The sequence below is a fragment of the Saimiri boliviensis genome, chromosome 7 (genome assembly GCF_048565385.1).
Source record: "Saimiri boliviensis isolate mSaiBol1 chromosome 7, mSaiBol1.pri, whole genome shotgun sequence".
Lineage (NCBI taxonomy): Eukaryota > Metazoa > Chordata > Mammalia > Primates > Cebidae > Saimiri > Saimiri boliviensis.
In genome coordinates, this window is record NC_133455.1 from 19,561,350 (window position 1) to 20,100,989 (window position 539,640).

The 539,640-nt window shown below is 51.0% G+C and overlaps 12 protein-coding genes, 2 long non-coding RNA genes and 1 pseudogene across 25 annotated transcripts; 8 read left to right on the forward strand and 7 right to left on the reverse strand.

Moving 5' to 3' along the window:
* The first annotated feature begins 91,417 nt into the window (after nucleotides 1–91,417).
* LHX5 (LIM homeobox 5) lies at nucleotides 91,418–101,240 on the forward strand. The gene is made up of 5 exons (XM_010342937.3): nucleotides 91,418–91,959; nucleotides 93,936–94,159; nucleotides 94,859–95,136; nucleotides 95,859–96,024; nucleotides 99,824–101,240. Exons 1-5 carry the CDS (start codon nucleotides 91,787–91,789, stop codon nucleotides 100,189–100,191), a joined length of 1,209 nt encoding a protein of 402 aa, XP_010341239.2. The 5' UTR covers nucleotides 91,418–91,786; the 3' UTR covers nucleotides 100,192–101,240.
* A 22,470-nt stretch (nucleotides 101,241–123,710) lies between these two features.
* On the reverse strand, nucleotides 123,711–144,978 carry SDSL (serine dehydratase like). The gene is made up of 8 exons (XM_003932219.4): nucleotides 144,887–144,978; nucleotides 138,999–139,193; nucleotides 138,699–138,738; nucleotides 137,501–137,640; nucleotides 132,873–132,961; nucleotides 131,281–131,508; nucleotides 125,072–125,196; nucleotides 123,711–124,097 (listed from the first exon to the last, which is right to left on the reverse strand). Exons 2-8 carry the CDS (start codon nucleotides 139,170–139,172, stop codon nucleotides 123,904–123,906), a joined length of 990 nt encoding a protein of 329 aa, XP_003932268.1. The 5' UTR covers nucleotides 139,173–139,193; nucleotides 144,887–144,978; the 3' UTR covers nucleotides 123,711–123,903.
* A 2,856-nt stretch (nucleotides 144,979–147,834) lies between these two features.
* On the forward strand, nucleotides 147,835–149,200 carry LOC101029800 (actin, cytoplasmic 2-like; annotated as a pseudogene).
* Nucleotides 149,201–169,266: 20,066 nt separating this feature from the next.
* On the forward strand, nucleotides 169,267–181,585 carry SDS (serine dehydratase). The gene is made up of 8 exons (XM_003932218.3): nucleotides 169,267–169,391; nucleotides 174,682–174,836; nucleotides 175,188–175,227; nucleotides 175,488–175,627; nucleotides 175,724–175,815; nucleotides 176,722–176,949; nucleotides 180,000–180,124; nucleotides 180,860–181,585. Exons 2-8 carry the CDS (start codon nucleotides 174,684–174,686, stop codon nucleotides 181,066–181,068), a joined length of 987 nt encoding a protein of 328 aa, XP_003932267.1. The 5' UTR covers nucleotides 169,267–169,391; nucleotides 174,682–174,683; the 3' UTR covers nucleotides 181,069–181,585.
* Nucleotides 181,586–183,817: 2,232 nt separating this feature from the next.
* PLBD2 (phospholipase B domain containing 2) lies at nucleotides 183,818–217,257 on the reverse strand. Of its 2 annotated transcripts, XM_003932338.4 has the most exons (12): nucleotides 216,923–217,257; nucleotides 207,744–207,837; nucleotides 204,364–204,522; nucleotides 202,162–202,262; nucleotides 201,730–201,944; nucleotides 194,659–194,756; nucleotides 190,548–190,708; nucleotides 189,868–189,963; nucleotides 189,549–189,620; nucleotides 187,929–188,081; nucleotides 187,118–187,280; nucleotides 183,818–186,582 (listed from the first exon to the last, which is right to left on the reverse strand). In XM_003932338.4, exons 1-12 carry the CDS (start codon nucleotides 217,210–217,212, stop codon nucleotides 186,415–186,417), a joined length of 1,770 nt encoding a protein of 589 aa, XP_003932387.2. In that variant the 5' UTR covers nucleotides 217,213–217,257; the 3' UTR covers nucleotides 183,818–186,414. The 2 variants fall into 2 exon arrangements, with proteins under 2 accessions (XP_003932387.2, XP_074258293.1); XM_074402192.1 differs by lacking the exon at nucleotides 187,929–188,081.
* Nucleotides 217,258–222,594: 5,337 nt separating this feature from the next.
* On the forward strand, nucleotides 222,595–225,859 carry LOC141584986 (uncharacterized). The gene is made up of 3 exons (XR_012518268.1): nucleotides 222,595–222,905; nucleotides 223,530–223,663; nucleotides 224,118–225,859. It is a non-coding gene; the product is annotated as an uncharacterized LOC141584986 (long non-coding RNA).
* Nucleotides 225,860–233,010: 7,151 nt separating this feature from the next.
* Nucleotides 233,011–270,364, forward strand: SLC8B1 (solute carrier family 8 member B1). 2 transcript variants are annotated; one of them, XM_039471985.2, is made up of 17 exons: nucleotides 233,011–233,143; nucleotides 233,510–233,696; nucleotides 235,257–235,494; nucleotides 247,547–247,699; nucleotides 247,789–247,841; nucleotides 247,976–248,033; nucleotides 248,174–248,279; nucleotides 248,362–248,529; nucleotides 249,781–249,888; nucleotides 252,021–252,080; nucleotides 252,366–252,496; nucleotides 253,198–253,339; nucleotides 257,510–257,631; nucleotides 260,159–260,312; nucleotides 261,094–261,174; nucleotides 263,590–263,654; nucleotides 269,166–270,364. In XM_039471985.2, the coding sequence occupies exons 3-17, from the start codon at nucleotides 235,339–235,341 to the stop codon at nucleotides 269,361–269,363; spliced, it is 1,755 nt and encodes a 584-aa protein (XP_039327919.2). In that variant the 5' UTR covers nucleotides 233,011–233,143; nucleotides 233,510–233,696; nucleotides 235,257–235,338; the 3' UTR covers nucleotides 269,364–270,364. The 2 variants fall into 2 exon arrangements, with proteins under 2 accessions (XP_039327919.2, XP_039327920.2); XM_039471986.2 differs by lacking the exon at nucleotides 257,510–257,631 and having other exon boundaries at nucleotides 233,011–233,696.
* A 1,426-nt stretch (nucleotides 270,365–271,790) lies between these two features.
* TPCN1 (two pore segment channel 1) lies at nucleotides 271,791–348,615 on the reverse strand. 3 transcript variants are annotated; one of them, XM_003932223.4, is made up of 28 exons: nucleotides 348,425–348,615; nucleotides 343,094–343,330; nucleotides 307,168–307,292; nucleotides 300,927–301,103; nucleotides 299,335–299,448; nucleotides 298,395–298,525; nucleotides 297,402–297,490; nucleotides 294,403–294,437; nucleotides 293,793–293,851; nucleotides 293,438–293,537; nucleotides 290,788–290,904; nucleotides 290,453–290,577; nucleotides 289,593–289,641; nucleotides 288,996–289,059; nucleotides 288,081–288,125; nucleotides 283,613–283,669; nucleotides 283,477–283,530; nucleotides 282,280–282,352; nucleotides 281,198–281,305; nucleotides 279,742–279,813; nucleotides 279,128–279,217; nucleotides 277,729–277,844; nucleotides 276,960–277,006; nucleotides 276,267–276,335; nucleotides 275,986–276,070; nucleotides 274,570–274,709; nucleotides 274,297–274,377; nucleotides 271,791–273,024 (listed from the first exon to the last, which is right to left on the reverse strand). In XM_003932223.4, exons 2-28 carry the CDS (start codon nucleotides 343,203–343,205, stop codon nucleotides 272,908–272,910), a joined length of 2,451 nt encoding a protein of 816 aa, XP_003932272.1. In that variant the 5' UTR covers nucleotides 343,206–343,330; nucleotides 348,425–348,615; the 3' UTR covers nucleotides 271,791–272,907. The 3 variants fall into 3 exon arrangements, 2 of the variants coding, with proteins under 2 accessions (XP_003932272.1, XP_074258294.1); XM_074402193.1 differs by lacking the exon at nucleotides 348,425–348,615 and adding an exon at nucleotides 346,602–346,619; XR_745403.3 differs by lacking the exons at nucleotides 271,791–273,024; nucleotides 274,297–274,377; nucleotides 274,570–274,709; nucleotides 275,986–276,070 and having other exon boundaries at nucleotides 276,293–276,335; nucleotides 279,128–279,377.
* Nucleotides 348,616–348,957: 342 nt separating this feature from the next.
* DRC10 (dynein regulatory complex subunit 10) lies at nucleotides 348,958–380,821 on the forward strand. The gene is made up of 5 exons (XM_003932225.3): nucleotides 348,958–349,055; nucleotides 368,209–369,030; nucleotides 373,080–373,313; nucleotides 375,935–376,006; nucleotides 377,576–380,821. Exons 2-5 carry the CDS (start codon nucleotides 368,302–368,304, stop codon nucleotides 377,876–377,878), a joined length of 1,338 nt encoding a protein of 445 aa, XP_003932274.1. The 5' UTR covers nucleotides 348,958–349,055; nucleotides 368,209–368,301; the 3' UTR covers nucleotides 377,879–380,821.
* LOC141585067 (uncharacterized) lies at nucleotides 353,071–368,501 on the reverse strand. The gene is made up of 3 exons (XR_012518336.1): nucleotides 368,436–368,501; nucleotides 354,375–355,561; nucleotides 353,071–353,914 (listed from the first exon to the last, which is right to left on the reverse strand). It is a non-coding gene; the product is annotated as an uncharacterized LOC141585067 (long non-coding RNA).
* A 252-nt stretch (nucleotides 380,822–381,073) lies between the features above and the next one.
* On the reverse strand, nucleotides 381,074–388,643 carry RITA1 (RBPJ interacting and tubulin associated 1). Of its 3 annotated transcripts, XM_003932227.4 has the most exons (4): nucleotides 388,092–388,643; nucleotides 387,797–387,928; nucleotides 386,733–387,098; nucleotides 381,074–382,134 (listed from the first exon to the last, which is right to left on the reverse strand). In XM_003932227.4, exons 3-4 carry the CDS (start codon nucleotides 387,032–387,034, stop codon nucleotides 381,627–381,629), a joined length of 810 nt encoding a protein of 269 aa, XP_003932276.1. In that variant the 5' UTR covers nucleotides 387,035–387,098; nucleotides 387,797–387,928; nucleotides 388,092–388,643; the 3' UTR covers nucleotides 381,074–381,626. The 3 variants fall into 3 exon arrangements, with proteins under 3 accessions (XP_003932276.1, XP_003932277.1, XP_074258296.1); XM_003932228.4 differs by lacking the exon at nucleotides 387,797–387,928; XM_074402195.1 differs by lacking the exon at nucleotides 388,092–388,643 and having other exon boundaries at nucleotides 387,797–388,080.
* DDX54 (DEAD-box helicase 54) lies at nucleotides 388,609–416,238 on the forward strand. The gene is made up of 20 exons (XM_003932229.3): nucleotides 388,609–388,820; nucleotides 393,219–393,348; nucleotides 394,240–394,310; nucleotides 395,018–395,206; nucleotides 395,331–395,380; nucleotides 397,495–397,536; nucleotides 397,653–397,748; nucleotides 398,768–398,889; nucleotides 398,978–399,039; nucleotides 399,143–399,274; nucleotides 401,478–401,688; nucleotides 404,184–404,318; nucleotides 408,535–408,765; nucleotides 408,849–408,922; nucleotides 410,532–410,744; nucleotides 411,509–411,651; nucleotides 411,738–411,851; nucleotides 412,554–412,658; nucleotides 413,399–413,511; nucleotides 415,622–416,238. Exons 1-20 carry the CDS (start codon nucleotides 388,647–388,649, stop codon nucleotides 415,852–415,854), a joined length of 2,640 nt encoding a protein of 879 aa, XP_003932278.1. The 5' UTR covers nucleotides 388,609–388,646; the 3' UTR covers nucleotides 415,855–416,238.
* A 62-nt stretch (nucleotides 416,239–416,300) lies between these two features.
* On the reverse strand, nucleotides 416,301–424,917 carry CFAP73 (cilia and flagella associated protein 73). 3 transcript variants are annotated; one of them, XM_039471552.2, is made up of 8 exons: nucleotides 424,739–424,917; nucleotides 422,705–422,810; nucleotides 421,897–422,001; nucleotides 421,361–421,561; nucleotides 420,149–420,370; nucleotides 419,386–419,544; nucleotides 417,037–417,106; nucleotides 416,301–416,470 (listed from the first exon to the last, which is right to left on the reverse strand). In XM_039471552.2, the coding sequence occupies exons 1-8, from the start codon at nucleotides 424,792–424,794 to the stop codon at nucleotides 416,373–416,375; spliced, it is 1,017 nt and encodes a 338-aa protein (XP_039327486.2). In that variant the 5' UTR covers nucleotides 424,795–424,917; the 3' UTR covers nucleotides 416,301–416,372. The 3 variants fall into 3 exon arrangements, with proteins under 3 accessions (XP_039327486.2, XP_074258295.1, XP_039327487.2); XM_074402194.1 differs by having other exon boundaries at nucleotides 422,705–424,636; XM_039471553.2 differs by lacking the exon at nucleotides 419,386–419,544.
* Nucleotides 424,918–440,678: 15,761 nt separating this feature from the next.
* On the forward strand, nucleotides 440,679–476,447 carry RASAL1 (RAS protein activator like 1). Of its 4 annotated transcripts, XM_074402197.1 has the most exons (22): nucleotides 440,679–440,861; nucleotides 441,419–441,533; nucleotides 445,935–445,991; nucleotides 447,531–447,644; nucleotides 447,836–447,897; nucleotides 453,039–453,168; nucleotides 455,220–455,301; nucleotides 455,405–455,536; nucleotides 457,485–457,573; nucleotides 459,199–459,316; nucleotides 459,460–459,613; nucleotides 459,988–460,052; nucleotides 460,341–460,453; nucleotides 463,544–463,736; nucleotides 467,520–467,657; nucleotides 468,521–468,665; nucleotides 469,897–470,069; nucleotides 471,555–471,692; nucleotides 471,772–471,907; nucleotides 473,626–473,746; nucleotides 475,022–475,074; nucleotides 475,662–476,447. In XM_074402197.1, the coding sequence occupies exons 2-22, from the start codon at nucleotides 441,469–441,471 to the stop codon at nucleotides 475,799–475,801; spliced, it is 2,418 nt and encodes an 805-aa protein (XP_074258298.1). In that variant the 5' UTR covers nucleotides 440,679–440,861; nucleotides 441,419–441,468; the 3' UTR covers nucleotides 475,802–476,447. The 4 variants fall into 4 exon arrangements, 3 of the variants coding, with proteins under 3 accessions (XP_074258298.1, XP_003932279.2, XP_074258297.1); XM_003932230.4 differs by lacking the exon at nucleotides 440,679–440,861 and having other exon boundaries at nucleotides 440,885–441,533; XR_012518337.1 differs by lacking the exons at nucleotides 440,679–440,861; nucleotides 441,419–441,533; nucleotides 445,935–445,991; nucleotides 475,662–476,447 and adding an exon at nucleotides 472,269–472,356 and having other exon boundaries at nucleotides 446,496–447,644.
* Nucleotides 476,448–477,693: 1,246 nt separating this feature from the next.
* Nucleotides 477,694–518,997, reverse strand: DTX1 (deltex E3 ubiquitin ligase 1). Its single transcript, XM_039472163.2, has 10 exons — nucleotides 518,781–518,997; nucleotides 517,289–518,276; nucleotides 497,566–498,247; nucleotides 482,499–482,560; nucleotides 482,027–482,188; nucleotides 481,649–481,710; nucleotides 480,842–481,000; nucleotides 480,585–480,746; nucleotides 480,368–480,457; nucleotides 477,694–478,984 (listed from the first exon to the last, which is right to left on the reverse strand). The coding sequence occupies exons 2-10, from the start codon at nucleotides 517,545–517,547 to the stop codon at nucleotides 478,760–478,762; spliced, it is 1,863 nt and encodes a 620-aa protein (XP_039328097.1). The 5' UTR covers nucleotides 517,548–518,276; nucleotides 518,781–518,997; the 3' UTR covers nucleotides 477,694–478,759.
* Nucleotides 518,998–539,640: the final 20,643 nt, after the last annotated feature.

A 539,640-nucleotide genomic window follows, 5' to 3' on the forward strand; every position in this document is an offset into this window, starting at 1 on the left:
AATCCAGTAGTAAAAAATGAGTGTGTGGGTGTATGTGTGTGTGCACACACACATATGTGTATGCAAGTGTGTGTGCGTGTGTGTTGTTTTGGTGCCTTGATTCGCTGCTCTAGTGCAGATGGAGATCCACAGTGGTTTTTCTGCTTCCCTCTCCCTCTCTCAGCAAACCTTCAATATTTCCCCCAAATGAAAGACTCGGACCCTGTGGATCTGGCCTCTGTTGATGTTCTCACTACCTGGTTCATTTCTCTCCAGATCCATTCTCAGAGTAGCCCAGCAGGCACTGCGGATGTGAGTGTGAGATCTCTCCCCATAGCCTAGTTGAGAGCAGTGAGCCAGGTAAGTGGCCGGGAAAGCAAAGAAGGGCAGCCTCACCCCGGATAGGGCTGGGAAGGAGGGAGTGAGGTGCAGCGCGCAAGGAGCTCGGACCAAAACTGGGACCAATGTGGAATGTCCACCCTCACCATGTAAGATGACTCCATCACGTCAAACAACCCTATGTTCAAATGTAAAGACAGGCCAGGCATACTAACTCACCCCTGTAACCCCAGTGCTTTGGGAGGCTGAGGCAGGAGGATCACTTGAGCCCAGGAGTCCAAGACCAGCCTGAGAAACATAGCAAGATCATAGCCTTACAAAAAATTTTAAAATTAGCGAGGCATGGTGGTCTGCACCTCAGGAGGCTGAGGCAGGGGGATTACTTGAGCCCAGAAGGTTAAGGCTGCAGTGAGCTATGACTGCACCACTGTGTTCCAGCCTGGGCAACAGACTGAGAACCTGTCAAAAAAAAAAAAAAAAAAAGAGACAAAAATGCCCCCAGCTCAAAACAGAAGCAGATGCCTTCTGTTCACTCCTTGAACAAATATTTCTCTTCCACCAACTATGTGTCCTCTGTGCACAACACGGTGGCAGGTCCACAGCATTTTTACCCGGGCCGTTCTGTGCTGAGGATACTGACCTCGAGAAGGGAACCCGTTGCCTTGAGACCTAAAATAGAGCATGCCAAGGGCTATGGCGGGGAAAGTGGGGAATTATGCAGGAGTGCCCAGCCTTTAACAAGAGCTGAGTTTATACTTTTGCAGAAGAACACAGCTTTGTGAACAAATTTACCAATCCCACCAAAACACAGGATGTAGGAGTTAGGGCTCAGTGGTTGGCAGCATTCACACTGGCGCCGAACAGGACTACGTGTGGCTTTTTCCTCTGGCACTTCGAAGTTATGTGACTTTGAGCAAGTCATTTCTGTTTTCTGTCGCTGAGTTTCTGCAGATAAAGCTGGGGATACTGACCAGGATGATCACTCCCTGTGGCATAGCATGAGGATTGCATGCCCTGCACAAGCCATGTGCTCCAGACAGTTACCAGCTATGGTTGTTGTTATCATTATTACCACCTGCAGGCTCTGCTGTTACTCCCACCTTTCCCAGGACTAGAGAAATTTTCTTTTCTTTTTTTTTTTTTTTTGAGATGGAATTTTGCTCTTATTGCCTTGGCCGGAGTGCAGTGGCCTGATCTCAGCTCACTGCCACCTCCACCTCCTGAGTTCAAGTGATTCTCCTGCCCCAGTCTCCTGAGTAGCTGGGATTACAGGCATAGGCATGAGCCACCAGGCCCAGCTAATTATATATTTTTTCTTTTTTTTTTTTTTTGAGACGGAGTTTCGCCCTTGTTACCCAGGCTGGAGTGCAATGGTGCGATCTCGGCTGACTTCAACCTCTGCCTCCTGGGTTCAGGCAATTCTCCTGCCTCAGCCTCCTGAGTAGCTGGGATTACAGGCACGCACCACCAGGCCCAGCTAATTTTTTGTATTTTTAGTAGAGACGGGGTTTCACTATGTTGATCAGGATGGTCTCGATCTCTTGACCTCGTGATCTACCCGCCTCGGCCTCCCAAAGTGCTGGGATTACAGGCGTGAGCCACCACGCCCGGCCGCTAATTATATATTTTTAGTAGAGATGGGGTCTCTCCATGTTGGTCAGGCTGGTCTCAAATTCCTGACCTCAGATGATCCACCTACCTCGGCCTCCCAAAGTGCTGGGATTAAATGCATGAGCCACGGCACCTGGCCGAGAAATTTTCAATAGTGCTGGCTTAAGGAACTCGATCCACAAACATCCTTCCTGCAACCTAGCCAGTGGGAAAAAGAGACCATTTCAAGACCCTTCTCCCATTTGTAAGAAAAGTTCCAAACACTGGTCCTAATTCTGATCCAAGCCCCTTGCACCCTACACCACATCACTCCTTCCTTCCCAGCCCCATCCTGGGTGAGGTTGCCCCTCCTCCATCCTCCATCCCCCACCACTTACCTGCCTCACAGCCCTCACCTGTGAGTGATGCAGATGCTAGTGATGGGAAGAAAAGGGGGAAAGGATGAAGGATTTTTGTCTTTCCTGGTGGCTCAGCTGGGCTGTAGGGAGAGATCTCACACTCATATCCCCAGCGCTGCTGGGCTGCTCTGAGACTAGATCTGGAGAGAAGTGAACCAGGTGGTAAGGACATCAACAGAGGACGGATCCACAGGGTCTCAGTCTTCTGTTTTGGTGAAATATTGAAGTTTTGCTGAGGGATGCAGAGGAAGATTGCAAAGCAGACAAACCACTCTGGATCTCTGTCTGCACTACAGCAGTGTACAAAGGCACTGAGACAGGAAGGCTTTTCACAGGTAAATGCAGAAACGGGAACCTGCATCCCCACCGTCTGGAGACCTACCTTCCAGGCATGGCCGTCTCCTATCATCCTGGTATATTTCCCCAGACAACCAGGTCCTTCCCTCTACCATTATCCAGCCCACCCCACAATGGAGGCCCCAGCTCTGAGGATGCAGGTGTTCAGGGACTCAAGAAGTGACCAGAACTGCATTGACCACTGGTCACTTTTCTGTGAGCTGGGAAAAATCACCTTGTTCGGATGTAAGAGGAATCCAGGGCAACGCTTTAAAGAATTAGGGTTAGAGGTGTGTTTCTCAGCCTTTTCATAACGCAAAATCCTCCTCCCTCCCCTCCCCAAGAGTCTGAGAATGCCCACTCATAAACGGTTGAGAATGTCTGCCCTGCCATCTATACATCCCCACAAACCAAGGAGATTCTGTTCATCTTTCTACTCTGTAGTTCGTGGGAGGAAAACAACAGGCTCAGCTCTTTTTCCAAATGCTACTAATTTTTCAAAGGACATCTATCCCTCTCTGGGAGTCTCTCACTAGCAACCAATCCATCCACACCTGAATCAACAATGTCTGTATTTGCTTATTATTTCCTGGAAGACAGAGACCAAGGCCAGGGGAACAGTGAGCCTCTGCCCTGGCCTTTGAGGCTACTGTAATAAATATTTAAAGCAGCCAGAACATTTAAACAACTGTTGATTATTACTGAGGGCAGCTGTGCTGCTTCAGGAGTTGCATACAGTGGTTGTGGTAAACAGAATCTAAGATGGCCACCTCCAAGATGGCTACCATAAGATGGCCGCCTTAAGATGGCCCCAGGGTTCCCCACCTACCAGTATTCACTCCCTTGTGTAGTTCTCACCTCTTGAAAGTGGGCTAGACCTAGTGACTCACTTCGAGTGAGGAGACTATGGCTAAAGAAACAGGATGTCACCTCTAAGATTCAGTTGGAAAAAGGTTATGTTTGCTCCCTCTCTGAGATCCCTGGCTTTGAGAGAAGCAAGCTGACATATTGTGGGCAGCCCTAGAAAAGGTCCCTGAGGCAAGGAACAATGTCTCTAGCCAGAAGCTGGTAAGAACCTGAAACCAGCCAACAGCCCCAGGAGCAAGCTTGGAAGCAAAGCGTCCCCCAGTTGACCCTTGAAATAATTGTTGCCCTGGCTGACACCCTGATTGCAACCTGTGAGACTCCCTGACCCAGAGGCCCCAGCTAAGCTGCTCCTGATTCCTGGCCCGCAGAAACCGTGAGGTAATAAATGTTTATTATTTACAGCCATTGAGTTTGTGGTTATCTGTTATATGGAAATAGATAACTAATACAATGATCAAGCATGGCCTGAGTTCAAATCCTGGGCTCTGCTGTTTCCTACCTGTGTAACTTTGGACAAATCACTTCATCTCTTGGTGACTTGATTTCCTTTTCTGTAACATGGGGTAATAATAATAGGACCTACTTCAAAGGGTTGCTGTGATAATTAAATATGCTAATATAGGTCAAGGGGCGGGGAGGTGGCTCACACCTGTAATCCCAGCACTTTGGGAGGCCGACGGGGGCAAATCACTTCAAGATCAGCCTGGCCAACATGGTGAAAACCTGTCTCTACCTAATATACAAAAATTAGCCAGGCATGGTGGTGGGTAACTGTAATCCCAGCTACTCGGGAGGCTGAGGCATGAGAACTGCTTGAACGTGGGAGGCGGAGGTTGGAGTGAGCCAAGATCACACCACTGCACTCCAACCTGGACAACAGAGTGAGACTCTGTCTCAAAAATAATAATGATAATAATATGGTCGAAACACCTGGCATATAGAAGGCGTTCTGTAAGAGTTAGCATTGCCAGTATTGCTACCTCTGAAAACTTAAGTCCGAGGTAACTCAGATGACACATGGAGACAAGGAAAGAAACTAAATGACCAGGAAAATGTCCCATCCAAACCAGCAGCCTTGAGAACAGAGGATCAACATGCCACCTGTACCACATCTCCAAAACACCCTTCGACAATAAACTAGCTTACATTTTCAGAGAGCTAATGAAGTTCCCCCTATATAGTACCTTGTTCAACAACAATCCTGTGAGACAGATACCATGGTACATTATTCCCAGAGGTAGCCAGCATGGACTCCTTCCCTTCCTGTACACACATACTGTTTCCCTTGAATCTAGTCTTGCCTTGTGACTCGCTTTGACTCGTAGAATGCAGCAGAAAAGATGTTCTGAGATTTTTCAAGCCCAGGTCTTAAGAGGACTGGTAGAGTCTGCCTTCTCCTCTTTGAAGCCAAGTTCCATGTAAGAAACCTAACTTCCCTGAGACCACCATGTTGTGATGAAGCCCAAGCCAACCACGAAGAGTAAGAGGTCACAAGGAGGGGCACTGAGGCAGGCACCAGACACTTGGTCCTCCCCATGCAGTCCAGGTACCACACAAATGCAGCCACACAGGTGACGCCAGCAGACACCACATTGAAGAGTCTCCCAGCTGAGCCTGATCAATCTACAGCATTATGAGAAATAATAAATCATTGTTGTTTTCAGCCACTAAGGGTTGAGGTGTTTTCTTATGTAGCCATAGATCACTGAAACAGGAGCTATTATTTTATTTTCTACTTTAGAGATGAGTAGACTGGGTCATTTGGCTGAAGTAGCATAGCCATTGGGTGGTGGTGCCTGGGGTGGGATTTGACTCTATGAAGACTGACTCCTAAAATCTTACCATACAAACTCAAGTTCAAGTATGAGTTGCCCTTCCTACCTTCGGGAGGCCTTCCCGGCCCACTCTGAGGATGCTTCTCAGGAAGAGTAGCCCTCTGGCCATATGCCACCGTATGGCTAGTGACCTTATATCTAGGACAGTGAATTCCTGATCTGAATCCCATTCGAACACATAGTAGGTGTTCAAAAAGTATAGGCTGGTTTGATTTGTAAGGCACCTCATACTTTTCCAAATTGTTTCCTGCCCAATACCCCATTTGGTCTTCACCAAAACTCAGTGTGAGTACAGGACAAGGAGAAAAGGCTTTACTGAGCTGACGTGAAACATCAGCTCAGATCACAAAATAAGCGAATAACCAAGCTGGACCTGGAGCCTGGATCTGCCAAACCGCAGACCCCTGGCCAAAGAATGTGACCGGATGATCTCAGCAAAGGAAAGACGAATGACAGGCATGTGTCTATTCGTACGTCCTGCTACGTACGAGATGTGGGCAAAGTATAGCCGAGGGTTTCTCAGCCTCTGCACATTTGGGGCCAGATATTATGTGTTGTGGGGCTGTCCCGTGAACTGCAGGGTGTTTAGCAGCATCCCTGGCCGCTACCCACGAGATGACCAAAAATGTCTCCAGGCATTGCTTCCTGTCCCTCGGGGCCAGAATGGACACTCGTGAACAAATTCACACTCGGTAGTGTCACTTCTAACTCCTACACTATTTGTTAAAGCATTTGTATCAGTGAAAGCTGAGTTTTATTTTATTTGGTTTTTATTTGTACAAATTTATGGGGTTTTTAAAAAATCTGTAACAACCAATACTTAGGATGTTGCTGATCAATGGTGCAAGCAAACTTCACTAACAGCAGGGTCGGTTGGCTCAAACTTGTGGGAAATCCACTTGTAAATATGATCACGGATGTGTCCTTCAATGCAGTAAACCCATGAACCGGTCAGGGTCCTTTTAAATTTTATTTTATTATTTTTGGAGACTGGATCTCACTCTGTCACCCAGGCTGGAGTGCAGTGCCACAATCATGGCTCGTTGCAGCCTCGACCTCTGGGTACAAAGCAATACTCTCACCTCAACGTCCTGAGAATCTGTGACCACAGACATGCACCACCACCTCCAGCTATTTATTTTATTTTATTTTTTTGGAGAGATGGGATATCACTATATTGCCCAGGTTGGTCTCAAACTCTTGGGCTCAAGCAATCTTCCTGCCTCAGTTCCCAAAGTGTTGGGGTTACAGGTATGAGCCACCATGCCAGCTCAGTGACTGTCTTAGAAAGAGATGGAATTCATCCCCAGATGATTCAAATAAAAAGGTGTTAATGAAAGGACTGTCTACAGGGATGTGAGGAGAGTTAAGAGAACCAACAAGAAAGATGGAGGGACCCAGAGACCAGCAACACTAGGGAGCTGTTTTCCCCACCCCCTGCCGTCACCCGCTCCCCAGTGCTGAAGGGATGAAATGCCCCTGACAAAGCCATGTGCTGGAGGAGGGGCCATAGGAGCTATAGTCTGGAGGGTCAACCACGGTCCAAGGCAAGCTGCAGAATCAGGGAGGGAGGCAGGAAGAAACACCCCAACCTCTCTCTCCTCCTTCCCTCCAGTGGTGCCCTCCCACTCCCCAAACCCAATGTAAGCCAGACAGCAAGGGAGCCCATAAGATATCAGGGTCAGCTTCCCGGAGCACAGAGCAAGACAGAAGAAGTGGGAGAGGCTGGATACACTTGCTCACACCTGAATCCCAGCACTTAGAGAGACTGAGGCGGGCAGATCATTTGAGGTCAGCAGTTTAAGACCAGAATGGTCAACATGGTGAAACTCCATCTCTACTAAAAATACAAAAATTAGATGGGTGTTGGTGGTATGTGCCTGTAGTCCCAGCTACTCGGGAGGCTGAGGCAGGAGGATCGCTTGACCCCGGGAGGCAGAGATTGTAGTGAGCTGAGATTGCACCACTGCATTCCAATATGGGTGATGGGAGTGAAACCCCGTCTCAAAAAAAAAAAAAAAAAAAAAGGAGAGAGAATAAATATGTCAAGAGGGAGAATGCACCCCATTTCATGTGTGAAACGCTCTCTTGCAAATTAACTCTAAAAAAAAAAAACCTCAGAAGTTAAAAGACCAAAGGTGCACAAAGATTTCATCCAGTGTTATTTATAATTCCCCAAATCTATATGGGAGATAAAAAATATCTCCCAACCCAGTGCTCTTTCTACCATAGCATCCCCTGGGACATCCCTGCTCCAGAAAGAGGCTTCATCACTTGCACCCCAGGCCCCTGGGGTTCCTGAGACCCGGGAGGAGGGTGGAGACTCATTTCATTCCCACTCCAGAGTTCGATCCCTGGGACGGTGCCTGAAACTGCTGCCTGGAGACCAAGGCCGTTCGTGCCTTTGGAGGGCTGAGAAACTCACTTTTGGAGAAATGGTCCCCTATGGAATGGTCACCAGCACCAGGCAAGGTGGAGAAGGGAAGAAAAGCCGGGGTCCCTGGTTCCCTCCGTTCTCTCCGAGACATCACTGAGCAGAGACAACACAGCAGATTGCTCAAGCTGATCTCCGCAGTGCCCCACAGGCCTTAACTTCAGGAGGCAGAAGCCCAGGCCACAGTGGGGAAGGCGCTTCTCTTCCTCCTCCTTCGGATGCTACAGCTCCTGGCTGCAAAACCAGGGCGGGGACAGGACCTCTAACAGTTCTGAGCTGGTCCCTCTGCCTGTGTCACATGCACTGTCCAAGCCTCACCCTGGCCTTAGGAGGTTTGTATTACATCTTCCTTACGGATGAAGAAATGAGGCTCAGAGCGGTTAAGTCACTGCCCAAGGACACACAGCTGCAAAGCCACAGAACTAGGGCTCTAGCCCCAAGCTCGGCACTCCCAGCCTCTGAGATCTCCAGCCTCCCCCAGTCTCCTCCACTCCCTCCTGCCCTGCTCTCTACTGGCCCCGTCACCCACCCAGGCATTGGCTGGGGGAGAGAGGAGAAGAAGAAAACAACTGCTCAGTGCACCCCAACTCGGTGGCAAATGCTACGGTCAATCCCCAAGCTGTCCTCTTGACCCTGAAACCACAAGGCCCCTTACTTCCAAAGCCTCAGTCTCCCCATCTGTGAAATGGACATAGTGTGGTACCTACTTCACAGGCTGGTGAGTGGAGAACTGAATAAGAGTGTGATTACTAGTATGGCAGTGCTTGGTCCCATGCTAAGTGCCTCCTGTGGTTATCCCATTGACTCCTCCCCACCACCCCACGAGGAAGGAACTATTTTTCTTTTCATTTGAAAACAATTTGAAAGAAATGGAACCCAGAGCAGTTAAGAAATTTGCCTAAAGTCACACAGCAAGCAAGTGGCAAAGGCAGGATGCAAACCTTGGTCTGTTCAACTCCAGAGGTAGAGGTTTTCGCCACCAAAGCGCCTGGTGCGTTAGGAAGACATGTAGAAAACAGGTACAAGTCATCCGTCCATCTATCATTTAAGCCATGTTTACTGAGCACCTGCTGCGTCCTAGCGCTTCTTGGCACCAAGGATACTGTCAGGGATGAAGACGGATGAAGTCCTTGGCCTCGTGGAGCTGACAGTCTAGAAAGGAGAGACAGACAGGAAACAAATCATAGATAAATCATAGATAAATAAAATGTAAATTATGCTGGATGGAAAGAAACAGGTGCTATGATAGAAAGAAAATAATAGCAAGGGGTATCTGAGTGGCCAGGGAGAGGCTCTCTGAAGGGATGACATTTGGGCCAAGCCCTAAAGGAGGACACAGGCCTCTCCATGCCAGGAGCCAGGGGGCTATGCCCCATCCAAGGGAGCAGCATGTGCGAAGGTCCTGAGGTGGGAATAAGGTTGACCTAGCACAGCATTAGGAAGAGAGTGGTGAGAGAGTGGATGGGCACGGAAGGGAGGAGGAGAGGCAGGCAGAGGCCAGGCCAAGGGAGGACCCTGTGGGCTGAGGCCAGGGGTTTGGGTTTCATTCCAGTGCAATGTGGAGCCATTGAAGGACATTGACAGTGGTGCAGGGGTGATGCGCTGGGGTCTCTGTCTGGGTCTGGCAGAACTCTCAGCCCACGTGAGAGACAGACAAATGCATAATGACGGTGGACTGGGACGCATGCGCTAAGAAAGATTCATGCAGGGAGCTAATGGCCAGGTACCACCCAGGAGAGGGCTTAGACAGCACCAGCTCTCCAGCCAGGGAACAGCCCTGCCCTAGAGGCCACCCCAACCCTTCCTTACTGCAGACTGTTGGCAAAAACGCCTTCATTTTTCGCCACTCCGTGTCTCCATTCCCTTCTCAATATGACGTTGCTCTTCCTATCGAACACGAGTCTGTCAGCCCTCTCTGGGCTGCTTTGTGACTTCTTTAGCGAACAGAATGTGGAAGGAGTGATGTTCAACCAGATCCGAGCTGAGGTCTCAAGAGGACTTACAGCTTCTTCTCTCCCTCTCAGAGTCCTGCCATCAGCATAAGAAGCAGCGCAGACCTGCTGCAGGGTGAGAGACGACATAGACCAGCCGCAGACCATGGCCCCAGCAAGGCCCCGGACGTGAAAGAGCAAGTCCAGGTCAGCAAAAATGGACCACAGCTGTCCAGAGATATACGAGGAAGCCCAGCTATGGCAGAAGAAAACACTCGGTTGGCCCATAAAACAATGAGCAATAATAATTGGTTATAGTTTAAAAACCTTAAATTTGGAGGAAACGTGTTACCCATTGCAAGCTAACCAATACACTTTTGAAGCTTTAAGCTCTCCCCAGCAACCAGGGCCCCCATTCTCAAACCCTCAGAAGTGTGGAAGGAAGACCCCAAAAACATACCCCCAAGAATCATATCCTACTGTGGTGGAAAGGGAGGGATCACAAAGTCCCAAGCTCACACCATAGCCTGTTTCTCCCATAAAATGCAGTTAAGAGTAACCAAAAAAATGCAACATTCCCTTTTATATCCTTAATGATTCTATGAGAGCAGCATCCCATACTGTTATTTTTCTTTCTTTGAATCATTCCTTTCAGTCATTTAATACTTATCAAGCACCTACTGTGTGCAAGGCACTGTGGAGACTGCACTATGCAAAGTCCCCAACCCCATGAAGCTGATGGTAACGTGGAAGGATAGAGATACGATCAATAGGTAAGTCTTTAATGACTGGGGGCAGTGGCTCACACCTGTAACTCCAGCACTTTGGGAGGTCAAGGTGGGCAGATCACTGAGGTCGGGAGTTTGAGACCGCCTGGCCAATGTGATGAAACCCCATCTCTACTAAAAATACAAAAAGTAGCCGGCCATGGTGGCATGCTCCCGTAGTCCCAGCTACTTGGGAGGCTGAGGCATGAGAATCACTTGAACCCAGAAGACAGAGGTTGCAATGAGCCGAGAACACATCATTGCACTCCAACCTGGGTGACAGAGTAGGACTCTGTCAACAAAAAACAAAAACAAACAAAAAAAGTCTTATTAACTCCATGCAACTGGTGGAGAGGGGCGAGATGCTTTGATTGATAATATTAAAGGGGGCTTATTTAGAGAGAGGGGTCAGAAAGGATTCTCTGAGAAGCTGGCATTGCAGCTGAAATATGAGATAAAATCAGCTTTTTCTAGAGCTATAGGAAGAGTATTGTGAGGCAACAGAAGACAAGAGTGAAGATCCTGAGGCAGGAAAGAGCTCGATATGCTCAGAGGACTCAAGAGGCCAGTGTGCTTGGAGCAGCAAGTTTAGATCCCTTCTCTTGTGCTCATTTCTTATGGTCATTTGCAGCAATGGCCACAAAACCTTTGTTGCCTTCTCACCAAGAAGTAGGGTCCATTTCCCCCACTCTGCCTTGAGTCTAGACTCGGCCATGTGGCTCGCTTTGGCCAATGAGACATGAGTAAATATGATATGAGCAGAGGTTTAAAAGGTGCTTGCACGTTAGGGCTTTCCTTATCTTGCTGCCTTTTGGAAGCCTGAGACCATGATGCAAAGAAGTCCAGGCAAGCCCACTGGAGGATAAGAGATCATATGGATCAGCGATGAGTGAGCAGCCCTAGCTGAGGTCCCCTGGACCAACGGCCTGCCCCCTGCCAGATGTGTGAGTGAGGTCATCCTAGACTATGCAGCCCAGTTGAGCCAGACCAGGAAAGCCATTCTAGCCATCCCAGCCAACTCACAGAATCAAGAGCAAAATAAAATTCGTGTTGGTTTAGACCACCACATTTTGGAGCTGCTTGTTACACAGCAAAAGCTAACTGATACACTTGCCTCATCACTGACTTGAGGCGAGCTTAATTTTTGAACTGATTTTTCACAAAGAAAGTTTGGATCCATTAACCAGATTTGCTGAGCAGGAAACAGAGGTAATAAAATGTGATTTGTGGGTGGTTGCTAGGCTTATCCCATAACTGAATGATGCTCACCTATGCATGTGAGATTTAAATTCCTGCCCTGACAAAATAAGTTACTACTTGCATTGTGCAAAGACTCATTACTCAGTTGAAGCTACTAATGATAAATTCACTAATTCTGGGAATCCACTGTGTTAAGCACCTTGCTATACGTAAGGTGTTGTGGAGATCAGAGAAAGCATGCAACACTGAATCCTTGTCTTTCAGGAAGGATAGAATACAGCAGGGAAGCCTTGACTAATTCATGGAGTGTGTGTTGGACAGGAGATAGAAAAACATCTCAAACTAGTGGGTCAAGGGATGAATTTTAGAGTGTGCTTAGATGACAGCGTTTAAAGTATAATAAATGTTACCATCTTCAGGTGGGACACACTATCCCAGATACAGTCGAGTTGTCCTCCCAGATTCATTCTCCACTCTTTTCTACCCTGTTCTTGTCCTGGGAGATGGAGTAACATGGATTCACCAATGAGATCCCTTCCCTCTGATTTATGGTTGGACTCAGCCAATGGGAGGCATCATCAGGAAACTGGAGGGTGGGAAGAGTGTGAGGTTAGGGTGTTTCCTTACTCAGTCTCCTGGCTCCCTCCCTTCTCACTGGTTTCTCATCCCTTTGGCCTAAGAGTAGTAATGGCTCCTCGGCTACTCCTCCACCACTCCCAAGAGAGGAGGATCTATTTCTTTACCTCCAAGGCTCCCACACCTTTGTAATGTGTCCCTTTGTATATAAACTCTTTTAGATTATCCTAATTTGAGGATGTCATCTGCTTCCTCCTGGGACTCTGTTGGGAGATATGTGAACTCTCCAGTTTGCCCCAGTCCCCACCGTTCCCAATTGCCCTAAGGTGAACCTGATCAACCACCATCATGTATGTTACCTGCCTGGTTCATTTCAGTTTGAACCTTGTGTTCATTTCGGTTTGAGATAGCACCCCACAACTACAAGTTAAGTACTAAATCCTGCGGTCAAAGGGGACCCCTGCCTGGGCAGAAGGGATCAGAGGAGATCTCCTGCACAAGAAGAGGTTGAGTAATGGATAGGGTTTTCAAAGGGAAGAAGGAGCCTGGCAGATGATCCAGATAAAGGCATCAACACCCCCTCTCAAGGGGCAATGCCCTCATAAGAGCCCAAGCCAGCTTTGCTCAAGACCACTGGAGGTTGAGGAGGTCTCTCCCCCATTTCTCTTTCCCTTGAATCTGGGCTTGGCCACGTGGCTTGCTTTGGCCACTGAGACATTAGTACATGTGACGTGAGTGGAGGTTTACAACGCGCTTTCCCTAACTTGCTGCTTCTTGGAATCCTGAGACCACCGTGCAAAGAACCCCCAAGCCTGTTGGAGGATGAGAGACCTCATGGAGCAGTGAAATTGAGCAGCCCTAGCTGAGGTGCCTCCATCTGTCAAGCCCCTCTCCAGGGTCTGGGGACAGCTCAGGGCTCCCTGCAGGCCCATCTGCTGGAAGCTCCCCTCCCACCTCTGCTTTGATGTAGACTTTGCCCAGGGCTGCAGAGTGGGAGGAGGCTGCTGGATTTGAGAAAGCAAACAAACGCAGAGGCTGCAGCAGTCCAAGGCGCCTCTCCTCCCTGCCTCCCTGCCTCCCATTCCTGCTGCCTTCTCGCCTTCTCTTACGGCAGCCTCTTCCCACACTCCTCTTTCCCCAGCATCCCTCCCCAGCCTTCCCCGCTCCTCTCTCCTGTCCCGTCCCCCCTCTGCCTCCCTCTCCTAGTTTTCCTGCCAGCCGCTTCCTCCTGGCTCACATCCTCCTCTCCTCCCTTATTGCTCTCCTCACCTCCTTTGCTCAGCAATCTGTCCCCTTGGGGCCTTTCTTCCTTCTTTTCCTCTTTTCTCCTTCCCCTCCATTTTTCTCCTCCTCTTCTGCTCCCTCCTCCCTTCCCGTTCCCATCCCTGCCTCTCAGCCCCCACTCCATCCATCTTCCCCTCTTCCTCCCCCCCCACCCCGACCTCCCTTGCTTCGTGACAGGGAGCGGTTGGAGAAAGATGGATGGAAATGACACCCCGGCTCTGGCGTGACTGCCACTCTGTGATGCATTGGGAGCCGTCGCTGGCTTTCTGTGGGAGCCATACAGATGAGGCAGTGACCCCTCGCCACACAGGGTCAAGGACACTGGAAGGGTAGAGAGGGCTGGGGCCTGGGGAAGGAGACCTGGGCCAGCATACGGGCTAGGACCTCTCCTTTCTGGGACCTAGCAGTGGGCAAAGGGCCCGCTCAGTTCCCCCTGAGGGCTCTATCCCAGGAATGAGGACAGCAGCAGAGAAGAGAAGCAGGGGTGTGTGCACGGGGCCCAGCTACAGGCCTGATGTACAACAGTAGACAAGTCATCAAAACCCTCCGTGCCTCAGTTTCCTCATTTGTAAAAATGGGAATGGTAAGTTGTCGGATTCAATGAGTCAGTCCACATATGGCACTTAGCCCAGCACACGTGCAGAGGGTAAGCATCCAGTGAGGGGGAGTGTGTGCTGTGATGAATGGGACACCTGTGACTATTTCTGAACACGGTCATGTGCAAAATGATAGCACGTGGCTCCTGAAGCTACCATGTGGGTTAAGCGAGAAATGCACAGTTCAGAGTGACAGTAAGAAGCACAGATGTATCCAGGCTCCTGTATATGCAGGCTGGGCTCTGGGTGCCCTCTGAGCACTAAACCACGCAATCTCTCCATGACCTTGTGAAGTGGAGACTTATTCCCATTATACAGTGAGGGAAACTGAGACCCAGGGTGGCTAATGTTATTATGAGCTAAGGAATATTGTAAAGGATGAAATGTGACGATTCTGTCCCCCAGACATCCGCTTGCACCAGCTCAGATGCAAAAGCTGTGCCCCAACATGGGGGCCTACATGACTCACATGTGGATTCTGCCTACTCTGGTGTCCTGGGCACCTCTTTAGTCAAGCCCCACAGTGCCCAGCAAAGGGCTCAGTGTAAAGAACTTGAGCTATTGCCTGCCTGATGCTTCCACAGAGGGACCTGGGTAGATACAACTTGGGGGGGTTTCATCCAGGACACCTCCCAACATCTGAGTCTCAAATTCCTGTTTTCCTGGAATAAGGGGTTGGTGGCCTCACCTTGTATATCCAACAAGAAAATAAGCCTGCAAAATACATCTACATATAGATAAGTCCTGCTCTGAAATCTCAGAAAGCAATTGCGGCATGGGATTGAAAGAGAATAATTTTTTTTCTTGCTTTTTGTCTGCTGTTCCAGTTAACAGGCCACTTGTGAAATTAGGGGCAGTTTGGAGTAGACAGAAAGCCTCAGACTTGGGCAGTCAGCCAGCCTGCCTTTGCCAGCTCAGTCACTGAAACTCTAAGCCTCCGTTTCCTCATCTACAAGATGGATATAATAAGAATCCCTACCTTGTAAACTGAGATTTGTATCCACTCCTTCAGTCATTCAACAGATATTTACTGAGCATTTACTATGCACCAGGTACTGTTCTAGGTTCTGAGAGGAAAGCAATAAAACAAATTTCAAAAATCCCTGCCCTTCTGCAGCTTACAAGCTAGTAGAAGAAGACAGACAATACAAGTGGGAACTTTTATTGGTGCCATTGTTAAAGACAGAGCTGCGGCGTGCACACACACGCGCGCACACACACACACACACACACACACACTCACACACCCTGCCATGTCACATGTTCCTTTCCCTTCTCTGGCCCAGATTTCCCCAAGCCAGCCCAGAGAGTCTGCTAAGTTCCCAGAAATTCCCACAGGGGAGGAAGCCCACACCCCAACATAACCTCACTCACACTTTACACTCCCCATGTCTTCACTCCTCCTTATTAAGCACCTATTATGTGCCAGGCACAGCCCACCATCCGAAAGCTATATGATGAGTAAAATGATCTCTGCCTTCCAAGAGCTTGCAAGCTACGTTCAGTCTCCTGCCTCAATGAATGCATTTCCTTCCTCCTTTCTCCCTCGCCATCCCTCAATAACTACTCAGAACTGTTCTCTTCCAAAAATTCCTCTGAGATCACCTCCTCTAAATGCCTGCACCTTTTGGACTCAAACAGGAGAGTGCTCGCCTCTTGGGGTCTCCCCTGGTGTACTCTTATTTGCTACAGACCAGTGTTCCCTCTCCATCCAGATGTAAGCTGGTGAGCAGTTATAGCCGACTATTTCATTAGCCCCAAGTCTTTATATTGCCTTATGTGTGTGTTGTTTGTCATCTGCGGTTTTGCTTTCTAAGAAGGAGTCTGTTTCCTTGTCCCTTGAACCTGGGTTCAGCCACATGGCTGGTTGTATTGAATCGAATGCTACAGAAGCAATAGCGTCCCAGTTCTAAGTACAGGCCTTAAGAAGCTTTGCATGTTTCTACCCGTTCTCTTGTATTTCTGTCATCACCATGAAAAGGACATGCCTTCTGGTCCAAGGAAGAAGATGAGAGAGATATGGACATGGCTGGCCCAACTAAGGTGCCCCGACCAAGCCCAACGTAGCATAGAGCCTCTAGGCCAACCCTCAGAAGCTTGAGCAAGCCTAGCTGGGATGAGCCAAACCGACAGGGAAGTGAAATGCAATAAGGGATTGTTGTTTTAAGCTTCTGCCTCTGAGGGCAGTTTGTTCCCCAGCATTAGCTGACTGATACAATAGCCCTAGAAAGAGCATGGGCTCTGGAGACAGCAGCAGATCCAACTGAAGCCCTGCCACAGACTCACTGCAAGAACTTGGGTAATTACCAAACCTCTCTGGGCCTCACTGTCCTCATCTGTAAAGTGGGGATGATGACACCTACCTCACAGGATTCCATGAGGACCACATGGAAAGGAAAGCCCCCGGATCTAAGCAGGCACCCAATCTAACCAATGGATTATGGTTATCATTGTCATCATCAGAGTCATTGGGAAGGACCAAGATGGCATTTGCTTTTCTCTCTGGACAATGAGGGATTTTGCTTCTCTATTCTCTGTACGTATTCATAGATCAGTTCAAGAAAGCTGACCTCATGCTAAGATCTATGACACCATGGAAAGGAAATTGGGTCAAGTTAGAAATCTGTGCTCAAATCCCAGCTCTGCCACCTTACCACTGTGTGATCCAGGCAAGGAACTTAACTTCTAAGAGCTTCAATTTCTCCATCTGCAAAATGGGAGTAATCAGACCCACTGGATCCCATGGTGCCCTCTTGATGACCCTGTAACCAACATAGACTGTGAGGCAGTGTCTGCCGTGTGATGCCTATTCATAGAAAGTCGGTTCTTCCCCTCTCCATGGGAGCAGAGACAGTCTTCAGAGCTGCAGCCCTTTAGATAACTCCACCCCACATCCCCTGGTTTCAGAGAACTGGTTTCTCTGCTCCCTGGGCACTGGAGTCAGACATCCTGCTTTTAATCCTTGAGCATTTCTGTGCGTCCTCGAGCAAACCATTTTAACACTTCTAACCCTCATTTTTCCTCCCTATAAAATGAGAAGTATAAAATAAATCCTGTAACATTTTTGTAAGGTTTAATTTAATTTGCCTAAAACAAAAGCATGTTCAATAAGGAATTTTGGGAAGCGTGAGAAGGAAGGAAGGAAGGAAGGAAAGTAGCAGGGAGGGAGGGAGGGAGGGAGGAGGAAAGGGAGGGAAGGAGGAAAGGAGGGAGGGAGGGAGGGAGGGAAAGATTCCAATTCAGAGGTCTTAAATGCACACAGCAGAAGTTATGATGGCTTCTCAGAACTCCGTCCAACATTATGACATTTAATCCCACTATGCAAACCAGGAGTGGTTTTTCTAACAGGCAACGGGAGGATATTACATCCCTATGATATAAAACTTCAGCCACAGGCACACAGGTAATCAAACCACAGCCTCTGCAACCAACTACCCAACTAAGCATGATAGAGGCCAACCGGGTTCCCTGTCAATAGCTGCTGCCATTCGGTCATTCGCTTCGTGGTTGTGAGAGCTGGCTGGCTGGCCGGCAGGGGCCAGCGTCAAGGTTTGCAAAAGAGGGACTTGGGAGAGAAAAGCTTAAAGAGGAACAAATGCTGCCCAGTGCCTGAAACTGTCCACGCGTGGGCTGAAGACAGACACTGTTCCACTGAAGCAGCGGATCACCTCCGTGGCAGAGCGTGGGGCACGTGAGGAGAGTCGTTCCCTAGAACGGGGGCTCTTGAGCTTAGGCCAGCGTCAGAAGATCCTAGAGGGCTTATCACAACACAGACTGCTGCATTCCTCCCTCGGAGCTTCTGATTCAGCAGGCTTTGGGTCTGACGTGAGAATTCTCATTTCTTACAAGTCCCCAAGAGCTGCTGCTGAGCCAGGAACCGTGCTTTGGGAACTCCTGGTCTAAAGCAATCGAATGAACCTGGACGATGGCAAAGAGCTGCTTCCAGGTGTCTCGTTCTGTGTTAGGAGCTCTGAGAGATACAAAGGAATGAGCCGAACGAAGGTCAAAGGAGGCACCTTCCTTCAAGGAATGGACTGTAAGCTTTGCTCTTAGAAATAACCGAGTGGCAGTTAAGAGAACAGTAAAGCTCAGGTTCAAATCTCAGGTGCGCCCCCAAGCTGTGTGACCTTGAGTAAGTTACGTGATCTCTGTTTTTCCATCTGTCAAACAGAAATAACAAGAGTAGTTCCCTTACAAGTTTGCTGTTGAGGAAACTATCTCTGTGTCCATCAGATGATGGCCTGGCCAGTCCTTTGAGAGTGGTTATATTTGCAGCCAGCCCTCCTGGCTCTAGGAGAGCTTAAAGGACAAAGAGGGCCCTACGGGTGACTTGGGAAGTTCTTTCACAGGGCATAAGGCTATGCGCCGAGCCTTAAATTATGGCTGAGACTTGGACAGGGCTTAAGAAGTGGGGAATTCATCCCTGGCAGGGAAAATGGCATAAGCAACAGCAGAAAGGCCCATGGGGCATGCAGGACCAGGGAGAAGAGCAGCCTGTCCACAGGAATCCTCAGCCCCTCACAGAGCACAGAGAAGCAAACAACCTAACAGTCATTGTCGTTTACAGAGGGTACATAGCAAATTCGCAGCTTAACACAGTACTTAGCTGTGCCAGGTATTTCTCCCGCACAATCTCATTTAAGCCTTTCAACAACTCTGCCAAGGAGGGGAGTTATTTTCCTCTTTAAACCAATGAGGGAACTTGGGTCCAGAGAGCTTAAGCAACTATCTCAAGATCACATAGCCAGTGATAAGTTGAAATTTGAACCCAAATCTGTGTGGCTCAGATCAGATCCCCAAAACCCCACTTGATTATTATTTGACCGTTTGGAAGTCTCTCATCAGGAGTCAGAGCTTGAAGGACACTCTGGTGTTGAGGATGAAGAACTTACTGAAATGCATGAATCGGATCTTTCCACACCAAAGAAATCTCCCCCGGCACTTGGCTTGTGTGCCCCCTACATGGCACAGTTTTAGGCCTCTCGGTCACTCCTCCTGCAATCGCTCCCTTATCCATCTCTGGCTGAATTCTGAAATCTCTTTATAGCCTCTACAACGGCCCCCAGTAATCTCTGCCTCCTAGAGTTTACGACCTCAGGCAGCCCCCTCTACACCATCCCCTCCTGTATAACCAGGAGGATATTGTGGAAACAACAGAGTGTGGCTTTCCAGGTTAGGTCATAAAAGACACTGTGGCTTCCTCCTTGCTCTCTCTTTCTGTGTTGACTCACGCACTCCGGAAGGCCAGCTGCCATGTTGTAGGATACTCAAGCAGCCCTACGGGGAGGTTCACATGGAAAGGTCCACATGGTCCACATGCCAGCCATGTGAGTGAGACACTTTGAGAGCAGATAGACCCTTTGGCCCCAGTCAAGCCATCAGATGGCTGCAGCCCCAGGTGACAAATTAAAATGTGAACTCATGAGAGACTCTGAGCTGTAACCACCCAGCTGGGCTACTTCCAAATTTCTGGCTCACAGAAGATAATCAGTGTTTGTTGCCGTGTTAAGCTGCTAATTTGTTATACATGTGTAATTCATCAATGTACCAAGGGCAGTCTTTAGCTCAGGTATCCCCAAACTTTTTACACAGGGGGCCAGTTCACTGTCCCTCAGACCGCTGGAGGGCCGCCACATACTGTGCTCCTCTCACTGACAGCCAATGAAAGAGGTGCCCCTTTCTGAAGTATGGCGGGGGGCCGGATAAATGGCCTCAGGGGGCCGCATGCGGTCCACGGGCCAAAGTTTGGGGACGCCTGCTTTAGCTCCGTCTTCTTTTTCTGTAAGTGACCAAATTGCCCCCAGAAAGACCATAAGCTCCTCAAGGACAAGGAAGAGGTATTTCTCTCCCAATCCTTAGTACCCCATGCAGAGTAGCTACTGTTTTTTTTTTGAGACGGAGTTTCGCTCTTGTTAGCCAGGCTGGAGTGCAATGCGCGATCTCGGCTCACCGCAACCTCCGCCTCCTGGGTTCAAGCAATTCTCCTGCCTCAGCCTCCTGAGTAGCTGGGATTACAGGCACGCACCACCATGCCCAGTTGATTTTTTTTTTTTGTATTTTTAGTAGAGATGGGGTTTCACCATGTTGACCAGGATGGTCTCGATCTCTTGACCTCGTGATCCACCCGCCTCGGCCTCCCAAAGTGCTGGGATTACAGGCTTGAGCCACCACGCCCGGCCCTGATGTCACTATTCCACACTTTCTGAAAATGACCAGAGGTAGTGGCAGTTGAAGCAGAGCTTTCAGAAAAGAACAGAGTTTAAAATACTGATGCTGTGGTCACCACAGTCTAACAGGAGCCTTGAAACCCTGGTTCTGGGATTCCCTGTGTCTTCCTTTGACATCCTGGATGGTATCCTCACAGGACCTGGACACAGAAAGCCCCATCAACCCAGCCCAGATGCCATAGCTCTCTAGTCCTTACTCATCCCTTACCTGATCCCAGGGTTATCAGAAGCAGGAAGAGAGAAATGAGAGGCTTTTGCTAGAGGAATCCTGAGCCTGGAGCAAAAAGTAGGAGAAAGCACACAGACGCTGGCACGGGAAGACCCCGGTTCTCCTCCTTGTCCTACCACTTCTTAGCTTTCTTTGACACTTTATATTTGTTTTCTATTGCTGTGTAACAAATCATCCCTAAAGTTAGCAGCTTACAATAACAATTTATTCTCTCAGTTTCTGTGGGTATTTAAGAGTAACAAAGTTAGGCTCAGGGTCTTTCAAGATGTTGCAGCCAGATGTCAGCTGAGGCTGAAATCAAGGTGTCAGCAGGGCTGCCCTCTCTCATTCAAGGCCCTAAAGGAGAATCTGCTCCAGGTCTTTCTCTTAGTTTCTGGTGCTCCCGGTGATCCTGCATGTTCCTTAGCTTGTAGACACGTCACTCCCATCTCTGCCTCGCCATGTGGCTTCTCCTGGGGAGCCTTGCAGCATCCTCCCTCTGCCTCCTTAGTATCTCTCTCTTCAGTCTCTCTCCTCTTCTTATGAAGGCAGCAACCATATTGGATTAGGGCCCACCCTAGTGACCTCATTTTAACTTGATTCTATTGCAAAATCCCTATTTCCAAATCAGGAGCCACTCACAGGTACCAGCAGTTAAGATTTCAACAGGTTTTTGAGGGACACAATTTAACCCAACACATACCACGCTCATTTCCACTTCAGGGCCTTTTCACCAGCTGCCCCTCCATCTGGAGTACGCCTCTCCCCACCTCCCTTTGGTATTTGTTTGTTTTTTGTTTGTTGGTTTAGGAGACAGAGTCTCTGTTGCCTAGGCTGGAGTGCAATGGCACAATCTCAGCTCACTGCAACCTCTGCCTCCAAGGTTCAAGTGATTCTCCTGCCTCAGCCTTCCAAGTGGCTGGGATTACAGGCACCTGCCACCACACCAGGCTAATTTTTTGTATTTCTTGTAGAGACGGGGTTTTGTCATGGCGGCTAGGCAGGTCTCAAACTCCTGACTTCAAGTAATTCGCCTGCCTCAGCCTATCAAAGTGCTGATTACAGGCATGAGCCACTGCACCAGGCCACCGCCACCCCCGCCCCCCAGCTCTTTGAATAACTGGCTCCTTTGCAATGCTGAATTCTCAGCCCCACTCAGGGAGGCTGGGACCCTCCCCTCAGCCACCGAAGTAGCTCCTCCATCACTCTCTCTTGTCTCCTGCTTGTCCTATGTTCTTCAGAGAAGCTGATATGGTTTACATGTACCTTCCTCCAAACGGCGTACTGAACTGTGATCCCCAGTGTTGGAGGGGGAGGTGTTGAATCTTGGGGGCAGATTCCATGTGAATGGCTTAGCACCATCTCCTTGGTGATGAGCAAGTTCTTGCTCAGTTTGTTCCTATGAGATGTGGATGTTTAAAGGAGTCTGGGACCTCCCCCTCACTCTCTTGTGCTCTCTCTCTCTCTCTGTCTCTCTCTCTCTCTCTCTCTCTCTCTCTCTCTCTCTCTCTCTCTCTCTCCATGTGACACACTGGCTCTCTCTTTGCCTTCTACCATAATTGGAAGCTTCCTGAGGCCTCACCAGAAGCAGATGCCAGCACCATGCTTCCTGTACAGCCTGCTGAACTATGAGCCAAAAGAAACCTCTTTTCTTTGTAAATTACCCAGCCTCAGGTGTTTCCTTATCGCAAACCAAATGGACTCACACAAAATCCATAACAACCTAAATGTTAACGTGTTCATTAATTCCTTTAGCTCTTCGCTGAGTGTCTCTCCCATGAGAATAGAAGCTCCCTGGGGATGGGACTGTGTCTGTCTCACTCACAGTGGCTGTATCCACAAATCTCATCCAGCCCATGGCACATAATACATGCTCAGTAACTATTTGTTGAGCAAATGAATGAAAATCACAAACAAAGGCTGAGACGCTGGAGCTGCCAGAGCTGTGGACATTTCCGTCCGTCTGGAGCTTCATTCCCACATGCTTCCCACTCAAGACAGCTCCACCAAGCCCAGCTGCCACTCAGAGGGGTCTCCAGCTGTCTTCTTTCCTAATCAGTCACCTCATCTCCCCTCCATACTGGTGTCACACTTGTTAGAAAAGCTACAAGTCCCCATAGCCATGTTTACCGGTGATTTGAAATTATCTATCATTCAGCCTGCCTCCTTGGTCTGCCCATCAATCTTATCACCTGTGGAGAGAGCAGGACGTGGGGGCCACTCTCTCAGCTCGCTTTTGTCTCCTGCAGGCATCAATTTTTCTTGCTCCTGGCTTCCACCCCTCCTGGACTGAGCTGCCTGGCCCCTTCCTCTGTTTTTATGGATGCTTCTGAACAGAGGGGTCCCTGGCTGCCCACCTTCCCTGCATCCCTGGATCCCTGACCTCATCAGCCACACCCATCCCCAGCTGGACCCAACCTGAGGACAGAGTCCCCAGAGCATCCCCCTGGAGCTTGGAGATAGAGTCTGCCAGGCTCCAGGCTTAGGGCACCCCAAGTGGTGATCTCTCCCAAGTGGGAGCAGCATAACGGGATTTCCTGTCTGCAGGCAAAGCCTGTGCCCCCACCCCTGAAAAAGGGGAAGCCACATTTTCTGGGTGCCTACCCTGACACTTTCAATGCATTGCCTGGTTTTCTCTTCCCTAAGTCCTTGGGAAGCAGAAACTGTTTCAATTAACCTCCATATTATAGCCAAGAAAACTGAGGCTCAGAGAAGTCAACTGACTTGCCTAAAGTAACCCAGGAAGAAGATGGCAGAGTGGCGCTTTGAATAAATGTAGAGCTGACTCCCAAATCCAGGTTGTCACCACCATCTCAACAGGTTCTTTTGGTTCTGGTTTTGGTTTTTTGTTTTGTTTTTGGTTTTGTTTTTCTGAGACAGGGTCTCACTCCGTCACCCAGGCTGGAGTGCAGTGGCACAATCATAGCCCAGCTCACGGCAGCCTCAAACTTCTAGGCTCAGGTGATCCTCCTGCCTCTGCCTCCTGAGTAGCTAGGACCACAAGCATGCACCACCACACCTGGCTCACTCTCTCTTTCTCTCTATAGATAGATAGATAGATAGATAGATAGATAGATATACATATGAACACATAAATAGAGATAGGGTCTTGCTTTGTTGCCCAAGCTGGTCTCAAACTTCTGGCCTCAAGCAATCCTCCTGTTTCAGCCTCCCAAAGTGCTGGGATTATTGACATGAGCCACCATGCCCATCCTCAATAAGAAAGTTCTTGATGTTAAAACCTCAGTCCCTCTTGTTACTTTAATATGCCTATTTCCTTTAGTTCTGAGCAAGGAAATTGTGTTTTTTTCATCACCTAGTCCATCAATTCTCAACCAAGACTGATTTTGTCCCTCCAAGGAACACTCACTAATGTCTGGAGATACTTTTGATTGTCACAACCAGGGGCAGGTGCTGCTGGCATTGACTGGGTAGAGATCAGGGATGCTGCTCCCATGACAGATAATTATCAAACCCAAAATGCCAATACTGCTGGAACTGAGAAACCCACCGCAGCCACACTGCCATGGAACTCTCTGTAACAGGAGAAATGTTATCTCTCTGCGCTGTCTAACACAGTAGCCACAAGCCACGTGTGGCCTCGAGTGAGCACTCAAAATGTGGCAAGTGCAACCAAAGGTCTGAACTTCTCATTTTGTTTCATTTTAATTCATGTAAAGGTAAATAGCCACATATGACCCTATAGGACGGAGCAGCTCTTGGCCATTTTGAGCTAGGTCAACCCTTTTTATTCTTAAAGATGGTTTTCAGGAACTGGATTGAGGAGTGAAGGAAAGACAGAAAACAGAAGCTGAAAACAGAAACCTCACAGCCCTGATAATTGTCCGCTTTTCACTTTTAACGCCTGAAAAAGAGAAAAAGGCATAGAGAAAGATGGGAAAGGAAGGACTGACCAAGGCAATGATGTAACCCTACAAGAACACAGTGATGGTGAGATGCTCAACCTTGCAAATGTGCTTAGCTATTCTGAGCCTCGGTTTGCCAGTCTGTGAAATGGGCAACTGCACTTACAGCTGTAACTCTGTGTCCACGGTTTGTAGGGGCCACCTGCATGCCACAGAACAGCTGTGAGTTATTGTAGCTAACCATAACAGTGCCTAGATTTTGTTGTCTCATCTCAATATCGCCACAACCCTCTGAGGCAGCGCCGGGACAGAGATTAGATAACTCAACTTGAAACTGAAACTGCTGAGACCCACAGACAGGATTCAGCTTGCCCATGGTCACACAGCCCGCAGTCAGGCCGCGCCATCGAGGGTTTAGGCCTCCAACTCACAGCTCTGCACTCGGGCCTGGGGGAAGCCATGGGGAAGTTCAAACCCTGAAGACCCTGAGAGGGCAAGAAGGGGGCTCTGGGTGCACAGAGACAGGGCTGGGGACAAAGAGGGATCTACTGTCCCACACCAGCCCCATAATAGCAGCTAACGCAGATGGAGTGTGTCACGTGTGTTAATCCTCTCAGCAGCCCTGGGAGGGAAGTGCTGTTATTGCCAAAGAAGTGGCTGTGGCACAGAGAGGTTTATTACTTGCCCACTGTCACACAGCGTGTCAGTGATGAGCTTGGAGAGCCCCCAACCTCCCGCCGCCAGCCCCTCTGACTCAGAAGCTCATGCACCATGAGATGTTGTGGGGAGGATGTTAAGAGGTGATCAGAAAACACCTGTAACTGCAGCACTTTGGGAGGCTGAGGTGAGCAGATCACTTGAGGTCAGGAGTTTGAGACCAGCCTGGCCAAATGGCGAAACCCCATCTCTACAAAAATTAGCCAGCTGTGGTGGTGGATGCCTGTAATCCTAGCTATTTGGGAGGCTGAGGCACAAGAATCGCTTGAACCCGAGAGACGGAAGTTGCAGTGAGCTGAGATCGCACCACTGCACTCCAACCTCGGTGACAGAGCAAGGCTCGGTCTCAAACACAGAGGGTTTTTTTTTTTTTTTTAATTTAAACAAAACAGGTGATTAGAAAGGTTTGAGGCAGATCAGATCTAGAAGGGACTTGCTGGGGTTTTGCTCTGAGTGGAAACAGCCATGTGAATGTGAAAACTGAGGTTGGAAGGTCAGAGATTCAGTAGAAAGATGGAAGGAAGGATTGACCCTGTCCAGGGGGGATTTACAACCTCCCTAACACACTCCCATGTGAAAATCAAAGACATGCAGCTCCTGGGAAATGAGGAAGACTGAAAGCAATGTCACAGTCAGCTGGCTCTGAAAGGAGACAGCCATCTGGCCATTGTGAACCAAGGAACGCTTCCTGGAGGAAGAGGCTCCAATGAGCTCTTGGAAGCAGTAGGCAGTCCTCTTCAACAGAGTAAGCCCAGACAAGAGAATCCACACTCAAATCTTAGTTCCCACATAAACTGGCTGTGCAGTCTTGAACAAACTCCTAAGCCCCTCTCTCAGTCTCAATTTTCTCATCTGTCATCTGAGGCTGACGTTATGTCTACTCTGCAATGTTATATGGAATAAGTGGACAGGAAAGGCTTTACAAATTTTAAAACAACCTGGAGGTGGGTTTAGGGAAGCAGCGTCAGGTGCACAGACCTGGGTCGAAGTTCAGATTCTGCTGAGTACAAGCTGTGGAACCCGGCAGGTCCCTGAGCCTCTCTGAGCCACAGACTGCTTACCTGTAAATTGGGGGTGATCCCAATGTCTACCTTGCAGTAATTAAAGGAGCCGATGCAACACAGGCAGCTGCCCGCCACGGTGCGAAGCGCTCGGCGAACGTGAGCCGTCATCATTTTACTTACCAAGCGCTTACCTGGCACCTGCTCTGCACCAGCTACTTTTCAAGGTGCTCTACTCATTCTAAGTACACAGCCCATTCAACCTCAGAACAGCCCTGTGAGACAGCATGGCCATCAGGATCAAACCCGAAACGTACACACCAGTCTAAATGTGAAAACAGAGGGAAGTGAATGCAAGGAAGTGGTCCCAAGCCAGCACTTCCTCCCCTCGGCTGGAGGGACAGGGGGTGGGAGCGATATTCCCAGCGCCCAGTGGCAGGGCCCACGGAAGGTAGAGCCACAGCAGGGGGATGGAAGAAAGGGTTCCAGGTGGAGAGGTGGCCCCAGGTCAGGAAAGAGAGAGAAATACCCTGGCCTCTCCCTTCCTCCACCCCACAGACCTCCCACTGGCTGAGCACAGCTGATATAAAGGGAGCCAGGACCATGCAGCCCATAGGCCAGCCCCTGGTGACACTGGGCAGAGCAGGGAGAACTGAAGGCAGTAGCCCCAAGACTGGCACAAGGGGCACGATTAGCTGTCCCAATCACCCAAAGGGGGACATTGTGACACAGAAATATTCAGCGACCTGCTGAGGTCACACAAGCTCCTCTTAGCCGAAATCATATGAGTCTCTGCCCATAACCACCACACAGGGTGCCTCTCCTCCATGGCATAAGTGTCACTTTTGCAGATGCCAAAGGTATGATGCCAAAGGGACTGGAGCCCATCTTCTGGATTGGGAGGAGGTGCCAAACCAAGAGAGCTGGGGGCCTGGCTGGAGACGGAAAGCAGGCGTCACCCCTGAAGGCTCGCAGAGGAGCTGGGATCTGACCTGGAGGGAAGGAGACAGTCACCTTCTCCAGAACCGCGTTAGCAGCGATTTCCCGAGGTGAGCAGGGACAGGAGTTGCCCGCGTGAATGTTGGCCATTTGTAATCGCAAAGCAAGCATTTTTCCATCCCTTAATGGGGGACCCAACCAATCCGCGAAACACCCTATTTCTCTTTGTCTTTCCCCTGCCAAGTCAGCAGGCTGACTGATCTCCCCCGGGTGATTAATTTTCCCCTTGACACCCTGGGGAATGAGACATTGGTCCCAAGGGTAGAGAGACAAAGAGGCAGGGCTGGAGTGCGGACGGCAGCGGGACCACTGCAGGCCTGACCCATTTTCCCAGACCCACCAGCTAGGGAGCAGGCGGTTACAGGGTTAGGGTGCTCTGGGGAGGGCTTCCCCAGCCTAGGATTTAGCAAAAGGAACAACAAAGGCAGACGGGAAGGTGCAGGACTGAGACTCCGTGGATGACATCATCTCACTGGGGGGCAGCATAGAATTTTTGGTGGTTGGAGCACAAGCCAGGTTTTAATAGCTCAGCGGGCTATGTTACTTCCTGAATCGCTAAGATCCTGGATCAAACCAGTTAGAAAATAGCCCAAGTGTGGTTATGGGGCAGGAGGTATACAGAATGTATCTCGGTGTTTCATGTCCTCCTCTTCTAGAACTATAGCCAAGTTCCTGCCTGCACAGCCCTAAAGTTGCATTCCCTTAAGCCCAGAATAGCCCCATTCAAGTCTTGAGCTGGCCACTTACTAGCTGTGAGAACTGGGGAAAACAGCTTAACCTCTCTGAGCCTCAGTTTCCTCATCTGTTAAATGGGGCTCATAATTTCACTTACCACATAGTAGATTAGGATGTCCTCAGCTTTAGGTATTGAAAGCCTTAGAAATGTGCCCAGCACACAGTGGATGCTGCGGAAGTGGGAGAAATCACTTCACATTCCTGAGGTTGGGTAAAAAGAAGGGTCTCTCAAACTCGTGTTCTTTTCAAATGCCCCAAGCATGATTCTTGCCAGATTGAAATAGCACTTCTAATACAATTCATTTAATATGTTTATTTAAGCTGATTCTGGGCCCGGGCAGTGGCTCACACCTGTGATCTCAGCACTTTGGGAGGCTGATGTGGGTGGATCACTTGAGGTCAGGAGTTCAAGGCCAACATGGTGAAACCCCTTCTCTATTGAAAATACAAAAAATAAATAAATAAATAAATAATAGCCAGGCGTGGTGGTGTGTGCCTGTAGTCCCAGCTTTTCAGTAGGCTGAGGCAAGAGAATTGATTGGCCCATGTGTATTAGTATTAGTCCATTTTCACACTGCTGATAAAGACATACCCAAGATTGGGCAATTTACAAAAAAAAAAAAAAAGAGAGAGAGAGATTTAATGGATCTACATTTCCACATGGCTGGGGAGGCCTCACAATTACGGAAGAAGGCAAGGAGGAGCAAGTCATGTCATATATGTTTGGCAGCAGGCAAAGATTCCCTTATGCAGGGAAATTTCCCCTTACAAAACCATCAAATCTCATGAGACTAATTCACTATTGTGAGGACATCTTGAGAAAGACCTGCCCCCATCATTCAATCATCGCCCACCACAGTGCTCCCACAATATGTAGAAATTCAAGATGAAATCTGGGTAGGGACATAGCCGGACCACATCTTTCACCCCTGACCCCTCCCAAATCTCATGTTCTCACATTTCAAAACCAATCATGCCCTCCCAACAGTCCCCCAAAATCTCAACTCATTTCAGCATTAACTCAAAAGTCCACCATCCAAAGTCATAGCTGCGACAAGGCAGCTATGTACCCTTCTGCCTACAAGCCTGTAAAATCAAAAGCAAGTTATTTACTTCCTAGAAAGAATGGAGGTGCAGGCATTGGGTAAATACAGCCATTCCAAATGGGAGACATTGGCCAAAACAAAGGAGCTACAGGCCCCGTGCAAGTCCAAAACCCAATGGGGCAGTCAAATCGTAAAGCTCCAGAATGATCTCCTTTGACTCCATGTCTCATGTCCGGGTCAAACTGACACAAAAGATGGGTTCCCAAGGTCTTGGGCAGCTCTGCTCTTGTGGCTTGGCAGGGTAGAGCCTCCCTTCCAGCTGCTTTCCTGGGCTGACGTTGAGTGTCTGCAGCTTTTCCAGGCACGCAGCGCAAGCTATTGGTGGCTCTACCATTCTGGGGTCTGGAGGACAGTGGCCCTCTTCTCACAGCTCCACCAGGCAGTGACCCAGCAGGGACTCTGTGTGGGGGCTCCAAACCCTACATTTCCCTTCTGCACCACCCTAGCAGGGGTTCTCCCTGAGGGCCCCACTGTTCCAACAACCTCTGCCTGTTACCCACTTCCAAAGTCACATCCACATTGTCAGGTATCTTTTCAATAGCATCCCACTCCTGGTACCAATTTACTGCATTAGTTTGTTTTCACACTGTTCATAAAGACATACCTGAGTCTGGGCAATTTAGGGGAAGCCTCACAATCATGGCAGAAGGCAAGGAGGAGCAGGTCACATCTTACATGAATGGCAACAGGCAAAGAAAGAGAGCTTGTGCAGGGAAATTCCCCTTATAAAAACCGTCGGATCTCATGACACTTATTCACTATCATGAGAATAGCACAGGAAAAACCTGCCCCCATGATTCAGACACTTCCCGCCAGGTTCCTTCCACAACATGTGGGAACTCAAGATGAGATTTGGGTAGGGGTACAGCTAAAACTATATCACCATGAGGCAGAGGTGGCAGTGAGCTGAGATAGTGTCACTGTACTCCAGCCTGGGTGACAGAGTGAAACTCCATCTCAAAAATAAATAAATAAATAAACAAACTGATTCTGTTTTCTACTTAAATTTAGTTTAGAAGAAAACTTTTCATCCTGACCTTAAATGCAAAATTGCCTAAGTGTCATAATGAGAAGGTAACCAGAAAAAATAAATACCACAAAAAGAAAACATTATTAACTAGTTAGTCCCTATTATCTGCCAGAGCAACCACATCTGGGCCTAATATCCTTGTCAGAAAGGGAGAGTAGGCCAGACATGGTGGCTCATGCCTATGATTCCATCAGTGGGAGGCTGAGGCAGGAGGATCACTTAAGCCTTAGAAGTTCAAGACCAACTTGGGCAACATGGTGAGACTCCATCTCCATATATATATATATATATATATATATATATATATATATATATATTAATTAGCTAGGTGTGGTGGTGTGTGCCTGCAGTCCCAGCTACTTGGGAGATTGAGGTGGGAGGAACCCAGTAGGTCAAGGCTGCAGTGAGCCATGATTGTACCACTGTACTTCAGCCTGCATAATAGAGGAAGGGAGGGAGGGAAGCAGGGAGGGAGGGAAGGAGGGAGGTGGGGAGGGAAAAGAGAGAAAGAAAGGGAGAGTAGCTGGTATTTGAATGGTGTTAAAGACCAAGGAATACCAAACACTTTCCCCTTGATGGAATTTAGAGGGTTGAAAAAGGGAATGACTTACCATAAGATTCAGGGTCACGTAACACTCTACATACAACAGTGAAAACCCTCTCGTGGAGCCGGAGGTTCACCTGCCTTCCTCGTGGCTTACACCATTCTGGACATGTTCCGGCCCTGATTTGTGGATTATTGGTATCCTTGGTTCTTGAGATGAGTGAGCTCAGCCTGCTGCCAAGGTTGAGAAGTAGCAATGGTTTTTCCAAGCAGATTGGCTGGATTTCAATATTCAGCCAAAGACTAGTTAGGGTTTAGGTTAGGCGGTACCCCCAATCCCATCTAGGTTTCCCAAGAATGACACGAAAGCCACAGACTGGTTTTTCTTGCAGCCCTTCCTGCTCATCAAACCAGATCACCTTGTGGCCACTGAAATCAGGGGCCCTGCACACTGCCTTGAACAAGCTCATGGCTTGAGAGAAGATGGTGCTATTTGGGCCACTGACTGGTCAAGGCTCCAAGAGTATAATAAGGAGGAAACAGGAGCTGGTAGCTTGTCAGAGCCCCAGGATTTGCGGGAGAAAGGGAAGTGATAAACCAGTAGGCTGAATGACGAGAGGAACTAGCACTGATTCATATGTTCTCCTCTCATCCTGTACACATAGCCCTACTTCTCCAAGAAACCATCTTAGAGGAAAGCCATGCTGTTAGCCACCAGTTGGCCTCAGGAAACCTAGGTGAGAATCCACTGACAAACATTTATTGAGTACCTCCTGTGTGCCTTGTGGGACTCATCTTTGAATTCTGCCTTTGTGCCTGGCATGTAGATGGGTGAATGTTGAAGAAATATATAAATGAATGAATGACAGAAGTGAATTGATCAGATGGATGGATGGTGGATGGATGGGTGGGTGGATGAGTGGATGGATGGATGGGTGGGTGGGTAACTGGCTGGCTGGCTGGATGGATGGTTGGTGGCTGGAGGGGTGGGTGGGTGAGTGGATGGATGGATGGGTGGGTGGGTGAGTGGATGGATGGGTGGGTGGGTGTGTGGGTGGGTGGGTGGATGGATGGATGGATGGATGGGTGTGTGGATAGATGGATGGATGGATGAATGGATGGATGGATAGATGAATGGATGGGTGGATGGATGGATGGGTGTGTGGATGGATGGATGGATGGATGAATGGATGGATGGATAGATGAATGGGCAGGTGGGTGGGTAGATGGATAGATGTTTTACATAGTTGGAGAATAGAATAAATAACTGGTGGATATATCAGGGGTTTTGTCATAAACAACAGAAACTCATCATGCCTAGCTTAATCAGAAAGCAAATTATTGGACAAGTATTGAGCAACTTCCAGAAATCACCAAGAAGGAAGGAGAACCAGGGTCAGGAGATGCGCTAAAGCACGGGAGGCTGGCCCCAGCAAACAACCAGAAAGGCATTCCAGAAAGAAGCTGTGAGGATGCTGATGTGCCCACTCCCTTGGAACACTCTAGACCATTGCCACCAGACCCTTATGGTGACATTCTCACTGGACATCACTGCCACCACACACCAGACACTTTAACCATGAAAGCAAACTCTAGCCCATTACCATTTCTTGGGCTCCCTCTCTCAAGATTCAAAGTCCCGAGTAGAAGAAATCAACTGGCCGAGCCCAGGCCACACATACAGGTCTTGAGTGCCAGGTATAAAGAGAAGGGTGGCTGGCCCCACTGGCTTCCACATGGAAGGCTTGACTCTGTCTTCCACCAAGATTCACTTGATAAACATTCCTCCAAATGAGAAGTACATGAATAAAATGAACATGTAAATAAATTTGTGTGTTAATTAGGTGGATGAATGAATGAACAGAGGGATGAACAAATGGACAAGTGGATGGATGGATTGATGGATGAATGGACGGATGGACAAACAGATGAATGAGGGATGGATGAATGGAAACAATGACAGATAGAGGGAAGGAAAGGAGGGGAGATTACAAAAGGCTGCTAGAGGATTTATGAATGGAAGGGGAAGGAAGAAAAGAAGAAAGAAATGGGCCAGTCCTGGTGGCTCACACCTGTAAGCCCAGCACTTTGGGAGGCCGAAGCAGGTGGATCTCTTGAGGTCAGGAGTTTGAGACCAGCCTGGCCAACATGGCAAAACCCCCATCTCTACTAAAAATACAAAAATTAGCTAGGCGTGGTGGCACATACCTAGAGTCCCAGCTACTCTGGAGGCTGAGGCATGAGAACTGCTTGAACCCAGGAAGCAGAGGCAGCAGTGAGCCAGGATCACGCCGCTGCACTCCAGCCTGGGCAACAGGATGAGACCCTGCCTCAGCAAAAAAAAAAAAGGAAGCCATGAAGAGAGGGGAAAAGGAAGAGGAGAGGATGAATGGATGGCTGAATTGTTGGACAGAATGGATAAGCATATGCATGGTTGATTAATAATAAAAGATAAAAAAAGGCTGGATGAATAGAGGGATAGACACACGGAGGGAAGCGTGGGAGGAAGGAAAGTTCAGAGGGAAGAAGGGAGAGGCAGGGAGGCGGGCAGTGCAAAGGGGAACTGAAAGTCCTGAGTAGGAAAGCAGCTGCCCGAAGCTCCAAATATATTCAAGGAGGTGCTGAGAGCTCGGGGCTTGTCTCGGCAAGACCCATGAGGAGGAGAGAATTTAGAACAGAGTTAGGGGCAGCTTTCTTCAGGCTCTCTTGGCCTGAACGATCCCCCACCCTCTCTGGACCTATCTCTCCACGCTACCCTGCCCAGTCTAACTTCCCCACCACTATGTCTTTGCTCAGACATCTCCCCTCGCCTGGAATAGGCTCCTACCCTTCTCTCAATCCAAATGCTACCCATCCCTCTGGCCAGGTCCAAGGCCACCTCAACCAGGGGACACCAAGCTCCCTCCTTGTTCTGGCTAGAGGATCCCAGGAAATTTAACATGAACTAGTTTGGGGTCTACATGGGAGTGTGTGCTTGCAAAGTGCTTTGCAATCTGAAAATGACAGGCCACGGCCAGTACACGAAGTGGGTAATGTTATCATTACTGTGGAAACAGTAACACCAAAGAAAACTGAGGTTCCACGATGTGTGGGCACTGCGCTGAGCTCCTCTAAATGCTGCACGTGATGAATGCTCTCAGTAACCCTCTAGTTCCCAGTCTATAGATGAGAACAGTGAGCTCAGAGAGGTTAAGCAATTTGCCTGAGGCTGCACAGCTACCACGTGGCAGGGCTGGAATCCAAGTCTGAGTGTTGCTTTTGCACGCGCATGATTGATTATCAGAGTAGCGACTTCAATGTAATCTTTCTGTTTCTGGTTAGCTTCTCCCAGCTGGACTGCAGAGACAGGAAGTAAGCATCAAATTTCTTGGCCAGTACCCCTGCTAAGTGAGCCAGCATCCAGGCCAGCACCCCTACTATGTGAGTCAATAAAGCAAGTTGCTCTTGAATCTTAAGAAAGTTTCCAGGCCAGGTGCGGTGGCTCATGCCTGCAATCCCAGCACTTTGGAAGGCCAAGACAGGCGGATCATGAGTTCAGGATCTCCAGGCCAGCCTGACCAACATGGTGAAACCCGTCTCTACTATAAATAATTTTAAAAAAAAAAAGTGGGGCATGGTGGCACATGCCTATAATCCCATCTACTCAGGAGGCTAAGGTAGGAGAATCGCTTGAACCCAGGAGGCGGAGGTTGCAGTGAGCCGAGATTGCATCGCTGCACTCCGGGCTGGGCGACAGAAAGAGACTCCATTTCCAAAAAAAAGAAAAGAAAAGAAAAGGAAGTTTTTATCCTCTTTAAACCTTCACTTCTTTCCCAAGGCACGTTTGAGAGCTTCCTCCATAAACATGGGCATGGGCTTCCTCCCTCAAACCTCAAAACACTGAGCTCTTTCCCACTTTAAGAGATTTGCATCTGCTGTCCCCTCTACCCAAAAGGTTCTATCTCCAGACCTCTGTCATGTAAGTGACTCAGACACATTTGTGCAGGAAGTAACTTCACAAAACGCATTCACAGCAACAGTGAAAGGCAGGACTGGGTCTTCCACTTTACGAATGAGCTGCTCAGCACACAGGCTGCTTCCAGTTCTCAGCGGAGCTGCGAGAGTCCGTTTCCCAGCCTTGGGGGAATGGAAATAGGACAGAAACAAGGCTTGGTTTTGCACAAGCCTCTCTAATCCAAAGCAAACAAATAAAGCCGGCGAAGAGAGCTGGGAAGCAGGCACTCCCCCACACCAATGCCCAGCGCCAGCTCAGGGGCTCTAATTGCCTTAGAAACCACCTGGTCTCCATTTAGCAGAAAACGGCCCCCTCAGCTTGGTGTGGTGTCCAGGGGGACGGCAAAGGGACATCAGGTGCTTCTTGGCTGGGAGCAGAGAGGAGCTGAGGCTCGTGCCTTTGGCCAGCCCGGGCTCCCACGATGGAGTGGACCGAATGGGCCGGGCTTCAGGAGCCTTTTCTGCTGGAGAGAGTGGGGCTTGCACACCACAGTGCTGGGATTTTGTTTTCTTCCTCCTGCTCCTGGCAGAGGAGGCTGGCAGAGTTGGCTTCAAGCCCTGTGCCTGGAATTTGCCATCTCAATCAGGACCCAAGATGGGCAAAACACCTGACAGGGGGAAGAGAGAGAGAGAGACAGGGAGAGGCGCAGGGGCTGTAGACCCACCGGTCCCACCTCCGGGAAGCAGAGATGCAAAAAGAGAGGAAAACAGAGGTAGCCTTAGGAACCCTTCAGACCTAAGGAGAGAGCAGGGAAGGAGGTAACTGAGAAGGCACAGCCTTGGCGCTGGATGAGCCTTGGCTCTGTCTTCTTGAGAACTCATAGGTATTGCCTTTCAGTGAATACCTATGGTATGAAGTAGGGGGCTAAATGATTTGCATGCATTAGTTACATCTTCCTGGCAACCTTGCAAAATAAGCATTCATTCATTCATTCCTGCAGGTATTCCTTTCTCTCTTTTTTTAGAGACAGAGACTAACTGTCTCCCAGGCCGGTGTGCAGTGGTGCGATCCTAGCTCCTTGCAGCCTCAAACTCCTGGGCTCAAGTGATCCTCCCACCTCAGCCTCCCCAGTAGCTAATACTACAGCACACATCACCATGCCCACATAAATCTTTTTTCTTGTTTATTTTTGTGGAAACTGGGTCTTATTATATTACCCAGGCTGGTCTCAAACTCCTGGGCTCCAGCAATTTTCCTGTCAGCCTCCCAAAGTGCTGGGATTACGGGCAAGAGCCACTGTGCCCAGCCCTCCTATAAGAATTTCTTGAGCACATGCAGACTCGGGCACTCTTCCCCATCTCGAGGATTTGGTGGTGATCTTTCTAGATAGACACAGTCCCTGGCCCTCATGGAGTTTATAATTAGTCAGAGGAGCCAGGCAATAAACAAGTAACTAAGCAATTTACGTATTTTGGAAGGTGGTTAAGGAAGGGGTTTAAGGGGGGCAGTCAACATTGAAGCAGAGACCTGGACAAGGTTTGAAGTATGAGTGGCTCCTGGTAGAGGGAACAGCATGTGCAAAGGCCCTGAGGTGAAAAGGGCTGGCAGATTTGAGGGGTAGCCAGAGGACCAGTGTGGCTGGCACACAGGGAGTGGTGGGGTGGCATGAGGGTAAGACCCGAAGGCAGCAGAAAGTGGACAGGGCCTGGCCTTGGAAGCTGTAGAAAGACAACAGGGTGTGAGGGGCTAGAGCTGCAAGTAATATGATCTGATTGATAATTTACAAAGATCCCTCTGGCAGTGTGGTAGGAAGGACTAGGGCGGGGGGAAGGCCAGGAGCCCAATGAGGAGGCTGATGCCTTAGTACAGGTGAGAGAAGACAGTAGCTTGGACCAAAATAGTGGTAGTAGGGATCAAGAGAAATATTTCATTCGGGATACAATGTGGAGGTAGAGCCAATTAGAACAAATGCTGCCAAGCGCAGTGGCTCACACCTGTAACACCAGCGCTGTGAGAGGCTGAGTCCGGAGGATGGCTTGAGGACAGGAGTTTGAGATCAGTCTGGGCAACATAGTGAGAACTTGTCTCTACCAGAAGAATAAAAAGTAATTAGGTGGGTGTGGTAGCGTGCTCCTGTACGCCCAGCTACTCAGGAGGCTAAGTCAGGAGGATCAACTGAGCCCAGGAGTTTGAGGTCACAGTAAGCTGTGATTGCACCATGGCACAAAGAATCCTCTTCATTCGCAAACAAGCAAACAGAGAAGAAGCGTGACTTGCCCCAGAGTTTTCCAGTGAGTTGGTGGAACTGGAACCAATACCCAGAATTCCCAGATGAAAACCTCTGCATCCCAAGTTGCTGTCTTACAACAGGGGTCCATAAAGTTTTTCTATAAAGGAATAGAGAGCAAATATTTCAGGCTCTGCAGGCCGTACAGTCTCTGCTGCAGTTTTTCAATTCTGCCATTGAGCCTCAAAAACGGCCACATGCAACATGTAAGCAAACAACCATAGCTATGTGATGCTAAAACTTTATTTACAAGAACGGGTGGCTGGTCCCGGGGCCAATTCTTGATCTAAAATGACCCAGGAAGACTCCGAAGAAGTGAGTGACGAGGAATCATTTCAAGAAGCAAAAATAACCTTATTAACTGATTTAGGTTAATGGGACAGAACTTCTGGGTCCTGAGAATATAAAAATGCCCACTGCAAAGAGAAAAAAAAAAAATTAACTCGGGCATTTGACTGAAGCTAGGAAACTTCCTGCTCCAAGAAGAAGCCCTGACTTCAATCCACGGGGAGGAAGGGCAGAGAAGGAGCTCTAGCCTGGAGGTGCCTGGCCGAGAACAGGACCTAAGGAGGTGGGGGATCTAAGACCGTCCCGGCGCCATCAGCATCACAGATGTGCAGGCTGGCAACGCCTCCAGACCATTGGCACTCTGCGAGGGTCCCAGGAGAGAAAGCAGGACACAGATGCTATTCTGGAACATAAAATGGGTTGGAAAAATGGAAGCAGAGCCCCGGGAGGGAAAGCAGCCCTTGGGGTCCCTGTCCTCTGTAAAAAGAATGGCTGGGGAAACTTGCAAAGCAGTAGTTGCTGTTTTCATATTGGTGTGAATTTACGCATGTGTTTGTTTGAATGGGCGAAGCGGATTTTTTTTTTTTCTTTACATTTGTTATTTGGTTTAACGAAGGCATTTTGGCAGTACCCGGTTCTTTGTGTGGCTTCGTCACTTGGTGAGAGACTTTGATTGCCACACTTGGGCTGTCTGAGCCTCAGTTTCTTCCTCTATTGATCAGGAAATAGAGTAGAAGTGACATCTCACTGGGTTATCCCAGTGCCTCTCAACTAACTCTGCATGTGCATAAAACACCCCAATGCCCAGGGAGTTCCCCACCCCAGAGATTCTGATGCCATCAGAATCAGCCAGGATGAAGCTCCATCACTGGTATGTTGAAAAGCTGCCCACCCAATTCTTGGGTGTCATCAGGATCAAGAACCACTCTGTGTTCTACATAGATATCAGGAAGTGGTTCTCAATGGGGTGCTCTGGCCCACAGAGGACACTTAGCAATGCTGAGATATTTGGGTTGTCACAGCTAGTGGGTGAGTGTGCTACTAGCATTATCTAGCAGCCAGGGATGCTGCCAAGTGTCCTACTCTGCATAGACAGCCCCCACAACAAAGAGTCAATAGTGTTGACCCCTTGAGGGGAGGGACTGCTGCGGGATGTGATGGGGCAAAGTTCAGGGAAGATCCGAACAGGGAGTTTGGCCGCAAAGGTCCAGCAGCCTCGGTGCAGGTACAGGTTCCTCCAGGGAGCCTCTCCAGGTTTCCGTCAGATGTGCTGGGCCCCCGCGGCTCCATCTGTATCAGTCAGCGGCCAGTGAGGACATCTGAAGCCTCTTCAGGTATTTTCCTCAGAGGAAACGAAGGCAGGAAACGGAGAGGAGACTTCTAGAGATTGGCGAGTGTGGGAAGCTGCTTCCACCCACCCGAATCTAAGGAACAGGGGTGGTATCATCAGAGCCTCAGAAAATACTAGAGCCAAGCCCAGGGGTGGTGGCTCACAGCTGTAATCCCAGAACTTTGGGAGGTGAAGGTGGGCGGGTCACTTGAGGTCAGGAGTTCGGGACCAGCCTGGCCAACATGGTGCAATCCTAAAAATACAAAACTTAGCCGGGCATGGTGGCACACCTGTAGACCCAGCTACTCCGGAGGCTGAGACATGAGAATCATTTGTCCCCAGGAAGTGGAGGTTGCAGTGAGCTAAGATTGTGCCACTGCACTCCAGCCTGGGTGACAGAGTGAGACTCTGTCTCAAAAAGAAGAGGCTTCATGTGTTCCGAAGTCGAACAAAAGGTGGCAAATAAGCCCAGCCCATATGGCGAAACCCCGCTTCTACTAAAAATACAAAACTGAGCCCCGAGTGATGGTGAGCACCTGTAGTCCCAGCTACTTGGGTGGCTGAGACAAGAGAATCGCTTGAACCAGGGAGGCAGAGGCTGCAGTAAGCCAAGATCAAGCCACTGCACTCCAACTTGGGCGATAGAGCAAGACTCCATCTTAAAAAATAAATAAATAAATGTAAATAAAATTTTAAAAGGTGGCAAACAAAATAGACGAGGTCTCTGCCCTTGGGGAGCTGGCATTAAACAAATGCATGCAGTCGTGCCAGGTAACTAAGTACTAGCAGGGGAAAACTAGGATGCTGGATCAAAAGCCATCAGGAAGATGGGGCAGGGGCTGTCTTCTGCAGAGGAGTCAGCAAAAGCCTCTCTGAGGCCATGTTGAATCTGAGACCTGGACAAAAAGGAAGGAGTTCTGCAGCTTTCTGGGGGAAGGGCCTGCCAGGCAGAGGGAGCAGCAGGCACCAAGGCCCTGAGGTAGGAGTGCACCAGGGATGTTTGCAGAACAGCGGCCATTGATGATAGAGGGTCTCATAGACCAGGGCCAGGCATTGAGTTCTGGTTTGAGAAAGACGGAGGGCTTTCGGTGGGTGAGCAACAAGATCTGATTCCTGTGTTTCTAAGATTACCCCGCCGCTGCTATGGAGATAGGGACCGAGCTGAACAAATCAATCATGCTATCGTTCAGTGACTTGGACTTTACAGCTTAGCAAATTCTTCCCCACCCCAAAATAAAAGACCATTATAAGTTTGTGAATGCTTCATCTCAGCAAGATTGAAAATGTTAAAAAAAAAAAAAAAAAAAAAAAAAACCGAACAACAACAACAACAAAACGCTACTGGCTCTTATCATTACAATTTAAAAATAAAAGAGACATTTTAGCACCAAAAACAACAACAAAAAAAACAGTAGCAAGGACAAAATCTCAGAATAAGGGACGATGGTTTGTATTAAATACATTTAGCTTTGGTGGCAACTTCTGCCTTCCTACTAACTTCTTGCTGGTTTGTTTGTTTTTGTTGGTTGGTTGGTTGGTTGGTTGGTTGGTAGTCTTGCTCTGTGGCCCAGGCTGGAGTGCAGTGGCGCCATCTCAGCTCACTGAGATCCACCTCCCAGGTTCAAGAGATTCTCATGCCTCAGCCTCCCCAGTAGCTGGGCTGGCAGGCATGCACCACCGCATCCAGCTAATGTTTGCATTTTTAGTGGCCATCGCAACAGGCCCTGGCTCACCGGCTCATCCCCAGCAGCCGCCAGGTCAGAGGAGCCTGGGTGGGATGGAGCCCAGGCCTGAACCTCAAAGCGCGGCTGTGATGAAGCCCTTTTTTCACCTATAGCCTTTTTGAGAAATCTACAACTCTCCCTGAGGAGGACTCAGGATCTGGTTCCCCTCCCCCCCACTCCAAGGCACCCCTCTCCAAGCTGGAGGATCACTGAGTCATAAAAGGCAGGAGTCCTCCCTGGAGACTCAGACAATGTCCCTGAGCCTAGTTTATATTACAAATCATAAAAATTACAGATGCTATTTATTGAGCACTCATATGTGCAGGCATTGTTCCAAGAGCTTTGTTCATGTAATCATGACAATATGATAATTACAATGTATTACACGTAACATACATATGCTATGCTTAAACAGTATATCTCATACCCACAGTATTATATAATAATGGTAACACTCTATAGCAGGTACCTCGGTTTTATGATGAGTAACCTGCCGCATAGAGAGATTAAGTAACTTGACTACAGTAACACAGCACACGGATGGTAGGGCATGGCTTGAAACCTGGCAGTTGGATTCCCAGGCCAGTGATGTTCATTTTTTGACTTCCTGTTTAGATTGGTCTCTTTCACTTTCCACATATACAATCACATTATGAGATTGAACATGTGTTTTCAAAGCGCACATGCCTCCAAGATTCCTGTTCCAAATCCTGTTTATTCATTCCGCAGAAATCCATTGAACACCTACGGCATGGAAGCTTCTTTACTGGGGGGTGGTCTCCGCCTTGCACTCTGGGGATGAGCAGCAGCTGGGGCAAAGGCCTGGCGGGGTGAACCATGGCAGGGACAAGCCGAGGGATGGGGAGGCAGAGGAGGTGCAGGGGAGCAGAGGGGAGCCGAAGTTCTGAGGGGCACCTGGGAAGGACTCTGAAGGCCAGGCCATATTTGAGCATCTCATCAACAACACCCACACCCCAGCCTCCGAGCAGAAAAGGGCACACTGGTGAAGCACATGAGAGCACCTTTTAGATTCTGTTCCCAGGCCTTGGTTCAAAGCCACTCGTTTCTCTCAAGGTTTCCTCCTTCATTCAACAAAACCGCGCTGAGCACCTCCTGCGTGATGTTCTGGGCAATGAGGATGCAGCTATGAACTGAACAGAGAGGTCCCTGCCCTTTTGCAGGCAAATGTCGGAGAGGCGCGTAAATCAAATATGCTTGTGATTACAGAGATGAGGAGGTGGAGGCTGAGCAGGCCTTGAGGCCATTCAATGTGACCTGACCCAACCCGGGGGTCAGGAAGTGGCCTTTGCGATCCGGCCTGAAACAAGAATAGGAATTGGCTGGGCCAGAGCCTCTCAACCCTCCCAGGGCTTCAAAGTCACCAGGGGTGCTCTTAAAAATACACACACTCAGGTCCTACCCCCAAAGAATCGACTTCAGTTGGTCTGGAGTGGGGCTTAAAGGCTGATCTTGAAAAACGTGCCCAGGTGATTCTAATGTGCAGGCAAAGTTGGGAAACACAGGGCTGAGCAAAGAGAAGGCGAAGAGCTTCCAGGCAAGGGAGCTGGCCTGAGTAAGGGGCTGGAAAAAGTTTAGGAGTGGAAGGAATGAAAAAATGTGGGGCAGCTAGAGGAGGTAAAGTCAGGAGGGCCAGCTGCCCATGCAGTGCACCATGGCAGGGAAGAGACATTTTCAGATTAGTGTCTTTTATTTATTTTTATTTTTATTTTTATTTTTAGAGACAGAGTCACTGCAGCCTCAAATTCCTGGGCTCAAGAAATACACCCACCTTGGCCTCCAGAGTCGCTGGGTTTAAAAGCCACCTTGTTTCAGCCTCTTGGATGAGAACATAGCGACATCAGTTCCTCTGGTCCCTTGTTAGTTTCAGACTTCTTTCCCAAAGCAGAGAGCTTTCTAGAATCACAGGGCTGGATGGACCTTCATTCCTTCAAATGTCTTTTCCTCCGTCATGAGGGTCAAAACCCATCTTCAAATCCCAACTCTGCCCCCAACAATCCATGCAACTCAGCCTCATTCTGTGAGCCTCAGTTTTTCCATCCCTCCAATGGGGATAATGTTTTTTGATTCCCACAAGCAGCAAAGGAAACCTTGCAAGGGGTGCTTGCAAACACACCATCACTGGGTACCTGCTCTGCTCCAGGCACCGTGCTGGGCATTAGAAACGAGCAAGGCGCAAACTGCAGCCACTGTCCTCTAGTGGAGACGACGAAGACCCTGTGGCCAGAAACGGTGTCCGGGTCCACACTGGTGGGGCAGGGTCCTCATCATGCTCTCCTGACGGAGGTCGGGTGTCCAGAGCCAGCGGCCTCCAGGAGGGTAAGAGGTCATCAGAAGGGGACAGAGGGAGGGGATGGGGCCGGTGTGTTGTTGGGGTGGACAGAGAGGCCTAGAGAACATGGGGAGAGGGGTCAGGGTGGGTGGAGCGGAACAGGGCACCTTGCCTGTGGGATGCGAGAGGAGGCAGCCCCAGAAAGAAGTCGGAACACACAAAGGGAGCCAGGAGATGGCAGGAGGGGCCTAATGCAACCTTTAAAAAAAAAAAAAAAAAAAAAAAAAAAAACAATAAATAATAGCACCCGGTGACAAATGCATCTCTTCATCTGAATGGCGGCTGGAGAACTGGCCCCTTCTTTCTAATCACTTAATGACCCCCAAGAGGGCGCAGGGGGCTCACTCAGGGCCCCCCTCCTCCCTCCCCGTTCTGCACCGAGGTCTATAAAGAGAAACTCGCTCCTTAAAGAGGGTCATTTACAAACCCTCCTTAATGGAGGGCGGCAGAGCTCCCCGGCGACACCCTTCTGGTCCTGGACAAGGGTCATGAAAAAGGAATTGGCTTCCGAGGCCCGAGCACATGAGCTCGCCCAGCCCCGAGCAGCCCCCCTGCCCCTCGCGCCTCTCCAGCCAGGAGCCCCGCGGCTGGCACGCTCCCATGTATTTATTATTTTTCCCCCCATTGTCTAGGCCTCCGCCCCCCCACCCTGCCTGAGCCCCTTCGCTCCTGCGGGCCTCCCCCTCCCAAGCCGCCCCTCTGGCCCGCCCTCCGCCTGCATCCAGCCTCTCTCATAATAGCGTCCTTTTCACAGAGACAAATTGTCCAGCCTCGGGATGCACCTGAGGACTTTCGCCCCTTAACAAATGGTCTTTTAATTTTCTACCAGAAGGGCAGAGGGAAGGGGGGCCGAATCAATCACACATCCATCTTCATCATTGCTGCCGAGGGACTCTTTTTGCTGGCTGGCTGCCCCTGGGGAAGATGGGGTGAAAAGAGAGAAGGGGGGCGCCGTCGGAAGGGCCGTGGGGGAGGGGCGGCAGCAGGGAAGCCATGTGGGCAGCCCACCGCCCCTGCTTGGAGGGAGCGAGCCCCTGCCCTGCTTGCCTCTGAGTCTGGCTTGAGTCTGGCCTTCACCACCCAGGGAAGGAGGTACTGCTGTCTTGGCAAATAGGAAAACTGAGGCCCGCATAGCTGATGGTCAGTTCAGTGTGGCCCTAAGAGAGGAGAGATGAGAAAGAAGCTGGCGCCTATTTGCTACTTTTAGAACTGGACGTTGGAGTTCATTTCCGCCCTATCCCCAGGTTATGAGCTGCACTCCGGCCGAATGAAATCACTCAGCCTCCGCCTCCAGTGTATCGTCTGTAAAATGGGGCTAATGAGAGTGACTGCCTCTCAAGGGTGTCATGGGGACTAAGTGAGATCATCTAAGGGGCGTGCTTAGAACACTCCCACACAGGGGGTGGGCACTTCATTTGTGATAGCAATGTGGTCCCTGAAGTTTCTTGAGCCTGGTTTTTGGTTTCCAACCTCCCTCCACATCACCTTCCCACCAAGTAATATGGGGCCTCCAATTCAAAATTTGGTTTCCCGGCTGGGCTCAGTGGCTCATGCCTATAATCCCAGCTCTTTGGGAGGCCCAGATGGGAGGATTGCTTAAGGTCAGGAGTTTGAGGCTGCAATGAGCTATGGTGGCACCACTGCACTCCAGCCTAGGTAGACAGAGCAAGACTCTGTCTCTAAAATAATAATAATAAATAATTTTTAAAAATTAAAAATGTGGTTTCTCTGGAGTCTGGGAAGCTGGCATCTACTTTCAGGCAGGGTATGTTCCTGTCTCAGGGTCTTCTTTGCACCGGCTGTCCCTTCTGCCTGCTTCCCATAGACATGGGCATGGCTTATTCCTTCACCTCCTTAGATCACGCCTCAAATGTCATCTTCCAAGTGAAGCCTTCCTTGGCCATCCTACATAATATTGGAGTGCCCCATGGTTTATTTTTCTCTGGAGTACTTACCACTATCTAATACACTATATGTATTTCTTATTTGCCTAACAAACACTTGTATAGGGTTGTCCACATGCCAGGCAGGGCTCTAAGCACATTTCAGGTACTGGCCCATTTAATCTGCATACAATAATCTAGGAGGTAGGGATGATTGTTTCCCATTTAAAAGATTAAGAAATTGAGGCACCCAGCTAGGTATGCTGAAAGGGTCCACATGCAGTGACACCCCAGTAGCAGTGAGCACACCTGGAACCCAGATCATGGCATCTACATACCATTCCCCACTACAAGGAACCAGAGCTCCTTAGAGAAATGGCTGATTACAGGGCTGCAGTGGGGATGGCACAAAGAGAGCCTGAAACACCTGCCTGTGCAAGACAGTAAAGAGGTGCTCAGAGTGGTGAGGATGCATCAAAAAAGGCACAAGAGCCAACCTGAAGCAGTTCCCATTGGCCAAACTAGGACAAGTGGAGGCTCAAAATGGAGTCATCTGCCAGGCATGGTATCTCATGTCAATAATCCCAGCACTGTGGGAGGCCAAGGCAGGAGGATCTCTTGAAGCCAAGAATTTAAAACCAACCTGGGCAACACAGCAAGAACCATCTTTACAAATTAATTTAAAAATTAGCCAGGCATGATAGTTGGCACCTATAGTCTCAGCTACCTGGGAGGCTAAGGCAAGAGGATTGTTGAGCCCAGGAGTCTGAGGTTGCAGTGAGCTATGATCATGCTGCTGTACTCCAGCCTGAGAGACAGAGTAAGACCCTGTCTCAAAAAAGAAATGTTGAGTAAATAAATAGTCATAGTAAAGGATTATTATCTATTGAATAAGAGTTCATGAGCCTATGCTGACATATGTAAATATAAAAGTAAGGAATTTTTGCCTTTACTGTAGAAAGCCAACTAATAAATGCAGAAAAAAGACTGGAGTTAGAAAATTGCATTTAGGAAATATCATCATCATTGATTCAGGCAAGAATCATCAAACTATGCTAAAATGAGTGAGTCAGCATCCAAGGAGTACCAGATATTTACATCATCTCAAAGCCCCTCCCCAACAATGCGCTCGTAAATTGCAGAAGGAAAAACTCTAAGTGTGCAGTAGGAAAACCCAGCAGGCACCACCTTAAGCAAGTGCTCCAGGTTCACATCACTCTGGGACAGATGACACCATGTGGCTCCTGATACAACACTCCAAGAACACAGCATTGCCCTTATGGGGTTCCTGCCAAAATGTACCACCTGAATCAAATCACACAAAAATATCAGACACACTCAGATTGAAGGACATCTTACAGAACAACTAGCCTGGATGCTTCAAAAACATCAATGTCATAAAACCTGAAGCCTGAGGAACTGGATCCAGATTAAAGGAGTCTACAGGGACATGACAACTGAAGGCAACGTGCCATCCAGAAAGCTGGTTTGTTATGAAGGACATTATCAGGACATATGGAGAGATCTGAATAAGATCTGTAGATTAGATCATAGTACTGTATCAGTGTTAATCTCCTGGTTTTGATCATAGTACTATATAGTACATAAGGGAATGTCTTCATTTTCAGAAAACAGACACTGAAGTTCTTAGGGGTAAGGGGGCATCATGTCTGCAACTTACCATCACAAAGGTTTAATAAAAAATTGTGTGTGTGTGTGTGTGTCTATATACATATACATATATATATATACACGCATACATATACATATATAGGTATATATATGTATATGTGTGTGTATGTCTCTCTCTCTCTCTCTCTCTCTCTCTCTCTCTATATATATATATATATATATATATATATATATATATATATATATATATATCTTGAGCCTGGGAGGCAGAGTTTGCAGTGAGCCAAGATCGTGCCACTATACTCCAGCCTGGGTGACAGAGTGAGATCCATCTCAAAAAAAAAAAAAAAAAAAAAAAGGAAGAAATATACATACATACATACACACACACACACACACACACACACACATATATATATATATATATATATATAGAGAGAGAGAGAGAGAGAGAGAGAGAGAGACAGCTGTGCAGTTGTTAACATTTAAGATCATAAGTGAGTTCTGTACTATTTTTTCAGGTTTTCCATATGTCAGTATTTAAAAATTAAAGAAAAAGAAGAAAAACCCGGCCAGGCACAGTGGCTCACACCTGTAACCCCAGCACTGTGGGAGGCCAAGGCCAGAGGATTGCTTGAGCCCATGAGATGGAGAACAGCCTGGACAACACAGTGAAATCTCATCTCTGCAAAAAATAGAAAACTTAACTGAGTGTGGTCGCTGGTGCCTGTGGTCTCAGCTACTTGTGAGGCTGAAGCAGGAGGATTGCACGAGTCCAGGAGGTGGAAGCTGCAGTAAGCATGATTGTATCACTGCCCTCCAGCCTGGGTGACTGAGCAAGACCCTGTCTTAAAAGAAAAAGAAAAGAGGTCAGGTGTGGTGGCTCATACCTGTAATCCCAGCACTTTGGGAGACCGAGGTAGGTGGATCACCTAAGGTCAGCAGTTCAAGACCAGCCTGGCCAACATGGCAAAACCTGTGTCTCCTAAAAATACAAAAACTAGCCAGGCATAGTGGTGCATGCCTGCAGTCACAGCTACTTGGGAGGCTGAGGCAAGAGAATCCCTTGAACTCGGGCAGCAGAGGTTGCAGTGAGCTGAGATCGTGCCACTGCACTCCAGCCTGGGTGACAGAGAAAGACTCCTTCTCAAAAAAAGAAGAAAGGAAAGGGAAGGGAAAGAGAGAGAGAAAGAAAAGAAAAAGAGTGGAAGGCAGGAAGGAAGGAAGGAAGGGAGGGAGGGAGGGAGGAAGGAGGAAGGGAGGGAAGGAAGGAGGGAGGAGAGGAGGGAGGGAGGGGAGAAAGAGAGAGAAAGAGAAAGACAGAAAGGAAGAAAAAAGGAAGGAAGGAGAGAGAGAAAAAAAGAAAGAGAAAGAATAAAGGAAAGAAGGAAAGAAAAAAGAAAGAAAAGAAAGAAAGGAAGGAAGGAAGGAAGGAAGGAAGGAAGGGGAGGAAAGGGGAGGGGAGGGGAAAGGAAACCGAGCATAGAGAATGTAGAACTTGCACTAGGTTATGCAGCTTTTAAGTAGATGAACCGGGATTCAAACTTCAGCACTCAAGCTCTGAGACACCATGCTATCTTCTCCTTTATTCTGTCTCCCACAAAGACAAAGAATAAAATGTGGGTGCCCACTGCCCACATTCCCAAAGACCCAGGAGGACAGAGCTTCGATTTTTGCGGGGAGAGGCGGTTGTTTGTTTGGGTTTGGGGAAATTCTGTTTTCTTTACTGCTGTATTCTCAGCACTTATTTTTAGCTTTTAAGTGGACAAGAACGGTGCCTAGTACACAGTAGGTGCTCAATAAATATTTGTTGAGTGAATAAATGAAGTGCCAAGAAGCTAATTAAGGCGCCCCAGGTCACGCAACTCTCAGGGGTGGCGCTGGCCCCCGCCCCCGCCGCGGTCGCTGTGAATGCACTCTCGCACCTGCTGCGTCCGATGGCCCGGGACGCTCTGTGTCCCGAGAACTCAGAGGCCTGGAGAATTTTCACAAGAAGCAGGCTTTGCCGCGCCGCATCCCCACCAAAGGGGAAAAAAAACAACCACCACCCGCTCAACTCTCCATTTCCCCCCGATTCTAGGGCCACATACCTGGCCCTGGTGAATAATGTGAGTTTGCCGAGCGTGTTGGGGCTTATTAAACAGGAATGCAGATCTCGGATCAAGCCTGAGAAAACCAACCCTGCTGGAGGTTTAGCTCAGCCCCTACCCGGAGGGGAGCCAGTTAAAGAAAGAAAGAAAAGAAAAAAGAAAGAAAACGCCTGGCTTCCTCCCTTCGCGCCTGCCTCCCCTCCTCCTCCCTTCCCCCAAATCCATCCCCCGAGGGAAGCCAGGCGCTGGGAGCCCTAGGAGGGCCACCTCCCCCTCTGCGGAGGGAACCGAGGGAGAAGGTTAATTAGATGTTTGCATCCAATTTACGTCTTGTTTGTGAAAGCGCCGTTTCAGCTGCAGCCCGGGCGGTGGCCCCTTGGCCTCCATGACGCGTTTTAGAGTTACTTCACAGCTCCAGAACTGGTTAACCCGGGTCAAAACGCGCCCATTATCGTTTTATCGCTGCTGCCTCTTCCTCTATAATTATGCCCCCCCTTCTGTGGTTTAGATCCCCCTTCTCTTTCTGCTCCACGTTGGGAGAGATGGGCCTGGGAACCACAGGGGAGCCTGCCCTCTGTGCGCTGGGCCCTGAGCCAGGCACAGTGGGGGGATGCAGGGGGCATGGGGAAGTATTCAGCCTGGAAACCTCCCACACCATTGGCTGCGCCACCAGGGGTTAGAGACCTCAGTAACCTCAGGTACCAGGCAGGAAAAGCAAAGGAACGACTTTGGAGAGTGTGGGGCGATAGGGAGTGGAGGCGACTGTGGCAAATGGAAAGTACAGCCCGCCCTAAAGGGAACCCCATTCTGTTACTGGAAGGAGGTCCTGATCCAGACCCCACGAGAGGGTTCTTGGATCTTTCGCAAGAAATAAGTTGAGGCAAATCTATAAAGTGAAAGCAAGTTCTTTAAGAAAGTAAAGAAATGAAAGAATTGGCCAGGTGCAGTGGTTCACGCCTGTAATCCCAGTACTTTGGGAGGCCAAGGCAGGTGGATCACTTGAGATCAGGAGTTTGAAACCAGCTGGCCACCATGACAAAACCCCATCTCTGCTAAAAAAAAAATACAAACATGGCTTCTCCAAAGGCAGAATGGCCCCGAGGGCTACTGGTTGGCTATTTTTATTGTTATTTCTTGATCATATGCTAAACAAGGGGTGGATTAGTCATAAGTTTTCTGGGGAAGGGATGGGCAATCCCCAGAACGAAGGGCCCCTCCCTTTTTGGGATCATATAGGGTACCTTTCTGATGTTGCTGTGGCATTTGTAAGCTGTCGTGGCACTGGCGGGAGTGTCTTATAGCATGATAATGTATTATAGTTAGCGTATAATGAGCAGTGAGGATGACCAGATCTCACTTTTGCCACCATCTTGATTTTGGTGGGTTTTGGCTGGCTTCTTTACCACGTGCTGTCTTATCAGCAAGGTCTTTGTGACCTGTGCCTTGTGCTGACCTCCTATCTCATCTTGTGACTTAGAACGCCTAACCTCCTGGGAACGCAGCCCAGCAGGTCTCAGCCTTATTGGGCCCAGCCCATATTCAAGATGGAGTTTGCGCTCATTCAAATGCCTCTGACAGTTCCTTTGCTCTGGGCAGTGGCTAACCATTGATTGGCCAATCTCTGTCCTCAGGGAGCATTAGGGAAAGCAGGGGTATGGGTAGAGGGGAGATGTGGGCAGAAAAACAAGATAGTCAAGGATGGATAGAGACTCCAACATAGGAGCCACCCAAAACCCCTTGTTAAATTAAGTTCAAGCGGCCTTCTTACTTGGTGCATAGTGAACTAACCTAACTTGGTGTATAAGCAGACTGTAACCCAGTCTTGTGCTGGTCACCAAGTTTGGGCCCATTAAAGGCCTCCACTGTTCAAACCATGTTCAAATAAGGCAAATGCCAGTTGTATAAGCAATCCGGCTGTTTCTGTACCTCACTTCCATTTTCTGTACGTAGCTTTCGTTTTTCTGTCCCTAAATCTTGTTCAACCACGAGGCAGCACCAGAGTCTCTGCCAGCCTATTCTGGTTGGGGGGCCTGCCTGATTCACAAATCGTTCTTTTAACTTTAATTTGTCTAAGGTTTTTCTTTTTTCTTTTTTCTTTTTCTTTTTTTCTTTTCTTTTTTTTTATTGCATTTTAGGTTTGGGGGTACATGTGAAGAACATGCAAGATTGTTGCATAGGTACACACATGACAGTGTGGTTTGCTGCCTTCCTTCCCCTCACCTGTATCTGTCATTTCTCCCCATGCTATCTCTTCCCACCTCCCCACCCCCCTGTCCCTCCCCCATTTCCCCCCAACGGACCCCAGTGTGTAGTTGCCCAGGCTGGAGTGCAATGGCGTGACTCACTGCAACCTCTACCATCTGGGTTTAAGCGATTCTCCTGCCTCGGCCTCCCCAGTAGCTGAGATTACAGGCTCCTGCCACCATGCCCGGCTAATTTTTATATATTTAGCAGAGATGGGGTTTCACCATGTTGGCCAGGCTGGTCTTGAACTCCTGACCTCAGATGATCCACTGCCTCGGCCTCCCAAAGTGCTGGGATTACAGGCGTGAGCCAAGCACCCAGCCCAGGTTTTTTTTTTTTTTTTTTAGTGCTATCCATGACAGAATAGATAACATCAAATATGGTTTATTCATTTACTGGAATATTAGAAATGAGAAAATGATCAAATCTCACATTATAATGATGATGGAAAGAAGCCACACTATGCAGAGCACACAGGAAAAGACCACGAGAGTGGCAGGTTTTTGTCTCTCTTGTCCCCTGATGTATTCCCAGTGCCTCACACAGCACCTGACACATAGCAGGTGCTAAATGCACATTTGCTGAATGAATGAATGATGAATGAATGAGCAAAAGTCCTCAAGAAGTGTCATCTAAGATTTGGTTCTAAAAGTCCATTTCCAATGTCCCCTGCTTGGACCCAGAATCTCTTTCCATGTGACATCCTGGCCAGCCCTAGATCTGCTCAGAACTCCCTGCTGCCTTCCCCTGGCCACCACCCCACAGCCAGAGCCAGGCCTGCTGTGACCTGTCAGTCACTCTAAGTCCTGCAGGCAAGACCCACTGGAGACCAGATGGAGCCCTCCAAACTCATTCTGTTAGTCAGAGCAGCCGCACCTGGAGGTGGGGGCCTCTGGGGAGAGGTGGCCAGCCTGTTTATTAACCCCTTCACCCCTGCCTGGCCCCATCCAGGGAGGGCTGGCCTTTGGGATGCTAATCCAGGTGGCCACAGTGGAGGAGAAATGTTCCTCTTTTCCATGGTTTGGGAAAGCCCCTGCCATCTCCCTGGGAGGCTGGGGCTTTCCCTGTCCTGGTCCTGAGCCCCTAACACTTCAGAAAATAAAACGTAGCTCTGCTTTATTTTTGCAAGGAGGCTTCAGTCACAGTAACTCCCTGCTTCTCCACCTTACAAGCATTTAAACTGCCTCCCTACTTGCAGATAGAGAAACTGAGGCCCAGTGAGAGGAAAGCCTGGTCACCACCCAGAGGGGAAAGTGAGAGCAAACCCCCTGTATTCAAGGGTCTTGCCTCCTTCCCAGGCAGAGTCCCCATTATTCGAACGCCACCCCTAGCTCTGCAGGGTCCCATCTGCGCAGGAAGGGTGGTGGGAGCCGAGAGGCGGAAGCTTCCCGGAGAGGAGCTTAAATACAAGAGAACTAGGGGAGGCGGATGGCACCCCTTTTCCTGACTTGCCCAAGTGTTCAGGACTCTGTGCAAGGGTACAGAATGACGCTCTGCCTCAGTTTCCTCCTCTGCCAACCTTTGGCTCCTGTGGGCAGGAGCTATCTCTGGCTGCCATGTGGAAAAGAGAATGGAGGGATGGAGAGGAAGATGAGGTTGGCTGGAAGGTAGTAGATGATAGGGTCATCAAGCATGGTGGACACAAGAGCTACACACTGCACACGCACCTGGAATATCGTCACATTCTTCCAAAGCCCTGATGTGGGTTGCAACCCTAAGAAACACCGACTTAGAAGCTTCATTTCTTACTAAGAAGCAACTCCAGGGCTCATTCCATTAGATGTCCCCTCACCCCTGCCACCCTCACAAATCCCACCCTGAGGCTCCTCCCCAAGTGACTAGATTGGGGGAAGGGGGAGTTGTGATCTACCCAAACTGGTCAATTTCTTGAGCATCAGTCCCCACCCTGCCTGCAGCCCCCCTAACTCGGCTGGGAGATCAGAACATCTCTGCAGCTGCAAGAAGGGAGGGGGTCCTAATGGCTTCTTATGACACTATAATGGCAGGACTATTTACAGGAGATTAAAATCCAATTCATAATGGGATCTAATAATTTCACCATTGCTGGGCTGGCAGCTGGGCAGGGGGGGTTCTATGATGCTGAAATGCTCACAGCTCAGCCACAGGTTCAAGACTTTGGACAAATCGTTTGCCTTTTAGCCCTGAGAGGACAGAATAACTGGGAGGCCGCACTTCATTCACTTATTCTCTCATTCACTCAAGTGTTTACTGAGTGCCTGCCGAACGCTGGGCACTGGGGAGACTCATCCCTGTTCTCAAAGAGCTTACAGTCTCATGGGGGAACTCAGTGACAGACAAGCTGTCTGTTGAAGGAATACCAAATTCCAGTGATTAGAATTACATCGATCTCTTTCCTGGGAAGGAAAGATCCTGGGTTCCAGGGGTGCTTGGAAGTTTCCTTCCTGCCCCAAGTGATGACATCACTGTTATAAATTGAAGCATGTCACCCAAAAAAGCATCCTCAGAATGTGACCACATTTGGATTTTTATGAGATAGTCAGGTTAAAATGAAGTCCTTGGTGTGGACTCTGATCCAATATGCTGGTGTCCTTATCTTTATACACTTTTTTTTTTTTTTTTTTTTTTTTTTTTTTTGGTAGAGAAGGGTCTTGTTATGTTGCCCAGGCTGGTCTCAAACTCTTAGCTTCTCAAGAGATCTTCCCAACTCGGTTTCCTAAAGTGCTGGGATTACAGGCATGAGCCACCGCACCCAGCTCCTTACCCTTAAACAGGGAAATTTGTACATACTGGCAAATATAGGAGAAGACTTGCACAGAGGGAAGATGATGTGAGGAGAGACAGACAGCAGCAACATCACGTGAGGATGGACACTTGAAGTGATGAAGCCACAAGGAGCGCCAAGAATGGCCGGTGGCCCCCGAATCCCAGTGGAAGACACCGGGAAGGACCCTCCCCTAGGGTCTTCCCAGCCGGCATGGCCCTACCCACACCTTGACTTTGGACTTCTAGCCTCTGGAACTGTGAGACAACGCATGTTTCTTATCCTAAGACACCCAGTGTGTGGCATTTGTTACAGCAGCCCCAGGAAATGTGACCATCCCCTACTGCAGGGACACCACAGCCCAGGTCCACCCTGGAGCCAGAATGCTGGGGATCTCAGCAGCTTCCTAACTCGGTGGCCTTCAGGTAGCAGTGACCTCTCCTCTCAGAGCCTGGATTTCACCTCAGGTTCTGCAACCTATCCTGTGGGAGTGAGGATGATGATGGCAGCACCTCCTTCCAGGAGTCATTGTAAAGACCAGAGGATCAATAGCAGGTCGTAAAATGACAATGGCTGTGTTAGGGACAAGGTTGAGAAACACCATCCAAGTCCCAGGCAGCTGGCTCCAGATTAAGGACTTATAGTCATGCCCCAGCCCAGGATGGAGGAGGCAGGGTCTACATAGGAGAGGAAAAAGATGAGGCAGGAAGACAAATAGAAATGGGGCCGGGCACAGTGGCTCAGGCCTGTAATCCCAGCACTTTGGGAGGCCAAGGCAGATGGATCACTTGAGGTCAGGAGTTCAAGACCAGCCTGGGCAAAATGGCGAAACCATGTCTCTACTAAAAACACAAGAATTAGCCAGGTGTGGTGGCACACACCTGTTAGTCCCAGCTACTCAGGAGGCTGAGGCAGGAGAATCCCTTGGACCCAGGAGGCAGAGGTTGCAGTGAGCCGAGATTGCGCCACTGCACTCCAGCAGCATAGGTGACAGAGTGAGAGAAAGAAAGAAAGAGCGAAACAGAAAGAAAGAGGGAGGGAGGGAAGAACTCTTGTTACCACAGATTGAGAGGCCCATAGGGTAGTGGCTCTCACACAGCCTGCCTGGGTTCAAACCCCAACTCCACCTTGACTAGCTCTGTGACCTTGGGCAAGCAACTTAACCTTTCTGTGCATCTGTTTCCCCAATTAAAAATAGAGAAAATAATCACACAGACCCCACCAGGTTGCTATGAAAATTAAGTAAGCTATTCATTAGCTCAATTAAGCTATTCCACAAAGTATACATATTTCAAAACATCCTGTTGTACACAATAAATATATACATTTTTTATTTGTTAATTTTAAAAATAAAGAGAATAAAATCAAGTTAATGACTCGTACAGACTAAGGGCCATATACGTGAGTGTGAAACAAATAAAATACACTTATATGTAAACAGCTCCCTGCAGGCAGCTTCCTCCCCTGCTGAGGCTAGGGTGACAGAAGCTATTGCCTCCCCGGATCCCATGAGCACAAGGACACAGGACTTCGTAGCTGTTTCTTGGGACCAGCCTTCAGCTGTAATGATAGAAAGATGGCACTTCACACTGAAATAAGAGAGCATTCCACCGTCGGGAAATGGAACCACAGTGAGCTTTTGCTTGGAAGAGCCAGACATCATACCTTGGCTGGCCTGGAATCCTGCTGCTGACCTCAGTGAGCAAAGAAGAGATGGTGACAAAAGACCTGGTGAATGTTTTGGACCCTGCCACAAAGTGCTTTTGGGGAGTAACAGGTTGAAGATCAGTAGGAAGTAGAAAGGGGAGTGGCTTAAAAATAGCTTAGTGGGGAGGGGATTAAAAGGGATAATATGGTAGGGAGGGAGGTGATGGAGATGTCCACTTGAAGGAGAGCTCACTTGCTGGGGACTCAGGAGATGACTTTTAGACCCTATGCAGCTCTAGGTCAGCTGTGGATCCCAGACAAATCTCCTAGGAAGCCAACCCCAATCCTGGCACTTGCTAGGAATGCCACACAATTTCAGGGACTGGGAATGACTCCTGGACTGGGGAGTCCTCCTGGAAGAGAATGGGGGGTTCATTTTCTCAGTGCTAAGGGATTGCACATGGCTGCAGTTTCTGGTCATTTAACCGGCTACTCAGTCTGCTTTTTAAAACATACTAGATCTCATATTCATTCATTCATTCCGTAAATAAATATTGAACACCTGCTTTCTGTCAGGCATTGTTTTAAGCCAGGGTGAGTAAACTTTTTCTGTAAAGGGCCAGATAGTAGATATTTGCAGCTTTGCAAGCCCTGCTGTCTCGGTCACAACTCCTCAGCTCTGCAATTGCAGAGCAAACACAGCTGTACATCAAACAGAAATGAACAGGTATGGCTGTGTGCCAATAAAACTTTATTTACAAAACCAAGCTGTGAGCAGGTTTTATCCACAGCCTGTAATTTGCTGGCCTTGTTCAAGGTAATAAGAATACAGCCATGGGCTGGGCGCAGTGGCTCACACAGGTAATCCCAGCACTGTGGGAGGCTGAAGAGGGTGGATCACCTGAGATCAGGAGTTCAAGGTCAGCCTGGCCAAGATGCTGAAACCCCATCTCTACTAAAAATACAAAAACTTCACCTGGCATGGTGGCACACACCTGTAATCACAGCTACTGGGGAGGCTGAGGCAGGAGAATCACCTGAACCCGGAAGATGGAGGTTGCAGTGAGGTGAGATAGCACCACGCACTCCAGCCTGGGAAACGGAGTCTCAAAAAAAAAAAAAAAAAAAAAAGGAATACAACCATGAACAAGTCAGCCAAAGCCCCTGCCCTCATGGGTTTCCTAGAGCTTCTGTTCTAAGAAGAGAAATGGTCAATATACAAATAAGTAACTGTGAGTAATGCCAGGACGTGGTAAGTGCCATGGAGGAAAAAAAAAAAAAAAAAAAAAAAAAAAAAAAAAAAAAAACCTGGAAGAGGAACTAGAGAGGAATGGGGTATTTGTGGTATTTATGCAGGGTGGTCCGGGAAGGCTTCTGTGCAGGGCTCATTCTGACAGAGACGTGAAATGAGGACATGTGGGGGACATCTCTGTGGGAAGAGCATTCCAGTGAAGGGAACGGCAGGTGCAAACACCCAAAGATGGGGCCACGCGTGAAGAGTTTGAGGACTGGAAGGACATCACAGACCATGGCTAGAGCAGAGAGAGGAAAGGACGGAGCGGGGCAGGAGAGCAGAGAGTGCTGGCACCGCAGGTACGGGCTCTGGGCCTCGGATGCGGATGCGATGGGGCAACCTGAGGGTCTGGGGCTGAGCAGTGGCAGGATCTGGCTTATATTTTGAAGTGGTGCCTCTGACTACTGGATGCAGGATGGGCTGAGGGGTGAGGACAGGAGCAGGAGGCCAGTGAAGACCCTTCTACCATGACCAGGCAGGAGAGGAGGGGGTCTTGGACCAAGGGGCTGCAGCGGAGAGAGTGGGAGGTGGTTGGATTCAGGATCAATGTTCAAGGTCAAGCTGACACGGTTGTCTGATGATGCCACTCCCAGCTCAGACCTCACTTTCTATCACCTTCCGTGGCAGCCTCCACCCACCCCCACAACAGTGAAAACAGCTGTCAAGACTTCTTTTTTTCAGAGAATGGAAATTTTTTAAAAAAAGCCAACAATCTATTAACTCATCAATACAGAACCCCGCCAATCTGTCCATCACCCAGGCCCCATCGATAACTCCATCTCGGGGCTGACAAGGCGGGAGAGGAGAGGGAAAATGAAATATGTATAATTTCTTAAGGGATGAAGCCCTTCCCCAAGGTGACGTTTTCAGGTTCAAGCACATTAAGGCTTCCATCACAGAATGATCTCCCTGACTCCGGCTGCCTTTCTGGGAGAGCAGAGACACCCAACAGAGGGGAACTCCTGAAAAACATCTAGGGGCAAAGTTCTTTCATTTCGGGCCACGGTTTTGGCATCATAGATTTTTATCACTGGATAGCTGTATGACCAAGGACAAGTTGCTTAACCTCTCTGAGCCTCGGTTTCTCATCTGTAAAATGGAGACAGCAATAGTATCTACCTTACGAGGTTCCTGTGAAGATGAGGTGAGATGATTTATGGGAAGCACTTAGCAGAGTACAAGCCCAGCATGTGCAGAAAGGCACCATGAAGAACATTTTCTGAGTGCCCATTTGATCTGAGTCTTGAAGGGTAGATAGGGTTCAGTCATGGGAAGGGTGTTTTGAGCAGGAGGAACAACCCTGGCAGAGGCCCTGAGAGTGGGAAGGAGCAGCTTTTAGAAACTGCAGAGTCACACTGGGAGACCAGAGCAATGCGGGTAAATTAAATTCCTCCCTGACCCTGGGAGATTCTAAAATTGAGCACTCAGGATGAAGGAAGGGAGGTGGGCTTTCCCCGGTTTCAGATAAGGAAAGTCAGAATCTGGGCCTGGTTGCTCAGCCAACAACTGAAGGCAGATGTGTAGGGGTTTGCAAGTGGGTGGGTTGGTTCCTCTGTAACCCTAGGTGCTGGAATTAAGATAATCGTCTTCTCAACTCATAGGGCATGCTGTCATCACTCATTCAGGCAAGGCTCCTCTTTTGCTTTTTATTTTAGTATGATTTTTCCCTTTATTCCTGTATTTGTCAGCTTTTACTGCAATAATGCTGCATAACAAACAACCTCAAAACCCCAGAGGCTTACAACAATAAACATGTTTTGATTTTGTTTTTATTTTTTTCACACCTGTGAGTTTGTGGGTTGGCTGATCCAGGCTGGTCCCAGCTGGGTCAGCTCAGCTCCAGGATTCCTGGAGGGTCCAGGTCTGCTCCACAGGGCCCAGATGAAAGGTGAAGCAGCTGCTTGGGGCATGAGTTTATCATGGGGAATCATACAAGGTAACAGAGCAAGGCAAACGCCACAAGCACATTGAAAACCTCTGCTTGTGTCACATCCTTTAACTTCCATTGGCCAAAAGTCAGTTTGGCAAGTCCAAGGTCAAGGAAGGGGCAGGGAAGTACCCCACATACACGCTGAAGACTTGGCAAAGGTGGAGAAGTATAATTCCATGACAAGGAGTGGGAGAAGTGCAGGGAATGATGATCAGTGATCCAATCCATCACAATTGCCTTTCACAGTTGCATTTTCCCTCCCACTACTGGCACTTATGTGTGCCAGACAGATTATAGATGATACATAGATGATAGATAGGTGATAGAAAGATAGATTATAGATGATAGATAGGTGATAGAAAGATAGATTATAGATGATAAATAGATGATAGGTGATAGAAAGATAGATTACAGATGATAGATAAATTTATTTTATTTTATTTTATTTTATTTTACAGGGTCTTGCTCTGTCACCCCAGCTGTAGTGCAGTGATGCAGCCTCAAATTCCTGGGTTCAAGTGCTCCTCCCACCTCATCCTCCCCAGTAACTGAGGCTACATGTGCCACCACACCTGGCTAATTGTTTTATTTTTCATAGAGATGGGGTCTCATTATAGATAGATGATAGATTATAGGTGATTGATTGATAGATTATATATTACAGATGATTGATAGAAAGAATATAGATGATAGATATAGAGATAGATATCATCATTTAAGATTTTTAAAGTATTATTTTATATCTCATTATTTACAACAAAATAATTGTTTTAAATAAGCTTTATTGAGACTAATTTATATTCAAGTGATGCACCTGTCCTAAGTGTACAGCTTGATATGTTTTGATAAGTGTGTACATTCATGTAACCTCCACAATCAAGATACAGAGCATTTCCAACTCCCCAGAAAAAATGCTTCCTCCAGTCTCTTTGGAGTCAACTCCCCAACCCCCAAATCCAGGGAGCATTGATGTGCTTCCTGTCCCCATAGATCAGTTTTGCCTATTCTCAACCTTCCTATAAATGGAATCCTTTCATAGGGATTCTTTCGTGTCTGGTTTCTTTCACTTGGCATGAAGCTCTTGAGATTCGCTGGTGTCGCTACCCAAATCAGCACCTGTTCCTTTTCATTGCTGTGTGGTACTCCACTGTATGCAATCTGTCCATCCAGTCAACTGCTGATAAACAGTACTATTGTTTTGAATTTACACAAACGATGTGATTTTCCGCATCTTATTCTGTTCCATACTTGTTCACGTATATTTTGGCGGTCATCCATGGGGCTATGTGTAGCTCTCATTTGGTCTTTCTGCTGCTGCACGATGCTGCACGCCTCTCTTTACCTTGTTTTCTTTACCCATTCACCTAATGATGGACCATCAGTTTGCCTGTTTGGCAGTATGAACACTGCCACAATGAACATGCATGTTTCCTTATATATCTGAGAGAGTTTCTCTGTGGTTCCTACCCAAGAATTGAATTTCTGGGGCATGCTGCATGCAAATATTTAGCCTCATCAAATACTAGCTAACCACTCCTCAGACTGGCTGCTCCAGGCAATACCCCACAGCACACATCAGGACATTTATTTTCCCATGTCCTCACCAGCTCTTGGTATTATATTCCCCAACATTCTGATTTTTAACAGTTAGGTAGGAATACAATAGTAAGTCATTGAGGTTTTCATGAATATTTCTCCAATTGCTGGTGATTCTTTTCTTGTATTCTCTTGCTTAGGCTTATTGTCAAAACCATGAGTTGGACAGCTTTCGTTTTGTTTCCTTTTTTCCTGGAACAATTAACCTAATACAAGAACTATCCATTTCTTAACATTTATACAACTCACCTGTAAGACTGTCTGGGCGTGGTTCTTTTTTTTTTTTTTTTTATGGTAGGGTAAGGCATTGACACTTGAGTTCCATACATTGGTCTTTCTGGGGAAGCTTGGCTATCTTTGGTGCTGCCTGTCAAATACTCGAGCCCGAGAAGACAGTGCTGCAACCAGGTGGGTAATGAAGGGACAAGGAATTGGGCAATGTATGGATGGGGCAGTCACTGAGCCTGGGAATGTGGGGAGGCAGCAGGAATATACAATATAAAAAGTAGGCTTATTCCAGAAGACACAAGGGAGAGGGAAAAGGGATAGAACTCTGCAACTGTGTGCTCTCTGCTGCATGCCGCTGTGTGTGTGTGTGTGTTGAATCGAACCCAGTGACTCTTGCTAGACCTTGTCATGCATTGTGTCTATGTCCATGCATACTACACCCAATGTCAATTTGCATCAATGTCATATATGGTGCATGTATGTTTCTGTGCATCCACATATGCACATACCTGTCATTTTCTCCAGAGCCTATTTGTGCAAGCTCTGTACAGTGTGTATGCCTGTTTGTCCATGCATTATACAGTTGATTATTAATCCTTTACATAATCTGCATATAACTATGTTTAGTGCATTTGTATGTGTTGTGTTAAGGGAAATACTTCACACACAGGGTCTGGGTGTGTGTGTGTGTGTGCGTGCGTGTGTGTGTGTGTGATGGGGGATAGTAGAAACACTATGCATTATTGCAGAGGCTGAGTATCCCATTGTGCAGATTTATTTGTTAAACAAAACCTGTGCACCAACTGTGTTTGCATGCACACACACATGTGTGTGCGTGTGTGTGTGTAGAAGGGTGTGACCACCTCTGCGTCTATTGCCACAGACTCCACACACTGTGCTTTTGCATGTTGGTGTCTGTCTATTGCACCCACACAGCCTCCCCTGCCCCCTCCCCAAGCCTATTTGTAGAGACACCAGCATAATGTGGCTGTGGGTGTGAATGTGTGTGTGTGTTTGCCTTTTATTTTGCTCACTGTTCTGTGACAACAGAATGCTTTCCCTGCTTACCTCGTCTTCCACATTGCAATCCTTTGGGGATATCAAGGGCAAGCCAGAGAAGGGTTACCTGGAGAAAAGGGTTGCTAAGCAACCAAACACCCACCACCCCCGAGCACCACCAACCCAAAACTCCGTTCCAGGCCTGCAACCAGATTAGCATATTAATGAGGCTGTAATTTCCCCCGAATTGTCTGCTGGTACACACTCAACTCACAGCACACTGGCCCAGGAGTTTGCTATGCAAATAAACTGGTTTTACAGACTGCGACTTAATTAACTCATCAAGTTCATCCTCCTAACAGAAAAGGCAGACGAACTACAGATTAATGAACCTGTGTTTGCTCGCCCCTCTCTCTCTCCCCTGCCATAGCAAGCTGCCTTTTTCTTTTTATGGCCCGTTTCTTTTCCTTCTCCTCCTGAACCTAGTAGCTCCCAAAACCCATCTGGGATTCTCTTCCATCCTCCTCTGGGATTTCTCCATCGAGTCTGGTCTCTCCATCCCCAATGCCTCTCCCTTCTCATCCCTTCCTGGAGCCCCCCAGGCTCCCACACCCAGCTCCAGGGGTCTCTGTCACATGGGTCCTCCTCCCTGTCCAGGCAGGCTGTTGGAGAAGCAGAGGACTAAAAATGGGACACTGTTCCTTTAACGAGCAGAGAGCGCAGGCATTATTTTTTGACACACGATTCATAGTTTAGCCCCAGCCCTGATATTCAATCAGCTGAATACAGATTCTGGAAGAAGAAGCATTCTCCCTGCCTGCGTGTTAATTAGAAACGCCAGTCCTGGCTGCCACCCACACTAATCAACTTTCTCCGCGTCTTGATGGAGGACACACACCCAGGAGGGGTCCCTGGAACTCTCTGTGGAGAAGTCAGCGATGCCCTGGATGTGGGGGCCTCTGAGGATGGAGTGGCTTTCAACACTGGACCATTTCTTCTCAAACCCCTTTTCTTTCCTCCCTGGGTGTGCCCCTCACTGAGGTCTGGGAATGACATCACCTCCTCCAGGAAGCCTATTCTGGTTTGATGAAATTCAGTGCATAAATCTAAACCTAGAAGAGAGCTCTACATTGGAATGTCAAGACATTTGCCCCCCATCGGCCCTGACCTCCATGCAAGGAGGACATTTCACAACTTCGCCAATGTCACAGTGAGCTGCTTAGTGACTTTCTGCCCCTGCCCCAGACTTCCCTGTCCAAATTCAGGCCTTACTATGTCTTACGTGGGTTATTGTACAATGTCCTATATCAGTTCTCTCTTCCTGTCATCTTATTTTCTTCCAATCAGCCTTCACTGTGCCACCGGAGAAATAAACCAGTTTCTTCTCCCCTGCTCAAACACCTCAGATGGCTCCCTATGGCCATTAGAACAAAACTCAAGTGTAGCACAATGTTCAAGGCCGTCTATGATCTGGCATTACCTACTCTCCTCCAGGTTCACCTTGCAACCCAGATATCTGCGGTTTTGAAATACAAGTGAGTATAAGAATCATCTGAAGGCTGGGTGTAGTTGCTTAAGCCTATGATCCCAGCATTTTGGGAGGCCAAGGCAGGCAGATTGCTTGAGGCCAGGAGTTCAAGACCAGCCAACATGGTGAAACCCCATCTCTACTAAAAACAAAAAATTAGCTGGGCATAGTGTCACATGCCTGTAATCCCAGCTACCCAGGAGGCTGAAGAACTGCTTGAACCCAGGAGGCAGAGGTTGCAGCGAACCAAGATGGAGCCACTGCCCTCAAGCCTGGGAGACAGAATTAGACTCTGTCTCAGTCTCAAAAAAAAAAAAAAAGACAATTATCTGAAGCCCTTTAAAGGATTCAGATTCATGGGCCTTACCTCCAGACAACCTGATTCTGTAGAACCTGCTTCTGTGGGCCTAGAGCAGGCCCAGGAATCTGCATATTTAACCTGTATCCCAGGTGACACTGAGGGAGGTTGTCCTCAGACCTGTGAGAGACAAGGCCCTTCGTTCACCCTCCTGAGCTCCTGCCTGTACCTGACTAAGTCCCCCAGACCTAAGCACTTGGTCAGGTCTGGCCTTCTCAAAGGGCCTTCTTGGCATGTTCCACCTGGCACCCCTCCCCAGCATCACCTGTTAGAGATGCTGCCGCAGCAGTGATACTCCAGGGCCCTTCCCCTGCCCTCAGCCCTCTGGTACCTCATCCCTCCTGTCTGTGAGTAGCGGGCACCCAGGCAGCCCTCGAGACGGTTGTGTGTGACTTTATGGCCTAACATAGGGGTAGGTTGGAGTTTTTGTTTTTTCTTTAAAGACGGAGTCTCTCTCTCTCACCAGACTGGAGTGCAGTGGCTCAATCTCGGCTCACTGCAACCTCTGCCTCCCCGGTTCAAGCGATTCTCCTACCTCAGCCTCTCAAGTAGCTGGGACTACAAGCACGTGCCACCATGCCCAGCTAATTTTTTTATTTTTAGTAGAGACGAGGTTTCACCACGTTGGCCAGGATGGTCTTGATCTCTTGACCTCATGATCCACCCACCTCAGCCTCCCAAAATGCTGGGATTACAGATGTGAACCACTGCACCTGGCTGGTTGGAGTATTTTTTAACTGTCCTTCAAAACCAGGAGATGTTCGAAATTAAGGAAAAAAAAATAATTCTCCCAAATGATTGCTTTTACTGTCAATCAATAAAGATCTTCAGTGTAAATAAAAAAGAATGTGAGTCCTAGAGTTTGACCAACTCCTCATCTCACCACCAACTTGCTGTGTGTTCTTGGACAAGTGACTTCCCTTCTCTGTGCCTCAGCTTCCCCCTATGCAAAGTGGAAATAATGATAGTACTCTCTTCACAGACTCAGAAATGAGATTTTCAAATAACCACAGGAAGTTTTTGAGACACCCAGTTAGTGGTGAATTACTGCCTGTTGTTCTCTTTACCTGTTGGTCGGAATCCAAGGGGCACAGTGAGTTCTTTACCACCAGGTGCCCTGGTTTTGGTTTTACTCTCCGAATGCAGTGCCTGGTGCATAGTAGATGCTCAGCCAGTGAAGCTTTCATGATTGCAACTTCAATGGAAGTGAACAGCTCTGGGGGTACAGAGAAGCTTCCTTCAAGAATCCAGGTGGCTGTTACGTTCAGGCAGTCCAAAGACAGACACACAGGCACACACAAATACAGACACACAGAGACAAACATGCACACACAAAGACAGACACACACAGAAACAGACAGGCACACACAGAGACAGACCTGTGAATATAGACATACACACAAACACAGATAAACAGATGAAGGAAGCCAGACAGACAATCAGACACACACACGCACACATAAAGATACACACACACACACGGAGACACCCTTATAAACACACATTCTCCCACATCTACATAAGGAACACACAGACACACATACACAGACATACAAAGGAGACAAACACAGAGAGACACACATAAATACATGCATTCACACACAGACTGACACAGACAGACAGACACCCAACCTCACACACACACAAATTCATAAACACACTCTGACACACGCGCGCACGCACGCACACACATGCATGCACGCACATGCACTGCCAGTGTGTTTTGTTCTTGTATGTCAGAATCATGGGCAGCAGTGGCAGCAGCTGCCTCCCGTCTCTATAACAAGCCCGCATTTATTTGAAGAGTGTCAGGAGGTCATTCCTCAGCTAAATAGTGTCATTCCCATCCATTCCCTCTCCTCCTAGGATCTATTCCACCATCCATTCATCATGCCCGTATCTCCAGCCGCAGGGCCTCCCAGACGCCCAGCCACCCCCTTCTCTGGCACAGAGGGGCAGCCACCTCCACACTGGGAGGTTGGCCTCCAGTCCCTGTCCCTGGGCCTGACATTCCCGTTTCCCCAGGGCTTTCCTCCAGTGATCACTGACCCCACCTTACAGGCAAGAGGGCAGAGGCACAGAGAAGAAAAACGCATTTGCTCATTCATTCATTTATTTGTTCAAGATTAGGTAGAAACACTTGAAATGGCCATTTTTTAAAGATCAAAACCAGGCAAATATCCACAAATTAAAATGGTTTATCCTAATATTTAATGAGTGGGTCCCTCATGCCAGGCACTGGACCAGGCCTGGAGATGCAGGGATTCACCCAGTGCTGACATTCGAGGGAGCGAGACAGAAAACACATAGAAAGACAAATACATGAATGACACTTTCAGATGGAAGGGAGTGCCAGGAAGAAAAGAGCTTCAGTGTGTCTGTAGTTCCAACTAGTGGGAGGCTCAGGTGGAAGGATTGTTTGAGCCCAGGAGGTGGAGGAAGATGCAGTGAGCTGATTGTGTCACTGCAGTCCAGCCAGGGCAACAGAGTGAGACCCCATCTAAAAAGAGAGAGAGGAAGGAAGGAAGGAAGGAAGGAAGGAAGGAAGGAAGGAAGGAAGGAAGGAAGAAAGAAAGGCGGGAAGGCGGGAAGGCGGGAAGGAAGGAAGGAAGGAAGGAAGGAAGGAAGGAAGGAAGGAAGGAAGAAAGAAAGAAAGGCGGGAAGGCGGGAAGGCGGGAAGGAAGGAAGGAAGGAAGGAAGGAAGGAAGGAAGGAAGGAAGAGGCAAGGTGATGGGGCATCACTGGGGGAAGCCTAACTGTTTTGAACAACATGTCAGGGAGGACCTCTCTGGGAAGAAGACATTTGAACAGAGGCCTGAGTTAAAACAGAGCTCAGCCCCTTGGGTACTTGAGGCCAGCAGGTTTACAGGCAGCGGGAACAGCCCATGCATGGCTGTGAGGGCAGCAGGGAGGCCGGGTGGCTGGAGCAGAGGAAAGAGAGGAGAGGGCAGGGGAATGAAGGCAGTCAGGCAGGAGAAGCCCAGGCATGGGGGCAGCTTGGATTTTATTCAAGCATGACAGGATCCACCACGAGAAAGTGACAGGATCTGACTTAGCATTGTAAACATCACTGCTTTCTCATCGTATGCCTGCAAGAATTAAAAACCTAAGGCATTTTAAGTTCTTCTTGAACTTAAAAAAAATGGTTAAAATGGCAAATTTTATGTTGTCTGTATTTTACCACAGTCTCAATAAAAAATAATAATTGGCCGGGCACGGTGGCTCACTCCAGTAGCACCAACATTTTGGGAGGCTGAGGTGGGAGGATCACTTGAGCCCAGGAGGCCGAGGCTGCAGTGAGCCGTGATCACACCACTGCACTCTATCCTGGACACAGAGTGAGACCCTGTCTCAAAAACAATAATAGTAATAGTCACTGCTGGGTAGAGAATAGCCCAGAAGGGATAAGAATGGCAGCAGGAGGTCGGGAGGAAGTCACTGCCTTATTCCGGGCTCATGACCTTAACGGAGCACAGTGTAGCCAAGGTGTCTCAGTGACACCATGAGAACAAGAGCTCCAGCTCAGGACGTTGGCCTCCATACCTCCCCTGTGCCAGTCTGGCTTTGGGGACTTGAGGAGTAGAATAGTAGCTTGGAGTGAGGGCTCTGGGTCTGGGAATCTGGGTTCAAATTGCAGATTTGCCCAACTCCTGGCTCTGGGACCTTGGGATTGTGATCTCAGCTCTCTGGGCCTCAGTTTCCTCCTCTGTTGAGCCAAGATCATAATGGCACCTACCCCAGGGGTTGTTGGGAGGATAAACTGGGATAAGGTAAGTCTAGGGCTGTCTCCATGCCTCGTAGCAGAAAGCCCTCCAGGAGCCATCATTCACCACGGCAACTGTGTGAGGCCTCTTTGCTTTGCTTTTTTGTGGGTTTTTTGTTTGTTTGTTTTTTGAGACAGAGTCCCGCTCTGATCCCCAGGCTGGGGTGCACTGGCGCAATCTCAGTTCACTGCAACCTCTACCTCACCTCTCAGGTTCAAGTGATTCTTGTGCCTTAGCCTCCTGAGTAGCTAAGATTACAGGAGTGCACCAGCAGGCCCGGCTAATTTTTGTATTTCAGTAGAGACGGGGTTTCACCATGTTGGCCAGGCTAGTCTTGAACTCCTAACCTCAAATGATCCTCCTGCCTTGGCTTCCCAAAGGGCTGGCATTACAGGCGTGAGCCACCGTACGCAGCTTCCTCACCTCTTCTTCTCTTCCCCTGTCATCCCCCTGCTATCTCCTCCCTCCAGGACTGGCTTTATAGGTGCACAACCTGCACAGTGCTCGGAAGGCCCCCATCCCTGGTTTTCAAGCTCCGAGGCCACCATCTTGAAACTTTTAATCACAGTTAAGCAAGGGGCCCTATATTTGCATGTGGCACCAACCAGTCCTGCCACTTCCTTGTCCAGATTCTCATCCACAGAGAACCAGGTTATTCGTTACTGCTTTGTAGGAAAGTATTTCTCGAACCTCCAGCCAGAAGGAGTGGTATGCACCAGTCTTCATGTCTAATTTCATGCCCCTCCCTTATTTTAAAAGTCTTCCCTAGAAGAATTAGCAAAGGCAGGAATGGGAGACAAGAAGACAACAGTGAAAATATTCCAGATTACCTCGAGCTTTCTCCTCTCCTCATGCCAGAAAGGCAGGCTGCCTTGGGGACAGGGGCTTGTGAGCAAGAGACAGCTGGTGTTAGAGAATGCGCCAAAGGTCCTGTTGTCTAGAGAGTCTCAAACCTGGTTTCATATCAGAATCTCCAGGAAAACTGATTTGAAAAGCGGATTCTCTGGCCCCACCATCTCCTGGGGGTTCTGATGACTCTACTGCAAACAGATAAAACCCAGGCCCTCTACGATTCCCCACAACACTCCAAGTGATCTCACCCCAATCTTCCAGCACATTCCCCTTCTATCAGCCACAACCATTTCTTCTATCAGAAACACTCTCCCTGGATCTTCCCAAGGCTGGCTTGTTGATGTCATACTAGCTCACATCTGGAATTCTGGCACTTTGGGAGACTGAGGCAGGTGGCTCACTTGAGGTTAAGAGTTCAAGACCCAGCCTGGGCAACATGGCAAAATGCCATCTCTACTAAAAATACCAAAAAAAAAAAAAAAAAAAAAAAAAATTATCCAGTCCTAATGGTGAATGCCTGTAGTCTCAGCTACTTGGGAGGCTGAGGCTGGAGGATCACCTGAACCCAGGAAGTCAAGGCTGCAGTAAGCTGTGATCATGCCACTGAACTCCAGCCTGGGCAACAGAAGTGAAACGCTGTGTTAGTTTCCTCACTGCTGATAAAGAGATACCCGAGACTAGGAAGAACAAAGGTTTAATTGAACTTACAGTTCCACATGGCTGGGGAAGCCTCAGAATCATGGCAGGAGGCAAACGGCTGCAAGAGAAAAAGGAGGAGGAAGCAAAACCGGAAACCCCTGATAAACTCATCAGATCTCGTGAGACTTATTCACTATCATGAGAATAGCACAGGAAAGATCGGACTCCGTGATTCAGTTACCTGCCCCTGGGTCCCTCCCACAACAACATGGGAATTCTGGGAGATACAATTCAAGTAGAGATTTGAATGGGGACACAACCAAACCGTATCATTCCACCTCTAGCCCCTCCAAATCTCATGTCCTCACATTTCAAAACCAATCATGCCTTCCCAACAGTCACCCAAAATCTTAACTCACTTCAGCATTAACCCAAAAGTCCACAGTCCAAAGTCTCATTTGAGATAAGGCAAGTCCCTTCCACCTATGAGCCTGTAAAACTGGAAGCAAGCTAGTTACTTCCTAGACATAGTGGGTATATAGGTATTGGGCAAATACAGCCAGTCCATGTGGTAGAACTGGCCACAACCAAGGGGTTACAGGGCCCATGCAAGTCCAAAATCCAGCAGGTCAGTCAAATTTTAAAGTTCCAGAATGATCTTCTTTGACTCCATGTCTCACATCCAGGTCATGCTGATGCAAGAGGTGGGTTCCTATGGTCTTGGGCAGCCCTGCCCCTGTGGCTTTGCAGGGTACAGCCTCCCTCCTGGCTGCTTTCACAGGCTGGCGGTGAGTGTCTGGGGCTTTTCCAGGCTCATAGTTCAAGCTGTCAGTGGATCTACCATTCTGGGATCTGGAGGACAGTGGCCTCATCTCACAGCTTCACAGGCAGTGCTCCAGTAGGGACTGTGTGGGGGCTCTGACCCCACATTTCCCTTCTGCACTGCCCTAGCACAGGTTCTGCATGAGGGCACTGCACCTGCAGCAAACTTTTGCCCGGGCATCCAGGCGTTTCCATACATCTTCTGAAATCTAGGCAGAAGTTCCAAACCTCAATTCTTGACTTCTGTGCACCCACAGGCTCAATACCTCATGGAAGCTGCCAAGGCTTAGGGCTCCCACCCTCTGAAGCCACAGGCTGAGCTGTATGTTGGCCCCTTTCAGCATGTCTGCAATGGCCAGGACACAGGGCACCATGTCCATAGGCTGCACACAGCATGGGGACCCAGGACCCGGCCCACAAAACCACTTTTTCCTCCTGGGCCTCCAGGCCTATGATGGGAGAGCCTGCCATAAAGGTCTCTGACATGGCCTGGAGACATTTTCCCCATGGTCTTTGGGATTAACATTAGGCTCCTTGCTATCTTTGCACATTTTTGCAGCCAGCTTGAATTTCTCCCAAGAAAATGGGGTTTTTCTTTTCTACTACATCATCAGGATGTGAGTTTTCTGAACTTTTATGCTCCATTTCCCTTTTAAAACAGAATGTTTTTGGTTTTTGTTTTTGTTTCTTTTCTTTTTTTTTTTTTTTGAGACGGAGTTTTGCTCTTGTTACCCAGGCTGGAGTGCAATGGCGCAATCTCGGCTCACCGCAACCTCCGCCTCCTGGGTTCAGGCAATTCTCCTGCCTCAGCCTCCTGAGTAGCTGAGATTATAGGCACGCGCCACCGTGCCCAGCTAATGCTTTGTATTTTTAGTAGAGACGGGGTTTCACCATGTTGACCAGGATGGTCTCGATCTCTTGACCTTGTGATCCACCCACCTTGGCCTCCCAAAGTGCTGGGATTACAGGCTTGAGCCACCGCGCCCGGCTACAGAATGTTTTTTAACAGCACCCAAGTCACATTTGGAATGCTTTGCTGATTAGAAATTTCTTCCATCAGATACCCTACATCAACTCTCTCAAGTTCAAAGTTCTGCAAATCTCTAGGGCAGGGGCAAAATGCCACCAATCTCTTTGCTAAGACATAGAAAAAGTCACCTTTGCTCCAATTTCCAGCAAGTTCCTCATCTCCTTCTGAGACTACCTCAGCCTGGGTCTTATTGTTCATATCACTATCAGCATTGTTGCCAAAGCCATTCAACCAATCTCTAGGAGGTTCCAAACTTCCCCACATTTTCCTGTCTTCTTCTGAGCCCTCCAAACTGTTCCAACCTCTGCCTGTTACCCAGTTTCGAAGTTGCTTCCACATTTTCAGGTATCTTTTCAGCAACACCCCACTCTACTGGTACCAATTTCCTGTATTAGTCCATTTTCACACTGCTGATAAAGACATGCCTGAGACTCGGAAGAAAAAGAGGTTTGGTTGGACTTATAGCTCCACGTGACTAGGGAGGCCTCTGAATCGCCTCCGGGAGGTGAAAGGCACTTCTTACGTGGTGGTAGCAAGAGAAAAATCATGAAGAAGCAAAAGCGGAAACCTCTAATAAACCCATCAGATCTCGTGAGACTTATTCACTATCATGAGAAAAGCATGGGAAAGACTGACCCCATGATTCAATTATCTCACCCTGGGTCCCTCCCACAACACATGGAAATTCTGGGAGATGTGATTCAAGTTGAGATTTGAATGGGGACCCAGCCAAACCTTATCAAACCCTATCTCAAAAAAAAAAAAAAAAACATAAAGTCACCTCCTGGGACCTAAAACTAAATGAGATCTCCGGCCCCTGTCACCTCCATCCTATTATCTGTGTTGGGTCCTCACAATACAAAGTGACCTTATTTGTATCTAGTCCATTTTATGTCTCCCCAGCTAGAACATAAGTTATGCGAAAGCCAAGGTCTTGTCTGTCTCAGCAGCATGGTGGCCTCGCTGCCTAGCCTGTGCCTGACATGTAGCAGGTGCTCAGTAGACATCAGCTGTATCAGTGAACGAATGAGTCTGGGTTTTCAGCAAGAGCCTCAGTGATTCAGATGCATCCAGTGTGTGGGCAGTTGAGAGCTGGTGGTCTGGTCCAATCTCCCTTGGAAATGCCCTCTATACCCCATCAACCATTTCTTGTATGTCCCCAGTGATGGACAGTCTCATCCCTTTTCACCAGCCCTAACCATTGGTAAGACTGACCTTCTGTAATTGTTAAATCTGCCTCCCCAGAGCTTCCATCCAAAGGCCCTTTTTCAACCTTCCAGGCCTCTCCAAACAGACCTAATTCCTCCATCCAACAGCAGCCCCTCAGACTTCAAGTCTTCCGACTGTGCCTCCCCAAGCCCTTCAACGTTTCCCATTTGTAAGTTTCACTGCTACCCAGGAAGGACCAGGACTTGACGGAAGGAAGCCTGTTCCAGGTTGGACATCTCCCATTTATTATTCTTTGACAACAGGCTTCATCTACAAAATGTTCCTCCATGAGCTTAGATTTCTTCCGTATTCAGGCAGAAAAGTATTTAAGAAGCAACCCTATTCAAAACAAGAGCTGCTTATGGGAGAGCTTCCACCTTCCACGGCACGCCATTCCCCAAAAGTAAAAATGAGTTTATTCATGGTCCAGAAAGATATTAAGTAGGCTGGGTGTGCTGTTTTATGCCTGTAATCCCAGCACTTTGGGAAGCCAAGGCAGGAGGATTGCTTGGGCCCAGGACTTTGAGACCAGCCTGGCAGCATAGTGAGACCCCATCACTATGGATAATTTTTTTTTTAATTATCCAGGTGTGGAGGTGCACACTTGTGGTCCCAACTACTCAAGAGGCTGAGGCAGGAGGATCACTTGAGTCCAGAGGCTGGGGGCTGCAGTGAGCTGTGATCCTGGCTGACAGGGTGAGACCCTGTCTCTAGAAAAAAAGAATAAAAACAGAAAGATATTAAGTACTGAGGAGTTAAAGAGTGGAAACGAAAGGACTTTTCTTCAGGATGCTTATAAGTCCATTTGCAAAGAAGAAAAGCAAATTCACATCCATCTTCACTGGGTCCAACTGGAGGATCACAGGCCCTGTGGGACCATCTTTAGGATAAACGACCGACCAGCCCAAGCAGCCAAGTATATCGCTCTGCAAAAGACAGAGTGAGATGTTGTCACTTTCCATTCAAGGTTTTCAGCTCCAAACCCTAGCTGTGTTGCTGGGGGAAATAGATGGATCAAAAGAGGACTGAGGGTAAGTTTGGAGATCTTTTTCTATTCGCGGGACATGGTGGCACATGCCTGTAATCCCAGCACTTTGGGAAGCCAAGATGAGTGGATTGATATGAGCCCAAGAGTTCAAGACCAGCCTGGGCAACATGGTGAAACTTTGCCTCTACAAAAAAAAAATACAAAAAATTAGCTGGGCATGGTGGTGCACTCCTGTGGTCCCAGTTACTCAGGAGGCTGAGGTGTGAGGATCACTTGAGCTCTGGATGAGGCTATGGTGAAGAGAGAGAGAGAGAGAGAGAGAGAGAGAGAGAGAGAAGAGGAAGAAGAAGAAAGAAAGAAAGAAAGAAAGAAAGAAAGAAAGAAAGAAAGAAAGAAAGAAAGAAAGAAAGAAAGAGAAAAGAAAGAAGAAAGGAGGGAGGGAAGGAAGGAAGGATGGCCGGCAGGCAAACTCTAAACTCTTTCTGACCATTTGGGAATTGTTCCTGCAGGCAGGGCTTGGACCTTAATCCCAGAAACCCTGAAGGTGCATTTCCTCTGTTGGAAGGCCTTGGGGTGGGTCCAGCTTGGAGATTACACAGAAGAGGCCATGAGTCCCTGCATGTCATCCAAGGAGACTCCCAGCTACTGACACAATTGCCACTATGGGATACTGAAGAGAGAGGACTCCAGAAAACCTGCTCCACCCCAAGTGATTTTCTGGTGCTTCCTACCAAGCCTTCAAGGGGTGAGCCCCAGTTTTGGTCAATATGCCCAGAGAAGCAACTGGAAGGGTGATGTCATGCAGTAGAGAGAGTCACCGGACAGGAGCTGTAGCCAGAGGAATAGCTTCCAACTCACCAGGAATGTCCATTGGCCAAGTCCAGTGGGAAGCCAGTGAAAGGAGAGCCTATGGATGCTATACAAATGGGTCAGCCTCCCAGGGCAGGCAGAGAAAGGTTGAGGAGTGGATGTAGGGAAGGAGAAAGGAGGCCCCCAGCACACCACTTCAGCTCTGTCCCTAGCAGAGTGCCTAGCATGTAGTCGGAGCTCAACAAATACTTGTTGAGTGAATGAATGACAGCCTGGTCTAGTTACCTCAAAGTTTCCTACTTTTGGATTTATCACATTGGTCTCTTCTCACAAGAATGCCCTCTACTTCCTGTCTAAGTCATACCCCATCCTTCACCACTTGAGAATCAACCAAATAGCCGGGCGCGGTGGCTCACACCTGTAATCCTAGCACTTTGGGAGGCTGAGGTGGGTGGATCACCTGAGGTCAGGAGTTCAAGAGAACCAACCAACTCTGAGCCAGGAACCCTGCTGGTCCCTTCCCTGCTACTCCACCTGAATCCATCCCAAATCCTGTTGATTCCCTCTTTCACATCTCTCACCTACCTGTGGCCTTGTCTTAGTTCAGACTGAAGGCTGAGAAAAAGAAGCCAGGCATGAAAGAATACATACAGAATGAGCCAGGTGCAGTGGCTCATGCCTGTAATCCCCGCACTTTGGGAGGCTGAGGTGGGTGGATCACGAGGTCGAGAGATCGAGACCATCCTGGTCAACATGGTGAAACCCTGTCTCTACTAAAAATACAAAACATTAGCTGGGCATGGTGGCGCTTGCCTGTAGTCCCAGCTACTCAGGAGGCTGAGGCAGGAGAATTGCCTGAACCCAGGAGGCAGAGGTTGTGGTGAGGTGAGGTCGCACCACTGCACTCCAGCCTGGGTAACAAGAGTGAAATTCTGTCTCAAAAAAAAAAAAAAAAAAAAAAAAGAATACATACAGAATGATTCTATTGCTATAAAAGTTTAGAAAATGCAAACTAATCCACAGTGACAAGGGACAGATCAGTAGTTGCCCAGAGGTGGGGGGCAGGGAGGAGAAGGAAGAAGGGGTTATAAAGGGACAGGAGGTGACTCTGGGGAGGTGTCAGGTGTGTACCTTGATGGTTTCTCAGGCATATAAATAGGTCAAAAGTCACCAAATTGTACACTTTAAATACATGCAGTTCATTCTTCATTAAATGTTCCTCAATCAAGCTGGACCCCCACCACAAAGAAACCCTAAATCCTCACAAAATTTTCACAGATCTCCCCATCTCCTAAAAATGCCTAGGTCACTGCTTGTTGGACCTTTGCATTCACTCATCCCCTGGTTATTTATGGAGCATCTGCTAAGAGCCAGACATTGGGCTAGATGCTGGCAGAAGGTGTGGGTAGAGAACAGCTCCAGCCCTTCCTGAGCTCAGTGGCCTGTTGGAAAATAAACAACTGAGCCATGGAGGTATGAAAGGTTTCCTAAAGGGGATATGTCCCAGAGGAGACTCAAGAGGCAAGATAGGCAGGTGGAAGTGGGAGGAAAAATAGTTAAGATCAAAGGAACAATAGGCTAGGAAGGAGTGAACACACTGGATAATGCAGTCAAAGAATAGAAAACTGGGAAAGGCCGGGCGCAGTGGCTCACGCCTGTAATCCCAGCACTTTGGGAGGCCGAGGCAGGCAGATCACAAGGTCAGGAGTTTGAGACCATTCTGGCCAGCATGGTAAAACCTGGTCTTTACTAAAAATACAAAAATTAACCAGGCATAGTGGTGCACACCTGTAGTCCCAGCTACTCGGGAGGGTGAGGCAAGAGAATTGCTTGAATCCAGGAGGCAGAGGTTGCAGTGAGCGGAGATTACACCATTGCACTCCAGCCTGGCAACAGAGAGAGACTCCATCTAAAAAAAAAAAAAAAAAAAAAAAAAAAGAAGAAAGAAAAGAAAAGAAAACAGGGAGAAAAGAAGCAAGAGATGATGTAAAGGAAGGGGACAGGGGCTTGGAAACCAACTGGGGGGTTGGGATTTTATCCCGACAGCAACGAGGAAGCAGGCTGTAAGCACGCAAGTGACCAAGTCAGTTTTTTTTCTGCAAGAAAATCACCTAGGCCAGGGCAGAAATAATGCATTGGAAGAGAAAGGATGAGAACAAAATGTCCTGGCAAAAGATGGCTTTGGCCTGAACTGAGGCATGGCCATGGGTAGGTGAGAGACATGAAGAAGGAATCAACAGGATTCGGGATGGATCCGAGGTGCGGTGAGAGAGAAGAAGCCAGCAGGGTTTCTGGCTTAGGCAGCTGAGCGCGTGACGGTGGCCACAGAGGCAGCAGGTGTAGGGAGAGGAAAGTGATGACTCAGTATTGATCACACCAAGTTTGAGGGGTCTGCGGGTCCCCCGGGAATCTGTTCAGTGGAGTTAGGTAGATAGAGCCGACATTCAGGAGCCAGGTCGTGCGTGGTGTCTCCTTAAGCTATGAGATCCTTGAAGACAAGAATCTCCAACATCTTTGCATCCACAGCAAGCTGCACTCAAGGCCGGACATGTATTTTCTCCTGATAGATGTTTGTTGGTTGATCCATGACTGAGTTTTCTCTCATAAGCCCTGCTTCAGGGGGCATCTATTTATTTATGGATGAGGTTTCTATGTCTCCTTGCTCCAAGCCCCAAGTGAGGAGAGTGACAGAGAACAACCCTCAGTTCCCATGGCCAACTCCATGAAACCCTCCCTTTGGTTCCTACCTTGGCTCCCTGTTCCTGGAAAAGAGCTGGTCTCTGAGTAGCTTCTCTTCATGATCAGTTTGCCCTCAGAAGGAAAGAGAACTCTGTCTGCCAAATATCAGTCATTATACTTTGGATGGCTCTAACATAGTTCTCCAGGAGGCTCTGGCCAATGTAACTTGGGCTGAGGGCATGCAACTCCTAATTCACAGATTTAAGGGTGGAACAGAGAGGTTTAGGAACTTTCCCAAAGCCACACAGTAAGCCCAAAGGCAGAACCAAGCCTTCTAATGTTGAGTGTGGCTTGTCCCCAGCACTGGCTGATGTTCTTTCTACCTACTCTCTCCAAATTTGCCTCCGAGGACAGTGAGGGTTAGAAAAGCCACACCGAGTGGAGAAGTCAAGTGAACTGCCCACGGTCTCACAGCTAGGAAAGAGCGGTCTGTGCTTTTTCAAACCAGAATTCCTCTTCTCCTCCCACTTCTCAGGTCTCCAAGGAACATGTACAATCAGCGGTCTCTCTATTTATGTGCACCACTGAGCCTGGCTGGAACTGCAAACTCCCTTCTTTGGGTCATTTCATATCTTCCTGGTTTCATATTTAATCTTCCCCGTGAGCTCCTGGGGCAAGAACTGGGTCGGATTCATTGTCCTGCTTCCCACCCCTCACCAAGTGTCTTGAGGCTCAATAAATACCTGCTGATTCAGTTTGATTCTTTTCTTTTTTTTTTTTCTTTTTTCTTTTTTTTTTTTTTTTTTTTTTTTTGAGATGGAGTCTGGCTCTGTTGCCCAGGCTGCTTGTGAGTGCAATGGGGCAATCTCCACTCACGGTAACCTCCACCTCCCGGATTCAAGCGATTCTCCTGCCTCAGCCTCCTGATTAGCTGGGACTACAAGTGTGTACCACCACACCCAGCTAATTTTTGTATTTTTAGTAGGGACAGGGTTTCTTCATGTTGGCCAGGCTGATCTCGAACTCCTGACCTCAGGTGATGAGGTGGATAGGGGAAATCATTGAAGGAGGGAAGAAACAAGTTATTGACTGAATAATATCCACAGCCCTGGGTTGCTCTTTGCATACCTGGGTTTCTATCACCTCCATCTTTGCCATCATGTGTAAAACACCAAGGTGGCCAAATTCCAGTCTCTGGGCTTCAGACACCTGTAAGGTAGGAGTAATGACAGAAAGAAGGGCTTGAGATTTAGGCTATCCGAATCTGCCTTAAACGAATCACTCCACTCTTCCAGTAAAGGGGACAGGGGAAAGGAGAATGATGATCAATTTAAATAAACTGATCAATACCCCAATCAAACCATTGCAGGGTCAGGGTTGCTGATACATGAGCTCCACTTCACAGAGTCATGCCCAGAGAGGTAGAGCGATTATCCCAAGTTCACACAGCAAGGGAGTGGCTTATTTAGGCAACATAATATTGATCTAATAAAAAACATCCCTGTTGGAAGACGGTACTGGCAAGTTAACCATCCACAGCTCTGGAATCAGTCTTGGCTTTGCTAATGACTGGTTGTGAAATCCTGGAAGAGTTACTCAACCTCTCTGCACCTCAGTTTCCTTATCTGTGAAGTGGGTGGAATAATGACACCTACCCTGATGACACATGGGAAGTGCTTTGCACAGTGCCCAGTGCATGCAATCTCCAGACAAGTTATCACGGCTGCTTACCTTCCCAAGAGCCCCCAAGAAGTGATGCTAATGGTGGAGATGCCTTGCACAGACACAGATCGGAAGAGGACATGTTTTAGACCAGAAGGACTTCTAATGCCTCTCAGATCTTACAAGCATCTGGTCCCAGACTGCCTGGTCACCTCTGTCATGCCGTGCCTGCAGATTCCACAGGTGACTTGGCCAGGCTGAGGGCTATGTGCAAAATAGCAGGATCGGCTCTCTCCAGAGAGGAACCCAACAGCACCTTTTGAGCTTTTGAGGTCTAGTTTCCTCAGGACCTCAAAAATGCCAAAGCATGAGGGAGAAAGGCAAAGAGGTTCTGAGAGGTTTTCACATTTGCCCTACCAGCAAAGATCCGTCTTGGAAAAAGCCCATGCAGCAGCGGGCCCTGGAGCTCTGACCAGCCAGGGATCCCCATTGGCTCAAGGGGAGTGGACAGAACCTAGCTGGGAGTGACACACTCCCTTCCCAGTGGGACGTTCAGTGGGGCTGGGCAGGGGAACTGGGCTTCTTCCCAGCCACCAGATGTGAGGCAGGGTATCTTCACCTCTGCGCTATTGACATTTTGAGCTGAATGATTCTGGGTCTGCAGGAGAAGCGGGGCACCCTTCTGTATATTGTAGGGCATTGAGCAGCATCCATGGCCTCTGTATACAGATGCCAGTAGCATTACCACTCAATTTCGTCAACCAAACATGTCTCTGGGCATTGCCAAATGTCCCTTGGCAGACAAAAATTCCTCTTCCTACTTCCCCAGTGAGAACCACTGATGTAAAGGCGGCTTCCCAGAAGAGGAGGGCACACAAGGAGGAAAGACTCACAGGTTAACAGTGGTAGGTAGAAGGGGAAAGAGAAGAGGGAAGGAAGGCAGAGGTACCTGCTTGCTTTAGGGGTAGAAAAGGACTTCTTTTAACCCTGAACAGATCACATTCGTATCCCTGGAGATTTGATCCAGGAAGCTCTCGTATCCTCCTCCTTCACACGAGGTAGACCCCTTCCTATTTTTCTTAATAAGGGCGCAATTTCACTGTCTGTAAATATTTACTGATTGCTTTTTGTAGACAAGGCACTTTCATGCATCCTTTCCAAACAACTATTCAACAAGTCTGTAATGTTACTGTTATTACTTAATATTTCATCACTAGCAATTAATTGCAGCCATCATAAGTTGGTCATTCGCCTTGTGCCACGCACTGTGCTAAGCACCTTACATTTGTATTCTCCTTTAATCCTCCCAACAACTCCATGAGGTTATTAGTTTCTTTTATCATTATTATTTTCATGGTTCACAAACAAGGAAAATGAGCCTGAGAGTGAATAAATAACTGAACCAAAGGCGCCCAGCTTCATACAGTTTTTGGTGAATGAGTGAATGAATTAACAGCCCCTCTTCCTCTGATATCCACAGTAATGTGTAGACGTTGTACAGAAATTTGTGTTCATGTGTAGGTCTCCCCTGCTAGACTACGAGCAGCTTGTGGGGGTAGGGGGATGGGAGGTGTTCATTGACAGTGGCTTCTGCAGCCTCTGGTACATTCCCTGGTACACACTGTAGGTGTCAAATACATGCTTTCCAAATGAGCAAATGAAGGAGAGTGCTTTGCATATTTCTAACTTACCTTTATAAACACCCAGCACAAGCCCTGTCCCCACAGTAGGGCTCAGTATGATTGTATTTTGTTCGAGGGGTAAGGGATAGGAGACATAGAATGGACACATATCTTTGTAGAACGCTTCTGTTATGTACAGGAAAGCTTCCCTGCAGTGTCACAGGGGCTCAGATAAAACCTGTGGGAACGAGCTCTTGTGCGAAGGCAGGCCAACCCCAGCCCCAGGACTGGATATTGAAAGGCCCTTTCATAACTCCAAGCACATAGCTCTCTACACCTCTCTCCAAAAAGATAACCCTCGCCTTGCTTCTCTAGCTATTTCAAGGTCCAACCAAATGAATTCACTTATTTTCACCTGCCAAAAAAAAAGCAAACAAACAAACAAAAAAACCTCTTTTTGCAAAAAATAAAGAAAGTCACCCCCAAACAAGGCCCAGTAACACCAACTACTGCACAGGGTGCTCCCCAGTTTCCCAAACGTTATCTAGATAAATGATCCTGGTAAGTCTCTAAAGCAGGCACCGTTACTGCCCCATTTAACAGATTCGGAGACTGAGATTCAGGGAGGCTGGGCATTCCCACCTGCCATGCATGAATAGGTTACCACGGGAGCTACTAGGACTCTAAGCCAGCTCCTCTAACTTCAGAGCCGTCTTGTACCTCCACAGGTAAGAGAGAACTCTTGAAGGAGATGACCTCTTAAACAGTGAGTCTCATCTTTTCCCCTTTGCATCTCAGCCTCTTTGCTCCATTGCCTTACCCTATCTCTTCCTACTCTGCTTCCTTTTTTTTTCTCCTATACAAGGCTCTACCACAGATAAAACAGATCAAAACAATCCCTGGTGGCTATTCTGTGAGACAAACATACACTTTTTTTATGTGACAGCTGCCATAGAAACAAGTATACGCTTTTATCCCCATTCCTTAGATGTGGAAACTGAGGCACAAAGAGGCTAAGTGATTTGCCCTCTATTGCACAGCTGATGAGTGATGGAGCCATATTCCAACCTAGGAGCAATGGGCCCCAGAGTCTGGATGTTAACACTGTACTCCATCAGCTCGCCCACAGATGGGACTGGTGACCTTTCCAAAAAATGTATAATTTAAATGTCTTCTTGATTCCCTGTATTTTCCACTATCACTCTTTTTTTTTTTTGTAATCAAGTGAAGATTTCAGATTCAACAAGAGCAATAACAATCACTCTCTGAAGCCATAGACCTGTTTCTCCACCCCAATGTGATTTTGTATCTGGTCTGCAGAATCCACCCAATGACCGCACTCTCTTGGGGTCCTTGGACAAGCTTTTCTTTCATCCTCTTTCCAAACTGGAAACCCACCTAGCCAGCTGTTCCATTTGCAGACCTCAGAAGATGGGCAAATAAAGCTCAGTCTTGTCTCAGCTCTGCCCATCCATCTCCATTCACTTCTGTAGCTCTCTCTATGTATTCATTCATTATTCATTCAGTCAACAAATATGTATTGAACAACTATGTTCCAGGTACTGAGCGAGGCATTGGGGATTCAACAGTGAGCAAGACAAACACAGTCTCTCTGCCCTCATGGAACTGATATTTTATTAAGAAAGACAGACAATATGCACCTAAATATATAAATAGAATAATTCTAGATATTAATAAAAGCTGCAAAGAAAGTAGACAGAGAGAAGGCCTAGAGAGCAACTGGGGTTGGGGTGCTTTTAGACAAGGTGGTCAGAGGAGGTTTCTTTGAAGAGTTGACATTTGAGCTGAGACCTAAATGACAAAAGGGAACCAACCGTGTGAGAATCTGAGGGCAGAGGGGGAGCCAAGTGCAAAGGTCTTGAGGTGAGAAAAACTAGGTCTGTGAGGGCCACAGCAGGGGCGGGCGTGAGGTGAGCAGAAACCAATCACAAAGAGCCCTGCAGACCAGGGTGAGGAGTATGGATTTTATTCTAAGTGCAATGGGGAGTTGTTGGAGGGTTAAAAGCAGAATGACAAGAGCTGATTTATGGTTTTAAAATATAACTTTAGTTATAGTGTGGAGACTAGATTGCAGGCGAGGGCAAGGATAGAAGAATCAGGGAGCCCGGTCAGGAGGCTACTGCTATAAAACAGATGAGATGGTGGCTTGAACCAGGGTGATAATGGAGGAGAAGATGAGAAGTAGATGGGTTGGAATATATTTCCAAGGCAGAGCTAACTGAACTTGCTGATGGATTGTGTCCGAGGCAGGGGAGAAAGGGGAAATCAAGGCTGACTCCTAACTGTGGGTCTAAGAGATTTTCACATTAAGCTGGTCCCATTCTGCAAAATGCCCACCCAACCCACATGGAGTGAGAGCCTCTGACCTCACCATTTTCACTCCTTCCTTTCAAATTTAGGACTTAAACCAAATTCAAGTCTAGTCCACAGTCCATAATGACCAGGGGATTCAATGGGACTGCGCAAAAAAAAAAAAAAATCATTGTGAGCACAAGGCAACTATCAGTATGGCTCAGATATCATAGGTTATTAGAGTAAGCACAGTCTCCAAAGCCAATGAGATCTGGGTTAGAATCACATGCCTTCACAGCATAACTATAAGCAACTTAACTATTTCTGGGTCTCAGTTTCCCCATGCATAAAATGGGGCCATGATATATATCCACCACTTTTTAGATTTGCAAAGATCAAGAAACCAGATGTACAGAATGATTCACTAAGTAAGTGGCTTTTTAACAAAATGTATCCTTCACCCACCCAAGGTCAGGACGTCTCTCCTAGCACCATGTAGCTCTGCATTCTGAGGGGGATAGAGGCGCATGGTCCAAAGGAGTGACCACCTTTGGTCTTAATTAAAGAACTAAGGGTGTTTGAGTGAAAATATAACAGTCAGGGTCTGGAGGAACTGGAGTGTCACTCCCCTAATCCAAAGATACAACCCTTCATCACAAATTCTTTGGGTTTGAGAATTCTGGTTCCTCTGCCTTTATGGGCAAATTAGCTCTACACTGTTCAAGTAGGGAGCCGGAGTTATTGTATTCCATTGAACTCACAAGAACCACCCCGCTTCACATGTATTGGCAATACTAACAACTGGGCTTAGCTGACACCCCTGCAGTGGGGAGGCCTGGAGGGTGCAGAGAAGACCAAATGAAGATGTGGCCCTAAGGTATCTGGGCTCTCTGGGAGGCAGTGTATCTATGAGATGCCAGAGGAAACGTACACAGCTCTCTGTGCACTAAAATGGGTGCCCCCCCCCAGGAGGGAGGAAATACGTGATTTTTTTTTCCTGCCCTGCACAAACTTACTTAGGTAAGTACTGCATAATAATCTGAGAAAAGGAAAACTCTTGGTTATGCACCATGCCATGTGTCTAGGTAACACCATGAACATTCAGAAAATTAAGCACCAGATTAACCCTTTTCTACCCAAACTTTCCAAAGGAATCATTTCCCTCTTACTAATGATCCTGAAGATTGCTGTCCTTACAGATCTCATCTCTGTCTCAAAGGGTTAAGTCAACTTCATTTCTATCACTTTGGCCTTCACAAGCCATCCCTCTTCACATAGGCAGGTGTCTTAGTCTGTTCACCACCAATTTCCCACCCCCCGCTCCAGCTCTTATATTTTCTACCCAAGAAGTTAAGATGCCAAGGATATGATATTCCTGAAACTAAAATTTCTAAACCCCTTGCCTCTTTATTGGAATAAATCAAAGGGCAGATTCGTGGCATTTGTTATGGTTAGTTCTATTGTTTTAAATACGAATTTCCATTTCTTTGGGAGTGGAAATATCCATTTCTCTCTGTTTTAGAGTAGTGTTAAAACTTTCTAGCATCATTTAGTTGGGAAGAAAGAAGACACCGTTTTCAATCAATCATTTTGTTCTTTGATATACGTATATACACCTGTGTACAGAGCGCAGGTTCTAAGGTGAGCCCCAGAAAAGGGAAATAAATTCAGGGGAAGGCAACAGTTACAGAGCGAAGGGAGCTAGAAGGATGGGTGGTAACTGAGCGGAAGGCTGGTTACTGGAGCCCTTTTGCCCCAGCGGCGACGCAGCCGATTCAGCACCGCGGACAGCTCCTGTCTTTGTCTTGGTCCAAACTCCGGCGCTGCGGCACCGCCGGGCAGCGACCACGGCTCAGTCCTGCCTTCTCCGGCAAACCTGCTTAGAGGAGAAAGAAAGAGAGAGCAGAGCGGTGGAGATTTTTCTATTCTCTCCCCGCATTCTCCGAACTCGGCCCTAATCCCATCCCACCGCCTCTCAGAGGCCGATTTTAACTCAGTTTCACGGGGACCTGGCTTCTGCCCCTACGGGGCTTGGGTGGGCGGTGGGGGCCGGGCGAGCCCATTGGTGAGTTCAGAATGGGTTTGGAATTCGTTTCACTGTTACTGACCGAGGCCCCAGTGGGCCGTGATCTGTCCCCAGACAACGTCTTGCCTTCGACCAAACAAAACAAAACAAACAAACAAACAACAAAAAAAAAGGGGCGATGTCAAACATTTCACTGGTGCGTGTCCGGGGCTGTGAATACGCAAGGACCCCCCAGACCAGCTGAGCCTCGCTCCAAGAGCCGTAACCTCAAATCCAGGGAACTAGAAAAATGAGAAAGCGTTTCTTCCGTCGCAACCGCGTCCCGGGAAAAATAAAAAATAAAAAACTTGCTGAATTACGTTACAATCAGAACGTATATTCCCCAACCCTGAGCACCGTTTCCACCGCATTTTTTTCTCCCTTTCGCCAGGAAAAGCCTCTGGCTCCGAGTTCAAGAAGCCTCATTCACAGAAGCTGCTCAAAATGTTTATTTTTTCTGGATCCATTCGCAGGAACCAGAATAAAAGGGATTCTTCTCACGTTTTACCCTGTCCGAAATCTCGCTTCTTCCAGAGGGTGAAAAATGCTGTGCACGAAGCTCCCTCGCCAAATCTCACACACATACGTAAACAAACACCACACACACACACACACACACACTCTAGCCCAGATTCAATAGTTACTCGCTTCCTCCAAGCTTTAGGGAAGTAGGCCAGCCTAGCTATGATTTTATTCTCACCGAATTTGTTCCCGAAGTGGGGCTCTAGGGTGGGGGTATTCCTGGGAAATAAAGTTTAAAAATGAACCCTCCCCAACCCCCCGACCACGCACGGAAGGCTCTTCCTGTGGTCTGCAAATGCCTTAGGAGGAAAGAAAGACGCCTCCTCGCAAGCTCCCTAAAGCCTGGGGCTCCTACTTGGGTATCGGGGTATAAGGAGCTCACCCCCAACCAATTACCCAGAGGACCCCGAGCTTCTACGGGCCGATTTGCATTTGCCTCTAAAATAAGATACCTTATCCCACCACCTTCAGAAATATCCCTGGAATTTTTTTGAAACGGCACTCTGCCCTTCCCTACCCCTCCCCAAGAAACCTGGGGGAGAAAGGACCCCTCACACGGTGGGGCAGCTCGGAGGAGTTTCAGCGCGATCCCGCAGTGGTCCCCATGGAGCAGAAGGGTGCCCAGCAGGGTAAACATACTCGCCTTGGAAGGAAGGAGCTGGGGTCGCTTCCTTCGGACCCCTCCTCCCTCCCGGAATCTGCGTCGATGGGCGCCTAGGGGGAGGATGGGCGCCTGGCAGGGTGGGCATGGTCCCCGCCCCCCAGGCCCTCGGCTGGCAGTGTTCAGCCGGGCTGCTTCATAAACCGCCGCTTCCCGATGCAGATTTCCCTTTTAACACCTTCTAAACAAAGGCTAATGAGGCCACTGCATCACTCTATCAACACACAATCATTAGCAAGCGAGAAATACACGCGCGGGCACACACACACACACACACACACACACAGCGCTAGGGCTGCCAAAGTCAGGCCAATTCTAAAGGAACCCATATTAGGCTAACAAAAAGGAGGTGGGATATGGAGAGGCGGGAGAAGGGGCTGGGAGAGAATGGAGAGAGAGAAGGGGAGAGCCTGTTTTCTTGATACCGGGAAAAAAAGGCCAAGAGAAAAGAAAGAGGAAGCAGATGCAGACTGAAACATGGCTGTGCTGGTTGGAGGGAGATCATTAGAAAGTCTGGGGACCCTTATTTTGGAGGATGAGGTCTCTGCAAATCTCTTCCTCTAAGGGCACAGGAGCTGGAGTGGGGCTGCAGATATCTTCTTAGAAATAGCTCTCAGGGCCTGGTACAAGGCCTCTACCATCAGATAGTCTCAGTGGGGCCAGAGGGGCCAAGACCATGGCCTCCCATACGGCAGCACTGCCTGCCATAAGACCCCACAGGGCCAGGATCAGTCTCCAGCCCAACCAGCTATGCGAGATGAAGAGAAGCCAGACAGTGCTCAATGCCCAGCTAGGACCCACTGCTCACCCAGGGCCACTGGCAGCCTGGAATCCAAACTTCACCCTTGGGGAGGTGGGCTGCTCTGTGAGGAGTATGGGGCTTTCCCTCTCAGAACAAAAACGTCAGTGTTTCCCTCACAGGTTTTCCTCATAGTGTTTTCCTCTCCTCTCCTCTCCTCTCCTCTCCTCTCCTCTCCTCTCCTCTCCTCTCCTCTCCTCTCCTCTCCTCTCCTCTCCTCTCCTCTCCTCTCCTCTCCTCTCCTCTCCTCTCCTCTCCTCTCCTCTCCTCTCCTCTCCTCTCCTCTCCTCTCCTCTCCTCTCCTCTCCTCTCCTCTCCTCTCCTCTCCTCTCCTCTCCTCTCCTCTCCTCTCCTCTCCTCTCCTCTCCTCTCCTCTCCTCTCCTCTCCTCTCCTCTCCTCTCCTCTCCTCTCCTCTCCTCTCCTCTCCTCTCCTCTCCTCTCCTCTCCTCTCCTCTCCTCTCCTCTCCTCTCCTCTCCTCTCCTCTCCTCTCCTCTCCTCTCCTCTCCTCTCCTCTCCTCTCCTCTCCTCTCCTCTCCTCTCCTCTCCTCTCCTCTCCTCTCCTTCTGTCCCTCCCAGACCCCCTTCTGGTCCCTGGGGATCAGCCCCAGGTTTCATCCTCCCAGGAACTGAGTGTGTTTTGCCTGGGAAAGGAGCAGCCAGCAGGAGAAGGTAGCCTGCTTTTGCTTGCCAGATAGCACTAGGTGTGGGACCTCCAGGGGAGGGGTGCATTCCAGGAGAGGGGCTTGCATTAAGGAAGGAGAGAAACCCTGGCTGAGCCAGCTTCAGAGGGCCCTCTGAGCTGGCCCACACTCACCAGTGCACATACTCACTTGGAGCCTGGATCTCAGCCACTGCCCTCTTCACCTGCTCCAACCCTCAAGATCCAGGGCCAGTCCCCTGAGGGGTAGTAGGCCCAGCGGACTTCCACTAGCTGGGGCCACTGATGCTACAGCTCCAGAAGTCGCCTGTCAGGTCCCACAGGCAGCCCCCTTAAAGTTCCAGACTGAATGTTGGCCTGGGGTTGAGTTCGGACTCAGAGCCCTGCTTTCCTATGCTGGGAGAGTGGGAGGTGGATGCAGAGGAAGATTGGGCAGGGAGTAAACTTGGAAAGAGGTGCCATTGTTTAATTCCTATTTTCTGCAGCTCTCCAAAGGAAGGAAGAAGGGAGGGAGGGAGGAAGGGAAAGCAAGGAAGGAAGGAACCAAGGAAAGAAGAAACCAAGGAACGGAAGAGGAAGGAAAGAAGAAGGAAGGAAGGAAGGAGGGAAGGAAGGGAGGGAGGGAGGGAGGGAGGACTTAGAGAAGGAGGGAGGGAATGACAGAGGGAGAAGAGAAGGGAGGGAGAGGAGAAATTCCCTGCCTTTTTTATTAAACGTCCCGGGTCAGGCCTGCCCAGTTAACGAGACCGTTAATTAAGCCGAGCACGATTCAACTGACAGGAAGGCCCTGCGCCCCGCGGAGACGTTCTAGAAACCAAGCAGTCCAAGGCCCAGCGCCAGTGGGGCACACCAGCCGCGACGCCCCGCCTCTCAGGGTTCCACGCGGGCCAGGACACTCTCCCCGCCTGGGCTCCGGGACTCTCTGAGCCGGCCACCCTGAGGGTTCCCAGAAAATTCACCCACCCCCTCCCCACCCACCACACTCCCACCCCCGCCATGCCTCTCGCATCGCTGCCGGGGTGTGTGTCTAGGCCTTAGCCCCCATCACAGCCCGCCGGCGTCCACTTTGGCCCGCATGGGCGCACGCGGTCTCGAGGTCCTTGTGCAAACCCGAACTGCGGAGGCCAGAGGCTGGCCTCGCTGGGTCTCGTCGGAGCGCCACACCAGCCGCTCTCCCAGGGCCTCTAGGCGGCGGGGCCCAGCCTTCACGCCCGCTCCTACTCGGGGGCCCGATTCCTTCCGGCGGCGGGCGGTGCGCTGCGGCGCTGCGGGACGCTGAGTGTGTGTGCGAGGCGCGGCCTATATTTACACCCCAAACAAAATAATTACACTTTTGTCGGAGGGAGAAAGCCAGTGATTAGGCGTAGGCTCTTTGCGGCAAAACAGTTTCTCAGTGGTACACCAGTATAATTTTTCACGGCTGGCTGAAATCAAAGAGGGGAGGTAATGAATCCGGCGAGCAATTTAAATTTACAATTTGTAACGCCGCCGCCGCCGCCGCGCAGACCAGGCCGAGAGCGCAGCTCGGAGGCGCTCGCTGCGTTTGTTTAATGTTAAAGCCGCGCTGGCTCTCGGAGGTGGGGTGGGGGGAGTATGCGTGTTGGGGATAGAAGCGGTAATGATCGAAGTCGGGAGAGGATGGGCTGGGTCGCTCAAGATGCCACCAGGAGAAGTGGGCAAAGGGCGCGCCTCTCCCGTCCCCCCAGCCACCCGGGACCCCAGCGCTTCCCCAAAAAAGCCGTTCGAAGAGAGGGAAGCCAGGAGAGAGCCTGGCCTCCAGAGAAGCCCCGTTTTCGGCTTGGCTGCAGAATCTCCCAGGCCGGAGACTTCCGGTGAAGAAGAGCAAGGTGCAACTGAAACGACCTCTTCAACCCGCGGGAGGGTCAGCTTCAAACGTCCGGAAAAGCCCTCATTCCGGCCGCTGCCCAGTTTCCCGGGATAAAGAAGTCGAGAGAGGTGCCCCCCACGCCCCAGCTCAGCGCTCCTCAAAAGTCCCACTCCGGCTAGTGCGCGCCTCCTCGCCTGTAATTAATTACCGAACTTAACGGGGAATAGGCAAACCGCATATTACTAACTCTACAGGGCTTAAGTGATTGGAAACGGATTATTATCTTGTTTGTCTTTTGTCTGTTTTACTTATCCCGCCGCCGTCTGCCGAGTTGTAATGTTGATACTCTTTACTCTAGGAGGAAGATTTTTATATAGTAAATTCCATCAACATCTTGTATAAGTGACATTGCGTCTCCATGCATTACCCTGTTAAGACACAAGCGGTTTATTAGTTACATATAGGAGGGGATTTCGCTGCCTGGTCGCCATCTGTTAGCGCTTTTAGGGCGGGATTCGTCTAATAGCTGGTCTGCTGGCATTTTCCCATGCTGCGCACCGGGAAGGAGGTGGGCTAGAGAAGGCCAAGTGGGTTCTGGGCAGCTTGGCTGGCCCCAGGTCCAGGGAGTTCTAGAATTGAGGCTGAGCTGTGAGGCCCCCAAGACAACTCTTGGGGGCTGCAGCAAGGGCAGGTAAGTTCCCCTACAAGAAATGGAAGGTCAGATCAGGGCTTCTCGAAGCAGAGTCCTCATCTCCTGCAACCAAACATTCAGCCCCAGGTAACCCACGCTCATCCCTACTCAGGGCTGCTCTCATCTTGTTCCCTCTTCCTTCGACCTCCCTGGCCAGCCACATGGTGGCTGGAACCTGGCTGTGCATTGAAGCACTCTTGGAAAGGAGGACAAGTGGGTCTGTCCAAGAATCTGATACAGCTGGGTACACAGGGCCCCAACCACCATCATCAGGTGAGCAAAGCCAGGACTGGGAACACACACCAGACAGGGCACTTTGGATATTTTGTGGGGTTTGGGAGAGAATGGGCTCAGTATGCCTAGTCTGCAGTAGAGAAGAAAGCTATCAGATGGAGGTTTTTAATGATCGTGGAGCCTGTGGCGGGGGTGCAAGTCTTTCCCCCACACCCCAAAATCTGCACAATGGACAATAAGGAGCATTCATCTCAGCAGTGAGTCAGATGCTGGATTTGGAAGCTCCAGCAGAGAGGCCAGGAGAGGAGAACAAAAAGAGAGAAATGGAAAAAGAAAATGAAGGAGAACCAAGAGAAAATGAAACAGAAACGGAACAGATTCTGAGCATAACAGAAAAACGGAGACAGAAAGGAAAACAGAGACGTGGCAAGAACTCGGGAGAGACAGAAAAAGCCAGTGAGACAAAGACAGAGAAGGCAGCGCGATTTGCCTCTGCCGGGAGCCTGAGCACCTCTCTCCTCTCCGGGTTCTTATTGCTTTCCATCTCTGCCCTGCCAGAGCTCAAGGATCCTTTATGCCCCAGGCAGGCAGGGCCAACTGCTGCCAGAAACTGCAGTTTCATCTGGAGTCTCTCATGGCCGAGCCTAGGAGGCCAAGTGAGATTCATCCTGCCTGTTCCTGGTTGAGCTGGGGTCTAACCAGCCTTACTACAATGGTCTGTAGATGCCTGTCCCCTGAAAAGCTAGCGGGTCAGGTAACAGCACCAACAAGCAGAAGTTGCCTGGGTTAGGGATTCCTTTTCCAGCAGACTGGCTAGTGAGTCAATGCTCCACTGTCACCAGCACCATCAATTCCCTGTCCTGAGCGAGACCACCTCCCTTAGAGACTGTGGGGAACAGTGTGGGGGACAGGTCTGAAGAGGAATGGGGACAAGTGGGCATCCCTGAGCCCCAACACAGGTATCCACAAATACTATTCCCTCAAGCTCCAAATCCACAAAGGTAAGTGCTGCTAGGAGTACACACACAAACGCATATACAAACATAACCCCCCTACACACACACAAAGCCTATAGGAGTCACATAAACAAAAAACTACTCTTTACACAAATACACACGTGTGCAGGCACACACACACAGACTTGCACACAAACATAGATCTTCAAAATTCTGCACTCACAAACACACCCAACCCAGGTCAGTCTCATACACACAGGGTCTCAAGCTCGCACGCTCTCGCCTACACACAAACACACACATTCAGATTTTTTAAAGTACACCTTCACATCAATGCTTGAAAACATAGACACAAATATTCTTATGTGAATGCATGCATACACATGAAAACACCCTTACATTCATGTGTCCTCAAATAAGCATACAGACATAGGCACAGACCAATGAAAATAAAAGTGCACACGGTGATAAACACAAACATTAGCAGAACCACACACAATTATAAACACACATATCCACACACACAGAAATGTACTCACAGGACTGATACTAACACAATAGACGCAAAAAATGGAATTCTCAAACAGCGAGTATACACTAACAAGCCCAGGAAATACGCCCAAACAAACGTTCAAAGCCAAGCGTCCGCACAAACCCCTCTAGCTTCAGCCCTTGGGCCCAGGCCCTACTCCCTCGGTCACCTTTCCAGAAGCGAAACGAAAATCCTGGTTGCACATTCCTGGCCTCCCCAACTTGGAGCCCTGGTGGCCAAGCTGGCCCCGAGGGAAAGGAGGCCTGGTCCCTTCTCCCCCTCAGACCCACACACCCCCACCTCACACACACCTGCCAGCAGCCCCCCCCCCCCACTTAACTCACTCTCTCTCTCTCTCTCTATCTCTCTCTCTCTCTCTCTTTCTTCACACTGGGCCCCCTGCCGAGCACGGAACACACGTGCACAGCTTCTCCAGCCCCCAAGGAGGGGATGAACTTGCACACCCAGCCCGCACGGCGTCAACGCAAACAGTGTTCACACAGTCGCTGGTGTCCCTGCTTCAGCGGTGCGACCCACTCACCACAGTGCCCCGAAAGGCTGACCTGGAATCTGGAAGGCGCAGCGAGGAAAGGAGAGACGTGGTGAGTGCCACCTCCGAGCTGTCTGCGGGAAGACCCGTCCACCCTGAATCTCCCACTGTCCACATCTCCCTCAGAGCCCGGTGAGCATCGCACTCAGGCCTGAAACTCTGGAGTTCGAGACCAGGCCAAATGGCACCCCTCCTCCTCACCCACCTCCCCAATCTGGGCCTGGGACTGGGCCCGGGCTCGGCGGCTAAGCGGAAAAAACTACCTAAGCTGCGCAGCCTCCACTAGCTAGCTCTTTCCATGAGAAAGGTCCGGCTGGGCCCCAGCCCCGTGTATGACACAAAGTAGCCGGGGCCAGCTCCGCGAGCCCGGGGAACCGCACTGACGCAGCTTCAGGGTGCGGATGGGGCGCGGGGTGGGGGAATCCAATCTGGGCTGGCTGGGTTGGAGAAGGGGAGGCAGGTGTGCGGCGTGGGGCAACTTCTGCAAGTTCCGGGTACGGCGAAGGGGGCAAGGGTACCTCCCGGACTAGGCCTCAGAACCCCTGATCCCCAAATATTTTGTGAGGAGAGAGAGAGGAAGAGAGACGCAGTTTTTGCATCGCGCGGCCCCCTCCCCCTCAGCCCCAAACTGGAAGGTAAATACTTACTTAGCCTCCGAACCAGGTACAAGCTAATACTCAACAATACTGATGCCTTGTTTTTTTTGCTCTGTCCGGACCGCAACGCTGTAGCCAATTTAGATATGCTATAAATTTAAGAGGTTGCCATGGCCACGGTGCGCCCATTGGCCAATGGGCCCCCTACGTGCCGCGCCACGTCACCAAATCTGAATAAGGATGCGCGAATTACGCGGCGACCAGACAAAGATGAGGATCGGGACCGCTTGAAAGTGGGGGAAAGTGCCGGCGCCTCCGCCACCGGGGAAAGCCGCTCCGCAGCGCTGAGGCCAGCAGCCACCCGAGATACCTGGGGAAGCCCGGAACAGGCGCCGGGGCGTGCGGCCGGTGGCATGAGGTTGTGAACGCCACCACCCCCCACCCCACGCCGGGCTGCCCAGTGCCAGGCCAGCGATTGCCCAAGGACTTGACCGGCTGAGTCTTGGTCCGGACCAGACTCGCCCTGTAGCTGCTGAGACAAGAGGCGGAGGGCGGCGGAGGGCCCGGCAGGCCTGAGGGCCAGGGGCCCAAAGGGAGGGCAAGGCGGCCGGAGCCGCCGGGACGCGGGGCTATGATGGTGCACTGTGCCGGTTGCGAGCGGCCCATCCTCGACCGCTTTCTGCTGAACGTGCTGGACCGCGCGTGGCACATTAAATGTGTTCAGTGCTGCGAGTGCAAAACCAACCTCTCGGAGAAGTGCTTCTCGCGCGAGGGCAAGCTCTACTGCAAAAATGACTTCTTCAGGTAAGAGGCCGCGCTGCTGCTGCCTGCGCGCCCACCCTGTGCGCACTCCACTGGGGCGCCGGGGAAAGGGAGACCCCCATACCCATCCCAGCCTCCCCTCATAACAAGCTTAGATGGGGAGCGGGCAGCACTTTGCTCTCCTCCTGTCCTCGGTCCAGGACAGATCCTGAGCCCAGGCGGAGGAAGAAGGGCGCTGCTTTGCTGCTTCACGTTCTCTGGAGGCTGGCTCAGAGCGCTGGCGGGGCAGAGGGAGGAAGCCCTGACAAACTTGCTCTCCACCCCTCTCTGCCCCTTCCCAGCGACTGCAACCCCAAGGCAGAAGCTTCAAGCCCCGTCCGGACTGAGGGAAAGGATTTTTGCCTGAGTTAGAGACGCCTGGAGGCTTTTCGCTCCAGGCAGAACGTGTGAGCCCAGCGGCCGGCCGCAATCCCAAACGGAAACTTCTCAGCTCCAGAGGGGGCCCAGTGAGGAAGGTCTCCCTGGTGTTGGGAGGAGAGTACCTCCCCCTACTCACCTCCCAACCCCTTAAACATTTCCTCCCGTGTTGAAAAACAGAAACGAAATCGAGGCTGACAATCAGGACCTCTGGGGTCTTGACTGGGCTGTGGCGCCTCCCCCGCTCCACCCGTGTGAGCCCACTGGCTGGCCAGGGCAGATCACCTCTCTGGGCCTCAGTTTCCCCAGTCTGGAAGCCAGTGGGGTTTGGGGCAGCTGAGCCCTGCCTGTTTCCCCTGGGCACCCAGAGTCAGCTTTGTGAACAGGAATTCCCCGCGCTGAGGAAGGGGGGCGTGAATCACGCCGTAGAGAAAGGCAGCCTGCCGGCCCTGGCGACTCCGCACTGGGAATTTGAATAGGAGAAAATGTCAGCCGCTCCTTTACACGTGTAAACTCCCTGGCCCCGGAGGCCCGGTGCCCCTAATGTAGCAGTGCTTGCAAAGCGCCTAATGATTTTTGATAAGGTGCGTATGGCCAATTACGCTGCCGGATAAGGCCAAAAGTGACTTACGGCTTCTAATGCCCTCACTACATCAATGTCACCCAAATTCGCCCTGTTTAGAGGCATGGGTGTGAGTAGATGTGGGGTCCCCAGGGTCCTGAGTCCCCCCCAACTCCATCCCCAACCTGAGCCTCACCCATCTCCCATTTCGGGGGAGGCTAGCTTTCTCCCTGAGCTCAAAGAAGAAAGAAAAGGAATGAGATCAGGAACGCGGGAAGGAGGGATTTGAGAGATTCCTGTCCTGGCCGAGCAGGGTCTACAATTGTCTTCTATTCACATTCCCCTGCTGCCTGCCAGGCCAGAGGTTTAGTGGAGCCGAAACTCAGTCCTTGCTCTCTAGGATCTGCCACTATGAGGCCCTGCTGTCCACAGCTCCTCATTAGCTCCAGCGGGTCCCAGAGTGGTGGATTGGAAAGCCTCTCCATTGGTACTGGAAATCAGTGGAAGATTCCCTCCTTTCTGCTTCCTCCTTCCAGCCTGGGAGAAGAGCACCCCACCTCACGACTAGGCTCAGCCAGGCAGGCAGATTGGCCCTACCTAGACACCAGCAGACCAGAAAGGATCCAGGAGGCAAAACTACCAAGTGACCCAAACCCTGCCCACCTGGCTTCAAATCATTCATGGGCTCAGAGTTTGCCTGAAGCAGCAGAGGCAGGCCTGGCAGGGGTTGGGTTTGGGGGAGGACATCTTGAGATGCTCTGGGCTCTCTGCTTGGCTGAAGGCTGCACCCACTGCTCCCTCCTTCCCAGCCCAGGAGAGTCTGAAAAAACCCCAGTGGAGGCATGGACCCCAAAAACAGCTCAGGACATTTGTCCCACTTCTCCTCCTCTGGCCAGAGAGCTCAGGATTGGGGTTCCGTTTAACAGATATGGACATAGGGACTTCACAGAAGCCAGGTCAGGGGTTGGGGAAGAGGTCAAGGGCTGGAGACGGCTGGATTGGGTCCTACCCCACAGTGACGGGCACCTTGTGTCCACAGGCGCTTTGGCACCAAATGTGCCGGCTGCGCACAAGGCATCTCGCCCAGCGACCTGGTGCGCAAGGCCCGGAGCAAAGTCTTTCACCTCAACTGCTTCACCTGCATGGTGTGTAACAAGCAGCTGTCCACTGGCGAGGAGCTGTACGTCATCGACGAGAACAAGTTCGTGTGCAAAGATGACTACCTGAGCTCATCCAGCCTCAAGGAGGGCAGCCTCAACTCAGGTAGGAAGGCCTCCGCCCCTCACTGGCCTTAGGCCTTAACATCCTCCCTCGGTGCCCAGCCTGGCACTCCCTACTAGGCCTCCTGTGTGCTGTCTGTGCTGGGCTTAGAGCTCATGACCCCCAGGCAGTTCTAGGGCAAGACCAGGGGGTGAGAGGCTAGAGAAGTGGCTTTGGAGCCGGTTTTACAGGGGAACTGAGGGCCACCATCTCTTCCCCACCCTCCTCCATTTCAGGAGCCTTTTCCAAGTTTCCCTCCTCCCCTAATTTGGCACCACACAATTCACCCTCCTGTGTCATCTGAGCGCCAGGTAGTTTCTAGAGACACGGGGAGGACATTAAGTGAGGTCTGGAGGAAGGAGGGAAGGGAGAGGAAGATCCGAGGCCCCAAGGGAATCTGTGCCTCCTCATCCCCTCTCCCTGAAGGCGGGAGTTCTCCAGAGGGCATGCCTACCCCCACCCTTCCTCAGGTACTAGCTGAGACGCGCGGAGAGGGCTAACGAAGCGCCCCTTCCAAAGTCCGGGCCCCGCCTGGAGAGAGTGGGCGGGCACCGGGTCCCTGGGGGAGGGGCTGTCGCAGGTTTGGGAGGGAACCTAGCGGGGCCGGCCACAGCCCAGGCCGGCGGGAACCCGCCAATGGATCGAAGAGGCGTCTGGCGGTCGCTGACGCCGCTGTCCCCTTCCCGATCCGTCCGCCCGCAGTGTCATCCTGTACGGACCGCAGTTTGTCCCCGGACCTCCAGGACGCACTGCAGGACGACCCCAAGGAGACGGACAACTCGACCTCGTCGGACAAGGAAACGGCCAACAACGAGAACGAGGAGCAGAACTCGGGCACCAAGCGGCGCGGCCCCCGCACCACCATCAAGGCCAAGCAGCTGGAGACGCTCAAGGCTGCCTTCGCCGCCACGCCCAAGCCCACGCGCCACATCCGCGAGCAGCTGGCGCAGGAGACCGGCCTCAACATGCGCGTCATCCAGGTGCGGCCCGGGGCCCCCCGGCCCGGGAGCCGGGAGCCTCAGAGGAGTCTCCCGCCAAGCTTCCTTGGCCACGAGCGCACCGGGCTCTCGTCTGGGAGCAGACCGTGTGCCCGAGGCCGGGGAGCTCGGGGCACTCGCCAGAGGTCGGGGGCTGTGAGCCGAAAGATTCCATCTAGCCCAGCTGTCCTCCTGGCTATGCGATTTGGGGCGGATCACTTTACTTCCCCGAATTTCGCGGCCGCCCTGCCCACCCCCACCCTCCGTCCCGCCTTGCTCAAGGAAGGTTGTAAGCCACTCTGGGGTCCGAGATGCCTGTTTACCTCCCACCTTTTGAGCAGAAAAAGAGGAGATGCCCCCTCCCTCCCTGCGCCGAAGTCCGGGCAGATAAACGGCCCGAAGCCGGCTCCGGAGCCTAGCTGCCGAGGCGAGAGCCGTGCCGGAAGGGAGACCTTTATAGAGCCGTCAGGCCGAGGGCGAGCCGAGGGCGAGCCGAGGGCCGGGAAGCCCAAGTCTTTATGAGTCGCCCCACGGGTCCGCGAAATCCTTCACCCTTGGCTGGCTCTCCACCCCTCCCGGCCTAATCCGGCCTGGCCCCGCCTCGGGGCAGTCTTGGTGCGGAAGAGGCGCAAGGACCCAGAGGGGGCAGCCCAGGCAAGGGATGGAGGAGAGGGGAGGGGAGGACACTCCGGACCCGGAGCTCACAGCCCCCTCCTCTGTCCCAGGTGTGGTTTCAGAACCGACGGTCCAAAGAACGCCGAATGAAACAGCTGAGCGCCCTGGGCGCCCGGAGACACGCCTTCTTCCGGAGTCCGCGGCGCATGCGTCCGCTGGGCGGCCGCTTGGACGAGTCTGAGATGTTGGGGTCCACCCCGTACACCTACTACGGAGGTAAGGGGCACCCCGGGATGCGCTGCTCCGCACTTGCCGGGTTCTGGGAGCTGAGGGCTCAGGGCCCCAGCCAGCGCGCTTTCCGCCGCTCCGAGACATTGCCCACTCGCTGGACGCAATCACAGACACATGTACACTCACCCACACGTTCTGGACACAAAAATCAGATACATGGACTCACTCACCCGTTCAGTGATCACACGGAAGCACACACGAGATACAGTGACACACTCGCCCTCACCCACGCAGGGCACAAGGCACACTCACACTTGCGTTCAGAGACTCCAGGGACACAGGGCTAGACACGATCGCATGATCACGTACAGGTACATTCCACCCTTCCACACACAGGTACACTCACAGAGACACAAATCCACAGACGCACACACTTCTAGTAGTCACCCTGAGGCCAGCACTGGCAAATTCACATGCGTGCCACCCCCACGGACAGACACACGGCCTTTCTGCAGCCCTGGCCCCTGTACCTGGTGTATTTGGCATGAGGAGGATTCTGAGAGCCGGAAGGTAGCTTGAGGGGAGGGGATGGGGGTCTGGATTCATTCCAGGCTGCTTACTCACTAGCTTCGAAGGCAGCAATTCCTGTTCCCTGTGGTGGGGTGTGTGCCCACAGCATCTGGCAGTGTTAGCCCAAATGCCCGCAGTTGCTCTGGGCAGGACTCTAGCCCACCCTCCATCCCCAAACCCCGTGGGGTTCCTCCAGACTAGGGGCACAAGGTTTGGGCCAACCCTAGATGTCCACTGTCTTTGGGGCTGCAGAGATCGAGGCGCCCCAGTTCACAAAGGGATTCGGATGGCGGTACCAAGCTTGGGCCTGGGGTGAGCCGCCCCCTTGCCACCGAGATTTTCCTTCTCTCACTTCCCTCACCCTGGATTGGTGAACCATCCCAACTCCACTCCGTTTTTTCAGCTCCTTGCGCTGAGCCGCAGTGCTTGAGCTTCCCAGCTCACCGTCCTGTTCTTCCCAGAAGAGCAGTCTTGGTGCGGAAGAGGCGCAAGGACCCAGAGGGGTCCTTGAGTCCTCTTTCTGAGGACTCAAGAAAGCACCTCCCCTCTTCTGTTCTGAAACTTCTGAATTTGGGGAGACCCCAGGACTGCCTATTTCTGAGAGGCATCTGCACTTCTGAGTCGCCCCTTGCCATGGGCCTATTTACGGCCAGTAGCACAGGTTGGGGAGAGACAATTTCTCTTAGAAAGTGGGTTCAGTGGCAGTGTTGGGGAGGCAGGGGCTAGGCACCCGGGTAGACCCAGAAGGGAAGGGAAGATAACCCCATCACTGACCTCAGTACATCCGGAAGCCTGATAAAGGATTAGACCTTGAGACCCTTCCGCGGCCCCTAGGAATTGTGGGCAAAATGCCAGGCTGGTTTTTTTCAGGGCAGAGACCCCACGCAGCGGCAGGGCTCAGGCTGGAGCGCTACAGCCGCCCAACCCTGGGCAGCCCCCAACCCTAGAAAGGCCCCCACCCCTGGACAGCCCCCAACCCTGGACAGTCTGGATGGTGGGCGTGTCCTCCGGGGTCTCCAGTCACCGACTCTCTCCACCTAAATTTGCCTCTTTCCCTACAAAATCTGGACCCGGAGCAGCGAGGTGGTGGGGGCGGTACCGGCCCGGAATTTTTCCCCGCCTGGGTAATTAACCAACGTTTCCCCGAGGACCAGTTCGCCCCCTCCCGGACCTATCCCACCGCCTCCTCTCCCTGCGCGCTAAATGGGGTGGGGAGCCGGACACGGGGGCCTCTCATTCCCCGGAATGGTGGGAAGGACTCCCCAGCCCCCAGCGAGGCGGCCCCGCCTAATCCGCGCTGGGAGATCCTGGCGTTGGCGACCGGCAGCGGGCGAGAAAAGGGGCCGGGCGGCGGGGCCGGCGGCTCCCCGTGGGAGCGCGGACAAAGCCCCAGCTGCGGCTTTTGTGCCCTTTTCAGACGGCGTTTGTTCCAATTACCTCCGGCCCGGCCGCCATATGGGTGGAGGCGGCGCGCACCGCGCCGGGGCCGCGGCCTCCGCTGGTTTGCCGGCTCGCTGCGGGCCGTGGCGGTCTCCCATCCCAGTCCCTTTGGGGCTCCAAATTCGCCGCTCCCCATCTTTCCCTTAACTTTCGGGGAGAATTAAATTAATGGTTTTAAAAAGTAATTGGCAACCGTTTTAGCTATTGCCTAGACTGCCTTCAAGCCACGCCTCCAGACAACCCCCCCACCCACCCAATTTGGACAGATTTCAGGGTTTGGACAGGGAAGAGGGTGGCGGCGGCATCAGGAACTCGCCCCTTGACTGAGCTCCCAGGACTCAGCAGGGAAAGTGGATTTGCAGAAGAGACTCTGGCTTCTGGACGCGCTGGTTTTCCCGCCGTACAAAGCGGGTGCCAGGTACAAGATGGTCCTTTCGTGAGGTCCCCCACGCTAGTCCTTCAGGGCCCCACCTGGTGGGGGGAGGCAGGATATCCCGAAGGTTCTGGAAGAGGAGCCATGTGAGGAGGTCAGAGGATTGATGCAGATTTGTTGAGGCAGAATGGGTTTGTAATCCCGAGTCCCTGCACCTCCTGAATTTGTGGGCAAAATTCACATCCTTGCATTTTCCGAGAGAGAGAACCCATAGCTATCACCAGCTTCCCCAAAGGTCTCAATGTCCTCATTGATGCTTCAGAACCTGGGGTTCCTGGCAAAACCAGCCCTGGGTGATGCTGGAAGACCGAGCTTCTACCCCAACGCGCCCGCGGAGCTCTGGGCATGACCCAGAGCATTTTCTTGTCCTCCTCCTCTCTCAAGTCGCTGGAGCTCAGCTTTCTCTGTCCCAGGCCAGGCGAGGCCGGTGCAGATGGTCTCACCCGGATCGGGACGGGGCCTTACTTGGCGAGGAGAAGTACTCGCACCGGATTGATACTTGCTCAGGGGCCGAGTTTCCGGCGCCGAAGCCGCGCCGCCGGGTCCACCCCATCAGCTCCTCTGCGCTCCGGCCGCGGCCGGAATCGAGCTTCCCCCCGCCCAGTTGCTTCCCGGTCTCGACCGTTTCGCACTCTGCTCTGTCCGCTGCTCGGTCCCTGCCCGGTTCCTCTCCCGGGCCTCTCAGCCTCAGCTTCTCTGGAGGTTTCTGGGACTCATCTCTGATCCACCGTCTTGCCTTCTCAGGGCGCATCGACCTCTCTCCATCTTCAGGCTCACTCCTCACTCCCTCGCGGTCCGCCCCCGGGGTTTCCACGCGTGTCTCTAACCGCGGTCGTCTCACCGATCCCTGCATCTCCTCGACTCCTCCGCGACCTCCGATCTCTCGGGCTCTCGGGTCTCAGCCGCGGGCTGCGTCTCTGGGTCTCTTTTCCGCCTTTCCCTCTGCCCCTGTGCCGATCTCTCCGTCTGTCTCTCGCTGTCCCGCGTCTCTGTGTCTCTCACCGACTCTAAGACTCTCAGGAATCGTTTTCTGTCTCTGCGTCTCTGGCCGCCGCTGTCTCTCTCCACCTCTAGGTGTCAGGGAACCTGTGACTTTGAAATCTCCGAGTTTTCGCCGCGTGTGTCCCCAATGGTCTCGGAGTCTCTCCCGTCTCTGCCCTTTCGAGATCTCTCATTGTCTCTCTCCCGAACCTTACCCGTGGGTCTGCGACGTCCACCGTCTCGAGGGGCGCCGGCCTCCGCAGGTCTCTCTAACCTCGGGTTGGTGTCGCGCGCTCCCCTCTCTTGCCTGCCCGGGCCTCTGGACTTGGTCTCCCCGGTCCCCTCCCCGATCCCGGGTCCCCCGCCTCCTTCGCCTTCTCTCACCGCGCCCTCTCTCCTTCCCGCTCCCCACCCCGGCAGACTACCAAGGCGACTACTACGCGCCGGGAAGCAACTACGACTTCTTCGCGCACGGCCCGCCGTCGCAGGCGCAGTCCCCGGCCGACTCCAGCTTCCTGGCAGCCTCGGGGCCCGGCTCGACGCCACTGGGCGCGCTGGAGCCGCCGCTCGCCGGCCCGCACGCCGCGGACAACCCCAGGTTCACCGACATGATCTCACACCCGGACACGCCGAGCCCCGAGCCGGGCCTGCCGGGCGCGTTGCACCCCATGCCGGGCGAGGTGTTCAGCGGTGGGCCCAGCCCGCCCTTCCCCATGAGCGGCACCAGCGGCTACAGCGGACCCCTGTCGCATCCCAACCCCGAGCTCAACGAGGCCGCCGTGTGGTAAGGCCGCCGGGCCGCCCCCGGCGCTCGGCCCCCGGGGGCTCCGCCCCGAGACAGCCTCCTGAAACCAAAACACCCGAAGCGGACGCTGTGGGAGACGTGATGTCCCTGGGGGTTCTCTTTCGGGTCCGCACGCAACCGGCAGCTGCTCCTCGGCTGGGCGCCGAGGGCGGGGCCGACCCCCATCTCCACCCCGCGGGCTCTCCAGGAGTCCCAGCCCACAGCCAGCGCTCTCCTGGCGACGCGAGCAATTTCTTGGGACCAAAGTCAATACTCCGGAGAGTCAAGAGATTTCAAGCACGCTCTAGACTTTTCCCGGGCCCCCACCCACCCACCGACCCACGCACCGCCACCTCTTCGGACTGAGAGAGGGTGAGGCCAAGGGGCGGAGACGGTGTTTTTCCCCCTCTCTGCAATCCGAATGGCATTTTATAATCTTATTTCTCGCTGTGCTTTCCCCGTCTTTAAAATAATAAAAAGATGATAAGAAAAGGAGGAGAGAGAGATTGAAAGAGAGAGGGAGGAAGCGGGGGCAGGATGAGGAAGAGAGATGGAGAGAGCGTCAGCCAGAGGGAGAAGACGGAGAGCGAGCGAGGAACTCTCGTGAACCGGGAGCCACCGGGAGGGAGACCGAGCCACCTGCACTCTGGCGCTCCCTGGTGGCCAATCTTGAGGTTCAAGGTCAGCTTCTCTAGGAAGCGGGCTGTGAGTCAGGACGTGGCCAGCCGGGGCCAGCTCCTGCTCTTCCTTACTTTGATGTTTATGCTGAGCCCGAGGGTGCAGGCCGGACTCGAACACGCGCACATCCTGCTCTCCCCCTGGGTGAGGCGCCAAGGTTGCTGGGCTCAGACCCACAGATCACCCTCCCTGCCCGGGGCCTGGAGGCTGGGCCGTCAGGATGTACAATATTATACTTTTTTGGAAGTTGAACGCTTCTAGTTTCCTTATTTTGTATAAAGAAGAAACAAATAAAGTATGTTTTTGTGTTTACTGTTTATTTATTGTACTCTAGTTATCCGGGGCTGGACATTTTTATATTTTTAAGAGGAGGTAGGGCAGAGTGAGGGAGGGGAGGCAGAGAGGTTTACCTAAAAAAAAAAGCAAAAACAAAAACAAAAAAAAACTTTTTTTAAAAAAGAAAGATTAATAAAAAAATTCTTTTTTTTCCCTCAGCGCTGTGTGGCTTTCTTTTTATTGTCCCCAGTTTGATAATGACTCAGAGCCAATGAAACCTTTTCTTTCCCTGGTTCTTGTCTCTGACATTAAGCCTCTGATGGATGCAAAAACCTCTGCTCACCCAAAGGGGGAGCTCTTCTAGTGACTCCCAGCCTCGTGAAAGTGGCTGTCCTCTTTTGATAGCTACTATGTGCCAGGCCCGGTATCTCTCCATGCTTCATGTAATACCCCGCTCTAATACAGGCCTGCCCAGCACATAGTAGATCTTCAGAATGTCTGACGAATGAATGAATGTGTGATTTGTTTGTTGCCAGCACATCAAAAGAATTACAGCTTCACTCCTAACTATTCCCCAGGTGTCATTTCTGGTGGCCAAAAACAGAAAGAGCAGGCCGGTAAGCTGATACTGGTTATCTGCAAGGCTATGTTAGGACTGAAGAACCCCCCCACCAAAGTGAGGCTGTTGTGTTCTGCAAGTCCTATGCAGTGCATGCTTACCTTTGGGTAAAGACATGAGGGAAAGAGGGCCAAGTGAGATTTAGGATGTCTGAGGCCACCACCTAAAACGAGTCACTTTCTTTTTTGCCTCAGTTTCCCTCCTTGCAAAAGAAGGGATTGGAGAGGGTGCTTCCTACATCTCCTTCCAACTCAATCATCTGTAATCCCAGCACCTTGGGAAGCCAAGGCGGGTGGGTCATCTGAGGGCAGGAGTTTGATACCAGCCTGGCCAATATGGTGAAACCCCGTCTCTACTAAAAATACAAAAATTAGCCAGATGTGGTGACAGGCGCCCGTAATCCCAGCTACTTGGGAGGCTGAGACAGGAGAATCACCTGAACCTGGTAGACGGAGGTTGCAGCGAGCCAGTATTGCATCACTGCACTCTAGCTTGAGTGACAGAGCAAGAGTCAGTCTCAAAAGAAAAAAGAAAAAAAGAACGAAAAGAAAAGCAGGAGAGGAGAGGGAGGTAAAAATAATTGAAAGAGTGTCCTGCATTGGGATGACTCTTCGCCCAAGCTGGCCCACTGGAGCTGCAGCAGGGGAAGGTGGGGGAACGAACCACCGTGGGACAGGCATGTGCTCGGAGCCCCACTCTTCTACCCTTCTTTATGTGTTCCTCACAAGAACCATGCAAGGTGGCTTGACTTTTTCTTTTCTTTCTTTATCACACATTTGTCTTTATCAGACCAATGCTACTTGCTCCTGGAAAATTTAGAAATCTCAGGTAAACAAAAGGAAGAAAATGTCACCACCCAGAATCTCAAGCACTATGGAAATGTAGTTGATGCATTTTCTTTCAGACTTCTTTTTTCTTTCTTTCTTTTTTCACTTTGAAACTAGAGATTGTACCCTGTACTCAACATGTGGTCATCTGCTCTGGTTCACTCAGCAATAGCTTCCAGATAAATAAACTGATCTTCGTAGACAGAGCTCTGTCATTCCATGTAATCACTGCTTAAAGTTCCCTTGAATGGCTGAGCCATGCTTTTTTGGTTTTTGTTTTATTTTAAACCAATTCTATTGTTGATGTTTGGGTTCATTTCCAAGGTTTTACCACTTTAAGCCACATTGGAATATCCTTGCAGTGGTATCCTTGGAAGTTTATCAGGGTAGGTATGATTGGCCCCCTCAGGGTACTCAGAGAGGTTGAGGGACTGGCCCAAGGTCACACAGCTGGGAAATGGAAAAGCTGGGATTCAAATCCATGTATTGGGTTGTGTTTCTACTTCCCTATGGTGCCCTAATTGTAATGGATTCTAGAGGCCAAGAGAGAATCTGCAAGGTGGACCTCATCTCTGGCAGGTCCCTGAATGCTTTCTGGGCATGTATGAACTTTGCAAAAGGGCTCACTTAGAACCTGCACCAGAGCAAGATGGGAGAAGCAAAGCTGGGGGAGCAGAGCACTCATCCCCTCCTCAAACAGGGTTGTGACAGGGAGATAGAGGTCAGGGAGAGAGGGGAGGGGGAAAGGGGTGAAAAAGAGAAAGAGGAGGGGAGGGAGGCAGGAGAAAGGGAAGGAATAAGGAAGAGAGGAAGAGGAGGATAAGGGAGAAAAGTTAGGAAGAGGGAGAGGGGAGATGAAAGCTATAGAAGTAAGAGCCCCCGCCATAGCTGTGACAAGTCACCTCCTGCTCATGTTCCATGGTGTCTGGGGACCCCCAGCCCCTACCAAATAAGACACTTAGACCCAGAGGTATCCATCAGTGAAGGCAGCAGAGTGAGGCAACAGGATGAGAAGTCACAGTGCAACCAAGCCCTCTGTCCCTTCCTCCAGCTACAGTCACACACGTGCACACACACACACGCACCAGACAGACACGTATGGGCCCACACAGTGTGCACTTACACGTGCAAATATATGTACACAAACATATACAGATCCATGCTCACAGCCACACGGATACACACACACACACACACCAGCCACATGGACACACAGCTGTGCATGCACACAGAGACACATAAAAATACAGACAAGGGCACAATGGTAGGTGCAGACATCTACATACATGTGCATACACATGCATATTAACACATAGACACCCACAGGCTTGTGCACACAAATGCACACACCTACAATATGTCAAGCCATGTGGACACACAAACTGACACACCATGTCCTTGCACACATGCTAACACACATGTATGCAGAATATATACCTGCTCCTCGAATGCTCACAGCTTCAGTCTGGAAGAACCAAGAGAGGAAAAAGTACCCCCTTATGTCAGGACACTTAAATAACCCTGGAGTGGCCCCATCAAGATCTCTGGGGGTGGCTCCAGAAGCCAGGTTCCAGGAGAGGTGCCGTGATTTCTGCATGATCAGTACGTGGGACACACTCCCCATCGGCCCTTCCTCTGAGTGTTCAAAAAGTGAAGAGGGTTGGGAGCCTAGGTCACCCAGGAATGGGACAGAGGCAGGATGGAGCCGGGGCTCTGGGAACCAGGACACTACCTGGCTGAGGAACTGGACGTTGGTCACTATGTCACCTTTCTGGTCACTCTGTCCCCTTTTCTGGGCCTCAGTTTGCTCACCATGAAATGGACTCCCAACGTCATTTCCTCCACAGGGTGTGGTGAGGATGGAGGAGAAGTGACCCAGCCTGTGTTAGGAAGTCTAGGGCCTGGGTTCCATTCACAACCATTTTCTCAAAGCACGATCACAGGTGAGCGCTAGCTACAAATCGCAGCCCCAGGTCCCACCACTTCTGGCTGGAATTGTCCTCTGGAATGGAGCCCAAGGGGCTTCACATTTAGCTCCCGAAAAGATTCTGGCACCGCCCTTACCAGACCACACTTAACGTGATGCTGCCTGTCTCCAAACCCACCGACCAGTGTCTCATCTAATCCTCACAACGTCCCTTCAAGATTAGCATTGTTCTTCCCACTTTGCAGATAAGGAGACTGAGGCCCCGAGAGGTGAAGTGAGCTGACCAAGGTCACACAGCCTGGGAGTGGCAGAGCCAGGTTTTGAATCGAGAACTTTTGCCATAAGAGCCCACATTGTCCCTGGGCCCAGGACACAGACCAGTGTAACTACATGAAAGAATGAATGAACGAACGAATGAATGAGTGAAATTCATCTGCTGTAAAAAGAGATTCTTTTAAAAAGGGCTTACTGAATACTAATTCTTACTGATAGCAACCTCGCTGGCTTTTGTTAAAACCCCCTCCCAGCTTAAACAAAGCTAGCCAGAAGAGCAGAGGGCATAGTGAACATTGCCAAGGTCAGCAGACACAGGACGTCTGGCTTCTCCATGTTTGCCCTCCTCCCTTTCCTCCTCCATTAATGTATCTGCTCATCTCCTTCTATCTTCATCGCCTGTATTTATTATCCCTTAAAAATAAAAGATTTCTGAGAGGAAAAAAAAAACATCGCAGGGCAGACAGGTAAAGAGGCAAGCCCAGCTCTCCCGCCAGTGCCCTCCAGCACTGGTAAAAAGGGGGACTTCCCCTGTCCCCTTGCTGCCCCTCAGCTATAATTCTGGCCAACACCGACCGGTTAAGCCACACGTACTCCAGCCCCCATCACGCATGCTCTCCTCCTGTCCCTGTCCCTGTCCTCCTGCCCCGAAATATACACCCCGAAGAGCACGAGGGCAGACCCACTGTGCTTAGGACTAATATTTAAAATGCAGAATGGCTGTGGAGGGCGCCTGCTCCCAAGCCTTGTCGTGCAGTAAAAAGATATAAACAGAATAAATTACCTCTCCAGCTTGGATTATGAGAATACCCATCTCCTGACCAGAATTTTAAGTCCTGCCTCCCTTGTCGTGCTGCACACGGCTGATTTATGGAAACTCGAGCACCTCTCTGCATATTTCTTCTGTTCAGCCAAGTGACCAAGTTTACCCTTCCTATGCCATTAGCGTTATTAACACCTGGGTAACCGATCATTGCAAGTGGGCCATTTCTGTGATGAACAGAAACCTCTCCAGCCGCTTCTCCAGGGCAGCACCACCTCTGGCCTCTTTCTGAATTCTGTGCCAGAGCTCAGAACCATCCTCAACTGCCCCTGCCCCCAGCACCTGCTGATGGGTTCCTGGGGGCTTGGGGAGGAAACGTCTCATGAGCTGGTGCTCGTGGCTTTCTGGCAAGCACACAGGAAGTGACACTACTGCTGGTGTTCATTTATTCTTCAGAGAATTGACCAGGGAATTAAACTGATGCTTAAGGAGGGCATAGAGTAGCCTAAAGTCCCACGAAGAGTTTACAGAGGAATTGGGATCAGAATTCATATCTACTAGCCTCTTGCTCCTCAAACCATGGTCCGCGGACCGGCAGTGGCATCACCTGGGAGCTGGTTAGAATCGCAGCGTCTCAGGCCCCACCCCAGAACTACACATCACAGGTTGCACAACCCTTAGGGGACCTGTGTGCATGTTCCATTTTTGGAGCATTGGCTTGGAAATCACACCCAGATTCTCCATGATCCCTTTTTCATTGCAGGAAAACCTTATGGTGTAAATTTTCTTTGTTGAAATAGCTAAGATCCCCAACTCTGTGGTCTAGCTGAGTGAGTGTAGAGGAAGTAGTTGGCTGAGCTAGTGACGCCCTCCTGGGCGCCCGCAGCATCTCTATGCGTGTCTTCCTCCATTGTAACACCTCAGTCCATGTTGTCTGTGTCTCCATCCCACGGCTCTGAGCAACTAGAGACCAGGACTGTGTGACCTCACATTAGGTACGTAACATCTCTGAGCCTCAGCTTTGCAAGGCCCTATATAAAGGGCACAAAGACTGGGCGTGGTGACTCATGCCTGTAATCACAGCAGTTTGGGAGGCCGAGGCAGCATGTGGATCACAAGTTCAAGAGATCAAGACCATCCTGGCCAGCATGGTAAAATCCCATCTCTACTGAAAATACAAAAATTACCTGGGCGTGGTGGTGCGCACCTGTAGTCTCAGCTACTTGGGAGGCTGAGGCAGGAGAATCACTTGAACCCGGGAGGCGGAGGTTGCAGTGAGTGGAGATTGTACCACTGCACTTGAGCCTGGTGACAGAACGACATTCCATCTCAAAAAAAAAAAACAAAAAGGCACAAAAACATCTAACTTCAAGTTTCATCGTAAGGGTTAAATAAGGCCATATGTGTCATAGTCGAAACACAGTGCTTGTTAGAGAACCAGCCTTTGACTAATAAACACAAAAATGAAATAATGATAATAATATAGTAATCATAACAATGGCCATTCACTGGATGCTGGCATTACTGTCTATTCTATTTTCTTCTTTGAAGGAGTGCTTAAAACACTTTTTAAAACAAAGGCTAACTCCACAGCCTATTGACAAACATGCAGTTTATTACTTTTCAGAATATACTTCAAGCTTATTGATGCTGCGTAACGGAAAATTACCAGACCTGTAAAGATAAGACTGGGTGAGGTGGCTCATGCCGCCAATCCCAGCACTTTAGGAGGCCAAGGCAGGTGGATCGCTTGAAGTCAGAAGTTCAACACCAGCCTGGTCAACATGGTGAAACATCATCTCTATTAAAAATACAACAAAATTAGCCAGGTGTGGTGGTGTGCACCTGTAATCCTAGCTACTCAGGAGGCTGAGGTGGTAGGATCACTTGAACCCAGGAGGTGGAGGTTGCAGTGAGCTGAGATTGCACCCCTGTACTCCAGCCTGGGTGACAGAGCAAGACTTCATCTCAAAAAAAAAAAAGACTGGGTTTGACACATAGTAAGAGGTCAAGGCCTAGTCGTAAATAATTTGCCTTTTTTTTTTTTTGAGAGAGAGAGAGAGTCTCACTCTGTCGCCAGAGGCTGGCATGCCGGGGCACAACCTCAGCTCACTGCAACCTCCGCCTCCCGGGTTCAAGTAATTGTCCTGCCTCAGTAGGAAAATTAGTAGCTGAGACTACAGGTGCATGCCGCAATGCCCAGCTAATTTTTGTATTTTTAGTAGAGATGGGTTTCACCCACCATGTTGACCAGGATGGTCTCATCTCTTGACCTCGTGATCCACCCACGTCGGCCTCCCAAAGTACTGGAATTACAGGCGTGAGCCACCGCGCCCGGCCTCTTGCTAATTTTTAAATTAAATTTAAATTTTTGTAGAGCAGGCTCGTTGGCTCCCATGCCTGTAATCCCAGCGTTTGAGCCCAGTAGTTGAGACCAGCCTGAGCAATACAGCAAGACGCCATCTCTACAAAAAAAAATTTAAAAATTTAAATTTAAAAATTAGCCAAGAGGCCGGGCGCGGTGGCTCAAGCCTGTAATCCCAGCACTTTGGGAGGCCGAGGCGGGTGGATCACGAAGTCGAGAGATCAAGACCATCCTGGTCAACATGGTGAAACCCCGTCTCTACTAAAAATACAAAAAATTAGCTGGGCATGGTGGCACGTGCCTGTAATCCCAGCTACTCAGGAGGCTGAGGCAGGAGAATTGCCTGAACCCAGGAGGCGGAGGTTACGGTGAGCCGAGATCGCGCCATTGCACTCCAGCCTGGGTAACAAGAGTGAAACTCCGTCTCAAAAAAAAAAAAAAAAAAAAATTAGCCAAGTATGGTGGTAGCCCCAGCTACTCAGGATGCTGAGGTGGAGGATCACCGGAGCCCAGGAGGTTGAGGTTGCAGTGAGTTGTGGCTGCACCACTGCACTCCAGCCTGCATGACGGAGTGAGACTCTGTCTTAAAAAAATTAATAAAAATAAAAATAAATGCATCATCAACAGATGAGTAGATAAACAAAATGTGGGCTGGGCATAATGTCCGTAATCCCAGCACTTTGAGATGCCAATATGGGAGGATTGCTTGAGTCCAGGAGATCGAGACCAGCCTGGGCAACATGGCAAAAACCCATCTTCATTTAAAAAGAAACACACACATACACACATACACACACACACACACACACACACACACACACACACACACACACAAAATTCACTGGGTGTAGTGGCTCATGCCTGTAGTTCCAGCCACTCGGAAGCCTGAGGTAGGAGGATAACTTGAGCCTGGGAGGTTGAGGCTGCAGTGAGCCATGATCACACCACTGCACTCCAGCCTGGGCAACGGATCGAAACTCTTTCTCAGTAATAACAATAATTAATTAATTAAAGACAAACAAAATGTGGTCTAGTCATACAGTGGAATATGATCCAGCCATAAAAAGGAAGAAAATCCATATACATACAACATGAATAAACTTTGAAATTTTTACAGTAATTAAAAGAAGTCAGTCACAAGAAAATTACACATTATAGGGTTCCATTTATAGGAAATATCCAGAATAGATAAAACCACAGAAGCAGAGAGTGGATTGGTGGTTGCCAGGGGATAGGGGGCGGGGAATAGGGAGTGGCTGCTAAACTGATACAGGGTTTCCTTTCCATGTGATGAAATATTCTGGAACTAGACAGAAGAGGTGGCTGCACAGCCTTGTGAATGCACTAAATGCCTCTGGATTGTTTATTTTAAAACGGTTAATTTTATGTTATTTTTTTCATTATTAAAAATATGAAGAAGGGCTGGGCTCAGTGGCTCACAACTGTAATCCCAGAACTTTGGGAGGCTGAGGCAGGCAGATTACTTGAGGTCGGGAGTTCAAGACCAGCCTGGCCAACATGATGAAACCCAGTCTCTATTAAAAATACTAAAATTAGCCAAAGGTGGTGGTGCACGCCTGCAATCCCAGCTACTCGGAGAGACTGAGGCACAAAAACCACTTGAACCTGGGAGGCAGAGGTTGCAGTCAGCCGAGATCTCATCACTGCAAAATGCAGTTTCGTTATCCTCAGGGATTTAAGGAAGACTCAAGCCCAGCTAAACACGAAACCCCATGCCTAACAAAGAGTTTGGGAGTCTGTGTTGTAACACCAGTTGCAGGTTGTCTGGCTTTAGCTTCTGACTGCAGATATTGCTGAGTAAAGAGTTGGCTTTGCACCCTTTTTTTTTTTTTTTTTGGAGGGTGGTCTCTGAAATGAAGATCAGCCTTGTTATATGAGGCTCCCACCGAGGCAGGGTTTCCTGGCATGTGGGATGGGTACCCCTGGAGAGCCAGGTATTTTCAGAGATGCTTAACATTCCTTGAGGAAGTCTGTCTTTCCAGCTCTCCTTCGGCACTTCTGATTGTTTTAAGGAGAGTCTCTGTTGGGGGTTAGCATGTATTTTTTTTCAGTTGCATTTTAGGTTTTGGGGTGCATGTGAAGAACATGTAAGATTGTTGCATAGGTACACACATGGCAGTGTGATTTGCTGCCTTCCTCCCCATCACCTGTACCTGGCATTTCTCCCCATGCGATCTCTCCCCAACTCCCCACCCTCTGCTGTCCCTCCCCTATTTCCCCCTGACAGACCCCAGTGTGTAGTGCTCCCCTCCCCGTGTCCATGTGTTCTCATTGTTCAACATCCACCTATGAGTGAGAACATGTGGTGTTTGATTTTCTGCTCTTGTGTTAGTTTGCTGAGAATGATGGTTTCCAGGTTCATCCATGTCCCTACAAAGGACACGAACTCATCGTTTTTTATGGCTGCATAGCATTCCATGGTGTATATGTGCCACATTTTCCCTGTCCAGTCTATCACACTTGCTTGCCAGGCAACCATAGGCTCAGGCTTGGAGACTTGGTGGGCAGAAACTAGTAACTATGTAATGATGTTGTTTTTTCTTTCATTGTATCTATTTCCACACATAGTATCTAATTCTGGAAGTGATACTGTTTCTCCATTTAGAGTGATGATAACGTTTTCTTTCTAATGGCATTGAAAGCTTCAAGAAAAGTAGGAATGAGGGAATAGTGAAGATGATGCATGAGGCCAGACGCCGTGTTGTGTCACACGCCTGTAATCCCAGCACTTTGGGAGGCTGAAGCCAGAGGATCTTTTGAGCCCAGGAGTTGAGTTCAAGACCAGCCTGGGCAACACAGTGAGACTCAATCTCTACCAGAAAATATATATATATAAAAATTAGCCAGACTCAGTGGTGCATGCCTGTGGTCCCAGTTACTTGGGAGGCTGAGGTGGAGTGGATCTCTGGAGCCCAGGAGGCTCAGGCTGCAGTGAGCTATGATCACTTAACTATACCTGGGTAACAGAGCCAGACCCTGCCTCTCTAGAAAGAAGAAGTAAAAGAAGGAGAAGGAGGATGAGGAGGAAGAGGAGGAGGAGGAGGAGAAGGAGGGGGAGGGGGGAGTAGGGGAGAGGGGGAGGAAAACAAAAGATGATGCATGGATCTGGCAAAACCCTACGTGGCAATATGGATTTGGGGATGTTTCAGGACTGTGTCTACTGAGAGCCAGCTGGTCCAGGTCACTACTGCTATCTCTGTAGTAACCGCACAGCCCTATGGGATTTTCAGTTTGGGACCGGCTAGGTTAGTGACTAGGTGAGTGACCAGTCACTCACCCTCTCTGGGCCTCAGTCTCTTTATCTGAAATACGTAGGTGGAAAGTGGACCAAAGACCCTGGAGCCAAGCCGTGCAGACCTCTGACTTCTCTGACTTCAGGTTGAGCTCCAGGTTGAGGCTGCAGTGAGCCATGATCACTCCCCTGCGGTCCAGCCTGGGCGGCAGAGCAAGACCCTGTCTCTCTGAAAAAAGAGAAAAAGAGAAAGGCGATGCCTGACTTCCTGAACTTTCTCTTCATTTGTTCATTCATTAAATTATTCCGCAAACATTTGTTAATGGGATGAGATTGAGAAACTGGGTGATGGGACAGGCACTCGCCAAGGATGGCCCAGGGTACGGCAAGTGGGGTACTCACCTTGGATGCAAAATTTAGGAGGGGGGCACCAAAAGCTGAGAAATAAAAATAGTTCTTTGATTTTGGTTTTGATTTTTGAGACGGAGTCTCACTCTGCTGCCCAGACTGGAGTGCAGTGATGCAATCACAGCTCACTGCAGCCTCAACCTCCCAGGCTTAAGCAATCCTCCCACCTCAGCCTCTGAAATAACTGGGAGAGTAGGCATGTGCCACCACACTCGGCTGATCTTGTTATTATTTGTAGAGACAGGGTCTTGCTAGGTTGTCCAGGTTGGTCTCAAATTCCTGGGCTCCAGTGACCCATCCAATTTAGCCTGCCAAAATGTTGGGATTATGGACATGAGCCACCATGCCTGGCCAAAATATATATATATAAATATATAAAATATATATAAATAAATATAATATAATATATAATATAATAAATATAATACAATATATAATATAAATAAATATATAAAATGTATATAAATATATAAAATATATATATTATACAAATATATAATTTTTTCATAAGCTAGGGGTGGGAGTGTTGTACAACTGTCGTCCCAGCTACTCTGGAGGCTGAGGCAGGAGGATCGTTTGAGCCCAAGAGTCCAAAGCTGCAATGAACCATGATCACACCGCTCTCCAGCCTGGGCAGCAGCACAAGGCTCTGATGAAAAAAAAAAAAAAAAAAAAAAAAAGACTAGCCTGACTTCTGGGTGGCAATTAAATTGGGGGTACCAGCCTCAAGACTAGCAACAGGGAGGCTGGGGGGAGGCTGCTGTTGCCCTCAGGCAAAGGATGAGCCTGTTGGTGTCTTTTGTGTACACAATGACACATCTTCTCCCTGGAAGCTTTCAGGGATGCTTCCATTCCCCACTTTGCAGAAAAGGAAACTGAGGCACACAGAGGTGAATGAGCCTGCTCAGGGTCCTAGCTAGTAGGAAGCAGACGTGGGATTTGAACCCACATTTTTATATACCTGGCCTGGCCTATTTTCTGCTTGCCTCACCATCTCGGAAAAACGGGCCAACCATGTGATTTCAGAGGAGCCTCAGTCTTCCTCATCTGTAATAAGATCCAAATTATAGACCCCACCTCCAAGGGCTGAGGTAGTCAAAGAAACATGCCACACACAGGCTAAGTCCCCGTGCACTTTTACCTTGAAAGAAAGGGAAGGGGAAGGCCGGGCACGGTGGCTCAAGCCTGTAATCCCAGCACTTTGGGAGGCCGAGGCGGGTGGATCACAAGGTCAAGAGATCGAGACCATCCTGGTCAACGTGGTGAAACCCTGTCTCTACTAAAAATACAAAAAAAAAATTAGCTGGGCATGGTGGCACGTGCCTGTAATCCCAGCTACTCAGGAGGCTGAGGCAGGAGAATTGCCTGAACCCAGGAGGCGGAGGTTGCGGTGAGCCAAGATTACGCCATTGCACTCCAGCCTGGGCAACAAGAGCAAAACTCCGTCTCAAAAAAAAAAAAAAAAAAAAAAAGAAAGGGAAGGGGATCTTTTCTCACTCACTCCTCTCTCTGCTGGTTCTCCCCTAAAAGGAGAAACTTTGGGATTTGTTCTTCAAACATTTATTTTATTTTTTAGATCTTTTTGGAAGGGGAAGGATTGGTGACGGTAATCAGTTTTCGGACTTAAGATAAAAAATCACAGGAAAGGGTCGACTTGACTCTTTATAATTAATGGGGTGGCTTGTAATAGGATTCTCCTGCCTTTGGCGCTCCCAGGAAACACCTTTTTACATAAGATATTGCCCACGCCGGAGTGGCAGTGGGGTGATTTATGGGGTTTCTTGCTCTAGAAAACCTCTCCTGGGGTTGCCCAGCCAGTGGAATTTATCAGGGAGTTTGAGCAAAGCAAGAAACCTGCCTGTGACATTTTTGGTGGAGTTTAAAAAGCACAAACACAGGGGAAGAAAGAGGCCGATGGGACAGGGGTAAGGGGGAGAGCGTTCATTTACACTGGGTTTTCTACAAGCAGAGGCTGAGCTGCAGGTTCTGCACACGTGGTTTACTAAGGGGGGTGCTCCCAGTAGGAGTGAGAGGGGCAGAATCGAGACATAGGGGAAGCCAGGCTCAGACATAACTTCAAGGAGAGTCTGGACCCTGAATGGTACCCATGGGCTTGCCCCACTTTGAAATGAGGGGGTCCACTTTTTTCTTCTTCTTTTTGGAGACAGTCTTGCTCTGTCACCCAAGCTAGAGTGCAGTGGCAAAATCTCAGCTCACTGCAACCTCTGCTTTCCAAGTTCAAGTGATTCTTGTGCCTCCGTTTCCCAAGTGGCTGGGACTACAGGTGCCCGCCACCATGGCCTGCTAATTTTTTGTATTTTTAGTAGAGATCGGATTTCACCATGTTGGCTGCTCTTGAACTCCTGACCTCAGGTGATCCACCCGCGTCAGCCTCCCAAAGTGCTGGGATTACAGGTGTGAGCCACCGTGCCCAGCCTGGCGGTGTGCTTTTTATTAATATATGTCTGTATTAGCCAGTCACTGGCTGTGGGCCACCCTCAAGCAGCTGTGACCCCCAAGCATCTCTGGGCAAGGGGACCCCCATGGGCAATTCTCTGGACAGGGTGCAGCTGAAGTCTGTTAGCCAACACGCCCCAGCAGCTGGGAGATGAGTGCACCTACCTGGTTAAAGAATCTGAATCCACCAGGCACGGTGGCTCACGTCTGTAATCCCAGCACTTTGGGAGGCTGAGGTGGGTGGATCACAAGGTCAAGAGATCGAGACCATCCTGGTCAACACGGTGAAACCCCGCCTCTACTAAAAATACAAAACAGTAGCTGGGCATGGTGGTGCGTGCCTGTAATCCCAGCTACTCAGGAGGCTGAGGCAGGAGAATTGCCTGAATCCAGGAGGCGGAGGTTGCGGTGAGCCGAGATCACGCCATTGTACTCCAGCCTGGGTAACAAGAGCGAAACTACGTCTCAAAAAAAAAAAATCTGAATCCAGGAATGGAGGACACCAGTAGTGTCCACTGCAGGGGCACAGGATGCCCCGCACAGGAGACAGAAATCAAGACTAAGAACAGGGCTGAGGGCAGGCAGGGGAGATATGGCCTCATGCTGAGCTCTTCCCTGACCTCCCTCATGTGCAGAGGAGAAACCAAAGCCCTGAGCACAGCCTGCAAGGCCTTTCATGATCTGGCATCTCTTCCGTTGACCCACAGGCTCTCAGTCTGTCTTCTGTTACCTTGTTACCTTCTACTGTTCTCCCCTCACGCTCTTCCCACAGCCACCCTGGCTCTCCTCGCACATTCCCACCTTGGGACATTTGCACACGCGTTTCCCTGCCTGCCCAGAATGGCCTCCTCCTCCTCCCAGCCTCAGCTTGAACTTCACCTTTTCAAAGAGGCTTTCTTTGACCACTCACACTCAGCTAACTGTAATAGATTAAGAGACCTAAGAAACAGAGCAACCAAATGCAACATGGGCAGGGTGCAGTGACTCGAGGCTGTAATCCCAGAACTTTGGGAGGCTGAGGCAAGACCACCTGAGCCCAGGAGTTAGAGGCCTTTTGGGGCACTATATGGAGACCTTTTCTATTTAAAAACAAAAAGCAATATTAAGACTATTTAGATCCTGATCCCACAAACTAATTCTCTCTCTTTCTCTCTCTCTCTCTCTCTCTCTCTCTCTCTCTCTCTCTCTCTCTCTCTCCAAGGGATTCTGCCTCAGCCTCCCAAGTAGCTGGGATTACAGGTGTGTGCCACCACACCTGGCTAATTTTTGTATTTTTAGTAGAGACGGGGTTTCACCATGTTGGTCAGGCTGGTCTCAACTCCGGACCTCAAGTGATCCACCTGCCTCAGCCTCCCAAAGTGTTGGGATTAAAGGCATGAACCACTGCTCCCGGCCTTAATTCCAAACTTTTAAGTGAAAGAGAAACAAACTTCTCTTTTGTTTAAGTCTCTTATCTTGTGTTTCTTGAATTGTCAAACTGAACCAAACCTTAACTGATACACTCATTCATTCATTCATTTGGAAATGAACCAGAAACACAAAGTAATGAACCAGGTGTGCAGGTCCAGAGTGGATCTCCAAACCCCCCTGCCACAGGACACAAAGTGCTCAGTCTGACCCGGGAAGCCCTGGAAGAGCTACACATGGAGGTTCCCCATCAATCGCTCTATGTCCCCAAGAGAACAAAGCACCCCACCAGGCATGTGGGTAGACCCTTGGGTCCCCATACCAGGCATCCTGGAGTGAGCAGCTGCCCATTTCTGGACCTCACCATGGCCCTCACCATCAGCATGTTTGCTCTGCTGGGCCTCCAGGAAGCTTGGGCAGGAAGCTCCAACTCAGAGTCATTTTCCAAGCCCCTAAGGTCGATGGAAAATTAGGAAACTGAGAGGCACAGTGGCTCCTGCCAATACTCCCAGCACTTTGGGAGGCCAAACTGGGTGGATCACTTTAAGGCCAGGAGGTCGAGACCACCCCAGCCAACATGGCAAAATCTCATCTCTACCAAAAATAGAAAAATTAGTTGGTGTGGTGGTGTGCTTTGGTTGTCTCAGCCACTCAGGAGGCTGAGGTAGGAGAACTGCTTGAACCCCGGAGGTAGAGGTTGCAGTGAGCTGAGATAGTGCCACTGCCCTCCAGCCTGAGCAACAGAGTGAGACTCATGTCAAGAAAGGAAGAAGGGAGGGAAGGAGAGAGGGAGGGAGGGAGGGAGGGAGGGAGGGAGGGAAAAGAAACTTAGGAAACTGTCTTCCTAACAGGCTTAAATTTTAAATGTTGGAGGTGTCTCTGGGTTACCCCAGCCCTAACTATTATTTACACAAGTCACTTCTAAAAGAGACTTTTAACCCAATCTGATTTTTAAAATCCCCCTATCTTCATAAAACACTGCTACCCAGCTCCTTAGCAATATGACACTGAGTTTTACTTTGCTCTTCTGCACGGGCAAGTGGCATGAACTCCCAGGTTCCTGGGAGCAAAAATAAAAAGTGGATCCAAAGAGAAGATGGCCATCATTTTGCTGAGGGCCAATCTGAGATACGACGCAAATCCAGGCAGCTCAAAGCAAATCAATTCAATTCAGCAGACAGGCATGAAGTATGTACCCCATCCATTGGGATCCTTCCAGTCTCAATGACAGGAGGCCCCGACTTGTGCAGAAAGGGACATGTATTGGCTTAAGGAAATGAACAGCTATGGGTAGCCAGCTAAAGTCCTGAGGGCCACTCTGATTGGACAGCTTGGCTCCTGGGCCCACCCTTGAGCCAATCACCATGAGCAGGGAAAATGTAATGCTCTGATTGGCTCAGAGCAGGGTCACATGCTCCTCCCCCAGATTCAGTGACTTGCCTGCAGGACTTGTCAGAACCTTTATATGAATATGTGGGTAAATGGAACAAACAGTATTTCGCAATGGCTCTGATTTTGAGTGAACATTATGAAATTGGGAGATGTGTTGAGCCTGAAACTGGCTGGAGCTGAGTAGTGGCTAAGTCCTTTAGACAGACCATAAGCCCTCCATTTGGCTCCAATCCCCATCACTCCTTAATGTCTATCTAGCCCCCAGGCCGCTTCACCGTAGATGTCCAAGTTTGATGTCGGCTAGTGATTACATTGCAAGTCCCAAATACAACAATGTGAAGCGCTACACTCAGGGGGAAATCAAGTAGCCCTCAATTACTGTGTCTATGCCCTCACAAACACACGTATTCATGCACTCGTGGACGTGAACACACATGCATGCGGGTACACAATTACACAGGTGCACACACAACCACAGAGCCGACTTAGGGTACAAAGTGCTGTGGTCAAATGTTCGTGTCCTTCCAAAATTTACAGGTTGAAACCCTGAGCCCCATGGTTTTAGGAGGTGGTGCCTTTGGGAGGTGTCATGGGTCATGGGGAGAGGACCTTTATGAAAGGATCAGTGCCTTATAAGAGAGGTCTGAGGCCAGGCATGGTGGCTCACACCTGTCATCCCAACACTTTGGGAGGCTGAGGCAGGCAGATCACTTGAGGTCAGCAGTTCAAGAGCAGTCTAGCCACTATGGTGATACTCCATTTTTACCAAAAATTAGCCAGGCGTGGTGGCATGTGCCTATAATCCCAGCTATTTGGGGGGGCTGAGGCACAAGAATCACTTGAACCCGGGAGGCAGAGTTTGCAGTGAGCTGAGATTGCACCACTGCACTCCAGGCTGGGTGACAAAGCGAGACTCCATTCCAAAAAAAATTAAAGAATTGGGCCAGGCGCGGTGGCTCAGCCTGTAATCCCAGCACTTTGGGAGGCCGAGGCGGGTGGATCACGAGGTCAAGAGATCGAGACTGTCCTGGTCAGCATGGTGAAACCCTGTCTCTACTAAAAATACAAAAGATTAAGGCCGGGCGCGGTGGCTCAAGCCTGTAATCCCAGCACTTTGGGAGGCCGAGACGGGTGGATCACGAGGTTGAGAGATCGAGACCATCCTGGTCAACAAGGTGAAACCCCGTCTCTACTAAAAATACAAAAAATTAGCTGGGCATGGTGGCGTGTGCCTGTAATCCCAGCTACTCAGGAGGCTGAGGCAGGAGAATTGCCTGAACCCAGGAGGTGGAGGTTGCAGTGAGCCGAGATCGCGCCATTGCACTCCAGCCTGGGTAACAAGAGCGAAACTCCGTCTCAAAAAAAAAAAAAAAAAAAAAAAAAAAAAAAAAAAAAAAAAAAAAAAAAAAATACAAAAGATTAGCTGGCCATGGTGGGCGTGCCTGTAATCCCAGCTACTCAGGAGGCTGAGGCAGGAGAACTGCTTGAACCCAGGAGGCGGAGGTTGCGGTGAGCCGAGATCGTGCCATTGCACTCCAGCCTGGGTAACAAGAGCGAAACTCCGTCTCAAAAAAATAAATAAATAAATAGCATTTCAGGGAGCTTGCCGACGCTGTCGCAGGGGTGGATCCTGAGCTGCCGAAGCCGCTGTCCTGCTAGCCATCCTCGGAGCCCGATATTCGGGCTGGGCAGTCCCGCGGCCTGGGCCTAGGGGCTTAACAGGAGCAGCAGCAGCAGCGGCGGCAGCAGCGGTCTCTTCATGAGCACGAGCTCCGCAGGCCCCCACAAGCCGGCACAGGCGTTTAGAGAAAATGGCAGACGATATTGATATTGAAGCAATGCTTGAGGCTCCTTACAAGAAGGATGAGAACAAGTTGAGCAGTGCCAACGGCCATGAAGAACATAGCAAAAAAATACTTTGCATTTAAATTTTAGATCTTCTTACATGGAAGAAGTCAAATCCAGTTATAGCAAAACACCTTTACAGCAGAGGCCATATAACCAAAAAGTCCAAAGGCCCAGCCCAGTGGACCATTTACTTCAAAGATGTTCAGTACAAAATTTCACTGTCATTAAAGACTTTGGAAAGTCCTTTTTAAGTTGTAACAGAATTTGACTAGTAGTGTGGATTTTGAAAACCCTTCTTTAGTTAATGTAATAAATGCTCTTTGAAGCTGGAAAAATAAATAAATAAATAAATAAATAAATAAATAAATAAATAAATAAAAATAAGAGAGGTTTGAGAGAGATCCTTCCACCAGGATACGGCAATGTGAGGTGACTGTTGATGAGGGGCGGGTCCTCACCAGACACCGAATCTGCTGGCCCCTTGGTCTTGGACTTTCCAGCCTCCAGAACTGTAAGCAATACATTCCCATTGTTTCTAAGCCACCCCATTTATGTCACTTGGTTATAGCACCCCAAAAGGACGAAGACACAAAGTCAGTCTGAGCCATCACTTCCCTGCATGAGAGTGAGACCATCTTCTGCAGGTGCTGGAGCGTTTACTCTGCCCTGGACTGGGCTCCTGCCAAGGCTGAGGATAGGACTGGGGAGGAGAAGGCCTGACCCTGGATCCCCCTCCTCATGTCCCTGCCCTGCCTGGGGCCAGCTTTGGGGTGAGAGCACCTCCTTTGCCAATGAAAGGCAAGATTCCAAGCCTCCCTGTTACCTAGCTTTAAAACTAGAAGGACTAGATGGACCGCCGGGCACGTGGCTCAGGCCTATGATTTCAGTACTTTCAGAGGCTGAAGCGGGTGGATCACCTGAGGTCAGGAGTTCGAGACTAGCCCGACTAAAATGGCGAAACCCCGTCTCTACTAAAAAATACAAAAGTTAGCCGGGTGTAGTGGCGGGTGCCTATAATCCCAGCTACTCAGGAGGCTGAGGCAGGAGAATCGCTTGAACCCGGGAGGTGGAGATTGCAGTGAGCCGAGATTGTGCTGTTGTACTCCAGCCTGGCGACAGACCAAGACTCTGTCAATAAAGAAAAAGAAGTAAGAAAGGAAGGAGGACTAGATGGAGGTGAGACCCCTGGAGGCGGGGGTGTTAGCGTCATCTGGTGAGAGGACAGGGGGAGCCTCAGCTGGACAGGGGGCCAAAGGGGCCCGCAGCCTCAGGAGACGGACCCCGGCTAGGGTGGGAGGCTGGCACATCTCAGGCAGACACACACCTGGTGTCCCAGTTTGCAGTGCTTTTATGCAGCCTAGACAAACACAGAGAGGCCCCAGCTCCGCGTTTCCCCAGCTGAGAGGCCAAGAAGGCAGAGGCAGAATCGGAAGAGCCTCTGCCTTCCGATCTACGCATCATAGCAGCCATGGCCTCAGCTTCAGACACTCCCCCTGTCTCCTGGCTTTCTCCCTGTGTCTCATCCTGGTCTCCGTGTTCCTTGGGTGTCAACCAGGAAGAGCTAAACTGAGTTAATTGACGTGTGTTATCTGGACAGGGTCAACAGCCCCCTCGGCTTCTTATCTCCAACTCACTGAGACCTCGAGAGAAGTGAACAGCAGCTGAGAAGTCTCCCAGGAGGGGAGCCAACAGCATGAGGCCGTGTGGGATGGGGGGGTGCCTGGCTGGGAGACAGAGCACCTGGAGCTGAGGTGGGCTCTGTACCTCACCTGGAGGAGCATGGTTTGGGAGACTATAATCACTAGCTGAAGCAATCCAGGGAGGCTTCAGGGAGGAGGCTGCACTCACACTGGGCTGTGAAGAATGTGTAGGATTGAGAAGCAGAGCAGGCATGGCAGGCAGGGGACAGAACTTAAGCAAAGGGAAGGAGGTGTATGAGCCAGAGTGCTTAGACTCCTGAGCCTCAGATTTCCACATACTGGGGCTCCCATACAGCTGGGTGACCCACACTAAGTGGCTTAACTCTTCCATGCCTCAGTTTCCTCGTCTGCAAAATGCGGATAATAATAGTATCTACCATGTGGGTTATTGTGGGATTAAATGAAGTGGCTACGGAAGTCCGTGGTGTACTGTAGGTGCTCAATACATGAATAAATTCTAGTTCCTCTTATTGTTTGGGGAAGAATGCTCAGGAGACAGTAAGAATAGACATTTATTGAAAGACTAGATATGTCAGGTCCGCAGTAACAAATTCCCCAACCACCCATTTTACAGAGGAGAACACTGAGGCACTGAGAAGGAGCGTCCTTTGCTCAAGGTGGCCAGGCTGCTAAGCAGGAAGAGTCCAGGCTCAGGTCTGGCTGCATCCAGCTCTGGTGCTCTTCATGTCTCCTCTATTTGGGGAATTCACAAAGCATGACTCCAAGCAAATGGGACTGACTCATGGGGGTTTCTAGAGCTGGTGGGCGGCAGGGATGGCGGGGGGTGGGGGGTCCCTGGCTACCGAGAGTTATGTCTGGGGTTAAATAGAAAATGAGACCAAGGCAGCAGGGACACAGAGGGAGGTCACGGTTGCTCTCAAATCCTGCTCTTCAGAAAAGAAGGGGTTGGGCATGGTGCCTGTAATCCCAGTACTTCGGGAGGCCAAGGCAGGAGGATCGCTTGAGCCCAGAAGTTCAAGACCAACCTGGGCAACAGAGCAAGACCATATCTCTACAAAAAATAATTTAAAAATTAGCTGGGCGTGGTGGCATATGCCTGTGGTCCTACCTACTCGGGAGGCTGAGGCAGGAGGATCGCTTGAGCCCAGGAGTTCGAGGCTGCAGTGAGTTATGATTGTGCCATTGCACTTTGGCCTGGGCGGCAGAGCGAGGCCCTTTCCCTAAAAAAACAAAGAAGGAAAAGGAGGAGGCATCTGGCGAAGGGAACAGCCTGAGCAAAGGAAACGAGGAGGGAAGTGGTAGGTGGGTCTCCGGCAGCATGAGGTGCCGCCTGAGGCCCAGAGAGGGAAAGAGACTAGCCCAAGGTCACACAGCCCATAGGAGTCAAGAGAGATGTCGCTGGGGGCCAGGATCCGGTTCTGCCAGGGCATTTGGTATTGCACAGACCCTGCACTCTCTGAGATTTGCTTCCTGGCAGGGCTGTGAGGGGTTGGAAAAGGCTCCTGCATGCCAGGACCATGTGGACCTCAGCATGCCCAACTGGGGTGAGCACCCCAGAAGAGGTAGCGTCCAGGAGAACCCAAGGGGAGGGTCTCTCCTGCCTGGAGCCAGCCTTCCCCATAGGAGACACTTTGCTGCCCCCCTGTGGCTCAAGGGAGTGCAACTTTCCATCCCGCTTCCTAAGAGAGACGTCGCAGAAGCTGGAGGTGGCCAATTCCAGGCATACGACCTGCCTCTCTCTGTGACCCACAGGTGTGTCCAGACCAACCTAGTCTTCCCCACCCTTTCTTCAATATTCCACCACCACCCACCCCCACACAGAGAGTTCAGATCGAAGCAATACAGACTGACCCTGAAAATCAGTTTGAATCTGGATAGATGGATGTCGATTGATGGATACATTGATGGATGGACAGATGGTCTAATGATGGCTAGAAGAATGAATATGTTAATGTGTGAATGGACGGATGGATTATAGATGGATGGATGAATATGTTGAGGGATTGATACAATGATAGAGGAATTGATGAACGAATGGATTATAGATGGATGGATGCATGGATGGATGGATACACTGACAGATGGACAGAAAGTCTAATGATGGATAGAGGAATGGGTGAATGGATGCATGGATAGATGGATGGATTATAGATGAATGGATGGATGTGGATAGATAGATATATTATAGATGAATGGATGGATATGTGAATGGATGTTACACTGATGGATGGACAGTCTAATGATGGATAGAGGGGTGTATGAATGGATTGTAGATGAATGAATGTATTGTGGATGGATGGATGGATTATAGATGGATGGAATGGATGGACAGATATGTGGATGGATTGATACAATGATAGAGGATTTGATGAATGAATGGATTATGGATGGATGGATGGATTATAGATGAATGGATGGATATGTGGATGGATGGATACACTGATGGATGGACAGTCTAATGATGGATAGAAGAGTGGATGGATGGATGGATTGGTAGATGAATGAATGGATTATGGATGAATGGATGGATTATAGACAAATGGATGGATATATGGATGGATGGATACACTGATGAACAGTCTAATGATGGATAGAGGAATGGGTGGATGGCTGCATGGATGGATGGATTATAGATGAATGGATGGATATGTGGATGAATGGATACGTGGATGGATAGACAGTCCAAGGATAGATGGATGAATTGACAGGTGGATGGGTGAATGGCTTATGAATGGATGGATGGATTATGGATAGATGAATGAATGGATATGTGGATGGATGGATACACTGATGGATGGACAGACAGTTTAATGATGGATAGAGGAATGGATGGATGGATGGATAGAGATAAAAAATGGATGGGTAGAGGAAAAGGTGATCAGGTTGACGGATGGAGGGCAAGACAAGGGATCCCATATCCTAACTATGTGATCTTGGGCAAGTTATGTAAACATCCCAAACCTCAGTTTCCGCATCTGTAAAACAGGGATGGTAACAGTGGTTTTTACTTCCCAGTAGCTTTGTGAACATTAGACAATGAGTAGAAAGTTCTTAGCAGAGTTTCTGGTACATAACAAGCACTGAATGAAGACAAGGGATATTTTCCTCTCCTGCCCAGGCCTGAGAAGTGACAGAACATCTCCCTCTCCTTCCTGACCTGGTCAACCTGGACTGGTCCTCCAGGTAAAGGAAACTCATTTAAGATCTCAGAATGGTTGGATTCCTTCAGAGACTGAAGTTTTCAAGTCTTGGCTTTGTTGCCTAAGATGGGGCTTGGAGTCACTTTATCACAGAAGCGGCAACAGGATTGTGGGTTGTCTCCTGTGAGTTCATGGAACTGGAAAGATAGGATCCATAGCAGTCACAAACTCAACTCAGAAAGTGTTTATTGGCTGGAGTTGTCAGGGAGCCAAAAGGGGCAGTCCGGGAGGGCTTCCTTTTGGAGGCACCCAGCACAGATGCACAGGGCAGCTTCCACTGCCACCCACCAGCACTGAGCCCTGCTCATCCAGCCACAGGAGTCTCCATGTACCTCTCAGGCTCTTGGGGCTAGGCTGGGCCCTCAGACCTGGCCCAGCTGGGTTTTCAGAGCCTGCAGCTCTTGGCTATTGATGCTGTTACCTCCACACACGATGACCACAACCGAAGTCAGGGAAGCGGGCAGGCAACCCTCAGCCTGGAGCCTCCCTAGGAGACCTGAGTAGACAGCTGCTAAGGCTGCCCCACAGGCAGGCTCCACCAGCATACGCTCGTCATCTGCCAGGACCAGAAGGATGAGAGAGGGGGCAAAGGGAAGAACAGTCAGTGCTCAGCAGGCCCTGGGCACTGCAGCCATCTCTCCAGCCAGCCATTCATCTGCTCAGCTGGTAATCCATCACTTGTCTCATCCTCTCCCCATCCATCAGCCTGTCCTCCCACCCCTCCACCCACCCACCTTTTATCTCTCTCTCCATCCATCCATTCCTCTATCCATCATTAGACTATCTGTCCATCCATCAGTGTACCCATCCATCAACATACCCATCCATCCACCCATTCATAGCCATCTATCCACTCGTCTATCCATCATTTGACTGTCTATCCGTCAACATGTTCATTAATCAATATGCCTGTCCATCCATCTATTTCCATGCCATTCCTCAATCCATCACTTCATCATCCATCCGTCCTTCCATCCACTGTCCATCTAGCCATTATCCACCTTCCCACTCACTTATACATTCATCCCTTCAATCACCAAACATCTATTGAGAGACTACAACCTGCCATGCCCTGTGCCAGGAAGGCCCTAGGAATACATCGGTGACTGAAACACACAAGCCCTCATGGAGCACACAATCTATGATGTAAAGGGATAAAAACTAGGAGGTTATGAACAAGGGGAGTGGTGCATCTCCAACCTAGGCAGGGTGGGGTGGGAGATCAAGGGAGGCTTCCCGGAGGAGGTGTCATGGTGGCTGAGTAGCCCTTAGTCACATAAAACCAATAGGGACAGGGCCAGCCAGAGAGAGGAGGAGCATGTATAAAAGTCTGGGGGCTAGAGACAGCAGGACACACTCCTTCTTTACCCCCACCCCCTTCCGTCTGCTCAAAGTGCACTTAGCACATAGTAACTGCATACCTAGCCAGCACCTGGTGCTGAGGATACAGACAAGAGTGAACACACACCTGCTAGAGGATGCAGGGACTTTGTGATCTCCAAGCCCAGGTTGGCGGCAGTGTTCACTCACCCAGGAACTGCTGTACAGCACTCACAGCCTCGGCATCCTCCACCACTTCGGAGTGGATCTTGCACACCCGAATGCACTCCAGGGCCCGCGCGGCCACGGTCTTCGCACCCAGGCACTTGGCCACGCTGCAGGACAGAGCAGAGCGGGGCAGGGAGACCAGGGGCTCAGGGAAGAGCTGGTGAATCAGGTCTCTCCCCAACCCCAACCACGTCCCCCATCTTGCAATGGGCTGGTTGGAGCTCAGCCTTATAAGGCACAGAGGAGGTGCTCAAAAATCGCGTGTCCATCAAATGAGTAATACTAAATGTGGCCGGGCGCAGTGGCTCACACCTGTAATCCCACCACTTTGCGAAGCCAAGGTGGACGGATCACAAGGTCAGGAGTTCGAGACCAGCCTGACCAACATGGTGAAACCCCTCCTCTGATAAAAATATGAAATTTAGCCAGGCATGGTGGTGCGCACTTGTAATCCCAGCTACTCAGGAGGCTGAGGCAGGGGACTCACTTGAACGCGGGAGGCAGGGGTTGCGATGAGCTGAGATCAAGCTACTGCACTCCAGCCTGAGTGACAGAGCAAGAAAATCAATCGATCACCGGGCGCGGTGTCTCAAAAAATCAATCGATCGCCGGGCGCGGTGGCTCAAGCCTGTAATCCCAGCACTTTGGGAGGCCGAGGCGGGTGGATCACGAGGTCGAGAGATCGAGACCATCCTGGTCGACATGGTGAAACCCCGCCTCTACTAAAAATACAAAAAATCAGCTGGGCATGGTGGCGCGTGCCTGTAATCCCAGCCACTCAGGAGGCTGAGGCAGGAGAATTGCCTGAACCCAGGAGGCAGAGGTTGCGGTGAGCCGAGATCGCGCCATTGCACTCCAGCCTGGGAAACAAGAGTGAAACTCCGTCTCAAAAAAAGAAAAAAAAAAAATCAATTGATCAATCAATCAATAAAGTACTCAATGTGCATTCAGTGCCTCTTACTCTGCAATCCTGATTGAGCCATTCCTTGCACAGACCCCAGAAAGCCAAGCATAGAAAGGAATTTTTTTTTCATTTTATTCATTATCATGTCTATACTATAAATACATTTTTTCCTTTACATTTCATTTTTAATAGTAAACGGTGTCTCGCTATATTGCCCAGGCTGCTCTTGAATTCCTGAGCTCAAGCGATCCTTCTGCCTTGGTCTCTCAAAGTGCTGGGATTACAGGCATGAGCCACTGTGCCCCACCTACATATATACTTTTGTTTTGAGACAGGGTCTTGCTCTGTGGCCCCGGCTGGAGTGCAGTGGTGTACTGTTAGCTCCTTGCAGCCTTAAGCTCCTGGGCTCACATTAGCTTCCCACCTCAACCCCCCAAAGTGTCGGGATTACAGGCATGAGCCACCACACCAGGCCTATAGCTAATATTTATTAAATGTGTACAATGTGCTGGATGTATGGATATTGTTTTAATCTTCTCAACCACCCTTTGAGTCAGAAACATATTAGCTCCATTTAACAGGAGAGGGAACAGAAGCTCAGAGAGGTTAAGTAACCAGCTGAAGGACACACAGCTCATTAGTAGCAGAAGGTAGATTTAAGTCCAGGCAGTTTGGCTCCAGGATTGATGGTCTTTGCCTCTGTGCTTGGGATCACTACATGCTGGTACCTGCTATGAGCTGGGCAATGTGTTTCAGGCCCAGGAGAGCCTTTGGGAAAGCCTCAGACCCCGGAGTGGCCCAGAACACAGATTCTGGATCCTGGCTGCCTGGTTTTGAAACTTGGCTCCATACCAGCTGTGTGACCATGGGAAAGTCACTTCACCTCTCAGAACCTTCGTTTCTTCAACTGAAAACTGGGGCTCATGAGGTTTTCACTGGGATTGAGTTGGTTTTTGTTTTTTTGTTTTTCTTTTGAGATGGGGTCTCGCTCTGTCCCCCAGGCTGGAGTGCAGTGGCACCATCTTGGCTCACTGCAACCTCCACCTCCCCGGTTCAAGTGATTCTCCTGCCTCAGGCTTCTGAGTAGCTAGGATTACAGGCGCGCACTACCTGGCTAATTTTTGTATTTTTATTAGAGACAGAGTTTCACCATGTTGGCCAGGCTGGTCTCAAACTCCTGACCTCAGGTGATCCACCTGCCCGAGCCTCTCAAAGCGCTGGGATTACAGGTGTGAGCCACCGCATCAGCCAAGTGGGTTAAAATATTTAAAGTGCTTAGAACGAGGCTGAGGCTTAGTGAATTTGACGGAAGTGTCAGCTGCAATTACTATTATTGCTGCTGTAATTAAGAGCACAGACTTGTGGGAGAGATGGCGATGAATGAGCAAACACAAGAACCAGTCAGTAAATGCACACTGTGGTAAGCTGCTATGAAGGAGAACATCAGAAGGGGTATCTCCCCAAGGCGAGTGTTGTGGGGAGGGCCTGAGATGGGAGAGACTAGGAGAAACCAGCCCAAAGGAGAGTAGAGTCGTGGCTGGGGGTGGTGGCTGGGGGTGGTGGCTCATGCCTGTGATCCCAGCACTGTGGGAGGCCCAGATGGGAGGATCGCTTGAGGCCAGGGGCTGGAGAAGAATGGGGCGGCAGGGAACAGTGTGCTATGAAGAGGAAACAGCCTGTGCAAAGGCTCAGAGGTAGAAAAAGCATTACCCATTCAAGGGACTGGAGAACAGGCTGGTGGCTGCGGGGAGTGGTCTGTATTTTTAGCCTGAGAGCTTGGGAGAGGCATGGATGGGTTTAAGTGGATGAAGAAGACGTTCTGTGGATTAGCAATGGCGGAAGGACACACTGCCTGCTGGGGGCACAGCAAAGGACTCAAAGGCAACAAAGGTACCAACACTTTCCTCGGTAGGCGTAGACCCAAGAGAAATGAAAAGCCACAGCCACAAAAACGTGTAAGCGCATGTTCATAACAGCACTATTCACTATAGCCAAAAAGTGGAAAGAATCCAAATGTTTGGTTAAAGTGTGATGTATTCATACAGTAAAATAGTATTTGGCCATAAAAGGGTACCAAAGGGGTTCCAGGCAGGCCGGGCACAATACCTCCTGCCTGTAATCCCAACCCTTTGAACCTGGGAGGCGGAGGCTGCAGTGAGCTGAGATCACACCACTGCACTCTAGCCTGGGCAACAGAGCCGGACTCGAAAGAAAGATAAGAAGATAAAAAAGATAAGAGAAGAAAGAAAAAGAAAGAAAGAAAGAAAGAAAGAAAGTAAGAAAGAAAGAAAGAAAGAAAGAAAGAAAGAAAGAAAGAAAGAAAGAAGAGAAGAGAAGAGAAGAGAAGAGAAGAGAAGAGAAGAGAAGAGAAGAGAAGAAGAGAAGAAGGAAGGAAGGAAGGAAGGAGGGAGGGAGGGAGGGAAGCGAGGGAAAAGAAAAGTCCATAATAGGCAAATCCACGGAGACATAAGGTAAAGCAGCATTTACCTAGAGCTGGGGTGGGGGAATAAGGGACGTGGTGGGTGAAGGCCAAAGGCTGTGGAGTTTCTCTTGGAGGCGAAAAAAATGTTCTAAAATTGATTGTGATGATGGTTGCATAAGTCTGTGAATCTACTAAAACCATTGAATAGTACACCTTTTTATTTATTTATTTATTTTCGAGACAGGGTCTTACTCTGTTGCCAAGGCTGGAGTGCAGTAGCCTGATCTCTGCTCACTGCAACCTCCACCTCCTGAGTTCAAGCAATTCTCCTGCCTCAGCCTCCTGAGTAGCTGGGATTACAGGCACACGTCACCATGCCCGGCTAATTTTTGTATTTTTTAGTAGGATGAGGCTTTGCCATGTTGGCCAGGTTAGTCTGAACTGATCTCAAGTGATCCGCCCACCTCAGCCTCCCAAAACACTGGGATTACAGGTGTGAGCCACCGCACCGGTCCGGAATCATATACTTTAAATAAGTAAATTGAATGGCACATGAAACAGATCTCAATGGAAATGTTATCCATTTTTTTAAAAGGCAACAGGGGTGGCACAGGGGCTGGGGAGAGCTGTTACACCCATCCAAGGAAACGAAGGCTGGAAGGGAGCTGGATTCAAGAGGTAGGATGGATGGAACTCAGTGGGGCGGGTGGAGCCCATGTGACACCCAGGTGCCCAGTCAGACACCTGGATGGATGTTGGTGTCATCTACAGATACCATGATCCATGAGCTTCCCTTAGTGCTACTGCTGTGCCAGGCTCTGGGATGGGTATCAGGGATCAGAGCTAAAGCAGCCAGTCCTTACCCTCTGGCTCCTCCACTCCAGCCAGTAACCCAAACAAGGACACAGCAAAGAGTGACGCAGACACAACACGGTGCCCTGAGGGTCTCCTAGCTGGGATATAGCTGCCCAAGCAGTCGAAGATTTCCTCAGGGCGAGCAGGACTGGCATTCCAGGTGGCAAGGGCAGGACAAACAATGGTTCAGAAGTAAGACAGTACAAATGATTTCCAAGCAGGTGGGGCACAGTGGCTCATGCCTGTAATCCCAGCCCTTTGAGAGGCTGAGGCAGGAGGATCGCTTGAGCCCAGGAATTCGAGGCCAGCCTGGGCAACACAGCAATACCCCACCTCTACCAAAAAAAAAAAAAAAAAAATTTAAGAATTTCCAGGCTAAGGCCGGGCACGGTGGCTCACGCCTGTAATCCCAGCACTTTGGGAGGCCGAGGCGTGTGGATCACAAGGTCAAGAGATCGAGACCATCCTGGTCAACATGGTGAAACCCCATCTCTACTAAAAATACAAAAAACATTAGCTAGGCATGGTGGCACGTGCCTGTAATCCCAGCTACTCAGGAGGCTGAGGCAGGAGAATTGCCTGAACCCAGGAGGCGGAGGTTGCCGTGAGCCGAGATCGCGCCATTGCACTCCAGCCTGGGTAACAAGAGCGAAACTCTGTCTCAAAAAAAAAAAAAAAAAAGAATTTCCAGGCTAAGATAGCACAGCAAGGCTGGAAGGCAAATGCAGCCCAAGACAGACTGGAGGTGGTACCAGAAAGACGAGGAGACTTGAGTCCAGGTATCATTTTCCTGCGGTTCTTCTCATTGGCCACCTAGAGCCTTGCACACAGTAGATGCTTAAGGAGCTGACTTAAGACTGTCTTGATTTCACACACCTTGCTGTCATACCCCATTACATCCTAGGTACCAGTATCCAATGGGTGTTTAACAGAATCCAGGCAAAGACTGTATCCATACTGGGTTGAATCATGGCTCCTTCCAAAATGCACAACCAGGCCAGGTGCAGTGGCTCAATGCCTGTAATCCCAACATTTTGGGAGGCCAAGGTAGGTGGATCACTTGAGGTCAGGAGTTCAAGACCAGCTTGGCCAACATGGTGAAACCCCGTCTCTACTAAAAATACAAAGTTAGCCAGGCGTGGTGGCGTATGCCTGTAATCCCAACTATTTGGGAGGCTGAGGCAGGAAAATCACTTGAACCCAAGAGGCAGGGGTTTCAGTGAGCTGAGGTCATACCACTGCACTCCAGCCTGGAAAACAGAGTGAGACTCCATCTCGAAAAAAAAAAAATACACAACCAGCCAGAACCTCAAAATGTGACCTTACTTGGAAATAGAGTCTCTGCAGATGTAATTAGTCAAATGAAGGTGAAGTCATACTGGATAAGGGTAGGTCCTAAATTCAATGATCACGTTCTTTTTAAAATCTATTGGCTTTTTGGGGTATGGGGGAGGACAGGGTCTTGCTAGGTTTCCCAGGCTGTAGTGCACCATCAGAGCACACTACAGCCTCCAATTCCTGGGCTCAAGCAATCCTCCCATCTCAGCCTCCCAAGTAGCTGGGACTACAGGTGTGTACCACCGCTCCCAGGTAATGTTTGTATTTTTAGTAGAGACAGGGTTTCACTATATGTTGGCCAAGCTGGTCTCAAACTCCTGACCTCAGGTAATCTGCCCACCTCAGCCTCCCAAAGTGCTGGGATTACAGGCATAAGCCACCTCGCCCGGCATACATTTTCTAACCTATCTGCAACATATGTAGATGGCTTTTGCAATGATAAGTCAATAACAGCTTGTTTTATCAATTGATGAGGTCTAAATGAACATATCCCTCATCTCCCTTTTCAGTACTGCCTTCTAACTTAGGTCCACATTACTCTGGTTGGAGCCCCAGGACCAAGGACAGCATTTTGGGTGCCCCCTGTCTCTAAGAGCTGGGACTGGGAGGCCTTAGGGTGGTGGCAACCCCACCCTCCAGCCCCCGCTACAAATGTCCCCAGCCTTTACCCACCTGGTGATGTCTGGCAATGTGACCACCTTGCCAGCCTTGATGGCCGCATTGAAGCTGTGTGCCCCATGGGTCTCCATGGCAATGATGGGCACATGCTGCCAGCCCACCTCCAGCAAGCCAGCCACTACTCCAGCCAGGAGGCCTCCGCCCCCAACTGCCAGCACCAGGGCACCTGGCGGGGTCCCCAGCACTGCCTTCAGCTCCCGCACCAGGCTGGCGTGGCCTTCCCTAGGGAGGTAGGTGAGAGAGAGAAGCAGAGTGAGGGAGGACCCCAGCCCCAAAGGCTCCTGGGGTGGGGGTATTTACCAGGGGTGGGTTCCCTGCCCCACATATACATAAACCCCCTCCTCACCATCCCATCCCATCCTCAGCAAGGGGAGAGGAAGTCCTGCCACAGTTACTCCACTCAGCTTCATTCATTCTCTTGGTTTTTATTTTTTTGGATACAGAGTCTCACTCTGTCTCCCAGGCTGCAGTGCGGTAGCCCAGTCTCGGCTCACCGCAACCTCCACTTCCCGAGTTCAAGTGATTCTCCTGCTTCAGTCTCCGGAGTAGCTGGGACTACAGGCACGCACCACCATGCCCAGCTAATTTTTGTATTTTTAGTAGAGACGAGGCTTCACCATGTTGGGCAGGATGATCTCAAGCTCCTGACCTCAGGTGCTCCACCTGCCTCGGCCTCCCAAAGTGCTGGGATTACAGGCGTGAGGCAGGAGCCACCACGCCCAGACTCATTCATTTTCATCATCATGTTCGCTCCTCCCTTACATCTCCACCAACCTCCCGGGCCCTCTCTTGGATATTACCCCCTCTGGGCCCCTCCCCAACTTTGCAAAGAGGCAATGGCCATGTATGGTTAAGAGGGGACAGTATATCACCTGGGACCAAACTGACTCAAGTCCTGGCCCTGCGGCTCTCTGTCTCTGCCACATTCTTAGCTGTGTAATCTTGGACAAGTTGTTCGTCCTCGCTGTGCCTCAGTTTCCTCACTTGTGAAATGGGGATAATAGCACCCACCTCTAGGGCTGCGGGGAGGGTAAATGGAACGGTGCAGGAGGAGCCATGAGCCTGGTGACTGGTCATAAAGGAGACTGGGTACTATCACTTCCACATACACAGAAACGGAGGAACAGGATGCCTGTAATCCCAGCACCTTGGGAGGCCGAGACCAGCCTGGCCAGCATGGCGAAACCCCAACTCCACTAAAAATACAAAACTTGGCCTGGCATGGTGGTGCACACCTGTAATCCCAGCTACTCAGGAGGCTGAGGCAGGAGAATCATTCGAACCCAAGAGGCAGAAGTTGCAGTGAGCTGAGATCACACCACTGCACTCCGGCCTGGGCAACAGAGAGAGACTCTGTCTCAAAAAATAAATAAATAAAAGAAACTGAGGCACAGGATGCTGGGTGCTTTGCACAAAGTTCCACAATTCACAAAAGGCAGAAGTGGGATCTGAACCCATGGCTGCCTGGCTTTGAAGCTTATTCTCCCCTCTGTGCCTCAGTTTCTCCTTCTGTCCAATGGGAGGACCCTGACTCAGTAAGAGTCTCCCAGCTCTGGAATCCCTGGGGAGAGAGGCATCAGACTTACCATATTAGGGGGTGGTCAAATGGGTGGACATTCACCCAGCCGTCCCTCTTGGCCAACTCTTGTGCCCTCAGATTGGCCTCGTCCCAGACCTACAGAGAAACCAAGGACCCTCAGAAGAGCCAGGAGTGGGACTGCTGTGGAGGCCAGAGCAGAGGCCCAGGCTCGCCTTGGTGGCCTCAGGATCCAGTAGTCCAGGGACACCCCTGGGGATAAGACCAGACCTAGTGTGAGCCCAGAGGTCCCCTGAGACACGGACAAGCGCTTCCAGGGGGGACAAACAGATGCCATGTGCTCTCTGCAATACCGAAGAGACTCGTCCCACTGCCCCACTATGAAAACCAGGCCGGGCCAGCCAGGGAGGCCGGGAGCAGGGTCAGCTCCAAGATCAGCCACGTGGTGCCCGCTTCTAGCCGACCAGTAGGGGAGAAGCCCCCTAAAATCAAACCCCAGATATCAATGTGGTCACCTTAGCATGTGTTGGTGAAAACCAGCAATGGCCCAGCTGATGACCTGCTAGCTGAGTTCAAGCAGCCAGAGAGACAGTGCACAGGCAGCCCGCAGCCTGCTGGACCCAAGCCAACCACAGCACGGGTGGGTTCTCCTTTCTCACTGGCTCCGCCTCTGTGGCAGAGATCCCTGTCCCCTGTTCATTCCACACCATTTACAGGCTTTCTTCCCTTCCTTGATTCATTCCACACTCCCTACCAAGGCTTCCTGCAGCCACCTCCCAAATAAACTGCATGCACCCAGTCCTTGTTTCAGAAACCGCTTTTGGGAGAACCCAAACTAAGACAGCATTTCAGAGGGACCCCATGCCAGTCGACCTCAGCAGGAACCAGATACGGAAACTACATGATAGACAACAGCCTCCTCTCCCGAGGGAGGGGCAGAGAGTCACAGGGGGGCAGAAATAGCCCCGTTCATCCTCAGGGACTCTGCAGTGCCCACTCTGTGCCCAGTTCTAGGCATGGGGACTCTTCAGCAGCAGAGAAGCCAAAGAAATGGTCTCTGACCACAAGGAATTTCCCATCTGACTGAAGAGAGGAGCCTCATTCCCCTGAGTTGTTGAAACAAAAGATACACTGTTGGTAGGAATGCAAATTTGTTCAGCCCTTGTAGGAAGCAGTTTGGAGATTTCTCAAAGAACTGAAAATAGAATTACCATTTGACCCAGAAATTCCATTACTGAGTATCTACTCAAAGGAAAATAAACCATTTTACGAAAAGGATCTGCATGTGTCTGTTCTTCACAGCAGTATTCAGAATAGCCAAGACATAGAATCAACCCAGGTGCCGATCAGTGGTGGATTGGATACTGAAAATGTGGTGCGTATACATCATGGAATACTATGCAGCCATAAAAAAGAAAATCCCATCCTTTGCAGCAACATGGCTGCAGCTGGAGGCCATTATCCTGAGAGCATTAACTCAAGAACAGAAAGCCAAACACTGCCTGTTCTCATTTATAACTGGGAGTTAAACACTGGGTACACATGGGCACAAAGAGGGGAACAAGAGACACTGCAGACTCCAACAGTGGGGAGAGAGGGAGAGTGGCAGAGGCTGAAAGATCCCTGTTGGCCGGGCGTGGTGGCTCACGCCTGTAATCCCAGCACTTTGGGAGGCTGAGGCGGGCAGATCACGAGGCCAGGAGATTGAGACCAGCCTGGCCAACACGGTGAAACCCCGTCCCTATTAAAATACAAAAATTAGCCTGGAATGGTGGCACGCACCTGTAGTCCCAACTACTCAGGAGGCTGAGCCAGGAGAATTGCTTGAACCTGGGTGGCAGAGGTTGCAGTGAGCCGAGATCGCACCACTGCACTCCAGCTTGGTGACATAGCAAGACTCCATCTCAAAAAGAAAAAAGAAAAAGAAAAGAAATAACTGTCAGCCAGGCACAGCGGCTCATGCCTGTAATGAGGCACTTCGGGAGGCCAAGGCGGGTGGATTGCCTGAGATCAAGAGTTCCAGACCAGCCTGACCAACATACTGAAACCCTGTCTCTACTAAAAATACAAAAAAATTAACCAGGCATGGTGGTGGGCACCTATAATCCCAGCTACTTGGGAGACTGAGGCAAGAGAATCACTTGTTGAACCCGGGAGGCAGAGGTTGCAGTGAGCAGACATCACACCACTGCACTCCAGCCGGGGTGACAAGAGCGAAACTCCATCTCAAAAAAAAAAAAAAACACACACACACACCCCACTACCTGTCAGGTACTATGTTCACTACTTGGACAATAGGATGATTAGAAGCCCAAAACTCTGCATCATTAAATATACCCATGTAACAAACCTGCACATGTATCCCTGAATCTGAAGTTAAAACTAAAGAAAAAAATAGATTCCAATCTGTGTAGTGCCTGACATCCCGCACCCATAGTGCACCAAGCAGCCTCCTCTCCAGCTCCTCTCCTGAATCACCCCAGAGCAGGCCCAGTGAAAATCCAACCAGGTCCCTCCCCTGCTCAGACTCCTTTCACGCTTCCCGAGTACCCTCAGGTGAAACGCTTTAGCTTCAGCTACAAGCCGCCTTGCCTGAGGGAGCCCCTCTCCCCATCTTCAGCCTCACCTTTCACTCCCTCCCTCCATGCTGGGCTCAGCCTGAATGCGACATGCTCAGCCACGGCCACACCCTCACCCACACCCTTTCCTGTGTTCACAACCAGATCAGCCCTCCCTTGTCTCCGTGGTGGGGACTCAGATCTCTCCTTTCATACCCAGCCCTGGGGACCTGTGACAGGAGCCTTTCCTGGATCCTTTTCCCAAATCTAAGGCACATCCCATTGGTTCAACCATGGCCCAATTCTCCACTCCCTCCCACTATTGGCTTAATTGTTATTGTTGTTAGAGACATGGTCTCACTATGTTGCCCAGGCTGGCCTCAAACTCCTGGGCTCAAGTGATCCTCCCAAATCCGCCTCCTGAGTGGCTGAGACTACAGGTGCATGCCACAGTACCCAGAGTTTGTATCTATTGTTTTTTTAAAGATGGGGTTTCACCATGATGGCCACGCTGGTTTTGAACTACTGACCTCAGGTGATCCACCCACCTCGGCCTCCCAAAGTGCTAGGATTACAAGCGTGAGCCACCACGCCCGGCCCTATTTTTTATTTATTTTATTTTTGCTGTTCTTTTCACTACCGTGGGTGGAGCACATGTCCCCTCCCCATTGATGCTGGTCTCAGCTGTGTGACTTGCTCTGGCCAACAGCATATGGCAGAACTGGCAGTGTAACAGTTCTGGGCCAAGATCTTAAGAGGCATCATGTGTTTCTTCTCATCCCTGTGTGCCCCAGGTGGCCTCACTCCTTCCTGCATTCTGAAGCAGAACCACTCTAACCCACCCACAGACCCAAAGCATGAGAAACAATGTTTCTCATAGGCTGCTGCTATTTGGGGGATGTTTGTTATGCAGCATTACCAAACAACACTAGCTGATTAAACAAATGCCCTCTCACTGACGTCCTCCGTGCCCTGTGCTTCTGCCATGGCAACACTTTTCGCACTTTGTTACCATCGTCTGGTTGCCTGTGTGTCTCCACATAATACTCTGAAATGTATGAGCGTAAAGACCATGTCTTACTCTCTCTGTTTCTAGACTGTCTAACAGAGCAGGCACTGAATATGTGCTCAATGAATACCTGTTGGATGAATGGGTGGGTGGATAGATGGATGGATGGATAGATGGGTGGAAAGAAGAAGAGAGAGAGGGAGGGAGAAAGGGTGATGTATGGAAGGATGATTAGCTGGATGAAGAAATGGAAGAGAGGAAGGAGGAAAAGAAGGAAAGAAGAAGGGAGGGAGGGAGAGAGGGAGGGAGGAAGGAGGGAGGGAAGGAGGGAGGGAAGGAGGGAAGGAAGGAGGGAGGGAAGGGAAGGGAGGGGAGAAGGAAGAAGGAAGGAAGGGAGGGAGGGAGGAGGGAGGCAGAGGGAAAGGAAGGAAAGAGGGAAGGGATGGGAAGGAAGGAGGGAAGGAAGGGACGGGAAGGGGAATGGAGGGGAGAGGAGGGGAAGGGAGGGAGAGAGGGAGGGAGGAAGGAAGAAGGAAGGAAGGGAGGGAGAGAAGAAACCAGGAAGTATTTGGGACCAGCTTTGAGGTGTCATAGTATGGCTTTTCGTTTTAATTTTGGGAGGTTTAACAATCTGTTTTCCATTATGTGAATGATTTTTTTCCTTCTTCCCAGAAGGAAAGAAAGCCTTTGTGGTTGTGTCTCTGTTTCTCTGGTAACACGGGGAACCGCCGGTATTCTCAGCGGACCCCATTCCTACTGGGGCGGTCTCAGAACGGGAACTGACGCTGCCATCATCCTGGTATCTCTTGTCTTATCTAATAGCAAGAACGTTCACAGTGGGCAGTACGAGGTGCTGGTGAGGATGTCGGGAGACAGCCTCCTGCCCATCGCCAGCTTCCCATTTGTCTTGGTTCACACATCGGGGTACTCCTCAGGGTGGGCAGGGACAAGTCGGGAGGTCCCGGCCCTCAACACCCATCAGCTCAGCTATCCTGAGAGAGGACTGGGTCCCAGCCACAGCTCACGGAAGGGAAAAGGAGACAGGACGGATTGGGTGGGACGTAAGGGGAACGGCCCACTCCAGACGGTCTTCCCTCCCGGGGCCCTTACCTTTCCAGTCAGCTGGACTTTGGCCCCCTCCCCCTGCAGCCTCTGCACCACCTGCAAGGAGGTGTTCTCGGGCAGCACGATGGTGGCGGGGATGCCCAGCTTCCCAGCGGCGTAGGCAGCAGCGATGCCCGCATTACCCCCTGTGCAGAAAGGAGGAAAGGGGCAGTGGGCAGAGATGCACTGGCCTTGGACACGCCTGCCCACCCCGCCCGCATATCCCTCCCAGAGCCGCTCCTCCCCCGCATTCACATGCCCCACTGACTCCTGCCCCACTGACTCCGTCCTCTGCTCCAGAGCGGGACACGTGACCTAGGTTGAGCCAATCAGAGAACCTAACCCCCAGCCCATGACTGTTCCAGGGATGAAGATGCCACCCAAGCGGGACCACAAAAGACCAATTTCAGGATGGAGGCAAGGCATTAGGAAGGGGTGCTCCCTTTCTCCAGGGTTGGGAGGATGGGAGAATGCAAGGCTGGAATTCCTGGTGGCCATCATGCTACCATGAGGTTCCCCCCCCTCCAAAAAATAAAGCTAATATACAGGAAAGCAAAGCCCAGAGAAGGAGAGACAGAGAGGAGAGCTCCCAGATCCCCCTGTACCTGAAAGCCACTTATCCCAAGAATTTTCCATTCTCAGAGCCTGTAGCTTAAACCTATATGAATTGTGTTTCTGACACTTGCTGCAACCGTGAGTCCTGAACTATGAGAGGGCCGAGATGGGAAACGCAGTAGCCGTCTCAGCGACCTTGATGACGCTGGGGCCTTCCTTTTTTTTTTTTTTTTTTTTTTTTTTCCCACAGAGTCTTGCTCTGTTGCCAGGCTGCAGGCTGGAGTGCAGTGGCGCAATCTCAGCTCACCACAACCTCCACCTCCCGGATTCAAGCAATTCTCCTGCCTCAGCCTCCTGAGTAGCTGGGACTACAGGCATGCTCCACCATGCCCAGCTAATGTTTGTATTTTTAGTAGAGACGGGGTTTCACCATGTTGACCAGGATGGTCTCCATCTCTTGACCTCGTGATCCACCCGCTTCAGCCTCCCAAAGTGCTGGGATTACAGGCTTGAGCCACCGCGCCCGGCCGTCGAGGCTGGGGCCTTTAAGAGGAGACCAAGCCCTGAACAGCTACTGCTGCTCCAGCTAGCTCCTCCTCCCGCAACCTCTGCCCTGAGGACCCCCATGAAACAAAAAAGGGTGGGTCACCTGAGGAGCACACCAGGTGTCTGCATCCCTTCTTGGCCATCTGGGAAGAGAAGGAATGCGGTTAGGGGCTAACCCAAGCTGGTGTCATGAAGGCCTGTGTGGAATGGGGTTAGAATCTCCCCACCCGACTCCCAACACGCCTTCACCCCTCATCCTGCCACAGCCCTGCCCTCGCCTCTGTTCTCCCATCTGCATGCGTTCATGTTTCCCTCCTGCCTGAATCCATCCCCAGCCCACACCCCTCACTCCTCCCTCCCTCCTGTACAGTTCACTTCCCCCCTCCTGCCCACACGCCCTCACCTCCTGACAAAAATGCCCAATGCCCCGAATCTTGAAGGAGCCGCTGGGCTGCACATTCTCACACTTGAGGAGGACAGGCACGCCTGCCACCTGGGACAGCGCCCAGCTCTCCAGCAGAGGCGTGACCACGTGGAAGGGCTCCTGCTTGGCACGCTCCGCCACAGGCCCGTCCATTCTGGAGACCAGGTAGCTAACCTGCAGGAGGACATGAAGGTCACCACCAGGCAGTCCCTGTCAAGAGCTCCCTTACCCAGGACAGGAAAGGGGAAGGTGGAGAAAGCCCTTGGCTTAGGTGCCCTTGGCCCCATCCAGCTGCCAAGCTGTGAGACCCCTGTCAAGTATCTTTCCCCTCTGGGCCTCAGTTTCCCCATCTGGTCAAAGAAGTTTGGCCTGGGGTCCATTCATTCTATAAATGTGGTTGTCCACAGTGCCAGGTATGTAGAATGTGGCCAATATATGGTGAGGAATGAATGAGGGAGTGGGAGAATCCATTCATCGTTCAAAAAATACTTATTGAGCACCTACTATGTGCCAGACATTTCCAGGTCTGGGGACCCATGAGTCATATAAACTTCCCACTAGGAAAAGTTGCAGAATTTCAGATAAGAGTGACTTGCAGCCGGGCACGGTGGCTCAGGCCTGTAATCTCAGCACTTTGGGAGGCCGAGGCGGGTGGATCACAAGGTCAAGAGATTGAGACCATCCTGGTCAACATGGTAAAACCCCATCTCTACTAAAAAAAAAAATACAAAAAATCAGCTGGGCACGGTGGCGCGTGCCTGTAATCCCAGCTACTCAGGAGGCTGAGGCAGGACAATTGCCTGAACCCAGGAGTCGGAGGTTGCGGTGAGCTGAGATCACGCCGTTGCACTCCAGCCTGGGTAACAAGAGCGAAACTCCGTCTCAAAAAAAAAAAAAAAAAGAGTGACTTGCAGAGGGTATGAGGTGTTATTTTAGTAAGCGCAGTCAGAAAAGACCTCTCGGGAGGAAAACTTTGTAAAAACGTTTTTGTAATGGAAAACATAAATTTAGCAAAAGTATTAAGAACTGTATAAAGACCTTCAGCTGGCTGGGCACGGTGGCTCACGTGTACAATCCCAGCACTTTGGTTGGCCAAGGCAGGCAGATCACTTGAGGTCAGGAGTTCGAGACCAGCCTGGCCAACGTGGTGAAACTCCATCTCTACTAAAAATACAAAAAATTAGCTGGGTGTGGCAGTATGCACCTGTAATTCCAGCTACTCAGAAGACTGAGGCAGGAGAATCACTTGAACCTGGGATGCGGAGGTTGCAGTGAGCTAAGATTGTGCCACTGCACTCCAGCCTGGGTGACAGAGTGAGACTCTGTCTCAAAAACAAACAAAAAACCTGCATCCTCAGCAATCATCAACTCACGGTCTAACTCGCTTCCCTATGGGTGCCTACTCCCACTTCCTGTATTATTCACCCTTAATTACTGTTATATTTTTATTTTATATTATTTCATCTGTAATTATTTCAGCATGTATCTCTAGAGGTAAAGGACTTGTGTTTTGGGGACAGGATCTCACTGTGTCCCTCAGGCTGGAGTACAGTACTGCAGTCACATCCCTCTGCAGCCTCAATCTCTCAGGCTCAAGCCATCCTCCCAACTCAGCCTCCTGAGTAGCTGGGACCACACGCGCACACCACCACGTCCAGCTAATTTTGTGCCTTTTTGTAGAGATAGGTTCTCACTGTGTTGCCCAGGGTGGTCTCAAACTCCTGGGCTCAAGGGATTCTCCTGCCCCAGCCTCCCAAAGTGCTGGGATTACAGGCATGAGCCACTGCATCTGGCTTAAGAACTCCTTTTTTATATGTAACCATATGGTTTCATTTCAATGTGAATATGGAATTCACATTGAATTCTATATTTAAAGTGGGCTAATTTTGTTTTATGTAAATTATACCTCACTGAGGCTAATTTTTTAAGAAAATGTAATCACAATACTATGATCACATCTAAAAATATAATTTCTTCATATCATAAAATATCTGATAATTATTCACATTTCAAATCATCCCATTAAATAGGATCCGTGGCTGATTCTGTGGTTGGTTGTGGTTTGGGGTTTTTCACGGTTTGAATCAGACTGCCAATCAGACGCATGCATTTTGATTGGCTGAGGGGTCTTTTAACTCTCTCTCCATCTGTATATTCTGGAAAGGGGAACTCTGAAATGGATGACAGGAAGGGCACCAAGAGGAAAAGCATTCCCGCAGAGAACAGCCGCCAGGACCGCCTCCAGGGAGGAATGCACTCGGGGTGCTGCTGCTGCAGAGAGAAGGGGTTTGGGGGGGAGGTGAGGGCGGAGAGGTGGGCAGGGGTGCCGCCAGCGGTTTCCCACCCACAGAGAAAAGTCTGGAAGTTATTCATATGCTACTTGCAATGCAAAGCCATTAGGAGGAGGAGAAGGAGGAGGAGGTGGTGGTGATGGTGGTGGTGTGGTGTTCAGGACCGAGTCTTGCTCTGTCGCCCGGGCTGGATGGAGCGCAGTGGTGCAATCTCGACTTACTGCAACCTCTGCCTCCCGGGTTCATGCGATTCTCCTGCCTCAGTCTCCCAAGTAGTTGGGACCACAGGCGCACGTCACCACACCTGGTTAATTTTTGTATTTACTGTAGAGATGGGGTTTCACCATGTTGGCCAGGCTTGTCTCAAACTCCTGAGCTCAAGTGATCTGGCCACGTTGGCCTCCCAAAGTGCTGGGACTACAGGCATGAGCCACGGGAGGTTTTAAGCCAAGGAGTTGTGAGTGAATGGACCAGTGGGTAAGGATGGATAGAAGAGAGGGAGGAAATGAGACAGAGTAAAAACAGCAGAGAAAAGAAGAAACAAATACAGCCAGTCCCTCTTCTCCCAGGCAGAAAAGCACTGGGCCGGTTCCCCCATTCCATTATTGGCCGCTAGGGGGAGCGCTCCAACCTCCCCTGCCCACTCACAAACCTAAACTTCTTGTCCACCTTTAAGTCATGGCTGGGGTTCCAAGATCAGACAGATCGAGGTCTCTTGGCCCTCGGTTTGATCCCGCGCCCTTGTCAGAAAGCCGTGGGAATCCTCAGGGCGCCCGCCAACTCTTCCCAGTCTCACCCAAGGCACCTCTCAGCTTGGGTCATCACTGATCCCCAAATGCGGCATACCCCAGCCTGGGCCTCAGCTCAACCCTGGACCCCAAGAGCAGAGGCTTTGGGGTTGATCAGAACAAAAGTTAAAAACCAGCTCTGACTTCCTGGCTGTGTGACCCAAGTAAGTGTCACAACCTCTCTGTGCCTGTTTCGCCTTCTGTGAAATGGTGATAAAAACAGTCCCCAACTCACAGGTTGTGGTATAAATTAATAAAAATAACATCAGCCAGGTGCCGTGGCTCACGCCTGTAATCCCAGCATTCTGGGAGGCTGAGGCGGGTGGATCCCTTGAGGTCAGGAATTTGAGACCAGCCTGGCCAACATGGTGAAACCCTGTCTCTACTAAAAATACAAAAAATTAGCCGGGCATGGCGGCACACACCTGTAGTCCCAGCTACTTGGGAGGCCAAGGCGGGAGAACCACTTGAACCTGGGAGGCAGAGGGTGCAGTGAGCTGAGATAGCACCATTGTACTTCAGCCTGGGCGACAGAGTGAGACTCTGTCTTTAAAAAAAAAAAAAAAAAGAATAACATCTATCGTTTGTTGAGCCCCTAATACGTGCCAGTCGTTGGCTGAGTCCTCTGAAGACGTTATCTCACTGGTACCTTGTGTCATGCTTTGAGCATGCTGACGTGCTCACCCTTACTTTAGCGTGTTTACCAGGCACTTACAAGATGCAGGTCCTGACCTAGCAACAGAGGATGCCGCTGTGGACAAAATAGACATCTACCTTGGAGCTGACTTACAGTCTGATGAGGAGATGGACGCTTAACAAATAACTGCATAGACAAACAAAATAATCAGAAATGTTGAAAACTGCTAAGAGGGAAACACGCATATAGGGAGTACTAAAGAGAAGAACAAGGGGACCTGCTTTGGGTATGGAGGTCAGGAAAGGCCTCTTAGAGGAGGTGACCATTAAAACTAAGATCTGAAAAATGAGAACAAACCGGCCAGGCACGGTGGCACATGTCTGTAATCCCTGAGGCTGAGGCCAGTGGATCACGAGGTCAGATCGAGACCATCCTGGCCAACATGGTGAAAAACTCTGTCTCTACTAAAAAACAAAAAATTAGCTGGACATGGTGCTGCGCACCTGTAGTCCCAGCAACTTGGGAAGCTGAGGCAGAGGAATTGTTTGAACCCAGGAGGCAGAGGTTGCAGTGAGCCGAGATCACGCCACTGCACTCCAGCCTGGGCGACAGAGCGAGACTCTGTCTCGCCACACACACAACAAACTGTGAGAAGAGCGTATGCATGGCAGGACTGTGCCATGCGAGGACTGTGCCATGTGAGGATTCAGTGAGCCTGCCTAGTAAGGGCACCCCCGCTGGGTGGGGGGCAGGGGTCGATCTGATGCGTGTGTCCACTTGGGATTGGGTCCCTCTTCCTTTCTTGTAAAATCCCCAGATTTTGCCCCTGGGGACCCTGGAATTGTCAGAATGAACTCCCCTTCTCCATAATCCTTCCTCTTTCTTGTTTTTTGGCGGTTTTTTAAGAGACAGGGTCTCACTCTCTTGCCTGGGCTGGAGTGCAGTGGTGGGATCGTGGCTCACTGCAACCTTGAACTCTCAGGTTCAAGCAATCCTCCCACCTCAGCCTCCTGAGTGACTGCATAAACATGCACCACTGCATCTGGCTAATTTTTAAATTTGTATAGAGACCCAGTTTTGCTGAGTTGTCCAGGCTGGTCTTTTACTCCTGGCCTCAGGTCAATTTCTTGCCTCCGCCTCTCAAAGCACTGGGACAACAGGTATGAGCCACCTGTTGGCCCACAACAGGTGAGCCATTAACTCACCATTGACTCCATTTTGTGGACAGTGAACCTGAGGCCCAGAGAGATTAAGTAACTTATCCAAGGTCACACAGTTAGAAACAGCATAGCGAGAATTCACAGCCAGGCAGTGTCTTCGGCATCCGTGCTATTAACCACGATGCTATACTCTCTCCAGTATATTAGCGTTATCATTACTCTTATGAAAGCTGTAGGCATTTAATATTTATTGCCAATTGTCCTTAGGAACCAAATGTTCCTGGCTCAGTTTCCAGGCTTCCCCTAGCCCTCTTGGTTATACTGACTCACAAGAGGACAGTGGGCATCAGTTAAATGAAAAAGCCCCAAGCTGCCAATAGCCTTATCAACCCCAGACCCCATCAGGCAACTGAGGTCTGGGGCTGAGCTGTCTTGGCCCAGGGACACACAGCTCTTGTCCAATATGGCAGCCACCAGGGCTGAAATGGAGGAGCTGGGTCCCCCCTGCTGTGGAGTAACCCAGGGGGAAGCACGGGGCTTAGGCTCAGGTCCCATTGTGCCAACCTTGGCCAAGTCACTTTTGTCACTGGACCTTAACTGTCACATCTCTGAGTTGAGGTAAGGCCCACCAATGCTGTCCACCTCCCTTGTCCCTGAAGTCTTTCCCCAGAGGCCACCTGGGTGGCACTCCACAGCCCAATCCCTGGTGCCAGGGCTGGGACACCTCAAGCCAGCCCCTTGGCTGGCAGAATGCCCAGCCCTGCCCCTCTGGGCAGCAGAACCCACTCTCTCCCCTCAGGGTCCCCAGCACCATGCCTTCTTCTGCAGGGCACCCTGAATTCAATCGACATTCCTGGGAAGGCCTAGGCCACGCTCAGCCCACTTCTATCTGCCCAGCTTGGACTTTGCCCAAAGCCTCCCAAACTCCAGCAGTCTCTCATTCACGCACACACTGAACCCCAGAGGCCCCAGCTGGCCCCAGGCCCCTTACCTCTCTGCCAGACTGTCCCAGACCAGTGTGGCTGCAGCTGCTGCCCTCCAGCCTGCTGGAGAAACAGTCCTGTCCAGCTCGGGTCAGCTTCCTGCAACCTTGGCCCCTCCTCCCTTGTTAAAGACACAGCTCCAGATCCTAAGGCTCTGGGTGAAGACGGAGGAGGAAAAGGGTTGAGAGCAAGCCTCACTGCCTCCCCTCAACTGCCTGTGACTCAGGCACTGCCTCTGTGACTCTTAGACCACCCTGTGTCATTTGACAGATGAGCAAACTGAAACTCAGAGAAGGGAGCTTACCTGGCCAAGACTACCCAGCCAGCAAGGGGCAGAGACAGCCTTCCCCCCAGGCCCTGGCCATCTCTTCCATGATGCAGGCATCTCCATATCCTCTCATTTTAGGTCTAGCGATTGTCCCGGATGCCATCCACTTCCCCTGAACCCCTGTTGGGGTCAGCTTACGTTTGAGATGGGAAGACAGGGACAAAGAAACACTTTTTTTTTTTTAGCTGGAGTTTCACTCATCGCCCAGGCTGGATTGCAGTGGCACGGTCTTGGCTCACTGCAGCCTCTGTCTCCCAGATTTAAGCAATTCTCCCACCTCAGACTCCTGAGCAGCTGGGATTACAGGCACCTGTCACCATGCCCAGCTAATTTTTGTATTTTTAGTAGAGACGGGGTTTTGCCATGTTGCCCAGGCTGGTCTCAAACTCCTGATCTCAGGTGATCCACTGCGTCGGCCTCACAAAGTGCTGGGATTACTGGCATAATCTTGGCATCTGGCCAATAAAACGATTATTATTCGTCATGTGGGAAAGCTCTATTTTTGTCTGAAGCACCTCTGGGTCTCTGATATTTTATACCCAACATGAGAACCCACACAACTATCTACTACTCCCATGAATCACAATTCATTCAATAAATATTGGACACCTACTATGTGTCAATCCCTGGACTTTTGGCTTCAAACAAAATAGCATGTCCCCTGTCTTCTCGGGGGCCGTTAGAGAGCAATTATTATCAGTGCTATCCGATGTTGGCAGCTGAGGAGTGGGAAGGGCTTTGTAATCCAGCGCAGGCACCCCACCTGGCCCTAGGGAGCTGGGAAGGCTTCCTGGAGGAGGGGAAGTCTGAGTGAAGCCAAGAGTCAGGCACAGGAAGAGCAAAGGTCTGGAAATGAAAAACATGGTGTGTTCCAGGGTTGGAGAAGTATCCAGCGGGGCGGGGAGGGAGAAGGCAAGGGTAAGGAAGCAAGTGGGGTTGGGGCTGGAGGTACCAGCAGAAATCAGAGTCCGCAGGGAGGCTTGTACCAATCCAGAGTTTGGACCTTACCCAGGGCCACTAGTGAGCCACAGAAGGCTTTAGGGTGGGGGGATAACAGGGTCAAACTCATGTCTTGTGTCTGCACCATCTCACTGTGTGAACCGAAGCAGATCATGCCCATCTCTGGGCCTCAGTTTCCCTATGTGGAAAGCGGGTGCAGGAAGACCAGGAAGCACAGATGTACATCCTTCCAGGGCTATTTGTGATCTCCCCAGGTGTGATGATTAACTCCCAGCCACTTGGGGTGAGATGGAGCTGCTTGGCCTTGAGCTTCATGTGGACTCTGGCATTTTAGACCCATCCTCAGACACACACCCCTCCCGGTCGGGTGCCTTGGCCTGGACTGGGCGCTGGGACACAGAGGTGCTAAAATCCAATTTATGCCTTGAGGTGGCCTCCAGCTGGAGCGGAGAGGAAGCCATCCAATTCAGTGGCAACTCTAACACCTCCTAAGATGACAGAGGGAGTCCCCATAGGGTAGCTGGGGGTCGGGCATGACCAGGGAGGGCTTCTTGAAGTAGTAGAAACTCAGTACACAGCTCAGGCTTTGACCAGAAGCAGACTAGCTGCATTTAGTGTGTGTCTTCCATATGCCAGTGCATGGTGCTGTCCAGCGTATCCCACCCTGTTTGTTGTTTGTTTTAGAAACGAGGTCTCACTGTGCTGCCCAAGCTGATCTTGAACTCCTGGCCTCAAGCAATCCTCCTGCCTTGGCCTCCCAAAGTGCTGGGATTATAGGCAAGAGCCACTGTGCCCAGGCCCCAAAGATTTTTTAATAGTTGGTTATTTATTTCTGTGTGCACTAGGAAAGATATGTATATGTATGTAGATGTGTGTGTGTGTGTGTGTGTGTGTGTGTCTGTGTGTGTGTGTAAAATATCAGATTCATTGTTTCATGGATATGATGGCTTAGGAATAAGCTAAGGTTGGTATTAAAGTTTAAAAATGGAGCATCTTTAAAAAGATACATTAATTGGCCAGGCTTATATCTGTCATCCCAGCTCTTTGGGAGACCAAGGCAGGTGGATCACGAAGTCAGGAGTTCGAGATCAACCTGGCCAACATGATGAAACCCTGTCTCTGCTAAAGAGACAAAAAAAAATGTCCCGGGCATGGAGGCACAGGCCTGTAATTTCAGCTACTCGGAAGGCTGAGGCAGGAGAATTGCTTGAACCCAGGAGGCGGAGGTTGCAGTGAGCTGAGATCGCACCATTGCACTCCAGCCTGGGCGACAGGGCAAGATTCCATCAATAAAATACACACACACACACACACACACACACACAGAGAGAGAGAGAGAGAGAAAGAGAGAGATTATATATACATTTGAAAAGGAATATATATATATATATATATTAATTGGCCAGGCGCAGTGGCTCACGCCTGTAATCCCAGCACTTTGGGATGCCAAAGAGGGTAGATCACCTGAGGTCAGGAGTTCAAGACCAGCATGGCCAATGTGGTGAAACCCCATCTCTACTAAAAATACAAAAACTTAGCTGGGCACTCAGTCGCCGCTGCCAGCTCGCGTACCGCGTTCCCCGCTGCCCCACTCCTCCGCCGGCCGCAGTGGAAGAAGAAAGTGCTGCTCTCGTCATCGACAATGGTTCCAGCATGTGCAAAGCTGGCTTTGCCGGGGACGACGCCCCCTGAGCCATGTTTCCCTCCATTGTTGGGTGCCCTCGGCACCAGGGCGTGATGGTCGGCATGGGTCAGAAGGACTCCTGCGTGGGCGACGTGGCCCAGAGCAAGCACGGCATCCTGACCTATTCCATCGAGCAAGGCATTGTCACCAACTGGGATGATATGGGGAAAATCCGGCAGCACACCTTCTACAACGAGCTGTGTGTGGCCCCGGAGGAGCACCCCCTGCTGCTGACCAAGGCCCCTCTGAATCCCAAGGCCAGCAGAGAGAACATGACTCAGACCATGTTTGAGACCTTCGGCACCCCGGCCACGTACGTGGCTATCCAGGCCGTGCTGTCCCTCTACGCCTCTGGGTGCGCCACTGGCATTGCCGTGGGCTCTGGAGACGGGGTCACCAACACGGTGCCCATCTACGAGGGCTATGCCCTTCTCCGCGCTATCCTGCGTCTGGACCTGGCTGGCCGGGACCTGACTGACTACCTCATGAAGATCCTAACCGAGCACGGCTACAGCTTCCCCACCACGGCGGAGAGGGAGATGGTGTGCGACATCAAGGAGAAGCTGTGCCACGTCGCTCTGGACTTCGGGCAGGAGATGGCCACAGCCACGTCCTCCTCCTCTCTGGAGAAGAGCTATGAGCTGCCCGACGGCCAGGTCATCACCATTGGTCAAAGCTGTTCCGGTGTCCAGAGGTGCTGTTCCAGGCTTCCGTTCTCGGCATGGAATCTTGTGGCATCCATGAGACCACCTTCAACTCCATCATGAAGCGTGACGTCAACGTCTGCAAAGACCTGTACACGAACACGGTACTGTCTGGTGGCACCACTATGTACCCAGTCATCGCCAACAGGATGCAGAAGGAGATCACCACCCTGGTGCCCAGTACCATGAAGATCAAGGTCATCGTTCCCCCAGAGCGTGAAGTACTCTGTGTGGATCAGTGGCTCTATCCTGGCCTCACTGTCCACATTCCAGCAGATGTGGATTAGCAAGTAGGAGTACGAGTCTGGCCCCTCCATCGTCCACCGCAAATGCTTCTAAATGCACTGCCAGCAGATACGTAGCATTTGCTGCATGGGTTAATTCAGAAGTATAATTTGCCCCGGGCAAATGCATGCACCTCATGCTAGCCTCACGAAACTGGAATAAGCCTTCGAAAAAAACTTGTCCTTGAAGCTTGTATCCGATATCAGCACTGGATTGTAGAACTTGTTGCTGATTTTGACCTCGTATTCAAGTTAACTGTTCCCCTTGGTATTTGTTTAATACCCTGTACATATCTTTGATTTCAACCCTTAGTACATGTGGCTTGGTCACTTTGTGGCTGAGGTAAGAACGTGCATGTGGCAGACAAGGCTGGCTTGGCGAGTCTGCATGGCCAGCAGGCTCCTATCTGTTCAGGGTATTCATGTGTCAGGGCTGAGTGCGCTGGGATTGCTCTAGAGGCTGGCAAGGGCTGCCAGTCTGTCAGGGCTGGAAAGTCCAAGCCATAGGGCCCGGGTTCCTTTCTTAGCTGATGTTTTCCTGCCAGAGCACCGTGGCCTGTTACTTGCCTTGAGTTGGAAGCAGTTTGCATTTACACCTGTAAATGTATTCATCCTTTTCATTTATGTAAGGTTTTTTTGTACGCAACTCTTGATTCTTTAAAGAGATGGCAACAAATTTTGGTTTTCTATTGTTATGTGAAAACATTAGGTCCCAGCACCACATCATGTGTAAGGAAAAATAAAAGTGCTACCATAAAAAAAAATTAGCTGGGCATAGTGCTGAGCACCTGTAATACCGTCTACTCAAGAGGCTGAGGCAGGAGAATCACTTGAACTGAGGAGGCAGAGTTTGCAGTGAACCTAGGTCATGCCATTGCACTCCAGCCTGGGTAACAAGAGCAAAACTCTGTCTTTAAAATATTATATATATATATATATATAGTAGTAGTAATAATAGTAGTCATAGTTTCTGGCATGAACAAGCAGCATGCCTAGTAGTTAAAACACAGACCCTGCAGCCAAAATCTGATACAAATACGTGCTCTGTCACTTTCTGACTGTGTGACCTTGTGACCTTGAGTAAGTCACTTAACCTCTCTGTGCCTCAGTCCCTCAAATGTAAGATGGGGATAAAATCCTGCTTCTCTAGCAGTCGATGTGAGGATCGAATGAGCTAACGCAGGTACAATGTGAGAACAGTAGTTAGTGCTCTGAGTTTGCTACTGTTGCTTCTGTTTTATTTTGTTTTGTTTTTTTGAGACAGAGTCTCACTCTGTCGCCCAGGCTGGAGTGCAGTGGCACAATCTTGGCTCACTGCAACCTCCACCTCAGAGGTTCAAGTGATTGTCCTGCCTCAGCCTCCCGGAGTGGTGGGATTGCAGGCGTGAGCCACTGCGCCTGGCTGCAACTGCTTTTTCTTACTATTATAAAAGAGGTAACAGGACAATATGTCAAAAGTTGCAAAGATGGCACGTGAGTGTTTGAAGTACCATGGCGTCATTGTGTCACAGAATGCTAACAACTGCCTGGAAAGTATGATAATAAACCCTACATTGTGGAAATAGGGCCAGAAACACCAAGTCGCTTTTCCAAGGTCACATAGCAGTGGCAGAGCCCAGGGCTCAGACCCAGAGGGACCAGGCTCCAGAGCTCCTAGCTTGGGTGAGGAAGAGGATGGGCTGGGGAAGCCACGTGCTTCAGAGAGCAGAGGAGGCTGGAGACGTGGGCCAGGTCACTGACCCGTCCCCACAAGAGCCATGTTCGTCAGCCAGCCCCTGTCCCTGACACCTCGGGCCACCAAACACCCAACCTGGCCAGTCCCCTGGGTTATTCATTAAGCCTCAATTACACCATCCTCATCTCTGGCTGCCCTTCCTGTTCCAGGGACAAGGAAATTGCATGGAGAAGACGACAAGCCTCTGACGCCTGAGATTAGCCATTCCCAGTTTGCAGGTTTAGCACTGGACTCAGCATCATCTGCTTCCCAAGCCCCAAAGGTTTAGTTCCACTAAATTGTGAAAGAGCTGAGGCTCAGGCAGCCAGGGGGCCAGCCCAGCTGGTGAGTAGTAACTGCGCTGGGATTTGGATGCAGGTCTCCCAACACCCAATACAACAGAGCAGCTTAGCTAAGTTCTCAGACTCATCAACCCTGGCCAAGATGACACATCACTAGAGACCAGAGAGGGTCTCACACTGGGAAATCACATCCCCCTGGCTAGAGCTGGGGCACACTGTCCTCTGCAGAGAGACATGGCTCTATGTGTCTCACTGTCCTACCCTCTCCCTACTGCAGCCCCAGCACCTAACTGCACTTTACGTGGATTTTTTTTGTTGTTTTTTGTTTGGTTGTTGTTTTTTGTTTGTTTGTTTGTTTGTTTGTTTTTGGTTTTTTTTGAGACGGAGTTTTGCTCTTGTTACCCAGGCTGGAGTGCAATGGCGTGATCTCGGCTCATCGCAACCTCCGTCTCCTGGGTTCAGGCAATTCTCCTGCCTCAGCCTCCTGAGTAGCTGGGATTACAGGCACACCCCACCATGCCCAGCTAATTTTTGTATTTTTTTTTTTTTTTTTTTTAGTAGAGACGGGGTTTCACCATGTTGACCAGGATGGTCTCGATCTCTTGACCTCGTGATCCACCCACCTCGGCCTCCCAAAGTGCTGGGATTACAAGCTTGAGCCATCGCGCCCGGCCAGTATTTACGTTTGAGACCTTTATACAGAGGAACTCTCCCTCTGTCCTCTTGCCTTTGAAAAGGAAAGGAATTGGCCAGGCACGGTGGCTCACGCCTGTAATCCTAGCACTTTGGGAGGCCAAGGTGGGTGGATCACCTGAGGTCAGGAGTTCAAGACCAGCCTGGCCATCATGGTGAAACCCCACCTTTAAAAAAAAAAAAAAAGGAAAGGAAAGGAATTGGTGATCAAGGGAGAAGCTGAGGCACAGAAAGATTAAGTAACTTGCTCCAGCTCACCCAGCAAATAGGCCATGGGACCAATCTTCCAGGGACCCCACATCCAACCTGGATGCTCTTGTCCCAAGAGGCAGAAATTCATAGCCATAGTGTCTGAGCTGAAAGAATTCACAGAGGCTGAAACTTCCTTTGCAAAGATTATGACAGAGAGAAATCAGGCCTGGAGGACCCCAGCTTGCTTTTAGCCTCACAGGCTGGCCATCCTCATTCCCAGGGTTAGGCCAAGCCAACCATGGGAGGATTTTTTTTTTTCTTTGAGACAGGGTCTCACTCTGTCACAGGCTGGAGTGCAGAGGCACAATGACGGATCACTGCAGCCTCGATCTCCTGGGCTCAAGCAATCCTCTCACCTCAGCCTCCAGAGCAGCTGGGACTACAGGTGTATGCCACCACACTCAGCTGATTTTATTTTTTAGAGACAGAGTCTCCCTATGTTACCCAGGCTGGTCTCAAACTCCTGGCCTCAAGCAATCCTCCCACCTTGGCTTCCCAAAATGCTGAGATTATAGGCGTGAGCCACCATGCCTAGCCCACCATGGGAATTTAATTTATACTTTAACTTTGAAGCAAGGTCAGTCGCAATGGTTCACACCTGTAATTCCAGCACTTTGGGAGGCTGAGATGGAAGGATCGCTTGGGCCAGGAGTTTGAGACCAGCCTGGGCAACATAGTGAGACCTTTCTTTATTTAAAAAAAAAAAAAAAAAAAAAAAAATTAGCCAGGCATGGTGCACACCTGTAGTCCCAACTCCTAAGGAGGCTGAGGTGGGAGGCTCACTTGAGCCCACAAGGTGGAGGCTAGAGTGAGCCCTGATCACACCACTGCACTCCAGCCTGGGCAACAGAGTAAGACTCTGTCTCAAAAAAAAACGCCTAACCCCCTCCGTGCTCAGAGACTGAAATCACTTTTGTAAAACTAGTAAAATATCAGGCCAGGCGCGGTGGCTCAAGCCTGTAATCCCAGCACTTTGGGAGGCCGAGGCGGGTGGATCACGAGGTCGAAAGATCGAGACCATCCTGGTCAACATGGTGAAACCCCGTCTCTACTAAAAATACAAAAAAACTAGCTGGGCGTGGTGGCGCGTGCCTGTAATCCTAGCTACTCAGGAGGCTGAGGCAGGAGAATTGCCTGAGCCCAGGAGGCGGAGGTTGCGGTGAGCTGAGATCGCGCCATTGCACTCCAGCCTGGGTAACAAGAGCGAAACTCCGTCTCAAAAAAAAAAAAAAAAAAAAAAAAAAAAAAAACTAGTAAAATATCATGAAATTAAGATTATGAAAGAGGCTCGAGTTCTGCTAAAATCTAAATGTAATTTCTGTAACCCTTACTGCTTAAGAGTCATGTGAAGGCTGAGCATGGTGGCTCACAACTATAATTTTAGCACTTTGGGAGGCTGAGGTGGGAGGATTGCTTGAGACCAGGAGTTCGAGGAAGCCTGGGCACCATACTGAGACCCCATCTCTAGTAACAAAAAACATTAGCTGGCTGTGGTGACACCACTGGAGCCCCAGATACTCAGGAAGCTGAGGCAGGAGGACCCCTTGGACTCAGGAGTTTGAGGCTGCGGTGATCTGTGATCGCACCACTGCACCCTAGCCTGGGCAACAGAGTAAGACCCTGTCTCAAAAAAAAAAGAGGGAGAGAAATAAAAAATAGCAGCTGCTGTTCTTTGAGTCCTTACTCGGCGCCTGGCCCTAGGCTGCCATTGTCTCTATGCCTCGCAATACTCGGTAGATATCATTGTTCCCATCTCTCGGGGCAGGAAACTGAGGCTAAGGGAAGTTAGGTGACCACCACCCCAACGTCACACAGCAGGGCAGCAGTTTCAGCCTGAGGTCTGAGACCTTAGTTAATCATGAGACTCAGGGATTGGCTACGCTGGCCAGGGAGGGCAAACAGAGGTGATAGCTGCCTGTCCTCCCCAGCTGTGAAAACAACCGTCAGAATACACACCTCCTGCAAGCAAGGACATGCTGATCTGGCCATCCTCCAGGACACTTCCCCAGAAGGTGTGATGTAACTGAACCACGAAGTGGAGATGACACTGGCACTTGACAAAGCTCCCTGGCCGGATGCCACCATCTGAGATTTCAGGCTTGTTTAGATGGAGCTGGTTCTCAGTGTGTCCACCTATGAAATGGGAAGAAGGCGGCTTGCACTTCCCTCCCTGCTTCCTAAGACTTTCCTTTTCTTCTTTTTTTTTTTTTCTAAGACGGAGTTTTGCTCTGTCACCCAGGCTGGAGTGCAGTGGCATGATCTCCGCTCACTGCAACCTCCGCCTCCCGGGTTCAAGTGTTCTCCTGCCTCAGCCTCCTGAGTAGCTGGGACTGCAGGCATGAGCCACCATGCCTGGTTAATTTTTTTGTATTTTTAGTAGAGACGGGGGGTTCACCATGTTGGCCAGGCTGGTCTTGAACTTCCAACCTCAGGTGATCCATCTGCCTCAACCTCCCAAAGTGCTGGGATTACAGGCACCCAGTCATCCAAGACCTTTTAAAGGAAAGCTAGGTGAGAGAAGAGCACCCTTTTGCTCCAGCACCCAGAGCTATAGACATGAATGCCTTCAGACCAAAAAGTCAAAATATCCATCTCTCTCTCTCTCTCTCTCTCTCTCTTTTTTTTTTTTTTTTTTTTTTTTTTTTGAGACAGAGCCTGTCACTCTGTTCCCCAGCCTGGAGTTCAGTGGTACCATCTTGGCTCACTGCAGCCTCGACCTTCTGGGCTCAAGTGATCCTCCCACCTCAGCCCCCAAGTAGCGGGGCTACAGGCAATTGCCACGGAGCCCAGCTAATGTTTTCGTATTTTTTGTAGAGACAGGGTCTTTTTTTTTTTTCTTTTTTTGAGACGGAGTTTCGCTCTTGTTACCCAGGCTGGAGTGCAATGGCGTGATCTCAGCTCACCACAACCTCCACCTCCTAGGTTCAGGCAATTCTCCTGCCTCAGCCTCCTGAGTAGCTGGGATTACAGGCACGCGCCACCATGCCCAGCTAATTTTTGTATTTTTGTAGAGACGGGGTTTCACCATGTTGGCCAGGATGGTCTCGATCTCTTGACCTCGTGATCCACCCGCCTCGGCCTCCCAAAGTGCTGGGATTACAGGCGTGAGCCACCTCACCCAGCCAAGACAGGGTCTTGCCACGTTGCCAAGTCTGGTCTCAAACTCCTGGGCTCAAGTGATCCACCCATCTCGACCTCCCAAAGTGCTGGAATTACAGGCATGAGCCACTGCGCCTGCTCTGGCTATCACCTCTTGAGTGCTCATTATGTGCTGGAAACTGTCCTTACAATTTTGCCTCAATAAAGCTACTAAAGCCTCATAACAAATCTAAGAGGTGGATACTCCTCTAGTTGAAGAAACCAAAGCACAGAAAGGTTAAGTGACTTGTCGAAGGTCACACAGCAAGTTGATGGCAACGGTTGGATTTGAACTTGGGCCTGTCTGACTGCACAGCCTATGCAGTCCGCCACAAGGTTACACAGCCTCTCAGGAAAGTGACTTGCTTGCTGTCTGCAAATGAACAAGCCTGGCATGCTACAATCACAGGTATGAACTAATCCCTCTGAGGTTCAAGCCTTTCCCGGAGACCCCTCAGCTGCTGATGGACTTGGTCAGAATGCCCCCATCACATGGCCACTCTACCTGGTTCTGTTCCCTTTCTCCCCAGTGTGTCCTAGGGCAAGCCCCTCGTCCTCTTAGGGTCTTGGTCAGCCCATCCACATGAAGGGACAAAGAAACACCACATGTGTAGGGTTGGATTTTTTTGTGTGTATATTTAAAAACTAAGATGTTGCCAGGCTCAGTGGCTCATGCCTGTAATCCCAGCACTTTGGGAGGCCAAAGCAGGTGGATTCGTTGAGCCCAGGAGTTCAAGACCAGCCTGGGCAACATGGTGAAACCCTGTCTCTAAAAAAAAAAAATTACAGGCCGGGCGCGGTGGCTCAAGCCTGTAATCCCAGCACTTTGGGAGGCCGAGGCGGGTGGATCACGAGGTCCAGAGATCGAGACCATCCTGGTCAATATGGTGAAACCCTGTCTCTACTAAAAATACAAAAAAACTAGCTGGGCGTGGTGGCGCGTGCCTGTAATCCCAGCTACTCAGGAGGCTGAGGCAGGAGAATTGCCTGAGCCCAGGAGGCGGAGGTTGCAGTGAGCCGAGATCGTGCCATTGCACTCCAGCCTGGGTAACAAGAGCGAAACTCCATCTCAAAAAAAAAAAAAAAAAAAAAAAAAAAAAAAATTACAAAAAAATTAGCCAGGCTTAGTGGCAAGTGCCTGTAGCCCCGCTACTAGGGGGGCTGAGGTGGGAGGATCACTTGAGTCCAGCAGGTCAAGGCTGCAGTGAGCCAAGATTTTACCACTGCACTCCAGGCTGGGGTGGCACACACCTGCAGTCCCAGCCACTTGAGAGGCTGAGGCAGGAGGATCACTTGAGCCTGGGAGGTTGAGGCTGTGGTGAGCCATGACCGTGACACTGCACTCCAGCCTGGGCAACAGAGTGTGACCTTGTCTCTAAAAGAAAAAATTAAGATGTACTCAGATAGCAAATGTCCATGAATTGATGAACAGATAATCAAAATGTGGTCTATCCACAGGATGAAATAATATTTATTCATGAGAAGAAATGGAGGCCTGGTACATGCCGCAACACGGATGAATTGTGAGAACATGACACCAGTGAAAGCAGCCGGACACAAAAGACCACACACTGTGTGGTTCCATTTATACCAAATGACAAAAGAAAAGGGCAGCCGGGTGCAGTGGCTCACACCTGTAATACGAGCACTTGGGAGGCAAAGGCAGGTGAATCACTGGAGGTCAGGAGTTCGAAATCAGCCTGGCCAACATGGCAAATCCCCATCTTTAGTAAAAATACAAAAATTACCAGGGCATGGTGGTACACACATGTAATTCCAGCTATCTGGGAGGCTGAGGCAGGAGACTCACTTGAACCAGGGAAATGGAGGTTGAAGTGAGCCAAGATCACACTGAGAGAGCAAGACTCCGTTTCAAAAAAAAAGAACAGGGCGGATCCACAGAGACCGAATACAGACTGGTTTCCAGGGTTCTGGGGTGGGAAGGGAAGGATACGGAAAGACTTTCTGGGGTCATGAAAAAGTTCTGAAATTAATACTCTAAATGGGTGAATTGTATTGGTACATGAATTATATCCCAATCGAGTTGTTACTTCAAAAAGCATAATCCGCCGGGCGCGGTGGCTCAAGCCTGTAATCCCAGCACTTTGGGAGGCCGAGGCGAGTGGATCACGAGGTCGAGAGATCGAGACCATCCTGGTCAACATGGTGAAACCCCGTCTCTACTAAAAATACAAAAAATTAGCTGGGCATGGTGGCACGTGCCTGTAATCCCAGCTACTCAGGAGGCTGAGGCAGGAGAATTGCCTGAACCCAGGAGGCGGAGGTTGCGGTGAGCCGAGATCGCGCCATTGCACTCTAGCCTGGGTAACAAGAGCGAAACTTTGTCTCCAAAAAAAAAAAAAAAAACAAAACAAAAAACCAAAAAGCATAATCCAAAGCAGGATCTCAAAGACAGTGATACATATTTTGTCCTTTCCCCCTTTTTGGTTCTTATATGATCCATTTTCTTAATTTGATTTTTTCAAATCACAACACAGATACCCTCTTTTTTTTTTAAAGACAGACTCTTGCTATGTTACCCAGGTTGATCTTGAACACCTGAGCTCAAGTGATCCTCCCACCTCAGCCTCCTGTGTAGACAAGTGCACACCACCACTCAGCTTTGATACAGTTTTTTTTAAAACTGAGACAGGGTCTCGCTCTGTCACCCAGGCTGAAGTACAGTGGTGCAATCTTGGCTCACTCCAGCCTCCACTTCAGCTCAAGTGATCCCCAGGCTCAAGTGATCCCCCCACCTCAGCTTCCCGAGTAGCTGGGACTGCAGGTACACAGCACCACATCGGCTAATTTTTGTATTTTTTGTAGAGACGGGGTTTCACATGTTGCCCAGGCTGGTCTCGAACTCTTGGGCACAACTGAACTCCTGATAAATATACTCCATAAGTATATACATCTACTGTGTACCTACCAATGACATAAGAACATACCAACTCCTCCCACCTTGGCCTCCCAAAGGGCTGGTGTAGCAGGAGCGGCCACGCAAAACGGATCTCTCAGACACCGAATATTGGAGGAAGGAGTTTATTCAGCCGGGAGCAAGGTAGCAAAGCTCGCCTAACAAAGGAAGTTTCCTTCTTTATATAGGCTTATACTTAAGATGTTACACATGGAAGAATCTTAGGTTTATAGCTTAACATATGAAAAGGGTCTCTGTTTACAGTCTTAGGAATTACATATGAAAAGGATTTCAGTTTACAGTCTTAGGAATAAAAAGAGGAAGTTTACAGTCTTAGGAAAAGGGAAGTTGATCTGAGATGCCTGGGTCTCCCTCTTCATTGGGATTATAGGTGTGAGCCACCACACCCAGAGGATACATTCTTGGTGAAGCAAATGGAACAATATACAGAGGTCTAGAGAGTCCCTCGTCTCCTGCCTACCACTTGCAGCTCCAAATCCACCTCCTGCCCCATATCCAATCATGACACTGGAGTGTCAATTAATTTGGCATTGTAAGATAGTGAATCGCTGCCTTTCTTCAGTCTGAACTCTCTGACTTCATGGGTAACCTCGTGTGGAGATATCATCAAAAGTCTAAGTCTGGGGCCTCTGAATGTGACCAGGCAGGCAGGATCGCCCACCTGCTTCCTGCTCAACCCTCTCCACAGGCGCTATGTCCTCAAAGGACTCAGAAGTCCTGAGATGACATTTCTACACTCACCACCTGGTGTTCCCAGGGACACTTTTACCCATCTTCTGAGCCTGTTCCTACCTGTACCATAGGACTCAAAATGCCCATTCCCCTGGTTGTCTGGGGCTTATGGGAGACCCCACCTGGGAAACATAAAGGATCAGGTGCCAGCAGGTGCTCCAGCAAAGTGAGTGCCAGCTGTATACACTCAGATGCACACGAGGGAGGCCCTGTCTCCACATGAGCTTCACCATCCCACCTCTCCCTAGGTTTGCCACCTCTCATCCCCAAAACTCGCCCATGGATGCCCCACTGGAGAGGGAGCCTGGGAGTGCCATGGAAGGTGAGAGGGGGCCAGCAAGAGGGGACAGCTTGTCCCACAGAGGACAACAACTGAGCATGCTGTTTGTACCCTGGTTGCCCTCTGGCTCATCAGTATTCTCGTCCCAGCCAGCCTGACAAAAGAGCTTTGTTGAGGAGGCCAGGGAGAGAGTTGGCAAGGTCTCTGTGTGTGAGTGTGTGTGTGTGTGTGTGTGTGTGTGTGTGTGTGTGTGTGTGTCTGTGTGTCTGTGTGTCTGTGTGTCTGTGTGTGTGTGTGTACCACCCTGTAGATAGAAGATCTCCACACAGCTAGGGACAAACAAGAGTCTTGGCATGGGGCATGGAGAGTTTTCAGATGCAAGACCTTCCAGTTCTGTGATGATGATGACGACGATGGCTCCTAACTTACTGAACACTCAACCACTTCCAGGCCCCTCCCACACATGCATTATCAAGTCACCCAAGCCTAGAAGGGAAGTACCATTATCATTCCCATTTCACAGATGAGAAAATTGAGGCTCCAGGAGGCAGAATAACTTACCTATTGCCACACAGCTAGGAAACAATAGAGCCAGGACTTGAACCCTGGTTCCCTGGGGTCATATCCACCCATCCCCTCATGCCAAAGGTCATAAAAGGCTGATGGGGGAAGGCAATACAGAACTGCTCTGTTTTGGAAGTTTTTCATTTTTTTTAAAGTTTAAAAAATTTTGGTGGGTACACATGGGGTATATTTATTGGGTAAGGAACTTTTTTTTTTTGAAACAGAGTCTCACTCTGTCACCCAGGCTGAAGTAAAATGGTGCAATCTCGGCTCACTGCAACCTCCACCTCCTGGGTTCAAGTGATTCTCCTGCCTCAGCCTCTTGAGTAGCTGGGATTACAGACACCCACCACCACATCCAGCTAATTTTTCTATTTTTAGTAGAGATGAGGTTTCACCATGTTCCCCAGGCTGGTCTCGAACTCCTGACCTCAACTGATCCACCCACCTCAGCCTCCCAAAGTGCTGGGGTTGCAGGTGTGAGCCACCGTGCTCAGCCTGTTTTGGATTGCAGGTTTGGGAGCAGCCTGCCTGGGTTCTTCGGCCAGCTCCTCCCTCTTACTACCTAGGTGAAATTGGGCAAGTGACAATCTCATGTGCCTCAGTTTCCCTTTCTGTAATATGGGCATAATAACAGTACCCACCTCCTCTGTGGTTTGGTACTTGCTGAGGCTCAGTGGCTGTTAGACGTTCTAGCTTTATTGCTGTTATTGTTTTTTGGGCACCTGCTGCATACCAGTCACATGCTAGCGACTTCAAGTGCATTATCTCACACAATCCTTATTCTATGTTTCTAATGGTCCTTGGGAAGTAGATATTGTCCCATTTGCAAGTGAAGAAACTATAAATCAAGAAGTATTAGGCCGGGTGCAGTGGCTCACGCCTGTCATCCAGCACTTTGGGAGGCCAGGAGTTCAAGACCAGCCTAGCCAACATGGTGAAACCCTGTCTCCACCAAATTACAAAAATTAACTGGGCATGGTGGCAGGAGCCTTTAATCCCAGCTACTCAGGAGGCTGAGGGAGGAGAATCGTTTGAACCTCGAAGGCAGAGGTTGCAATGAGCCAAGATCGAACCACTGCACTCCAGCCTGGGCAACAGAGTGAGACACTGTCTCAAAAAAAAAAAAAAAAGGCAGTATCTGAGGCAGTTCTCAAAGCCGAGATTACGGACATGACCAGGAGATGGGTCCCTGCCTTTCTCCATAAATGATTTTAGGTCTCCAATATTTAAATTGGAAAAGCAGGCTGGAAGCTGGAAGAAAAAGAAAGAGGGCACAGTCACACTACTGAATCTACATGTCCGGAGAGAAGAGGAGCAGGGCGGGGAATAGTCAGGTATGTGATTGTCTCAGGCTCAATAAATTGGCACTTTACATAAGGTAAGGTGAAGATACAGTAGCTGCAGGGCTATTTAACCTTTTATCTTCAGCTCTCTGCTTAGGAATGAAAGGAAAGGCAGCTTCTTGCATGACAGCTCCCAGCTCCACTGTTTTCCTTTTGGCAAAGTGAACTGGGGTCCCAAGTGTTGTCAACCTGAAAAAGCACTTGGGCTTAGGCTTAGAGTCTCTATTTTTCTGATAAAGTATCTGATTTAAGCACTTTTTTCTTTAAGTCACTTCATTAGAGCTCTTTTATCTATTTTTAGGAGTAACATTAGTACCATCAGATACATGACACAAATATATACATGTATTAGACACAGAGAGAGGTAGATCTTTTTTTAAATATATTATTATTTTTTTCTTTTTTCAAATAGAGATAGGGTTGTTCACCATGTTGGTAAGGCTGGTCTCAAACTCTTGACCTCAGATGATCCACTGCCTCGGCCTCCCAAAGTGCTGAGATTACAGGCATGAGCCACTGTGCCCAGACTTCCTTTTTTTTTTTTTTTTTCAGACAGAGTCTCGCTTTGTCACCCAGGCTGGAGTGCAGTGGCACAATCTCGGCTCACTGCAACCTCTGCCTCACAAGGTTCAAGCGATTCTCCTGCCTCAGCCTCCTGAGTAGCTGAGACTACTGGCTAATTTTTTATGGTTTTAGGAGAGACGGGGTTTCACCATAATAGCCAGGATGGTTTCCATCTCCTGACCTTTTGATCCACCCAATTCAGCCTCCCAAAGTGCTGGGATTACAGGCGTGAGCCACTGCGCCCGGGCAGACAGAGGCAGATCTTATAGGTCCCTAACACTTCCTTTTTTTTCCCCGCCTATTTAAGACTTCTAATTTCATTTATTTATTTATTTATTTATATTTTTAAAGACGGGGTTTCACCATGTTGGCCAAGCTGGACTCGAACTCCTGACCTCAGATGATCCGCCCACCTTGGCCTCCCAAAGTGCTGAGATTACAGGCATGAGCCACCTCACCCAACCAAGACTTCTAATTTCTTTTTCTTTTCTTTTCTTTTCTTTTTTTTTTTTTTTTTTTTGAGACAGGGTCTCACTCTGTTGCCCAGGTAGGAGTACAATGGTGTGATCATGGCTCACTGCAGCCTCAACCACTCAACTCCTGACTCAGGCTCAAGTGATCCTCCCACCTCAGCCTTCCAAGTAGCTTGGACTGCAGGTATACACCACCACACTCAGCTGATTTTTTTATTTTTTGTAGAGATGGGGTCTCACTATGTTGCCCAAGCTGGTGTCACTCCTGGGCTCAAGCAGTCCTCCCATCTCAGCCTCCCAAAGTGCTGGAATTAGTGCTGGTTACCACGCCCAGCCCAACCCCGAATTTCTGGATAACCTGTTTCTTTTTTTTTTGACACGGAGTTTCGCTCTTGTTACCCAGGCTGGAGTGCAATGGCGCAATCTCGGCTCACCACAACCTCCGCCTCCTGGGTTCAGGCAATTCTCCTGCCTCAGCCTCCTGAGTAGCTGGGATTACAGGCACGCGCCACCATGCCCAGCTAATTTTTTGTATTTTTAGTAGAGACGGGGTTTCACCATGTTGACCAGGATGGTCTCGATCTCTCGACCTCGTGATCCACCCGCCTCGGCCTCCCAAAGTGCTGGGATTACAGGGGTGAGCCACCGTGCCCCGCGATAACCTGTTTCTTTAGCCTTGGCAGCTATCAGCTAGGTAGCCCTAAATTTACATACTAAATAAACAACTCTTAGATGAAAATCAGAGAGCCGAAAGGTATAGCTCAAAGTACAGAGAGAGAGAAGAGAGAGTCTGGGTGTGTTCGAGAGATTTAAAATGGATGCCACGGCCAGCGTGGTGGCCGACACCTGTAATCCCGACACTTTAGGAGGCTGAGATGGGAGGATGGCTTGACCTCCTCTGATCTCAGGAGTTCAAGACTAGCCTGGGCAATAATGATGAAACTTTGGCTCTTCAAAAAATAAAAATAAAAATTAGCGGGGCATGGTAGCCAACACCAGTAGTCACAGCTACTTGGGAGGCTGAGGTGGGAGGATTGTTTGAACCTGGGAAGTCGAGCCTGCAGTGAGCCATGATTGCACCACTGCACTCCAGCCGGAGCAACACAGTGAGACCTTGTCTCAAAAAAAAAAAAAAACAAGTCAAACAAAACGTTATAGAAATCTACCATGGGATTATACAAGGAGACCAATTTTATTTAGATAAGTAGTTTTGTTTTTTTTTTTGAGACGGAGTTTCGCTCGTTACCCAGGCTGGAGTGCAATGGCGCGATCTCGGCTCACAGCAACCTCCGCCTCCTGGGTTCAGGCAATTCTCCTGCCTCAGCCTCCTGAGTAGCTGGGATTACAGGCACGTGCCACCATGCCCAGCTAATTTTTTTTTTTTTTTTTTGTATTTTTAGTAGAGACGGGGTTTCACCATGTTGACCAGGATGGTCTCGATCTCTCGACCTCGTGATCCACCTGCCTCGGCCTCCCAAAGTGCTGGGATTACAGGCTTGAGCCACCGCGCCCGGCCTAGATAGGTAGTTTTAAATTCAGTCTCTATCTTTTGACTGGATCTCAGAGCTCTGGACAAAGCCCACACCAAATCCTGGGCCTCCAAAGAGTGGTATCACCAACCTAGGCTGCATGATGTTTACTTTGTACTTTGTTGCAAAGACATTTATCTAAGTGTCTAAACCACATCCTTTCTTTTCTTTTCTTTTCTTTTCTTTTTTTTTTTTTAAATAAGATGGAGTTTCACCATATTGGTCAGGCTGGTCTCGAACTCCTGATCTCAGGTGATCCTCCCACCTCAGCCTCCCAAAGTGCTGGGATTACAGGTGTGAGCCACCATGCCTGGCTTCCCTTTCTTTTCTTTAAAAAAAATTTTTTTTAGCTGGGCACGGTGGCTCGCGCCTGTAATCTTTGGGAGGCCGAGGCAAGCAGATCACGAGGTCAAGAGATTGAGACCATCCTGGCCAACACGGTGAAACCCCATCTCTACTAAAAAATACAAAAATTAGCTGGGCATGGTGGTATATAACTGTAGCCCCAGCTACTAGGGAGGCCGAGGCAGGACAATTTCTTGAACCCGGGAGGCAGAGATTGCAGTGAGCCGAGATTGTGCCACTACACTCCAGCCTGGCGCCTGGCAACAAAGCAACTGTCTCAAAAAAAAAAAAAAGAATTTAATGTAACTAGACCATCATCCAGACCCTCTCTTATTTTAAACATCCAAGAGTAGCTCCTGTTGTAATAACAATTTTAATCAAAAAATAAATCAGGTGGCCAGGCATGGTGGCTCACACCTGTAATCCCAGCACTTTCAGAGGCCGATGCGGGCAGATCATGAGGTCAGGAGTTCGAGACCAACATGACCAACATAGTGAAACCCCATCTCTACTAAAAATACAAAAATTTGCCAGGTGTGGTGGCGTGCACCAGTAATCCCAGCAATTCAGGAGGCTGAGGCAGGACAACTGCTCGAACCCAGAAGGTGGAGGTTGCAGTGAGCTGAGATTGTGCCACTGCACTCCAACCTGGGCAACAGAGCGAGACTCTGTTTTGAAAAAAAAAAAAAAAAAAAATCAGGTAACACGCTACAAAAGGCAGCAGTTGAAGATCTCAGAGGGACTTATCTGTACTCTTAGGGGTCCATAAGGAAAAACAGACGTTTCTTCCCAAAAAGGAATCTGGCACCTTCTCTGTTTTCCTTAAGGAATCCCAAGCTGTTGGAAAGTATTTTAGGTCCCTTGAGCTGTAGAGGGTGGCAAGAGAAAGGAGACAGGCAGAACTAAATTGGAGGAAACAGAATTCAGTTGACTGAGAAGAAAAAACACGATCCTTGGCCGGGCGCGGTGGCTCACGCCTGTAATCCCAGCACTTTGGGAGGCCGAGGTGGGTGGATCACGAGGTCGAGAGATCGAGACCATCCTGGTCAACATGGTGAAACCCCGTCTCTACTAAAAATACAAAAAAACATTAGCTGGGCATGGTGGCGCGTGCCTGTAATCCCAGCTACTCAGGAGGCTGAGGCAGGAGAATTGCCTGAACCCAGGAGGTGGAGGTTGCGGTGAGCCGAGATCGCGCCATTGCACTCCAGCCTGGGTAACAAGAGCGAAACTCCGTCTCAAAAAAAAAGAAAAAGAAAAAACACGATCCTGGCCGGGTGGGGTGGCTCTCACCTGTAATTTCAGCACTTTGGGAGGCCAAGGTGGGTGAATAACTTGAGGCCAGGAGTTGGAGACCAGCCTGGCCAACACGGTGAAATACTGTCTCTACTAAAAATACAAAAAAAAAAAAAAAATATCCCGGAGTGGTGGCATTCGCCTGTAATCCCAGCCACTTGGGAGGGCAAGGCAGGAAAGTCACATGCGTAACGTAGCAGGAGTGACCACGAGAAACAGACCTCTCGAACACCGAACTGGGAAGGAAGGGGTGATTTTTTTATCCGAGAGCAAGGTGGCATAATTGCCTAACAGCGTAGCTCCCCTAACAAAGGAAACCTCTGCCTTTATATAGGCTTACAACTCTAGATATTACATGTGAAAGGGTCTTGGGTTTACAGTTTTAGAAAATACATGTGAGGGGGTCGTGATTGATGAAGTAAGTGTGGGGGTTTGAGAAAGATTGAATGGAAACAGTAGAGGACATTTCTCCATATCTCCCCCACCCTTAAGAGCTCAGGTGGCCGGGCACGGTGGCTCAAGCCTGTAATCCCAGCACTTTGGGAGCCGAGGCGGGTGGATCACGAGGTCGAGAGATCGAGACCATCCTGGTCAACATGGTGAAACCCTGTCTCTACTAAAGATACAAAAAAATTAGCTGGGCATGGTGGCACGTGCCTGTAATCCCAGCTACTCAGGAGGCTGAGGCAGGAGAATTGCTTGAACCCAGGAGGCGGAGGTTGCGGTGAGCCGAGATCGCGCCATTGCACTCCAGCCTGGGTAACAAGAGCGAAACTCCGTCTCAAAAAAAAAAAAAAAAGAGCTCAGGTGATCTTTGATCTTAAGGGTTGGGGGGTGGGTTTAATCTTTATCCTCCAGCCCTCTGACCTCATGCCTGCTATGTCTCAACTTTTACTTCTTCCTTCTTTGAGACAAGAGACAGGGAAGAGGGATTTCTTTCCTCACTTGAACCCAGGGAGTGGAGGTTGCAGTGAGCTGAGATCACAACACTGCACTCCAGCCTGGGAGACAGAGTGAGACTCCTAGGAGAGGAAAAAAAGTGCATTAAGGCACTTTAAATAAATAAACAAACATACACATCTTGGGTATTTGCCTTTAATTAAGCTTTTAACCATTGAGCTCTTTAAAAAATCCTTTTAAATCGCATTACCATATTTTAGCTGGTACAAACTGCTGATATTTCAAAAGTAACACAAATACCAAATCAGAAATTATTCAGAATTATTTTAGGCCCCTCAAGCTGTAGGGGAAGGAGACAAGCAGGAGTAAATTGGAGAAAACAGAATGCAGTCGACTGAGAAGAAAAAAGAAAAACACGATCCTGGCCGGGTGGGGTGGCTCTCACCTGTAATCCCAGCACTTTGGGAGGCTGTGAAAAAGGGTGAAAAAGGGACAGAATCTCAGCTACTGAACTAGAGTGAGGTGACAGCCAGGTAACCTCTTTCCGTTGGGCTTGGCTGGCAAAAGATGGCCTTGTTATGTCGTGATAACCTGCTTTTTGGCCCCTTAAACTCTCTTTCTCAGACCAAAAGCTGTTCAAGCTTTGTGTTAGCTTCTTGAGCCAGACAGACTCCATCTTGGCTTCTTCATTTTAGATATTTTCTCACCATTAAGTACGTAACTATAGTATGCAGCTGGGGCAGGCTGACACTGGGCACTCAGGAATTTGTTGATAGGCAGAGTTAAGGGGTACCAGCAGAGCCTGGGAATGCAGGTGCAGTTGAGCGCCCAGAGCCCCTATTATCTATAAGTTGTATGTCTTCCGTGACAGCTTTGCCCCTCGCACCTGGCATTGTTTTATTGCTCATGTATCAGTTTGTCTTTTAACTTTTTTGCTTACTCTGCTTTTGAGAAAAATTTGCTTCAGCTAGGCTCCCCTCCCTTTTAAAACTAGGGTATAAAATACCACCTAACTTTTTCTTCAGGGCCAAGAGAATTTTGGGCGTTAGCCACCTCTCGGTCGCCGGCTTAATAAGACTCATAATTCAATCTCAGAGTGTGGGCATTCCTTGACTGGCTTGGGCGCAACAATGGAAATAATGCCCCTCAGGTAATCAAAACCCTTCTCTCCCTCTTTTTTTTCTCTTGCTGTTTGCTGGCTGTTTTTTCTTTTTCCATTTTTTTCCCCCAGCTGTGGAATTTAGCCAATTTATGAGGCCTTGTTCATCATCATTTAAACTTCCCTTCAGATTTGACCAAGTCAAGTGGCGTTGGTCCAATCCAACGGGAAAAAGACCAAAACAACAACAAAAGCGAACACGGTTGAGCGAAGGGAACCAACGATCCAGCAATGTGTAAGACCGCGGAGCGCTCTAACGGCAAGGAGAAATTCAGGTCAGCTGGTTGTCAATCTTAACTTCTGGTCATGGGGCCCAGGCTGAAGTCTGCTTTGTGCCACCCTAGAAGAAGGAAAAACCCACACTCGCCTTCCCTGCCGGACACGAGTGAAACTCCGGAAAGGAGCTGCCTGCCTGCCATCGTCGTGGAAGCCAGAAAACTCACCTTCCTCATTGGAAGCGAGTAATACTCAGAAAAGAAGCTTCGCAGAGACATCAACTTTAGATATCAACCAATCTGGGGAGATCAGGAGTTCTCTGGAGGTGGGGAGCTCCCAGGCGTCAGCAAATTGTTCTGTTTCGGGGGGCAATCAAGATAGCTCAAGGCTGGGTGCAGTGGCTCATGCTTGTAATCCCAGCACTCTAGGAGGCCGAGGAGGATAGATCACTTGTGGTCAGGAGTTCAAGACCAGCCCTGGCTAACATGGTGAAACCCCATCTCCACTGAAAAAAAAAACAAAAAATTAGCCAGGTGTGGTGGCACCACGTGCCTATACTCCTAGTAACTTGGGAAGCTGAGATAGGAGAATCACTTGAACCCAGGAGAAGGAGGTTGCAATGAGCTGAGTTCGTGCCACTGCACTCCAGCCTGAGTGATAGAGGGAGATTGTCTCAAAGGAAAAAAAAAGATAGTTCAAGCTGGTACCAAGCACCAGTAGGAGATTTGTCTAAGGTTAGGGCCACCTCCACCCAGGGTCCCTTTCATGAGTCTCCAATCTGTAAATCAAAAAGAAGGCCAGGCGCAGTGGCTCACGCCTGTAATCCCAGCACTTTGGGGGGCCAAGGCAGGCCAATCACCTGAGGTCAGGAGTTTGAGACCAGCCTGACCAACATGGAGAAACCTCATCTCTACTAAACCGCATCTCTACTAAAAATACAAAATTAGCCGGCATGGTGGTACATGCCTGTAATCTCAGATGGAGAATCATGTGAACGCAGGAGGCGGAGGTTGCAGTGAGCTGAGGTCACGCCATCGCACTCCAGCCTGGGCAATAAGAGCGAAACTCCGTCTCAAAAAAAAAAAAAAAAAAAAAAACAAATCCAAATGATTCAGACAGGTCTCAATCCATTTAGAAGTTTATTTTGCCATGGTTAAGAATGCGCCTGGGAGACAGGTCTATGCCTTTGCCCATAGATGACTTCAGGGTGTCGGTACTTAAAGGAGAAACTGCCAGCTGGAGGGGAAAAAAGAAACATGTGGTCACATTATGGAATCCATTGTTTGTAAAAGAGGAGCAGGTAGGGAAATAATTACTATTTGTCTTGAGCTCAGTAAACTGGTGCTTTACATAAGATAAGGTGAATGTAGAGTAGCAACCTGTAGGGATATTTAATCTTTTTCTTTTTCTGTTGCCAAGGCTGGAGTGCAGTGGCAAGATCTTGTCTCACCGCAACCTCTGCCTCCGGAGTTCAAGCAATTCTTGTGCCTTGGCCTCCTGAGTAGCTGGGATTACAGGCTCATGCCACCATGCCCAGCTGATTTTTGTGTTTTTCGTAGAGACAGGGTTTCACAATGTTGGCCAGACTGGTCTCGAACGCCTGACCTCAGGTGATTCACCCGCCTCCGCCTCCCAAAGTGCCCAGCCAGTATTTAACTCTGTACTAGGGACTAAAGGAAAAGCAGTTGTTTGCATGACTCGGCTTTTCGCTTAATTCTTTTCCTTTTACCGTAGTGAGCTGGGGTCCCACATTTTTATTTTTCTTTCACAGAACTGAGGACAGACAAGGGGAAGTGGAAAGAGGGAGGAGGAGGGGGTGTGGGAAAAGCAGGAAGAAGCTGCCAGAGAAGGAAGCTTGGCCAGATTCCACCTCTCTTCTGTGAGCTCCGGTGGCCTGGGGCCAGGGGGTGGGGTCCTGGCTGGGGGTGTAACCAGCCCCAGAGCCCCATTGGCTGCCCCGAGGTGCTGGGGGAATAAAGCCCAGGACCAGGGTAGCCCCTGGGACTGTTCAGAAGACTGAGGACCCCTGTCTGTAAGCTGTCTGCTCAGTCCACCCCTCCCTCCCTAGCTGCCTTGGCTCTGCCCGCTGCTCAGACCCATCGCCTTTGCCCGGTAAGTGGCCCCATCCTGTTTCACCTCAGGACTGGAGCGTCCCGGCCTAGCCTGTGGTTTCCCAGGGGAAGAAGGAGACACAGAAAGAGTCCATTGAGGCTGGACAAGGTGGCTGATGCCTATAATCCCAACACATCAGAAGGCTGAGGCAGGAGGGTTGCTTGAGGCCACAAGTTTGAGACCAGGCTGGGTGACAGAGTGAGACCCTCATCTCTAAAAATATATATGCATATATGTTTGAGATGGAGTCTCACTCTGTCACCCAGGCTGGAGTGCAGTGGCACAATCTTGGCTTACTGCAACCTCTGCCTACCTGGTTCAAGTGATTCTCCTGCCTCAGCCTCCCGAATAGCTGTGACTACAGGTGTATGCCACCACACCCAGCTAATCTTTGCATCTTTAGCAAAGACAGAGTTTCATCATGCCCAGGCTGATCTTGAACTCCTGACCTAAAAAAAAAAAAAAAAAAAAAAAAAAATTTTTTTAATTAATAGACTTTGGTGATGCATCCCTGTAGTCCCAACTACTGGGGAGGCTGAGCTGGGAGGATCACTTGTGCCCAGGAGGTCGAGGCTGCGGTGAGCAATGATTGTACCCCTGCACTCCAGCCTGGGTGCAAGACCCTGTCTCAGATTTGTAGAAAAGAGAGAGCTAGGCATAAACGCTGCCTGAGTTTGTGTCCAGTTCCCTGCCTCAGCTTCCACTTCTGTAGAATGGGGATGAGCATAGAGCCTTACTCCTAAGGTGGTGGTGAGGATGAAAGTAAGGTGTCCAGCCCTGCAAGTAAGGTGTCCAGCCCAGGTTTCACGAACGTTCATATCGACTGAGTGAACCCAGTGAGAGGGAAGGTGGCTTCCGACTAAGTCGAGTGGGCAGACAGCGGCTCAGAGCACCCGCCCTCCTCCTCGCCAGGCACAACTTCTTCTGAAGTCTTGCAACCCTTGGGGCAGGGTGGGACTGGCAGGCTGGATGTGGTTAATGGATGCTCACTTTACGGAGAGCTGCGGCGGGGAAGGGGCTGCCTGCAGGGGGAGCCCTGGCCTTTTACCCAAAGGTGTCCCATTTGCGCCAGCTGGGACAGATGGCGGGAGGTTCCCCTCAAACCCGCCTGAAAAGGGTCTCCATTGCCGGCTCCTCCCACCCCCGCCCTGGGTGTCCCTGACGGCAGACCTTGGTGACCAACACCAGCTTCAATGTCAAGTCAGTCAGAACTGGGTGTGGTGGCTCACGCTTGTAGTACCAGGACTTTGGGTACTGCCAAGGCTGGCAGATCACTTGAAGTCAGGAGTTTGAGACCAGCCTGGCCAACATGGTGAAACCCTGTCTCCGCTAAAAATGCAAAAATCAGCGGGGCATGGTGGTGCACGTCTGTGATCCCAGCTACTTGGGAGGCTGAGGTAAGAGAATCGCTTGAACTCAGAATGCAGAGGTTGCAGCAACAGAGGGAGATTATAAGTAAATAAATACTGGGCCACTGCCCTCCAGCCTGGGCAACAGAGGGAGATAATCAATCAATCAGTCAGTCCAGGGATGCCATTGTTTGGGGATTAACCTCCAGGAGCTGAGAGTTTATTCCCATTTAGGGACATCCTGTTTTGAAGTGTGCCCCAGTCTCTGACTTTTATTCAAGAGATCCAGAGGGGAGAGGGCGTCTGTTCAAGTTCCCCCTCCCAAGCCATGAATGTCAGTTAATTCAGATAGACGAAGGGTGCTCTATTTGGGGGATGCTCCGGCTGGTGGGGCAGTTGGGATCCCCACTCCTCACTCTCCTTCTGACCGAGGGATGTCTGGCTCATTCTGGGAGCGGGGATGGATGTCGAAGCTAGGAGTGCCCAGGACAGGGTGGCATTGGAGATGGGTTGCAGGCTAGCCACCCTTTCCTGGCCTTCTGGGATGGTGGAGGGAGGGGGAACCAGAGAGCCCCTCAGCCAACACCTGCTGATCTCTTCTGGCCTGGTCCAAGTTGAGGAGAAGCAAATCCACCCTGAGACTCTCAGGGTGGGAGGGGAAGATGGAAAGGCTGAGTGGGTGGAAGTGGCTGTGGCTAGACCCAGGGCCACCTCAACCGCTTCATCCCCCACAGCCCATCCAGAAGCGGGAGCCTGAACCACACACATGGGTCAAAGACAGAGCCTGGGCCCTGGAGCCAACTGCCCGATTTCAAATCCTGCCTCCCTGCCTCACTCACAGTGTGACTTTGGACAAATTATGTTAGTATTTTGCTTCCTGTTCCAGTGCAGCAAACTACCCAAAATGTGACAAAACAACAGCAAGCCAGGCATCATGGCTCACTCCTCTAATCCCAGCACTTTGGGAGGCTGAGGCAGGTGGATCACAGGGTCATGAGTTCGAGACCAGCCTGGCCAACATTGTGAAACCCCGTCTCTACTAAAAATACAAAAATTAGTCAGGCATGGTGGCACACGCCTGTTGTCCCAGCTACTCAGGAGGCTCAGGCAGGAGAATCGCTTGAACCTGGGAAGCGGAGGTTGCAGTGAGCTGAGATCTCGCCACTGCACTCCAGCCTGAGTGACGGACTGAGATTCTGTCTCAAAAAAAAAACCCTCAAAAGACAGCAAGCCGGGCATTGTGGCTCACAGCTGTAATCCCAGCACTTTGGGAGGCTTAGGCGGGCAGATTGCTTGAGGCCAGGAGTTGGAGACAAGCCTGGCCAACATAGCAAGACCCCATCTCTACCAGAATAGATAAATAAAATTTAAAAGCTAAGTGATTAGTCAATGTTATAACAATTATGACAAAATTAGCAATTATGAAAGAGCTTTTCCTAAATGAACATTGGGCTTCCCAAAAGTTAGTGTTCTTTTTAATGTATGTATTTAAGTAACATAGGCACATGGTAAAACACTCAAACAGCACGAGAGAGAGTGCTGAGACCCAAGGGCAGCTGTCCCGAGACCCCACCCTGGCCATTCTGTCATGTGTGTTTTCTGAGATGCTCTGTGCACACAGAAGCATGTAGACTGAAAAAATAAAGGAAAGGAAAAGAAAAGAAATGAAATACAAATTAAATTTTTTTTTTTTTTTTTTGAGACGGAGTTTCACTCTTGTTACCCAGGCTGGAGTGCAATGGCGTAATCTTGGCTCACCGCAACCTCCGCCTCCTGGGTTCAGGCAATTCTCCTGCCTCAGCCACCTGAGGAGCTGGGATTACAGGCACGTGCCACCATGCCCGCTAATTTTTTGTATATTTAGTAGAGACGGGGTTTCACCATGTTGACCAGGATGGTCTCGATCTCTTGACCTCGTGATCCACCCGCCTTGGCCTCCCAAAGTGCTGGGATTACAGGCTTGAGCCACTGCGCCCGGCGCACAAATTAAAATTTTTAAAAAATAAGAAAAACATGTAGACTATGTGTGCGTGTGTGTGTATGTGTGTGTGTGTGGATGGATTGTGTGTGTGTGGATAGATTGTGTGTGTGTTTGGATGAATTTGTGTGTGTGTGTGTGTGTGGTTTGTGTGTGTGTGTGTGTGAATGGATTGTGTGTGTGTGTGTGGATGGTTTGTGTGGGTGTGTGTGTGTATGAATTATGCGTGTGTATGTGGATGGTTTGTGTGTGTGTGTGGATGGATAGTGTGTGTGTGGATGAATTGTGTGTGTGTGTGTGGATTGTGTGTGTGTGTGGATGGTGTGTGGTGTGTATGGTTTGTGTGTGTGTGGATGGATTGTGTGTGTGTGTGTGGATGGATTGTGTGTGTGTGGATGGTGTGTGTGTGTGTGTGTATGGTTTGTGTGTGTGTGGATGGATTGTGTGTGTGTGTGTGGATGGTTTGTGTGTGTGTGTATGGTTTGTGTGTGTGTGGATGGTTTGTGTGTGTGTGGATGGTTTGTGTGTGTGTGTGGATGGATTGTGTGTGTGTGTGTGGATGGTTTGTGTATGTGTGGATGGTTTGTGTGTGTGTGTGTGGATGGATTGTGTGTGTGTGTGTGTGGATGGGGTGTGTGTGTGTGTGTGTATGGTTTGTGTGTGTGTGGATGGATTGTGTGTGTGTGTGGATGGTTTGTGTGTGTGTGGATGGTTTGTGTGTGTGTGTGGATGGATTGTGTGTGTGTGTGTGGATGGTTTGTGTATGTGTGGATGGTTTGTGTGTGTGTGTGTGTGTGTGGATGGATTGTGTGTGTGTGTGTGTGGATGGTGTGTGTGTGTGTGGATGGTTTGTGTGTGTGTGTGGATGGATTGTGTGTGTGTGTGTGGATGGTTTGTGTATGTGTGGGTGGTTTGTGTGTGTGTGTGTGGATGGATTGTGTGTGTGTGTGTGTGTGTGGATGGTGTGTGTGTGTGTGTGTGGATGGGTTGTGTGTGTATGTGTGTCCCTGCATTTTTTGCATAGACCATTTATTTTCTCTCTCTCTTTTTTTTGGGGGGGGACAGAATCTCACTCTGCCGCCCAGGTTGGAGTGCCGTGGTATGATCTTGGCTCACTGCAACCTCTACCTCCCCGGTTCAAGCGATGCTCCTGCCTCAGCCTCCCCAGTAGCTGGGATTACAGGCACATGCCACCACGCCTGGCTAACTTTTGTATTTTGTACAGATGGGATTTCACTATGTCAGTCAAGCTGGTCTCAAACTCCTGATCTTATGAGCTGCCTGGCTCGGCCTTCCAAAGTGCTGGTATTATAGGTGTGAGCCACCACACCTGGCTGTTGTTTTTTTTGTTTTGTTTTGTTTTGTTTGTTTTTTGAGGCAGAGTCTCGTTTTGTCACCCAGGCTGGAGTGCAGTGGTGCAATTTCAGCTCACTGCAACCTCCACCTCCTGGATTCAAGTGATTGTCCTGCCTCAGCCTCCTGAGTAGCTGGCAGGTGTGTGCCACCATGCTCAACTAATTTTGTTATTGTTGTTGTATTTTTAGTAGAGATGGGGTTTTGCCATGTTGGCCAGGCTGGTCCTGAACTCCTGACCCCGGATGATCAGCCTGCCTTGACCTCCCAAAGTGCTGGGATTACACGCATGGGCCACCGTGCCTGGCCTGACCTCATGCATTTTGAAAGCTACAAGGTCTGAGTGTTATCTCTTCAGCCTCCCAGCAAACGTGTAAGAGGTCCCTGTACCCATTTTACAGATGGCAGAGCTTAGGCTGAGGTGTGATTGCCTGTCTGATGTCACATGGCATGTAGGTGGCCCAATTGCAGTTAGAGGCCAGGTCTCCGGGATGCTGTCTCATCTAAGCCCTTGCCTGGCTTGCTGGAAAGTGAGGGAAGGGGTCCCTCTGGCAGTGCTGGCACCGGGGTTAACTCTCCTGACCTTCTGGGTTTCCTTCCTTTCTCCCAGCAATGATGTCCAGAGAGCCCTTGCATGTGAAGACCCCCATCCGTGACAGCATGGCCCTGTCCAAAGTGGCCGGTACCAGCGTCTACCTCAAGATGGACAGTGCCCAGCCCTCCGGCTCCTTCAAGATCCGGGGCATCGGGCATTACTGCAAGAGGGTACGGTATCGGCTCAGCATCATCTGGGAAGGGGTGGCAGGTCCTCTTTCCCTGAAAGGGCAGGGTCAGTGCTATGTGAAATTAAAGGTGTTGGGCCGGGCGCGGTGGTTCACACCTATAATCCCAGCACTTTGGGAGGCCGAGGTGGGCAGGCCATGAGGTCAGGAAATCAAGACCATCCTAACAGTCTCTTTGGAGGCGGGAGGTGCAGCCTCAGAAGAGGGGAGAACAAGTTCTAAGTGAAGGAAACGTCAGTGTCGATGGAGTCCTGGCAGCTATTCCAGGTGGGCAGGAAGAGCACAGGCAATGACAGGGACATGGGCCTGAGCACTTCTCCTGTTGTCTCCACAGTGGGCCAAGCAAGGCTGCGCACATTTTGTCTGCTCCTCGGGTAAGTGACCTGCTTCCCCGTCCTGTCCTCTGCTGTGTGTCTGGGGTCAGGCGCTCTGCTTCTCTGAGCACTGGATTTCCCAGCAATGAGCCATTGGAAACATGGGCAGCAGCCCATTTGGAATTCCAGGGGGAGGCCAGCAGTCGCACGGGGTGGAGAGGTGAGGGGGACAGCCAGAGTCCCCAGTAGAGGGTGAGCAGTCCTGCCTGGGCTCCTAGATGCTCCTGCACTGACATGCTCTCCACCTCCGACTCTGACAGCTGGCAACGCAGGCATGGCGGCTGCATATGCGGCCAGGCAACTGGGCATCCCTGCCACCATCGTCGTGCCCAGCACCACACCTGCCCTCACCATTGAGCGCCTCAAGAATGAAGGTGCCACAGTCAAGGTGGTGGGTGAGGTGAGTGCCGACCCAGAGCAGGGGTGAGAGAGGGCACCCAGTGGCTGGACAGGGTCTTGTGCCTCACCCCCTCCCATCTCCCTTGTGGCCTTGCAGTTACTGGATGAAGCCTTTGAGCTGGCCAAGGCCCTGGCGAAGAACAACCCAGGCTGGGTCTACATTCCCCCCTTTGACGACCCCCTCATCTGGTATGTGGAGTTCAAGGTCACCTGGTGGAGGTGGCAGCCACCGCCCTATATCGCTGGGCAGGCATTGCTGTGACGCACATCATCACGTCCGCATGCACAGCAGCTGCACACGTGTGCACACACCACCAGGTAGAAGCACACAGAGGCTGGGCACAGAGGCTCACGTCTGTAATCCCAGCACTTCAGGAGGCCAAGGTGGGAGGATCACCTGAGGTTAGGAGTTTGAGACCAGTCTGGCCAACATGGTGAAACCCCATCTCTACTAAAAATACAAAAGTTAGCCGGGCGTGGTGACACACGCCTGTAATCCCAGCTACTCGGGAGGCTGAGGCAGGAGGATCACTTGAACCTGAGAGGTGGAGGTTGAAGTGAGCTGAGATTGTGCCACTGCACTCGAGCCAGGGCGAGAGAATGAGACTCCATCTCAAAAACAAAAGAGAAGAAACACACGTGTTACAGCCAGGCGTGGCAGCAGGGGCACACACACACGTGCACCAAATACCCATTCTCCACGGCTGCACACACAACACACCCAAGACTGAACACACAAGCACACAGACACCCAAGTGTCAGCGGTTGGGTCCTCCTGGAAGAAAACCTGGGAACGAAGGTTGCAGGGAAAGCTTATTTGGGCGGCAGTTCTGTGGGGAAGTGGGGAAGTCAAGCAGGGAAGGAAGGGGGCTTGCTTTTTCTTTTTTCTATCATCCAGTCCAAAATGTCAGGAAGGGGGCTTTCCAGGGCAGGTGGCCACTGTGGGTGGCTGGAGGTTAATCCCTTGGGGGACCCTGGGAGCCAGTGTAGAAGGTGCACCGCAGTCTACCTGCCCCTGGAAGAGGGGTGCAAACCTGAGCCGGTGTCTCCAGGAAGCCCCGCCCTGACCCGCCGCCCTGTCTCCCCGCCCTCCAGGGAAGGCCACACTTCCATCATCAAAGAGCTGAAGGAGGCACTAGAGGCAAAGCCGGGGGCCATCGCACTGTCGGTGGGCGGCGGGGGCCTGCTGTGTGGAGTGGTCCAGGGGCTGCAGGAGGTGGGCTGGGGGGATGTGCCTGTCATCGCCATGGAGACCTTTGGCGCCCACAGCTTCCACGCCGCCACCACTGCAGGCAAGCTCGTCTCCCTGCCCAAGATCACCAGGTGAGCAGCTGGGGTGCCCCCCTCGGGTGTCCAGCAAGCACTGGGGAGTAGATCCCGATGTCAGCCTGTTTTACAGGTGAGGAAATGGAGGCTCTGATCACTTGCCCAGGGTCACATCCAGTGAGTGGTACAGCTTGGACTCAACCCCAGGTCTGTGTGACTCCATCACGTCACACTTCCTCACATGAAAAGCCTCATACGAGGCTGGGCACAGTGACTTGTGCCTGTAGTCCCAGCACTTTGGGTGGCTGAGGCAGGCAGACCACTTGCAGTCAGGAGTTCAAGACCAGTCTGAGCAACGTAGAGATTCCCATCTCTACAAAAAACGTTGTCTTTTTGGGGGGGTTTTGTTGTTGTTGTTTTAATTAACTGGGCATGGTAGCACACATCCGTAGTCCCGGGAGGCTAAGGTGGGAGGACTGCTCAAGCCCAGGAGGCAGAGGCTGCAGTAAGCCGTGATCACACCAGTGCACTCCAGCCTGGGTGGCAGAGCACGACCCTGTCTAGAGACAAAAAAAAGAGAAAGAAAAAGAAGGAAGGAAAGAGACAGAAACCCCGTTCAGGGCTGGGCTAGGAACTCTTTCGGAACAAGCCTTGTGTTTAGGCACCACCCTCTCCCCAGATCAGCCAGTGTCTTGCCCACGATAGGGACTCAGGGGTGGGCTTCCTGGGAGGATGCTTGGTTGGCAAAGTGATGAGGGAGGTAAAACCTTGTCACAGAGGAATCAGTCAACGATTCCCACGAGGCCTTCTCCTCCCTCCTTCCTTCTCCTTCCTTCTCCTTCCTCTCTTTTCCTTCTCTTCTTTCTTTCCTTCCTTTTTTCTATTTCCTTCCTTCTTTTCTTTTTCTTTTTTTTTTTTTTTGAGACGGAGTTTCGCTCTTGTTACCCAGGCTGGAGTGCAATGGCGTGATCTCGGCTCACCGCAACCTCCGCCTCCTGGGTTCAGGCAATTCTCCTGTCTCGGCCTCCTGAGTAGCTGGGATTACAGGCACGCGCCACCATGCCCAGCTAATTTTTTGTATTTTTAGTAGAGACGGGGTTTCACCATGTTGACCAGGATGGTCTCGATCTCTTGACCTCGTGATCCACCTGCCTCGGCCTCCCAAAGTGCTGGGATTACAGGCTTGAGCCACCGCGCCCGGCCTTCCTTCCTTCTTTTCTCCCTTTCTTCTCTCTTCCTCTCCTTCCTTCTCTTCTTTTTCTTTGTTTCTTTCTCTCTTTCCCTCCTTCTTTCCTTCCTCTTTCTTTCTTTCTTTCCTTTTTGATAGATAGGATTTAATTAGAAAGAAGTTTTGGCCCCATGACACAAAAGACCCAAATAACAATGGCTTACATGATATTGAACTTCACCATGAAAAGTCAGGGCCCTGGGTCCCTTGAGTTTGTTTCCCCATTATCCTTAGCACGTAGCCTTATGGTCCAAAATGGTTGCCTGAGTGCCAGCTATCACACCCACATTCCATCTGGCAGGGAGGGGGAAGCAAGGGCAGAAGGCTATGCTCCAACCTTCAAAGACAGACACAACACTTCCACTTACCTTTTTGTTGGCCTGAATTTAGTCACATGGCCATACCCAGCTGCAAGGGAGGCTGGGAAATGTCTTTACAGTGGATGCCCATGTGTGCAGCTAGAAAAGACACTGGGGCAGACCACAGTCTCTGCTACGGATAGGGAAGACTGAGTCCAGCTAGGCAAGAACTTCTTCCAGATTCCTGAGCCTGGCATCTGGAGCCGCTGTGTCCCACACTCTAGGGGCTGAAGATGTCATGGCTGAGTGCCTACTGTTAACCACATGCTGCTCAGGGCGGAGGTGGCCCAGGCCCTCAAGATGCTCCTGGGGAAGGGAGAGGGGGCAGCTGAGCTGGGAATAGAGCCAGTGGTTGCCCTGGGAGGCTGGGGACAGCGTCAACACGTTGGTTACCAGTGCAGGTCCTGGAGTTATACAGACCCTGCTTGTAGCCCCAGCCTCAGCACTCCCTAGGTGTGTGACCTTGGGCAAGTGACCGTATACTCTCTGCCTCAGTTTCCCCTTCCCAAAATCAAACCAACTAACAGCAAAGTTCTTGTGCAAATTGAATAATGCTTGTGAAGTGCCTGGCACCTAATGCTTTCTCAAGAAGTACTCAGAGTGCTTGTTATTATGAGGGAGAACCATTTGGGAATTCCACATAGGGCCGTGGGACTCAGTACTCTCCCAGGGGGACTCCTTGGAGGAGGTGACCTTAATCCTGAGCCTTAAAGGTCAGCAGGATGTGGGCGGGCAGAGTGGTGCTAGGCTTCATGATGGTTAACCAGGTAGAGGTTGCAACGGGGAGCAAAGGCAGGGGGTCAAGGCAGGGAGTCCTGTCAGGGAAGAACCAGGCTCCTCTTAGGCATTTGCTTCTGACTTAGTGTTGAATGGAATGTGATGCTCAGCTGAGGCAGGAGGATCACTTGAGCCCAGGAGTTCAAGATTGGCCTGGGTTCAGGCATGGTGGCTCACACCTATAATCCCAACACTTTGGGAGGCTGAGGTGGTTGAATCACCTGAGGTCAGGAGTTCGAGGCCAGCCTGGCCAACATGATGAAACCCCATCTCTACTAAAAACACAAAAATTAGCCAGGCGTGTTGGCGGGCACCTGTTGTCCTAGCTAACTGGGAGGCTGAGGCAGGAGAATCGTTTGAATCCAGGAGGCGGAGATTGCAGTGAGCCAAGATCGTGCCACTGCACTCCAGCCTGGACGACAAAGCAAGACTCCATCTAAAAAAAAAAGAAAAAAAGACCAGCCTGGGCAACATAGTGGCACCTAGTCTCAAAAAAAAAATATTATAATAAATGATACATTAAATGATGCCAATTCAAATATTCTGCACCTTATTAGAAGACCCCACTTGGTTCGGGATCCCTGAGGCTTTTCGGTGCCTTACAGCTGCAGAGATGTCACCGGTCCCTCTGCCCGCACATGCACTGCCTTCTCCGTCTCACATCCGTCTCCTTCTCTCCCTCCCTGTCCCTGTCTCTCTCCTGTTCCCCCCGCCTTCCTCTCCTGTGTTCCCACTTCTCTCAGTGTTGCCAAGGCCCTGGGCGTGAAGACTGTGGGGGCTCAGGCCCTGAAGCTGTTTCAGGAACACCCCATTTTCTCAGAAGTTATCTCAGACCAGGAGGCCGTCGCCGCCATTGAGAAGTTCGTGGGTATGTGCCAAGTACTCCCAGGACCCGACCTGCTGACTCAGGAGCTAAGTGGCTGTCCACCTGGTGTGCCACTAGGGATCCCACTCACCCCAAATTTTCTTCACAGTTCTGTCTTCCATCTCTGCCTAGAACTTTCCATTAATGGAATATAATACAATGCAGCGTAGAAATAGAAAAGCAAAAGCCACACGTAATAGGAAAGAAAATAGAAAAGTAACCCCGATAACCATAGCAGTAGCAAACAGTAAGTGAATATTTAAAATGTTCCGAGTTTCCTGGTAGCCAGGATAAAAACAGAAAACATGGGGCTCAGAGTTGGATTCATTCACAGGTGGGTCTGTAACTAGGCTGGACTCTTTCTGGGTTCAGTCTAGGACAGTGATGGCAAAAAGAAAAAAAAAGGAGAAAAAACATAGTAGCATTTGTGCTTCTGTGCCTGCTGCACACTTGGCTAATCAACCATGGAACTCTTGCTCAGATGATGCCTCAACGCAGTGCTCACACAACTACACTCATTCCATCAGCATCAGCACTCATGATGAAACCTAGGCCCTGGCTCAGGGTTGGAAGGGCCAATCCAGGGTGATGATGAGATGTTTGGTCCAGGACCTGCATCTGCAGTCAGGGCTGAGAGCTGATTGGCTCAGTATTCCCAAGCCTTGCCAATGGCCTGTCAGCTCCCCGTGCACCCTGGGAAACTCAGGCCACACCACTACCACCCCCTTTCTCTGGCAGATGATGAGAAGATCCTGGTGGAGCCCGCCTGCGGGGCAGCCCTGGCAGCCGTTTACAGCCACGTGGTCCAGAAGCTCCAACGGGAGGGGAAGCTCCCAGCCCCGCTGCCATCCCTCGTGGTCATCGTCTGCGGGGGCAGCAACATCAGCCTGGACCAGCTGCGGACGCTCAAGGAACAGCTGGGCATGACAAATGGGTTGCTCAAGTGAGGACGGACCCCTTACCCATCTGTCCTCTCCTAGCCCAGGAGACCCCTGGAGGGGCTGGAGTTTTATCCAGCGCCTCGTTCCATGTTTGGTTGAGCGCCTGTGGCCGGGGGCAGGTCAACTTCTTATCAGAAGCCCACTTTGCAGACGCCAAAGTCGACAGCCAGTGAGGCTGCGAATTGAGCCTTTTTGGTATCTGTGTGACTGCTCTGTGCCCATCCTTAGCCACCCTGCTGGCGTGGCAAATGCCCACAAGTAACACACCAGGTCCCAGAGTGGGGTGGATGGGGGAGACCTCAATCACAGCAGTGGGGATTCCTCAAAGCCGTGACCCGGCCCCAGAACTTGTTCCCAGGGAAGGTGAACAGAGCCACGGTCCAGGGTTGGGGAAGCATCTCAGCCATCCTCCCAGGAAGCCCACTCCTGACCCTTCCCAGTCTTTCTAATGTGCAAACTTTTTCATTGGAAAAAGAAAAATACATATTTATGAAACAAAATCCTGTACGTTTTCTCATCATCGGTTGTCTTCCTTCCTCTCCTTCCACCCTAAGTCTGTTCTCAGCCCCAGCTCTCAACTGGGGCCCAAGGGTGAGGCCAGAGCCTGACTCCAGCTGGTCTTGTGTGCCAGGACAGAGGCATCCCTGTACCTCAGGGAGCAGGTGGCTCAACAAGAAGGACTTGGGGTGGGACAAAGGCTGCCTCCGCTGAAGGCAGAAGCAGCTGGGGAGGCCAACCTCATTCTGATATGAAGTCTTTCCTGATAAGTCCGAATTATTTCACCACAGGCCCACTGGAAGCAAAGAATTGAGGGCCCCCCTCCTGAGGGTGTGTGAGCTGACAATGGACATCCATCTCTGGGAGAGGGAAGGGGTGGGTGGGCTTGAAGTCAATGTCATGCAAACCCTTCTCAAACATGGAACCCTCTCTTCCAACGAAAGCAGACGCTGATCACATACACAGATCAGAGAGGAACTACTGGGGCTGGCTCCAGAGCATGAAGGGAACCCTGCCCTCAGGGCACTTTTTGGATGACCCCAAGTTCAAACTGAAGTTTAAGAATCACTTGGGGCTGGGTACAGTGGCTCATGCCTGGAATCTCAGCACTTTGGGAGGCCAAAGCGAGCGGATCACTTGAGGTCAGGAGTTCAAGACCGGCCTGGCCAACATGGTAAAATCCCATCTCTACTGAAAATACAAAAATTAGCCAGGCATGTTGATGTGCGCCTGTAATCCCAGCTACTCGGGAGGCTGAGACAGGAGAATCTCTTGAACCCAGGAGGCGGAGTTGCAGTGAGCTGAGATTGCCCTACTGCAGTCCAACCTGGGCAAAAAAAAAAAAAAAAAAAAAAGTGAGATTCCATCTAAAATTAAAACAAAAAATGACTGGGATCTGAGTGCAAAGCCTGCCTGGAATAGGACTGCCTCTAGCTTCTGCTGTCCAGCCTGAGCCTGGCATGAAGCCCCCAAAAGGGGTGAGGCAGACACCTCTGCCTGCTAGAGGAGGCACCGTGGCACTGTGGACAGGAGCTGACCAGCTTGCCAGAGCCTTGGGCTGTGGGGAGCCAGGAGCCATAGAGATGCCTACAGCTGTCATCTTGAAGCCAAGGATTGTGGGAAACTCCCAGTGCTCAGAGTGACGTGGTACTGCCTTTGCAGCTGCCTCTGGAAAGGTCAGTCCCACCTTGACCAGGTCAGCTGAAGTCCCAGTGGTGGACCATCTGCATGACTACCCACTATGCTCTGTGCAGAGTCAGCCTGGCTTCATGACCACCCCCACCCCTGGAATCATTCTAGGGAATACAAAAATGATCCTGGGTGAGTTCCACCACCACCCGGGCCAACACTTGCTCATCTGTAAAACGGGTCTTCCAAAGGCCCCAGCCTCAGGAGTGGCTGTGAAGAGTCAGTGGCTGCATCACAGTAGGTGTGGCCCGTTTCACCAAGGCCTGCACCATCACAAGAAGACGGGAAAGGCAGGCTGGGCCCCAATCCTGGCTCTGATGGGCCCAAGTCTTCAGACTTTGGGTACATGACCTTCCTGCACCAAGCCTGCTTCCTTATCTGTAAAACACAGGTGATAATCCCAGCCTCTCCCAACAAGGCTGTCGTGAGAAGGAAGAGACTCAGGGTATGAAAACACTCTTGGGAACTGGGATTTTTTTCTTTTTTTTTTTTTGAGATGGAGTTTCTCTCTGTAGCCCAGGCTGGAGGGCAGTGGCACGATCTCGGCTCACTGCAACCTCCGCCTCCTGGGTCCTAGTTCAAGCAATTCTCCTGCCTCAGCCTCCTGAGTAGCTGGGATTACAGGCATGCGCCACCATACTCAGCTAATTTTTGTATTTTTAGTAGAGACGGGGTTTCACCATGTTGACCAGGCTGGTCTTGAACTCCTTTACCTCGTGATCCACCTGTCTCGGCCTCTCAAAACGCTGGGATTACAGACTTGAGCCACTGCACCTGACCGAAAGTTAGTTTTTAAAACCGCAAGTTGGTTGGGCACAGTAGCTCATGACTGTAATCTCAGCACTTTGGGAGGCCGAGGTAGGAGGATCACTTGAGCCCAGGAGTTTAAGACCAGCCTGGGTGGCACAGTGAGACTCTGTCTCTACAAAAAGGAAAAATAAGATAAAACCACAAGTCAATTCCCAGGTAACAGGGGTTGTGAAGCTACAGGGATGAGAAAAAGTGAACCCAACCCCAGACCGCAACCTTGCTTTATTCTCTCCGCGCATTTACCAGCACTGACACACCACAGATTTCATTTACTGTATTTACTATCTCCCTAGTGTAAACTTCACAAGAGCAGGGACGCTTCTGTCCCTTTTGTTATAAGGTATCCCCGGGACCTCATAACAGTGCCTGGCATGTACTGGGGTTCACTAAGTGTTTACTGATGAAGAGGTGCTGAGTACATAAGGCCCCGCATGGGCTGCGTCACATCCCCCAGGGAAATGCTGCTCACACCATTACCCCATTTCACAGATGAGGTAATCGAGGCTCAGAGAGGGTGAGTCCATGGCTAGCTAGCAAGAAGTGGAGATGGAATTCAAAGCCAGGTCTCTGACTCCAGGGCTGTGTGCTTTCCTCTCTCCAAGCACATAACACTGGGAGAATCTTGTCTCCAAGGCAGGCTGCACGAGATCAGGCAGGGAGCGAGCCTTTTTTGTACTGGTCTGTACAACACAGTATGGCTCAGGAAGGTCCTGATGGTCAACACGGCTCCCAAACAGGACCAGAACATAGGTGCTCAATAAACATCTGGATGAATGGTTGGATATGAATGGATGGATGGCTGATGGATAGAAAATAGATAAATATGGATGAACGGGGGAATGGATATGAAATGCACAGATACGTGTGTGGACGGATGGGTGATAAATGAATAGATAGGTGGAGGGACGGGTGGGCGGGCAGATAAATGGGTGGATGGATGGATGAGTGGGTAGATGGATGGGTAGATGGGTGATAAATGGATAGGTAGGTGGATGGATGAGTGAATGGGTGGATAGGTAGACAGAGGGAAAATGAACAGACAGAAATGGTTGGATAGATGAATGAATGGTTGGATAGATTGTTGGACGGGTGATTGGATGGATGGATGGGTAGATGGGTGACAAATGGGTAGGTGGATGGGTGAGTAGGTGAGTGGGTAGATGAATGGGTGGGTGGGTGGGTGGATGGATGGATAGGCAGTTGGATGGGAGGGTGGATGAATGGGTAGGTGGATGGGTGATAAATGGATAGGTCAGAACTTCCTAAGCCATACTGTGGTGTACAGACCAACACAAAAAAGGCTCCTTCTGTGTCTGATCTCATAGGTGGATCGATGAGTGAATGGGTGGGCAGATAAGTGGATGGAAAATGGACAGATGAGACCACACATGGTAGCTCACACCTGTAATCCCAGCACTTTGGGAGGCCAAGACAGCAGATCACCTGAGATCAGGAGTTCGAGACCACTCTGATCCACATGGTGAAATCCCGTCTCTACTAAAAATACGAAATTAGCTGGGCGTGGTGGCGCATGCCTGTAAGACCAGCTACTTGGGAGGCTGAGGCAAGAGAATTGCTTGAACCCAGGAGGTAGAGCTTGCTGTGAGCCATGCTCACACCACTGCACCGCAGCCTGGGCAACAAGAGCAAAACTCCCTCTCAAAAAAAGAAAAGAAAAAGAAAATGGACAGATGGAGATGGCTGAATGGTTGGCTGGATGGGTGGATGGTTGGCTGGATGGGTGGGTGGATGGGTGGATGGGAGGGTGGATGGGTGGACGGTTGGCTGGATGGGTGGATGGGTGGACGGTTGGCTGGATGGGTGGGTGGATGGGTGGATGGGTGGGTGGAAGGATGACGAATGAATAGGTAGGTGGCTGGATGAACGGAAGATGGAGGGGCGGGTGGGAGGCTGCAGAGATGGATGACGGGTGAGTATGTTGGCAGATGAGTGAAGGGACAGAAGGACAGACAGAGGGCTGCACAGGAGGCTACATAGGGGATGGCACAGAAACCAAACCTGAGAGGCAAAAAGCGCTGACCCTGCCTTCCGTGCCACCCCAAGAAGCACAGCACAGTCCACAGCCGCTCTCGTTTAACGGTGGCACAGACTGCGGTCTGCTTCCTCCATCAGAGCGCTATGGACACAGCCCCGAGGTGAGAGGCAGGCCTGGGGTGGGGTGGGGGCCTGAGGCAGAAGGGTGGGGGCTGACCCTCTGCCTGCCCTGGAGAGAGGAGGACATTCAGGACCCAGCCACAGATGGCCAGAAACTTTGGTTTGTGTTTGTTTTCAAGTTTCTGTCTTCAAGGAAGCTGCCCAGAAAGGGAGATGAGGGGACTGCTTCCTGAGGGAGCAGAGCGGCCGGAGCTGGGAGGAACAGTGCCAGCCGGAGATAACGCCCAGGTCCTGGGGCTGAAACTCACCAATTCCAGGGCCACCCGTGGGAATGCGGCTGGGAGGCAGGGGCTGGAACAGTGTCTTCCCACCCCATGGGAGCCCTAGAGCCTGACCCCAGGACCTTCCAAAGCCCTCAGGAAGGATTAGCAGGAGGAAGGGCCTCCAGAGGTGGGAATGAGATCAAGAGAGCAGCAGCAGGAGACAGAGAGAAACAGAGAGCAGGAGAGGGCAGGGAGCGGGCAGAGGCGACATGGCAGCACCCATGCACCTCGGAAGAGAGAGGGGTCACTTCTGAGCCCCATCAGGTGCGTGCTCCACCCTGGGAGGAGATAACTCAGACCCCAGATCAGGGAATAAAGCCCCCAGACGGTGCTGGGTTTGGAGGTCCGGTGGCCTTGGGCTGGGGATGGCCCTGCTGAAGGTCAGCAGGGACAAAAGCAGCAGAGCAGGGACAGAGCCTCAGTCCCATGAGACCTTAACGGGCGTGAACTTCCAGAGGTCCGGCTGGCCCATGTGTAGCAGGGTGCTGAAGGGCGAGGTGCTCCACTGGAACGGGGGCACCTGGTCCCACGTGGGACCGCTGGCCGCCAGCAGGCTCAGGATCTTGGCCAGTGACATGCTGGTCACCTGGGGACAGGGCAGAGCTGAAGCTGAGCAGGGGCCCTAGCCTGCCCCAGTCCAGGGGCCCGGCTTCCCACCCTGACCTCGACCCTAGAGCTCAATTCTGAACTGTCACTTCTTTTTTTTTGAGACTCTGCTTCGTCACCCAGGCTGGATTGCAGTGGCATGACCTCAGTTCACTGCAACCTCCGCCTCTCCGGTTCAAGAAATTCTCATACCTCAGCCTCCTGAGTACAGGTGCCCACCACCACGCCTGGCTAATTTTTTTATTATTAGTAGGGTTTCACCATGTTGGCCAGGCTGGTCTCAAACTCCTGACCTCAAGTGATCTGCCTCCTTGGGCCTCCCAAAGTGCTGGGATTACAAGCATGAGCCACTGCACCCGGCCCATACTGTCACCTTTACTGTGACCCCAACCACAGCCTGATTCTGATTCTGATTCCTGTCCCCTCCCCCAGGCGGGTGATGGTGACTACCCCCACCACACCCCCACCCACAGCTCTCAGGCCCCACCCTCCAGGCCCCAGGGAGGAGGCGGCACCTTCACATCAATGCCCCCATGGGAGCGCTGGCACAGGGCCTGGAAAGGGTAGGAGCCATTGGCTGGGTTGAGGTCAGAGCGGGCCGAGATAGCATTCTCCCCATTGGGCTGGGGGTTGCAGGCTTTGCACACTGACAGGGGGTCATGGAGAAAGTCATTGTACCTGGATGGAGAAAGGAGGGAACAACAGTCATGCCAGGAAGGAGAGGCTAAGACAGAAGCCAAAACCCTCATGGGCAGCCCCGTAAGAGCCGCCAGCCTTCAACTTGCTCTGTCCCTCCCACCCCAGGTTGCCTCTGCCAGTTCCTCTGCCTGAGGTCCCGATGCCTTTCACCTAAGTCACTCAGCCTTCATTATTCAGCTCTCTGCTCAGGCACCTCTTCTCAGGGAATGCCTCCATGCCCCCCACCCCCGGCCAGTTGAGGTGCCCATTTGTCCCTAGACTGCCTCTCTTGGTGCCAACTTTACATATTGACATCAGTGCAAGCAGTTGATGGATTTCTGCACCGCCCAGGAGACAGGACAGTGGGGCACAGGTCTTCTGCCTGTTGTTCCTGGTGCCAAGCACAGTGCCCAGCACTAGAGGTCACTCAACAGATGTCCAGCACCCTCCCCTTAGCTACGGACAGTGACAGGACCCAAGTGGAGCATGGCTCCCGAGCAGCTGCACGGCGTTCAGCATCTGACCACCCGCTGCTGGCCCTCCAGGGCTGGTGGCAACGTTTGAATGAGTTGGTACAAAGAAACGCACAGAAAGTTCTGTGTGCCTACGGCCTCCCTCTCCCCAGCCCAGTGCCCAACCGGCACCCACCTCATCAGCCGGACCATGGATTCTATGTCATGCACCAGTGACTGGTTCCGCCGGAAGATCTGGGCCCGGGGGCTTCCGTCATAAGAAAACCAGTCCCCATACTGGGCCACTAGGGCCTGCAGCCCACTGGCATTGAACACAGTCTCGAAGGACCTGCCAGGGACAAGGATGGTCACCCATGACCCCCACTAGCCTCACTCAGCCAAGGCTGTGGCCAGGGAGGGGAGGGAAAGTCACACCAGGACATTATCCCTTACAACTATGACATTTGGGCAGGGCATGGGGGCTCAGGCCTGGTATCCCAGAACTTTGAGAGGCCAAGGCAGGCAGATCACCTGTGGTCAGAAGTTCAAGACCAGCCTGGCCAACATGGTGAAACCCCGTCTCCATTAAACATACAAAAATCAGGTGGGAGCAGTGGTGCGCACCTGTAATACCAGCTACTCAGAAGGCTGAGGCAGGAGAATCACTTGAACCCAGAAGGCAGAGGTTGCAGTGAGCTGAGATCACGCCACTGCACTCCAACCTCAGCGGCAGAGTGAGACTCTGTCTCAAAAAAAAAGAAAAAAAAAAAAAAATTAGCTGGGCATGGTGGTACATGCCTGTAATCCCAACTACTCGGGAGGCTGAGGCACAAGAATTGCTTGAACCTGGGAGGAGGAGGTTGCAGTGAGCTGAGATCGTGCCACTGCACTCTAGCCAGGGCGACAGAGTAAAACTCCATCTCAAAAAAACAAACAAAAACAACTCCAACATACAGGATAACAATAAGGTTTTTCATTTCTGCTGGGAGTGGCTTGGTGGGGTGGCCAAGCTTGGATTCTGGGGCCCAAAAGTCATGGCTTCAAATCCTGCCTTCAGTCCGGGTGTGGTGGCTCACACCTGTAATCCCAGCACTTTGGGAGGCCAAGGCAGGCAAATCACTTGAGGTCAGGAGTTTGAGACCAGCCTGGCCAACATGGTGAAACCCTGTCTCTACTGAAAATAGAAAATTAGCCAAAGGTGGTAGCGGGTGCCTGTAATCCCAGCTACTCAGGAAGCTGAGGCAGGAGAATCACTTGAGCGCAGGAGCAGAGGCTGCAATGAGCCTAGATTGTGCCACTGTACTCCAGCCTGGATGACAGGGTGGGACTCTGTCTCAAACAAAAAACTAAAAACAAATCCTGCCTTCACTGTTCGCCAACAGGGAAGGTTGGAAAAGTGAGGAACTTTCTCAGGGCCTCAGTATCATCATCTGTGAGATGGGAGCAGGCACTCTAGTGACCACATGCGGCCGTTGCAAGACTCAAATGAGAAAACGCAGGTAAAGAGAGTGAGCCTCAGGAGGTGATGGCTGCACAGCCCCATAAGACAGATCCAGCCGGAGACCCTGGCAGGGGTCAGGCCCTGAGCCTGGCCACCCCACACCACCCTGCTCTGGGCGTCAGAACCAGAGCCCACATTGCTGCTGACCTGAGCCACGCAACTACACTGCCAAGCTGTCTGGGTTCCCCTGGCCAGAAAAGGGGGTAGGCTGGGCTTCTTCGTTCCGTGGGTTTAAAAATAACACCTAGGAAGGAGCTGGGCAAGGGATGAGGCAGACACGGAGAGGGACAGGGAGCGGGGTGAGAAGGCACGCACGGTATGTTGTAGCTGGCCCAGTAGGTCTTCTGGTAGAGTTCTGAGGTCTTGTCAGCCACCACCACCATGCCGCTGAGACCGAGAAGAGAGATGGGGTGGAGGTGATCAGAAAAGGGGCTCTCATGGGCACTGCCCTGCTTGGGGAACCCCGATGGCTCCCCATTGCCTGGGGGATGGATTAAGTCTTGAACTTCAGTCCCCTCCAGCCACACCTTCCTGAGAGTATTCCCTTCCTGCATGGTGCCAGCACAGCTCCAGGCCTTCACCCTGGCAATCCTCTCTGCCCCGAGCCCTACCTCCTCCCTCCCAGGGTACGCACGGGATCTGCTCCAGGATGGTGAGCACCCGGCTCCCGGGGCTGGGCCCGCCTGGGACGAATGCCTTGTAGTCCACGATCATCCACTGGTTGTTATACCTGCCAGGCACAGGGAGGGAGGACTGAACAGAGCTGGGGCCTCCTCCCCACTGTCCCCCACCCTGAAGTGTCCCACACAGCTAGGAATCAAGGGAAGTGGGCCTGGGGGTGTCCAGCCATTCAACTGACACCCTGACACTGCAGCATGACGAGGTGTCCACAAACTCTTCTCTCATCATGCTGCTTGACTGTTCCAGAATATTCTATGGCTCCCTAGGTCAGCTCCTCTGCTGGATGCTGTTAAGACCGGCACTGCCCAGTTCCAGTGCCTCCAGCTCACAGGCCCTGCTACCCACCCACGTCCACCCCCTCAAACAGCCCTTCCCACTGTCCCCTCAAGAGTCCTCAGGTTCCAAGTGCTCTTCCTGTACTGCCACCAAGGCACCCCTTCCTGGGCTGAGAAGCCTGCAGGGGACAGGCAAATCCTTTCCTTCCCTAGCCTCAGTTTCCCCGTGTATAAAACAGAGGTGGGTGTGGGGTGTGTGACCCAGTGCCACATCTGATCCCCCAGGGTCTGAGTGTTAAAGCGGAGGTTGATCTATCTTTTGGTTCAGGGGAAGCCACAGGGCCAGAAGCCCACTCACGTGCCGCTGTTGAACCTCTTGAAGATGTCTGCCCAGGTGGCCCCATCCGAGGCCAGGCGGTTGGCCACGATGTTGCGTATCCACTCCAGCACACAGCCCCTGGGCCGCACGTACTTCCACAGGGCTGGGTTCTTGTTGCCAATGGTGGTCTCCAGTGTTACCTGTGGGAAAGTCAAGGGGGGCGCTGCACAGCCTAGGCATGCTGCCACCAAGTGGCCGTACTTCATCAGTCACGGCTCATAAATTAAACGGTTTTACTTTGTTTTGTTTTGTTTTGAGACAAAGTCTCACTCTGTCGCCCAGGCTGGAGTGCAGTGCTGTAATCTCGGCTCACTGCAACCTCCGCCTCCCAGGTTCAAGCTATTCTCATGCCTCAGCCTTCCTAGTAGCTGAGATTACAGGCACGCGCCACCACACCTGACTAATTTTTGTATTTTTAGTAAAGACGGGGTTTCACCATGTTGGCTAGGCCAGTCTCGAGCTCCTGACCTTAAGTGATCCATCCACCTCAGCCATCCAAAGTGCTGAGATTACAGGCGTTAAATACTTAATCTGCCGGGCGTGGTGGCTCACGTCTGTAATCCCAGCACTTTGGGAGGCCAAAGTGGAGGATAACCTGAGGTCAGGGGTTCCAGGCTCCTTATCTCCTGCCTCTGGCAGCCCCCAGCTCTACTGTTGCCATTTTCATGTCCATGAGTACCCAAGCCTGCATGACAGCCTGAGACCCTATCTCTGGCCAACATGATGAAACCCCATCTCTACTAAAAATACAAAAATTAGCTGGGCATGGTGGCACACACCTGTAATCCCAGGTACCGGGGAGGCTGAGGCAGGAGAATCACTTGAACCTGGGAGGCAGAGGTTGCAGCGAGCCCAGATCAAGCCACTGCACTCCAACCTTGGTAACAGAGGGAGATTTCATCTCAAAAAAAAAAAATAAATAAAAATAAAAACTCATGTCCAGTTGAGGCACATGTTCCTTACTGGTTTCTTGGACAAGCACGGAGTGGGATTTGGTATCATGCATCTAGCTTTGCCCTGGGGAACAGCCCCTGAGAAGCCAAAAGAGCTGCTCCCATGAACCCGCTCCCTCACCAAGCTGGGCAACCTCCCATTTCCCCTCCTTCCCACAGTTCTGCAGGAAAGGTTGCATGCCTTGAGGCTGTCAGGCCGGCAGACCCAGCGGTCAGAGGCCTAGGAGGGCTTACAACAGGAGAGACCCGTGGTCTCCCTCCAGTCCTGGAGCAGGCAGGATGCCCACTGCTGCCTCCAGTTGCCTCCTTCCCCTTCTCCATCTCCTAGAACGCTTGACTGTCTTCAGCATATTTGAAAAGTAAAGCCTTGTTCTTGTGAGTTAAAAACAAAACAAAACACAACTCATGCAATCCCAGCTATTCAGAGGCTGAGACACGAGAATCACTTGAACCCAGGAGGCAGATGTTGCAGTGAACTGAGATCGTGCCACCACCCTCCAACCTGGGCAACAGAGCGAGACTCTGCCTCAAAAAAAAAAAAAAAAAAAAAAAAGCTGAAAATAGCTAAAAGTCTGGGCGCAGTAGCTCAAGCCTGTAATCCCAGCACTCTGGGAGGCCGAAGCGGGTGGATCACGAGGTCAAGAGATCAAGACCATCCTGGTCAACATGGTGAAACCCTGTCTCTACTAAAAATAAAAAAAAAAAAAATTAGCTGGGCATGGTGGTGCGTGCCTGTAATCCCAGCTACTCGGGAGGCTGAGGCAGGAGAATTGCCTGAACCAGGAGGCGGAGGTTGCAATGCGGTGAGCCGAGATTGCGTCATTGCACTCCAGCCTGGGTAACAAGAGCAAAACTCCGTCTCAAAAAAAAAAAAAAGCTAAAAGATGGCCATATCCATAAATGTGACTTTTTTTCTATTTATTTATTTATGTATTTATTTACTTTTAAGACAGTCTTGCCTTGTCACCCAGGCTGGAGTGCAGTGGCGTGATCTCTGCTCACTGCAATCTCCTCCTCCCAGGTTCAAGTGATTCTCCTGCCTCAGCCTCCCAAGTAGCTGGAATTACAGATGCGCACCACCATGCCCAGCTAATTTTTTTTTTTTTTTTTTTTTTGTATTTTTATTAGAGACAGGGTTTCACCATGTTGGCCCGGATGGTCTTGAATTTCTGACCTTGTGATCTGCCCGCCTCGGCCTCCAAACATGCTGGGATTACAGGCGTGAGCCACCGAACCCTTTTCTTCTCTTTAAAGAGGACATCCAGGCTGAGCACAGTGGTCCCTGCCTGTAATCCCAGCACTTTGGGAGACCAAGGGGATGCAGATCGCTTGAGCCCAGGAGGTCAAGACCAGCCTGCGCAATATGGCAAAACCCTGTCTCTACAAAAAAATTAAAAAATGAGCCAGGCATGGTGGCAGGCAACTATAAACCTAGCACTTGGGAGGCTGAGATGGGAGGATTACATGAGGCTGGGGAGATAGAGGCTGCAAAGAGCTGTGATCATGCTACTGTTCTCAAGCCTGCCCAAGAGCGTGAGACTCTATCTCTGAAAAAAAAAAAAAAAAAAATCCTGAAATTTGGTATTTTCTTCCACTGTTAATGTGACACACCACAGTGGTATTAGCAGTCACTAAGACTGTCACTGTTAGAAATCACAGATGTTTTTCCATCAGATTACAAGGCTGTATATATCTTAAAGTATCATTCATGCACCTTGCTTCTTCTAACTTAAAATATTTACCATACCTGCTACTGGATCTTATTATTCAGTATGTTACTTAAAAGTTTACTTATATTTTGATAGCTGTATTTCACTATAACTGGTTTCCTGCATAATCCTATACATTTTGGTTTATCCATCTAAAAACACTACTCTGCCAGGCACAGTGGCTCAGGCCTACAATCCCGGCACTTTAGGAAGTCGAGGCAGGAGGATCCCTTGAGCCAAGGAGTTCAGGACTAGCCTGAGAAATATAGTGAGACCTCATCTCTACAAAACAATTAAAAAATTAGCTGAGTGTGGCATGGGCCTGTAATCCCAGCTGCTCAGGTGGGTGAGATGAGAGAATCGCTTGAACCCAGAAGGTTGGAGGCGGCATTGAGCCATGATCACACCACTGCATCCAGCCTGGGTGACAGAGTGAGACCCTGTCACTATGAAAAACAAAATGATAATAATAATAAAAACACTATTCTGAGAAGAAGGTCACCAGCCTCTTGGACTGCCTAAGGAATCTGTGGCACAAAAACAGTTAGGAACCCTGAAGGAAGGGAAGGTTCCTACCCAGATCCTTTCCTGGTAACCAGGTGGAACCATTTCACTTGTCCCTCCCCAGCTGCCTCCGTCCCCTTCTGCACATGGGCCACAGCATACGGGTTCCCTCACCCACTGCCTGGCTCTCTCCTGCCTCGTTCCAAACTCAGAAAAAAGCAAAGGATCAGACAAGAAGAGTCCCCTCCCTTCCCGTCCCCGCAGGGAGCTGGGCGTTCTCTGTGCTAAGGGTGTTTTTTAAAGTGATGTTTTTTTCTCCTCTGCAGCGTTGCCCTGGAGATCAAAGAGTTCACTTACTCAGCGAGGGATGCCAGGGACAGATTTCTAAACAAGTCTGGACCCCAGCCAGGAAAAAAGATAAAAACAACACACTGTAAACAGCCTCTATTCAGCAAACCTGGTCAGGTCAGAGGGGCTCTGGGGAAAGCAAGAGGGAGGCAGGAGGAGAGAGAAGCGGGGTGGGTTGGGGGAGTTATCCTGAATACATAAAAATCAGCGCAGTCACTGAGGTCAGGGATGGTCCCAAACATCCCCAAGTCCGGCCTTTCCTGACAACCAGTGTTACATGCAGAGTCCCAGGCCAGCTGCAGGCTTTGGAGGCCCTGTGCGGGGCCTGGGGGTCTACATTTAAATACCCCCTTGTGGTGGTCCAAGTCCCCAGAGCAGGGGATGGGCGAGCCTGGGCTCTGATTGGCAGGTGGGGGGATGTGTCCCCCTCGTCCTCTTCTGCACCCCTGGCTCCTACAGGGCACCTAGCACCGGGCTGCAGCCTGGTCCCCACTTGCTGCAGGAATCAATTCTGCCAGCTCAGAGCTGCTGTGTGACAAACATCTGGAATGGAGGAGACACAAGAAGGGGACTCACCAGCCCACTGCCCAGGATGTAGAAGTCATCGCAGGAGAAGATGGTGCCAGGGTAGGAGGAGAAGACCAGTTTGCTGCCGGGAACCAGCGGGTAGCCCCCTGTACAGGCAGAGCGAGCCGGGGATGCTGGTCAGACAGGCCCATGCGGAGGCCCCTGCACCCCACCTGACAAGACTCAGATCTCAAGGTGGGGTGCAGGCAGGCCTCAGAGGAAGCCCCCACTCTGTCCTTTCTGTCATTTAGCAAATGAGGTCATGGGACATAGAAAAGTGCGAATGTGTGCGAGTAAAAATAAAGGCTAGGCCGGGCACGGTGGCTCAAGCCTGTAATCCCAGCACTTTGGGAGGCCGAGGCGGGTGGATCACAAGGTCAAGAGATCGAGACCATCCTGGTCAACATGGTGAAACCCCGTCTCTACTAAAAATACAAAAAATTAGCTGGGCATGGTGGTGTGTGCCTGTAATCCCAGCTACTCAGGAGGCTGAGGCAGGAGAATTGCCTGAACCCAGGAGGCGGAGGTTGCGGTGAGCCGAGATCGCGCCATTGCACTCCAGCCTGGGTAACAAGAGCGAAAACTCCGTCTCAAAAAAAAATAAATAAATAAAGGGTAGCCGCAAAACATATAGTAGGTCCTCCGTTATCTGTGGGCTCCACATCCTTGGGTTCAATTAACTGACAACCAGAATACCAGGAAAGAAACGTGATTAAAGAAAGACAACAGTCAGGCCGGGCGCGGTGGCTCACGCCTGTAGTCCCAGCACTTTGGGAGACTGAGGCGGGCAGATCATGAGGCCAGGAGATCGAGACCATCCTGGCCAACATGGTGAAAACCCATCTCTACTGAAAATACAAAACTTAGCTGGGTGCGGTGGAGCGCGTCTGTAATCCCAGCTACTCGGGAGACTAAGAAGGGAGAATCGTTTGAACCCGGGAGGCGGAGATTGCAGTGTGCTGAGATCGCGCCACTGCACTCCAGCCTGGCCACAGAGTGAGACTCCATCTCCAAAAAAAAAAAAAAACCCAAAAAACAAAACAGTAAAAGATAAAACAAATTTTTTAAATCTAGTATAACAACTATGAATATGGCATTTACATTGTATTAGGTATTATAAGCAATCTAGAGATGATTATAGTATATGGGAGGATACTACAGGTTATATGTAAACAGTCGCCATGTTACATATGAGACCGGAGCTTCCACAGGGGCTCCTGGAGCCAACCCCCACCCACAACACCAAGGTACAACTCTGTGTGTGTGTGTGTGTGTGTGTGTGTGTGTGTGTGTAGTAAATACGTATACATACATATACTCAAAGAGCTAGACAAACAGATATTTTGTTTTTGTTTACTGGTCCCTTTCTTTTTTTTTTTTTTTTTGAGACAGTTTCGCTCTTGTTGCCCAGGCTGCAGTGCATTGGGGCAATCTTGGGTCACTGCAACCTCCACCTCCCGGGTTTAAACGATTCTCCTGCCTCAGCCTCCCAAGTGGCTGGGATTACAGGTGCGCCCCCTGCAGGTACCCTCACCCCTGCTCTAGAACACCTCGTACCTGAAGCCCACGCCTTGAGAAGTGCTACTCTGGTTTTACGTCCAGTCTACGGCAGGCCTACTGTGACCTCACGTGTATGTTGGAAGCTTATTACCCCTGTGAGCTTGTAAACTGACCCCTTACAACTGCCCGCTGTAGGGGCAGTGAATTATCATCTCCACTTTGCAGATGAGGAAATCTGAGTCTCAGAAAGGCTACGTAACTTAGCAGAGGCCAAACAGAACAGCTGAGGAGGGATTCTACCCAGCTTTCTTCCCTCCAGTGCTGCAGAGTTCTGGGTGTAGCTCTCTGATCTCGGCTCACTGCAACCTCTACTTCCCGGGTTCAAGTGATTCTCTTGCCTCAGCCTCCCAGGTAGCTGTGATTACAGGAATCCACCACCACACTTGACTAATTTTTGTATTTTTAGTAGAGACAGGATTTTACCATGTTGGCCAGCCTGGTCTTGAACTCCTGACCTCAAGTGATCCATAGGCCTTGCCCTCCCAAAGTGCTGGAATTACAGGCATGAGCCACTGCGTCCAGCCTGAATTATCTCTTCTATAGTAAGTTTTTGCATTTTAAAAGAAAGGTATCAGTAGGCCGGATGTGGCGGCTCACGCCTGTAATCACAGCACATTGGAAGGCCAGGTTCAGGAGTTTGAGACCAGCCTCACCAACACAGTGAAATCCCATCTCTACTAAAAATACAAAATTAGCCAGGCATGGGGGTGTGCATCTATAGTCCCAGCTACTCAGGAGGCTGAGGAAGGAGAAGCGCTTGAACCTGGGAGGCAGAGGCTGCAGTAAACTGAGATCGTGTTACTGCACTCCAACCTGGGCAATGGAGTGAGACTTGGTGTCACAAAAAAAAAAAAAAGGAAGAAAGAAAGAAAAGAAAAAAAAGGCAAAGTGGGACCCGGTGCAGTGGCTCACACCTGAAATCCCAGCACTTTGGGAGGCTGAGGCAGGGGTATCACCTGAGGCCAGAAGTTTGAGACCAGCCTGGGCAACACAGTGAGACCCTGTCTCAAAATAAATAAATAATTTGGAAAAACAAAACGTGTAGCGGACCAAACAAGGCAGTACTGGCAACTCTACAAGGCAGCCTGTCAAGCAAAAGAAGGAAGTCGCAAATTATCCATATGGTATAATCTTAATTATGCTTTTTAAAAAACCCAGAAAGCAAATATTTTAGAGCAATGAAACTATTCTGTATAATACTATAGTGATGGGTACAGCACCCCGTTCCATGCATGAAGCCCACCCTTGCAAATTTTTTTTGAGATGGAGGCTCACTCTGTCGCCCAGGCTGGAGTATAGTGACACCATCTTGCCTCACTGCAACCTCTCCCTTCAAGGTTGCAATTCTAGGGCCTCAGCCTCCCAAGTAGCTGGGATTACAGGTGTGCACTACCATGCCCGGCTAATGTTTGTATTTTTATTAGAGATGGGGTTTCGCTTTCTTGGCCAGGCTGGTCTTGAACTCCTGGCCTCAAGTGATCCACCCACCTCGCACTCCCAAACTGCTGGGTTTACAGGCATGAGCCACTGTGCCCAGCCAAGGTACATTTTTTAAAGTCTAGAAGAAAACATAACCAAATGTTGACAGACATTTTCTCTTTCAGATTGTGGAGTGTTTGATTCTCATTGTGAGAGTGTTTTGGAGGATTCCCCAATGTTTCATAACATACATGCATAACTTATGCAGTTTTTAAAAGATACTAAAATTTTAATGCATATATAGCAATGAGAATGATATATCTACAGCTACACACAGTAATACAGATGAATCTCACAGACATGCAGAACAAATGAGCACATACTACAGGATTCCATTCATCTGACATTCAAAACAGGGCAAACCTAACATATGCTGTGAGAAATCAGGATAGGTGGTTGGATCATTTGAGGTCAGGAGTTCGAGACCAGCCTGGCCAACATGGCGAACCCCCGCCTCTGTTAAAAATACAAAAGTTAGCCGGGCATGGTGGTACGCGCCTGTAACCCCAGCTACTCAGGAAACTGAAGCAGGAGAACTGCTTGAACCCAGGAGGCCAAGGTTGCAGTGAGCCAAGATTATGCCACTGCACTCTAGCCTGGGCAACAGAGAGAGACTCTGTCTCAAAAAAAATAGAAAAGAATAGAAAAAAAAATCAGGTAACACACTACAAAAGCAAGCAGTTGAAGATCTCAGAAGAACTCATCTGTTTATACTTTTAGGGCTCCATAAGGAAAAACAGAGGTTTCCCCCCTAAAAGGAGTCTGGCACCTTGACACCTTCTTGGTTGGATCACTTAAGGTCAGGACCAGCCTGGCTAACATGGTGAAACCCGTCTCTACCAAAACTACAAAAATTAGCTGGGCATGGTGGTATGCACCTGTAATCCCAGCTACTCGGGAGGCTGAGCCAGAAGAACTGCTTGAACACAGAGGTGGAGGTTGCAGCGAGCTGAGATCGCACCACTGCGCTGTATGTAGTCTGTGTGACAGAGCAAGACTCTATCTTGCCAAAAAAAAAAAAAGAAAGAAAGAGAGAGAGAGAGAAAGCAGAATGGAGGTGATACTGGGGTGGGGTGTGCCTGGACAGGGATATGCAGGAAGCTTCGAGGGGCTGGGAATGTTCTGTTTCTCAGCTGGCTGCTGTACATAGGTGTGTTCCACGTGCAAGAAATGCAAGCTGCGCACTTACGATGTACACGATGCCCCATGTAAATGTCGTTTAGAGTTGACTTGAATTTCAATGACTGGACGTTAGGTCATTACCAAACCGCTGTGGCAGCAGACTGGCTTATACACGCTCCCTGTGCAGAAGCTAAAATGTCTCTCTGGGGACAGACTGGAGTCAGAACATCGCTGGATCACTGGAGTGACGGACTTAGAATTTTATTAGATGCCAGCTGGATTCCTCTTAAAAGTAGCTGTGCCAACACATACTCCCATTAGCAACAAATAGGACTGGACAATTCCGCACCTCCTCACCAGCTCCTGGGCCCATCAAGTTTTGACATTTGGCCACGGAGGTACTGCAAACATCTGGCAGTGGTATCCCTGGGGCTGATGCTGGGGCCTGAGATGAAGGATGTGGCACTACGGAGAACTTTGGCCTTGACCGTAAACTTTTGTTTTCTTTTTTTTTTTTTTTTTGAGATGGAGTCTCACTCTGTCACCCAGGCTGGAGTGCACTGGCACAATCTCAGCTCACTGCAACCTCCGCCTCCCGGGTTCAAGCAATTCTCCTGCCTCAGCCTCCCGAGTAGCTGAGACTACAGGCGCCCACCACCACACCTGGTTAACTTTTAGTATTTTTAGTAGAGACAGGGTTTCACCATGTTAGCCAGGATGGTCTTGATCTCCTGACCTCGTGATCTGCCCACCTCGGCCTTCCAAAGTGCTGGGATTACGGGCGTGAGCCAACGTACCCAGCCTTTCTTTCTTCTCTATTAGACACAAGATCTTGCATTGTCACCCAGGCTGGGGTGCAGAGGTGTGATCACTGCTCACCACAGCCTCTACCTTCTGGGCTCAAGCAATCCTCCTGCTTCGAACTCCCAAAGCGTGGGGATTACGGGCCTGGGCCACCATGCCCAGTCAGTTTTCATATTTGACAGGAAGAGTGTATTCACACACGCCCTGCAGTTGGTTGTTAGCAAAAATAGCTCTAATTTTTCCCAAGCCTGCATCCAAGCCATGTGCAATGTGACTCTACAGTTTCTCACAGCAAATGATGGAGCCTGTTCTCCCACCTCTTGAGTCTGGGCTGACCAGCAGACTTGATTTGGGTTAAGAATGCTATGTCAGCCAGGTGCAGTGGCTCACTCCTTTAATCCCAGTACTTTGGGAGGCCAAGGCAGGCAGATCACCTGAGGTCAGGAGTTGAAGACCAGCCTGGCCAACATGGCAAACCCCATCTCTACTAAAATTAGCCGGACACAGCGGCATGCCACTGTAATCCCAGCTACTCAGGAGGCTGAGGCAGGAGAATTGCTTGAACCTGGGAGGTAGAGGTTGCAGTAAGCTGGACACTACACTCCAGCCTAGGAGACAGAGCGAGATTCTGTCTAAAAAAAAACAACAACAACACTGTGTCAAGCCAGGTGTGGCGGCTCAGACCTGTAATCCAAGTACTTTGGGAGGCCAAAGTGAGCAGATCACTTGAGGTCAGGAGTTCAAGACCACCCTGGCCAATATGGGTAAACCCTGTCTCTACTAAAAACACGAATATTAGCTAGGCATGGTGATACATGCCTATAATCCCAGCTACTCAAGAAGCTGAGGTAGGAGAATTGTTTGAACCCGGGAGGCGGAGGTTGCAGTGAGCTGAGATCGCACCACTACACTTCAGCCTGGGTACTAGAGCAAGACACTGTCTCATAATTTAAAAAAATAAAAGAAGGCTGTGTCAGTTTCACCAAGGCCTCAAGAGGTCTTCACCACATCCCACCCCAATGCCACATGAACAGGCCTGTGCTCACCTGCTGATGATAGCCCAGCTGTCCCCATCACCCTGGCTGACAGTCACCCCAGACAGGAGAATGAGGCCAACCCAGGCCAGCCAGCCCACCCGAGCTGACCTGCCAGTGGACTGCAGATGAATCAGTTAGCCTAGCCAAGATCAGCCTGGCCCAGCCCAGAAAACCAAAACCACCCAGCTGACTCACAGAGACAGGAACAAAAAATAAATAGTGGTTGCTTAAGCTGTTGTTATTTTAGATTTTGGGGTGGCTGATTAAGCAGCAATAGGTAAAATTAAAAAGGCAATAAACATGTATAAAAAGATGCACTGGGGCCAGGTGTGCGGTGGCTCACGCCTGTAATCCCAGCACTTTGGGAGGTTGAGGCGGGTGGATCACGAGGTCAAGCGATCAAGACCATCATGGTCAACATGGTGAAACTCCGTCTCTACTAAAAATACAAAAAATTAGCTGGGCATGGTGGTGTGTGCCTGTAATCCCAGCTACTCAGGAGGCTGAGGCAGGAGAACTGCCTGAACCCAGGAGGCAGAGGTTGCAGTGAGCCGAGATTGCGCCATTGCACTCCAGCCTGGGTAACAAGAGTGAAACTCCATCTCAAAAAAAAAAAGAAAAAAAGATGCACTGGCCTGGCGCCGTGGCTCACGTAAGTAATGGCAGCACTCTGGAAGGCCAAGTTAGAAGGATCACCTGAGCCCAGGAGTTTGAGACAAGCCTGGGCAATATTGTGAGACTCAGTCTCTTAAAAAAATAAAAAATAAAAAAATTAACTGAGTGTGGTGGTACATACTTATACTTCCAGATTCTTGGAAGGCTGAGGCAGGAGGATAACCTGAGCCTGGGAAGTCAAGGCTGCACTGAGCCACGACTGTGCCACTGCACTCCAGCCTGGGCAGCAGAGCAAGATCCTGACTCAAAAAGAAAAAAATGAAAACAGAATGAACTCTTGAAATGTGCCTGCAGTGACTCCATGTGTTGGAAGGGTTTCCAAGGCCCACACCTCCTAGGACCGCCCCCTTGTGGGTGCCCAATCCCTTGCTCATCCCCCCCAGACACGCCCACAGCCACCTACCCTGGGGGCCTTCCCGGAACTGGAGCCAGTACTTCTTGATGACACGCAGCATGTGCTGGTAGTTGTTCCAGGTGTTGTGGGCAACCAGGAGGTCAAGCCGGCCGGGCAGCAGCTTGATGAGAGCAGAGCAGGAGCCGGAGCCCAGGGTAGATTTGATCCTGGTCTTGTTCAGGGCCAGCTCCAGGTCTTCCAGATCCCCAGAGAGCTGCAGCAGGCTGAGGAGGACCAGGGCACCAGAGGGTTACCATGCCGCTGTGGGTGCTGTTATGTTCCCATTTTGCAGAGGAGAAAGCTGAGGCTCTGGGAGGTCAGCTGACTGTTCTGAGGCCACAGAGCCAGGCAGTGGCAGGGTTGACGCTGGAATCCAGGTCTGTCCAACTATGAGCGTGTGGCCCTTCTTCCCACCCTGTCCACTCTGGGGGTGGCACTTACAGGAACCCCAAGGGTTTGATGGTGAACTTCCCAGCTGGGAAGCTCACACGGCCTTCGTAGCTGTCCTCCAGGCCTTTCAGCTGCAGGAGGGTCAGCCGCACCTAGGGGAGGGGGCAGGGGCAGAGGGAGGGTGAGGCCTCTCCTCCAGGCTCACACCTTCTTCTCCAATGGGAGGGGCTCTGGCCTGGGGGTTCAGACAGAGCAGGAAGCCTGGGGGTACCCTCCAGACTCCAGCCAGCTTTGGCCCCCGCAAACTACGAACCACCCCTCCATGCTGAGTACTCTCCTGCTTTCCATGAATTAACTCTATGTCTCTGCCCTATGGATGCGTGGTAGATGTGTTAACCCCAAATCAGCCCCATTTAAGAGCCGAGTTCAGAAGCCATCTCTTCTAGGATGCCTCCCAGCCTACTGCTCCTGTTCTGAGTTCAGTACTGACTCTTGCCAACTGCTCCTGTTCTGAGTTCAGTACTGACTATATTGCTGCCTCGGGCACCTGTCACATGCATCTGACTTCTCTCCATTGTCATTGTTTTGCCTCAACATCCTGTAACCATAAAGTATCATCAGTGGGTCCCTCATGGGGCCTTGGCCAGGGACACCAGGCACTTAGTAAGCATCTGCAAGATGGATGGGTGGGCAGTTGGATGGATGGATGGGTGGATGTATGTATGTATGGGTGGATGGGTGGCTTGACAGGCAGAAGGTGGATGGATGTGTGGGTGAGTGCGTAGGTGGATTTGTATATATAAGTATGGGTGGGTGGATGGATGGATGATGGATGGATAGGTGGGTAGATAGATGAATGGGTAAATGAATGGATGCATGAGAGAGTGAATGGATAGATATGTAGATGGGTGAGTGGGTGGGTGGATGGATGGATGATGGATGATGGATGGATGGATGGATGGATGGATGATGGATGGATGGATGGATGGATGGGTAGGTGGGAGAACAGATGGGTAAATGGATGGATGGGAGAGTGAATAGATGGAGGTAGACGGCTGAGTGGTGGGTGGGTGGATGGATGGATGAATGATGGATGGATGATAGATGGATAGATGATGGATGGATGGATGGATGGGTGGGTGGGAGAATAGACAGGTAAATGGTTGGATGGAAGATGGAGGTAGATGGGTGAGTGATAGGTGGGTGGATGAATGGATGGATGGGTGGGCAAATGGATGGATGGATAGATAGACGCATGATGGGTGGATGGGTGGGTGGTAGAAGAGGCTGTCTTTTTTTTTTTTGAGATGGAGTTTCGCTCTTGTTACCCAGGCTGGAGTGCAATGGCGCAATCTCGGCTCACTGCAACCTCCGCCTCCTGGGTTCAGGCAATTCTCCTGCCTCAGCCTCCTGAGTAGCTGGGATTACAGGCACGCGCCACCATGCCCAGCTAATTTTTTGTATTTTTTTTAGTAGAGATGGGGTTTCACCATGTTGGCCGGGATGGTCTCGATCTCTTGACCTCGTGATCCACCCACCTCGGCCTCCCAAAGTGCTGGGATTACAGGCTTGAGCCACCGCGCCCGGCCCGAAGAGGCTGTCTTAGTAAGGGTGTGAGTAGGGGGGTGGGTGAACACTGAGAAGTTCTACAGAGGAAAATGGTGCAAACCTGGCCTAGGCTAGGCAGACATGCTGACAGGCATTGACAGCCACTTCACAGAGTGTCATGTGTACTTCACTGTAAGCACCTGCCATTAAATAACTGACTTTTCCAGTGATGACCTAGCCAGTGGCCCAAAGGCAGAGCACCTGCCTGGCCTCTCCGTTAGCTGCCAGCTGATCAGCAGCTCCCTCAAGGAAAGGAAAACAAAATTCACTGTGCCCGGACTCTTTGGGATTTTCCAGCTTTCCCCTTCCTCTCTTTCTCATACTGTATTTACTTGCATCCAACATAAGCAATCTACCAAGCAACCTCCCCTGTATGCAAGTAAAACACCATGCTAACAACGACTCTTTGTTTTCAGTCATTCTTTGACAGTAAGTAGGCTAGGGTGGATGACTGGAATTCCAGCAAGTGGACAGATGGAGACTGGACAGATGGACATGTGGCAGGTCGGCTAGGAGGGTGGAAATGATGATGGACACGCGGTGGCTGGGCAGCTGGACATGCCACGAGGCTGGCCAGCACCGCAGGGGACAGGATGGCTGGCCAGCTGGAAGTCCCCTCCCACCGAGCATAGCAGCTGGGCTCACCTGGTGCCAGTAAGCTGAGTCTGGGTTTGACTGCATCTCTTCCTGCATCCACTCCAGGTTGGCCTCCAGGAAGCTCTTGAGCCTCTCGCAGTAACCAACTTCGTACTCAAAGGGGCCGCAGTAATTCACCACGGTGTTCATCCAGTGCATGTAGATGAGCTGTGGGGTGGCGGGTGGGTGAGGTGGGGGCGGGCAACTGCGGTGCTCTCTTCCCTGAGAGCCCCCACCCAGGCTGCCCCAAAACAGAGGCTGCTGGCATGAGCCCTTGCTCATGCCATCCTCTCCCTGGAGGCTCTTCTTCCTGCCCAGCTCTGCCCCTGGTAGGGACCCCAGGCCCCTGGAAGTTGCCCTGAGAGCCTTTAGCCTGCAAAGCCTATACCTGATGGCACCACCTCTGCTACTGGGGACCCTAATCTATGTGTTCAATCAATGAATGTAGTCAATCAATGAATGTTTTTTTGAGTACCTATTATGTTCCAGCCTAAGCACTGAGGACACAGCAGGGAACAAAATAGCAATACCCCTGCTGACTCCACCAGGCAAGAGAATGCCACGCCAGTTTCACCCAGACCTCATGCAGCCCTCTGCACTTCCCAACCAAATGCCACCTGCATGAGTCTGGGCTTGCCTGCTGAGGGACAAAAGACCATGTAGCCTGGTCGTCCCTGTCACCCCAGCTGACAGAGAGCCAGCCCCCAGACATGTGAACGAGGCCATCCAGGCCAGCCGGCAGGCTCAGGAGCATCAGTGAGCCCGGCCAAGATCAGCTGCCTGGCCCAGAGTAACACAAGCCACCCAGCTGGCACCCCAGGAGGAGGGGAGTGGCTGCTGCCGCTCTACAGAGTGGGGCTCACTACCCATAGCTAGTGGTAATGACCACTCTTTTACGAACCGGCGCATCCAACCCCACAACTCTGTAAGGAGGGTGCTCTTATCACTACTCCCACTTACAGCTGAGGAAATCAGGGCACAGGTTAAGTAACTTTCCCAAGGTCACCCAGGTGGTGAATCAAAGAGCCATGACTGGAATCCACATTAAGATGGGGCTTAAGCTGGGCATGGTGGTATGTACTTGCATTCTCAGCTACCTGAGAAGTGGAGGTGGAAGGATGGCCCGAGCCCGGGGTTCTGGGGCTAGCCTGGGCAACACAGGAAGGCATGCTCTTTCCCCTTCACCTCCCGGCATCTCAGATTCACCCATTTCCGCTGCTGTTAACACTGCCCTGCACACCTCCACCTACTTAGCTATTCACCTGCCCGGGGCATTTGAAAGACACTTTGGGGCTGCTTTGAGCACCTCATGCACACCCCTGGGTATGCATACCCCCTAGGGTGTACACCCAAGCAGGAGGGCTGCTGGGCCCTAGGGCACATGCAGGTTCAACTCCACAAGTTGATGTCAAATTATTTCCCAATTTGGGTGACCCAATGCACACCTATCTACATCATGGGAGACGGCTGTCACTCCACAGCCTCGCCTACTTTGTGTGTGTGTGTGTGTGTGTGTTCTGAGATCAGGTTTCACTCCATCACCAGGCTGGAGTACAGTGGTACAATCATAGCTCACTGCAGCCTCCAACTCCTGGGCTCAAGCAATCCTCCCTCCTGGGCCTTCCAACATCCTGGGATTACGGGCAGGTGCTCTGCCTTTGGGCTGCTGGTTAGGCCATCAATGGAAAAGTCAGTTATTGATGGAGTCCCTGGAAGATGGCAGGTGTTTACTATGAAGTACACCCGACAATGCCTGTTAGCATGTCTGCCCAGCCTAGGCCAGGTGGCACACACCTGAAATTCCAGCACTTTGGGACAAGGCGGGCAGATCACTTGAGGTCAGGAGTTTGAGATCAGCCTGGCCAACACAGCAAAACCTTGTCTCTATGAGAAATGCAAAAACTAGCCAGGCGTGGTGGTGTGCACCTGTAAATTCCAGCTACTCTGGAGGCTGAGGCATGAGAATTGTTTGAACCCAGGAAAGTAGAGGTTTCAGTGAGCTGAGATCGCGCCACTGTACTCCAGCTTAGGTGTCAGAGCAAGACTGTCTCAAAAAAAAAAAAAAAAAAAAATTACACTAGGTACTATCTGATACACAGAAATAATACACAACATATTCTAAGTTATGATGCATGATAATAAAATGAACACCCAAACTAAAACCTAGAATGTTACTGGTACCATTGAGCATCCCCTAAGCCCCTGCCTCCTCTACCCCTAGAGGTATCCACCACCCTAAATGTGGTAGCTATCATTCCTTTTCATTCATTTATATTGAGATATAGTCTACATACCATAAAATTCACCATTTAAAAATGTATCAATTAGCTGGGTGTGGTGGTCCCACCTGTCATCCCAGCATTTTGGGAGGCCTAGGCGGGCGATCACTTGAGGTCAGGAGTTCGAGACCAGCCTGGCCAACATGGCAAAACCCCATCTCTACTAAAAATATAAAAAGTAGCTGAGCATGGTGGCACATGACTTAATCCCAGCTACCTGGGAGGCTGAGGCAGGAGAATCTCTTGAACCTGGGAGGCAGAGGTTGCAGTGAGCTGAGATCGCACCACCACACTCCAGCGTGGGCAATAGAACAAGACTGTGTCTCAAAAAAAAAAAAAAAAAAAAAAAAAAAAAGGTATAATTCATGGTTTTTAATGTATTCATAAGGTTGTACAACCATCACCACTCCCTAACTCCAGAACATTTTCATCATCCCAGAAACAAACCCCCTACCCATCAGCAGTCACTCCCCAATCCCCCCCAAGTCCTGGCACCCACGAGTCAGCTTTCTGTCTCTGTAGATTTTTTTTGAGACAGAGTCTCGCTCTGTTGCCCAAGCTGGAGTGCCCGCCCAGCCTCTGGACATTTTATATAAATAGAACCGTACAGTATGTGCCCTTTTGTGACTGGCTTTTTTTCTTAGCATGTTTTCAGGGTTCTTTCATGTTCTGGCGTGTGTCAGCCCTTCATTCCCTGTTATAGCCGAATAAAGTCACGCCGCATGAGAGATCACATTTTATGCAGCCATTCCTCAGTAGCTGGGCACTCGGGTTGTGCCCACGGCCTTACTTTTGTTCAGCTGCTTTGACTGCATGCGATGAGTCCCTCAACAACATATTATTTTGCTTTACTCGTCATTGAGCTTTATAAAAATTAACATCATCCATTCAAGAAGTCAGCAACATCAGAAGTGGGTGAGGGCCAGGCCCAGTGGCCAGCCCCTAGTGTAATTTTCTAAAGAATGCATGTCCACTTTTTCTCCCCAGATAGATGGAAGGTAGCGGCAGGAGTGGGGGGCCTATTCTGCATATATCTCAAAAGCACCCTGGAGAACACACTGCTAGTGGTGGGGCAGGGTGGGAGCCCCACGTCCACACTTCAGCCCTTACCTCCTCTGAAACGGCAGCCTCCACCACGCCGGCTGCATAGGCCTGCAAGCTGTCATTGTATCGGCCACTCGTGCCCAGCTCCAGAAAGGCCCACCTGGAGGGGAAGGAGGGGACACTCAGTGTCAGAGGCCCCCAGCTAGTCACACGGCATCTCCAGGCTTGAACCATGAAAATGACACAGTGGTCAGCAGATGCTCACGTGAATCTCCGTCTGTCCGTCTTTGGAAGCTTGCAGGATTAAATCCCTCCAACAGGAACTACTGGCTCAAAGGCCACATGTATTTTTAATTTTTGTAGATATTGACAAACAGCCTCTCCCACAAATGCTGGACCCGTCTACAATCCCTCACCTACAGTAACACCAGGTAACATCCATGGAGGATGAGATTCTGGCTCTGTGCCAAGCCATGTTCCAGCCACTTTCATGTCTATTAACTACTTGAGTCCCTGTGAGAATCTTATACTCCTCCAAGGTGGGCAGGGTTATCATCCCCACCTTGTCCTCTTGCAGAAGAGGAGGAAATTAAAACACAAACTTATGTCACATGCCACCCTCATTCCCGTGTCCATGCCCTCTGCCATGTGACTGCATTCCTCCACCAATAGCCAAATGTCCTTCTCTGCTCCTTCATTTGGGTTTGGTTGTGTCATGTGACCTGTTTTGGCCAATGGGACGTCGGTGGAATTGACAGCATGCTGGTTATAAGATTAGCCTTCAGGAAGCCTCATTTGCCCTTTTGTGCCTCTGCCACCACCATGGGAAGAACACACCCTGGTCAGCCTACTTGTCCCAGAGATATGAGAGTCACATGGGCACACCAGGTCTGCAGAGTTGCAGCATGAAGTAGAGCTGCCCCATGAGGATCAATGTTGTTTGTTTAAGCCGCTGGGTTAGGGCTGGTTTGTTACACAGCAATGCTGCCCAGTACTAGCAGATACACCTGAAAGGCCATAGAGTTGTCAGGGGCAGGATTCACTTCCAGGAAGGCTGGCTCCCACGCCTCTGAAGGAGCACTTCTCCACCTGTGATATATATGCAGGTCACCTGCAGGCCTGGGTAGAAGGCAGGTTCTGATCAGGTCTGCGATGGGGTTTAAGACTCCACAGTTTTGTTTTGTTTTGTTTTGTTTTCCTGACTCAGAGTCTGGCTGTTCCCCAGGCTGGAATGCACTGGCATGATACTGGCTCACTGCAACCTCCGCCTCCCAGGTTCAAGCGATTCTCCTACCTCAGCCTCCCAAGTAGCTGGGATTACAGGTGTGAGCCACCACACCCAGCTAATTTATTTGTGTATTTTTAGTGAGAGACAGGGTTTCACTATGTTGGCCAGGCTCGTCTTGACTCCTGGCCTCAAGAGATATGCCCACCTCAGCCTCCCAAAATGCTGGGATTACAGGCATGGCCACTGCACCGGGGCTTTTTTTTTTTTTTTTTTTTTTTTTTTTTTTTTGAGACAGCATCTTGCTCTGTCACCCAGGCTGGAGTACAGTGGCTTGATCTTGGTTCACTACAGCCTCCAGCCTGCCAGACTCAATCTGTCCTTCCACCTAAGCCTTCTGAGTAGCTAGAACCACAGGCATGCACCAGCACACTCAGCTAATTTTTGTATATTTAGTAGAGACTGGGTTTCACCATGTTGGCCAGGCCAGTCTCGAACTCCTGACCTCAGGTGATCCACCCGCCTTAGCCTCCCAAAGTGATGGGATTACCCGCGTGAGCCACTGTGCCAGGCCTCTGCACTCCTGTGTAGCTTCCAGGTAATGCCAGCACTGCCAGTCCTGGAACCGCAGCAGGTCATAGACTGAGTCTCTAGAGTGAGCAAACTTCCATTTGCCCACCCCTCATTAAAATCATCACTGGCAAACAAGGTGCTAGTTGCAAAAGCTCCAAGGTGCTTACAGTGTTTAAATTAGTTAAGTTACATATATTTTCTTATTTGTATTGGTCATTTCTATTTCTCTGTTTCATATCCTTTACCCATTTTTCTCTAATGGGTTTTTGAAATCGTTTCTTATTGGTTGGTGAAATTCCCTCTATACATTAGCCCTCTGCTTGTCACTAATATTGAAAATACGAGGCTTGAGCACAGTGGCTCTTGCCTGTAATCCCAGAACTTTGGGAGGCTGAGAATTCGAGGAATTCTAGACGAGCCTGGACAACATGGTGAAACCCTGTCTCTACTACAAATAGAATAATTAGCTGGGTGTGGCAACACACTCCTGTAGTCCCAGCTACTCAGGAGTCTGAGGCAGAATCACTTGAACCTAGGAGGTGGAGGTTGCAGTGAGCCAAGATGGCACCACTGCACTCCAGCCTGGGTGATGGAGCCAGACTCCTAACTCAAAAAAGCATAAAAGAAGGGGAGGGGAGGGGAGAGAAAAAAGGGAGGCCGGGGAAGCAAGGGGAAGGAAGGAGAGGGGAGGGAGGGGAAGAGAGAAGAGGGGAGGGAGGAGAAGGGAGGAAAGGGGAGGGAGGAGAGAGGAGGGAGGGAAAGGGAGGAGAGGGGAGGGAGGGGAAGGGAGGGGAAGGGAGGGGGAGGGAGGGGGAGGGAGGAGAGGGGAGGGCGGGGAAGGGAGGGGAAGGGAGGAGAGGGGAGGGAGGGGAAGAGAGAGGAAGGGAGGAGAGGGGAGGGAGGGGAAGGGAGGGGAGGGAGGGGGAGGGAGGAGAGGGGAGGGCGGGGAAGGGAGGGGAAGGGAGGAGAGGGGAGGGAGGGGAAGGGAGGGAGGAGAAGGGAGGAAAGGGGAGGGAGGAGAAGGGAGGAGAGGGAAGGGAGGGGAAGGGAGGGAGGAGAAGGGAGGAGAGGGGAGGGAGGGGAAGGGAGGGGAAGGGCCAGGTGCAGGGCCTGATGTCTGTAATCCCAGCATGTTAGGAGGCCAAGGCAGGAGCATCACTTGAGGCCAGGAGTTCAAGGCCAGCCTGGGAAACACAGTAAGACCCTGTCTATATGAAAAAAAAAAAAAGTAAAAATTACAGGTGCAGTGGGGTGTGCCTGTACTCCCAGCTACTCAGGAGGTTGAGATAGGAAGATCACTTGAGCCCAAGAATTTGAGGCTGCAGTGAGTTACGATCACACCACTGCACTCCAGCCTGGATGACAGAGATGACCCTGTCTCTAAATAATTGTAAGAGAAAACATGTTTGTATTTTAATTGGCTTTTGCATTTGTTCTTGCCATATAGACGTTTTCATTTTTGTGTGGCCAGATCAATCTTTTCCTTTATGGTCCTATATATCATTTTTGCTCCAAGGACACGAAAATATTCAGTCATGGCGTTTCTATAACTACCTGGGGGCAGAGGGGAGCATTTTTAAAGGCAATTTCTAGTAAGAAAATGAGGGCAACGGGAAGACACTAAAGAGACCTTGAAGAGGCTACAAGATGAGGGAGAGGCAGGCTCGGCGAGGGCTGTCTCGTGGGAAGTTAGCTAAAAGTCATCGAACACTTCCAGGATAGGAATAGCTCAGCCTTGGACAGGGAAAGCCTCAAAAATACCCACACCTGATACCTTCAGTAAGCAAGCCTTTTTGAGTGCCTACTGGGTGCCAGACATTGAGGGTATCTAAGGATGAATGATGTTCATCTCTGGCCTTCAAAAAGCTAGTGGCAACAGAGGGGAATGACATGAAAACAGATAAGGACATAACAGTGTAACCATTATGATAGAAAAAGGATTATTCCTTTTTCAAGGAGGTGTCCTGAGGAGGTATACTGCTGCTGCTACAATTATGTGAGTACAATCTGTGACGGCATCACAGAATAGGTGACAGCTGTTCTGGGTTTTGAAGTTTACATAAGAGTTTGCCAGGTGAAGAGAAGAGGGAAAGTAAAAGGAAGAAGCTTGAGTTGTGAACGTTCCAAAGCAAAGGACCCTGGAGACGACAGGGTGGAGCTATGGGGATCTTTAGTGGAGCCCTGATATGGGGAATTACAATAGCCCCAGAGTACTCAGATGTTTATGTATCTCTAAATTCCTCCAAAAACAGGCCAGGCTTGGTGGCTCATGCCTGTAATCCCAGCACTTTGGGAAGCAGAGGCAGGCAGATCACTTGAGGTCAGGAGTTCGAGGCCCTGGAGATGGGCGGTGGTTAGGAACGCTTTCCCTGGCTGGGTGCTCATACGGTCCTGCAGAGATGGGCGTAAGTGCCCTTCTTCACAGCAGCACTTTTCTCCAAAGTCAGAAAAGCTGGGCCTGGCCGGGCGCGGTGGCTCACGCCTGTAATCCAAGCACTTTGGAGGCCAAGGCGGGCGGATCACCTGAGGTCGGGAGTTCAAGACCAGCCTGACCAACATGGTGAAACCGTGTCTTTATTAGAAAAAAAAAAAAGAGAGAGAAAAGCTGGGCCCTCCTAAAACACCCATCATTAGGGGCCTGATACAATAATTAACCACACATGCCATGGTGGTCTGCATGTGCCAATAAGGAAAGAGGTCAGAGAGGAAGTTCAAAAAAAGGTAGAGAAGTCCGAATGGTAGGCGCGGGCTAAGCCCACATGTAAGAGCATCACACACGCGTATGTCTCCACATATATCTGCATGCAAGAAGGTTTAGGCCTCTTTATGCATAGAAAATTCTGGAAGAAAGAGCTAAAAGTGTTTATATCTAGGAAAAACTGTATGAGGAGGTTTTTGTATCCCATCCTCTCTTTCTAAACCACTAGAAATTTGTTTTTTCTTTGTTTGTTTGAGATAGGGTCTCGCTCTGTCATCCAGGCTGTAGTGCAGTGGTGTGATTACAGCTCACTGTAGCCTCGCCTGGGCTGAAGCAATCCTCCTGCCTCAGCCTCCGCACACCACCATGCCCAGCTAATTGTTTAATATTTTTTGCAGAGACAGGATCTCACCATGTTACTCAGGCTGGTCTCAAACTCCTGGGCTCAAGCAATCCTCCTGCCTTGGCCTTCCAAAGTGCTGGCATTACAGGCACAAGCCACTGCGCCTGGCCAGAAAAGTACTTTAGAGTGTATCTATAACTAGATGTGCTTATTAAAGACTATTCTTTGGCCAGGCACAGTAGCTCACTCCTATAATCCCAGCACTTTGGGAGGCCGAGGTGGGCAGATCACCTGAAGTTGGGAGTTCAAGACCAGCCTGGCCAACATGTTGAAACCCCATCTCTACTAAAAATACAAAAAAAAAAAAAAAATTACCCAGGTATGATGGCACACACTCACAATCCCAGCTACTAGGAAGGCTGAGGCAGGAAGATCACTTGAACCAGGGAGGTGGAGGTTGCAGTGAGCCAAGATCATGCCACTGCACTCCAGCCTGGGTGACAGAGCGGATTCCATCTCAAAAAAATAAATAAATGAAGAGAAGACTACTCTTTATTCAGAGTATGTCCTTTCTGCTTGTTTGCTCTAAAATTGCTGTAAAACCTTTTATGAGATAAATACTGACAGGGGTTGACAAATACTGCTCTGCTTTGCTTTTAATGCACATGCTTGAGAAAAATAAAAAGTTGGCAGCTGTAGGTCTGTTTCCTCCATCTTTTTTTTTTCTCCTGGAAAGTCTATGGGCCACGCTGATTTCATGCCAGGGGCGCTAATGTCTCTAAGATGCCTCAGGGGTCTAATCAAGGTGCCTCTTGAAAGAAGGGACATTTGGAAGTCAGACCACTGATATGAGATGAGCAGAGGACCGCAAATGCTTCCCAAGTATCAGCACCCCACTTCCGCAGACCAATATGGCTGTGGATGCACTCCATTATGTGGGACGCCCCCATATCTGTGGCTATCACTCCTATCTCAGCCTTTTTTTTTTCCCCTTGAGATAGGGTCTCACTCTGTTGCCCAGGCTGGAGTGCAGTGGTGCAATCACGGCTCATGGCAGCCTCGACTTCCTAGGCTCAAACAAGTAGCTGGGACCACAGGCATGCGCCACCACACCTGGCTAATTTTTTAATTTTTTGCGTAGATGGGGTTTCATCATGTTTCCCAAGCTAGTCTCTAAATCCTGGCCTCAAGCCATCCTCCTGCCTTGGCCTCCCAAAATGCTGGGATTACAGGCGTCAGCCATCATGCTTGGCCTCCTTTCTCATTCTTGACAGTAGAGATTCATCCCTTGTCATTGTTCAAAGAAACAGCCGGACCTTATTTATCCATTTCACTGGGCTGTTTTTGCCTGTTGGTTGGTGGATCGGGGATGCTTCCTGGTTTACTAATTTGTAATTCCCTCTTATTTTGATTCACTTCCTCTCTCAGTGGGATGGTGATTTACTTCAAGCAGCCTCATAGATAAGGTGCTGGTCAGTGGGATCAGATCAGGGAAGGAAGACAAAGTAAGGTTGGAGGATACAGCTTCCCCAGGACCAAGGCCAGAACTAGACTAAGGCAGGCTCTGCTCCCAGTGACATCTGTGATCTCCAAGCACCAAGTCCTAAATGTTCCAGGCTGTGTGGGGGTGTTGGCCCAAAGTCAAATACAGCACAACTGAAAGAAGGGGCCGAGCCCAGTGGCTCAAATCTGTAATCCCAGCAGTTGAGGGTGCTAAGGTGCGTGGATCACCTGAGCCCAGGAGTTCAAGACCAGCCTGGGCAACATGATAAGACCCCATTTCTACAAAAAATAAATAAAAAATTAGCCAGGCATGGGGGTGCATATCCATAGTCCCAGCTACTTGGGAGGCCAAGGTGGGATGATTTCTTGAGTCCAGGAGTTCGAGGCTGCAGTGAGCTATGATCACACCACTGCATACCAGCCTGTACAGCAGAGTGAGACACTGTCTCAAAAAAAAAAAAAAAACTTTAATAAAAAAGACAAAGGATTAAAAAAAAAAAAAAAAAGACAAAGGATTATGGAGTAGGGAGAATTTATCCTGACAATCCCAGGATCCCCAGTGGCAAAATCTGGAGATTTCACCAGAAAGAAAGAGGGATCCCAATTCTGAGCAGAGGCATCAAATCCCTGACCCTCACTCTCTGAAACAAGACAGAGCCCCCAGAGATCAGAGATTCTGCTGATCAGGAGCCAGGACACCCCCAATGGCTTTCTTTCATTTGACCCTGAGTCTTCAAGTGGCTGTCTCTGAGGGCCTCAGTTTCCTGCCTGTGAAATGGGGCTCTCTGTATGGTTTTCCCTACATCAGAGCCTCAAGTGCTGGCAAACTCAGAAGGAAAGGGGCATGTGAGCATAAGAGGAGAGGACGAGAAAGAGTGAGGAAAGCAAGTCAGAAAGGCAGCGGTGACCGGATCACCTGAGGTCAGGAGTTCAAGATCAGCCTGGCCAACATGGTGAAACCCCACCTCTGCTAATAATACAAAAATTAGCCTGGCGTGGTAGCATATGCCTGTGATCCCAGCTACTCAGGAAGCTGAGGCATGAGAATCGCTTGAACCCAGGAGGCAGAGATTACAGTGAGCCAAGATCACGCCACTGCACTCCAGCCTTGGCAACAGAGTTAAATTTTGTCTCAAAAACAAAAAAATAAAAATAAAAATAAACAAACAGCAGTGCTTTCCGTGACCCCAGTGAATTTCCGTGACTTTTTCGGCCCTACCTTGAGATAATAGAACAGGCTCAGAGAGGTGAACGGATTTGTCCAAGGTCACCCCGCAGAGGGGCTGAGCCTGGAAGAACTTTCCATCCAGCACAATCAAGGGGGCCTTCTCTTCACTTCCGTGTTTACCATAGTCAAGAGCAACACAGCCCAGCAGGGGCCTCCGGAGGCCAAAGCCCCCTCCCCATGCTGAGTGTCCCTGTGCCTCCTCCCCTGCACAGTTCTGTCATGCCCTCTTGTTTCTGCTATGCAGGGCCAAAAACATGAGTGAGTCAGCAAAGAATGGGTCACCAGATCTCAGAGTCCCAGCAGGCTCCGCGGCCAACCACGAAGCTTCAGTTCCCTCCATAGATGCCAGCTCACTCTGTGGCCTCCTCTCCCTGGGAGCCTTCCCAGATTGGCCCCACCTGGCTCCTGGGTCTGCAGCAAATATCTCCCCCAAATCTCACATCTATTTGATACTCCCCAAGTGCCACCAGAATGGGGGTGTCCTCTGCATCCTGTGTCTCCCAACACCTGCAGAAGTCAATGCATGCCAGCAAAATGGATGGCAGCTGCAGTGGGAGGAGGCCCTTTCTGCAGGAGGGGGCACCATGGTCTGAGCGCAGACCACATCCTGGGCATATCCTAGTGCTAGGATTCCCTAGTGTCATCTGGGCACTAGGATATGTCCAATGCACGCCGGGTTCCCTAAAATCCCCCAGCACAGCCTGGACCCCATGCCTGGGCCCTGCTGACAAGGCTTTGAAGCTGAGCCCTCAGTTTCCCTTCTGTCGCTGTCTGTCTCTCCCACTGAGTAGGGACCCCCACCTTACTCGGCTGTGTCCCTAAGGCCAAGCATCAGGATAATGAATAAATGAATGGACGCTAGCCCTGTACAGAACCTGCTCCACACGACCACCCAACTAGAGCACATCCTCAAAATCTGGGCCACAGATGGGGAAACAGGAGCCCAGACAGGCGGAGGAGTTAGGTGAGACTCACACATCAGAATGACAGCCTGGGTCCCAGCAATAAAGATGGTGAGCATGGCTGCCAAACACGGCGTCCAGCCAAGGACTTCCCCTTGGACCAGGACACAGAAGGCAAGAAAGGAGTAGAGCCCTAGCAGGGTGCTAAGTGGGTCGATGTGAATTTAGAGACCCTCTGCTTTTAGACTGGTCTGGAACCCCTGCTCAGTCCTGGCAACTGGAAGGGAGGCAGGGGGCTGGCACCCATGAGCAAGCCACAGCCAAGCAGGTGAGAATTAGCCTCCTGTTGAGTTCTCATCACCCCTCACGCCTGGAGACAGGGGACTGGCCTCCATGGGAAGAGGAGGCAAAGTCTGGGGAAGGGGGCTGGTCCCCGTGGGAATGGAAGTTATTGTATTACCCACCAGCCATGGACCTGATCCAGATGCAGGCACTCCGGCCTCGTGGTGGGGAACTGGCATCTTGAGGACAGAAGTACAGTCATCACTGGCTGAAGGCACGGGACTAGCCCTATGAGGAGAGGGATGCTGCAGGAGCCCCCTCCCAAACAGGGAGCTGGTTCACAGGGTGGTGCTGCAGCCTTGGGAGCAGCTGACCCCCAAGAAAACGGGCGCTCCCAACCGGCACGAGGCCGGTCCAGGGCACAAGCGAGGTTCGGTGCCCACACACCCCCCTCCCCCGATGACCCCTCGCGGGGATGGGCCAACCCTTACCCGGTCTCGTGGATGGCGTTGGTGAGGTTGGCCCAGGCCACGGCGTCAGGGTGGCGGCCGTCCACCAGAAGCAGCTGGCCCGCTGCGGCGTCCAGGACCACCGAGCGGCTGCCGGAGGCGCGGGGGACCGACCCATCGCGCGCCCAACGGCCCCCCGGCGCCGGGATCGCCCCCGACAGGCCGCTCAGGAACAGCCCGGCCAGCAGGGCCAGCACCAGGGCCAGCGCCAGCACCCGCGTCAGGGCCCGGGCCAGGCGACTGCTGGGGGAGCCGTACATCTGGCCCACCATGACAGCGCCGCTGCGCGCAGACAGCCCGGATCACGTGACTGAGCTCCGTCGGGGGCGGGGCCGAGGGTGGGGCGGGGCTTGAGAAGAGCCTTTCCGGGGTGGGAGGGGCTGGGGAGAAGGGAGGACGGGGGGAGGGATGGGGCAGGGTAGGGGGCTGGGCGGGGCGGGGCTGGGCGGGGCGGGGTTGGGCGGGGATGGGCGGGGATGGGCGGGGATGGGCGGGGATGGGCGGGGCGCGGGAGGGGGGAACCCATCCCACCTTAAAGGGCCCGGTTGCCGCTTCCAACTACGCAAACCCAGTTTAGCACACGTCCCCCAAACTTTTTTCTTTTTTTTTTTTGAGACAAGAAAAAAATCTCAATCTGTCACCCAGGCTGGAGTGCAGTGGCGCGATCTCAGCTCAATGCAACTTCCGCATCGCTGTTCAACCGATTCTCCTGCCTCAGCCTCCTGAGTAGCTGGGATTACAGGTGCGTGCCACCACAGCCAGCTAATTTTTGTATTTTTGGTAGAGACGGGGTTTCGACATGTTGACCAGGCTGGTTTCGAACTCCTGACCTCAGGTGATCCACCCACCTCGGCCTCCCAAAGCGCTGGGATTGCAGGTATGAGCCACGGCGCCGGGCTAGGTTTATTTAATGATATTTATTTGCCTTTTATTTAATACAGTTATCTAATGCAGTCTTTATTCCAATTTTTTCTATTGTCCCCTAAGTGCCCTTTTTTACATGTGTGTGAGAAAAGGCTGTCTACCACTCAAAACTTAGATGCCACCGGGCACGGTGGCTTCACACCTGTAATCCCAGAGCTCTGGGAGGCCAAGGTGGGCGGCGTGCTTGAGTTCAGGAGTTCAATACCAGCCTGGGCAACATGCTGAAACCCCACCTCTACTGAAAATACAAAAAAATCAGCTGGGCATGGTGGGGCATGCCTATAGTCCCACCTAATCTGGAGACAGGTGGGAAAATCACCTGAGCCCAGGAGGTCGAGGCTCCAGTGAGCCAAGATTGCAACACTGCATTCCAGCTTGGGGAACCAGAATGAGACCCCGTCTCAAAAAAAAAAACAAAAAACAAAAAAACAAAAAAAAGGAAAAAAGAAAAGAAAAAAAAACACCTCGATGCAATGAAAGATTAATGCATTTGACTATATAAATTTTGTAGCCGGGCGCGGTAGCTCAAGCCTGTAATCCTAGCACTTTGGGAGGCCGAGGCGGGTGGATCACGAGGTCAAGAGATCGAGACCATCCTGGTTAACATGGTGAAAACCCGTCTCTACTAAAAATACAAAAAATTAGCTGGGCATGGTGGCACGTGCCTGTAATCCCAGCTACTCAGGAGGCCGAGGCAGGAGAATTGCCTGAACCCAGGAGGCGGAGGTTGCGGTGAGCCGAGATCGCGCCATTGCACTCCAGCCTGGGTAACAAGAGCGAAACTCCGTCTCAAAAAAAAAAAAAAAAAAAAAAAATTGTAACTTTTTCATGTCAAAAACCTCAATAAGCAAAGTCAAAAGACATCTGACAGACTGGGAGAAAGTATTTGCAACATATATCAACATATATCATAACCCTAAGATATCAGGAACTCTTCACATTTGAAAGGGAAGACCAGGCCGGGCATGGTGGCTCACGCCTGTAATCTAAGCACTTTGGAGGCCAAGGCAGGCAGATCACCTGAGGTCAGGAGTTCAAGACCAGCCTGACCAACATGGTGAAACCCCATCTTAAAAAAAAAAAAAAAAAAAAGAGAAGTTCAGGTGAGTGACTCATGCCTGTAACCACAGCACTTTGGGTGGCCAAGGTGGGAGGAGTGCCTGAGCCCAGGAGTTTGAGACCAGCCTGGGCAAACTTGCAAGACTCTGTCTCTATGAAATATAAAAAATTCACTGAGCTTGGTGGTGCATGCCTGCAGTCCCAGCTACTGGGAGGCTGAGCAGGGAGGATTGCCTGAGCCTGGGAAGTCGAGGCTGCAGTGAGTTGCACTCCAGCCTGGGTGACAGAACAAGACATTGTCTCGAAAAAAAAAAAAGAAGAGGAGGAGGAGGAAGAAAATTTGAGAGGGAAAATGTGAAAATCAGATAGAAAACATGGGCAAAAAATATCAGCAAATAATTCATGATGAAAGATATAGACGTGATCATTATATTTATGAAAAATGTTTGCTTCATTCACTATAGGAGAAATGCAAATTAAATCTACACTGAAAATAAACATTCAGAGAAATATACGGTGAGAGAATATACCCTTCGGGGTAACATGAAGCTATGCTCCTGAGGGGCTAACCTCATGCTTCGGGTGAAAACAAACTCTATACTTAACTATTAAAAATAAAAGAGGCCAGGCACGGTGGCTAACGTCTGTAATCCCAGCACATTGGGAAGCCGAGGTAGGTGGATCACGTGAGGTCAGGGGTTCAAGATCAGCCTGGCCAACATGGTGAAACCCCATTTCTACTAAAAATACAAAAAAAATAGCTGGGGGTGGTGGCATGTGCCTGTGATCTCAGGTACTGGGGAGGCTGAGGCAGGAAATTAGCTTGAACCTGGGAGTCGGAGGTTGCAGTAAGCCGAGATTGCGCCCCTGCGCTCCAGCCTGGGCGACAAAGCGAGACTCCATCTCAAAAAAAGAGAGAAGAAAGAAAGACACAGTGAAAACAGAGTGCATGTAAAAACTGGTGAAATCTGAATAAGGTCTGTAATTTACTTTTTGATTTTTGTTTTCTTGGGTTGGAGACAGGGTCTCACTTTGTCGTCCAGGCTGGGATGCGGTGGTGCAGTCACAGCTCACTGCAGCCTCAACCTTCAGGCTCAAGCAGTCCTCTCACGTAAGTCTCCCAGGGAGCTGGGACTACAGGCATGCACCACCACACCTGGCTAATTTTTTTGATTTTTTTGAAGAGACAGAGTCTTATTTTGTTGCTTGGCTGGTCTCAAACTCCTGGGCTCAAGCGATCCTCCCACCACGGCCTCCCAAAGTGCTAGAAGCCATAAAGTACCAAATTAGGTCAGGTGTGGTGGCTCATGCCTATAATCCTAGCACTTTGGGAGGCCAAAGCAGGTGGATTACCTGAGCTCAGGAGTTCAAGACTAGCCTGAGCAAGATGGCGAAACCCCATATCTACTAAAAATTAAAAAAAAAAAAAAAAAGTTAGCTTGGCATGATGGTGCATGCTTGTAATCCCAGCTACTCAGGAGGCTGAGGCATGAGAATTGCTTGAACCTGAGAGGCAGTTGCAGTGAGCTGAGATCGCACCATTGCACTCCAGTGTAGGTTAAGAGTCAGACCCTGTCTCAAAAAATTTTAAAAAGTAAAAAAAAAAAAAGTACCATATCCAAGTCAATTTCCTGATTTTGATAATTATACTCTGCTTATATAAGTTGTTATCACTGAAAGAAACAAGATAAAGAATACATGGGAATTGTATTTGTTCTCAAAAACAAAAACTTTAAATAAATTACACTGAGATATCATTTCTTCCTATGAAGTTAGAAAAACAGTTCAGAAGCTTGACAGCATACTCTGGGTGAGCCTGGGGAAACAGGCCTGTGCGCGTTGCTAGTGGGGATGCAAAAGGGAGGAACAGTAACATCTAACACCATGGGCCTCTACCTCTGACCCGGCCATCCCGCTTCTCGGTATTTATCCATAGGTTATTTATTGCAGCATTGTTTGTAATTTTAAAACTACTGGAAACACTCTCGAGCCCATACGTAGAAGCTTCATTAAATAAACCACAGAACAGCTGAGAAATGAAATACTATGCAGCTATAAAAAAGAATGAGGGCCGGGTGCAGTGGCTCACACTTGTAATCCCAACACTTTGGGAGCTTGAGGAGGGTGGATCACCTGAAGTCAGGAGTTCAAGACCAGCCTGACCAACATGGAGAAACCCTGTCTCTACTAAAAATACAAAATTAGCCAGGCATGGTGGTGCATGCCTGTAATTCCAGCTACTTGGGATGCTGAGGCAGGAGAATTGCTTGAACCTGGGAGGCGGAGGTTGCGGTGAGCCGAGATCACCCCATTGCACGCTAGCCTGGGTAACAAGAGAGAAACTCCATCTCAAAAAAAAAAAAAAAAAAAAAAAAAAAATGAGGAAGCTGGATGCAGTGGCTCATGCCTGTAATCTCAATACTTTGGGAGGCCTACGCAGGCGGATTACTTGAGGCCAGGAGTTCAAGACTAGCATGGCCAACCTGGTGAAACCTCTTCTCTACAAAAATACGAAAATTTAGCTGAGCATGATGGTGGGCACCTGTAATCCCAGCTACAAAGGAGGCTGGGACACAAGAATCACTTGGACCCTGGAGGCAGAGGTTGCAGTAAGCTGAGATCACACTACTGCACTTCCAGCCTGGATGACACAGTGAGACTCTGTATCAAAAAAAAAAAAAAGAAAAAGAAAAAGAATGAGGAAATTGTCTGTAAACTGAATTGGAGCGACTACTAAGACACAGTGTTAATAAATTGCAAAAAAGCAAAGTACAAAACAGTGTATACACATACACCCACACATAAAATGCTAGCTTTTGTGGAAGAAAGAAGGGGATAATTTACTTGAATAAGGATAAACCAGAAAATAATGAAATTGGCTCCCTAAGGGGGTGGGTGGGAAATGAATGGAAAGGTTAGGGGAGGGAATTACATTTCCCTGAGTCGATCTTTTTGCATAGATTTGATTTCTGGATATGTGTTGATATTTTATATACTTAAAAAACATGAGGCTAGGCCGGGCGCGGTGGCTCAAGCCTGTAATCCCAGCACTTTGGGAGGCCGAGGCGGGTGGATCACGAGGTCGAGAGATCGAGACCATCCTGGTCAACATGGTGAAACCCCGTCTCTACTAAAAATACAAAAAAAATTAGCTGGGCATGGTGGCGCGTGCCTGTAATCCCAGCTACTCAGGAGGCTGAGGCAGGAGAATTGCCTGAACCCAGGAGGCGGAGGTTGCGGTGAGCCGAGATCGCGCCATTGCACTCCAGCCTGGGTAACAAGATCGAAACTCCGCCTCAAAAAAAAAAAAAAAAAAAAAAATTAGCTGGGTGTGGTAGTGTGTGGTAGCTACTCAGGAGGCTGAGGCAGGAGAATCGCTTGAACTTGGGAGGTGGAGGTTGCAGGGAGCTGAGATAGCGCCACTGCACTCCAGCCTGGGCGACAGAGTGAGACTGTCCAAAAAAAACGGAAGGAAGGGAGGGACAGAGGGAGGGAAAGAACGGAAAGAGAGAGAAAGAAAGAAAGAGAGAAAGGGAGGGGGAGAGAGAGAGAGAGAGAGAGAGAGAGAGAGAGAGAGAGAGAGAGAGAGGAAGGAAAGAAAACAAAAGCCTTTTTTTTTTTTTTTAAATAAATGCTATTTCTTTTGACCTCCGTCTCCATCTCCTTTTTATGCTGACTATAAAAAGGTGACTGGCACTGAGGTCAAAAGAAATAACATTTATTTAGGAAACAAAGAACTGCGACTCGCGCACACCGAATCAGAGCAGCCCCGAAGGGCATCCGGAAGGCAAGGGAAGGAGACGTTTTTGTGAAGGATTTCCACAAAAAGTTGTTTTCGGAGGCAGTTCATTGGCTGGGCGGAAATCCTCCATCGCAAGCCCGTTCTGATTGGTCAGTTCGTTAAGGTACGCCCAGCTGAGAGATGCAGAAGGCGGTGGATTCCGACTTCAGTTGGCACATTCTGCGATCGGACCTTCAGCAGGTGTGAGTGCGAGCCTCCCACGGTCTCCCGACTCCGCTTTCGAAAGCCTCAGCTGTAGCCGCATCATTTTCTTTCACGATATTTACATACGTCCTTCCCTCCCGTCCCCTCCTGCACACTCACGAATGGAAGCTGAGGAAGGGCAGAGGGCTGGGGGTTTTGGGGTGGGAGGTGTTGTCGCCTCCTCTGAGGCTTGATGTGGTAACTGACAGCTGGGGGTGGGACAAGATCAGGACCAAGTGTAGGGCAAGGTCGGGGAGGGCCTCTGTGTCCCTGGAGGTCAGGAACAGAGGGAGCAAGGGAAGGCCGGAGGGGCCCGGCTTTGGAGGAATAAGCGGAGGCCTCTGGAGATGGCCAGGGACACGGGATTCCCAGCTGGGCAGTGGACAGGCTGTGATCTGAGGACTGCTAAGGCAAATCCCAGCAGACGCAGCTGGCTCGGTGGCCCCTGCACTGCAGGAAGCTCCCCAGAAATCACTCCTTCCTCAGCCTCTCCTGGAGGGTGAAAGGAAACCAGATTACTCCAGACAAGGGATGTGCAGGGGTCCTCAGCCATGATGGTGGCCGAGAGCTGTGTTGTTCCCACATTTGATGATCCAGATCCTTAAATTATTTTCTGGCCAGGTGCAGTAGAGGCTCACGCCTGTAATCCCAGCACTCTTCGAGGCCAAGGCAGGTGGATTACTTGAGGTCAGGAGTTCGAGACCAGCATGGCCATCATGGTGAAATCCTGTCTCTACCAAAAATTCCAAAATCAGGTGTGTGTGGTGGCAGGTGCCTGTAATCCCAGCTACTCAGGAGGCTGAGGCACGAGAATGGCTTGAACCCGGGCAGTGGAGGTTGCAGTGAGCCAAGACTGTGCCACTGTACTCCAGCCTGGGTGACAGAGAGAGTGTCTGTCTCAAAAAAAAAAAAAAAAAAAAATTACCAAATAGGCTGGACATAGTGGCTTCCTGCCTGGAATCCCAGCACTTTGGGAGGCTGAGGCAGGAGAATCGCTTGAGCCCAGGAGTTCAAAACCAGTCTGGGCAAGATGATGAGACTGTTTCTACCAAAAAAAAAAAAAAAAAAAAAAAAAAAAAAAAAAGTGAAAAACAGATCACCAGCCAGAAGCAAATGCAATCAGCATTTTCCTCAGGCAGCAGTGTGGGGTGATGGTTAGGAGTGTGACAGTTGATTATATACAAAATGAGTCATTTTTGTCACACCCAGGCAGAGAAGACACTCAGAGGACATCACACCTGCTCCAAGAATTCAATTTTGCAGAAGCCCAGCTGCTGTAACTGCCTGTCATTACTCTAAGACCAGTTTGATCTCAGAGCTACTGGAACACCCTGCTGCAACTTTAAGAATAGCTTTACCCACCCCTGTAACTCACCAATCACAGCTTCTAGCTCCTCAAAACTTTGCTAGTGCCAATGAATTTTTTTCAAGACAATACATTTCCCTCCTTTTTTTCTCTCTCTCTTTTTTTAGACAGTGTCTTGCTCTATGGCCCAGGCTGAACAGCAGTGGTATGATCATAGCTTACTGTAGCCTCAACCTCCTTGGCACAAGCAATCCGCCTCCTTCAGCCTCCCAAATAGCTGAGACTACAGGCATGCACCGTCGTGCCTAGCTAATTAATTTTTATTTTATTTTTGGTAGAGTGGGGTCTCACTGAGTTGATCAGACTGGTCTCAAACTCCTGGGATCAAGTGATCCTCCCGTCTAGGCCTCCCATAGCACTGAGTTTATAGACATGAGCCACAGTGACCTGCCCCTTTCTCCTTTTTATAAAACATCCAACCTTCTCTTTGTTCTTGAGACACACTGAAGACCACTCAATCTGTCTGTGTCCCACATTTCAATTCTTGCTTCCCAAATAAAATGTTAGATTTAGAATCACCACTATATTTTTATTTTGACTTCAACAGGAGCATGGAGTTGTAGAGTCAGACAGGACTGGGTTCTAAATCCAGCTCTGTTATTTGCTGGTTGTGTGACCTTAGGAAAGTGACCTTCCGTCTCTGAGCCTGGAAGAAATGAAAGCCTCTCCACACTGCTCCCTAGTGCCACCTCCTTAGACTTTCAGCATGCTTGCAGCCACAAAGGGTGAACTTCCAGTCTCAGGATCTTGGCCTGTCTACCTCCTTTCCCAGCCGCTGTAGAAGGCCACCCCCTACTTCCAGCCAGTTTTTCAGGTCCCCACCATACAAGGCCACCAGGACGGCTGAGAAGATAGAGCTCCCCAGGCAGAAAACACCCTGTATTCGTTTGTTTTCATACTGCTATAAAGAACTGCCAGAGACTGGGTAATTTATAAAGAAAAGAGGTTTAATGGATTCACGGTTCCACACGGCTGGGGAGGCCTCAGGAAACTGAAAATCATGGCAGAAGGCACGTCTTCACAGGGCAGCAAGAAGGAGAAATGAATGCAGGAGGACTTACCAAATGCTTATAAAACCATCAGGTGTCATGAGAACTCACTCACCATCACGAGAGCAGCATGGGGAACCACCCCCACGATTCAGTGACCTCCACCTGGTCTCTCCTTTGACACATGGGGATCATGGGGATTACAATTCAAGGTGAGATTTTGGGCGGGGACATAGCCAGACTGTATCATATGCAGACCCTCATCAGCACCCGCCTAGTCAATGTTAAGTGGGTCCCACCGCTGTGACAACATTGTCCCAGTGCGTGGCCTTTGACCTTCCCTTCCTTCAGATCCTGTCACTCCCTGTGGTCATTGCTGTGCCTCGCATGTGACCAGTCACCCAGGGTGTGCTGTGTCTGACCACTGAGCAATCTGTGTTCCTGTAGATTCAACCCCTGAGGACAATATCTAACCTCTAGCTATTGAGCACGTATGTGTCCAGGACCTCAGGTGTACTTAATCTTCACAAAAACCCGAGAGACCCAGGAAATCCCTCGTCCTATTTAAAGATGGTCAAGAGGACACGTGACTTGCTCAAGGTCAAACTGAAGTGAGTAGTGAACCTGGGTTTAGCTCGTCCAGAGACTTAATTCTTTTTCTTTTCTTTTTTTTTTTTTTTTTTTTTTTTTTTTTTTAGACAGAGTCTTTCTCTGTCACCCAAGCTGGAGTCTCTCTCTGTCACACAATCTCGGCCCGCTGCATCCTCCGCTTCCCAGGTTCAAGTGATTCTCCTGCCTCAGCCACCCGAGTAGCTGGGATTACAGGCATGCACCACCATGCCCGGCTAGTTTTTGTATTTTTGATACAAATACAAAAATTATTTGTATTTGGCAAATAATTGTATTTTGCAAAAATTATTTGTATTTGGCAATAATGTGAGCCACTTGGCACAGTGGCTCACACCTGTAATCCCAGTGCTTTGGGAGGCCAAGATGGGTGGATCACCTGAGGTCAGGAGTTAGACCAGACTGGCCAACCCGCCTCTACTAAAAATACAAAAATTAGCTAGGCGTGGTGGTGGGCGCCTGTAATCCCAGCTACTTGGGAGACTGAGATAGGAGGATGGCTTGGGAGGCTTGAGGCCTCCTCTCAAAAAACTTAAAAAAACATGTAAACACACACACACACACATATTTGGGATTATACTGTATAAATGAGTCTCAAATGTTTTTTGTTTGTTTTCAATTTTTTTTTTTTACTTATATATACTTTGTGTCTTTTTTTAAGAGATGGGGGTCTCAATTATCTTGCCCCAACTGGTCTTGAACTCCTGGGCTCAAGCTATCCTCCTCCTTCAGTCTCCCTAGTAAGCTGGGACTATAGGCTTGTGCCACTGCACGCAGTGATCTCGGCTCACTGCAACCTCCACCTCCCAGGTTCAAGTGATTCTCCTGTCTCAGCCTCCTGAGTAGCTGGAATTATAGGCACGTGCCACCACACCCAGCTAATATTTTTTTCTTTCTTTCTTTCTTTTTTTATTTTATTTTATTTTTTAATTGCATTTTAGGTTTGGGGGTACATGTGAAGAACATGTAATATTTTTGCATAGGTACACACATGGCAGCGTGATTTGCTGCCTTCCTCCCCTTCACCTGTATCTGGCATTTCTCCCCATGCTATCTCTCCCCAACTCCCCACCCCATGCTGTCCCTCCCCTGTTTCCCCCCGACAGACCCCAGTGTGTAGTGCTCCCCTCCCTGTGGCCCTGTGTTCTTTTTGTTCAACACCCGCCTGTGAGTGAGAACATGTGGTGTTTGATTTTCTGTTCTTGTGTCAGTTTGCTGAGAATGATGGTTTCCAGGTTCATCCATGTCCCTACAAAGGACACGAACTCATCGTTTGTTTCTTTCTTTCTTTATGTGAGACAGAGTTCTGCTCTGTTGCCCAGGCTGGAGTACCGTGGCGCAATCTCACTGCACTGCAACCTCTGCCCCCTGGTTCAAGCAATTCTCCTGCCTCAGCCTCCCAAGTAGCTGGGATTACAGGCACCTGCCACCACACCTGGCTAATTTTTTGTATTTTTAATAGAGAAGGGGTTTCACCATGTTTACCAATCTAGTCTCAAACTCCTGATCTCAGGTGATCCACTCGCCTTGGCCTCCCAAAGTGTTGGGATTACAGGCATGAGCCACCGCTCCCAGCCACTTTGTGTAGCTTTAATGTCATTGAAACAGGATGTTAAATGGCTGATCCCTGGAACCCCAGCACTGGCACCCTGAGATGCCGTGTAAGCAGTGCATCTGCCCTGGGACTGCCATGCTCTACGGAAGCCCAGAAACCAGCTGGCATAGAACGATCCCATGCAGAAGCCCTGAGACAACAGGAAGAATAAGAAACAGCAAGGCAACCAAAGGAGAGACCTGCACCAGAACTGCCTAGCTGAGCCCTTCCCTCATTTCTTTGGTTTTAAAAAATATATATAAGAGATAAGATCTTCCTATGTTGTTGTTTTTGTTGTTGTTGTTGTTTGTTTGTTTTTGTGACAGAGTTTCACTCTTGTTGCCCAGGCTGGAGTGCAATGATGCGGTGTCTACTCACTGCAACCTCCGCCTCCTGGGTTCAAGCGATTCTCCTGCCTCAGCTTCCTGAGTAGCTGGGATTACAGGCATGCGCCACCACACCCGGTTAATTTTTGTATTTTTAGTAGAGATGGGGTTTCACCAAGTTGGCCAGGCTGGTCTCGAACTCCTGACCTCAGGTGATTCACCCTCCTTGGCCTCCCAAAGTGCTGGGATTACAGGCGTGAGCCTGTAACAACCCTATGTTGTTTTAAGGTCAAGTGATCTTCCCACCCTGGCCTCCTGACTTCCCAAATTTTTGATACATGGAAACCGTGACAGATAATGAAATGCTATTGTCTTTGGCCTCTACATTTTGGCATGTTTTGTTATGTTTTCTTTTTTTTTTTTTTTTTTTTTGAGACGGAGTTTCGCTCTTGTTACCCAGGCTGGCCTGCAATTGTGCGATCTTGGCTCATGGCAACCTCCGCCTCCTGGGTTCAGGCAATTCTCCTGCCTCAGCCTCCTGAGTAGCTGGGATTACAGGCATGCGCCACCACGCCCAGCTAATTTTTTGTATTTTTAGTAGAGACGGGCTTTCACCATGTTGACCAGGATGGTCTCGATCTCTTGACCTCATGATCCACCCACCTCAGCCTCCCAAAGTGCTGGGATTACCAGCATGAGCCACTGCACCTGGCTCAACTTTTTTTTTTTTTTTTTTTTTTTTTTTTTTTTTTTTTTGAGAAGGAGTCTTGTGCTATCACCTAGGCTGGAGTTCATTGGCACAATCAGAGTTCATTGCAGCCTCAACCTTCTGTGCTTAAGCGGTAAACTGACATTTAACCTACCCCCTGCCAGACACTGTGTCAGGTCCTTTTACCCTCAGTAATAATAATAAATAATAATAATAGCAGCTTCCATTTATTCAACTTTAACAAATGCCAGGCACTATGCCATGGGTTTTATTATATAATCTTCTTGTTCTGTAAAATTATAATAGTTGAGACAGGGTCTTGCTATGTTGCCCAGGCTGGTCTCAAACTGCTGGCCTCAAGTGATCCTCCCACTTCAGCCTCCCAAAGTGCTGGAGTTACAGTTGTGAACCACTATGCATGCCTACGTGTAAGATCTTAATCCTCACTACAGCCCTATGAGTGCTCCATAGATGGTGTTTTATTCCCCATTTTCTAGGTGAGGAATTGAGACTCAAAAAGATGAAATAACTCGTCCAAGATCAAATAACCAGTAAAGGGCAGAACTGGGATTTGAACTTGGATCTGGATGACTTCCGAGGCTGTTCTTACAATGTCAGAATGGCCTTTCTCAGCCTGGGGAATAGGCCCTACCCCTAACCACTGTCCACCAGAGCAGGGGTGAACCAGGGGCTATCCCAGCCCCACCCATCTCCCTTCTCTGTCCCCAAGCGTTCCTCTCCCCACCTGGCTCTTGCCAGAGGTCTCTCCACAGACACTCACACTCTCCGCCAACACCCTTCCCTCCTGCTATCCCAGTCCTGGGAGACACAGAGGTAGTAAAGCCACCTGCTCTGCTGACCTAGAATGGTGATATCTAAGCCTCGCCCTAACTACCAGGGGCAGGCTTTTTAGGGAAGGACTTTTGTTTCAAACTCAGCAATTCTGGGGTAACTTCCCAAGCAGCAGATGACCTGGGGAAAAGCCGACCCCAGAGCAGGCTTGGAGACACCAGCTGTGAACACCCCTGTGCTAGTGGCCAGGACATGGCTGAACCTGGCCTGGTGTTGCTTCGAGGTGCTCCCAGCCTGTGGGGGACCAGAAAGATAAGTTAATGCATTGTGGTAACAATGGAATCTTTTTTATTTTTTTGTTTTTCTCTGAGATGAAGTCTCACTGTCGCGCAGGCTGGAGTGCAGTGGCACAATCTCGGCTCACTGCAGCCTCCACATCCCAGGTTCAAGAGATTCTCATGCCTCAGCTTTCCAAATAGCTGAGACTGCAGGCTTGTGCCACCATGCCTGGCTAATTTTTGTATTTTTTAGTAGAGACGGGTTTTCACCACGTTGGCCAGGCTGGTCTCGAACTCCTGACCTCGGGCAATCTGCCCACCTCGGCCTCCCAAAGTGCTGAGATTATAGTCGTGACCGCCACATCCAGCCAACAATGGGAATAATTAATAGGGACAGCAAACCCTTCCACTGAGGGAGTGTTTAGTCAGCATGCAGCATGGGGTTTAGGGCTTTTCACAGTGTCCTGTTTTAGCCAGGCACGGTGGCTCACACCTGTAATCCCAGCACTTTGGGAGGCCGAGGCAGGTGAGGTGATTGCACGAGCCCAGAAGTTCAGGACCAGCCTGGGCAACATAGCGAGATCCCATCTCTACAAAAAAAAATGAAAAAACGAGGTGTTCATTTTGTAGGTACAGCATGACCGTAAACCCAGGTACTTGGGAAGCTGAGGTGGAAGGATCACTTGAGGCCGGAAGGTCAAGGAGGCAGTGAGTCAAGATCATGCCACTGCACTCCAGCTTGGGTGACAGAGGGAAAATTTGTCTCAAAAAAGATAAGAAAAACCATCTGGAAGGACCTTGGAAGTTGGTACTAGTATCACCCCCATTTCTCCAAGAGGGACACTGAAGCTCAAAGAGAGGCTCTCAGTGTTTATAGAAGGTTGTACAGAAACCTGGTGTACTGCGATCCCACACACATCATGCTAGGGATCACAATGTCACCTGCCCAGAGGTGGGAATGAGAGGCATGCTCTGAAGGTGGGGAGCCCCATGGCCCTGTGGAGGGGTGGGGAGAAGGGTGGAAGAACACCTACTGGCGGTGACCTCGGGGCTGAGCCTGACAACGTAAGAGTCTGTCAGGTGGAAAAGAGATGGGGTGTCATCAGGGCAGGGGGCTCAGAAGAGCAGAGGCAGGTGGATGTGAGCAAGAGGCCGACAGGTTCAGGGAACAGGGAGCACTTCTGGGTGGGAGGTGGAGGTGGGGGTGAAAGACGACTTCAGAAAGGTGTGCTAGGGCTGGATGCTGAAGGGACTTGAATGCTTGCCGTTGGGCCTGGGTCCTGCCGGTGATGAGGAAGCAGGTTCTACCCTGAGGGCAAGAGATGGGTGGATTAGATGTGTGCTAATGGTGGAAGTGCTGCAGGTAGGCGTGGCCTGGGAGGACACACTGCCGCCTCAAGGACCCCAGGCCCAGCCCCCATGCCCACCTCCTCCCGCTCCCCCATGCCCCCAACAGAAGAAAAGGCAGGATGAACAGAGCTTCCCCAGAAGGCTGGGAAACTGGAAATACAGGGAGCTATTAATACATCTGTCAGTAGATCACGAACTGCTCAGTCTTGATTTGTTTGCCACATTCGTTTTAAAGTGATGCTATGTACCCCCTTCGGCAGCACACATACTAAAATTGGAACAATTCCAAAATTAGCAAAAACAAACAAACAAAAAAAGAAATGGGGAAAAAATTAAATACAAATTTTAAATATTAAAAAAAAAAAAAAAAGGCTGGATGTGGTGGCTCACACCTGTAATTCAAGCATTTTTGTTACAGAAAATGGGTCCCGATCCAGACCCCAAGAGAGGGTTCTTGGATCTCACACAAGAACGAATTCAGGATGATTCCATAAAGTGAAAGCAAGTTTACTAAGAATGTAAAGGAATAAAGAATAACTACTCCATAGGCCAAGCAGTCCCAAGGGCTGCTGGTTGGCCATTTTTATGATTATTGCTTGATGATATACTAAACAAGGAATGGATTATTCATGCCTTCCCTTTTTAGACCATATAGGGTAACTTCCTGACATTTGCAAACTGTCATGGTGCTGGTGGGAATGTTGCAGTGGGGATGACCAGAGGTCACCCTTGTCACCATCTTGGTTTTGGTTGGGTTTGGCCGGCTTCTTTACTGCAACCTGTTTTATCAGCAAGGTCTTTATGACCTGTGTCTTATGCTGACCTTTTATCTCAGCCTGTGACCTGGAATGCCTTAACCATCTGGGAATGCAGCCCGGTAGGTCTCAGCCTCATTTTACCAAACCCCATTTGCGGTGGAGTTGCTCTGGTTTACACACCTCTGACACTTTGAAAGACAGAGGCGGCAGGAGCGCTTGAGACCAGGAGTTTGAGACCACCTGGGCAACATATAGAGACCAGTCTCTACAAAAAATTTTAAAAATCAGCCTGTCTTGGTGGCACATACCTATGGTCCCAGCTATGTGAGGCAGGAGGATTGTATGAGCCCAGGAGTTTGAAACCAGTCTGGCTAACATAGTGAGAACCTGTCTTTACAAAAAATGAACAAAATTAGCCGGGCGTGGTGGCACTTGCCTGAAGTCCTAGCTACTTGGGAGGCTGAGGTGGGAGGATTGTTTAAACCTGAGAGGTCGAGGTTGCAGTGAGCTGTGACAGCTGCTACTGCACTCCAGCCTGGGAGATGTGGCGAGACCCTGTCTTAAAAAATTAAAATTTAGGCCGGGCGCGGTGGCTCATGCCTGTAATCCCAGCACTTTGGGAGGCCGAGGTGGGCGGATCACGAGGCCAAGAGCTCGAGACCATCCTGGCCAACATCGTGAAACCCCGTCTCTACTAAAAATATAAAAATTAGCTGGGCGTGGTGGCGGGTGCCTGTAGTCCCAGCTATTCAGGAGGCTGAGGCAGGAGAATTGCTTGAACCTGGGAGGCGGAGGTTGCAGTGAGCCGAGATCGCGCCATTGCACTCCAGCCTGGCGCCTGGCGACAGATCGAGACTCCATCTCAAAAAAAAAAAAAAAAAAAAGGAGGGGAATGCTGAACCCAATTAGTCAATTAGTATCTCAGAAGGATTTCAGGTGAAACAGCCAGAACATTTGTGAGTAGGGTGGGGCTTTGTCCACCTGGGATTCTCTCAAATCCTCTTTGTCACTATTCATTACCAGGAGCAGCCTGACACCCTCTGGTCCCTCCATCCTCGGGAAATGAACCTCCCAGTATCACCCTCTAACTGTCCCTCTCTGGCTTCCAGCAGTCCTTACCCATCTGCTTGTATCTCAATTTTAAAGAGGAAGGAGAGAACGGTCGAGAGAGTGAAGCCCCTAGCAAGCTCTCTGGGAGCTGTGCCTTTAAGGGCAGGGGCGAGGCACTCTTTCTGGGGCGTGTCCCGAGGGGGCGTGTTCTGAGGGCGTGGCCGGGACTGGGGCGGGCCGGACGGGAGGGGTTGGAGCCCGGACGCTGCAGCGGGCGGGGCACTGGGACTGGCGGCTTCGCGGGCGGAAGGTCGGGCCGGGGATCAGGGACCTGGAAGGCCGTGAGTCGTGGCGAGGTCGAGGTTCGGAGTTTGCGAGTCCCACGCGCGGTCCGAGGTAAGAAAGAGCCGCCTTCCCCCGCACGGCCGGAGGACCCGGGCGCCCCGAGTTCGACTTCTCAGCCTCCGTCCGGATCGGGAAACGGAGCACGGAGATGTCCCGGGGGTCTCTTCCCTGGAATGCGCAGCCCCGATTTCCCGCCTCGGTCCCTTAGCAGATCCGTGACCATCCGAGCGCTGGGCATCGGTCCATGCGTACAGAAGGCGCTCAGTACATGCTCACTTGTGAATCAGTAAGATAAATCGGCGGCCAGGAGAAACAAGTCGCATGCTGATCTTCAGGTGTTGGGGACACCAGGGACGCGAGCATTTATTGAGCTCTTATTGTATACCCCGCCGGCCAGCATTTGTGTCCATTTCACAGATGAAGAATAAGAGGCCCAGAGAGGTGAAGTGACTTCCCCAAGGCCACACGGATAATAAGTGGCCGAGACGAATTGGAAGCCAGGAGTGTCCCGTTTCAACTTGGTGCCAAATAGAGTCACTCGGACTCCACTTGGAGTGATTCAGGAGAAACACGGAAGAGGAAGGGCCGTGCCTTCCGTGGACAGGTGAGGAACCGTGGCTGGGACAGCGGCCTTTCTGACCTCTCCTCCCCTCCATACTGCCTCTCCCTCCCCTCAGGCTGTCAGCACGTTGAGAAACACCTGTGCATACTTAAAGAAAAAAAACGTTTTTATGGGCTTTGGTTTTCCTGATTGCAAAAATAAGACACATTCATCATAGAACACGTGAAAAAGCCAAAAGAGAAACTTTAGTTTGCCGAGGACTTTTGTTTTTCCAGTTTAATTACTTTGAAATTAATTGAAGCTGTTTCTGCCCTGGTCTTGAGGGAAGAGGTACATGGTCGTGACCAGTCCAGCCCCACTACTAATCTCCTGTGTGTCTCTGAGCAACTCACTTCCCTCTTGGCCTTAAGTTCCCCATTGGAGGGGCTGTTGGCTCTGTGATCCTCTTGCTATGTGACCTTGGGCGGGTTGCAGACCTCCTCTGCCAGGCGCGGTGATTCCCAGCACTTTGGGAGGCCAAGTTGGGCAGAACGCTTGAGGCCAGGAGTTCGAGACCAGCCTGGCCAACATGGTGAAACCCCGTCTCTACTAAAAATACAAAAAAAATTGGCCAGGCATGGTGGTGCGTGTCTGTAATCCCAGCTACTTGGGAGGATGAGGCAGGAGAATCACTTCAACCAGGGAGGCAGAGGTTGCAGTGAGCCTAGATGTTGCCACTGCATTCCAGCATGGGTGACAGAGTGAGGCTCCATCTGAAAACAAAACCAAACAAAACTCCTCTGAACCCCTCTGCCTGCTGTGCAGGTTGGGGGTGACATTTCCAGAATTGTTCTGAGGACGGGATGAGGGAGGCGTGGTGCAGGGAGGAAACAAGCCTGTGAAGTGGAATGGCGACACTGCCCCCTCTCGGCATGTTGTGGGGATAGAATGAAGTCATCCATGTTAAGCTTGGCTCCTTGTAAGACACAGAACAACAGCATTGCTTAGTGGGCCCCATAAAATGTGGCAGGCAAGCCTCTCTAGGTCTCAGACTGGTGGCCCGGTGGCCAAGGCCACCCCTAGTAGGAGGGGTTTTTTTTTTTTAATTTTTTTTTTTTTTTAAAGATAGGGTTTCACCATGATGGCCAGGCTGGTCTTGAACCCCTGACCTCAGGTGATCCATCCACCTCGGCCTCCCAAAGTGCAGGGATTACAGGCAAGAGCCACCGCGCCCAGCCTGGTTTTGTTTTGAGGGCTTCTGCACTCCTGCTCACTGTCTGCTTCCCACATGTATCTCACCCAGCTGGCCTCGGAAGCCTGAGACTGTGAATCCTGGCTCAAGTTCCTAGTCCCTTGCAGCCCTGACATTCTGGTCTCAGGCAGGGGCCAGGCAGGGCACGCTAAGTTTCCATGGGGCCTCAGGAAGGGCATATCTGATCTATCTGTACGCTGAATGGGCGGGGACTGGGGTCTCTATGCAGAACGTGGGTTTCTCCATCAGCTTTCCTTTGCCGTGGGGAGGCAGGAAGTCAGTTCCTTAGCTGAGAAAGTCTTCAGGTCCCTTTTGCTGGGTCTATGGGTTTTCAGTGATGCTGTCCCCCGCTTCTCACTCCCACCTTGCAGGTCACTGGAGCCGCCAGCTGTTTGGAACTGAGCCACTGCAGAAAGGGAAGTGAAGAGTGAGGCCCAGGCCCCGTGGGGCCGGATGGCCGGCAGATGGCTGGATCTGCGCCGGGCACTGAGTGTGCTTTGTGTGCTGCTAATGGTAGAGACGGTGCCTGGGGCCAGGGGCCCATCTACAGGGACTCACATTAGCCCTCAATTTCCAGCTTCAGGTGTGAACCAGACCCCCGTGGTAGATGTGAGTATTCTGGTAGGAAGTTGGGGTTGGGCCGGGCTGTTTCCTCCAATCGATAAATATTTATTGAGCATCTACTATGTGCCAGGCACTGACTGAACCCTGGGATATACCAGGGAACAATATAGACAAAACTCACTACTCTCAAGGAGCTGACAGTTTCCTGAATAGACAAATCAAGAAGTAAATATATACACTTTGGGAGACTGAGGCAGGCGGATCACTTGAGGCCAGGAGTTGGAGACCAGCCTGGCCATTGTGGCAAAACCCCGTATCTACTGAAAATACAAAAATTAGCCGGGCACGGTGGTGAGTGCCTGTAATCCTCAGGACCCTGAGGCAGCAGAATCGCTTGAACCTGGGAGGTGGAGGTTGCAGTGAGCCAGGATTACGCCACTGCACTCTAGTCTGAGTGGCAAAGCGAGACTCTGTCTCAAAAAAAAAAAAAAAAAAAGAGAAGTAAGTATATACATTTCAGGCGGTGATGTGCTAAGTGCCCTGTACACAACAGCTAAAGTGGTATGGGGGAGGGCCTGAGCATTTTCAACTATTTCAGACTGGGTGGTCACAGATGGCTTCTGTGAGGAGGTGATCTTTGAGGTGAGGCACTGAACGGAGAGAGGAAGCCACCTGCATAGACACCCAGGGAAGAGCATTCTGGGCAAAGGGAACAGCAAGGGCAAAGATTCTGGAGCAGGAACAAGGTTAGTGTGTTCCTGGAACAGCAGGGAGGCTAGAATGGCTGGAACAGAGCAAGTGAGGGGAAGAATGTTAAGAGAGAAGGATGGAGAGGTAATGGTGGGCAGATTCTAAAAGGCCTTACAGGCTGTGGCTAGGAGGTGAGAATTGTTTTTGCATCAGTGGGGAGCCAATGGAAGGTTTTTGTAGGGCACGTTGGGTGCCGGTTATAAGGCTAAGTGCCCCACAGGGTCGTGGGGTGAGCCTTATGCTGTGCTGAGGCACAGGATCCGAGAAATAAAGAGGACACAGAAGTACAAAGAAAATGCAGCTGGGCCCAGGGGGCCATGCCACCTATCAGCGGAGTCAGGTGAGGCTGGCTGGTGAGGCTGGCGAGGCGGCGAAGCCCCAAATGTCCAGAAGCATGAGTATTTATTGTGTATAGGTTAGGGGGTAGGTCAGTGAGTGAAATCATCTTTAAGGATAGTGATAGGGTCGTGAACAATAAAACATAGGGTCCACCCCCATTAGGTCACCTAGGCCAGGAGGTGGACAGCGCGCAGCAAGGGACCCGTTCCCATGAAGGCAAGGGCCTGGTTCCCACGAAGGCAAGGGCCATGTGCAGTAAGGGGTCCACCCCCATTAGGTCACCAAGGCTTGAAGGTGGGCCGTGTGAAATGAAGAGGGTGCAGTGTGCGATACTTCTATCTATGGGAAACTACTTCTAAGAAGATTTATAGGAGGATGCTTAAGTCACACAGCAGTGACAGAGCTGTCAGGGTTACCACCACCTTCTGGCAGCTTCCAATGGCTTCTATGGGAAGATGCTTTTCAAGCAGCACAGTAGCAAGAGCTGATAAAGTTCACAGTCACCAAGGTGGGTTGTCGGTCTGAGGGCAGCCTTCCGCAAGAACTGGAGCAAGGTCCTACAAATCCTTTATCAGGAGGAGTGGCTCTCGCCCCAAGCCTGCCATACAGCGGGTATCTTTACGATACTGAACGCTGCCGCCTGGGCCATGGATTCTTGTCCTGGTGTAACTGTCTTCCCTTAAACCATGCTCTGCACTGTGTCTGCTCTAGGCATTCCTCCGGTTATGAACTAAGATATAATTCTAGGTATATATGTAGGGAAATATTCTTCAGGCACCCATACTATCAACTATTAATGATTACATATAGAGGATTATATAAAGGGAGCCTACAAGCCCTATTTCTATAAACTAATATATGATTATGTAAAGGATTATATAACAGGAAATAGCTGAGTAGTAACACTATAAAGTGAAATATTCCTCAAACCCTAACTATGCCAGGGTTTTGCTTAGCTCTCATTCCTCGGTGCCTATATGGAGGGTTACCCACAGTTTTGAGCAGAGGGTACCAAAATCTGTGTTAGAGTTCTTTATAGGGACAGGATTAGTAGGATAGATATATGCATAAAGGGGAGTTTATTAAGGAATATTGACTCACATGATCACAAGGTGAGGTCCCACAATAGGCCGTCTGCAAGCCGAAGACCAAGGAAGTCAGTGTGAGTCCCAGAACCTCACAAGTTGGGAAGCCGACAGCACAGCCTTCAGTCTGTGGCTGAAGGCCCGAGAGCCCTGAAGCTGGAGAACTTGGAGTCTGATGTTTGAGGACAGGAAGCCTCCAGCACAGTTGGATGATGTAGGCTGGCAGACCAAGCCAGTCAGCTCTCTCCAGTCTCCTGCCTGCTTTTATTCTGGCTGCGCTGGTAGCTGGTTCAATTGTGCCCACCTAGATTGAGGGTGGGTCTGCCTCTCCCAGTCCACTGACTCAGTTTTGTTTTTTTTGAGGACAGTCTCGCTCTATACCAGGCTGGAGTGCAGTGGTACAATCTCAGCTCACTGCAATCTCCGCCTCCCGAGTTCAAGCGATTCTCATGCTCAGCCTCCCCAATTGTTGGGATTACAGGCACACACTACCATGCTCAGCTCTTTTTTTTTTTTTTTTTTTTTTTGTATTTTTAGTGGAAACAGGGTTTTGCCATGTTGGCCAGGCTGGTCTTGAACCCTCAGTCTCAAGTGATCGGCCCACCTTGGCCTCCCAAAGTGCTGGGATTACAGGCCTGAGCCACCAAACTCAGCCAGCAAATGTGAATCTCCTTTGACAGCACCCTCACAGACACATCCAAGATTAGTACTTTGCATCCTTCAGTCCAATCAAGTAGACACTCACTATTCACCATTACAAAGAGGGTTGTCAAAATCTGATTTCTTCAAGGGATCTCTTTGGCTGCTCTGGGGAGAATGGATTGAGGGGGGTGGGTGGTAGCAGGGAGACCTGTGGGGAGTCTCCTGCAGCCATCCAGGTGAGCCATGGTAGTTATGGGAGATGGGAAGAAAGTGGGGGGATTCGGAGTCAATGTCAAGAGGCACAGTGAGTGGGGCGTATGGATGGATTAGACTGTGGGGTGCATAGTGGTGGGAGAAAGATGAGCCGTGGATGGCTCCGGGCTTCTGGCCTGGTCAGCGGAGGATCTGCTGGTGCTGTGATTTGAATGGGGAGCATTGAGGGAGGACCGATGATGGAGTTAGAGGCAAGAGGCCTTCCTCCCAGGGCAGGGAGGGCACAGCCCGTGGAGACAGGCCACAGAGAGCTTGTATCTTTCCACTCTGATGTCTGTAAGGGGAGAAGAGGGCACAGCAGATCTGGAGTGGAGGAACAGAGGCAGGGGACTGCTCAAGATGACCTCCTGGAGTCCCCTCCAGCTGCCAGGGGCTGGAGTTCTCGCCATTTCTTCAGTAGGAATCCTAAACTCAAACTGACGGGCAGAGCGTATTCAGTGCCCACAGCAACTTTATGAGGCTGCAAAGTGCCATCAAGTTCACCCTCCGAAGCAGCCAATTAGCAATTAAGCCCATTTTACAGATGGGAAAGTGGTTTGTGGTTACTGTGCTCATAAAATTGAGTGCTGCCTCTTGGAGCATGCTCCGTGGGGGCAGGAAAAGTGGAAGGTCATACCATATAATTGTGCCAGATAATCTCTCCAAGCGATTGAGCACTTGGGTCAGCACTGTGCTCACAACTCCTCCCCAGACCGCATGAGGTGGGCGTGATTATCTCTGTGCTATAGATGAAGACTCCGACATTCAGGGAGGTGAGGATGGCCAGGAAGAGAGTGGCAGAGCCAGGATGAGAACTCTTGGCTGCTTCATGCCAAATCCACACCCTTCCCCTCTTGTCCACTGCCTCCCAGGACAGATGGGGTGGCTGAATGTTTGGAAGTCCCCACCATCCAGGGAGCCTGCAGGCTGGGAAAGGCCCCCCCAACCCTTTACCTTAGGTCCTCTTCAAGGAGTCATTAATGCAACAGATATTTATTGAGCACCTGCTATGTTTCAGGGCCTGTGCCACGTGCTGGGGGGATAGCAGGGAGCAGAGAGACCTGGTCCTTGCCCTCCTGGAGCTTATACTCTAGTGGGGTCACGGGTGAGAAGCAAGTTGACAAATCATTCCACAGGGTGAGGAGGGGGCGGCTGCTTTGCTTAGGCTATCATGGAAGGCCTGTCTGAGGATGTGACATTTTGACTGATGGCTGATGGCTGATGAGGATCCAGGGGAACAGAGGGATCAGTAGATGCAAAGGCCTTGGAGTAAGAGAATAATGACAGATTTCGCAGAGTGGCTGGAACAGTGAGCCAGAGAGAAGGAAGGGAGACCAGGCAGGCGAGAACAGGGGCCAGATCAGGCCCTGGAGGCTACTGCAGACTTGGCTGTCAGTGGGAGGAAGGTGGGAGCCATGGGAGGCTCAGGAGGATGTGATCTGATGTAAGTTTTTATAAGAATCCCAAGGCATTGAGTCTGTTACCTTTTCCTGTCCAGCCTGACCCCTGTGTGCACCTCTCTGGGTTTCCTGGGACTGAGTTAGTGATACAGGAAAGAGGGTCGGAGGGAGTGGAAGGACAGTGAAGTCACCCCCCACTCCCCCAGACGAAGAGCAATCCTCCTTACTCTGCCTATCTCCAGCAGAGAGCTGGGGAGGGGTCCTGAGGGGCCTGGGGGAGGGCTGTGCAGCTCAGGGAGGGTGGAGCAAGGCCGACTTCACAAGGATGTGATTTTGGAGACCAGATCTGGAGGCGCTGCCTTGCTGAGTCACTCTGCTGGCAGGGAGACGGAGTGTCTTCCAGCCTTCTCCATGGCTGACCCCGAGGACAGGGAGGGGGATGGCAGGACGATGGGGAGAGGGCAGGAAATGGGGGCTGCCCCTGCTCAGTTGGGCAGTTTCCTCAGTAGCTTCAGCTGGTCACTTTCAGGCAGAGCTGAGTTTGGAGTCACCTCAGCCCGGGGGACAGTGTGGGAACCTCAGCCCGGGGGACAGGAAAAAAAAAGAGAGAGAAAATTAAAACTTAGATGATAATCAACCTTTTTTTTTTTTTTTTTTTTTGAGGTGGAGTCTCACTCTGTCGCCTAGGCTGGAGTGCAGTGACGTGATCTCAGCTCATAGCAACCTCTGCCTCCCAGGTCTAAGGGATTCTCCTGCCTCAGCCTCCTGAGTAGCTGGGATTACAGGCACGTGCCACCACGCCCATCTTATTTTTTGTATTTTTAGTAGAGACGGGGTTTCACCATGTTGGTCAGGCTGGTCTTGAACTCCTGACCTCAGGTGATCCGCCTGCCTCCACCTCCCAAAGTGCTGGGATTACAGGAGTAAGGCACCGTGCTTGGCTCTTTTTTTTTTTTTTTTTTTGGGGGAGACAAAGTCTTGGTCTGTTGCCCAGTCTGGAGTACAGTGGGCAGTGGTGGGATCTCGGCTCACTGCAAGCTCCGCCTCCTAGGTTCAAGTGATTCTTCCGCCTCAGCCTCCTGAGTAGCTGAGAACACAGGGGCACACCACCACGCCTGGCTAATTTTTATATTTTTAGTGGGGATGGAGTTTCACCAGGTTGGCCAGGCTGATCTCGAACTCCTGGCCTCAAGCCCTGGGATTACAGGTGTGAGCCACCATGCCTGGCCTCCGTGTCATTATTCTGTTCCTATCTAGGCATGTGGGTGTTATTGCCCGTATTATACAGAGGAGGAAACAGGTTAACTTACCTGCCCAAGATCACTCACCTAGAAGGATGCAGATTAGGATTTCAACCGGGCAGTTTCACGAGAGGGCCTCAGTAGAGGGAGCTGTACTGCCTCCCAGTATGGCTATTATTGTTGCCCCTCCTAGAGTAGCAGATGGCAGCCTGCCTGCTTCCCTGGCCCCCATCTAGGGTCCTCCCTCCTTGTGCTAGGTGGGGCCCTCTTTGTCAGAAACCCCTTGCATGTCTTTATCTCCCTGGGAAATTCCTGGGCCCCAATAAAGCCATAGGCCCAGACTTCGGGCAAGACGGAAACCCTCCCACTCTCAGTGTGGAGGGAGCCCAGCCTGACTTTTGCTTTTAGGTGGGAGCTGGGGATGGGGTGAGGGAATCTCAGGACAGAAATCTGAGTCTTGCATCTACATGTTTTGGTGGGAATAGTTGCTGGAGGTTCCCAGGCCGGGGTTGGGATGTATACACCATCACTCCAGCATGGGGTACAGATGTTCTCTGTAAAAAGCAAGATAGTTGGGCCGGGCGTGGTGGCTCACATCTGTAGCTCCAGCTACTTGGAGGTCGAAGTCGGGGGAATTCATTGAGCCCAAGAGTTTGAGGCTGCAGTGAGCTGTAATCATGCTTCTGTACTCCAGCCTGGGCAAGAGCGAGACCTTGTCTCTAAAAAAAAAAAAAGAGAGAGAGAGGAGAGAGAGAGAGAGAGAGAAGAAAGAAAGAAAGAAAAAGAAAGAAAGGCAGGGCATGGTGTTCATGCCTGTAATCCCAGCACTTTGGGAGGGTGAGGCGGGTGGATCACTTGAGGCCAGGAGTTTGAGACTAGCTTGGCCAACATACTGAAAACACATCTCTACTAAAAATACAAAAATTAGTCAGGCATGGGGCACACGCCTATGATTCCAGCTCCTTGGCTGAGGCAGGAGAATCACTTGAACCCGGGAGGCAGAGGTTGAAGTGAGCAGAGATCATGCCACTGCACTCCAGCCTGGGCGACTGAGCAAGACTCCCCCCAAAAAAAAGAGAAAAGAAAGGAAAGAAAGATACAGTAAGAGCTAGATGTGACTCTTTTCAGCTTTGTGGGCCACGTGGTTTCTGCAATCTCTCACTGCCCTCACAGTGCCCACGCAGCCACAGAAAGCACATAAATGAATGGGTGTGGCTGGGCCCCAGTGCATATTTATGGATGTAGAAGTTTGAATTGTATATAATTTTACATGCCATGAAAAATTCTTCTTTCAATTTATGTCTCCCAGCCATTTAAAAATCTAAGACTCGTTCTTGGCTTGCAGGCTCTGCACAGTCAGATGGTGGCTGGCTGTGGTCCAGCTGCTGAAGTCTGCTGACCCTTGGCTCACCCACGTGTTAAAGGGGAATCATTCCATTTGCCGGGCAGGAGTGTTGGAAAGGCTACACAAAATCATGTAGTCATTCAAGCAGCCATTAACACAAACGTATTAAGCCCCTGCTCTGGGCCGGGCTCAGGGAAAATACAGGAATGCAGTCGGAAACATTCAGGCCAGGTTTGGTGGCTCATACCTATAATCCCAGCACATTGGGAGGCTGAGGTGGGAGGATGGCTTGAGGCCAGGAGTTCGAGACTAGCCTAGGCAACGTAGTGAGACCTCCAACTCTCTCTCTTTTTTCTTTTTTTTTTTTTTTTAGACAGAGTTTCGCTCTTGTTGCCCAAGCTGGAATGCAATGACACGATCTCAGCTCATTGCAACCTCCACCTGCCAGGTTCAAGCAACTCTCCTGCCTCAGCCTCCTGAGTAGCTGGGGTTACAGGTGCATGCCGCCATGCCTGGCTAATTCTTGTATTTTTAGTAGAGATGGTGTTTCACCATATTGGCCAGGCTCGTCTCGAACTCCTGACCTCAAGTGATCTGCCCACCTTGGCTTGCCAAAATGCCTGGATTACAGGCGTGAGCCACCGTACCCGGCCCTCAAGACCTCCATCTCTACAAAAAATAGTTTTAAAAAAATGAGCTGGGCGTGGTGATGCATGCCTGTAGTCCCAGCTCCTCAAGGCAAAGGCAGGAGGATCACATGAGCCCAGGAGTTCGAGGTTGAAGTGAGCCGTGATCACCCCACTGCACTCCAGCCGGAGTGACAGAGCACCTTGTCTCTAAAATAATAAAATTTAGTAAACAAGGTAATGAACAAAATAAAGATTGTGATGACTGCTACGAAGGCAAAGAGTGGGTGCTAATAATGGGGATGGGGTGATAACTGCTTTACACAGAAAGTCTGAGGAGGGCAGATTTGAACACCTGTGATTTCATTTGATTCCTCTATCAATGGGGTCGGTATAATTTGTTCTGTTTTACAAATGAGACTGAAGCTCAAAGAGAGGAAGGGAATTGCTACAGATACAGCTCTTAGATAGTGGAGCTGGCGGAGCATGGTGGCTTATGCCTGTAATCCCAGCACTTTGGGAGGCCAAGGTGGGCAGATCACTTGAGGTCAGGAATTCAAGACCAGCCTGGCCAACATGGTGAAACCGTGTCTTTACCAAAAATCACAAAAATTAGCCAGGTGGGGTGTTGCATGCATGTAGTCTCAGCTACTCAGGAGGCTGGGGCAGGAGGATCACTTGCACCCAAGAGGTGGAGGTTGCAGTGAGCCAAGATCACACCACTGCACTCCAGCGTAGGCAACAGAGCGAGACTCTGTCTAAAAGGAGAAAAGGGGATGGGTGTGGTGGCTCACACCTGTAATCCCAGCATTCTGGGAGGCCAAGGTGGGTGGATTACTTGAGGTCAAAAGTTTGAGACCAACCTGGCCAACGTGGTGAAACACCATTTCTACTAAAATATAAAAATTAGCTGGGTGTATTGGCGGGTGTCTATAGTCCCAGCTACTTGGGAGGCTGAGGTATGAGAATCAGTTGAACCCGGGAGGCAGAGGTTTCGGTGAGCTGAGATCATGCCGTTGCACTCCAGCCTGGGTGACAAAGCGAGACTCCATCTCAAAAAAAAAGGTCGAATTGAGTGGCTGAGTGGATATTATGCTGAGGCTGTCCTGATCTAAAAAAAAGTACTTGGGTGTTTTTTGTTTTTTTTGTTTGGTTTGGTTTGGTTTTTTTTTTTTTTTTTTGTTTTTTTTTTTTTTTTGACAGGGCCTTGCTCTGTCACCCAGGCTGGAGAGCAGCGATGCCATGGTGCCATCATAGCTCACTGCAACCTCAATCTCCCGGACTCGAGCAATTCTCTCATCTCAGTCTGCGAAGTAGCTGGGACCACAGGCGTGTGCCACCATGCCTGGCTCGTTTTTAAATTTTTTTGTAGTAATGGGGTCTTACTATGTTACCCAAGTTAGTCTCAAACTCCTGGGCTTAAATCTTCCTGCCTCAGCCTCCCAAAGTGTTGGGATTACAGGCATGAGCCAGGGTCCCTGACCACACATTTTGTCTTCCCCACTGGCGTGTGCTTTCTGAGGGCACAGCACTGCAGAAAGACTGAGGGGGTTTCGCTTCTGCTCAGGGGATACTGTATGGTGGGCAGAGTTCTTAGCAAAACTTGGTGAGAAGACCAGAGGCTCAGAGAGAAGAAATCTTGCCTCCAGTTTGGTGTTGGTAGGAGTTGAGAGAGGGTTTGTGGAAGAGGTGGAACTGTGGTTTGACAAAGCTTTAAAAAAAGTATAATGAAATATACATAACCTAAAATTTACTGTCTTTTTTTTTTTTTTTTTTTTTTTTTTTTTTTTTTGGAGATGGAGTCTTACTTTGTCACCCAGGCTGGAGTGCAGTGGTGTGATCTTGACTCACTGTAACCTTCGCCTCCTGGGTTCAAATGATTCTCCTGCCTCAGCCTCCTGAGTAGCTGGGATTACAGGTGCACACCACCACGCCCAGCTAATTTTTTTATTTTTAGTAGAGATGGGGGTTTCCCCATGTTGACCAGGCTGGTCTTGAACTCCTGACCTCAAGTGATCCACCTACCTCGGCCTCCCAGCGTGCTGGGATGACAGGCGTGAGCCACCGCACCTGGACATACTTGCAGTTTAACCATGACATTCCTATCATGTTCATCATAAGGCTGCTCGTAGCCCTGGTGCAGACTTGTGAGAATTGCTTATTTCCCATTCCTGGGGAGAGTGTATACAGGTAGAACTTGGGCAGGGCATTCTGGCAAAATCCAGCAATGTTGAAGATCCCCTGTCAGGACCTTGACAATTTCTTCTGGACTGTACTATTTTGTTGGGCATTTGTTGACTTCCAGTTGCCAGTTTATTGTTCTAGAACCACGTGTAAGTGTAGTAAGCTAGAGATGCCGGGGAACTAAAACCTCCATCCAGCAATCTTCTCCCAGTGGCTTATGGGAGTTGGGGTATAAATACCCCAGCTCCCTTGCCCCCAGATGAAGCTCATGGTGATGGTAACTAGCTCAACACAGCTTTCACTGGCAGCTATCCCCTCTCTGTACCACTTCTTTTCTCCTATTTCTTTTATTTTCTTTTTCTTTTTTTTTTCTTTTGAGACAGTGTCTCACTCTGTCACCCAGGCTGGAGTGCAGTGGCACAATCATAGCTCTCTGCAACTTTGACCTTCCAGGCTCAGGTGATAGCTCGGACTGCAGGCGTATGCCACCAAGCTCAGCTAATTTTTTGTGTTTTTTATAGAGACAGGTTTTGCCATGTTGCCCAGCCTAGTCTTGAACTCCTGGGATCAGGTGATCCTGCAGCCTCAGCCTCCCAAAACGCTGCCATTATAGGCATGAGCCACCGCACCCGAGCTCACTTCCTTTCTCTGGGTTTGTGTTCCTTCACTCTCCCAAACAGACTATGTCTGTCTCAGCCTTTGTCTGAGTCAGCTTCTGGAGGAACCCAGACCCGGATGCCCTGACTCAGCACTTTCACTTCTCAGATCCTCTCTGACATTTTTCTCTCATGTGCTCAGAGAGTCACGTGTGAAGATGTTCACTGGTTATATTGAAAAATTAGACATACCCAATTGCCCAGTAGGGAAATGGTTACCTCAGTGATGTATCACCCAAAGTACGAAATACTCTGCTATGGTAAAAGACTCCTTGGGAGGCAGGGAAGAACACTGGGTTCTGGTGCCTCAAACTGCCTGGGTTCCAACCCTGACTCTCCCATTGAGTGCACATAGGCATTGTCTCAGTCTCCATATCAGTTTAATGGGCATGATAGTAGTTCTTTCCTCGAGTATTGTTGTGGAGAGTAATTGAGATACATTTTTTTTTTAAATACAGGGTTTCACCATGTTGGTCAGGCTGATCTTGAACTCCTGACCTCAGGTGATCCACCCGCCTTGGCCTCCAAAGTGCTTGGATTACAGGTGTGAGCCACTACGCCTGGCCACTTTTTTTTTTTTTTTTTTTTTTGAGACAGGATCTCTGTTACCCAGGCTGAATGGAGTGCTGCAGTCACAGCTCACTGAAGCCTCAGCTTCCTGGGCTCAGGCGATCCTCCTGCCTCAGTCTCCTGAGTAGCTGGGACTACACATGCACACCACCATGCCTAGCTAATTTCTTTTTCTTTCTTTCTTTCTTTCTTTTTTTTTTAAAGATGGGGTTTCACCATGATGGCCAGGCTGGTCTTGAACTCCTGACTTCAGGTGATCCACCCACCTCAGCCTCCCAAAGTGCTAGCATTACAGGCGTGAGCCACTGCGCCTGGCCTTTTTTTTTTTTTTTTTTTTTTTTTTTTGCAGAGACAGGGTCTTGCTATATTGTCCAGGCTGGTCTTGAAATCCTGAGCTCAAGCAATCCTCCCACCTCAGCCTCCCAAAGTGCTGGGGTTATAGGCATGAACCACTGCACCCAGCCCTCAAAGAATTATTAGACAGATTAATTGAGATACATTTTAAGCTCTTAGCACTATGCTCGACATATAGAAATCGCTATAGTATGTTTCAAATTCTGTGTATTAATGTGTATGTGTGTGTGTATGTGTGTGTATAATAGTAAAAGCAAATTATAGAAGTGAGATTGAGGATGAACCCATTTCTGTTAAACACAACAAAGTGTGTCATAGGGTATATGTATAAATGTAATTGATCTGAGAAATGTCTGTAAGTAGGTGCTTCAAACTAATTATGGTGGAACCACTGGAGAGGGAAGATTATGGAGGGCAGAGATAAGAAAGTGGAATTTAGAAATCTTTATTATTTTTTTAAAAATGTATTCATGAATTACTTGTATCAATTTCAAACAGATGTTTATTTTTTAAATTTAAATTGCCTAGTTACCACCCAGAGGGTATGATGGCCTTGGAGACCAGGCTAGAGGGATATTAGCTGCTTAGATGGGCCTAGTCCAGTCCTCAGCGAGGTCTCTGACTCCGATGTCCCCCTCCTTGTCTTCCTGCAGTGTCGCAAGGTGTGTGGCCTGAATGTCTCTGACCGCTGTGACTTCATCCGGACCAACCCTGACTGCCACAGTGATGGGGGCTACCTGGACTACCTGGAAGGCATCTTCTGCCACTTCCCTCCCCGCCTCCTCCCTCTGGCTGTCACCCTCTACGTGAGGCCCCGCCCCTGGGGGGGCTGGTGAGAGGGGCTGCTGGCCCCAGCTGGACTTGACTCTCCCTTCCCCGCCGTCTGCCCACCCAGGTTTCCTGGCTGCTCTATCTGTTTCTGATTCTGGGAGTCACCGCGGCCAAGTTGTGAGTTTGGGCCTGGGCTCTGGCCCAGCTAATTGTTGGGAGGAGGGGCCCCGGGAGCCTGGCATTCAGTCACCCTGGGTTTGGGGGAAGGATAGGTCACTATGGAAATGCTTCCTGTCCCCTTTTCTCCATAGTTTCTGCCCCAACTTGTCGGCCATCTCCACCACGCTCAAGCTCTCCCACAACGTGGCAGTATCCTTTTGTCTGGTGTCCTGTGCCCTGGAGGGAGGGCAGTTGTGGGGAGCTGGGGGACAGGGTGGTGGCGCATGGCCCAGGTAAGGCCTGGGTGGGCTGCAGCTGCGACCCTGGCCCCCCTTGACCTACACCCCCATGGTGTCACCTTCCTGGCATTTGGAAATGGTGCACCTGACATCTTCAGTGCCCTGGTGGCCTTCTCCGACCCACACACAGCCGGCCTGGCCGTCGGGGCACTGTTCGGTGAGAGCAGCCCCGGTGAGGGGGGCGGGCAAAGCAGCAGGAGAGGGTGCAGGGCAGCTGAAACCTGGCATTGTCTCCCCAGGCGCCGGTGTGCTGGTTACCACGGTGGTGGCCGGAGGCATCACTATCCTGCACCCCTTCATGGCTGCCTCCAGGCCCTTCTTCAGGGACATCGTTTTCTACATGGTGGCTGTGTTCCTGACCTTCATCATGCTCTTCCGTGGCAGGGTCACGCTGCCGTGGGCTCTGGGTGAGCAGCTGTGGGGCTCAGGCGGGAGATTCCAGGACTGATGGGCAGGAGGTTTAGGAGGTACCTGGGACAGAGGGATGTGAGGGGTGATCAGTGGGGGTCTTGATTTGATGACAAGTGACAGAAACCCTTCTCAAGCTGGCTTGAGCAAAAAATGGGAACATGTGGGTCACATAACCAAAGAGGCCTGGCAGAGCTGGGGGCTGGGAAGGGAATATTCAAAAGCGTCACAATTTTTTGGCCAGGCACAGCGGTTCACACTAAACATCCCAGGACTTTGGGAGACTGAGGCAGGAGGATCACTTTGGCTCAGGAGTTTGAGACCAGCCTGGACAACATAGTGAGACTCTCTACAAAAAAAGGAAAAAAAAGTAGCTAGGCATGGCGATGTGTTCCTGTGGCCTCAGCTACTCTGGAATCAAGGGCAGGAGGATCCCTGGGGCCTAGGAGTTCCAGACTGCAGTGAGCCATGATTGTACCACTGTACTCCAGCCTGGGCAACAGAGCAAGACTCTGTCTCAAGGAAAAAAGTTTCATAATTTCCAATTTTAACAAGCAGTACAGGTGGGATCTAACGGGCTACCTGGATGGTGACAGCAAGCATGCTCCCTGCAGATGGCTCCAGGGGGATGAATGGAGGGACAGTTTGTGCAGAAGGATAATGAAACCCACAAGGGACACTGAGATGCAAGATACCCAGGGGCCAGCAACAGTGGGAGCTGTGACCACACCCATCCCCCATGGCAGAAGGGGCAGGGAATGGGGTGGCGGAGCCCATTGAGAGCTGGAGGGCTGGAGGCCTGGAGATACACTGAAGAGGGTCGCGGGCCCTGCCAGAGAAACGCAGCAGGGAAGGAATAGGAAGAAACACTCCAAACTCCCGAGGCTTCTGATTTCCTGTCTGGCCTCCCATTGGCTGAACCTGGCTGTAGCCAGAGCTGCAGGGCTGCCTCCTCCCAGGGCACAGAGCGGGACACCAACCCTTAGTGCTCGAATGGGGGCCTGGAAGTCGTTTGCTGTGCCTGGTGTTACCTCCTCAATTGCAAGGGAGACAGGAAGAGAGATGGTCCTGGGAGGCGGGAGGAAGGAGTGGAGAGCTCAGGGAAAAGGCCATTTGCCCACTGGTACCGGGCTGGGCTGACACATATTGCCACCACTAACACACACCAGTGATAGATAGAACTGCCAGCCCTTGTTCTCTGGGCCTGCAGCCAGGACACCACTTGGTGACAGCCTGCGCCCTGTCTGCAGGGTACCTCGGCTTGTATGTGTTCTATGTGGTCACTGTGATTCTCTGCACCTGGATCTACCGATGGCAACGGAGAGGATCCCTGGTCTACTCCATGCCAGTGACTCCAGGTAGGAGTCTGCATCGGACCTCAGAGAGGACCAGCGGGGACTAGGAGCCTCTGTGCCCTTCACTGCTGCCCTGGGTCTCTGGAGGCCATTGTCCCCACCAAGTTCATCTCCTCTTCACCACGTTGGCCAGGATAGCCTCGATCTTTTGACTTCATGATCCTCCCACCTCAGCCTCCGAAAGCGCTGGGATTACACGCGTGCACCACCACGCCCGGCCTCTTTATGCTTTCTCTACTCATTCTGCTCAGGTCCTGCGTCTGTGCTTCCACGGGTGCCCACGAGCATCCTCATCTCCCGCAGGTTCAGGTGCGCTCCTTCTTCCTCTATGCAGTTGCTAGGGTAATTCCTCTAAGAATCAGCACTGCGCCCTGCCCTGGTGTTTCCCACCACTCTCAGGGTAAAACACAAATGCTGCCGTGACAGGGACACTGAGAAATGAAAAATAATTGCAAAGAAATCAACAGTATTCAAACATAGTCATATACACAAAGACATGCACACATGCAAATACATGCACATATATATACAAATACACAAATACATGCACACATATACATACATGTACACACAAATACAACTCACATGCACACACATACATCCAACAGACACATACACGCACACACATACAACACACACAGATATGCAACTCACAAACATACATATACAGATAGACAAATATACAGCTTACACACATAGACATGCACACACATACTCAAATACACAACTCACACATACATGCACACAAATATCTGCACACACATACACCCAACATATACAAATACATGCACACTTACACACATACACAAATGCATGTAAACAACACATAACAAATATATGCACACACGTGACGTGCACACATATAGAAATACATGCTCACACATGCAACACAAATACATGCACACATGTACACAGCACACATACACAATACACACGTATACAGATATGTGTACACACAATACATATATATGAATACATGTACACACGTGCAACACATGCATACACATCTGAAACAAAAACATACATGCACATGCATACACAGGTACACGACACATGCATTCACACACAACACAAAAATGTAGCATGCATCCATGCAGTGCACATATAGAGACATGCACACACTATGCAAATATGTGCACACATGCAACATACACATGCACACACATACAACACACATACACAAATATGTATATACACACACCACACATCAACACATACATGCACATGCAACACAAATACAAGCATGCACATAAACAACATACAAAAACATAAATGCACAACATACACATACACAAATTCATGCACACACATAACACAAACACATGCACATACACAACACACACAAATACACCAGTACACAACATGCAGTACATATGCAGAAATGCATGCACATACACAGCACATATACAAATACATGCACACACATACATAACACACACACACACAACACACTCAGAGGCAGCATCAGGGCTAGAGCGGACTCTGCACTCGAGGAGGGCCGTTTTCCTCACGGGCCCCAGGCCTCAGCATCCATAGGCCTCCTGAGAAGAGAAAAATAGTTTGGGTTCCAGTTTCTGAAAAAGACAACAGTGAAGTCAGTAAATGTCTGAGTTGTGTCTTCAGATGCCCCTGCTAACTTTAGCATTATAGCTGCATGCTTCCATTTGGCCATGTTTGGTGAGTTAGACTTTCTTACTGTGCAGGAATTCCCGAGCACGCATGCAGACTGCCAGAAATCCAAAATAAAGAGGGCCTGGACATGGCCGGAGCAGTGGCTCAGGCCTGTAATGCCAGCACTTTGGGAGGCTGAGGCAGGTGGACTGCTGAGGCCAGGAGTTTGAGACTAGCCTGGCCAACATAGCAAGACCCCATCTCTAAAAAGTTTTTTTTAATTAGCTGGGCATAGTCTCAGCTACTCAGGAAGCTGAGGTGGGAGGATCGAGTGAGCCCAGGAGGTCAAGGCTGCAGTGAGCCGTGATCACGTCACTGCACTCCAGCCTGGGTGACAGAGAAAGCTCCTGTCCCACATAACTAAGTAAATAAGATGGCTGGACACTTGCAGCTTACACCTGCTCTGTCCCAGCGGTGCCCCTCGAGAACGGTCTGGGTTCTGCAGCTGAGCCTCTCTCCTGCAGAGATCCTCTCAGACTCCGAGGAGGACCGGGTATCTTCTAATACCAACAGCTATGACTACGGTGAGTTCACACCCTGTGCTTAGCTAGGGTGGGGGTCCCAGGGCAAGGCTGCAGTGGAAAGATGGGGCACTCCAAGACCTGGGTTCTGGGAACGAGGCTGCAAATCGGCCTTATATCTCACTGCAGATCAGACGAGCCAAGGGCCAGGGTCGCCTGCCCTCTGCTGGGCACTGGGCTTTGCCTTCTCCCCTAGGGCTGGGAGGACTGGTGAGGTGGGAGCAGGGAGGGTTTCCTGGAGGTCAGGTCAGCCGCAGGCACACCTCACCACCCCACCCCTACACGTAGGTGACGAGTACCGGCCGCTGCTGTTCTACCAGGAGACCACGGCTCAGATCCTGGCCCGGGCCCTCAACCCCCTGGATTATATGAAGTGGAGGCGGAAGTCGGCATACTGGAAAGCCCTCAAGGTATTCAAGGTAAGAGGGGGCCTAGTGACAGCGGCAAGACAGTGGCTACTGTACCCTCTCCAGCTGTACGAGAGGGAGGGCCTGGGGTCCGCTGAGACCCTCTCAGAATACATGGGGAAACTGAGGCATGGAGCTTGGCTGATGACTTGACCTGGGGCCCTGCCCTCCAGCAGACCCCAAGGACATCTATATCCCAACCCCTGGAGCCTGGGAAGATGCTGTGGTCACGGGAGAAGGGCCTTTGCAGATGTGATGGAAGATCTGGAGACGAGCCTGGCTTATCCAGTGGCCCAGTGTCATCCGAGGTTGGCCCGGAGAAAGAGGGTGACAGGAGGGGCAGAGTCAGAGGCTGGGAAGTGGCCACAGAAGCACAGGTAGAATGATGTGGGGTCAGGAAGGCAGGCGGCCCCTGGAAGCTGGAAGGACCCTCATGCTCCCCTAGAGCTTCCAGAAGGAGCGCCCCCGGCTGACAACTTAACTGGACTTCTGCCTCCAGAACTGTCCAGGAATACATTTGTGCTGTTGAGAGTCACTCTGTTTGTGGTCATTTGTGCCAGTAGCCAGAGGCACCCAGGTGCTTAGCCTGGGACCTGCATACAGTCAGTGCCCGGCAACAAACGGCCAAGCTCTTGAGTCACTGAAGTCTGTCTGTGGCTGGCTGGGACTCAGGCTTCCCTGTGGACGCCCTCCCACCTTCGTCTCCTTGACAGCTGCCCGTGGAGTTCCTGCTGCTCCTCACCGTCCCCGTCGTGGACCCGGACAAGGATGACCGGAACTGGAAACGGCCCCTTAACTGTCTGCATCTGGTCATCAGCCCCCTGGTCATCGTCCTGACCCTGCAGTCGGGGACCTGTGAGTACCCCAGGCCAACCCACCTTCCTCCTTCTTCCCACATTCTGCAGTTCTCTTCCGCCCACGTTGGAGTGCAGTGGCACAATCTCAGATCACTGCAACCTCCCTCCACCTCTTGGGTTCAAACGATCCTCCCACCTCAGCCTCCCGGGCAGCTGGGATTACATGTGTGGCCACCACACCTGGCTAATTTTTGTATTTTTCATAGAGATGGGGTTTCACCATGTTAGTCAGGCTGGTCTTGAACTCCTGACCTCACCTCAGCCTGAACTCCACCCACCTCAGCCTCCCAAAGTGCTGGGATTATAGGCGTGAGCCACCGCGCTCGGCCAGTGGAGTTTTCGTCTTAGTCACACCAGGGAGGTTTTGGCTAGAGGCGGACTCCTGGACATACAGCAGGCCCTTGTGCCATTGGGGTCACCAGCCTGGAAGTTCACCCTCCTGCAGTCAGTTGGTCCCATCCTGCTGGCCCCAGATGGAGGCTGCAAAACAGGTGACCCCTGGGCCACGTGCAGCTCTCTGGCTTGTTTGCCTGCATTTAAAAATTGGGGGATTTTACATTAAAACCTGATTTTGGCTTCTCAAGATCTGGGCCACATTTCTGAAGGCAAAACTGGCTGGAGCAGAGAAGGGGCACCCGCTATGGGGTGTCTGCGACATAAATCATCACAGTACCCTCCACTGCCTGCTGGGTGCCCCGGGCTGAGCTTCCTTCCCTCGTTTGTGCAACCTGGCTTGTCCCCACTGGCATTCGAATTGTCCCCATCTGCCCCAGAATGCCCTTTTCTTTCTTACCCTTCTATGGTGGAGGAAATGCTCAAGCTTCTCGTCCCCCAACTTATAGCTTCTGCTACCCAAGTTTCTTCCCGTTGTCTAACTTTAGTATCTCAGGCGCCCTGTTTCCTCACTATCATCTGGGCTCCTCCCCCTCAGCCCAGGGCGTCGCTTGGAGGTAGGGGTAGGACTTCGGTGTAGATGCGTGGCTGGGCGTGGCACTGTGTGCTGTGGCAGTGTCACTGGGATGAAACGGCTGCCCTGCCACATTTTCTGTGAATTGTCCCCCTGGTTTATGGGAGGATGAAGGCATGGAGGGAAGGAGACTAGGAAGTGAGATGATTGAGATGGAGTGACTCAGAGCTGAAAAGGGCCACCCCGCAGGGCTGTCTGCTTCATCACAGCCCATTGGAGGCAATCAGTCTCCATCCATTCTCCATGGAGCTGGGAAGCCTTGCCTTTCAGGCCAGGGCAAATGCAGGGACCTGCTTTTCCAAGCGTTGTGGCTTGCTTCCTTCCTTCCTTCCTTCCTTCCTTCCTTCCCCGCTTCCTCCTTTCCTCCCTCCCTCCCTCCCTCCTTCACTCCTTCCTCCCTCCCTTCCTCCCTCCCTTCCCTCCCTCCCTCCCTTCCCTCCCTCCCTTCCCTCCCTCCCTTCCTTTCTTTCCTTCCTTATTTATCTTTTGAGATGGAGTCTGACTGTCACCCAGGCCTGAGTGCAGTGGTGCGATCTCGGCTCACTACCACCTCCGCCTCCAGGGCTCAAGTGATCCTCCTGCCTCAGCCTCCCAAGTAGCTGGGATTACAGGCACCTGCCGCCATGCCCAGCTGATTTTTGTATGCGTTGTGGCTTCTTAAAAGAGTGATTCCCACACATCAGTCATTCACAGACCATCCCACACATCAGTCATTCACAGACCATCTTCTCGATTTTTCTCTTACTCTATACTATTACATTTGATATTTTTCTTTGTTTTTCTTGAGACAGAATCTCACTGTGTTGCCTGGGCTGAAGTACAGTGGCACAATCTTGGCTCACTGCAACCTCTGCCTCTGGGGTTCAATTCTCCTGCCTCAGCCTCCTGAGTAGCTGGGGCTACAGGTACCTGCCACCACACCCAGCTGATTTTTGTATTTTTAGTAGAGATGGGGTTTCACCATGTTGACCAGGCTGGTCTCGAACTCCTGACCTCAGGTTTACCCACCTCAGCCTCCCAAAGCTCTGGGATTACAGGTGTGAGCCACTGCACCTGGCCACATTTGATAGTTTTCTTAAATTAGCTCGTTATGTTGTCCAGGCTGGTCCTGAACTTCTGGGCTCCATTAAGTATTTGGGACTTCAGGTACATACCACTGCACCCAGCTTCAGATTTTTCTTTTAAGGCAAATTTCTTGAAAAGGAAACTGTGTCACCTGCATCAATAAGAAACTGTAGTGAAAATGCATCATTTTCAGTAAATTCAAGGTAACTGCAAAAATAAACACAGTAAAAGTAAACCACCAGCCAGGCACGGTGGCTCATGCCTGTAATCCCAGCACTTTGGGAGGCCAAGGCAGGAAGATCACTTGAGGTCAGGAGTTCGAGACCAGCCTGACCAACATGGCGAACCGCTGTCTCTACTAAAAATACAAAAATTAGCCAGGTGTGGTGGCGGGCATCTGTAATCCCAGCTACTCAGAAGGCTGAGACAGGAGAATCGCTTGAACCCAGGAGGCAGAGGCTGCAGTGAGCTGAGATTGCACTACTGCATTCCAGCCTCGGCGACAGAGCGAGACCCTGTCTCAAAAAAGAAAAAAAATAAATAAACCACCTTACTTGGTCCTCCTGAGTCCAACCATGAGCTGGAAGCCTGTACTAGGGAGAACAGCAGGTGTGTGAGATGTTCAAGTCCTGTTAGCAGCTAATGGGAACTTTCCTTGACGCCATGATGGAACTGAAGAAGGAATCCCTTTCCTGGGACGTGGTTCTGCAGCGGATGGTATCTTGACCACACGGCCTTAAACACCATCTAGTGGTAGCAGGTCCACCGTGGGGAAAGACTGGTTCTGGCTAAAGTACTCTTGACCCTCTTCTGGGCTGAGCACTGTCTAGAGAAAACCCCTGGACTGGCTCTCAGCCCGAGGGGTGCGGTGACTCAAGGTGAGCCTCCCCAGCAGCAGCCTCCAGCCTCCCCCTTCTCCAGGTGTTCCCCGAGAGGCATCTTTGTAAAGTGCTGCTTTTCATATGCTGTGGTCGCTCTTCCACTCAAAGACCTCCATGGCTCCCTAGCGCCTCTTGGGAAAAGTCCATGGCTCTCACTGGACAGTGGCTTGATCTCGGTCCCCTCTAGCCTCTGCCTCCCAGGTTCAAGAGATTCTCTTGCCTCAGTCTCCCAAGTAGCTCGGATTACAGGCGTGTACCACCACGCCTGGCTAATTTTTCTATTTTTAGTAGAGATGAGGTTTCACCATGTTGGCCAGGCTGGTCTCGAACTCCTGACCTCCAGGCGATCTGCCCGCCTGAGCCTCCTGAGTGCTGGGATTACCAGTGTGAGCCACCACACCCAGCCAAGGCCTCGAGACTCTGAGCCCGCTGCCTCCCACAGCCTTTTCTGTGCTATTCCTGGCACGGATCTGCTTGATTCTGTTGTCCCCGACTCCCCGCTTCCCACAGAGCCCTTACACTCCTCTCTGCTTAACACTCAGCTCAGATCCTCAGTGTCTTCACGCCCCAGCCACCTCCTAAAATTCCCCTAGCACAGGAGTGACAAATACATGGAAAGGGCTTCCAACCCAGGCATCTGGATCCAAAGCCAGCACTACAGGTAAAACCCCATGTGGCAAAATTATCTCATGAGCTGGGACCTGCAGTCCCAGCTACTCAGGAAGCTGGGGTGGGAGAATGGCTTGAGCCTAGGAGTTTGAGGCCGTAGTGAGCTGTGATTGTGCCACTGCACTCCAGCCTGGGTGACCCAGTGAGACCTTGTCTCAAAAAAAAATAAATAAAATGAATCCCTTTTGAAAATCACCCGTAATATGTTCCGTACACAATTTTGGGTGTTCAGCCGCTCACATAATTCTTTTTCTTTTCTTTCCTTTCTTTCTTTTCTTTTTTCTTTTTTTTTTTTTGAGATAAGGTCTTACTCTGTTGCCCAGGCTGGAGTGCAGTGGTGTGATTTCAGTTCACTGCAACCTCCACCTCCCAGGACTCAAGCGATCCTCCCACCTCAGCCTCCCAAGTAGCTGGGACCACAGGTGCCCACCACCACACCCAGCTCTCTCAGGCACATAGGAAGTGCCTACCTGGCATCCAAACAGTCCATTCTAAATGGGTGTTATCTGCAGGTCTCAGCCCTAGAACCCCTCTGTCACTCTGAGGCAGCTGGGAGGGTACCAGCTCCGTTTCTGTCCCTTTGTAGACGGTGTCTATGAGATAGGCGGCCTCGTTCCTGTCTGGGTCGTGGTGGTGATCGCAGGCACAGCCTTGGCTTCCGTGACCTTTTTCGCCACATCCAACAGCCAGCCCCCCAGGCTTCACTGGGTAAGGAGCCCAGGCTCTCCGGGTGGGGAGAGGGGATGCTGAGGCCCCCCAGGCAGGTGTCCTGCCTGCGCCTGGGAGGCACTTTGAGCAGTCTGATCAGGCGTCACACAAGGACAGGTAACTGGACTTTAAAGCTGCTCTTGAGAGTTTCTGTATCTGCGCAGGGTTTTGATATGTTTTGGTAGTAGCTTTATTTTGTTGAGGTGTAATTCATATACCATACAATTTACCCATTTAAAGTATACCATTTAGTGGTTTTTATTATAGTTACAGAGTTGTGTAATCATCAGCACAAGCAGTTTTAGAGAATTTCATCACCCCAAAAAGAGATCTCATGCCTATGGGTCACTCTCATTCCCCGCCCCCTGCATAGCCCCTGGCAACTAAGGCTCCACTCTCTGTCTCTATGGGTTTGCCTGTCATGGACATTTTATATTAACAGAATCCTACAATATGGGATTTCCTTGTTTTTGAGATAGAGTCTCCCTCTGTTGTCTGGGCTAGAGTGCAGTGGTGCAATCATAGCTCACTGCAGCCTTGATCTCCTGGGCTGAAGCTGTCCTCCCACCTCAGCCTCTCGAGTAGATGGGACTACAGGTGCAAGCCACCACACCCAGCTAATTTTTGTGTTTTTTTGTAAAGACAAGGTCTCACTATGTTGTCCAGACAACTCTCAAACTCCTGGCCTCAAGCAATCCTCCCGCCTCGGCCTCCAAAAGTGCCAGGATTACAGGTGTGAGCCACCTCGCCCCGCCTTGGGTTTCTAAAGACTTTCTAAGGGTAGAATCGTATGGCCTTCGTGGGTGTCTTTTTCCATTTTCTCTAGTCTAGGCAGTCTAAGGAATATTTAGGCAGTTTGTCCAGAGATTTTTTTTTTTTCCTTAAGAGTTTACTTAAAGCCGGGCGCGGTGGCTCATGCCTGTAATCCAAGCACTTTGGAGGCCAATGTGGGCGGATCACCTGAGGTCAGGAGTTCAAGACCAGCCTGACCAACATGGTGAAACCCCATCTTAAAAAAAAAGAAGTTTACTTAATATTAAATTAGCTGGGTGTGGTGGTATGCGCCTATAATTCCAGCTACTTTGGAGGCTGAGGCAGGAGAATCACTTGAACCCAGGGAGACAGAGGTTGCAGTGAGCTGAGATGCACCATGGCACTCCAGCCTGGGTGACAGTGAGACTCCATCTCAAAAAAAAAAAGAAAAAAAAAGTTTATCTAGTATTTTTATTTTGGCTGGGTGTGGTGGCTCACTCCTATAATCCCAGCACTTTGGGAGACCAAGGTGGGTGGATCACCTGAGGTCAGGAGTTCGAGACCAGCCTGGCCTACATGTCGAAACCCTGTCTCTACCAAAAATACAAAAATTAGCCAGGTGTGGTGGCAGGCACCTGTAATCTCAGCTACTTGAGTGGCTGAGGCAGGAGAATCGCCTGAACCCAGGAGGTGGAGGTTGCAGTGAGCCGAGATCCCGCCACTGCATTCCAGCCTGGGTGACGGAGTGAGATATCATCCTAAAAAAAAAACCGTTTACATAAAATTTTCATTTTTTAGTACTTAATGATTTTTAAATATTTTAGTTTTTACTTTTAGAAACTCTCAGTGAATGTACTAACCGAAGGGTGTTGACTTTTAAGCAAATGGATCATTTAGGGAAGTTGCCTTTTACTACTTAGGGAAAATTGTCTTTCACTATTTTTTCAAGTACTGATGTGTGCCACAATGTGGATGACCCTTGAAAACATGCTGCTGAGAGAAGACACTAGCGGAGGGTCACACACTGTGGCATTCCACTGATGTGGAATGAACACGAGGCAGAGAGCAGAGGCAGAGAGCAGAGTAGGGGTCATGTTGGGCTGGTGGGGTGGGGTTGGGAGTGTCTGCTAATGAGTTACAGGGATGCTTTTTGGGATATTGGGTGGTATTTGGTTCAGACTGGAAATCTGTTGAAAGTGATAAGAAACCCTTTCCAGACAAAATAATATATATATTTTTAATACATGAAAGGGAGTTTTTGTTTTGTTTTGTTTTTGAGACAGAGTCTCACTCTGTTGCCCAGGCTGGAGTGCAGTGGCATGATCTAGGCTTACTGCAACCTCTACCTCCTGGATTCAAACAATTCTCCTGCCTCAACCTCTCCAGTAGCTGGGATTACAGGCATGTGACACCATCCCAACTAATTTTTGTATTTTTAGTAGAGACAAGGTTTCACCATATTGGCCAGGCTGGTCTCAAACTCCTGACCTCAGGTGATCCACCTACCTCAGCCTCCCAAAGTACTGGGACTACAGGCGTGAGCCACCACACCCAGCCTGAAAGGGAGTTTATTAAGGAAAAAAGAAAATAATATTGAACTCACGTTTTATTGAGTGCTTACTATGTGCAGGCACCAATGCGTATAGTAACATGTTTTATGCTCATAACAAACTCATGAGGTAGATGGTATCATCCCATTTCACAGGTGAGGAACTGAGGCTGTGTTCCTGTTGGGGCTGGCCTTGGTCCCATCAGCAAATCATTCCTTCTGCAGCTCTTTGCTTTCCTGGGCTTTCTGACCAGCGCCCTGTGGATCAACGCGGCCGCCACAGAGGTGGTGAACATCCTGCGGTCCCTGGGCGTGGTCTTCCGGCTGAGCAACACCGTGCTGGGGCTCACGCTGCTGGCCTGGGGGAACAGCATTGGAGGTGACTCGGGGCCGGGTGGGGTTGAGTGGGGGTGAGCGCAGCCACATCTTAGCCCTGTCCTTCCCCAGCCAGAGTCGCATCTGGGCAGGTGTCCAGGGTGTCTGCCCTCTGCACCTGTGCACTGTCCCTGTCACTGTGGAGTGAACAGCGTCGGGGTGAGATAGCCCTGACTACAGTTGAACCAAGAAACTCTGTAGAGGTCCCTGCCTCTTCCCCACCCTCTGATGTGGGGATACTCGGTGGCTCCCAGAGTTCAGGCCGGACCTGGAGCCCATCGCGGCCCACCCTGCTCGATGTGCACGTGGTGTGTGACATGCAGGCATTCACACTTACATAACATACATGCGTACATACACCCTTCCCTAGCTGCAGCAGCCAGGTACGGTTGGCCAGGTTTTGCACTGCTCGAGAGCGTCGGGACAAGAGGATAAGGGAGCTGAAATCTAGCCCTCGCCTTTTTGGGCACTTCTTCTAATTCACGTGGAGGTGCTGTGCATGTTAGCAGCAGACGAGACTTTGAAAAATTGGTAGCCTCGTTTTTCATACCCGCAAAGTCATTCTTAGTGGGAAAGAGTGGGGTAAAGGAATTAAGGAGGGAAGTGTGCCTTCCCAGATGCTGTGCCCGCTCACACAGCACCCCAGCAGCTAGTGCCCAGGCCCACGTGGGCATCCCTCCGTGTTTGTTGCCTGAATGACGGTGGGTGAGAATGAAGGCGTGGCTGACCCGGGAGGGCCGAGGAAGCAGCGACTCACCACTGCAGGGCCCTTTGTTCCCATGCAGATGCCTTCTCGGATTTCACGCTGGCCCGCCAGGGCTACCCGCGGATGGCGTTCTCTGCCTGCTTTGGCGGCATCATCTTCAGTATCCTTTGAGGTCTGTTCTTGGCCTTAGTGCTGGTGTCACAGCCACGGGTGGGGGGTGGTCTGTGCCCCACCCTGGGGACTGGCTCTCGGTGTAACACCTGGGGCAGGTAATGTGGCTGCCCGGGCCTCAGGCTCCAAGGCTTTAAAATAGGGATTTGGGTCAGGCTCGGTGACTCACGCCTGTAATCCCAGCACATTGGAAGGCTGAGGCAGATGGATGGATCACAAGGTCAGGAGCTCAAGACCAGCCTGGCCAGCATAGTGAAACCCTGTCTGTACTAAACATACACAAAATCAGCTGGGCGTGGTGGTGGGTGCCTATAATCCCAGCTACTCAGGAGGCTGAGGCAGGAGAATCGCTTGAACCCAGGAGGTGGAGGTTGCAGTGAGCTGAGATTGCACACTCCAGCCTGGGCTACAGAGCAAGTCTCTGTCTCAAAAATAAAAAAATAAAAAAAGTAGGGATTTGGGGAGTGCTGACCTCCTAGGGGTGTTGTTAGGATCCAGTGAGGTAGATGAAATTCTTGGCCCCTGGTAAGAAAGAGCTCAGCAGACGGAACTATTATTGTTAGGACACTGGTGTGATAGGCAGGTGCCCGCAGGGTGGGCCTGTGTATCTTATGGAAGACCCTGTCTCTCTTGCTTATAGGGACATGCCATGGCCTATCTTAGGGGTTGGCAGACTTTTTCTAAAAGGGCCAGATAATCTTTTTTTTTATTTTTATTTTTTTTGAGACAGAGTCTTGCTCTGTAACCAGGCTGGAATGCCGTGGCACGATCTTGGCTCACTGCAACCTCTGCCTCCAGGGTTAAGTGATTCTCCTGCCTCAGCCTCCCCAGTAGCTGGGACTGCAGGTGTGTGCCATCATACCCAGCTGATTTTTGTATTTTTAGTAGAGACGGGGTTCCACCATATTGGCTCGGCTGTTCTCAAACTCCTGTCCTCAAGTGGTCCGCTGGCCTCAGCCTCCCAAAGTGCTGGGATTCAGGTGTGAGCCACGGCACCCAGCCCAAAGAATAAATATCTTAGACTTTGGGGGTCATGCAGGCGGTTTTGTAGCTGCTCAACTCTGCTGCTGTAGTGCAGAAACAGGCACAGACAATCTGAACGTGAATAGGCATGGCTCTGTTCCAATAAAACTTTATAAAAGCAGTTAGTGGCCTAAATTTGGCCAGAGGGCTGATGTTTGTCAACTTTTGGTCTATATAGAAAAGATAGATACAGCCAGCCTGGGGCTGTGGAGAGAAAGAGCTTTGAAACCAGATGGTCGTGGGTTCCAGACAGTGCGCAGCACACAGCAGGCATTCGGCCAGCAGTGGATACTATTGGCTGCTAAAGAAAGAAAGATGATCGCAGAGCGCCTGAAGTGCAGCTCTCCACACTCCACGGTGACAGCCTTAGCAGGGGCTGCGGTGTGAGCAGCTGGCCAGCAAAACACAGGCTAACTGCGGGGACCTGGATGCCTGCTCTTTTAACTCCCAGGTGGAGCAGGGACCTTGGTGGCCCTTTTGTTCCCGCTGAGGCTTCCTCCTGGCTTTCGGGCTATAGCCTCTCCTGACCTTCACGGTTAGCTGGGGAGGAAGCCCTGAATGACTCCTAGAGATGGCCTTGACCCACACACTATCACCAGTTCCCTCTAGGGACCGGGCAGTCCCTTCACCTCTCCTGGCCTCAGTTTCCCCACTTGCTGAGTGCTTACTTGTGCCAAGCATTCCTGGCACCCTAAGGTATTCGATCCTTAGAGACTGAGCAGAACTTGTATTCAATACCCGTCTTCTTAAAGACCTAAACAGAGAGGGTCTCCTCAGATAGGGTGTCTGGGGTGAAGTGGGAGTTGGGCATTGATCATAAAGCCAAATAAGTTCATTCGTTTTTTTTTTTTCTTCTTTCTTTTCCTAATTTTATGTTTTTAATTTTTGTAGGTCTGGGCACAGTGGTTCACACCTATAATCCCAGCACTTTGGGAGGCTGAGGCACGATGATCACTTTAGCCCAGGAATTTGAAATTAGCCTTGGGCAACATAAAAAATTTTCTACAACAAATTCTAAGATTAGCCAGGCATGGTGGCCTATGCCTGTGATCTCAGCTACTTGGGAGGTTGAGGTGGGAGAATCACTAAGCCGGGGAGTGAGATCACACCACGGCACTTCTCTACCCCCACCCCTTCCCCCGCCGAATCATTTTTTTGAAACGGGTCTCACTCTGTTGCCCAGACTGGTCTCAAACTCCTGGCCTCTAGTGATCCTCCCACCTCAGCCTCTCAAAGTGCTGGGATTATAGGCATGAGACACTGCGCCTCATTTTTAGCAGTGGCATCCCAAGCCCCGGGGCTGAACGCAGTAGCAGGGAGGGGCCGGGTGGTTGGGTTATGTGCAGGCCATTCCAGCAAAACTTCCTGAGCTGGGCTGCAGACATCCTCGTGGGCGTGGGGCTGGGCTGCCTGCTCCAGATCTCCCGGAGCCACACAGATGTGAAGGTGAGTGGCATGGGGCCTCATCACGTGCTGGCTCTCCATCCTCCTCGGCCCTCTGGCAGGGGAGACCATTCCCATCTCGGCAGTTTCCACTCTCTGGAAAAGGGGACTTGTCTGTTCATGGCAAGTCTGGTTTGTAGAATATTTTAAAAATATTTTGCATATAGGGTTGAAAAAAATGTTTTCCTGGTAAGTTCATAAGAGTATGTAACCAAGATGTAGCTTGAGGGGGAGGGGCAGGAAGGTCCTGGGTCTGGATCTGGGTCCCATCACTTAAATCCCTGGTTGTATGACTTAGAATGAGCTAGGATCTAGGCCAGGTGCAATGGCTCATGCCTGTAATCCCAGCACCTTGGGAGGCTGAGGTGGGTGGATCACTTGTCAGGAGTTCGAGACCAGCCTGGCCTACATGGTGAAAACCCATCTTTGCTAAAAATACAAAAATTAGCCAGGTGTGGTGGCGCATGCCTGTAATCTCAGCTGCTCCGGAGGCTGAGGAAGGGTAATCACTTGAACCCGGGAGGTAGAGGTCACAGTGAGCCAAGATCACGCCACCATACTCCTGCCTGCGTGACAGAGCGAGACTTCGTCTCAAAGAGAAAAGGAGTTAGGACATCTGTGGGCCTCAATTTCCTCCCCTCTAAAATGAGATTGATGATACCTGCCGAGCTTCCTGGATAAGCACGCAGTGGGAAGGGCCGGGCCGAGCGCTCCCCTGTGGGCAGAGCTGGGATGACAGAGAATAAAGCTGCTATCAAGGGCAGCCCCAGAAGTGAGGGCCCAGCAGACTGGAGAAGGTTCTGCAACACACTGCCAAAGGCAGAGGCTCCTGGGGACACAGGACACCTCCCGGCTCCTGTGTTGAAAGGAGGTAGAGGGTGGGTCTGAGGATCTGCATTTTGAACAAGCTTCCTGGAGACCCATGCAGGTAATACACGGACTTCACTCGAGAAACTGTTTTAAAGAGGGTGGAAAATCAGACACCTAGGGTTGGGCAGGTGACAGAAATGTGTGGCTGATTTGGGTGGGCAGCATGTGGCCAGATATTCCAGGTCCTCTAGAGAAGAAATCAAGATTCCTAGGAACTTTTTTCTATTTGAAAATATTGTGCAGGGTACACAAAAGCCCCCACGTGTGAGGGAGACTGGACCCCGAGCCACAAGTGGGCGGTCCATCCCTGCATCTCTCTTCTGGAGGACTGAGTCCAGGGACCCAGCAAGGAAGACTTAAGCCGGGGAGGGAGAGATGGCTGGGGGCTGGTTTTAAGCCTCGCCATGGGAAAGCTCTTTGAGTGCTGTGAGGCTGAAAGATGGTGCTATGAGTGGGGACAGTCTCCCGCTTCTCCCAGAGGCGCGAGTTGTTGAACAGGCTCTAAGCAGAGCCGATGAGCTGAGGGCAGGGCGGTTCTTTTACACCTGCCATCCCACAAGCAAACAGCTACTCAGGGCGTGGAAAGTTTGCTTTTCTGAAAAGTAAATATCTTCTGCAAACTTTGTTGACATTTTTCATGGGTTTAATAGGTTCGCTTTCATGATGGATTCTAGGGCAGTTCCAGGTAATGAGGCTTTACGGTTCACCCCTCAGGAGACCTGTTTCCCCTTTTCTTGTGTGTGTGTGCCCACCGCCTTTGTGCTGAGTTTAGGAAATGTGTGTGTGTTTGTATGCCCATACACGTGTGTCCACCGCCTTTGTGCTGAGTTTAGGAAATCCTCCCGCTGTTAAGTCAAATGAGACATCAACATGGAAGGATGAACGTGGTGTACCGTTGGCTGAAAAACACAAGTCGCTTTTAAACCCTTACCTATTGTATGGTCCCATTTCTGTTTTCAGAATTGATGCCCGTGTCTGTAGGTATGTGTGTCCACAGGTGTGTATACTCTGGCCCCCCATGGAGAGGGAGGATAGGCATTGCTCAAGAGCAGGCTTCCCCAGACTTTTTACACAGGGGGCCAGTTCGCTGTCCCTCGGACCGCTGGAGGGCTGCCACATACTGTGCTCCTCTCACTGACCACCGATGAAAGAGGTGTCCCTTCCTGAAGTGCGGTGGGGGGCTGGATAAATGGCCTCAGGGGGCCGCAGTTTGGGGACGCCTGCTCAAGAGCTTGCACTTAGATTTGGGTTGTCACTTACTACTCAGTTTCTTCTCTGTGTTGGAGAGGATGAAGGTGGCTGTGAAGACGAAAGACCGTGGCGCATGGCAACACCCCACACAGTGCCGTGTCAAGTCTTCACTGCGTGTTAGATGCCTGCTAAATGTGGAAGGAAGAGAAGTGGGGAGGGGACATTTCACTCCCTTTTACTCTTCTGTACTGCTTGACAATTTGTCAGCAACCACATGTGACATGTATACCATAGACTGTGTTAGTTTATTAGCACTGCCATAAATGACCACAAACCAGGGGGCTGACAACAGCCGAAATTGAGTCTCTCGCAGTTCTGGAGGCCAGAAGTCTCAGATCAGAGTGTCAGCCAGGCAGTGCCGCCTTCAAGCTCCAGGGGAGGATCCCTGCTTACTTTTTCTAGCTGCTGGTGGCTCCTGGTGTGCCTTGCCTTGTGGCCCCATCACTGCAGTCCCTGCCTGCATGTTCCCATGACCATCTTTCTCTTCTTCTTATGGAGATATAAGTCATTGGATTTAGGGGCCACCCCAAGTCCAAGATTATTTTATCTTGAGACCTTTAGCTTATTATATTTGCAAAGATCCTATTTCGAGTAAGGCCACATGCTGAGGTTCTGGATGGGCATGAATTTGCAGGGGGCACTACTTATCCTACTACATAGATAAAAGCCTGCAGCTGAAATCTGCAGACCCCTCCTCAATTCTAGAAAGTGGGAACTGGTGTCAGCTTCTCCTTCTCCTGCAGAGGCGCCTGTCTTGCGCCTGACACTTTGGCTCTCATTCATTCGTTTCTGCTGCCACCGCTCCTTTAGCAGGCATCCATCCCCTCCTTCCTGCAGAAGGCAGCATCCTCCCAAGTTCCGAGTCAGGTGGAGGTGGCAGGTTCAGTGCTGCTGGGCACCTTGGACAAGTCAGTCGAATCTGAGAGTCTTGGTTTCCTCATCTGTAAAATGCAGTCCATCCTAGTACCCACCGTATAGGACTACTGTTAGATCAAAGACGACCATGCCTGTTAGGCCCTTCGCACAATGCCTGGCACAGAGCAGGCACTCAAGAGATACTTATTATAGCCACCGTTTCGTCAAAAACCATATGGGCCGGATGTGGTGGCTCATGCCTGTAATCCCAGCACTTTGAGAGGCCAAGGTGGGTGGATCACTTGAGGTCAAAAGTTTGAAACCATCCTGGCCAACATGGTGAAACCCCATCTCCACTAAAAATACAAAAAAATTAGCCAGATGTGGTGGTGGGTGCTATAATCCCAGCTACTTAAGAGGCTGAGGCAGGAGAGTCGCTTGAACCTGGGAGGCGGCGGTTGCAGTGAGCTGAGATCATGCCACTGCACTCCAGCCTGGGTGACAAGAGCGACTCCTTTCCATTTTATTATGAAAACTCAAACATAGAACAGTTAAAAGACTTGTATGCTAGACACAGATTCCCCCCACCCAGATGCTACTGTTTACATCTGGCTGCCTTTGCTTTGTCTTTGCTCGCTATCCATCTGTCTGTCCATGCCTCCACCTTTTGAGATGGAGTCTTGCTCTGTCACCTAGGCTGGAGTGCAGTGGTGTAGTCATGGGTCACTGCAACCTCCACCTCCCAGGTTCAAGAAATTCTTCTGCCTCAGCCTCCCAAGTAGGTGGGATTATAGGCACATACTGCCACACCCAGCCAATTTTTGTATTTTTAGTAGAGACGATGTTTCACCATGTTGGTCAGGCTGGTCTTGAACTCCTGACCTCATGATCTGCCCATCTTGGCCTTCCAAAGTGCTGGATTACAGGCATGAGCCATTGTGCCCAGCCTCATGCATCCATGTTCTTTCTTGATGCACTTCACAGTTAACGGTGACATCAGCTTGTGCGTGTCATTAACTAGAGTTCAGCGTTACAGAGGCAATTATCATCAGACTTGAGGCAGGAGAGAGACACCCAGGCAGGTGGACCTGGCTGAAGTTGGAAGCGAAGATTCCCTTTGCCTGCTGCTTTGGAGTCTGGAAACTTCTGGGGCCATGTCTGGGTAACTTCAGGGTGTGGCCTGCCATCCCACAGGGCCGGCTGGGCTGCTGCAGGCCACTCATCCTCAACTGGCCCCTAGCTGGTACCTCAAACATTGTGGGCTGCATCGTTGTTTTTCTTTCTTTTTTTGAGACAGTCTCACTCTGTGACCCAGGCTGGAGTGCAGTGGTGCAACCTCAGCTCACTGCAACCTCTGCCGCCTGAGTTGAAGTGATTCTCCTCCCTCAGCCTTCCCAGTAGCTGGAATTACAGGCGCCCACCACCATGCCTGGCTAATTTTTATACTTGTAGTAGATACAGGGTTTCACCACATTGGCCAGGCAGGTTTCACCGTATTGGCCAGGCTGATCTCAAACTCTTGACCTCAAATGATCCACCCCCTTGGCCTGCCAAAGTGCTGGAATTATAGGCATGAGTCACTGTGTCTGGCGGAGATGGCACTGTTGTTGAAGCTGTATTGTTGTTGAGGGTGCATTGTTGAGGCTATATGGTTGAGAATGCATTCAGGTTGCATTGTTGAGGTTGCACTGTTGGGGCTGCATTGTTGAGGGTGCATTCAGGTTGCATTGTTGAGGCTGCACTGTTGTTGAGGCTGCATTGTTGAGGCTGCACTGTTGAGGATATACTGAGGCTGCATTGTTGAGGCTGCATTGTTGAGGGTGCATTGAGGTTGCATTGTTGAAGCTGCATGGTTGTTGAGGGTGCGTTGTTGAGGCTGCAATGTTGAGGGTAGACTGAGGCTGCACTGTTGAGGGTGCATGAGGTTGAATTGTTGAGGCTGCACTGTTGAGGCTGCATTGTTGAGGGTGCATTGTTGAGGCTGCATTGTTGAGGGTGCATTGAGGTTGCATTGTTGAGGCTGCATTGAGGGTGCATTGAGGTTGCATTGTTGAGGCTGCATTGTTGAGGCTGCATTGAGGTTGTATTGTTGAGGCTGCATTGTTGAAGCTGCACAGAGGCTGCATTGTTGAGGGTGCATTGAGGTTGCATTGTTGAGGCTGCATTGTTGAGATTTCATTGTTGGGGAGGCTGCATTGTTGAGGGTGCATTCTTGAGGCTTCATTGTTGAGAGTGCATTGATTACATTGTTGTTGAAGGTGCATTGTTGAGAGTGCATTGTTGAGGCTGCTTTCTTGAGGCTTTGTTGTTAAGGGTGTATTGTTGGTTACATCGTTGTTGAAGGTGCATTGTTGTTGAGGGTACATTGAGGCTGCATTTGAGCTTGTTTTGTTGAGGCTGCACTGTTGTTGAGGGTGTACTGAGGTTGCATTGTTGATGAGGCTGCATTGCTGTTGAGGCTGCATTGTTGTTGGCCAGAAGTGAGGTGGGTGCTGTAACAGGCAGTGACCCAGCCTCTCTCCCCTCATTTTTCCACAGCTGGAGCCAGATGGACTGCTGGTGTGGGTCCTGGCGGGTGCCCTGGGGCTCAGCCTTGTCTTCTCCCTGGTCTCAGTCCCACTGCAGTGCTTCAGGCTCAGCAGAGTCTACGGCTTCTGCCTGCTCCTCTTCTACATGAACTTCCTTGTTGTGGCCCTCCTCACTGAATTTGGAGTGATTCACCTGAAAAGCATGTGACTGAAGCCACTTAGTGTTGCGGCCTCACTGCAGGCAAGAGCCCCGCCCTCCTGCCAGGGGAGGCCCGGGACCAGAGCATTTCTGCAGGGCTCCTGTGGGCACAAGTGTGCGGCCCTTGCTGCTGGATATCTGAGGTCACTGCTGTGAGCTGAGAGAACTTCTCTGTCCCCCTCGCTGCCAGCACCCAACAGCCTTGCCGTGGGGACTTTGGAAACTAGGCTTTGCTCTGGACAAAGGGTTCCAGAGAGAAGCTAGAAGGCCCCCTTGAATGATCCCCAGAACCCCTCTGAGAAGGGCTGGAGTTTGGGGAAGATCAGCTGGGTGTGTTCCAGGCCATGCTGGAGGCACCAAGACACAGGCGCTGCCCATTCCTCTTGCCTGAGCTTCAGGCCTACTAGCACCTTCTCAGGGCACATGTGGCTACCCAGCCCTCAGCGAATGAGGGTGGCTCAGACCCCTGGGAATCAGGCCGCTGAGGGCTGAGCTCCAGAGCTGCACTGTCTCCCAGAAACAAAATTCAAGACATACTTAATTTTGAATTTCTCCTTGCCACGCTTATAAAGCCAAAAGCAGCGGGTGCCATTCGTGACGATGCACTTCACTGAACCCACTTGCTCCGAAAACACCATCAGCCAAGGCACTGCTACGCCTGCAGCTGCCACATGGGACAGCGGTCAGACGCTGCCTCTAGGATTCTGTCCCTGACTGCCCACAACTCCTTTGTTTGTGCCCGAACCTTTGCTTCTCCAGCTGCCAAGCAGAAGTCCAAAGGACTGTGCCTATGCCTCCCTCGGTGGGGGGGGGGGGAGGGGTGTCCCTGAGCAGGCTTCAGGGCCTGTGAGCTGGGGAAGGACAGATGGGGAGCCCTCGTGCCTTCCTGCTGTCACGCAGTGACCCCGCCTTATGTTGCCAAAATAAGCAACTCTTAGGTTTGCAACTGCCTTATGCTGGGAAAGAAGAAAATAAAACGTTTTTACAAATAAAAAAAATAATTCAAAATTTCAAGTGTAGAGAAAATGACACACCCAGCTTTTACCAGTTCTTCCTCTCACCGGGGCCAGCACTGAGTGGCTGATCCCAGGGCAGGGCTCGGGGCGGGGCTGAGGCAGGATCAGGGACGGCCATGGCCTTGGATGGAGCCACTCTCTGCACAATACCCACGTAAGTCAAGAGGCAGCAGCCACGTTTTACAAAGCAGAGGCTCTTTTATTAATACGTCAGAAATCCAGAGACACAGTGGGTTTTCTAGGTAACAAATCACCAATGTACAAAACCGTACAGCACTGCTCCCGTGATCCGTACAAAATGACTGTCCGCATGGTGGGGTAAGGCTGGGGCTGTGGGCGGGGAAGCGAGGGGCTGGGGAGGGCACAGGGCCATTGCCGCCACCGCCAGGCTGAGGCCCCGGCGCCGGTGAGTGTCACGTGGGTGCACTCAACTGTGACATTGGGGACGAGAGGGCATCTCAGCTAGATCACATCCCGGGACCCCCAGAGCTCACAGCCTCTGGGAGACCCCTGCTCCCTGCTTGTGGGGGGCCAGGGGTAAGCCGGGGATAGCTGTCCCTGGCCTCAAGGACAAGGCCACCCACCCTGGCTAGACTCTGGCCCGTTGACAATGCTGCCATTGGGTGTTTGTCGGGTCCTGGCCAAAACCAGGTCCCTTCTCAGGACAGCGTTGGGAGGATGGACACACTCACTCTGAACAGGGCGGAGATGCCACTCCTCCTGGAATAGACCTTCCCACCCGAGTGTCTCAACTCCCCTGGGCAGACCCCTGGGTGCTGCTGGCGGCCCCTCCAGGTTTCCACCCCTGGGAAGGAAGAGCCGAGTCTGAGGCCCAGATGCTCAGGTCAGAGACTCACACCTTTAGAAGCTGTCCCCTGACCCTTGCTTCCAAAATGCCCATTTCAACACAAAAAAGCTAAAAGGCACCCAGTTGTGCAATAAAGTTCCCTCTCTGCGAAAGGGAGGGGGTTCTGGCCTGGGGCTCGATGTGGAGCTCCCAGTGATGGCCCATGGCCCTCCAAAGAGGACAAAGCCGGTCTGACTCCCAGAGGAATCACAGTGATTCTCAACGATTCGCTGGTTTCCCATAGGGCTGTGCTTTAAAACAAACACCCACCACTGGACTAACTCCGTGAAGGGGAGAACCCGGCCGCGCTGGCGATGGGACCCAGCTTGGTCTTGGAGGTGGCGGGGAGCGGGGGTTGGGGGACGAGGCCCCACCCTGCCCGTTCTGTGGCTGGGAAAAGAACGAGGCCAGAGGGAGCCTGTGTCCACCTGTGGCCCGGACGCCGCGCAGCGCACGCCTGGCCCTCCCCGCACCCTCGTCCTGCTGCTGTGGAACCTGTGCTGTGCTCCAGGGAAGCAGAACCAAAGTGGCCTCCACCGCCTGTCACCGCAGCTGGCAACCCCCCTACCTCCACCATGCTCGGATGTCCCACAGAGCTCCCAAAAGGTGCCGTGGCGGGGAGGAGTGGTGGATGTTAGCAGTTCATCCGGACCTGCTTCTGCACCAACCACTCCCGCCATGGAAATCTCCGGGGTGAGCAGAGGCAGGGAGGGAGGGTGGCTGGGAGCTGGGCCGGGGCTACGGGGCTGCTGCGTCCCACAGGGAGCGTCACTCTGCTGGTCGCTCCCATTTCTAGTGCCCATGTGCGAAGGACCTGCTACCAGCTTTAGCATAGTCCTTAATTCACCAAAATGTCGTTTTGCTTGAACGGGTAAATCGCAAAAGGGATTTGGTCGAGAGAGCCCATTCCAGGAAGCTGTTTGGCTTACAGGCGTCGGCCCCACCTCCTGCCTCACGCCCCTTCCTCCAGGGTCTGCGTCCCCCCAGGAGGCCACTGTGGAAGGATTTTCGCCAGCAAGGGTTAAGCCGGAGAAGGCTGGGTGGGAGGCCTGCAGAGCCGACGGAGGAGACTGCTCAGTGTAACCTGCTGCCGCCCGGCACTGGCGAGCTGAGCTTTGGCCACGTGGGCACAATCACCCCAGTTCCTCTTTCCATTAGGTCCTGGGCACTGGTCCCCGAAGAAGCATTCCATGACATTATCATATACATTGAAACACCACCCTGGAGACGGGCTTCTTTCCTTCCTAAGTGGTTCTGTCCCTAAAGTAAGACACAGGAACCTGTGGCATGGGCCGCAGGCAGCAGGGGTGGGGATGCCATCAGGTCAGGAGATGTGAGCCTGAAGCAGCTTTGGACGTGGCCGGTGGAGGCTGGCCCATGCGGGAGGCAAGCCCCGCAGAGTCGGCTGGATCCAGGTGAGGGGTCTCCTTGGGAAGGGGCTTCTGGAGCCTTCCACAGCAGGAAGAGCTCAGACCTAGCAGCCGCAGCCCACCCCTCACCAAACTGGCTTGTGGAGTTAAGGAAAACAGGGCAAGGTGGTTATAAACCAAGCCCCCTCTCGTCTGTCTGCTTTCTTTCTCTATATAAATATGTGCATATACGTTTGTGTACACACGCCGCAGTTCTGGACGTCGACGTAGAGTGATACTATTGTGGTACTGCATAGTAGAGATGGCTTTTGGGCGCTGGGCTAGGTGACGGTCTGGGAGCGCTGGCGGCCGCCTGGGGGCTGCTGGGTGGCAGAGGCTGCACTGCTGCTGAGCTGTCGCTGTTGCTCCTGCTCCCTGGCATGCTCCTCATACCATTCCTGGAGCAGAGAGCAGAGGGGGCGCTGAGGCCTGCACCCCCCACCCTGCCCCACTCACCCTGCAAGGTCATCAAGCTTCAGGGTCACACAGCCAATGGCATCCAGGCCGGAGGGGGCAGGGCTGCCAGCCTCACACAGCTGGTACTGAAACTCCCCCGTCACAGGCTCAGAAATGCTGAGAATTTTGAATATGGCCCCAGAAGCAAAAATGACAATGAAATCTTCCCCTAGTGTCTGGAGGCTGGAGCATCACAGCTCTCTAACAGGCCCAGGCAGGAACAACCCTCATCCCTCGTTTATGAGCATAAACTTTTGTCCTTCACGAAAAACGTTCCCCGGGGTGACCCCTTTTGAGCTTGGCAGGAACTGTGTCCCTGTTCCACTCCCGAGACGCTGAGGCTCAGAACTGCATTATGCTGAATGCCTCACCTAACCTTTGCCCTCCAGCAGGAATGGGAAGGCATTCTGGAAATGTCAAACAGCGTACCCGTCTAAGGCCATGATTATAACCTCCGGCTTCTAATTTAAGAAAAGGCAGGCCGGGCATGGTGGCTCACACCTGTAATCCCAGCACTTTGCGAGGCCAAGGCAGGTGGATCACTTGAGGTCAGGAGCTTGAGACCAGCCTGGCCAACAGAGCAAAACCCTGTCTGTACTAAAAATACAAAATGTAGCCACGTGTGGTTCTGTGCACCTGTAATCCCAGCTACTCAGGAGGCCGAGGCAGAAGAATCGTTTGAATCCGGGAGGCGGAGGTTGCAGTGAGCCGAGATCACACCACTGCACTCCAGCCTGGGAGACAGAGTGAGACTCTATCTCAAACCACCACCAAGCGGCTTGAGCACAGTGGGGCTTTCTTCCTATTGGGCAACCTCGCTGGAACTGGGAAGAGGCCGGCCCCTTCGGACACGACCATCCTTGCCAGTTGACGACCATCTCTGCTCTTTCCTCTATGCTCGCTGTGTTTCTTGCTACACACGTTTGAGTTTACAGCTCGGACTCAAGTAAGGGATGGAGAGGAGGTTCTGGAGAATTCCTAAGGGGCAGGGACATGGCAGCAGGCAGACAGGAGAGCTGCCTCCGCTGTGAGCCAGTCCAGGGTTCAAGGCGGAGCGGCCCCGCCCAGGTCCCACACAACCCCCGCAGTGGTCGCAACGGATGAGCCGAAGCTCTCCACCAGCCTTCATCCTCCACTCAGAGCCCGGGGATCAGCCCCCTGCCCTCCCAGGACGAAGCCAGGGGAGGACTCGGCGCGGTCGGCCGTGCTCCTACCTGGATCTCCTCCTGGTACATCTTCAGGCTCAGGTCGCTCTTGGTCCTTGAGCGCCGTCCCAGAAACACCATGGAATGTTGCTAAGGAAGAGCAGAGGCTGCAGGGCTCAGCTGCAGATGTTCAGGACCCACCCCTGGTGCCACCGCTGGCCTCTCCCACTTCTCTGGCTTTTGCAACTTGTGTCACTCAAGATGTTACCAGCATCTGAGGGGAGGGATTACGCCGCGCTGAAACCCGCCTCCCTCCTTCAGACCGGGGCCTGGCCTCCTCACCTGGTATCTCTCCATCTGGGAGAGGGTCTCCAGCAGCCGGGTGACGTCTGAGGAGGCGCCCCGTGCCTCCCGGTAGAGCTCCAGGACAGTGACCAGCTCTTCTTTGGAGATTTCCTTCTCAAGGGTGATGCCACCATCAACTGCAGGGAGGGAGGGCAGGTGTGGGAAGGGCCTGGGGCTGGAGCCGCCAACCTGGCTGGGTCTCGTTCCACTATCCTCCTTGCGCCCCTCTACGGGGGGGTCTTAAGTTTCCCTCTCTAAGTCGACACTGCACTGGTGTCCTGTTCTCCACCTCGGCCCTCTTCCCCTCCCCTCCCTCTGCTGTGAGGTCAGGAGTGCAGGTCTAGCGGGCAGCTTACAGGACCACAGGGTTTCAGGAAGGGGTCTCCAAGCAAAGAAAATGGCCAGATGGTCTGACACCACAGAGATCTGCGGAGGAGGAGTAACAGGTGTGGGCACGGAGTTTTCTGTTTAGGAGACAGATCTCAGGCTGGGTGCAGTGGCTAATCCCAGCACTTGGGAGGCCGAGGCAGGTGGATCATGAGGTCAGGAGTTTGAGACCAGCCTGGTTAACATGGTAAAAACCCATTTTACTAAAAATACAAAAATTAGGTGGGCATGGTGATGGGTGCCTGTAATCCCAGCTACTCGGGAAGCTGAGGCAGGAGAATCACTTGAACTCGGGAGGCGGAGGTTGCAGTGAGCCGAGATCACGCCATTGCTCATCAGCCTGGGAGATAGAGGAAGACTCTATCTCAAAAAAAAAAAACAAAAACAAAAACAAAAAGGCAGGGTCTCACTCTGCCCCGGCTGGAGTGCAGTGGTATGATCATGGCTCACTGCAGCCTTGACCTCCTGAGCTTGAGCGATCAAGTGTGGACAATTTTGATGGAGAATTTGGGAAGAAGGGAGGGTCAGTACACAGAAAACTATGCAATCTGGGAAGAGTGAGGCAGTCACTAGAGCCAGCACCGTCCAGCTGCAGCAGGAATACAATTTGCCGGTGCCGTAAACAGTATTCACACCATTTAAATCAAGAACTGTAGTGTGAACCTATTATTGAGAAACGTGCAGATGACTGAAGGAAGAAACAGCTAAGAGGGAGGCGCCTCTGGAGGACGGGAGGGGGGAGGCAGGACACGGGCTGCCGCCACCACATAAGCCTTTCTCTACTACCTGATTCTTCTCCAACTATGACATCACTGTTTTTATTTTAAAGTCAGATCGACCGTGTTTTCTGAGATTAACTCTTTGAAAACAAGGCAAATAGGAGACCTAGAAAGACAAGCCAGACAGATAAGCTGGACAACCAGACAGCCGAGAAAGGACAGCCTGATGGCTGGCTAGAAGGCCACCCGGACAGATAGAGCTAGGTGGGTGGCACACAAACGCCCAAGGTGTCACGCCGGCACAGACCTTCTGAGTCCTGGTTCTTGCGGCTGTAGTTCATTCGGAAGACGAAGGCCTCAAGAATGAAGGCGACAATGATCGTCATCACCACCTGGCCAGGGACAGGGAGGGAGGGGTGGAGACAGGGGAGGAGGGCGGGTGGGTGTCTGTGGCTGCACGGCCCACCCCCAACAGAGCCCGGCCAGATGGGACCCAGCCCCACTCCCTGATGCTGCAGCCTGAGGAGTCGGGGCAGCTGGTGAGGTGGAAGACGAAGGGCAAAGAGCGTTCTGGGGCCTGGGACATACCATGGTCACGATGTAAAAGGTCATGAAGTAGAGGCGGCTCCAGTGGGAGGTCTGAGAGGTGACGCCTTCCTGGAGACCAATGGAGCAGCTAGTGAGGGGACCCATGCCAGCAGGGCAGGTCCCTGTCTGCACAGGCTGCCCCATGGCCCGGGTCCGGAGCCAGGCTCCCCAGCTCTTCACAGACCCCACCCTGATTTGCAGCTGGTTGTGAGACGGAGGAGACGGAGCTCACCCTTCTGGGTCTAACACTAATTCCTGACTAATTTCTGACTGCTGAAGGAGCCCCGGCCGCTCCCCTGGACAGCTGGATCCAGAACCAGGGCAGCCTTCATCCCAGTAGGGCTGGGAGTCCGGAGAGTTTAAGGAATGGAATAGAGAGCAGCAATGACCGACGTATTTTCGCTAGAGGGAAAAGTCATCTCTACGGTGGGGAAGATGGGACAGAGACTCAGAGTCTAAGTGGCATCTCCTGGCTGCTGGGAACATGCAGAGAGACAGGAGTGGCAGCTGAGTCCTCCAGTGCTGGGAGGGGTGGCTCTCGGGTCCAGCCATACCGTGGCCTCCCCATAGAACACCAACGCAGCATGACTCAAGACCCCCAGCCCTGCAGGGTGCAGGAAGGACGATACACCCTGGGTGAGGGGAGACCCGGGGCTGGCGGGAGGACACCCCCAGAGCTGCCCGAGCTCTTACCATGATGATGTACCAGTTGTTGACCACTGTGAGCTCGAACAGGGTCACTGCCGAGGGAAGGAGAAAGCAGCATCCAGATGAGACCGCACTTCAAACTGAACTTGGAGGGGCCTTGTTACCTATCCCGGGTGCCATGTGCTAAGATGAGGGGGTCACCATATGCCCGCTTGGGCTGTGAGCTCCAGGAAGGACCGGGCAAGGCCCTTGTGGGGCACTGGCTCCGCAAGGCGCTCTGCCATTTCGGCCTGGCCCCAAGAGGGCACACCTTCTGCCTCGGCAGCCTGGGCGCACCAGACCCATCTGGATGTCACTGGGTACAGATCTGGGGTGTCGGGAGGCACGCCCTTTTTCCGGAGAGGCCGCTTGGCTGTGTTCTCCTCTTCATGGGGGTGGGTACAGGGCCGTGTGCAGCCTGAGCCAGGGAGCAGTGCAGCTGCAGCAGCACTGGTGTGGCTGGGTCCCACCCTGTGAGTGGCACTGTGACGAGGGGACCCCACCCAGCGAAGGCCTACAGCTCTTCTCTTCTCCAATACTGAGAAGGGATCAGGGAAAAGAGTGGAAGCGGGCAGCCGAGTGCGCTCCGGGATCTGGCCTGGCCTGGCCTGCACTGCCAAGACCACGCCCTCCACCTGGGCCAGGGAGGCGCCAGAAAGTGTGCCCCCTGGTGCTGAAGGGAGAGGCCCAGACACTCGCGACATCACCTCTGAGACCCGTGGTGACAAGGGCGGGGTTCCCAGGGAACGTCCCCCCTGTGATTTTTCCCACTCACCAAAGCTGTTGAGGATGTTGTCAAAATTATTGAGATAGTAGTAGCCTTCCTCTACCACGGTCCTGTTGCCCACGGTGTGGTTGCGCCAGCGGTAGGCGTCTGCCACTGTACTCGTGCTGGCCGGAGCACAAGGGAGAAAGGAGGGAGGGTCACAAGGCGATCGGTCACCTCCAGAGAGGACAGAACTCTGAAACAAACCGAGGTCTGGCCAGGACTTTCCTGCCTAACCCTCTCCACCTCATGCCTGGGCCCTGCCAGAGGAAGGCCCTTGGTCACTCCTGCCTGCTGGGCTTGGTAGGAGCCCCGGGCACCTCTGTCACCTGTCACCTAGCAGTTCTCTGCTGCAGGCGCAGACTCCCTCACCGCTGCCTGAGAGGAGAGGCAAGGGCCTCCTCTGCACCTGCCTGTCTAGGATCTGCTCTTGAGTCTGGGCACCAGGCCACAGCCCCAGGGAAGGAATCCCTACTGGGGCTCCCTGATACTTGGGCTGGGCAAGTATTTGAAAAGGTTGGTCCTATTTGAGAATCCTCTGAACCCAGGAGGTGGAGGTTGCAGTGAGATTGCGTCATTGCACTCCAGATGGTTTTGAGGAGCTCGTATTTGCCACTTTCTTTCCAATCCTTTATGGCTACTCTGTTAATATCCATGCTAATGTTTATAACAGTCCAGTGCTTGGGCCACCCGGGAGCCTCCTCCCACACGCGCACATCAGACGCATAGGTGACGTCTGGAGCTTGCACGAAGCTCCCTGGTGACTGGGATATGCTCAAAAGTCTGGGACCCACAGCTATAGGCTTCTGGTTCCAGACCAAGCTTGACACTCAAACTGGGTCTCAGAGCTACCAGTGTCTTTGTAAAACTGTTTCTTCATCAGTGCTTGAGGCTGCAAAGACCAAATGTAAGCGAACTCTGAACTGAGAATGAATGAATGGCGGTGCAGTGATTTCACTATAGCGGCTTAGGAGAAAGGGAGCGCTCGTGGGAGATTTCACTCTCTGCTCTCCATCCCTGAGCTCGATGACCTTCCTGCACATGTCCCTAGAAGACTGGTCTTGGCCTAGGTCCGCAGCCACTCCAGAAGAGAAGTGGGAGGAAGCTATGGGACTTGACCTCGAGACGCAGGCTACTTTAGGGGTGGCCTCCAGCCCTTGGCAGAGGGTGAGCTGATGGCTCCCAACCCTACCTGGGGGGATGGGGAAACACGGACCCCAAGTCCAGGTCCCTTGTGTAGCTCCCTACACTCAACTAAGCCCTGAAAGCAAAGCAAGGTGGCTGCTTTGAGAGGAGCAACCCCAAGGACCCCAAGGTCACAAGGATGCCAGTTCTGGCCCTGGCCAGCCCTCTGCCCTGGAAATGCAGGCTGCCTGGGGCTAGGTGCCTCCGGTCACCACCTACTCACTTGCAGCAGTTGGGGAAGAGGATCCCGAAGAAGAACTCCATGCCCACGATGGCGAAGGAGTAGTAAAAGATGAGCAGAGTGAGGCCCAGGCTGTGGGGCGACAGGGGCAGGGTGACGCGAGGCCGGCGGGAGGGAACGGCTCCTCCGAAGCCCCGGCCTCTTCGGACCCCAGGGCTGACTGCAGGGCCACGCCCATGGTCGGTTCACCAGCTGGAAAGTGCCTGCGGGGGAGGGGCCTCGTGGGGCAGCTCTGGGGTGAAAAACAGCTCAAGTCAGGACTCTAGGAACAGATGCCCCTTTCCCAGAGATTCACCCCTTACCTGTGAAGGTAGACTCACAGGTGACCCCTTACCTGTGAATGTAGACACAGGCGGTAAGTGAGTTGACAGCTCCCTGCCCTCCCTACTAAATATGTCAGACAGGTCAGTGGAGAAAATGTTGGTGCCCAGGAGACCCGTGGCGGTCAGGGGTTCTGGCTCCTTGCAGCCCCATCAGGCCCCCGATTCCAGTCCTTCGTGGAACTGCTTTCCCCCAACTGCTACTCGGCTCCCGCCCCCACGGGGCACTGCCACACGGCACCTGGACCTGCGGGCTGGGTTGGGGGCTGGCAGTACCTGGCCATCCGGGGCAGAAGCTCGAACATGGTGTCCAGCACATTGCGGTAGCGCTCTTTCAACTTAAACAACCTGAGCGAAGAGGACGCCCGTCACCTCCACACGCAGGCGCACACCTCAGCCCCCACCCTCAGAGACCCCCGCCGGCCCTGCCCTCCACGCGCCTCGAGGTGAAGACAGGCGAGGACCTCTCCTCCACCTGCGTCTGTTCCCGTGGGTGCCACCAGCCCCGAGCTTGGCTCAGATGACTCATGCATGAGGGAAGGGACGATGGCAGCCCTAGGACACCGGCTAAGTGGGGCCCTTCCACAAAAAGGAGCAGGGCCAGGCCACGTCTCCTTGCAGTAGAGCTGCAGGCTCAGACAGGAGTGAGGCCTTGCTCCTGGGAACGAGGGAGGACAAGCCCATGTTCCCCGGGGAGTTGGCGCAAGGGAGTCCACCGGCAAAGAAAGGTGGCAGAGGGTGGGAGGGACGTGGATACTCAGGCCCAGCTCCAGGCCACACTCACATGCCAAGGGGGAGGCTTTTCCTCCACAGATGCCACCACCCCTCCTACTGCCTATCCCGCATGTCCCCTCTCCTCCTAGGGAGAGGACAGGGTGACGGACATGGATGGGGTTGCGGCTGGAGGGTCAAGAAGCAAACCCAGGCTCTGAGTGCACAGGGGCCCTAATGAGGAGCCCTCATTAGGAAGAGACACCATCAGCCAGGCAGGGTGGCTCACACCTGTAATCCCAGCACTTTGGGAGGCCAAGGTGGGTAGATCACAAGGTCAGGAGTTTGAGACCAGCCTGGCCAACATAGTGAAACCCTATCTCTACTAAAAATACAAAAATTAGCTGGGTGTGGTGGCGGGCACCTGTAATCCCAGCTACTCAGGAGGCTGAGGCAGGAGAATCATTTGAACCCAGGAGGCGGAGGTTACAGTGAGCTCGTGCCACTGCACTGGGTGACAGGGCAAGACTTCATCTCAAAAAAAAAAAAAAAAAAGGAAGAGACACCGTTAGCGGGCAGGCTCACCTGGCACTTCCTTCAGTGTCCCTGGAAAGTCAGTGGGACCCACGCAAGGGTTTTTCTCCACAAGAGGCTGAGCCAGAGAAGCATGACGGGTCCCTGAAAGGCCCTTCCAACCCTCAGACCTGTGGCTCTGTGATCCGTGACTGAGCACATGGGCTCCTGTGGCCAGTGCAATGCCACCTCAGGTAGGGTGAACATGAATTATGGGCTGGGTTTCTCTGCCCAGAGGCGTCTGGGTGAGGTGAGGGGCACAGGCAGCCTGCACGCCCTCAGGGGTGGGGACGGTGACCCCATGGTGCTTCTGCAGGGGGTGACATCTGTGACTCTGGCTTGTGAGCCTTCTGGCCCATTCTGGGTCACTTCCCAGACCAATCCTGTGGCATTCCCATCCTCCCTCTATTTCTTCATCTCAATCTCCAGCCCTGCCCTGCCCCATCACCTTAGCAGCTGGAGGGGGCGCAGGACCACGATGAAATAGAAGGGCTCCATGTTGAGGGCCAGCGCCAGCAGTCCCAGGAAGGCAAACACCGTCACGGAGAAGTCGAACCTGCGGGAGGGCAGAGGCTGAGCTCCACCCCATGGCCCTGAGCCTCCCCGCACCTGCTCTCCTCCCTGGCCCTGTGCACAGCCACCCTCCCAAGGAGCCCAGACACAGCAACACCAACAGGCCCTGGCTGGCTGCAGGAAGGACTTCCTGCCACCCGTAGGGTTTCCAGGTGGCCAGGCCCTGTCCCAGCACGTGTCTCGAGGGTCAGGCCTCAGCGCTGACCCCAGGGCCAGAAATACCCAAGAACCCCCTCCAAATGGGCCCCATGCTGGTCTGACTACAGGGAGGAATGAAGCCCGGCCTCTGAAACCCTGGAGACAGGCCTCGTCTTCCGCTCAACAGACATCTGGTTACACACCGTGGACCAGCCTGACCCCAAGGAACTTTTTGAGGAAAGACAGCAGATTCCCCTAACAGCTGGCCCTGCCCAAGCCAGAGGACCCTCTCTCCTCTCCAGACACACAGGGCCCACACGTGTGCTGTCGGCTCCTCCCAGCGTGTGTTAACCTGCTCACCCTCACGGCCCAAGACCTCATGAGTGCAGCCTGACTTCACGGGCCGATTAGCTTTAACAGGGCAGGAAAGTGACCTGCCGCTCTGTGGAACAGGGAGAGGGGTAGGTGAGCCTCATCACTTCAGGGCAGGCAGGGGAACATTCTTCTTTGTGGGCATTGTGGTTTGTATGGAAGAGAAAAAAGATTAATGAGTCAGGAAGAGCAGGCCAGCCTGCGGCACCTCAAGAGGCCATTTCCAGAAGGACGGGCATGGGGGGTGTGAGAGGCTTCAGACAAGGGCCTGACCCTGGAGAGCTGCTGAGCCTCGGGCAGGACTGCTGGAGGGAGACGCAGGGCCTGGCCCACCCTCAGACCTTCCCTCCGCAATTCCAGAAACGGCCTGGACATTGGGTTGTGCAGAGAAGGGTCTGTGGCTGTCTTGAGTCTCAGCTTTGGGTCAGAAACATGCTGTCCACTCACAGGTTCCATCCGGAGGACAGGTACTCCACAGGGCCCAGGCCGGCGACCTTCAGGAACAGCTCCACCCCATAGACTGCGGACAGAAGGAGGCCATCGGCAGCAGCCCCGCCACATCCTCCCCCATGCTCCGTCTCCTCTTTGTGGCTCCTCTGCAGTCTGTAGCCTCCCTGCTGGCCACGTGCCCTCCAGGCTGAGCCCAGGCTTCATTCATGTGCCACTGTGAGAGCAGGTGCTCCAGGAGAGGGCCCAGATGGTGACCAATTGTGCAATCTGCTTAAGAGAAACTGGCCAGGTGTAGTGATTCACACCTGTCAACCCAGCACTTTGGGAGGCCAAGACAGGAGGATCTCTTGAGCCCAGAAGTTGGAGATCAGCCTGGGCAACAGAGTGAGACCCCATCTCTGCAAAAAATACAACATTAGCAGGGCATGGTGGCTCTGTGTGCCTATAATCCCAGCTACTTGGGAGGCTGAGGCTACTCGGGATCCCTTGAGCCCAGGAGGTTGAGGCTGCAGTGAGCCATGATCACACCACTGCACTCCAGCCTGGGTGACAGAGAAAGATCCTGCCAAAAAAAATGACAGAGAAATCCTCCCTCCCCATCTCCAGACAGGGCCCAGCTAACCATCTGTCCATCCAACAGGTGTGTCCTGACCACCCCTTCCAACTTGGGCCTTGCACTGGGTTCTGAGTGTGCAACAGTGACCCGTGCAGGGCCACCCTGGGCAACCATTGCACTCCAGCACAACGGGGGCACAGAGCTTATCAACGCAGTGGGGGGAAAGACGCCAACAGGGAATGACACTTGACAGAAAGGGCAGGAGAGTCAGGCGGAGGCCAGAGGGAGACACCACCAGGCACTGGAAACCCCTGTGCACAGCCCAGAGGCAGACGAGAGCAGCAGGGAGCGGAGGCTGCTGAGGAGGGCGACAGCGTGCAGGGAGGGCCGCGCACTGGCAGGCAGCGGGGCTGCAGAGCCGAGCGGAGGACCACGCACACCTAGCATCTGGACTCCCATCTAGAAGGCGGTGGACAACCATGATAGAGTTTTAAAAAGGGATAAGATGGAATCAGACTAATTACTCCATCTCTTTACAGCTTCCTGTTTTAAAGAACCATGAGGTTCTATACTGAATGAAAGTTCTCCCAGACAATGTTTAAAGCAAGCAGTCCAGCAAAGCCACGTCAGAAACTTACTGGTAAGAAAGACGAGGTAACTCCAGGGCACGTGCTTGGAGAAGAAGTTCCCACCTGTAAGACAGAGAGGTAGCAGCTCACGGGCAAGCCGGGTGTGCCAGCCAGGACATGGCCAGTCCCCGAGGGGGGGGCTCACCTTTCAGCATGAACGTCTCCACGAGGATCCAGACCCCGTTGACTGCCACCACCAAGTCTGAAATACACAGGCCCATAAAAGACAGAAATAACAGGTGGGCTTAGAAATGTGCAGGTCACAGCTGCGGTCCCTGGTTAACTTCCTGGAGCTCTAGGCTTGGGGAGAACAGGGCTGCTCCACACACCCATTTGATAGGAAATGTCCTTCTGCTCAGTGTTCTTACCAAGGGAGCTCAATCAACCAGTGTTTTCACCTAGAAACTGCTACGAATTTCTAAAAACACTCCATCACTATATAAAGACCAGTTATGATATAGGGATTATTCCAAATTGGTGTAAAAGATGAACAGTGTACAAAGCATTCAAGTATTGAAACCATTTGTTTTCCCCTAGAGACTTTTTTAAGATGGAGTTTTTGCTCTTGTCGCCCAGGCTGGAGTGCAATGGTGTGATCTTGGCTCAGTGCAACCTCCACCTCCTGGTTCAACTGATTATCCTGCCTCAGCCTCCAGAGTAGCTGGGGTTACAGGTGCGCACCACCACGCCTAATTTTTTGTATTTTTAGTAGGGTAAGGTTCCCCTATGTTGGTCAGGCTGGTCTTGAACTCCTGACGTCAGGTGACCCACGTGCCTCATCCTCCCAAAGCGCTGGGATTACAGGTGTGAGCCACCGCATCTGGCCTCCCCTACAGACTTCTAATTTTAAAATAATTGCATGAACTCTTTAGCAAAAGTGCATATGCATTTGGCCGTCTGCCTAGCAGTCCCACTTCTCAGAAACCATTCCAATGATGTACTAGCAAAAATAGAAGATGTATCTGAAAGCTGTAGACCACAGCATTATTTGTGACAGCAAAACACTGGCAACAATCTCAATGACACATCAATAGGGGACTGCTTGAACAGACTATGATACATTCATGAAGTGGCATACTTTAACCGTAAAGAAGAAACAGGCTGAGTACAGTGGCTCACACCTGTAACAACAGCACTTTGGAAGGCTGACGCAGGCGGACTGCTTGAGCCCAGGGGTTTGAAACCAGCCTGGGCAACACAGGGAGACCATGTCTCTACAAAAATTTAACTAGCCAGGTGTGGTGGTGCGCACCTGTGGACCCAGCTACTCTGGAGGCTTAGGTGGGAGGACTGTTTGAGCCCAGGAGGCCAAGGGTTGCAGTGAGCTATGCTTGTGCCACTGCACTCCAGCTCGGGTGACAGAGCAAGGCCTCTAAGAGAGAAAAAAGAAAATAAATGAGGTACATTTCTACATATTACTTTTTTTTTTTTTTTGAAAAGGGGTTTTACTATAACCCAGGCTGAAGTACAATGGGGCGTGATCTTGGCTCACTGCAACCTCCACCTCCTGGGTTCGAGCAGTCCTCCCACCTTGGCCTCTTGAGTAGCTAGGAACACAGGTGCACACCACCACGCCTGTTAATTTTTGTGTTTTTTTGTAGAGATGGGGTTTGCTACATTGCCCAGGCTGGTTTTGAACCCCTGGGCTCAAGCAATCCACCTGCCTCTGCCTTCTGAAGTCCTGGAATTACAGGCGTGAGCCACCACGCCCAGCCTCATTTCTATATATTACTATGAATTGGTCTCCAGGGCATATTGTTAACTGCAAAAAGCCAGGTGGCAGAAAAAAGCGCGTAAAATATGCTACTGTGAAAGACAGAGACATTGATATGTAACCAACTTACAGGTTTTAAATAATGGAAGGATAAGCCATAAATTAAAGTTATCCACTGTAGGAAGTGATGCGATATAAACTAAATTTCCTTGAATATACTTTTTTTGGTAGATCCTACTTGGAACCCGTGTAAGTATTTTACATAATTTTTTTTCCTTTTTCTTGAGACGAAGTCTCACTATGTTACCCAGGCTGGAGTGCAGTGGCACCATCACAACTCAGTGCAACCTCTGCCTCTCAGGATCAACCGATCCTCCCGCCTCAGCCTCCCAAGTAGCTGGGACCACAGGCACGCATGGCTAATTTCTTCTGTTTTTGGTAGAGATGGGGTTTCACCACGTTGCTCAGGCTGGTCTCAAACTCCTGACCTCAAGTGACCCACCGACCTCAGCCTCCCAAAGTGCTGGGATTACAGGCATGAGCCACCATGCCCAGCCCTAATTTACATAATTATGAAACAAGATTTGGGTTTTTTTCCTTGAGATGGGGTCTCACTCTGTTGCCCAGGCTGGAGTGCAGTGGTGCAATCACAGCTCACTATAGCCTCAACCTCCCCAGGCTCAGGTTCTTTTTGTACTTTTTGTAGAGACGGGGGTCTCACCACGTTCCCAAGGCTGTTCTCAAACTCTTGGGCTCAAGTGATCCACCAGCCTTGGCCTCCTGAAATGCTGGGATTTAGGTCTGAACCACCACGCCTGGCCATAAAATTAAATGCCAAAAGCAATCCCCCCAAAATAACAAATAATATGGCATAAAGAAATCCAAATCCGGCCGGGCGCGGTGGCTCACGCCTGTAATCCCAGCACTTTGGGAGGCCGAGGCGGGTGGATCACGAGGTCGAGAGATCGAGACCATCCCGGTCAACATGGTGAAACCCCGTCTCTACTAAAAGTGCAAAAAATTAGCTGGGCATGGTGGCGCGTGCCTGTAATCCCAGCTACTCAGGAGGCTGAGGCAGGAGAATTGCCTGAGCCCAGGAGGTGGAGGTTACGGTGAGCCGAGATCGCGCCATTGCACTCCAGCCTGGGTAACAAGGGCGAAACTCCGTCTCAAAAAAAAAAAAAAAAAAAGAAAGAAATCCAAATCTGTATCCAGTCGGTGACATGTTCACATGGAGAGGAACTATTCTAGGTGACCTTAAAACACAAGGCCAGGCACAGTGGCTTACACCTATAATCCCAGCATTTTAGGAGGCCAAGGCAGGAGAACGGCTTGAGGCCAGGAGTTTGAGACCAGCCTGGGCAACGTGAGGATACCCCATCTCTACAAAAATAAATGAGCTGGGTGTGGTGGCAGGCACCTGTGGTCCCCGCTACTCGGAAGGCGGCAGTGGAGGTTGGAGTGAGCCTAGGAAGTCGAGGCTGCAGTGAACCATGACTGTGCCAAATTGCGGTGCCAGACTAAGTCCTTGTCTAAAAAAAAAAATCCACAGTCATCTGAATGTACATCCCTGGACCGAGGTTTCTAGTGATTGTATCATTGGGATTGCGTCGCGATTGTTATTCTGGGACTGTGACATAAAGCAAATGAATATCTCTGCCAGTGTAGTTGGGAAGCTGGATATTTTTTTTTTTTATGTTTGTTGGTGTCTGATTGTCTTCAAAGATAACCTGGATTTTAAGACTGCGAATCTAGGCCAGGCGTGGTGGCTCAGGCCTGTAATCCCAGCACTCTGGGAGGCCAAGGCAGGTGGATCACCTCAGGTCAGGAGTTCGAGACCAGCCCGGCCAACATGGTGAAATCACATCTCTACTGAAAATACAAAAAGAGCCAGGTGTGGTGGCATGTACCTGTAATCCCAGCTAGTCAGGAGGCTGAGACAGGAGAATCACTTAGAACCTGGGAAGCAGAGGCTGCAGTGAGCTGAGGTTGCACCAGCCTGGGCAACAGAATGAGACTCTTGTCTCCAAAAAAATAAAAAATAAAAAATAAAAAATAATTGATGAAATCAGTCTTACACATCTAGATTCTCACAGTCTTACACATCTAGATTGTCAATCTTTAAATCCCTGTAGACCTGAATGTGAAGTATCAGCATGAACTCACAACAGTTTATCTTGAAAAAAGAAACAATGACCAACCCAAGCAATGGGCACCCAGCACCTCGAATTGTGTCTTTAACACCATTTCCCACTACAAGGAACCAGAGTTCCTTGGAAAGACCGAATTGGATCAAGCCTCTAGGTTAGTACTGTCCAAGGGAATTTTCTGTGACAGTGGAAAGTTTATCTGCACCATCCAACTGGTAGTTATTAGCCATTTGTGGCTATTAAGCCTTTGAAATGTGACTGTTAAGCTAAATTTTTCATTTTAATTATCTTAAGTGTAAATAGCCACATGTGGCCAGTAGCTTCCACAGTAGCATCCAGTAGCCATGTACAACATGGCTCTAGATATAACTACCAAGTTCCAGGAAAAGGCAACAGAGGAACACGCAAAACACAAATCCTGCTTTCTCACCTAAATATTGCATGAGGGGAGGAAGAAGAACCTACAGATTAAAACAAACTCAAGAGATATATGAACCAATCAACTCTGGGGTTCTGGAATTTGCTTCCAAAAAATCCAGGTCTAAAGAGGGGATGATGAGCTGGAGTGAGGATCCAGATGGGTGACGGGCATGGGCCTGCACTGGGCAATGTTCTCTCCACTTTCATACATGCTGAGAATTCCCCACAGTAAAAAGTCAGACACAGGACTCTAGGATCAATCTCTTGCCCCTCCCACTTCTGGAAGAGCAGGGGAAAAGTGGCCTAGAGCGGAGATATTTCACACTTACACATGAAATACTGGAAGGCCTTGGACTTCACAAGGATATTAATGCCTATTTGAAGAAAAGACATGGTAAAATGTAAATTTACGCACATGTTCCCCCTACCGAGTCCTTTATTATTATTGTCTCCTTCCGGGCAGGTGCAGCCACCTACCACATTCTTCATGCATGTAGGTAAGCATGGTCTTTAGCCCAGAGCTGAAGGAAGGAGGGTCCTTCTCAAAGAGTGGTACCCACACTTCTGCTCAGACCCCCAGACAAGACTGCACTGACTATAGCTGCTCTGGGGAGAGCCGGAGCAACCTGGAACTGAGAGCAGGACAAAGCTCTGCTGACCACTGCTGAAACTGGCATGAAATTAAGGGGTAATTGTCAGGTACATAATATGAGCCCCCAATTTCAAATTTTCAAACTTTACACTACACAAGCATTATTCGAGAGGTCATGCAAAGTAAGTATACATCCTGCCATAACAGAAGGGTAAAAATACTGGATCAAAAGGCAGATTACAGAACAGAATACATGTCACCCTTAAAAAAATGCACAGAAAAACAGCACAGAGGGAAACACATTAGAGAATTAACAGTGGTTATCTCTGGGTGTAAATTTCCATTTACTTCTAATTATCTTGGAAGTTTCTTCAATGAGTATCTTTGCTTTTGTAAGAAAAAAAAAAAATTCCCCAAATGTCTTGGTTGGGTGAAGCTGCCCATTTTGGTTGGGTTAAGTTACCCATTTCTCTCCTCATCTGTTTCCTACCACACTTATGCCCCTGCTGGGGTAATCACACTGTCTTCACACAGACATTCAGAAACACATACCCACCCATCCACCCACCCTCTGAACCTGCTCCTCAGATGCTCATCTGTGGTCTCTGAAAACCTCCAGCTGCAAGCACCTTCCATATTCAAGCCCACTTGCCTTTGAAGATGAGGAGCGCCGTTCTGGGAAGCTCATCAAACCAGTGCTCTCTGTTTTTCTTGGCCTGGCAGACAACAGGACCAGGAGGGAGGGTGTCAGGGCCAAGGACCAGAGCCCAGCCCTGGAACCAGGATGCTGGCTTCCTTTGCTGTTCACCCTGCTAAACTGGGGAACAACGTTAGCCTTCAGGGATCTACATGGGAGCACAGCCAGCCAGTGTGTACCGAGTGTTTACAATGTGCCATGCAGGGGCATTATTTTTGTATAACCCTGAAGATAGCTCTGTTGGTAGGGATTATCATTACGCCTCTTCCCAGGTAAGACAAGCCTCAGAAAGGCTCGTTAACCTGCCTGATGTCGCACAGTGACTAACGGGGTCTACGTGAGATTTGGTGCTGTTAACCATGACACTGCATCACAAATGTAAGGGCAGATATGGGGGCTGGGGGCCACCTGTGATCCCTGAAGTATACCATGCCAAGCTGAGGGCTGAGCTGCGCTAGCAAGGAGAGAGCTGGACCCCGGGGTGCCCCTGCTTACTGCTCCGCTTGGAGATCTGTCTGTCCACTCCTTCTATGGTCTCAGAGGAGCACTCACCTTCCACTTCAAAGCAGCAACTTCGTAGATATCATAAAAGTCCTTTAGGCTGCCGTAAGCAAAATGAAAAGGGACAAAAAATTCAGAATGCAGTTCCCCTGAGCTTCGGTTCTCTCACCTGCCTGCCTATGAACACCTTTATAGGGCGAGGGTAGGAGGAAGGGAGGGAACACCGTGTGGGTCCCAGCACCTCAGTGCCAGGGATCCTTTATCTGCAGGCGTTTGGATCTCCTTCACCTTGAGGTACTACAAATACATAATCCACTCAGTCTACACCAACTGCACTAACTGCAGACAGTGTCAGTGCCCTGGAGAGCAGCTGCTGGAGCACTAGGATTCTAAGGAGGACGGAAACTTCGCCTTTTAGCAGGGGCCTTCATGCAACACCTGGGGCTGCAAGTTCAGCTCAAACAGGGCTTGTTCTCCGCCCACAGCACACTGCTGTGGACAGGGCTTGGCCATCAACTGCCTGGAAGGCCAATTCTGCCCCGGGAGATCTCTCGGCTCAGCCAGCTGTGTGGGGGGGATGGGGGAAGTGTATTCACCCTTCTCTGTCCACCGGCTCACATGGGACTATCCTACCCCACTGGCGGTTCGAGGGCCAGCAGCTGGGCCAGTCCACTTCATGAGCCAATACACTCCTTTGTTCTCAACTCAGTTTGAATAGGATTTGTGTTGGATTTTTGTCACTTGCAAAAGGAATCCTGATGAACGCAGTCTGTCAGTCTACATGAATAAACCCATCTCTGTGGAAGAAACTGAGTCTCTGACAAGCCTATAGGGCCTTCACATGCCCCAGTTCACCCTAGACATGAATGCCTTGTCTGGCCATGCTGCGCCCACCAGGCATCTGCTCTTACCTGAGCAGGGGTGTGTTGTTCTGATTCAGGGCCTTAAAGGTAAGATAGCGCTCCCTGGCACTCATCCGGGGCTTGTAGAAGCGCATGAGGCCTTCAAACTGCCTGTAGGAGATGCCGGCGGGCCTCTGGGGGAGAGGAAGGGCAGTGTGGAACCCAGACCACTCCCCTTCCCTTGGGGCACCCAGTCCAGATCCACTCCAGCTCTGCTTATTCTCCCAAGGGCAGGGCTCCTGGTTTCTAAAGTTGCTGGCCTGGCCATCCGACCATGCTTGGGGGTCCTCCGGGCAAGCAGGGGAGGACAGGGCCCAAGCCCCTCCCCGGCCCATGGCTCCTACCCTCTGGCTGACGAGCAGGCGGTAGGCATGCTGGATGGCGGTTCGCTTGTGCAGCAGCAAAGACTTGAACTTTCGTTTCTCGATGTCATTGAAGGTGTCGAACACCACAGCCAAAAGCTGAGGGAGAGAAGCACAGAGCCCTGGTTCAGGACCTTGAGTGGTTGTGGCAGGGGGTGCAGGGGGGCACGGGTTCATCATCTAGGCAGAACTCATCCAGTCACTCCAGAGAGGCCCGGGAGAGACCTCTCTGAAGCACCCTCTCGTCTGTGCCTCAAGATGTAGGAAGCTGATCTCCCAAGTCTCAACAGAGGAAGGCACTTTGTTCTGCTTGTAAATGTTCCTCCTCAGATACATGAAGGCACTGGTAATCTCTCCCAGGCCCCCTCCACTTTCCCACACTCCCTTCCCCAGTTCCAGCTATGGCTTGTCCTAGGCTGGGCAGGGGCAAGCCAGGAGAGGAGAGAGTAGCAAGAGGGACACATCTGGGTTCTGAGCCCAGTCTGACTCCCGCCAGTGGCAGGAGGAGGCTGCCGGCCCACTGCCCTCCTGACCTCCGAGCCAGAAGGACCCTTCCTTCCCCTGCCCCTTTGTTACTTCTCTTTGTGAGTCACTGTGTCATGTGTGGCCCAGGAAAAAAGGGGATGAGAGGCTCTGCATGCACGGAAGTAACGTTCTAGAGTTGGCTGTGACCAAAGTTAGCTTATCAGAGGGGGATGGAAGGAGGGGGAAGAACTTGAAAGAATCCTTTTTAGAAACATTTTCTTTGTCTTTTAAACATGTTTTAAAAAAATTCTCTGGTCCTTTCCCTTAAACTGGACCCCCATTTTTTCTCTGTGGATCAAAGGTCACAGGGTACCTTTTTCTGTAAAGGGCTCGACAGCAACTGTTTTAGGCTCCCAAATGATTTCTGCTGCAACTACTAACCTGTGGTCATATCATTAGATCAGCCAGAGATGATACATAAACAAATGAACATGACTGTGTCCCAATAAAACTTTATTTGCAAACCTAGGCTGTGGGCCAAATTTGGCCAGCAGGCCATACTTTGTTGACTGTCGCCCTAAATTTTCACAGCTCTTAGTATATTATAAATTAAATCAACTACAAAGAGGTATTCAACATATTTCTTTTCGGTTTTGAGGAATTAAAAAAAAATATTTTCTCCTTTTTAAGACTTAAATTTTGGCCAAGCACGGTGGCTCACACCTATAATCCCAGCCCTTTGGGAGGCTGAGTTGGGCAGATCACCTGACGTCAGGAGTTCGAGACCAGCCTGACCAACATCAGAAAACCCTGTCTCTACCAAAAATACAAAAATTAGCCAGGCATGGTGGCATGTGCCTATAATCCCAGCTACTTGGGAGGCTAAGGGAGGAGAATCACTTGAACCTGGGAGGTGGAGGTTGTAGTGAGTCAAGATTGTGCCACTGCACTCCAGCCTGGATGACAGAGCGAGACTCGGTCTCAAGGAAAAAAAAAAAAAAAAAAAGACTTGAATTTTTAGATTTCACAAGTGTACCTGGAGAAGATGATTTTCATTGCCATACTGGGCCTGCCTGTGGTGACCGGTGTGAGAATGCTTTGTGGAAGCATAAAAATAAACACGAGACTTGATCGGAAGTCTCTCCCCGATAGTCCTGTCATGGATGTGTGGTCTTGGCACCGGCCTAACAGCCTGGTGTTGGACGTGATCTGTGACGGCAGGGACATTCCTGGTGGCTGTTCACACCTCCACAAATACCCTCAAAGTTCCCTGAGCACAGGAGCTTTGCGTTCTCCTTCACAGAATGTGTTCTATCCTGGATTTTCTGATTGTTCCTCAGAACTGGGATAGAAATATGTAAGAAACACTATAAACAACTATAAACAACTAGTATAACAACTATATTTTTTGTTTGTTTTTGATATGGAGTCTTGCTCTGTCACCCAGGCTGGAGTGCAATGGCAGGATCTCGGCTCACTGCAACCTCCACCTCCTTGGTTCATGCTCTTCTGCCTCGGCCTCCCAAGTAGTTGGTATTACAGGTGCCCACCACGAATGCCCAGCTAATCTTTGTATTTTTAGTTGAGACAGCGTTTCACTATGTTGGTCAGGCTGGTCTCGAACTCCTGACCTCAGATGATCCACCCACCTCGGCCTCCCAAAGTGCTGGGATTACAGATGTGAGCCGTTGCACCTAGCCCAGTACAAAACTACACAGGTTACACATTGTATTAGATGTTATAGGTAATGCAGGATGATTTAAAATACACAAGAGGATGAATACGCACAATACTAGGCCATTTTATATAAGGGACTTGAGCATCTGTGGATTTTTGTACCTACAGAGGGTCCTGCAAACAATCCCCATGGACACTCAACTGTCTTTGTCTGCTGTAAGAATGGGAAGGTCCCCAGGGTCGCCTGAGCTTAACATCCAGCACTATCAGCAGCAGCAGCACTGCCCCAGTAAGGATGTCACCCCCAGGAACTGGATGAACTCCTGAAGTCCTGACAGGGCATTCCCCACAACACTGCGCCTGACTGTGAACCTAGGACTTCCTGCCCCAACGTTCTGCCCTGGGAGGTGGAAAGCAGTCCCCACTTCTCCACTCCTGTGGTGCCCAGCACTGCGTGGGCAGGGGCAGGCTGCTCCAGCATAGTACTCACCAGGTTCATGATGAAGTACAGCTCGATGGAGAGGTACACGATGAAGAAGACGCAGGACCAGGGGTTCCGGGAGTAGGAGGGCATCATCACATCTGGGAAACTGTATTTGTAGAGGGTGACCCAGCAGGCCCTGTCTGCCTATCTCCATCCTCTCAGAGAACATGAGGCCTTCCCAGCCTCCAACCCCAGTTCTCCTACTCTCATCCCTGGGCGCTGTGCTCAGCAGGCCAACTCTGTCTCCCAACAGCACCACAGCACCTGCCCTTGCTGGGATGTGGAACAGACTTTGCGGAAAAGAGGAGGCGACCTCAGGGCGGCAGCAGAGGGTCAAAGGCAAGGCAGAGCCTGCACTTACTTGGCTGTGGTCAGAAGGACAAACAGACTGACGATGCTGTTCTCCAGGGTGCTGAAGTACTATAAGGAAAGAGGGGGCAGAGGCGAGGTTGGGGCCAGCCAGAGCACACAGCCACCAGGAACGAGCTGTGATGGGCCACGTGGTGCGCCCTGCCACGCCCACTCCTGTGTCTCTCAAGGAATCCCTGAGGGAGGTAGAGGAAAAAGCAACCTGCGGTGCAGAGGCCTCCCCCTTCCTGCGGCTGAGGCTTCTGGCAGAAGCAGAATATTGGCTTGTGGGGTGTTTTTTTACCCAGGGAGTCACATGTCTGGGCCATTCGCCTGCCCCCCCACCCCCTCCCCAACCCCCCGCTCCTCTGCCAAAATGTTCCAATGGTCCAAACCTGATCCTGGCAGCACCCCTTTCAAGAACAGAAAAGGGGACCCTCAGCTCTCAAAGAACGCAGTGGTCAAGTGTGAGCATTGGGAACTCCCAGGTGGAGTGCACACACAAGCTGTGATGAGAAACCAGGCAGGGCCCCCTTCCCCATATGGCTACAGGGTCACACCGGCCACCCGTCTGAGCAAAAAGCCCTCCATAAAAGAGACAGACAAATGTGCTGATTACTTACGGGGTCTGAAGGGTTAGGGGAGAACAAGTAGAAACCTAGAAGCAGGCGGAAACACAGACAAACGAAAGGATTAGAGCAGAGGTCCCAAAACCGGGGTGTCAAAAGGACCAGACAAATACATGCACATGAACGCAGCGGGTCAGGAAGAGCAGCAGGGACTGCTGGGGACCGCAACACCCCGAGAACACGCGCTCCGTCCCAAGGGAGCCGCGACTGCTGGGGACCGCGGCACCCCGAGAACACGCGCTCCGTCAGAAGGGAGCCGGGGCTGCTGGGGACCGCAGCACCCCGAGAACACGCGCTCCGTCCCAAGGGAGCCGGGACTGCTGGGGACCGCGGCACCCCGAGAACACGCGCTCCGTCCGAAAGGAGCAGGGGCTGCTGGGGACTGCAGCACCCCGAGAGCACGCGCTCCGTCCGAAGGGAGCAGGGGCTGCTGGCACCAGACACTTGCCACCACACAGCAATGTGCTGGGCACTATCGGCTCTATTCTTTCAAAAGGCTGGAAGTTTGTGTTTTTGTGTAAGATCTAATTTTAAAATGCTGGCTCAAAGTTTTCAGACCAAACAAAACCCCTCTGTAGGCTAGATCTGGAATCCAGGCTGCTGTTGTTTTGCAATCTTAGGTTCTGAGAACATGACAGCTGAGTGAAATTCCAAAGGGATCTGCTGCTCCCCTGCCACCAGGGTCCCAGGGTAGGAATACCATTCACTCCTCCCTCCTGGAATGGGTCACTCCCTGAGTCCCTGAACTCCTGAGTGGGAAAAGGGAGAAACTCTGCCCTCAGGGGAAATCAGCCCCCACTCCTGGAGAAGCAGAAACAAATGAAATTCTACCAAGAGTTGGGTGGTGGGTGGGAGGAAGTGAGAGCCGTGACTCAGGACAGGGCAGTCACGAGGCCAGGAAGGGCTGGCCCCAGCTCCAGCCTCAGAGTCAGGACTCTAGTTCCACTGTCCTCACCATCTGCAGAATCTTGGTGCAGGGACCCTGACTTTCCCAGCCGAGTGCCGCGACCTCCGATATCTACGCCCTGTGACTCTGTGTGGCTGTCACAGTCAGCCCCATCTGAAAAACCAAGCCCTCCTGAGTGAGCAGCCTGTCACCCTGCTGTACCCAGTGAAGCTGACGCATGCTGTCTCTCAGGGCCCAGGCAAGCGCCTTTGAGAAACTGTCAAGCGTGAGCACTGGGAAACACACGGGAGTGCTCACGGTGGTGGGATTCGTGATAAGAAAAATGTCCAACAGAGAGCAGACAAACAAGCTTCGGCATACTTGCTCCGCTCCAGTGGAAATGAATAAACGGCATCCACATGTATCAACAGGAGTGCATTTCAAAAACACAGTGCTGATCGAAAGAGCAACGTGTAGAAGAGGACATCCATATTATATAACCACTTAGAGACGTTGTTTAAGTGTGCAAAGAAAGCAGCATCATTTCTTGGTTGCTTGGGGAAATGTAAATATGACGTAAAATAGAAAGATGTGCCTGGGAACAATAAGCTTAGGATAGGGGGTGCCTTTGGGGAAAGCGGGAATCACCATCACTAAAGGTTACAAACGTGCCTTCCATTTTACTTCTAATACCTCACTTCCTAAGCTGGATGGGGGTCCATGGGTGTTCATGTTATTATTATTAATTTGTTATTTATTTTTGAGACAGGGTCTTGCTTTGTTGCCCAGGCTGGAGTGTAGTGGCGCTGTCACAACTCCCTGCAACATCTCTCTCTCCATGCTCAGGTGATCCTCCTGCATCACCTCCCGGGTAGCGGGGACTACAGGTGCATGCCACCATGCCCAGCTAATTTCCGTACTTTTTTTTTTTTTTTTTTTTGTAGAGATGGGGTCTCCCTGTCTTGCCCAGGCTGGTCTTGAACTCCTGGACTCAAGCAATCTGCCTGCCTCAGCCTCCCAAGGTGCTGGGACAATCAGCATGGGCCACTGTGCCTGGCCTACTTTTAAAACCTTTCTGAATTTCTAAAACTGCCTGCTCTGGTCTGAATGTTTGTGTCCCCTGTCCCCAATTCCTACACTGAAATCTTAGTCCCCAAGGTGACGGCATCAGGAGGTGAGGCCTGTGGGAGGTGAAGAGGTCATGAGAGTGAAGTCCTCCCGAATGGGATTAGTGCCCATATAAAAGAGGCACCAGAAGCCAGGTGCAGTGGCTCCCGCCTGTAATCCTGGCCCTTTGGGAGGCTGAGGCAGGCAGATCACTTGAGGTCAGGAGTTCGAGAGCAGCCTGGCCAATATGGTGAAACCCTGTCTCTACTAAAAATACAAAAATTAGCTTGGCGTGGTAGCGGGTGCCTATAATCCCAGTTACTCAAGAAGCTGAAGCAGGAGAATAGCTTGAACCCGGGACAAGGAGGCCCCAGAGAGCTGCCTTCCACCTTCCACTATGTGAGGCTGTAGCCAGAAGGTACCACCTATGGACCAGGAAACAGGCCCTCACCAGACACCGCAGCTGGCCCTTGATCTTGGACTTCCAGATCTCACAGCCTCCAGAATGGGCAGAAATCAACTTCTGTTGTTTATAAGCCACCCAGTCTATGGCATTTTGTTACAGCAGCCCAAAAGGACTAAGACACTGTTAACACTGTCAACTAATTTTTCTTCTTTTCCTTTTTTTTTTTTTTTTTTTTTTTGAGACAGAGCCTCACTCACTCTGTTGTTGCCCAGGCTGGAGTGCAATGGCACGACCTCAGCTCACTGCAACCTCCACCTCCCAGGTTCAAGCGATTCTCCTGCCTCAGCCTCCCAAGTAGTTGGGATTACAGGTGCGTGCTATCACGTCCAGCTAATTTTTATATTTTTGTAGAGACTGGATTTCACTGTGTTAGCCAGGCTGGTCTCAAACACCTGAGCTAGGTGATCTGCCCACCTTGGCCTCCCAAACTGCTGGGATTACAGGTGTGAGCCACTGCGCCCAGCCCAAAATATTTCTTCATCCACCGTGAACTTGCTTTTCAAGTGTGCCCGGGCCCGGGGCGTGGGAACTCACCAAGGATGGCGAAGATGATCATGAAGAACAGCAGCAGCAGGAGGATGTCCATGAAGGGCGGCAGGGACTGGAAGATCTGCCGCAGGTTGCTGGGGAGAGACATGGGTCAGTTCAGGGGAGGCACCCGCTAGGGCGGGCCGTCTGGGACTCCTTGTCGAGATGGGAACCCAGTGCTTCTGACTCAAAATACTAAACCGTGTCACACCCTGGTGTGATATCGTGCTTCGTTTTTTCGGCAAGTGGCTCGAGATCCCCACTCAGTGGGTGACGGGGAGGAACTGGGGCAGGTGTGGCACATAGCCACCTCTACCTCGTGACAGCCCAAGGAGGCGAGTGCCCTGCAGGGGGCAAGGGAGCAGCAGAAGGCCAAGGGCATGGCCTTGGGCACAAAGGTCAGTTTCCAAGAGCAGGATGTGGAAGGCATGAAGACACTTCAAGGCCCTAGGGTTAGTCCGAGGACACGGCGTGTTTCAGTCCTGGGCCTGTTTCAAGGACACTGAGTCCTGTTTCTAGCTTTGAAGATGGGCACAGAGAATGAATTGCAAGCCCACTCTCAGCAACAGTAGCCCAGCCAAGGAATTTTCCAGACAGAGTCTTCCAAATTAAATTTTGGTCGTGGCTCGGTCCGGTGTGAGTTCAGTGCTACAGCCTCAGTGGAGGTGGCAGGAGAGCCTGCTTGTGTCACATGGGCACTGCTGAGCTGCCTGCATTTGGTTAGATAACACGCTTAGAGCGAGGACGCAGCTCTGGAAGGCTGCGGATAAGACGGGAAAGAGCCCTGGACCCAGAGGCGGCGAGCCTACACTGCGGCAGGAATACCGCCTTCCCTGCGTGTGGGTGGGATGGCAGAGGGAGGCTGAGTGTGCGGGTACTCCATCAGCATGCAGGGTCCACCTCATCACTAACTGACTCACAGTCTCCTGCCCCACTGGCCCAGAGGTCAGGCCACACCAGAATGGCGACTGTCTTCCCAGCTTCCCACCCAGGCCTTACCGCCGGACGCCGCCGCAATACCGACAGTCCACCAGGAAGATGCAGCGCAGTGCCCGGGTCACCCGCACGTGGGACGTCTGCCGTACCAACACCACGATGGCCTCGACGAACTGCACCACCAGCACTGAGGTCTGCAGGCGGCAGGCAGGGAGCACCGTCAGCCCAGCCGCCATCCTGCAGACCTGGGACGGGCGGCTGGAGAGGCAGCGCCTGCTCTGGCCTCAAGAGGCCTTCCCTCTCTCCAGCCCTCTCTCATACTTCCTGCCCACATCAGGCAGCCCCAGGAGAGGAAACCTCCAGCTGCTGGCACAGATGTGTGGTACCAGGGGAATGAGATGAAGGGGACGGCCCCAAGCAGCTTGACTGCTGGTATCCACTGGGGAGGCAAAACCTCCACCCTGCCAGCCCTCCATCAGCCAACCCCGCTCGCACCAGGGATCCGGGCCTGCCGCTCCTCTCCATCTCTGCTTACTTGGCTACACTCGCCCAGAGCAGCACACATGCTCCACACTCTACAAAGTGCCACCCTGACATGCTCCTACTCACGCCACTCTTTGCGGCACAGAGAGAAGACACACAACACTAGGGAAGGTGAGCCTAGGGGCAGGGGGCAGACAAAGCTGGGTGTGAACCCCGCATCTCTGGATAAACGTAAAACAGAGAGAGCAGCACCTCTCTCTCCAAGGTGACTGCACCAGTGCCTGGCATGTACAAAACACTCCATCACATGAGCTGCTGCTGGCATCACCAAGGCATCCAAGTGCATCACCATGGCAGCACTGGCAAGGCTGAGGGCATGGTCAGGACAGGGACCCTAAGGTCACACCTCTGAGCGTGGACTGGGTCCATGGTGGATTCCGAATTGTACCAAAGAGACAGGTTTGAAGGTGACATGGGAGAAGAGGCTGCAAGGAGAGGGACAGAGGGACGGACAAATCACCTTGACCATGGTCCGTTTATGCCGGATGAAGGTGTGGAGGCCCAGCCAGCGTAACTTCATGCAGAGTTCAAACACTACTACCATCAGGGCGAACAGTTCCAGGGTGGCGTGGACCTGAGACCAAAGGGTGTGGGGATGCATCATGGCCAGCCCAGCCCACGGCCCCTCCTTTTTGCCTGACCCTCCCAGGACCTGGGAGTGCCCCAGGACATCCTCCCAGCACACATCAAGGTTACAAAACCTGGCCCTGCATGCCGAAAGGCACAGCCTTGGTCACAGGGCTTTCCCCAGAACAACTCAACAACAACTCAGCATTTCTGAAACTGACATGCTGGTACAAACCGTGAAAAATCAGGAAGGAGCCTGAAGTTCAAAAGTGCATGCCACCATGCCCAGTTAAGTTTAAAACAAATTAGCTGGGCATGGTGGCATGCACTTGTAATCCCAGCTACTTGGGAGGCTAAGGCAGGAGAATCGTTTTCGCCCAGAAGGCAGAGGTTGCAGTGAGCCGAGATCATGCCACTGCACTCCAGCCTGGGTGACAGGGAGACTTGGTCTCAAAAAAAAAAGAAAAGAAAAACAAGATAAAATTTAATATCTAGCCTTGTTCTAAGAGGGATTTCATGTAATTTACAAAAGATATATAAAAGACACTAAGAAAGCTTGAGAAATAAAATCCAATAGTCAAACAAGGACTGTCAAGCACAGAGCAGCCCCTAAAACTCTTAATCCCCATTCTGGATAAAAGGACAAGAAGGCATGGAAAACCCTCAGCTGGAAAACCTTCCCAGCAAGGAAGTCAAGGGCTCCTGGGGAAACAGACTCAGGAGAGCTCCTCCTCCTGGGGATGGGGAGTTGTGGGGCCTGTGGACATTCCGGAGAGCAGGCGCTAACAGAGTGAAGGGAAAGGCGGAGGGGTTTCAGCACAGGGGACGGCATGGGGGAGGCGTGCAGAGGAAGGCACGAAGACTGGCTGGAGATGGGAATTTCTGGCATGAAGAGGGAGAAACAGGGAAACTGAGTCACGGAGGGCCTCGGCGGCCAGGCTGGATAAGTGCTTTCTAACTCAACAGGCACAAGCTTCCTTCCCTGCTTCTGTGCCTCCCACACACTCCTTGATAAGGGACAAGCACACCTGCTCTGGTCCCCACTGAATGATGACCGGGCCTGGGCATGGGGACATCTACGGGTCTGGAGCTGCCCAGGAAACATCCTTGCCCTCCCACAGTGTCCACACCCAACTGCTTTCTCCTCTGAGGCTGGAGATAGAGCGGTGGGAGTGTCCATTGGGTGCCCTGCCCACCCAGAGCCAAGGTGTGGACACTGGTCCTGAGCAGGGCCAATGGGACACTTCCCCTCCCTGGAATTTACTGGGGGACAGAATCCCAGAGAGACAGAGTTAAGGCCATTCACTCCAGCAGGAACACCAGGCATTTCTGCCCCCAAAGCCTCTATGACCGCCTCGTGTCTCTTTTTTAAGTCTGTTGGCAGTATCTGCCCTCCCAGAATGTTCCTTTTTGCGGTTCTGTCGCTTGTCCTGAAAGCTGTGGCTCCCAGTCTCCCCACCGGGTGTGAGAAGCATGTGCACTCACGTAGATGCCAAGCCGGAGCGCAGGGACAGCAGGGGCCTCGCACAGGGAGAGCAGCAGCAGCAGCAGGGCTGTGGCCAGCTCCATCAGGTAGAAGAGGTGATTGTGTGCAAAGAGGTAGGCCGCCAGCGCCTTGGCATCCTTGGGGTGGGTGAAGAACTTGTCATTGTTCTCGCCTTCCTGAAAAGATGAGAGCAGTGTGGGTGTGTGAGCCCGGAGACCTGTCCAGCGCCAAAGAGGAGTGGCGGGCAGGGGAGGGAAGTAGGTTCCAGACAGGCAGAGAGAGATTCAAGCCAGAGATAGAAGATGCAAGAAAATCAAAATGGTCTTCACAAAACTGCACACTGGTCAAGTCTCACTCCTGCCTGCTGATGGGCTCAGGAGACTTGCTGCTTCTTACAAACCACTTGGAGGAAACAAAGACTAAAAAGGTCCTGAGACAGCCGGGTGTGGTGACATCCCGGCTACTGAAGAGGCCAACACAGGAAGATCCCTTGAGCCACGAGTTCAAGTCTAGCCTGGGCAACACAGCAAGACCCCATCTCTTAAAAAAAAAAAAAAAAAAAGTGGGGGGAGCTGGGTGCAGTGGCTCACACCCATAATCTCAGCACTTTGGGAGGCTGAGGCAGGAGAACTGCTTGAGCCCACGAGTTTGAGACCAGCCTGGGCAACATAGTGAGACCCTGTCTACATATGCCTGTGTTGGCACATGCCTGTGGTGCTAGCCACTTGGGATGCTGAGATGGGAGGATCACTTGAGCCCAGGAGGTCAAGGCTGCAGTGAGCCAAGATCGCATCACTGCACTCCAGCCTAGACGACACAGCGAGACACAGTCTTTAAAAAAAAAAAAAAGGCCGGGCGCGGTGGCTCAAGCCTGTAATCCCAGCACTTTGGGAGGCCGAGGCGGGTGGATCACGAGGTCGAGAGATCGAGACCATCCTGGTCAACATGGTGAAACCCCGTCTCTACTAAAAGTGCAAAAAATTTAGCTGGGCATGGTGGCATGTGCCTGTAATCCCAGCTACTCAGGAGGCTGAGGCAGGAGAATTGCCTGAACCCAGGAGGCGGAGGTTGCGGTGAGCCGAGATCGTGCCATTGCACTCCAGCCTGGGCAACAAGAGCGAAACTCCGTCTCAAAAAAAAAAAAAAAAAAAAGACAGAGAAAAAAGACCCTGAGAGGAGGTAAACAGAAAGAGGCACCTACAATCCCCTCAGAGGCCAAGTTCTCCCTCTAGGAGTGCCCAGCAGAGCGTAAAGAGCTCAGGGGCCTGGGAGGAACCAGATGAGATGAGCCCTGGCTTCCTACCCCTTCCCTGAGGAACATCAGGAAGCTTCCTTCATCTTTGAGCTCAGCTTCTTCAACGACAAAGGCACTAACATTAGTGATTCCTCCTGGGGCTATCGTGAAGAGAAAAGGTGAAGACATTTGTAAGGCACTTAGGGTGGTGCCTGCCACATGGTCAGCTCACTGCAGGTCTTCACTATTATCGTAACTCACATGAATATTACCAGGAAAAAAGCAGCCCGGTCAGACCCTGTAACACCCATCAACAGCTACCCAGAACAGGCGCAGTGGCTTGTAATCCTAGCACTTTGAGAGGCTGAGGCGGGTGGATCAAGGTCAGGAGTTCGAGACCAGCCTAGCTAACATGGTGAAACCTCGTCTCTACTAAAAATAGGAAAATTAGCCAGCCATGATGGCAGGCACCTGTAGTCCCAGCTACTCAGGAGGCTGATGCAGGAGAATCATTGAACCCGGGAGGTGGAGGTTGCAGTGAGCCAAGATCTGCACAGTGGCGTAACACTACTATACATGTTTACTTTACTATACATGTTTACATCACTACTATATGTTTACTTACTTCATATCCTACTTCATTTTAATTGACAAATAATAATATTATATGGGGTACAATGTGATATTTTGATATATTTATATGTTACGTATTTTTTTTTTTTTTTTTTTTAGGCAGACTCTTGCTGTATGACCCAGGCTGGAGTGTGGTGGTGTGATCTTGGCTCACTACAACCTCTGCCTCCTGGGTTCAAGCAATTCTCTTGCCTCAGCCTCCTGAGTAGCTAGAACTACAGGCGCATGCCACCACATGCAGCTAATTTTTGTATTTTTAGTAGAGATGGTGCTTCACTCTGCTGCCCGGGCTGGTCTAATTCTTGTATTTTTAGTAGAGATGGTGCTTCACTCTGCTGCCCAGGCCGGTCTCGATCTAACTCCTGAGCTCAAGTCATCCACCTACCTCGGCCTTCCAAAGTGATGGGATTACAGGTGTAAGCCACCGTGCCTGGCCCATTCTCACAAACTTATTCTGGGGAAGTCCCTGCCTGTAGTTTGCAGAGTGACTGTGAGTGAGTCACTTCTTGAAGCTGGATAAATTGCTCCCCTCATTAGCAAAATACCAAGACCAACCGCAGACTTGGTAGCAAACCTGGCAGAGGCAGGCATGTCAAAGGGAGCAAACAGCTTGGCTGTCAACAGAGGGTAAGTTGAACACAGTTCTGTGCTCTGTATACGGCTGTGGTTTTCACTACCACCTCCACGGCCACGGCAGGTGGGCAGGGGGTCACACACAGTGGCCTGAGAAGCATCTGGTTTGAATATCTAAAAAAATTTACTTATTGGGCAATTTCTTCCAACAAATAGCCAGGAATGAAGGTCTTGCTACAAGAACCACTGACATGGGGAGCTGAGATTTTAACTCTAGGACTTGGAATTGTCCCAGAAGAAGCCGGGTGCGGTGGCTCATGCCTGTAATCCCAGCACTTTGGGAGGCCCAGGTAGGTGGATCACCTGAGGTCAGGAGTTCAAGACAAGCCTGGCCAACATGGTGAAACCCCATCTCTACTAAAAATACAAAAATTAGCCAGGCGTGATGGTGGGCATCTGTAATCACAGCTACTTGGGAGGCTAAGGCAGGAGAATCGCTGGAACCTGGGAGGCGGAGGCTGCAGTGAGCCAAGATTGCACCACTGTACTCCAGCCTGGGTGACAAAGCAAGATTCTGTGTCAAAAAGAAAAAAAAAAAAAAAAAAAAAAGAAGGAATTGTCCCAGAAGAGACGAGGGAAATGAGGTCTCCACTAACAGATGGAAATATTACCCATGGCCCTGGGTCATGATGAAAACCCCAGAGAACACTGGCCCTATTTCCTGGATGCTGATCATACATTAGATTTGGAAAAATAAGGAAGGTTGGTTGTAGCGACTTCTAGGCCTTTGCTCTCTGCTCCCTGGGGTCCAAGTCCAAACAGAAATGAGTACTGTTCCAAAGGCACCAGGACTGCTAAGCATGCGGCTCCAGAGGGTAGGTGAGTTAACAGGTAAAATGTGGGAGGAGAGGAAAATGCAGACACCAGACACCCTCAAAGCAGCAAGGGTCAATTATCCACACATACGAGCAACCTGGCTCACTACAGAGCCTGCAGCCCAGCTACGAGCGCAAAGAGAAAGACCATCTTGGGCCTGGCACTGTGGCTCATGCCTGTAGTCCCAAAACCTTGGGAGACCCGAGCGGGCAGATCACTTAAGGTCAGGAGTTCGAGACCAGCCTGACCAACATGGTGAAACATCATCTCTACTAAACATACAAAAATTAGCCAGGCGTGGTGGCAGGTGCCTGTGCTCCTAGCTACCAGGGAGGCTGAGGCAGGAGAATCACCTGAACCTGGGAGGAGGTTGCAGTGAACGAGATTTCATCACTGTACTCCAGCCTGGGCAACACAGTGAGATTCTGTCTCAAGAAAAACAGGCCATCTCATCCTCTAGGAATAGCTGTCAATAACTGTTCACAGAAATCCAAGTTTTTCTTTAACTAATTTTTTTTAAATGATGGATTTTTGGTAAAAAAATAATTTAAACAACACAGAATTACAAGGCAGTAAAAATTCCATCAGCCAGAGCTAATCACCTTTAATCTTTAAACAACTTTCCAGATATGCATGGGTATCTGTACACACACATACCACATGCATATGCCGCTATATGACATCGGTTTGAAATGATCATACAACACCAGCTGTTCCATAACCACTTTTTCCCACAAATACATGGCCCATTTTCAAGAAGATGCACAAGGTCAGTTCATAAATGAGGCAACAGCACACACAGTAAAGAACATCATCTGGAGGCTAAACAGTTTAAATCTGGAGCACTGCAACTCCCTAGCCAGGTGGCCTTGGGCATCATTTGGCCCCCGAGTCTCAGTCGTCACATCTGTCAAGTGGGAAGTGATCACTGCAGCCTCGGAGGCTTGTTACAAGATTAGCAGGTGCCCCCTTAAAGTCCCATATTTTCATTATCAATGTCCTACCTGCTTAGGAAAAGAAGGAATGATCAGGATCCTTAGGGCTTCAACCATTCTGTGTCTGTGTTCTGACCTATCCCATGCTCTTATCCAGCCTCGGAGAAGGCGCTGTGCATAGGTGACCCTGCTAGGTCATTAACAGGTATTCCTGAGCTTGTGACAATATTCCTGAGCTTGTAACAAAACATTTCTGTTGCCTTCACTTGAAACAAAACGTGATTGTTTAGGTGAATATGATGCTGCACGAACATATGAGAAACAGATGATTGAACAACCATCAAATAAATGTCTACATTTCATTAAATCTTTTTTTGAGACAGGGTCTCATTTTGTCACCCAGGCTGAAGTGCAGTGGTGCAAACACGGCTCACCGCAGCCTCAACTTCTTGGACTCAGCTGATCCCTTCGCCTCAGTCCCGCAAGCAGCTGGGACTACAGGGCATGCAGACCACGCCTGGCTAATTTTTGTATTTTTTGCAGAGATGGGCTTCTGCCCTGTTGCCAAGGCTTGAATTTTACTGCATCTTTTTTAAATGACAAAACAAATACTTGCAGTGGAGAGCTGCTTCAGATAAGAAAGATTAGGGAAAATTATGATTCAGATGAATTTAAGAAAAAGTCTATTTCCTCTTCCAAACTCTTACTCACTGCACCCCAGAAATTGAAATCTGACATGACAAGATTGGCAAGACAAAGATTAAAATGCCACCATCAGCGGGGCCGTCAGTAAAGAGGCAATACATCCTGTGGAGAAGATTCTATGCTGAACACCAAGGCCCTACAAATTGTTGATGCCTTCTACCCGCTAATACCATTTCTTAGAATTTCCATTTCTTTTACTTTTCTAGCAAAATAATCCTAGATGTAAGGGGGTGGGGGTGCTAAGTATAGATTGTCCTTGGATTAGAATTTACAATAAGGGAAAATATTCAAGATTATCAGGTTAAGTCAGTTAGGATAATTTACCTGATATAATTTAAAGCTATTTAAATAGCCAGGTGTGGTGACTCACGCCTGTAATCCCAGAACTTTGGGAGGCTGAGGTGGGCGGATCACCCGAGGTCAGGAGTTCAAGAGCAGTCTGGCAACATGCTGAAACCCCACCTCTACTAAAAATACAAAAATTAGCTGGGCATGGTGGCGCGTGCCTGTGGTCCCAGCTGCTCGGGAGGCTGAGGCAGGAGAACTGCTTGAACGCAGGAGGCAGAGGTTGCAGTAAGCTGAGATTGAGCCACTACACTCCAACTCCAGCCTGGGTGATGAAGTGAGACTGTCTCCAAAAAAAAGCAAAAAAAATGCTTATGCTGTATGCTATGGAAAAAAAAAAAAAAAAGAAGACTATAAAATTGCAGATACTGTATGACTTTTAAAAATTATTTTAGAAAACAGATGTATTAATATACATTTTTTTTAAACCTGAAATAATGTTGACAGTGACTGCCTTAGGTGAATGTTTATTTTTCTTGTATCTATATTTATTATAATGAGGATGTATTACTTTCACATGAAAATATTTTTTTCAAAGAAAGAAAAATCCTAAAATAGCAAACAGGAATGCAGTGACAAGTTAAACAAGAATAAAGCTAAATCATTCAGTATGTAAAGAAGAATTCCCTCCTGAGAACGTGGCCTCCCAGTGTGCCCTGAGAAGAGGGAGGGTGGCAGGGAAGGCCAAGTGGACAGACTCTGGGAATAACTGTGGGGCTGACACAGCCCCAAACAGAGGTCTGAAGACAAGCCGGCGGTCTTCCCCTGTTGAGCACAGTCAGGTCAGCCCCCCCATCTTACGAACCTGAAGCTCACACAGGAGCAGCAGCAGCATGAACCAATGGTGGAACTGAATTTCTAGGCACCTAACAGAGCCCGGGCTGCCCTGCCCCACCGCCAGGTGCAGAGAACCGCCAGGGCCTGACTGGAGATACTCACCTGGAGGTAGATTGCTGCCTCTTGGTAATTCATCTCCCAGTTGTGTGCGGGGCTGGAGGAGGAACTCTCACCCCCAGAGCTGAGACTGGGTACCTGGGAGTCATGGATGGCATAGCTGCCGCCATCTGCAGTGGAAGAGGAGAGAGATTTACTTGGCACCCAGGCTTAAGAGCATAAAGACACCATTCGGCAGAAGAACAGCCTGGCAGTCCCTTCCTATGCTCATATGGACATCCCGTCATCTTCAAATCAACCTCCATGCTATGCACTGATAGTGGCAAGAACTAGCACAGCTGGTTACAAATGTTTTCCTTTCTCTTGATAAGTGAATGAAGCAAGTACAAAAGAGTACAAATTGTGTGCTATCTAACGTGTACGAAAGCGAGGACACAGGAAAACATAAATACATCGACTTATCTTTACCAAAAGAAACACAGGAAGGAAAAATGAAATGCCAGTGAAATTGGTTGCCCTACAAGGGCTATGAGGAACAGGGAAGACGGATCCTTTTTGAATACTCAGACGCTTGGAAACATATTAATATTCTACTTAGTTAAAAATTAAAAACAACTGCATTTGTCCCCGGGTGCAGGGCCATCTGTTGCTCTTCCCTGCTGGTGGCCACGCCCTCCTCTCCCAGCAAGGCTGGGCCATCTGTCTCGGCAGAACATCCTCCCCTTGCCCTCTGTCAACATTGTTTGGCTCTGGCTCACTCCACCCCTGGCTCCGGGCAGGTGACCTGGGCCTGGCAATGAGCCCCTCGTCTCCCTTGGGCCCAGGGATTGGTTCAGGCATGGCTGTTGACCCAAGTCCCGCCAGTGACAGCTGAACTTGAAACTGTCCCCGGGCCAATTAGGAAGGAGGGGCTTTTTCCCTGTTGTTGCTGGCGACTGCCTCCGCCACCACATGGGAGAAACTTGCCTGAGAAGGACGTCAGCAGAGAACAAAACAATAACCAAGAGATAACGCTGACACCAGCTGCATTCCTGAAATCCAGCTGTGCCTGAAATCTACCCCTTAATTTCCAAGATCCAAGCTGATAAAGAGATCCCATTTGAGTCTGAGTTTGGTTTGCCAATAATCCTGAGACTCTACTGACACAGGAAACGATGCCACCAAACATATGTTTGTGAATTGACTGGAAAGAAGTGAATCTGAAAGAGAAATCTGTAAATCCATATTGTAAATAATCCACCTGAAGGAATGTAAAGAATCTAATGTTTTGGGCTAAGCATGTGGCTCACAGCTATATAATACCAGCACACTCAGGTGACACGAATCATCTGAGGTCAGGAGTTCGAGACCAGCCTGGCCAACACGGTGAAACCCTGTCTCTACTAAAAATACAAAAATTAGCCAGGTGTGGTGGCAGGTGCCTGTAATCCCAGCTACTCAGTAGGCTGAGGCATGATAATAGCTTGAAGCTGGGAGGCAGAAGTTGCAGTGAGCCAAGATCTCACCACTGTCCTCCAGCCTGGGGAAGAGAGCAAGACTCTGTCTCCGAAAAACCCAACAAAACAAAAACGAATACTAGGATTTGCACAGTTTGCAGGAAGCAAATGGGTAAGGCTTACAACCAGGCAGAGGACAGCTCAAGGGCTGCTGGGTTGCAAAAGGTCCTTCTCTTGATAAGTGAACTGCCAGTCAAGAGCAACCAGGTTTAGCCACATGCAACTTACTTCCCCAACTCCCCACTTTTTTTTTTTCCTCCAAGACACCAGGTCTCACTTTGTCACCTAGAATGGAGTACAGTGGCACGATCATGGCTCACTGCAGTCTTAAACTCTTGAGTTTAAGAGATCCTCCTGCTTCAGCCTCCCAAGCAGCTAGGACTACAGGCATGCACCACCACACCTGGCTACTTTTTGTATTTTTATAGAGATAGTGTCTTTGTTGCCCAGGCTGGTCCCGAACTCCTGGACTCAAGCAATCCTCCTGCCTTGGCCTCCCAAAGTATTGGAATTACAGGTATGAGCCTCTGTGCCCAGCCAGTCCACCCTTTTTCTTTTCTTTTTTTTTTTTTTTTTGAGATGAAGTCTTACTCTGTCACCTAGGCTGGAGTGCAATGCCGTGATCTCAGCTCACTGTAACCTCTCAAGTGATTCTTCTGCCTCAGTCTCCCGAGCAGCTGGGATTAGAGGCGCTTGCCACCATGCACTGCTAATTTTTGTATATTTAGTAGACACGGCATTTTGCCACGTTGGCCAGTCCGGTCTTGAACTCTAACCTCAAGTGATCTACTCACCTCAGCCTCCCAAAGTGCTGGGATTACAGGTGTGAGCCACCATGCCCGGCCAACCCTACCGATTTTTAAAAACAGTTTCACTAAGGTGTGACACAATAAACTGTATATATTTTAAGTGTATCATTTGAGTGACCTACGTGCATATCTGCAAAATCATCACAACAATCAAGATAACATATCCACCACCCTCCTGTGCCTTCTTGCCCATCCATGCCCAGACAATTACTGATCTGCATTCTGTGACTATTACATGAATCTGCATCTATTATATTATTACATGATGCATTATATAAATGGAATCACACAGTATATATTACTTTTGTTTGGCTTCTTTCACTTAGCATAATTATTTAAAAATTCATCCACATTGCACTGTGTAGCAACAACAGTTCATGCTATTTCTTTGCTGAGTAATAGTTTGTCCATTTACCTGTTGATGAACAGTTAAGATTGTTTCTAGTTTTGGCTTATTTTAAATAAAGTTGCTCTGAACATTCATGAACATTCATTCCGGGCTTTGTGTGGACGTATGCTTTTTGTTTCTTTTGGTAAAGAACTAGAGATGAAATAGCTAGATCACATGTTTAACTTTTCATGAAACTGCCAAACTGTTTTCCAGAATGATTGTACCACTTCACATTCTCACTAGCAGTATGTGAGAGTTCTAGTTCCTCCACATTCTCACCAACTGTTGATATGCTCACTCTTTTTAAGCTTTTTTTTTTTTTTTTTTTTGACAGTCTCACTCTGTTGCCCAGGCTGGAGTACAGTGGCACTATCTAGGCTAGCTGAAACTTCCACCTCCTGGGTTCAAGCAATCCTCTTGCCTCAGCCTCCCCAGTAGCTGGGATTACAGGTGCATGCCACCATGCCTGGCTAATTTTTTTATTTTTATTTTTAGTAGAGATGGGGTTTCACCATGTTGACAAGGCTGGCCTCAAACTCCAGACCTCAGGAGATCCACCCACCTTGACCTCCCAAAGCGCTGGGATTACAGGCATGAGCCACTGTGCCCGGCCAACTTAAGCATTCTAAAAGGTGGGTAGTGGTATATCATTGTTTTTCATGTTCCTTGCTTGAAATGTGCATTTCCCCAACAGTAATGTTGCACATGGTTCCATATGTTTATCATTTGTGTATCTTCTGTGAAGTGGCCAGATCTTTCACCTTTTTCTTTGTTGTGTTATCTTATTAAAATTTGAGAGCTCTTTTATACAATCTGGATACAAGTCTTTATCAGATACATGATGATTTGCAAATATCTTCCTGTTTGTGGTTTGTCTTCTCACTCTTTAACAGTGACTTTCAAAGGTCACCAAAACAGAAGTTTTACAAATTTTGATGAAGGCCAACTGATCCATATATTCTTTTCTGGATGAATACTTTTGATATTGTATCTAAGAAATCTTTGCCTGCCCCCAAAGTCATAAAAATTTCACATCAGGATAAGGAAAGGAGGATCACTTGAACCCAGGAGTTCAAGACTAGCTTGGACAGCACAGTGAGAGCCCATCTCTACAAAATAAAATAAAATAAAAAAGGTTCCACATCAAGGCACAGTGGTGTAAGCCTGTAGTCCCAGCCATTCAGGAGGCTGAGGTGGGCGGATCACCTTAGCCCAGTTTAAGCCAGCCTGGACAACACAGAAAGACACTGTCTTTAAAAAAGAAGAAAAAAAAAAAAAGATTTCACATCAATACCTCAACGTCTTGACTACTGTGGATTTACAAGTCTTAAAATCAGGTAGTGTTAATCCTCCAACTTTGTTCATCTTTTTTCAAAGTTGTTTTGGCTAGCCTGGTCCTTTTGAATTCCCATATAAACTTCAGAATTAGTCAACTTCTTTGTCCCTAATCTAGGAGTCAAAAAAACAAAAACAAACAAAAAAACCAGCCTGGGCAATATAGTGACACGCTGCCTATACAAAAAAAAAATTTTTTAAGCAAAATTAGGCATGGTAGCATGTGCCTGTAATCCCAGCACTTTGGGAGGCTGAGGTGGATGGATCGCTTGAGGTCAGGAGTTGAAGACCAGTCTGGGTAACATAGTAAGACCTCATCTCTACAAAAATAAAAATAAAAAAATTAGCCAGGCATGGTGGCATGCACCTGTAGTCCCAGCTACTCAGGAGGCTGAGGCAGGAGGATTGCTTGAGCCTGAGAGGTCAAGGCTAGAGTGAGCTATGATCATGTTACTGTACTCTAGCCTGGGTGACAGGGCAAGATTCCATCTCAATAATCATAATAGGCCAGGTGCAGTGGCTCATGCGTCTCTAATCCTAGCACTTTGGGAGGCTAAGGCAGGCTGATCACCTGAGCTCAACAGTTTGAGACCACCCTGGGCAACATGGTAAAACCCTGTCTCTACTAAAATACAACAGATTAGCTGGGCATGGTGGCACGTGCCTGTAGTCCCAGCTACTTGGGAGGCTGAGGCACAAGAATTGCTTGAGCCCAGGAGGCGAAGGTTGCAGTGAGCTGAGACTCCACCACTGCACTCCAGCCTGGGCTATAGAGTGAGACTCTGTCTCAAAAAATAATAATAAAAATAATTAGTCAATTTCTACTGAGAAAAAAAAAAAAAAAAAAAAAAGCCTGCTGGGATTTTATTGAAATTGTGTCAAATCTATTGGGGAGACATCTTAAAAACCAATGAACATGGTATATCCCTCAGTTTATTTTGATTTTGTTTAATTTCTCTTAGTAATGTTTTGTGGCTTTCAGTATACAGACCTGATACATCTTTTGTTAAATTTATCACTAAGTCTTTCATATTTCTGATGCTGTTGTAAATGAAGTTGCCTTTTAATCTCAATTTCCAATTGTTTGGTGTTAGTATACAGAAATATAACTTATTTTTATACATTGGCTTTCTATCCTGCAACCTTGATAAACTCACTCAAAAGGTCTAGTAGCCTCTTTTGTAAATTTCATGGGGTTCTCTGTATAGATCATGTAGTCTGAGAATAAGGAGTTTTACTTCTTCCTTTCACATCCAGATGCCTTTTTTCTTGCCTTATGGCACTGTTTAGAACCTCCCTTACCTATTGAATTTAAATTATGAGAAGGAATATCTTTGTCTCATTCCTGATCTTAGAGGAAAAGCATTCAGTTTTTCACCATGCAGTATGACGTAATCTAGAAGTTCCTTGTAGATACCCTTTATCAGGCTGAGGAAATTCCTTTCTACGTCTAGTTTGTTGTGAGACTTTACCATGAATGGGTGTTGGATTTTGTCAAACACTTTCTGTGTCTATTTCAAGATGATTTCAGCTTGAGTATCCCTAATCCAAAAATTTGAAATCCAAATGCTCCAAAATTCAAAACTTTTTAAGCACCAACATGACACTCAAAAAAAGAAAAAATGCTAATTGGAGCATTTTGGATTTCACATTTTCAGATTAGAAATACTCAACCACTAAGTAAAATGCAAATATTCCCAAATCGGAAAAAAATTAAAAATCAGAAATACTTCTGGCCCCAAGCATTTTGAAAAAGGGATAGTCAACCTGTATATGGTTTTTCTTTTTCCTGCGGTTAATATAGTGAATTACAATGATTGATTTTTGAACATTAAACCAACCCTGCATTCCTGAGCTAAGTCCCTCTAGACATGATGCATTATCCTTTTTATAAATTATTGCATTTGCTAAAATTGTTTAAATTTTTTGTATCTATGTTCATGTAGAATGTTGGTCTGAAGTTCCTTTCCTTGTGATGTCGTTGCTGGTTTGGGTGTCAAGGTAATGCTGGCCTTATAAAATGCGCTAGAGAGTATCTCCTCCTTTTCAAATTTCTGAAAGAGTTTGTGTTAAATTGGTATTATTTCTTCCTTAATGTATAGCGTTCACCAGGAAAGCTATTTGGGCCTGAAGTTTTCTTTCTGGGAAAGTTTTTACCACATATTAACTTTCTTCAGGAGATAACAGGGCCATTCAGGTTTTCGATTCTTATTGAGAAAGCTTTGGTAGTTTATATCTTTCAAGAAATGCCAAGAGGTTAAGCAATCTGTCCAAGATGACACAGCTGTAAGGGCTGAGCCAGGCTTTGGTGCCTAGCAGCTTGCCTCCAGAGCAGATGCACTTAACCACTACACTGCTCTACCCCCTCTAAGGAAGAGGAGTCTGGGATGAGGAATGCAGAGGATGATTTCACACTACTGGTAACGAACATTTATTGAGGCTTACTGTGTGCCAAAACCTATCCTGCAGCAGATTTTATTTTCCAAAAAATGGTCCCCACATTATCTTTCACCTTCTGTGCTCCTCTGGAGACTTGGCACTTCTCCATAGATAGCTAGATGCTGTGTCTCTTCTGGAAATCAAGTGAGCCTTTATGACTGCTGTGACCAACAGAGAACAGAGAACCTCATGACTTCTGGGGTTACAAAAATACTTTCACCTTATTCTCCTGGGGTACTGAGCAACCATTTTGTAAGGAAGCCCAAGCAGCTGGTGGAGAGGTTCCTGGAGAAGACCCAAGGCCCCAGTTCATAGCCCAGCTGAGCACCCAGCCAAGGGGTAGCACCAACTTCCCAGCCACATGAAGGAGCCATCTCAAAAACAGATCCTCCAGACCCAGTTAAGCTGTCCAAACAAACGCTACATAAAACAGCAAGAAGGCAACTCCACCAAGCCCTGCTCAAACTGCAAACTCCAGCAAAATAAATGTTGCTATCTTAAGGCACTATTGTTAGGGGAGTGATTTGTTAAATGGCAACAGATAATTAATACTGATCTAAATACATTGTATCTATCCCTTGACCTGCTTCCTTCTTACAACAACCCTGTGAAGTGGGTAATATTATTATCAACAGATAACTGATGCCTATCTAAATACATTGTGTCTATTAATCTACTTCTTACAAACAACTCTGGAAGAAGAGAACATTATTATTAACAGATAACCATACCTATCTAAATACATTGTATCTATTAACCCACTTCATTCTTACAACCACCCTGCAGAAGTAGGTAATATTATTCCCACCTCAGACTTGAGGAAACTAAGGTAGACAGAGGCTAAGTGATCTGGGGTCATGCTGCTAGTGACAAGTAGGGCTGTGATCCCAAACTAGGCTACCTAGCTCCCAATCGGTAGACTACCTGCCTCTCAACAATCAGAAACTCGAAAAGGGTGACAGGGTAGTTAATGCCAAAAGAACCGAAAATACACTAGCATTTCCATCGCTACAGTGGAGTTCCAAGTAGGAGGTGGGACATCTGGGTGCAGTTTGAACTTGGTAATTCTGACCATTCTCTTCCCAATGCCAACAGAGCAGCATTCCCTACCCTGATCCCAATGCTCATTTCTGAATGAACTAAGCCCTAGGCAGAGACAGGAGAAGGTCAAACCACCTTCTTCAATCCGCTCATGTGGATCAGGGAAGCACGAGCCAAAACGTGGCTCCCGAGCAGAAAAAGCCACGGGCGAGCAGCTGGATGGAGCTGCGTCCTCCCGCGCCCATGCCCTGTCCTCTACGACCTCCACACACCCTGGGAGGGGCCGGGGCCGGCAACACAGCAGAGTCCTAGGTAACATAAATAACAATGATGCAGCGGGGCAAGCAGCTGCTAGCTGGCACAGATGGCAGCAGCCGTTAGTGCCACCCTCCCACCCGACACTAGATGCGAGTGTCTATGTGAGCCGCTGCCATGAAGACCCCCTTCGGAGACTTCCCACCCTTCTCACACAGGAGCTCACCGTTCCTAGTGGGAAAAGATGTCTGATCCTCCTCAATAGCTCTCCTATCCCTCACCACCTACACCGCAGCACCCCGGCACCAGGTGGCCCGATGCAGCCCATGGCGCAGGCTATTCCTTGCTAACAGGCCTCACTGACACTCCCAGCAAGGGGTTTCTCCTGGAGCAGGTAACCCTTGCTATCTTTAGGTGTCCTTGTTTGGGTGAGAGATAGTCCCTCTTCCCCAATATACAACCCTTCAAAGCCACAAAAGCCAGTTCCATTCAGCTGAAATCCACAAGAACCACTGAGACAGGAAGGAGCAGGCTTTTGGCTGCCCTGGGGGGACAGTCCTCAGAGCCAGAAATTGTAATCCCATCTTCTTTTTCACTCCTCGTGGCCTGTCACTCCCCAGGTCTGGAAAGGTCTCCTCCCTCCCATCTCTACTCAAGAGGTCTTTAAGGCCTCTTGTGTCCCACCTAAAAGCCTGCAGTAATCTGGACTCACTCTCACTGTCCAGGCCTTTCCTGACCACCTGACCCGGGCCCCTTGAGGCAGAATGAATCTGGGAAGGCCGAAGTCTGCCGGTGTCACTCTGCTACTTAAAAGCCTTCCATGGCTTGCCTGCAGGAAAAGACTGACTCCTTGGAAAGACAGGAGAGGGTTTTAGAACCAACTCCTGCTATAGCTCTCTCCCTTTTTCCTATTCCTGTACCAAACTCCTACCAGGCAGGTGGGTCTGCAGCCTGGGCCTCACAGGCTAGCCGCCAAAGGCAACAGGTGGCCAAGGATGCTGGGAGCTGGCTGTCCCCACGGGACAGCGAGCACCACAAAGACAAAACATGCGCCCTGTGGCCACAGACCACAGGTGGCTGGTGGGTGAGGGCAGGTATGTGGCGGTGCTGTCAATGGTGGAATGAGGACCCAGGAATTGACTTCACAGGGTGTTTCTGCTAGGTATGAGGAAGGGCTTTCTAATAACTAGAAATGATGGACCAGCAGAGAGGGCTTTAACTTTGTCAGGTTTGATTGAAATACGCAAGTCAGTGCCATGCTTCCTTAGAACTGGGTACATAAGTATTTGTTATTTTAATCTAAATCTGTGAGTTGGAAATAAGTCTCTTTACTTTTATTTTTAAAGACAGGGTCTCACTGTGTTGCCAAAACTGGACTCAAATACCTGGACGTGAGCAATCCTCTCGCTTTGGCCTCCATTTGGAAATAATTTTTTTTTTTTTTTTTTTTTTTTTGAGCCCAGGCTGGAGTACAGTGGCGCCATCACGGCTCACTGCAGCCTCAACCTCTTGGGCTCAAGCCATCCTACCTCAGCCTCCCAAGTAGCTGGGACTATAGGCATGTGCCACCAAGCCTGGCTAATTTTTATTTTTTGTAGAGATGAGGTCTTGCCATGTTGCTCAGGCTGGTCTCAAACTCCTAGGCTCAAGCAATCCACCTGCCTCTGCCTCCCAAAGTTCTGGGACTACGGGTGTAAGCCACTGCACCTGGCCAGAAATAATTCTTTTATTTTTAAATTTTTTATGTATTTTTTCTTTTTTCTTTTGAGACTCACTTTTTTTTTTTTTTTTTTTGAGAGTCTCACAGGCTGGAGTGCAGTGGCACAATCTCAGCTCACTACAGTCTACACTTTCCAGGCTCAAGCGATTCTCATGCTTCAGCCTCCCAAGTAGCTGGGACTACAGGTGTGTACCACCATACCCGGCTAATTTTTGTATTTTTTTTTGGAAGAGACAGGGTTTCACCATGCTGGCCAGGCTGGTCATGAATTCCTGACCTCAAGTGATCCAACTGCCTTGGCCTCCCAAAGTGCTGGGATTTCAAGCGTGAGCCACCGTGCCTGGCCAGGAAATAATTCTTAATAAAAATATTCTAAGACCAACAACTGGCCTGTTCATCTACTCCTTTGTTTAGCAGATATTCCCAGGGTTGTTCCTGCCCCTGGTTTGGGTGAGAGAGAGTCCCCAGGGCAGCTCCTAGGTGCGGGGCCCTTGGTAGGGACTGTAGGAACTAAGCAGCCCTCCAGGGACACCTGTCTGCAGAAGCAGTGAGCACCCCATCACCACGTGGCCTCAAAAAGAGGCTCTTCAGCTATTGGTCATGGATGTTTCAACAGAGAAGAGGTTTACCAGGTAGCGAGGAGCTGGACTAGCTACCCCTGCAGCTTGTGGCATCTACACACTTACAGGTGTGTGGCGACTTCAAGGGGACCAGGCAGGTGGGTGCAGATGGCTTCAGAAGCAGCTCCAAACTGCAGCACTGTCTGGAGGATTGGCAGTGCCACAATCTGAGCAGGGCCCAGCTGTCTAGACCCTGCTGGCACCAAAAGCCTTCCATAAAAACTGCCTCACTGCTTAGGGAGGGCAATGGCATCTTTCTTAGCACATGCATCCCTCTCCCACCTCCCAATTAGCTACAGCCCCCAAATCTAGCCCAGATCTCAGCAGCTCAGCTTCAGCTACAGTAACACACACAAACACTTGTGGAGCAAATTCTGTGAGCCAGGCACTACTCTCAGCCCTTTGGAGGTGAAATAACTTCATCCTCACAACCACCGCAGGTGGTGGATACCATCAGTATCCCCATTTCACAGGTCATGGGATGGAAGTGCAGAGATTGGTCAACTTGCCCAGGGGCTCCCACATTTAGAAAGTGATGGAGCTAGAGAATGAATGAGGTCTGTGCTCGGAACCACTCTGCTAACCACGGGTGGTGTTATTTGCGTGGTCTGCACAGTCCATGAATGGTGTGCTACGGTCAGGGATGAGCAGCACCTAGAAACCAGAGCCGGTGTGTAGAGGCCATCACCACAGGTGGCACTGGGCGGCCCTTCCTCTTCCTAGTACTTCGTTTTTGTTGTGGTTTATGAAAGGAGAGGTCCTCTGCCGCCGAGAGGGAAGCCCTGCTGCACAGCTCTCCTGCGTGAATGTTGGGGCACTTTCTGCTGCTGTCTGAGAAGCAATGACTGTCAGGTCAAGAGCAGATCCTACAGACCACTGATTCAATGCCCACCTTTTAGAGATGGGGAAACTGAGGGCAGGGAATGTGATGTGCCCGTGACACAGGGCCAACTGGTTACAGCGCCAGGTCTGGCATCCAGGCCCCCCATCTAGGGCTTTCCTTCACACAATCACCTGCCACTCACCTCTCGCTAGAGAAATGCGGGGGTGACTCTGCTGACCCACCATCTGTCGTGGGGTACGCTGGCCACTGTCTCTTCTGATGAATAGCATGCAGCTGTCAGACAGGCTCAGCATCTGTGACCCAAACCAAAGAACACGTGGCTGGTTCTCGCACAGACCGTCCCTCTATCGGCCAGTGCTCTTGGGATGCACTCTTATAAGTGACTGGGGGGCAACAGAAGGCCTTGGGGTGACTGAGATCACATTTTCCTGGCTATACCAGTGCTGAATGGAACAGCTGCACCAACAGAGAATCTTGGGGCAGGACGAGCCTCAGGAATCAGGAGGCTCCTCCCCTCCCACAATCAGCTGAAAGGCCCACAAACAGGGGCTGCAGCTGGACCACAAGACCTCACTCTCCCAGCTCCTCCGCCACACTGTGGCCCAAACCACCTCTCCCCTGATCAGCACAATCCCTGCTCTGTCTCCCTACTCTCTGTTCTACCCACTGTGGCCTGTTCTTGACACCAGTCAAAGAAATCTTCTGTTGTGTGTGTGTGTCTTTAGGTAAACTTTTTCGTTTAATATTACAATAATCCTCAAGAACGCTAAGCCAACCGGTATCACTCCTCTGCCCCAAACATGCCCCAGCCTCCCTTGATCAGGTCTCGTGGAACCTGACCTACAACTCTCCAAGTCGCCTCGTCTCACCTGCCCCACGCTGCCGCCACGCTGGCCTCCTTGCTGTACTGCCTGGAATACTCCGCCTTGAGGGCTTCGCATGGACTGCTCCCTCTGCCTCCTGATCTTTGAATGGCCACTTTCTCACCCTCCAGTTTTCCACCCAAACATCTTATCAGAGGCTGCCCTTGGCCTCCCCTACAAAGTGAGACCACATCACTCCGTCCCCTCAAACCACTGAGGCTTCTTCCTGGGCCTGTCCCCCGCTGACAGGTACCTGTTTATTTGTGGGCCTGTCTCCCTCTGGAATGTCAGCTCCATGAGGGCAGGGACTTTGGTTTCGGTCACTGCGGTGTTCCCAGCCCCCAGAACTGCGCTGGATAGAATGTGTAAGTGTCAGCAAACATGTCTGACCTGAAGTGAAAGGAAAGGTCTTGCTTGCCCCAAAGATTCCGCACACCCCCATGGGGCACTTAAGGACGACCAGGGCCTGGAGGGCGGAGGGCAAGGAGCCATCCCTGAGACTCGGCAGGCCTCAGGCAAGAGGGCGGGCTCCACCTGGGGTGCAGTGGGCAGCACCAAAGGGTGCCACGAAGGGGTGTGACTCAGTAAGTTTGTACTTGGAAAGATCCTTCTTTTAAGGATCTGCTGACGAGGGGCCGTTTTGTGTAAGAGTAATTCAGGGCAGGCCGGGCGCGGTGGCTCAAGCCTGTAATCCCAGCACTTTGGGAGGCCGAGGCGGGTGGATCACGAGGTCGAGAGATCGAGACCATCCTGGTCAACATGGTGAAACCCCGTCTCTACTAAAAATACAAAAAATTAGCTGGGCATGGTGGCACGTGCCTGTAATCCCAGCTACTCAGGAGGCTGAGGCAGGAAAATTGCCTGAACCCAGGAGGCGGCGGTTGCGGTGAGCCAAGATCGCGCCATTGCACTCCAGCCTGGGTAACAAGAGCGAAACTCCGTCTCAAAAAAAAAAAAAAAAAAAAAAAAAAAAAGAGTAATTCAGGGCAGAACCTTAAAAGGGAAAGGGGAAAATATGACTCAAGGGCAAAGGTGAAAGAATAGCGAATGCTCCCCCTCCCAGGGCAGACTTTGTTCTGTGCTTCTAACCATTCAACCTCAGAAAACGGGACTTGACATACTCATGTGGTCCCAAAAGGCAAAGCACGATCACTCGTTTCTTCACATGCAGAGAGGGATGAAAGGCCTGGGGTGACACCGGCCACCCAGGGACTTTTCAAGAAAGCCACAGGTGATGGCAAAGGGCCTCCTTCACACCCAAGCACGAGCGACTGGGCTGCACGTTTGGGGATTATAGAAGGGGAGCACATGGAAGGCAAGGAGCCACGGTTCAGTTCTGTTCCTTTTGTATGTGGCCTTCACATAGCAGTGCAGCTGTGCCAGCCAAGTCCAGGGCACGGCAGGGGCGGGGTGGAGCTGGGCTGCCTTGTGGGGTGCTAATCCCCCGCCCTGTCTGTGCCTAACCCTCTTATGAGGTTACAGAAGTGGCCAGAGAGGCAGTGGAAATGCTTTCACCCAAGTGCTGCATTGAAGGCTCAGCAGGCTCCTGAGGAGGAGATTCCGGCCCGGGAAAAAGGGAAGGCAGGCGACAGAAGGGGCAGGTCAAAGGGGAAAGGGCCAGAAAGAGAGCCAAGTCCTGGTGAATCAGAGTGTGAGCCTGTGAGTGCAGATGGAATGGCGTCTGGGACACCAAGCACCTGCTTGCTGGGGAACCAATTCCAGCAGGCCCAGTTTCCTCAGAATGAAAACCCTCCATTCGGGAAGTAAGAGGGTGTGCAGGGGCCCCCGGCTGCCCTGCAGGCCAGCACTGTGTGTGGAGCTAGAGGCTGGGCTGCCCCACTGAAGCCCACTGTGCCTACTGGGTTGGCTCCAGGACCTCTACCCGGGCAGCACTGAATGCCAACAGTTGTTTACCCACCGGCTATAGTGGTCGGGGGGCCTTGCCCTGACCTCCAACTGCCCACAGACCCTGGGCAGAAGCTCCAGGTAAATGACTGGCACTCGCATCTTTGGCATACCAGGCCCAGAAAGCACAGGAAGCGTCCTAGCCAACCAAGCCACCAGGCAGGCTCACCCGCATCACCCCAGCCCCCTCCTCTGTGTGCTCATTACAGACCATGGAAGAAGCAGCACCTCTGGCCTCCTGACCTTGGCACTGTTCTCGCCCAGAGCAGAACGGGTTCTTCCAGGCCGGCCGGAAAGGCAGGGACCAGGGCACACTGCAGGGGCCCAGCTCAAGGAGACAGGACGACCTCACGGCGGGGCTGTCTGGGAGCTGGCCCTTCACTGCCTCCTCCAGGAGGCCGGCGGCTAGCCCGCACTGCTGCATGTCCACCTTTCCTGGGAGGCAGCAGGTCAGACGGGGGAAGGAGGGAGGCGAGCAGCAGCGTGGCAGGCGGGCGGGATTTGCAGTCTCCCTGGCTCCCGCAACCAGCAAGCTCCACAAGCAGGTTTCAGAAAGGGCCAGAGGAGGCTGACCAGGAACGCTCTTAGCAACCAGGAAGATCACCTTCTGCGCCTCTGTTCTGTGCCTCTGGGGAAAGTTCCACAAAGGGCAACATTTTGTCCTGCCCTTCTGGTGCCCTGGGTAGACAGCTCTCTTGGGAAAACCAGACCAAAAGCACAGGCACAGGCTTTCAGGCCCGCAGACTTTGGCCACTGAAGATTTATGTGGCACCAGCCCCTTAACTTCCCTCCCTGAATCCTGGCAATCAGCCCAGAGGAGAGAACGTAAAACCACTCAGAGGAGGGGAAGGAGTGGAAAGAAACAGCTGAACGGCATGAGAATACAAAATAACAACGGAGAGACGTCCTGGTGCAGAGGACACGCGGACAAACCGGGATGACCTGTTTGCACACACGGTAACACTCCCCCATACTGATGTCACAGGGATGTCACAGGGCCCAGCCGCTCCCGCAAAACAGCTGGCTGCTTTGCATGCCACATCGGAAATGACCCTGCCGGGAATCCAGGGTTTCCCTTCGCTGGAGCACAGCGTGCAGCAGCGTCCTGGTGGTGCCAGATAAATGGAAACAGTTTCCATATGCCGGTCATAAAGATGCGCAGGGGAGGAGCAGGAAAGAGTGGGCAGGAGAGAAAGGCTTCCACAACCCACCCCACACCCAGCAAGCGAGGGGGCAGCCCGGGCTGCATAAACCACCGGGGCCTTTCTTTGGTGCCTGGGCCAGAGATTGCTTTGGGTAAAAGGGTTACAGGCCCCTCCTGGGAGAAAGCTCTGATCAGAAAAAGCACAGAATGACTGTTCTCAGGCAGGGTGTTACTGAAGGGCCTACCCCGTTTCTAACCTGTCTCCTTTCCAGTCTTGTTTTCTTTCTTTCTTTTTATGGAGACAGGTGTAGTGGGGAGATCCCATAAGCACGGAGGCGGGAGCAAAAGGCCTCAGCCTATTTCCATATAAATAATGAAGAAAAAAGTAACTAGAAATATAACTGCAGTCGTTATTAGTTATTCATATGTGATCTTATTTATAGGTGATCTTAATTCTTTTACTAAGTCCTCTCAGGTTGGAAGTGGGAACCTGGGTGACATTGTGAAATGAATGACACTAAGGTAAGATGCTTTAAGTCCTGTCGCGCCCACATAAGGGCTGCTGGAGGGCGCCTCGGCTGCGCGGCAGCACCAGCGCTGTGAAAGCACCCTGCTTAGCCAGCCAGGGAAGGAGATGCCCCAAATGGCCGAGATGTCTCCTTCCTGGGGAAGTTTGGAGAAAACTCCACTTCTTCAAGCTCTTCTTCTTCAAGGCCTGACAGCTGTCAGAGAAACCCGCAGACATCCGGGGGCTTAACTGTCTCTATGTGATGCTGGGCTTCGGTGGTCATGGTCCATGTCTACTCTCATGCTCTGCTTCTGCACCTGGTTCCTTTTTTCTTAGAAAAGATAATCAGTAATAGTAATGTAAATCTTAATGTTTTAGTTCTTTTTCTTTTCTTTTCTTTTCTTTTTTTTTGAGATGGAGTTTCGCTCTTGTTACCCAAGCTAGAGTGCAATGGCGCGATCTCGGCTCACTGCATCCTCTGCCTCCTGGGTTCAGGCAATTCTCCTGCCTCAGCCTCCTGAGTAGCTGGGATTACAGGCATGTGCCACCATGCCAAGCTAATTTTTCGTATTTTTAGTAGAGACGGGGTTTCACCATGTTGACCAGGATGGTCTCGATCTCTTGACCTCGTGATCCACCCACCTCGGCCTCCCAAAGTGCTGGGATTACAGGCTTGAGCCACCGTGCCCGGCTAGTTCTTTCTTGATAAGCATGGAAAAAGTGCTGATGCATTACGCTCCTTACCTCACTTCGGGTGCCAGAAATTCCTGAGCCCCTGCCTGAATGACACGTGATGTACTTTACCCTATCACTGCCAAGCCCTATCTACCCTGCCCCCAGTCTCCGACCACCAAGACCACTCCCTGCCTACCCTGTTCCTAGATTTGCGGCTCAATAAAAGTGAGAGTGTCCCAGCATTCGAGGCCAATGCTGGTCCGCGATTTGGGTAGCAGTAGACCCCTGGGTCCAAGCTCTCTTTTCTTGATCTCCGTGTCTTGTGCCTTTTATTTCTACAATTTCTCTGCACCAGCTGGGAGGGGCTCACAGAACCCTATAGGGCTGGACCCTACAACAGGGTCTCACTCTGTCACCCAGGCAGGAGTACAGTGGTGCAATCATGGCTCACTGTAGCCTTTACCTCCTGGGTTCAATCGATCCTCCCCCCTCAGCCTCCCAAGTAGCTGGGACTACAGGCATGTATCACCATGCTCAGCTAATTTTTTGTTATTTTTTTTTGTAGAGATGAGCTTTCATCACCATGTTCCCCAGCCTGGTCTCCAACTCCTGGGTTCAAGCCATCCACCCAGCTAAGCCTCCCAAAGTGCTGGGATTACAGGCATGAGCCGCCATGCCCAGCCTCATCTTCATTTTCTTAAACACACACAACCTCACACATTCTCAAACGCACTCATACGCATACCCTCGCACATCCTCTGTGAGACAAAACGGAACCCTGGACACCCACGTTCACTCCAGCTGTGCCCCCTCTGCTCTCCCCAGTTCATGATCTTAATCCCCAGAGCCTCAGTTTCTTCATCCAGAAACTCGGACCAGTGCCAACCGTGCTCCAGGCAGCGCGGAGACAAATGCGAATGCCCACAAAACGCTCAGAGCCCTCCGGAAACCAGCGCCTACCAGAATGACAACGAGCAACCACCCCGCCGCTTGCCAGTTGTCACTGAGAGCCCCACTCCATGGGAAAGAGCTCAAAGAGGACAGGAAAATAAACCAGAGTGACACTGATGTGTTTTCCAGGCACAGCGACGCCACCGTGCTTCTGTGCCGGCTGGCTCTTCAAAGGCCCCCAGATAAAAATCTAGCATGAGACGATACGCCAAAAGAAAGCAAAATGCACGTTCCGCTGCTCGGGCCTTCTCTTTCTGATAATTGGTTGCAAGATGGTGTGGAAGGTAGACCCGCATTATCGACACACGTTAGTAAAGGCCCCAAAGCCAGGCAGAGCCGTGGGCCAATGCACCGACCTCCAGAAAGGCAAGAACTGGCACGGAGCCCTCCTCGTTGAATTGCTGGCCCCCAGCCCAAAATCTGTCCTGCCAAAGGCTGAAGCCAAAGGAGGAAAGAAAAAAGAAAGGCTCAACGGGGCAGTACCACGGGTCAAGCCCTGTTCTAGAGGGAAGGACTCTGGTGTGAAAGTGGTCAGGATAATGTCCTGTGTCTCCTCCGACTCTGTTTCCGGCCACCTGACAGGGACCGAAGTGGCCAGGTCCAGAGGGATTCCCTGTCATCCATGAGGCCTGGCCCGGGGAGCCTGGAACTGGCAGGAAATGGAGCAAGGAAGCGAGCAGCAATGCTATAAATGGAGAGCAAAGGACGTGGAAAGGCAGGAGGGGTGCAGATCAGAATCAGGCTCTTTGGAGGCGGCAGAGAAGAACTGCAGGCAGAAAGAGGGGCTGGGAAACGAGCACATGGAATCCACCGGGCCGGTGCCTGCAGCCTGTAGGGCCCACTCCCTAACTGTCCACATGAGGAACTCTCAGCAGACATCCTGAGGTCGCAAACACCGCCTAGAACACCTCTCTAGTCTTCATAAATCACATGGTAATTTGGGAGAGAGAATGGGGAGGAAGTAGTTTTATTTATTTTGCTTTTGTTTTTGAGACAGGGTCCTGCTCTGTCACTCAGGCTGGAGTGCAGTGGTACGTTTTCAGCTCACTACAACTTCCATCTCCCAGGTTCAAATGATTCTTGTGCCTCAGTCTCCCAAGTAGCTCAGACTACAGGGAGGGACTAAGGGCAATGCCAGGGCTAGCATTTCAAAGATGAGGGATGAGGAGGTATTCACAGGGTGGACGGGGATGGGGTGAGCGGCGCATTCCAAAAACAAGGAAGGTCATTCAGACAGCACAGAGACTTAACAGCAGGGCACACCTGGGAAATTGCAGAGGATTCAGTAATTCTAAAGCTTAAAGCGCCAGAGACCAGAGACCAGGATGACGCAGTGGGCAGTGGTAACAGCCGCAGCTCGCACTCAGAACTTACTTACACCAGACACGGTCGTAAGGGCTTTACATTAATTAATTCTTCGAAGCATAAAAAGCCCCTACAAACAAGACTTGATTATTATCCCCAGTTTACAGAGGGGGAAACTAAGGCCCAGAGAGGCTGAGTGACTTGCCCCAGGTCACAGAGGGAGGAAACGATGGGCGACCAAGCCCTAGCCTCTCCCGCCACTGTTTCCACAAGGCTGGAGGTGTGGGTCAGGCAGAAAGCCATGCCGAGGGCCTAGCCTTGAGCCACGGGGGACTAACTGTGTGGAGTGACCTGACCAGTGGCTACTTGGAAAGACACAGCCGAGGCGGTCGGTCCTGTAACTCCCTAACCCATCTACAAACATTCTCTACATGGGCAAAACCGCAAGTTCGTTTTTCCAGGGGAGCCACGGCCAGCTCACGTTCACGAGGCAGGTTAAATTGCCAGGAGCCGCCACGGTCATTTTTACTGTTGAATCCTCCTTCCTGAGATAGGCAACTGTGTCTTGTCCCTACGACCTGCCCCACGGTTTGCCAGATGTCCAAGGGTAATTTCTTGGTGAGGCAGGACATGACTTCTCCTTCTTTAGTCCATGAATTTCAAGACCCAACATGGACTTGTACTTCCTGCTCCTCCGCCATGGGTTTATCATGAAACAAAGGGCTTTCCCTGCTGCTGCTCACTCACTCACAATTTATTGAGTACCCATCATGTGTAAAGTGTTTCAGATGCCTTAAAAAACATTTGTAAAGGCCCTACGCTTCCTGCTGTCTTATAGACACACACACACACACACACACACACACACACACACACACACAGAGGCATGCAAACGCCGCTGTTTACCCAGTGAAGAGCACAGCACCTGTGCGAACATCTGTTCCATCTTCACTTGGAAGCATCTGAAATGCTAATTGTGAAACACCCAGGGACAGGGAAGAGAGCTGGAGAAGAGCAAACAGAGATTAAAGGCATTTTCCACTGTGCACTGGTGCTCTCTGGTTCCCCTGCAAGAGGTCAGCAGAAAGCCAGTGCTCGGAAGAACAAGTTTGGCTCGAGACTCAACCTGCATGAAGACTACTGATGGCGTCCACTCAGCACAGATCAAAGGGCCGCTCTAGCTCTTAACCAGGAGCACCTGGAGGTGGGCTGGACCCAGCTTCCGTGAACACTGGCCACGCCCCAGCACCTGGATCTGCTGCTGCTGCAGGCAGCTTTGTTCAGAAGAGCAACAAGGGGCGAGGCAGCCATGAGGCACGGGCACCTGGGGGAAGTGACAGCTGGGAGACATCTATATCCCACAGAGAGCTTGATGCCCTAGGCCCACCACTTCTCTAGTGCCCTGAATTCCTATGCAGTCAGTGGCCAGGGACTGCCCTCAGCCTTCCATTCCTTTTGCCTCAGTTTCCCTTTCTGTTGGTGGGGAAGGCAGCCCAAAAGCAGCATTGTGAATGAAAGAAAATACAATGGAAATCAAGAGGCCACCCTAAAGAATGAGCAGGAGTGGCCAGGCACGGTGGCTCACACCTGTAAATCCCAGCACTTTAGGAGGCCAAGGAGGGCAGATCACTTAAGGTCAGGAGTTCAAGACCAGCCTGGCCAACATGGTGAAACCCCATCTCTAAAAAATACAAAAATCTGCCAGGCATGATGGTGGGTACCTGTGATCACAGCTACTCGGGAGGCTGAGGCAAGAGAATCGCTTGAACCTGGGAAGCAGAGGTTTCAGTAAGCCGAGATTGTGTCAGTCAGGGCACTCCAGCCTGGGCAACAAAGCGAGACTCTGTCTTCAAAAAAAAAAAAAGAGCAGGAGATGGAGCTGCTCGATTCTTAATTCTCCTGCAACAACAGCAATGGTAATCAAGGAAGTTAATTACAGACCCTCGACTGCTACAACACTTAAGGAAATGCAAACCACGAACACATCCCTTTAGAAGGAACCGGGAGAATGTGAGAAAGGAGGAAAGATTCACATTCTCAACGCAGAAAGTCCTTCAATTACCTACTCATGGGCTGAGACTCTGACTGGAGACATTCGTATCCCCATTTTACAGATGAAGAAACTGCATCTTAGGGAAAACAAGCTTAGCTCCTCATTCAAGGATGTTCAGCTATCAAGAGACGATGCCAGCAATTCAACCCCATCCTTTGCAGTCAACTGAGTGACACTCAGGAAATGTTCACCTGTCGTAGACATCAGCAGGTACCATCACTCCTCAACAGACACAAATTTATCACAGCCTAAGAATCTCCCAAGCCCCCTCCATCTCTAGACTTCTGCGTCCCCTCACACTCTGGACGGTGTCTGGTCTCCAAGTGGAAATAGCGAAAAACAACATGTAACAAAATCAAATGGGCCAACTAGGCCGGAGGCTGAATGGACTTTAGTACTCGTAAAATCCGAGCCCTGTTGAGGCTACCAGACTGGCTCCAGGCTGTGCAGTAAAAACCGCAATTCCAAACAACCAGGCAGGCCAGCCAAGTGTGAACAGCCGAGCCCGCAAGAAGAGAGGCCCCTCGAGAGTCACAGAGAGAAGACATCACGCTTGTCGACGACCACCCACAAGTGAAAGGCAGCGCAGTCGGCAACTTGGAGCGGCTCCAAGCCATCAGCCGGCACTGAGCACAGGTCACTCAGCCCAAGCTGGTTTTCAGCAAGAGCTAAAAGAATTAGGAAAAAATCAAATCAAATCAAATCCCAATCTAACAGAGAGAGAGAGAGAGAGACGAAAAAGAGAGATGGGCAGTCTACAAATGGTAGGGAAGCTCAGACGGAGGGAAGGTGGGGCTTGAGTACCCAGGGCTGATATGGCTATTACAGGGCACGTGTGGACTCCTGGGGAGTTCAAAGCTGGAAGCAGAGACCTGAACATCCAAAGAGTAGGCTGTTCCTGGTGGCAGCAATGCCACGCCCTGCTGGGCTACTTCTGATGTGATCCCATGTGAGTCTCCTTGTCACCTCCCAATGGCTCCAGGGGCTGGTTTAGCTGTGACAGTCACCTGGGACCCTGGATGTTTTTAGAAATTGACTCACTCCCAGATATGCAATTTCATGTCTATTATGTGCCCAGAGTATGTGTAGAAGAGACATGGTCCCTGCCTTTGCAAAACTTGTACTGCCAGAAAGAGGCACAGCTGTGTAAAACACCAGCACCTAAAACAACAGCCATTAATACTCAGGCATTACACCAGCTTAGGCCTCTACCTTCCTGCCCTGCCCTGCCCTGCCCTGCCCTGCCCTGCCCAGCCATCTCAAATAGGCATTAGGGAGACATAAGAAAGAAACTTGCAAACTGGGTAAGCCCTAACTTGGGGGAGCAGGATTCACAAAACCCTGCCTGATGCTGGATGAACACAGTGGGTATTATTCATACTATGAAAGCATTCTTTGCCAAAGTTAGCCCTCCCACCCATATTTTATTTTGAAATATGTATGTGTATACACATACATTTCTAGAGACAGGGTCTTACTCTGTTGCCCAGGCTGTAGTATAGTAGTGTGATCATGGCTCACTGCAGCCTTACTCTCCTGGGCTCGAGCAATCCTCATGCCTCAGCCTCTCAAGTAGCTGAGACTACAGGCGAGCAACCCCACACCTGGCTGTTTTTTTAAACTTCTTTGTAGAGATGGGGGTCTCACTATGTTGTCCAAGCTGGTCTCAAATTTCCGGCCTCAAGCAATCCTCACGCCTTGGTCTACCAAAATCTACCAAAGTGCTAGGATTATAGGGTGAACCACTGTGCCTGGCTCCCACCCATATTTTAAATTACCTAATTCATCAAAACTCCATTTTCTCACAATCTATCACAGCACAAAGCAAACACTGATTCAATCATCAAATCTGTTACATCCCAGTGCTGGGGGGCGAATGGGTCTGTGTGCGGTGGAGAGCAGAGAATGAAGTGTAAACAGCATACGAGGAGACTGAGAGGCTGTGGAAACACAACCACTATCCTCATGGGTTAGAGAAGGCTCCAAAGGCCTTCAGCTAAAGAAAGCAGGAAGGGCCGGGCAAGGTGGCTCAAGCCTATAATCCCAGCCTTTTAGGAGGCTGAGGAGGTCAGATCAGGAGGTCAGGAGTTTGAGACCAGACTGGCCAACACAGTGAAACCCTGTATCTACTAAAAATACTAAAATTAGTCAGGCATGGTGGTATGTGCCTGTAGTTCCAGCTACGCGGAAGGCTAAGTCAGGAGAATCACTTGAACCTGGGAGGTGGAGGTTGCAGTGAGCCAAGCCGAGATTGCACCACTGCACTCGGGCTTGGGCAACAGAGTGAGATTTTGTCTAAAAAAAAAAAAAAAAAAAGCAGGATGATATCAGAAGCAAGAGACATGGCAGCCCAGAAGGCAGTTTGGTGGTGAATGGTTTAAATGAGAAAATTAATGAAATGATGTGATCATTAAATGAGACTGTATAAACAGTCCATGTTTTAAGACTTTCGGCTGGGAATGGTGGCTCATGCCTGTAATCCCAGCACTTTGGCAGGCAGAGGCGAGCGAATCACCTGAGGCCCAGAGTTCAAGACCAGCCTGGCCAACATGGTGAACCCCCATCTCTACAAAAAATACAAAAGTTAGCCAGACCTGGTGGTACACGCCTGTAATCCCAGCTACTCGGGAAGCTGAGGTATGAGAATCACTTGAGATGGGAGGATGGAGGTTGCAGTGAGCCAAGATCACACCAATGCACTCCACCCTGGACAACAGAGCTAGACTCTGTCTCAAAAAAAAAAAAAAAAAAAAAGACCTTGGCCTAGGGTAGGGTTGAGGTAGTCTAGGTTTAGGGTTTCCTTATGTGCATGCTGATTTTAGCGAAACTTTCAAGGCTACTAGAGCCTGGGCGAAGAAATGCTCCTACTAGGCAAGGCCTGAAAACAGAGGCAGCAGGGCTGAGATTAGAGGGCAAGGGGCACCACAAACTCCTCCTGGGCCTGCCTGGGGAGTGGCAGCCCATCAACATCTGCTGAAGGAATGAACCCTACTGCTCTGTTGTCTGCCTTTGCAGATTACGTCCTTCACTGTGCCTCAACTTGCACCTCTGCAAAATGGGAATAAATACCACTAACTCCGCAAGAGCTATTAGGATAACCCTCTATAACATTACAGCACACATTCTTACCAACTGTAATCTGTGCTTGCTGTCTCTATCAAGAGGGTAGCAAGAATGGCTCTAGGAAGACTTGGTCATTTAAGGTGGCAAAAAGGACTCTCTGATATGCAGCTACTGGATTGTCAGGGCGAAAAGCAGGGGTCACACCCACGGGGCACTCACGGGAGATAAATGCAAGTCTTCCAAATGCTGCTGAAGCAGGAAGTCACCGAAAGGTTCACTTAGGAGGTTCCCTGAACCCCTAAATCATGCTTTTTAAGGTAAAAAACAATAACAAACAAACAAAAAACAAACAAACAAAAAAAACCAGCACTGCTGTTGCAGTGATATGATGCTCTCTGCTTGCTTCTACAGCTAAGTGGGCAAAGAGATCAGAATGTTTTTAATAATTTGCGATCCAAATACCCAAGCTGTATTCCAAGACAACAATTCCTCAATACTGGAAGTGTGCCTGTGAGCATAGGGTTCTCCACTAAGGGGAAAGGAAGAACATCTAGGCTTTATTGTGAAGGAGGATGACAAAATCAGAGGTAGGCTGCCTGTCTGAAAACACTTCCTGAACAACCTGAGATGGGTTTTTCAGGGGCTGTGTCAGTGCACTGGAGCAAAGCCAGAATTTATCTGTCAGAAACAGAGGCCACACCTTTTTAATCAGGAGAGTGGCCCCGGAACTTCAACGGACTTTCTGATCCTAAGAGCTGGGTGTGGTGGGATTAGGAAGGGCAAAGTGGGAGGCGTGGGGCACAAACACCCTCCTCCCATTAGCTCTGCTTTTCTTTCACTAACTGCTTCCTGTGTACCCAATACTGCTGGGATGTTTCTCATCAAAAAGCACCCTCCTGGGCCAGGCCCCAGGCCAGGTGAGCCTGTGAAAATCCTCATCTGCTCAGCATTGTCCAGTTCCTTCCTGAGAGACTTTTAAGAAGGGAGTGGAACTGGCCAGGCATGGTGGTTCACACCTGTAATCCCAGCACTTTGGGAGGCCGAAGCAGGTGAATCACTTGAGGTCAGGAGTTTGAGACCAGCCTGGCCAACATGGTCAAACCCCGTCTCTACTAAAAATACAAAAAAAATGAACAGGATACTGTGATGCACACCTGTAATCCCAGGTACTTGGGAGGTTGAGGCATTAGAATTGCTTGAAAATGGGAGGCAGGCCAGGCATGGTGGCCCACGCCTGTAATCCCAGCACTTTAGGAGGCTGAGGTGGATGATCACCTAAGGTCAGGAGTTTGAGACCAGCCTAACCAACATGGAGAAACCCCGACTCTACTAAAAATACAAAATTAGCCGGGCATGGTGGCACATGTCTGTAATCCCAGCTACTCAGGAGGCTGTGGCAGGAGAATCACTTGAATGTGGGAGGTGGAGGTTGCAGTGAGCTGAGATTGCACCATTGCACTCCAGCCTGGCCAACAAGAATGAAACTGTCTCCAAAAAAAAAAAAAAAAAAAAAGACAAGAGAGAAGAAGAGAGAAAAGAAAAGATAAGAGAAGGAAGGAAGCAAGCAAGCAAACAAACAGGAAAACGGGAGGCAGAGGTTGCAGTGAGCTGAGACGGTGCCACTGTACTCTAGCCTGGGCAACAGAGCAAGACTCTAACTCAAAAAAAAAAAGTAAGAATTGAGCTGAGCTTCCAGGACCCAGGGAAGTTCAACGACTGGTCAGAGAGACAGGAAGAGAAAAATGCCAAATCTGGTTCCTACTACTGCAGAACAGCTTGGAAGTTTCCTCTCCATCCACCTCCCAATCTCCAGGGAGAAAAGTAACTCCTATTCAGGGCTGACCCACCCCAGGGTTTCTAAGCTCAGGGGTTATCACGGTGACTAGAGACAGCATCCCGAGCTGGCAAGACGCCAGCAGGAAGACGCTCTGTCATCACATACTTTCTGACCCCAACATATTTAGCAGCTCCCATGCCCAATTCAACCAGGTCCAAACTCCTACCATCAGTGTTTTAGGAGCTCCAGAAAACGGATACACCTGCTCTGACCCCGCCCCTAAGCATAATGGCTGACATCCCCCCAATGCTCATTCTGGTGTAAGCCAGGCACTATGCTAGTTGTGTGAGGCATGCTACCTTGTACGAACCTCAGAACAATCCTAAAAGGTAATACTAATGTTAGTGTCATTTTACGGAAAGTTTAGAGGGGTTACATCACCTGGCCAAAGTGCCAACAGGAGAAGGCAGGGCTGGATTCAAACGCAGCGGGTCTGACCCCAGCAGCGTGCATGCTCTTAACCACAACCCAAATCCAATCCGCCCCAGCATGCTAGTCTCTGGCCCCGTCCATGGTGTGAGGCTCAGAGGAGTTCCTAAGCCCCGCCTTTTTTTTTCTTTTTTTTTTTTTTGAGATGGAGTCTCACTCTGTCACCCAGGCAAGCTGGAGTGCAGCGGCAATCTCAGCTCACTGCAGCCCCTCCTTACTTCAACCATGCTGTTTCCCCTCCCTGGGATCTCTGATCCCTCTTCCCAGCACCCCGAACTCCCACCGCTCCCTAAGTCACACCTGTCCGCAGTTTACCTCTGCTACTCCCCTGGCTGAGCTGCATTGTCTCCAGCCACAGGGCTGTGCCATCAGAATTCACCCAGGGGCTACAGACTCAAACGCCTACAGGCACTAGGCAGGTAACAAACATGGGACGCCGAGGGGTGGCAGATGCAGGTGCCAAGCTGCATGTGCATACCACCTGCTTCATTATGCTGCCTCTTAAAACACTGTTGAGGCAAAACAAAACGGGTGCCCCCGTGTCCCTGGGCCAACCCCACACTGCCTGGTCTTGCCATCATTGCCAACCGCTCTGGGCAGAGCAGCATGAGTGAATTTTCAGATGCTCTCCTAAAAACCGATGGTCACTTCCCTGCTTAAAGTGCCCAGGGTCTTTTCTGCCACCCCAGGATGAAGGTCCAGCTCCTCTTCAGCATGGGTCTAGGGGTGCAGGCAAGGAGACCCACAAGATTTGGATCCAACCTTTCTCCCCAACCCTCTGACTCACACACCACCCACTCCGGCACATATACACCTTTCCTCCACTGCTCCTTTCTTCTGGGAGAGTCTTTTTTTTTTTTTTTTTGAGACGGAGTTTCACTCTTATTACCCAGGCTGGAGTGCAATGGCGCAATCTCGGCTCACCGCAACCTCTGCCTCCTGGGTTCAGGCAATTCTCCTGCCTCAGCCTCCTGAGTAGCCGGGATTACAGGCACGCGCCACCATGCCCAGCTAATTTTTTGTATTTTTAGTAGAGACGGGGTTTCACCATGTTGACCAGGATGGTCTCGATCTCTTGACCTCGTGATCCACCCGCCTCGGCCTCCCAAAGTGCTGGGATTACAGGCTTGAGCCACTGCGCCCGGCATGGGAGAGTCTTATACTTGCTGTTCATCTCTTTAGACACAGCACACTCAAGCTTAACCCGCTCTCTAATGCCAATCTGGATGTACCCCAACTCCTCACCAAGCAGATGCGTGCCATCTCCTCCTGCCCCCATCTTCCACCTTCTTGGAAAGCCATGCCCACCTCCCCTAAGTCCTTCTAGAGTTACACACCACAAAAGAAGCGTGTGCTATGCTCGTCTCACTGCCCACCAGACCGAGCTGGAACTACATTTGACGCGCTTCTAACTTCCAGGGCAGCAGCCATTTTAAAAACTCTACTTAGTTTTTCAGTTGACAAGAAAGTGACAATTTAAAGAAAAAAGACTAGCTATTAGACCATTAATTTTTTCTTTTGTTAAACCACTACTTTTAAAATAAAACTTCGAATGCTCACTGGAATCTTTATTACACATCTCAAAGTCCAAGCTAACAACAAAAGGTCACAGCCTGAATCAAATCACTTAAGGAAAAAAAAAAAAAAAAAAAAAAAGATGGTGGTCCAAAGTTGCATAAGATGAAGATAAGAAGGAAGAGTAGAAAATGTGTGCTCCATAGCCCATGTGAACTGTAACAAAGGAAAGAATCACCAGGAATGATGCGGGATTTCCTGGGAGCTGCTGCCTGGCCTGGCTCGACACCTCTACCCTGCAGCCCCAGCTTTGATTCCAAAGCTGAATGAAATCAGGTCTTTCTTTGGTCAAAGAATGTAGTGGCAAAGAGGAGGTTGCCTGACCTGTCCTGATTCCCACTGGAAGCCACTGGAAGAGAAACATAACCTCAGCGCCATGGAGGGTTTGTTGGTTGGTGTTGTATACTTTTCCTTAATTTGAAGTAGTCTGTTCTGAACAGAAAACAAAGGGTGAATTGGTAAGTTCTATGTCAGACAGCACAGGGCAGCCTACTGACCAGATTTCACTCAGCTGGCGGCACTGAAGACGTGTATGAATTGGCTGTCCCTATTTAAGAATCAAAAGACTTTTGATTAAGGTTCTAGGGCCAGGCGCCACGACTCACACCTATAATCCCAGCACTTTGGGAGGACGAGGTGGGTGGATCACAAGGTCAACAGATCAAGACCCTCCAGACCAACATGGTGAAACCCTGTCTCTACTAAAAATACAAAAATTAGCTGGGTATGGTGGCATGTGCCTGTAGTCCCAGCTACTAGGGAGGCTGAGGCAGGAGAATCGCTTGCACCCAGAAGGCAGAGTTTACAGTGAGCCGTGAGTGTGCCACTGTACTCTAGCCTGGATGACAAAGCAAGATTCCATCTCAAAAAGAAATATATATATATATATATATATATATATATACACATATACATAGGTTCTACATTATTTTGAAAAACGGGCAAATGTGCTAGCAATCTGCCTGTGATCCTACATGACGGTGATTAGCCAGAGTAAGTACCAGTTGTCCCTTTAGAGAGCTCACACTGTCCCCAGCGTGCCTCTGGCCCAGCAGGCCCCAGGGCAGCCCAGCTCTCAGATCTCATGCTACAATCTCATACCTTCTCTGAGCCAGAGCCTCATGACTGGGGTAGGGAAGGAACTGCAGTTTTTACAAGGAGATAAACATTTCGAACTAAAGCAAACAAGGCCTAAGGGGTACCCAGTACAAATGGCAACATAAGCACCAATGGCCCCAGTTTGATTATCCGGCTCAGTCCAGGGACTTCCACCAGTTGAGTCCTGATGCGGGGTCACCTGCCACTGGGAGTCAGCAACCTCAGGGAGGTCACTGCCCTCAGCAAGCCCACCTGGCCTTGGGCATCTACAGTCACGACCCATGCTCCAAGTTGCTCCTCCTCATCCTTCCTTTCCCACGCCCAAATCGTGACACCCGAGAACTCCCATTTTCTGCCCACATTTTCTTGTTCTAACCACCATGACGGAAAAAGTAGCCAAATGCCTCTATGCAGAGGAAGAACTGGGGAAAGGCGTGCATTGGGGAAAAGCTGACTTTCTGCAGACAGGGAGAGCACGGCTGTCCTTCGTGGTCTGGTTTTCACGTGCCCTGTCTCGGAGCTTCTCTGGGATGATCCAACACAGCTTCACGATGAAATGCCATCAGCTGTGCTATTTTTACAACACGAAAGGGAGCTCCAGGTATGGAACTCCATTTAGAATAATTGCCTTGGAGGAAATAAAAGTTTAATTTAAAAAAAGGATAAAGATAGAAAGCAACTTCCTTTTGGGAAAGAAAGAAATTCAGCCTAAAATGCTACCTCTTCCCCAGAGCTCTACTTCACGGTGGAGGGCGCGTTAGATAAGAGACTAGTTCTGGAGTCAGTAGACGTGGGTTCAAAGGTAAGTCAAAGTGGCTTCATGACCTTGGATGAGTTTCATCCTCTGGGAGCCTCCGTTTCCTCTTCTGTAAGGTGATACTGAAAGCAATGGCCTCCCAAATCTGCTAGGAAGAAGCACGAAATGATAGCAGCAGCAAAGCGCTCTGGATACTGGCTGACACACAGTGGGGGCTCCACACCCACAGGCCACGATTATGACTGCACATACCCTACCCAGGCTGACCTGACTGCAGGGAGAAGAGTGAGAGTCAGAGGATGCCCAAACCAGAGACTTCACTCCCGCAAAGGGCAAGAAGGGAAGGCTGCTCGGGACTCCTAGAGCAGGAAGGTGGCATGGGGGCTGTCTCAAGACTGATGTCACTCCGATGTCACTCCAGGTTTGTTCCTGGGTTACCTTGCTGTCATCTGAAACCTCCCCGCAGAGGACACTGCAACAAGATGCCCCCGGCGGTATACTGCTGTGAGCCATCCAAGCCCTCCCATTCTCCTCCCACACGAGGGAGCTGAGCAGTTCACGTTTCTGGCTCATGAAGTACTCTCAGAGCAAATGCGAACTCAGCCCTCCCCAAGGCGAGTGGGGAGGAGGGGTGCTCCAGCCCTCACCCAGCTGCCACGACTGTCATTCAGAGCAGCAGCGCCTTGTGTGCAGGGCGGAAAGGGGGACGGGAAGAGACGGCATCTCATGGCAGGGGGCTTGAGGCAACAGACAGGATCCCCCCCATGAAGACGCGGAGGGCTGAGGAAGCGAAAGCGCCAAGGCTCGGCTGCAAGGCTCCCACCCAGCATGCTGGATGCTTACTCATTTTAATTGGCGCCACTGCTGGTCTGGTGACACCCAGCGATCTGCCTTGGCAAGGCCCTGAAAAAGCCAGGGGAATGACTCCAGCGGAGCCAAATGCCCAAGTTCAGTGGGAGCCTGTGAAAATCTAATTGCTGCTTGGTCTCCTGCTGCTACGCAGAGGCATCCTGGCTAGGCAGGGCAACCCGCTGTGCCAGGAATGAGGCAAGAAGGATCTGGATCCTGCCCTGGGTTCAGGACCTCTGCTCATGGAGGATATTCCAAGGAAGCCCAGTCTCTGCGATAATAACGCCTATGACCAGCTGAGCACGGACCATGTGCTCACACACGTGATCTCACTCAATCCCCCGCAACTACTCAACTGATGGATGCCATCATGACCATTCTACAGATGAGCAGGCTGAGGCTTGGAGCAGCTAAGAGCTATACTCAGCTCAACCACTCCACCCCCCACGGTACCACAAGTGACAAAGGCAGTGCAGGCCCCTTGGGCTTCTTCACTCTTTGGCAAGTATGCTGGGGCCACCTGGTCAGAGGCAAAGCCACGGCACAGGTAACAGTGATGGAGCGCACGCCTCGGGGTGGATTATCCTCCGGTGCCAGCTGGCGAGACTCTCTCCCAGCTCCTCCTGGCTACGGCAGCCCTGAGGCCAACAGCTCTGGCCCACCTTGACTGAGCCTGGTGCCAATTGGCCCTGGCTGTATAAAGACCCTGAAAAGGGGACCAGGGTGCCACATGGGGGCCCCTGCCAGGGGGCAGGGATCCTCCACACTGCGGAGGCTGCACTGGTCCTAGGAACTCCAGATGGCATGCCAGGCCTCGGTGTGAAGGAGAGAAAGAGCAGCTCTCTGCGCTGTAACCTTGGGCTTTAGCTGCAGGGCCTGTCACCTGAAAACCATAAACAACCTGCACCAAAGCAGAGAACATCCAGCCCAGACCTCAGCCAGCCCCCTGAGCCCAATCCTTCCCTCACTCAGAAAAGGCACATGGTCTAGTCCATCTTAGGCAGTGGCTGGCTTTAAAGGCAGGGAGAAGGCAGAGCTGAGTGTAACCAGAGCTACCCTGGGAAACACCTTGGACTACCCAGTATGTCTACCCACCCCAGACGTCCTGATTCCCTGAACGCAGGGGGCGAGACCACCGCCTGCCATGTGGTGTGGACTGTGGGCTGTCTGTAAACCACTGTCTAGCAGCGGCCCTGCTGACTGTTTTCAAGGTTATTCCTGGTTTCCAGGCTTTAAATACCTCTGCTCATACCTGCCTCCTTTATCAACCTGACACCGTGCTGCCTGTGACTCATTCATTAGCACTGCAGCAGCCGCTCTTAAAGCCCAAAGATGTCTGAGTCTTGGATTAAATCCACTCTCTCGCCCATGTAAGGAGAAAAACCCAAACCCTCCAGTTTCCTGCAGGGTTAAAGGTCACAAGCAGCACAGCCAGATTCCTCGGCCCCTGCCTCTGAGGAAGGGGCAGGAGTGTGATGGCCTGAACTGTGTCCCCCTCAAATTCATAGGCTGAAGTCCTAACCCCTAGTAGCTCAGAATGGGACTGTGTTTGGAGAAAGGGCCTTTAAAGGTGATTAAGGTAAAATAAGGTCGTATGGGTGAGCCCTAATGCAATAGGACTGGTGTCCTTATCAGAAGTGGACAATTTGCAAGCCAAGGAAAGAGGCCTTGCAAGAAACCAAACCTGCTGACACCTTGGTCTTAGACTTCCAGCCTCCAGACCTGTGAGAGATTAGATTTCTGTTGGTGAAGCCATCAGTCCATGGTGTTTTGTTAGGGGTGCCCAAACAGACATGGAGCGTGGAGATACAGTGCTGAGAAGGCCTCAGTGGCTGCTGGGCCAAAACAAAAGCCAGGCTTGATGGCGACTCCGCCTTAGAAAGCTTGCTTCGTTCCCAGTGGCCCACACTCATGTCACTGCCAACTCCACGGATGGCCTCCATCTGCATTCTGCCAACTCCTTAGTACCTCAAAAGTTTACAGCAGCCAAAGACAAAGGTCAGTGATGGCAGCCACCAGGACACTCAGCTATGCTGAGAGCAATGGGACTCAAACCTATGGTGGGAGAGACAGCAAAAGGGAGGCTGCCCACCTCTGACTGGGGCCCTCAAACAGCCACTCCCATGAGCTGCAAGGCCCCAGAAATCCATGTAGGTCGATTCTGACGACGGTTTGTTGAGTACCTGCATATTGTGGGCATTAAGCTATGTGATACAAAGATGAATGGATCTTGGGCCAGGCATGGTGGCTCACACTTGTAATCCCAGCACTTTGGGAGGCCGAGGTGGGTGGATCACTCGAGGTCAGGAGTTTAAGACCAGCCTGGTCAACATGGTGAAACCCCATCTGTACTGAAAATACAAAAATTAGCTAGGCATGGTGGCGCATGCTTGTAGTCCCAGCTGCTGAGGTGGGAGGATCACTTGAACCTGGGAGGTGGAGAGTGCAGTGAGCTGAGATGGTGCCACTGCACTCCAGCCTGGGCGACAGAGTAGACTTTATCTCAAAAAAAAAAAAAAAAAAGATAAATGGCTCTCAGGGCCTAGTAGGTGATCAGATAGTTAAACGTGCAATTACCCCACCATAATCTACTTGTAATAATGGAAGCCTAATCAAGATACCGAAGCAGAAAAGGGTAGTGAGTAATTAGTTCTGTCAGGAAGCGGAAGTTCAGTGAAGGCTTCAAAGAGATGGTGTTATCAGCAGGATTTTCAAGACAGCACTGGAGGCCACAAGCAAACAAGAGGCTGAGAAACGCAGTCTAGACTGACTTGCCAGCAAGGTGGAGAGGTTTAAGAATGCGCAGGGGATTCACCAAACTAAATGCCGTAGGATGCTGTGGAGTGAGGCAGGAAATGGGACCGGTCAAGCAAGAAGGCCATAGAACACGCAAGGCTTCATCTGCCGGCTGAAGAGCTTGCCCTCCCCAGCCCCCCTGGATGGGAGAGTAAAAAGCAGCTTTAAAACAGAGAAACCACCAGGTTGGGCTTGTGCTTTAGACGGACTGCTCAGGGCTGGTCGCAGTGGCTCATGCCTGTAATCCCAGCACTTTGGGAGGCCAAGGCAGGTGGGTCACTTGAGGCCAGGAGTTCAAGAGCAGCCCGGCCAACATGGTGAAACCATCTCCACTAAAAATACAAAAAAAATTAGCTGGGTATGGTGGCTCACGCCTGTAATCCCAGCACTTTGGGAGGCTGAGGCAGGTGGATTACTTGAGGCCAGGAGTTCGAGAGCAGCCTGGCCAACATGGTGAAACCCCATCTCCACTAAAAATACAAAAAAAAATTAGCCTGGTGTGGTGATTCATGCCTGTAATCCCACCTACTTGGGAGGCTGAGGCAGGAGAATCATTTGAACCCAGGAGATGGAGGTTGCAGTGAGCCGAGATTGTGCCACTGCACTCCAGCCCGGGTAGCAGAGCAAGACTCCATCTCAAAAAAAAAGGACTGAAGGACTGCTCCTCAGACAGCAGGGACAGGGAGCGTGCTGGGGTAGAAGGTCAAGGCCAAAACCCAAGCACAAAATATCAAAGGCCTATGCTAAGGTGGAGCAGGCCTCCTTTGAAATCTCTTGTTTACTTGGACGGGTCCTACCCTTCTTCTCAGCCAGGCTTGGAGAATTACACCCACCAGTTCACTGAGGTTTTAAAAACGAACCAGTAAGAAGCTGAGAGAGGAAACTAAGATACTAATATGCTGTGCAGGAAACACAGTGTCCCTGGACCCCAGCAGTTAGTGATATATTTCTTGAGAAACAAACCAAAATAAGCCACTGAGTTTGCCAAGATAAAAGCAGCGTCGCTAGCGGCCTAGCCAAGGGGAGTCTTACTGTGTCTCTGGCCTATTTCCTATTCATCAAGCTCCATCAGCAGCTCAAAGCCTGAGCTTGACACAGGACTGGGCTGCTCTCTTGCCCCTTTCATCCCACAGGAAAGCTGGACGCCCAACCAGCAGTTCGGGCACATTGGAGGGACTTAAAAGTGACACTTGCGATGACAGCCAGGATTCCCATTTAGAATCCTGAGCCTGGCTATTTCCAGACACGAGCCACACCCTCACTAGGCCGCATTCTTCTCTAAAGCTGAGTCACATTCACTTTCACCCCTTCCCCAAAGCACCTTCCGCTGTGGTGCAGGAGGAAAGATCAGACAGGCTTTACTGCTTACTAGCTGTGTGACCCTGGGCAAGTTACTTAACCTTTCTGAGCTTGTCTCTTCCTCTATAAAATATAGATAATAATAACAACTCTATATTGAGGTTATATATAAGGAGATAATATAAATGCTAAAGGCCTGTACTCATTTTTTTTTTTTTTTTTTTTTTTTTTGAGACAGGGTCTCGCTCTGTTGCCCAGGCTGGAGTGCAGTGGTGCAATCATAGCCCATAGCAACCTTGAATTCCTGGGCTCAAGCAATCCTCCTACCTCAGCCTCCTGAGTAGCTGGGGCTACAGACATGCACCACCATACCTGGATAAGTTTTTAATTGTTCTGTACAACTGAGGTCTCTCACTATGTTGCCCAGGTTGGTCTTGAACTCAAAATCACTAGGCTCAAGTGGTCTTCCTGCCCTGGCATCCCAAAGGGCTGGGACTAAAGGTGGGAGCCACCGTGCTCCCACCTTGAGGTAGTGAAGAAATTTATTGAGGGTAGTGAAGAAAAAAGGAGGGGGAGGAGCAGCTGGAGAAGGAAACGAAGGAAGAGAAGGAGAAGGAATTCTGGAGTCAGATGATGCTGGGTTCAAATCTCTGCTCAACCATTTCCTGGCTGGGTGACTTCAGGCAAGTTACTTGCCCTCTCTGACCCATAGTTTCCTCCTCTGTAAAATAGGGATAATACTCCCTATCCTTGCAAAGAGATTTCTGAAAGAAAACAGATAGTCTGAAATCAGAGCCACTGCTTTCTCATCCCTGAGTGGCACGGGGAAAAATCTGATTTACGTTCGAATCCTCCTGAGCAGCCCGGCTCTGCCACCCTAGATGAGGGTGAACACGGCGAAGCAAAGAGAGGCCTGTTTCTAGGAAGCCAGGGCTCCCCGCCACACTCACATCCCTGGAAACACTGCTCTCCTTCAGTAATTCCCAGGGGAGGCTGCTGAGCTCCCTGCAACTCAACTGCATTCTCCCTGGACAAAGGAGACGGGAGAGCCTGGCTCGTCTCTCCCTGGCCCCAAACATCTTCACTTATGAACGGGAGAACACTCCCCGTCTGCCCTGGCTGGGGAGCACTGGGAGATGTGGAGCATGCATTTGCTAAGCGGACCCTAAAGCACTGCTTCCTGACGTCTTAGGACCCTCCAGAAAAGACAGGTTATTTTAAGCCTCTCCTGAGCCCAAGGCATGAGCAACTGAGACAAATGGCTTCGGGATGAGAACCAGAAAGGTTTTTAAGACCTCTCATTCTGCCAGAAACACACTTAAAATTTAAAATATTTAAAGCTCCTTGCTGCACTTGGGCTCACTTTGTGCTAGGCTTCGGTTCATAGGAAGTCAAAGCGAAACCCCAAACCCTCAAATCAATGGATCACGACAAAACACCCGTCCTCTTCCCCGCTGTCCTGGGCAAGGAGGGACTGAGATGGAGCAGAGATGCAGGCAGTGCTGCTTTCCTGCCAACGGTCTCAGATGGGGACAGACGGAGGCTGGTGCTGAAATCTGTTTCTTATTTTAAGAAGGAATGGGGCAGGGACGGCAGCCAGAGCAGGTTGGTCTGAGGCCCCCGCCAAGCATCCGCGGGCAGGCCAAGTCACCTCAGGTGCAAGGCAGGCAGCTGGCAAAGGGAATGAGGGCTCGAAGAGCAGCAGCTAGGCCCCTGGAAACACTGCCAAGCTGGGGGTGTGGAAGGAGAAACCCACAGTCTCTCGGGAGTAGTTTCTGTATCAGAATTTGGGGTTCAAACATGTGGCCAGGCAGCAAGTTACAGGCCCCTACTATCAGACCACAAAGCACTTATCACCTCTCAGCCTCTGAAACAGAAACGCTGGGGTCCCTCCAGCGCTCCCCACCATCTTACTTTTGCTAGGTAGCTCTTCTTGGCCCAGGCCGTTGGAGGGAGCCAGTGGGGCACTGCCACCCTCGTCCAAGGTCAGGATGAGGGGCACGTCGTCATCCAAACTCACAGCCATGTTCTCTTCTCCTGTGGCCCTCAGGATGTGACGTCCAGGGCTTGAAACACTCTCTGGTTTGAGCTCCCTTTCAAAGTCACTGGACCAGAGGTGCTGCTCAGAAACTCCTCCATGAGAGGCATCTTCTAGGGTTTGAGAATTTAAAAAATAAAAGATAATTATTAAAACACAGCCATGACTGATTAATATATTCTGAAATTAGTGGTGAGGGTTGCACAACCTTGTGAATAAAAACCACTAAATTATACTCTTTGAAATGGTGAATTAATTAGAGCCAGGTGTGGTGGCTCACACCTGTAATCCCAGCACTTTGGGAGGCCAAGGTAGGTGGATCACTTGAGCCAGGAGTTCAAGACCAGCCTGGCCAACATAGCGAAACCCCATCTCTACAAAAAATACATACCTGGGCTTGGTGGTGGGCACCTGTAATCCCAGCAACTCAGGAAGTTGAGGCACACAACTAGCTTGAACCCGGGCGGTGGAGGTTGCAGTGAGCCGAGATCGCACCACTGCACTCCAGCCTGGGTAACGGAGTGAGACCCTGTCTCTAAATAAATAAATAAATAATAAAATGGTAAATCATATCTCAATTTAAAAAAAACTGGCTAGTGGGGTACCTCACATCTGTAAACCCAGGATTTTGGAAGGCTGAGGTGGGAAGATCGATTAAGGCCAGAAATTTGAGACCAGCCTGAGCAATATAGCAAGACCCTATCTCTATAAAAAAATTTTTTTTTAAATAGCCAGTTGCGTAAGCATACACACAGAAAAAATAAATACATATTTAAAATACAAAAATAAATAAAATTCGCTGGGCAGGTGGCATGCACCTGTAGTCTCGGCTACTCGGAAGGCTCACTTGAGCCCAGGAGTTCAAGGCTACAGTGAGCTAGGATTGTACCACTGCACTCTGGCCTGGGCAACAGAGTGAGACGCCATCTCTGAAAAAAATAAAAGAATTAGACTGGGCGCATTGGCTCACACCTGTAATCCCAGCGCTTAGGGAGGCAGGCAGATCACAAGATTAGGAGTTTGAGACCAGCCTGGCCATTATGATGAAACCCTGTTTCTATTAAAAATACAAAAGTTAGCTGGACATGGTGGCACACTCCTGTAATCCTAGCTACTCGGGAGGCTGAGGCAGGAGAATCACTTGAAACTGGAAGACGGAAATTGCAGTGAGCCAAGATGGAGCCACTGCACTCCAGACTGGGTGACAGGGTGAGACTCGATCTCAAAAAAATAAATAAAAAGAACTATAGAAAAAATAAAATAAAATAAAATAAAAATAAAAGAATTATTACAGTATAATAGCATTAAAATATGGAGGAGGGGAATGCTGTAAGAACAAATACGGAAGTCAAGGATAATTCTGTCTAGAGAGTGAGATTAGGGCTAATATGTTCTACCTCCACTTCTCTTTATATTTATTTGTAAGTTTTGTAACAACTTTAAAGAAAAAAAATAGGCCGGGCACAGTGGCTCCCACCTGTAATCCCAGCACTTCGGGAGGTCAAGGTGGGAGAACTGCCTGAGCTTAGCAGTTCAAGACCAGCCTGGGCAGTGTAGCAAGACTCCATCTCTACAAAATAAAAAAAATTAAATTAGCTGGGCATGACGGCACGCGCCTGCAGGCCTAGCTGCTTGGGAGGCTGAGGTGGGGGAAACACTTGAGCCCAGGAGCTGGAGGTTATAGTGATCACACCACTGCAGTCCAGCCTGGGGAACAGAGTGAAACCCTGTCTCTAAAAAAATAAAATAAAAGGCTGGGTGTGGTGGCTCATGCCTGTAATCCCAGCACTTTGGAAGGCTGAGACAGGCGGATCACCTGAGGTAGGAGTTTGAGACCAGCCTGGCCAACATGGTAAAACCCTGTCTCTACTAAAAATATAAAAATTAGCTGGGTGTGGTGGTGGGCCTCTAACTCCAGCTACTCAGGAGGTTGAGGCAGGAGGATCGCTTGAACCTGGGAGACAAAGTTTGCCGTGAGCCGAGATCACACCACTGTACTGTAGTCTGGGCGACAGAGTCAGACTTCATCTCAAATAAATAAATAATAAAATAAAATGACACCAAAAAATACAATTCAAGTAACAGTTAATCCTCAATGAGTACTTACTATGAACGAGGGACCCTACTAGAACTCCGTAAGTTAACCGAAAATTCTTAATAACCTCATGAGATAGGTAGGCTTACTATCTCCCTGTTACAGGATGGGGGTGGGGGACACTTCAGGCACCGAGAGGTTAAGCATCCTGCCCAAGGACCCACACAGCTAAAAAGAGCCAAGCTTTCAACTATACGGTCTGACTCCGAATCTGTATTCTTAGCCATTACACTAGAATTCCTCGAAGTCTGGACTGTGTATTTAGGTAGCTCCTAGCTTCAATCACCAATACATACTTGCCTGAAAATACAGATTTAAAATACATCTTTCACTTTAGCTTTACCAAGCAGCCTCTCAGGAACAATTAGAAACATACTTCCAAAATGTATCAGTTTTATATCATTTGTACTATTCTTACATAGGAGTTGTTCTCTTAGATTTCAGTGTCTGAGGAAGCAGACAAGTGTAGTCTTTTTAAGTGATGAGTGTTTTTTAATACAGTAAAAGAGCTCATCTTTAACTCCAAATTTAAAACACTCAGAACAGCCAGGCACAGAGGCTCACGCCTGTAATCCCAGCACTTTGGGAGACTGAGGTGGGTGGGTCACCTGAGGTTAGGAGTTCAAGACCGGCCTGGCCAATACGGTGAAACCCCGTCTCTACTAAAAATACAAAAACTAGCCAGGCATGGTGGCACGCGCCTGTAATACCAGCTACTTGGGAGGCTGAGGCAGGAGAATAGCCTGAACTCAGAAGGCAGAGATTGCAGTGAGTCAAGATTGCGCCACTGCACTCCAGTCTGGGTGATAGAGCAAGACTCCATCTCAAAAAAACAAAAATTAAAAAATACAACATTCAGAGCAGCCAAGCACGGTGGCTCACGCCTGTAATCCCAGCACTTTGAGAGGCTGAGGTGGGTGGATCACTTGAAGTGAGGAGTTTGAGGCCAGCCTGGCCAACATGCTGAAACCCGGTCTCTACTAAAAATATAAAAATTAGCCAGGTGTGGTGGCACCTGCCAGTAATCCCAGCTACTGGGGAGGCTGAGGCAGGAGAATTACTTGAACCCAGGAGACAGATGTTGCAATGAGCCGATCGTTCCACTGCACTCCAACCTGGGAGACAGAGCAAGACTCCGTCTCAAAAACTAAATTAAATTAAAATTTAAAAATAAATAAGTAAAACACTCTGAGCTAGCCTGTTACAGCTCCTATTTATGCACACTCCCATTTCCGCTGAGGACCAAACAACAACAACAAAAAAAAGACTCAGCAGATCTGACCACAGACCTTTGAACTTGCAAACAGCAGCAGGTTCCTTCCTCAAGCTGTGGGCTCTGGGCTCAACCCACTTCGCCTCCTAACCAACCTAGTCAATTGCAACTGGGCAACTGACTTCTTCCGCGAATCATTGGAGCAACTCCGAGCAAAGCCTTGTGCATCCACAGAGAGCGGTACATCTTTCTAAAACAGGGCAGCAAAAGTAAACACCGTTCTACTTGCTGCTAAGCTCTGTAGCTCTGTGCCCAGCACACTTCCTGTGAGTTTTTTTTTTTTTAAGTTTCCTCCAGATCTGGGGATTTATTTTGCTTTTAAAAGTCTCAGCAGTAGAGAGGCAGAAGAGGAAATACCAGATGAAACGCTACTATTTGGCAGTCGTAAGAATTACGGTTGTATTATCTTTTTGGTTGAACTTTTTACCACAGATATTTTCAAACATACTCAATACTTAAACTTCCCTGTATCCATTACTCAGCTTTGACAGTTCTCTCCCATATTTGCTTTGAAGGTAGGAGAATTTATTAACTCAACAGAGAAGAGGTTTCTTAATGTTACCATTATCATAATGGGTAGTGGTTTCCATGTTTTAACTCATGGCTGTCCAACCTTTTGGCTACCCTGGGCCACACTGGAAGAACTGTCTTGGGCCACACATAAAATACACTAACGATGAGCTTAAAAAAAAAAAAAAAAAAAAAAAAAAAAAAAAAAAAAGAGGTGCAGGGGGTGGGGTTCGTGTATAATTTTCATATCTGCCACACAGATAAGCTAAGAAGTCCTCCAATTCAGAAGGCTGGACTCGGTTGTTTCACTGTTTAATATATGACTGCTTGTCTGCCTGTATTGTCTTTGCTGATTGGTTTCAACTGGGGTGATTTTTGCCCCCACGGGGACATCAGCAGTGTCTGAAGACATCTTTGACTGGCACAGCTTGGGAGTGGGGGGATTGCTGGTGGGTGAATTCTGGGGATGCCACTGAACGTGCCACAATGCACAGGTGAGACTTGCAGAAACAAAGAATTACGTGGCTCAAAATGTCAACTGAGCTGCTGTTGAAAAATCCTATCTCAGCCTATATCCCCACTTTACGAATGAGGAAATTGAAGCTTGGAGTGATTAACTTGCCTCTTCTAAGTTTCAACCCAGGCAGTCTGAACTCAGGGACCCTCCCTGCTTAACCATCACTCTACATACACCTACGACTAGAACAAGTCCCCCGATTTGAATTCAAACACATCATTTTTCCAGGGAGACTAAAATGAGGCCCAGAGAGGGGAAGAGACTTGCCCAAGGTCACACAGTGCAGAAGCAGGGCTAGAACCCGGGATTCCTGAGTCCCGGTTCTGAGCGAGTCCCAGTCCAGTGTTCCCTCCGCAGGCTTTGCTTCCGCCTCTAGAGAGAACCCAAATGGCCAGCCCTGAGGAAAGGGCCCAGGGGAAGAGAGGGCCAGCTGCCATCCCACGGTCCGCTGGGGCAGCTGACCCGGGCACTAGACTCCTGCGGGGTCACCTGAGGGCGCCAGGGAGAAGGGCGAGGGAGGGAGGAAGGAGGAGGCAGGAGCGCCGGCTCCAGCTCCACGTGCTCCCACCCGCTGGCTGGGCGCCCACGTGAGGGTCGTCCCAAGAAGTTGGGGGCGAAGAGAGGGGATGCAAAGCCCCCGCCCGGGCTGGACGGAGAGAAGCGCGCCGGAGCCTTCCCCGCGGCCCCTCCGGGCCCGTCCAGCCCACCTCCCACACCAGAGTGCCACGCCACAACCCCTTACTCCGCGCCCTCTGACCCCTGGTCCCTGCCCTCTCCCTCGGGCCAAGCCCTCGCATCCCTCGGATTCTTACACGCGCCGCCCCAGCAACCCGGAGCACACGCCGGGGTCCGCACCGCGCAGCCCAGCCCTCCGGCGCCGCCGCCAAAACCTAGAGCCCGAAGCTGTTGCTGCCGCCGCAGCCGCCGCAGCTGCAGCTAGTTCAGCCACTGCCACCACGGCAGCTGCGCCAGTTCTCCCATCCGCCGCCTACCGTCCTCTCAACCCCGCTGGCTCCGCCCCTTTTCCCCTTGACAGCGACCTACTGGCTAACTGGGATACCGTGATGAGTTCTAATTGGTCATATCTCACGTCCTTCCGCAGGTCTCGCCCGCTGCCGATGCAGTACTCCCTGCCCGCCTCCTAAAGAAGGGGCGGGACGAAGAATCCACGCCCCTTTCTCCTCCCATCTGCCCCGCCTTACTCTTTGAGGCCAACCCAGAGGGAGTCCCAAGTCTTTCTATTGGTGAAAGGTCAAAATGACGGTGCTTCTGATTGGTCAGGCTTCAGGAGGTGGGTAACAACTGAGCGGAACAAGGAATTGAATGGTGAAAAGAAACGTCAGTCAGACGCCGAGTCCCGCCTTCTGAGATTGGCGAGTAACCTAGCAACGCAGGGACCGCGGCGATAGCTGTGGCCAGGGAAACCTGGAGCCTTCAGAGCAGGTGAGTAACCAGGTAGGGAAGGGTTGCGGATCGGGGGAGATGTGGAATGGGGTTCAGCTCGCTGCTCTCTGGCTTCCTGAGGAATCAGTGGCCCCCGCTGCGATCCCGTCTCAGCTTCAGGACCCTGTTCCTCAGCCCCAGCCTCCGTCTAGACCTCTCACTCCACAGCCTGCAGGGAGCCGGCCTCCATTCTCCCCTTTCTTCCTGCCCACTTCAAGGCCCCACTCCCCCATCCCTAAAACGAGGAGGACACCAGTCAAGCAGAATCACATCGTAGTTAGCCTATGTCAAGTCAAACAAGTGGGAGGGAAGTTTCCAAGTCCCCTGCCATTCCACCCAACGGCCATACGTTCCTCGGTGAGCATGCATCTCACTTCAATGTTTAAATCAGGTTTTGTGTTGTTTTGTTTTTGGCGGAGCGCCGTGGCTCACGCCTGTAATTCCAGAACTTTGTGAGGCTGTGGCGGGCGGATCACTTGAGGTCAGGAGTTCGAGACCAGCCTGGCCAATATGGTGAAACCCCATCTCTACTGAAAATAAAAAAATTAGCTGGGCGTGGTGGCGCACTTGTAATCCCAGTTACACGGCAGACTGAGGCACGAGAATCGCTTAAACCCGGGAGACCGAGGTTGCGGTGAGCCGAGATCGCGCCATCGCACTCCAGCCTGGGCGACAGAGGGAGGCTCCGTCTCATAAATAAATAAATATATAAAGTAATTTTTATTATACCGCTTTTGCCTTTTGGCCTAACTTTGCAATTTAACTCCCCATCCTGGTCCTTAAGATGTGATCTCAGCCCGGTGCGGTGGCTCACGCCTGTAATCCCAACACTTTGGGAGGTCCAGGTGGGCGGATCACGAGGTCAGGAGATCGAGACCATTCTGGCCAACATGGTGACACCCATCTCTACCAAAAATACGAACATTAGCTGGGCATGCTGGTAGGCCCCTATAATCCCAGATACTTAGGGGGCTGAGGCAGGAGAATCGCTTGAACTTGGGAGGTGGAGGCTGCGGTGGGTGAGCCAAGATCACACCACTAACAAATACTCCAGCCTGGAAGACAGAGTGAGACCCTGTCTCAAAAATAAATAAAGTAACATATAACCTAGCAATTCCACTCTTAGGAATGTGTTGAGAAATGCTGCCTGTATGGTAAATATATTGTTTGCTAAGAAGAACGATGGCAAGGAAAATCTAGCCATGGGCCCCCCGCCCAAGTGGAAAACTACTCGGGGCATTCTAAAGTAGCAAGACAGTATATGTATATCATACACCGGTTAAAACAAGTCTTTAAGCATGAGATGTGTGCGCCCGCCCCCGTGGCTCCCTCGTGGAGAATGCTTTCTGGTTTGTCTGTGATCAGTGGTAAGTAGGCACCAGCTGCCTACCTACTTTATTTTTGTTCTATGAGAAAACACAGAACACCTGTTTGTTAATAATAATCACCCGTTCAGAGAGAATAACTGGGTGAGTCAGAATCTGCCTGAGGCCCTCAGCATGAAATGCCGTCAGCCCCTGAGGCTCTCAGCTCTGAAGGCTGTTGGTCCCGGGATAGTCCCACTTTGCTGTTCTTTCTGAGTGACTGCTTCTTAATGCCTTCAGCACTGCCTGGGTGGGGGTCTGTATGGCCACGCTGGTCTCTGTAGGAATGTACCCCCACCAAGCGAAAACATATGTTCCCAGAAAGACTTAAATATAAATGTTCTTAGCAACATCACCCTTAGTAGCCCCAAACTGGAAAGAAACCAAATGTCATCAACAGGTAAATGGATAAACAACTCGTGATATTTCCATAGAATGGAATATTATTCAGCAATAAAACACGATTTAGGAACAAAATACTAATTATTGCTGTAACCTGGATGAACCTCAAAACATGTTAAGTCAAGGGTTTTGGCCCAGTGGCTCACACCTGTAATCCCAACAATTTGGGAGGCCAAGGCAGGAGGATCATTTGAGCCTAGGAGTTTGAGACCAGCCTGGCAACAAAGTGAGACCCCATCTTTACAAAAATTACGAATATTAGCTGGATGTGGTGGCATGTGCCTGTAGTCTCAACTATTCAGGAGGCTGAGGTGGGAAGATCACCTGAGCCTGGGGAGGTCAAGGCTGCAGTGAGCCATGATTGCACCACTGCACTCCAGCCTGGGTGACAGAGTAAGACCCTATCTTTAGAAAAAACAAAAGTCAAGATTTTTCAACCTTAGCTCTGTTGACATTTTGAGCAAGATAATTCTTTGTTGTGGGGGACTATCCTGCCAATTGTAAGATGTTTAGCAATAACACGAACCTTTACCCACAAGATGCCAGTAGTAGCCTTTCTCAGTTGCAATAAGCAAGTGTGTTTCCTGATTATTGCCAAATGTCTTCTGGAGAGCAAAGTTGCTGCAGGTGGAAAACCACTGTGCTAAGCAAAAAGTTAGATGCCAACGATTACATACTGCATGATCCCATTTACATGAACTATCCAGGAAAGTTAAATGTGAGTGGAGGCCAGGGGCAGTGGCTCATGCCTATAATCCCAGTATTTTGGGAGGCCAAGACAGGCAGATCACTTGAGCCCAGCAATTTAAGACCAGTCTGGCAACATGGTGAAATCCCGTCTCTCCTAAAAACACAAAACTTAGCCAGGCGTGGTGGTACACCCCTGTAATTCCATCTACTCGGGAGACTGAGGCAGGAGAATTCCTTGAACCAGGAGGCAGAGGTTGCAGTGAGCCTAGATCGAGCCACTGTACTCCAGCGTGGGTGACAGAGTGAGACTGAATCTCAAAAACAAAACAACTACAACAAAAAATGTGAGTGGAAACAGATTGCAGATTAGCTCATGGGAATTTGGGAGAGTGATAGAAATGTTCTAAAACTGGAGTGTAGTGTTGTGGCAACTTTAGATACATTTACAAAAATAGTCATTGACTTTTACACTTACAGTGGGTGAATTTTATGGTAATGTAAATTATACCTCAGTAGAGCTGTAAAAAAAAAATTACCTGTGTGATTAGTACTATGCAGGAAAGGTGAGCGTTTCCACAGGTTGTAAAGGGCTATTTGTTCCAGCGTGAGGAGGGGTAGGAATTGAGCTAAGACCGAAAGAATAAGAAATTGTCAATCTAGGGAGAAATTGTTAATCAGGGGTTGGTTTCTGACAAAAGGAACATTATACATTAGTGCCTGAGAGCAGGAGGGCTTTGAGATAGGCTGTGTTTTGTTTTGTTTTGTTTTCGAGATGGAGTCTTGCTCTGTTGCCGAGGTTGGAGTGCAGTGGTACAATCTCGGCTCACCGCAACCTCCACCTCTTGGGTTCAAGCTATTCTCCTGCCTCTGCCTACCAGGTAGCTGGGATTACAGGTGCCTGCTACCATGCACTGCTAATTTTTGTATTTTTAGTAGAGACTGGGTTTCACTATGTTGGCCAGGCTGGCTCTCAAACTCTTGACCTCAGGTGATCCACCCGCCTCAACCTCCCAAAGTGCTGGGATTACAGGAGTCAGCCACCACGGCCAACCCTGTTTCATTTATTTTTAACACTAGTCCCAATTGGCAAGTTGATTTCACTGCCGAGCAAAAGGTTGTAACCCTAAGATTTTTTTCTTCTTTTTTTTTTGAGATGGAGTCTCTGTCACCAGGCTGGAGTGCAGTGGTGTGATCTCAGCTCACTACCTCTGACTCCCTGGTTCAAGTGATTCTCCTGCCTCAGCCTCCCGAGTAGCTGGGTTTACAGGCACGTGCCCCCATGCCCAGCTAATTTTTTTTTTTTGTATTTTTAGTAGAGACGGGGTTTTACCGTGTTGGCCAGGATGGTCTCTATCTCCTGACCTCGTGATCTGCCCGCCTTGGCCTCTGAAAGTGCTGGGATTGCAGGCGTGAGCCACCGCACCTAGCCAGATTTTATTTTTTAAGCAGTTTTAGATTCACTGCAAAATTGAGAGAAAGGCATAGAGAGTTCCCATATACCCCCTTTCCCACATGCACAGCCTCCCCCACCAGCAATCTCCCCCCGCAGAGGGGTGTATTTGTTACAATTAATGGACCTACATTGACACATCAGCAGCAGCAAATCAAATTCCATAGTTTACATAAGGGATAAGGGTTCATGCTTGGTGTTATACATTCTGTGGATCTGGACAAATGCATAATGATGGTATCCATCATTGTAGTAAGGTACATAATATTTTCTCTGCCCTAAAAGTCCCCCCTGTCCCATGGATTCATTCCTCTCTTCTCCCCACCCTTAGACAACACTGGTCTTTTTACTATCTCCATAGTTTTGCCTTTGGCAGAATGTCATATAGTTGGAATGATACCATATGTAGCCTCTTCAGATTGGCTTCTTTCATGTAGTGATGCGCATTTAAGTTTCTTCCATGTCTTTTCCTGGCTTGGCAGCTCATTTCTTTTTAACGCTGAATAATCCTGTATTCCGTTGTCTGGATGCACCGCTGTTTATTTCTCTATTCAGTTCCTGAAGGACATCTTGGTTGCTTCCAAATTTTGGCAGTTCTGAATGAAGCTGCTATATGCATGTGCAGGTTTTTGTGTGGACATGAGTTTTCAACTCTGGGTAAATACCAAGGAGTGTGATGACCGGATCGTATGGTAATCGTAAGAGTAGGTTTAATTTGGTAAGGAACCACCATCTTGCAAAGCGGCCGCACCATGTTGCATTCCCACCTGCAATGACAGAGTTTCTGCTTCGCATTCTCAACAGCATCTGAGCGTTCTAGGTTTTGGCTATTCTAATTGGTGTGTAGTAGTAGTTGAATATTTTTTTCAAGTTGGAGAAGTTGATTGTAGAATAATCTAAATTCACTACTAGGAAATTCTCCCTTCTGTCTGAAACTGCCAAAGTGATGTTGCCTGGAATTGGATATAACCAGAAATAAACATTTCTAAAGCAACACTGTAACCAAAAGAGGAATTAAAATTCCTGATGAACTGATTGGTAAGGAGGGGAGATGGGACAATAGGGAATGATTTAAGGGAAGTCAGTCTTCTTCAGTCACTATCTAGAGAATATGAATAATGTAGAAACCAGCAAAATTAAACACAGAAATAGTAAAAAGGAGGAAAAGCTGCTTCTGTTTTGGCTCTTTATAAAGCCTTTGACACAAACATATATGCCATATTATTTTGTGGGAAAATACATCTGTATTAAGAAATACTGAAGTGTTGATAGTAACATGTCATTTTTGAAGTAGTACTAAAAGTCATCAAAGCTTAAGACTTTTGAGCAAGGATTTCATTTCATTCCCACGACAGTGCCATGTCCCCATTTTATAGGTAGAACATCAAAGCTTAGAGAGGTTAATCAACTTACCCAAAGCCACACAGCCAGGAAGTGGTGAGACACTGGAATTGCATTCCAAATGTGTTTTCTGTTTCCAGTGATGAGGAAATGAAAGCCCAGAAGATCAAGTGGACTTGCCCAATGCTATTATAGCTTGTGGCCAGTAGCCAGTGGAAAATATTTCATCATAATCAGGACATAGAAATCGGTCCCGAGGAGCACATTCCCTCCAACCTGAGTCACTCTCCCGTGTCCTCTGTCTCCAAAGCACCAGATAATCCTGGAGCCTGCAGCAACCCAGCCAGCATTACAAACAGGATCCCGTTCGTCAATACCTCCAGCATTCACTGCTGCAGCCCCAGCATGGAAATCTTTTACAGACCAATTATAAACCATAAAACACAGGTTCTCAAAAAGAACAAGAGAGGAGGATTGGGTGATAGTTCAAAACTGGTCATAGAAAGAAAAAAACCCACTAAGCTATGAAAAAGTAAGAAATTAATTAAATTTACATCTTTTACTTTTATCTAGTTCTTGTATGAGTTTTGGTAGATTGTATCTTTTAAGAAATCGGTCCATTTCATCTCGATTATCAAATATGTGAGCACAGAATGGTTTCATAATATTATTTATTATCATTTTTAATGTCCATGAGATTCATAATAGAATAATAACCCTTCATTCATTTCTGACACTAGTAATTTGGGTCTTCTCTTTTTATTAGTATGTCTTTAATGTCTTCCTACCATTTCCTAATCTTGCTTGCTTTTTTTTTTCCACTATCTGAGCTTTGGGATAATCTTGATTTTTAACAGCAGAAATTCTGGTCTCAAACTCTGGTTTCCTGAGTAATAGTATCTAGCTAAAAGGAAATAATGTCAGGATGTCAACATTGTTACCTTTTATATAAGGAAAGTGATGCAGATTTTTCAATTACAGTGCAGATTAAAAAAATTCCTTTTTGCTGTAATCCCAGTACTTTGGAAGTCTGAGGTGGGAAGATTGCTTGAGTCCAGAAGTTCAAGACTAGCCTGGGCAACAAAACGAGATGCCATCTCTATGAAAAATTTAAAAATTACCTGGGTGTGGTGGTGCATGACTGTGGTCCCAGCCACTCAGAAGGCTGAGGTGGGAGGATCATTTGGGGCCAGAAAGTCAAGGCTCCAATGAGCCATGATTGTACCACTGCAGTCCAGCCTGGGTGACACAGTGAGACCCTGTGTAAAAAAAAAAAAAAAAAAAAAAAAAAAAAAAAAAAAAAAAATCATTTTTAGTGAAAAGTACTTAAGAATGGAAGTATATTTAAATAAAAAATGGAGTTGATAGTAACACAGCTTGGTCTGTAGATTTGACAGAAATCACCAAGGTAGTAAGCTAGTGAGAAAAATTGGGGAAATTGGGGAACACTAAATTAAAACAAACCCTTGTGAAGGCCTCTTTGCTGCCTACCAGTTCTGCTTCGTGGAGTGAAGCTCCATGGTGCCCAAGGATCCTCATGTTATAACTGCGTCTTGATAATTGGTTAATAAGTTCCAATGTAGGTAAGTGATTGATTAAAAATAATAATCAATGAGAAATGATTTGAGGCTTTTTCTTTTTCTTCCTTTTTTTTTTTTTTTTTTTTTTTTGAGATGGAGTTTTGCTCTTGTTATCCAGGCTGGAGTGCAATGGCGCGATCTCGGCTCACCACAACCTCCGCCTCCTGGGTTCAGGCAATTCTCCTGCCTCAGCCTCCTGAGTAGCTGGGATTACAGGCATGTACCACCATGCCCAGCTAATGTTTTTTTGTATTTTTAGTAGAGACGGGGTTTCACCATGTTGACCAGGATGGTCTCGATCTCTTGACCTCATGATCCACCCGCCTCAGCTTCCCAAAGTGCTGTGATTACAGGCTTGAGCCACCATGCCCGGCGATTTGAGGCTTTTTCTAAAATAACTTAGTTACTCTCACTCACTTGAATTCTGATAAACTTTATTTATTTATTTTATTAAGACAGGATCTCACTCTGTATCCCAGGCTGGAGTGCAATGGTACAATCATGGTTCACTGTATCCTTAACCTCCTGGGCTCAAGTGATCCTCCCGCCTCAGCTTCCCCAGTAGCTGGGACTACAGGCACATGCCGCCACACTCAGCTAATTTTTTTTTTTTTTAAGTAGAGATGAGGTCTTGCTATGTTGCCCAGGCTGGTCTCGAACTCCTGGCTTTAAGCAATCCTCCCACCTCAGCCTCCCAAAATGCTGGGAGTGCAAGCATGAGCCACTGCTCCCAGTCCAGATAAGCTTTCTTAAGGAAGGAGGAAAAACTGGGATGATACTGTTACAAACTGTGTCTCGTCCTGGGTGTGCCCCGGGAAGCATGACACCAGTATGATCACTATGTGGCAGTAGAAAGAAAGGTAGACCAACTCTAGAGAGGTAGAAAGAGCCCTAGCCTGGCACTCAGGGAGATCTGGCTTAGTTCTGGTCCCTGTTACTCTATAGGTATATGGTTTAAGTATCTACTGCTACATAACAAGCAACTCCAAAATGCAGCAGTTTAATATAGTAACCATTTTATTTGCTTAGGGTTCTAGAAGGAATTTGGGCAGAGCTTGGCCAGGCGGTTCTTCTGCTCCTGTGGTGTCAGCTGAAGTCACTCACTCAGCTGCATTCATCTGGCAGCTGGGCTGGCATGGAAGGTCCAAGAAGGCTTTACTCACACATCTGATGCCTCGGTCCTCCTGCACTTGGCCTTTTCCTCTCTATATGGCTGTTTGGGGATTCCTCACTGCATGGTGGTTTCAAGGCAGTTGTACTTCTTAAGTGGTGTCTGGCTTTCCAGAGGGAGCATTCTAAGCAGTGAAGTGAGAAGGAAGCTGCTTCAGGACCAGCCCTAAAATTCCACAGCATTGCTTCTGCTACATTCTGCACGTCAACCAGGTTTTGGGGCCATCTGAGGTCCAAGGGGAAGGGAATATACTCCACCTCTTGTTGGAGGAGTGGCAAAGTCATATTGTAAAAGAATATATGTCACAGACAATATTGTTATAATAACCTTCAGAAATCACTCTGCCATGGAGATTTCAGGCTGGGCATGGTGGCCTATGCCTGCAATCCCAGAACATTGGGAGGCTGAGGCAGGATGATTGAGTGGGCCCAGGAGTTCAAGACCAGCCTGGGCAACATAGTGAGACCCCATCGCTATAAATTATTGTTTTTAATTAGTTGGGTGTGATGGTGTGTGCCTGTAGTCCCAACTACTTGAGAGGCTGAGGCGAAAGGATCACTTGAGATCAGGAGGTTAAGAATGCAGTGAGCCCGGGCCGGGCGTGGTGGCTCACGCCTGTAATCCCAGCACTTTGGGAGGCCGAGGTGGGTGGATCATGAGGTCAAGAGATCGAGACCATCCTGGTCAACATGGTGAAACCCTGTCTCTACTAAAAAAAAAAAAAAAAAAAAAAAATACAAAAAAATTAGCTGGGCATGGTGGCGCATGCCTGTAATCCCAGCTACTCCGGAGGTTGAGGTAGGAGAATTGCCTGAACCCAGGAGGCGGAGGTTGCGGTGAGCCGAGATCGCGCCATTGCACTCCAGCCTGGGTAACAAGAGCAAAACTCCGTCTCAAAAAAAAAAAAAAAAAAAAGAATACAGTGAGCCCTGATTGCACTACTGCACTCTAGCCTGGGCAACAGAGTGAGACCCGGTCTCAAAATTAAAAAAAAAAAAAAAAAGAATTCACCTTTAAGAACTTCAGTTTCCTTACCTGTAAAATTGGGATGAATAATACCCCCCCATAGGGTGTCTTTAGTATTAAAAGGGATAACTATACTCGCTCTAGCAGCAAAAAGGCTAAAATCTGAGTAATAAAGAGAAACAAAATAATGTATGGTAGATACCACAGCCAGAAAGGCCCCTCAATATTCTTTCTTTTCTGTTGCTTTCAAATTAGAATTATTTATTTCAAATAGGGGTGGGGGGTATCATTTCTTATAGTATTTTTTGTGATTAAAACCTTTTTTTATTGACTGGGCACGGAGGCTCATGCCTGTAATCCCAACACTTTGGGAGGCCGAAGCAGGCAGATCACTTGAGGTCAGGAGTTTGAGACTAGCCTGGCCAACATGGCGAAACTCCATCGCTATTAAAAATACAAAAATTAGCCAGGCGTGGTTGTGCATCTGTAATCCCAGCTGCTTGGGTGGCTGAGGCAGGAGAATCACTTGAACCCAGGAGGTGGAGGTTGCATTGAGCCGAGATCCTGTCACTGCACTCTAGCCTGGGCAACAGAGCAAGACTCCATCTCAAAAAAAAATTATTGTGGTAATTTTTTTTATTGTAGCTGGGACCACAGGCGTGCGCCACTACACCTGGCTAATTTTTATATTCTTAGTAGAGTCAGTGTTTCACCATGTTGGCCAGGTGGGTCTTGAACTCCTGACCTCAGGTGACCCACCTGCCTCAACCTCCCAAAGTGCTAGGATTACAGGCATAAGCCACCAAGTTTTTTTTTTTTTTTTTTGAGACATAGTCTCACTCTGTCACCCAGGCCAGAGTGTAGTGGCACGATCTCAGCTCACTGCAACTTCTGCCTCCTGAGTTCAAGTGATTCACTTGCCTCAGCCTCTCAGGTAGCTGGAATTATAGGTACAAACCACCACACCCAGCTAATTTTTGTATTTTTAGTAGAGATGGAGTTTTACCACGTTGGCCAGGCTGGTTTCATACACCTGACCTCAAGTGATAAACCCACCTCAGCCTCTCAAAGTGTTGGGATTACAGGCGTGAGTCACCGTGCCTGACCTGCCATTTAAATTATTTTTAGCGTGTAATTCAGTGGCATTAATTACATGTAGTGTTGTGCAACCATAATGACTATTTTCCAAACTTTCTTATCACCCCAAACAGAAACTCTGTACTCATTAAACAGTAATTCCATCCCCCATCCCCAATCCCCTGGCAACCTCCAATTTATTTACTGTGTCTATGAATTTGCCTGTTTTATTGATTGATTGATTATAGAGATAAGGTCTTGCTCTGCTGCCCAGCTGATCTCAAACTCCTGGCCTCATGTAATACTCCAGCCGTGGCCTCCCAAATTGCTAGGGTTACAGGTGTGAGTTACCACACCTGGCCTAATTTGGCTGGTGTTTTTTGTTTCTTGCCCTGTCTCATGGCACTGAATTTTGCCTGTTTTATATAAGTGGAATCCTACTTACGATTTGTCCTTTTGGGGCTGACTTATTTTCTCTGAGGATGATGTTTCCAAGGTTCGTCCATGTTGTGGCATATATCACTCCATTCTTTTTTATGGCTGAATAATATTCCATTTTATGAATATACAACATTTTGTTCATCCATTCCTCTGTGATGGACACTTTATTTTCCTCCTTTTGGCTTTTGTGAATAGTGCTGCCATGACTGTTGGCCTCTAAGTATCTGTCTGAGTCCCTGTTTTCACTTCTTTGGAGTATATATACCCGTGTTAACTTTTTGAGGAACCACAAAACTCTTTTCTACAGCAGCTGCACTATTTTACATGTCTACCCTATGTATATATGAAGGTTCCAATTTAAACATGTTCTTATCAACACTGGTTATTTTCACCTTTTAAAAAATTACAGTTACCTATTAGATATGGAGTGTGCTCTCATTGTGGTTTTAATTTGCATTTCCCTAGTGACTAATGGTGATGAGCATCTTTTCCTGTGTTAACTGGCCATTTGTATATTGGAGAAATGTCTATTTAAGTTTTTTTTTTTAATTTTATTTTTAGAGACAGGGTTTCACTCTGTCACCCAGGCTAGAGTGCAGTGGAGCAATCATAGTTCACTGTAACCTTGAATTTCTGAGGGATTCTCCTGCCTTAGCCTCCCCAGAAGCTGGGACTACAGGTGTGTGCCACCTTTCCTGGCTAAATTATTTTGTTTCTTTAGAGATGGGGTCTTGCTATGTTGCCCAGACTGGTCTTGAACTCCTGGTTCAAGCAATCCTCTCACCTCAGCCTCCCAAAGTACTAGGATTACAGGTCTGAGTCACTGCACCTGGCCCTCTATTCAAGTTCTTTATCCACTTTTTAGTTGAGTTGCTTGCCTTCATTGTTAAGGTTTAGGAGTTTTGTGAGTTGTGTTTTTTTTTTTCATATTCTAGATATCAAAACCTTATCAGATATGTGATTTGCAAGTATTTCCTGCTATTCCATAGGTTGTCTTTTAGCTTTCTTGATAACATCCTTTAATGCACAAAAGTTTTCTATTTTAGCCGGGCGTGGTGGCTCAAGCCTGTAATCCCAGCACTTTGGGAGGCCGAGGTGGGTGGATCACAAGGTCAAGAGATCGAGACCATCCTGGTCAACACGGTGAAACCCCGTCTCTACTAAAAATACAAAAAATTAGCTGGGCATGGTGGCACGTGCCTGTAATCCCAGCTACTCAGGAGGCTGAGGCAGGAGAATTGCCTGAACCCAGGAGGTGGAGGTTGCGGTGAGCCGAGATCGCGCCATTGCACTCCAGCCTGGGCAACAAGAGCGAAACTCCATCTCAAAAAAAAAAAAAAAAAGTTTTCTATTTTAAAGTTGAGTTTCTCTACTTTTTTCTTTTATTGCTGATCCTTTTGGTTTCATATCTAAGAATCTATTGCCAAATCCAAGATCATGAAGATTTACACATACAATGTTACCACTGTGTTTTCTTCTAAGAGTTTTATGGTTTCTCAGTATTATTTTTAAAGGCCTTCTTTTTCATCTTCCCACCCGGTATCAAACCAACCGAGTCCCCGGTTCTTACCACTTCTGTACGTCCTCCCTACCAGAGCCTGCCCGTCTTTCTCCTTCCATGAACCTCCTCCGCTCTGTCATCTCCTAAGACACTGACGGTGATGACTCTCGCCCCCATCACAATTCCAGAAATGTTCCTGCCTTCCTCATTCTGTCTCAGCATTATCAACCAAGGCCCTGATATATGCACATGTATGTACATGCTGGTGGATGAGTATGTTTATAAAATACAGCTCAATTGTGAAACACATACACACATATATTCATTGTTGTTAATTACATGCATATATAGTTACAACACTGAATATGAGAAAAAATATATGAATTTGCAGTTAAGTAGATTGAATGCTATAGGAACTGAATCTTTTTTTTTTCTTTCTTTCTTTTTTTTTTAAGACAGAATCTCTCACTCTGTTGCCCAGGCTGGAGGGCAATGGTGTGATCTCGGCTCACGGCAGCCTCTGCCTCCCAGGTACAAGCGATTCTCCTGCCTCAGCCTCCCAAGTAGCTGGGACTACAGGCGCCCACCACAATGCCCAGCTAATTTCTTTTTTTGAATTTTTAGTAGAGACAAGGTTTCACTGTGTGGGCCAGGCTGGTGGGAACTGAATCTTAAACACATCTGTTCTCTAGACTCTGTTGGACAGGGTTCATGAAACCAGACCAGCAAAGACTCATTCTACTATGTTTACCATAGAAGTCAATCCTTTTTTTTTTTGAGACAAAGTCTCCCTCTGTTGCCCAGGCTGGAGTGCACTGTTGCGATCTCAGCTCACTGCAACCTCCACCTCCCAGGTTCAAGCAATCTCCTGTGTCAGCCTTCCCAGTAGTTGGGATCACAGGTGCCCACCACCATGCCTGGCTAATTTTTGTATGTTTAGTAGGGATAGGGTTTTACCATGCTGGCTAGGCTGGTCCCAAACCCCTGACCTCAAGTGACCCACCCACCTCAGCCTCCCAAAGTGCTGGCATTACAGGTGTAAGCCACTGAGCCTGGCCAGAAGTCAATCTGAGAATCAAGAGACTGGACAGAATAGTGCTGATGGGGTGCAGGCTCTGTCGCTTCCTAGCTGTAAACTAACTAGAATCATCTAACCTCTCTCTCTGTCTCCCTTTCTTCATCTGCAAAATGGAGGTAATAATAATACCTACCTCATAGGGTTGCTGCAAGGACTATAAGAATTAATTTGTACGTAGCATTCAGAACGGTGCCTGCTGCACAGTAAGTTCTCAAGAACTTACTTAGCTAACGTTAAAATGGTATTCCTTCAAATGAGATCCGGATGAGGATGGAAAAACTACCTATCAGGTACTATGCTTATTACCTGGGTGATGAAATAATCTGTATACCAAGCCCCCATGACATGCAATTTACCTACGTAAAAAACCTGCACATATAATCCTGAACCTAAATTAAAAGTAAATTTAAAATAGAGAGAGAGAAGGAGAACTCCACCTCCCACACTCTAGTTTTTTTTTTTTTTTTTTTTTTTTTTAACACCTTCTGTATTTTCCACGTGCCAGTTTGGACTTGTAGGGTAGTTGTAAGTGTTGGATTTTTTTCTTTCTCTCCAGGGGGAAAAATAGATAATTTAGCTCAAATCTTTTTTTTCTCAAAGTAGTCTAAAAGTGAAAGTAATACAATATCCAACAAGCCTGTTTGAATGAAAACGCGGTATAATTTGCATGACAACGATATATTTCCATTTATAAAGTTCATCAGCAGAATTAATGACGAATAAAGGGAATATCCAATTAAAGGTTCCCATCCATTAACAATCTTGCTTCACTCTTAGGGCAGGAATTTTAAAAGGAGATGCTTAAGTTGGAAATGATTTAAATATTAAGGTTGGTGGCATTAAAAGGACATGAAATGATCATATTAGAATTCCAGGAAAAGAGATTCTCCAGTGATTTTTGTCATCAGAGTCAAATGCATTTCCCCTCAATCCTAGTTCCACGGGCTTTTTCTTGTTCACCCAAATGAGCTGTCAGGAACTGATGGGTGTCATCATAATCAAAGAAAACAAGTTTGCCCTTTAAAGCAAAAGAGGTAATTTGGCTGAAAGCAAATTGGAAACATTTCATATAATGTCGCATTTCTAGTTGCACTCTCTGAGGAATTCAGGCATTTTGATTTATGCCTGAGAGCTTTGGGGTACAATGGGGAGGGTTGTGTTCATTAGCTACCGTGGTCACATCCATCCTGTGGCCATGGGCAAAGATCCTTCATCCTCAGAGAGGCTGAGAAAGCTCCATGGCTGGCCCTAAAACTTTTTTTTTTTTGCTTATGAGATAGGATCTCAGCTGAGAGTGATGACTTATGCCTGCAATCTCACTACTTTGGGAGGTCGAGGTGGGCAGATCACCTGAGGTCAGGAGTTCAAGACCAGCCTGGCCAACATGGCGAAACCCTGTCTCTACTAAAAATACAAAATTAGTCTGGTGTGGTGGCGCACACCTGTAAGCCCAGCTACTCAGGAGGCTGAAGCAGGAGAATCACTTGAACCCAGGAGGTGAAGGTTGCAGTGAGCCAAGATCACGCCATTGCAGTCCAGCCTGGGCGACGAGAGCAAAACTCTGGATCAAAACAAAAAAAAAAGATAGGATCTCACTGTGTCACTATGTCACCCAGGCTGGAATGCAATTAGTGTGGTCACGGCTCACTGGAGCCTCAACCTCTCAGGCTCAAGCAGTCCTCCTGCCTCAGTCCCAAACAGCAGGGACTACAGGCACCTGCCACCATGACGGACTAATATTTTTTTTAACTCTTTGTAGAGATGACATCTCACTTTGTTGCCCAGGCTGGTCTTGAACTCCTGGGCTCAAGCAATCTTCCCTCCTTGGCCTCCCAAAGTGCTGGGATTACAGATGTGAGCCACCAGGCCCAGCCTCCTAAAACTTTGTATTCAGGATCTTCCTGAATACAAAGGATCTCATGAGATTCATTAGGGAGCAGGAAGTATGTGTGAGCCAAAGTGACTGAAGATAATTCTGTCCTTTGCTCCCAAAGAAGCTTCTGGTTTTTTGTTTTGTTTTGTTTTGTTTTGTTTTAAGAGACAGGGTCTCACTCTGTTACCCAGGCTGGAGTGCAGTGGCCCAATCATAGCTCACTGCAGCCTCAAACTCCTGGGTTCAAGCAATCCTTCTGCCTCAGCCTCCCAAATTGTTGGAATTACAGGTGTGAACCGTGACACCTGGCCTGATTTTGAATACATTTTGCCTTGCCAACGAACTAAACACCCTTAGCATCTGATCTGGCCTGCCTTTCTTCTTCGTTCTTATCACTTTAGGTGTTTCTTTGATTCCCTGCCATTCTCTTGGTTTGCTCTTTGGTTTGGTGAGTTGAAGATATCTTCTATGGCTTCAAATATCACTTCCTTCTCCTGGGCAACATAGCAAGACCACATCTCGACAAAAATAAAAATAAAATTATTAGCTGAGCTTTGTGGCACGTGCCTGTAGTCCCAGCTACTTGGGAGCATGAGGTAGGAGGACTGATTGAGCCCAGGAAGTCGAGATTGTAGTGAGCCACGATCATGCCACTGCACTCCAGCCTGGGCGATACAGTGAGTCCCTGTGTCAAAAATAAAAAAGAGGAAATGGATCATGGGAAGGCCAAGACACCATTGTCCTCTCCAATATGGCAGCCAGAGCTCAATGAGTTGAAAAGTGAGCTCTTTGCCCTCCCCTCTAAACTTCGTCTCCCAATTTCCACCATCGCTTCTTAAGGGCCATGTCATTCTCTACCAGTCACCCAAACTCAAAACTCTTTCACTCATCAAGTCCTAATAATTCTTTCTTCAAAACACTTCTCACATCTACAGACAGTATGAAAATAAAAGCGACACAGGTAACCTGTAAGTAGTAACTTCTAGCCTTCATTGGTGTTTACTTCTTAGGAGAGGGGGAAAGATACACCATAAACAAATAAACAGGTCTGTATAGGGATGTGAAATGGTGATACTTAACCTGGAGAACAAATAGGATAAGGGAGAAGAGATGAAGAAGAATCAGAGTGAGGGATGGGGATGTTATGAGTATGTCCGTCGGAGACATGGTGTTGGGGGTGGGCAGACATCCTGAGCAGTAGCTGTATATATATATATATATATTTTTGAGATGGGGCCTTGCTATGTTGCCCACTCTGTCTTGAACTCCTGGGCTCCAGCGATCTCCCAAGCTAAGCCTCTCAAATTGCTGTGATTACAGGTGTGAGCCACTGTGCCTGGCCAAGGCAGTAGGTGTTCAATGGTTGCATCAGAAATCACTAAAGTTCTGGGCTTGAGATTTTCGTTTTCCTGGGTTAATGCTGTTAGTTATTTATTGAGCGTTTACAGCGTGTGGGCCCTGTGCTGGAAGCGTCTCATTGATCCTGAGGACTCCTGTATTACAGCTGAGGAAGTCCAAGCTCTGGAGGATTAAGTGAACAGCCCAGAGACCCCCAGCAAGGATTTGAACCCAAGTGGGGCCGTGCAAAGCTAGTACTTTTAGCCATTGTACTATGAAAGCAATATAAATTACTGATCTCTGATTGCCCTGTAGATGTTTCTGAAATAGTCTTTTACTTATTTTGAAACAGTATCTCACTCTGTTGCCCAGGCTGGAGTACAGTGAAGCAAACTTGGCTTACTGTAACCTCTGCCTCCTGGGTTCAAGCAATTCTCGTGCCTCAGCCTCCTGAGTAACTGGGATTACAGGTATGCACCACCATGCCTGGCTAATTCTTTTGTATTTATAGTAGAGACAGAGTTTCGCCATGTTGGCCAGGCTTGTCTTGAACTCCTGATCTCAGGTGATCCGCCTGCCTCAGCCTCCCAAAGTGCTGTGATTACAGGCGTGAGCTACCACGCCTGGCCTGAAACAGTCTTTTAACTAGCTTTTTACTTTGTAATAATTGTAGATTTATAGAAAAGTTGCAAAGATAGTACAGAGAGTGCCCGTATGCCCTCCATTCAGCTCCCCCTAATGTTAACATCTTAGATAACCTGGATATGTTTGTCAAAACCACAAAATTAGGCCCAGCGCGGTGGCTCATGTCTGTAATCCCGACAGTGGGAGGCTGAGGTGGGAGGATTGCTTGAGCCTTGGAGTTCAAGATCAGCCTCGGCAACATAGTGGAGCTCATCTCTGCAAGAAGTTAAGAAATTAGCCAGGGATCGAGCACCTGTAGTCCTACGTACTTGAGAGGCTGAGACAGGAGGATCACTTGAGCCCAGGAGGTCAAGTCTGGAGTGACCCATGATCACACCACTGCACTCCAGCCAGGGTAACAGCACGTACAAAATTAACGTTGCTACAATGCTATTAACTAAACTTTAGACTCAGTTTGGACTTGGATTTCTCCGGTTGTTCCACTACTGTCCTTTTTCCACTCCAGAATCCAATCCAGAATACAACATTGCCTTTAGTGAAACAGTTTTTAAGTTGTATTATAAGTTATTTTTCACCACCAACCACCCCGCCAAATTTTTTTTTTTTTTTTTTTTTTTTTTTTTGAGACGGAGTTTCGCTCTTGTTACCCAGGCTGGAGTGCAATGGCGCGATCTCGGCTCACCGCAACCTCCGCCTCCTGGGCTCAGGCAATTCTCCTGCCTCAGCCTCCTGAGTAGCTGGGATTACAGGCACGTGCCACCATGCCCAGCTAATTTTTTGTATCTTTAGTAGAGACGGGGTTTCACCATGTTGACCAGGATGGTCTCGATCTCTCAACCTCGTGATCCACCCGCCTCAGCCTCCCAAAGTGCTGGGATTACAGGCTTGAGCCACCGCGCCCGGCTCACCCCGCCAAATTTTTTAAATCAATATTTAAAAATGGCTGGGTGTGGTGGCTCAGGCCTGTAATCTCAGCACTTTGGGAGGCAAAGGCAGGCGGATCACTTGAGGTCAGGAGTTTGAGACCAGCCTCGCCAGTGTGGCAAAACCCTGTCTCTACTAAAAGTACAAAAATTAGTTGGGTGTGTTGGCACATACCTGTAGTCCCAGTTGCTCAGAAGGCTGAGGCAGGAGAATCACTTGAACCCAGGAGACGGAGGTTGCAGTGAGCCGAGATCACGCCACTGCACTCCAGCCTGGGTGACAGAGCAAGACTCTGTATCAGAAAAAAAGAAAAAAAAAAAAAAAAAACCCAACTGCCGGGCGCGGTGCCTCAAGCCTGTAATCCCAGCACTTTGGGAGGCCGAGGCGGGTGGATCATGAGGTCAAGAGATCGAGACCATCCTGGTCAACATGGTGAAACCCCGTTTCTACTAAAAATACAAAAAATTAGCTGGGCATGGTGGCGTGTGCCTGTAATCCCGGCTACTCAGGAGGCTGAGGCAGGAGAATTGCCTGAACCCAGGAGGCGGAGGTTGCGGTGAGCCGAGATCGCGCCATTGCACTCCAGCCTGGGTAACAAGAGCGAAACTCCGTCTCAAAAAAAAAAAAAAACAAAAACCCAACTTCAAAATCATTGAAAATGTGCCGGTCCTAGTCCTGGTAGTCTTACACCGATTTTTGCCATGTCCCTGCCCTGTCCCTGTCCTGCTCATAGGCTGCTGCCTGCGGTTCCATCGCCCAGGCTTCCTTGTCAGTGGGTTTCCTGCTGGTTCTGGCCAAGGGCAGGAGAAAGAGAGGAAGCAGGGTATTTCTCCTCCCTCACAGCCCCCCTCTTTGACCTGCATTTCTGGCAATGTCTCTATCTCCTCTGGGAACTGATGGCTGTGGCTCAAGCTTCCCCTGGGTGACCCTGGGCCTCAGGCTCACCACCTATTCATGTGGTGGTTTCCTGCCATTAACAACTGTGGGATGGCTTTACCTTCCCTGGTTGACCTCTCAACTCTTCCATCACTGACATAACCAGTCTCTGGTTTTGAATCCTTAGAATGGCATCTATCGTCCTCGTGGTCCCTGCCTGTCACAGGTGCCTGAGGCACCTCCACACTTGGTCTTCCTGCCCTTGTGGCCGTAACACTCTCACAAAGCCGAAGGCTGCTTTCAGTGAAAGGTTCTGTGTAAAAGCAACAGAGGACCTAAGATGAACTTTCGATGTCAACAGCTGTGGTTTCTGCAGCCACGCTAACCACACAGATGTCAGCACAGCTCCACTAACACCTATGTCTTTCTTTTGCAGGATGGCCAGAGACAATAAAAGCACAAGACCCAAATAGTCTTCCGAAGTCTCCATCTCTGAGGACGTACAGAGGCACAGAGGGCTGCTCACGAGATGGCTTTAGACATTCTCGCCATGGCACCTTTGTACCAGGTCCCCACCATCAACAGAATAGGGCAAAAGACAGACCCATCTAAAAAGCCAACTGACTCACTAAAACCCCTGGTCCCCTCTAAGACCAAACTCACCACCACTGAGGCCAAAAGGATCATGTCCGTCCTGGATGAGGCGATCTACAAGGTGGAGCTGGTGACCCTGCTGTCGTATGTGGCATCCAATCGAGGGGATGTGGAGGGGATGCTGGGGGAGGCCATCTTGAGGGCAGTGAGAGAGCACGAGGACCTCTGCCAGGTCCTCCTGGACAACGTCAGGTGCCTAAAGGAGAAAGAAAGGCAGCTGCAGGAGCAGGACGAGGTTAAGGAGGAAGGGTGGCTCAGAGACCGCCGCCTCTCCATAGAGCTGCAGAAATCCAGCCTCCCTCCACTTAGGCAGCAGATCAAAGACTCCACCAAGAATGTCCTGAGACTCTTGCTCAGCAACCCTCAAGCTGCCAGTTTCCTGCAGATGCAGACGCAGGGCAGAAGCGCAGAAGCCCAGCGTTTGATTGACAGCCTGAATGAGCTCCGTGGTTTCCTGTTTGAAAAACTCCTCACTGGCCCCATGGAAGCGAGGGACAAAGCCCAGTTCATACAGGATATCAGTAAACAGAATAGTATGAACCAACAAATCATCGATACTCTTGAAAATGAATTGGCGGAGAGGATGAAGGACAGACACGCGGAGGTATTGTTTCACAGTACCGCTGAAACTGCAGAAGGAGCCACACTCACTGGCCCAGATCTTTTTCTTTCTTTTTTTTTTTTTTTTGAGACAGAGTCTCACTCTGTCGTTCAGGCTGGAGTGCAGTGGTGTGACCTCGGACTCATTTTGATACTAATTTTTGTACTTTTAGTAGAGACAGAATTTTACCATGTTGGCCAGGCTGGTCTTAAACTCCTGGTCTCAAGTGATCCTCCTGCCACAGCCTCCCAAAGTGCTGGGATTACAGGCGTGAGCCACCGCACCTGGCCCCAACTTTTTCTACAAAGGGTCAGATAATAAATACATTAGGCTTTGTGGGCCAGATGGTCTTTGTTGCAATTACTTAACTTAGTTCTGCTGTTATGGGGAAAAGCAGCCATATGGAAATGAATGGACTGTGTTAGAACAAAACTTTCCCTAACAAATGCAAGTTTGGATTTGGCCTGTGGGCCATAGTTTGTCAACCCATGTTCCAGGTGGAGGGTAGAGTGTACCTCAGTCATGAGATAGGAATAAGCCTGGCTAGTTCAGAAACCCAGAGAAGGCCAGTGAGCTAGAGGGAAGGGCCAAGATAGGCTGGGAAAGCAGGGGAGGAGACAGATCACGTGGGGCCTTTGAAGCCTAATCAAGGAATTTGGTCTTTAGAAGTTTTTAGTTTTAGAGACAAGATCTCGCTCTGTCACCCAGGCTGGAGTCCAGTGGCACGATCATAGCTCACTGCAGCCTTGACATCTGGGGCAATTCTCCTGCCTTAACTTATTGTATGGCTGAAACTACAGGCATGCACCACCTTGCCTGGCTAATTTTTAAAATTTTTGTAGAGACGGTGTCTCACTATGTTGCCTAGGGTAGTCTTGAACTCCTGGAGCTCAAGAAATCCCCCTCCCTCAGCCTCCCAAGTAGCTATGACTACAGGCACATGCCACCATACCTGCCTAATTAAGTTTTTTTTTTAGAAATGGGATCTCTGGCCAGATGTGGTGGCTCACACCTATAATACCAGCACTTTGGGAGGCCAAGGCGAATGGATCACTTGAGGTCAGGAGTTCGAGACCAGCCTGGCCAACATGGCAAAACCCCCTCTCTACTAAAAAAAATTACAAAAAATAGGTGAGCATAATGGCTCATGCATAATCCCAGCACTTTGGGAGACTGAGGCAGGTGGATCACCTAAGGTCAGGAGTTCAAGATTAGCCTGATCAACATAGTGAAACCCTGTCTCTACTAAAAATACAAAAATGAGCCAGGCATGGTGGCAGGCTCCTGTAATCCTAGCTACTCAGGAGGCTGAGGTAGGAGAATCGCTTGAACCCGAGAAGTGGAGGTTCAAGTGAGCCAGGATTGCGCCATTGCACTCCAGCCTTTGCAAGAGTGAGACTCTGTCTAAAATAAATAAATACATAAATAAATACAAGAAAATAAACACAAAAAAGAAATGAGGTCTCACTCTGTTACTCAGGCTGGTCTCCAACTCCTAGTTTAGAGATCCTCCAGCCTCAGCCTCCTGAGTAGCTAGGATTATAGGCATACCACCGTACCAGCTAGAAGAATTTTTTTTTAAGAAGGGAAATGTGGGCATGGTGGCTCATGCCTGTAATCCCAACACTTTGGGTAGCCAAGGCAGGTGGATCACTTGAGCTTAGGAGTTTGAGACCAGCCTGGGTAACATAGTGAGGCCCTGTCTCTACGTAAAAGACAAAATTAACTGGGCGTGGTGGTACACACCTGTAGTGCCAGCTACTCAGGAGGCTGAGGTGGGAGGGATCACTTGAACCCAGAAGGCGGAGGTTGGAGGTGACAGGGAGCTGAGACACCACTGTACTCCAGCCTGGGCTACAAAGAAACACCCTATCTCAAAAAAGAAAAAAGGGGAAAGGTAGCATGATCCTCAACCTAATAATAATCATATTGGACACATACAGTGTATTTGTTTTACATACGTTTTCTCTCTAAATCTTTACTAAAACCCTGTGAGATGGTGTATAAGTACAGATTTGGCTGCTCTGACAGACACACCCAAAATAGCTGTGGCTGAGTCAAGACAGCCATGTATTTCTCTGTAGTAGAAACACCGGAGCTGGTGTGGCATCCCTGCTTCCCAAGCTGTCAGGGGTTCTGGCTTCTTCGATGTGACTTCTCTACTGACCCCCACATGGGAGTTCTGCCTGTGGGACAAGATGGCTGCTCCAGCTTTCCCCATCATGTGGCCCCCCGTCCAGCCAGCAGGAAGGAGGGAAGGGGAGGAGGGGGCTTGGTTCCACCCCTTAAGGACCACACGTGGAGGTCCCACACAGAACTTCCACGCACACCTTGTAGCCACACCCAGCAGAGAGAGGTGCTAGGAAGGACCGACCGCCTGTCACCCTGTTCTCCTACACATTCTAGCCTGCAGCCTCTCTGGAGAGAGCAGACACGGGGGCTAGCCAGGCTGCACTGCCACGGCACTTCTCTTTCTCTCCCCAACCACTGACGAGAGGTTCAAGGCGCTGGCAAGCTGTTTACTGCCCTCCCTCCCCCAGGTGCTAGGTTGGGCGCTTCTCACTGACTTTGTCCTTTAAAGCATTCAGCCGACTTTGTGGGTGACATACCTTTGTGTGATTTGTGTGGTCTTGAGAGATCTGGCTCCTCCACAAGAAAAGGGGGCCCTTGTCTCTTTCAGCCTGCCACTGTGTCCCCAGTGAGCCTGTCCAAAAGAGGGGCATGGTGTATACTTGCTGAGTGGACAGGCGACAGGCTTCTGGGCCCTTGAGCAGGGAGGTCACTGGTAAGGTGGGAGGAACATCCTCTAGGAATAGGCAGAGGGACACAGGGGGCCCTGCTGGTCTCATTCGGGTGCTAGAACCTGAAAGGGCTTCACCTTGGGCTAACTTGGGGTCAGATACCCTTTTTGCCAGGTGTGCAAATTTCATGTCATCGAACCTCAGTGTACAATGAAGGGGAGACACCAATCAGGGAGGTGGTGGGGAGTCTACCAGGAGAGCTGTGACTGCTAAGCATACTCCCGCACCTGGTGCCTAGAGCCTTCATGCAGGACAGGCTTGCCCCGAAGGTGCTGCCTCCCTGCCCCCAGTGTGCAGGAAGTGAGCAGGTGCCCGGCGGGCCTGCTGCCGGCTGACCCAAGCCCAAGACTGTGGTGTGAGCAGCCATAGCACCACCGTGCTCAGACGGAGGCTCTACTGTTTCCGAGCAGCCTTGAGAGCTTCTTTACAAAACTGTCTCATCCTCCACCCCATTCCTGTTCTAGAATCCACCCAAGGCAGGGGACAAGCCAGGTATGGGCCCTTGAGAGACAGCCTGGTGGCAATGCCTTCAGTCAGCCTTTGTCATACACATCCATGCCTCGCACCAAGTGTCTGCCAGCCGGGCCTCCCCGCCACGTCCTCAGGAGCATCACTGCCGTCCCAGTCCTTCCCTGTGGACTCCATCCAACAAGCTTGTACTCTCCACTCATGCAACGAAATGGAAAGTGGTGGCTCCAGGTCAGACGAGCCTGGCTTCAGACCCCAGCTCAGCTGGGCAACCACAGACAGATGAAGCCACCTCCTTGAGCCTCAGTTTTCTTGTCTGTAATCAGGCTATCCCTGACCTCCGCTGTGGGGTTGGGGTTATGATTAGAGAGATAATAACACGTGTGGCATCCCTGGCCCCACTGGAGTGTGCAGTGGTGCCAGCCTCTGGTGACTGTCAGTGGGCATGGAGGTGTTTTTTTCTGAGATGGAGTCTCACTCTGTCACCCAGGCTGGAGTGCAGTGGTGTGATCACTCTCTGCAGCCTCCACTTCCCATGTTCAAGCGATTCTCCTGTCAGCCTCCCAAGTGGCTGGGCTTACAGGCACTCACCGCCACGCCCAGCTGAATTTTGTATTTTTAGCAGAGACAGGATTTCATCATGTTGACCAGGCTGGTCTCAAACTCCTGACCTCAGGTGATCCACCCACCTCAGCCTCCCAAAGTGTTGGGATTACAGGCATGAGCCACTGTGCCCGGCTGGGCATGGAGGTATTAACGGAGCCCTTTCTCTTCTTGGCTCAGATGGAAAAGGAGAACTTTGTGATCCAAGAACTGAAAAACCACCTGCACCAGGTGCTCAAGTTCTCAGAGAACAGCCTCCTTCGCACTAAGCAGGAGGCCGAGAAGCAGCAGAAGGCCGACTTCCGCGCATCGCAGGCCAGGGTGGCCAAGATCCAGCAGGAGATCCTGCAGCTGCAGTCACAGGTTTTCAGCCTGGTCATGGAGAACCGGGAGGCGGAGCAGGCGCTGAGGAAGGTGCCCTGGGAAGCAGGGAGGATGGGCCGGTGGGGTCCCTGGGGCGGGGGAGGGGTGGGACTGTCCTGTCACTCCTGGAGGTCCAGCAGTGTTGAGCAGGGCAAGGCTGCACTGGCTACCCAGGAAGCAGCTTGGTGGAGGGGACGGCACAAGAGCAGAGAAGGCCCAAACCTGAGCCAGCATCCCCTGGGAGGCAGGAGCGGGCAGCACACACGCCTGGGGACCCTGTCCCAGCATTACTGCATGCCAGCTTTGTGGCCCTAGGCAAGTTCCTCAACTCTTCAGACCCCACAGGGATAATACCCACATCGTCGGAGGCTGGTGCAGTGCAAAGGAATAAAGAAGTGGCAAGTGAAGCTCAGGGAAATTATTCAACTCCCACCCACCTGCCAGTTTCACACCTCGGAAACAAAAATGCTAACATCCGTCTTCGTGGTTGTTACATGGGATGGTAGTGAGAGAGCTGGTGCATAGCAGGTGTTCAATAAATATCATTTCTGGCCGGCTAACGTGGCTCACGCCTGTAATCCCAACACTTTGGGAGGCTGAGGCAGGAGGATTGCTTGAGCCTGGGAGGCTGAGGCTGCAGTGAGCTGTGATGGCACCACTACACTCCAGCCTGGGCAACAGCGAGACCCTGTCTGTACAAAGAATAAAAGATATATTAGTCAGGCGCTATGGTGTGTGCCTGTAGTCCCAGCTACTTGGGAGGTTGAGGCAAGAGGATTGCTTTAGCCAGGACTTTGGAGGCTGTAGTGAACTATGACCATGCCGCTGCACTCCAGCCAGGGCAACAGAGTGAAACCTTGTTTCTTAAAAAAAAAAAAAATAATAATAATAATAATAGCATCTCCATTTGCCTTCTCCTTTATCATCTCAGCTAAGACCCAGGCCTAGCACACATCCAACTTCCGAATCTTTTTCTGCGTATAAGGCACCCTTTCTAATACTTGTCCCCAGTCTCTTAGTGTCACACTCTAGAGCATCTGATGGAAGCCATTGGCCTATCCCCCAGAAGGAAGGCACAGATGCACATACACATCCTGGTAGACAGTTCCCCGGGGAGCCCAGGCCCCCTGAAGCCACCCTGCCCATGGTGCCCAAGCTAAGTGCTCTTGCTCTGTAGAATGGGTTTTTGTTTTTGTTTTTGAGACAGAGTCTCACTCCGTCACCCAAACCAGAGTGCAACGGCATGATCGTAGCTCACTTCAGCCTCCAAATCCTGAGTTCAAGCGATCCTCCCATCTCAGCCCTCATGAATAGCTGGGAATACTGGTGCACGCCACCATGTCTGGCTAATTAAAAATCATCATTATTATTTTTTGTGGAGACAGGGTTTTGCTGTGTTGCCCAGGCTGGTCTAGAACTTGTGGCCTCAAGCAATTCTCCCATTTGGCCTCCCAAAAGGTTGGGATTACAAGCGTGAGCCACTGTGGCCAGCCTGTTTATTTTTAATTTAGGTGAAACAACATAGTATAAAACCATGTTAAAGTGAGCAAGTCGGTGGCATTTAGTGTATTCACGACCCCCACTTCCGCCACTTCTATCCAGTTCCAAAACATTGTCACCTCAAAGTAAAACTCCGTATCTGTTAAGAAGTTACTCCCCATTCCCTTCGTCCCCCGTCCCTGGCAGTCACTAACGTGCTTTCTGTCTCTGTGGATTCACTTATTCTGGACACTTCATGTGAATGGAATCCTCCGTGGCCTTTGTGTCCGCCATCTTTTATTTAACACCATGTTTTCAAGGTTCCGCCATGTTGTAGCATGGATCAGTGCTTCCTTGTTTTTTTCCGGTGGAAATAATCTTTTAAAAGCAGGGTTAGATCATGTCCCTCCACTGCCTCTACGTCACCCAGTGGCTTTGCCTCAGCCTCCCCTGAGAAGACAGCCTCCTCTTGCTGACACTCCCTCTGTGACACAGCCTTTCCCTGAGACCTTGTTGGGGACCACTTCCCTCCTGGCCACTCCCTTCCAGCCACACTGGCTCGATTTCTGTCCTTTAATGTTTTCGAGACAGTCTCCCTCTGTCGCCCAGGCTAGCGTGTGGTGTGGTGTGATCACAGATCACTGCAACCTTCATCTCCTGGGTTCAAGTGATTCTCCTGCCTCAGCCTCCCGAGTAGCCGGGATGACAGGTGTGCACCACCATGCCCAGCTAATATTTGTATTTTTAGTAGAGATGGGGTTTTGCCATATTGGGAGCCAGGCTGGTCTCAAACTCCTGGCCTCAAGTGACCTGCCTGCCTCAGCCTCCCAAAGTGCTGGGATTACGGGTGTGAGTCACAACACTGGGCCGATTTCTGTCCTTTAAACAGCACAAGCTTGTTCCTACCTCAGGGCCTTTGCACCTGCTGCTTTGTCTGCCTAGGATGTCCTGGAACCAGGCTGCCAGCTTCAAATTCAGGCTCTGCCACCCATTAGCTCTGTCACCTTGGGCAAGTGAGATAGCATGTCTGAGCCTCAGTTTCCTCACCTGTGAAATGGAGAAAAGGGAACCTCCTTGTGCGGGTTCAGTAGGTGAGGTGTGTAAAGCAGCTGCCACAGTGATGCAGAGGGTGCTCAGTGCTGTTGATTGATCATATTATTCCATCAAACAATGACGAATTGGATCTTTTCTAGAAGAAATACAAAGTGGAAACAGAAATCGAGAACTGGATCCAGAAATATGATACAGAGATGGGTGAGAAGCAGGTATTTGTCACTGAATAAGTCTCTCTCGTGTGCTTTTCCCAAGACCCTCTAGGGATGGGAGGGATCGGAGGAGCAGCCTTGGAATGGTCCACAGAGGGGCGAACTGAGCGTCTCTGAGGAGAGCACCTCCCTTTGCTTAAAGGGTTTGTCCAGCCTGGGGCAGAGTGAGAGGTGGGAAAGAAAAGAGCCAGAAGCTGCAAGGCCAGGTGTGGTGGCTCACACCTGTAATCCTAGCACATTGGGAGGCCGAGGTCAGAAGTTCGCTTGAGCTCAGAGTTCAAGACCAGCCTGGGCAACAGAGCAAGACCCTGTCTCTATTTAAAAAAAAAAAAAAAAAGTGACTGGCTAGGAGAAAGCCTTGACGCTGGGCCTAATGACTGTGGCTCCATCTAGTGTCCACATCCCATAGTCCTCTGGTTGAGCTCCTGCCAGTATGGGCCTCCTCCCTGCAGACTTAGATGGGAGTCTGCCTCCACCGCGTCAGTCACTCAGCCAGCTTTTTATTGAGCATCTGAGATTTGCCAGCTGTGTGGCCTTAAGCAAGGGACTTGACCTTCCCGAGCTGTTTCTGCATCTGATCAGCACAGGTGGTAGTTCCCATCTTGGGACCATAGTGGGGATTCAGTGAGGCTTCATGGCTGCATGTGTATGTGCCCCGTACAGGGTCTGGCCTGGAGGAAGTGCCCAGGGGGTGGTAACCTTCAAATCGACACCCCCAAACTCTTCACCCAGCCCTGGGATCACATTGGTGGCCCATGGCTCTGACCTAGAGGCCAGGGAGGCTGGGGGAGCACTGGAGGTAACATGAGCTGGAGTGAGCCAAAGCCAGGTGTGCTCTTAAGAGAAGGGCAAGTCAGAGACTTGTCCTGTGTGACCGTCAGGGCCTGGAGAGGGCAGCTTCATAGGCTGGGGCTCTCACTTCTCTGGGCCCCATGAGGCTTGCGGGTTGGTTGCGGGCAGGGACCTTGTCCACCCAGTTCTGTGTCCTCTGGTGGTGCTCTGCTTATTGTAGATGTTGGGAAAACATCAGTGGAAGGAAGGAGAACAGGTGTAAATGACAGCAGGAGAGGCTGCAGTTAGACATGGGGAAGAACTCCGGGACTCTGTTTGAAGCCTGAGAAAGCTCCTTCTACTTTGGTGTTTTGTATAACGGGCTGCTTTAGGGGCAGCAGCTTCCACTTCTTGTGTCCCCACTGTGTGCCTGGCACCCTGTCCAGTACATTGTGCCCATCGGGTCATTTCATCCTAGAAACAGCCCCTGGGTGTGGAATCGTCCCCATGTTTCAGATGAGGAAAAAAGGTGAAGTCAGTTGAGGTGTGGCAAAGCTGGGACTTAAAACGAAGTCTGCCCAACTCACGAGCCCGTGCTCTTTCCTGTTCCTGAAATTATTTTAGTCAGGTCCTGCCTCTAGGTAGGATGGAGCCCATCCCCTCTCCCCATCCATCTCATTGGGACTGAGATGCTGAACAGCTTAGCTTAGGGGCATCGCTGGGGCAGAAGCCCACGTGGGAAGGGTGGGAGGGTCTTGGGGAGGAGGGTGGTGATCCCAGTCCCACCCTTCTCCGAAGGAGGAGTTTGAGGATCTGGAAGCTGTTCACAGGGAGGAGAAAATCACGCTGGAGGAGCTGAAGCGGAAGCACCAAGTGCTGGTGGAGGAGTTTGCGCAGATCCGGGAAGAGCGGGAGATCAACTCCAAGAAAAGGGTGGAGGCAGAGCAGGAGATGGTGCACATGGTGCGGGCGGCCACGCTCATCCAGGCCGTGTGGAAGGGCTACCTGGTGCGCTCCCTGCTCAGATCCAGGAAGAAGCGGGGCAAGGGCAAAGCAAAGGACAAGGAGAAGGGCAAGGAGAAAGGCAAGGGCAAGAAATGAGCTCTCCGCCCCAGCCTGCTCCTGACCCTCATCCTCCCGGAGACCAGCCCCGGAAGCCGCCAGGATGGAGAGCACTAGATTCATGACTTTCGTGATGTTTTTATTGAATGAATTAAAAAGCATTTGAAGCCACATTGAAGGGAACACTCTACAAATACATCTCTTTACCCAGGGCTGTGGGCTGTGCGTGTCCAGCTCACAGATGCTGTTTCTGCGAGGAGCGTGCAGCCTGGGGTGTCAGCCCAGAGATGATGGTTCCTACTTCAGCCTTAGCCGGGAAAAGAGACCCCAGCTGCAGCCCGGAAGCCGCCATGGCCATGATGGACAATCACCCACCAGGGCAGCGGGGTGTGGGTCACAGATGCCCATAGGGGGCACAGAGGCAGGCAGGGAACTCCAGGAGGATCAGGGCTCAGGTTTCAGGCTGCCCCTGACCCTGTTGTGGGATTAGTTTGCCGGCAACTTCCCCAACTCCAGCACTGAAAGCTCAGGGGGAGTCCTGGGGTGACCGCAGCCCTCAGCCTCACATTCCAGGGAGTTGAACAATTACCTAAAACAACATTTTTTTTTTTAAATATTTAAAAAGTTTTTAGGCCAGGAGCGGTGACTCACACCTGTAATCGCAGCACTTTGGGAGGCTGAGGCAGGCAGATCACTTGACCTCAGGAATTTAAGACCAGCTTGGGAAACACAGCAGAACCCCATGTTTTATTTTTTGTCTACAAAAAATAAAAAAATTAGCTAGGCATGGTGGCACACTCTGGTAAGTCCCACCTACTTGGGAGGCTGAGGTAGGGGGATGGCCTACCTCAGGGAAGGTTGAGGTTGCAGTGAGTTGAGATTATGCCACTGCACTCCGGTCTGAGGGGCAGAGCAAGACCTTGTCACAAACAAAAAAAATGTTGTGTAGAGACGGGGTCTCACTGTTGCCTAGGCCAGTCTTGAACTCCTGGCCTCAACTGATCCTCCTGCCTTGGCCTCCCAAAGTGCTGGGCTTACGGGCATGAGCCACCACAGCTGGCCTGAACAATTATTTTTAAATTATTTGTTAGCATTTAAAAAACTGAGGGCTACCACATAGAAATCCAACTTTCTCCCTTTTCTGGGAAGAAATCTAATTATCCAGATACCCCAGGCATGCACATCTTCTAGGGCTCAGCAGCAGCAGCTCTCTTTAGATAGTAGAGAGTAGGTTGCCCCTGTCCCCACCACCCCCAACTGCCTTCCAGACACCACAGCCTGGGGTCAGTCACCCTTTTGTATTGGCTTGGGCTATGGCCAGATTTTACTGTAGTTGGGAGGAAAGAGAGGTGTATCTTTTTCTTTTCTTTTTCTTTTTTTGCATGTACTTAGGGCACAATATCTTTTTCGTTTTTAAGACAGCCTCGCTCTGTCACCCAGGCTGGAGTGCACTGGTTGGGTCTCAGCTCACCGCAACCTCCACCTCCCAAGTTCAAGCAATTCTCCTGCCTCAGCCTCTCAAGTAGCTTGGATTACAGGTGTGCAACACAATGCCTGGCTACTTTTTGTGTTTTTAGTAGAAACAGGGTTTTGCCATGTTTGCCAGGCTAGTCTCAAGCTCCTGACCTCAAGTGATCCACCCACCTTGGCCTCCCAAAGTGGTGGGATTACAGGCGTGAGCCACCACGCCCAGTCAGGAAAGAGAGGCATTTCTGGCCCATGTCATGAAAACAAAGGGGAAGATGGGAAGGCAAAAGCAAGATGGATGTTTCAGGAAAAACCGAGGTGGGCGTGGATAACTATTTGTGAAAATTCCAGGAAACTTAGACATTCTATATGTTTAAAACACACAATGCAGCCGGGCGCGGTGGCTCAAGCCTGTAATCCCAGCACTTTGGGAGGCCGAGGAGGGTGGATCACGAGGTCAAGAGATCGAGACCATCCTAGTCGACATGGTGAAACCCCGTCTCTACTAAAAAATACAAAAAAGTTAGCTGGGCATGGTGGCGTGTTCCTGTAATCCCAGCTACTCATGAGGCTGAGGCAGGAGAATTGCCTGAACCCAGGAGGCGGAGGTTGCGGTGAGCCGAGATCGCGCCATTGCACTCCAGCCTGGGTAACAAGAGCGAAACTCCGTCTCAAAAAAAAAAAACAAACAAAAAAAAACACGCAATGCAGCTGGATGAGGTGGCTCATGCCTGTAATCTCAGCATTTTCGGAGGCTGAAGTGGGAGGATCATTTCAGGCCAGGAGTTTGAGACCAGCTTGGGAAACACAGTGAGACTCACATCTCTTTTTCCCCCTTTTTTATTGTTTTTTTACTGGAAAGAATGAAATCCCTCTCTATAAAAAATTTTTTTAAAAAATTAGCCAGGCATGGTGCTACATGCCTGTAGTCCCAGCCACTCAGGAGGGTGGGGGGGAGGATGGTTTGAGTCAGGAGGTTAAGTCAGCAGTGAGCTATGATCGAGCCACTGACTGCAGCCTGGGCAACAAAGTGAGGCCTGGCCTCGAAAAAACTCAAACAGAAACCAAAAAGCAAAGCCTGTCTGCATGAGAGCGCAGCTGGCCTGCCTGACCCCACAGGTGTTTCCATGTGTCCCTGATCCTCGGCACTTCGGGTCTCCCTCCCCAGCAGCATCCGCTCTTCTCTGCCCCAAGGCAGGGGTACCACCAATGATGTGGCTTCCAACTGGACTCCTAGAATCCTGGTGCTTCCTGGAGGTGACTTACAGGAAGATGGAGGCAAGGAGAGGCCCAAAGCCCAGCCCCCACTGCCAAATCTGGGTGCAATTCCATCTGAGCAAAGGCTTTGCTGCTTTTCCTAAGTCCTGGGCTCCATCCTAAGTGCTCTGGAGATGCCTGTGTCACTGTCTGGCTTTCTTGGACCTTCCACTTGGCAAAGTCCTAGCCATTGTGTTTTATTTCTCACCTTCTCTCTTTCTCTCACACACACGCCTTAAAAATAAAACTAAAAAAATACTATTGTCTGTGTTCTGAGCTTAGGAAGAGCCAGACAACCACTGGTTAGTGGCATTAGCCAGAAACCAACGGGAGGAAGAGTCCAGTGTTTCTTGAGGCCTCAGGTTCGCAAACTTCAGTCACTCACTCCCCACTGTCCTGCTGTCTGCCACATCCTGGTACTGCATGTTGTATCTAACTTCGTTATTTAAACCAACTCAGGCCTAACAATGTCCTTTACTCTAAGGGGAAAGAAAAAGGAATACTCACGGCTTCGATGAGCTGATATATTTAGTACATGAACATAAATACAGAGCCATATTAAGATGAAAGTGTTCACTCACAAATCTCCCAGTTGCCCTTGCGTTCCCCAGGCTTCACGCGCAGCCTGGAAAAACTCCTCTAAGGCTTTCAGACTCAGTTGGAAACTAATCCTGAGCACGAAGCGTGGCTTGAAGGGAGGGGAGGGGGCCTCCGGGTTGGCAATCGCACCGTTTATTTGCACTTGGCGGCAAGACAATGGATGATGTGGGAGGTACTAATTTGGAGTTGGCACTAATTTGGAGTGCGGTTGAGACAGGGCTGGAATGAGAAATCTTCAGGGCAGCCCCCCAAATCCGCAATCAGGGGAGAAAAAGTTAAGAAGCAAGTAGAGATTGGGAGGAGAAAAGGGAGGCACTCTGCCCGCCCCTGCTATGTCTGTCTGCCCCTACTGGGGCTTCTTCAATACCTAGGGTTCCCTGGGTGATGAATGTCCTCCCAGAGGACCCTGACAAGGGGTCACACCTCTCGCTGTGGCCCCATAGGCAACCCTGATGAAAGAGTATCATTTCCAAGGGGGCTTTGGTTTCTGGGTGGCCCCACCTTGTCGTGGGGTAGCTGGCACTGAAATGCTGACTGAACGAGCCCTGGAAGTCACCAGGGGGCTCCGGAAGTTCACCCCTGATGTGGAAGGTCTGGGATCCTGAGGCCTATTTGTGTGGGGGGCACTGGTGGCTGGATGACCAGTGCTGGGGAGATTCAGGTGGGTGAGGGAACGGGAAAGTCCCCGCCTCAGGGGGTGTGAAGAGCGTAACCCATCCATGGATAACTCCTGGGAGTCTGCTGCCACCCGGGGCTCTGTCTTGGAGGGACCAGCTGGGTGAACGGCTCGCAGTGGGGCCTCCCTAGGGCGAGGTGAATGGCTGCCCCTGGGGGTAGCTGGTGGTGTCCAGAAGAGAGCACGGAGTTTTGCGGCATCCCCCTTCGCCATCCGTGGGGCCTTGAAGCTGGCGCCCTCAGATCTGGAGCCAAATAGCGACTCATCACAGTAAGATGGGGTGTGGCTGATCAGTCTGGCAAAGGGGAAGATAAATGTCGTGAGATGGGGGATGAGATGAACAACCCTCAAAACCTTAACAGCTCTCCCACCCATCCCCAGACCCTGGCAGCAGCAGAGAAGGGTTGCCTGTAGATCCCAGGAGTCCCTGTCTCCCAGGCTGAAACCTACAGCGAGGCCACAGCCCCCTGATGCACCACTGCCCCCATCTCGGTTGATTCTCCCCCACGAAATATCCACTGCCCCTGCATCCTGACCCCATTCCCAGGCATGTGGCCCAGGCCAGGCCAATTTGCATATTCATCCTCCTGGCCACATGGATTGGTTCAGGAATGGCCAGATGACGCAAGCCTGTCCAATCAGAATCTGCCTTAGGACCGTTGTGGAAACTACTTGGAGATGTTTTTCTGCAACCTGATCTTACTTCTTGCTAGGCTGATAGGATGTCAGCCCAAAGTAGCACTAAGGTGGAGACGGACAGTTTCAGCCACAGTTTGAGCCCGTTACAGGAGCCCCAAATGCCTTTTCCTGGGGAAGCCAGTTGGAATAAGTTTTCTGTCACTTGTAATCAAGACTCAATTAGTATAACCTTAGTCTTTACGGCCTCCGCCTTTTCTTTTTTTGGCAAGACACAGTCTCGCTCTGTTCAAGTGGATTGCAGTGGTGCAATCACAGATCATGGCAGCCTCAAATTCCCAGGCCCAAGCAATCCTTTCACCTCAGCCTCCCTAGTAGCTGAGACTACAGGCACAGTGCCACCAAGCCCAGCTCATTTTTTTGTTTTTGATTTTCAGTAGAGATCAGGTCTCACTATGTTGCCCAGGCTGGTCTGGAACTCCTCGGCTCAAACAATCCCCGCCTTAACCTCCCAAAGCGTTAGGATTATAGACATGAGTCACTATGCCCATTTTCTTTTCTTTTCTTTCTTTCTTTTTTTTTTTTTTTTGAGATGGAGTCTCACTCTGTTGCCCAGGATAGAGTGCAATGGCACACTCTTGGCTCACAGCAACCTCTGCGTCCCCGGTTCAAGTGATTCTCCTGCCTTAGCTTCCCGAGTAGCTGGGATTACAGGCATGTGGTACCATGACTGGCTAATTTTTTTGTACCTTTAGTACAGATGGGGTTTCACCATGTTGGTCAGGCTGGTGTGCTGGGATTACAGACGTGAGCCACTGTGACCCACTTTTCTCTTTTTTTCTTTTTTTTTTTTTGAGACGGAGTTTCACTCTTGTTACCCAGGCTGGAGTGCAATGGCGCCATCTCGGCTCACTGCAACCTCCACCTCCTGGGTTCAAGCAATTCTCCTGCCTCAGCCTCTTGAGCAGCTGGGATTACAGGGACATGCCACCATGCCCAGCTAATTTTTTATATTTTTAGTAGAGACGGGGTTTCACCATGTTGACCAGGATGGTCTCGATCCCTTGACCTCGTGATCCACCAGCCTCAGCCTCCCAAAGGGCTGGGATTACAGGCGTGAGCCACCACACCCGGCTCTTTTTTTCTTTTTTGAGATGAAGTCTCGCTCTGTTGCTCAGGCTTGGAGTGCAGTAGCGTGATCTCGACTCACCACAACCTCTGCCTCCTGAATTCAAGTGATTCTCCTGCCTCAGCCCCCCAACTAGCTCAGACTACAGGCACGTGCCACCATGCCCGGCTAATTTTTGTGTATTTTTTTTTTTTTTTGAGACGGAGTTTCGTTCTTGTTACCCAGGCTGGAGTGCAATGGCGCGATCTCGGCTCACCGCAACCTCCGCCTCCTGGGTTCAGGCAATTCTCCTGCCTCAGCCTCCTGAGTAGCTGGGATTACAAGCACGTGCCACCATGCCCAGCTAATTTTTTGTATTTTTAGTAGAGACGGGGTTTCACCATGTTGACCAGGATGGTCTCGATCTCTCAACCTCGTGATCCACCCGCCTCGGCCTCCCAAAGTGCTGGGATTACAAGCTTGAGCCACTGTGCCCGGCCAATTTTTGTGTATTTTTAGTAGAGACAGGGTTTCACTATGTTGGTCAGGCTGGTCTTGAACTCCTGACCTCATGATCCACCCACCTCAGCCTACCAAAGTGCTTGGATTACAGGCATGAGCCACCATGCCGGGCTTTTTTTTTTTTTTTTTTTTTTAAGAGACAGGGTCTCATCTCACTCTGTCACCCATGCTGGAGTGCAGTGACGCAATCATAGCTCACTGCAGACGCAAACTCCTGAGCTCAATCTTCCCACCTCAGCCTCCAGAGTAGCTGGGACTACAGGTATTTGCCACCATGTCCTGCTAATATTTTTATTTTTTTGTAGAGACAGGGATCTCACTATGTTGCCCAGGCTGGCCTCACTCCTGGGATCAAGTGATCCTCCCACCTCAGCCTCCCAAAGTGCTGGGACTACAGGTCTGAATCAGCCTGCCTGGCCTATTTTTTTTTTTTTTTTTTTTATTCAACAGATATTCATGGCATATCTGCAAGATTCCATGTCCATAGTTTTTGGCCAGGACTGAAAGTGTTCTATCCCCAAACTGCAAGTCTTTGAAAGGGCAATCTTTTGCCACTTGGTTTAGCTGCTCAAACCTCATCGGCCAAGGCCTGCATATGTCTGGTGCCAAGGTTTTTGTGCTCAATAACTTCTCTACCTCTTATGCACCCCCTCACTTGACACCCTCTACTTGTTCAAATCCAGAAGAAAATCCCATCCTCCAGGTGAGCAGGGGGTTGTCACCTCCCTTCTCATGGACATCATATTTCTGTTAATGCAGCCTACCTTGACCTCAGTGTTTCCAGCCATGCTGTCGGTATCAGTGTTGCTAATCTCCATCTGACCCTGCTTTGTCTACACAACAGGTAATAACTGATTCTTGTTTTTATAATAGACATCATTCTCATTCTCATTTCATTTCTCTCACCTGAAATATGTCCCCATGGCTCAGAATGAACCCTCAATTTAGTTGGCCAGTTCTTACGGACTGAATTGTGCCCACCCAAATTCATATGTTGACGCCCTAACCCTTTGTGTCTACACTTGGCCTTAATTATTTAGATAAATTAAAAGCAATTAAGGCTGGCCGGATGTGGTGGCTCATGCCTGTAATCCCAGCACTTTGGGAAGCAGAGGCAGGCAAAGCACCTGAGCTCAGAAGTTCGAGACCAGCCTGGCCAACAACCCCATCTCTACTAAAAATACAAAAATTAGCCAGGCGTGGTGGTGTGTGCCTGTAATCACAGCTACTCGGGAGGCTGAGGAAGGAGAACTGCTTGAACCCAGGAGGTGGAGGCTGCAGTGATCCAAGATAGCGCCACTGCACTCCAGCCTGGTAACAAAGCAAGACTCTGTCTCAAAAAGAAAAAAGAAAAAAAAAAAAAAAAAGGTAACCAAGGCTAAATAATGCTACAAGGGTGGCGGGTCCCTAATCCAATAGGACTGGTGTGCTTATGAGAAGCAGAGGCACCAGGGGTGTGTGCATACAGAAAAGGCCCTTGCATGTACCTGAAGGATTTAAAAAAATGAGAGAAAGCCCTATGATGCCACAGTGAGAACGTGGCAACTGCGAGCCAAGGAGAGAGGCCTCAGGAGAAACCAAACTTCCCAACACCTTGATTTGGGCTTGTAGCCTCCAGACTGTCACAAAACAAATCTGTGTTGTTTAAGCCACCCAGTCTATGGTACTGTCACGGTGGTCCTAGCCAACTACCGTGTTAATCTTCTGTATCTTTGTCTGAACCACTGGTAACAATAAACAGGACAGAGCCCTGTGGCTCACCACTAGACACCTCCCTCCAGGCTGATATTCCTCTGAAACATCCAAATAATATAATTCTAATCTAATTAATTAACAATAACAATTTGTATTAGGTCCTATTTTTCTAACTTGTTCATGAAAATGCAGCAAGACCCATTTTAAATTTTTTTTTTTTTTTTTTTTTTTTGAGGCTGGCTCTTGCTGTCATTCAGGCTGGAGTGCAGTGGCATGATCTTGGCTCACTGCAACCTCCGCCTACTGGGCTCAGGTGATCCTCCCACCGCAGCCTCTCTGGTAGCTGCAAACACAGATGCACACCACCACGCTCGGCTAATTTTTGTATTCTTTAATAGAGACATGGTTTTACCACGTTGCCCAGGCTGTTCTCAAACTCCTGAGCCCAAGTGATCCTACCTCGACCTCTAAAAGTGCTGGGATTACAAGCATGAACCACCCCACCTGGCAAGACCCATTTTCAAAATGACTTCAGAAACACCACATCTATGCCATTTCTAGGATCAATCGCATTAATATTAATAACCTTATGCAAATTTCTCTGTGATCTTACACATCAGCTAACTCCTCTGGGCCTCAGATGCCTAGCTGTGACACCTGGGGATGGGGAGTCCACCATCACAACCATCAACACTACCATTTATTGACAGCTTTCTAACTGTTAGGTTACTGTGCAAAGCACTGCAGACCCCTCTCTCATTTAATCCATCAACAATCCCCCTAGGTAGGAATCATTGGTCCTATTTTCCACATGAGTAAACTGTGGCTCAGAGAGGTCAAGATGCTTGCCCAAGATCACAGAGCACCAGGGCTATAACTGGAGCCCAGGTGGCTGCACTGAGTACAGGATTTGCGTCTCCCCACCCCGTTACCTGTATCTGTTCTTCTTCCTTGGTGTGAGGGTCGGGGTGCTGTCCCTTGAGGGGGTGGTCTCACAGCTCCCCTTTGCCCCCAAGGCCTTCAATGCCTCCTTGCCCACACCTCTGGTTCTGTTAGGCTTCTCCACCCAGGGAGGGTCAAAGTCTTGTGGGGTGGGCCGGGCGCCTGCTGGGCTGCCAAACAGACTCTCATCCACATATGACGGCCTGGCCTTGACCCGGTAGCCAGCCCGGCAGCGGTGCTGAAGGTGGAGGGTCTGCATCCCACTGACAGCCAGCTCCACCGGGGTCTTCATGCTGCCTGTGGTCCCTGGTGACAGCAGGTCTACTCCGCCGGCCAGGTCCTTCTTCCGAGGCTCCCTGTGAGAGGGGATTGGAGTAGCACTACTGAGCCACAGCGGTGCTAATGGCAGAAGATTGGTGGTCTCTGAAGTTCTCATCCCAAGGGCTTAGTTCTCTCTCAACCAGTCCCTCAAAGCGGGGTTGTCAACTTCAGGGGGGCATTTTGGAAATTTCTTTGGCTTTTTTTTAATTCGTTTTGAGATGGAGTCTCGCTCTGTCACCCCAGACCCAGGCTGGAGTGCAGTGGCGTGATCTCGGCTCATTGCAACTGCAACCTCCACCTCCCGGTTCAAATAATTCTCTGCCTCAGCCTCCTGAGTAGCTGGGATTACAGGCGCCCATCACCACGTCCTGCTATTTATTTTTTTATTTTTTTTATTTTTTGTACTTTTAGTAGAGACGGGGTTTCACCATCTTGGCCAGGCTGGCTCGAACTCCAGACCTCGTGATCCACCCACCTCGGCTTCCCAAAGTGTTGGGATCGCAGGCGTGAGCCACTGCACCTGGCCCTTTGACTTTTTTTAGTTGTTATAATGATAAAGAAAGGGGTGCTATTGGCAATTATTTATAGACTGACTCTGTGGTGAAGGAGAGGTGCCCATCGAGGCACCAACCAGAAAACACACTATGAGGGTAGAGGAGACAGGCACTTTCCCATATTCTGTGTGTGCTATGGGGGTGGGAGCAATAACAGCCAGCGTGGATCCCATGCCTACCTCCTGCAAAGAGCTTTACAAGCATTGTTTCATTTAATCCTCTCAACAGCACTGTGAAGTAGCTTCGATTTTGTCCATTTTACGGATCACAAAACTGAGGTGAAGTCACATGGGTAGGTCACACCTATAAAGCTAAAACGGTGGAAGTGAAATCTGAGTCCAGAGCTTGTGTACTTCACTACACTGCTATTGGGAGATCACCGCCGCCCCCACTGCCCCATATTCTGCGACTCCCAAATCAGTGACCCGGTTAAAAAATGCCCGAGGTCCCTGCATTTTTGAGCTCTTCTCCTACCTAAGCATCTTGGCTCGTAGGCATCGGGGTCCTCAGGTACCTCTCCCCGAGCCTTCTTCCCACCAGGTCTGGACCCCTCGGCGAGGGCACAGAGGCGTTCGGTGCATCCGGGATCCCCGTCAATCTTCGGCCAGGAATGCCCGGGGCCCCGGACCCCGGGTAGCCCAGGCCGTACCGGTGCACCACGCGCGGGCCGACTCACTCGGGGAGCCGGTCCAGACGGCGTGTGAGCAGCGCGCGCATCCAGAAACCCAGAACCCAGCAACCAGGGAGCAAGCAGCAGCACTGCGGCCGCGGCTCGGACCATTCGCTCCTGAGGATGGGGGGGAGTCCGCCCAGGGACGGGCGCCACGTTCCTGATGCCCAGGAAGTTCCTAAACACGGAGAGGGGCCTCTGAGGCCACTCACTCAGGGGCGTGTGTACTAGGCTGCCCAGGGCCGCAGGCACTAGCGAAAGCGCAGCCAGGGTGACGTGGCCACCGCTCCTTCCCCACCTTCGCAGTTGGTGCGCGCCGCAGGCCCCGCCCCCTTCCGCGTTCCTAGCGCGCGGCCCGAATGGCGGCGGGGAAGTGCCCCGCGGCCGGACCTCGGTCGCCAGCTGCCATGGCCCAGTGGAGGAAGAAGAAAGGGCTCCGGAAGCGCCGAGACGCGGCCTCCAAGGCCCGCGGCAGCGACTCGCAGGACGGCGAATTTGAGATTCAGGCGGAAGATGACACCCGGGCCCGGAAAGTAAGCGCGTGGGGCTGGGACGCATGTTGGGGCCCGTGACCCGGCTCCGGGAAGCACCCCGAAGCCTCAGGTTCCCCAGCTGGGGAGTGGGCTCCGCAGAGGGTGGGGAGGGAGCTTGCCGGCCCCAGGACGGATCTCGGGACCGCCGGCCTGAAGACGTGCCTCGGGGCTTGCTAGGCTCGGGGTCCTGCGGCCGGACTGCGGGCCTTCCTGTGGGCTTTCGGTCGCGCGCCCCTCATTGGCTGTCTCCTGCTCAGGGGCGGATCCTGGTTTCCTTTCGCCCAATGAAAAGTGCGGGTGCAAAAGATCTGACTTAGAGAGTTTGGAGCATTCTTGGGAGGTTGAATTAAGGGGAGGCCGGACTGCGCGGCTTGCGACAGTGACTCCCCAAACCTCTAGGAAACTAATTTAAAAATTTGTTTTTGTTTTTGAGACAGAGTGTTGCTCTGTTGCTCATGCCGGAATGCAGTTGTGTAGCCACGGCTCGCTGCAGCCTCTGCCTCCTGGGTTTAAGCGATCCTCCCATGTCAGTCTCTCCAGTAGTTGGGACCACAGGCACGTGCCACCATGCCCGGCTAATTTTTAAATTTTTTGTAGAGACGGGCAGGAGCGGGGGGAGTCTCCCTATATTCCCAGGCTGGTCTCGATCTCCTGGCTTCAAGCAATCTTCCGACTTGTACCTCCCAAAGTGTTGGAATTAACAGGCGTGAGCCTGTTTGTGTTTATTATTTACTATAAGCCAGGCTCCATGCTAAGAGCTGTACGAGCCTTATTATTTAATCCTCATACCAGTGCTGTGGTACTACCACCAGCAACTATCATCTTCATTTTTTCCGAAGGAGGAAACTGAGGCCTAGAGGGTTAAGAAATTTGACCAAGGTTTGGTATACTGGCTTCACGCTTGTGAACTCAGCACTTTGATAGGCTGAGGTGAGGGGATGGCTTGAGGTCAGGGGTTCAAGATCAGCCTGGGCAACATAGGAAGACCCTGTCTCTACAAAGAATTTAAAGATTGGGGACTGGGTACGGTGGCTCATGCCTGTAACCCCAGCACTTTGGGAGGACGAACGAGGTGAGTGGATCACCTGAGGTTGGGAGTTTGAGACCAGCCTGGCCAACATGGTGAAACCCCATCTCTACTGAAAATACAAAAATTAGCTGGTGTGCTGGCAGGTGCCTGTAATCCCAGCTGCTTGAGAGGCTGGGGCAAGAGAATCGCTTGAAGCTGGGAAGTGGAGGTTGCAGTGAGCTGAGATAGCGCCACTGCACTCCAGCCTGGGCGACAGAGCAAGACTCTGTCTCAAGGAAGAAAAAAAAAAAAAAGAAAGAAAGAAAAGAAAATGGGCCTGCCTATGGTCCCAGCTCCTGGAGAGGAATGTTTATCTACATTCTCAACAAATGTAGAGAAACTACTAAGTTGTAATAAACAGCACAGGTGGGCAGAGGTGGTGAGTACCAAAGAAAAGGAGTCTGTATGTGGTTTAGACCAAGGGCTTTGTCCTGTGTTCAAATTTGGCCCAACCTTGCACTGGCTGTGGGACATTGGAGAGGTTGCTTAGCCTCTCTGTGCCTGTTCCCACATCTGTAGAAGGCCAGTAAATGATTATATATGTTTCAAAGATTGTTGGCCAGGTGCCATGGCTCATGCCTGTAATCCCAGCACTTTGGGAGTCCGAGGAGTGAGGATCACTTGATGCCAGGAGTTCGAGACTAGCCTGGGCAATACGGTGAGACAATGCATTTACAAAAATTACATAAACTAGCTGGGCATGGTGATATGTACCTGTAGTCTCAGCTTACTTGGGAGGCTGAGGTGGGAGGATCACCTGAGATAGGTGAGCCGTGATGGCATCACTGCACTCCAGCTTAGGCTACAGAGTAAAACCCTGTCTCCAAAAAAAAAAAAAAAAAAAAAAAGGAGGCTGGGCATGGTGGCTCACGCCTGTAATACCAGCACCTTGGGAGGCTAGAGTGGGCAGATCACTTGAGATCAGGAGCTCGAGACCAGCCTGGCCAATGTGGTAAAACCCCATCTCTACTAAAAATACAAAAATTAGCCGGGCCTGGTGCCACGTGCCTATAGTCGCAGATACTTGGGAGGCTGAGGCAGGAGAATCACATGAACCTGGGTGCTAGAAGCTGCAGTGAGCCAAGATCCTGCCACTGCACTCCAGCCTGGGTGACTGAGACTGTCTCAGAAAAAAAAAAAAAGACTAAAGGACATGCTCTTCACACATTCAGTAGCTATTTCAGGGGCACCTGTGTGTCCCAGGCACCTTCTTTTCATGTGTCTAGAGCAGGGGTTGGCAGACCTATCAAGGGCCAGATGATAAGTCTGTTTTTTAAGGTTTTGTCTGGCCATATAAGATCATTGTCTTGTTTCATTTTTTTTTCCCTTTCCTACAACCCTTTAAAATGTAAGAACCGTTCTAAACTCACGGACTGTTCAAGACAGGCCATGGCTCTGCCCTAGGGGATTGTGGTTGATCTTAGAGGGTCACCGTGAAAAGAACACAGCCTCCGAAGCCAGCGTTCACATCCCTCACCCGCTACCTCCTGGCTGTGTGACCTTGGGCACGTCACTTTATCTCTGTGCCTCAGTTTCCTTCTCTGTAAAATGGACAGAACAAAAGTACTCACTTCAGGTTGTTGTGAGGATTAAGTGGGTTAATTTGTATAAATTCTCAGAGCAGCACCTGGCTTATAGTAGCTGCCTTGTAAGTTTCAGCCATTCTTGTGAACTGCTGCTCCATAAATGGCTTTTTTTTTTTTTTTTTTTTTTGTAGAGATGGGGTTTCACCGTTTTGCCCAGGCTGGTCTTGGAGCTCCTGGGCTCAGATGCTCCACCCACCTCAGCCTCCCCATGATGGGGTTACAGGCGTGAGCCACTGTACCCGGCCATAAGTGCTATTTTTGAGAGAAAGGAGACAGCCCTGTAGTCCAAGAAGGTTCCCCAGAAGAGGTATCTAGATTGGATTTAGCTGTGCCAGGACAAGTGGGTCCTGGGTAAGCAGAAAGGAGGCCAGGCACGAGACAGATTAGAGATCAGGAAGGAGATTGGTTGGCAGATGGTAGGGGGCGGAATAGCTTCGAAAAGTCTAGCACTTCACACATAGTAGGCATTTCGATTGGCTCTTTAAAGTATTTAGGGGCTGGGTGTGGTGGTTCATGCCTGTAATCCCAACACTTTGAGGCCAAAAAGGGAGGATTACTTGAGGCAAGGAATTTAAGACTAGCCTGGGGAACATAGTAAGACCTCCTATCTACAAAAAAATAAAAAGAAAATAATTAGCCAGGTGTGGTAGTACATGCCTGTAGTCCCAGCTACTTGGAAGGCTAAGGTGGGAGACACTTGAGCCTAGGAGTTCAAGGTTCAGAGCTGCAGTGTGCTGTAACTGCACTTTTGTACTCCAGCCTGGGTGACAGAGTGAGACCCTGTCTCTTAAAAAAAAAAAAAAAAAAAGGTGTGTATTTTCTTCTTCTTTTTTTTTTTTTTTTTTTGAGACAAGATCTCTGTGCCCTAGGCTGGAGTGCAGTGGTGAGTTTATGGCTCAGAACAGCCTCCATCTTCTGGGCTCAAGTGATCCTCCTGCATCAGCCTCCTGATTATCTGGGACTACAGGTGGGTGTCACCATACCTGGCTAATTTTTATTTTATTATTTAATTTTTTGTTTTGTTTTGTTTTTGATACAGAGTCTTGCTCTGTTGCCTAGGTTGGAATGCAGTGGCACTATCTCACTGTAAACTATACCTCGCCGGTTCAAGCGATCCTCACACCTCAGCCTCCTGAGTAGCTGGGATTACAGGCACGCACCACCATGGCTGTCTAATTTTTGCACTGTAGTAGAGACGAGTCTTCATCATGTTGCCCCGGCTGGTCTCAAATTCCTGACCTCAGTGATCCGCCCATTTCAGCCTCCCAAAGTGTTGGGATTAGAGGGTTGAGCCACTGTACCTGGCTAGGTATTTAATTTTGAGGGCTTCGATGGCGGTGATGATAGCAATAATACCACCACCTATGTGCTAGGCACCTTTCTAAGCCTGACACTCACCCATATGACCGTCACAGCACCCTGGGGGGCCTCTACTTGTCTTTCCCATTTTCCAGGTGTGGAAGCACAGGCTCAGGGAGATTAAGTCCCTTGCCTCAGGTCTCACAGCTGTTAGGTGACAGAGTTGGGATTGAAACTGAGACAGTCCGTCTGCAGAGCCCACTCTGAACTTCTGTCCCGTCCTGACCCAGCCAAAGGAGAACCTGTTAGCAAAGAAGTGACGTGGTCTGGGGGAATCACCATTGGCTTGAATGGGGGAGAGAGGCCAACAGCACAGCCCCCTTCTGGCCCCCTGTGGTCCCACTGTGCCTGCAGTGATACCGCCTCTCTGTTCTTCCCTCCCAGCTGGGACCTGGCAGACTCCTGCCCACCTTCCCCACCTCGGAATGCACCTCGGATGTGGAGCCGGACACCCGGGAGATGGTGCGTGCCCAGAACAAGAAGAAGAAGAAGTCTGGAGGCTTCCAGTCCATGGGTGGGTGCCAGCTCGGCGTCAGGACTTTGTGGGAGCGGCAGCTGGGGGTCATCACCGCCTCTGCACTCCATCACTGATGTCCACTCTGGCCCAGCACTGTGGTTGGGTAGACCGAGGTATCAGATCTAGTTTCCCAGTCATTCAGGGCTTTCCATTGGGGAGCAAGCCTGACGCAGGAGAGGGCAGTTAGAACAGGCCTTGGGAAACGCCATGCGGGTACAGGAACAGGCAGAGACAGTCGGGGACTTACTGCGTGACAGAGGGACATTTCAGAAGGAGAGAAAGGATGGGATGGCTGGGTGCTGGCCAGAAATAAAGCCTGACTCTCACTCTTTACAAATCAGTAGCAGCTGGAGCAAGGATTTAAATATCAAGATGAGTGCTGGGTGTGGTGGCTCACGCCTGTAATCTTAGCGTTTGGGGAGGCAGAGGCGGGATCACTTGAGGCCAGGAGTTCAAGTCCAGCCAGGGCAACAAAGCCAGCTCCCATCCACGGCCCCACCCTTTTGTCCCTCCCCACCACCTGGGGTGATTCCAGAGTTCGTTCCAGATACCCTTTCACTGTGTCCGCACATACCCCCGAGAGGCGCAGGACCTTACCACGCCTAAAATGAAGGCACAGCTTCTCAGTGTCATCTAAGACCCCGTTAGCATTCAGTGGTCCCTGCTGTCATGACCTCAAGAGTGGGTTCACATCAGAAAATCAAATAAGGTTCTATCACCCCAGTCAGATCTGTCTCCTGAGTCTCATTTTACCTTTCGGCTTCTGCTTTATTGCTTTTTTTTCTTGCTGTTTATTGTTGATGAAGCTGTCATTTGTCCTGTAAAGTTCTGTGGGGTCAGTGCTGCGGGGGCTACCTCGGCCCCCTGACCATTCCTTATCCCTCGCAGGCCTAAGCTACCCGGTATTCAAAGGCATCATGAAGAAGGGGTACAAAGTGCCGACGCCCATCCAGAGGAAGGTGAGGGGTGGGGCAGTGGACGGGTGGGGGCCAGGGAGGCGTGACGTGGCCCTCTTGTCTGGACTCTTGACAGCCACCCCTTGTCCTAGCTGTCACATCTCTTGCCCCCTTTACTCTGCTAAAGCCCCAGCTAGCATGCCTACTTCCTAGGTGGAGAAGGTTGGGCCGAGCAGAGACTCCACCCTGGGCCTCTCTGCCAGTTGAGCCTCCCGGAGGCAGCTCCCAGCCACACATTCTCGTTAAAATCAGTAGCAACTGGAGCAAGGATTTAACTATCAAGATGAGTGCTGGGTGCAGTGGCTCACACCTGTAATCTTAGCGTTTGGGGAGGCAGAGGTGGGATCACTTGAGGCCAGGAGTTCAAGTCCAGCCTGGGCAACAAAGCGAGCTCCCATCCATGCTCCCACCCTTTTGTCCCTCCCCACCACCCTTCTGGAGTCCTGAGGAGGAAGACTAGATGGAGAGGTAGAGTCTGGCTCCCCGCTGAAGAAGGGTGTTCCAGCATTGGAAAGAGTTGGGGTAGTGAGCTGCTCATCCTTGGAGGCAGGCAAACGAGCTTTTGAAAGAATGGGCAAGAATAGGCTTGGCTCGGTGACAGGTGCCTGCCTGAGATCGATAGCACACCCGCTGCTCAGGGCCCTGAAGCTCTATGTCACGTGGTGTTTGGGGAGGTGCTGACCCGGCCGTCCCCACTTGTGGCTCCTCAGACCATCCCGGTGATCTTGGATGGCAAGGACGTGGTGGCCATGGCCCGCACTGGCAGCGGCAAGACCGCCTGCTTCCTCCTCCCCATGTTCGAGCGGCTCAAGACCCACAGTGCCCAGACTGGGGCCCGTGCCCTCATCCTCTCGCCCACCCGAGAACTGGCCCTGCAGACCCTGAAGTTCACCAAAGAGGTGTGTCCGGGCTGGGGGAGAGGGGAGGCTGGGGCTGACTTGGGACCGGGAACAAGTGGCCCACTTGAGCCATGAATGGGCTGTCGTCTCACCCCGCCCTCTCTCAATCACTTTCTCTTCTCAGTTGGGGAAGTTCACTGGCCTCAAGACTGCCCTGATCCTGGGTGGAGACAGGTAAGGTCCCTGCCCCCAATGCCAGGGTCACCACCACGCAGGCGCATCCCTGTGTCTCCAGGATGTTAGTTTGATTTAAGCCTTGCTACTTATTAATAATGGCAGCAAACAACTCAACAAGACTGGGCGCAGTGGCTCACACCTGCAATCCCAGCACTCTGGGAGGCCAAGGCGGGCAGAGCTCCTGAGCTCAGGACTTCAAGACCAGCCTGGCCAACATAGTGGAACCCCGTTTCTACTGAAAATAGAAAAATTAGCCGGGCATGATGGTGCGTGCCTGTAATCCCAGGTACTCTGGAGGCTGAGGCAGGAGAGTCACTTGAACCCGGGAGGTGGAGGTTACAGTGAGCTGAGATGGCACCACTGCACTCCAACCTGGGTGATGGAGTAAAACTCTGTCACAAAAACAAAACCAAAAAAAAAAAAAAAACAAAACCAAAACCCAACCAGCCTGGTCTAGTGGCAGCAGGGTACCAGAACTTACCAACATTAGTGTCACTGAAGTCAGTATACGATCCCCTCACTGCTAAATTTGACTGCTTTAAGAAAAAAGACAACAAGGGAAATGATGCAATAAAATATTAAAATACATCGTCCACAGAAGCACTGCCACTCAGAAGTTCTGAGGCTCCTGAAATAGAGCTGTCAGCTCACAGGATAGACAGGTGTAGCTATGTTAATACTTGTTTTGAGAAAGGGTCTCAGTCACCCTGGCTGGAATGCAGTAGTGTGATCACAGCTCACTGGAGCCTCAACCGCCTGGGCTCAAGTGATCCTACCATGTCAGCTTCCCCAGTAGCTGGCACTGCAGGTGTGAGCCACAACACCCAGCTAATTTTTGTATTTTTTGTAGAAATGAGTTCTCGCCATGTTGCCCAGGCTGGTCTCACTCCTGGGCGCAAGCCATCTGCCGCTTTGGCCTCCCAAAGTGTTGAGATTGCAGGCATGAGCCACCACGCCTGGCTGTGGGCTGTTTGAAATCAGAAAGCACAGGAATTGAGGGATGTTTGCAATCGCTGAGATTCTCAAGGTGTTTTATCGCCTGATGTGCAGGCACCTCCCTTCTGAGGTAGTAGGTGCCATATCTGTTTTACAGACGAGCAAAATGAGGCAGTGATGGGTTAGAGTCAGACAATGATTCCATAGTAGAGTTGGGATCGAATCCAATCTATCTCCTGCCTGATTCCATGCTTTATCCCACAGTTTCTCCCTTAAGGGGCAGCACCTTTAAGGGAGAAAGTTTAAGGATGCCACTGTTAACACTCTTTTTTTTTTTTTTGAGACGGAGTTTCGCCCTTGTTACCCAGGCTGGAGTGCAATGGCGCGATCTCGGCTCACCGCAACCTCCGCCTCCTGGGTTCAGGCAATTCTCCTGCCTCAGCCTCCTGAGTAGCTGGGATTACAGGCGCGTGCCACCATGCCCAGCTAATTTTTTGCACTTTTAGTAGAGACGGGGTTTCACCATGTTGACCAGGATGGTCTCGATCTCTCGACCTCGTGATCCACCCGCCTCGGCCTCCCAAAGTGCTGGGATTACAGGCTTGAGCCACCGCGCCCGGCAACACTCTTGATTCTCAGAGAGTTGGCTTTTCAGTGCTTTTGTTTCCACTGTCATTTATTCTTTCTAAAATTAATGATTGTCAGGCCTCCCGGGCTAGTCCTGGCCCAGGACTACTCTGGCTCCTACAGGTATCCCAAGGGTGCTTCAGAGGAGGACTAAAATTAGGGATGTGTGCCGGAAGGGTTTAGGGACAGGAGCTGATAGAGATCCAGGGAACCTGGGTTTTAGTTGGAGCTGGTTAGTTGCTAGGGGGCACTGTGGGCCAAAGGCGGCTTTGTTGCTATCTGGAGCAACAGAAGAAGTGAGTTGGTCTGTAGTTGAGCCCATGTCTTCAGGGGAACTCTGTTGTAACCATTCATTGGTATATTTCAACTCGTATCTCTTGTCAGAGCAGTGCCTTTGCTTCATACCTCAGCACTGGCCTTTCCTCAGTTGCAAGCCTCGGGCCTGTGTTCCTGAGGTTGGGGTATGCAGCCTCGCCTGGACGTTTGGTTATGGGAAGGGAAACCAGAGCAGCCTGTTCTATCCAACTAACCCCTTCTCTCCTCCCTAGGATGGAAGACCAGTTTGCAGCCCTGCACGAAAATCCCGACATGTGAGTTTGTGGATTGAGAATGGCGCCTCGAGGTCCCTTCCCAGTGGTGGGGGTGTAGGAGAGCTATGGCGGTGGCCCCGGACCTGGGATCACCTGGCCTGTGCATCCTCTTCCAGAATCATTGCCACTCCTGGTCGGTTGGTGCATGTGGCTGTGGAAATGAACCTGAAGCTGCAGAGTGTGGAATACGTGGTGTTCGACGAAGCCGACCGGTAAGACTACAGGTCCGGCCCCGAGCACTGGCGTCTGGACTGGTGAAGCGGAGGCAGGGGGGTCAGCCCGGGGAAGGCTCTGCAGGGAGAGACCTGAGCGGCCCACAGTGAGGCACTGCCTCCCCAGATGCGGGCTGCAGACCTCCTCATAAGTGGTGCTGGAGCTCTTTGCTGGAGCTCTCTGACAAATTTATAATTTTGCATTTTGGGAGAATTGAAATGAATAATAGAACAACTAACATAGGATGGCAAAGGGAGTTTTTTAAAAGCGCAAAGTTGAGAGCATGGACTCAGGAGCCAGACAGGAGGAAGATCTAGTCCTAGCTCTGCCACTTCAGCTCTGTGAATTTGGGCAAACCACTGATATCTCTGGGCCTTGGCTGTCTCAACTGCAAAGCAGGGATACAGTAGCACGTACCTCTCAGGGGTGCTGTGAGGACCAGAAGACTTGATGCTTGTACGGTACTTAGAACCGTCCCTGGCAGAGCTGGGAGGAGAGGGGAGGGGGAGGAGCTGCTACCATTGATTGACTGATGGAGACGGTCTTGCTCTGTCGCCCAGTCTGGAGTACAGTGGTGTGATGATGGCTCACTGCAGCCTGGGCCTCCCAGGCTCAAGGGATCTTCCCACCTCAGCCTCCTGAGTAGCTGGGAATATAGGCATGCGCCACCATGCTCAACTAATTTTTATTTTTTGTAGAGTTGGGGTCTCACCCAGGCTGGTCTCAGACTCCTCCTGCCTCGGCCTCTCAAAGTGCTGTCTTACAGGCGTGAGCGCCTGCAGCGGGCCTAGGCTGCTGTCGTTTATTTCAGCATGTTTCTAAGAACATACCGAGACACGTTCCAGATTTCGTTACTGTGGCTTAGGTTGAGCTCACTCAGTACAGCGTGAGTGGGCTGAGATAAAGTAGAGTCAGGCAAGCCGTGGGACACCGCAGATGTTGTAGGGACAAGGATGCTGAGGTTGGAACTCCAGGGCGTGGACCCCCTCCGACCCTGTCCTGCCCTCTGCTTTTCCAGGCTTTTTGAAATGGGCTTCGCAGAGCAGCTGCAGGAGATCATCGCGCGCCTCCCTGGGGGCCACCAGACGGTGCTGTTCTCCGCCACGCTGCCCAAACTGCTGGTGGAATTTGCCCGGGCAGGTGGGTGAGCTGGGGGTGGAGATGGGAGCTGGGGGTCGGCCTGGGGCCTGGGGGTCCAGTCCCCCACTCTTCCCCACGTCTCCCGCAGGCCTCACGGAGCCCGTGCTCATCCGGCTTGATGTGGACGCTAAGCTCAACGAGCAGCTCAAGGTGAGGCTGTGCATGTGCCCGCCCAGGGCAGGTGTGTCCGGGGGGGCCCTGCAGGCCCTCAGGCAGGACCCCACGAGCCAACCTGCGATCCCTCTCCCTGCAGACCTCCTTCTTCCTCGTGCGGGAGGACACCAAGGCTGCCGTGCTGCTCCACCTGCTGCGCAACGTGGTGCGGCCTCAGGACCAGACCGTGGTGTTTGTGGCCACGAAGCACCACGCCGAGTACCTCACCGAGGTGAGCAGGGCCCTGCCTGAGGGTGCCTGGTCAGGAAAGACCCCCCCCCCAACCCCACCATGCCACCTCCTTCAGCCGGAGTTTGGAGCTGCAATTCCGAGTGCGGTCACTAGAGGGCAGCACGAGAGCAGACCAGGGGCCTGGGCCTGGGCGCAAGATGGTCTTATTTATTTATGTATTTATTTTGACATGAAGTCTTGCTCTGTCATCCAGGCTGGAGTGCAGTGGTGCGATTGCAGCTCACTGCAGCCTTGAAACCTCTGGGCTTAAGCAGTCCTGTCGCCTCAGCCTTCTGAGTACTTGGGACCACTGGCACTCATCACCACACCCAGCTAATTTATTTACTTTTATTTTTTGTAGACAGGTGCTCGCTGGGTTGCCCAAGCTGATCTTGAACACCTGGGCTCAGGTGATCTTCCCACCTTGGCCTCCCAAAGTGCTGGGATTTCAGGCGTGAGCCGCCACGTTCAGTCTACACTTTTTATTATGAAAAAGTTTTATTTTATTTTATTTTATTTTAATATAAGATGGGGTTTCATCATGATGGCCAGGCTGGTCTGGAACTCCTGACCTCAGGTGATCCACCCACCTCGGCCTCCCAAAGTGCTAGGATTACAGGCGTGAGCCACCGCGCCCGGCTGATACTTATCTTTTTTGGAAACTGTCACACTCTGTCGCCCAGGCTGGAGTGGTGTGATCTCGACTCACTGCAACCTCCACCTTTCAGGTTCAAGCGATTCTTGTGATTCAGCCTCCCAGATAGCTGAGACTTCAGGCAATAGCACATCTTGCTAATTTTTGCATTTCTCGTGGAGATGGGGTTTCACTGTGTTGACCACGCTGGTCTTGAACTCCTGACTTCAAGTGATCTGCCTGCCTTTGCTTCCCAAAGGCCAAGGGGATAACAGACGTGAGCTACAGCACCTGGCTTAAACTTTTTATTATGAGAAAATTCCAGACACATACTAAGATCAGAAAATAATATGCTGAACTCCTGGGTATTTTTTATCTAGGTACAGCTGTTAGCAGCTCATAGCTGGTCTTGACTTTCCTCCGTTATTTCCCCTTACATCTGGGTATTTTGAAGCCTGTCCCTGCCATCCTGTCGTTTTCCTGTAGATTTTCAGTGTTCACTGTGTTTGACTTCTTGAGGTTGAGGCGTGACCTGTATGTAGCAAGATGTGTGAAGGGCTGTTAGCTTCTGAGTGGCTCATAGAGCTTGTCCATGTGTGTTATGCCTGTGTGACTTCGCCAGGGTCAAAGCCTGGGGAGTCGATGTGCCCCCAAAGGCAGCAGGGCCCCTTTCCGTTGGTGCCTGCCTCCCTGCCAGCTACAGCTGGGTCTGTTATCTGAGGACATGGTTCACTGGGTTTCACTTACTCTACACACATTTCACAACCCTTCCTCGTGCAGCTGCCGGGGTCACCGTGAGTAAGACCAAAATAGTAATTTTTAGTGTTTTTTTTTTTTTGTTGAGACAGTCTTGCTCCTTTGGCCAGGCTGGAGTGCAGTGTCGTGATCATGGCTTACTGCAGCCTCTACCTCCTATACCTCAGACTGCAGGCGCAAGCCATCTGACCAGGCCTGGCTCATTATTTATTTATTTATTTATTTTTGTAGAGATGGTATTTGCTGTGTTGCCCAGGCTAGTCTTGAGCTCCTGGGTTCAAGCAATTTTCCAGCCTTGGTCTCCTGAAATACTGGGATTACAAGTGTAATTTACACTAGCCACCGTGCCTAGTGTAAATAGTCATCTGTAAAGAACAGCTGGCACCCTCATGAGCATCCCATATTGAGACTGTCTCAGCACTGTGTATACAAACTCATGTAATCCTCATAATAAGCCTACAAAGAAAGGGCAGTTATTCGTACAGCTGAGGAAAACGAGGCACAGAAAGGTTTGGTAATTTGCCCAAGGTCACACAGCTTGGTTGTAGCCGAATCAGGATGAGGTTTGTGCACTGGGGTGCATTTGCAGCCTAAGAGGGCCCTCTGCACACACCATCTCTGAGCCTCAGATGACCCTTTAGAGAGGTGGGAGGTGTTGGAAGCTCCATTCCTCCCCAAACTGGGGTCACCCGGCAAGCTGGCATTCAAACCGAGGCTGCTGCGCTCCAAACTCCGTCTGCCACTGTGGCCTGGCTTCCTTTCCTCTCTTCTCCAAGTCTCCTTCTCACTTTGCTACCGTCTTTGCTCTGAGCAGCTGCTGACGACCCAGCGGGTGAGCTGCGCCCACATCTACAGTGCCCTAGACCCGACGGCCCGCAAGATCAACCTTGCCAAATTCACGCTTGGCAAGTGCTCCGCCCTCATCGTGACTGACCTGGCCGCCCGTGGCCTGGACATCCCACTGCTGGACAATGTCATCAACTACAGCTTCCCCGCCAAGGGCAAGCTCTTCCTGCACCGCGTGGGTAAGCAGCCCGGGGCTGACTCTGTGGCAGGCAGGGGTGCCGGTTCCTGGCAGATGCAAAACCCCTGCCACTGCGCATAGGGTAGCTGTGAGCTTTTTCGTTGTTGTTTTGAGACAGACTCTTACTCTGTTGCCCAGGCTGGAGTGCAGTGACGCAGTCTCAGCTCGCTGCAACCTCCGCCTGCTAGGTTCAATCGATTCTCCTGCCTCAGCCTCCTGAGCTAGGATTACAGGCGCCTGCCACCGTACCCAACTAATTTTTGTATTTTTAGTAGAGATGGGGTTTCACCATGTTAGCCAGGCTGGTTTCGATCTCCTGACCTCATGATCCACCTGCCTCCGCCTCCCGAAATGCTGGGATTACAGGTGTGCGCCACCATGCCAGGCTGCTGTGAGCTTTTTTTAGAGCCAGAGTTTTGCTGCATGTTCAAGCTGGTCTCAAACTCCCAGCTGCATGACTGCACTCCAGCCTGGGTGATGGAGCGAGACCTTGTCTCAAAAAAAACAAGAAAATCCTGTTATTCAGCTTCTGGGTTTTGTTGACTTTACAGTGGCACGCAGGCAACAATTCTATTTTTCCTTCCAGTGCAGTATTCAATAAGTTACATGAGGTATTAAACACTTTATTTCAAAATCGGCAGTGTGTGGGTTGACTTTGCTCAAGGGTAAGCTAATGGAAGGGTTTGGAGCATGCTCAAGGCAGACCGGCTGAGCCGTGATGTTCCCTGGGTTGGGGCATTGAGCTCACTTTCTAAGTTGTGGTAAATATACACAGCGTGCAGTTCACCGCGCAGTGCAGTGGCATGGAGTCCACTCACGTTGCTCTACAGCCGTCACCACATCTGTCCCCAGGACTTTTGTGTGTGTGTGATGGAGTCTTGCTCTGTCTCCGAGGCTGGAGCACAGTGGCGTGATCTCGGCTCACGACAGCCTTCGCCTCCTGGGTTCCAGCCATTCTCTTGCTTCAGCCTCCCGAGTAGCTGGGATTACAGGTGCTTGCCACCACACCTGGCAAATTTTTTGTGTTTTTAGTAGAGACGGTGTTTTGCCATGTTGGCCAGTCTGGACTTGAACTCCTAACCTCAAGGGATCCACCCGCCTCAGCCTCCTAAAGTGCTGGGATTGCAGGCGTGAGCCACTGCGCCCAGCCCCAGAACTTTTTCATCTTGCTAAACTCAAGCTCTACCCATCAGACAAAATCTCCTCATGCCCCTCCCGCAGCCTCTGGAAACTGTCATTTTTTCTTTGCCTTCTTTTAATTCATGAGTGTCATGTGGCAGGCACACTTCCCCTTGTTGCTCTCTGCTGGTCTCTAGTTTTCGTTGCTGTGTGGAGGGCTGGTTCTGCATGTCCCTAGAGAGGTCCCCAGGGCCCCCCAAAGGGAGTTGCTTGTGCATCACGAGACCAACAGCGCCGGTCAGAAAATCTCAGATGAAATCCTCAAATGTTGTAACACCTTGTTTTCCCAAGATACAGAGAGAAACCAAAATGTAATGATACATAGGGACTTCTTTATGCGAAATTACAATCATATTGGGTGCTCTTTTTATAACTTGCTTTTTGTTTTGTCTTTCTACATCACCATGCATCATGAATGTTTTTTGTTGACTGTAAAATGTCATTCTGTGATGGATTGGCACGTCTTTTCTGTAAGCGGCTAGACATGAAATGTTAGGCTTTGTGGACCATACTGTCTCTGTCATAGCTGTTCCTCTCTGCTGGTGTAGTGTGAATGCTGCCTGTTCATTTACATAGATAACATATAAACAAATGAGTGTGGCTCTGTTCCAATAAATCTTTATTTACACAGACAAGCAGGGGGCCAGGATCTCACTCTGTTGCTTGAGCTCTAGTGCAGCAGCATGATCATAGTTAATTGTAAGCTTGAACTCCTAGATTCAAGCAGTCCTCCCAGCTCAGCCTCCCAAGTTCATAGGGCTACAGCACACACTACCACACTTGGCTAATTTTCATTTTTTGTAGACAGGCTGGTCTCAAACTGCCGGCCTCAAGTGATCCTCCCACCTTGGCCCCTCAAACACTGTGGTTCCAGGCGTGAGCCACCGGCCTGGCCCTGTAGGCTGTAGTGTGTTTGCCCACTCATTTCCTAAGCTGCTTCGTTCCCACCACCACGTGGCCATCAGCTAATTCACTTAACCAGCCGTCGATCCTGGAGCCTTTAGTGTCCAACTTGGGGCTGTCCTCGTCCGGGCTGCACTAAACCTCCTTGTGCATGAATCTTTGTGTCTTTAGGGGAGTTCTCACAGCGGGAACACTGAAGAGTTTGGACCGTGCTCATGAGCAGGGCCTTGCTGTATTTTTGCTCCTCTCCAAGAGCACCATGTCAGCACGGACGTACTCTCTCAGATCGGCTCAGGGACCAGGACTGAACTTCCCTGTGTGTAGGCGGGGCCGGCAGCTCTGTGAGGTTCGCAGCCTGTGGAGCTCGTGCTGGGGCTGGGTTCTTACAATTAAGCTTGCATCTCCTGGCTGCAGGCCGTGTGGCCCGAGCGGGCCGAAGTGGCACGGCCTATTCTTTGGTGGCCCCTGACGAAATCCCCTACCTGCTGGACCTGCATCTGTTCCTGGGCCGCCCCCTCGCCCTCGCGCTGCCCCTCGAGGAGCCCTCAGGTGAGTGGAGGCTGGGGTGGGGCTAGAGGTCCCCGTGGAGTTCATGGGGCCCTGTTTTGGTTGTGGGAGGAGGTGGGGCTGGGTTTGACCCCAGGATGATTGCTTTTATTTTTTTTACTTTTATTTTATGTTTTTTGAGACGGAGTCTCGCTCTGTCACCCAGGCTGGGGTGCAGTGGCGTGATCTCGGCTCACTGCAACCTCCACCTCCCACGTTGAAGCCATTCTCCTGCCTCAGCCTCTTGAGTAGCTGGGATTACAGGTGCCCGCCACCACACCTGGCTAATTTTTTTTTGTATTTATAGTAGAAACAGGGTTTCACCATCTTGGCCAGGCTGGTTTCGAACTCCTGACCTCAAGTGATTCACCCGCCTCCCACAGTGCTAGATTACAGGCTTGAGCCACCGTGCCTGGCTGATTCCTTTGACTTTTTTTTTTTTTTTTTTGAGACAGAGTCTCACTCCATCACCGGGCGCCAGGCTGGAGTGCAGTGGCGCGATCTCGGCTCACCTCAACCTCTGCCTCCTGGGTTCAAGCAATTCTCCTGCCTCAGCCGCCCGAGTAGCTGGGATTACAGGCACGTGCCACCGTGCCCGGCTAATTTTTTTGTATTTTTAGTAGAGACGGGGTTTCACCATGTTGACCAGGATGGTCTCGACCTGTTGACCTCGTGATCCACCCGCCTTGGCCTCCCAAAGTGCTGGGATTACAGGTGTGAGCCACCGCACCCGGCTCCTTTTACTTTTTTAAAGAGATGGGGTCTTACTCTTGCCCAGGCTGAAATGCAGTGGCGCGATCGTGGCTTGCTGCAGCCTCCAGCTCCTAGGCTCAAGCAAGCCACTGTGCCTGGCCAGTCCCTCTATTTTAAACTCAGGATTTCCCACAGCAATCCAGATTTCTGGTGTCTGCTGGGAAACAGTTGGATCTGGGTGCTCAGCTGTGGCGCCCCTGTTAGACAGGCTCCCTGGTTCCCTGCAGCCCCTGCCTGCCTCCCCTTCCTGTCATTGTGGGCTGTCAGTGTCAGCCCAGGCCCTGCAGGCATCTAGTGTGTGACCCTGTACTTGACCAAGTTTTCAGGGGAGCATGGTCGGGGAGAGGCTGAGCCTTGTTCAGACCAAGCCCACAGGACATTTCTCTTTTTTTGTGATGGAGTTTTGCTCTGTTACCCAGGCCGGAGTGCAGTGGTATGATCTCAGCTCACCACAACCTCCACCTCCAGGGTTCAAGTGATTCTCTTGCCTCAGCCTCCTGAGTAGCTGGGATACCACTCCCAGCTAATTTTGTATTTTTAGTAGAGACAGTGTTTCTCCATATTGGTCAGGCTGGTCTCAAACTCCTGACTTCAGGTGATCTGCGTCCCTCGGCTTCCCAAAGTGTTGGGATTACAGGCGTGAGCCACCATGCCTGACCACCCACAGGACATTTCTTTATACACCCTAGGGTGGGAATGCATGGGATAGACAACAGCAATCACCTTGGCCTCCACCTGTGGACCTCCACCCTTGGGCCTCCACCTGTGGCCCTGCCAGTTCCTGGGCCCACGACACATCTTGGCTCATTTGTCCATCTGTGCTGGAGGGAGGACTTGTCACCTCTGCTTCACAGATGAGGGAACGGCTCTGACATGCCTACCCACGTGCACACAGCAGGAAGGTGGGGAGCTGAGATTCAGCCTCTCCCAAAGCCTGGAGACCCAAGAGCGGAGGCAGCCTCCTCAGGAGAGTGCAGCCAGTGGTCAGGAGGGAGCTTGCCCTCAAAGCCCCGGGCCCCCCGCCTCGGCCCTTCACTCTTGGCTGTCCGTGGTGATCTCTGTCCAGGCTGTGGTTCCTGCAGGTGACCTTGTGGCCCCGCAGTGTCCCAGATCGTGCCTGGAGGCAGCTGGAAAGCAGACACCACAGCGGAAAGTCTGGGGTCAGATGCAAGGGCACAGGAAGGGGCTGTGGGAGGCCGGGGGGATCTGTGCCTTCACTGGAGGTGGAGGCCTCAGTCGGACGTCACTCGGGTGAATTGGAAGGGGTGCCTAAAGGGTGTTTTGAAGCATTTTCCTGGGGGCAAAGCTGAGATTGAGAGTGCAGGGGCCAAGTGAGGGAGGTGCGAGCACAGCCCCTTCCAGGTGCCAGGCCTGTCGAAGCCCCAGGTCCCGCCCGGTGGCAGGCAGGAGCAGGAGGAAACGGACCTTGCACCCGGGGCCTGCTCAGGGCCAGAGGCAGCATGAAGCCCAGTGAGGGAGGGGAGGAGCCTCCACCAATGTCCAGGCGGGAACCACCCCCAGCGCAGTTAGCTTTTAGGGAGAGACATCCTGCATTTGCTCCAGAGCTAGCCGGGGCTCAGCAGAGCTCAGCACCTGCTTAATCTGGAGAGATGGGAAGAGGGCAGGCTCCTGACCCAGGGTGGGGCTTGGTTTTTGACTCTGACCCTCACTATGTGCCTCTGGGCAAATCTCTAAACCTCCAGGAGCCTCAGTTTCCTCATCTCTAAAATGGGCTCATTGGTGCCTTTTCTTGCAAGATTGGCCAAATGTTGGTAATTGACAGTGGGTGGTGGGCCCACGCGGTCCATCACACGCTTCCCTTGGCTTTTGTGTTTTTCTTTCATTGTTTTTGTTTTTTGAGACAAGGGCTCACTCTGTCACCCAGGCTGGAGTATACTGGCATGATCACAGCTCACTGCACCCTTGACCTCACAGGCTCAAGCAATCGTCACACCTCAGCCTCTCGAGGAGCTGGGAATACAGGCAGGTGCCGCCATGCCTGGCTGGTTTTTTTTAATTTTTGTAGAGATGGGTTCCCACTGTGTTGCCCAGGCTGGTCTTGAACTCCTGTGCTCAAGCAGTCTTCCCACCTTGCCTTCCAAAGTGCGGGGATTACAGATGCGAGCCACCATGCCTGGCTTACTGGTGTGTTTTTTTCAGTAAAAAGTTAGAACATGAAGCCGGGCACGGTGGCTCAAGCCTGTAATCCCAGCACTTTGGGAGGCTGAGGCGGGTGGATCACGACGTCGAGAGATCGAGACCATCCTGGTCAACATGGTGAAACCCCGTCTCTACTAAAAATACAAAAAATTAGCTGGGCGTGGTGGCACATGCCTGTAATCCCAGCTACTCAGGAGGCTGAGGCAGGAGAATTGACTGAACCCAAGAGGCGGAGGTTGCGGTGAGCCGAGATCGCGCCATTGCACTCCAGCCTGGGTAACAAGAGTGAAACTCCGTCTCAAAAAAAAAAAAAAAAAAAAAAAAAGTTAGAACACGACGAAAAAAAACAGGTACTTTCCTCGTAGGTTTGGTGTGAGGTAAAGGAGATGATGCCGGACTCAGCGCAGCCGGCACCCCCCGCCCCTGCCGTTGCTGTTACTTTTTACCATAAGTGTCGCTGTTGCTGCTGTGCGCCCTGCCTAGACTGAATCCTGTCCCTGCACTGACTCACTTGATGGTCCCGGTAGTAAGGGAGCCTCACTACGCCTCCGTTTTCTCACCTGTGGACGTCGAATGTTCTAATGCTGGAGTCAGCAAAGTTGCTGTTGGTTGTTTTGTTTTTGTCTTTTTTTTTTTTTTTAAAGAGAGACAAAGTCTTGTTCTGTCGCCCAGGCTGGAGTGCAGTGACGCTGTCGTGGCTCACTGCAGCCCGGAGCTCCCAGTCTCAAGACATCCTCCCGCCTCACCCCCTGAGTAGCTGTGAGACTACAGGTGCACATCACCATGCCCAGCTAGTTTTAAAGAGTTTTTTGTGGAGATGGAGTCTCACTACATTACTCAGGCTGGTCTCCAATTCCTGGCCTCACATGATCCTCCTGCCTCAGTCTCCCAAAGCTCTGAGATTACAAGCATGAGCCACTGTGCCTGGCCAACAGAGTTTTTTTTTAGAGCCAGGTAGTACATATTCTAGGCCCTGTGCGCCATGTGATCCAGGGTAGCTCCTCAACCCTGGCCCTGTAGTGCAAGAATAGCCGGAGACCGTGCGTAAGCGAGTCGTGCCACTGCTCCCGCAGAGCTGTTGACAGAAGCAGGCAGCTGGCCGGCCGCCGCGGTCTGTTGACCCCTGTCGGTGTATTCAAGTGTCTGGCTCTAGCTCCTACATAAGTGCTGGTGGTGTTGGCAGTGATGATTTTGTAGCCACTTACCTGTGATTCAGTGGCCAGAGTGAGGCCCGGGAGTGGTGGTCAGGCAGTGGCCAGGCAGGTCGGATGGGAAGACCCCTGACAAGGTGCTGTGTGGGGTGCAGGTGCGGCTGGTGTAGATGGCGTGCTGGGCCGGGTGCCACAGAGCGTGGTGGACGAGGAGGACGGCGGCCTGCAGAGCACCCTGGAGGCGTCGCTGGAGCTGCGGGGCCTGGCCCGCGTCGCTGACAACGCCCAGCAGCAGTACGTGCGCTCGCGGCCGGCGCCCTCGCCCGAGTCCATCAAGAGGGCCAAGGAGCTGGACCTCGCAGGGCTGGGCCTGCACCCCCTGTTCAGTGAGTCCTTCTGCAGGGCAGGGGGTGGCGGGTGGGCCTGCCGACCCCACCCACGGCCTCGTACCTCGCTGCTTCCCCACCAGGTTCGCGCTTCGAGGAGGAGGAGCTGCAGCGGCTGAGGCTGGTGGACAGCATCAGGAACTACCGCTCCCGGGCGGTGAGTGCGGCCGGGCGGAGACCATGCTCTGAGTCTTGGCTCAGTGAAGCGCAGAGACGAGTGGTCATGGCCTGGGGTCACACAGTGACAGTGGTGCTGCCAGGATGCAGATTGCCTTCCTGACCCCCAGCAGGCCTCCAGCAGGGATTTTCATCTGAGCTTATAGCTCCTTGACCTGCAGCCTTGACTCTGACAGCCTCCCTTGAGATGCCCCTTATTCTGGAACCATCCCTGCTGGCCCACAGCAGGTCCCATGGGGCAGCCATTGCTTAGCACTTACAGATGGCTCATGGGGGAAGTGCCATGCCCCCTGTCTGTTAGAGGTCTGAAGAGCCTCTGGCTCTTCCTGAGCTTCCTTCCCTCCTTCCCAACCCTTGACTCCCATTAGGCACCCCACCTTGTACATACGGAAGTGGGTGCACGAAAGCCAGGAAGACCTACTCAGGAGTCTAACATCAGAAGAGGAGCTGGAGAGGGTGTCATGGTTAAGAGCACTGGCTTTGGCCGGGCGCGGTGGCTCGAGCCTGTAATCCCAGCACTTTGGGAGGCCGAGGCGGGTGGATCACGAGGTCAAGAGATCGAGACCATCCTGGTCAACATGGTGAAACCCCGTCTCTACTAAAAATACAAAAAAATTAGCTGGGCATGGTGGCGCGTGCTTGTAATCCCAGCTACTCAGGAGGCTGAGGCAGGAGAATTGCCTGAACCCAGGAGGCGGAGGTTGCGGTTAGCCGAGATGGCGCCATTGCACTCCAGCCTGGGTAACAAGAGCGAAACTCCGAAGGAAAAAAAAAAAAAAAAAAAAAAAGCACTGGCTTTGAAGTCAAATGGACTTGGGTTGACAAACTATGGTTTTTCCTAGCGTGTGACCATGGGCTGGTTACTCACCCTCTCTAGGTCTTTGTTTGTTTTTGAAACAGGGTCTTGCTTGTCATCCAGGCTGGAGTGCAGTGGTGCAGTCATGGCTCACTGCAGCCTTGACCTGCTGGGCTCAAGTGATCCTCCTGCCTCAGCCTCCTGAGTAGCTGGGACTGCAGGTGCATGCCGCTACACCTGGCTAATTTCTGTATTTTTGTAGAGATGAGGTTATGCCATGTTGCATGGGCTGCTTTGTAACCTTCGCCTCCCAAAGTGCTGGGATTATAAGTGTGAGCCACGTTGCCTAGCCTGGGTCTCTCTTTGTGTTTTTGTTTTTGTTTTGTTTTGTTTTGTTTTGTTTTTGAGATAGAGTCTTGTTCTGTTGCCCAGGCTGGGGTGTAGTGATGCAATCTTGGATCACTGCAACTTCTGCCTTCTGGGTTCAAGTGATTCTCCGGCCTTAGCCTCCCGAGTAGCTGGGACTAGAGGCCACCGCCACCACACATGGCTAATTTTTGTATTTTTAGTAGAGCTGGGATTTCACCATATTGGCCAGGCTGGTCTCAAACTCCTGACCTCAAGTGATCCATCGTGCCTGGCCTGGGTCTGTCTGTCTAATTATAAAGCATGGATAATTAGAGTGCCCACCTTGGGCAGTGGGGAAGAATGCCCATAGGGAGCCCACCAGGTGGTAAGGGTAGGGTCAGGGGTGGGAGGCTGGTGGGCAAAGGACTGGGTATCCCCTCCACAGACCATCTTTGAGATCAACGCCTCCAGCCGAGACCTGTGCAGCCAGGTGATGCGCGCCAAGCGGCAGAAGGACCGAAAAGCCATCGCCCGCTTCCAGCAGGGACGGCAGGGGCGGCAGGAGCATCAGGAGGGCCCTGTAGGGCCAGCCCTGAGCCGCCCAGCACTGCAGGAGAAGCAGCCTGAGGAGGAGGAGGAGGCGGGAGAGAGTGTGGAGGTACAGGCCCCACCTTGGGTACCCTGGACCTGGGGTACGGGATGGGGTGGCTAAGTCCCAGCAGCCCATGGGACTGTCCTCGGGGCTTTGAGCCGTGGAGGGAGGGCGGAGGCAGTCAGCTTCGCACCTGCAGGGTCAGGACATGGTTCTTGTCCTCCATCCCTCGTTTAAAACTCTGGGCCCAGATCTTTAGCCTGAAGAGCTGTGTACGACATGACACTCTCAGTGGGTCAGGGGTGTCACCAGCCCCCAATACATCAGGGCTTCTGCAGCGAGGCGTGCGGATTTCCACTCAGAGGGAGGACCATGATTGTCCCGTTCACCTGGTGGGTGGGTCCTGGGCCTGCATGTCCCCCAGGATGTCCTCCCATGTTTTGTTTGGACAGAGGGTTTGGTAGCCCAGAAGAGCAGCTGGGCCCATGCTGTTCAGAGTAGGCCAGATACAGAGAGGGGCAGGGCTGGCTGTCGCATGGCCTGGGGTGCAGAACGGGAATGGGGAGCTGGGTCTCCCCCACCGGCACTCTCCACCTCACGCAGCTGTCCTGCCTCTGCCGGTCCCTGAGGCAGGGGTTGCGCTCTGTGTGCAGATGAGGAAACTGAGGGTCCCACAGGAGACACTGTCACCCAGCCAAGAAATGGCAAAGCGAAGCTTTTCAAGTCCCTGGAAAACCACTGGCCCCTCACTGTGGCCGGGCTGGTGGGTGGCGAGGCCGGGGGGGGCTCCCCAGGGGGCTGCAGGCATGACTCAGTCCACACTCTGCCAGGATGTCTTCTCGGAGGTCTTGGGCCGGAAGCGGCCGAGGTCGGGACTGGACAGAGGAGCCAAGAGGCAGAGGGAGGCGGCCTGGCAGCGGGACCAGGAATTCTACATCCCCTACCGGCCCAAGGACTTCGACAGCGAGCGGGGGTGAGTGGCTGGCTGGGTCCTGGGCGGGGCAGGCAGGTCCACTGGGTCCCATCACCCCAACCGTGGCTCCCACTCTCCCTCTGCAGCCTGAGCGTTGGTGGGGAAGGGGGAGCCTTCGAGCAGCAGGCGGCTGGCGCTGTCCTGGACCTGATGGGGGATGAAACCCAGAATCTCACGAGGGGCCGCCAGCAGCTCAAGTGGTGAGTGATGGAGTAAGCACCCCTCCATGCCCAGGGTGAGTGAGCGGGTGAGCTGCCCCTCCCTCCATGCCCCAGGTGAGTGATTGAGTGAGCCTCCCCTCCCTCCGTGCTCGGAGGGAGTGAGGAGTGAGCCCCTGCTCCATGCCACCAGGCAGGGTGAGCTCCCTGATGTCCTCACTCCCATCTGATCTTGCACAGCTGGGATTATGACCTGGCTGTCCCCATGTGACCACTCACAGCAGGTGTGATGGTCTCTGGCTGTCCTGTCCCCTTGATTTGATTGCACACCACAGAGATCTTGATATCCCGTCGGTCCTTTTTGCTGGCAAGTCTTTCTAGACAGGGCTCAGGTCCCATTTGTTCAGGAGGACTCTAATGTCTAGAGAATGGACGCGTCTCAGCCCAGGGTCACAGTCGGGAAGGGGCAGGTGATTAAAGCCTCCAGGGGGCTCTTGTCTCTGCGCCAAGCCCAAGTGCTGGCACCAATCCTCTGACCGCCACACTCCCTTTTGAGACCTGGACTGCCAGGGAGAGGTGAGGAGGGATAGGGAAGGAGCCTTTATTGAGCACCAACTGCATGCCAGACATGGCTGCACTGCTTTCTTGTAATGCTGCAACAACCAGATGAGAACGTTGGGGAGTGGGCGCCAGCACTCCAGGTGTCTCCCTCCACGGCAGCCCTCCCAACTCCCTCTCCTGCAGGGACCGTAAGAAGAAGCGATTTGTGGGACAGTCAGGACAGGAAGACAAGAAGAAGATTAAGACAGAGAGCGGCCGCTACATCAGCAGCTCCTACAAGAGAGACCTGTATCCAGAGGGGCGTGGCCACGGAGGGGCGGGGCCGAGCCGCTTCCGCAGCGGCGGCTCCAATTAAGTGGCACCTGAGGGCGGGGTCGGTGAAGAGGAGGGTAAGGGGCTGAGCATCTTCAGCAGCAGCATCTCCAATAAGTGGGACCCGAGTGCTGGGGGCGGGGCCAAGTAGCTTCAGCAGCAATGTCTCCAATAAGCGGGACCTGTGTGCTGGGGCCGGGGCTGAGCGGCTTCAGCAGCAACATCAATAAGTGGGACCCGTGTGCTGGGGGCGGGGCCGAGCATCCTCAGCAGCAGCATCTCCACTAAGTGGGACCTGTGTGCTGGGGGCGGGGCCGAGCATCTTCAGCAGCAGCATCTCCACTAAGTGGGACCTGTGTGCTGGGGGCGGGGCTGAGCATCTTCAGCAGCAGCATCTCCAATAAGTGGGACCCGAGTGCTGGGGGCGGGGCCGAGCAGCTTCAGCAGCAACATCTCCAATAAGTGGGACCTGTGTGCTGGGGCCGGGGCTGAGCGGCTTCAGCAGCAACATCAGTAAGTGGGACCCGTGTGCTGGGGGCGGGGCCGAGCAGCTTCAGCAGCAGCATCTCCAATAAGTGGGACCCGTGTGCTGGGGGCGGGGCCGAGCAGCTTCAGCGGCGGCTGGGATAACGGACCTGTGTCTGCTGAGACGGTGCGGGGTGGAGCCTGCTCCCAACCCAGTGGCTTCACGCAGCTTCCTTAACGAGGCTTCCCAGCTATCAGAAGTGGAAGCAGAAACAGAAAATTGATGATCGTGACTCCGACGAGGAAGGAGCATCTGACCGGCGAGGCCCAGAGCGAAGAGGTGGGAAGCGAGGCCGTGGCCAAGGTGAGAGAGCCAACGTAGGGAGTGTGGGTGCACAGGTAGCAGGGCAGGTGTGGTCGGATTAGGGTAACACTGAGGCACAGGTGCAGGGGTTACTGCAGAGCCCCAGAGCTGGGTGTGTTGGGGTATGCTGCCAAAACCCTGGGTCCCTCCATGATTCCCCACCCCACCCCCACAGATTGCCCTTTCTGCTGTCCCGGCCTCTGATGGTCACGAGCACCGCCTCGCAGGCGCTGGAAAGCACCATGCCCCTCAGGCACATTGTCCCCAACCCCTTCCAAAGCCATGGGCGTAATTTCTGTTAGATGCCCTGTTCACCTAATTCACCCCGTTGTCTAGAAACCTAGAGAACTCGGGAGGTGGAACTTGTGCGAATGATGCTATGTGGGCCTTTTTCACCTGCAAAAATAGCATTTGCATGTGGTTCGACCTGACAAAGTGAGCATGAATTGATTCCCTGTGGCATCCTCGGGAGTGACGTTCTTTTTAGCAGTGTTGTGGGGAAGTTCATGTCACCAAAGATGCAGTCAGAGGCAGCTTTGGTTCCGGGAGGAGGCGATGACAGAAGATGTTGAGGAAGGTGCTTCCTTGAAATGTGGGTTGGCAAGTGGTACGTTTGGTCACCTGAGGACTTGGACCTCTTTGATCTGGCCTGGGTCCCTCAGCCAGTAACAGGCTAAGGTGGATTTGAAGCCGGCTCTGTCTGCCATAGCCTGTGCTTAAGGGCTGCTGTCAGGGAGGGCCTCCCACTTGCTGGGTGTGGACAGGTCACACATGACCTGGGAGGCAAGGTGACTGCGAATACTCACTTTACAGGCCAGGAAACAGGTACTTTATGAGGGCTGTGACTGAACCTGGGTCACCCAGCTGCCCAAGGCTCCCACCTGCGGCCTTCCCTGGGGAGAGGGGAGTTTGGGACCATGTCCTGGGTCTCTCAGATTGCCTTAGCCCCTGCTTGTGTCGCTCCACTCCCCGGGGCTGGTCACCGCCTCCTCTGGGTGTCTCTGAACCTGCATGCATTTGCCTGCGCCTCTTCTCTGTGGCTCCTCCCCCTCCAGCTCTCCCATCTGTGGGAATGTCTCCTTGTCAGCGTGGCTGGGTGGGGACCACCCACACCTCACTTCTCAGCCTGTTTTTACCTGGGTAAAACAGCAGCTTCTGCAAGCAGTGCCACGCAGTGGGCGGGCAGGGCCCAGGGAGGCGGGGGCGACCTGTGGGCTTTGGGAGAAAGCAGCTGTTCCTCCCTGCGCTGTGTCCTCATTGGAGGTGATAGGTCCTGCGAGGCACCCTGGCTCCAATGGAGACAGCTGGGACCACCCCAGTGGTCATCCCTCCAGGAGCCCTGGAGAGGCTGCTGTTCTGAATGGGGCGGAGGAGGAGGACACAGGGCTTAGTGGGAGCCAGGGAGGGCGGTGCTTGCCTCCCAGACAACTAGAAGAATGGACTACCTGGGGCCCGACTGTCAGGCTGGGGCAGGGCTGCTGACCTCCACTGCTGCTGCTTTGCTGTGTGACCTCAGACAAGTCCCTTTCCCTCTCTGGCCGCCTCTGATTCTTCTCCCGCCTAAAGGAAGGTTCATCTACACCCTTTTTTTTTTTTTTTTTTTTATCTAACAAGCCTAGAGCATGCTGTCCATGGAGATAGAGGCTGAGGTCTGTCTTGGTTACTATGGGGGCCTCAGAGCCCAGCGTGTAGTAGGTGTGCTGTGGAAACAGACACACCTGGATTGGAGAATTGTCAGCAGTAACAGTCATGCCCGGAAGACTCTCACCGTGGGCCAGGCCTTGTTAGGAGCACTTTATACCATTTATTCTTCACCCATGAGGGGGATGCTGTGATTTTTCATTCACAGATGGGAAAACTGAGGCATGGAGCCATTAACTAACTTGCCCAAGGTCTAAGAGGTCACAGCTGGGATTTGAACCCCGCGTTTCTGGCCCCGTGCTATTGACCACTCCGTGGGGCTCCCTAAAGCTTTGTTAGCCACCTACTGGGCCACAGCAGTAAGCACAGAACAGGAGTGGGGCCAGGGAGGAGTCTGCGAGCTTCTGGGAGGAGGGGATCTTGGGAGTGATCCCACCACCGGAACTCACTGGAGTCCCTGTCCCGGCAGGTGCATCCCAGCCCCGCGCCCCAGGCGCCCCTGCAGGCCGTGTCCGCCCGGAACTCAAGACCAAGCAGCAGATCCTGAAGCAGCGGCGCCGGGCCCAGAAGCTGCGCTTCCTGCAGCGCGGTGGCCTCAAGCAGCTCTCCGCCCGCAACCGCCGCCGTGTCCAGGAGCTGCAGCAGGGTGCCTTCGGCCGGGACGCCCGCTCCAAGAAGGGCAAGCTGCGGAAGAGGATGTGAGGACCAGGACCGAGTCCCGTGGTTCCTTGCTCGGCCTTAGGGTGGACATCAGCAGACGCTCCTGTGCACCACTGCGTGCCTGGCCTTGTGCCGGGCACTGGGGGCACTCCCTGCAGGAGCCATCATTCGTGAAAAGGAGTGCTGTATGGCCACAGAAGGGCAGCAGCTGCGTCAGCCTAAGACAGAGACATTTGAGCAGGGCCTTGAAGCGTGTGTAGGAGTTCGCCAGCAAAGCCAGGCAGGCCAAGACCTGAGTTGGCAACTCAGCTGCTGCTGCTTCCATGTGTTCTGGCTTCAGAGGTCATGGCTGCACCGGTCAGAGCCCTGAGTGCCTCAGGGTTTGGTGATGGCATTTTTAATGTAATAAATCTTTATTGAGCGCTGCTGGTGGGCCAGAGTGTGGTCTACTTGGGGAGTTGGAATGGAGAGACCCGGGTACTAAAATCCCAACTAATGTGGCAGAGGAGTCGAGAGCATATCCAGGGTCTCCCAAGGTGGGGTTCTGCGGCTGTGTCCATTTAGCAACGAGGAAAGTGAGGCTCAGAGCACAAGCCAGGTGCCAGAGGTGGAAGTTGGTCCCCCTTCCTCCCACCTGCTTCCTTGCAGCTGGAGTGGGCTGCGGGAGGGGAACAGGATGCACAGCCTGGGGCCAAGGGCATGCCGCTCCCCTCTGGCTGTGAAGAGGTTAACACAGGCCCTCCATACCTGGAGGTCAGAACCTGACCTGCCCTCTTACCTCCCACCCCATTCAAGGTTCAGAGAAGGTCAAGGGCGACCCCAGGTGCTGGATTCTCAGGCTGGACCCCTCAGCGGGCAGAGTCCACAGTGGAGAGGCCTAGGTGAGCTCTTATCTAGCATGGACCCTGTTCTGAGACCTGACAAAGAGCTTTTTTCATGCCCTAGCCACCCTGGGAGGGAGGGCCTGGTCTGGTCTCATTTTAGAGGCGATTGCCCCACACAGAGCCCCTTGACCTTCCCATCACCTCCTCATCAGGGCCTGCATTTATTGAGTGCTTGCTGTGTGCCTCTCATGGCAGGCCCACAGCACTCTGAACAGGCACAGCCCTCCCATCTTCCCAATGAGGAAATGGATTCAGGAAGAGCCACTCTGTCACCCCCCATCAGAAATGCGGGGCCCTCCTATTCTGGGGTCTCTTGGGAGTCCCCTCTCCCGCTACTCACCTGGGTCAGGGCTAGGCGGCAGGGGCTGCCGGTTCAGCATGGCGGAGACGTCTTGCATGAACAGCTTCACCTGGAGGACCCCAACACGAAGTCACATTCAAGCCCAAGAGCCACTGTCCAGCCCCTACCCCTTAACATGTGGGAAGGCCGAAAGGCAGGGCGGGGACTGGAGACCCCCTCACTGAAAGAACAGTAATGATGGTGGTTCCCAGAGGCAGTGACAGATCCTAAACCGTTCTGGGTTTTAAAAGCCTCAGGCCAGCCTTCCCCATTGCCGCATGAGCAGACACCTCAGCTTCCTAGCTGCTGCCACCTGCACCGTCCAATTAGTATTTTCATTTACATCAGTCAGCTTTATTTTCTTTTAATTGGATCAGTCGTATTCATTGGTTTGTGACTTACTCTCATCTCCATGGGCGGCCCTCCTTTATTTTGTTTTAATTCTTTATGGATAGCAACTTAATAAATGCCACAGATCCATTGTGAAAACTAGAACTTGAGAGTGAACGTACAGCTATCTGTGGGCTCCCCCTCCTAGTCATCACCCTATCAACAGAAGGAAACTTTCTCCACCAAAAATGGAAAGAAATAGTGACCCCTTGTCATAATGAGGGGGTACTTGAAAATAATGAAAATGCAATGGACAAATGAAGCTGTTACTGAATTCCGGCAGCTGCAGAACAGTGTGAGTCCTGGCCTGGAGGCCGGGGAGTGTTAGGGGAAGTGGGAAAAAGCACAGTGTCCCTCCAGGGAGCCTTTCTCCTTGACAGGGGCAGAGCTGATTTTGAAAAGAGATGGTCTGGTTCTAGTAGTGGTGTTTATAACTAATTAATTACAGCCAGTTACTGAGTTTGTTCCTTGTTCATGTCCAGCTACTTCAGTTGGACTAAAAGACAAGGGACTGGCCGGGTGCAGTGGCTCACACCTGTAATCCCAGCACTTTGGGAGGCTGAGGCGAGCAAATCACGAGGTCAGGAGATAGCGTCCTTCCTGGCTAACACAGTGAAACCCTGTCTCTACTAAAAATACAAAAAATTAAGTGGGTGTGGAGGTGTGCACCTGTAAAATCCCAGCTACCCAGGAGGCTGAGGCAGGAGAACACTTGAGCCTGGGAGGTGGAGGTTGCTGTAAGCTGAAATCGCGACACCGCACTCCAGCCTGGGTGACAGAGCGAGACTCCGTCTCAGAAAAAAAAAAAAAAAAAAAAAAGAAAAGAAAAGGGACTGACTTTTGCCTGATTCCATGGAGCCTGTGTTTTTGCTAGTCTGTTGTGCCACAAGGTAGCCAGGTAACCAGCCAGGCTGGGAAGAACAGTGGCATCAATGTATCCAACCAGCTGGGAGGGGCGAAGCAGATTCCCAAGGACCCAGGTCGTGGCATTTGGTTGGAATCCTGGCCATTGGGCAGAACAGGAGTGGGGATGTGGGGGAAAAGGTGGGGCGCCTCCCTTTACTTTGCCTCCACTTCTCAAAGCAGCTGGGCCATGCTCTGGGTAGACTCACTAGAAACATAACAGAAGTGTCTGAAGTCTGAAATCTCCCTCTTTTGTAAACCTATGTCACACCAGGTGCAATGAATGGCTCATGCCTGTAATCCTAGCACTTTGGGAAAGCTGAGGCAGGAGGATCACTTGAGGTCGGGAGTTTGAGACCAGCCTGGCCAACATGGTGAAACCCCATCTCTACTAAAAATACAAAATTAGCCGGGTGTCTTGGTGTGTGCCTGTAATCCCAACTACTCAAGAGGCTGAGGTAGGAGAATCGCTTGAACCTGGGAGGCAGAGGTTGCAGTGAACTGAGATTGTGTCACTGCACTCCAGCCTGAGTGACAGAGCTAGACTCTGTCTCAAAAGCAAAAAAAAAAAACCCATGTCATATTCTGTACTGCACAACTCAGCCTCACCCTACCCTCACCCTCCCTGGGAAAGCTGAGACTTCTCTGCACAGGGAGGAGGGAGCCAGAAGGCCAGAGATTAATGAGTGAGTCTGGACCTCCTGGTTTTTTCAGGTGTTGCCACATGTGTGGGCTGTCAGATCCTGGGGGAAAAGGGAGTCAGTACAAACCCTGGCCTTCCTGGTAGAGGAAGCGCACTGAAAGGAAGAGAAGGGCATGGCTTTCTTCTGGCCACACAGCCAATCACTGTCGGAGCAAAGATGCACCCAGGAATCCATCCTAAGCTGGGTGCCTGCGCAGCGATCCAGCCCACGGCCCGGGGGAAAGGACGCTGACCTCTTAAGAAGGCCATGCTTAACCCAGAAAAGGTGTCACTAACTGTAGTGTTTTAGGTACCTGATTTTTCCAAAGAGGGATAGCTTGGGGGCTGGAGGTGCCATAAAGAGGGGGCCTTACCTGCTCTAGCTGCCCCTCTGTGTCCTCAATGTCCAGGGCAGGCGGCTGCCCCTGATGCTGGCACACTAGCTGGAACAGGTTGAGCACGGCCATCCTGCTGCGCCCCAGGAGCAGAGTCTTCTCCGCTGCTGTGTTCTGAATCTGAATCCACTTGGATTCCTGGAGAACACCCACCCCGCTCCCAATTAAGGCAACTGGCCGGCCCAAGACAGGCTGCCCCCTCGTCCCATCCTTTTTTTTTTTTTTTGAGACGGAGTCTCACTCTGTTGCCCAGACTGGAGTCCAGTGGTGTGACGTCAGTTCACTGCAACATCTGCCTCCTGGGGCCTAGCGATTCTCCTGCCTCAGTCTCCTGAGTAGATGGGACTACAGATGCACGCCACCACGCCTGGCTAATTTTTAGTAGAGACGAGGTTTCGCCATGTCGGCCAGGCTGGTCTCAAACTCCTGAAGTGAGGTGATCTGCCCACTTTTGCCTCCCAAAGTGCTGGGATGACAGGCGTGAGCCACCGCGCCCGGCATTCTTCCCATCCACTTTAGCCAGTCAGGCACAGATTCTCTCGAGAGAGGGGTGCGGGAGCCTGGTGCCGGCGGATAGGGCGGGGCCTCATGCCCGAAAGATGATGCCTGAGATCCCCTCCTTAGCGCAGCGGAGCCTCTGGGTAAGTATTGCCCCATCAGTCCTCATCAGCCCTGGCGCTCCTCCCCGCCCGGCGGTGGAAGCCTGGGGTCCCGAGCGCCCCCCACCTGGGGCGGGCCGTACCCACTGCAGCGTGCGCTCCCGGGCAGCCTCCAGGCGCTCCTGCAGCTGCGCCCGCCGCTGGCCCTGTGCGAGCAGCTCGTCCGGCCAGGCGTCCCGCAGCCGCTGCAGCCGCGCCCGCACCGCCTCCTGCTCGGCGAGCCGCTCGCGCTCCCTCAGCCTCAGCGCTGCCTGGGTCTCGGCCAGGCCGTCGAAGCGCGCCACCAGCTCCGGGACATCTTGGAACTAGAGTGGGGGCGGGGAAGGGACTCACATGGGCCTGCGGTCTCCTACCCTCTCCATCCCACCTGGCCGCTGGCGCTTTTATTATTGGAATAATCTTTCTGGAAAGTGACTTGGCAGTTGGCAAATGTCAACCTCAATTTGTTAGAGACAAGGTCTCGCTCTACCACCTGGGCTGGAGTGCAGTGGCGCGATCATAGCTCGCTGTCATCTCCAACTCCCGGACTCAAGCGATCTTCCCACTTCCGCTCCAGAGTAGCTGGGATTACAGCCGCAGGCCACCAAACCCGGTTAATATTTTGTAGAGACGGGGTGGGGTGGGGTGGGGTCTCTCTACGTTTTCCAGGCTGGTCTCAAACTCCTGGCCTCAAGCAATCCTCCCGCCTTCGTCTCCCAAAGTGTTGGGATTACAAGGCGTGAGCCACTGCGCCCGGCCAGAGTTAGCTTTCTGTATCTTCAGTTTTCCTATCTGTAAAATGGGATTGACAGTTGACAATAACAGGACTCCTTTCACTGGACTTTGGGAAGGATTCAAGAACAAGGATTCAAGAACAAAACGTGGGCGGTGACTCACGCACGTAATCCCAGCACTTTGGGAGTCCAGGAGGGAGGATTGCTTGAGCTGAGGAGTTTGAAACCAGCCTGGGCAACATAGTGAGACCCCCTCTCTATTAAAAACAATAATTTTAAAAATAGCCAGGCGTGGCCGCATGCGCCTGCGGTCCCAGTTACTTAGGAGGCAGAGGCAGGAGGATCCCTTAAGCCCGGGAAGTCAAGGCTGCAGTGAGCCGCGATCGCGCCAATAACGCAGCGAGACACAGTTTCAACCCTCCCCTCGCCCCCCCCCCGCAAAAATCTAACAACAATAAAACCTAAAGCGTATGCGTGGCACACAGTGAACGCTCCATAAGTGACAGTTCCTGGCATGCAGTTAGCGCTCCAGTAGTTCGCTGCGCGGTGCCCTGAGCTCCCAGCCTCCTGCCCAGCGCTCACCCCGGGCAGCAGCTCCAGCGCTTGCTCCAGCAGGCTCGCGCAGGGCTGCAGGCGCCGCAGTCTGCGCTGCAGCCGCGCGTGCTCCCGCCGTAGCTCCTCGAGCTGGGCCCGCAGCCGCAGCGCCTCCGCCTCCCGGCGGCCCACCTGGTTCCGCTCCTCCGCCGCCCTCCGCAGCACTCGATTGCGCCGGGCCTCGGAGTCCTGGGGAGTAAGGTGGGGAGCAGGCGACCTTCAGGACTCGGGAGCTGGCGGGGAGTTCGCCACCTCCGCCCTGCCCTGACTTTCGCACGCAAAACCTGGGCGGCCAGCAGCAGGCAAAGAAGTTGGCTCTTCACCGCACGCCCTGCATTTTTTTTTTTTTTTTTTTTTTTTTTTTTTTAACTCGGCAGCTTCAGGCAGTGCGTGTGTGTTTCCCGCCGTTCCATTTTGCATGACTAAACCCACTGCTTTTCTTTTTGCTCCCTGCCGGGCCCCTATGTGGGTGTGAGCTGCGACCCATAGGCCCCGCCTCCCCGCCCCCAGCAGTCTCCACATACCTGGAAAAACTTGTCAAAGCGGATGAACGACTCCTTTAGCTCCCGCTCCTTCTGTTCCAGCTGTTCCCAGCGCTGTTTCAGGGCTGCCATCTTGGTGTGGAACACCTGGGGATGAGGAGTGGGTTGTCTGTGTGGGTTTGGGGGTCCGGGTCCTCCCGTGCTCTCAGGTTCACACCTCACCCCTTCCACCTGTTGTCCCTGATCTGTGGCTGCTCCCTGCTCAGCCCAAACACCCTCCTCCAGCCCCCGACTACCAGTGTCCCTGTCCTTCCCTCAGGCCTCATTGTACCCTCTCTCCTCCCGTACTCTGTCTTCCAGCCACTCAACTACCTGTGTTTTGCTCTTGCCTTCCAGTCTTTGTGTATGGTTTTCCTCTGGCTGTTTTTTCCTTCCTCATCCCATTCCCCTTTGCTGGATAAGCTGACTTGCCCTTCAGCAATCACCAAGACATCACTTCCTCCAGGAAGCCCTCCATGACCACCCCCATGGGGAGGCAGGGGCTTCTTCGGGGCTCCCACAGCTCCTGCCCAGCGCTTCTCCCCTGTAGCAGTCACCACCTGAACACTCATCTGCTTTCCTCTCTAGACTGAGCCCCGCAAGGGCAGGAACCATGGTGAGACCTGCAGTTTGGTGCTCAATGCACACAAATTGATCTGCACCAACAACTGGTCTCATTTGGTCCCCATTTGACAGATGAAGAAACCAAGGCTTGGAGTGGTGAAACGACTTGTCTCAGACCTTGTAACTAACAACTTGGCTCCATCACTTATCTGCTGGCTCACCACCTGGTTACAGTAGTGGGGCTCACCTGCTTCTGGGCCTGCAGGGCCTGGTCTGCATCCACCAGCTCTTGCCTCTTCTCCAGGAGACGTAGCACTGGCGGGAAGTAATGCCCAGCCTGCTCTGGCAGCTTTCTGAAGAGACTCAAGGAGGAGGTGGGGGTGAAGGAAGCACGTGTCGGGGCCCCCACATCTCACCAGTGTCTGGAGTGCCCCGTTAGCCACCCACCAGCTGGTTAATTTTGTTGTTGTTGTTGTTTAGATTTGTTTTTCAGGTCTTGCTTTGTCACCCAGGCTGGAGTGCAGTGGTGTGATAGCTCTCTCCTGGGCTCAAGCAGTCCTTCCATCTTGTCTCCTGAGTAGCTAGGACTGCAGGCGTGTGTCACCACACCCGGCTAATTTTTATTTTGTAAAGATAAGGTCTTGATTTATTGCCCAGGCTGGTCTTGAACTTGTGGACTCAAGCAATCCTCCTGCCTCGGCCTCCCAGTATTGGGATTACAGGTGTGAGCCACCATGTCTGGTTAAATTATTATTTATTTTTATTATTTTTTGAGATGGAGTCTCACTCTGTCATCCAGGCTGGAGTGCAATGGCGCAATCTTGGCTCACTGCAACCTCCGCCTTCCAGGTTCAAGCAATTCTCCTGCCTCAGACTTCCAAGTAGCTGGGGTTACAGGTGTATGCCGCCATGCCTGGCTAATTTTTGTATTTTTAGTAGAGACGGGTTTTCACCATGTTGTCCAGGCTGGTCTCGAACTCCTGACCTCAAGTGATCTGCCCACCTTGGCATCCCAAAGTGCTGGGAGTACAGGCATGAGCCACCGCACCTGGTTGAATTATTTATTCATTCAGCAAATTGTCCTAAGCACCTACTCTGGGCCAGGCACCCTTCTAGGCACTAGGGGTGCAGCTGGGAACAGGACAGATAAAAATCCCTATTCCCTCATAAGCTGGCATTCTGCTGGGAGCCACAGAAAATCAACCTAATAAATAATAATAATAATAATAATAAAGAATGCCAGAACATGGTAGCCACTGAGACGAAAAATTAAGCAGACTAACGGGATCTTTCAACAGGAAGGCGGTGGCATCTGAGCAGGACCTGGAGGAGAAGAGGGATCAAGCCACATGGACATCTCCAGAAAACAGATTCTAGGATCCTAGTGTGGCCAGAGTGGCTGGAGAGGAGGGAGGGAGGAGGAAAGAGACGGGAATTGGGAGCAGGGAGGTGCTGAGAATCCAGCTGAGGTGGACCTTGGTGAGGAGGGACTTTGGCCTGGACTCTGAGTGAAGTGGGAGTGGGGGAGGCTTTCTGGCAGAGGAGGGCTCCTTCTGGCTGCAGGAGGCCAGTGGTGGGGCCAGGGGATATTCCGGAGGTAGTGCAGGCAGGTGAGAGCAGAGCTGATGGAGTGGGGATGGGGTGAGAATGGGGTCAGAGGTGATCCCAGCAGCCAGAAGGATGTTACTGGGAGAGCAGGTCAGGTCGGGGAGGCCAGCTCCCTACTATGGCCAAGCCCGAGATGCCCGAGGTCTCTGAGGGAGAGGCCCAGGAGGCGGTGGGGTTCTGGAGTCCAGCGCCACGGGGAGAACGGGAGAGCAGAAGGAATGACTAATGTGTAATTGGCAAGGCTTTCCTGGCCATAGCCCAGGAGAAACTCCCCTCCCCGTTTTATAGATGCCGAGAAGGGGTTGGGACTTGAGGCCCCTCTGCAGAAAGCAAAGGAGACACAGAACAAGCTTCCTCTGTTCCTCCTTAAAATGCAGTTTCGGGGGTGGATTGGGGAGCAGGATTTCATAGAATAATTCCTTCCCACCTCGGTTTGAATGATTTAATCTCAGCCGGATGTCAGCTAGGGGTGGGGGATCAGGAACAAACCCTGAGACCCTGGTGATGTCTGTTTCTCCCTGAGCCTCCGTTTCCTCTTCTGTGAAGTGGGGACAATAACCTCCAGTACGATCTGCTCAAGGAAGGCAGACCCCGAAGGTGAGGAAGAAGAGGTGGGCCAGCCCACCGGCTCCTGCCCTCCTCCTAGCCCTCCCCGCCTCTACGTCCCACTCACGTAGACAGTTTCTCCTGCAAGGCCAGTCGAAAATATTCCTCCCGGGGCACTGCCATCCTCCTGGCAGTTGCCCCAGCTTTCTTTCCACCAGCTGGAGTTTTGCACAAGTCTAGGAGAGCCCGGGGGTTCTGTGGAGCGTGGTGTGGAGGCCCGCTCAGCTCTCAGAAGGCAGTCGCCCAGCAGGCTCTGGTTGCCCCGGCAACCAACGACACAACATTCCACCGCGTGGCTGTGGCCTCGGAATCCACCCTGGGAGGGAGAGGGAAGGGGCTGCAAGGAGAGGAGCAGCCTCTGCCCCTCCTGGAGAGGCCTGTAACACCCCATCAAATGGGGGTGCAGTGGAGAGAATGGGGGTCCCTTGGCCAAGAAATTGCCTTTCTTAGTGCCCCACGTTTGGCCAAGCCTCTTCCTAGTTGGCTGGGATAGGGCCTCACTAACCGGGCCACAGTTGTGTGTACTCGGGCTGTGGCTCAAATGAATAATTACTGGGCACGCACTGCCAGCCAGACCCTAGGCGGAGTCATTCACTGCAGCCCTTTGAAGCGCCACTCCCTGTCCTGGTGATGGGGCTCCCCTGGCTATTTCTCGGGGAGCCCCCAGCCTGGTTAGGGAGACAAAGGGAGACCATCAGGACCTCCCAGTGGAAACCAGCTTGGAAGGAATGGTCTAGACTTGGGGGATGGGGGCATAGGGTAGGGGAGAAGCTGAGGTAGTTCGGGCATTTATTTATTTATTTCACGTGGAGTCTTGCTCTGCCACCCAGGCTGGAGTGCAGTGGCACAATCTCGGCTCACCGCAACCTCCGCCTCCCAGGTTCAAGCAGTTCTCCTGCCTCAGCCTCCTGAGTAGCTGGGATTACAGGCACACGCCACCATGCCCAGCTAATTTTGTATTTTTAGTAGAGACGGGGTTTCACCATGTTGACCAGGATGGTCTCGATCTCCTGACCTCGTGATCCACCCGCCTCGGCCTCCCAAAGTGCTGGGATTACAGGCTTGAGCCACCGCGCCCGGCCTGAAATGTATTTTCTTAATGTAGAGCAATGCTGTTTCAAAACCTGTAGTCCCTTGTAATGCCCATTGCTTCAAATGCTCCTAAGGATTTTGTTAGCCCATGTTTTAAAAACAGAATGAGGGTGGGGTGGGGTGGCTGAGGCCTGTAATCTCAGCACTCCGGGAAGACTGGAAATGCCCATTGGCCATTGGTGGGAGGATTGCTTGTGCCCAGGAGTTCCGGCCCAGCCTGGGTGACATAGAGAAACCCCAGCTCTACAAAAAATAATATTAGCCGGGGGTAGTGGCATGTGTCTGTAGTTTCAGCTACTCGGGAAGCTGAGGCAGGAGGATTGCTAGAGCCCAGGAGGTTGAGGTTTCAGTGAGCTATGATCACGCCACTGCACTCCAGATTGGGAAACAGAGCAAGAGTCTCAATAAATAAATATTTAAGAAATTTTAAAGAACAAAAATAATATACATTTTATCTTTGAGCATTTTTTAAATTAAATTGCACATGCTATCTTTCTGCACAAATTGATGTGAAGTTACGATGAGTTATATGATCTCATTTTTTTCTTTCTTTCTTTTTTTCTTTTTTTTTTTTTTGAGACAGAGTCTCACTCTGTCACCCAGGCTGGAGTGCAGTGGCTCAATCTCAGGTTACTACAACCTCCGCTCCCAGGTTCAAGAGAGTCTCCTGCCTCAGCCTCCAGAGTAGCTGGGATTACAGGCATTTGCCACCACACCTGGCTAGGTTTTTGTATTTTTAGTAGCGACAGGGTTTCGCCATCTTGGCCAGGCTGTTCTCGAACTCCTGGCTTCAGGAGATCTGCCCTCCTCGGCCTCCCAAAGTGCAGGGATTACAGGTATAAGCCACCTCTCCTGGCCTTGTTTTTTTAAAAAAATTTTGAAAAGATAAAGGTATCTTTTACAAAAAGTAAAGTCACTTTTTCCATATACAGTTCCATGGGTTTTGGCAAATACATCAAGTCATGTAATCACCACCACAATCAATATACAGAACCTTTCCATCACCCTAAAAAGCCCGTGTGCTCCTTTATAATCAACCCTTACCACCACCCCAGCCTCTGGCAACTTCTGCATGTTCTCTATCCTTCTGGTTTACCTTTTGCAGGATATCGTACATGTAATTACGGTATATACTTTGTAGCCCTTTGAGTCTACCTTCTTTCACTTAGTAAGAGCCATTTGACGTTTATTCATATTAATATGTGTATCAGTAGCTCATTCTTTTTTATTGGTGGGGACATTATATTATGAGTATTATGGTTTGCTGATTCATTCCCCAGGTGAAAGGCAGGTTGGTTGCTTCCAGTTTGAGGCACTTGCAAATGCAGGCTGTATTCATATACAGGTTTTTATGCCAACGTAAGTTTTCATTTTACTTGTGTTAATATGTGTGAGTGGTATTGCTCTGTCATATGGTAAGTGTATGTTTAACTGTATAAAAACTGCGGACTGTTTTTCAAGGTGGCTATATTATTGTTATATTCACACTAGTGATGTAAAAGAGTTCTAGTTGCTCCATAACCTCACCAGCAGCTGGTATTGTCGATTTTTAAAAAAGGCGTTTTATGGTTGGGTGTGGTGGCTCATGCCTAGAATCCCAGCACTTTGGGAGGCCGAGGCAGGTAGGTCAGGAGTTCAAGACGAGCCTGGGCAGCATGGTAAAACCCCATCTCTACTAAAAATACAAAAATTAGCTGGGCGTGGTGGCATGCACCTATAATCCCAGCTACTCAGGAGGCTGAGGCAGGAGAATCACTTGAATCTGGAAGGCAGATGTTGCAGTGAGCCAAGATCGAGCCACTGCACTCCAACCTGCCTGATGAGTGAGACTTCGTCTCAAAAAAAAAAAAAAGTCATTTTAATAGTTGCATTGTAGTAGAGGTTACAGTTAAAAAAATTTTTTTTTTTTTTTTTTTTTTTTGAGACAAGGTCTGGCTCTACCACGAGGCTGGAGTACGTGGTACGATCTTGGCTCACTGCAACCTCTACTTCCCAGACTCAAACCATCCTCCCACCTCAGCCTCCCAAGAAGCTGGGACCTCAGGCATGTGCCACTGTGCCCAGCTAATTTTTGTATATTTTGTAGGTGGGGTTTCACCACGTTGCCCAGGCTGGTCTTGAACTTGTGTGCTCAAGCAATATGCCTGCTTCTGCCTCCCAACGTGCTGAGATTACAGGCATTAGCCACCACACCCAGCCTAGGTTAAATTTTAATTTTTGAGATAACTGTAGATTTACATGCGGTTTAAGGACCAGCACAGAAAGATCCCGTATCCCTTCCACCCAGTTTCCCCTAGTGGTAACATCTTGCCTAATTACAGTACAATATCACAATCAGAAAGTTGGCATTGATACAACCCACTGACCTCATTCAGATTTCACCGTTCTAACATGCGTTCACGGGCATGTGTGTGTCTATTTAGTTCTATGCAACCTTGCCACAGGTGTTTTTATGTGACCACCACTATAGTCAAAATACAGAACAGTTCATCACAAGGATCACTAGAGGGTCCCTGTCTCACGCCTTCTCCCCTCCCTAAGCCCTGGCAACCATTCCTCTGTTCTCCATCTGTATAATCTTGGCGTGTCAAGGATGTTAGAGAAATGGAATTGGCCAGCCACTGTGGCCACGCCTGTAATTCCGACACTTTGAGGGGCTGAGGCGGGAGGATTGCTTGAGCCCAGGAGTTTCACCAGCCTGGGGAACATGATGAAACCCTGTGTCTACAAAAAATACAAAAATTATCCAGGCATGGCATGTGCCTGTAGTCTCAGCTACTTGGGAGGCTGAAGTGGGAGGATCACTTGATCCTGGGAGGCAGAGGCTGCAGTGAGCCGTGATAGCGTCACTGCACTCCAGCCTCAGTGACAGAGCAAGACCCTGCCTCAAAAGCAAGGAAGTGGAGGGGAGGGGAGGGAAGGCAAAGGAAGGGCAGGAAAGGAAGAAAAGAAGAGAGAAAGGGAATCATTCAGTATGTAACCTTCTGAGATTAGCTTTTTTCACTCCATATGATTCTCTCGAGATCCATCCTGGTTGGTGCGTCTATCGATAGTTCCTTTGGATTGTGGAGTAGCATGCCACGGTACAGGTATTGCAGTTTGTTTAACCATTTGGGCTGAAGGACATTTGGGTCGTTTCCAGTTTTTAAGAATAAAGCTATTAAGAGTAAAGCTGGGTCAGGTGTAGTAGCTCACGCTTGTAATCTCAGCACTTTGCGAGGCTGAAGCAAGAAGACCTCTTGCACCCAGGAGTTCAAGGCCAGCCAGGACAACATAGAGAGACCCTGTCTTCACACACACACAAAATTTAGCTGGGTTTGGTGGCAGAGGCCTGTGGTTCTAGCTGCTTGGGAGGCTGAGGCTGGAGCCCATGAGTTCAAGGCTGCAGGAAGCTGTGATCATATCATATCATATCGCTGCACTGTAGCCTGGGCGACAGAGCGAGATTCTGCGTTTAAAATATGTGCATACATATATAACAATATAAATAAATTATATATATTACGATGCCACAAAGATTCATGTGCTGCTTTCTGTGGGAACCTACACCTTCATTTCTTTGGGATAAATGGCCAAGAGTGCAATTGTTGGACTTTACGGTAAGTGACATTTTTTTTTTTTTTTTTGAGACGGAGTTTCGCTCTTGTTACCCAGGCTGGAGTGTAATGGCGCGATCTCGGCTCACCGCAACCTCCACCTCCTGGGCTCAGGCAATTCTCCTGCCTCAGCCTCCTGAGTAGCTGGGATTACAGGCACGCGCCACCACGCCCAGCTAGTTTTTTTTTTTTTTTTGTATTTTTAGTAGAGACGGGGTTTCACCATGTTGACCAGGATGGTCTCGATCTCTTGAACTCGTGATCCACCCGCCTTGGCCTCCCAAAGTGCTGGGATTACAGGCTTGAGCCACCGCGCCCGGCGTGACATTTCGTCTTTAAAGAAACTGTCAACTGGGCACAGTGGCTTATGCCAGTAATCCCAGCACTTGGGGAGGCGGAGGCAGGCAGATCACCTGAGGTCAGGAGTTCAAGACATGCCTGGCTAACATGGTGAAACTCCATCTCTACAAAAATTAGCCTGGTGTGGTGGTGGGCATCTGTAGTCCCAGCTACTCTACTTGGGAGACTGAGGCAGGAGAATTGCTTGAATCCAGGAGGCAGAGGTTGCAGTGAGCTGAGATCTCACCACTGCACTCCAGCCTGAGTGACAGAGAGAGACTCAGTCTCGGAAAAAAAATAAAAATAAAAATAAAAATAAATAAATAAATAAAAAGTCTCATATTCTTTGGCCAGGGGCTGCACAGTTTACGTTTCTACCAGCAACAAATGAACGATCCAGGCTTTCTGCATCTTGGCTGTCATCACTATTTTTTAAATTTTATTTTATTTTATTTTATTTTATTTGGGACAGAGTTTCACTCTGGTGAGATCTCAGCTCACTGCAACCTCCGCTTCCCAGGTTCAAGAGATCCTCCTGCCTCAGCCTCCTGAGTAGCTGGGACTACAGGCGTGTGTCACCACGCCCAGCTAGTTTTTCGTATTTTTTTTATTAGGAGAGATGGGGTTTCATTACATTGGCCAGGGTGATCTTGATCTCTTGACCTCGTGATCTACCCACCTTGGCTTCCTAAAGTGCCAGGATTACAGGTGAGAGCCACTGTGCCCAGCTCCCCGCCCCCCCCTTTTTTTTTTAGCCATTCTGATAGGTGTGTAGTGATAGCACATTGTGGTTTTATTTTGCATTTCTTTAAAGGCTAATGAAGTTGAACATCTTTTCATGTGCTTGTTTGCCATCTGTATATCCTCCTCGGTAAAATATCTGTTCAGTTCAGTGAAATGCCTCTTGCCTATGTCTTAACTGGATTGTTTTTAACTGTTGAGTAAAAAAAATGTTTTTTCAGAGCCAGACTCTCATTCTGTTGCCAAGGGTAAAGGGCTCCAGCAATCCTCCCACCTCAGCCTCCTGCGTAGCTGTGACCACACATGTGCACCAACATGCTAGGCTAGTTTTTAAATTTTTTTTTTTTTAGAGATGGAGTCTTACAACATTTCCAGGCTGGTCCTGATCTCCTGGCCTCCGGAGAGCCTCCTACCTTGGCCCTCTTCTACTTCTGTCTCCCACAGTGTTTGGATTACAGGCATTAGCTGTTGTGCCTGGCCAAGAATTCTTCATATAGTCTAGATATATATCTGGATATTGTAGGTAGTTCTTAGTTGGGTATTTTATCCCAGTCTGTAGCTTGTCTTTATATCCTTTTCACCTCATTTTTTGCAAAGCCAAGTTTTTCATTTTGATGAGGTTCAATTTTTTGCATTTTCCTTGTAGGGATTGTGCTTTTTTTTTTTTTTTTTTTGAGACGGAGTTTCGCTCGTTACCCAGGCTGGAGTGCAATGGCGCGATCTCGGCTCACCGCAACCTCCGCCTCCTGGGCTCAGGCAATTCTCCTGCCTCAGCCTCCTGAGTAGCTGGGACTACAGGCACATGCCACCATGCCCAGCTAGTTTTTTGTATTTTTAGTAGAGACGGGGTTTCACCATGTTGACCAGGATGGTCTCGATCTCTCGACCTCGTGATCCACCCGCCTCGGCCTCCCAAAGTGCTGGGATTACAGGCTTGAGCCACCGCGCCCGGCCTGGGATTGTGCTTTTGATGTCAGGTATAAGGTGGGATTTGTTGAACTCAGGCCATCTGGTGAGGAGTTCACCCTCTTCTTTATTTCTTTTTCTTTTTTTTTCTTTTTTCTTTTCTTTCTTTTTTTTTTTTTTGAGACAGAGTTTCACTCTTGTCACCCAGGCTGGAGTGCAATGGAGCAATCTCAGCTCACTGCCACCTCCACCTCCCAGGTTCAAGAGATTCTCCTGCCTCAGCCTCCTGAGTAGCAGGAATTACAGGCGTCCACCACCACCATGCCTAGCAATGTTTTGTATTTTTAGTAGAGAGGGGGTTTCACTATGTTGGCCAGGCTGGTCTCAAACTCCTGTCTTCAGGTGATCCACCCATCTTGGCCTCCCAGAGTGCTGGGATTACAGGTGTGAACCACTGCACCCAGCCTGAGTTCACCCTCTTAACCAAGACAATCCAGATAGAGTCAAGCCTTTTGTGGATCTTGCCCTCCTCAAGCCCATTTCTTTCCTCCCCTACCCCGAAAAGATGCTATTATTTAAAGCTGGTATGTATCATTGCCCTCTTAACCTTCCCTCCCTCCCTCCCTCCCTCCTTCCTTCCCTCCCTCCCTCCTTCCTTCCTTCCTTCCTTCCTTCCTTCTTCCCTTCTTCCCTCCTTCCCTTCTTCCTTTCTTTCTTCCTTCTTTCTTTTGAGACAGGGTCTTACTCTGTCACCCAGTCTAGGGTGCAGTGGAACGATCTAGGCTCACTGCAGCCTCTGCCTCCGTGGTTCCAGCAATTCTCCTGCCTCATCTTCCCAAGCATCTGGGATTACAGGCATGCACCACCATGCCCGGCTAATTTTTATTTTTATTTTTATTAGACATGGGGTTTCATCCTGTTGGCCAGGCTGGTTTCGAACTCCTGGCCTCAAGTGATATGCCTGCCTCAGCCTTCCAAAGTGCTGGGATTACAGGCATGAGCCACCATGCCTGGCCTGCCTTCTTAATTTCCATTCTTCTATTTTTTTTCTTTCCGGGTCTCACCCTGTTGCCCAGGCTAGAGTGCAGTGATGTAATCATAGCTCAGTGCAGCCTTGACCCCCTGGGCTCAAGCGATCCTCCCACTTCTGCCTCCCCAAAGTAACTGGGATCATGGGTGTGCACCACCATGCCTGGCTAATTTTTAAAATTTCTTCTCTCCCTTCCTCTCCCTCCCCTCCCCTCCCCTCCCCTCCCCCCCTCCCCTCCCCTCCCCTCCCCTCCCCTCCCCTCCCCCCCTCCCCTCCCCTCCCCTCCCCTCCCCCCCTCCCCTCCCCTCCCCTCCCCTCCCCTCCCCTCCCCCCCTCCCCTCCCTCCCCTCCCCTCCCCCCTCCCCTCCTCTCCTCTCCCCTCCCCTTCCCTTTCTTTTTCTTTCTTCTTCTTCTTCTTCTTTTTTTTTTTTTTTGACACGGAGTTTCGCCCTTGTTACCCAGGCTGGAGTGCAATGGCGCGATCTCGGCTCACCGCAACCTCCGCCTCCTGGGCTCAGGCAATTCTCCTGCCTCAGCCTCCTGAGTAGCTGGGATTACAGGCACGTGCCACCACGCCCAGCTAATTTTTTGCGCTTTTAGTAGAGACGGGGTTTCACCATGTTGACCAGGATGGTCTCGATCTCTCGACCTTGTGATCCACCCGCCTCGGCCTCCCAAAGTGCTGGGATTACAGGCTTGAGCCACCGCGCCCGGCTCTTTTTCTTTCTTCTTTTTCCTTTTTGATGGAGTCTTGTTCTGTCACTCAGGCTGGAGTGCAGTAGTGCAATCTCGGCTCACTGCAACCTCCGCCTCCTGGGTTCAAGAGATTCTTGTGCCTCAGCCTCCCAAGTAGCTGGGATTATAGGCACCTGCCACCACCCCTGGCTAATTTTTATGTTTTTAGTAGGGACGGCTTTCACCATGTTGGCCAGGTTGATCTCCAGCTCCTGACCTCAGGTAATTCACCTGCCTTGACCTCCTAAAGTGCTGGGATTACAGGTATGAGCCACCGCGCCCAGCTGTAATTATTAAAATTTCTTGTCGAGATGGGGTCTTGCTGTGTTGCTCAGGCTGGTCTCGAACTCCTGGGCTCAAATGATTCTCCCACCTCAGCCTCCTAAAGTGTTGAGATTACAAGCGTGTGCTACCATGCCGGCAATTTCTATTATTTTAGAGGTGGTTTTGCAAATATTTATAGAGTGTCTTACCCTATGCCAGACACTGTGCTCGATGCTGAGGATAGATACCGCAGGGAACAAGACAAAACCTGACTTCCCAGGCTTACAGGCCAGTGGGGAAGTCCGAGGAATCAAATGACCCTGCAGATGTGTGATTGTGTTAGGAGGAGAGACCTAGAGAGCACCCCCAGGGGCAGGGAGGCCTCCTTGAGGAAGGAATGAGCCCAGGAGGTTGCGGTGAGCCAAGGTGGAGCCGCTGCACTCCCGGCTGGGTGACAGAGAGAGATTCTGCCCCCACAACCCTCCAAAAAAAATAATCACTCAACTTCCCTGCCCTGGAGCTGCTCATGGCTTAAGGGAGGGGAGAAACTGCTTCTGTACAAACCCCTTCTCTTAGAAGGCTGGAGCTGTGGCTCCAGCTCTACAGCCAGCCAATCCACCCGCCTCCCCAGGCCTCAGCATTCCTCTCTGTTCAATGGGGTACTGTTCCCAAGCCCTCCTGCCATGCTTCAGGGTGGGAGTTTCCTGCCAGCTCAGCCTCCTTCCTGCCTCTGCCCCTACCTCCTGGAGGGTGGGGATGCTGAGTGACAGCAGGACACAGCTCAGCCAGCCTTGCCCTTGGCTGAAAACCCACAAGCTCTGGAAATATCCCCCAACCTGCCCATCTCATGCTTCCATGCCTTCCCCTTCCTACTTCTCCATTCCGAGGTGGGTGTGGAGAGAACTGTGGGGAGTGGGGCTGAGGCAGGAGAAGTGGGGGTGCAGACCGAAAGACGGACACCTTGTTTTCAGGCCCTGGGAGGAGGGAACCCATGGGGCCCTGCTTCCTAGGCAGCCAGCCCGCAGGAGGGGGTTTGGGAATTCCTGCCCACTCCTCCCACCTCTGCCTCCTGTCCCAGTGGCTCCCTGCCCAGAATCGTGCCCAGCAATCACAAATGGGGCTTTGTGTTCCTGAGACAAAGAACAACTTCTCACCCCAGCCTAGGCCGGGCCCGTGTCTGCTTTGCCCTGGTCTTGGCCTCAGAAGGGAGGGTGCCACTGCCCAGGAGAGGACGAAGGCCTCCTGGTTTGGGGGTGTAGGTGTACTGCAGGTGGTAAATTGGCAATGATAAGCCGCACTGGTAGGTACCGTAGGGAGGGGGAAGTAAAAAATAATGTGACTGTTACCACACGAAGAGGGTTCCAGCCCTCCAGGGGAACTGAATTCTGTTCAACCCGGCGTGCGCGCCGTGAGTCTTATGTGCCAAGCTGTGTGGGAGGCTCAACGTGAATCAGACACTGTCCCTGACATTTAGGAGGTAAGAGGAGCATGTAAATTGCCACGAAACAAGGGAACAAGAGGCCAAGGTGACACGCGGTGCCACTGGGGCGTGGGGTTGGGGGAGCGTCGCTGCCTCGCCACTCCTCTGCAAGGGCGTCTCAGAGGCTGTGAGTGGAAATACAAATAAAGGACAACTATTCCATTTCTTTATTTATGGAGACGGGGTCTCACTACATTGCCCAGGCTGGTCTCAAATTCCCGGGCTCAAGAGAAACTCCTGCCCTAGCCTCTGGGGTAGCTGAGGCTACAGGTGTGCACTACCATACCCAGCTAATTTTTAATTTTTTTTTTTTTTTTGAGACGGAATTTTGATCTTGTTCCCTAGGCTGGACTGCAGTGGCACGGTCTTGGCTCACCACAATCTCTGCCTCCTGGGTTCAAGCGATTCTCCTGCCTCAGCCTCCTGAGTGGTTGGGATCACAGGTGTGTGCCACCACACCTGGCTAATTTTGTATTTTTAGTAGAGATGGGGTTTCTCCATGTTGGTCAGGCTGGTCTTGAACTACCAATCTCAGGTGATCTGCCCTCCTAGGCCTCCCAAAGTGCTGAGATCACAGGTGTGAGCCATCGCACCCGGCCAATTTTCAAATTTTTTGTAGAGATAGGGTCTTGCTATGTTTCCCAAGCTGGCCTTGAACTCCTGGGCTCAAGCAATCCTTCTGTCTTGGCCTCCCAAAGGGCTGGGATTACAGGTGAGAGCCACCACATATGGCTTGGAACAGTGGTTCTTTTAGAAACAAGAGGGAACACGAATCCTTTTCTGGTGATAAAAGAAGCACATGGGGTCAGGTGCAGTGGCTCATGCCTAGAATCCCAGCACTTTGGGAGGCCAAGGCAGGAGAATCACCTGAGGTCAGCAGTTCAAGACCAACTTAGCCAACATGGTGAAACCCTGTTTCTACTAAAAATACAAAAATTAGCCAGGCATGGTGGCAAATGCCTGTAATCTCAGCTACTTGGGAGGCTGAGGCAGGAGAATTGCTTGAACCCGGGAGGCAGAGGTTGCAGTGAGCCGAGAGTGCCCCACTGTACTCTGGCCTGGGCGACAGAGCAAAAGTCGGTCTCAACAAAAGAAAAAAAATACAAAAAATTAGCTGGGTGCGGTAAAACATGCCTGTAATCCCAGCTACTTGGAAGGCTGACGTGGGAGGATCACTTGAACTTGGAAGGCAGAGGTGCCACTCTGCCTCCCAGGGATCCGAGATCACTCCAGTCACCCAGGCTGCAGCAGAGTGAGCCGAGATCGTGCTACTGTACTCCAGCCTGGGTGACAGAGCAAGGCTCCATCTCAAAAGAAAACAGAAGTACACGTCATTGTGTGTAAGGAATCCCTCCAGCTCCGGCTGTAGCCCCCATGCCTGCTCCCTCATCTTCACCTCGTTCTTTACTCTCTGCGAGTTTATTGTTGAGCTGTGTTACTTTTGTTTGCTTTCCTATCCCGCTGAGAGAGAGTCCCAGGAGGGCACCGCGGGGCTCTCTTATCCCTCACTTGAACCTCACTGTATCCCCACCACCTAGTACATAGTAGGCGCTCAATACACGCTTGTTCAACAAAAGATCTTATATACACATACATAGAATATTTTACGGCATCAGACTTATATTGTGTACATGGTTGTATAAACCTGTCCGCCACCATTTATGATTTTTTCGTATTTTGGTCATTAAATCTTTGAGAACATTTTTGAAAGAGCCATACAGTATTCATTTACACTTATGTCTGTGATTTACTTCCCGCCACCCCCATCTCTTATCATCTTTATAAACCATGGGGAGGATTTTTACTTATTTATTTACTTGTTTTTGAGACAGAGTCTCGCTCTGTTGCCCAGGCTGGAGTGCACTGGCATGACCTCCACTCACTGCAACCTCCGCCTCCCGGGTTCAAGTAATTCTTGTGCCTCAGTCTTCTAAGTAGCTGGGATTACAGGTGCACTCTCCCATGCCTGGCTAATTTTTATATTTTTAGTAGAGATGACGTTTCTCCATGTTGCCCAGGCTGGTCTTTAACTCCTGGGCTCAAGTGATCTGCCCCTCTCAGTCTCCCAAAATGCTGGGATTACAGGTGTGAGCCACCATGCCCAGTCTTATTTACTTAGTTAATTTAAAAGAGTTCTATAATAGAGATGGGGGTCTCACTAGGCTGCCCAGGCTCGTCTCAAACTTCTGAGCTCAAGTGATCCTCCTGCCTCAGCCTCTCAAAATGCTAGCAATACAGGTGTGAGCCACCATGCCTGGCCTATTTATTTAAGAGACAAGGTTTCACCATGTTGCCCAGGCTGGAATGCAGTGACGCTATCACAGCTCACTGCAGCCTTGAACTCCTGGGCTCAAGCCATCCTCCTGCCTCAGCCTCCTGGGTAGCTGAGACTACAGGTGCAAGCCATCATACCTGGCTAATTTTAAAATTTTCAGTAGCAATGAGGTCCTGCTATGTTGCTCAGGCTGGTCTCAAACTGCTGGCCTCAGCAATCCTCACACCTTGGCCTCCCAAAGTGTTGGGATTACAGGGGTGAGCCACCATGCCTGGCCCTGGAAAGGCTTTCTTGAGGAAAATGACTGATCAAGCAAAGGCAGTGTGTATTCGGGGAGCAGATTGGGAGGATGTGAGAAAAGTCTTAAGAGTGCTGAATTCAGGAACGGTGTCTAGAGAGCTACGGGACTAGGGATTCCTGTGCCCAGTAGTGTGTTGGTAAACTGACTCTCAAAACAAATGTAGCATTTGCCAGTTTCCATACTGTAAATCCTACCCTAGTCAATTTCAAGTTCCCAGTGTGACCCTGGAAAGTTACATGCACAGTCGGCTTTCCTGTGCCAATGCGAGCAGGCTCCAGGACACCCCACGCATGCCCAGGCCTGATCCTTCCTCTGGGATGAGGAGCCCTCTCTCCTTCATGCCTGTGAGCCCTCCCTGGGCCCCAGGCCCAGAATCTCAGATCAACTGGAGACTCAGCCAGTCCTGGACAGGGGGCCCATCGGGGAGGCTGGAGTCCTGATCTTGGAATCTCTCTATCAGATTTCTCAGCCAAGATGAAAACCCTCAAATTTTCCCAGCTCAGCGATCTGGAACTGCCCTGGCCATTGAAGTGTGGGCCTTTGCCCATGCCTGGAGTCTGGGGCTGGCCTGCATTCCACCTGGGCAATGTCTCCAGGACTCACCCTCAGAGCTAAGCCACCAAATGTGGCTCAGTATCAGGCACAGGATATCCCACAATGGCCATTGAAATTTACTGAGTGCTTGTAGTATGCCAGGCTGCACTAAACACCTGGCATGTATTTATTTTCCAGTCTCACATCCTAGAGGTGGGTGCTATTATTATCCCCACTTTACAGATGAGGAAACTGAGGCACTGAGAGAGTAACCCACTTGCCCAAGAACACTTGGTTTGGAAGTGCAGGTGCCAGGGTTTGATCCCAGGTCAGCCTGATGCTAAACCCTCTTCTGCTAAATCCTTGGCTTAGCATTTCTTCCCATTGATGTCTTTATGAAGCACCTGCTGTGTGTATCCCATGGGTGTTAGACTATGGAGGGAGATGGTAAGAAGATGATTATAAATTTGGCTTAAAGGAACTTGAGGTTGGGATTGGCCATTTCTTGAGCACCTACTATGTGCCAGGAATGATGGAATGATGCTAAGTCTCTTACATTGCCCTTGAGATGAACTCTCGTAATGCCCTGGGAGGCCCATGAGCCTGCCCTCTCCCTCACCCACCTGGATGGTCCCTGGAGGTCACACACTCTCTCCGGTCTGCCTTTCCCCCTTTGGTCCCTTGACAGGGGCTGCCCTAGGCACCCTCTAACTCCTTGCTAGTTTCAGGCCACAGCTTTTCAGAACAACAGGAAATGGCCCAGCCATGTGGAAAGTCTGGGGAGTGTGGCCATTGCCCCAGGCAAATTGTGGGGTCACACTCCAGATATTGGACAGGAGACAGAGGTGGCTTGCTGGAGGCCCCCCTGGCACAGTCTGTATCCTTGGTATTTTCCCGGGGGGGCTGGGGAGGGGTGTTTGGGTATATGACTTCCTGCTTAGCTCTGGAACATGGGCCAAGATGGCTTCGTGGTAATTTAGCGGGCGTCCCATGGGGGCTCTAGGACCAGGCCCCTCAGGTTCCATCATCAGGGGGTTCCCACAGGGGTCCTGGGGGTCTGGAGGCCTGTCTGAGGTCTCTGCAGGCTCACAGAAGGAAAAGGCTCTTCAACCAGTAGTTTCCACCCACTGTGTGTGGGGGGATGGAAGGGGGAGGGGAAGATTCCTGTCTTAAAGCTGCAGTTACATAGCAAATACCGTAAGTACCATTCCACCCACTACCTTAGGTGGTACATTTTCTTTGGGGAGGATCTGAGGTAACTGATAAAGATCACAGTGGGTGGGGCACTGTGGATCACACCTATAATCCCAGCACTTTGGGAGGCTCAGGTAGATGGATCGCTTGAGGTCAGGAGTTCAAGATCAGCCTGACTAACATGGTGAAACCCTGTCTCTACTTAAAATACAAAAATTAACTGGTGGGCACCTGTAATCCCAGCTACTTGAGAAGCTGAAGCAGGAGAATTGCTTGAACCCAGGAGGTGGAGGTTGCAGTGAGCCACGATTGAGCCATTGCACTCCAGCAGGGCTCAAAAAAAAAAAAAAAAAAAAAAAAAAGAAAAAAAGATCACAGTGGGAGTGGGGTTTTAACGACTCCTTTGGGGCTACGACTGTTCTGGATCTAACCCCGGGTCATGCCTCATACCCTTCTGAGGATGTTGCAATACTTTTAAGCCTTAGAACCGGTTCTGCTAAATCCATTTCCCAGATGGGGTAAACTGAGGCCCAGTCTTTGGTGGGTCAGAGACTCACTAGGCAGCTACCAGCTCGGGAAGGAATTCCAGGGCTCTGAATTCCTCATCAGCCTGTGTGGGAGTCAAGGAGGGAGACTGGGAGGCAGACCATTGGGCTGCTGGCAGAGCCGGGCAGGGCATTCCTGGTCGCGCCGGTCTGGGCGTTGGTGCCTGCACTCAATCTGCAGGGGCACTCCCTTTGGTGCCTGGCCTTTCTAAGAGCTTTTGGGCAGGTCAACAATGAACTCAAAGGGAGAAGTAAGTGCGCGTGTGGGTCCGCCTGGGGACTGGCCCTCCCTGCCTGTCACACTATCTCATTTAAAATCAGAAAATGTACAAACCTGGAGCTGCCGGAGCAGAGAAAAAGGAAAGAAAATCTCGGCCTGGAGTGGAAGAGCATCCTGGAAGCCTTTCCAGCAGAGGTGACGTGCGGGCCACACCTCGAAAGACAACAATCTGAATATCACTTTCTGGATGTGTGTTAGGTGCCTTTCACTGTCCCGAGACTTTTATCTTTGTTAACTCATTTAATTCTCTCAAAATCCTGTGACTGAAATGTGATGTCATCCTCACTCAACAGATGAGAAGGCCAAACCAAAGCACAGAGAGGTTGAGTGACTTACCCAAGTCCACACAGCTACCAAATGTCAGAGCCAGGATTCGAACCCGGGAAGGCAAATCAGTTACTGACTGTGAGACCTCCACCAAGTTATCTAACCCCTCTGAACCTCAGTTTCTTTGTCCATTAGCTGCAGGTAATGGGGCAGTAGTGCAGCAGTGTGTAGTGCACATCTGCGAAGACAAAAATGAGCTAATCCCTGAAAAGCGCTTAGAACAGTGCCTGGCACCCATGAAGTGTTCAAACAACTGTGGATGACTTTTTATCATCGCTGTAGTGATTATCTTCAAGCCTTCCCCTCCCCCATCCGGCGGCGGCTTCCTCCCCCGCCGTGCCAGCCCGTGACGTTAGAGCAGAGTCTGGGTTCTGTGTTTAACTGGAAGCTGAAACGAGATGGAAGGGGATGTTCGAGGCCCCTTCCTTGACTCTGAACGGACCTCCGGGGAATGTGCGACCCTCTCTCTGGGGACGCCTTCCGCCCACCGCTAATACTTGCTCCTGAACATGGGGCGCGGAGGTTGGAGAGAGGAGGCCGGTGTCTGCTTGGTAGGCAAGGAGGGGCGGGGGCGGAGAGGTGTGAATTGTGTCGGATGAGGGACAGGACGGGGACAGACAGCGTCTTTTGAGCCCATTGCCAACTCACCAGGAGACAGCAGCCACGCCCATCAGGACGGGGGCCCCTCCTCACCGCGGTGCCAGCCTAGACGCACCCTGGTCTCCGCCGCCCGGGCGCTCTGGCGCGTCTTACTGGGGTGCCGGCAGAGGGCGCGCGAGGTGGCCCGGGGTCAGGCGGGGGACCCCACGGGAGGCGGGATTGGAGGGAGGTCCCTGGGCCGCCCCTCCCGCCCCCTGCCCGCCCAGACCGCTTTCCTGGAGCTTCAGATGCCTGGGCAAGAGCCCGCTGCGCCCCTGCGCGCTTTCTGCTCGGAGCACCGCTCCTACCTGTAGAGTCCGGACGGGCGCTCCCTCCCAGGGCACCTACGCCGTCTCCTTCTTCGGAAACCTCCCGCCCCAGCTACCCCGGTCTCAGACAGGCGGCGCCGGGACCCCAAAGCAGGGCGCCAGGCTTGAAGCAGGTGACATGTAGACGTCTCCTGGTCCAGCCTCGGAACCCTAGCGCCCCTTCTGCCCGGAAAGTTTGCGGCTAGGCGCCATGGCCAAGACCAGCTCCCTGAATGTCCGCGTGGTGGAGGGCCGGGCGCTGCCCGCCAAGGACGTGTGAGTACTCCTAGGGCGCTTTGGGTTAAGGGGCGCGCCAGGCCTGGGGTGGGGCTGGAGTCGCCCTTTCCGCGTGCCAGGGCGGGTTGGCAGGAGGGCGAGGGGTTCTTGTCTAAGACTGGTATTGGGGCAAGACTGCTTTAAAGCGGCGAGAGGCCCATGCCCATGGCTGTCCCGGTGGGAGGGGGGCGCCCAGACTCAGCAGATGCCCTGCCCAGCCCCACCCCCGGGCAGAGGAGGAGGTGTCTCTCTTCCCGGGATGTAAGTGGAGGGGGTCTTCCAGAGCTGAAGAGGGGATTAGAGGGCCAGATTCTGTCAGATCTGGGAGGGGACAAAGCGGGGGGGGGGTCTCTTCCTTAGTCCAGGCAGGTGTTGGAGGTGGCTCCTCCAGGCCTGGGTGGGGGCCTAGTAAGGGAACCCTGGGGAGGACCCTTGGAGGGCCTGGGATCAGATGGGCCCCACACCGTGTGTGCATCTGGTGTTTAGGTTTGCAGCATGTCACCAGGTGGCCCTCCGGGGTCCTCTGGACCCCGAACCCCGAGCTCTCCAGTCTTGTGGCCCCCAGCCTTGTGTGGGTTTTCCTGGGTGCTGAGCTGCCTGAAGAGGCCAATTCTCCGCTGCGGCCCCCTCCCCAGTCAGGTACGATGGGACTGGGGGGACCCTACGGCTCCCCTCGCTACCAGTTCCAAGCTATGCTTCTTCCTCCAAGGTTGAGTCAGCAGCTGCTGAATCAGCAGAATGGGGGGGAGTTCCCACTCCTGCCTGGCCTAGTGCCCGGAAGGGGCGCTGAGGGCCTCAGCACCTGCGACAGGTGTCGGATCCTCGGGAGGACATTTGCTGTGTGACCTCGAACCTGCTTCTCTCTGGGCCTTGGTTTCCCATTTGGGCAATGGGAGACCTGGACTGGAGACCCCGTCTGCATGCCTGGGGTCTCCCATCAGCTGGGAGGGTGGAGGACCTGTTAGGAGCTCCCGTGTGGCCCAGGTGAGCAGGAACACAGATTTCGAGCCTTCGCTTGTGTCGAGGTTTGGTCTTAGCTCTGTGCGATTCTCCAAGCTGTGGGCTCCCAGAGAGAACTCGCCTGCCTGATTTCATGACACTCCCAGCCTCCCAGCACTGCAGCTGTGTCAAGGGGGCAGCTGCTGAGAGCAGTTTTGCCACCCTTCATCCTCATCAGGTACACCAAATACACATGCCCTGAACTAGCAGAGGGTGTGCTGTGCCAGCCCAGTGACTGGACGAGCCCCCGGACAGCATCCTTCTGAGCTGTCCCCTCAGAGCCCCTGGGAATAGACAGCCTACACAGTGAGGGCCTTGAAGCCGGGCTGGGGGCCTGGCAGCTGCTGGGCAGTGGAAGGAATTCTTTCCAGAAACGGGACTCTCACTCACTGAGCTCTGGCCCCTCCAGCAGTCTTGGGTGGGAGGTCATGAAGGGGCGATGGGTGTCGCCCCTGCACCTGGACCCTGCTCACAGTAGCCTGCTGCTTCTCTGGAGGAGTCATGCCTGGTTCCTGTAGCTCCGGGCCACCTCTCCTGCCCCCAGTTCCTGGGCTCGTGAGCTGTGAAATAGGTCATGCCCTAGAGCAAGGGTGGGGAGGAGTCACTAAGCCCTGGATGGGGGGGGAGTGTCCAGCCACCCTGCCTCAGTTTCCCTAGCTGTGAGCACTGTCCTTCAAAGGGGCTCTTCCTGGAGCCTGCTGGGAGCTCCATGCTCTTAGGTAGAGTGTGCTCTTACCCTCTTCTCCTGAGGGAAAGGGCCCAGACTGCCCGAAGCATTGTCAGGTTTGAGGGGGTCGGAGAGGAGGCCTCTGCAAGTGACTTTAGTTATTACTATTAGAAATAATGGCCAACGGTCACTGAGGGCTTAGTGTGGACCGGGTCCTGTGCTTAACACTTCATATGGTCCTATTGGCGTCTCTCTCTCTTTTTTTTTAACCAATGGGGAAACTGAGGACCAGAGAGGCAAAGCCACTTGCCTAAGGTCACCCAGCTGGGATTTGAACTCTGACTACTCCATGTCCAAACCAGACTGGGCAGGCGATGGCTGAGAGGCCTGCTTTCCCAAGCCTGAGCTGAAGAAGGGGCCGTGGGAGAGGCCATGAGCCTGGAGAGGTCAGGGGTTTGGAAGCAGCCACCCGCTCCCACCGCCATTGCCCTCCCTGATAGGAGCCTGATAAGGCCCTCGTGCGTCAGAGCCCTGCAGCTGACTAGTGCTGAGCTTGGCTCCCAGGAGGGCCTGCAGGTCAGGCTGGGTCTGCAGGAGGGGGCGTGTCTCCCAGCCTTCTGTTAACGGGATCCCAGCCCATCTGACCCCACATCTGTAGCTGGGGAAACTGAGGAATGGGAGCCTGCATAAAGGAAGCTTAGGAGTGGAACTTAGGGAGGGAAACAGACACAAGGCATTACCCAGCTGCAGATGTCTGAAGGTAAAGCCAAGATGGGGAAACTGTGGCTCCTGGGGTTACTGAGTCCAATGGATTTGGGATGGAGCCAGAAGGGGAAACTGAGGCCTGGGACACTCTGCAGAAGGGGGTTCAGAGGTAGGACCCACAGAGGATCATGAAGACACTGGCCATCACCCATCTAAAGTGTTCAGGGATAGAAGCCAGGTAGGGAAGTGGAGGTATTGGAGTGTCCAGCCAGAGGGGGCTAAGGGAAGGACTCCAGAGAGGGAAACCAAGGCACAGAGAAGGGTCATCCAGCAAGACAGGCTCAGGCTGGAGCCAACTCTTAGTGCCCATGTCCCTCTTTCCTGGAATCCCTGAGGCATTTGTGGATCTGTGACAAACTGGACACAGAGAAGGTAGCAGAGATGAAGGGAGTGGTGCTGGGGCATGGAGGGAGAGGGCCATTTCGAGGGGTTAAGAATGTGGGTGTGAGCCCACAAACCTGGGCTCCAGTCCGATCTCCGCTGTGACTCCCTGCCTCCAGAGAAGGCTCACCACAAATCCAGTTCTTCAGAAATAGCTCTGGAGGGCCCAATGCATGCCAGATGTGGGGGTGGGGGGCAGGGAAGGGGGGACGCAGACTCTCCCCAGGAATTTACAGTTTGGAAATATCAGGGAGGTGGCGAGACAGACACTAAATACATGGAGAAATAAGGAAGGCTGGGCATGGTGGCTCACGCCTGTAATCCCAGCACTTTGGGAGGCCAAGGTGGGTGGATTACTGGAGGCCAGGAGTTCGAGACCAGCCTGTCCAGCATGGTGAAACCTCGCCTCCACTAAAAATACAAAAAATTAGCCAGGCGTGCTGGTGCGCCCCTGTAATCGCAGCTACTTGGGAGGCTGAGACATAAGAATCGCTTGAACTTGGGAGGCGGGGGTTGCAGTCAACCAAGATGGTGCCACTGCACTCCAGGCTGGGTGACAGAGAGTGAGACTGCTCAAAAAAAAAAAAAAAAAAAAAAAAAGAAAGAAAGATAAAATAAGAAAGAAGATGATTTTAGGTGGAGTTTATTTTAGACAGGACAGTGATGGCCAGGGACAGGCTCTTGAGGAGGTGACTTTGGACTGAGACTTGAATGGCAGGAAGGAATCATCCATGGCAGTATCAGGGCCAAAGTGTCTTAGGAAGAGGGCATAGCAGGTGCAAAGGCCCTGAGGCTGGCCCGGGGCTTGAAGAAAGACAAAGGAGTCCTGTGTGATGGGACGGAGGAGGAAGGGAGGGGCCTGTTAGACAGCTTAGGATTTGCTGGTGACTGTTATGAAGCGGGGCTGGCATGGATGCGTCGATGACTCATAGCTACTCAAGGGGGTGCAGCACATCATAAGAGATTTTGAGAGTTGATTTTGAGGCCTGGGTCCCCCTGTAGGGAGAGTGCTGCGTCTGTCCCCATGAGGAATGGGAAGTCCCCTCCCCAGGGAAGCTCCCATTGAAAGGAAAAGCAGGGAAAACAGCACTAAGGCCCCTGCAGGGGAGAGCTGGGGGCTGGCCCGGGATCCGGCCCAGCATTTGAGTTTCTCCAGCCCCCTAGGAGGTGTGTGTGAACATCTCGCCTGATTTTTAGAGCAGAGAAACTGAGGCCCAGAGAGGGAAGGGGACTCGCCGGATGGCACAGCTAGAGTGTGGTGAAGCTACGTGTTCAAGACCCCCTGGCACATGCTCTGGGCCTCGCATTGGGCTTTTTGGGACCAGGACTCTGGACCTCCTGGCCCTAGGCCTCCCTGTTCTATTTCTATGAGTGGAAGCCCAGAGTGCGCGGATGTGGTGGCCTGGGCAGCTGTGACATCTCCTGCTGGTTCCCTGAGGTTCTGCCTCTTAGCTGGACTTGGTGTGTGACCCTGGGCAAGTCCCCTTATCTGTCTGTGCCTCCATCTCCCCTGCCTGTCTAATGACTGGTACCCTCCACTCATGGCTGCCCACCCAACCCGCTTCCTCCCGAATCCCCTCCTTCCGCAGGTCTGGGAGCAGTGACCCTTACTGCCTGGTGAAAGTGGATGACGAGGTGGTGGCCAGGTAAGCGGTGGCGATACCAAGCCTGGGACGAGAGGAGGAAGGGAGGGGTCTCTTTCTAGACTTGGGGACCAATAATTCACATTTAAAGGAGTGCTGGCTGGGCACGGTGGTTCAGCCTGTCATCCCAGCACTTTGGGAAACTGAGGTGGAAGGATCACCTGAGGTCTGGAGTTTGAGACCAGCCTGACCAACACAGTGAAACCCCGTCTCTAGTAAAAATACAAAATTATCCGGGCATGGTGGCACATGCCTGTAATCCCAGCTACTCGGGAGGCTGAGGCAGGAGAATCGAACCTGGGAGGGGGAGGTTGTGGTAAGCTGAGATTGCACCACTGCACTCTAGCCTGGGCAACAAGAGCAAAACTCCGTCTAAAAACCAAAAGAGTGCTTAGGGGGACTCTCGGGACGGGTGGTGGGTGCTTTGTGCACAGCTGGGATTGCTAGCTCATTTCCCCGACCTGCCCCAGCAGCTGGCTGGATGCCCTCCCTCCCTGGACCTGATGCTGTCCCTGCTGGCTCCCTGGGGCTGACTCAGCGCTGCAAGCCTGTGCCTTCCACAGTGGCCTCCCTGGGGGCGGGCATCTCACGCTTGGCTGGACTGGCTGGTTCCGGGCCTGCTGGGTGCTGCGGGCACTGGGGATGTGTGTGTGCGTGGGCGCATGCGTGTGTGTCTGTGTGTGTGCCCGCCCAGCTGGGCCTGCTTGTAAGTTGCAGGGGGTGGGGACGTTGTGGGGCTAGTGTGAGCGCCTCTGACCACATGCGTATGTCCTCGGGGGTGTGCAGGGCACAGGCTCATGTGTGTGTACCAGTGTAGTGTGCGTGTACATGCACGTGTATATGGCTGCCCTAGACACGCATGTGAACACCAATGCCTGCTGATTTGGGCATACAGGCACCGGTGTGGACACATGTGAGGGTGTGAGGATGTTTGGGGTGTCTGTGAGTCTTGCAGGGGGACATCGGGATGATCCCTGCTTGGCTCCCATGCCCGGAGGCCGAGGGACAGTTCTCATCCCCCGAAGGCCTGATGGGGGTGGGTGGGCTGGTGGGTGGCTGAGGCTTTGGTTCCTATGGAGACAGCAGGATTGAGGATGCTCCTGCTCTGGTCCAGATGGGCTCGGAGCTGGGGGTGGGGAGACGCCTGGGGGAGGGTCAGCTGCAGCTCCCCCGTACACTGTCCTTGTGCTCATGCTGGCCCCTTGCTGCATTCCCTGCCACCACCCCAACCCCCCAGATTGATTTTCTGTGTGACCCCAGGCTGCTGTCTCTCCCTCTCTGGGCTGTAAGGAGCCTTTTAGCTCAGGAGCCGGGGAACCTTCAGAGGATCTTCAGGCTGGGAAAAGGTCAGGTTTCAGGGAGAGGGTGTTTGGGAGGAAGCACTGGGGGTCCATCTGAGGTTGGTGCCACTGGGCTGGAGGAAGAGGGCAGTGTGTGTGTGTGTGTGTGTGTGTGTGTGTGTGTGTGTGTGTGTCTGGGTCTCCAGGTGTCTGCCTCCTGTGTGGCCCGAGGACCCCCAGCCCCCTGCACCTCCTTCCACAGGACAGCGACTGTCTGGAAGAGCCTGGGCCCCTTCTGGGGGGAGGAGTACACTGTGCACCTGCCTCTGGATTTCCACCATCTGGCCTTCTATGTGCTGGACGAGGACACTGTTGGGTGTGTGGCTGGGGAAAGTGGGATGCCTGGGTTGGGGACCCAAGCCTGGGCACCTGAGGGGAGAGGGGATGTGGGTCCACACCCCACAAGGGCATGCCCTCCCACCCAGACCTTGATGCCTGCCCCTACTTCTCTCTGGGTGGGGCAAGGGAGTCCCTGACTCAGACCCTCACGTGCCCACCCTCCTGCAGGCATGACGACGTCATCGGCAAGATCTTGCTGAGCAAGGAGGCCATTACGGCCGACCCCCGAGGTGGGCGAGGGGCAGGGGCAGAGGGAGGAGGGGGCCATGCTCAGGCTGGGCATTTGAGGGGGCATAGCACGTGGCACCAGGAAGCACAGAACCTTCAGTGGAAACTTATTTCTCTTGTTGCTTTTGTCTTTAATTTTTGTTTTTAATCGTCAGAGATGAGGTCTTGCTCTGTGCCCCAGGCTGGAGTGCAGTGGTGCTACCATAGCTCACTGCAGTCCGGAACTGGCTCAAGTGATCCTCCCATCTCAGCCTCCCGCGTAGCTGGGATTATAGGTGCACGCCACCACACCCAGCTAAATTTCTCAGAAATATCTTGTAGAGACGGAGTCTTGCTATGTTGCCCAAGCTGGTCTCGAACTCCTGGGCTCAAGCAATCCTCCCACCTTGGCCTCCCAAAGTGTTGGGAGTACAGATGTGAGCCACCGTGCCCAGGCTGGTCTTTACTTTTTGAGCAGTTAATTTGTTTGCCTAGTTCAATATTCAGATTTTACAATAAGCACCCCGGCTACTCTGACATCGTCAGCTTCTTGTATGTCCTTCTAGAAATATTTTAAACATATATAAGCAAATAACAGTAGTAATAGCAGGCTGGGTGTGGTGGCTCTCCCCTGTAATCCCAGCACCTTGGGAGGCAGAGGTAGGGGCAGGAGGATCGCTTGAGCCCAGAAGTCCAAGAGCAGCCTAGATAACATAGGGAGACTCTGTCACCACTACAAATTATTTAAAAATAGTAATAGCAGCAAACATTTATATACCATATATATAAATATAAACATATATATTTGTGTATTATAAATATAAACATATATATTTATGTATAATAAATAAATATACATATATATATATATAAATATGCTGATCGCTAAGTTCCTTACATGTATAGTCTCAGTTACCATCATAACCCCGTGAGGTAGGTTCATCATAACCCTGAGAGATAGGTGCTTTAATTATTAATGCCCACTTTAAGGGTGAATAAACTGAGGCACAGAGGGTTAAATGACTTCCTCAAGATCACGTTATTAAGTGAGGTAGCCAGGATTTGAACCAAAGTTGTCTAGTTCCAGAGTCTGTGCTTTTGTGTGTGTGTGTGAGAGACAGGGTCGCATTCTGTCATCCAGGCTGTGACACAGTGGTGCAATCTCAGCTCACTGCAGCCTCAATCTCCCAAGCAGCTGGGACTACAGTGCACTACCACCACCTGGCTAATTTTTGTATTTTTTTGTAGAGGCAGGGTTTCACCATGTGAAACCAGGCTGGTCTTGAATTCTTGTTCTCAAGCGATTCACCTGCCTCAGCCTCCCAAAGTGCTGTGGTAACAGGTGTGAGCCACTGCACTCAGCTGAGTCTGTGCTCTTAATACTGCCTGTTTTTTCTGTGCTTATTCAAATTGCAACCTTTTACACTCTGCTCTGTGTCTTGCCTTTTAAAAAAATTTTTAATTGATTACTTTATTTTTGAGATGGAGTCTTGCTCTGTCACCCAGGCTGGAGTGCAATGGCACAATCTCAGCTCACTGCAACCTTTGCCTCCCCGGCTCAAGCAATTTTCCTGCTTCAGCCTCCTGAGTAACTGGGATAAAAGGCACCTGTCACCACACCCGGCTAATTTTTGTATTTTCAGTAGAGACGGGTTTTCACCATGTTGGCAGGACTGGTCTTGAATTCCTGACCTCAGGTGATCCACCTGCCTCAGCCTCTCAAAGTGCTGGGATTACAGGCATGAGCCACCACGCCTGGCCTGTATCTTGCCTTTTTACTTCGCTAAGTATCTCTGAGATCTTTCTATAACGGTGCTTTCAGAGTTTCTTCGTTGTTCGTTTGCTATGGCTTCGTGGTGCTCCATTGTGTGGCTATACCACTGTTTATTTAGCTAGTTCCCTATTGATGGCATCTAGGGAATTCACAGTCTTTCCCTGGCTCAAGCAATGCTACAATAACTGGCCTGTACAAATATAATTTCACACATATGAAAGTTCTACCCATCAGATAAATTCCTAGAGGTGAATTGAAGAGTACATACATTTGTATACCTGATAGTTGTTGCTAGATCACCCTCCATGGAGGAGGTAACAATTTACTCACCCCACGCTCTCTCACAAACAGTTCTCAAAACTTTTGACCATGTATCTGACAGGTGAAATGTTACTTCAGCGTAGGTTTACTTTGCACTCCTCCGTGAGTGAGATTGAAAACTTTTTTTTTTTTTCTTTTTTTTGAGACCGAGTTTCGCTCTTGTTACCCAGGCTGGAGTGCAATGGCGCGATCTCGGCTCACCGCAACCTCCGCCTCCTGGGTTCAGGCAATTCTCCTGCTTCACCCTCCTGAGTAGCTGGGATTACAGGCACGTGCCACCATGTCCAGCTAATTTTTTGTATTTTTAGTAGAGACGGGGTTTCACCATGTTGACCAGGATGGTCTCGATCTCTTGACCTTGTGATCCACCTGCCTCGGCCTCCCAAAGTGCTGGGATGGTGAGTCACTGCACCTGGCTGAAAACTTTTTTTATATACAGTTTTGAAAGAATCACTTTATTTCCTCTTCTATTTATTGTCTATTTGTATTATACATGAATTTTGCCCCACACTAGGTTGTTTGCCTTTTCTTATTGATTTGTAGGAGCTCTTTACATATTGGGGGAGTTAATTCTTTGTCATATTAGCTACAATATTTTTTCTCCATTTGTCTGTTGTGTTTTGACTTTGCCTATAATTTTTTCATGTATACAATTTCTTTTTCTATTTTCAATCTCATATTTTTCTTTTGGTTCTGAATTTTCTGTTAGACCTAAAAAGACCTTCCCAACTCTACGATTAACAGAATGGAGTGGGACTCCGTCTCAAACAAAAATGAAAACAAAAACAAACACCATTAGCTAAAACCTAACAGGGAATGCTAAACAAAAAGCAAGGAGATCATGAAGAACTTCCCTGAAAGCAAACATCAATATCCATTCTACAGTCAACACAGAGACTAAAACTTGGACTTAGGGAAGGTGGATGTTACTCGATATGAGGATTCTCCATCAGGCTGAGACCCTCAAGGGGTCCCATAATAACCAACTACCTCTCCTCTCCAGGGATAAGCATCTTCACTTAGGTTTCCCACAGAGTAAGATCAAACAAACATGATTTCACAATCAAAGATCGCAAACGCAAAAGGAAATGAGACGCCATAGGCAACAGCAGAAACAATAATCATCTGATTTAGACCCAAAAAGACTTTAGATTCTGTAATTATAATATACAGGATTTTTAAAAGGAATCAGATTTAAAGAAATAAAATATGTAATCACAAGGAAGGCCAGCAACAGCAGCAATAAATTACAAGGAATTATGCCAGCAGATTTTAAAAAAGAATCAAATAACATTTTTAGAGGTAAGTATAATTGTTGAAATAAAAAAATTTAAATGGCTGAGTGAAACATCAGATTATTCACAGTTAAAGGGAGATTTAGTGAACTGGAAGAAAGGTCTAGAGAAATTATTCAGAATTTATCTTAAAGGAAAAGAAAGGAAAAAAAAAAGAAGTTCAGAGACATGGAAAATAACTGTGGAGGTTTAACATTTATTTAACTAGAGTTCCAGAAGGATAGAATTTTAAAAATTAGAGACAGGCAAAAGTCATAACAAAAACTGGGAAGAGGAAATAATTTTTAAGAACTGATCTAGAATTTTACAGAACTAAAGGAGGGATATGATTCCACAAATAGAAGAAGCACAATTTTTAATTTTAAGTGAGATTTTAAAAAATCTGTGTCTAGACACATTGTGATGAAACTGCAGTGCACCAAAGACACAGTCCTTAGAATTGTACTAGGTAGAAAAGGCTGGGCACGGTGGCTTCCGCCTGTAATCCCAGAGCTTTGGGAGGCCGAGGCAGGCCGATGGCTTGAATTCAGGAGTTTGAGACCAGCCTGGGCAACATGGCAAAACCTTATCTCTACAAAAACCACAAAAAATTAGCTGGCTGTGGTGGTACACATCTGTAGTTCCAGTTACTGGAGAGGCTGAGGCAGGGAGATTGCTTGAGTTTGGGAGACTGAAGCTGCAGTGAGCGGAGATTGTGCCATGTCACTGCACTCCAGCCTGGCGAGGAAAGCCAGAAGTCACTGGAACAATATCTTTTTTTTTTTTTGAGACTAAGTTGTTTCGCTCTTGTTACCCAGGCTGGAGTGCAATGGCGCGATCTCGGCTCATTGCAACCTCCGCCTCCTGGATTCAGGCAATTCTCCTGCCTCAGCCTCCTGAGTAGCTGGGATTACAGGCACGCGCCACCATGCCCAGCTAATTTTTTGTATTTTTAGTAGAGACGGGGTTTCACTATGTTGACCAGAATGGTCTCGATCTCTTGACCTCGTGATCCACCCACCTCGGCCTCCCAAAGTGCTGGGATTACAGGCTTGAGCCACCGCGCCCGGCCTGGAACAATATCTTTCCAAGCGTTGAGCGAAATAGGGAGAAATGCCCAAGATTTTTTTTTTTTTTTCAGGGGAGAGTATGTTGGGATGACATGATGAAGTTCTTTTTATACCAGGGTGAAGTGTGTGACAGCACATGGCTCCTAGCATTGGCCCTAAAACTAACTACACTGCCTGCATTCAAATTCTAGCTCTGCGGTTTGCTAGCTGTGGGACCGTGGACAAAGCTCTTCCTCCCTGTGCCTCAATTTCCTTACCTGCAAATGGGGATAATTGCAGCACCTGGATCAGAAGCCAGGGTCTTAACACATTTTTAATTTTAATTGAGGCGGGGCATAGTGGCTCATGCCCGTAATCCCAGCACTTTGGGAGGCCGAGGTGGGTGGATCTCTTGATCTCAGGAGTTCGAGATCAGCCTGGGCAACATAGTGAAACTCCATCTTTACAAAACAGTACAAAAATTATCCAGGCATGGCGGTGCATCCCTGAAGTCCCAGTTGGTCAGGAGGCTGAGGCAGGAGAATCACTTGAGCCCAGGAGGCAGAGGTTACAGTGAGCCAAGATCGTGCCACTCCACTCTGTCCTGGGCAACAGAACCAGACCCTGTCTCAAATAATAATTATAATAATAATAATAATGAAAATAATGTTAATTGAATTTTTAAGTTAACACAATGTCCAGTACATGGCAGACACTTCATACATGCTGGTGCCTGTGACCTCCAGGGATTGACAGCTGGATCAACCTGAGCCGAGTGGACCCAGATGCAGAAGTTCAGGGTGAGATTTGCCTGTCGGTACAGATGCTGGAGGATGGGCGGGGCCGCTGCCTTCGCTGCCATGTGCTTCAAGCCAGGTATGCTCAAGGTGCAGGTGGTGTGGAGGGTAGTCTGAGAATGAGCAGGGGTCCCCTGGGTCTCCCCTGCTGCCTTGCCTTTGGGACCTCCTCACTGCTGGGGCACTTCTGGGCTGACAGTCAGGTTCCATGTATGGACAAATAGTCCAAGCTCACTGGGTTGTAAGTTCCTGGGGCAAAAATCCTGTTGAGTCCCCAGGGACTAGCAGCAACAGACCAGACACTCGGGATGACAGGTGACAGGTGAGTGTGGAGGTGTAGTCATCAAATTGTAACTGACAAATACCCAATTCATACTGGCTTAAGCAAAAGAAGTACTTTATTGGCTCATATGACTGACATATAGCTTCAGGCATGGCTGGATCCAGGTGCTCAAACGATGCCATTAGGAATCTGTCCTTTAGCTCTGCTGATCTCTGTGTTAGCTTTGGTCTTAGGCAGCCTCTCCCCAGGTGAGAGATGGCCCTAACAGCTCCAGGCTGGCCCCTGCCAGCTTAGCCACTCCAACAACAACAGCAAAACACTTCTATTTCCTACCATTTCCAACCACTGTCCTGGGATTAATTTTGACGGGCTCAAGCTGGGGCACATGCCTATCTCTGAACCAATTACATCGAATAATGGGTCAGGCCTGAGTCACAAGCCCGTTCCTGGGGCAGAGGGAGGAATTGGTCCCCACTAAGTCATGTGAGAGAGGGGTAGTGAGAAAGACGGGTCCTGTACCAAAGAAAAGTCAGACAGAAGATGGATGCAAGACCAGGAAAACCCACAGGTGGCCCTCTAGGGGCAGCAGCTCATGGGACATCCCTCCTCCCTCCTGCCAACTCATCATGGCCATCCCCTTCTCCCTTCCTCAGCTCTCTGTCATCTTGCTCCCCCAAATGCCTCCACCCTTCCCCTCTCTCTCTCTCATCCTGTCTTGCTGCCTCTTTTTCACCTCCCCAGCTCTCACTTTTAGGCAAATCCATGCCCAGATTGGGAAGGGCTTCCTATTTCTAGCTCGCTGTGTGACCGTAAAGCCCTTCCTTGCCTTCTCTGGGCCTCTCCCACCACCTCCAGACTTTTGCTTCCAGCCTTGGTCCCAGCTGGGACTCCCTAGAGTCTGGTTGAGGGAGAACCAGGGAGGCAGGGGACAGGCTGAAGGACTCAGCAGGGGGCAGGGGCTCCTTGTCTTTCTTGTGCCCATGGTCCCTTCCCCAGCCACAGGGCTGTGCAGGAGCCTTGCAGGCATGAGAGGGACTGATTGCTGTCGCTTAGCAACTGGGCCAGCTCCTAGGAAACCGATGAAGGCTTTGGATGCTGAGCAGAAGTGGGAAGGGAGCAGGAGGGAGAAGGAAGCAGCCCCCGGTGTGGGGGTGGGGTGGTGGTATGTTCCTGGGTTTGGGAAACCTCAAGAAGGAGGGATGGGGAAGCTGCCTGGAGTAAGACTTTTGGGTTGTCACGGCAACCAACGACAAGGAGGCCCTGCCTCGCGCCTGCTCTTGGGTCCTAGACAAGGTGTGGGCATGGGTGTTTGTTGAATGACTAAATGAACTGAGCAGCCACCACCTGCCAGGTGCTGTGCTAGGCCCTTCACACACATCATCCCATCTCATCCTCGGCTCTATGAGGTTGGTCTGTTATTACTCCCATTTTCCAGGTGAGGAAATGAAGGTGTAGAGAGGGGAAGTGACTTTTCCCAGTGTCCCCTAGCCAGTGAGTGCAGAGCCAGGCTTTGAACCTTTGCATCAAGTTTCCCGTATGGGGCCTCCAGGGAATCTAAGGCTCCCCCTGCTGCCGCTGCACTTCCACTTGCTGGGCTGTGTGATGCAGGACAGGACTTTCTGGTGCCTCGTTTCCTCATCTGGAAAATAGGGACATGTGAGTGCCTCCCCACAGGGCGATGACAGGAAGACACTGGGTCTTGAGGGGCAAGGTGAGGGGTGTCTCTAGCTGGACCCTGACAGTGGAATAGTTCGTTGCCCTGGAAACCAGCGACATTGGAATGATCTGCTGGGATCAGCCTTTCCAAGGCCAAGTGTTCACTCACTCCTTTCCCCGTCCGTTCCCAGGGACCTGGCTCCCAGAGACATCTCCGGCACGTCTGACCCATTTGCACGTGTGTTTTGGGGCAGCCAGAGCTTGGAGACCTCAGTGAGTGGTGGAGAATGAAACCGGGAAGCAGTGGGGCGTCTGGTGCTGGGGTGGGGGGTCCCCGTCAGCTCTCCCACTCACGGACCACTTCCCTTGTCCTCAGACCATCAAGAAAACTCGCTTCCCTCACTGGGATGAAGTGCTGGAGCTGCGGGAGATGCCAGGTGCCCCGTCTCCACTTCGGGTGGAGCTCTGGGACTGGGACATGGTGGGCAAGAACGACTTCCTGGGCATGGTGAGCCTCACTCCCTGCAGCACCCTCCATGGCTCCTCAGTGCCTCCAAGGGGGAAGATGAGACAGGCTGAGTCCTGGCTCCCAGAAGGGTGGATGTGCAGCTGGCTCATCAGGTTCTCCTGGTTAGGCCTGGGTGATGCAGTTCCATTGCTCTATTGTACAGGTGAGGAAACTGAGGCTGTTAAAGGTACAGGAACCTACCCAAGATCACAGGGCGGGCCCAGATTCTTATTCTGGGATGAGAGCATGACAGATGACTGTGTGCTGGCCCTGTGCTGAGTGTTCCTCCCACGGAGCCTCGCTGCTTCACCTTCATGGCCACCCTTTGAGGCTGAGTCTGTTGCTATCCCCATTTTACAGATGGGAACACTGAGGCTCAGAGAGGCTAAGTGGCTTTTTCAAGGTCATACAGCTAAGAAAGAGCAGAGCCAGGATTTGAGTTCGGATCTCTTTGACTACAGACCTATGCCCTTAATTCCTACCCCTGGAAGTCCTAGGCTCAGGGTTTTTCTCTTGGTTTTTCTATCTTTGGAAACAGCCTGGTAGTTTCTCAGATAGTTAAAGATAGAGTTATTCTATGACCTAGCAATTCCTCTCTTAGGTATATACCCCAAATAAATGAAAACCTATGTTCACACACAAAACTCTGACATTACTGTTCAGCATAAGTCATAACAGCCCAAAATGGAGAAAACTCAAGTGTCCATCATACATAAACAAAATGTGGTCTCTTGATACAATGGAATATTATTCAGCCATAAAAAGGAATGCAGTGCAGCAAGTCCTCACTTAATGTCATCCACAGGTTCTTGGAAACCATATTCTCAAGCAAAATGACATATTATATGCTGTAGGAACTTAACTCTTGCTTATCTTTTAAGTTTTAATTTTTTTTTTTTTTTTTTTTTGAGAAGAAATCTTGCTCTGTTGCCCAGGTTGGAGTGCAGTGGCATGAACTCAGCTCACTGCAACCTCCACCTCCTGGATTCAAGCGATTATTTTGCCTCAGCCTCCCAAGCAGCTGGGATTACGGTGCACACCACCATATCTGGCTAATTTTTTAATTTTTAGTAGAGACAGGGTTTCACCGTGTTGGTCAGGCTGGCCTTGAACTGACCTGAAGTGATCTGCCCACCTCAGCCTCCCAAAGTGCTGGGATTACAGGCATGAGCCACCCGCCTGGCCTTACTTCTTGCTTATAGTAATTAGCCATGGTATATTTGATTTCCTTGCACGTTGTGAGTCAGGACTTACTGTATGGGCACATGCTACAACATGGATGAACCATTGTGCTAAGTGGAAAAAGCCAGCCCCCCCAAAAACACGTATGATTCCGTTTATATGAAATGTCCGGAATAGGCAAATCTATGGACACAGAAAGCTGTTTAGTGGTTGTCAGGGGCTGGGGGACAGGAAGTGACTGGTCACGAGTACAGGCTTTTTTAGGGCTCGTAGACAATGTTCTGGAATCAGCGGCACAAGTAATCGTGGCAACTCCGAATATACTAAAGATCATTGAATAGTACACTTTAAAAAGGTGAATGGCTCGGGATGTGAATTCCATCTCTATAAAGTTCTTTTAAAAGAGAGAGAGGGTGGGGATTGAGGGTCTTCAGAGCTGTCCTCATTCCTTTTGATAGATGAAATTTACGTCCCTAAACAGAGCTGAAAATACACTCAGTCCAGACATGCTATCTCTAGCAGCTGCGTGACCTTGGGCAAATCACTCCACATCTCTGAGCCTCAGTTTCTTCAACTGTAAATTAAGTGTCCCTGGGATGCCCTCAGTGTCCTGGCAGGAGCTGATAATTTGAGAGAAGGAGGGGACACTGGCAGGCCATTCTGTCCCTCTGTGGGTGGGCAATCTGCTCTTCCAGGGCTGGGTGAGAACTGAGCAGGGCGGGGCGGGGCAGGGCCCGGCTGAGGGTCTGTGTGTCTCTCCCTAAAGGTGGAGTTCTCTCCGAAGACCCTCCAGCAGAAGCCACCCAACGGCTGGTTCCGCCTCCTGCCCTTTCCCAGAGCAGAGGACGATTCTGGGTAAATGTGGGTGCAGAGGGAGGGGGCCAGGCTGGAGCCACGTCGGGCAGCATCCACAGCATGTGGGCAGAACCCATGCCAGCCCGCACACTATCACTATGCTACTTCATTCATGCATTCGTCCGTTTAACAACTGTCTTCGGACAGTCTCTCAAGGTGTTTACATAAGTCCACGTGAGTTTGCTTTACACCCATTCACCTATTCATGTGCAAATATGTTGGTTCACACTTGATGTATATTCTGAACTTTGGGTCCTTCCACACGTGTCCATACTGTTTATTCTCGAGCACACTTGGTTAAACCATCTCTGCTTGTCCTGTCTTGTTTATACCCATCAAGATCAGTTCACACCTGTTTGGACTGGCCACACCTGTTCACACCCATCCATGCTTGTTCACACTGCTGACACTCATCTACACTTGTCCATACATCCTGTACATAATTTGTGTACCCCAGCCATATCTACCCACTCCGGCCACAGCTGTTTCTTTTTTTTTTTTTTTTTGAGGCGGAGTTTCGCTCTTGTTACCCAGGCTGGAGTGCAATGGCGCGATCTCGGCTCACCGCAACCTCCACCTCCTGGGTTCAGGCAATTCTCCTGCCTCAGCCTCCTGAGTAGCTGGGATTACAGGCACGCGCCACCATGCCCAGCTAATTTTTTGTATTTTTAGTAGAGACGGGGTTTCACCATGTTGACCAGGTTGGTCTCGATCTCTCGACCTTGTGATCCACCCGCCTCGGCCTCCCAAAGTGCTGGGATTACAGGCTTGAGCCACCGCGCCCGGCTTCACAGCTGTTTACATTGTGTACATTCAGTTTTTGTTTTTGAGATGGAGTCTTGCTCTGTTGCCCAGGCTGGAGTGCAGTGGTGCGATCTCAGCTCACTGAAACCTCCGCCTCCAGGGTTCAAGTGATTCTCCTGCCTCAGCCTCCCGAGTAGCTGGGATTACAGGCGTGTGACACCACGCCCAGCTAATTTTTCGTATTTTTAGTAGAGACAGAGTTTCACCGTGTTAGCCAGGATGGTCTCGATCTCCTGACCTCGTGATACGTCTGCCTCGGCCTCCCAAAGTGCTGGGATTAGAGGCGTGAGCCACCATGCTTGGGCTGTACATTCCCATTTATACCTGTTTGCACCTGCCTACCCCTGTTCACGACTGTCCGCACATGTCTATACCTGCCCACACCTGGCTTGTTTTGCGAACATCCACCCTCTTCCCACGTGTGCCCATTGGCCTCTCGTGGCTCTCCACACCTGCCCATGCACACTTGTGCTCTTCCATAAAAGCATCGTTTCTTTTCTTTTTCTTTTGATTTGAGATGGAGTCTCGTTCTGTCACCCAGTCTGGAGTGCAGCGACACAATCTCAACCTCTGCCTCCCAGGTTCAGGCGATTCTCCTGCCTCAGCCTCCTGAGTAGCTGGGACTACAGGTGTGTGCCACCACGCTGGCTACTTTTTGTATTTTTAGTAGAGATGGGGTTTCGCCATGTTGGTCAGGCTGGTCACAAACTCCTGACCTCAAGTGATCCACCCACCTCAGCCTCCCAAAGTGCTGGGATTACTGGCGGGAGCTACCACACCCAGTCGGATCTTTCATTTTCTTATGATCTGATCCTGGACAGGGGGAGCCTGGGTGCCCTGCGCCTGAAGGTGCGCCTGACGGAGGACCGCGTCCTGCCCTCCCCGTGCTACCAGCCTCTCGTGGAGCTGCTCATGGAGTCTGTGCTGGGGCCAGCAGAGGTGGGTGCGGCAGGCAAGCAATGCTCCCGGGGGTGCTGGGGGTCTGGATCCTGGCCTCCTCTGCCTCACGGAGCCCTGTCTAGGCCCATCGGCTTTGGAGGTCCCAGGGGCTGAGGTCACCTCTGCCTCGCATCCCCACCTAGGAGGACACTGCTAGCCCCCTGGCTTTGCTGGAAGAGGTGACCTTGGGGGACTGTCGCCAGGACCTTGCCACCAAGCTGGTGAAACTCTTTCTTGGCCGGGGACTGGCTGCACGCTTTCTGGACTGTCTCACCCGGCGTGAGGTGGCTCGGACTGGTGAGTTGCCCGCACAACCCCCTGCCATCACTCCCTCTCCCTAATGATGGGTCTGCGGGAGGGTCCCTGGGGGAGGAATGGGGAGGTATCAGGCAGAGGGAAAGGGCTTCTTTTTCTGTGGGTCCCTGTACTGTGCACCCCCAGAAGACTGGGAGCCCAACTGTTTACTCAGGCCCTGGTTTTGCCACTCGCGAGCTGTGTGACCTCAGGCAGTTCACTTAAGCACTCTGGGCCTCTGTACTGTGAATGGGGTTGATGTTTTGGGTCTTTCTGATTCTTGGGGCTGGAAGAATCATGACCCCCACCTTGGGTAAATGGGGTCAGCTGGGTGCAGCTCCCCAAATCCCAGCAAACACTTCCTCCTGCCCTCCCAGTGGATCCCAACACGCTCTTCCGTTCTAACTCCCTGGCATCCAAGTCGATGGAACAGTTTATGAAGGTGAGTAGGTGAAGGCCTGGGGGGGCCAGGCGCAGCTTCCTCGAGTACGTCCTTCCCAGTGCCTGCCTGGATCCCACACTCGGCTGGCTTCAGACAGCACTGGGTGACCGAGTTGCAGTGCTGGTGGCTGGTGCCAGGCCTCGCCCTGAGTTGCACCTGGGTGTGTCTCCCACCCCAGCCCTGGCCTCTCTCTGAACCTCTCCCTGCATGGTCCCCCCTGTGTCCAGCTCATGGGCATGCCCCGGCCTCGCCCTCAGCCCTGCCCTGTGTGGTGCCCCCTGCCCCCAGCTCGTGGGCATGCCCTATCTGCATGAGGTCCTGAAGCCCGTGATTAGCCGTGTCTTTGAGGAGAAGAAGTACATGGAGCTGGATCCCTCCAAAATGGACCTGGGCCGTACCCGGTGAGCAACGCCCTGACCCTCTAATGACCTCCCCTGGCTACCCGGAGCCCTGTCTGGGGACTGGGTCCATGCTGGCTGCCACCCACCCTGGGGGCACGGCTGCTCAGGAGCTCAGTGGCTGAGCTCAGAGCCTTACACACGAGCCCTTAGGTCCTCAGGCTGTAGTATAGGGGTTACGGTTGGGACTCTGATACTAAGCTCCCTAGGTTTGTAATCCCAGCTCTGCCACTACTGGTGGACAAAATTGCCAAAACTTCTATGTGTTCATTGTTGAGTTGTTTTCTTGTGTGTGTGTGTGTGTGGTGGGGGGAGGGTTTGAGACAGGGTTTTACTCTGTCACCCAGGCTGGGGTGCAGTGGTGTGACCACGCTCACTGCAACCTCAACTTCCTGGGCTCAGGTAATTCTCCCACGTCAGCCTCCGGGGTAGCTGGGACTACAGGCACACATCACCACGACCAGCTAAGTTTTTGCATTTTTAGCAGAGATGGGACTTCGTCACATTGCCCAGGCTGGTCTCGAACTCCTGGGCTCGAGCAATTCTCGTGTCTTGGTCTCCCAAAGTGCTGGGATTACAGGTGTGAACCACTGCGCCTGGGATAATCAAATTTTTTTAAGATTAAAAAACCTAGGCCGGGCGCGGTGGCTCAAGCCTGTAATCCCAGCACTTTGGGAGGCCGAGGCAGGTGGATCACGAGGTCAAGAGATCGAAACCATCCTGGTCAACATGGTGAAACCCTGTCTCTACTAAAAATACAAAAAAAGTAGCTGGGCATGGTGGTGCGTGCCTGTAATCCCAGCTACTCAGGAGGCTGAGGCAGGAGAATTGCCTGAACCCAGGAGGCGGAGGTTGCGGTGAGCCGAGATCGCGCCATTGCACTCCAGCCTGGGTAACAAGAGCGAAACTACGCCTCAAAAAAAAAAAAAAAAAAAAAAAAAGATTAAAAAACCTAAAATATTGATCTAATGTTCTTCTACTTAATGCACATATTACTTCTAAAATATCCCTTATCCAGCTTGTGAGAATACTGTGGCCTGAAGCGCGGGCTCATGACATCTGCTCCATGGTTTGTGGGACTTAACTGAGTCATGCATGTGGCTCCACAAGCATTTGTGATTTTTTTTTTTTTTTTTTTTTTTTTTTGAGAGAGTCTTGCTCTGTCGCCAGGCTGGAGTGCAGTGGCACAATCTTGGCTCACTGCAACCTCAGCCTCCCTGGTTCAAGAGATTCTCCCGCCTCAGCCTCCTGAGTAGCTGGGACTACAGGCGTGTGCCACCATGCCCAGTTAATTTTTGTATTTTTAGTGGAGATGGGGTTTCACCATGTTGGCCAGGATGGTCTCGATCTCTTGACCTCATGACCCGCCTGCCTAGGCCCCCCAAAGTGCTGGGACCACAGGTGTGAGCCACCGCGCCCGGCCAGTGATCTTTCTTACTGTGGTGCTGTGGTTTGCTGACATTGGTGATCTTTGTCACTGTGGTGCTGGCAGTTCCTGAGCGGGCCTGCCTGCAAGGGAGATGGTGGAGTGCTCAGTGAGACTGCGAGGAAGCGCAGCAGTGGCTGGAGCTCATTCCGCCCCATCCGTGGGCTCCTCCTCCTTTCTCTCCAGAACCTTCTCCTATCTGGCCCAGAAGCCTGGGGCTGTGGAAAATGATTGCTGGGGTATCCACTGGGGACTGTGGCAGAGACAGGAGAGGGTCTTTCCTTGTGCTGTGCACACCTTCTGACTACCTTAGAGGCAGGCGTCAGGGCACCCTCTTACTGATGATGCAACTGAGCCTCAGAGAGGCAAGGTCACCTGCCTGAGGTCACACAGCCAGGAAGTTACAAAGCAGGGATTTTGTTCCAGGCCCTGAGCAGAAGGGCACAGTCCATCTGTGAGACTCCAAAGTCGAGGGCTTTTCCTAGCACACTTGACAAGAATGGAGGAGACTCGGTGGGCACCCATGGGGAAGGGGCATTAAGGGAGCTGGGTAGGGCAGGGTGGCAGGCAGGCTCTGGAGTTGGCAGTCCTGAGTTCTCATCTCAGCTGTGCCATCTCCCCAGTAACCTCTCTGAGCCTCGGTTTTCTTCTCTGTTAAATGGGAACTTGCTCCACCAAGTTGCTGTTAGGATTAAACGAGACCCTGCCAGAGACAACGAATCCAGGGCTCAGCACACTGGGTGACACAGTGGGGCTGAGAACCCCCAGTTCTCAGTCTGGTGTGGGCAAGATGGACCCTCCATCTGTGGGGAAAGAAAGGAACACGGTAATAGCAGATGGAAAAGTGCCGTCCTATCATCCACAAAACAAAACAATGATGGAGTACCAGGCTCTGGGCTGAACGCCGAAGATTCAGGAGGGAACAAACAGTCCCAAGTCCCTATTCTGGGGCCAGACAGATAATGAGCAACTGGAGGAAGAAGCTTTATTGTTTTTTGGTTTTTTTGAGAGGGAGTCTTGCTCTGTCACACAGGCTGGAATGCAGTAGCGCAATCTTGGCTCACTGCAACCTCCACTTCCCAGGCTGAAGTGACTCTCCTGCCTCAGCCTCCTGAGTAACTGGGATTACAGGCGTGCACCACCACGCTGGGCTAATTTTTGTGTTTTTTGGCGGAGACGAAGTTTCACCATGTTGGCCACGCTGGTGTTGAATTCCTGATCTCAAGTGACCCACCGCCTCGGCCTCCCATAGTGCTGGGATTACAGGCATGAGCCACTGTGCCTGGTCGGGAAAAGGTTATTGAAGGGGACCAGGGGCTGTAAGGAAATGAGGCAGGGGAGAGGCCTGCCATATTCCATAGGACGGGGACGGGGCGACCTCACAGGGAAGGGGACGTCTAAGCAAAGACTTACAGGCAGTGAGAAAGGGAGTCTTGTGGAGATTTAATGGGAGAGCATTCTGGGGAGGGAGACGAGCCCAGTGCAAAGGCTGTGAGATGGGAATGAGCTCATCCTGTTTGAACAACAGCAAGAAACCCGGTGGGAAGGGGCAGGAGGGAGGCTGCAGAGGTGTGGGAAAGATGGGTCCTCTCTGTGCTTGGCGGTGGAGGGTTTGGGGCAGGCAGATGCTGAGCCCCGAGGCTGAGCTGCTCCGCCGGTCCCTCCAGGAGGATCTCATTCAAAGGCACACCCTCGGAGGAGCAGATGCGGGAGACCAGCGTGGGGCTGCTGACGGGCTACCTGGGGCCCATCGTGGATGCCATCATGGGCTCAGTGGGGCGCTGCCCGCCTGCCATGCGCCTTGCCTTCAAGCAGCTGCACCGGCGCGTGGAGGAGCACTTCCCCCAGCCGGAGCACCAGGTGCGCTGGGCTGGGAGGCTGAGGCTGGGGACCGGCCGGAGCTTGTCCAGGGTCACTCGGAGGAATCAGAGCAGAGCTGGGACCTGAACCCAGGCTGCTGGCATTAGAGCAATCTGTCCTGGCAGAAGTGGGGACAGCGTTCTTGGCAGGGTCCGGGTCCCAAGAATGATAATAATCATAAAAATAGGCCGGGTGCAGTGGATCAAGCCTGTAATCCCAACACTTTGGGAGGCTGAGGAGGGTGGATCACTTGAGGTCAAGAGTTCAAGACCAGCCTGGCCAACATGGTGAAGCCCTTTCTCTACTAAAAATACAAAAATTAGCTGGGCATGGTGGCGCACGCCTGTAATTCCAGCTCCTCAGGAGGCTGAGTCAGGAGAATGGCTTGAACCCAGGAGGCAGAGGTTGCACCACTGCACTCCAGACTGGGTGACAGAGATAGACTCTGCCTCAAAAGAAAGAAAGAAAGAAATACAATAATGGCAGCTAGCACTATATATAGCCTGACCATGGGCCAGATCTCATTTTAGGTGATTTATGCATTTATTACCCTATCTAATCATCACTTGCACCCCGTGAGGTGGATACCAGGATTATTCCCATTTTACAGAGGAGGAAACCAAGGCCCAGAGAGCTTAAGTCACACAGCTAGAAAGGGGTTACACTGGGACTGGCACTCACCCAGGCAGGCTGGCTCCTGAGTCTGTGCTCATAACCAGCAATTAATAGAGTCTGGCACAAAGTAAGTGCTTCTTAAAATTCCAGCTGTACGACAAAGAGAGAGGAAGTAAGAGAGAACGCAGATCTGGCATACAGTAAGTGCTCAGAAACACCCAGCATAAAGTCTAAAAATAAATCCCTGCAGGTGTAGTCTATACTAACAAGGAGAGAAAAGTTGAAACTCAGACGCTGTGAGTTTTTGGCACAAGAATCAAGCAGCCAGCGTGTGCGGTGGGAGTGAGTTGTGGAGACTGCGGCCAGCTGGAGCCCCCAGAGCTTGTCTAAAGCAGACAGCTCCAGGGGATTGCTGCCATATAGAAATGGGAGCCAAGTACTGCCAGATCTTTAGAGATTCTGGATTTTATATGAGGCGTCTTATTTATTTATTCATTTAGTTGTTACTTTTGAGATGGGATCTTGCTCTGTTGCCCAGGCTGGAGTGCAGTGGCATGATCATAGCTCACTGCAGCCTCTATCTTCCAGGCTGGAGTGATCTTCCCACCTCAGCCTCCTGAGTTTCTGGGACTACTTGGCCGCACCACCACACCCAGCTAACTATTCATTTATTTTTGTAGAGACAGGGTCTCACTATGTTGCCCAAGAGGGTCTCAAATTCATGGCCTCAAGCAATCCCCCTGCCTCCACCTCCCAAAGTGCTGGAACTACAGGTGTGAACCGCCGTGCCCAGCCTGGCTTCTTATTTTTGAAATGTCAGCATGAATTCACCTGAAAACCAAACACACAGAAACATTTTGGGTCGAGCATTTCAAAACATTTGTGGTTGCACTGGCCTATGGGCCACCAGTTTGAGACCCCTTGATTGAACGTTCAGCACACTTCCCGAGGTGGCTGTCACTGTCCTCACTTGCAGATAACATCGGGTGAGACTCTTCTGTAGTGCTGATGTATCAGACCCAGGGGTCACTTTGCAGGAAGATCTGAGACCTGTTACAGGACATCACTGTCATAGCCCACTTCCTAGAACATCATTGGAGAGCGTTTGAGTTATGCCATATCTCTCTCCACTTCTTGTTTACAGACAGGGAAACTGAGGCCCAGAGAGGCAAAACACCTTGGCCAAGGGTTTTCCAGACTCCCAGTTGAGAGTCCTCCCCGGCTGAGGAGTGAGCTCTGGGCCTTGACACTGGGATGTAGCTTGGCTTATACTTCACCTGGCTGGGCTCTCACCCGGGCTGCCGGCAGAGGTGTTAAGTCGGCCACAGCAGTGGCAGGGAACAGGGAGGAAGAGGAGGAGGCCAGCTCTCAGATGGCCTAGACCTTGTGGGAGCCAATATCGGTGACATCCAAGTGTCCCCTAGTTTTCAGCCCCCAAGGCGGGCCGAGAGCAGGAACTTTCTCAGGCCCGGGGAACCCAGGGAAGCCTCCTTCTCTGCTGTGCTGATACCGGTTCCTCGCCCTCAAAAAGGAGGAAGCTAATGAGCTGATGTGCAGACTAATATTACTCTGGACTACAGATGGTGGTGTGGTGTGGTCGCTTTGGGGACAGTTCAGGGCTTCAGATGGAGGGGAAGACGCTTCCTCTGGGCAGTTCCAGGTACCCAGCTCCTGCAGGGCTCACTGTCAAGGCCAAGATGACACCCCAGGGAGGGCATTGTTTCATGTGTGACTGCAACCTCTAAATAAACACAGGCACAGTCTCTCGGGCTAAATATAGTGGGGCAAGTGTGAGAGGTGGGTGGGGAGCTGGTTTGTGGGGAGCAAGATGCACCTAGGGTGGAGGGACACCCTTCCCTGTGTCACCTCCACTGGCGCTGGGGAACCAGCCTTACCTTTAGATGGGCCAGGCCCCGGACTCACATGGAGGGGCACCGTACTCTACAGTTTGTAGAGGGCAGAGGTTGGGGGTGGGGAGGTGCACATAGGATGGACCCCAAGACTGGGTTCAGTACTGAGACTCAGTTTCTTCATCTGAAAAAATGGGATAATGGCACCTACCTGCCCCCACAGGGTTATTTGAGGACTAAATGTGGTAGTTGAGGCTTGGTTTCTAACACTTAGTGAGGGCTCCTTGGTAGCTGGTGTTGAATGGCAGGAGAGTGTGGTGAAGAACAGGGAGTTCAAATCCTTGGCTGGGCACAGTGCCTCACGCCTGTAGTCCCGGCATTTTAGGAGGCCAAGGCAGGTGGATCACTTGAGGTCAGGAGTTCAAGACCAGCCTGGCCAGCATGGTGAAATCTTGTCTCTACTAAAATATATATGTATATATACATATAAAATACACACACACACACACACACACACACACACACACACACACACATATATATATATACACAAAAATTAAAAATTAGCTGGATGTGGTGGCGTACACCTGTAATCCCAGCTACTCGGGAGGCTGAGGCATGAAAATCACTTGAACCTGGGAGATGGAGGTTGCAGTAAGCAGAGATCATGCCACTGCACTCCAGCCTGAGTGACAGAGCATGACTCTGCCTCAAAAAAAGAAAAAAGAAAGAAAAAAAAATCAAAGTCCAGCTCCTGGCTCTGCCACTTATGGCTGTGTGGCCTTAGGCGAGGAAGCTTCCCTCTCTGGGCCTCAGTTGCCTCTGCTGTAAAATGGAGATGTAATGCTTCCTGGGGTGAGTATTAAATAAACAAATGTATAGAGAGGTATCTGTCCTGCTGCTGTTGTCATAAATCACAGATCTGGGTTTGAATCCTGACTTTGCCACTCATTAGCTGTGTGACCCTGAGCAAATTGCTTGATGTCTCTGAGCTTCTGCTTCCTCATCTGTAAAATGGTAGTCATGATGGTGCCTCCCTCATAGGGCTGTGCTCTTGGCATAGTGCTTGGCGCAAAGGCAATTCTGAGGACATTTGGCCAAATTTGCTTTTGTAGAATTGGTTTTGTTATTCCATTTTCCAGGTGGGAAAACTGAGGCCCAGAGAGGAAAAACTTCCTTGGCCGGCCAGTGGGGCTTCCTGGTCAATTTCCCATCCCATTTCTCTTTGCACCATGAATTTCTAGTTCTTGCTGCCTCAGTTTACCTAGCTGGGAAGTGGGTTTGGGGGGCTCCTCTCACCTGTTGCTCCTCCCAGCAGGACGTGAAGTACCTGGCCATCAGTGGCTTTCTCTTCTTGCGATTCTTTGCACCGGCCATCCTTACCCCGAAGCTGTTTGACCTGTGGGACCAACACGCGGACCCCCAGACGAGCCGCTCACTGCTGTTGCTTGCCAAGGTGCCAGCCGTGAGGTTCCCCCATCCCCCATACTCTTAGCCGGGGATAAAGCATGGTAGGAACAGAGCTGGGAGGCCAGACCTGCAGAAGACCCAAAGAACACCCAAAGAAACCCATGTCTGAAACACCACCACTAGCATTTCATTCCAAGGGTGAAGGCAGTCATTATGACTCCAATTTCCTCTTTGGAAATGAAAATCCAACTCTTCCAGGAGGAGGGTGGCAAGCAGGCTAGCAGTCATTCCCACCTTGGTATGAGTCAGATCGTCTTTTGCAAAGGGGCAACAACTTGAGGTTCTGCTGAGCTCCCGGTATGCATGGTAGGACTGAGCAGTCCTGGCTGGGGGAGTGTCTGGGTTTCGGAGGGAAGATATTAAGGTCACTGGAGGGTGAAGATTCCAAAAAGAGGAAGGCAAAAACAGGTATCACCCAAGGCAGTGATTGATATGAATCTTCTTATTTATTTATTTATTTGAGACAAGTCTTGCTCTGTCACCCAGGCTGGAGTGCAGTGGCGGGATCTTGGCTCACTGCAGCCTCCACCCGCCAGGTAGAAGCGATCCTCCCACCTCGGCTTCTGGAGTAGCTGGATTTATAGGCATGCACCACCATGACTGGCTAATTTTTGCATTTTTAGTAGAGATGGGGTATCACCATGTTGGCCAGGCTGGTCTCGAACTCCTGACCTCAAGTGATCCGCTTACCACAGCCTCCCAAAGTGCTGGGATTACAGGTGTGAGCCACCTTGCTTGTCAGTATAAGTCTTCCTTTTCCTGAACATTAGTTTGGGAGCCAGGAGTCCACAGAGGGCCCTCCCCTCTGCCGTGACCTTGGCCCTGGCATCCCCCGATTCTTTGCTCCAGGCTGTGCAGAGCATCGGAAACCTGGGCCAGCAGCTGGGCCAGGGCAAGGAACTGTGGATGGCCCCCCTGCACCCCTTCCTGCTGCAGAGCATCTCACGTGTCAGAGACTTCCTGGACGGGCTGGTGGATGTGGATGGGGATGAGGGTGAGTTCCTCTGGTCCTGCCACACCTGGCTTTTCAACCCACTTGGGACACCACTCAGGGATGCCCCCTTTCCCCCACCAGCTCCTCAGCACTGAAAATGTGAATCTGCGGGTCAGTCAGTCAGTCAGTCAACTAACATTTCCTGACACCTACTGTGCTAGGTCCCAGAGATGAACAGAGCCCAGAGCCCAGGTGCTGCCCTCCAGGCAGGCTATCCCAGCCAACGTGGAGATGTGGTTGTGAGCGGGATCGTGGCATGGTGTGCGTGCAATCAACAAACATCGATTAAGCGCTCACTATGTAATAGGCACACTTCTAGGTGCTGGGGATGCAGCAGCGAACAAGACAGAGAAAATCTCATCTCATAGAGGTTTTATTTTGTTGGGGACCACAGGCTGTCAGCTAGATGAATAAGCAACTTATGTGGGATGTTAGAGAGCTGTAAGTGCTAAGGAGGGAAAATGAAGGAGGAAAGACGGGACCTGAAAGGGAACAGGTAGAGAGCCGTGAGGATCCCGGGAAGAGTGTGCCAGACAGGGCACAGCATGTGCAAGGGCCCTGAGGAAGGACAGAGAGCAGAAGTGAGCACACCTGTGAAGAAGAGTGAAATGAAGCAGAGGGGAGGCAAAGAGGCGAGGCCAGAGAGGTGAGGGGGCCTCAGAGGCCTCGGGAAGGATTTCAGCCTTGACTTGCAGTGAAACAGAACCACAGGATGATTTGTAGCAGACAAGTTGTGGTTGAGTCCATGCCAAATGTGGGGGCCAGGTCATCACCTAGTTGGGTCCCAGTCCCATGGGAGCAACCTGTCGGAATGTAGAGCCTGATTGTGGCACGGTGGGGTCCCTGTGGTGCTGGCGTAGGGTGGTGGGGCTGTGTCCTGGCTCCCTGGGCATGGTTAGATGCAGGGCACTGCCTGGATGGGACCCCGTAGGGTATGGCTGCTCCTGCAGGAGTGCGAGACCAGCATGGCCAACATGGTGAAACTCCACCTGCACACTGTCTGCAGATTTCTCTGGTTGGAGAGGTCTTCAGGGGCTACTCTGACCACCTCCTCCTCCCGGCTTCCATGATTGCATTCCCTATTGAGGGAGTGGAGTCGGAAGTCACCCCCCCTCTAAGGGAGCAGAGAACCGTGTCCATCCGTTGAGGCCCTCCCTGGGCATGCTAGTGGAGCAGGGTGAGCCTGGAGAGGGCAGGCTTACTGTCCACTGTCTCTTCTGCCATTTCCTAGGGGCTGCTGTCCCAGCCAGGGTCCTGGTCCCGCCCTCAGCGATTGTTCGAGAAGGCTATCTGCTGAAGCGCAAGGAGGAGCCCGCCGGCCTGGCCACACGCTTCGCCTTCAAGAAGCGCTACGTCTGGCTCAGCGGGGAGACCCTCTCCTTCTCCAAGAGTCCTGAGTGGCAGGTGGGGTTCTAGTCCACTATGGAGGGGCTTTCACGGGTGGCCTTTTTCAGGGTCCTGCATCTTTGTACCCACCAGGATCTAGGGCACATGCTAGACAGACTGTAAATTTTGGATGTGTTCACTAGGAACATGCGCAGACATTCAGGCACATCCATCCAAGCATTCATTCACCCGTTCATTCATTCAGCAAATATTTACTGAGTGCCTACTATGTGCCAGTGTCCTAGGCACTGGAGAGACAGGAGTGAACAAGACAGTTGAAAACCCTGTCCTCGTGGGGCTGGTGTTCCTGACTAGAATGCCCTGAGACCCGTGCTAGAATCTCCCGAATGGGGAGCTTTGTGCACAGCAAGTGGGTAGTCACAGCTAACACCGGGAAGGGAGCCCATGCTGACTCTCCGTTTTATCAGAACAGTGGAGATTCTAGGGGTCCACTCTCTGGGTTCTGATTTTGGGTCCACCTGATGAGTGACCTTGGAAGGGTCATCTATCTTCCTGTGCCTCAGTTTTCTCATTTGCAGGTTGGGGAGAATAATCGAACCAACCCCAGAAGTTTGCTGTGATCATTAAATAAGTTGATCAGTGTAAAGTGCTTAGAACTGCGTCCCAAGTGCCATAGAAGTGGTAGCTACTATTAGGAAGGAAACCGATGTGGTTGCCGAGAGGTCACTTAGAGAGGCGGCGGCGTGGTGGCTCAAGCCTGTAATCCCAGCTCTTTGGGAGGCTGAGGTGGGTGGATCACCTGGGGCCAGGAGTGTGAGACCAGCCTGGCCAACATGGTGAAACCCTGTCTCTACTAAAAATACAAAAATTAGCTGGGCGTGGTGGTGCATGCCTGTAATCCCAGCTACTCGGGAGGCTGAGGCAGGAGAATCGCTTGACCCTGGGAGGTGGAGGTAGCAGTGAGCCACCTCCATTTTTTTTTAAGTTGTAATTTTTTTATTGGAAAACAAATATACAACTTGGAATGGATTTGAGGCAAATTGTGCCATAAGCAGATTTTCTTTAAGTGGCTAAAACAAAGTTTAAAAAGCAAGTAACAATAAAAGAAAATGTTTCTGGTACAGGACCAGCAGTACAAAAAAATAGTGTACGAGCACCTGGATAATACACCCGTTTTGCAATAGTGCAACTTTTAAGTACATATTGTTGACGGTCCATAGTCCACGCAGAGTTACAACTCCACACTTCAACAACATGCTGACAGTTCCTAAAGAAAACTACTTTTAAAAAAGGCATAACCCACTCCAGCCTCGGTGGCAGAGGGAGATTCAGTCAATTAAAAAAAAAAAAAAAAAAAGGATAGGGCAGGACTCATGAACAGCCCACATGGATGGATGGCGGGGCACACACAGCACAGACTTACTGGGTGGAATGTCCCGCCTCTGGGAACTGACTTCACCTGCCGCACACAACCAGGCGGAAGCTGTCCCCACCCCGGCCCTAGCCCCCAGCCCGTCCCGCAGCGACAATCCTCTTCCCCAGACGCGCCACTCCATCCCGGTGTCGCACATCCGCGCCGTGGAGCGCGTGGACGAGGGCGCCTTCCAACTGCCCCACGTGATGCAGGTGGTGACGCAGGACGGCGCGGGGGCGCTGCACACCACCTACCTCCAGTGCAAGGTAAGGCCCCGCAGCGATGGGGAGCTGGGGCGTCCCTTGGTTCCCACCCCGCCCCCTGATCGCCTCCCACCCGCTGCAGAATGTGAACGAGCTCAACCAGTGGCTCTCGGCCTTGCGCAAAGCCAGCGCCCCCAACCCGGACAAGCTGGCCGCCTGCCACCCCGGTGCCTTCCGCAGCGCGCGCTGGACCTGCTGCCTCCAGGCTGAGCGCTCAGGTGAGGGGGCAGGGCGGACTGCAGACTTCGCCCTTCCCACCCGTCAATCAGCGGGTGTCCCACCTCCTCCCGGGCTGGCTGTGCAACTTTGGGCAAGTTACTCAACCTCTCTATGCCTCAGTCTCCTCAACTGTGAAATGGGGTTGATGACAGTGCCTAACTCATGGAATTGTGAGGCTTAAATGACTAGGTTTGCACAAAGCGCATAGGACGTTGCTTGGCCCATTCGGCATATTTTTAAAGTACTCACTAGGTGCCAGCATCCAGTGGTGCCCAGACATCACAGAGCTTGTTCTCAAGAAAGATGGATGCATAACTCCCAATTTTTTTTTTTGAGACAGAGTCTCACTCTGTCTTCCAGGCTGGACTGCAGTGGCCTCACTGAAACCTCCGCCTCCAGGCTTCAAGGGATTCTTCTGCCTCAGCCTCCTGAGTAGCTGGAATTACAGGTGTGTGCCACTGCACCCAGCTAATTTTTTTATATTTAGTAGAGACGGGGTGTCACCATGTTGGTCAGGCTGGTCTCAGACTCCTGACCTCAGGTGATCCACCCGCCTCAGCCTCCCAAAGTGCTGGGATTACAGGTGTGAGCCACTGCGCCCAGCCTTTTGTTAACACAATGTTATAAGTACCAAGACGAGGCTTTTGAGAACTCCAAAGGATGTCTCTGACCCAGCCTCAGGATGGGGGCTCAAGGAGGGCTTCCTGGAGGAGATGCTGCTTAAATATGACCTGAGCAGAGTAGAAGTTAAGCAGCGATATTGGAGACAGAACTGGGAACTGGGGCTAAGGAAGTGTTGCAGGCATCACGAGCAAAGGCCTGGAGGTGGGACAAGGTGGGCTGACGGAGGGAAAAGGGTCTGTGTAGCTGGAGCCTGGAATGAGGGAGGAGTACCGGGAGAGACGAGGCTACTGCTGGAGTCTGGGGAGCAGCAGTGGGGCTGGATGGGAGTGGAGGATGTAAGATTTAAAGGAAGTAGTGGGTTTTTTTGTTTTTGTTTTTGAGACAGTCTCTATCTGTTGCCCAGGCAGGAGTGCAGTGGTACATTCATGGCTCACTGCAGCCTCGAACTCCTGGGCTCAAGCAGTCCTCTCACCTCAGCCTCCCAAGTAGCTGGGACCACAGACATGTGCCACTATGCAAGGTTAATTTTTTTTTTTTTTTTGAGACAGAGTCTCACTCTGTTGCCCAGGCGGGAGTGCAGTGGCACAATTTTAGCTCACTGCAACCTGTGCCTCCCAGGTTCAAGCAATTCTCCTGCCTCAGCCTCCCAAGTAGCTGACATTATAGACCTGTGCCACCAGGCCCAGCTAATTTTTGTGTTTTTAGTAGAGATGGGGTTCACCATGTTGGCCAGGCTAATCTCAAACTCCTGACCTCGGGTGATCCACCTGCCTTGGCCTCCCAAACTGCTGGGATTACAGGTGTGAGCCACCGCTCCAGGTCCAAGACTAATTTTTAAGTTATGTGTAGAGTCGAGGTCTCGCTATGTTGCCCAGGCTAGTCTTGAACTCTTGGGCTCAAGTGATCGATCCTCTCAACTCAGCTTCCAAAAGTGCTGGGATTTCAGGCATGAGCCACTATGTGTGGCCTAGAAGTAGTAGATTTGAGGAGGGATTTTTAGAGGCAGAAGGCGCAGGGCTTGGCAACTGCCTGGCTCCGGGGGCTTTTGGAAAGGGAGAGGGCCTTACTGATGAATGAAGCTGTGTCCCCTCAGCCGCCGGCTGCAGCCGTACACACTCGGCCGTCACCCTAGGGGACTGGAGTGACCCACTGGACCCTGATGCTGAGGCCCAGACGGTGTATCGGCAGCTGCTCCTGGGGCGGGACCAGCTCAGGTGGGTGCCCCCACCCATCCCATTTCACCTATGACCAGCCAGCCCAGCCCCCCACCATGGCCTTGCTGTGTTCATTTAGTCATCCTTTGAATGTGTGTTGGGGGATCTTCTCCGGGACCCTGGCCCAGGCCCAGGGTGGGAACTGGGTGTATCCACTGTCAGGGCTTGGGAAGCATCCTCAGTGGGAGGGGTTTCTCATGCAGAACTGGGTCTTGGGATCTTTTAATACCTGGGGCCCCAGAGACCCTGGCACAATTCACGTAAAATCTTGGCCCCTGCACTTGCTAAATCACCTTGGGTAGATCTCTTTCCCTTGCTGGTATGAGGATCACTGTCACTGTTACTTGGTGACAGAAATTTGTCCCAACTGATTGTAGAGTGGGTTCTGAAGCTGACCTGCCTGGGTTCAAATCCTGACCTAGCCACTTACCAGCTGCGTGATCTTTTTTTTAAAAAACTATTTATTTATTTATGAATTACTTATTAATTTAGATAGAGTCTAGCTCTGTTGCCCAGGCTGGAGTGCAGTGGCATGATCTCAGCTCACTGCAACCTCCGTCTCCCAGATTCAAGCGATTCTCCTGGTTCAGCCTCCCAAGTAGCTGGGATTACAGGTGTGCGCCACCATGCTCGGCTAGTTTTTGTATTTTTAGTAGAGACAGGGTTTCACCATGTTGGCCAGGCTAGTCTCGAACTCCTGACCTCAAGTGATCCACCAACCTCACCCTCTCCCTCCCAAAGTGTGGAGATTACAGGCATGAGCCACTGCACCCGGCCAGGCTGTGTGATCTTAAACAAGTTGCTTCACTTCTCTGTACTTCAGTTTCTTCATTTGGAAAAGGGGGATAATAATGGTAGGGATCTTGTGGGTTGTCCTGAGGATCAAAAGAACTAATACAGTTAGAGCACTTTGTAGGTGCCTGGGCACATAGCTTTCAATAAATGGTAATGATGATGATGATGATGCCGTGTGACCTTAGGCAAGTTACTTAACCTCTCTGTGTCTCAGTAATCATTTGTATAATAGAGCTAATAGTAAATACCTACTTCATATAAGTTTGTCATGATAATTAAATGAGTTAATACATGTAAAAGGTTTAGAATAGCATCTGGCACTCTAGAAATGTTTGCTGTGTAGATGATGATGATGATGATGATGATGGTAGAGGGTGATGGTGATGATTCAGCAAAATTAATTTCTCAGAGAATCTCTGGGGTAGAAAGCAGGATTGGGAATCAGGGACCAGACTTGACTTTCTCCTTCTCACCTTCCAGGCTGAAATTGCTGGAGGATTCCAACATGGATACAACTCTGGAAGCAGACACAGGTAAGGGCTCCTGTGCCATAGAAGGTAAAAAGCCGGGCACAGTGGCTCAGCCATGTAATCCCAGCACTTAGGGAGGCTGAGTTGGGCGGATCACTTGAGGTTGGGAGCTGGAGACCAGCCTGGCCGACATGGTGAAACCTTGTCTCTACTCAAAATGTAAAAATTAGCCAGGCGTGGTGGTGCACACCTATAATCCCAGCTCCTCCAGAGGCTGAGGCAGGAGAATTGCTTGAACCTGGAAGGTAGAGGTTGCAATGAGGCAAGATCATGCCATCGCACTCCAGACTAGGCGACATAGCGAGACTCTGTCTCAAAAAAAAAAAAAAAAAAAAAAAAAAAAAAGAAGCTGAGGGGTCAAGGAAGTCGCTTTGAACTGGCAGGCACTTCCCCACTGTCTGCCAAGGCCACCCCTGGGTCCTCTTGTTTCCAGTCTATCATCGGGCCATGGGGCTGTGTGGGGGCACTCTCAAGCATTTTAGGGCTCTCAGGGCACAAGGCACATCTGCAGCGTGAGAAGCCCGAGGGTCGGGGTTGCAGCAGCCTGCCCGGGACTGGCTGAGCCCCTGTGGCCTCTTGTCTCCTCCTAGGGGCCTGTCCTGAGGTCCTGGCCCGGCAGAGAGCAGCAGCTGCCCGCCTGCTGGAGGTGCTCGCAGACCTGGATCGTGCCCACGAGGAGTTCCAGCAGCAAGAGCGAGGGAAGGCGGCCCTGGGCCCCCTCGGCCCCTGAGGAAATGCCGGAGCCAACCTGGAAGGAGGAGCAAGGAGCCGGGAGGGCCCTCCTCAGCGCATCCTGCCCCAGAAGTCTCCTCGTTCATCTTTGATCCTGTGGTTTGGAGGCTCCCAGACACATGCCTAGTCCTGTGTGCCTAGAGTCCAGAACTCAGGGCATAGAAGCCCTTTGCCAGGGGCCAGCCTTGCACTGAGTAAACCTCGTTCTCTGGGTTGATTCAGACTGGAATGGATAGGATAAGGAACCCGACTTATTTGACTTGAGACTGAGGTCTCTGCTTCACCAAATTGGCCTCTACCCACACCAAGGAGGCCAGCCTGGCCCTAAGCTGCTGGATACAGCTGGACCTGAATTCCTGATGCCCATGTGATGTTGTTGCCCCAGATAGGCACTAAATGGGCTCACCCCTTCCTGTTTTTGTGTCTGCTAATCTCTATAACCTCACTGATTCTTCTGTACCCTGCCCTAGGCCTAGGACCCCAACCACAACCTTCCAGAATCGGTACCCCCAGGAAGGACCGAGGCTGGGTGGGGATCCAGTGTGCCACGCTCAGACCCTTGGAACCTGGGAAACCTTGGGCCAGGCTCTTTGTCTCTCTTTGAGTCTCAGATTACCCTGTATAAAAAAAGGAGGGACAGTCCAGATGTGTGGTTTTCAAACTGGATTGCAACGAGGTGGTCCAGGAGGGGTTTCTCTGGCTGTGGGCCAAAGACCACCCACTGGAATTTCTGCTAGAAATGCAGGTTTCTGAGGCCCAGCCAGCTACTGACTCAGAATCTGAGGGTATATGCAGGCAAGAATCAGGGTTGTTTAACAGGTTCCTTAGGTCATGTGAATGAACAGCGGCTTTGAGAACCACAGGCCTGGGGAGTGGGCCGTTTAATTTGATTTTGTTTTGAGAGCCGGGGGCCTCACTCTGTGCCTCAGGCTGCAGTACAGTGGCATGTTCACAGATCACAGCAGCCACAAACCCGTGCACCTCAATGATCCTCCCACGTCAGCCTCCAGAGTAGCTGCGACTACAGGTGCAAGCCACCACACCCGGCTAATTTTTAAATTTTTGTAGAGATGGGGGGGGGTCTCACTATGTTGCCCAGTCTGGTCTCAAAGTCCTGGAGTCAAATGAGCCTCCCACCTCGGCCTCCTTAGTTGCTGGGATGACAGATGTGAGCCGCGGTGCCTGGCTTGCAATTTCATATGCTAGGGTTTGGGTTGAGATTTTGTCTGAGAATGAACCACGGAGTACAAATGTTTGGGAACACATGACTGGCAGAACTGGAAGGGCCTCCAAGGACTCATTTCCGGTGTTATGTCACTAGGGGGTGGGACAGAAACCAAAGCCTTCCTGGCAGAGGATCAAGTGGACCAGGAAAGACACGGTGCTATCCCGACAGTGGCCAGCAGGGGTTGCCCGAAGCCGCAGCATCCACCAGAGCTGCAGGGGCGACCCAGCAGTTTGCAGAGGCTGATTTACGGCTTGTGCATCCTGGGGTCCATCCCTGTCTTTCCCTAGCTAGAACCTGATCCTCCTCTGCTTACGAGCTCTGAGATCCCGATGGGCTCATCACAGTGTCTCCCAGCTCCTCCGTATTCTCCCCAAGGCTCTCAGCTTTCGCCCTGAGTTCCTTGTTTCCTGTCATTGTGCCAGGGAGCAGATGTGTGCACTGCCTTGTGCTCTTGTGAAAGAGAAGGCTACTTTCACCTCTGCATTCTTGGAGACTAGGACTAGGAGATCTGCTGCGGCTCCACCGCCCTCACCCCTTCCAGCATTCGGCAATGGCCCTGAAGTTGCCATTCTCTTGCAAGCCATCACTCCCCAACAGGGCTGACTGTAGCCCCCAGGAACAGAGCCACCCACCCCTCTCTTGGCAGGAAAAGACCAGGCGAGGAGGAGAAAGACCATTTATTTCTCCACCCACAGTGGGACTGGTAGGTTTTGAAAAGAGCAATCGCTGGCATCCCTTTAAATCTTGGCTGACTCCCACCGTGGCAGCCAATCACCAGAGGCGGAGCTGGTGAGTTGCCTGGGCAACGGGCCCCTGGTTGGCCGGAGACGATTAGCCACCCCACTGCCCACTTCTAATGAAAGGGAAATTGACTGTCTGCTGTCCACTCTGCTTTAAAATGCACAGGGCCAAACTAGGCCTCCTCTCACTCCTGAAGCCAGAAGCGCCAGCCTCTGGCTTTCAAAATTGGGAGCGATTTGGTGGAGAGGATGGGGTAGGGAGGACAGGAGAACAGTGCCTTTACCTGGGACAGACAGAAGGCATGGAGATGGGAAGGGAGGAGATCAGAGTCCAGAGAGATGAAATGGCACAAACACAAAACCACGTCCCTCTAGTCCCCACCTGTGCTGGCATCCTTTTGTATCACTGCTCAGTCATCTGGGGCTTCCACCCCATGGGCCCAATCAGTGGGTGGCAGAGACAAGTGATGACATGGAATGAGGCGTGGGGGTACACTGCATTTCCCAAGTCCCTCTTTGCCCCCCAGAAGCCTGGTGGGCCCCTAAGGGTTTGCCCTGCATCCTCCAGTTCAGAGGCAAGCCTGTACAGATGCAACTGAGATACAGATGGGGATTCACACAGAGGGGGTCACAGGGGTCCTTCTGTCTCTTCTCTTTCAGCCTGGGGGCAAGTAGAGGCACGTGGGTGTGCGTGCATGAGTTCAACAGGACACGTGTGTTTGTGTGTGAGGGGGTGGGTCTCTGTCTTTTCAGTAGGAAAGTTTCCGGTACTCTCTGCTCGGCCCTCTCCGGGAGCTATGATTCGGAGCCAGCCTGATAGGCCATCTCTCTTCATCCCAGCTGCCACCAGGCAGGTCCCCTGAATGGCTGCGGCTCCTTCCGAAGGCTCCTCCCCAGCCCTGAACATGGGCCACCAGGACACACCTGGCAGAGGAGGCATTTGCCGGACCAGGGGCAAAGCAGGAGGGAAGATGGGCAGCCTGGGGCCTCAGGCCTTGGCCGAAGCCTCGGATACGCCCTGGGCTGTGAGCTCGGCCAGCACGTTGTCTAGGTAGCTAGCGTCCGGGTAGCCGTGGCCCGTGAGGTTGGATCCAAACTCGGTCTTGTGGTGGATCTCGTTCCACACCACGGTGTCCGACTCGCCCGTGGTATTGGACGTGCCGATGGTGAAGATGAGTCTTCTCTCCCAGGCCGTGATGAGCAGCCGCAGCACCTGCGGGTAGGAGACGGTGGGGCCGGGCGCAGGTCACAGGCAGCTTCCAGCCCACCAGCCTCGGCCTCCCTCTCTCCCCTGCCACACCATGGCATGGCTGCCTTATGGCTCCGTCCACTGGAACCAACTATGGAATGCTGGCTTGGCCATTTCCTTTACATTTGTATTTCCTGAACTGCCAGTAAAAGCTATTTACAAGTTATTTATGTTTTTCTTTTCTTTTCTTTTCTTTCTTTCTTTTTCTTTTTTCTTTCTTTTTTTTTTTTTTTTTTGAGGCAAGGTCTGGCTGTGTTGCCCAGGCTGGAGTGCAGCAGCGCAGCCAGAGCTCACTGCAGCCTCGAACTCCTGGGCTCCAGCAATCCTCCCACATCAGCCTCCCCTGTAGCTGCGACTACAGGCGGGCACCATCAAGCCCAGCTAAAATTATAAACTATAAATTAGAAACCTGGGCTCTCACTATGCTGCCCAGGTTGGTCTCAAATTCCTGGCCTCAAGTGATCCTCCCACCTCGGCCTCCCCAAGTGCTGGGATTACAGTTGTATGCCATTGCACTTGGCTTGCCTGTTTCTTTCTTTTTTTTATTTTTATTTTTCCAAGACAGATTCTTGCACTGTCAACCAGGATGGAGTGCAGTGGCACAATCTCAGCTCACTGCAACCTCTGCCTCGTGGGTTCAAGCAATTCTCCTGCCTCAGCCTCCCGAGTAGCTGGGACTATTGGCACATGCCACCATGCCCAACTAATTTTTTGTAGTTTTAGTAGAGATGGGGTTTCACCATGTTGGCCAGGCTGGTCTTGAACTCCTGACCTCGTGATCCACCTGCCTCGGCCTCCCAAAGTGCTGGGATTACAGGCGTGAGCCACTGCACTCAGCCCTGACTGTTTTTTTTCTGGGGTGAAGAAAGCATCTGGCAGCTCTCGGCCCTATTTAGTTTGAACTGAACACTGTATTAAAGAGCCACTTGTAAATTAGTTACTAACATTCAAAAGCCTGGAGATTTCCCATGAAAATCTGGCTTTCTGGCTGCTCTTGAAAAGCAGAAACTCAAATCAGATGACTCGTAGTGTGGTGGTGAGAGCTTGAACTGCCTGGGCTCAAATCTCGGCTCCGTCACTTTCTGTGTGACCTTGGGCAAGTGACTTGCCCCCTCTGAAGCCTTGCATCTTTGTCTATGAAATGGGGTCAGGACCTTGATCTCAGTGTCTCAGGAAAGGAGATAAGGTGTGTAAAAGAAGTGGCTGTGGTCATTGCCGTTGGGATGCTGGTTTCGGGAGGAAGGTGAGAGCAGGGATTGGGAATGAAGGGGACCATGGACCCAGGCCGGTGGTGGCTGGGGCCTCTGCCTGCGCCCATCTCCTGTGCCTTCACGGCTGGGGACCCACCTTCCGGCCCTTCTCGTTGTTGGGCAGATAGCAGTGGCGAGGGAAGCCTCTTGCAGTGAACTTCTTCCCCGGGTTGGGGTGCTCAGGGCCCTGCAGGGAGGGACAGGAGCAGGGATTTAGGCCACAAACCGGTGGTGGCAGGGCAGGGGAGAGTCTGGAGGACTTGGAGGGGAGTGGGGGCTGGGGACCAGAGAGGCAGGGTGAGCGGGGAGCCCACCTGGATGCCTGTGGGGATGTCGTAGACGATGCGGATGGTTTGGGTGTCAGGGAAGCCGGGCAGCGAGTGGGGGATGAGGTGGAACTCCATCTTCCCAGGTGGCTGTGTCCCCGTCTTCTCCCCGTAGATGGCCTTGCAGGTGGGGCACTGCAGGCTGCCATCCTGGGCAGGGGAGGCTGGCAGTGAGTTCCCAGGGCCCTCCCCCAACCCCGCTCTGTCCCCTGCCCACTGCCCAGCCACTGTCCCGCCCAACCCACCTTGTTGCCATTGGAGTACATGGCCACGAGGCACAGCAGGTGGTACATGTGGCCGCAGCGGCCCAGGCGGCCCACGAGCTCAGGCCGCACACCCTTGTGCCGAAGCACACCCTCGTAGCCGGACGCTGTGACCAGCCGCTCCATGCAGATGGTGCAGTCCTGCGGGTGGGCAGAGGGGAGACTGAGGACCGGGGAGAGCAGGGCACCTGCTAGGTCAGCACCGCTCCTCAGCGGGTCACCACAGGCAGCAGACCACACTCTCTCTGGCTCCCATTTGGCAAAGGGAGACAGGACACACCCTCTGCCCCATACATTGTTTTCCCTTTTTTTTTTTTTTTTAAGAGACAGGCTCCGTTGCCCAGGCTGGAGTGCAGCAGTGCAATCACAGCTCACTGCTGACTTGAACTGCTGGGCTCAAGAGATCCTCCTGTCTCAGCCTCCTGAGTAGCTGGGACTACAGGCATGAGCCACTGCACCCAGCCCCTTCCCATATATTGAATTGAGATACATCACAGAGGAAGATGGCTCCCTCACCACCCCCCAGGTGAATTAAGGGCTTAACTATCAAAAGCAAAACTTAAAAACATTGAGTGGAAAATATGGGTAAAAATGACACAAAAATTCAATCATCAAAAGATGGATGAATGTGATTCTATTAAACGTAAGCATTTCTGTTCATCAAAGACCTCATAAAGAAAGTGAAGAAAGGAACAAACTAGAAGAGCTCTGTAACACCCAGAACCCAGGAGGAGGGGTGAGGGTTCCTCCCTCTCCAAGCCTGCTCCCATCCCCCGCCGCCTTGCTCACCTCATCAGGTGGGTTTTTCACCTTCTGCATGTATCTTCGAACCACATCCTCGGGATTCTTACCTGCAGGGACACAGCGGGGTGGGTTTGAAGGTACCTAGAGTCTATTCCTGAAGCCTTGGCTCAGAACTGGGTCAGGGGTCAGAGGGCATGGGTCAGGGTGACAAAGGTTGGCCAAGGTCAGAGGTCAAGGGTTGCTGGAGATTTGATCCAACAGGAGCTGGTGAAAGATGGGGCCTGGGCCCGGGCCAGGGGAGCTGAGATCAGGCAATGGAAGTGAGGTCGTAAGTGCTAAGAGTAAGTTGGAGACCAGGGGTCAGGGCTGTGGGCAAGGCTTAGTGGGGTTCCTCTCGGGTCAGGCAGGGCGCGGAGGGCGTACTCTTTTTGAGGTGCTTTTTCTTGGTCTTGCGGCACACCCCGGGCACGCCGGGCACGGGCTTCACGTCGCTCTTGCTCACGGGAGGCGGGTGCAGGATGGGCTTGGGGGCCCGCGTCAGGCACACGGGCAGCCCGGCGGCGCACAGCAGGATCCCGGTCATCCCTGGGGGTGTGGGGGTCAGTCAGAGGGCGGGGCGCCATCCCCGCCCAGACCCGCTACCACTGGGCCCGGGAATCCCGGAGTTCTCCGGTTGGTGCGAGGGATGCGCTCTTGGGCCCCACCGACTCAGCCCCAGCCCGCGTGCGGGGTCTCCTGCGGGCCACGCCCACACCCCCGCCCTGGGCCCAGTGGTAGGGGGCGTTTCCTCCGGGCCCCGCCCACCAGCCCATCTAGGGGCGGGGGCACGGAGTGACAGCAGGGGCTGCCTCCCGGTGGGCCCCGCCCTTCTGTCGCGCCTTGGGCCAGACCTCACCTGCCAGGGCCGGATGGACAGGCCCAGTACCATTCAAGTTCTTCACCGGGAGCGCGGGGACCCTGCGAGGAGAAGAGAAGAGGCCGCAGCTGGACTCCAGCCCCGACACCACGTCAGGGGTCCTGGCTTGCCTTCTGTCTCTGGCTCCAGGGCACACACACTCTGGCCTCTTTGTACCTTCCTCCGCCATCTGCAGTGACCGCCAGGCAACTCCCTTTCTACTCTGATATCCTATTATGGGGCGGGGTGTGGCCACGACCTCCACCCAGGTTCCAGTGGGATACACCCTTAGACTTAGTGCAGATACTTCCTCGCCCCACAGCCGGCTCCTCCCTCGGGAGAGCGCTTTGGCTCCGAGAGCTCCTTTCACTGGCCGCTGTGCCTGAATCCCAGCTACTAGTGGTGTAGCTGTTCTAGCGTCTCTCAAAGCTGGTTGAATAAAGCATTATTAATCCCATAAAACGTTCCAGGAAAGAAGGATTCGGCAATCAAGTAAGTTAGAAAACATGTTGCTGTCTCCCTCTCTGAAATGCATAGCATATCTGAGCACATTTAAGGTTCTGACAAGTCCTGCATAAGAACATATTGTTAACAATGATAAGTTCAGGTTTTCAAAAGCATTTGGTGATGAATTTTTTTTCCCTTCTGGAATATTTACCGATGTCAATTTCCGTGACAAGGCGCTATCCTCTCTTCAGATGAAGAGCCCCTAGGAAAAGGTCTCTTGAGTCCCCTCTTCCCCTGGCCCCCGAAAGAGCTTTGGTTTTTGGAGCCAGCCAGAGCTGCTTTCATATCTCAGTCCAACCACTAATGAGCTGGGTGACACACAGCACATCAGCTCACCTTTTGTAAGGGGTGGTCTGTAAAATGGGGATAATATGGTACTTTGTTTGCTGTGAGGATTCCGTGAAATTCTACATGTCGAGGGCCAAGCACAGTTCCTGGTTCCTAACGGATAGTAAAAGCACAGCCGTCGATATCATCACCGTCCGCTGTACAATCCTGGCTGAGCAATTTCACCTCTGCATCTCAGACACCAAGTCCTGGTGTAACTTCTTTCCACTTTAGAGAGTAAACCACAAAACTGCTGCAGTGACAACCTTGAACAAATCACTTAACTTCTTGGTCCTCAGTTACCTTATCTGTAAAACGCAGAATAACACCTCCCTTATAGAGTGGTTGGGAGGACTGAAGGGGAGCTTGTGGTGATGTGTGCAGTGTCTGCTGAGTCCTCATGAGTTCAGCCTTATGCAGGGGAACTGGCATCCTGCTGTTGATGGGCATGGAACTCTGGCTGGATATGTTCTGATGAAGGGGGGTGTTCTGAAACCCAGGGGGCAGCCTGAAGGCCTTGGGGGATGTGCCAGGAGAGGGGGCAGGAAGGGCTGGAAGCAGTGACAGCTGGGAAGGAGCTGCAGCAGCCCCCTTGGCTCTGGCCATGCCTGTTCAGGTCACAGCCTGTCCAAGCTGTCTGGTCACCTGTCCTTGGCAGGCACAGTTGGCACCAGGAAGCATCTTCAAGCAAATGGTACCCTCGACAGGCTTGGGCACTGCTGCAGTGGGTGCAGACACACAGACATACACACCCAGGGCACACACCAGATACTCAGATACAGAGATATACACAGACATGGAGACAATGCATAGGCTTATAATAGACCCTGGGACACCCTACACTCACGTTTAAGTACACAGACACACAAACACACACAGCCCAGGGAGCACACCACAGATAACATGCACACGCAGACACATACATACCAGGAGCCTCCCTCCCCATCCATCTACCTGGGGAACACACACGCACACACCAGGAAGGCGGCACACCCTTCACTCATACACAGATATGCACAGGCACACTGCAGGGCACATGCATGAACATACATGGATTCAGATACACACACACACACACACACACTCACATATTTCAGGGACCATCTCCCCACACCTACATAGAGACTTGTGCACACACAGGGACATACACAGACACACAGAGGCACACACAGGTCTCCCCTGGGAGGACACTCCATTGGACAAGAGACGCTGGCTCATGTAGACCAGTACCACACCTGCCCCGCTGCCCCCCTCCACAGCTGCACAGAGCTGGGTAAAGCGTGCGGCAAATTCAGAGGAGCATGCGCTGAGCCCTCACAGACACCCGGTGCACTGCAGAACGGCCTGCCATCCTCACACAGACACGCGATTCCACACTGCCGGTGGGGAAGCACTCATGCGTACTGATTCACACCATGCATGGGGGCACGGGAGGACGCGCTGACTCACTGCGCACACGCTCTGACCCACGCCTCCCGACACTGACACACAGACACTCAGCCTGGGAGGCCCACACCTGCACACATGCAGATGCACAGTCACGCACGCACACAGGTACAGCGCGCATGCCCCCACTTGGTGGGTGCTCGGCTACACAGGATGGCAGCACTTGGCTAGGACTCCCATCCCAGATCCCTCTGAGGACCGTGGAGGGTTCTGGAGCAGACATCTGGGTGGAGCCCCTTGAGGTGGAGCTATGTGACTAAAGTCACTGAACACAGCTCCCAAGGGAGGTGGGATGGGCTAGCAGGTACCCTGGGCCCCCCAGGACCTGGTCAGTGGAGAAGTGGAAAGAAGGCACTGTGCCTCAGTTTCCCCAACTGTAATGGGGATAGAGTACTGTGAAGGTTAAATGTGTTAAAACATGTAAAGCTCATCATTTGGTGCAGGGATGAGAATTGAGGTGTCCTGCTTTTCTTGCCTGGCACCCTGCAGGTGCTGAGTATTCATTTGACCCTTCTCAGGGTCTATCAGAACCCGCCAGGACCTTCCTGAGGGGCAGCTCTCACCACTCGAACTTCCTGCCTCCCCCTACTTCGATAGGAACCCACACAGGCATTTCCCCCAATCTTCTCCTCTTCCCTGCTCATTCTTCAAGCACCTCGAGTGCAGCCACATGGGTTAAGTCCAGCTCTCCCCCACCCCTCTTTCTTCCTTTCTGTCTCACAAGAAAAAAATCTCTCTTTTTTTTTTCTCCAGGGCTACCTGTAAAATGGGTGTAAAGAAAAATATTTAGCCTGCATACCACCACTGTCTGGTGTCCTATCTGTAGCAGACATCACTAATCCATCACAGCACTCCTCAAGCTTAGCTGAGTCCTCAGTACAGCTCTCCAGGCAGCTTCTATCAATCAGGAAAGCCAGTTTGATACCCCAGGTATATATAATGTCCAAAGTCTGGCCCAGTGGTGACCCTGCTCTTGCCGAGTGTTTGGACTGGGAGTTGGACAGAGCGTATCCCAGGAAAGGAAGGATTTAGATCTCAGCTGCCCTAAAACTTCTGGAGCCCCTTAAGTACCACATAGCCCTAGATTACAAAAGTCAGTTTTGCTCCTGGGAAGAGCACTGTGAGTGGGGTGTCATGGTGGGGCTATTTTTTTTTTATTTAGCCATCAGTGAGCTTGGGGGACAGTCCCGAGGTGGCCTCCAGCTTCTTTCGATCTGCAGGCCTCCTGCGAGAACCCGGGTGGCAGAGTTCCCACGAAGCCTGAGCGTGGGAGCCGCCCAGCCCCCTTTTGATGTGGGACGCGCTGTTTCCTCCGAGTCAGTGAGAACATCCTCCTGCCTGGACAAGCAACTGCCGCCTGCGGGCCTCCCAGAAGGGGAGCTGGCCTTCACCTCCAGCTCTGCCTTCGTGGGGGCCCACCTTGGCACAGGACCTGAGGAGTCCCTCAGGCCCTCCCGAAATGTGCTCTGACCAGAAGGCAAGCCTGGGCCCCACTGCCTTTCTCAGCCCGTATCAGATCCCCTCTGCCTTCTGCTCTCACTCCCCCTGCAGCCTCCACCTTGCCTCCAGTAACACCTGGCCTCCTGATCTGGCCCCATCTACCCTCCGAACCTCATTCATTTCCTGTGTGTTCACCCCTCGCCCACCCCACTCCAGCCACCCTGGTCTCTCTGCTCTTTCTCAAGCCCGCCAGACACCTTCCCACCCTCGGGTCTTTGCCCTTGCTGAGCCTTTCCCAGGGTGCTCTTCCCAGATACCCTCACAGCACACTCCTTCACTCAGCACAGGTCTCTGCTCAAATGTCAGCTTATCTGACACCTTCTCGACCACTTTATTTAGTTATTTGTTTATAGATAGGATCTTGCTCTGTTGCCCCGGCTAGAGTGCAGTGGCTTAACCAATGCTTACTGCAGCTTTGAACTCCTGGGCTCCAGCGATCCTCCCACCTCAGCCTCTCGAGTTGGTGGGATGCTGGCACACACCACCACACCCAGCCAGCCAGCCAAAGAAACAAATAAGCAAACAAACAAAAACTTTGTGGATACAGGATCTCGCTGTGTTGCCCAGGCTGGTCTGGTCTTGAACTCCTGGCCTCAAGTAGCTCTCCCTCCTCGACCTTCCAAAGTGCTGGGTTTACAGGCATAAGCCACTGCGCCTGGCCCCAATCACTTTATTTTAGAGAAGCCCATCTTCGTCCTTACCTTATTTAATTTTTTTTTTTTTTTTTTGAGACGGAGTTTCGCTCTTGTTACCCAGGCTGGAGTGCAATGGCGCGATCTCGGCTCACTGCAACCTCCGCCTCCCGGGTTCAGGCAATTCTCCTGCCTCAGCCTCCTGAGTAGCTGGGATTACAGGCACGTGCCACCATGCCCAGCTAATTTTTTGTATTTTTAGTAGAGACGGGGTTTCACCATGTTGACCAGGATGGTCTCGATCTCTTGGCCTCGTGATCCACCCGCCTCGGCCTCCCAAAGTGCTGGGATTACAGGCTTGAGCCACTGCGCCCGGCCACCTTACTTAATTTTGTTTTCATAGCACTAATCACAACCTGACATTATAAAGTCTTTAAGCATGACCAGGCCCTGTGTGATCTGGCCCACCTCTGCCTCTTCTGCCAGAAAAAGTTGGAGCAGAAATTTCAAATATATGAATGCATACCACTACTGTCCACCTGGCACCCACGGCAGGCATTACTAATCAATTCTGGCATGCCCTGCCACTAAGCAAAGATGCAACTTCAGAATCCTCTTCAACACAGTGCTCCGGGAAGAATGCTCTTCAAGTCACTGCCACAGTGACTTGGAGCAGAGATGGCACATGAGATGAACTCCATTGGTCATTTATTTTGCAGATGATGGGACTAAAGCCCAGAGAGGGGAAATGACTTCACTAAGGTCACCCAGCTGGTCGGTGGTGCAGCTGGCACTGGGTCCTGGAGTTTCCGAGTCAGGGGCCAGGGCTCACCCCGCCGGGTTGGTCTGTGGAGCCATCTGGAGTTGAGCCAGCCTTGAGAGCCCCCTGTGATCTAGAGGTAGGCTGGACTCTGACCTGGATCCTGGAGCTGGCTCGGGCCGAGGCAAGGAGGATCAGGGCTGTCTTGGTGGATCCGCTGGCTTGCTTTGGCCACCAATCTCTCCTTTCTAGGGGTGTGAACCTGTCACCTTTCCCCACTTTCAGGGCTGTCTCTGCCTTGTAGCTGCCTTCTCTCCCTCTTCCCCCCACAGTCCTGGGGAACCCAACCTGGGCCTAAGTCCCTGCTGCCAGCCCCACTGCAGAGACTTGAAGGATGTCATCGCAAGCCCGAGGGTACCAGGTGCCCGTGGGACCCTCGTCAGCCACTGTCTGGGGCCTTTACTTCCCCTTTCCTTACCCCGGCACCTCTGTCTGCCTAGACAAACCTCTGAGCTTCTCTGGGCTACAGTTTCCCCTCTGTGAAATGGGACTTTTACACCCTTTAATCTCTAGAAGATGAATGTCCTCATCCATCTTCTAGAGATTAAAGGGTATAAAAGTCCCCTAGAGAGACATTTTGAGAGGTGAATGGTGTTGGAGGCTCAGATTTGTCTAGAGGTCTCGGGGCTGGGGGGTGGTCACTGCTTTCCACCCTCCTGGTCCTTCAGCCTGCCCAGCTCCCTGTGGGGGACAGAACGGGAAGAGATGGTGGGGGGAGGGAGGAGGGGTCAGGTAGGGGAGGGGAGAGCAGGACCAGCTGTTCCCACGGCCTGGGGCAGCCACGTGCAGACAGGAGTGTGTGTGGTTTGTTCTCCCAGGGAGCGGGGCAGGAAGTGCTTCAGGTGGGGGGAGTGTTTGGTTTGACCTTGCGGCAGCAGCGGTGAGGCGGGGTGACAGCCACTGCACACCAGGGCTAGCGGGACAGGAAAGTCGGGGAGGGTGGGCAGCCAGGGCCCTGGTGGGGCCCTTGACTTCACAGTATACCTGTCAGTACTTTAACATTTTCAAACCCCTGAAATGTAATACTTAGGGAAGATCTAGAGAAGGAAAAAAGTGGATTCTTTTAATAAAAGCATAAAATCACTGCAAGAAATTTAAAGGAAAAAAAAAAAAAGGAAGGAAAATACCAAAGCACACCCACCACAACAAAGGCCCTTTGCCCTCCGCCTCCTGCTCCAGCCCCGCTGCGGTCTCTTCTCGGTATTCAGAGTGAGCCTGTTAAAACAGTCACACCCTTCTCTCACCACGCACAGCCCCACGGGTTCCCTTCTCAGGCTGAGCAAAAGTTCCTCACTGCGACCTTCCGGGCCCTGTGTGCTCTGGCGCCTTCTTCTTCTGACTTCTGTCCCACTGACCCCCCTGAGCCTCTCCCACCACACCCCGGCCCCCACTGCCTGAGGGCCTTTGCACACGCTGTTCTGCTGTCTGGGATGCTCAGCCCCCAGTTCTCTGCCTGCCTTGCTTTCCTTTTTTTTTTTTTTTTGAGATGGAGTTTCACTCTTGTTGCCCAGGCTGGAGTGCAATGGCGCGATCTCTGCTCACCGTAACCTCCGCCTCCCAGGTTCAAGGGATTCTCCTGCCTCGGCCTCCTGAGTAGCTGGGATGACAGGTGCCCACATCTGGCTAATTTTTTGTATTTTTAGTAGAGACAGGGGTTTCACTATGTTGGCCAGGCTGGTCTTAAACTCCTGATCTCAGGTGATCCACCCGCCTTGGCCTCCCAAAGTGCTGGGATTACAGGCATGAGCCACCGCGCCCAATTTTGTATTTTTAAATAGAGACAGGGTTTCTCCATGTTGGTCAGGCTGGTCTTGAACTCCCAACCTCAGGTGATCTGCCTGCCTTGGCTGTGCTGGGGTTACGGGTGTGAGCCGCCATGCCAGGCCTTTTTTTTTTTTTTTTTTTTCGAGACAAGGTTTTGCTCTGTCGGGAGTGCAGTGGTGCGATCTTGGCTCACTGCAACCTTTGCCTCTTGGGCTCAAGTGGTCCTCCCACCTCAGCCTCCTATGTAGCTGTGATTACAGGCGTGCACCACCACACCCAACTAATTCTAAATTTTTTTGTAAAGATGGAGTCTCACTATGTTGTTTAGGCTGGTCTCAAATTCCCGGGCTCAAGTGATCCTTCTGCCTTAGCCTCCCAAAGTGCTGGGATTACAGTACTATATAATCCCAGTGTGAGCCACTGTGCCTGGCCATGCGTTGCTTTCTAACCTCCTTCCATCTTTGCTCAAATATCACCTTCTCCATGAGGCCTTTCCTTCACATCACTCTCTACACCCCTTCTCTTCTGTATTTTTCCTCTGTAGCAGTTACGACTTTCTACCATATTCTAGAATTAATTTATTCCGTTTCATGTTCGTCTCCCACTAGATTGTGAGCTTCAAGAGAGCAAGAATTGTCTGTTTAGTTCACTGCTGTGTCCCCAGAGCCCCAAACAGTGCCTGGCACATAGAAGTTACTAATAAATATGGATTAATTAATTTAAAAAAACCGATGAACGTATGCTATAAAGAAAGGAAAAAGAAACAGCAAACTACAGAAAAGGTGACAAAGGGTTAATGCCCTTAATGCAGGAAGAGCACTTGTAAATTAATAAAGAAGCAGTAAACAGCTCCAGAGAAGGATAAGCCAAGGAAATACACAAGTAACTGGCAAAAGAAGGAACCACTCAGGACCAGTAAACAGGAAGAAGTTCTCAGGCTCAACTAAGAGCCAAAGGTATGGAAACATAAATGGCATCTCTTTAGCAATGATCAGCTTGGCAGTGTTGTACAAGTCTGGTAGAGATGGGAGGGACGAGGGTGGATTTAAATGGGTGCAGGCCTGGCTGGGCACTGTGGCTCATGTTCATAATCCCAGCACTTTGGGAGGCCGAGGCAGGTAGATTGCTTGAGGTCAGGAGTTCGGGACCAACCTGGCAAACATGGTGAAACCCCTGTCTCTACAAAAAATATAAAAAATTAGCCCAGTTGATGGCACATGCCTGTAACCCCAGCTATTTGGGAGGCTAAGGCACGAGTATTGCCTGAGCCTGGGAGGCACACGTTGCAGTGAGCAGAGATCTTGCCACTGCATTCCAACCTGGACAACAGAACAAGACTCCATCCCACCCTCCCCGCAAAAAAGTACCTGCCTGATAAATCCAAGTACTTTGACATCTGGCTTCATGATGGACTATGTGGGCCTGTGTTGTCAGTCCCATTTCACAGATGCAAAAACTGAAGACCAGAGAGGGAGATGAGCTTGGCCAGGGTCACACAGGAATCAAGGTGGGGCTTCTGGGACCATGATCCGAAACAGCACAGGCTGGCTGGAGAAGGGGCATCCCTAATACCCTGGTCAACTTGGGTTTTTGAATCTGAGTCCTAATTGTGTTACCTTGTGCAAGTATCTTAGTCTTTTGGAGCCTCAGTTTCCTCACTTGAAAAATGAGGATTATAGGACCTGCCAACGTTGAGTATCTGTGAGAATTAAGAGAGACATGCATGTAAATGGCCAGACACGGTGGCTCATGCCAGTAATCCCAGGGCATTGGGAGGCCAAGGCAGGAGGATCGCTTGAGCTGGGAATTTGAGACCAGCCTGAGCAACATTGTGAGACCCTGTCTTGACGAAAACAAAAAATTAGCTAGGCGGGGTGGTGCACGCCTTTAGTCTCAGCTACTTAAGAGGCTCAGGTGGGAGGATTGCTTGAGCCCAGGAGGCCTAAGTTGCAGTGAGCTATAATTGTGCCACTGCACTCCAGCCTGAGTGACAGAGGGAGCCCCTGTCTCTCTCTCTCTCTCTCTCTCTCTCTCTCTCTCTCTCTCTCACACACACACACACACACACACACACGCTATTAAATGGAGAGCCATCGACATAGGGTGCACTCAACAGATGGAAGCCAGCCTGCAGCTATCCCTGTCCTCCCTCCCATCACGTGGGGTGGAAACTCTGAGTGTGGTTCCTCTGCCCCACAGCTGTGTTCCAAAGCACTGGACACTTACCCCTCAGGGGACAGGGCGGATCTTCCCCACCCCCGCATGTCCCCCAGGGCTAGGCTGCCAGCTGGCTCCCTGCCCTGTTACAGGGGCAAGTGGAAAAAACCCTGGCCAGGTGGATGCTCTGCCCTCTGGCTGTGTGACCCTAGATGAGCCAATCCCCCTCTCTGGGCCTCCTTCCCTGTGGTCCATCCAGGGGTGAGATGAGGATGGAGGTGAGAATGACATCGGATATCTCTGCAGAGGCCACGCCCCCGTTGTATGCTGATTCTTGCTGAGTCTGCCCGAGTGAGAGGTGGTGGCTTTAGCTTTGCCTGACAGATGGAGAAACTGAGGCTAGAGAGGCCAAGCCCCAAGTGGGTCCAGGGTCACCCGACCTGTAAAGGGTTGGATCTGTCTGAGTCCAGCAAGGGAGAGAAGGAGGGTGGGGAGGAGGAAGCCAGGGAAGGGAAGAGAGTAACAGAGAGGAAGCAGCAGAAGACAGAGACAGAGAGAGCGGGACACAGGGCGACAAAGACTCGGGCAGACTGGGAGACCAAGACACACAGAGGCATCATTTGGTGCAAAAATATTGTGGTTTTTGCCATTCAAAGTACTGGCATTTGGCCAGGCATGGTAGTTCATGCCTGTAATCCCAGCACTTTGGGAGGCTGAGGTGGGTGGATCATTTGAGATCAGGCATTCGAGACCAGCCTGGCCAACATGGCAAAACTCCATCTCTACTAAAAATACAAAAATTAGCCAGGTGTGGTGGCAGGTGCCTGTAATCCCAGCTACTCAGGAGTCTGAGGCAGGAGAATCACTTGAACCTGGGAGGTGAATGTTGCAGTGAGCTGAGATTGCACCACTGCACTCCAGCCTGGGTGACAGAGCAAGACTGTTTCAAAAAAAAAAAAAAAAAAAGAGTATTGGCAAATTATAAAAGGAGAGATAGATACACAGAGACATTGTTACAGGCTGAGCTGTGTCCCACAGAGTCATGTGTTGAAATCTTAAGCCCCAGGACCTCAGAATGCTACTGTATTTACAGATAGGGTTTTTAAAGAGGTAATTAAGTTAAAATGAGGTCGGGGGGATGGCTCTAATCCGATAGGACTGGCGCCCTTCTAAGAAGAGGCCATTATAACACAGACAGGTACAGAGGGAAGACCACATGAGGACACAGGGAGAAGATGACATCCGCAAGTTGAGGAGAGAGGCCTCAGAAGGGACCAACCTGCGACACCTGGATCTCAGACTTCTAGTCTCAAGAACGTGAGAGAGAGAGAACACATTTCTGTGGTTTCAGCCACCCAGTCTGTGGTACTTTGTTTCGGCTGCCCTAGCAAATTAATAGACTTAAAGTCATAGAGACAGGCCAGGTGCTATCGCTTACGCCTATAATCCCAGCACTTTTGGAGGCTGAGGCGGGTGGATGCCTGAGGCCCGGAGTTCGAGACCAGCCTGGGCAATATAGTGAGCTCCTGTCTCTACAAACAATTTTACAAAGTTAGCTAGGTGTGGTGGTGTGTGCCTATAGTTCCAGCTACTTGGGAGGCTGAATTGGGAGGACTGCTTGAGGCCAGAAGCTTGAGGCTGCTGGGAGCTAGGATTGCATCATTGTACTCCAGCCTCAGCAACAGAGCAAGGCCCTGTCTCTAAAAACAAACAAACAAAAGGCATAGAAACAAAGAGACCAGGGTGGGGAGGTCTGGGAGGGGGTTGGGGACCAGGGTGACAGTGGGTAGGCCTGTCTGCCTGGCTCCACAGAGACCCCCAACCTCCATCCCTTTCACCTCGTAGGCTGCACGTGGGCCTCAGCTGTCTCAGCAATGGGAAGCTTTAGGCAGGAGAAGCCAGGGTCTGCCACCCCATCTTCCTTCCTCCTACTCCCCTTCCCCAGCAACAGGCTCCGAGGGTCTTGTGAGCCAGGGGGATTTTCCCCAGGGGGTTTCTTGGAGTTGGGGACTTTCAGCTGGTCTTGTCTGGCTGGGGAGGGTCAGTTAAAGGGGCTGGAGTGAGGCTGGGCAGAGTCTGTGCAGGTGGGAGGGATGAGGGAACTCTGGGGAAGGTTCCCCCGCCACACAGCTCCTGTTTTCTTGGCCAGTGTCTGGGCTCAGGGAGGGTCAGAAACAGTCCCCAAGGGGAGGGGCAGGAGAAATGATGTTGGCTGCGGGGAAGGGGCATGTGGCTGGAGACAACAGAGCTCTGGCAGGTGTCTGATGATCCAAACCCCCACAGAGAAACCTTCCATTTCACTACAGCCCTCTAGAGCTCAAGCACAGTCTATAGCTCCCCACTGATGGCAGCATCAAGCCCAGGCTTCCCTGAGGCCACCCAACCTGGCCCTGTACCCCCATTTGGGAAAAAGTTTCAGCCCCCACTGCTCCCGAAGGGCTCCTCTATCCCCGGTGGTCTCCAGAACCTTCTGGATTCATTCCTACCTCTGCCCCTGTGCACCCGCAGTGCCCTGCCTGGGGTGCCCTTCTTTTGGCTGGCGCCTCTCATTCCAGCCCTCCCCATACCTCTAGCCCTTCCCCGAACACACCACACCCTCTGAGCCTCCTTGAAGTTGCTCATGCTGTTCCCTTAGCCTGGAACAGCGGTTCTCCACATCTGGCCACCTCCTCAGAGGGATCTTCCCTGAACTCCCACACCACTCTGTCCCACCAGCTCCCCAGCACTTCTGTCACGCTCCAGAGATCGTGTCCGTTTACTCTTTACTTGCTGTCTCCCCGTCTGTCTGCGTGCCCTGGGAGGACACGGGCCTTGTCTGTCTTGTTCAGCTCTGTGGATGCACACCCACAGTACAGGTGGAGAATTAACACTGGGCCATGAAAGCTGAGTAATTTTCAGCCTGTTCTAGAACAGTAGCTTTCAAATCTCTCTCTCTTTCTTTTTTATTTTTAATTTTTTAATTTTTTGAGACAGAGTCTCACTCTGTTGCTCAGGCTAGAGGGCAGTGGCGTGATCTCAGCTAACTGCAACCTCCACCTCCCAGGTTCAAGCAATCCTCCCACCTCAGCCTCCCGAGCAGCTGGGACTACAGGCATGCACCACCGTACCCAGATACTTTTAGTAGTTTTAGGAGAGATGGGGTTTCACCATGTTGGCCAGGCTGGTCTCGAACTCCTGGTCTCAAGTGATCCGCCCACCACGGCCTCCCAAGTGAGCCACTATGCCTGGACTCAACTATTTCATCAGTGACAAAGAAATTCATTTCACCTGGCAACCTACTAAACCTATGCAGAAATGATGCAAAACATTCATGGAGCAATTTTTTTTTTTTTTTTTTTGAGACAGAGTCTTGCTCTATCTCAGGCTACAGTGCAGTGGTAATGAGCATAGGTCACCGCAGCCTTGACCTGTTGGGCTCCAGTGATCCTCTTGCCTCAGCCTTCTGAGTAACTGGAACTACAAGCACACACCACGCTGCCTGGCTAATTTTCTGTTATTGTTGTAGAGATGGAGTCTTGCTGTGTTGCCCAGGCTGTTCTTGAACTCCTGGACTCAAGTGATCTGCTCACTTCGGTCTCCCAAAGTGCTGGGATTACAGGCATGAGCCTCTGTGCCCAGCCTTCAGGTAACAATTCTTATTTTTACTCTGTATTACACATGCCTAGTCTACTCTACTCTACTATTCTATTCTGTTCTATTCCAAGAAAATTCTGGCTACAATCTTCTGATTTCTGGTCTACTTGCGGTTTATAAGAATACTGACCCAGAGAGAGGGTTCTCAAATTCTTACTGCAGAGGTCCCTGGAATTTTCCTGGTTCTGTCCCCTCCCACACCCCCTCTGGCTTGACATTCTAGGACCCACTCTACTGTCACTCTGGGGTTTTTCTTCGACCCCCTCAAGTCCCCTCTCTGTTGGCACTGGGCCTGCCCTAGGCTGAGGTCACACGGGATGCACCTCTGTGTGTCCCCATGGCCCTCTCCTGCGAGAGGAATGAAGGGAAGGGTGAGGCAGGCAGGTGGTGGTGGCCGTGAAGCGTCCCTGGAAAATTACAGCTCCCCACCCTCTATGCCAATCATCCTCCTGGAGAGCAAAAGTTGTCCTAACGGCCATGGCTGAACTACTGCCAGTGTAGACGCTGTGTTCAGGTTCACAGCATTTTCACATGGTGGGAAGATCTACCCCCATTTGACAGATGATGAAACTGAGTCTCAAGGAAGGAGAGGGACTCGTCCCAGATTTTCCAGCTCAGAAGTGGCCAAGAGCAGGATGGGCATGGTGGCTTAGGCCTGTAATCCCAGCACTTTAGGAGGTTGAGGCGGGCGGATCACTTGAGGTCAGGAGTTCAAGACAAGCCTGGGCAAGATAATGAAACTCTATCTCCACTAAAAATACAAAAAAAAAAAAAAAAGGCTGGGCGTGGTGGTGTGCACCTGTGGTCCCAGTTACTCAGGAAGCTGAGGCAGGAGAATTGCTTGAACCTGGGAGGTGGAGTACAGTGAGCTGAGATCATGCTATTGCACTCCAGCCTGGGCGACAGCGTGAAACTGTGTCTCAAAAAAAAAAAAAAAAAAAAAAAAAAAAAAAAAAAAGTGGCCAAGAGGGGATTTGAACCCAGGAAGTCAGACTCTCAAAATGACCAAAGCTGGATAGGCTGCCTCGTTCAGGGTCCTGACCTTTCCTTTTCCCGGGCCTTGGTTGCCCATAATAAAAGGGGTGACCTGGATGCGGTGATCCCAAAGGTCACATCCAGATCTGAGCTTTGGTGATCTCTGGCCATTATCGATTCCCCGGCCATGCCATGGTGATGGAAGCACAGTTGGTTTGGGGGCCTCTCTTCCTCTTGTGGGCCACAGTCCACACCCCCCTGGTCTTTTCCCTTCGGGTCTGTGCCAAGTTCAAGGTCTCCGATCTTTCCTCTCATTGCCGCCCCACAGGGCTTGGTCCTCTGCTCAGACAGACTGAACCCGGGGTCAGGCATGGGCACCCAACAGCAGCTCACTGGGGCGCTATCCTGGGGTCCGGGACAGCTTAATCCAAGAATCTCCAAACTTGATATGAGCTGGGATAAAATAATAAAATCCTACTGGGAAAGCCAGTTCATAAAAAAGTGTTTCCAAAAAGGGCTGCTCTGGTTAAAACAAGAGCAGAGAGACAGACTGTTGTTTGCCTGGCTTGCTGCTCCCCCATCCCCGTGATTCCAGGTCACCCCAGGAGTCCCTGGAGCCCAGTGTGCAAACCATAGTATTAACCCTGAGTAATGGCGATATTTCAGGTGCAGCCTATGGGGAAATACTTTGGACGGGCAGCTGATGCTTGCTCGAGCCACCACGTGAGGGGGGCATGGACTGGGACAAGGACTGATAGACCCTGAAGCCCTCTAAAAATCCTAAGACAACTCAGCATAGACTTTGGAATCGGACAGGTCTGGACGCCAATGTCTACTCTCCCCTGGGTAACCCTGAGAAGGCACCATAGCTCTCCCAGCCTCGGCTTCCCCATCCGTAATGTGCACGTGGTACAACTGTTTGGCGGAATATGCGCGGTGATAACACACAGAGGGTTTAGCGAATAATAAACACGGAACACGCAGCACTGCTGATGTTGCTGTTACGGGCCCATCACTTGGGAATTGTGCGACCTCCGGGGAGTCAGTTCCTCGCCTGTGAACTGGAGGTGATGACGGTACCTACTTCACAGGGTCCTTATACGTGGAGCTAAACGCGTGGGAGCTTGTTAAGGTGCTTAGTTGATGCTAGGCACAAAACCAACACTTAGTGGATGCTGGATATTACGTATCGTCATGATTATTATTGTCATCTTTGCTCCTGGCCCTAGTGGGCAACCACCCCGGGCTTGGTCCTTGCCTGCGAACGACCACACAGAGCGCCCCTCCCCCCGGGGCCCCGTCTTACCCAGGCGGAATGGAGGCGCGTGTGCTCACGCTGGTGGCGCGCTGGGGCCCGGGCCGGTTGAGGTTGTTCTGCCCCGGGGTGGGCGCGCCGCCGGGGGCGCTAGGGCTCCGCTGGGGCGCCCCGGGGGGCGGCGCGGGCTCGGCGGGGCCCGTGGCGGGCGCGGCCCAGAGCGCGGCACCTGCGAAGGTGGCACTGGGGCGCACAGCGAGGGCGCCCGGAGGTCCTCCAGGTGGCGGCGGCGGCGGCAGCGGGGGTGCGGGGGGCGCCTTGCGGCGCTGCGAGGCCAGGATGGCGTTGGAGGCGGCACGCGTGCTGTTGACCAGCAGGCACTGCTGGCACGAGCAGGGGTGGCCCGAACTGGCGCCCACAGGCCACGACTGCGACTTGGGGATGGAGCCCACGGTGAGCGGGTAGGCGAGGTCCAGGCGGCGGCGCAGGCGGCGGCGGCGGCGCGTCTGGCGGTTCATCTGCGACATGCTGTTGAAGTAGATGAGGTAGCAGAAGCCCAGCGACGAGAGGTCGAGCCACGGGTGCTGCTTCTCGTAGGCGTTCTGGATGGTGATGCAGATGTCCATGTCGTAGGCCGTCCACGCTCCGCCGTCGTTCTCCCACTCCCACACGATGCCCTTGCCTGGCGCCGACGACGGGTCGTAGAAGTTGCGCCGCACGGGCCGCATGGTGCCTGTGCTCGAAATGGGGAGGGGGCGTCAGCACAGCGGGCGCAGGCAGCTCGGCCCCGCGTGGGGACACGGAGCGCTGTTCCGCGCAGGTGGAGGGGCGGGCTGGAGGCTGGAGGGTCAGCACAGGCCATCCAGACTTGGGGAGGGGGTCAACACATGCACGGAGACAAACGGGGTCAAGGCCCAGGCATGGGGTTTGGCCCAGGCTGGAGGGTCAGGACAGGCGGGAGCCAGGGCAGGGGCCCTGGGCTAAAGGTTCAGCACAGAGCGGTGGGGAGGTAGGCAGGGGCTCCTAGTCAGTAGATTGGGGATAGGTGTGGGAGAGCCAGCAAACGGGGTGGGGGGGGCAGGATGTGTGTCAAGACAGCCTGGGGTAAGAAACCAGCAAGGTGTGGAGGGCTCCCCCACCCCCACCTCTCCAGGGCCAAGACAGACACTGAAGTTGGGATTATCACAGGCTCTGGAGGGTGGCAGGGAGGGCAAAGGGGGCCTGGGGTCTCTCAGACCAGTGAAAGTCAGATAAGTTGGGGCAGGCACAGAGAGAGACCAGGCCAGGCTCACAGGCCCCCCTGCAGTCCTCTCCTTCATTATAGTTCACTCACCCATTCAATGATTCATTCATCAATCTGTTCCTGCCTTAGTTCATTAACTCAAGCACTAGTTCATTTAGTCATTCAACAATTCTTGCATTATTTCATTCATTTTTCCATGCCTGACTTCACATATTCATATACTTTTTACTTCATTCATTTAATGATTCTTTCATTAGGTCATTCCTTCCTGCCTGCAGTCACCCATTGTTTATTTTATTTTATTTTATTTTATTTTATTTTATTTTATTTTATTTTATTTTATTTTATTTTATTTAGAGACAGAGGTCCCCCTGCATTGCACAGGCTAAGTCTCAAATTCCTGGGCTCAAGCGATCCACCTGCCTTGGCCTCCCAAAGTGCTGGGATGACAGGTGTGAGCCATAGCCTTGCTCTGTCACCCAGGCTGGAATACAGTGGCACAATATAGGCTCAATGCAACCTCCACCTCCCAGGTTCAAATGATTCTCCTGCCTCAGCCTCCTGAGTAGCTGCGACTACAGGCATGCGTCACCTCACTGTGCTAATTTTTGTATTTTTAGTAGAGACGCGGTTTTGCCATGTTGGCCAGGCTGGCTGGTCTCGAACTCCCGATGTCAGGTGATCCACCCCATTCAGCCTCCCAAAGTGCTGGGTTTACAGGTGAGAGCCACTGCACCTGGCCCCCTTATGCTTTTTAAAATATCTTAAATATGCTTTTTAAAATATCTTAAATATCTTGGAGATACCTTTATGTATTCTCCATCTTCAGCTCACTCCCATACTCAGGCGTCAGCCATCACTTCATTTACCATCACCCCATTTAAAACGTACACCCCTACCTACTTTCCCCCTCTCTCCTTCCCTGTTCCATTTGCTCTGCCAGATAGACTTCACATTCTACTCACTTATCTTGGTTTCCGTCTGTCTCCCCCGTGCTAGAATGTAGTAGCCGCAAGGTGAGGGATTTTGTTTTATTTGCTTCTATATCCCCAGCATCTGCACACAGTGGGTGCTCAAGTGATATTTTCTGAATGAATGAATGAATTCATTAGCTCACACGTGGATCCATTTAAAAAAAAAATTCATTCACACTTTGTGTTCATCCCTGCACTGGTCCATTCCTTCATTTGCTTGTTTGTTATTTTTATCCGTCTGTTTGTTTCATTTGTTACTGCCTTCGACAAGCACCTGCTGACTGCCAGGTGGACCCCCTTTCAGAAAGGAGGGCATTGAGGCTTTACTCCCAACCACAGCTTCGTGTTTGCCAAAGCTCTATGTGATTCTCTGACAGCAAGGCTCCACAGGAAACTCTGAGCTAACCAGAGATAACCCAAGAGGTCCGGGCTGCAGGACTTCTCAGAGCCTTTAGCCTGCTCTGTGTCTTGGGGCTGATGCAGTGGGAGTCTTTTGCTGCGTTCCTTTGGCACACCTGCAGAAAGCCTCCCCAGGCCTCAGTGGCCCCATCTCAAAAAGAGGGGTGTGAATCCATGACCTCCCCCTCCCCTCCCACACGGGGTTTAGGGGAGGAGTGAGTGAAAACAGTCACAGCAGGTCTGAGTGGGACCCCAGCGCTGGGAGGCAGACAGCCCTCATGTCAAATCCTGACTTTCTGACTTTCCAGCTCTGTGACTGTGTGTCGGTGACGAAACATCTTTGGGCCCCAGTTTTCTCCTTTTCAAATGGACATGCGCAGACTTCCTTGTGGAATTGCTAAGAGGATCAATTGAGATAAATACTGTGTCTACCCTGATGATTCCAAAATCCACCATCTTCAGCCCCATCTTCGCCCCTGGGAGCCAGGTGCACGACCCTTCCCTGGAGGGGTCTAACAGGCACTCTGAGCTCAGCTCTGCTCTTCCCTGTCTCAAACCTGCTCCTCCCGAGGTCTTCACATCACAATTCCTGGCAGCTCCCGCCCTTCTGGATGCTCTTCCTTGGACCCCCAAAACCTTGGTCTAATCCTTGACTTCCTACCTCATATGTCACCTCCAATCTGTCAAATCATTCATCTCCACCTTCAAATAATCCATATCTGACCACCTCTCCCCCCCTGCACTCTCACCACCCCGCCTGGACCATTGCAGTAGACTCATGACTGGTCTCCGATACTGCCCTCCCCTCCTGTGATCTGTTTCCCGCACTGCAGCCAGAGGGAGCCTCTCAACGCAAGTCACATCATATCCTTCCTCTGCTCAAAATCCTCCCTGGCTTCCACTCACTTGGAGTAAACACCGAAGTCCTTGCCATGACCTACAATGAAACCCCACACTGTGGGGCCCTGTCCTCCTCTGACATTGCCTACCTCGCCCTTGTCACTCACTCCATTCCAGCCACTCTGGCCTCCTTGCTGTTCCTCAAGTACACCAGGCACTGTCCAGCCTCAGGGCCTTCGCACTGGCCATTCCCTCCGCCTGGAATGGGACCTCGCCACGCCTAGACGTTGTCATTCTTTCTTCCTTTCTTTCTCACAGGTGTGTGTTCAAACGTCTAAAACCACAGCCCTCCTATTGCCTCCCTCTTAGCTTGCTGTATTTTCCTCCCTGGCACTTGGCATTAGCTGACTGACATTTTATATACGTGTATACACACACACATACACACACACACACACACACACACACACATTTTTGAGACAGAGTCTTTCTCTGTCACCCAGGCTGGAGTGCAGTGGTGTGATCTCATCATGCCTCTCAGGTTCAAACAATTCTCCTGCCTCAGATTCCCAAGTAGCTGAGATTACAGGTATGCGCCACCACACCCAGCTAATTTTTTGTATTTTTAGTAGAGGCGGGGTTTCATCATATTGGCCAGGCTGGTCTCGAACTCCTGACCTCAAGTGATCCACCCATCTAAGCCTCCCAAAGTGTTGGGATTACAGGTGTGAGCCACTGCACCCAGCAATGACATGATTTATTAACCTGCAGGCATTCTTTATGCTGCTTCTCCTTGCTCAAGGCCAGGCGTCCCCAAACTACGGCCCGAGGGCCGCATGTGGCCCCCTGAGGCCATTTATCCAGCCCCCCACCGCACTTCAGGAAGGGGCTCCTCTTTCACTGGTGGTCAGTGAGAGGAGCACAGTATGTGGTGGCCCTCCAACGGTCTGAGGGACAGTGAACTGGCCCCCTGTGTAAAAAGTTTGGGGACGCCTGCTCTAGGCTGTCAGCTGAGAAGTCAGGGAACTTGTCTGCTTTGCTCACTGCTGTAGTCTCAGCACCTGGGACAGTGCCTACACACAGTAGGCCCTCAATACCTGGAAGGCATTTCCATTGTTAATTGGCATCTTCCCCGGGTGCCTGGCCCAGGAATCTGCAACCAGATAGGGGAACTCAGACTGTCCCACACTAGTGTCCCTACTCAGGGCTAAAAGAGCTTGGCCTCTGCCCTCTCCTATGTTAGAATCACAAGGGCTACAGACTAGCCCTGTGCCCGGCCAACTAGACAGGCCCTGAAAGTTGGGGAAATCGAGGCACAAAGCTATGGCTGTTGATATAAGAGGGGCGGGGTGGAAGAGGTGGAGAGGTGGGACTGGCAGCCCAGCCCCAGGAAATAAGGTCCCTGAGCACCTATCATGTTCCAGCCAATCAGACAAAAACTTCCTGTGTACCTCTGGGACACCCTCATTCTGATGCCTGATTTATCATTTTAATTGAATGTGTGCAGATTGATTTCTTCCCTGGCAATGGGGCTTCCTCTACTGCAGGCCCAGAAGGGGATGAGCTAGAGAGAAAACCCTGAATCCTGCTCCCACCTGCTCCAGTGTGTTGGTCTTCCCCCTCAGGGCCTCAGTTTCCCCACCTGCAAAAGGAGGACTTGTGATGACTGATCTTCAAGGCTGATGTGCCTGAAGTACCACTGTTCGGCTCCTGGGTGGGGGGTGGCGGGGAAGGCACTGTGTTACCCTGGAAAATGTGTAGGATAGGAAGGGAAGCAATGGGAACCTGCCTGAGTTAACTTCCTCTGTGTGCCAAGTCCTGAGCTCGGCCGGGGAGGGGAGGGTTCCCAAAGTCAAGGTTGGCCAGAGTGAAGTACTGATTCAGATGACTCAGAAGTCTCTCAGATGGAGCCAGGTGTGGTGGTTCACACCTGTAATCCTAGCACTTTGGGAAGCTGAGGGGGGGGTGGATCATCTGAGGTCAGGAGTTCAAGACCAGCCTAGCCCTTATGGTGCAACCCGTCTCTACTAAAACAAAAACAAACATTAATCAGGCGTGGTGGTACAGGAGGCATGAGAATGGTTTGAACCCAGGAAGCAGAGGTTGCAGTGAGCCGAGATCACGACGTTGCACTCCAGCCTGGGCGACAGAGTGAGACTCTGTCTCAATAAATAAATAAGTAAATAAAAATTAAAAGTCTCTCAGGTCTTGTGCAAAGCTTGGCTCCACACATAGCCTCAGTGACCTTATCTATAAAACAGGGGTATTAATACGTACCCCAAAGAATTACTGGGGGAACAAAATGAGATAATGCATGGCAAAGGTGCTTAGCAGAACACTTAGCACTTAGCACTCAATGAATAAAACTACAATGGCTGATATTACATAGGTTACCCACATTCATCCTCTCCTAGCCCGTGTTCACTTGGTGAACTCCTATTCATACAACAAAGCCCTCCATGTGCTCATCTCCTCCGACACTGCCTTCTCTGTTCTGTTATTGTAGTTGGCAAACGCAGCAGCTTTTTATGGCGTCTGTCCTCACACTGTCATTATGTGTTTTTGCTCTTAGTCACTTTCATTGGTATTTGACTTTGGGAGGACAAACACTAGGTCAGGCACTCAACTATAAATTGAGCACCAGGCAAAAGCCTGGCAAAAAGAAGGCATCTGCAACCGAGACGGGCAACCTACTTGGCACTCGGAGGAGTGGGAAAGAGGAAGATCTGGGCTTGACGGACAGGGAGCGGAGACCGGAGAGCGAGCGGCCGCCAGGGTGGAGGCCAAGCTTCGAGGGGTCCCTGGGGAGGACCCTCAGGCTGGGCGGAGGGTTTCCAAAGTCAACGTTGGCCAGCTCTGCAGCAAAGGACTCTGGGAGCTTGTCAGGGCCAGCCAGCCCAGGCCTCCCTCTCTCCAGGGCTCTGTTTACCAGGTATCGATTTTCCTGCCTGTTTACTGGTAGTTATTAAAGGCTGTGTCCCTGGAGTCCTTTTGAAACAAGATTGGAACCTGGAGAGCGGGAGTAATTAGGGCAGCTGCTGTCCTCCCCGCTGGGCCCCGCACCCCGCAGTGCCTGCCTCTGCCCGCCTGCCCATCCGTCCGCCTCTCCGGGCCAGGCTGGCCATGGACCAGGCCGAGGGGGTGGGCAGCTGGTTCCCTGGTGACCTGCCTGGACTTCGATCTCAAGATTCCAAGGGAGCAGTGGTGGAAATGCTCCTTCTCCTCCGCAGTGGCGATGGCCTAGATTTTCAGCCAGAACAATGGGTCTAAGAAGGGGCTGCACTTTCTTCAGCCTGGGAGAGAGGCTGGGCCTCAGGCTGGTGGCCCGGAGTTGGCCACACCCACACCCCACTGTGGCCTCCAGCGCACCCGGCTGCGCTGGCCAGAGGGTCTGCGTCCCCCAGGCAGTTACGGGGCCTGTGTCAAACCTGGGCTCCGTGCCTGGGCCTGTTTTTGTGTCGCTGCCTTTGCTGCCTTCCCCTTCCCTCTCCTCCCCAGTTGCTTAAAAATGCTTGGCTGAAAAATTCCAGGCTTCTTCCAGCTGAACCGGGGAAAGGGGCTTTGGTCAGTGTCAGCTGGAGGACTGCACAAGCTGGACCCCCTGAGACCAGGTGTGGGGGCAGCCACAGCCACAGCAGCCAGTGACTGCTTCATGCCTGGGACAGAGACTGGGAGACAGCGGGATGGAGAGAGACAGAGAGAGACACACACACACGATCCAAGAGACTGTCAGAGACAGGCCAAAACCAACATGGGAAACTGAGGCATATACAAAAAAGAGCTGCGGTCAGAGACAAAACGAGCTTGAGAGGTGAAAAGAAAAGGAAGCCGGAAACCTAGAGGCCGAGACCATCATGGAGAGTCTGGGAAACTAAGGCCAGCATTTACTGAGCTCCTACTGTATGCCGCATGCTGCGCTCAGCACTCTCTTTGCATTCACCCATTTCATTTCATCCTCACACCATTGCTTCCAGGGAGGGACCAGGACTGTTTCCATTTTATAGATGAGGACAGTGAGGTCCGGAGAGGTGAAGTCTTGGGAGAGTGAACGCGGAGGGCTGGGAATGATGCCACAGGAGTAAAGGCAGGCCCAGGTTGGGCTGCTTCCCAGGGGTTCAACCTCATCAAGCGGTAGCACAGCCTAGGATACTTCCGGCGATGGAGAGCTCACTACTTCAGCTTTGCCATCTGTCATTTAGCCATGTGAGGTTTCTGCCCTAGAGCATGGTCCCAATCTGAGCCCACCGCCTAAAGGTGGGTATGTGGGGGCCTCAGCCCCCACCTCTTGGGTCTTAAGAATCAGCTGATTCTGTGGAGAAGGGGGAGGGTTCTGAGGCCCGGAGCCTTCCTCCTGCTGCCTCTCGGCCTCCTCTCTGAGCTGGGCCAGCTTCAAGGCGGCCCAGCAGGGAACCCCTCCCTTTGGGGGTGGCTTCCCGGAGGGAAGTGATCTCAGTCTGGGGTACCCAGGTCCTGACGGGAAGGGACCACGTGGGAGGCAGTCATGGGACATCCTATCGGGCTGGGGGAGTCCCACCACAGGCTGAGGGCTGGGACCGGGGGTTGGGCAGTGGCTGGCTTCCGGCAAGACTTCGCTGCATCCTCCACCAACCCAGAGGTCATGATACTAACGCCGTCCACAAGCACACTTCTCCGCCCCAGGCTGTGTTTAGCTCATTTAATCCTCATTGCACCCGTGGGAGGCAGGGGTGTTATTGCCCCATTTTAGAGGTGAGAAAACAGAGGTGCGGAGCAGTTAGGAGCACGCTGGATGTGACCTGTGAGCGGTCCAGCTGGAGCCCACACAAGGCTGCCTCGCTTCGTTTGCTGTTCCCTCTGACGTAGTCTCATGAGCCCATGTTCTGGGGGAGGAAACTGAGGCACAGCAGTTGCACGGCAAGTCAGTGACATGGCTGAGTTTCTAACCCCAGACTGCTACGTGACCTTCTAGAATAGTCCCTTGGCTGGTGTCTCCGTGGCTGCTCCCCTGGCTCCTACAGCAAGGACATCAGCGGCACCCACAGGAAGTGCAGCAGTGCTCGGGGCTCACACACGCCATCTCCCAGTCCTCACGGCAGCCCCAGGGGTGTGTGCTATTATTAGTCCCATTGGGCAGATGGGGAGACTGAGGCTCCCTGAGATGTGGAAATCTGGCTGGGGGCACCGGCTGGATGGGATTCAAGCAGCAGCCTGTGGATCCAGGCTGCCTCCCGGCTCCGGCCCCACAATCAATAATCCCGTGGTGTTCTGTTTCCCTCCAAACTCTCCTCTGGGACTGATCAGGCTAAGCTGTGGCACATTAGTGGTTTCCTCGTGGTTGAGGCTGGCCCAGGTTCTCCAGAGTCTGCTGGAAAGCCAGGCCAGGGTGGTGGGGAGATAAGGGGAGGTTGGCCGTGCTGCCTAGGGAAGGCTGAGGGGGTGTGTGGCACTCGGAGACGCTACCACCTTGGAGGCTGCTGGCAGGCGGGGGCTGGCACTGCACACACCACGGGCTGTATGGGGGCTTTCTGGTCACCTGGCTTCCCACACCCCAGCAGGGGACTCAGATCGTCAGCAAAGCAGGAAGTGGAGGGGGAGGGGGGACAGAAAGGCTGGACAGTCCTCTGCCGCCAGGGCCCTTCGAGCCACTCCTTCCTCATGTGTGAAACAGCATAATTGTAATAATAATAATAATAATGATAATTAATAAGAATAAACATTCCCAGAGGGCCTACTATGTTCGAGGCACTGTTCTAAATGCTTCATGTAAGTCAACTCTTCAGCCACAAAATGACGGGGGCAGGTTGTTATGATAATAATGAGAATAAACATGTGATAATAAGGAAAACTATTATTATCACTGTCTTGTACAAACACTGAGTGAGGCACAGAGAGGTGAAGCAATGTGCCCGAAGTCCAAAGTCACACAGCTACTGGGCTACTAAGCGAAGACTGAACCTAGCCAGGATTTGAACTTCCACTGCTGCCCCTCTAGCCCACGCTAGCCTGGACTACTGCAGGGGCCTCCTCCCCGTGTCCCAGTGTCCACCCTTTGCAATGTGCAGTGCATTCTCACATGGCAACCAGAGGGATTTTCCCAGACTCAAGGCTGTGTCACTCCTCTGCTCAACAGCTATCAATAGTTCCTAGGGCCCTTAGGAATCAGTCTAAGCTCCTGAGGGTAGCCTCCGAAGCCCATCACAAGCTATCTGCACCGCCAGCCTCACACTCTAACCGTATCAAAATTCCAGCCGTATGCTTCTGTATTTGGATATGCTGTTCCATCTCTCTAGAGTGCCCTTCTGCCCACCCCACCCCACTGGCTTCCCTGCTGAGTTCTTTCTCAATCTTCTGGCTCAGCACAAGCACTTTGTCTTTTTGGAATTCTCTGCCATCCTGAGGGCGGACCACTCGCTCCTTGGGGCCACCATAGCACCTTGCACCTGCAACGTTCCCATCAAGCACATAGCTCACTAGGTGCGGAGGTGTCTGTGTTCCTTCCAGCCTGGCAGCCACTCCTAGGCTGGGCTGGTTTATAGCCACCTTGGCCTCCCGCTATGGTCAGAAGTGCAGGGAGGTAGGTACTTGCAATATGTTAGATGGATAAATGAATGAATGAATAACCAAATACATCTGAATGAACCTAACTGAATGCCTCACGTGACTAGGCTGGAGACGGCAAGCTGGGTGGATATGGCTTTCTTCTGGTTCACATGCTATTTACATTTAAAACATGTAAATGTGAGCAATATTTATTTATTTACTTATTTTTGAGACAGGGTCTCACTCTGTTGCCCAGGCTGGAGTACAGTGGTGCCATCATAGCTCCCTGCAGCTGGCACCTCCTGGTCTCAAGCAACCCTCCAGCCTCAGCCTCCCGAGTAGCTGGGATCACAGGTGTGTGCCATCATGCCCAGCTAACTTTTTTCATTTTTATTTGGTAGACATGGGATCTCATTATATTGCTCAGGCTGGTCTTAAACTCCTGTGCTCAGATGAATCTCCTGCCTCAACCTCCTAATGTGCCGGGATTCCAGGCGTGAGCCACCTCAGTTGGCCTCCACATTTAAAATTTGGGGCAGACTCTCACCAGTCCAGATTTCAAAAATCCCTAGATACCCAAGGGCAAGGCCACCATGATTGGCCTCCTTGGCAACTGTGACCAGGAGCTGAGTTATGCTGGCCCCATTCATGCCCTCAAGTATTTATCGAGCACCTGCTGCATACCAGGCACTGGAGAGCAAGACAGTTAAAAACCTTCTGCCTTCCCAGACACTGTACACACTTCTATTAGTTACCCAGGCCCTGTAAGCACCTGAATTTGCAGTCTTTGTGTACTGGGGAAGCTGAGCTGCAAAGAAAAACTTGGGCATGATCACCTGGCAAATTAGAGACAGGTCTTGGCCCAGGCTCCCTGACTGTCATTTCCACAGTGAGTAACACCTTGGAACGAATGAGACTTCGTTCCCTAGAACAGATGAAGCTGGAGAGGGCAATGCTTACCCCAGCCAGAGGGAGGGCCCTGGGAGGGTGTAATTCCAGGTAAACTTTGCGCTTCCCCCTGCCATGCTCTGCTTGCAGTCGGAGTGGGAGGGGACAAAGGCCCAGCGGGTCATCGGGACAAGATGTGGCTGTGCTGCGGCTGCTGGCAGGACCGTCCTGGCAGCAGCAGCTTCCTTTGATTGCCTCGTCCTTTGTTCTGCATCTCAGGGTGCTCAGCCCCAGGGCCCAGTGCCAGACTCCCTCATGCACCCTGTCACTGGCCTGCCACTGCTGTCGGTGCAGGCAGCAGTAGCAGCCTGGAACAGCTCCAGAGGGATGATGGAAGGAGCCCAGAGAGGGAGAAGCGCTTGGCCAGGGTGGCAGAGCAAGGACACAACCATGCGGGACCTGGAGGAGACTCAACTCCTAGCCCAGCACCTCCTGGGCCCCAAGGTGGGGGACAGTCTCATATGCTGGGCCCTTCCTCAGCACCTGGCCTCCCGTATCACACCCATCATCACCCCACCCTTCAGTCCCGGAACAGAAGCACCTTGAGGGCAGGGATTTGTATCTGTCCTCTTGATTGTGGCATTCCTAGTGCCTGGGACAGTGCCTGGCACACAGTAGGTGCTCATAAAATTCCTGATGAATGAATGGTGACCCGAGCTCGGTACTGTCATCAGGTCCACAGGTCCACATTCCAGGTGAGGAAACAGAGGCTGAGGGAGGGAGTGTGGTTTACTTAAGGTCACAAGTCTCCCCGCCCCTTACAGTTCTTTTTTTTTTTTTTTTTTTTTTTTTTTTTTTTTTTTTTTGTGACGAAGTCTCTCTCTGTCATCCAGGCTGGAGTGCAGTGGCATGATCTCGGCTCACTGCTACCTCCACTTCCTGGATTCAAGTGATTCTCCTGCCTCAGCCTCCAGAGTAGCTGGGATTACAGGCACCCACCACCACGCCCAGCTAATTTTTGTATTTTTAGTAGAGATGGGATCTCACCAGGTTGGCCAGGCTGGTCCTGAACTCCTGACCTCAGGTGAGCCGCTTGCCTCAGCCTCCCAAAGTGCTTGGATTACAGGTGTGAGCCACTGTGCCCGACCTACACCCCACACGATTCTTAGCAAGCAGCTGGGATGGGAACCCAGAGCCCGGCCCTCACCAACAGCATTACCCAAGGCAGCTGGTTCCAGGTTCCAGGCCCCATGTCCTCAGTTGATGTCAGCCAGAGGCAGCTAGGAGCTGGTGGGGGTGTCTATGTCAACCCGGAGGCTGGGTGGGCTCATGGGGGGTGACTGTCTAAGGGCCTGGAGCTTTCCTGGGAACTGGCTATCACTGGTTGTGAGTCCAGAGCCTAGTGGAAGGAAGGAGGCCCAGGGAGAGACAGGGGTGGTGGGTGGAGGCCTGGGAGCATCCCAGGGTCCCCCATGCCCAAGAACACCACACTTGGGAGGGAGTTAGGTACCCCAACCCCATTGCCTACTGCCTGAATGGGCGCTTGGAGCCGCCGTGAACAGTTCTGCCCCACCCCTTGGCCTCCCTTTGTGGCCCTTCCTGGTCACGCTCTCATCACACCCTCCATCACCCTCCATCATCTCTTCTCCGATCCTCTCACCCTTCACTCCTTACCACCTTCTTCACCACCCCCTCCACAGCCCCGCCACCTGTCACTTCCGCATCACCTCCCCCACTCTAGCCCCCACACCTCCCATCACAGCTTCCTTCTCCTTCCTCTCCAGGTCAGACTCCACAGCTCCTTTGGAAAGATGAGGCGGGGGATGGGAGGAAGCCGGAGAAGGAGGAGGGAGGGGAGAAGGAGAAGAATGGGGACAGGGGAGGAGAGGGAGAGGGGGAGGGCTGAGAGGGGTGTCTGTTCCAGGCATCCCCACCCCCAGCACTGACAGGTCGCTGATGGTGCTGTCCAAGGTACTCTGGGAGAGCCTGGGAAGGGCCCTGCCCACCCAGCTGCAGACCTGGATCTGATCTCAGACCCATCTCTTCCCAGCGCGGGCAATGGCTCCCCACCCTCTGAGCTTCAAAGCTTTACTGTGTGTAAAATGGGGTGATGCCCGCTGGCTGGGTGAAGGGAGCCTGGTGAGACTGTAGGAAGTGCCTGGGGCTGCCCCTACCCCACCTGCTCCAGCTCTGAGGGCCCGTGATTAATGAGGCTGGTCCTGCAGCATGGCTCTGGGTAACCCAGGGCCTGACTGCTAAAGGGCAGCAGCTGGCAGCCCAGCCTGCCAGGCCCCAGTGGGCCCCAAGAGGCCTCCTCTACCCGTCCCTATTTCCCATCACAGCCTCCCTCTACCGCCCAGGCCTGAGACCCTCCTCCAGGACCCTGCTGAAGGATCCATGCTGTTTCCTCCATTTGGAAGTGTTCCTCCTGTCATCGTGTGCCCAAACCACACACTCTCAGAGGGCTCCTTCTCCAGGAAGTCATCCTCTCAGAGGCGCCAGGCATACACCATGCATATGCCATGGCTGAAGGCACCTGCTTCTCCCTAGAGAGGCATTTAAATCTTTTTCTTCCTTGAGCATGAGTGCTTACTATGTGCAAAGTAGTATTCTCCATGCTTTTACCTACATATCTCCTTTAATCCTCATGACAACCCTCCCAGCTAGGGACTATTCTGATCGCCATTTTACAGAGGAGGAAACTGAAACTCAGAGAGGTTAAGGAATGTCCCACAGTCATGCAGCCAGCAAGGGGCCAAGCTGGGTTTTAGGTCTGTATCTGTAGGCCTTACAAGTCAGAGGGCTCAAAAGCTATTCCCATGACACGCATTTGCCTGTACCTTCACTAGACTCTGAAATTGATCTGAAATGGATTGCTTAGATTCTGAAATGGATTTGGTTCTTCTCTCTGAGTCCCCAAGACCCAGCCCAGGACCAGGTACTGAGAAGCCACCAATGACTACCAAATACAAGTGATGAATTTACAGTTTCACAACAGGCTTCTGGAGCTAGCCGAGCAGCCGGAGACCATGGGTCTGCAATGGTGGAAATACAGATGGTGCGACTGGAGGCTGGGGAGATACCCACATGTGGACTAGCTGGACCTGCGGCCACCAGAGATGGACCACTCCCTGCTCCCACACACCGCACAGTCTTTCTTGCCCCTGGCCTCAGGCCCAGCCCCAGTCTCCAGAGGGGAGGCTGGAGGAGGATCCCCAAGGGTCCTGTAACCGGGAGCCAAGCTCTGGAGGCCTCCAGGGTAGCGAAGGCTGTCCCTGCCTTGGACTAGACCCTGACAACAAGCTCCAACAGCACTCTCAAGGGAGAAGAGGGAGGGGCTCTCTGAGCCCTGGCATTACATGTCACCTTGATTTCTATCCCTAAGGCCTGTCTGGGAGGCCTTGGCTCTAGCTGAAGACTAGGCTTCCGTCAGTTTGAGGGAAACTGAGGACTAAGCTGTGTGACCTTGGGCAAGTCGCTCACCCTCTCTGGGCTTCAGTGTCCCCAGCTGGAGTCTAAATTCTGGACGTACTTTCCCTGGTGATGGGAAAAGCTCCTCCCATCTGGGTAGTAACAGTCTAACGGTCTCCAGCCTACGTGTGCTCAGATAGTAGCTTCCCCTCAGGGCAGGGAGCAGGGCTGAGTGAAGCCCAAGGTTTCCAGAGAAGGAGACAGGCTGGAAGATCCTGGAAACAGCCACCACCTGCCACTCCAGCCTGACGGCCAGCTTGAGGGCACCAGACAAGGCCATGCTTGCAGCCCCGGGTATGGCATCTGTGGCTGGTCCCAGCTGGCTGCACCCGGCCTCACCCGGCCTCAGCGTCCCCTCTGCAGAATGGGCAGAAGGCTGCCATGCATTCCTCCAGCAGCACGTGGAGAGAGACATGGGAGGCTCCAGGCAGATGGGTGCTCCTCCCCGGCTCCAGCCTTCTGAGGCCAGGGATTGAGCTGGGAGCCACTGTGGAAGTGGCTGAGTCACACTTCTGTCTAGCTGTGTGGACAGGGTGGGAAATTCAGGGTCTTGGGGAGGCCCTCAGAGGCGGCTTGTCCCAATGGCAGGGGACGTCAGTGACCCCCAGGGAGGTTGTGGCCTCTTCTCTGGGAGCAGAAAGCCATTCTCAAACCTTTCCCCCACTGCCGGTAGCAGCCAACCCCCTCACCCCAAGATCCTGATGGCTCCTGGGCCCAGCCTCGCCATCAGCTGAGCACACCCCTCTGTCCTGAGCTTCCCATATGTGGCACTCTGTCTGTGGGAGGGACGGTTGGAGACAGAGAGAAATGAAGAAAGAAAGTTTTGAGGGAAACGGAGCACTTGGTTTAGTACTGCGAAACAAGCAAGCTACCCATCCTGCGCCCAGCTCTGGCTCTCCCTCCAGGCCTCTGCCCAGGACACCACCTTTGTGGATCTAACATCATCCAGCTCAGGGTCACAGCCTCAGGCTTCCCCATGGAGGGGCTCCAGTTTCCAGGCCAGATTCTGGACTCTGGACCTGGAGAGCTTCAAAGGGAACCTCACCCCCTGCAGGGAGCAGAGAAAACAGCCCAGCAGGGGAGAGGTGAGAGGGCAACGGCTGAACAAACAGCAGCCCCCGGGGGGGGGCCAGAGCCTGGCCTCTCCCCTGTGGCCCCAGCCTGACATCTGGGCGTTCTTCCGCCAGCTGCACTGCACGAGGGGCACATAGGGCATTTGTGTGTCAGCATTGTGTGAGCAAGCCGGCGCTGTGTGTGTGTATGCACACGCATGTTACCTTGGTACACACCACAAGATGTGTAGAAGCCACGTAGGGTGTTCTGTGGCACCAGCACGGTCTTATCTCATGCTTAAGTGAAGAACGTGTGAGGGTCCGTGACCCACAGCACACAGGCCAAATCCACTGGCCATCTGCTACTGTGCAGCTCAGGAGCTGAGAATGGCTTCTACATTTGTAAACAGTTGGGGCAAAAAAGAATATTTCATGACCTGTGAAAAAGATATGAAATTCAAATTTCTGTGTCCACAACTAGTTTGATTAGAATGCAGCCACGCTCTTTCGCTTACAGAGTGCCCGTGCTGCTTTCCTGCTACGAAAGAGTTGAATAGTTACAACAGGGACTGCAAGTCCCACAAAGCTGAAAAGATTTATTATCTGACTCTGTCAGAAAAACTCAGCCAGCTCCTGCATTAAGAAACCAGCAAAAGCAGGCCGGTCTCTCCCCAAATTCAAGCTCAGCCTCAACGAACATATCAAGAATTGTGCAATTAGAAAATCTAGATAGAAGCTTGTTATTTCAGCACATACACGTGAGTTTTGGGTTTTACTGCGTTATGTTGGGGTGTGTGTGTGTATGAAATATCTTTTCGAGATTTATAGCTGGGCATAGTGGCTCATGCTGGTAATCCTGGCACTTTGGGAGGCTGAGGCGGGTGGATCACTTGAGGCTAGGAGTTCAACACCAGCCTGGCCAACATGGTGAAACCCTGTCTTTGCTAACAGTACAAAAATTAGCCAGTCGTGGTATGTGGTATCGTGCCTGTAATCCCAGCTACTTGAGTGGCTGAGGCACAAGAATCACTTAAACCCGGGAGGCAGAGGTTGCAGTGAGCTGAGATTTCACCACTGCACTCCAGCCTGGGAGACAGAGTGAGACACTGTCTCAAAAAAAACAAACAACAACAACAAACCCCAAATATTTAAGATCTCCTTTTTGTCTCTTTTGGAGCCACAGTGGTGAGCACATGCTAGGTGCACAGTAGAGAATTAGCTGATGTCTGTGGGATAAAATCAGCCGAATTCACTTTGTTAATCTAACAGCCCTGCTGGAGATGTGATGCTCTCACCCAGTTCATGGATGTGGAAACCGAGACATGGAGAGGCCTGAGGTCACACTGTTGGCCCTCAGGTCTGCTGCCGGCCCGTCGAGGCTCTTCCCCAATCCATTACCCATGAGGACAAGATGTCCTTTCTTGACAATGTTTTGCTCCCAGGTAGAGTGCAGGAGAAACCCTCACACGTCTGGTGAGGAGACCTCTTGCCCCACTCTCCAGCAGATTCCCAGGCAGCTGAGGTCTCCTGCCAAGCACGGTAGGTTTCCAGGCCTCCCTCCCTCTCCGGTGGCGGTGGGAGGGGGTTCCTGGCAGGCTCCCAGGAGTCCGTTGAGGAATGAGTGGTTTTTTTTTCCCCCTTTTCCGGCAAACAGGGGGCAGGTGTGGAGTGAACTGCTCTGGGGACGGGGAGAGGGGAAGTGGCTGGAGCTGAGCTTCTGGGTATCTGGTAGGGCTGAACTATAACAGGGGTGCCATTGAGAGAACGGGGCCTGATGAAAGGGGAACATGAAAGTCTGGGGACTCGGGAACATAAGGGGATGCTGGGAAGAGAAATGGGGGTCTTCCAAAGATAAGAGGATTAAAGGCGAAGTTGTCAGCTTGGCAGCCTTGGGGGGAGTCTGTCCCTTCTTCTAAGGACCCCACCAGCCATCCCCAACCCAGCTAGGTCTTAGAAGATCTACACCCAGCATTAGCTCTGAACCTGCAGAACACCAGACCTCCCAGCAAGGAGTGACCCCACCCACTTTTGCTCTCACAGCCCTGCTCTCTACCCCTAAGAGAAAGCAAAAAGGTAGGGGGGCAATGTGCCATGCCCCCCATTCCTCCGTCAGGGACTGCCTTGGTGCCCTCTGGAAGAATGAGCACATGGAACTAATGATGGCTTCTAGTCTCTGGATCAAATTCATGCTTTGCATGGTTGTCCAGGCCTGTACATCTAGTTCTTGTCCAGCTGCATCTTGTACCATCTTCCCCTTGGTGGGACATGCATCCCAAACAGAACGGACTTAAATGTCCTCTGCTCCTTCTGACCCCAGGGCCTTTGCTCCGGTTGTGCCCTCTGCCCGGGACACTGGCGCCCTCACTCACTCTTCAGATCCCTGTTCAAACATCACTTTCTCAGGCTAGCCTTCCCTGAGTACTTCTGGGCCCGGCTTAGTTCATGCCGTCACACCTGCCACCGATTAACTGTGTGGTGACATGGTTGCTTGCTCCCTGACCACACGGGGACCTTCAGTGTAGGTCCTCCAGCAGAAGACTGATGCCCCGACTTGCTTCCTTCTGTACCCCAGTGCTTAGCACAGAAACTGACAGACCAGAGATCAATAAATAATCACGTGACGGAATGCGTAATGATTGGCACTGCCAGTGTTGGTGGTCAGTGCCTGGAGTTGCGGAAGCACAGATGTGCTAATCTGTGCCGTCGATAAGCCATTTGTTATTAACTCACCTGTGTTTCTAGACTTGGTAAGCACTCTGTGGGTACCAAGCAATGTTCTGGACTATTAGAAAGTTTAATCCATGCAGAAAATTCTACTGGACTGTGCTAGTTAGAAAAGAGGCCAGCCTTTCTAGCTAAAACAGTCCAGTAGAAGTTTCTGCACGATCCAATGTTCTGGATCTACACTGGCCCACAAGGTGCCACGAGACACGTGTGGCCATGAGTACTTGAAATGTGGCTGGTACAACTGAGGACCTGGATTTTACATTTTACTTAGTTTTAATTAATGTCAATTTAAGTAGCCACATGTGGTTGGTGGCTACCATATTGCTCGGCACAGCTCTAGAGAGGAGAGCATCCTACTAGCCTGAGGTTATTGTGTGTGGTTCTGTCATCCAGGGATTCGCTGGAACTTCCCCAAACCTCATCAGCTGGTCCTTGGGGGTCAAACATGCCAAGGATTTCTAGTCTGCTTCTACAAGGCAGGACCCCACCACTCCCCACTGCCCACTGAGCTTGTCACAAATGCCACCAGGTAATGACTCAGGGAGAGATCCCCAACAATGGCAAATCTCCGGAACAAAAGAGAGTAGGCCTGAGAGTGGGACCTCCTCGCTTTTATCACTGTCATCACTTATCACATCACCACCAACGCAACCATCAACAGCACCATCACTTCAACCCTAATAGGATCACCAATACCACTAAGCGACATCCACACACAGGGCTACCAGCCACACCAACTGGCAACCAAGACTGCCACCAACATCATTTTCTCCATCATCACCACCCATCACATCACTTCCAGCACCACCACCAACACAACTATCAATGTCACCAACACCAACGAATTCCATGATTAACGCTATCACTGACATCACCACCAACATGGCCATATCACCATCATCCCTCCATTATCACCCAGACCCCACCACCATCAACACTATCACTGAATCACCCCCAGCACAACCACTAACACTGTTCCCTCCATCATTGCCACCCCACCCCACATCAATACCACAAATGTGCCCACCCCTAATTAATTACCACCAGCATGACACTACCCCCAAAACTGACACTTGGAACCAGTAGAGTATACCAGTTAAGAGCTTTGGCTCTGGAATTCAACCACCTGGGTTTAAATCCCAGCTTTGAGTTTAAATCACTCAGCTTCTTGGAGACTCAGTTTCTTCATCTATAAAATGGGACTAATAATAATACAACAGCAATAAGACTTACTGCCTGTGAATCTTGGAAAAAATCAAACGAGGAAGTGCATGTAAAGCCCTTATTCTACAACCGTGTGCCGGTGATCTTCTAGGTTCTGTATTCAGTGAGCACAATTTTATTTAATCCTCACTCAGCTGTGAGAGATATTGATCTACCCATTTTGCAGATGATGAAATTGAGGTTCAGAGACATGCTGCAACTCGCCCAAGGCCCTGCAACATACTCAGAGGCTGTATTGGAACACAAGTCTTAAACTGGACCAGTAGACTGCCCTGTTTTTCTGGAGGTGGGGCAGGGGCATGGGGAAGGGATTTGGGATCAGCAGATTTACTGGGATTTTCAGCATCCCATGCTGCAAGGTAGTGCTGGAGGTGGCGGTGGTGGTGGCAGTGGCGCAGCAGGGCGGGTGGCTTGGGGTGGGTGGGGAGTCTGCTCACCTGTGTCCTGGCGAAACTGGTGCATGGACTGCAGATCGATGATGTAGGGCACAAGCTGGGCGTCCACCTGCCCCAGGACCACGGAACCGCGAGCGTCCTCCTTCAGCACGTTCTCGATGTGGTGGCACACCGTGGCTGTGTAGGGCCGCCAGCGGCTGTGCTCACTCAGCCACTCCCACACCACCACCCGGGCCACGTTCTGCGGTGGGAAGCCCAGGCCGTTCACAGGCATCAGCCCACCATGGCCTGGCCGTGACATGGCCGCCACTGCCTCAGGGGCCACGTCCCCCACGATTGCAGGCCCAGCTCCTCCTGGGCCTGGGAGCAGGCGGCAACTTCCTCTCTCCCCAGGGGGACAGCAAGGACCGTCTGGCCTCCTTTCTAACTCTGGATTCTCTCTGAGGCCTAGAGGCCCCCGTTAAAGGAATGTAGGGGGGGCATCCAGGCTGCAAAGACCCCTTTCCTGCAGAGCCTTCTCAGATAAAGCCTGCTGCCCTGGAAAGCAAGTGTCGGAGGAAACAGCTCTAAAGTCCTTGGCCCCTTCGGCTGGCCCAGGTAGGGAGTGAGGCAGCCGCCCCTGTTCTAGGTCCAGCCTCTTCTTCCCTGTCTCTGGTCCTTCTTCCCCGCCAGACAGGGCCTGTCACCCCGGAGGCCTGGCCCCAGCCTGCTGCTCCTGCGGCTCTCAGCCAGCCCTCTGCACTCCCAACTGCGTCCCAGACCCTGCGCCTGGCTTCAGTGGGGCTGCTGGCCTCCCTCGGGTCCGGGCCCCCTTCTCCGACGGCTCCTGCCGAAGGGGGCGTCCCTGACCCCTTGCTCCCTCTCCACGGTGTCCTGGAAGGCCTGGGTGGCCACAGAACGCACGGGGAAGGGTGCGGCACGGACCCCTGGGCGGCGCGCCTGGACTGCGGCTCCGGAGCTGGCGGGGGGACGAGGGGGACGAGGGGGGCGGGGGCCCGTGGGCACGCCCCACCCCACTCGTGCTCGCGACCTGCCAGGAGACAAGAGGGGAGAGGGCCCTTTAAGAGGAGAGAGCAGCACCCCCTCCCCCCTTCCCAGGAGAGCATTCGTCTGAGAACAATGGGGAACCGAAGGGGGACAGCAAGGGGGGCGTACGGGGTCGCCCCTCCCGGGTTCCCTTGGGGCAGGCCTGGAGGGAGGGCTGGGGCCGGGGGCGCGGTTTTCCGAGACTCTCAGACTGGGGGGCGCCCCCGTGGCTCCCCGAGCCTTCCCTTCCCCCGGGGCCCGCGCCGTGCCGGGGGGATGCCGGGTGTACGGGGATGCGCGGGGAAGCTCGGGGATGCGCGGCGCTGCAGGCGCGGCCCAGGGCCCCTCGGGGGTCGCGTCGCGTAGGGGGCGAAGCCAGGAGCTGGATCGTCGCTGCCTCTCGCCCTGGGGGTAGCAGCCCCTCTTCCCCAGCCCAGACGTCCCCGAGCCGCGCGCGGGCCCCCGGCGGGAGCCGGGGGTGGGGTCCCCTAAGCACCCGCGCTCTCACCGCCTCTACTCGGCTCCGGCTCCGGCTCGCGCTCCAGCACCGCCGCCTCCTGGGCTCCCCCCGGAGTGGGAGGGCGCCGCGGTCCCGCCTCGGCGCCCGTTCCCTCCCAGGCCCCTCGGCCGCTGCGCCGAGCTTTCCGCGCGTGGACAGACTGCCCGGCCGATGGACGGACGCAGGAGCCGGCTGGCGGCCGCCGGGATCCCGCGGGTGGGAGGCGGCCTCGGCGGTGCTCGGGGAGGGAGAGGGGAGGGGGCGGAGGAGGAGGAAGGGGAGGAGACAGATCGCGGCCCTGAGCGCCACCGGCGCTGACACGCGAGTCCCGGGGCGCCCCAAATCCTCCGCCAGGCCCTCCCGAGTCCCCAAGGGGCCTTCTGATCTCAAGCAGGGAGTGAGGCAGGGAGTGGCGTGCTTAGGAGTCGCAGGCTTGAATCTTTGTCATCTTTATTTCCAGTCGCCCAGTCCAGGGCCTGGCACTGACTAGATGCTCAGTAAATGCTTGAATGAATGAAAAAGATCCAGAGAATGTCTAAAGAAAGATCTTGAAGCATTCAGAGCTAGCTTCCTTTCCTCCTCTGACTATTCCTGGGGGCGGGAGGGTGCTGAGAAGGCCTGATTCAGTCTCAGATGGAACCGTGAAATCTGAAGTACACATGAGGAGACTGAGGCCAGAGAGAGTAAGACCCAGGCCCAGGATCACAGAAGCTTAGAGCAGTGCCCACACGCCAACCTTGATCTGAATCTCCTGCCAGCACTCGGTTCCCCCAAAGCGCCCACCTGCTCCAGGTGAGAGGGGTGGGACCAGGGGAGGGGACCCTGGCCAGGAGGTGGAGACCCTGGAGGAAGACAAGGGCAGGCCATTCACAGCCACCCACAAACAGCTGGTGCTCAATCAATGGGTGAGCCTTGGTTGGATGGAAGGGAAGGTGGAAACAGCCGCAGCTCAGGTGTTAACGGGAGGGTCAGTCCCTCCCTCCTAGGCAAGCTAGATGCAGCTGAGACCCACGTCGGCTGGGAGGGAGGTGGACCACCCTGGGCCTGTGGGTGTTTAGACTGGGAAAGATGAAGGTTGTGTCCAGGAACTCAGGCCTGGGTGGCGGACAGGGGTCAGTGGCCTGTTTGGGTGCCTGTCCAGAGCAGCCCACGCCCTGCCTACCCGGGCAGATGAGGATACACTAGGCAGGGTCAGAGGCAGGCTGCTCAGGGGTGCTTTCCCAGAACCCAGCTCTGGTTCTCTGGCCAGCTGGAGGGACCGCCCCTCCCCAGGCCCTTGCTCTGACCTGCAGCCCAGTGTTGGATGGGCTTTTTCAGACTGGGGCAATGATTCTGCTTGCTTTCACCTGCTGCAGACTAAAGAGAGAAGCTCTGCATAGGGCAGGGCCAGGTCTGCAGTGACAGTACTCCCACAGGATCACTGACTTCTGGGATTTTAGCCTAGGATCCATGGATGGCCTGCTGGGGTCCATGAAGTCCCCCTCTCCCATTACAGGTAAACTTGAGTGTCTAGGCATTGTGTGTCTTGTGTGTCTGGGAAAAGGGCTCTGGCTGTCAGCAGCCTCTTCTCACAGGATACTGTGACTGCCCAGGTTCCGAAGAGATGCTCAACTATCTTATGTTACAGAAGGATCTGGGGACCCCACAGTGGAGAAGAGATTGGCCCAAGGTCGCGTGGTGATTTAGCAGCAGATTAGAAAGAACTCAAGTCTCTGGACTTCTTGTTGAATTCTGTTTAAGGTCTGACTAAATGTCACCTCCTTTGGGAAGCCTCTCCTGAATTCACTCCATCTTCCTCTGTGTTTCTTTGCCCATGCCTTGACATTATACCCTGTATCACAATTGGCCTCTTAAATGAAATCCGTCCCTGTGAGAGTGAGACATCCATCATATTCATCCTGGCGTGGTGTGGCTGGTGCCTGTTACATAAGGGGGCTATTTACTGAGTGCCTATTTTGTGCCAGGCACTTATATAATATTTACTACTCTTCACACTTCACTGGAGGGATGGCTCAGATGCCAATGGGGAAGTCAATGGAACAAAAGCAATCAATCGTGAACTCGTTCTTTCTGGTCCATTGAGGCCTTTTATTTATATGAATTTATTACATCCCTAGAAAAAGAATCCCAAGATTTTCCCTCGTATGTATTTTTGTCTTGGTTCTTTATGGTCCCTGATACCAGCTGAGGTCGCCAGGATGATGAAAGCAAAGCGGGTGGGGCACCCGTTTTCTAGATCTGTGACTTGTGCACCAAACTGGGACTTGTCACTTACACTGTTTAACCTGCCTGTGAGGTCCACCATGACTTTTCTAGCTCTGTGATCACTGATGATTTCAAATCCACTGATATAACGAAGCTTCATCATCACACTTAGAAGTAGATGACGATTTTGGAGCGCAACCTGAAACAACCTGCTGTCTGCTTCTCTTCTCAGCATGTTGATGCTATGGAGAGCATTGGCCAGAACGGTCATATCCACCATTATAGCAGCTCAGAAAGATGGCAGAAGGAGATGAACTCACTTTTTTTGTTCTGCCGTCCACTATCCACCCATCCACCCACCCACCCACCCACCCATCCTCCATCCATCATCCCACCCACCCACCTATCCACCCACCCATCATCCCACTCATCCACCCACCCACCCATCTATCCACCCATCCTCCATCCATCATCCCACCCACCCACCCATCTATCCACCCATCCTCCATCCATCATCCCACTCATCCACCCACTCACTCACCCATCTATTCATTCACCCATCCACCCACCCACCCATCCTCCATCCATCCATTTAGTCATCCATTCATCCTTACATTCAAGTATGAAATTTCTCACCTTTCTCCCTTTCTCCCCTCCTTCCTTCCTCTATTCACTTATTTATTTATTCATCCATGCATCCATCCATCCATCCATCCAGAAAATGCCAGACGCCGTTCTATGTGCCAGGCACTGGGCTATGTGCTGAGATACAGAGATAACCCAAGCAGCATGGTCCCTGCCCTCCTGGGTCTCAAAGTCTAGTGAGAAAGTCATACATGAATCAAAGAATCACACAAAGTGTAATTCCAAACTTTTTCAAAGACCATGAAGGAAAAGTTCAGGATATCATGAGGACATCTAAGAGGAGTTCTATCAGGTCTAAAAAATCAGGGAGGGCTTCTCAGAGGAGGTGATGTTTCAGCTACTCCCTGAAACATCCATCGGTCTTAATGTGGCTGAATGGGGTAGGAAGGGGAATGATTTAAATCAGAAGGAACAGGGATGAAAAGGCCCAGAGGCAGGAAAGCACTTGGTGTGTTACTGCCACAGAAAGGAGACTGAGGAACCACTGAGATAGGAGAGGGGTGAGCCTGGGGCCAGATGAGGCAGAGATACCATGCAGGGACTTGGAAGACCCAGTATGGGTTTGCGCTTTTATCCTAAGAGTCATGGGGAGTTACTGAAGATTTGATGTGATTTGATTTGTGTTGGAAAGAGCCTGGAATTAATTAGACTTTATTGAGTGCCCACTGTAGATACAGCCCTGGTCTAGGTACAGGAGAGTCTGGAAGGGGACACTGAAGATCGTATTAAGGTCACATGCATTTAGGGTACGAGCCCTGGGAGACACGCACCACCCCTGTCCCCAGCCCGTGGAGCCGAGTGAGTTGGGCTTTTCTGAGCCCTTTTCTCCAACCCTCTACATTCTTCTGTGCAGGCCAGCTGTGACCCTCCCTTCAGCAGTTGAGAAAAAGTGTAAGTGGAAAACAGGAAACAGAGTGAGAAGGACTGTTTGGGTGTCTCTGGGGATTGAAACAGGACTGAACACCCCGGAAGTCAGAGTGTTTCCTGGGCCTGCAGGACACTAGTGGGGTAGGAGCGGTGAAAGATCTTTTGCTGTTTGCTGAGAATGGGCGGTGGAATTGGAGAAGCCTCAGAGGGGTGGCATCCACAGCCGGCCCTGCTCAGTGAGGAGGGTCTGCAGGCACAAGATTAGGGTGGCTGCTGCTCTTATGGCCACATGTCCAGGTGATGGCTCCTGGGAGCAGCATCTCCCCATCACCAGGCAGAGGCTGGTTCCAGGTGGGCACAGATTCATTCCAGGGTCTTGCTCTGAAATCCACATATAGCTGGAGTTGAAAGCAGCTTGGGCACCTATGGGCAAGATGGTGAGATGAACGCCCTCCCTACTGCAGAGCGCTGGGTCCCACCCTGGCTTCACATGAGACTCTCCTGCAGAGTGCTTTAAAGTCACCCAGGTCCGAGTCCCAACCTCAGAAACTGACGTAGTTGGCTGGGTGGGGGGTTGGGGAGGTGGGTGGTGGGTGGGGGGGAGTGGGGTCCAGGTATCTGTAGGTTTTTGCCAATGATTCTTTCCCTGGGTTTAAGGGATTAAAACTGAGAGACAGTTGAGTCAACCCATCTCTAGATAGTTGGGCTAATCATATGTGATATTGTGAACTCTTAGGGACCATTTAGAGTCAGCCATTTATTCATCTAATCGGACGATGTTTACTGAGCACCTGCTATGTGCCAGACACCATTCTAGACACTAATGATACAATGATGAATAAAACACACAAAATGCTTGCTCTCCTAGAGCTGACATTCTAGGTGGGAGGAGAGAGAAAGTAAGTAGATACATACATATAGAGTGCATCATATAATGCTAAGTGCAGTGGAGAAAAATTAAGCCCTCTTAGACATTACTGGTGGGGACGTGACTTGGTGCAACCAAGTTGGAAAACAGCCCGGCTTTATCTCTAACAGTTATGCACATACACGCCCCATGATGGTCCACCAATTCTGCTCTGGACTTCGCACCTTGGAGAAATTTTTTCCCATTCACAACAGGAGTCCCATAGAAGGATGTTTATAGCAGCGCTGTTCACAGTGGCCAAAGCTGGGAAATAACCCAAGTGCCCATCTGCGAGACAGCAAATGAATAAACTGTGGTTTAATATTTCATTCCACGATGAAATATGACATGGCACGCAGCATGAGGGAACTATGCAACCACACGCGGAAATAGGGATGGGTCTTTGAAATAGAACATCCAATGACAAATGTCCTGTTACATAAACATGATTCCCTTTTTATAAAGTCAAAGGCGACTAAAATTATAGGCACACATATGTGATAATAAACTATGAAAGGGAAACAAAGGAAGAATAAATACAGGATTTAGGATGAGGATGAAGAGGGGGTTGGGGAACCATGCGGTAAGATATAAGTCACTGTCAAGATCGTCGCTTTTGTTCTGGGTAGTGGTTACACAGGTGTTTATTACATTCTTCTTCTTTTTTAAGAGACAGGGTCTCGCTCTATTGCTCAGGCTTCAGTGTGTGGTGTGATGTGGCACGATCTCAGCTCACTGCAACCTCCTCCACCCAGGTTCAAGTGATTTTCTCGCCTCAGCTTCCTGAGTAGCTGGGACTACAGGTGTAGCCTCCAACTCCTGGGCTCGAGCAGTTCTCCTGCCTCAGCTGGGGCTACGGATGTGCACCACCATACCTATTTTAATTTCATTTTTGTAGAGACAGGGTCTTACTTTGTTGCCCAGGCTGGTCTTATATTCCTGGGCTCAAGTGGTCCTCCTGCCTTGGCCTCCCAAAGTGCTGGGATTACAGGTGTGAGCACTGTACCCAGCCATTCTTAAAATTAACTAATTAATTAAAAGCTGATGAGAGTATTATTACCCTCCCCTGCCCCCGCTGCCTTTTTTTGTGGAACAAGATTAAAGAAATAAGCAAGTACGCAGGGAGGGGCTAGATCATCCAGATCACGCAGGGGGTGAAGATATGGCTGCCAGTTTTTCTGTTTTTAGGACAAGGTCTTGCTCTGTTGCCCAGGCTGGAGTGCAGAGCCACCATCACAAGCCACTGCAGCCTCAACCTCGCTTGCTCAATCGACCTTCCCATCTCAGCCTCCCGGCGTGTACTGCCACACCAGGCTAATTTTTGTATATTTCGTAGAGATGGGTTTGGCCATGTTGTCAAGACTGGGGCTGCAACTTTAATCAGCTGGTCAGAGAAGGTACTACCCAGGTGACATCTGAGCCATGACTTGAAGGAGAGAGTAGCAAATAAGGGGAGACCTGAGGAAGAGGGCGTCGGGTAGAGGGCACAGCAGGTGCAAAGGCTGCTAGGTCGGAGAGTCTTTGATGTGCTGTAGGGCTGACAGGGAGGTCAGCTGGCTGGAGGAAGTCAATGCAGCCACGTGAGAAGCAGGCAAGGGAGGAACTGAGATGGAAACACAGGAGAGAAGAGAGAGAATGTTTCCTGCATTCCCCAAGGGGTTCAAATCCCGAATCTGCTCTTCTCAGCAACTGGCTATTCAACTTTTCCTTGGGCTGCATGAGGCACCGCAGTTTCCTTGAGGTGATTTAATTGGGTTTCTATTACGTGTAAGCCGGTGAGTCCTATCTGGCCAAAGCACTGCCCTTGTGGCCAGCAGATCATGGTGTGAGTTTCTTCAAGAAAGATTTCTTACGAGAAAGTGCAGACTGGAAGTTGGGTGCTCTCGCAGTAGAAAGCCCCAGGAGATGGAAGGCGACTCAGGCCAGCATCAGACAAGGGCATGGAATAGTAATTAGCCCATTATGGAGTGATTTCTAGGTATCAGGGATTTTACTATGCTCTTTCCTCTTTTTTTTTTTTTTTTTTTTGAGACAGAGTCTCGTTCTGTCACTTAAGCTGGAATGCAGTGGCACGATCTTAGCTCACTGCAACCTCCTCCGCCCAGGTTCAAGTGATTCTCTTGCCTCAGCTTCCTGAGTAGCTGGGACTACAGGTGAAATCCACCATGCCCTGCTAATTTTTTTGTTTTGTTTTGTTTAGTAGAGACCGGGTTTTCCCATGTTGGCCAGGCTGGTCTCAAACTCCTGACCTTAAGTGGTCCACCCACCTGGCCTCCCAAAGTGCTGGGATTACAGCTGTGAGCCACCGTGCCTGGTCTTATCATGCTCTTTCAATCCTCCCAACTCTGACAGGCGTTACTACAGATTTTACAGGTGGGGAAACTGAGGAAGCAGAGGTTATGGCATACACAGTGAGCGGCTGAGCCTGAAAACTCCAGGTCTGGTTGACCTCGGAGCTCTTGCACCTGGAGTATGAGGTAACTGATCTATTTCCATTGTGGTGTCCTTTTGTGTTTGAGAACCACAGTTTCTCTCCTCCATAGTGGGAGTGGGTGGGTCCTTGCCTCCTCTCCCCTCTTCCCCAGCCCCTGGGCCACCCAGAAGACCTGTGGGCAGCCAGGCCAGGTGGGAGCACTTGATCTGGGACTCACTGTGTCTCCAGCATGGAGGGAAGGAATCCGGAGAAAGAATGGGGCTTAGAGTTAGTGTGGCCTGGGATGTGGTGGAAGTTTGGAGAGGGAGTGGGTGGAGGGTGTGTGTGTGTGTGTGTGTGTGTGTGTGTGTGTGTGTGTGTGTGTGTTGCTTATGCAGAGCTGGTCCATCTGGGGGAGGGGGCGCCAGAAAGGAGAGAGGAACCCTTTCCCACCTCTGCAAATCCACTGCCTGAGTCCAGCAGGCAGGTTTGAGAAATGAAATGGGAGCGTGTGTGTAGATCGCCCCCTAGTGGTTATTTTGGTCCCTGGTTCTAATGCTGGAGACATTTCCAGATAATTTATTTATTGTTAACGTTTTTTTTAATTGCAGTAAAAATGCATACCATAAAATTTACCATCTCCATTCTATCTAAGCTAAGTGTTAAGTATATACACATTGTTTTACCACCAATCTTCAGTACTTTTTCATCTTGCAAAACTGACACTGTACCCTTTAATCAAGAACGTGTTTTCCCTCCCTCCTGCTGGGAGCACTCACCATCCTACGTTCTGTCTCTAAGAACCTGACTAGCCCAGTTCCTCCTATAAGCGGAAGCATGCTGTGTTTGCCTTTTTGTGCCTAGCTTATTTCACTGAGCATAACATCCTCAAGGTTTCCCCATGCTGTGACTGTGTCAGGATTCTCTTCCTTTTTAGGGCTGAATGTCCTCAGCCCAGGTTCAAGTGATTCTCTTGCCTCAGCTTCCTGAGTAGCTGGGACTACAGGTGTGAGCCACCACACCTGGCTAATTTTTGTATGTTTAGTAGAGACGGGGTTTCACCATGTTGGCCAGGCTGGCTCGAACTCCTGACCTTAGGTGATCCATACACCTCGGCCCCCCAAAGTGCTGGGATTACAACCGTGAGCCTCCTCCTATAAGTGGAAGCATGCGGTGTTTGCTGTTTGGTGCCTGGCTTATTTCGCTGGGCACCTCAAGATTTTCCCATGTTGTGGCTGTGACATACTTCCACCGTACGTGTGCTCCACATTTTGTTATCTGTTCATCTCTCAATGGACCCTTGAGTTGCTTCTATCTGTTGGTCCTCGTGAATAGTGCTATTATGAGTATGGGTGTACAAATATCTCTTCCAGACTTTGTTGTCATTTCTTTTGGCTGTAGCCCCAGGAGTGGCATTGCAGGATTATAAGTGCTATGGACTGAACTCCCCCTCCACGGTTCATAAGGCGAAGCCCTCACCTGCAATGTGACTGTATTGTACTTGGAGATAGGGATTTCAGGAGGTAATTAAGATCAAAAGGGGCCAGGTGAGGTGGCTCATGCCTGTAATCCCAGCACTTTGGGAGGCTGAGGTGGGTGGATTACTTGAGGTTAGGAGTTCAGGACCCGGCTGGACCAACATGGTGAAACTTCATCTCTACTAAAAATACAAAAATTAGCCCAGTGAGGTGGCACACTCCTGTAGTCTCAGCTTCTTGCAAGGCTAAAGCAAGAGCATCCCTTGAACCCTGGAGGCAGAGGTTGCAGTGAGCCAAGATTGCGCCACCACACTCCAGCCTGGGTGACAGAGTGAGACTCTGTCTCAAAAAGGGGTCATAAGGATGGAGTCGTAATCTGATTAAATGGGTGGGCTTATTAAGAAGAGGAGAGACAGGGCTCGCTCTCTCCTTCCCTGTGCACACAGGCAATGGGGAAAGGCCATGTGAGGGCATATCAAGAAGACAGGTGCCTGTAAGCCAGTGATGGGGCTCTCACCAGAACCAGACCACAGCGGCACCCTGATCCGAAACTTCCAGCCTCTACAACTGTCGGAAGTAAATTTCTGCTGTTGAAGCCACCTGGTCTATGATACCTCTCCCCCTCCCCACCCTCCTCCTCCTCCTCCTCCTCCTCCTCCTCTTCCTCTTCTTCTTCCTTTCTTCTTTTTAGACGGGGTCTTGCTCTCTCGCCCAGGCTGGAGTGCAGTGGTGCAATCTCAGCTCAATATATGTATTCCCTAGTATAAGGACATTCTTTTACCTGACCACAGTACAACGACCACAATCAGGTAATACAATTACCTAATCTATTGCCCTTATTTGTATTTTGCCAATTGTCCCTATAGTGTCCTTTATTGATAGCAAAATAAATAATAAATAAATACAATTTTTAAAAAAGTAAATAAAAACTCCAGGATCAGGTGTAGCGTTTAGACGGTGCTAGACCGTCCATCTCAGCCATCCCGCCTGCTGGGGCAGGGGCATAAGAGGGCCTGTCTAAGCTTGGCACGCCTGCTGGGCTGACCTGTAGATTTGTGAGAGATAACACATGGTTGTTGCCTTAAGCCGCTTAGTTTTGGGGAGGCTTTTCAAGCAGCAATGGAAATGATAGAGCAGATGTGCTAACCAGGATGCTTGGATTGCAAATAACAGAAAATCCAGTGAAGAGAATCCCAGGCCATGAGGACATGTATTCTTCGTAAGGAGTCCTTAGGTCACAGCAGCCCCCGGCCATCCCATCCCAAAGCCATTGGAGAGGTCAGGGTTTTCCAGAGAATCAGAACCAGCGGGATGTGGGGCTCTCTGTAGAGTCTTTCTTCTTTGTTTCTTTCGCTTTCTCTCTCTCCCTCTTTTTTCTTTCTTTCTTTCTCTTTCCTTCTTTCCTTGTCTTTCTCTTTCTTCTTTCCTTCCTTCCTCTTTCTCTTATCTTTGTTCCTCCTTTCTTCGCTTTCTTTTCCCCCTGCTCCCTCCCTTCTTTCCTTTCTTCCTTCTTCCTCTTCCCTCCTTCCCTCCTTCCCTCCTTCCCCCACTCCCTCCCTCTTCCTTCCCCCCTTCCTCCTCCCCTCCCCTTCCCTCCCTCCCTCCCTCCCTTCTCCCTCCATCCTCCGTAGGAACTGAATTACATGATTTCAGAGGCTGGCAAGTCCAAATCCACAGGACAGACTGGAGACCCAGGGAAGAGCGGACGCTTCAGCTTGAGTTGTAGGCAGTCTGGAGAGAGAATTTCTTCTTCCTGGGCGGACCTCTGTCTTTTTTTCTTAAGGCTTTAACTCATTGGCTGAGGCCCACCCATGCTGTGGAGGATAACCTGCTTCACTCAAACTCTGCTGTTTCACCGCTAAAAATACCTTCACAGCAATGTCTAGACTGGTGATTACCAAACGTCTAGGTACCATAGCCTATCCAAGTTGACTCTTAAAACTAACCATCCCAGCCATCAGGTTCTTCTGCTTTCTATCCCTGACATGTTGGTATTTCAGCCTTAGCATTGTCACTTCAAGGTCACAAAATGGCTGCTGAAGCTCCAGAAATCACAACCTCAAACAGCAGGGTTCAGAGCAGAAGGGAAGAAAGATGATTAAAAAGATCTTTTCCCTTCCTGCACCCCCCCCACCTCCACTTTCTCATTAGAGACACGGCCTTATTCTGTTGTCCATGCTGGAGGACAATGGTATGATTATAGCTCACTGCAGCCTCCAGGTCCTGGGTTTAAGTGATCCTCCTGCCTCAGCCTCCCAAGCAGCTGGGACCTATAGGCATGCATTATCACTTCCAGCTAATTAATTTTTTTTTTTTTTTTTTTTTTTTTTTTTTGTAGAGATGGGGTGTTGCTATGTTGCGCAGGCTGGTCTGGAATTCCTGGCCTCCAGCAATCCTCCTGCCTTGGCCTCCCAAAGCACTGGGATTACAGGTATGAGCCTGGCTGTGTCTCTCTCTTAATGAAAAGACAGTCTTCCTAAAATCCCTTAGCAGAATCCCCCTTGTGTTTAATTGGCCAGACTGGGTCATATGTCCACCTCCTGACCATGTACTGGCAAGGGGCCACAGGATGCCAGGAATGGCTTAGACCAAGCAAGACTCATCCTCTGGGGCTGGATGGAATTTGGGGAGCAAGGTAAAAACGGGGGATGACTGCTGGGCGGGCAGCCGACAGTGTTGGTGCATAAGGAACGCTGGTTAAGTGTTTGAGGAGGGAGCAAATGGCAGACTGCACCTTGGTAGAGAGGAAGGTCCCAAAGAGGAAGGCACGCGTGGAGGGTTGGCTTGGGCCTTCTTAGCGTCGGGCTAATGGCTGGCTTGCCCAGCGCCCTTGAAGATGAACAGGCTGTCTGGAGCATTTCACCTTGTTAGGTAGGTGGGGTGACCCAGCGTGAGCAGAGGAAGTAGCCGTCACCAGCTGCTGTCCTCTGGGGTGTGACAATCTGATCCTATCTCACGGCCTCCCAGCCTGGGCTCCAGCCAAGCGGCTGACACCTGGCCAGCCATCTGTCATCATCCCAGAAGCTGAGTCTGCAGGGGGACACCGCAGAGGACACATCAGGAAACTTCCCCAGCAGAGCACGGGTGTGGGAGAGAGAGCGGGGAGGGCTGTTTGCCCCAAAGCCAACACCTAGAAAGAGGTCAAGGAAATGCAGAAATGGACTAAAACGTTTAATTCTCATTTATAGCACACTTTCCAAACCTTTACACAGTCATTTATTTGTTTAAGTCTCCCCACAGGCAAGGGAGGCAGAGCCCACTCTCCGTTTTTTTTTTTTTTTTTTTTTTTGAGATAGAGTCTTGCTCTCACCCAGGCTGGAGTGCAGTGGCGTGATCTCGGCTCACTGTAACCTCTGTCTCCCGGGCCCAAGCAATTCTCCTGCCTCAGCCTCCCGAGTAACTGGCCTTACAGGCACTTCCCACCATACCCGGCTACTTTTTGTATTTTTAGTAGAAACAGGTTTTCACCATGTTGTCCAGGCTGGTCTTGAACTCCTAGTCTCAAGAGATCTGCCCGCCTCAGCCTCCCAGAGTGCTGGGATTACAGGTTAGAGCCACCGTGCCTGGCCAACTGTCCTCGTTTTATAGCCAGACAGCGGAGGCGAGAAAGTCAAAGGCCTTGCCCAAAGTCACCATGTGATTCTCTTCTTGCAGGTAGAACAGATGACCAAAGCTCGCAGCGCAGGTGTCTTATCTCAATTTCTGGAGCCCCAAAGTCAAGGTGCCAACAGGACTGGGTTCGTTCTGGAGGGTTCGGGGGGAATCTGTTTCCTCACCTTTTTCCAGCTTCTGGGAGCTGCTCCACTTCCCTTATTCTTTGGCTCCAGGACCCTCCTTCATCTTCACCGACGGCAGCCTCCTCCATTCCCTTTCTCTGCTACTGCTGTCACCTTTTTCATCACTCTGACCTTCTGCCTCCTCTTGTAAGAACCTTCCCTCTTACAAAGACCTCTGTGATGACGTTGGGCTCACTCGGATAATCCAGGATCATCTCTCTTCTCAAGACCCTTAAGTCACTTCTGCAGGGCCCCTTTGCTGTATGTGTAGGTGTGGGGGTGAGGACATGCCCATCTCTGGGGGCCCTTATTCAGCCTATCGTGGCTACCTGGCTATGGACTGGCTGAGACCTTCCAAGCCTCTTCACTGCTCCTCTGCTCCCAAACCCCTCACCTGCCTCATCAGGGCTGCAGTCTCTGAGCAACTCTGCCTGAGACTGCATGCCTCCCTGGCAGCATTTTAGTGAATCCTACACTTACCATTCTTAGTTAAGAAGTGAGCATCTGGGCCCCAGAGTCTGGCTGTCTGAGTTGAAATCCTGGCTTCAATGCTTTGTGGCTGTATGACCTTGGACAAGTTACTGTACCTCTCAGTGCCTTTGTTTTCTCATCTGTAAATGGGAGTGAGACAATAAATACAGTCTCATAGGCACGGGGTGTGAGGATTAAATGACATCAGGACTGTTGAGTTCTTAGAACAATGCCTAATTCATAATGAGCTCATTAATATTAGCTGGCTTAACATAAACAAACAAACAAACAAACAAAACCCATTATTGGCCAGGTGCTGGCTCACACCTGTAATCCCAACACTTTGGTGGGCCAAGGAGAGTGGATCACTTGAGGTCAGGAGTTCAAGACCAGCCTGGGCAACATGGTGAAACCCCATCTCTGCTAAAAAATACAAAAATTAGTCAGGCGTAGTGGTGCACCTCTGTAGTCTCAGCTACGTGGGAGGCCAAGGCGGGAGAATCTCCTGAACCTGGAAGGTAGAGGTTGCAGTGAGCCAAGATCGTGCCATTTCACTTCAGCCAGGTGACTGAGCCAGACTCTGACTCAAAAAAAAATTATTAAAAGCGGAATATTTAGTCATTTATTATCTACCAGGTTGCTTCACTGTCTTCTAGGCTTGAGCTTTGAGGTCTGAGTGTGCCAGGACATTTACTGCCAGCTGCCACCACAGACAAACGCTGGACTCACAGTGGTGAAACACAATCAAGGCTAGCTTCTCACTCTTCTAAGGAGGAGGGCAGCCCTTCCCCAGAGAGAACACGTGGCCTCAGGGTCACTGTGGCAGGGCAGGAGAGCGGCGGGGCTGCTCCATTTCTCAACGCCAGCTCTCCACTGCCTTACCTCCCAAAGTCACATGTCACTCTCGCTCCAGTTCCAGCTCAGGAACTAGGTCAGTGGAGGCAGGGATGGGGTGGTCAGTGCTGGGTGGGGAGGGTGGAGGCTGGGACGGAGGAATCACTAATGCAACCCCTGGAGTCAGGGAGGCTTCAGGGAGGAGGTGATGACTAACTCGAAGCTTGAACAGGAACTTGCCTAGGACGATCCTGGGTGTGGCCCTGGGATAAACCCTGCAAGAGGCTGAGATTTCAATATTCAGGGTAAGAAACGAAATCTGGATATCTAGAGACAGCTGCACTCCAACGCTCATTCCATCACTATTCACAATAGCCAAGATATTGAAGCAACCTGTGTTTGTGGCAGATGATGGAAAATGAAACTGTGGTATATACACAGATGATTCGGCCTTACCCAAAGGGACATTCTGCCATTTACAACAACCTTGATGATCTTGGAGGACATGATGCTAAGTGAAATAAACCAAACACGACAAGAAAAACACTGCAGGCTCTCACTTGTAAATGAAATCTAAAAGACTCAAATTCACAGATGCAGAGAGTGGAAGGGCAGTATCTGGATTCTCTTGAGATGGGAGATGATCCTGGAGTAGGAAGGATGCGGCAGAGCTGGGTGATTCACTGAGGATTTGGCAGACCCAGGAGACTGTACCCTGACACGCTCAGATCCCAAGCTGCTAGCCTAGAAGACAGCGAAGAATCTCTTGGCTGGGGTTCTCAACCCAGGGGCCACAGAATCCTTTGAACTTGAATGGGGAAAATGATATCTTCATTCTCATTAACCATGAACTGAAAGACAGCATCTCCTTCTACTATGAACGTAGGCAACAAACCACATTGTTGTGAGTAGTGTCTGACTGTGTCGTGGATAGAATCCCATAGTTTCCTATCACATTTCACCTATTGGTGCTGTCTCAAAATATACTGCTTTTACTCAGCACTGCTTTGAAATCATGACAGTAATTAGGCTGGGATTTTCCTTTTATTTTACTGTTTTTTGAGATGGAGTCTCACTCTGTTGCTCAGGCCAGAGTGAAGTGGCATGATCTTGGCTCACTGCAACCTCCGCCTCCCAGGTCCAAGCCATTCTCTTGCCTCAGCCTCCCCAGTAGCTGGGATTACAGGTGTGCACTCCCCACACTTGGCTAATTTTTGTATTTTTAGTAAAGATGGGGTTTCACTGTGTTGGTCAGGCTGGTTTCAAACTCCTGACCTCAGGTGATCCACCAGCCTTGGCCCCCCAAAATGCTGGGATTAACAGAGGTGAGCCACCTCACCCAGCCTATTTTAACACAGCCTGAGTTAATTGTAGCTCAAGAACGATGCCCCCAAGAACCTGTAGCTGAGGAGTCTCTATGAGATCCACCAGGCTTTGGGCAGCCCCGGTGCAGTGGGCTTCATGTCTGTGTCTCTCTGACCCCTGAATTTATATGTTGAACTCCTAACACACAATGCGATGGTGTGAGGAGGTGAGGCCTTTGGCAGGTGATTAAGTCATGTGGGACCCTCCTGAATGGGATTCGTGCCGTTATAAAAGGACCCTTGGAAAGCCTCTTTGCCCCTTCAGCCATGTGAAGGCACAGAGAGAAGACAGCTGCCTATGAACCAGAAAGAAGGCTTTCATCAGACACCAAATCTGCAGACACCTTGATCCGGTACTTGCCAGCCTCCAGAACGATAAGCAATACATTTCTGCAGTTTCTAAGCCACCCAGTCTATGTATTTTGTTATGGCAGTCCTGAAAGTAACCCCTGTGGGTGAGGGTCTTCATCCAGGTCTTAAATCAGCATGGCTGCAATGGGAGGCACCCAGCCTGGGTGGGGAGGCTGCACCCCAGCGTCAGGGCTCAGTGGGAAGACTTTCAGGGCTTCTTATCGTTCAAGGGATAACAGCTTCTTCCTCTTTCTTTCTTTCCTTCCCTCCCTCCCCCCCTTTTCTTTTCTTTCTTTCTTTTTCTTTTTCTTTCTTTCCTCCCTCCCTCCCTCCCTCCCTCCTTCCTTCCTTCCTTCCTTCCTTCCTTCCTTCCTTCTTTCTTTCTTTTCTTTTTGACAGAGTCACTCTGTCACCCAGGCTGGAGTGCAGTGGTGTGATCTCAGCTCGCTGCAACCTCCACCTCCCAAGTTCAAGTGATTCTCCTACCTCAGCCTCCTGAGTAGCTGGGATTACAAACATGCACCACCACGGGCAGCTAATTTTTGTATTTTTAGTAGAGATGGGGTTTCATGTTAGCTACGTTGGTCTCGAACTCCTGGCCTCAAGTGATCTGCCTGCCTCCACCTCCTAAAGTACTGGGATTACAGGCGTGAGCCCCCCCCCGCTGGGTCAACACTTTTGTTTTTGATTATCCTTGGCGATTATAACCTTATCTCTGTGCAAAGTGACATCTTAGCTACAGGGTGTCCTACCGAAAACCAGGTTTCTAGGAGTCCATAGAGTTACATAATTAAAAGCGTAGAATCTGGAGGCTGAGGGGGCCCAGGGTAGAATTCTGCCAGGCTGCTCCCTTGTGCAGGCCGTTTGGGCGAGGGCCTCAGTTTCCCTATTTATAAAATGTGAATAATGGTATTCAACTTTGAGGTCAGTTTGGAGGTGTTCAGGCCTATGAGGCGCTTATCTCGGGTCTTGGCCCCAGGGAAGTGAGTGTCCGGTAAATAGTGGCTGCTCTTGTCACCGTCACCTGGGCCAGATCAGGGCCCGCAGTGCGTTCCTTCTTCCCCCCCCCCCGGCCATCCCTCTTCCCTCGGCCTGCAGTGAGCAGGAGTGCCGGCTTCTGGGGAAGCTGTCTCAGTCTTCCAAATCAAGCTGGACAGTGAGGTGTGCTTTGCCTGTCAGTGGGGACATCAGGAGTCAGAGCAGCTTTGAAATAGCAGGGCCAGGCCGTGCCCCTGGAATGAGGTTTGCTAATGAAGTTTCTGCCTTGGCTCTGGGCCTGTCTGGACTGTTGACTGCAGGAGAATTGGAGGATGTGGAGATGGGAGGAGGGAGAAGAAGGACTGTGAGCCTTTAGTCACGTGCAGGAGGAGGCAGGTAGAAGACACTGAGGATCCCAGCGTCCAGCTGAGTCGAGATCCCGAATCTCATACAGTAAGGGTTCCAGGGCGTAGGCATGGGAATACTTTTGGATCAAGACCTGGGCAATGACCTCGAGTAAGAGAGCTGCTCTGAGCCTCAGTTTCCCCCTCAGTGAGATGGAGATGAAAATATCTACCTCACAAGCAAGGATCCAGTGAGAATGAATGAAAACTTGGGGCTGAGCACACAGAAAACTATGCGTGAGCTACTCTGGTTCTCTCTGCCTTGGACAGGATGCCCAAGGCTGAGCCTAGCTTGACCTCAGATGAATGAAGAGTAAGATGGGGATGTAACCCAGTACGTTTAGTCCAACAGGATTTCCCAGGAGCCCCTAAAAAGAGTTATGGGCCAGGGGCAGTGGCTCACGCCTCTAATCCCAGCACTTTGGGAGGCCGAGGCGGGTGGATCACCTGAGATCAGGAGTGAGAGACCAGCCTGGCCAACATGGCAAAACCCCGTCTCTACTAAAAATACAAAAAATTATCCCGGCGTGATGGTGGGCACCTGTAATCCCAGCTACTGGGGAGGCTGAGGCAGGAGAATTGCTTGAACCCAGGAGGCGGAGGTTGCAGTGAACTGAGATCTCACCATTGTACTCCAGCCTGGACAACAGAGTGAGACTCTGTCTTAAAACAAAAACAAAAACAAAACAAAACAAAAAGTTATGAGCTAACATTTGGCTTGACCTGGGCCTGAGAAATTTGGCTGGGTAGGGGTGCAGGCTGGGGAGAAGCATGGAGTGTGTGTCCCAAAGGATGCTGGTATTAGGGTGAGGACAGGTGGGTTTGGTGGCAGCAGGAGGCAGGCCTGGAGGTGGGCAGGTACTGGCTTTATGTGGGCCGTGCGCCGTGGGATGGACGTACACCGGTGTCCCTGCGCTGTCACCCTTAGCATGTGGGGTCGCATGCACGTCACCTCATCCTTGTTAAATGGCTGCTGAAGCTAAAGACTTGATATTGCATTCAAGGGCAAGTATGGGGAGCCGGGGTGAGGGCGGCTGAGGTGTTCCTTTTATCCGGAAAGCAAACACTCGCTGCTAGCCTCCTAGCGGATTTCCCCATCAGCCCCATCCGTCAGCATCGGGATCCAGCGCAAGGCCCCATTAGCTATGAAGGACTCTGGGAAGAGAATCAAATTTTCAGCCCCTGCAGTGAGAAGCAGCAAGGGAGAAGGGCGTGGGAATGGCTGTGGGGCCCGTCCATTGATCACGTCCTCCTCAGCTATGTGAACCCCACTGGGACCTGGGGACCACCCACCCGCCTCTTCTCACTTCTGAACTTCTCCATGAACACTCTAGCTTCTTAGCTTGCCAGGAACATCTTCCTAGGTGTGTCACACAGAGCCCTTCAATCGGAAGTGCTTTTAGTTAAACGCTCTGGTGGTATAGCCTCAACACTTTCGTTTTTTTTTTTCCTCGAGACAAAGTCTTGCTCTATCACCCAGGCTCGAGTGCAGCTGTACAGTCACGGCTCACTGCAGCCTCAATCTCCTGGGCTCAAGCGATCCTCCCTCCCTGACCTCCTACATAGCTGGGACTGCAGACTCATGCCACCACAGCCACCTAAATTGTTAAATTGTGTGTAGAGATGGGGTCTCACTATGTTGCCCAGGCTGATCTCCAACTCTTGTCCTCAGGTGATCCTCCCACCTTGGCCTCTCAAAGTGCTGGAATCACAGGTGTGAGCCTGACCAGTCTTGAAATTAAGACTTTTTCAACAAGGGGTCCTACAGTCTTATTTTGCCTCACAAGTCATGGGGTTGGCCTTGTCTACTGCTCATGGTGCTATAGCAACTTTTCCTACAAGGCCAGAGGCTCATGGTTTCCCATATGTTTATGCTCTTAGGGAAACAAAAGACCTCAAGACACAAAATCATTCACCAGGGAGCAGACCGTCATGGAATGAGACTGCATTCAACATTCCTCCTGACTCAGTGGAGGGGTGTGTGTGTGTGCTCGGCTTGGGTCTGTCTTTCTTTCTTTCCTTTCTCCTTTTTCCTTTCCTTTTCTTTCCCTCCCCCTCCCCCCTCCCCCTCCCCTCCCCTCCCCCTCCCCTCCCCCCTCCCCCTCCCCTCCCCTCCCCCTCCCCTTCCCCCTCCCCCTCCCCCCTCCCCCTCCACCTCCACCTCTCCTCTCTTCCCTCCCCTCCCGTCCCTCCCTTCTTTCCTTCTTTCTCTCTTTCTCTTTATTTCTTTTCTTTCCTTCTTTCTTTTTTGACAGAGTTTCACTCTTGTTGCCCAGGCTGAGAGCAATGACATGATCTCGGCTCACCACAACCTCCGCTTCCAGGTTCAAGCAATTCTCCTGCCTCAGGCTCCCGAGCAGCTGGGATTACAGGTGCGCGCCACCACGCCTGGTGAATTTTTGTATTTTTCGTAGAGATGGGGTTTCTCCACGGGGGTCAGGCTGTTCTCGAATTTCCAGCCTCAGGTGATCTGCCTGCCTTGGGCTCCCAAGGTGCTGGGATGACAGGCGTGAGCCACATTGCCTGATCTAGTTTGGGTGTTTCTAAGTAAAGGTTATGATTTTTTTTTGGAAGAAAAAAATGAAGACTTGATTTTATTTCTGTTTTAAGAGTTAGTAATTAATTGGAACACATGTAAAATATGCTAATTGAAACATAATGTAAAATATGTTAAATGTCATAAAAATATGCCTATTTTCTTTCTTTTTTTGAGACAAGGTCTAACTCTGTCACCCAGGCTGGAGTGGCAGCGACATGACTGTGGCTCACTGCAGCCTTGACCTCCTACACTCAATGCTTCCGACTCAGTCTTCCGAGTAGTTGCCACTACAGGCGTGACCCACCATGTCTAGCTAATTTGTGTAGGATTTTGTTTTTGTTTTGTAGAGATGGGGTTTTGCCATGTTTCCCAGGCTGGTCTTGAACTCTGGGCTCAAGCTATTCTCCTGCTTCTACCTCCCAGAATGCTGGGATTATAGGCATGAGCCACCATGCCCAGCCTGTTATTTTTCAAGATAGCTCCACAATCAATCCCGTTCTCTTACTCCCATTTATTATGACATTTTCATTTCTGTGGGTTCTTTAAGTGGTCTTTCCCATTTCTATTTTTTAAATTGTTTTTATGGTGGTAAAATATATATAACATAAGATTTATAATTTTAATTTTTTAAACATATAATTCAGTGGAATTAATCCACATTCACAATGCCATGTAACCACAGCTTCTACCTATTTACTACCTATTTAGAAAACTTTTTCATCATCTCAAACATAAACATCACACCTGCTATGCAGTGATGCCTCATTGTTCCTTCCCCCTGGCCCTGGTAATCCCTAATCTACTATTTGTCTACATGATTTCTGAATTTGAAATTATGCACTCTTTTTCTGTGTCTGGCTTCTTTCAGTTAGCACTATATATATATATATTTTTTTGAGACAGGGTCTCGCTCTGGTGCCCAGGCTGGAGCGCAGTGGCATGATCACGGCTCACAACAGTCTTGATTTTCTGAGCTCAAGCCATCCTCCTGCTTCAGCCTCCTGAGTAGCTGGGACTGCAGGTGCTTGCCACTACGCCTGGCTTATTTTTTTATTTTTATTTTTGGAGATACAGGGTCTTGCCATGTTGGTGAGGCTGGTCTTGACCTCCTGGGCTCAAGCAAACCTCTTGCCTTGGCCTCCAAAAGTGCTGGGATTACAGGTGTGAGTCTTAGCACCATGTATTTGAGGTCCATGTTGTAGCCTGTATCAGAACGTCATGATTTTTCCAGCTGAATTCTAGTCCACTGTGTTATGTACTGTTCAGCCATTCATCTGTGAATGGACACTTGGGTCATTTCCACCTTTAGGCTATTGTGAATAGCACGCTATGAGCGTTTGCACACAAACATCTGTTTAAGTCCTTGTTTTCAACTTTTTGGGGTCTATAGTCACGGATTTGCTGGATCACATGGAAATTCTATGTTTAACTTTTTGAGGAATGACTAATCTGTTCCTACAGTGGCTGCACCATTTTCACTTCTCACCAGCAATGTACAGTAGTTCCAAATTCTTCACATCTTATCCAACAACTGTTATTTTTCATTTAAAAAATTATATCCAGCTGGGCACAGTGGTTCACGCCTATAACTCCAGCACTTTGGGAGGGTGAGGTAGGCAGATCACCTGAGGTCAGGA

Coding starts and splice junctions, on each gene's coding strand:
- LHX5 (XM_010342937.3), top strand. CDS start 91,787: ATGATGGTGCACTGTGCCGGTTGCGAGCGGCCCATCCTCGACCGCTTT. Junction 94,160..94,858: donor GGAGGGCAGCCTCAACTCAG/GTAGGAAGGCCT, acceptor GTCCGCCCGCAG/TGTCATCCTGTACGGACCGC. Junction 95,137..95,858: donor TCAACATGCGCGTCATCCAG/GTGCGGCCCGGG, acceptor CCTCTGTCCCAG/GTGTGGTTTCAGAACCGACG.
- SDSL (XM_003932219.4), bottom strand. CDS start 139,172: ATGGACGGGCCTGTGGCGGAGCGTGCCAAGCAGGAGCCCTTCCACGTG. Junction 138,739..138,998: donor TTGGGCATTTTTGTCAGGAG/GTGAGGGCGTGT, acceptor TTCTCTTCCCAG/ATGGCCAAGAAGGGATGCAG. Junction 132,962..137,500: donor AAGTCCAGCTGACTGGAAAG/GTAAGGGCCCCG, acceptor GTTTCTCTGTAG/GTCTGGGACGAGGCCAATCT.
- SDS (XM_003932218.3), top strand. CDS start 174,684: ATGATGTCCAGAGAGCCCTTGCATGTGAAGACCCCCATCCGTGACAGC. Junction 175,228..175,487: donor ACATTTTGTCTGCTCCTCGG/GTAAGTGACCTG, acceptor CGACTCTGACAG/CTGGCAACGCAGGCATGGCG. Junction 175,816..176,721: donor TTTGACGACCCCCTCATCTG/GTATGTGGAGTT, acceptor CCCGCCCTCCAG/GGAAGGCCACACTTCCATCA.
- PLBD2 (XM_003932338.4), bottom strand. CDS start 217,212: ATGGTGGGCCAGATGTACGGCTCCCCCAGCAGTCGCCTGGCCCGGGCC. Junction 189,964..190,547: donor AAGAGGTTCAACAGCGGCAC/GTGAGTGGGCTT, acceptor TGTGCCTGGCAG/GTATAACAACCAGTGGATGA. Junction 186,583..187,117: donor ATGGGGGCATTGATGTGAAG/GTGCCGCCTCCT, acceptor CCCTGTCCCCAG/GTGACCAGCATGTCACTGGC.
- SLC8B1 (XM_039471985.2), top strand. CDS start 235,339: ATGGCCGGCAGATGGCTGGATCTGCGCCGGGCACTGAGTGTGCTTTGT. Junction 247,700..247,788: donor CTCTGGCTGTCACCCTCTAC/GTGAGGCCCCGC, acceptor CTGCCCACCCAG/GTTTCCTGGCTGCTCTATCT. Junction 248,530..249,780: donor CACGCTGCCGTGGGCTCTGG/GTGAGCAGCTGT, acceptor CCCTGTCTGCAG/GGTACCTCGGCTTGTATGTG.
- TPCN1 (XM_003932223.4), bottom strand. CDS start 343,205: ATGGCTGTGAGTTTGGATGACGACGTGCCCCTCATCCTGACCTTGGAC. Junction 277,007..277,728: donor CAACATCCTCAACAGCTTTG/GTGAGTGGGAAA, acceptor TTCCCTCGGCAG/TGACCCTGTTCGAGCTCACA. Junction 273,025..274,296: donor TGTACCAGGAGGAGATCCAG/GTAGGAGCACGG, acceptor TCTCTGCTCCAG/GAATGGTATGAGGAGCATGC.
- DRC10 (XM_003932225.3), top strand. CDS start 368,302: ATGGCTTTAGACATTCTCGCCATGGCACCTTTGTACCAGGTCCCCACC. Junction 369,031..373,079: donor TGAAGGACAGACACGCGGAG/GTATTGTTTCAC, acceptor TTCTTGGCTCAG/ATGGAAAAGGAGAACTTTGT. Junction 376,007..377,575: donor CAGAGATGGGTGAGAAGCAG/GTATTTGTCACT, acceptor CCTTCTCCGAAG/GAGGAGTTTGAGGATCTGGA.
- RITA1 (XM_003932228.4), bottom strand. Junction 382,135..386,732: donor AGGAAGAAGAACAGATACAG/GTAACGGGGTGG, acceptor CCCCTTTGCCAG/ACTGATCAGCCACACCCCAT.
- DDX54 (XM_003932229.3), top strand. CDS start 388,647: ATGGCGGCGGGGAAGTGCCCCGCGGCCGGACCTCGGTCGCCAGCTGCC. Junction 401,689..404,183: donor GCTCTTCCTGCACCGCGTGG/GTAAGCAGCCCG, acceptor TCCTGGCTGCAG/GCCGTGTGGCCCGAGCGGGC. Junction 411,852..412,553: donor GGCCGCCAGCAGCTCAAGTG/GTGAGTGATGGA, acceptor CCTCTCCTGCAG/GGACCGTAAGAAGAAGCGAT.
- CFAP73 (XM_039471552.2), bottom strand. CDS start 424,794: ATGGCAGTGCCCCGGGAGGAATATTTTCGACTGGCCTTGCAGGAGAAA. Junction 420,371..421,360: donor CGCTGGAGCTGCTGCCCGGG/GTGAGCGCTGGG, acceptor CCCCCACTCTAG/TTCCAAGATGTCCCGGAGCT. Junction 416,471..417,036: donor GCCGCCTAGCCCTGACCCAG/GTGAGTAGCGGG, acceptor CCCCTCCCGCAG/CCCACTCCAGCTGCAAGGAA.
- RASAL1 (XM_074402196.1), top strand. CDS start 447,103: ATGGGCTCGGAGCTGGGGGTGGGGAGACGCCTGGGGGAGGGTCAGCTG. Junction 447,645..447,835: donor CTGGACGAGGACACTGTTGG/GTGTGTGGCTGG, acceptor ACCCTCCTGCAG/GCATGACGACGTCATCGGCA. Junction 475,075..475,661: donor AACTCTGGAAGCAGACACAG/GTAAGGGCTCCT, acceptor GTCTCCTCCTAG/GGGCCTGTCCTGAGGTCCTG.
- DTX1 (XM_039472163.2), bottom strand. CDS start 517,547: ATGTCACGGCCAGGCCATGGTGGGCTGATGCCTGTGAACGGCCTGGGC. Junction 481,711..482,026: donor GAAAAAGCACCTCAAAAAGA/GTACGCCCTCCG, acceptor GTGTCCCTGCAG/GTAAGAATCCCGAGGATGTG. Junction 478,985..480,367: donor ACAACGAGAAGGGCCGGAAG/GTGGGTCCCCAG, acceptor TCCTACCCGCAG/GTGCTGCGGCTGCTCATCAC.